Raw genomic sequence first — 576,716 nt, 5'->3', positions numbered from 1 at the left:
CTAGTGACCATATCTCGGGCTAAGACCCAAAGGCCTTGTGCGAGTGGTTATATCCGCTAAACCTCAAGATGCTTGATTTGGGAATGAGCGATCTTGCTGTAAAATTTAAATTAGTACGCTCGTAAAATCCCAGCGATGAGGTATGTTTCGTGTGTGCTTGAATTAGTTGATCCTCACAAATCAGATTCGCTCGATCGATAAATGAGCTACCGCCTTTGGCTAAGTTGATCTTTGTGTATGAACATAAGGGTTGGTAATGTGAAGTAAGTATGATATTGAGAATTTGTGCATATGAAATTATCCGTTTAGCTATATGAATGCTATGCTTTTGTTGTGTGGAATCCCTTGCTCAAAACTTACTAAGCATAAATTGCTTACTCCGCTTCTTTGTTTCTCTGTTTTATAGATTTTGGCTCGTCACTATCGACTCGGGATTTTTGGAAGTCGAAGTCTCCCAAACTATCAAAGCCCCCTTTTGGTACAATTTTGGTTGAACTTTGAAATGGCATGTATAGGACTACCCTTTTTGTTGTTGGTCATGTACCCATGGATTTTGTGTAAATTTGGATAGCCATGCGAAAATGGCTTATATACGTTTTGAGCATAGTACTATAATCGTTTTGTATGTTGATCACTAAGAGGTATGGAAATGTTTGGAAACGATTAGCCATTGGAATGGTTAATCATGATTATACTTTGTGCTATGTATGCAAAAAGGGCTAATTGAATCATGGAAACTATGAAATAGGTAAAGTCTACCTTAAAGGCAGATGCTGACAGCAGCAGCGATGTGGATGTGAAAAATCACTAAAAATAGTAGGAATTGAATTAAATAGTGAATAAATTATGTAAATGAACCTTGATGAATCTACTTTCATATGGAAGAAACGAAACGGTCATATGAGTTGTATGTTAAGAGATATTTAGGTTTTCGTGAAACAGGGCCAGAACGGTTTCTGGATTCCCTGTTCCGAATTTGGAAATTCATTATAAATTAACCAGAGATAATTAGGAGTCATGCCATATATTTATAGATTCCTATTTGAGTCTAGTTTCTAGAGAAACAAACGGCATCAGTATTGAAGCCCTGTACAGGGATATATCCAAGTCGTAATGCGCGAAGGTCAGTGTAGTCGATCCCTGTAACATGGGAGACTTTAACTAATAAACTGTTCTAATTGGCCCGACCAAAAATTCTAGAAAACAATTTGTAGATGCATATATGAGTCTATTTTCAGGGAAAAATCACGAAACTGATTTTCGAGTTGTGGAACTCAAGATATGATTTTTAAGGTGACAGTGACGCAGTTAGCCAACTGCCTGGAAATTTTTAAATTGGACTGTGAAAGTAAGGGGATTAAGCCCGTTAACCCCCGTGTCCGACTCCGGCGACGGTCTCGGGTACGGGGTGTTACAAGTGCAATCCTAGAGGGATCCGCAATGATCAATTATTGAGAATATACTGGGTCCCTTGTCCGGTATGACACAAATGTCGAGATGTGTGCAAACGCGGCAGTGCAATCAAATCAGGAAGAAATCCCAGTCATCTGACAATTCTTCGAGAGTTATTACGAACGCCATAGGAAGAATCTTCCAATAACCATCCTAAGCAATAGAAACTGTTGGTACCTTCGACATTGCTAGGTGTCGTCAATTTAGACCATAGGCTTGTAGTGCTGAAATCCTCTCTACATTGCTCAAAGGTCCAAAAAGGCCAATAGAATACTCTTTTTCCAAGGACCAACTAATCATCGTAGTACCTTGGGTGCATTTTGAGATCAATTATGGAACCTGGTACGTACCGATCCAATACCTGGCACCATTGCCATAGATAGTTATACGAACCCTCCTACACGTAATGCAATTTTTCCGTAGCCTTCTGTTTTGCAACCCACACTTTGTAGTACATTGGAGTGTACCGGTACTGGCTATGTATGTTCACAATCAACATCGGTATTTGAATTCGGGGACTAGCCTTCACTACCAATAGAATAATGGTAACAATCATGTCTGAGTCTAGCCTCAGATGGTCTTGACTTACACTCGTCACAACATAGGTATGGGGACTGGGATGCTTTTTTATCGTCCATATCTCGGGTTTCTTCCGGTAAGATGCCAAGTTTTTCTACTTACACCTCTTGTCTTTCCTTGTGCGCTTTCTTTTGAATTTCTTAGAACTAGAGTTTGTAATGTAGCAGTTCATGTCGTTCTTGAAGCTGTACCACTTCAATGTAGCAAGAAAAACATCTTTGTTGGTGTATTTTATTCCAACTTCTAGTACCCATACATGACGATATGTGCTTGCATGACTAGGTGTTTTGTGCAGAAGCAGTAAAAACTCTAAACCACCCTTGGCCGATATATCAATATTCGTTATGTGGGGCAAAGGTTCATACGCCTTGAATCACGCATCTAGATTTGAGGCGTCATCATCAAACTCACAAGGTTTCGACTCTGTCATAACCGGATTCGATTCAGAAAATAATGCCATTTCTAAACCATCCAACCCGCGCTACCAGATTGGCTCAGGTTTTGAATCCTCCCCCTCATTTACATTCACAAGCTTCTTCCTCACTTGCATCTCCTTCCTCCTCTAAGCTTTCATTGTCACTTCGAGCACGGTGTTAGACGTAACCTCGCTGGCCCCTGTTGGAAGAAGTAGGTCATTGGTTCTCTTGTGACCCATGTGCCGGCTAGAATATTCAACGGGTGGTATAACTGCTTCCTCCCCATAACATTGACCCAGTGCCGATGTTGAAACTGAGTGCACCGATTGAATGTCAAGCTCAAGTGTCTAGATTTGGGTTATGCTAATAGCCCAATTAGGACAAACTAGACCTATTCATGAGTTGGGCCACTCGGATTGGCCTGAAGGCCAGCTTGAAATGTGGAAGGGTTTGGGAAAAAATATAGGTTTGAAAAATAGGCTTGGACAAAAAAAAGGCCTGCTTAAAAAATAGGCCGAGCCTCGAGTAAGGAATTTTTGGCTCGAGCCAGGCCCGACCTAGCCCGAATTCACTAAATGACAAGAAAATATATTTTTTATTTTTTAATATTATTTTCTTATTGTTTTCTCCCTATTTTGCTACCATTTTACTATTATGTTGCTCCTATTTTGTTGTTATTGTTTGGATATTATATAAAACTTATTTTATTATTAATTTTATTATTATTTTAAAGATATCTATTAAATTTGTTATTATTTTAGAGGCATTTGCTAGTTAAGTTGCATCTATCTTAGTGTTATTTAAGTATACATAATTTTTAAAATTTATTTTCAATTTGCTAGGAAATATTATTTTGATGTTTTTAGTATTTTTGATGTATTATATATATTTTAAAATAATATAAAATTAATATGGTGGGTCGGGTTGGGCTCGAGTTTAACATTTTTATTCGGGTCAGGCTTGGGTAAAATTTTAGGCCCATTTTTCTTGCAGAGCCCGGGCCTAAATTTTTAGTTGAGTCAGACCCGAACTCGACCCAGCTCGGCCCATGCATACCTCTAGTACTGACCCACAAAGTTTAGATCGATGCTGGAGACCGATGAGTGTCTGCCCATAGATGTTTCGAGAACATTGTAGTAGCAATTTTGAAGGAGGCCAGAAATCCCACCGCAGAACCGTGTAGTAGGACTTTCTCATTCAGCTTCGGCACCTGTATTTGCTGTGGCGGTCGTCGAAGATGGGCCAAATCCATCAGCACCAGTGAACTCGACATATAACTCAAGAACATTTCTGCTTGAGATGTGTGAAGATATGACCCTCTTGAGATGCACCTTGCGAAACACATTAAATAGCTCATACATATAGGGGTCAATGGATGCAAGAAACCTGTATTGCAACCTTGTAATTCTTCTCCAGGTCGATCCCCTGACTTTTCTCCTAATTCTAGTTCGTAGCTTACGCATTTGAATGGTACTATTGAATGCAAATTCCACAGATTTTTCTCCTACAAACACCACCCCGAACTCTGTATTACAAATTTGACTATCGTAGTATATAATAGATTTCATTTGTTGACTCATTTCAATATTGGTCATGATTTGGACGAATAAATGCAAAAAAATAAGTAGAGAGTTTGTAACACCCCTAACTCGTATGCGTTACCAGAATAGAATTACGAGGTATTATCGATCAATACATATCATTCACATACATAACGTATTCATTTATGCATTCATAAATAAAATTCATTCAAATAATTCACATTGTCCCTTTTAAGGCTCTACAAGACCTTAAAACATGTTTAGAAGAGGTTCGGGACTAAACCGATAACATTAACAAACTTTGGGAAACATAGAAAATTTTCAAACATTTAAGGGTCACACACCCGTGTGAACAGGTCGTGTACCTCACACGGCTACCAAACACGCCTGTGTCATAGTCCGTGTGAAAACAGGGCATACATGTGACTTGCACCACACGACCGAGGACATGCCCGTGTGCCATCACCGTGGGAAAATTAGAGAGCTTACTGACTTGGCCATACGGTCGACCACACGCCCATGTGCCAACCCGTGTGCCATATACGGCCAATAGACACGCTCGTGTGTCTAGGCCCTGTCAAAACTGTAGGGTATACTGCCTTAATTCAAAAGGGTACCCTACGGGACACACGACCGTGTAACATGACGTGTTTCGCACACGGATGAGACACACGCCTGTGTCTCTGCCCGTGTGGACAAAAATAGGCCATTTGCAAAGCCAATTTGCCACCCTTTTCTGAAGCACACAAAGTAACCAAATTTGGTACCATTTCATCACATATATGGGCAGCCAAAACATGTAATTTATACACAAATCATTCCATTTATCCACAACCATTTCAACTACTCAATTTCATATTCAAAACATACCAAATCATTGTACCAAAATCATCAAACTCACATAACTTCTAAATGCATTTATATTACCTTTCCATCAACTAGATCATGCTTTTCAAATATATCAATTCATCATCCTCAAATCATACCAAAATACACCATTCCTCAAGCAATAATACCGCAACATATAACTATCCAAAAGAGCATCCATACAACCATTCCAAACAAGCCAACACTTAGGACATTATATACATCACATATATCATTTATCAAACATATAATTCAAGCCAATTTAAATGGCCATAATCCAACATTTAGAAGCCAAATATCATGGCTAAAATCACAACTCAAAACATACCAAGATGACACTAGCCTATACATTCCATATACCATATAACAAAGCTTCAAAAGTACCAACGAGATTATCGATAATGTGATGATGTTTCCTGACAATTCTCGAGTCCAAGCTAGCTTCGATAATCTATAAAACATGGAAAGAACACACAAAGTAAGCTTTAAAAGCTTAGTAAGCCATATAAAATAAGCTATCATATAAATCTTTACATATCAATTCAAATATGCTAAACTTAATTAATCACATACAAGTTCACAAACCTTTCACATTGAACATATATTCAATATCATAATCAAATTCATCATTTACTTCATTTCTCATTACTCGTATGAAACTTGTACGTACCTGAGTCACTTAGCTTATTCACATATTCTTTCTCAACTTGACTTTGCCTGTTGAACCGTTCGGAATCATTAAGGATACTCAAAAATCACATAAGCTCGTACAATGCCATATCCCAGATATGGTCTTACATGTTATCATATAATGATGCCACTGTCCCATACAAGGTCTTACACGAAATCGATTAACGATGCCAATGTCCCAGACATGGTCTTACACTGTAATATCCTAATTTTGGGCCTAGTCGAAATAGTGGTTTCGTGACCACAAAATCCGAGATAGAAATAATTATTTTATGATTATATTGAGGTCTATGATATGATTGCATGATTGTGTGAAAATTTCCTGAAGAAATTTTATGCAAAAAGTGCTTAAATTGAAATTAGGGACTAAATCGAATAATTTGCAAAACTTGCATTCTAGAAGTTTCTAGTATGAAATTGTTTTGAAATATTAATTAGGAGGTCTTAAATAGAAATTTTACCAATTTCTAAGTCTATGGACAAAAATTGGACATGGATGGAATTTTTGGAAAGTTTAGTAGTAAGGGCATTTTGGTCATTTAGGGGTAAAATGAATTAAAATACAAAATTAAAAGTCAATTTTTCTCATCTTCAACCCCATGGCCGAATATAGCAAGGAGAAACCGTGGCTAGGGTTTTTCAAGCTTCCAAGCTCGATTGTAAGTCTGTTCTAGCCTCGTTTTTAATGATTTTTACGTTTTTGGAGTCCCGGTAGCTCGATTAAGCTTATGCTAGCAATAATTCAACCTAGGGTTCATATTTGGAAAAATACCCATAGGTGAAATTTGTGTATTTTGGTGTTTTATGATAGAATATGAGGTTTAAAATTATGTTAGACAACTTGTGCTACTCGGTTTTAAGTGAAAACGAGCAAAAGGGTTTAATCGGTAAAAATACCTAATAGTCATAAGTACATGTTAGAGTGAGAATTTGATGTTTCCATAGAAGGGAAAAATGATCAGCATGTCATAAAACATAAGAAAATAGGCTGAAGTTTAATTTACGAGCTTTGGGGCAAAAGTGTAAATATGCAAAAGTTTAGGGGCAAAATTGTAATTTTTCCAAAATATGATTTTGGGTCAATTTGAATAATGTGAGTCCTAATTAGACTATATTTTAAATGATAGAGCAAGGAAAACTGAAATTCGGGCTAAAATGGGGAAAATACCAAGTTGTGGACGAAATGGTAAAAGAAGCCATTTTCGCATACGAGGTAAGTTCATGTGTAAATGTAGTAACATAATTGTCATTTTAAGCAATTTAATGTTGTTTATATGATATGATGCTGATTATTATCATGAAATATTATGCTTTGTGGTTATTGTTGAATAATATGTAATTATGTGAATTACTTGATGAGTATGAACTATCACCGAAGTATCAATTTCGATATTCCATGGAAGATGGCAAAGATGTGTGATCAAGGAAAACGCCCGTTTGAACCTTAGGAATAGATTAGGATACAAGTGACATGTCACTAGGATGTTTGGGCATCCGAACTCGTTGAGTTGAGTCCGAGTTCACTTATGGATGCAAATGTCCGAACTCGTTGAGTTGAGTCCGAGTTCGAGAGATGTAACTAGGCATCCGAGCTCGTTGAGTTGAGTCCGAGTTCACTTATGGATGCGAACGCCCGAGCTCGTTGAGTTGAGGCCGAGTTCACTTATGGGCGGGTTACATGGTAGCTTGGCTACATATGTGGCACTTATGTGCAAACTTTCCATGTATCCAATTATATTCGATGTGTTCAACGGGTAAAGTTCTACTGAAATGGAGGAATACTCAAGATGAAAGGGATGTATTGGTAAGTATTGTGAAATGAGTACTTTGAACAGGTATGCACTTAACCCTCGGGTTGAAAACTCGATATAACAATAATATGGTAAGATGATAAATGAAAATGTGATATGAATGTCTTGGTGATGATTATGCAAATGATGTTTTATGTTTGCTTATATGGTTATGTTACTTGCTATTTGCATGTGAACTTATTAAGCATTTATGCTTACTCCCTCCTTTTCATTCCTTGTAGTTTTGACAAGCCAGCTCGGAAATCGGGAACGGTCGGAGGCTCGCTCACACTATCCGTATACCATCTTGGCATAATGACTTGTATATTTTGAGTATGGCATGTATAGCATTATAATCATTTTGTATATATGGTCTTATGATATGGTTATTGAGTGGTATGGAAATGCTTGGTAATGATTAGCCATTGGAATGACTAATCATGATCATATTTGGTGTTATGTATGTCAAATTGCTAGCTAATCCATGGAAACCATGAAATAGGTAAAATTTACCATAAAATAGATTCAGACAGCAGTAGTGACGTGAATTTGAAAAATCACTAAAAATAGTAAAAATGGAATTAAATAATGAATAAGTTATGGAATCGAATCTTGATGAGTCTATTTTCATATGGAAGAAGCGAAACAGGTAAATGAGCTATATTTTATGAGATGTTTAAATTTTTGTGAAACAGGGCCAGAGCGATTTCTGGATCCCCTGTTCTTATTTTGGAAATTCACCATAAATTTTACAAAGATAAGTAGAAGTCATGATTTATATGTACAAATTCCCTATTGAGTCTAGTTTTATTAGAGACAAACGAAATAGTCATTGAAGCTCTGTACAGAGAGATATCTGATTCGTAATACACAGAGGTCAGAGTAGTCGAACCTTGAAACAGGGGATATTTTAACTAATAAACTGTACTAATTGGCTTGACCAAAAATTCTAGAAAAAAATTAGTAAATATATATATGAGTCTAGTTTCATGAAAAATTTACAGAATTTGATTTTGAGTTTCGTAACTCGAGATATGAATTTTTAAGCGACTGTGACACAGATTGCTAGCTTGACTAGAAATTTTAAAAATAAATTGTTTGAGCTGTTTAAGTAATGAATTAAGTCTGTTAACACCTCGTGTTCGACTCCGGCGACGGTATTGGGTATGGGGCGTTACATTTGGTGGTATCAGAGCAGGTTTAGTCGGTTCTCGGACTAACCTAGCATGTGTAAAAGTTTAGCTATACATGCCAATGATCTGTGATAGTGTGATGTCTTCCGACGCGTATGAGTACCGTCTTATTTAGACAGGGTACTCTCCAACCAAGCTGCGCCGACCATGTTCAATGTTATGTGAAGGTATTTGAGTAAAATTATGATTGTGATAAGTCTCGGTTCAGAAAAATATGAATAAAAGTTTATGATACATATGTGATAAATATTCATATTTGCTTAATGCTCATATGATGTAGTATATGTGGCTTACTTGATAAGATGAACGGAATAAATAGAAAGTAGTAGAGGTATGAATAAAAGTCATAATATTATGATACGAAAGAAAATGTCCTTATCTTGATTTGGACGTCTAATGTTGATGAATGCTAATGATATATAATTTTTATGAGATAAAGGATTATAATGAAATGAACTTATCTATGTTAAATTGTTGGACTGAATTACATGATTGTAATGATATGTACATGATGATGCACGAAATGAAAGTTGTGATTGTGATGCTAATATCTATGTTTGTTTGGCCTTATATGATGTCATGGGCATGAATTAATTTAATTAAATGAATGGATAAGTAAAGCTATCTAGAAAACATAGAATGTATGCATAAGTATATTGTCTAAATGGGACAATAGGAAAATTTGTGTAAGCCAACATGAATGTTGCATTGCCTGAATGAATGACATGATTTTGATGATGTTGCTATGATGATGGAAGTTGTGTCATATGTGTATGTATAAGAAAGTCGAGTCAGAGGTCCTACAACCCCTCCCCCTTACCGAAATGGTACTTATAATGGAATTTCATGAGATTTGTATTGAATAAGTTTCCGGTTGAGAACCCAAAGAGTTCAGTGATAGAATAATTATAAGTATGATCAGAGATTGAAAATGAGTTGATAAGTAAAGTCAAATTTAGTAAAGTATCGGATTGATATAACGATTATTGGAATTATGCACTGTCCCAGTTAGAGAAGGAATTCTCTTTGGTAAATCGAATTACTCAGGTGCAAGGTCGAGAAAAGTGTAAATCGAAATTTATTCAGAACTGGCCTTCTTTAGTGAATGGTTTAATATGAAATTTGTGATGGCAGAACTAGTTGGGGAAATGATAATTGAAATGTGAACTATCTGAGTGTGACAGATTATGACCGACAGATTTAGCAGTCTCTTTTGAGATGTTCTATGTGTTTACCCGTTCTCAAAAATATTTCTATGGCTATTTATCTTCTGAAGAAATTCTTGTTATATGGGAATGTCTTCTAATTCTGGTGTTGGATGAAAGCATTGGTAGTCTGACTGGTTTATAATTTATATTGCTCTATTTCATCGGGTATTCTATTTCATTTCGTCTGATAAGAATTGATGAGAGAATACATATGATATTTATGATTCTGTTTCTTCTACTTGATGCTTCATCTGATATATATGTATGGGAAGATATATTGATCTTGTTATATTTGATTTCAGTGGGATTAAATGATGTTTCTTCTGGACTTTCTTTCTTTGAAGAATTATCGGGGTATTCCGTATTTTCTCTATGAGTTTGGTTTTCGATTCTCCGGCATAGTATCGTATCTTGGGTTTCTTTATCCTGGATCTCTTTATTCTGGATTTCTTTATTCTGGGTTTCTCTATCTTGGATTTCTTTATTCGGTTTTCTTATTATCTTTGTTCTATAATTTGTCAATTATGACTCATGTTCGAAGTACGTTCTTCAGCTCGTGATAATCATGTCAAATATGACTATACTTCTAATTTGATCTTGGTAATGTGGTGATTTTAGTATTGGGGTTTTTTCTAATTTCTGTGTAAGGATTTGACATCAGTAAAGGCATAAGTGATAAAAGCGCGAGTTTCAGTAGGTATGGTGAATTATTTATTTGAAAGATTTCATGTGACAATTATGTCAGGATTATTTTTCTCAAGTCTGATAATATAATTTCATTTTTGTACTGATAAAAGAGTAAATAGTCTAAAAGAGAAGTGTATATTTATTAGAAAGAGTTGGATATTAGTTAAAGTCACTATGAATGATAAGGTTTTCGTCTTGTGAAAGTTGAAAAGTTTATTACATGTTGACAAAGTTTGGATAGATGAGAATATTGGTAATTGAAGCTTCTGAACTAGACTAGTCTACATTGAGTAAAGACTTCCTGACTTTCAGTAATGTACTGTTATATGAATTGTGATGTGTTTCAAGATAGTGAGGTAATGTGATAGTTTAGAGCATTCGATGTTACATAAAATCGGAGTTGTTAAAGGGGTTAAAGCCGAGCATTGGGATCTATCAAAATTATCCTTGTCAGTGTTGATATTGGGATGGAAATGAGAAGGATTATTCTTGAGGCCATATCAGAATTATTTCCATAGCGGAAAGAGGAAAATGTGATGTATCCTATTGTTAAATGTTTGGCGAGATCTATAAATCATATCTATATTGAATGAATTCCTACTTATCAGATTCATGGAATTTCAGGTCTCTTTGATCGTTGGATTTCTTGGAATTCCGGTCTCCATTAATCAAGTTAAGATCCGGATTTTATGTCATGATATCATGGGAAACTGAGAAGGGTTGAAAATTTAAGAACTGTTGAGAGTTGAGACTGTAAGCTTTCAGATCATATGAGAAATTAAAGAGATGTATTGGAGGTACAGCCTAAGTGAAAGTTCTTTGGCACCGAATATGAGATTTAAAGTGAAGACCACTTTTCTGGTAAGATTTTCGGGGACGAAAATCCCTGAAGGGGGGGAGAGTTGTAATATCCTGATTTTGGGCCTAGTCGGAATAGTGGTTTCGTGACCACAAAATCCGAGATAGAAATAATTATTTTATGATTATCTTGAGGTCTATGATATGATTGCATGATTGTGTGAAAATTTCGTGAAGAAATTTTATGCATAAAGTGCTTAAATTGAAATTAGGGACTAAATCGAATAATTTGCAAAACTTGCATTCTAGAAGTTTCTAGTATGAAATTGTTTTGAAATATTAATTATGAGGTCTTAAATAGAATTTTACCAATTTCTAAGTCTATGGACAAAAATTGGACATGGATGGAATTTTTGGAAAGTTTAGTAGTAAGTGCATTTTGGTCATTTAGGGGTAAAATGAATTAAAATACAAAATTAAAAGTCAATTTTTCTCATCTTCAACCCCATGGCCGAATATAGCAAGGAGAAACCGTGGCTAGGGTTTTTCAAGCTTCCAAGCTCGATTGTAAGTCTGTTCTAGCCTCGTTTTTAATGATTTTTACGTTTTTGGAGTCCCTAGCTCGATTAAGCTTATGCTAGCAATAATTCAACCTAGGGTTCATATTTGGAAAAATACCCATAGGTGAAATTTGTGTATTTTGGTGTTTTATGATAGAATATGAGGTTTAAAATTATGTTAGACAACTTGTGCTACTCGGTTTTAAGTGAAAACGAGCAAAAGGGTTTAATCGGTAAAAATACCTAATAGTCATAAGTACATGTTAGAGTGAGAATTTGATGTTTCCATAGAAGGGAAAAATGATCAGCATGTCATAAAACATAAGAAAATAGGCTGAAGTTTAATTTACGAGCTTTGGGGCAAAAGTGTAAATATGCAAAAGTTTAGGGCAAAATTGTAATTTTTCCAAAATATGATTTTGGGTCAATTTGAATAATGTGAGTCCTAATTAGACTATATTTTAAATGATAGAGCAAGGAAAACTGAAATTCGGGCTAAAATGGGGAAAATACCAAGTTGTGGAGGAAATGGTAAAAGTAGCCATTTTCGCATACGAGGTAAGTTCATGTGTAAATGTAGTAACATAATTGTCATTTTAAGCAATTTAATGTTGTTTATATGATATGATGCTGATTATTATCATGAAATATTATGCTTTGTGGTTATTGTTGAATAATATGTAATTATGTGAATTACTTGATGAGTATGAACTATCACCGAAGTATCAATTTCGATATTCCGTGGAAGATGGCAAAGATGTGTGATCAAGGAAAATGCCCGTTTGAACCTTAGGAATAGATTAGGATACAAGTGACATGTCACTAGGATGTTTGGGCATCCGAACTCGTTGAGTTGAGTCCGAGTTCACTTATGGATGCAAATGTCTGAACTCGTTGAGTTGAGTCCGAGTTCGAGAGATGTAACTAGGCATCCGAGCTCGTTGAGTTGAGTCCGAGTTCACTTATGGATGCGAACGCCTGAGCTCGTTGAGTTGAGTCCGAGTTCACTTATGGGCGGGTTACATGGTAGCTTGGCTACATATGTGGCACTTATGTGCAAACTTTCCATGTATCCGAATTATATTCAGATGTGTTCAACGGGTAAAGTTCTACTGAAATGGAGGAATACTCAAGATGAAAGGGATGTATTGGTAAGTATTGTGAAATGAGTACTTTGAACAGGTATGTACTTAACCCTCGGGTTGAAAACTCGATATAACAACAATATGGTAAGATGATAAATGAAAATGTGATATGAATGTCTTGGTGATGATTATGCAAATGATGTTTTATGTTTGCTTATATGGTTATGTTACTTGCTATTTGCATGTGAACTTATTAAGCATTTATGCTTACTCCCTCCTTTTCATTCCTTGTAGTTTTGACAAGCCAGCTCGGAAATCGGGAACGGTCGGAGGCTCGCTCACACTATCCGTATACCATCTTGGCATAATGACTTGTATATTTTGAGTATGGCATGTATAGCATTATAATCATTTTGTATATATGGTCTTATGATATGGTTATTGAGTGGTATGGAAATGCTTGGTAATGATTAGCCATTGGAATGGCTAATCATGATCATATTTGGTGTTATGTATGTCAAATTGCTAGCTAATCCATGGAAACCATGAAATAGGTAAAATTTACCATAAAATAGATTCAGACAGCAGTAGTGACGTGAATTTGAAAAATCACTAAAAATAGTAGAAATGGAATTAAATAATGAATAAGTTATGGAATCGAAGCTTAATGAGTCTATTTTCATATGGAAGAAGCGAAACAGGTATATGAGCTATATTTTATGAGATGTTTAAATTTTTGTGAAACAGGGACAGAGCAATTTCTGGATCCCCTGTTCTGACTTTGGAAATTCACCATAAATTTTACAAAGATAAGTAGAAGTTATTATTTATATGTACAAATTCCTTATTGAGTCTAGTTTTATTAGAGACAAACGGCATAGTCATTGAAGCTCTGTACAGAGAGATATCTGATTCGTAATACACAGAGGTCAGAGTAGTTGAACCCTGAAATAGGGGATATTTTAACTAATAAACTGTACTAATTGGCTTGATCAAAAATTGTAGAAAAAAATTAGTAAATATATATATGAGTCTAGTTTCAGGAAAAATTTACAGAATTTGATTTCGAGTTTCGTAACTCGAGATATGAATTTTTAAGCGACTGTGACACAAATTGCTAGCTTGACTGGAAATTTTAAAAATAAATTGTTTGAGTTGTTTAAGTAATAAATTAAGTCTGTTAACACCTCGTGTTCGACTCCGGCGATGGTCTCGGGTACGGGGCGTTACATACACGTAATCTCAATACAATGCCGTCCTAGACACGGTCTTACATGTAATCACATCTCGATAACCTAATGTCATGACATCTGTATCCTGTACTATTTCTAAGGCTCGTATGGGACTTTCGGATATCGTAACTCTGTCAATTCTTGCTCCTAATTGCTCGTTAAAAAATCATTGCAATTCAATCAGAATAAAAAAATATATAACTCAATGTAAAGACATTTATTTGCATATTGCATATGAACTTACCTCGTATTTGGGATAAACGGACTGAATCGACTATTCGTCAACTTTCGATTTTCTGCAATCTAAATTCGTTTTCTTTCGTTCTTAACCTATATACATTCAAAATTAACTCTTTTATTCATCAACACATTCAATTTAGTCAAGAAACACATATTTGGGCATTTTTACACTTTAGCCCCTAAAGTTACACATTTATTCAATTTAGTCTTTATTTCATAAATACACAAAATTACACAGTTTCTTTCAAAAACAAGCTAGCCAAATTTCTATAGGTTCCCTAACAGCCCATATTTTTATTTATTTCACACATTTAAACCTTGAATTTACACTTTTCACAATTAAATCCCTAATGTGCATTTTGACTCAAAATCACTTTACAAAACCTGTATATCAAACACCAAGCCTTCATAATTCATCATCAAACATTATAAAAGTCATGGATTCATCAATGGTATTTTTCAAAATCACTAACAAATTCAAAAATTAGGGCACGGGCTAGCTAGTACTCAAAGCAACGATCGTAAAAACATAGAAATCATCAAAAACCGAACAAACAACATACCTTAATCAAGATATCAAGTTGCAAAAATTCAAAGCCCTATTTTATCTTCTTCTTCTTCGTTATTCAGCTATGAATGATGATAATATGTCTTATTTTTATCTTTATTTTAATTAATATTAACATTAATAATCATTTTACAATTTTAACCTTAATGTAACCATTATAAAATCATCAAATATATGCCCATTTATGACCATTCCCACTATCAATGGTCTAATATCAACATAAGGACCTCTCATTTAATGCTTTATAGAAAATAGACACTTTTAACTTGTAAAATGCAACTTTTGCATTATACGCGATTTAGTCTTTTAGTCAAATTAACTACTTTAATGATAAAATTATCACATGAAACTTTCGCACATACATAATCACATGTTGTAAATATAAATAATAATATTAAAATAATTTTAAGACCTCAGATTTGTGGTTTCAAAACTACTATTCTGATTTAGCTAAAATCGGGCTGTTACAGAGTTGTCTGAACCTCACATATATGCACTCCCACGAACCTCACATCTTATGGCAGGTGGCAGGATTACCAGTCCAGGCTAAATTCCCCATATCATGAACTCATAAGGTGATGTCGGGATTACCAGTCCAAGCTAAATCCCTTATAGACATACACCCTTACTGAGCTCGGATCTGAATTACCAGTCCAAACTAAATTCAGACCCTAATTGGATTACCCGTCCGGGCTAAATCCATAATGCACACATATTCTTCGAGAGGCTCAATCATTCAAGGAACACCCGTCCGGGCTAGATCCTTTTCATAATTGAGATAAACGGATTACCCGTCCGGGCTAAATCCTTACTGCAACACATGCAGGATCTCAAATCACATGTAATTACGGATTACCATCGAATTCCCTTTGTCAACCTCAACCGAGACATTTTTCACATGTTACCATCAAATATGCATTTCTATGATATTTCATGCCAATAATAAATGCAATCATCATGTATTCATAAATCATACAATTATGCATATTAGGGATTTACTTTAAGTTATCCGAACTTACCTGGTATTTGTTTCGGAGTTGTGTTTCAGTTATTCCGAAACCTTGTGTTTACCTCGATCGACCTCCCGAATTTGTTCCTCGGGGTCTATAACAAAAAAATTATATCATTAATACCACACATTATACATCACAAATCAAATTCTCACCCCCGATCCAAATGACCGTTTTGCCCCTAACCTTTGATATTTTTACGATTTAGTCTTTAAGCTTGTGTAATGAAACACATGCAATTTCTACCTTACCCAAGCCTAGCCGAACACTTTTCCTTCTTATTGTAGCCACCAGTTTCCATTATTTTCACACTTCTACCACATATTTTACAACTTTTACAAAATGGTCCCTACAAGGGTTTTTTTCATGAAAATCACCTAGGAAAAGATGTTTAACACATATTCATCTTTTATGTTCCTCCATAATCAATCAAAATACAAGTGACTCATGCATGGGTAAATTTTTAAACATGAACCTTAGCATGAAATATGGGTAGAATTTGAGAGAGCAAGCTACCGAGATTTCAAAAATACAAAGAACATTAAAAACGGGGCTTGGGAGCACTTACTATTGAGCTTGGAAAGCTTGAAAACCCTAGCTATGGTGATAAAGGAATTTCAGCAGCATGGAGAAGAAGAATGGATGATTTTGGCTTGATTTTCCCGTTTTATTTCATTAAAAAGCCAAATGACCAAAATGGCCTCATGCCCTTTCTTTAAAATTTCATCCATGCAAGCCCATTTTTGTCCAAAAATTTAGAAATTGGGCAAATTACTCTTCAAGACCTTTTAATTCATAATCCAAAACAATTTTACAAATTGCTTCTAGAATTCAAGTTTCGCAATTTATTCAATTTAGTCCATAATTTCTAATTGAACACCTTACTCAAAGAATTTCTTCATGAAACTTTAACACATGCATATACTCATATTCTAGGCCTCTTAATAACCATAAAATAAATATTTTGATGTCGGATTTGTGGTCCCGAAACTACTATTCCGATTAGGCCCTATTTTGGGATGTTACACTTCTTCCCCCTTAGGGACTTTCGTTCTCGAAAGTCTTACCAGTAAACAGGTTCGGATATTCGCTTCTCATGGTTTCTTCCGGCTCCCGTGTAGTCTTGTCCACACCATGTTGATGCCATAAAACTTTTACTAGAGCAACACCTTTATTTCTCAACTGCTTAACTTCATGAGCCAATATCTTAACCGGTTCCTATCCATAAGTCATGTCTGGTTGAATTTCAATCTCAGTAGGTGAAATAACGTGTAAGGGGTCTAATCGGTATCGCCTTAACATAGATACATGGAACACATCGTGAATCCTTTCCAGTTCAAGTGGAAATGCCAAGCGCTAGGCTAACGGTCCACCTTTTTCAATGATCTCGTACGGTTCGATAAATCACGGACTCAGTTTGCCTTTTTGGCCAAATCTCAACACCTTTTTCCATGGAGACACTTTCAAGAATACTCTATCTCCAACTTGAAACTCAATTTCCTTTCTTTTCAGATCAGCATATGACTTTTTCCTATCCAATGCCGTTATTAAATAATCCCGTATTACTTTAACTTTCTCTTCAATTTCTTTAGTCAAATCAACTCCGTGAATCTGATTTTCCTTAAGTTCCGTCTAGTACAATGGAGTTCGGCACTTCCGGCCATATAAGACTTCATAAGGCGCCATCTTCAAACTTGTTTGAAAACTATTGTTATAGGAAAATTCTACCAATGGCAAGTATTTTTCCCAGCTACCCTGAAATTCGAGGATGCAACAACGCAACATATCCTTGAGAATCTGAATCATCCACTCAGACTGACCATCAGTCTGAGGGTGAAAAGCTGTGCTAAAACTCAACTTCGTACCCAAGGCTTAACTTCTTCTAGAATCTTGAAGTGAACCTCGGGTCTCTGTCTGAAATAATCGACAATGGTACCCCATGTAATCTTACAATCTCAGAAATGTACAAGTCGGCCAATCTATCGAGGGAGTAATCTGCCTTCACCAGAATGAAATGAGCTGACTTCGTCAACTTATCCACTACAACCCATACTGCATCTTTTTTCTTCGGAGTCAATGGCAATCCTGCCCTCACCTGAAGGCACTTGATGTTCAGCTTTAACTTGCTGACATACAAGGCATTTCGATACAAATTCAGAAACATCTCTTTTCATGCCGCTCGACCAATACATCTTCTTTAAATCATTGTACATCTTGGTACTTCCCGGGTGAATAGACAAACGGCTGTTATGTGCTTCTTGCAAAATTTTATGAATAAGTTCATTTTTTTTGGGTACACAAACCCTATTTCTGAACATCAAACATCCTCAGGACTAATTTAAAAATCTGACTCAACACCAGACTCACATTGAGTTCTTTTAGCTTGCAAGTCATCATCATTAGTTTGAGCATCATAGATTTTCTAAAAGAATGTCGGCCTAGTCTCTAGCTCAGCCAAGATTAAGCCATCATCAAGCAATGCCAAATGAGCTTCCATGGCCCTTAATGTAAATAAGGATTTTCTATTCAACGCGTCAGCGACCACATTCGCCTTTCTCGGGTGATAGTCAATGATCAGTTCGTAATCATGGATTAACTCTAGCCACCTCCGCTGCCTCAAATTTAATTCTTTTTGAGTCTTCAAATACTTCAAACTTTTGTGGTCAGTGAATATACGGTAAGTCTCACCATATAAATAATGCCTCTAAATTTTTAAAGCAAAAACGATGGCGGCAAGTTCTAGGTCGTGTGTAGGATAGTTCTTCTCATGCAGCTTCAATTGTCGTGAAGCATAGGCTATTACCTTGCCATCTTGCATAAGTACACAACCTAGTCCATTTAAGGACGCATCACTGTAGATTACAAATTCTTTTCCCAACTCAGGAAATACTAAAATAGGAGCTTCAGTTAACAGTGTCTTTAACTTCTCAAAACTTTGCTGACACTTCTCTGTCCATTCAAACCTAACTTCTTTCTGTAGTAACTCCATCATCGGAGTCACTATCATAGAAAATCCTTTCACAAACCTCCGATAATAACTGGCTAAGCCTAAAAGGCTCATAACCTTGGTTACATTCTTAGGTGGTTTCTATTCGATGATATCAGAAATCTTACTTGGATCGACTCGGATGCCTTCACCCGAAGCAACATGACCCAAAAATCCAACTTCCTGAAGCCAAAACTCACTCTTGCTAAACTTAGCATACAACTACTTTTCCTGCAGAGTCTGCAACACAATTCTCAAGTGCTTTGCATGTTTCGACTCATCTTTAGAATAAATCAAGATGTCGTCAATGAACACAACAACAAACTTATCCAAATATGGCTGGAAGATCCTATTCATTAGATCCATGAATACGGCCGGTGCATTCGTTAACCCAAATGGCATGACGAGAAATTCATAATGATTGTACCTTGTTCTGAAGGATATCTTAGATACATCTGATTTTTTAACTCGCAGCTGATAATAGCCAAACCTCAAGTCTATCTGAGAGAACACGGTGGCTCCTCTCAACTGGTCAAACAAGTCATCTATCCTTGGTAAAGGATACTTATTCTTGATAGTTACCTTATTCAGTTGCTGATAATCGATACATAACATCATCGATCCATCTTTCTTCTTTACAAACAATACGGAGGCACCCCAAGGTGAAAAACTTGACCTTACGAATCCTTTATCTGTCAGCTCTTGCAACTGTGCCTTCAACTTTTTAAGCTCAGTTGGTGCCATTCTGTACAGAGCAATAGAGATAGGAGCTGTCCCTGGCACCAGCTCAATACCAAATTCTATTTCCCTCTCTAGAGGTAATCCGGGTAATTCTTCTGGAAATACATCTGGGTACTCACATACTATAGGCACAAACTCAATCTTCAACTCTATTTTCTTAGTGTTCAATACAAATGCAAGATAGGCTTCATGCTCTTTTCTCATATATCTCTGAGCAACCATTACCGTGATCACAATCGGAGGCATATCCAACTCTCTTGAATCAACCCGTAAAATCTCACCATTCGAACATTTCAATTTAATATACTTACTACCACAATTTACAATTACATCATGCAGTGCTAATCAATCTATACCAAGTATTACATCAAATTCATCAAATGGTAAGAACATAAGATTAGCCGGAAAACAATGACCCTGAATCGTCAAAGGACAATTCTTACAGACTTTATCAACCGTGACTGATCTGCCTAGTGGGTTCGACACTTTAATAATAAATTCCATAGGCTCAATGGGTATGTTCATTCTAGATACCAAGCTCATGCAAATGTATGAACACATCGACCCCGGGTCAATTAAAGCAATAACATTTGTATTAAAAAGGGAAAAAGTACCCATAATAACATCAGCAACAGAGGCTTTCTCTCGGGCGCGTATCGTATACGTTCTTGCTAGGGTTCGAACCTTTGATTTTGCAGCATTTTTAGTTACAACTCGACTGCCACTAGCACTCCCAAGGTATCTCGAAGGTCTACCTCAAGGAATAGGAGTACTCGATTTTAGAGTTACATCCACTTCTTTTTCGACTTGTTCTGGGCAGCCTCTGAGAAAGTGATGAAAAGAACCACACCTAAAACATGCGCCACTCTTCATTTGACACTCTCTGAAATGAAATTTGTTGCAAATCTTACACTTCGGCTTTTGATCATCTACACTCCCCGCACTAGTTACCATCAGGGAGGAAGATTTTTTGACCTCGTCGTTTAGAGCTTCTCGCTCTACCTAAATATCCCACTGATAAAGTGGAGCGTTCATACTGGCTCCTGGCTTTTTTTCGTGGAGAACGAGATTGTTTACCACTAGACCTCTTGCTCGCAATTTGAGCCTCTCTTTTAGCTTGTTTTCTTTCATTATTAAGTTCTTCAGCCTTCTTGGCTCGATCGGCCAATGCGGTAAACTCCCGTATTTCCAAGATCCCAATCAACAACTTGATGTCCTCATTCAAGCCTTCCTCGAAGCGTTTACACATTTTCAATTCTGTTTGGGCCCATTCAGTTGCGTACTGACTTAATCGTACGAAGTCTCTCTTGTATTCCGTTACAGTCTTGTTCCCTTGTTTGAGTTCCAGGAACTCATTTTGCTTCGAGTCCAAAAATCGCTGGCTACTGTATTTCTTCCTGAACTCTGCTTGGAAGAAATCCCAAGTAATATTTTCCTTCGGCACTACAGAGGATACGGTCTTCCACCAATAGTATGCAGTGTCCTTCAAAAGGGACACAGCATACTTCAAGCATTCCTCGGGTGTGCACGAAAAATCATCTAGCACCCGCGTAGTATTCTTAAGCCAGAACTTGGTTCTTTTAGCATCATCATCAACTTTAGCTTTGAATTCCTTGGCCCTATACTTTCTAAGTTTATCTATAGGGGCCTTACCAATTCTAATCGGTGTCATACCTTGCAGCACATCATCATCAGGTTGATTAGGGGACGGGGAGGTCTTGGTATGTTGGGGCGATTTCTCAGGTAATCCCCAAACCATTCATCCATCAAATCAAAGAAGGCAGCTCGGGCCTCTTCCCGGCCTTTTGATAAGCCTTCTACTACTATTAGATACAGCTCGTTGTATGGAAGCTGGAGCATGGCTCTTGGCTCCCTCGGACTCATCTTGTGCTCGATTGGAAGACATTTACTACATTCAAAACAATTTGAATAGTTAGGAGACGTCACACTATCAATATTTGAATAATGGCATGTATAGCAAACCTCAATACTCTCTACGATAGTCCTAGAACCGACTAAACCGTAGCTCTGATACCACTAAATATAACACCCTTACCCGTATTTGACGCCGAGATAGGGTTCGAGGCATTACCGGGGCTTTACACTTATAACACACTATTTGGGTCGCAAATTTTTTTTTGCTCAAATTTAAAACCTTTTAACCATGAATATCTCGTCCCTTATATAGCCTTTCGAGGCCTATAACGTACCTAGAGGCAGTGCGAGACAAATTTGGGCACGTTCGATAAACCTTAGGCTCCTCAAAAAAATTTCCCTTATCTTAAAGTGTTACACGCCTATGTAGATGGGCCGTGTGGACTCACATGCCCATGTGACTTGGGACACGCCCATGCCCTTCGGCCGTGTGCAACACTGACTTATCAACACGGCCGTGGCACACACCATGCTACCTGCTCGTGGACAACACTGTCTTTTAGACACGGTAAGGATAGACACCCGTGTGGCCTACTCGTGTGCGTTTTTTATTTAAAATTTTAAGTGCAGAGGACACATGGCCTAGATACACGCCCGCGTGTTCGACTATGTGGACCCTAATAGTCTATTTTTCAAGCCTTAAGTCACCCCATTCTACTCTTTATACCTAGTGATTACCAAGTTAGAAGGAAAACATGATTATACACTTGTAAATAATCTTGATAAAACTAGTTGTATGGAAACCTCATATCATTGGTTTCATACATGAAAGGTTATTTCCTATTTAGTGTTTATGGGTTTCTGTGTCACTTTAATTCGTCTGAAATTGGCTCGTTCATGTAACTTATTTCCAATTGGTAACAACCCATCACTTGTAAATAAAACCATACAAAAATTTACAGTTCAAAGCCTACTTCAATTAAGCCAATTTTCATGGCCATATACAAAAAGATAAACATATTTTTACATGCCTTCATTTGGAAAATCGAATGACACATATAACAAAATACTCAAAAATCCTATACATGCCATTGAACAAAATAAAAATGTCTTTATACCAAAGCTTGACTAGTTGATAGTGTGCTGACTTTCCAATCGTCTTCTAGTCCTTATGAGTCCTCGAGCCCTATGAGATAGGAAAAAAGAGAGGGGTAAGCATTTACATGCTTAGTAAGCTTGAATAACCGGAAAGTAAACTTACCGAGTAATTATCATACATCCATATTTAAATCATGAAATCATCAATTATGAAATGATTCCCTATTACATGCACTCAATCAATGAGTTAGTCATATAACAAAGCATCATGTAATTTATGTAAATGAGCTCATCATTCATCATCTTATTGACATGCATCATATTAATCCCTTTGAGTTTGTAGGAAATCTTGATGGAATACCTATTATCCGTCAATTCTTACGAATGATCATTTCACATATATGCACTCCCGCGAACTTCACATCTTATGGCAGGATTACTAGTCCAGGCTAAATTCCCCATATCATGAACTCATAAGGTGATGTCAGGATTACCAGTCAAGGCTAAATCCCTTATAGACATACACCCTTACTGAGCTCGGATCTGAATTACCAATCCAAGCTAAATTCAGACCCTAATTGGATTACCTATCTGGGCTAAATTCATAATGCACACATATTCTTCGGGAGGCTCGATCATTCAAGGAACACCCATTCGGGCTAGATCCTTTTCATAATTGAGATCAATAGATTACCCGTCTGGGCTAAATCCTTACTGCAACACATGCAGGATCTCAAATCACATGTAATTACAGGTTACCATCGAATTCCCTTTATCAACCTCAATCGAGACATCTTTCACATGTTACCATCAAATATGCATTTCTATGATATTTCATGCCAATAATAAATGTAATCATCATGCATTCATAAACCATACAATTATGCATATTAGGGGTTTACTTTAAGTTATCTGAACTTACCTGGTATTTGTGTTCGGAGTTGTGTTTCAGTTATTCCGAAACCTTGCGTTTACCTCGATCGACCTCCGAAATTTGTTCCTCGGGGTCTATAACAATAAAATTATATCATTAATACCACACATTATACATCACAAATCAAATTCTCACCCTCGGTCCAAATGAACGTTTTGCCCCTAACCTCTAATATTTTTACGATTTAGTCCTTAAGCTCATATAATGAAACACATGCAATTTCTACCTTACCCAAGCCTAGCCGAACACTTTTCCTTCTTATGGTAGCCCTGATTTTGCATTATGTTAACACTTCTACCACACATTTTACAACTTTTGCAAAATGGTCCCTACAAGGATTTTTCATGAAAATCACCTAGGACAAGATGTTTAACACATATTCATCTTTCATGGTCCTCCATAATCCATCAAAATACAAGTGACTCATGCATGGGTAAATTTTTAAACATGAACCTTAGCATGAAATTTGGGTAGAAATGGAGAGAGCAAGCTACCCAGATTTCAAAAATACAAAGAACATTAAAAGTAGGGCTTGGGAGCACTTACTATTGAGCTTGGAAAGCTTGAAAACCTTAACTATGGTGACAAAAGAATTTCGGCAGCATGGAGAAGAAGAATGGCTGATTTTGGCTTGATTTTTCCAATTTTATTTCATTAAAAAGCCAAATAACCAAAACGCCCTCATGCCCTTTCTTTAAAATTTCATCCATGCAAGCCTATTTTTGTCCAAAAATTTAGAAATTGGGAAAATTACTCTCCAAGACCTTCTAATTCATAACCCAAAGAAATTTTATACAAATTTCTTCTAGAATTCAAGTTTTGCAATTTATTCAATTTAGTCCCTAATTTCCAATTGAACACCTTACTCAAAGAACTTCTTCATGAAACTTTAACACATGCATATACTCATATTCTAGGCCTCATAATAACCATAAAATAAATATTTTGATGTCATATTTGTGGTCCCAAAACCACTATTCTGACTACGCTCTATTTTGGGAAGTTACATTCATGTTTCCCGGATGAACAGACAAATGACTACTATGTGCTTCGTTCAAAATCATTTGAATCAACTCTAAATTTCCTGGAACATATATTCAGCCTCTGAATCTTAAACAATCATCAGCGTTAACTTAAAATTTTGAATCAGGGTTTGAATCACATTGAGCTCTTTTTGCTAACATTTCATTATTAACTTTCTAAGCTTCGTAAATCTTCTGTAAAAACAATGGTCTCGATTTTAACTCAGCTACAATTGAGCTGTCATCAGATAGAGCCAACTGAGTATTCATTGCATGTAGAGCAAACAAAGATTTTCAGCTTAATGCATCAGCAATAACATTTGCTTTTCCCGGATGATAATCAATCACTAGCTCGTAATTCTTTAGCAATTCTAGCCATCTCCACTGTCTCAAATTCAAATGTTTCTGATTCATAAGATGATTCAAACTCTTGTGATTTGAATAAACATGGCATTTCTCACCGAACAGATAATGGCGCCAAATATTTAATGCAAACACAATGGCTGCTAACTCTAAATCATGCATCCGATAATTCTTTTCATGCGGCTTCAACTATCTCGAGGCATAAGCTATTACTTTGCCTTCCTGCATCAAAATGCAACCCAGACCATTCAACGATGCATCACTATAGATCACGAATTCTTTACCCGATTCTGGCTGTACTAATACTAGAGCTTTAGCTAAAAGAGCTTTCAGCTGATCAAAACTTTTCTGATATTTATCTTACCACTAAAACTTTACATCTTTCTGAAGCAATCTCATCAACGGAGTTGCAATCATCGAAAATCCTTTTACAAACCGTCGGTAATAGCCAGCTAGTCCCAGAAAACTGCAGACTTCAGATACATTTCTCGAAGGCTTCCAATGCATTATTGCAAAAATCTTGCTTGGATCGACTCGGATGCCCGATGCTGACACAATATGCAGTAGAAAATCGACCTCATATGACCAGAATTCACATTTACTGAACTTTGTATATAACTGTTTATTTCGCAGAGTCTGCAATACAGTTCTCAATGCTCAACATGCTCAGTTTCATCTCATGAATATATCAAATGTCATCAATGAATACAATGACAAATCGATCTAAGTACGGTCTGAAAATCCAGTTCATTAAGTCCATAAATGTAACACCCCGTACCCGAGTCCGTTACCGGAATCGAACACAAGGTGCACACAAACTTAGTTTAACTATCTTCACAGTCCATTTAGAAATTTCCAGACAAGCTGGTTACTGCGTCAGTGTCGCCTTAAAAATCATATCTTGAGTTTCAAAGCTCAAAAATTTGTTTTGTAATTTTTACATGAAACAAGACTCATATTTCCATCTACAGATTTTTTTCTAGAATTTTTGGTCAAGCCAATTAGTACAGTTTATTAGTTAAATTCTCCCCTGTTTCAGGGATCGACTACACTGACCTTCGTGCTTTACGAATTGGATATCTCCCTGTACAGGGCTTCAATACTGATGCCGTTTGTTTCTATAGAAACTAGACTCAGAGAGGAATCTATACATATATGGAATGACTCCTAATTATCTCTGGTTAATTTACAATGAATTTATAAAGTCGGAACAGGGGATCCAGACACCGTTCTGGCCCTGTTTCACGAGAACTTTAGTATCTCTTAACATATAATTCATATGACCGTTTCGTTTCTTCCATATGAAAGTAGATTCATCAAGGTTCATTTACATAATTTATTCACTATTTAATTCCATTCCTACAATTTTTAGTGATTTTTCAAATCCACACCACTGCTGCTGTTAGCATCTGTTTTTCAGGTAAACCTTACCTATTTCGTGGTTTCTATGGACCAACTAAAGTTTTATCATACATAGGTCCACATATAATCATTTTTAGCCATTCCAATGGGTGATCATTTGCTCACACTTCCATTCAGTCCGTAGTCACATCATAAAACCATACATATATACATAAGCACAAATGGTCTAATGCCATACTCCACTTTTACGAGCCATTTTCGCATGGTCGCATTACGCATACATCACAAAAGTACTTAAAACGCAACAAAAGGGTAGTCCTATACATGCCATTTCAAAATCCAACCAAAATATATACCGAAAGGGACTTTGATAGTGTGGGAGACTTGACTTCCGAAATCCCGAGTCCGATAGGTGACGAGCCAAAATCTATAGACAGAGAAAGCAGAGAAACGGAGTAAGCAATTTATGCTTAGTAAGTTAGAGCAAGGATTCCAGCACAACAAAAGCATAACATTCATATAGCTAACGGATAATTTCATATGCACAAATTCTCAATATCATACTTATTTCACATTCCAACCCCTATATTCATACATAAGGGTTCATCTTAGCCAAATGTCAAAGCTCATTTCTCGATTGAGCGAATATTATTCAAGGCAATCAACTATTCCAAAGCACATACGAACATACCTCGTTGCTGGAATTTTCAAGTGTATTAGCTGAAATTTTACAGCAGGTTCATTCATTCTTGAATCACGTATCTTCGGAGTTTAACCGGATATGGCTACACATTCAAATGCCTTCGGGACATAGCCCGGTTACAGTAACTCGCACGAATGCCTTCGGGACTTAACCCGGATTTAGTAGCTCGCTCGAAAGCCTTCGGATCTTAGTTCGGATTTAGTAACTCGCACGTATGCCGTCGGATCTTAGTCCGGATTTAGTCACTTAGCACAAAGCCTTCGGGACTTAGCCCGGATATCATTCGAATAACCATGTACATTTATCAATAAATCATAACACATTCATATTTCATTTTCATTAGCAAAATTCAAACACAAGTCACTTATCACATTTGCAATTTCGGCTCAATAGCCACACACAAAGAGCATGATTTTAATTTGCTTTAAACATGATCTAATCAATTCAGAATTTAAGCTCTATTACTCAAGAACTTACATAGGATGTCGTCGAACGATTTCAATGGCTATTCGACCACTTTTTCCTTCCCTTTGTCGGATCTAGTTCCCCTTTGCTCTTGAGCTTAATTTAACAAATAAATCGGTTTAATCATTTGAGCATCGAAGAGGAATACAAGGTACTTAGCCAATATATATACTCGTTAGGCATCAATATGCTTGCCTCTAACCGAATGCATGCACACCATTTCCCCTCATGTGGCGAATATGCATGTCCATGTTGAGGCCAATCATACACTTAATACCACACAAAAACAAGATACATTTTACTAACTAACGTTTTACATATCGTAGCTCAATACACATCTCTCATTTATTTCATAACCAAACATCATCATATGCAAAATATATACCTTGAGATAGTATATATGTCATACCAATACATCATGTGCAACATATATGCATGTAGGTGCAAGGGCCGAATCAAATTGATTATAACTATCCCATATATTTTCATCATGGCGAATGTTCCTTCCACACCATTTACCATCACAAAGCATGGATTTCATCATCCAACTTACAAGCTTACAATGTCATGAAGTTTAATCTCATAGTATCTATCAAACTCTCACTCAAAAGTGTTAAAAGAATATTCAAAATCATCAATCCACCATCACATGCACCATTACAAAGTTTCACTTTCAGCATGCAAATGATGTCAACACAATCTCACCTTAGCCGAATATCATCTCCATGACATAGTAAGGATTTGAACCATGGCTAGTTAGAACTCAAGCTAACTACTAAAATATACATGAATCTCATGGCAAAACATCAAACTTACCTTAATCTCAACACAAGTATGGCCAAACCTCCTCCTAATCCCCCCTCCAAACCAAGCATGAAGCAAGACCCCTTCCTTCTTCCTTAGAATTTCAGCTCAAAGAAAGTGAAAAAAAAGATGAACAACAATTTTTTTCTTCTCTTTTCCTCTACTCACGGCAATGGGGGGGGAGAAGCCTTCACACACATTTTTTTTTCTTTCTTTCTTTATCACCCATACTTATTTGTTTATTGTTTCTCCCTAATGCACCAACAAAACATGTTTCATGAAATGTTTAGCCCATACACCCTTGTCATGGCCGGCCATTAGCTAATAAATGGGGAAGTTGACATGCAAACCCTCATTTTTGCATGCATGATCAACTAGTCATTACACATTTCCCCCTCATACTTTTAAAGTTTACTACTAGGTCCTTTCTAGTGAAATTCACATTTATAACTCTAAATTAAAGCATCAAAAATGTCACACATGAGTTAACACATATTATAGGCATCAAAATAAATATCAAATTATTTTTATGCCTCGGTTTTGTGGTCCCGAAACCACATTCCGACTAGGGTCGTTTTAAGGCTGTCACAATAAAGATAGCAGGCGCATTTGTTAATTCGAAAGGCATAACTAAAAATTCATAGTGACCATACCTTATTCTGAAAGCAGTCTTCAGCACATCAAAGTCTCTGACTTGTAACTGATAATAGCCCGATCTAAAATCTATCTTTGAAAACACTATAGCCCCTTTCAATTGATCAAACAAGTCATCAATCCGCGGTAAAGGGTATTTATTCTTGATTGTCACTTTATTCAACTATCGGTAGTCTATACACATTCTCATTGTGCCATCTTTCTTTTTCACAAATAATACGGGAGCACCCCAAGGTGAGAAACTCGGTCTTGCTAACCCTCTGTCTTTCAACTCTTGCAACTGAGCTTTCAATTCTTTTAACTCTGTTGGTGCCATTCTGTATGGAGCTATCGATATCGGCATAGTTCTTGGCATTAATTCAATGCCAAACTCAACCTCTCGGACTGGTGGTAATCTTGGTAACTTTTCAGGAAACACATCTGGGTATTCATACACAACTGGCACTGATTCGATTTTCTTTTCAGTGACTTTCAGATCAAACACATAAGCAAAATAAACTTCACAACCCTTTCTCACATATTTCTGAGCTAACATCGATGAAATCACTGCTGGCAAACCATTCAGATCATCTGACTCAATTTGGATAATCTCATTATTCTGACATCTCAGATCAATCATATTTCGTTTGCAATTCACAAAAGCATCATGCAGCGTTAACCAATCCATACCCAGAATTATATCAAATTCATCAAATGGAAACAACATCAGATCAGCCGGAAAACAAATATCCCAAATCATCAATGGAAAATTCTTGCACATTTTATCAACCAACACGCACTTGCCTAAGGGGTTCGATACTATAATTACAAATTTAGTAGACTCTACAGGCAAAGTCTTACTGGATTCTAAATTCATACATATATATGAATGAGTTGATCTTGGATCTATCAATGCAATAAATTTAGTATCATAGAGAGTAAATGTACCAGTAATAATATTTGGAGATGACACTTCTTCGCAAGCGCGAATAGCATAGGCTCATGCAGGTGTTCTAGCATCAGATCTCGCAGTAGTGCCTCTTATCACGCCTCTTGTAACATCCCAAAATAAGGCCTAAATGGAACAGTGGTTGTGAAACCACGAATTCAAGATAGAAAAGTTTATTCCGATTAATTTTTATAATTTATCGAGTGATTAGATGCATGTTTTAAAGTATCGATGGAAAAATTTTATAGACAGCATGCTTAATTTACCTACTAGGGCTTAATTGTAAAAGTTGATAAATATGAGTTTTAGATGCTAAAGGATGAAATTGAATAGTATAATTGAAGTAGAGGTCCTTAAATGGTAATTAGACCATTAGGTTTTCATGGACAAAAATAGACATACATAGATAAAAATAACTAATGTTTTAATGAAGGGTATTTTAGTCATTTGGTAATTAAAAGATTAAAAAGGGAAAAAGATGGCAAAATGTGCCCATCTTCTTCATTAGGCCTAAATTTCAATGGTTCTTCATAGCTAGGGTTTTTTCAAGTTTCCAAGCTTCATAGTAAGTGATTCCAAGCCCCGTTTTTAATGTTCTTTACGTTTTTAAAGTCCTTGTAACTTGATTTAGCTTATTCTAGCAATAATTTAACTAGGGTTCAAATTTGGAAAAATACCCATAGGTGAAATGTGTTTATTTTGATATTTTATGGTAGAATATGAAGCTTGAAATTATGTTAAACGACTTGAGCTAAGCAATTTTAAGCGAAAACGAGTAAAACGACATAATCGATAAAAATATCTAATGGTCATAAGTACATGTTAGAGTGGGAATTTGATGTTGTCGTAGGTAAATAAATGATCAGCATGTCATAAAACATTAGAATTAGGGATAAAGTTTCATTTCCGAGCCTTGGGGAAAAAGTGTAAATATGCAAAAATTTAGGAGCAAAATCATAATTTTGCCAAAGTTAGAGTTAAGGACTATTTTGATAAATGTGAATATTAAATAAGTTAAATTTTCTATTATAGATCAAGAAGAATGAAATTCAGGGTTAGACCGAGGAAAGAAAAAGGTTGAGGACTAAATTAAAATATTTGATCGTATTTTGTATCGAGGTAAGTTTGCGGTAAATAAATGCAATGTTTTATTATTTATAATTAATGATGTTATTTTTCAGCATCTATATATTTATTTTGTAAATTTATTCCTTGATGATTCAAGAAAGAATTGATGGAGAAATGATACTTAAAAGTCTCGGTTGAACCTTAGGAATGTGTAGGATACAAATGTCATGGCATTAGGGTTTAAGGATACCAAGTAAGACCATGCCAAGACATGGCATTGGTAAGTTTTACAAGGCAAAGAAATCATGTAAGACCATGTCAAGACATGGCATTCATAAACTACGATAACACAAAGATCCCATGTAAGACCATGCCAAGCCATGGCAATGGTGAGTTCATAAGGCAAGGATACCACGTAAGACCATGTCAAGACATGGCAATGGTAAGTTTAAAAAAGAAAGGTACCCGTGTATCCTTAGTATTCCAAGTGGTTCAACGAAAAATTTAAAGAGTGTACCAAAGGGAAGGTAAGATAAGTCCATGTTCGAAAGGTTCAGGTTATCTTGATAATTCATTTAGAATGTTGTTATTTATTTACATGCAAACTTACTAAGCTTTATGCTTACTCCCTTTCTTTTCTCTTTTTTTTATAGTATAGCAAAGCCAACTAGAAAAATAGTAAGGACGTCAGAGATAGCCTCACACTATCAACGAGTTATCTCGGTATTTTGTGACTAGAAATACTTTAAGTTATGGCATGTATAGGGACTTGGCTATTTTGTTTGTATGTCCTTATGATATGATTAAAGAATGGAAAGTGAATACTTGGTAATGATTAGCTTATGATATAGCTAAATAAGAACATGTTTTGGTATTATGTATGCCTAAATGAGGTTTGATGCAAATAAATTATGAAGGAGTAAGAGTTGGCCATGGAATAGTTAGGAAATAACAGCAGTGATGTGGTTTTGAAAAATCACTAAAAATTATAGAAATGGAATTAAATGGTGAATGAGATATAGAATTAAACCTTATTGAGTTTATTTTTATAGGAAAGAAACAGAGCAAGCAAAGAAAGTCTATATTCTGAGATATTAAATTTTTGTAAGACTGGTTCAAAGTGACTTCGTGATCCCTTATTCCAACTTTGGAAAATCACTAGAAATTGTACAAAAAGAATTATAAGTCATAGTTTATATGTATAGATTACGTAGTGAGTCTATTTTTATTAGAAACAAATGGAAACATTATCTGAGTTCTGTGTAATGAGATAATTGGTTTTTAGTTAAGAGAGGTCAGGTCCGCTAAACTGTGAAATAGGGGAACCTTTAATGAATATACTATACTAATTTGAACCAAAAATTTTGGAAAAATTATGGTAAGAAGATATATGAGTCTTGTTTCAGGGAAAATTTACGGATTTAAATTTCAAGTTTTGTAACTTGAGTTATAATTAATTTAGTGACTGTTACGCAGATGAACAATTTTATTATGAATAGTGAAATAAATTATTTTGATTTGTGTAAGTAATTGGAAAATTTTTATTGTTCCCGGTTTGGTCTTGAACCATTCCAATTGCAAGTTTTAGGGCCTCGAGGGCCCTTTTTGGGGATTTATTGGATGAACATGAGCAAATTAAATTTTTTTTAAAAGGAAAACTTTTTTATGCCCCGAAGAGGTAAGATAAGTTTGGAAACGCCTCGTGCTTGACTCCGGTGACGGTTTCGGGTAAGGGGTGTTACACCTCTACCACTACCCACATTTCCCGTGTTTCTGGGTGGTCTACCTCTAGCTGCAGTGCTACTTGGCCTTGTATTTTATACTATATCTTGCTCAGCCAACTCAGAACAATCACGGATAAAAAAATCCAAGGATCCACATTTAAAACAAGCCCTATCATTTAATCTACAATCACCGAGAGACCATTTGCCAAAATGTTTACATTCAGGTCGGTTAGGTCTCGCATTCCCAACACTAGCTATCGAAGTAGCTGGAGCTTTGAAGCTCGACTGTTGTCTCACTCGATCTTTGTTTGAATGCCCCACAGATGCATTGTAACGATTAAACGAGTCTCAAAATTTCTTCGATGCAGACTGATAAGATTTACTGGTTGATCTCTTTCTCGAATCTCTTGCTTCAAAATCAGCTTTTCTCTTTTCTTTGTTGAGATCCTCGGCTTTACAAGCCCTTTCAACTAAAACAACAAATTCTTTGATTTCTAGAATCCCAACCAGAAGTTTTATATCTTCATTCAGACCATCAACAAATCTTTTACACATGATCTCTTCAGTGGAGACATATTCTTGTGTATACTTACTTAAACGTATGAACTCTCTTTCATACTCAGTGACAGTAATTTGTCCTTGTTTCAATTCTAGAAACTCTTTATGTTTCTGATCGAGAAATCTTTTCCTTATTTACTTCTTTCAAAACTTGGAATAGAAAAACTTCCAGGTAACTCGTTCTCTAGGAACCACCGATGTCAAAATTTTCCACCAATGATATGAATTAACTTTAAGCATAGATACTACACATTTGATACATTCATCTGAAGTACAGGACAATTCATCAAATACTCTGATTGTGTTCTCGAGCCAGAACTCAGCCCTCTCAGCATTATCATCAAATGTAGCTCAAAAATCTTCAGCCCCGTGTTTACGTATCTTATCCACTGACAGCTTACTCAATCGAATCAGATCCATCACTTGTGGCACAATTGGGACTTGTTGAGGAACAGGGGGTGAAGGTTGTTGAGTAGCCGAATTCATTCGAACGAACTCTGTGAACCACTTACTCATCATTTGGAAGAAGGCTTGCTTAGCCTATCCCCCTTGGCTACTTGAAATCAGCCTAGAATCAACCGACACTGCCCCTTGAGCGGGAGCGGGCGTATTACTTTCCACATCATTAGCTATTGCTCGTTCAGGATCCATTTCCTATATAAAAACACATTTTAACTGTCAAAAATCATCACACTATCGTAGTTTATATATATGACATGTATAACTAGAATCTCACATGCTACATTACTCCTAGAATCGACTAAATCGTAGCTCTGATACCAATTAAATATAACACCCCTAACCCGTATTCATTGCCGAAATAGGATTACAAGCATTACCGATCAGTACACATCATTCACATACATAACGTATTCATTTATGCATTCATATATAAAACTCATTCAAATCATTCACATTGTCCCTTTTAAGGCTCTAGAAGACCTTAAAGCAGGTTTAAAAGAGGTTCAGGACTAAACCAATAACATTTACAAACTCTAGGAAACATAGAAAATTTTCAAACATTTAAGGGTCATACGCCCGTGTCACAAACCGTGTGAAAACAAGGTATACATACTGACTTGCACCACATGACTGAGGACACGCCCGTGTGCCATGGCCATGGGAAAATTAGGGAGGTTACTAACTTGGCCACACGGCCGACCACATGCCCATGTGCCAGCCCGTGTGCCATATACGGCCAATAGACACGCTTGTGTGTCTAGGCTGTGTCAAAACTGTAGGGTATATTGCCTTAACTAGAAAGGGTACCCTATGGGACACACGGCCATGTAACATAACCGTGTGTCACACATGGCTAAGAAATACACTCGTGTCTCTACCCATGTGGACAAAAATAGGCCATTTGCAAAGCCAATTTGCAACCCTTTTCTCAAGCACACAAAGTAACCAAATTTGGTAACATTTCATCACATATATGGGCAGCCAAAACATGCAATTTATACACAAATCATGCCAATTATCCACAACCATTTCAACTACTCAATTTCATATTCAAAACATACCAAATCATTGTACTAAAATCATTAAACTCACATAACTTCTAAATGCATTTATATTACCTTTCCATCAACTAGATCATGCTTCTTAAATATATCAATTCATCATCCTTAAATCATACCAAAATATACCATTTCTCAAGAAATAATACCCCAACATATAACTATCCAAAAGAGCATCCACACAACCATTCCAAACTAGCCAACACTTAGGACATTATAAACATCACATATATCATTTATCAAACATATAATTCAAGCCAACTTAAATGGCCATAATCCAACATTTAGAAGCCAAATCTTATGGCTAAAATCACAACTCAAAACATACCAAGATGACACTAGCCTATACATGCCATATACCATATATACAAGGCTTCAAAAGTACCAACGAGATGATCGATAGTGTGATGATGTTTCCCGAAAATTCCTGAGTCTGAGCTAGCTTTGATAATCTATAAAACATGGAAAGAACATATAAAGTATGCTTTAAAAGCTTAGTAAGCTATATACAAATAAGCGGTCATATAAATCTTTACATATCAATTTAAATATGTTAAACTTAATTAATCACGCACAAGTTCACAAACCTTTCACATTGAACACATATTCAATATCATAATCAAATTCATCATTTACTTCACTTCTCAATACTTGTATGAATCTCGCACGTACATGAGTCACTTAGCTCATTCACATATTCTTTCTCAACTTGACTTTACCTGTTGAACCGTTCAGAATCATTAAGGATACTCAGAAATCATATAAGCTCGTACAATGCCATATCCCAGTTATGGTTTTATATGTTATCACATATGAATGCCACTGTCCCAGACAAGATCTCTCACGAAATCGATTAACAATGCCAATGTCCCAGACATGTTCTTACACGTAATCTCAATACAATCCCAACGTCCCAGACATGGTCTTACATGTAATCGCATCTCTATAACCTAATGTCATGACATCTATATACTGTACTATTCCTAAGGTTCGTACGAGGCTTTCAGATATCGTAACTCTGTCAACTCTTGCTCGTAATTGTTCATTCAACATTCATTGCAATTCAATCATAATAAAAAAATATATAATTCAATGTAAAGACATTTATTTGCATATGAACTTACCTCATATTTGGGATAAACGGATTGAATCGACTATTCGTCAACTTTTGATTTTCCCCAATCTAAATTTGCTTTCTTTCATTCTTGATCTCTTTTATTCATCAACACATTCAATTTAGTCAAGAAACGCATATTTGGGCATTTTTACACTTTAGCCCTTAAAGTTACACATTTATTCAATTTAGTCATTATTTCATAAATACACAAAATTACACAGTTTCTTACAAAAACATGGTAGCCAAATTCCTATAGGCTCCCTAACAGCCCATATTTTCATTTTTTTCACAATTTAACCCTTGAATTTACACTTTTCACAATTAAATCCCTAATGTGCATTTTTACTCAAAATCACTTTACAAAACATGTATGTCTAACACCAAGCCTTCATAATTCATCACCAAACATCATAAATTCAAGGATTCATCAATGGTATTTTTCAAAATCACTAACAAGTTCAAAAATTAGGGTAGAGGCTAGCTAGTACTCAAAGCAACGATCACAAAAATATAGAAATCATCAAAAATTGAACAAAGAATATACCTTAATCAAGATATCAAGTTGCCAAAATTCAAAGCCCTAGTTTATCTTCTTATTCTTTGTTATTCAGCTATGAATGATGATAATATGTCTTATTTTTAGCTTTATTTTAATTAATATTAACATTAATAATCATTTTACAATTTTAACCTTAATGTAACCATTATAAAATCATCAAATATATGCCCATTTATGACCATTCCCACTATCAATGGTCTAATATCAACATAAGGACCTCTCATTTAATGCCTCATAGCAAATAGACACTTTTAACATATAGAATGCAACTTTTGCATTATATAAGATTTAGTCCTTTAGTCAAATTAACTACTTAAATGATAAAATAATCACACAAAACTTTCACACATACATAATCACATGCTGTAAACATAAAAAATAATATTAAAATAATTTTACAACCTCAAATTTTTGGTTTCAAAACCACTATTCTGATTTAGCTAAAATCGGGCTGTTATAGAGTTGTCCGAAGGAGTACACACAACTCTCACCTGGAATGCAAAGTTCTTCTATTTGATATTAACTTACACTGATTTTATAAGAGAATTATGTAGGGAGAAAAAGAATACGTGCTATGAATTTCATTTATGAATGCACACATTCGTTTCATATTATATGGTGCAAATAATTTTTATCACGCATTTAGAAGTCATATAATTTCATTGAGATTTTGTGCTGCATAACGTAGTCAACAAACATTTGAAAATGTACTTTTACCTTCAGAAGATAGGAAACTTGTTAGAGAAAGCTCACCTAGCTAGGGGCCTTTCCTGCAAACATGGTAGGAAAGCATGCCAAGCTAGACGTGCTTTCTAAAAGCGTGGCCAACTAGGCAAGTTTTCCTGCGTTGCTTTCTTGCCATGTCCGCAGGAAATCTGCCCCAGCTGGGTGAGCTTTCTGTAACAAATTTCCTATTCCCCGGGAGAAAAGCCCGACACTTCGAATAGTTCAGATGCTTTAAACACATTTAGAATATATTCCAGTACGCTCACAAGGTTTTTCTTTACAGATAGACCCTTCCTTGCGGTTATAAAAGGGCTCACACACACTAAGCTTCATCATTTCTTAGTCATATAATTTCTCCTCAATCCTCTCCATTCTCCACTATAAACCATTTTTTGGTCTTAAAAATTTCAGTCGCTAAAAATATTTGGTTTACATTTGAGGTATTCTTGAGTCGTCGGTGATGGGATATCGCTCTAAGCATCATGCATTTCATATATCATGCTGAGGTGAGATCATTGCCTCCAAAGCCTATCCTAGGAAAGTCAATTATTGGGTGATTTTACTTTCTACAATCAATGGTGGAAGTCGACGTAGAGGTCTCAATCGACAGTCGTTATGTGGTAATGGATCAGGGTATAATGGGGAAGCCAATTGATGGTTGTTACGTGGCCATGAGCTCAATATTTTTGAATACCCGAAAATGATGTCCTATAAATACCATACAGAATTTTGATGGCACATTCATAGGGAAAAACTATAGGGCTTCCCGCTATAATCGGTGTAATTTTTTTCTCAATTTTTAGGCAACTGGTACCTTTAACCTTCCTTTTTATTCAAAGGTCGGCACCATCATAGACGCAAGAGGACTCTTAAGCAAGGAACAATTATTGCAGTGCAATAAAAGTGATGCTTCTTTTAGGGCGATGACTATTGTCATTATTACACAACCTATTAATAACTACAACTGTTGCCGCGCCAACCTTAGTTTGACTTCTACTGTGTCGGCACATCTACTTTCCACCTAAGATCCCTCTTGTGTCCACCTCGGTGTCAGACTTCGTACAAAAATGAAAGTTTAAACATACCGATTGCTTGGAAATAGAGAAAAAAATTACGTTGGTTACATTGAAAGTTCCCAGAGTTTTTCTGATCAATTATGACATTAATCTTATGTATGATATAAGGGCATTATTTGCGGGTATCCAAAAAGCTTAAACTCCTGACCCGTAACTACCATCACCTAGCCCCTCGGTTATACTCTAACCTATGACCACATCGCGGCTAGCGACTGGGATCTCTACCTAACTTCGACCCCTAATCATATCAAGCATTATTACCCTAAAATTGGATTTCCCCACGATGTGTTTCAAAGATAATGGTCTTATCCCACCATGACATAAGAAATGTATGTGTGCTAAGGCATGTTATCACATCCCGGACCCCTCAAAACTATCTAAGAACTTTCGTCATTTTAGTCGAATACCCTAAAGACTTTCAAAATACCCTAAACCCTAACTTTAAAAAATAAAAACCTAACCTTAAAAAAAGCCCTAACCTTGGAGAGAGAAAGGGAAAGCACGTCTATTTCCTAATTAAATTTAAAAATGGCCTAAAGGTCTTATTATTAATAATAAACGTCTATTTCCCTACAGCTATCTTCATTGTGCTAATTCGTTGGCTTCTAATGTCACTGTCTTTTGATCCCTGAATCATACCAAATTTTTTCTATAGCTTCCTCTCAACCTCTTCTTTTAATATTTCTAATTTTTCCATAAAACTCTCTCATAAATTATAGATCTAAAAAAAGTCACAACCTTAACATTTTTTTTCTCCAAAATTTGCTACCTCAAATGCTTTGGTTTCTTAATTTGGTGTTAATCTTTGCTTCATCTCGTTCTTTTCCTATCAGATTATGATTTTTCTAGTGTATTGTTGATTGTTGTTGATTTCTTTTATATTTTTGTTTGGTGTCTTTCGTGTTTTTTGTTATTAGTATTTTTGGAACAAATAATTTGGGGTATTCAAGGGTTAATTGTAATAGCCATTTAAAGGGAGTCTAATAGCTATTATATGACTTTTTGTAATAGAGCCTGAATTAACAATTTCATGGAATGGTGATTCGTGAACCAAATGACTATGTGACTGTAGTGCGTTAAATTTAAATTAAAGTTTAAATTATTTCATTCAACCAAACGTGTTAAATTCTTCTATAAGCACTTTGTATGTGTATTTTAAATGCTTTTAAAGTTTAAATTATTTTGTTTTTCTTTCCCTACTTATAGTATATCTTAAATTTTTATTCAATATATTGAATTAAAATTAATTTTTAAATTAAAAATTCTGTTAATTAATATTGTTTAAGGTTTAAGGTTACAAAGTATCAATTTCAAACATCTACTCACTAGGTGGTAGCCATTAACGTTGCTTTGACATTTACTCATCTAGATCCTCTTCGAGATTTTCCTCCACTTTCAAGACTAGATCATTGTCAAGATCCTCTATTTCTAAATTCGAATCCTTTTTGGAATCTTCCTCTACGTTCCAATTTGGATATTCTTCTGGGTCTCTCCATAGAACATGGATGGAACTCACCAATTTTCTAGGAAACTTTTCAACATTTAAATTGTCCAACCATGGTACATCCATGATCCTTTACTTGTTATTACATTTTCAAAAGCCAATGCTTAATGTAACATACCTTTTTGTGCCATAAGAGATTATTGTTAATGTAAAACTTGTAACCATATTCTCATATGTTTGTAGTGACACTATCTTGCATAGTTCATATAAGAGTTCTTGTTGTTTACAATTCACGAACATCCTGCTCAAGGTTAGATATTGTGCTTCATCCCTTTGAATTAGTTTATGACCCTTCCAGATCACATATTGTATCTTGTAATTCACTATTATAATGTGTTAGATGATATCATCATTACATCCTATTCCGTATTCTTGAACCTCCTTCATAAACTTATCATCATTGTGTTGGAGTAGTGATGAGCTTAAGTAATTGTATCCATTCTACTATCCTTATGTGGCTATAAAAAAATAAATTCTATTAGATGCTCTAATTTGTATACTTCTTAACTCCATCCAATTTCTAGCTTATATATCAAGTCACATCAGAATCATTACCAAATCGATAAATATTTGGTCACAAGTTGACAAAATTTGATCTTAGGATCACATCACCCTTATTTTCTTGTGTGCCATGTACATCTAGGCTTAGTCTATTGATTCAATTTCGTCCTAGGATTAACAAAATCCAAGTTTTGATACCACTAAATATGACATCCCTTATTTAATCCAGCTGCTATCACGAATAAATGATCTCACATCGACAATACATTTGACTTAATAAAATAATTTATTTTATAAAAATGACATTTTCTTGACTTATTTAAAATCCCATAAATCAATTTTCAACTTTTGATAGACTTTAAAAACATTTTTATAGCATATGAAATCATTTTTAGATGCTAGGTTAAGCAAATGCGTAAACGAACTCCTATTACCTAAATGGTTTAAAAATACAAACTTTTTAGGTGTTGTAGGCCTTTTCTCAAGACATTAGGTCTATTTCTTGAGGCATGTCCATGAAACTGTTAGGATTTTGTGCCTTTAATGTAGTGGTTTCGTAATTCTATTTGTAACTTTTGAACGGATTTAATAAATAAAATTTCATAATTAATTTATTATATCTTTGTATGATTATCCTCAATGGTTTTTGCATGAACAATATAATGAATAAGTAAATATTCGCTCATTGATTACCCAAGGGTTTAACCAGTACTAAGTTGTACGATATGAAAGGGTTATGATATGAGAAGACAACTTATATTAGTAGGTAATATAAATTGTCAATAAATAAGGATGTAACACCCCTCACTCATCTCAACAATTGGTACAGATGGGAGATGTGATCGCCTTTAAACGTGTTATCATTTAGAGTATAAATACCATAAAAAAATATTAGCGGTTGACCTGACATCAAATGTAATAGTTATTTTAGGTCATTTCTGTACGCAATGATCTTATTTTATAAATCTTTTAAACTTAATTATTATATTTTCAGTATTAGTAGGTTAGGAACTAAAAGTTAATAAAACAAGCATTTTTGCTCATTTTCTGCTATATTGATGACCCGTAAGGTCAATTTGGGTATTGTGAGTGACTAATGGCTAATTAAGTGTGCAGGGTGCCAATTTAAGTCCAAGAATACAAGGGATGATGAGCGGGCCGCAAGATAACGGAGCTCGATAAGCCAACAATGCTGCCAAGGCTTGAAACACACTCGAGATTATGACGAAGAGCATTCTCTTGTCACGACGACATGATAATGGTAGGCCAAAATGAAGCTGATTTCCTTATTTGGACCTTAGAATTTATTAGAATATTGTATTTATTGGTATCTAAGTGTATCTCGGGTTGAGTGGTCACCAAGTAGGTCGTTGCCTATATAAGCAACCTTAGGGTCATCGAAATTAGATGTAGGTTTAGACAAACAATTTTACTATTCATTGTTCTTTTCTTTTCATGTTCATGTAGTCGGAACTTTTCTATTTTGATATGAAGACAATTACGAGCGGATATTGCTCTGGATTTGCGCTTCAATATATATTAATGAACATTCTCTTATCGCTTATTTTCTATTCATTTATTTATCTTCTGTTAATTTGGTTAATTGATCGTTGTATAAATATTCAAATAGATTATTATGCTTCACTTATATTTTACATGATTCGGTTAATAAACTAATTTATTTGTTAAGTGATTATATATCCAAAATTGATTGTTTATTCAAGAGTACTTAGTATATTAGGGAGTGATGCCCCTAGTAGATATCGAGACAGGTGAGACCAGAAGGGTATCCTATCGTGTATAACTTGTGTCGAGCGAAGAGACCAAAAGGATATCCTTATGTCTAGGAAGAGATTGGAAGGGTGACTTAGGTGGTAATCCTCAATGAAGATGATCTGGTAGGGTAATCTTAGCTGAAAGGATAACTAAATCAATTTAGGATAATTAATTATTTGATTAGATAATTAGGGATTTAATCAATCATAGACTAGAGGCTCGCATTGCTGGCACTAGGAATAGGAAAACCCTTTAGGTTAATTTAAGTTTAATAATTTAATTAGTTTACTTATTCTATTAATTTGGATTTACACTATTAATTTGTAACCCGATTAGATTAATAATTATTTCTGTAATTAATTTAATAATAATTTCTTCAATCTGTAATCCCTTGGGTACGATCCTCGAAATACTTACTGATGTTCCGTTGTAACATAATACTATATTACAATTTGACTCGTACGCTTGCAGACACCGCTAATTTAATTTTATATATTTTGGTGTGCTATTTATACTATAAATGATAACACGTTTATAGACGGTCAAGTTGTTGGTACCGTTGTAAGGGATTGGGACGGTAAAATTTTTAATAGATTATTTACTATAAAATAATATTAATCGAAAGACGAATGAGCTACATAGTGTTCTAACTTTTATTTAATTAATTTTATTTTATTTTAGTGTAAAAAATTATTTTGAATTTTTGTAGTTAAGCAAATAGTTTTATTTTAATATTTTTATTTACCTTGTTAATTATCAAATTTAGTTATGAATATTGATTTTTATAGGTCGGTGTATGAGCTATCCAAATCAAGTTGGTTGTACGGAGATTCGACAAACCAATGGAGTCGAGATTGCAAAGACGAGTAGCCTGAGTGTTCAAATGAACTTCCACCGAAGTCGAGCAAGTATACATACGAGAGGGACGGAGATTCAATGAACCTATGGGATGAAGACGAAGTATACGAGGAGGGATTATACGAACAATGAGAGATTATAGAAATGGATGGAGGACTCTCTATATTGCCATAGTCGAGATATGGTTTTACACATTATACCCCATCTTTAATATCCCGGCGAACTCACTATGTTGCCATAGTCTAGCTATTGTCTTACACATTATACCCCATTACAGCCCATCCATTTCGCCTCACTTCTAGCCTTGATGCTTGAACACCATAGTGTCCTCTTCGCAAGGCTCGGAGTTTTGCAAATCACAGTTTGCACCTAACAATTCCGGATTGTGGTAAATGGAAACTCTATCTCCCAAACAATCCACCTAATCCCCCACATTGTCAAATCTGAACTTCATCTAATTCGTCAATAATTTTTCTCTCTGTACTCCACCGTTATAAACATGCAATATATATGCATTTCATAAACATATTGTCTTGGAGTACACTACTTTTTAGGCATAGAATCATAACCATTTCATACATATTGGAATACATTTGTGGATATTCATATACCTACATAATCTTATACATGCAAAGCATTCTTTATCAGTAGAGATCATACATCATCACAGGGCTCTCTCTGAACTCAACACAAATTCATGTCAACCATACAACAACCCAAGAATGGAGTATAAAAACTCATCTAATACTTCTTTGCTTCCTCAGCTTAGCTTTTTTGAACACTAGAGCTTCCATTCTCCTAGTAACTAAGCACTACAACCAAGTCATAAGTTAAACTCAACATTCCAACTGAAAAAAATTGTTTCCAGAAACATTCAAAACCCCTTCAAAGGTTCTGAAAATTATTAACTCTATTTTCTCAAATTTATGAACACCGAAAGACTTAGAAGCTTACCAGTCCCTTTGCTTATCTATAGTCCTGACTCAATCTTCAAGAATATTGCTCCATGCAAAGCTCTATTATATTCTCATTTTTCATAGTAACTGAATAAGATGACTAAGAGAACAAAACAGGGTTGAGAAGAATTCACCCCGAAAATTCATTTCCCTACTATTTATAACCCTTCACGCCCGATTATCAACCCTATAAAAATGATCCATTGGTAATCATTTTGTCTCCCACTAAGGAACCAGTTGGTTTTAATCCAATTGAACTAGAATTTGGAACCAGAATTGGAAACTCAATTATATCCAAGTCAGCCATTAAATTTTCCTGATTTTTCAATAGAAGTTGTTAATTTACGATTTCTTTCAATTTAACCCCAATTATTCCTAAATTTTGAAGTTAAGGACAACTGGGTGTGACATGTATTATGCGTGTTCTATTACCTCCATAAAATGTGTATTTATACTTACTATTATTTAAGTCCTTAATTGAGTTGTTATCACGAGTCAAATGAGTACCAACTCGATTAGGGAATTATGAAAATATCCTTTTCTAATTAAAATATGTTATATTAATCAAGGGTACTTTAGTCTTTTTATTTTAAAGAACTATAAAAAGATATGCAAATGATGTGATTTAAACTCATGCCGATTATATTAGAAAAACATCAAAGTTACCACTCTACCAAAGCTTTATTATAATATTTTTATACATTTTAATTTTATTATATACGCTTTATTACCTTCATCAATTGTATATATATACTATTATTTATGCCCCTAATTGAATTGATATCGCATGTCAACTTAATACACTAAAGAATGATAAAAACACCATGATAAAAAATTGTAGTGCATTTAGTAGTTTTAATATGATGTATTTTCGTGTGAAATTTCATTTTACACACAATTTAATTTTTTTCATTTTAATAACATATATATTTCATGTGTTATTATTAATTTTTTAAATATATGATTCGTTATTTATTTTATGTCATTTTTAAACTAACAACTATGTTTTAATTACGTAGTTTCCACAAACATACACGTATGATAGAAATTTCTAATATATATATGTATATAATGTTGTTAATTGAGTTGGTGTCACAAGTTAACTCAACACTAACTCAAGATTGATGACATCATGATAAACAATTATAGTAGATTTAGTATTCTTAATATGATATATTCACATGTTTAAACTTTATTTTACTAGTAATTTAATCTATTTTTCATTTTAATATTGTGTATATTTCATGTGTTATATCAATTAGTTTTGAGTCATATATTTTATTATTTATTGTTTGTATTTTAAATATGCGTTTCCATAAGCATATGTGTGTGATAAATTTTAATATATATTAATATTGTTGTTGATTGAGTTGGTGTCACAAATTAACTCGACACCAACTTAGGATTGATGACAATGCCACGATAAACAATTGTATTCATTTAATATTCTTAATTGGATGTATTTATATATTTTAATTTTATTTTACTCACAATTTAACCTAATATTTACTTATTATCGTTTATATTTCACATCCTATTATTTTTAATTAGTTTATACCGTACATTTCATTTTTTATTTTATGTTATTTTAAATACACATTTATATTTTAAATATGTGATTTCCACACGCGTATATGTGTGATAGAATTTCTAATTTAATTTAAATATTTTTTTAAAATTGGATTAACTATTTATTTATTTTTGAAAGATTATAATTATCTTATTGATACCCTTGCAATTGCCTTCTTCGAACTAAAGATGACCAAATCATTTTTTTTTCATTTATATAATCAATAGTTATAAATTTCATTTTTATGATAGACTTCTAATTGTCGAACAAATAGTTCTATTCATATATATTGTTGCAATTTTTGAAGAATGAACCATACAAAACTACAAGAGAGAAGGTTTAAAGTTTAAAGTTGAGAGAGAGGAAATCGAATATAAGAGTAATTTTATGATATCTAATGCTTTTTACTTATAATTTAATTATTTGATAATTAGTTTGATATAAAATTGTGATGAAATTTAAAAGAAAAACAACACCGCTACTTCTAGACTATACATATTTTTAAAAATAATGTTATCATATTTGAGGTTTGATTTTCTTATATTATAGGTGATTGACTTGTATAATTTTATACTATTAATGGAAATTTAAATTTAAATTTAAGTGTAATAGATTATTAATAACAATTAATATGAAAGTAAAAATAATATTTGATATAAAATTAATAAATTTAAAAATTTTATAAGTTAAATTAAATTAATGTCGAATATATTTAAAATATAATAAAAGAATTATAAAAATAAATATATAAAATTAATACACACGTGACAAATTTATAATTAATTTGTGAAGTTAAAAAATATTTTACTTGTATACTAAAAATTCATCCATAAAACTATACGTTATATTTTTAAGAAGATATTTTTCTAAAGCTGCCTTTGGAGTATTTTTCTTGACATATAATTTATTTTAGATGTTACAATATATAATATAACACTTTATCTAGATTTTTTTCATTTTATAATCCTATTTTAAAGAAAGAAAGAACCGTAGTAATCATTACTGTCTTAATGGACGCATGATTTTTTAATCTAATCAAAACTTGTATGTATCGATGTTGGTGTTACAAAATGAATGATTGAAAATATTTAATATTTTATCGGTATTATGAAAATGAATGATTGAAAATATATTTTCTTTTTAATTTTCCGGGATTAACCGGTTAAAGTTGAGCTAACGTGAAGCTCACGAACCAATTTGTAGGAAATGTTTCCTTCAAAATGGGGGGCAAAATTCTCATGGCATCGAATAATGGCATGTTCAAAGTGATACATGCTTAGGATAAATTGAAATATTATATTTTAGTTATTTAAGTTAATATGTTATAACATTTTAGTTATTGAGCTGTTAATTGCGTTAATAATATAATGGTAATAAATTAACGTGGTATCTTAAATTATTATTTCAAACAAAATTTTAGGTTAATTTATATAATTAGTCCCCATATTTTTTCGTTTTGAGCAATTTAATTTTTTATGTTCTTTTAACTTATTTTTTTTCTTTATTTTTCATTTTATTCTGTTTCTCCTTTTGTTTTTCTCCCTTCTTCATTTCTTTTAACATTGTTTTCTATTTTTTCTATTTGTTAAAACTTTTTTTATGTTTATGAAAAAAGAAAATGTGAAAGCTAAAACTAAAATAAAACTTGCTTTGCATATTCTTACCCCACAATTACAAACCCTCATTGTCTATCATCGCTTTAACGAACTAATTTGGATCTCTCAATGACCTAATCCACAAGGTCGTCTCACTCAAAGACCTTGCCAGTTGTGATTTATGGTAGTTCACCCTCAACAGAGTTTCCAGAGCCTGTTCCCTTAACCTTCCAACCAACTCCCACGACCACCTTTTCTATGTTACTTGCAACATTCTCACCCTCTCGAAACGATGTTGTTTCACGAATTCTTTAAATGAGCTCTATACTCTCAATGCTTAAAATAATCACCATACGAAATTTACCTTCAACTTTACCCAAACCAGTTTGGTTCCATGCTCCCTTTCTCTCTTCGGTTCATCTATGCTTGGCTCCCAATCAAGTTTTCTTGGGAATATCCAAGAAGGTTTAGATCAATTTTATTGTTTGCTTGATTTTATTTATAAAAAAAGAAGAGAAAAGGAGATGAATAATCTACATGATTCTGTAAAAATTTGGAAACAAAAAAAAAATTTGAATATAAAGAATTCAACTTATGTTTAGATTTGATTAATGCTATGATTTTTATATTTGATTAGTTAGATCCAATTTTAGTTTCAAAATTAGGTTATATGTAAATTGAGATTTGATTAAGAATTATTGATATTCGGTTTCGAGTTAAATTCAAATTAGGAATCATGTGAAAGAAACAAGGACTTGGTTTATTTGGTGGGCAAAGATTATGTTTCTGCAGCGAAGAATATGATAAGAGAGAAAAATAAATGGGAAGAAGAAAAGAAAAATAAAAAAAGAAAAAGAAAAAAATTAAATTGTTCAAAAAATTAAAAGTATAGAGATTGGTTTTAACAAATGAAAAATATAGAAAAACTATGCTAAAAGAAATGGAAAAGGGAGAAAAACAGAGAGAGGAGAAGAGAATGGAAAAGAAATAAAAAAAAAGAAAGTTTAAAGACATAAAAGAAATTGCTCAAAACCAAAAAATATAGGGACCAATTATATAATTTAACCTAAAATTTTGGTTGAAATGATAATTTAACGTGCCAGGTTAGCTTACCATTACACCTTTACGGATAATTAATGCTTAATGACTAAAATGTTACAACACGATAAAGCAAGTGAATAAATCGTAACATTTCAAAGATAAGTGATTAAAATGTAACCTGACACGAATAAAAGTGACTATTTTGATAGTTTACCCATAAACTAATATTAATCCATAAATTAAGTGATTAATGAAAATTAATTAAAAATTGTTAAAAATCTATACGATATGTAAGGGAAGCACATTGGGTAGAGTAAAGCAGAGAATTTTTTATAAGAAGAGATAAGGTGATCCTGGAAATGCAAGAGAGTAAACACGAAAGTGAGGACACCCAAAATAGAAATTGAGAGTTTTCAGATTTTCCAGCAGTGTTTGATGTGTATAATTCCCCTTCATTTTCTGCAATTCACCGCTTCTCTGAATCCCTTTCTGTCATCGCTTGTCTTTCAAGCTGAAATTATTTGTGTTAAAAACAAAGCTTAAACAAGGCTACCAGGTTGGTTTTTAAAAGCAAGGTGATTCAGAATTGAGATCCAGGTTTCAGTTTTTTTATTTTATTTCATCAAGTAAATAGTTTTTAAGCTTTATTTTCATCAGCTAAGAGGGTTTGTTTTTGGTCCCTCAAGGTTGGTTTTTATCAGAAACTATTTCCTATTCTTTTAGTTTTGATTAAGAAACAGGTTTGCTTTTAACTAGTTTTTGGATATGTATAATAGCAGCGGCAACTCAGTTTTCTCAGATTCCTCTAGGGAAGAGTTAATGAAAGCACTTGAGCCTTTTATGAAAAGTTCTTCATCTACCTTTCCTTTATCTTCTTCTTCTTCTTCTCCTTCATCTTGCTCATATTCTCAACTGACACCTTCTCAGCCTTACATGGATCCTGAATTTTGCTCCCCATCATCGAGCAACCACTTGTTTCCTAACCATGGGTTCTTCAACTATAACAATCTGATGGGTTTTAACCAACTCACCCCTTCTCAAACCTTCAAATTCAAGCTCAAATCTATCAACAGCAGCAGCTTGATTCTATGATTGCAGCAACATCCCTTCAATATCTAAACCAGGGGCTCAACTTTCTTTCCACGAAGGCTGTCTCCTCAACTGCTCCAAAGCCTGCAAAACTCTACAGGGGAGTGTGACAGAGGAATTGGGGCAAATGGGTTGCTGAAATCAGACTTCCCAAGAACAGAACCCGACTTTGGCTTGGCACTTTCGATACAGCTGAAGAAGCAGCTTTAGCTTATGACAAGGCTGCTTACATGCTTAGAGGAGACTTTGCCAGGCTCAGCTTCCCCCACCTCAAGCATCAAGGAGCTCATGTTTCCGGGGAATTTGGTGGATTCAAGCCTCTCTATTCCTTTGTTGATGCAAAGCTCCAGGCCGTTTGTCAGAGCTTGCAGAAGCAAGAGAACTCAGCAAAGACCTCTTATGTTTTTAATTCAAAACCTAAGGTGGAGTTTGATTACTCTGTGAAGAGTTAGGAGTTTGATCAGTCTCCAAGGTTCTCTGACCCTAAAGTGGAGAATCCATTGGTATCATCATCAACAACTCCGGATTTATCCGATGAATCATTGGCTGGATCTTCCTCGCCAGAATCTGATATCACTTTCTTGGATTTCTTTAATTCAAAGTGGGATGATAATGAGACCTTCAGTTTGGAAAAGTACTCTTCAGTGGAAATTGATTGGGAAGCCATCAGGAAACTGTCTTGAGACTTAAATTGCAGCTACTATCATGTAATTTTCTTTGTATTTTCATAGGTCCAAGCATCTTTTCTGTTGTCATTTAGGGTTTCCTAGTGTATCTCTGCAATGAAATATTTTACATTTGTAGAGCTGCTAGAGAGTTTTAATTAGGTGTCGCGAGTTTAGGATGTGTTATGTGAATGTGTAAGAGAGAGGTATCTACTTACGGTATTGGTCTTGCTGGTACCTTTTTTCCTAGCAATGGCCATCGGAGACCACCAAGTTTATGTTTGGTTGCATTATTATAGGCCCAGTGTAAGTTAAGAAATCTATTATCAGTTCAATATGTACGTAGCTTTTTTAAACAGTTCCTTTTTCCCTGTATCTTTATGTAAATCTAAATGGTTGCATGTGTTGCTGTTTGATTCTCCTCCTTCACATGTTTAGACTCTGCTTGGTATTCAATCTCCAATTTAGGTAAATGCCTTTCTAATTTGATCAGCAGTCAAAAGGTAAAAGCTTCACAATAATATATCTCTAAACTTGAACCTTTGTGGCGGTAAAACTATAAAATCAAAATCCACAATGCTTGTGTTAGTCACATTTAAAATCCTAACAATATTTTTATTCTTTTGAAACGCTTTTGTGAAACAAAACTACCGAACTTTCAAATTATAGCCAACAATATTTTGCAAATTGGGGGTGGATGTTAATTCATTTTATCTCCTCTAAATTTGGATAAAAAATTGAGAGTAATCTGCCACTAAATCAATGGCTAGGCAAACAGAAAATTTGGATAGGTAAACAGAAAATTCTGCTAAATATATTTCTATTCTGCTTAATTGTGTGTCATTGTTAATAGAGAAGAGAAAGGATGAAGGAAAAAGATAGAGAATTTGGAAGATAAGAGAGAGAATTCTGAATTGTTGGTATACAATTTTTCATCACTACCTTGAAAAGGGATTGTATGAAATTGTGATTCCACGTCATCCTTATCCCTTTCCAATGGGAGGATAAAAAATCAGATTTTTCTTCCTGATTTTCAGCTTTTTCCTTATGAAAAAATTCAAATCCAACTAAAAATGCTAAAAATCAAGAGGAAAAATATGATTTGTCATCCTCCCATTGGAAAGAGATAAGGATGACGTGGAAGCACAGTTTTATACAATCATTTCTCAACTGCCTTTGGTCCTTTACACCATATTTATAAGAAAGGAAAGAAAAAGGAAATAAAGCTTTAAAAGTTGGTTAAAATAAATGGTAAACTAAACAAAATTAATTAAACCAAACGCTGCGTTTAAATAACTCATTCTGTACATCGTTTCATTAATCAGTTCCCCGAAATGCATCGTTTTTCTGTGGTAGTATTTTAGCTCGTGACAAATACCCCCTTGCTCGAGAGAATCCTCGACCTCAAGGATCAATGTGTGGGAATTTCTTCTTGAGTTGTAGCAAGGGCTCCCATGTGGCATCTTTTGGAAATAAGTGTGCCCATTTTACCAAGATCCTGGTGACAACAACATTTCCCTGATTCATCATGCTCATTTCTAAGATCCTAATAGTTTTTTTACCCAGTTCCTTACTCATCGATCATTGGCAGTTTTGCTTGAACAAGAGCTGCACCCATATGCTTTTTTAATTGTAACACGTGGAAGGTGGGATGCACAAGACCTTCGGGGAAGCTGGATTTTGTAGGCTACTTTCCCAACTCTACTTTCTACTCGAAAGGACCAGAAAAACTGAGGTGCCAGTTTCTGATTCAAGATCCTTCTCACTGTGTGTTGCCTATAAAGTTGGAGCTTTAAGTAAAAAAAATCCCTAACGTCAAAGTGCCTTTCAGTTCTGTGCTTGTCTGCTTGCTGCTTCATCTATCTTGGGATATTTTCAAATGAAATTGTAGCAATCACTTTGCAGCCTCTCTCTGTTTCAGTTTTCTGTCTATAGTAGCTACCATGGATGCTCCAACTAGGTAAGGCATATGTAAGAGAGGGGTTTGCTCGTACAATGCTTTATATAAGGTGACTTAGATAGTTGAATGGAAGGTGTTATTGTATGACCACTCAGACAAAGGAAACCAATTTTTCCAGTCTTGTAACCTCTCTCCTGTCATACCCCTCAAGTATCCTTCAAGACACTTGTTCACTACTTCAATTTGCCCATCTATTTCTAGGTGATATGCCGTGGACAGTTGAACCTTGGTACTCACCCTCTTGAAGAGATCTTGCCAAAAGATATTGACAAAGACCTTACCTCTATTAGAAATTATGGAATCTGGCATCCCATGCAGCCTATACACATTACCCATGAACTCTTGAGCTACAACTATAGCAGTGAAGGGGTGTGCCATGGCTACAAAATAAGCATACTTAGTGAGGCGGTCAACCACACAAAGATGACATTCTTACCTCCGGAATTTGGAAGCCCCTCGATGAAGTCCATGGAAATAGAGGACTAAGCTCTTTCTGGAATTGGGAGTGGTTGTAAAAGGCCCGGGGGTGCTATTGTTTCTGACTTGCATTTTTGAGATATCTGACATTCTCTTACCTATCTCTTGACATCAGTGGTAAGGCTTTTCTAGTATACAAGGCTTGTTAGTCTCTTCTTAGTTGCATTTACCCTTGAATGTCCCTCTAGAGTGCTATTACAGAAGAGCTAAAACAATTCCTTCTTGAGACCAGCAACATTTCCCACCATAATCTTCCCTTTTTTTTCTGAGGAACCTTCCATCCAGGAGTATTTTGGATGTTTGGAACCTTACTGTTGTACCTCTGAACATAACCTCTGAGCTTTAGGGTACACCAAATATGATTCTTGCACTTGAGCCAATAAATTGAAACTAATAGTGCTTCTAGTGAGCTGAAAATATTGCCTATCTGACATTCTCTTACCTATCTTTTGACATCAGTGGTAAGGCTTTTCTAGTATACAAGGCTTGTTAGTCTCTTTTTAGTTGCATTTACCCCTGAATGTCCCCCTAGAGTGCTATCACAGAAGAGCTGAAACAATTCCTTCTTGAGACCAGCAACATTTCCCACCATAATCTTCCCTTTTCTTCTGAGGAACCTACCATCCCAGGAGTATTTTGGATGTTTAGAACCTTACTGTTGTACCTCTGAACATAACCTCTGAGCTTTAGGGTCCACCAATTATGATTCCTGCACTCGATCCAATAAATTAAAACTAATAGTGCTTCTAGTGAGCTGAAAATATTGCCCTTCTTTCAATGCTTGATGCCTTGATAGTGCATCAGCAGCCAAGTTACCAGACCCCTTTCTGTAGATCATCTTATAGTCATACCCAAGCATCTTTGCTATTCACTTTTGTTGGAAAAGAGTGATTTCCATTTGATTAGCTAGAAACCTTAAACTTTGGTGGTCAGTTTAGATTTTAAAGTGTTTGCCCAGTAGATAAGAATGCCAATTTCTCACAGTTAGAAGCACAACCAACATTTCTTTCTCATATATGGAAAGGGCTTGATGCCTTATTCCTAGTCCCTTGCTGAAGTATGCCATAGGCTTACCTTGTCGCTGAAGGACTGCCCCCACCTTATAACTTGAATTATCCATGTCTACATATAACTCTAAGTTGAAATTAGGTAGAGCCAAAATAGGTGTTGAGTATAAAGCTTGCTTCAATTGCTCAAAGGCAACAGTGGCCTGCTCACACTATCCCCAAGCATTTTTCTTAAGAAAATTGGTAAGTGGCCTTGCAATAACACCAGAATTTCTTATGAACTTTCTATAGTAGCCCGAGAGCCCTAAGAAGCCTCTTAACTCCTTGATGGAAGAAGGGATAGGCCAAGCTACTATATTTTCTTCCTTAGTATTTTCAATAGAGACAGTCCAATTGTAGATGATATGCCCCAAGTACTTCACTTGATCTATTCCAAATGGGCATTTATTTATTTTTTCACAAAAAGCTAGTGTTGTCTCAACAGCTCAAAAACCTCCTTTAGAAGGCCCAAATGTTCTAACCAGGTGGGTGAGTAAACAAGAATATCATCAAAGAAGACCAATACTGTTCTCCTTAACAATGGTCTAAAGATGGTATTCATCAGCCCTTGAAAGGTAAAAGGGGAATTGGTGAGCCCAAAGGGCATCACTAAGAACTTGTAGTGGCCATCATGCATTTTAAAAGCTGTCTTGGGAATGTCAGCTTCATGCATTCGGATATGGTGATAACCAGATTTCAAGTCCAGCTTGGAAAAGATTCGAGCTTTCTCGCGCTCATCCTAGAATTCTTCAATGATGGGAATGGGGAACCTGTCTTTTATTGTGTGCTGGTTAAGGTGCCTGTAATCAACACAAAGCCTCTATGTTCCATCTTTTTTCTTAACCATAACCGCAAGAGAAGCAAAAGTGCTAGAGCTATCTCTAATTATCCTAGCTTTAAGCATTTCCCCAACAAACTTTTCCAATTCTAATTTTTGAATCATAGGGTACATGTTTGGTCTTACTTTAACCAGTACCCCTTCATATTTAAGAGGAGTCCGATGGTCTTGTAGTCGTGCAGGGGGTAGCCCTAAAACAAATTGAAAAATGTCTTAGAACTCATTAAGAAGTATTTGCAATTCCTTTAATACCATCTGAGTGGAGGCTGTTGAGAGAGCCACTTGCTCCACACTAGTTAAAACTTGCGCATATGTGTCCAATTCCCTTTCCACTATGAAAAAACACTTGACTAATTGTCCCTAACTTAGCATTTTGATGTTGCCTGGTAAGATGCCCTTGATAGTACAACGGGTTCTCTTGAAAGTGAACTGCATGGTCATGGAGCTAAAGTTCCAATTAATGGACCGAAAGGAGAGTAACCATTGTATCCCAAGGACCACATCACATCCCTTGAGGGGTAAAACCATGAAGTTAATAATAAATCTGGACCCTTGAACCTCCCATTTTATCTCTTTGCACATGTCAACAGTTAATAAATATCTCTTATCAACTATAGTGACCTTTATCTGTTGTTGTTGCCCCACAGGTAAGGACAACCTGGACACTTGTGACAGCCCTAAATTGACCCTAGTCAGAAAGTGGTTTCGGGACCACAAGACCGAGTCATAAAAATAATTAACCATTATATTTGATGCTTATTATATGTATATAGGCATGTGTGAAAATTTCATGTTTGAATTTTGTTAATTGTAAGTGAATTTTGCTAAATAGGACTTGTGTGAGAAAATTTAGAAATGTGCTAGGCAAATGTTAAAGTGGCCTATTGATGCATGCTAGAAAATGTTGTCCTTGCATGTCAAAATACCTAAAACTTGGGATGGTGGCCAGCCATGCTATGGGTAAAAAGGTATTATAAACATGTTATGTTAGTGTTTCATGGGAGGAATGATAAAATAAGGAGCATGGTAATAAAATAATGAAAAGGAAAATGATGAAGAAAAAGTTCTCATGTTGTTTAACTTGGCCGAATAGAAGAAAGAAAAAGAAGGGAAAGAGCTTGGAGAAAATCGGCTATTGTGGTTCACTAGACTAAGGTATGTTGATGTTGTTCCATGAGATTCATGCATATTTTTAGTTGTTAGCTTGAGTTCTACCTAGCCCATGGTTTAAATCTTTGCTATGAGATGGAGATGATATTCGGCCATGGGTGTTGTCTTCTTGGTTGGTGTTTGATGTTGTGGTGATGAGGCATGAAGATGAGTTAAGTTTCGGCTAAGGTGGACTTGTGTTGATGTCATTTGCATGCTAAGTGTGAAGCTTTGTAATGATACATGTGATGGTGATTGATGACTCTTGGATTTTCTTTTAGCATTTTTTAGTTAGACATTAAGTTCTTTGTTTAACCCATGACCAAAATTGAAATGGTATGGTGTCTTGATGCATTCGGCCATGGTAGGAAGTAGATGAGAATTGGTAGTAAGGTGAAGTGCAAATGTTAGTATTTGATTACTAGTGTATATATGTGTATTAGCCGAGTTTTGAACTTGAAACAAAATGGTATGTAGTCAATACAAGTAACCATATTTGTAGGAAGTATTAAGCATATAATCGGCCTCAACATAGACATGCATATTCGGCCACATGAGGTAGATTGGTGTTGCATGTATTCGGTTAGAGGCAAGCATATTGATGCTTTTATCTTGGCTTAGATAATTTGCTAAAAGAGAGTGTGGGCTAATATGTTGAGTTGATTCATGATTTCATATATATGTGACTCTAATGTCTAATGTATATATGGGTTAAGTACCTTGAGTTTCTCTTTTTGATGTTCAAATGATTAAATCAATTTATTTGTTAAATTAAGCTCAAGAGCAAAGGGGAACTAAATCCGATAAAGGGAAGGAAAAAGTGATCGAATAGCCGTCGAAATCGTTCGACAACATCCGAGGTAAGTTTTCGAGTAATGAAACTTAGTTTACGATTTGATTAAGTCATGACGTATAAGCATAACAAATATACGGTGATATAATGATTCTACTTGAATTATATGTTGAGTTAATTAGTCTATACGTATGATGGGTAGCCGTATGTGCATAGAGATCATGACATAAAGCGAACCAAATCATGCTGTTTGTATGTGGCTATTGAGCTGAAAATGGGAATGCTTAATAATTGACTTGTGTTTGAATTCTAGTTATGAAAATGAAATAAAGATGTGTCATGATTTACTGATACGTGCATGAATATTTGGATGATAACGGGGCTAAGTCCCGAAGGCATTTGTGCGAGTTACTAATTCCGGGCTAAGTCCCAAAGGCATTTGTGCGAGTTACTAATTCCGAGCTAAGTCCCGAAGGCATTTGTGCGAGTTACTATATCCGGGCTAAGTCCCGAAGGCATTTGTGCTAGTTACTATATCCGGCTAAGTCCCAAGGCATTTGTGCGAACTACTATATCCGGCTAAGTCCGAAGGCATTTGAGCGAGTAGCTATATCCGGTTAAATCCCGAAGGTACTTGGTTTGGGAATGAGCGATCTTGCTGTAATAATTTCAATTAATATGCTCGTAAAATCCCAACGATGAGGTATGTTTCGGATATGCATTAGATTAGTTGATTCCTTTTAAATAGTATTCGCTCGATCGATTAATGAGCTTAGGCTTTTGGTTAAGTTGATCTCTTATGTATGAGTATAAGGGTTGGTAATGTGAAGTAGGTATGATTTTGAGAATGTGTGTATATGAAATTATCCGTTTAGTCATATGAATGCTATACTTCAATTGTGCCTAATTTCATTGCTCAAAACTTACTAAGCATTAAATGCTTATTCCGTTTCTTTGATTCTCTGTTTTATAGATTTTGGTTCGTCACCATCGGACTCGGGATTGTCAAAGTCAAGTCGTCCACACTATCAAAGCCCTTTTGGTACTCTTTTAGTTGAACTCGCTAATGGCATGTATAGGACCGCCTTTTGTTATTAGTCAAGTACTTTGGTGTTGTATATATTTGGATAGCCATGCGAAAATGGCTTATATATTTTGAGCATAGTGATATAATCATTTTGTATGTATATGGTTTTTGAGAGGTGTGGATATGCTTGGCAATGATTGGCCATTGGAATGGTTAATCATGATCATATTTTGTGCTATATATGCTAAAGGGCTAGTTGAATCATGGAAACTATGAAATAGGTAAAGTCTACCTTAAAGGCAGATGCTGACAGCAGCAGTGATGTAAATTTGAAAAATCACTAAAAATAGTAGGAATATAATTAAATAGTGAATAAATTATGTAATCGAACCTTGATGGATCTACTTTCATATGGAAGAAACGAAACGATCATATGAGTCCTATTTTAAGAGATATTTAAGTTTTCGTGGAATAGGGCCAGAGCGATTTCTGGATCCCCTGATCTGACTTTGGAAATTCACTATAAATTAACCAGAGATAATTAGAAGTCATTCCATATATGTATAGATTCCTTTTTGAGTCTAGTTTCATTAGAAACAAACTTCATAAGTATTGAAGCTCTGTACAGGGAGATATATAAGTCGTAATGCATGAAGGTCAGAGCAGTCGAACCCTGAAACAGGGGAGACTTTAACTAATAAACTGTACTAATTGGCCTGATCAAAAATTCTAGAAAAAATTTTTAGATGGATATATGAGTCTAGTTTCAGAGAAAATTTACGGAATCAGTTTTCGAGCTTCGGAACTCGAGATATGATTTTTAAAGTGACTGTGATGCAGTTAGCCAGCTTGTCTGGAAATAAAAAAAAAATGAACTGTGTAAGTCAATGAAATAAGTCCGTAAATACCTCGTGTTCGACTCCGGCAACGGTCTCGGGTACGGGGTGTTACAACACCAACTTAGAATCTAAAAATTTGTGTACTCCCTAAATACACCAAAAATATAACATTAGGTACCTTGATTATTTCCACAAACCTCATGGTATGGGGATCTTAAGATCCTTTTATTACATGTAAAGATAATACTGGACTTGGTGCTTCTTCAGTAGGAAGATCTTCCAACTTATCTGAACATTTTTGAAACTCTTCAATATTTTCTTTACTAGGAGAATACAACAACATTTGGTAGAGCTGGCTCTTTACACATTTATTGCCAACATGATATTTGGCCCTACCTCAGAAACAAAGCCCCTTTTGTTTCCTCTCTACCATAAGTGCAGCTGACCTCTTTGGAGGGTGCTTTAAATGCAACAAATCCTATTGGAGGTGGATGTACAGAGGAGCTTAGTTAGAAACAAGTGCTTGGGTGGACACAATAGTAGGCTAAACCTGGTGACTTGGTGAGTTCCAGTTAGGAATCCTTTCCTAGGAGAGGTCTCTGAGACACTCTCTACCTGTTGAGCAATGTGGAAACATTCTACCAAGGACTGGGGCCTATACAACTGCAGATAATGTCTGTCTTAGGATTACTAAAATATATGCTGATGGCATAAGATTTGGTTAACTACAGTTAGTTCAGAAGACTTACAAACTGGTTGTGATAGTGCTCCGTTGTTCCCAGTTGTTTCAAGTCACCAACTCAACCGTCGTGTCCTTAAAAATTCTAGTCCCAAAACTTTCCCTCAGCCTGCGAGCATAGCAGACCTAGTCCAACAAAGGGAGACCACCGTGCTTTTGGGCATAGAAATGGTGCCAATCCAAGGTGCAGCGTTCAAGGTAAAGCATCACTGTCCGAACTTTGTCACCATCAGGTACTCCCTCTGCAGTAAAAAACTGCTTTAACTTTGACCACCATTCCCGAAAATCAGTGCCATTGAAATGCGGACATTCCAACATGTAGCTATGCTCCTGAGAGAACCTAGTTCTTGGTGGGTTTAGGTCCAGCTACCCCGCAATCTATGGAAGGGCTTCCAAGCTGTCTTTGGCTGGAAAACCTAGTGGTATTCCTCCCAAGACACTCATTCCCTTGGCTTGAGCAGTGGTCGAAGTGTTTGAAGTGGTTGCGTTACCCAGGTATTTTTCAAACAGGTAATGCATTTCCACCTAAAACTCTTCCTTAAACCCTTGAAAACGATCCTCCATTTTGGTGTCTTGCTTAGAATCCAGTTGAGAAAGTTCATTTTAGACCTTCCCTATTTCCTATTAGAGGACGACAATGTCCTTTTGCAGCCTCGTTGTCACTCCATCATCGGCCATTGTTGAGATTTGATAACTTTGGTATGATTGTTAACAGAGAAAAGAAAGGACGATGGAAAAAGACAGAAAATCTAGAAGAAAGGAGAGAATTCTGAATTGTTGGTATTCAATTTTTCATATCTGCAATTGGTCATTACACTATATTTATAGGAAAGGAAACAAAAAGGAAATAAAGCTTTAAAAGTTGGTTAAAATAAACAGTAAACTAAACAACATGAATTAAACCAAAACACTCCATTTAAATAACTCCTCCTGCGCAACATTTCATTAATCAATTCCTCCAAAACGCATCGTTTTGCCACGATTGTATTTTAGCTCGTGACTTATCCTTTACAAATTTACAAAGTCTTGGTTATAATCACTTGTTGATATCCCTCCCTAAATATCTATTTTAACTTTTTTTTTCCAGAAATTTGAATATAAAAATTCTCATTGATATCATGCTCTTCTTAAAGTATTGTGAAATAAAGATTCCTTCTAACTTTAGAAGTTGCTAAAGAAAGAGAGTAAATCATGTTAAGCAACACATCATTACTGAGATTTTATATTTCTTTCTTTCTTAACTAAAGGCTAAAAGATGGTTTTTTTCTCTTATTTGAATATAGAACACAAATATCAAAATATGTACAGGTAGATGTTAATTTTCAAAACATGTTTTTTTAACTAGTGGGTGTTGAGTTCTATTATTTGTCTTGCCTTGCGTGGAACTAGGCTAACAAATATGGAATGAGTATTTGGATTTGTCTTTATAATATGTTAAAAGTTTAAATTGTAATCGTTTATGCATTTTGTAATTGTTGTGGATATATTTAAACACACCTCGACATGTGTGTCGGGGTCCATGTAAAATTTAAAAAATGTAAATTGTAATTTGTAACTGATTATTTTAAAAAGAGAAGATCTTTGAAATTTAAATTGGCCTCACCATCCATGGGTGTTGAGGTCGTCTTAAAACCCTTAACGGAACCCTAACACTAAATCATATAAATATCTTATTCCACTTGTTTATGTTTCACATAAAACGAAAAACATTCCTCATTTATAATCTATACCATCCTACATGCCTATGATTTTCTAAATCCTAATTTCAAAGCATACCATAATGGATTCCCTTTATTGAGATATGAAGAATGACAAGTCAATCAAAATGTTTTTTAAAAAAATTGAGTGTTCTTTAGCAACTCAGTGGATGCACCTATGCACGTTTGTGTTTTAAGCGTGTGCACCCCTTTTATAGTCTCTCTTACATTGTGATAAGAGTATCAATGCCCAGTTTTAGGGCCATGGATTTAATGGGCATACACTACCTCAAGGCCTAACAACAAGGTCAAAGGTCAAGCAAAACAAACCAAGATTTGATCAAAGCTAGTATATGTGGATGAATTTTTCGAGAAAACGAGGAATGATACATCATGGAATTGGTGACATGTATTAAAGTCAATTCAACCAAGCTGTTAATTATCAACTTGCGAAAAAATTTTGGATGGGGTCCAGGCATTTCTGGATTAAAATGTCTTCATAGTATTTGAAGACCTATCTCTTTGTTTTGAAATGCATTTTGAATCACTCGATCTAGAGTTTGAGAACTCAAGTTATGACCATTTTAGTGATGAACGCACGAGTATAATTTTTGGACGGGATTATCACAGAAATTATGAGTTTTGAGCTTTTAGTTCAAGTTTAAATTATATTGGGTTCGTGTTTTAGGTTTAATTTTTTATTATATATGAGCCCAATGTTGTATTTATTAGCTCTTATTATTTTATTATTTTTTATTTTGAGTTTTTGATAATTATGACCAATTTAGTGATGAACGCACGAGTACAATTTTTGGACGGGATTATTACGAAAATTATGAGTTTTGAGCTTTTAGTTCGAGTTTAAATCATACTGGGTTCGTGTTTTAGGTTTAATTTTTATTATATATAAGCCCAATATTGTATTTATTAGCTATTATTATTTTATTATTTTTTATTCTGAATTTTGATAATTATTAAGTATTTAAAATTATTTAGGAGTTTTATGTGAATAAGAAAGTTTATTTTAAAACTACTTCTTGTATAGGTTAATTAGAGTTTTAGTATACTTAAGAGTTTTATTTAGATTTATTTAGCTAGCCTATATAAAACATTTTCATTGTACAAAAATCAATTCATTATTATTCAACAACTTCGCTTTTGAATTAATAAATTATCTTTGAGTTTTTCTTTTTAGGAAATTTTCTTGAGTTTTCTTTTAGAAGAGTCTTAACAATCTTTTTAGATTGTGGGAATCATCTTCAAACTTTTTATTGCCAAGTTTTCTTTCTTAGAGGGGAAATTAGAGCTGCTTAAAAGGGGTTGTGAATTTTTCTTGTTTCCAAAGCTCCTTAGAACTTCTATACGCCACGTTTCATCTTTTCCATCTATCTTCTTTATTGTTCTACTATTTGATTTATTGTTCTATTTTATTTATCTTAATTATTTATTTTAATTACTTTCTTTAACTTTTTTTATCTGACGTGGACTTGTTTGTGTTTCAAGTTGTCAAAATCAAAGTTTCTTTCCCAACGTGTAGAGCCCTAAGTCAAATCCGCAACTTGGATAGGCTTACAATCCTTTTTCGCTCTCATTCATATCACATTGAGTAGCATCTTCTACAATAGTTCAAGATAGTCTAAGAAATTTAGACATATTTAAAGAACATAGATATGCATCACGATAAGGATTTGTATACAGAGATGGAGCACAATTGGAAAATTGTTCATGCCTATCACGTCATGTGTTGAACCAATCATCTTCATGATATCTTATAATTTGTAATCAAGTTAAAGTATATATATTTGTAATCTTTGTGTTAAAACTCTCAAGAGATGCTTAATCATCAAGTTTTATAATGAATATAGTTGGGCATGATTGGATTTAAAGCTTTTCTCAGATTTGATGCATTGAGTGTAGTATATTCTTTTGTAAACTCGAAATTTTTTTGAATAAATTGGCTACTAAAATATATTCATGGATTAAATTCATATAATTTGTATAATTACCTTCATATGGCTTTTGCACGGAAAGTAAAATAGAAGAAAATATTAGCTTACTAGTTGTCTAATGTTTAAACTAATACTAAGCGGTATTACATAATCAGATTATAATACATAATGACTGCATCTATTAGTAAACAAACCTAAACATGTTTTCAGTCTAATCAGAAATGAGCAAACCGACTAAAAGACTAATATGTTGTTTATCAAGTCCAATTGGGAAGATTCTTTATCTTGGGCATCGGAGCGGATGACTCCCAGAAGATAGAGACATAGATGTGACCAAATAGATTAAAAGTACATTGGACATGACCTAAGAATAGTAGATCCTGAATCTGTTTATGGATTTATTTACTTGTAACATTCATAGTGTGGCATACCTAAATCTTGATTGGATGACAGACTATGTATCCACAACTTGTATACTTTGATGTAAGTAAAAGCTCTAGTTCAAATAGATATGGAATCGAACACTAGTGAGTTGGGTATACGAATTTTGCAATTTGTAGCATCAGTCACATGGAATTCATAGCTTGAGACAGGGGTAAATGATATCCTCTCATTGACATTATATGGTTAATGAAAAGTAAACATGGCTATGTGTCATTCGTCTTTGTGATGAATGAATTGATTACTACATGATACTAATTGGCTTTTCATGATGGAAGATGTAATGGTTACCATGAGATAAAATAGTATCATATTGGGAGAATGAATACTATCCCAAAGGGATTAAGGATATACTATGAGGGTAACACATTTATGACAAGGTTATTAGATGAGTACTAATCGAGTTGCTTTCATAATGGTATGTTATTGAGGAGAGCTCAGTCATAATACTATAGTGGAATGAAATCATTTAGAAATGAATGTGGTTTTCTCTACAATGAAAATGAAAATGAAAATGAAAAATGAAAAATGAAAATGACTTAAAAATGAATTTATGTTTTTTGAAATAAATGAAGTTAAAAAATAGAATAAATCATTTGATCATAGTGAACCATTGGATGTAGAAATATTAAATATATTTTCTCATAGATCTTTTAATGCTAAAATCGTCATGATTTTAACAGAATTTGAATTGGATTGAGAAGATTATTTAATTGGAAATGTATTGAGATGTTTATTTTGGGAAATAAAAAACCAAATATAAAGTTGGATCGAATTATAAAGTATTAAGTTAAAAGCCCAAGAAGTACTTGTAATTGGTGTAACACCCCATACCCTATCCTAAGTCGGGGCGAAATACGAGGCGTTACCTAGCTTGAACTCATACTTACAACCAATTCCGAATCTTCATGACTTGGAAAATTTAAAACTTTCTTAAACTTATCAATATATTCTTAATTTGGCCTTATGAGGCCCAAAACACACATTGGAAATCATTCAAGACCAAACCGAGTTCTTTTTGCCATAGAAAAATGTCACTTGACATAGGGCACACGCTCGTGTGGGAGGGGCAACACGCCCATGTGACCATTTCAACATGGCCGTGCTAATGGCCTGTGTGTTCACACAGCCTAAGCAAAATAGAGACATGCCCATGTCCTCCACCAATGTGGAATTAATTCTAAATGCACACTTACAGGGGTTTTCACATGGCCTGGCACACGCCCGTGTCCCTGGCCCATGTCCTTCACACGGTCATGACACGCCTGTGTCCTAGCCCGAATGCACAACCTTGGACATTTTGTTTCAGACGTCAGGATTTCATAAGGGTCACATGGCCAAGGCATACGCCTATGTGCTAGACCATGCCTTTCACACGGTTGAGACACACGACCGTGTCTCTGCCTGTGTGTTTACTATCATGCATACTGACTTGAAATTTTTACGTACAGGGGACACACGGCTGAACAACACGCCTATGGTGCTGGTCGTGTGTCACACACGGCCTAGACACATTCCCGTGTGGACAAAATCAAGCTATTTACCAAGCCACTTTACCACCCTTACTTACACAAAAGCAACCAAAGCCAGTACAAGACTATTTCATGCCATAAAATCAGCCACAATAGACAACATTTCATTTGTGCATTCTACTCATCCATGAACATAACACCATTTGCATATATCAAAATGAATATTAGCCATCATTTAAGACTTAATACAAAATGAGGAATTTATCCCAAGCCAACACATTTGGCCAAATTAATAACAACACAGAACACAAGTCTAGTTCCCGATACATGCCATATTCAAAAATATAAATCAAACTATACCGAGTGCTTCGATTGATAGTGTGATTGACATCTTTGACTTCGTTGATCCTTGAGATAGATAAACGACACTATAAGAAAAAGGAAAAGAGAGGGAATAAGCATAAAGCTTAGTAAGTTGCATATAAATGATTATACAACTATACTTTGCCATTCATCAACAAGTATCATAATAGACAAGTGGGCATAAGCAAACTTACTTATCAATACTCAATACACATCATATAGCATATAATGTGGCTTACATTTTATACATACCAAATAGGTACCTGTATCACTCACAACACGGTTATACTTTCCTCATTAACTAGAAATCAGAACTTCCACCGTTGAACCAATCGAAATGTTATCGAATATACCATAGCCTCAAACATGGGGTAAGGTGCCAATGCCGTGTCCCAGACATAGTCTTACACTAGCTTATATCTCAAGTCGAAGCCATGCCCCAAACATGGTCTTACGCTGACTATCATCTCGTAGCCAACGCATGTCCCAGACATGTCTTACATTGGCTTATGTCTCGAGGCCGATGCATGTCCCAGACACGTTTTACACTAGCACTCGTCTCAATGCCAATGCCATGTCCCAGACATGGTCTTACACTAGCTCTCACAAATGACCCCATCGTCATGGCATGGATATCCGATTTATTTTCTTAGGGTTCCAACAGGAACTTTACTATCTCTATTCTCATCACATTTTCTCATTTCCACAAGTCAAGCAATTCATGCTATAATAATTTCGATACAATTCAAACACATATATCATCAATGTAGTTGTATTATTTACATACAACTTACCTCGGATTACAAAATATGGCGACTAGTCGATTTAGTCGATTTGTTTGGCTTTCCCTCAATTTAGGTTCATATTCAATATTTATTAATCTATAATAGCAAAATACACTTATTTAATCACTAAATAAAACTAGGAAATCAAAAATTCACTTTTTTGGTAAAATGACCATTTTACCCTTAGGCTTGAAAATCAATTTTTATTGATTTTCTTTATTTTTCAAGACTAGCCAAACCTCTTTAACTCTTAAAGCAACTTCAAATCCCCACTATTTCACACATTTATTATCTATTTTACAACTTATGCACATTAGTCCTTTTAGGTGTTTTCATGCTAACGCCTTTCACAAAAGTTGTTTATAAGACACCCAAGACCCATTTTCTTCCATAAAAACTTAGTAAACATCACAAATCCTTTCATGCTTCAAGTACCCTCATTTGAAAGCTCATGCTTCAAGTATCTCAAAAGTACAAAAATATTTAAGAAAAGGCATTAGGATCACTTACTTGTAAAGGCTTAATGTAACACCCCAAACCCGGCCCAAACGTTATGGCTGAATCTGGCGCATGACATTGAAGTGTTTTAGTGAAAACCTTGTTTTCATTGAAAACCCTTCCTTAAGATATGAAACCCTAGTTTACTTATGAAAACAATTTTTTCAGTTGCGAAAGCTTTGTTAAAAACATTTGATTTAAGAAAGTTTATCAATTAAAAGTTTGGTTGCTGAAACGTAGTATATAAAAACTATGGTTTAAAAAATCCATGTTCAACTTCTCGTAATCACAACGCAGAAAAATAATAATCCAAATAATAATAAGAAGGAAGCCTTATTACATTCTGGTCCGAAAAATACTTAATAAAATAAAGAACTTATATGCTTTTAAAAGAGAAACAAGATCAAATTGTCTTGCTAGCTGGCCACCCAGAGTCCCTCCAAACATCGAACCTCCTACTGAGCATCATCTGAAAATAAAATAAAAGAGGGGGTGAGTTTTCGCAAACTCAGTGTGTACAACCCTCAACAAAAAATAAGCATTCAAAAATCATCATACATCAAACATGCAATGCAATCCCATCCCAATAATCCATCCGCTACACACCAGCTCTGTCTCCCGTCACATCATGTGGGGATATAAATATCACCCTACCCAATCGACACATCAAGGGTAGCCTGGTTGCAGAACTACCTTCATTTACATATTGGGCTTAAAAGTCGTCTGTGGATCCACGATTGTCAAGCAACCATGCGATCCTCATATACTTCCTCCGTTCGATATTTCCTAACCTATATGCTACCTAAGCAGGATATTATATGTATGTAGCAGATATGCATGTCATATCCATAAAACCTGCATTCAACACATAGGGGTATTTTGGTCATCTTCGCCCTTAAGGGCCTTTCGGTAATTTTCCCATTATTTTGGTTTTCACTTACCTTGGCCCATTAACAAATCCCGTGAGCTAAGATGAACGAATACTATGCACCAGGTAGGATTCCAGAGAAGAGGAGGTGAGTCATTAAGACCGCTTAAGTACCAAGCTCTCCCTAGATCCAATCCTAGACATGCATATACTCGTTGCCACACCTTAACCCTATGACTTGTCCACGGTCGCATTAAATTAATTAAGTTTTATGTAGTCATCATATACTAGTCCCAAAACCTCTTACAAAGCCTAGACAAATTCACATACCTATATATAGCCCACTATACCCAATTATATTCTCATGGCCCATTAGGCCCAAATCACATTTATATGGCCTTTTAGGCCCAAATCACATTTATATTCATGCTCATACACGAATTTTTATCACATAGCATCAATGATCAATTTTTGACCTATTATGGGCCCAACAGCCCATCGGGCCCTTTAAGCCTATTTTGGCCCGGTTGGCCAATTCACAGCCCAAGTCCATGGAGTCGCCCATGGGCCTCAGATAACCTATCGGTTTTCACCTCATGAGTGTTTGCGCACTCGCAAGACTATCATAATATTAGGGGACTAGCATCCAACATAATTCACCCCCTTATCTCAGTTAAGACTATTCGGCCAACCTTAGCCAATAAGAGAGAAATACTTACCAAAACCGCAAAACACCTAAGGAGCAATTTGACAGAGAGCTAAAATTTGAGATCCGATACTGTAACAGTCTGGTTTTGACCCTAGTCGGAATAGTGGTTTCGGGACCACAAATCCGAGTCTGAAAAATATTTTAATATTATTTTTTGTGTCTGTGATATGTGAATTTATGTCTATGAAATTTCTGTGATTTAATTTGTCTGTTTCTGTGCTTAATTATGAAAAAGGATTATATCGCGTAAAGTGTAAAAGTTGTCTGCTGTTTGTTAAAAGTGCCTATTTGTTTTGGCTCTTTAAAGGTAAGGTCCTTATGATGAAATAAATCCAATTATATGATAGTGGAATATATGGTTTGGCATAATGGTTAATATGTTTTTTTTAAAGGGTGGTTAGGTAAATGGTTTATTAATGTATATTATAATAAAACCAAAGCATAAAATATTTCCATTATGCTTCATGTTTGCCGAAAATTAGAAGAAAAAGGAAGCCATTGAAGCTTCAAGGTATTTGGCCATTGCATGAGTGAATAGGTTAGTCTATTTTGTTCGGTTTTTTATGATTTTTACGTTTCTGTGATCGTTGCTTTGTGTTTTTCAAAACCCATTCTGAATTTCTATTTCTGTTAAAGATTTCATGAAATTCCATTGTTGATATCATGAGTTTTGTGATGTTTTTGGATGAATTATAAAGGCCTGGTAGATGATTTATAAGTTTTGTCTTTAAATTTTGATGAAATAGAGCTATTTGGGCTAATTTATGAAAATGAGGTTTTGAAGGACTAAGTTGTGAATTAAATATGTTATTTGGGCTGGTAAGGAAGCCATGTATATTCGTCCAAGCTATAGTCTTGGCGAATTTTGCATATTTGTGATTTTGTGAAAAATGGATTAAATTGTCAAAGTGTGAAAATGTAAGGGCTAAAATGAAAAGTGCCCTAAATATGTGTTCACGGATTATTTTGAGTGAAATCAATGATTGAATGGTTGAATTTGAATTGTATTAGATCAAGAACAAAGATAATCAGACTTAGATCGAGGGACGTCCAAAATAGTTGAATAGTCGACTCGTTCCGTCCGAAATCCGTACGAGGTAAGTCAAATTACAATTACATGTTAAATTGATTAAATCCTGCATATAAAAACTTTAATTTCTATTGGATGGCCTTGAGATCCTGATGAATACCTTTTGAGTAAATTCTGTTAATATGTTGGTATCCGAAAAGCTATGTATGCTTCTAAAGGAACGTTGACATCTATTTGAGATATTGTGTAAGACCGTGTCTGGGACATAGGCTTCGATTGATATTTACGTATAAGACCATGTCTGGGACATCGGCATCGTATCTGATTTTGTGTAAGACCCTGCCTGGGACAGAGGCATCGATATTAAATTACATGTAAGACCACGTCAGGGACGTCGACATTGTACTTGTTTGTGAGTATCGGTATCGTATTTGAACTGTCTGATGATAGAGTACGAAATATGAGAATGATTATATGAAATGTATAACCTATACAGGTATGTTTGTATTGTATTAAATTTCTGAATATGAAAGACTCTGTCTCTGTGAAATATGTATGGAATTTGGAAATGAGGCATGACATATAAGCAAAGAAAGGAGCATGGTTAAGTTTATGAATTATTCTATGAAATAGCTATGAATCTTTATGGTTGAATTGTACTTATAAGCTTTAGTAGTTAGACCAATTGTATTCGGCTTACCAAGCTCCTTTAGCTTACTCTGTGTGATTTCTGTCTGTTTTACAATTATCGTAGCTACTAAAGGCTCGGGGGTAGTCGAGGATCGTCAACACACTATTGAACTCGTTTTGGTACTTTTAAAAGTGTAAATTTTAAAGCATGGCATGTATAGGCTAGAATTTCTAAGTATGTAAGTTTTGAATTGTATATATGTTAGGCAATGAGAGTTGGCTAACAAATGATAAGTTTGTGCATAGTTTTGGTGTATGTTTGTAATGTGCTATGTTCTAATGTAATTTGGCCATTTTGAACATAGAATTGGTTAAAAATTTTGGTATGATTGATGTATATTATTGCTTGTAGGATTGAACCCAAAAAGGGGTGGCAAAATTGGCTTAAACCAAGCCTGCATTGTGCCACACGGTCAAGGGACACGGGCGTGTCATATGGCCGTGGGCTTAAGTTAGTATCTAGCTAAGTAACATACGCCATGGCACATGGCTGTGTGAAAAAGTTATTATAGGACCTCTTTTTGGCACTGTTGGATCTCATGGGCGTGTCTAGTGCCTGCGTGTATCACGCGGCTTAGTCACACTGGCGTGTGACTTTAATAGTTTTGAAAGATTTGGTTAAGTTTTAAAAATTCTGAATGTGTTCGGTTTAGTCCAGGCCTTTCTTAAATGTATGTTTTCGGTTTCGTAGACCTTCTTAATGGATGAATTGTTGATGAATACCTAAGTATCATTGTTATATAATATTTGTGATTGTATATTGTTCTGAAATGTTCTGTCCATCCGATGATGCTCCTCACCTATTTCGACAACGGTTAGAGATAGGGGTGTTACATTTTATTGGTATCAGAGCTATGGTTTAGTCGGTTCCAAGACTACCATAGCGTATGTGAGTCTAGCTATACATACCATATATCTGAATCTGTGATAGTGTGATGACCCTAGACATTGAAATGTGTTTTTATATAGCAAATGGATCTTGATAGAGCTGTAGCTGACGATGTAGAAAGTAATGCGCCTGCTCCCTCGCAAGGAATGGTGCAAGCTGATTCTAGACCAGCTACAAGTAGCCGTGATGGTGAGGCTAAGTAAGCCTTCTATCAGATGATGAATGATTGGTTTACTCAGTATATTAGAACCAATCCGACTGCACAACAACCTCTACCCCTGGTTAATCCTTCTTAAACTCCTGATATGCCACGAGTGAATCCGGTTCAGTCTAGTAAACCACCAGTTGATAAAATTAAAAAGTATGGGGCTGAAGTGTTACGAACTACAACAAATGATGATGCTGAAAGAGCCAAATTCTAGTTAGAGAATACAATACGAGTGTTTGATGAAATTTTTCTAAATCCTGAGGAATGTATAAAATGTGCCGTTTCACTTCTGAGAGATACGACGTATTATTGGTGGAAAACTTTAACATCTATGGTTCTGAGTGAACGAGTTATGTGGGATTTCTTCCAAACTGAATTTCGAAAGAAATATATCAGTCAAAGATTCATCTATCAGAAACGCAAAGAGTTTCTCAAGCTTAAACAAGGTCATATGTCTGTCACTGAATACGAACGTGAATTTGTGAGATTGAGTTAGTTTGATCGAGAATGTGTATCGATTGAAGCAATAATGTGCAAAAGGTTTGAAGATGGACTAAACGAAGATATTCGTTTGTTTGTGGGATTTTTAAGATTAAAGAAATGGTAGTGCTCATTGAGCGAGCTTGTAAAGCTGAAGAATTAAGTAAAGAGAAAAGAAAAGCTAATTCTGAAGCTAGAGATGCTAGAAAGAGATCTTTGAGTAGACCATTTCAGTCTGTGTCAAAGAAATTTTGAGATGATCAAAGTTGTCCAAATGCTATAGTGGGACATTCTAATTGAGATCGAGCTAGATCACATTCGAACTTCAGAGTCCCTGCTATTTCTGTTGCAAGTGTCAGGAATGTTCGATCTGAGAGACCTGAATGTAAACACTATGGTAAAAGACATTCGGGAAATTGTAGATTGAATGACTGAGCCTGTTTCTGATGTGGATCTGTGGACCATTTTGTATGAGATTGTTCTGAACCTGCTGAACAAGAGAATGTACAGAATCTGAGATCGAGCAACACCTCAGCTAGAGGTAGACCTTCTAGAATTATGGGAAATGTTAGCCGTGGTCAAAGAGCTACTAGGGATATTGCTGTTAGATCTGAGGCCAGGGCACTTGCCAGAGCCTATGCTATCTAAGCTCGTGAGGAAGCCTCGTCTCCAGAGGTGATTACTGGTACTTTTACTCTTTATGATACTTCTGTGATTGCATTGATAGACCCTGGATCAATGTATTCTTATATCTGTATGAATTTAGTGCACAGTAAGACTTTGCCTGTAGAGTCTACTGAATTCATAATTAGAGTATCGAACCCCTTAGCAAAAAGTGTCCTGGTTGATAAAGTCTGCAAGAATTGCCCGTTAATGATTTGAGATGTTTGTTTTCCTGCTGATCTGATGCTTTTGCCTTTTGACGAATTTGATATAATTCTAGGAATGGATTGGTTAACCCTACATGATGCTATTGTGAATTGTAAACGGAAAGTCATTGATTTGAGGTGTAAGAATGATGAGATAATTCAAATTGAGTCTAGATATCCGAATGGATTACCAACTGTGATATTTGCAATGAAAGCACAGAAATTTATAAAGAAAGGCTGTAAAGCCTACTTAGCTTATGTGTTAGACTCGAAAGTGGATGATAGGAAAGTTGAATCAGTGCCTGTTGTCTGCGAATTTTCTGATTTGTTTCCTGAGGAACTATCGGGTTTTTCTCTGATTCGAGAAGTTGAGTTTGCCATTGAATTAGTACCTGGTATTACTCTAATTTCGATAGCTCCGTATAGAATGGCTCCGACTGAGTTAAAGGAATTAAAATCTCAGTTGCAAGAATTAATTGATCAAGGGTTTGCTAGACCGAGTTTTTCACCATGGGGTGCTCCTGTTTTGTTTGTGAAAAAGAAAGATGGCACAATGAGAATGTGTATTGATTACCGTCAGCTTAACAAAGTGACTATAAAGAATAAATATCCTCTGCCCAGAATTGATGACTTATTTGATCAGTTGAAAGGTGCAACTGTATTTTTAAAGATAGATCTGAGATCGGGTTATTATCAGTTGTGGGTAAAGGACTCTGACATTTCGAAAATTACTTTCAGAACGAGGTATGGGCATTATGAATTTTTAGTTATGCCTTTTGGATTAACGAATGCACCTGCTGTATTTATGGATTTAATGAATAGAATTTTCAGATCGTATCTAGATCAATTTGTTGTTGTATTCATTGATGATATATTGATTTATTCATGTGATGAATCTTAGCATGCCAAGCATCTGAGAGTAGTGCTACAAACTGTGTGAAATAAACAATTGTATTCAAAGTTTAGTAAATGTGAATTCTGGTTGTGAGAAGTTGGTTTCTTGGGTCATATTGTATCAGCATCTGGTATTCGAGTTGATCCAAGCAAAATTTTCGCTATTGGAAGCCTCTGAGGAATGTATCTGAAGTTCGCAGTTTTTTGAGACTTGCCGGTTACTACAGACAATTTGTAAAAGATTTCTCAGTGATAGCAACTCCGTTGACAAAATTTCTTCAGAAAGATGTGAAATTTGAATGGTCTGAGAAATGTCAAAAAAGTTTTGATCGGTTAAAAGCTGTGTTAACTGAAGCTCCGGCGTTGGTACAACCCGAGTCAGGTAAATAATTCGTTGTTTACAGCGATGCTTCGTTGAATGGACCAGGTTGTGTTTTAATGCAAGAAGGAAAAGTTGTTGCTTATGCTTCGAGACAGCTGAAGCCGCATGAGAAGAACTATCCAACACACGATCTTAAGTTAGGTGCCATTGTGTTTGCTTTGAAGATATGGCGTCACTATCTGTTTGGTGAGAAATGTCACGTGTTTTTTGATCATAAAAGTCTGAAGTATTTAATAACGCAAAAGAATTGGAATCTGCGGCAGAGAAGATGGTTAGAACTATTAAAAGACTACGAACTTGTAATTTATTATCATCCGGGAAAAGTAAATGTTGTTGTTGATGCTTTGAGTCGAAAATCATTATTTGTTTTGAGTACGATGAATGCTCATTTAGTTCTGTCTGATGATGGTTTAGTTTTAGCTGAATTAAAAGGGAGACCTTTGTTTTTACAACAAATTTGTGAGGCTCAGAAGATTGATAATGAGATTATGGTTAAACGAACTCAATGTAATTCTGATTCTGATTCTAAATTCTGAATAGATGTTGATGACTGTCTGAGATTCAGAAATAGACTTTGTATTCTGAAAAATCTAGAGTTGATTCAAATGATTTTGAGTGAAGCTCACATGAGTAGATTTTCTGTACATCCGGGGAGTACGAAAATGTATAATGATCTGAAGAAGCATTATTGGTGGTCCGAAATGAAAAGAAATATCTCTGATTTTGTTTCTAAATGTTTAATCTGTCAGCAAGTTAAAGTTGAACATCAGGTGCCATCTGGGTTATTACAACCAATTATGATTCCGGAATGGAAATAGGATCGAGTGACTATGGACCTTGTTTCGAGTTTGCCCTTGTCTTCGAGAAAGAAAGATTCGATCTGGGTCGTAGTTGACAGATTAACGAAGTCAGCTCATTTTATTCTAGTACAATCTGATTTCTCACTCGATAAATTAGCTGAGTTATGTATTTATGATATTGTGAGATTACATGGTGTGCCACTATCGATAGTGTCAGATAGAGACCCGAGATTTACATCGTGTTTTTGGAAAAAGTTGCAAGATGCTCTGGGTACTAAATTGCATTTTAGCACTGCTTTTCATCCACAAACTTATAGTCAATCTGAACGGATTATTCAGATACTCGAGGATATGTTGAGATGTTGCATTCTTGAGTTTGGAGGTGCGTGGGAACAATATCTACCTTTGATTGAATTCGTTTATAATAATAGGTTTCAATCGAGCATTAAAATGGCACCGTACGAAGCCTTATACAGTAGAAAGTGTAGAAATCCGTTATACTAGACTGAACTTAGTGAGAATAAGATTTACGGTATTGATCTGATAAAATAAACAGAACAAAAAGTGAAAGTAATCCGAGATAGTTTGAAAGTTTCCTTTGATCATCAGAAATCTTATGCGGATTTAAAAAGAAAAAATATCGAATTTAAGATCAGTGGTAAAGTGTTTCTGAAAGTATCTCCGTGGAAGAAACTGTTCCGATTTGGCAAAAAGGGCAAGTTAAGTTCGAGGTTCATCAAGCCACATGAAATCATCGAACGAGTTGGGTCGGTTGCTTATAGATTGAGGCTACCATCAGAGTTAGAAAAGATTCATAATATGTTTCACGTATCAATGCTTCGACGATACAGATCTGATCCTTCGCATGTAATTTCACCATCTGAGATTGAAATTTAGTCCAATATGACCTACGAAGAAAAGCCGATCCGTATTTTAGCTCGTGAGGTTAAAGAGTTGCGAAACAAGAAAATTTCATTGGTTAAAGTGATGTGGCATCGACACGGTGTTGAAGAGTTCACGTGGGAGTCTGAAGATGCTATGAAACAGCATCCGAATTTGTCTAATTGTAAGATTTTCGGGGACGAAAATCCCTAAGGGGGGAGAATTGTAACAGTCTGGTTGACCCTAGTCGAAATAGTGGTTTCAAGACCACAAATTTGAGTCAAAAAAATATTTTAATATTATTTTCTGTGTCTGTGATATGTGAATTTATGTCTGTGAAATTTCTGTGATTTAATTTATCTATTTCTGTGCTTAATTATGAAAAAGGATTAAATCGCGTAAAGTGTAAAAGTTGTCTGCTATTTGTTAAAAGTGCCTATTTGTTTTGGCTCATTAAAGGTAAGGTCCATATGATGAAATAAATCCAATTATATGATAGTGGAATAAATGGTTTGGCATAATGGTTAATATGGTTATTTTTAAAGAGTGGTTGGGTAAATGGTTTATTAATATATATTATAATAAAACCAAAGCATAAAATATTTCCATTATGCTTCATATTTTCCAAAAATTAGAAGAAAAAGGAAGCCATTGAAGCTTCAAGGTATTCGACCATTGCATGAGTGAATAGGTTAGTCTATTTTGTTCGGTTTTTTGATTATTTTTACGTTTCTGTGATCGTTGTTTTGTGTTCTTCAAAACCCATGTCTGAATTTCTATTTCTGTTAAAGATTTCATGAAATGCCATTTTTGATATCATGAGTTTTGTGATGTTTTTGGATGAATTATAAAGGCTTGGTAGATGATTTATAAGTTTTGCCTTTGAATTCTGATGAAATAGAGCTATTTGGGCTAATTTGTGAAAATGAGGTTTTAAAGGACTAAATTGTGAATTAAATATGTTATTTGGGCTGGTATGGAAGCCATGTATATTCGTCCAAGCTATAGTCTTGGCAAATTTTGCATATTTGTGATTTTGTGAAAAATGGATTAAATTGTCAAAGTGTGAAAATGTAAGGGCTAAAATGAAAAGTGTGCTAAATATGTGTTCATGGATTATTTTGAGTGAAATGAATGATTGAATGGTTGAATTTGAATTTTATTAGATCAAGAACAAAGAAAGTCAGACTTAGTTCGAGGGACGTCCAAAAGTGCGCTAAATATGTGTTCATGGACGTCCAAAAAAGTCAGTATAAGACCTCTTTTTGGCACGGTTGGATCTCATGGGCGTGTCTAGTGCCCGTGTGTATCGCACGGCTTAGTCACACGGGCCTGTGACTTTAACAGTGTTGAAAGATTTGGTTAAGTTCTGAAAATTCTGAATGTGTTCGGTTTAGTCCAGACCTTTCTTAAATGTATGTTTTAGGTTTCGTAGACCTTCTTAATGGATGAATTGTTGATGAATACCTAAGTATCACTGTTATATAATATTTGTGATTCTATATTGTTCTGAAATGTTTTGTTGATCCGGTGATGCTCCTTACCTATTCCGGCAACAGTTAGGGATAGGGGTGTTACATATACTAGCTCCCTACCATAGTTGATTAGAAAGAGTGAGGAAAGAACAACGTAATAGATTCTTAGCAAAACCGGTTGGAAAAGCAAACACTTACACTAGATTCGGTCAAAGAGTATTCGGCCCTTGGAAGATTCAGCTTCCAAACTTAGTATGGTGAATAAGGTATATTTGGCACAGATTAAAGAAGAAGAGTAGAAGAAGAAATTGGCAGAAAGAAAGAAAAACAAAAGGGTTTTCGGCTTTTTGGATCATGAAGCGAAAAGTGTTTTCGATAACAGGGTGAAGGAAATTCAGCACTAGCCTGGCAACCCTGCATTCGGCAGTTATTTATTGTCTGGCTCTCAATACCCCATTCGGCTCCAACACTTCCCCCTTCTCATCTCCTCGTTTTTCTCCCTGATAACCCCTTGATCCTTTCCTTAATTTTCTCTCCTAAAGACTCCCCTTAGAGTCCATCTTCTCGCCACTTTCAACCTTCTAAAAGGCCAAAATTAAACTTCTAAAAACACTAAGCTAGGATTCGAACCTAGGATCTCCTTGCTAGCTACTAACGCCACCTCCCTACACTCTAAGTGGCGTCACTTAGCAATTGACCCACTAGGCTTTTTGATGCCATTTTTCCCTTATTTTTATTTAAAAGCCCAATTACTCACAACCCGGGTTCTTTTATTAATTAAATTAAAATTCTTCCACCATAAAACTCAAGCCCAGAACTTCTCCAACACACCTAGACACTCAAAATTCATTAAACCTTTAAAGCCAACATATCATTTGTCATTTTCTTGCTCACTTAAAAATTTTATGAGACCTAAAGCCTAAAGCCCAATTCCTCTAGACCCAAAATTTAGGGCGTTGCACTTAAAGTTGCTAAAATTTCAAGCTCTTAAACCCCATTCTTTGCTGAAAATTTTGGTGGAGGAAGAAGATGAAAAGGGATGATATCATCCTTCTTTTATCTATTTCTATTTTAGTCAAAATAAGCCACCTAACCCACCAAATTTTAAAATTTTGTCTCCTCTTTGACTCTATGGCCAACTATGCTCTTTTAAAAGGGTCTAATTGCCCTTTAAAATTCTCTAGTTTTGATTCTATAATACAATAACACCTTTTGCTATCAAATTAGGACTTTTGCACTTTATGCGATTTAGTCCTTTTTCGCAATTGGGCTCACAAACGTTAAAATTAGCTCACCAAGTTTTTCATGCACTAATATAAACATGCTATGACTCTATAACAATAATAAAATAATTTCTCTGACTTTAGATTTGTGGTCCCGAGACCACTATTCTGACTAGCCCTAAAATCGAGCTATTACATTTCTCCCCCTTAGGGATTTTCATCCTCGAAAATCTTACCGGCAAATAAGTTCGGGTATTGATCTCTCATAGTCTCCTCAGGTTCCCATGTGGCTTGCTCGACTCCATGTCTATGCCATAAATCTTTCACAAGTGCTACATTCCTATTCCTCAACTGTTTGACTTCACGAGTTAATATCTTTAGCGAATCTTCGCCATAAGTCATGTCCGGATGAATCTCAACCTCTAACGGCGCAATCACATGCGAAGGGTCTAATCTATATTGACATAGCATGGACATATGAAACACATCGTGAATCTTTTCCAATTTTGGTGGCAAAGCCAATCAATAGGCAACCGGCCCTAGTCTTTCAGTAACCTCATAGGGTCTTATGAAACGGGGACTCAACTTGCCTCTTTTACCAAATCTGAGAACTTTCCTCCATGGGGATACTTTCAAAAATACTTGATCACCGACTTGAAATTCAATCTATTTTCGTTTCAAATCCGCGTAAGATTCCTGTCTATCCGAAGCGGCTTTCTAGCAGTCGTGAATCACTTTAACTTTCCCTTTAGTCTCTTTGATTAAATTGACCCCGTGAATTTGACTCTCTCTGAGTTCGGTCCAATATAAGGTCCTTCGACACCTTCGCCCATATAAAGCCTCATAAGGCATCATCTTCAAACTTGACTGATAGCTATTGTTGTAGGCGAATTCAACCAATGGTAAGTACCTTTCCCAACTTCCCTGAAAGTCGAGAACACAATACCGCAACATGTCCTCTAAGATCTGAATCACTCTTTCCGACTGACCGTCGGTTTATGACTCAAATGCCGTGCTAAAACTCAACTTTGTTCCTAGTGCCTCTTGAAACTTTTTCCAAAATCTCGAGGTAAATCTCATATCCCTATCCGAAATAGTTGACAAGGGTACCCCGTGTAGTCTCACAATCTCGAAAATATACAAGTCAGCCAAGCTCTCAAGTGAGTGTCAGTACGCACCGGTATGAAATGTACCGACTTTGTTAGCCTATCCACGATAACCCAAACAACATCCTTTTTCTTCGGGGTTAATGGAAAACCCGCCACGAAATCCATGGTAATCCAATCCCACTTCCACTCAAGGATCGTGATAGGCTGAAGTAGAGCCGAAGGTACCTGATGTTTAGCCTTCACTTGCTGACACACTAAACACTTGGAAATGAACTCTAAAATATCTCTTTTCATCCCCGACCACCAGTACACTTTCCTCAAGTCATTGTACATTTTCACACTACCCGGGTGGATGGACAAACAACCACTATGTGCTTGTCGTAGAATCTTCTGAATAAGCTCATTATCTTTGGGTACACAAACTCTATCTTGGAACATGAGACATCCATCGGTGCCAATCCAAAAATCTGATTCAATCCCCGACTCACACTGAATTCTCTTAACCTACAAATCTTTGTCATTGTTCTGAGCTTCACGAATTTTTTGCAGAAACATCAGTCTAGCTTTCAACTCTGCTAGAACCAAACCATCATCTAATAATGCCAAATTGGCGTTCAATGCTCTCAACGCAAATACTAATTTTCTACTCAATGCATCGGCGACCACGTTCGCCTTTCCCGAGTGGTAGTCAATAATCAACTCATCATCCTTTAATAGCTCTAACCATAGTCGTTGCCGTAGGTTTAACTCCTTTTGAGTCATCAAGTACTTAAGACTCTTATGATCATTGAATACTTGGCGTTTCTCACCATACAAATGGTGTCTTCAAATCCTCAATGTGAACACTACAGCTGCTAGTTCCAAGTTATGGGTCGGGTAATTTCCCTTGTATGGCTTTAGTTGTCTTGAGGCATAGGCTATAACCTTGCCTTCTTGCATAAGCACACACCCCAAACCATTCAAGGAGGCGTCACTATAAATCACAAACTCCTTCCTGACTCCGGTTGCACTAACTCTAGGACTTCGGTCAACAAAGCCTTTAACTTCTCAAAACCTTGTTGGCACTTTTCTGTCCATTCGAACTTGACATCTTTCTGTAATAGCCTCGTCATTGGAGTAGCGATCATAGAAAACCTTGAACAAACCTTTTATAGTACCCGGCCAAGCCTAAGAAGCTTTGAACTTCAATCACATTCTTCGACGGTTTCCACTCAACAATAGCCGAGATCTTGCGTGGGTCAACTCCAATCCCATCAACCGACACAATGTGTCCTAAACATCCGACCTCCTTGAGCCAAAATTCACACTTACTGAACTTGGTGTACAATTTCTTGTTTCTCAAGGTTTGTAACACAGTTCTCAAATGCTCCGCGTGTTCATCCTCATCATGTGAGTAAATCAATATGTCATCAATAAAAATGACTACAAACTTATCCAGATACAGTTAAAAAACGTGGTTCATCAAATCTATAAACACCTCCGGGGCATTAGTCAAACCAAAGGGCATGACGAGGAACTCATAATGCCCATCTCGTTTTAATAGCAGTCTTCAGTACATCTTGCTCTTTAACTCTGAACTGGTAATAACCAGACCTCAAGTTTATCTTGGAGCACACCATGGCTCCCTTCAACTGATCGAAAAAATCATCCATCCTTGGCAAAGGATACTTGTCCTTCACAGTTACCTTATTGAGCTGTCTATAGTTGATACATAACCTCATTGACCCATCTTTCTTTTTCAAAAACAACACTGGTGCGCCCTATGGTGAATAACTAGGTCTTGCAAAACCTTTATCTGTTAACTTTTGCAGCTGTACTTTCAACTCTTTCAACTCTGTTGGGGCCATTCTATAAGGAGCGATCGAGATAGGTGCAGTACCGGACCAACTCGAAACCAAATTCAACTTCCCTAATAGCAGGTAATCCGGGTAACTCTTCTGAGAACACACCTATAAACTCACAAACCACCGGCACCGATTCAGTCTTTGACTTAGACACTTGAGTATTCAACACAAAAGTGAGATAAGCGTCATATCTTTTCCTCAAATATTTTTCAGCAACCAAAGACGATATCAGCACAGGTGGTTTATTCGGTTCATTTGGTCTAACCCGAAGGACATTCCCGTCTTCACATTTCAACTTAATAACTTTTCTACCACAGTCCACTACAACACTATGAGAAGTCAACTAATCCTTTCCAAGGATCACATCAAATTCATTAAACGACAATAACATTAAGTTAGCCGGAAAACAATGACCTTTAATTGTTAAAGGACAATTTCTACACACTTGGTCTACAAGCACATGTTTACTTAAGGGGTTAGACACTTTTATCACAAATTCTGTGGGCTCTACTAACATATTCATACGAGGTATCAATTCCATACAAATTTAGGAGTGGGTCGACCCGGGTCAATTAAAGCAACAATAGATACTTCATGGATAGAAAAGATACCCGTAATCATGTCAGGAGACTTTGCCTCTTCACAGGCACAAATAACGTAAGTCCTTGCAGGCGCTCTGCCCTCGGACCTCACTGCAGCATCTCTGGGTGCACCTCTACTAGAAGCTCCGCTTTTAGGGTTCTTTTGTGGTCTACCCCTCAATGGAGCACTACTTGTCTTCACTTCTTGCTTTTTCTCTTCTTCTTCTACATCGGGACAATCTCGGATAAAATGGTCTAGTGACTCGCATTTAAAACACCCCTTTCTTTACCTCGGCACTCACCGAAATGGCGTCTACCACATTGTGAACATTCTAGCCTATTTGGCCAAGCACTACCGACACTCGCGACAGAAGTAGTCTGAGCTTTAGAAGTTGCATTCTGCCAGTTCTTATTTCTATTCGGAAACCCCATCGAAGCATTCGATCGGGTAGTAAACTCTCTTGATATTTTAGACGAAGACTGATGTGATTTTCCCGTTTGTCTCTTCTTTGAATCCCACGACTTAATAGCCGTTTTCCTCCTTTCTTTTACTAGTTCCTCTGCCTTGCATGCTCTCTCGACTAGCACTACAAACTCTTTTATCTCTAAAATATCAACAAACACTCAGATATCTTCATTGAGGCCATCCTCGAACCTCTTACACATGGCGATTTTTGAAGACACGTACTCCCGCGCATATTTGCTGAGTTTTACAAACTCTCGTTCGTACTCTGTCACTATCTATTGCCTTGCTTCAACTCTAGGAATACCTTCCTTTTCTGATCTATGAAACTCTGGCTAATATACTTCTTTCGAAACTTTTCTTGAAAGAATTCCCACGTTATTCTCTCTCTTGGTACCATAGACATGAGAGTGTTCCACCACTGGTAAGCTGAATCTCGCAAGAGGACACAGCACACTTCACGCACTCCTCAGGTGTGCATGACAATTCGTCAAATACCCTGATGGTATTCTCTAACCAAAACTCTACTTTCTCTGGGTCGTCATCGAGATTTGCCCAGAATTCTTCAGCCCCTTATTTTTAGATCTTGTCTACCGGAGGCTTCTCTCTCCTAATTATGTCCACACCTTGCGGAGCTACCGGGGCATACTGAGGAATCGGAGGAGGTGGGAGAGGTGGAGTGTTCGGGTTCATACGAACAAACTCTGTGTACCAAGCATCCATCATTCAGAGGTAGGCTTCTCTAGCCCCTCCGTCTTGGCCCACAGTCATGGGCTCATTCTCAACTGGAGCAATCCCTTCAGCGGGAGCCGGCGCATTACTCTCTACATCATCCACGGTGGTTCTATTAGGATCTATTTACTATATAAAAAAAACATAATTTATAATCATCAGAAATCATCACACTATCAGTATACAGTTATGGCATGATTAGCTAGACTCGTAGTCATGCTAGGTTAGTCCTAGAACCGACTAAACCATGGCTTTGATACCACTAAATGTAACACCCCATAACCATATCGTAAGCTAGGGGAGAATACGAGGTGTTACCAATTCCAAGTCTTCATGACTTAGAAAATTTAAAACTTTCTTAAACTTATCAATATATTCTTAATATGGGCATACGAGGCCCAAAACACACATCGAAAATCATCCGGGACCAAATTGGGTCCTTTTTGCCAACTATAGAAAAATGTCACTTGACACAGGGGCACACACCCGTGTGGGAGGGGCAACATGCCCGTGTGATCATTTCAACATAGCCGTGCTAATGGCTCGTGTGTCTCACACGGCCTAAGCAAAACAGAGACACGCCCGTGTCCTTCACCCATGTGGAATTAATTCTAAATGCACACCTACAGGGGTTTTCACACGGCCTAGCACACGCTCGTGTCTCTGGCCCATGTCCTTCACACGGCCATGGAACGTCCGTGTCCTAGCCCGCGTGCACAAAATGGGACATTCTATTTTTGACGTTAGCATTTTATAAGGGTCACACGGCTAGGGCACAGGCCCTTGTGCTAAACCGTGCCCTTTGCACTGCTGAGACGCACAGCTGTGTGTTTACTATCATGCATACGGACTTGAAATTTTTACGTGCAGGGGACACATGGCTGGACATCACGCCCATGGTGCTGGCCGCGTGTCACACACGGCCTTGACACATGCCGTGTGTCTACCTCTGTGGACAAAATCAGGCTATTTACCAAGCCTCTTTGCCACTCTTACTTACACAAAAGCAACCAAAGCCAGTACAAGACTATTTCATGCAATAAAATCAGCCACAATAGACAACATTTCATTTGTGCATTCTACTCATCCATGAACATAACACCATTTGCATATATCAAAATGAATATTAGCCATCATTCAAGACTTAAAACAAAATAAGGAATTTATCCCAAGCCAACACATTTGGCGAAATTAATAACAACACAAAACACAAGTCTAGTTCCCTATACAAGCCATATTCAAAAATATAAATCAAACTATACCAAATGCTTCGATTGATAGTGTGATCGATATCTCTGACTTTCGTTGATCCTTGAGCTAGATAGATGACACTATAAGAAAAAGGAAAGGAGAGGGAGTAAGCATAAAGCTTAGTAAGTTGGATATAAATAATTATACAACTATACTTTTCCATTCATCAACACTTATCATAATACACAAGTGGGCATAAGAAAACTTACTCATCAATACTCAATACACATCATATAGCATATAATGTTGCTCACATTTTATACATACCAAATAGGTACCTGTATCACTCACAACACGGTTATACTTTACTCATTAACTAGAAATCAGAACTTCCACCGTTGAACCATTCGGAATGCTATTAGATATACCATAGCCTCAAATGTGGGGTAAGGTGCCAATGCCATGTCCCAGACACAGTCTTACACTGGCTTATATCTTAAGTCGAAGCCATGTCCCAGACGTGGTCTTACACTGACAATCATCTCGTAGCCAACGCATGTCCTAGACATGCCTTACACTAGCTTACGTCTCCAGGCCAATGCATGTCCCAGACACGTCTTACACTAGCACTCATCTCAATACCGATGCCATGTCCTAGACATGGTCTTACACATGCTCTCACAAATGACCCCATCGTCATGGCATGAATATCCGATTTATTTCCTTAGGGTTCCAACGGGAATTTTGCTATCTTTATTGTCATCACATTTTCTCATTTCCACAAGTCAAGAAATTCATGCTATAATAATTTTGATACAATTCAAACACATATATCGTCAATGTAGTTGTATTATTTACATACAACTTACTTCGGATTACAAAATGTGGCGACTAGTCGATTTAGTCGATTTGCTTGACTTTCCCTCGGTCTTGGTTTGGATTTGGTATTTCTTGATCTATAGTAGCAACATACACTTATTTAATTTAGGAAATTAAAAATTCACTTCTTTGGTAAAATGACCATTTTACCCCTAGACCTTGACAAAATGACCATTTTAACCTTAGGCTTGAAAATCGATTTTTATCGAATTTCTTTATTCCTCAAGACTATCCAAACCTTTTTGACTTTATAGCAACTCCAAATCCCCACTATTTCACACATTTATTATCTATTTTACAACTTATGCACATTAGTCCTTTTAGGTGTTTTCATGCTAACACCTTTCACAAAAGTTGTTTATAAGACACCCAAGACCCATTTTCTTCTATAAAAACTTAGCAAACATCACAAATCATTTCATGGAAAAGCCCTAGACTCTCAATCATTTTGCAAAATAGTACCCTTATTTGAAAGCTCATGTTTCAGGGATCTCAAAAGTACAAAAATATTTAAGAAAAGGCATTAGGATCACTTACTTGTGAAGGCTTAAAGTTGCTAAAACTTCAAGCTTTTAAACCCCATTCTTTGCTAAAAATTTCAGTGGAGGAAGAAGATGAAAAGGGATGATATCATCCTTCTTTTATCTATTTCTATTTTAGTCAAAATAAGTCACCTGACCCACCAAATTTTAAAATTTTGTCTCCTCTTTGACTCTATGGCCAGCTATGCTCCTTTAAAAGGGTCTAATTGCCCTTTAAAATCCCCCAATTTTGATTCTCTAATAAAATAACACCTTTTGCTATCAAATTAGGACTTTTGCACTTTATGCAATTTAGTGCTTTTTCGCAATTGGGCTTACAAACGTTAAAATTAGCTCACCAAAATTTTCATGCACTAATATAAACATGCTATGATTCTATATCAATAATAAAATAATTTCTTTGACTTTGAATTTGTGGTCCCGAGGCTACTATTCTAACTAGCCCCAAAATAAGGCTGTTACAATTGGACCTAATATGAGAGAGGCCCAAAAGCTCCTTATGTTAACGAGGGGATGATAAACCCTAGTATTATTAATAAGGATTATTGCCCCTTATACTCTTATATACACTAGGAGTTCATTTTTCTAGTTGAAATAAACTTCTACAATTCAACAAATGTTCTACCTCCTCTCCCTATAAATAGATGACACCAAATGATTATATACAAAACTTTAAGATATTGTTACTCTGCCCAGAAATAAAGAGAACTTATTTTCAACCATTGAAATCTAACAATTCTGCCGATTTGAATTTGAGAAGAGATATTTTTTTTTTCGCAGTTAAACAAAGAAAACTATTTCTAGTTCTGTGTTTTGATTTAAATCTCTTGAGCCCACACTCGAAGTAGCTCGTGGTACGAGAATAGAGGTGAAGGCCATGTGGTTGAAAGCTCAAAACGACAAGGATCCGTCTATCCAAAAACACATGTGCAAATTTAGTTTAGGGTTTATTGCTATAAATATCACAAACTAGGTCAGTTTTCAAAATTTTAAATTTTAAATTTTCACTGTACAAGAAAACCGTTTTCAAACTAAATTTTTTCCGAAAACTTTTGCGAAATATTTTCTCTATTTTTTCAAGAAATTATCTCATTAAATTTTAATTATTTTGCTTTTTTTTTAAATCATGATTAATATAGATAATTGTGATTTAGTTTTCATTCTAATAGTTTAGAATAGCTAGTTTTTAGTCAAATCGGAACAGTGGTTTTGGGACCACAAATTCGAGGCCAAAATAATTATTTTATTATTATTTTAATGTTTACAGTATAATAATATGATTGTGTGAAAATTTCGTTTAGAAATTTATCGTATGAGTCCTTAATTTGATAAAAAGGATTAAATCACATAAAGTGTAAAACTTGAGTTCTATTAGCTAAAGATGTCTAATTGCTATAGAACCTTAAAGTGGAGGTCCTTATGTTGTAATTAGACCATTTTTAATATGAGTGGACAAAGATGGCCATCTTTTTAATGGTTTTAAAGGTTAATGTTTAAGGTTAATTATGTAATTAGATAATTAAATGATAAATTAATAAAACAAAAGGCCACTTATTTCATTCATCACCTTCCCTAGCTTGCATGTAAGAGATTTTGATTCGGTTTTTAATGATTTGCAAAATTGTTAAAGGTTTAGGGTTTTTTCATTGATAAATACGTGTATGTTTTGATGTTTGATGATATAAATTGTATGGTTGTTAGACAAACAACATTTGTAAAGTGATTTTTGGTAAAATTTCCAATTAGGGATTAAACTGTGAAATGTGTAAAATTTGTGGTTAAATTGTGAAATAAATGAAAAATATGTTCTGTTATGGTAATGAGAGAAATTCGGCTAGCATGGGTAGGACTTAGTTATATGAATTTGTATTTTTATGAGATAAGAACTAAATTGTAAAAAAATTAAAATATTAGGGGCATAAGTGTAAAGTTGCTATAATGTGTATTTTTGGGCTAAATTGAATAGATTGATGATTAAATGAGTTAAATATGATATTATATAGATCAAAAAAAGAAAAATTCAGATTTAGATCATGGGAAAAACAATGTGTTGGATTAATTGATCAATTTCATCGTTTTTGCATTCAAGGTAAGTTCATATGTAATAAACATTATTATAATTGTGTTTTAAATGCTTTAATATTGAATAAATTGTGAATACGACCTTGCGGTCATATTTGACGAAAATTTGGCAAAAGTGAAATCCCGATTGAACCTTAGGAATAAATTAGGATAAAAATGTCATATTATTAGGGGTTATGCGATTTGGGTGCTGGTCCGTACGTCCTACTGGTGGCTGAGTTATCTGGCATGTAATGCCCCAAATCCCGAAAATGCCTATTAAATTTATTTTTGTGTGTTTGTGTTGTGGATGTTTGCTGCCTTAGTGGTTTAATGCTTTGGGAGTGTCTGGGAAGTCATGGGTTTAAGCCTTGGCTTGAGAAAAATTTTTGCTCCTACTTGAATAAACCCTTGTCTCCAGCTGGTAGACTCTTAAATTAATGTGAGTAAAGCAAGACATAAAAAGCCTGCTAGCTTAGTGGTAAGTGGCGTGTGGAGTGAGCAAGGGGGTTTGGGGTTCGAATCCCTACTTCTACTTATGGAGATTATTTTTGCTGGTGACCATGGGAGGAGGTTGTGTTTGACCGAAACACTAAGGGTTTGAACAGATTTGAATGGAGTTGTTGGTAGCTAAATTTGAGGAGATAGTGGGGAGGAAACTAAGGAGAATATCGAGGAAGTTTGAATTTGGTAAAGAGTCATGCCGGTTTTGAACTCTGGCACTTAGTGTTCGGTTGTGTAGAGGTGTGAGGGGGTGTTTAGTGTGTTGAAGACTGCCGATTATGTGGAGTTATTTTGGTCAAATTCGACTATAGGCCCTGGGTGCCGATTTGTGCTAGCTAACGAAAGGGTTAACTTCATTTTCAATATTTCGTGTTGGCAACTTTATTTCTTTTGTTTATTGGATTTAGTCAAATACTCCTGAAAACCTCTATCAGTCTTTTGTTTCCTCTTTTTGGCCGTATACCTAAGTGACATTTTACTCTCTATCCTTTTTTTGATTCAAACCGATTACCTGAAATTAGTGAAGGTCGATTATCCCGATTGAGTATTTTCTTCTTCTCCTCCTCTTCTCTGAAACTGAGTACTTCCTTTTCTATTTTTATTCTTACTTTCTCTATTGGGCCGAATACCATATTCTCCCCCTCTCAAATCTTTTGTTTGTCTTACTTTGGCCGAATCTCTTTGATTGACTGTTGCCAAAATTCACTGGATTTATTGGTAAAGGTGAGTTATAATCACTTTATTATTTCTTTTCCTAGCTGAATTTCTGTTGGCTCTACTATTAAGTTTCAGTTTTCCCTCCTCTTGCTCTTTGGGGAGGCTAAATGTATGTTTTTCTTCTAACGGCTGTGATTTGCCAAATCATACTAGGAGTGTGGACACTATTGTGGAAGCTTGGGCCGATTACTCTTTGCATTTCAGGTGATCTATCCACTGTTGGGGTAAGTGCTTTAAGTTTTAGTTATGGTTATGATGGGTTATTGGATCTTATGAATCAGTTAACTGTTTCATGTGAAGGATAAAGCAGTGAGAGGTAAGTGTTGGTTTTGGAACAAACGGGGTTTTGTGATTGGTCGATTGGTAAGTAGTGATAAATCGGTTAAAGTATTTTCAATGCTATGGTTTTGGATTGACCATGAATATGGATTGATGGTGGGGTTGTTGTGAATCATAGGTGTTGATCTTGGAAGCGTTGCAGCTACAGTTTCATAACAGGTGTGTGTAACACTGCCATTAGATGTGGAACAGTAAAAATCGAAAAGTCAAAAAGTGTGCTGTCACACCACACGGGCGTGTGGCTGCTCGTATGGCAGGCCGTGTAACAGAACATGGCTGTGTGGTTGATGAGATGGCCATGAGCGCTTCATGGACTAAAACGATATTGGGCCATTTTGGGCCGAACTGGGTCGTGTAAGCCTAATAGGCCTGTGGGCCCCACACGGGAAAATCGCACAAAAGTGTGGTAGTTAGTGGGCCAGGCTGTGTATACCACAGGCTAAGGCCATGTTTGGGCTATGTGGGCCATACGGGCGTGTGGCCCCACATGGGCTAGCGATATGGGCTGTAGGCCTATTATTACTGATTAACTTTTAAGGTTGCACAGGTCGCCCGAGACGACTGTGGATCTAGTTTTGGGTCGATAAGTATACCTGGGCACTTATTTTGGTAAGATGACTGTTTTACCCTTATGGGATGTATTACTATTTGAGCATGCCATTTTTACTGTATTTACATTTATATTCTGTTGCATTGCATGGGGTGGGATATATGATTTTAGAGGAAGTGTACTGAAAGGCTATATGCCTATTACTGGTAGCTCTGCTGCAAAGACTATTTTAGTGCCGCAATCGGTACGACTTCGTGTGTAGGGTTGGGTAAGGAAATTTTATCCCCACATGGTGTGTAAGGTTGGTACAGAGATGGTGTGTAGCGGATGGATTGGGTAGGATTCCTTGTTTGCATACTATACTGAAATAAGCTAAGGCCCAGACTGCCACTGATACTGAAATGGTGTAACACCTCAAACCCGGCCAGAGTTATGGCCAGATCTGACATGCCACATCGAAGCGTTCAAAACATTTCAGGTTGTTGTTCTAGAAAAACTTACCTAGTGTTTTAAAAGACAATTTTCAATGCAGGTTAAAGTGAATGGAAGCTGGGCACCAGGTAGGAAACCAAAAAAGAGGAGGTGAGTCCATCGGACTGCTTAAGTACCAAGCTCCGTTCGGATCCAATCCTAGGCATGCACACCACCATTGCCACACTCTAACATCGTGTATGCTTTTAGGTTACCAAGGTAATTATGTTCGTTCTAAAAAAATATTTGAATTTGGAAAACGTTATCATAGTGGAAGCCTTGCTTGTAATCGTGTTACGTTGAAATCAATTTATGTCTTTGAAAGCACGTCTTAGATCTACCCAATTTTGATAGTTAAAATAAATTAGGTTCGTCAAAATAAAATGTAAATCAAAACTATAAATTAAATGAGCGGCCTTATTACATTTAAAAAAAAACCAAAACCATAAATGAAAATAAAAGGACGTCCAGTTCATCTGAAAGAAATCGAATTTGCAGACTTCGTGGCCACTCGAATCCTCACGCTCCAAGCCCACTATGGTTGGGGATCACCTGCGTGGATGAAAAAGAAGGGGTGAGTTTTTGGGAAACTCAGTGTGTAAGTTAACCCAACCATAGCCTATATCAGCTTAAACCACAAAAACATAATCAGTTGGCCTTAGCCCAGAACAGAAGTCAGAATAGAGCCCATAGGCCCATAACAGAATAGAACAGATATCACATGTTATGTAAAACCCAAACCCATCCAGCCACATGCACCCCCATACCAACCTTTCACCATGTTACACGCCACAGAAATATGCAGCATGGCTGCCAGAACAGATAATGTGACAGAGCCACCAGAACAGATATTTGTGGCAGAGCTACCAGAACAGATATATGTGGCAGAGCCACCAGATCAGATAATTTTGGCATAGCCACCAGGACGTTTCCTCCATAATATAACCCATGTCCCCATCCAACAGATATACAGTCATGGCATACATCATACAGAATTAAATCATCATGCTTTTCAGTCAAAAGTATCCCTAGGGGTATAATGGTAATTTTGCACCTAGGGGTATATCAATAATTTCCATACATAGGGGTATTCAAGCAATTTAACTATTCTTAGGGTTTTCATGCATAGCATAGCCATTTTCATACAACCAGAAACACTTACTACGTTTTCTTACCGAATTGGGCCCGATGGTCCATTAACCCGTTTTCGGCCCGTTAAGCCCAAAATATCATTAATACACTAAATTGTACGTACTGCAGTTTTATCACTTTAGATTACCAAAAGTATTAACCCACTTATCTTACGAGCATTCGCACACTCGTAAGTTCCCAAAATACCGACTTTTCGGCATTTCGGCTTTTCGGCTTTCGCCGATCTAGTCTATGAGAGGTGTCAGTTACACACCTATTTGCAACGATTCATTGACGAGATCCACGCACGAACTGCCTACAATCATATTACTACCACGTTAATCTAACTACCAAGTTCCCAAAATACCGACTTTTCGGCATTTCAACTTTTCGGCTTTCGCCGATCTAGTCTATGAGAGGTGTCAGTTACACACCTATTTGCAATGATTCATTGACGAGATCCACGCACGAACTACCTACAATCATATTACTACCACGTTAATCTAACTACCGAAATGAACTACATATTAACCCCCTTACCTTACTCGGCCAATAACACCTTAGGCACTAGCAATCCTACCTTTGCCGAAGTTAGCGACTAGATTTAGATCCAGTTGTTCCCCTTGTCCAAGTCCTTGATCAGTAGCCTCTATATCACACTATCATCAAGATAAAACAGTTATCACAACCCCTTAGGGCTACAAGTCCAAAATCGACAGCCTCCCTAACCTTTAGGGATCTCAACTTTTCCTAAAACACGAAATAAAGACTAGGTTGAAAAGACATACCACCGATTCCTTCAGTCAACAATTCCCCTTAATCCCCACTCGATTCTGATGTCGATCTAAGCCCTCAAATGATAGCAAAAGCTGAGCCTTCAATGATCTCAATTTTCGACTAAGTCCCTAGGAGTGCGGAGTTTTTGATTTTTCTCTTGCAACTATATAACGAAAGATGAAATAGGAGAGTTTTACTGTGGTCTTGTCGACAAAAACTTGAGGTTTAGAGAACTAAAGAATCGGTCAAGAATGATGAAAAAGATGAGAGAATTGGCTAGGAAAAATCGTCACAAAAGAAAGTATAGTTTTCGGGATTTCGGCTTTTTATGGAAAATGGCTTTAAGGGTTTTAGAAATGTCTGAAGAAAAGATGGAGATGCATAGGAGGATAGAAAGATTCAACTATAGAGAAAAGAAGAAAAAGAAAAAGTTGATGGGGAGAGAACAAAAAGAAAAGAAAAGGAGAAGAGTCAGGAAACGGCACAACTTACCCCTAGTGTCGAATTTATACTGGCACTTAACCTAGCCGAAATTTTCCCCCCTAAAGCACCCCTTGGCCGGCCAACTCTTGCTCCTCAAGAGTCCACCATTCGACCAACACCGTTCTCCCTAACCAACTCCTAAATCCTCTCCCTTATCAGCTTCTAAATCCTCTCCCTTATCAGCTCCTAAATCTTCTCCTGACAGCCTTTAACTTTCATTCCACTGCTTACCTTTTCTGTTCATAAAAATTAATATCACTAATTTGCTTACCTTGCGACTCGAACCTTAGCTCACCTTGGTTATCCACACGCCACCTCTAAAGCCCCCAAGTGGCGTCACATGCCAACTTACCACAGGCTTCCTTGTGCTTTATTTTACCCAATTAATACTTAAAAGCCCAGTTAATCCAGAACCCCTTTTCCCTATGGATTAAAATTACTTAAATTTTCGAGTTTTAGCTTAAGCTTGGGCCTTCTAAAGGCCCACTAACATAATTAAACCTACACCTACGCAGACAGAACACAGAAATTTTAAATTTACCAACATACACAGAATTCCCAAAAATTGGGGCATTACAAATCGGCTCAGGCTTAGACTGTTTCTGCTACTGAAAGAGGGGCTAAGGCCCTAATTGAAACTGAAAGGGCTTAGGCCCAAATTGTGTTTACTCTGACTGTATGCTTTTAGGGGATTTCACAAGCTGAGTTTTTGTAAACTCGCCCATCTGTTAACTTTGCAGGAAATCCCCAGACTTAGATGGGCCATGGAGGACTCAGAGGTGTCCACTCGACGAAGTTTCTTCTATTAAAATAAAGTGTTTATTTTGGGTTTTCATTTTGTAATAAGGCCTCTTTAATTTTATTTTTATTTTAATTTGGGGATTTAGTTACTTAAATTTTGAATCTGGTAGTAGTAGGTCTCGGGTTTTCAGGAAAGTATAAACAAATGGTTTTTTTTAAAACACCTCGTTTATGCAACACATTTTGAAAGCTTCTGCAACAAACACTATTTTAAAAATTAATAACAAACTAATATAATTAATGTTTTTGCTAAGACAACTTGAGTTTTCACAATGAACCAGACATCCAAAACTTTTGTTAAGAACCTAAAGCAGTTTTATGTAGAACAAATTGTCATGCAATTTATGTTTTGGAAAAACACTCCAATGTGACATAACAAATTCGGCCATAACATCTAGGTCGGGGTTGGGGTGTTACACGGCATGTGTTGCTGATTCTCTCGTCAGCTTGTATGAGCAGCACTGTGTAGCTTTGTCACGACCGTGAGCTTGTGTTAGTAGACCTGTTGATAGCTCGAAAGTGAGCATTATATGTGATATGAGATTAAGATAGCTTTGGCTATATATGTGGCACTTAGGGTGCGAGATTCTTGAGTGTTCAATATTATTCCAAATGGTTCAACAGGTATATCGCAGATATGATATGGTGAGAAATAGATACGTATCAGTATAGGTATATAAGGAAACTATATGAGCATTGAATCTATGGAAGTTGTGAGTTCATGGTTAATTATGTGATTGAATATAGGATAACATTATGATTAAATGTTTTGTAGTATAATATGTTCATATTACTTGAATGGTAAATCAATGGTGAGTTTTGCTTATTAATTCATACGTGCTTACTATGCTTAATGGCTTACTCTATTTATTTTTCCCGTGTTTTATAGAGATATTGAAGCTAGCTCGGATTTGGAAATCGTCGGAGACCTCATCACACTATCAAGCTATAACTTTGGTACTTTTGAATCTATGTATTTTGGTTAAATGGCATGTATAGGAGCTTTAGTCATTTTGGTATATGTTAGTAATGGATTTAGCCATTTGAGTTTGTCTTATAAATGTTAAGTGCTTGGTTTTGTATATAGCCATGAGAGTTGCTTATTTTGGCATATTTGGTGATATATATATATATATATATATATATATATATATATATATGTGCATATGGCTTTTCTTATGTGTTTGATGATGGGCATGTGATGCTTGTTGAAAATTGGCAATTAGGGATACTAGATGGTTGAGATTTGAATTTGGTATGTTTGTGAATTTTTGGTAAAATAATACATAATTGAAAGTGACCATATTGATGATTTAAGAATGTGAATTTTTGGTATGAGATTGAATGGTATATTGTGGTATTAGTGTGCCTTGTAGTTGTTGGTATTGAAATGGTATGAATTATGCTTGGTTGAGATTGGTTATGTGAAAATTAAATGTTATACATTTAAGGTTAATTTTGTAATTTGGTTATTAAAGTAAAATAAATAAAACAAAAATAAAATTATTAATGCTATCATCTTTTTTAGCCGATTTTTAGGAAGAAGAAAATCCATTTCCAGGGCTTGAATTTCAGCCAGCTAATCTCTTTCAATGAGGTATGCATTTTTAACCCATTTTTAATGATTTCTACATTTTTGAGATTGTTGCAGCTTAATCTAACTAGCCCAGGGACTATTTTGCAAAATTTTTAAATATTGAGGATGTTTCCATTGATTAATATGCATGTATTTTGATGTTTAATCATAGATTATGAATGATTGATGCTAGTTATATAAGTTTTGTTAAGTGATTTTTAGTGAAAATGCAAATTAGGGATTAAATTGTGAATTGTGGAAACTTTATGGTTAAAATATGAAAAAAATGAAAAATATGGGCTACTAGGGACCTAATTGAAATTTGGCTAGCATGGGTTTGGGTGGAATTGTATGAATTTGTGATTGTATGAAATAAGGACTAAACTGTAAAAGTTGTGAAATATTAGGGGCAAAAGTGTAAAAGTGCTTTAATGTGAACTTTGGATTAAATTGAATAGTGAGATAATTAAATAAGCTGAATTTGATATTAATTAGATCAAGAAAAGCAAAGTTCGGATCTTGATCAGGGGAAAAATAAAGTATCGGACTAGTCGGTTCATTCCATCGTTTTTGTGAATTGAGGTAAGTTCGTATGTAATAAGTTTCATTGTAAATATATTTTAAATACTTTGATATTGCATAAACTGTGAATATGAGACTACGGGCATGTTCAATGATGATTCGACAAATGTGAAAATTCTGGTTGAACCTTAAGAATAGATTAGGATACGAATGATATGTCATTAGGTGTTATTGTGATATTATGATCTGGGTGCTGGTCCTGTACGTCCTCCCAATGGCTGAGTATACCGGCATGTGTTACGGTTACTTGACAGCTTGTGTGAGCAGCACCGTGTAGCTACGTCTTGACTTACAGCTTGTGTGAGCAGGCCCGTTGATAGCTGGGGGGTGAGCATGTATTTGATATAAGATTGAGATAGCATTGGCTAAGTATGTGGCACTTTGGTGCGAGTTTCCCGTGTATCCGATAGTATTTCGAATGGTTCAATTGGTAAATGAAAGACGTGGTTGAGTATGAGATTGATACGAGATGGTACAGGTATGTACATGAACTGTAAAAGCTTTACATCGAAGAAACTTGTGAAAGACACGTTTAAATCTTATAATTGAATATATGGAAGGTTTGTTAGATGATATGAGTTACATGTTGATATATTTCAATTTGAAGAATTGTGCATTTATGAATAGATTGAGTTTATTTCATACGAGCTTACAAAGCTATAAAGCTTAATTTGTTTATTTTATCATGTTTTATAGTGATTTCAAAGCTAGCTCAGATTCGGGGATCTTCAGAGACTTCATCACACTATTCTACTATCACTTTGGACTTTTGAGCTTATGTTTTGATTATATGACATGTATAGGGACTTTGGTCATTTTGGTTTTGAGTTGTTAATGATTTTGGTCATTTAAAATGGCTGGTAAATGTTAAATATTTTGGTATTGTAAATAGCCATGAAAGTTGGATTAACTTGGTTGGTTTGATTGTGTATATATTTGTGCATATGGTTCTTATTATGTGCTTGGTTGATGGTTGTGTGATGCTTGATGGTAATAGGTATTATGATTATCAAATGGTTGAGGTGTGGATATTGGTATACTTGTGAAATTAGGCTAAATAATGCATATTTGAGTTTGGTCATTTTTGATGTTTAAGTAAGTGAAATTTGGCATGAATTGGATGGCATACTGGGATATTGTGTGTCTTATATATTGTTGGTATTGAAATGGTATAATGATTCTTGGTTGAGGATGATTTAATGCCTATTTATTCCTTGTTTTAGTGCCATTTGGTTTGGTGTAGGCATGCATAAGTTTGGGTGGAAAAATTGCTTGGTAAATAGAGTATTTTTGTCCACATGGGCAAAGACACAGATGTGTGTCTCAACCGTGTGTGATACACGGTCATGTACACGGATGTGTGTCCCCTGGTGTTGAAATAGAAATCGAGTCAGTATGCTCCACACGGCCTCACACACGGCTTTGTGACTTGGCCATATGGCATAAGTTAGTATACCCTACAGGTTTGGCACAGCATAGCACACTGCTTGGCACACAGGCATGTATGGCCATTTTTAGGGCATACGGGCTAGCCACGCGTGTATGTGTGTTGGCTGTGTAACCCATGTTAAAGAGTTACATGGGGTCAGACACGGGCTGGGACACGACCATGTGCTTCCATTTCGAAAGTCCACTTGGCCTGTGACACGGGTGTGTCTTTAGCCATGTGAGACACATGGTCGGGCCACACGGGCGTGTGTACCCTGTTTTTGAGAAAAAAATTCTAAGTTTCTTAGAGTTTCCAAACTTATCGGTTTAGTCCCGAATCACTCCAATGCATGTTTAGGGCCTCATAGACTCGTATTAAGGACAATATGATTGGTTGTGGTTGAATTGTATTTGAATTGATTAAACTGTATGTGAAATGTATGTTTAAATGTGTGATAAGTTCGGTAATGCTCTTTAACCTTATTCTGGTGTTAAATACAGGTGAGGATCGTTACATGCTTGAGATTGGTTTGAATGCCTATTTATGCCATGTTATGTGTCAATTGGTTTGGTGTAGGTGTATGCAAATTGGGTGAGAAAAATGTCTTGGTAAATAACCTATTTTTGTCCACCCGGGTAGAGACACGGGCATCTTAGACGTGTGTGACACATGGTCAGGTGACACGGCCGTGTGTCCCCTGGTGTTTAATTAGAAATCAAGTCAGTATGCTCCAAATGACTCAGCACATGAGCGTGTGACTTGGCCGTGTGGCATAAGTCAATATACCCTACAGGTTTGGCATGACCTAGCACAAGGCCTGGCACACGGGCGTGTGGTTAATCGTGTGACCCGAGTCCGACGATTACACGGGGTCAGACACGGTCTGGGACACAGCCATGTGATTCCATTTTGAATGTCCACATGGCCTATGACACGGGTGTGTCTTTGGCTGTGGGAGACAAATGGCCAGGCCATATAGGCATGTGTCCCCTGAATTTTGAAAAATTTTCTAAGTTTTCTAAAAGTTCTCTGAGATATCAGTTTAGTCTTGAACCACTCCTAATACATGATTTGGGCCTCGTAGGTTCGTATTTAGGGACGATATAGATGTTTGTGAATGATTTATATTTAAAATAGAAAAATGTTTGAGAAATGTATGTTTAATTGTGTAATAAGTCCGGTAATACTCTATAACCTGATTCTGACGTTGAATACGGGTGAGTGATGTTACATTTATTGTGAGAGTCTTGCTATACATGCCATATATAACCTATGATAGTGTGATATTTTGTGACAATTTAAATTGTGTTTTCATATAGTAAATAGATCCCAATCGAGCTGTAGCTGATGATGTTTAGAGTAATGCACTAGCCTCCATTCACTAAGTAATGCAATTTGAGTCGAGACTCGTATCGGGAAGTCAGGGAGGTGAGGCCAAAGAAGCCTTCTTCCAAATGATGAACAAGTAGTTTACTAAGTTTGTTCGAACTAACCCAGCTGCTCAGCAACCTCCACCCCTACCTATTCCCCAACCTGTTCTCGTAAGCCCTCAAGGTGTGGAACATTTACGATTGAGTAAGCCATCATTTGATAAAATCTGAAAATATGGGGCTGAAGAGTTTAGAGCTACCATTGATGACGATCTTGAGAAGGCCGAGTTTTGGCTTGAGAATACTATCAGAATATTTGATGAGTTATCCTGTACACCAGCAGAATGTGTAAAATGTGTCGTATCACTTCTGAGAGACACTGTGTATCAATGGTGGAATACTTTGGTTTCTATAGTACCGAGAGAACAGATCACATGGGAATTCTTTCAAACCAAATTTAGAATGAAATACATCAGCCAACGGTTTATCAACCAAAAACGCAAAGAGTTTCTGGAGCTAAAATAGGGTCGAATGTCTGTAACTGAGTACAAGAAAGAGTTTGTGAGACTTAGTAAATATGCTTGAGAATGTGTTTCCATAGAGGAAATTATGTGTAAGAGATTTGAAGACAGGTTGAATGAGGGCATTAGACATCTAGTCGGGATTTTGGAGTTGAAAGAATTTGTGGTGCTTGTTGATCAAGCTTGCAAAGTCGAGGAACTCGACAAAGAAAAGAGAAAAGCTGATTTCGAGGCTAGAGATTCGAGAAAGAGGTGAATGAGTAGACCATATCAATCTTCGTCAAAGAAATCACTAGGTACTAGTTCGAATGCTTCAATCGGGTATCCAAATAGAGATCATGGGAAGCAATACTCGAATCCTAAAGCTCAAGCTACTTTGGTGTCAAGTGTTAGTAGTGTGAGAAACAGTAAACCCGAGTGTCAATAGTGTGGACGACGACATTTTAGAGATTGATAGATGAATAATAAAGCTTTTTTCAAATGTAGTTCATTAGATAACTTTATTCGAGATTGCCCTGAGTTAATCGAGAAACCCTGAGTTAACCAAGAAAGATAAATTTTAGAGTGCAAGACTGTAACAACTCAATTTGGACCCTAACCGAAACAGTGGTTTCGGGACCATGAATTCGAGTTAGAAAAATATTTTAAAATTATTTTCTACGTTTATTTTGTGTCAATTTATATCTGTAAATTTTTCGTGATTTAATTTTATCGTTTGAGTGTCCAATTAAATAAAAGGACTTAATCGCGTAAAATGAAAATTTGGTGGTTATTTTTAAAAGGGGGCCAAGTTGCATTTGGCTTTTTTAATGGAAGCCTTTATGTTGCAATTAGCCAATTTTTAGCTAAAGTGGACGATAATGGCCATACTTGTAATGGTTTTATAATTTAATAAATAAGGTTAAAATTGTAAATAAAATAAAATGTTATAATATATCATTTTATAACATAATTAAGAAAGCCATGTTCATCATTTTTATTTTCTAATTGCTGAAAGAAAAGGAAAGAACAACAGGTTAGGGTTCGACCATCTATTTAGCTCAATCAAGGTTTGTTTTTTGTTCAGTTTTTGATAATTTCTACGTTTTTGAGATCGTTACTTCGAGTACTACAAAACCCATGCTTGAATTTTTTATTTTGATGAATATTTTGAGTTGTGCCATTGTTGAAAACTTGTGATTTTTGTTGTTTGATGATGAAAAATGAAAGATATGTTTTAGATTAACATGTTTTGTATTGGAGTTTTTGATGATTTTGAGTAATTAGGACTAAATTGCAAAAATAATAATTTGAGGGACTAAAATGTGAAATAAATGGAATATATGGACTTGAAACATTCAGCCTAACATGAGTATCTTAAGATTTTGCATATTTTAAGTTTTGTGCAATAGGGACTACATTGTAAAAATTATAAATTTTAGGGGTAAAATGGTAATTTGCCTATATATGTGTTTTTGGATTAAATTGAATGAAAATATGTTTGAATGAGCTTAATTTGAATATGTTTAGATCAAGAACCAAAGAAATTGGATTTGGATCGAGGGAAAGCGAAAATTGTCGACTAGCTGCCTTTTTCCATTTTGTATCGTCCGAGGTAAGTTTATAAGCAAATAGACGTGCCTAATTGTAATTAAATGCTAAATATATATGCTGGTATGTAATGTATGAATTTATACATGCTATTTTCGAATGTGTATAAGCTTGGTAATCATGTTCAAGCATTCGTTTCGACCGAGTTACGACATCCGAAAGCCTCGTATGAACCTTAGGAATAGTTAGGATACATATGTCATGACATAGGATTCCAATATATGTGTGTGAATAAGACCATGGCATCGATATGTGATTCCAACATATGTGTCTGAGTAAGACCCTGTTTTGGACAGTGGCATCGATATGTGATTACATGTAAGACCACGTTTGGGACGTTGGCATTGTACGATGTGTGTGATTATCCGAGTGTCCTATCCAATTCTGAATGGTTCATCGGGCATTGATAAGTGGTGAACAAATATGTAAAATTAGCTAAGTGATCAGGTATGTATTAGCCTTGTACTTATTTGAAATAAGGTAAGTGAGTATTATGATATTAGTTACAAGCATGTGTAATATGAATGAAATGTATATGTGAATATGACAAGTGTATTCGGCCTTGTGAACAAGAAGTATGATTCATTTTGAAATGATTTTTATTAAGCATATATATATGATCTTGCATAATCGACCATTTAGTTAATGTATGTATATAAAATTTTATCTTGATTTAAGAGCTTATGTATACAAATACATGTGCATTAGGTTTTATAATGACAATTTGGCTTTTGAAAATTGAACAATGATTTGATGACTTAACCCTGTGAATATTCGGTCAAGGTAATGGTTATGTGTATAGGTATATTATTTATGAAATTTGTAAGTTGAGAATAAGCTTGATATTGATAATGTAATTTGGTTAGATAAAATAAGTTGATTACATCATCGGTTTGTTTGTTTGCTTATGACTTACTAAGCTTAAGTAGCTTATTGTGTGTATATGTTTGTCTTTGTTTTATAGATTTTGGATTCAAGTTACAAGCTCGAGGATCGTCAGCAAAGTCTATCACACTATCGACTGCTTTAGGTATTTTATAAGTTGCATTTTGAAACTATGGCATGTATAGGCTGGATTACGTTTGGAAATATTGAACTTTAGTTATGTATAAAGGCCATGCGAAAATGGCTTAATTCCCATGTTTAAATTCGGTCATGCTTGGTTGTGGCTTGAGTTTGTTTTAGCAATATTGTTTAGTGCTATGAAGGAAATGATGTTTATGATAAGTGTTTAATGTTTTAGTAATGATTAATGATTTTGGTTGAACATAAAATTGATACAGCTAAGTATACAAAGAGTAAAATATATGTGATTGTGGTGAGTATATTTGGCCATTGTATTAAATGTGATTCGGCATCATAGACTTGGCTAAGTCCGAACATAGCTTAAATTAATTTAATATGGTCATTACATGGCATGTAATGTAACACCCCATACCCGAGTCCGTTACCGGAGTCGAACACAAGGTGCACACAAACTTGACTTAATCATTTTCACAGTCCATTTAAAATTTCGGACAAAAGTTGTTATTGCATCACCGTCGTTTAAAAATCATATCTTGAGTTTCAAAGCTCGAAAATCAGTTTCGTAATTTTTCCTGAAATTAGAATCACATTTCCATCTACATATTTTTTCTAGAATTTTGGTCGGGCCAATTAGTACAGTTTATTAGTTAAAGTCTCCCATGTGACAAGGGTCGACTACACTGACCTTCGCGCGTTACAACTTGAATATCTCTCTGTACAGGGCTTCAATACTGATGCCGTTTGTTTCTATAGAAACTAGACTCAAAGAGGAATCTATACATATATGGCATGACTCCTAATTTGTAACACCCCGAACCCGAGACCATCGCCGGTGTCGGACGCGAGGAGTTAACGAGCCAAGTCCTCTTAAAGCACCGACCAATTTGTCATTTCCAGACAGGCTGGAAAACTGCGTCACTGTCGCCTTAAAAATCATATCTCGAGTTTCAAAACTCAGAAACTGATTCCGTAAATTTTCCCTGAATTTAGACTCATATATTCTTCCATGGATTTATTTCTAGAATTTTTGGTCTGGCCAATTGGTACAGTTTATTAGTTAAAGTCACCCATGTTACAGGGATTGACTGCTCTGACCTTCACGCGTTACAACTTGAATATCTCTCTGTGCAGGGCTTTAATACTGGTTTCGTTTATTTCGAATGAAACTAGACTCAAAATGGAATCTGCACATATAATGCATGACTTCTAATTCTTTCTGTATCATTCATAGTAAATTTTTAAAGTCGCAACAGGGGACCCAGAAACCGTTCTGGCCCTGTCTCACAATAACTTTAATATCTCTTAACATGTAACTCCTATGACCGTTTCGTTTCTTCCATATGAAAGTAGACTCATCAAGGTTCATTTACATAACTTATTCACTATTTAATACCATTCCTACAAATTTTGGTGATTTTTCAAAACCACACCACTGCTGCTGCCAGCATCTGATTTCAAGGTAACCTTTACCTATCTCATGATTTCCACGATTCAATTGGCCCTTTTTGCATACATAGCACAAAGTGTGATCATGATTAACCATTCCAATGGCTAATCTTTTCAAAACAATTCCATACCCCATAATTATCATCATACAAATGATTATAGAATCATACTGAAAACGTGTATAAGCCATTTTCGCATGGCTATCCAAGCTTACACAAAACCGAGAAGTACATGACCTTCAACAATAGGGTAGTCCTATACATGCCATTTCAAAGTTCAACCAAAATTATACCAAAATGGAGGCTTTGATAGTGTAGATGACTTCGACTTTAATGATCCCGAATCCGATCGCTAACGAGCAAAATCTATAAAACAGAGCCAAAGCAACGGGTAAGCATTTTTATGCTTAGTAAGTCTCAAGCAATAAAATCAGCTTTAACTAAAGCATTACATTTACATAGCCAAATGAATCATTTCATTAATACACATTCACATAATCATACTTACTTCACACTTCATCATTATATACTTTCACAAGATATCAACCAATTCAATAGCGGAAAACTCGTTAGTCGATTGAGCGAATGTTACTCAAACGTATCGACTTTTCCAATGCACATATAAACATACCTTATCCTTTGGGCTTTTCGAGCGTACTAATTAAATTTATTACAGCAACCAACGCTCACCTTCAGCCCAAGCTTCTTCGGATTACAACCGGATATAACCACATGCACGAATGCCTTCGGTCTTAGCCCGATATAACGACTTGCACAAATGCCTTGGGTATTAGCCCGGATTTAACAACTTGCACGAATGCCTTCGGTCTTAGCCGGATGTAGTCACTAGCACAATTGCCTTGGTCTTAACCGGATATAATTACTAGCACAAATGTCTTGGGACTTAGCCGGATATCATTCAATTGCTCATGTACACATACATCAATAATCATTACACATCCATGTTTCATTTTCGTTACTAAGGCTCAAACATATCACTAGCATAATCACCTTCGGACTTAGCCCGGTATCATTCAAATACTCATACACACATATATCAATAATCATTACACATCCATATTTCATTTCACATAATTCGAGTAGGGTCATTACTTGAAGACTTACCTCGGATGTTGTCGAACGGCTTCAACGGCTATTCGATCACTTTTTCCTTCCCTTTATCGGATTTAGCTCCCCTTTGCTCTTGAGCTTAACGAATACAAGTAGAAGTATTCAATATTTTTCTCAATAATGTTTACTAGTCAATCACATTCGCATCTCATATCATCTCACTTTATTATAATTTATCATTCAACCTTTGAACCAAAACGCCATTATATGGCCACATATACATACATCCATATATTTAAGCTCAAGAATTCTAACATAACATCAAGTGCTCAAATTACTCATGTGGCCGATTATACATGGTCATAAATACACAAAATCAAAAATAATTTCAAGGTTTTCACATTATAAGGTACTAAGCCGAATACACTTGCTAGGTTCACATACATTCTTCACCAATTTCTTCTTTAAACAAACACATTTAAGCATTCCTTTCGTATTATCAACTCCAACCACATTCATTACTCAAGTATAGTATTTTCACATTCGCAATAGTATTACATACAATAGCCGATTCTTCTTACTTTGTATTTGTGCATCTATTTGATCATTAGTTTAGTTCAAACACCCATACACCAAGATTCATCAAGTTTAGCATGAAACATAAACCTTAATCCTCAATGACCACTATGGCGAAAATCCTAGTCAACCCAAAATCACAATTTCTAGCCTAGAGAACTTGGTAACTAGCTCAATTTCATCTAACGTTTCAAGAATTCACATGAATTTCTCACTTAATTTATAGCTTAGAAACCGAATGGTTGCTCCCTTAGAATCGCCAAGAAGAAACAAGAATAAAACTTGTTTCTTTCACCCATCCACCATTTCTCCTTAAAACACAAGACAACAATCATTTTCCTCCATTTCTTCCATGGCCGATTACCCACTATCACCACACAATCAAGATTTTGACAAGGCTAAGTAGGAAACTTAGTAACTAGCTTAATGTATGCTAATATTTCAAGAACTAACATGAAATCACTTACCTTGTTCCAAGCTTAAGGGTGACCGATTGGCTATCTCCCTTCTTCCTTTGAGTTTCGCCAAGCTAAGGAGGATGAACACTTTTCTTCTTTTTTTTTTCTAGTTACGGCACAATGGGGGGCAAGGATGAAACAACCTTGGTTTCTCTTCCCACTCCCTCATATTTTATTGTTCCTCCCACAACATGTTATCACAACATGTTTATTATATTCTTTACCCATCACATTTTGTCTATCTTCATTACCATGGCGGCCACTTCCTATAGTTTGGCTAAATTGACATGCAAATCCCTCATGTCTTTACTTCATGCATTATTTGGCCACTTAAAATTTCACCTATCACATTTTCAAGTCCTATCACATGGGTCCTTTCTTATAAATTAGCACCTAATTCATAAAATCAAGGCACGAAATATTTACACATACAAATTCCACATACAATAAGCACGAATATAACACCTAATTATTTTTGTGACTCGGTTTTGTGGTCCCAAAACCACTTTCGACTAGGGTCAATTTTGGGCTGTCACAACTCTCCCCACTTAAGAAATTTTCGTCCCGAAAATCTTACCGTAAATAGGGTTGGGTATCGCTCTTTCATAGAGTTCTCGGTTTCCCAAGTAGCTTCTTCTATCCCGTGTTTGAGCCATAACACTTTCACTAGCGGAACCCGCTTGTTTCGCAAACTCTTTCACTTCACGTGCGGATACGAATCGGTTCTTCCTCATAACTCATATTGGCTTGAATTTCAACTTCGATGGACTAATCACGTGCGATGGATCAAATCTATAGCGTCGAAGCATCGAAACATGGAAGACATCGTGAATCTTTTCGAGTTCGGGGCAAAATCAAACGATATGCCATCGGACCGACTCGCTCGGATATCTCATATGGCCCAATGAACCTCGGGCTCAACTTGCCCTTACGGTAGAATCGAGTATCTTTTTCCAAGGCGAAACCTTGAGAAACACTTTATCTCCCACCGATACTCGATGTCCTTACGCTCAGATCCGCGTGCACGACTTCGACGATCGGAGGCTATCTTCGACTTTCACGGATTACTTTCACTTTCGCTTAGCATCTCTAATCAAATCCACCCGAAAATTTTGCTTTCACCGAGCTCGGTCAAAACAATGGTGTACGGCATTTACGACCGTACAAAGCCTCGTAAGGTGCCATCCTAATACTTGATTGAAAACTATTGTTATAAGCGAATTCAATCAAAGGCAAATACCGTTCCCATGAACCACCGAACTCGAGGATGCAACATCTCAACATATCCTCAAGTATCCGAATTATCCGCCGGATTGACCATCGGTTTGGGGTGAAAGGCGGTCTTGAAATGCAACTGTACCCAAAGCTTCTTGCAACTTCTTCCAAAATCGCGAGGTAAATCTCGGATCTCTATCCGACACGATAGAAATAGGCACCCGTGTAATCTCACAACTGAGAACGTACAATTGGCTAATTTGTCCATTGAAAAATCCGTGCGTCACGGGGACAAAGTGAGCCGACTTAGTCAGTCTATCTACCACGACCCAAATCGCATCCTTCTTACTTGCTGACAATGGCAGTCCGAATACAAAGTCCATTGTGACTCGATCCCATTTCCACTCGGGTATCATGATCGGCTGAAGTAATCCTGAAGGCACTTGATGTTCCGCTTTCACTTGTTGACATATTAAACATCTCGAACAAAGTCGGAGATGTCTCGTTTCATACCATGCCACCAAAACCGACGTTTCAAATCGTTGTACGTCTTCGTACTCCCCGGGTGGATTGCCATTCGGCTACAATGGGCTTCGTTCAGAATTATCGAAATAAGTTCTGAATTCTTTGGAACACACAGACGACTTCTGAACCTCAAACAATCGTCATCATCGATCTGAAACTACGATTCCTTGTTCGGAACACACTCGGCCCGTTTTGCAACCAACTCATCGTCGACCTTCTGAGCTTTACAAATTTGATGTATCAATAATGGTTTGGCTTTCAATTCAGCTACTAACACGTTGTCGGATTGAACGGACAAGTGCACATTCATCGCTCGTAAAGTGAATAATGATTTACGACTCAAGGCATCCGCAACCACATTCGCCTTTTCCGGGTGATAGTCAATGACCAGCTCATAATCCTTTAACAGCTCGAGCCAACGTCTTTGTCGCAGATTTAAGTCTCTTTGGGTCATCAAATATTTGAGACTTTTGTGATCCGAGTACACATGGCACCTCTCACCAAATAAGTAATGTCGCCAAATCTTTAAGGTGAATACGATGGCAGCCAATTCGAGATCATGGGTCGGATAATTTTTCTCATGTGGCTTTAATTGCCTCGACGCATAGGCCACAACTCGACCTTCTTGCATCAATACACAACCTAACCCAAGTAGGGAGGCGTCACTATAGATGACAAACTCTTTGCCGATTCGGGTTGCACTAGAATTGGGGCTTCATCAAATAAGTTTTCATTGATCGAAACTCTTCGACATTTCTCCGTCCATTCGAACTTAACATCCTTTTGGAGTAGCCGTCATTGGCGTGGCTATCATTGAGAAACCTTTACAAATCGTCGGTGATAACCTAAGAAGCCCCAAAAAGCTCCGAACCTCGGTAATATTTCTCGGAGGCTTCCGATTAAGTATGGCTGAAATTTTGTTCGGTCGACTCGAATGCCCGATGCGATATCACATGCCCCAAGAAGCTAACCTCTCTTAACCGAACTCACACTTGCTGAACTTAGCATATAATTGCTTATCCCGTAGAATTTGCAGACTAACCTCGGTGTTCAGATGTTCGGTCTCATTTCTTGAATAGACCAAGATGTCATCAATGAATACGACTACGAACCGATCTAAATATGGTCCAAGATCCGATTCATCAAATCCATAAATACCGCAGGGCATTAGTAAGTCCAAACGGCATCACTAGAAACTCGTAGTGACCATATCTCGCTCAAGGCGGTCTTGGGTACGTCCGAATCTCGAATTCATGAATCGATAATAGCCCGATCTCAAATCTATTTTCGAGAACACCGAGGCTCCCTTCAGTTGATCGAACAAGTCATCAATACGCTGTAACGGATATTTGTTCTTTATCGCCGCTTTATTAAGTCGACGATAGTCGATGCACAACCTCATGGTCCCATCCTTCTTTTCACAAACAACACCGGCGCACCCAAGGCGAAAAACTCGGGCGGCAAAACCTCTATCCACCAATTCTTGCAACTGAGCTTTCAACTCCTTTAATTCCGCTTGCCATACGATACGGAGCTATCGAAATTGAGTGGTACCAGATACCAATTCGATGCCAAACTCTATTTCCGAACAGTGGTAAACCCGCAATTCTTCGTGGAAAACATCCGGTATTCACAAACCAGCGCACAGATTCGGGTTTCTTTTCGACTCCTTGTCATCGAGCACATACGCAAGGTACGCCGCACCCTTTTCTTACATATTTCCGCCAACATTGCTGATATTACACCGGCAACCCTTTAAGTCCGTAGACTCAACCCGAATTATCTCGTTATTCGCACCTCGATCGATAGTCTTGCTTTTGCAATTTACAACCGCATCGTGCATGGTCAACCAATCCAAACCAAGAATAACGTCGAATTCATCGAACGGCAAAAGCATCAAGTCCGCCGGAAAACAAGAACCTCGGAATACTAGGGGACTTTTCTTGCACACTTTGTTGACAAGCACGTAATGACCCAAGGGGTTTGACACCCGAATTACAAACTCAGTAGACTCAATAGGCAAAGTCTTACTGGATGCTAAGGTTTCACATATATAAGAATGAGTAGAACCAGGGTCAATCAAAGCAATCACATTAGTATCGAAAAGAGTGAAAGTACCGGTAATAACATTTGGTGAGGCAGCATCCTTGCGTGCGCGTATGGCATAAGTCCTAGCAGGAGTACGAGCCTCGGGTCTTGTTGTAGCATCTCTCGACCCTCTCTGACCGCCACTAGCATTGCCCGCATTTTTGGATGGCCTACCTCGAGCAGTGGTAGCACCCGGGTTTCCACTTTGACTTACATTTTGTTCAAGAAACCTCGGGCAGTCCTTGATAAAGTGGTCAGCCGATCCACACTTATAGCAGGAGCGATCACGGAACCTACAGCTCCCCGAATGCCATTTGCCACAATGCAGACACTCCGCTCTCTCTCGGCGATCATTTCCACCACTGGCGATCGAAGTGACTCGTGTGGTCACAGGAGGTCGACCACGATCTCGTCTAGAAAAGCCCAAAGCGCCTCTAGACCGGCTCACATCATCTCGAAATCTCTTAGATGCCTGTTGAAGAGACTTTCCCGAGGACCTTTTTCGGAATTCTCCAGTTCCCACATCAACTTTTTGTTTCTCCTTCCTAAGCTCTTCGGCTTTACAAGCTCGCTCAACAAGTACTACGAACTCTCGTATTTCGAGAATGCCAATGAACATCCTTATATCATCATTCAGCCCATCCTCGAGCGCGTACACATAATAGCTTCGGATGAAATGCATTCTCGCGTCTTGGCTAAGCCTCACAAATTTTCGTTCGTAGTCGGTGGCGACATAGAGCCTTGCTTAAGATCAAGAAATTCCTTTCGCTTCGGTCGATGAATCTCGATCGATATACTTTTTTCGAACTCGGTTTGAAAGAACTCCCAAGTCACTTGCTCTCTAGGCACCACAAGTCGAGTACTCCACCAATAGTAGGCGGAATCACGTAGCAATGAGATGGTACACTTTAAGCACTCATCGGTGTACAAGATAGCTCATCGAGCACCGGATAGTGTTGTCCAACCAAAATTCAGCTTGCTCGGCATCGTCATCATCCGTAGCTTTAAATTCAGTGGCCCCATGTTTTGAATCCTATCGACTGGGGCTTACTTGACCTTATTTGGTCGATTCTGGGAGGTATTGTAAGTCTTGGGGTTGCATTTGTCGGAAATGGAGGTTGTGGAACAGTAGTGTTAGTTCGAATGTATTGGTTAAACCACCATTCATCACACTATAAAAGGCTTGCCTAGCCTCATCGTTTGGATTGTTGGCCATAGGTTGAGAGTCCGCCGCCATTGCTGTCCCTTGCGCGGGAGCAGGCGCCACACTCTCCACATCATCAGCTATTGCTCGGTTGGGATCGGGATCCATTGCTATAAATAAACACAAAGTCAAATTGTCAGAAATCACCACACTATCAATTCATCATTTAATGGCATGTATAGCTAGACCCCAAACATATCAAGGTAGTCCTAGAATCGACTAAACCGTGGCTCTGATACCAATAAAATTGTAACACCCCGAACCCGAGACCATCGCCGGTGTCGGACGCGAGGAGTTAACGAGCCAAGTCCTCTTAAAGCACCGACCAATTTGTCATTTCCAGACAGGCTGGAAAACTGCATCACTGTCGCCTTAAAAATCATATCTCGAGTTTCAAAACTCAGAAACTTATTCCGTAAATTTTCCCTGAATTTAGACTCATATATCCTTCCATGGATTTATTTCTAGAATTTTTGGTCGGGCCAATTGGTACAGTTTATTAGATAAAGTCACCCATGTTACAGGGATCGACTGCTCTGACCTTCGCGCGTTACAACTTGAATATCTCTCTGTGCAGGGCTTTAATACTGGTGCCGTTTGTTTCTAATGAAACTAGACTAAAAATGGAATCTGCAAATATAAGGCATGACTTCTAATTCTCTCTGTATCATTCATAGTAAATTTTTAAAGTCGCGACAGGGGACCCAGAAACCGTTCTGGCCCTGTCTCACAATAACTTTAATATCTCTTAACATGTAACTCCTATGACCGTTTCGTTTCTTCCATATGAAAGTAGACTCATCAAGGTTCATTTACATAACTTATTCACTATTTAATACCATTCCTACAAATTTTGGTGATTTTTCAAAACCACACCACTGCTGCTGCCAGCATCTGATTTCAAGGTAACCTTTACCTATCTCATGATTTCCACGATTCAATTGGCCCTTTTTGCATACATAGCACAAAGTGTGATCATGATTAACCATTCCAATGGCTAATCTTTTCAAAACAATTCCATACCCCATAATGATCATCATACAAACGATTATAGAATCATACTGAAACGATATATAAGCCATTTTCGCATGGCTATCCAAGCTTACACAAAACCGAGAAGTACATGACCTTCAACAATAGGGTAGTCCTATACATGCCATTTCAAAGTTCAACCAAAATTATACCAAAATGGAGGCTTTGATAGTGTAGATGACTTCGACTTTAATGATCCCGAATCCGATCGCTAACGAGCAAAATCTATAAAACAGAGAGCCAAAGCAACGGGGTAAGCATTTTTATGCTTAGTAAGTCTCAAGCAATAAAATCAGCTTTAACTAAAGCATTACATTCACATAGCCAAATGAATCATTTCATTAATACACATTCACATAATCATACTTACTTCACACTTCATCATTATATTCTTTCACAAGATATCAACCAATTCAATAGCGGAAAACTCGTTAGTCGATTGAGCGAATGTTACTCAAACGTATCAACTTTTCCAATGCACATATAAACATACCTTATCCTTTGGGCTTTTCGAGCGTACTAATTAAATTTATTACAGCAACCAACGCCACCTTCAGCCCAAGCTTCTTCGGATTACAACCGGATATAACCACATGCACGAATGCCTTGGTCTTAGCCCGGATATAACGACTTGCACAAATGCCTTCAGGTATTAGCCCGGATTTAACAACTTGCACGAATGCCTTCGGGTCTTAGCCCGGATGTAGTCACTAGCACAATTGCCTTTGGGTCTTAACCAGGATATAATTACTAGCACAAATGTCTTCGGGACTTAGCCCGGATATCATTCAATTGCTCATGTACACATACATCAATAATCATTACACATCCATGTTTCATTTTCGTTACTAAGGCTCAAACATATCACTAGCATAATCACCTTCGGACTTAGCCCGGTATCATTCAAATACTCATACACACATATATCAATAATCATTACACATCCATATTTCATTTCACATAATTGAGTAGGGTCATTACTTGAAGACTTACCTCGGATGTTGTCGAACGGCTTCAACGGCTATTCGATCACTTTTTCCTTCCCTTTATCGGATTTAGCTCCCTTTGCTCTTGAGCTTAACGAATACAAGTAGAAGTATTCAATATTTTTCTCAATAATGTTTACTAGTCAATCACATTCGCATCTCATATCATCTCACTTTATTATAATTTATCATTCAACCTTTGAACCAAAACGCCATTATATGGCCACATATACATACATCCATATATTTAAGCTCAAGAATTTTAACATAACATCAAGTGCTCAAATTACTCATGTGGCCGATTATACATGGTCATAAATACACAAAATCAAAAATAATTTCAAGGTTTTCACATTATAAGGTACTAAGCCGAATACACTTGCTAGGTTCACATACATTCTTCACCAATTTCTTCTTTAAACAAACACATTTAAGCATTCCTTTCGTATTATCAACTCCAACCACATTCATTACTCAAGTATAGTATTTTCACATTCGGCAATAGTATTACATACAATAGCCGATTCTTCTTACTTTGTATTTGTGCATCTATTTGATCATTAGTTTAGTTCAAACACCCATACACCAAGATTCATCAAGTTTAGCATGAAACATAAACCTTAATCCTCAATGACCACTATGGCCGAAAATCCTAGTCAACCCAAAATCACAATTTCTAGCCTAGAGAACTTGGTAACTAGCTCAATTTCATCTAACGTTTCAAGAATTCACATGAATTTCTCACTTAATTTATAGCTTAGAAACCGAATGGTTGCTCCCTTAGAATCGGCCAAGAAGAAACAAGAATAAAAACTTGTTTCTTTCACCCATCCACCATTTCTCCTTAAAACACAAGACAACAATCATTTTCCTCCATTTCTTCCATGGCCGATTACCCACTATCACCACACAATCAAGATTTTGACAAGGCTAAGTAGGAAACTTAGTAACTAGCTTAATGTATGCTAATATTTCAAGAACTAACATGAAATCACTTACCTTGTTCCAAGCTTAAGGGTGACCGATTGGCTATCTCCCTTCTTCCTTTGAGTTTCGCCAAGCTAAGGAGGATGAACACTTTTCTTCTTTTTTTTTTTTCTAGTTACGGCACAATGGGGGGCAAGGATGAAACAACCTTGGTTTCTCTTCCCACTCCCTCATATTTTATTGTTCCTCCCACAACATGTTATCACAACATGTTTATTATATTCTTTACCCATCACATTTTGTCTATCTTCATTACCATGGCCGGCCACTTCCTATAGTTTGGCTAAATTGACATGCAAATCCCTCATGTCTTTACTTCATGCATTATTTGGCCACTTAAAATTTCACCTATCACATTTTCAAGTCCTATCACATGGGTCCTTTCTTATAAATTAGCACCTAATTAATAAAATCAAGGCACGAAATATTTACACATACAAATTCCGCATACAATAAGCACAGAATATAACACTTAATTATTTTTGTGACTCGGTTTTGTGGTCCCAAAACCACTTTCCGACTAGGGTCAATTTTGGGCTGTCACATAATTATCCCTGGTTAATTTACAATGAATTTCCAAAGTTGGAACAGGGGGTCCAGAAACCGTTCTGGCCCTGTCTCACGAAAACCTAAATATCTCTTAACATACAACTCATATGACCGTTTTGTTTCTTCCATATGAAAGTAGATTCATCAAGGTTCATTTACATAATTTATTCACTAATTTATTCCATTCCTGCTATTTTTAGTGATTTTCACATCCACACCACTGCTGCTGACAAAGATCCGCCTTTAAGGTAGACTTTACCTATTTCATAATTTCCATGATTCAATTGGCCCTTTTTGCATACATAGCACAAAGTGTGATCATGATTAACCATTCCAATGGCTAATCGTTTCAAAACAATTCCATACCTCATAATGATCAACATACAAACGATTATAGTACTATGCTAAAACGATATAAGCCATTTTGCATGGCTATCTAAGTTTACACAAAACCGAAAGGTACATGACCTACAACAAAAGGGTAGTCCTATACATGCCATTTCAAAGTTCAACCAAAATTTGTACCAAAAAGGGGGCTTTGATAGTGTGGATGACTTCGACTTCAATGATCCCGAATCCGATAGCTAACGAGCAAAATCTATAAAACAAAGAGCCAAAGCAACGGGGTAAGCATTTTAATGCTTAGTAAGTCTCAAGTAATGAAATTAGCTTTGACTAAAGTATTACATTCACATAGCTAAATGAATCACTTTAGTAATACACATTCTCATAATCATATACACACACAAGGTATCAACCTATCTAAGAGCCGAAAGTTCGTTAGTCGATCGAACGAACACTATTTCAAACGAATCGACTTTTTCGATGCACATGTAAACATACCTTATCATATGGGTTTTTCGAGCGTATTAATTGAATTTATTACCGCACCAAAACGCTCACCTTCAAACCGAGCTTCTTCGGAATTTAGCCGGATATAACCACAAGCACAATTGCCTTCGGGTCTTAACCCGGATTTGGTATCTTGCACAAATGCCTTGGTCTTAGCCGGATATGACAACTCGCACGAATGCCTTCGGGTCTTAGCCCGGATATAATCACTAGCATAAATGCCTTCGGGACTTAGCCCGAATATATTCACTAGCATAAATGCCTTCGGGACTTAGCCCGGGTATCATTCAAATGCTCATGTATACATATATCAATAATCACGACACATCCATATTTCATTTTCGTTACTAAGGCTCAAACACAAAATATTTATCAAACCTTTCCAATTTCGGCTCAATAGCCACACACAAAGAGCATGATTTCAATTAACTTTATAACTTAGTCCCTACGCACATTCGGCTGTCCGCCATAATATGACAAATCATTTCAATATAATTCAAGTAGGGTCATTACTCGAAGACTTACTTCGGACGTGGTCGAGCGATTTCGACGGCTACTCGACTTCCTTTTCCTTCCCTTTATCGGATTTAGCTCCCCTTTGCTCTTGAGCTTAATTTAACAAATAAATTGATTTAATCATTTGAGCATCGAAGAGGAATTCAAGGTACTTAGCCAATATATATACTCATTAGGCATCAAAGTCACATATGTACGAAATCATGAATCGAACTCAACACATTAGTTAATATTCCTCTTAGCCGAATTTTCTAAGCCAAGAATAGGCATCAATATGCTTGCCTCTAACCGAATGCATGCACACCAATTCCCCTCATGTGGCCGAATATGCATGTCCATGTTGAGGCCAATTATACACTTAATACCACACAAAAACAGATACATTTTACTAACTAACGATTCCATATTGTAACTCAATACGCATCAATCATTTACTTCATAACCAAACACCATCATATGTAATTATATGCCTTGAGATAGTATATATGTCATACCAATACATCATGTGCAAACATATATATATATATATATATATATATACATGCAAGAGCCGAATCATAAGGCTGATTATGACTATCTCATATATCTTCATTATGGCCGAATGCTCCTTCTACACCATTTACCTTCACAAAGCATGAATTTCATCATCCAACTTACAAGCTTACAATGTCATGAAGTTTAACCTCATAGTATCTATCAAACTCTCACTCAAAATTGCTAAAAAGAATATTCAATAATCATTAATCCACCATCACATGCACCATTGCAAAGCTTCACTTTTAGCATGCAAATGATATCAACACAATCTCACCTTAGCGAATATCATCTCCATGACATAGTAAGGATTTGAACCATGGCTAGTTAGAACTCAAGCTAACTACTAAAATATACATGAATCTCATGGCAAAACATCAAACTTACCTTAATAGTGACTGGATAGCCGAATGCTTCACTCCCTTTTTCCCTTTTTCCTTCAATTTTCGGCCAAAAGATGTTCAAGGATGAACACACACATTTCTTTTTCTTCTTTGTATTTTCTTCCTAGTTTTGGCTCAAAGAAAGGATGAACAAATTTTTTTCTTTCTTTTCCTTCAACTCACGGCAATGGGGGATTACACCTTCTCTCCTTTTTTTTCAATTCTTTATTCCTCACCTTAGTTTAATTTTTCCTCCCATATTGCACCAACAAAACATGTCTATGACATGTTTTGCCCATCCTCCCTTGTCATGGCCGCCACCACTTATAAAGGGGGTATTTGACATGCAAGACCATTGTTTTGCATGCATGCTTTAATTAGTCATCACACATTTCCTATCCTACTTTCAAAGTTCACTACTAGGCCCTTTTAGTGAAATTCACATTTATGACCCTAAATCAAATCATCAAAAATGTCACACACAAATTAACACATATCATAGGCATCAAAATGAATATTAAATTATTTTATGCCTCGGTTTTGTGGTCCCGAAACCACTTCCCGACTAGGGTCAATTTTGGGCTGTCACATGTAAAATTTGTGATTTGATTATGTCTATTTGTAGTTAATGCCTTATTCTTGAAGGGTATAAATTGTAATAGAAGTTGGTTTGATAATAATATGATAATGCATTACAAATATTTATGCGTATGATAAGGTGACTTGATTTGTTTGTATATGATATGTATGATTTAAGTTTTGGGTATGTTTATATATATATATGGATTGCGTTTTACAATGATAGAAATAATTACTCTTAGTTGATAAGTATTTTCAGTCAAACATATTAGATTATGGTTGCATGTTTAGACTTGATTATCATGATTATGCTATTAAAGTTGAGTCTTAAATGTCAATGAGTAAACCAAAGCTTAAGTTGACCGAGTGTTAATAGTTATTTGGCTTTTGAGTGTGTAACCTCAAACATATTGATTAGCATAAATAATTAGTGTACTTTTGGATGGAATGTGTATTCATAGAATGATTAAATTTACTAAGGTTAATTGAGCATGTTTTAATGACCTAGAGTAAATACGTATACTCTTTTATGAGTAAATTTTTAAAAGAAGTAAATGGTAGTACTTGGTTAATGTCGAATGGATGTTTAACTTTTATATTTGAGTGCAAAGCATGCAAATTCAAAATTGACCTTAACCCTAGTTGCATATGTAAGTAATTTTTATTTATGTGTATTATGGCTTATTAAATTATAAGAACATGTGTGTGATATTTAGTGATTCAAGCATAATTTCATAAGTGAATTAATAATATGTTAAATCATGTACTCAATGATTAATGCCTATATATGTATATAAATATATATATGCATTATATGCAGTGAGTTTTAAGTTAAAATTTGACATGATCTGTGTTTACAATGAGCAAAACAGAATATGTTCTGAAATGTTAGTTAACTATATTTTATTTATAAATAAGTTTGACTTGGGTGAAAATTTATTAATGTTCGAATCTGCGCTTTTAATCGGTAATGCCTCATAACCCTAGTTTGGTGACGGATATGAGTTAGGGGTGTTACAAAGACAGACCAACACAGCTGCTAGAGGGAGACCACCTAGAAATATAGGAAATGTAACTAGTAGCAAAGGTGTGACAAAGGATTCAGCTGTGACATTTGAGGCTCGAGCGCCAGCCAGAGCTTACGCTATTCACGCTAGCGAAGATGCATCGTCACCAGATGTTATCACCTATACATTTTCTCTCTATGACACTAATGTAATTGCCTTGATTGATCTTGGATTGACTCATCATATATCTGTATGAATTTAGTATCTAGGAAGAGTTTGCCTGTTGAGTCTACATAATTTGTGATGAAAGTATTGAACCCTTTAGTCAAGTATGTCCTAGTAGATAAACTTTGCAAGAACTGTCCTTTAATGACTCGGGGTTACAGTTTTCCAGTAAATTTGATGCTATTACATTTGATGAATTCGATGTAATTTTGGGTATGGATTGGTTGACGGTGCATGATGCTGTTGTGAATTGTAGATAAAAGACCATTGAATTGAAATGACAGAATAATGAAATCCTTTGAATTGAATCTGTAACACCCCAAACCCGGCCCAAACGTTATGGCCGGATCCGACGTGTCACATTAAAGTTTTTCAGAAAACCAATGCCTCTTTCAACGTCCTTCTTAGTGTTTTAAAAGATAGTCTTTGCTAAGTTAATAAAGTGAATGGAAGCTGTGCACCAGATAGGTATCCGAAACAGAGGAGGTGAGCCATGAAGGCTGCTTAAGTACCAATGCTCTTGATTGGATCCAATCCTAGACATGCCCACAACCATTGCCACACTTTGGTGTTAGGTTAGTTTTGAAAAAAACGAGTTGCAATTCATTTAAGTCGATATTTTTGATAAACCGATTAATTGTATCATTGTGTTTATTTTGAAAACAATTATCATTTTGGAAATGCGCCCTAGGTCTAACTCATATTGTTATCAGAAAAATATAGGGTATAAAATAAAATAATCCCAGAAAAAAAATTAAAATGGCCTTATTACAACCCAAAACCAAATAATAATATTAATAAGATAAAACTTATAAAGAAATAAATCGGCTACTTATTGCAATTTAAAGAACCAGAAACAGTAGTGTGGCCATCTCCGAGTCCCTCGCAGCTACAAACCATCTAAGCTTAGGGATTACCTTCACAGTTAGAAATGAGGTGAGTTTACGAAAACTCAGTGTGTAATCCTAATAACAAACAAACAGTGAAAACACAGTGTCAGTACAATCTGGGCCAAAGCCCTATTTAGTCTTGGCATATACTCCACCGAAGCCTTTTGTTTAACAGTTACTGGGCCGAAGCCTTTTCATAAATCACATCACTGGGCCGAAGCCTTATCATAAATCATATCACTGGGCCGAAGCCTTATCATAAATCATATCACTGGGCCGAAGCCTTATCATAAATCATATCTCTGGGCCGAAGCCTTTACTGTAAAAGGTATGGCCCTTAGGCCCATTTAAATATCACATGTAATGTCAATGGATGTATGCAAGCCCATTTGGGGAGACTACTCGACCCACCATCCGCTACTATCTACTCGTACCAACCAACACACCATGTGGGGAATGATTCAACCCACCAACCAACACACCACTGGCAGCATAGCTGCTTTATCATATATCTAGAGGCCTAGCCTCTTTTAATAACTGGGCTAAAGCCTTTTTGATAAACTGGGGCAAAGCCCTTTTCGGTAAATTGGGGCAAAGCCCTTTTCGGTAAACTGGGGCATAGCCCTTTTAGCACTTCCTCCATTTATAAAACCCAACCCATGCAACATGTCATGTATGCAGAATGTCATGCCCATATTTGAATCAAACAATCACAGTCAAGTTATTCATATCACCAACATATATTCACAATCAAATTCGTCAACCATACAGTCCAAGTCAGTCACTTGCCCAAAAAGGCAAAATAGTCATTTTTCACATTATAAGGGTAATTTCGTAATTTTCCCAAATATCAGGGTTTTCCATGTTCATAAAAATTATCAATATTTCCGAGTGTTTAAACAATGATCTTTAACCCACTTTATCAAACTCGGGCTTTTGGGCCCAAAACTTCTAACGGGCCCTACGAATGCCGATTTAGCCCATTAAGCCCATATAATCCAAATTTTACAACAGTACTAACCGTGTTAACCTGCAACTTTTCTAGATTCCATTTTCTATCAATTTTACCCAAATGGGCCTGAAGCCCATTGGGCCCGATTCCAGCCCATTGAGGCCCAACTTACCATCGTGCACAAAATTGAGTTCTTACATGTTCCATCGAACCAAACATCGATCTTATCGTATTTATCTCATCTATACCCAAACGCAACATTACAAGTTCCCAAAATACTGGTATTTTAACATTTTGGCTTCTCAGCAAATATTAATCTAAGCTATTACGAGGGTTAGTACACACCTGTTACGGGTTGAAGTTGAAACGTTTCCAAAATCAATCGCCTATGATAACCACCACCTCTCACTCAAACTTAACTAATCCAATATCAATATATGTAAATCCTAAGCACATCAATCATACGGAACATAAGGGCATATTCGTCATTTTACCATACAGGGGTTTTACGGTCACCTTACCTTACAGGGGCTTTACGGTCTTTTTACCTAATAGGGGTATTTTAGTCATTTCACCCTACAAGGGTGTTTTGGTAAATCTACAAACCAAGGGTATTTTAGTAATTTTCTAAACCAATGGTATTTCTATAATTTTCAGAAAGTCAAGGGTATTTCTGTAAATTTGTAAATCAGGGGTATTTTGGTAATTTTACAAATTGAGGGTATTTCGGTAATTTCACAACCAGTGGTATTTTGGTAATTTTACAAACTAGGGGTATTTTGGTAATTTTATAAACTAGGGGTATTTTAGCAATTTTACAGACCAGGGTATTTTGGTAATTTTACTGATCGAGGGTATTTTGGTAATTTTGTAAACCAATGGTATTTTAGTAATTTTGTAAATCAAGGGTAAAACAGTAATTCTGCAAATCAAGGGTAAAATAGTAATTCTATAAATCGAGGTTAAAACGATAATTCTGTAAATTGAGGGTAAAACGGTAATTATGTAAATCGAGGGTAATTTGGTAATTTTACAAGTCGAGGGTATTTCAATAATTGGTAAACTAAAGTATTCTAAACATGGATAACACTACTAATGGCCCTAAAGCCTATTCTCGGCCCAAATGGGCCCACACGCTCATGTGGCCCTTTTAGCCCAAATCTAGTCACAAATATTAGATTCACCTAGCCTAGCCCAATATTTACTACACAATAAAACAGCTTATCCAATTGGGCCCGTAGGCCCATTAGGCCCACATGACCTCTTTCGGCCCATCGCGGCCCGAAGTAGCCATCCTACAGCTAGAGTAGTAAGAAATACACACCTGATAGGAGACTGGAGTTAATCCACGCTCTGAGCACTCTTAGCCGACACCCAACCCAACGAGCACGCCATACAGCGAAAGGGATCAGCCAAGAAAAGTACCTCTACTCTCCTCATGGTTCTCTCTATTTAAAGCCAGCTTCGCATCCCCTCTTATGTTAGCTTCCCGATGTGGGATCCTTCCAACATCAGAGTTTAAATTCAACACCAACTCTTTCCCCCCCCTGTTAGCAAAATAAATGCTCCTTGCTTGCCATGGGATTCGAACCCATGCCTCCCCTCAGATGCTCCACACGCTACTTGCCACTAAGCCACAAGGCTTTTTGTGTCATATTTTATCCCCAATTAATTATAAGGTCTAAAGGCCAAAGTCTAGGTTCCCTTAAAAAAAACCAAAATAAATTGCAAGAGCCAAGGCTTGAACCCAGGCTCCCATACAACCTTAATGACGCCACAACCACTAGACTACAAGCTTCCTTGTGTCATTTATTTAACACAATAATTTAAAAGCCCTTATCCAAGCATCCAGGTTTTTTTTTTCCTCTTAATACCAAAATTTTTGCTAAAGCCCAAGTTTGAACCCAAGATTTCTCTAACACTTCTCAGGGCCATTAACCACCAAAGCGGACATTTAATTGTGTTATTCCATTGCACAATTAAATACCTATATACAACCTCCTTACAGACCCGCACTCAAGGCCCAATACTTCTAGGCCCAAATTCGGGGTGTTACAATTCTACCCCCCTTAAAGAAATTTTGTCCTCGAAATTTTCCACTCTTAGACTACACCACCACATTTCCGCTGCGCACTCTGATACTAATAATACTAACATACACCCAAAACATTTATCCATTGAAGCTGATAGATTTCACATGCAAACAATTTCTACATTTCCAGAATGCACACCAAATAAATACTAAATCTAAATTCAAGTGTTACAATTTACTCTAACTAGAGAGTTCTAGTATTGTGCTACTATCTATAGTAGTTTCTCAATATAGCATTTCAATCTATAACAGTAAACAAAGTTAGAGAACTTACAGATTTGGTGCCGGAAACTCGGTGTGCCACACCTCCAGTAACTTCTTTTTAGAAACAAGTCAAGTTTCGTTGAGAGATTTCAAAACAAAATTTTAGAAAAACCCTTTTTAAACCCCAATTTTAAAAAAAGCACAGAAAAGAAAAAAATAACAATAATTTTCTGCTACCCATACCACAGTCGAGTTTTGTAACCTGGCTCTAATACCACTAAATGTAACACCCTAAACCCTGCCCAGACGTTATGGCCGGATCCGACATGTCACATTGAAGTTTTTAAGAAAACCAATGCCTCTTTTAACATCCTTCTCAGTGTTATAAAAGATAGTCTTTGCTAAGTTAATAAAGTGAATGGAAGCTGTGCACCAGGTAGGTATCCGAAACAGAGGAGGTGAGCCATGAAGGCTGCTTAAGTACCAATGCTCTTGATTGGATCCAATCCTAGACATGCCCACAACCATTGCCACACTTTGGTGCTAGGTTAGTTTTGAAAAAAATGAGTTGCAATTCATTTAAGTTGATATTTTTGATAAACCGATTAATTGTATTATTGTGTTTATTTTGAAAACAATTATCATTTTGGAAATGCGCCCTAGGTCTAACTCATATTGTTATCAGAAAAATATAGGGTATAAAATAAAATAATCCCAGAAAAAAAATTAAAATGGCCTTATTACAACCCAAAACCAAATAATAATATTAATAAGATAAAACTTATAAAGAAATAAATCAGCTACTTATTGCAATTTAAAGAACCAAAAACAGTAGTGTGGCCATCTCCGAGTCCCTCGCAGCTCCAAACCATCTAAGCTTAGGGATTACCTGCACAGTTAGAAACGGAGTGAGTTTACGAAAACTCAGTGTGTAATCCCAATAATAAACAAACAGTGAAAACACAGTGTCAGTACAATCTAGGCCAAAGCCCTATTTAGTCTTGGCATATCTTTGGTCAAGCCTTTTGTTTAACGATTCTTCGGGTCAAGCCTTTTCATAAATCACATCACTGGGCCGAAGCCTTATCATAAATCATATCACTGGGCCGAAGCCTTATCATAAATCATATCTCTGGGCCGAAGCCTTTACTGTAAACGGTATGGCCCTTAGGCCCATTTCAATATCACATGTAATGTCAATGGTTGTATGCAAGCCCATTTGGGAGACTACTCGACCCACCATCCGCTACTCTCCACCGTACCAACCAACACACCATATGGGGAATGATTCAACCCACCCAACCAACACACCACGGCAAGATAGCTTTATCATATATCTGGAGGCCTAGCCTCTTTTAATAACTGGGCAAAATCAAGCAAAGCCCTTTTCGGTAAACTGGGGCATAGCCCTTTTAGCACTTCCTCTATTTATAAAACCCAACCCATGCAACATGTCATGTATGCAGAATGTCATGCCCATATTTGAATCAAACAATCACAGTCAAGTCATTCATATCACCAACATATATTCACAATCAAATCCGTCAACCACACAGTCCAAGTCAGTCACTTGCCCACAAGGGCAAAATAGTCATTTTTCACATTATAAGGGTAATTTTGTAATTTTCCCAAATATCAGGGTTTTCCATGTTCATCAACAGTTATCAATATTTCCGTGTGTTTAAACAATGATCTTTAACCCACTTTATCAAACTCGGGCTTTTGGGCCTAAAACCTCTAATAGGCCCTACGAATTCCGATTTAGCCCATTAAGCCCACATAATCCAAATTTTACAACAGTATTAACTGTGTTAACATGCAACTTTTCTAGATTCCATTTTCTATCAGTTTTACCCAAATGGGCTCGAAGCCCATTGGGCCCGATTCCAGCCCATTGAGGCCCAACTTACCATCGTGCAAAAAATTGAGTTCTTACATGTTCCATCGAACCAAACACCGATCTTATCGTATTTATCGCATCTATACCCAAACGCAACATTACAAGTCCCAAAATACCGGTATTTTAGCATTTCGGCTTCTTAGCAAATATTAATCTAAGCTATTACGAGGGTTAGTACACACCTGTTACGGGTTGAAGTTGAAACGTTTCTGTAACATCCTGATTTTCGGGTTTTTCGTGATTCTTGATATTTTAAGTAAGTTTCTAAAATTTGGTATGGGATTATGGAATTCGTAATTTGAGTATGTAAATGGGCTTATGGAAGGCCCATGTGTTGGCCAAAACCCGGTAGAATTTTCAAATTTTGGACTTAAGAGTTAGGGGTTCTTGCTAGGTGATCTTATGTAAAGTTGTGGGAGAAATGTATCACAAAAAGAGCTATAGTAAAGTGGCAAGGGTGATGCTACTAAGCTCCTAAAAAGGTGGCGTGTGGAGCATAGGGGAAGACATGGGATCGATTCCCTGTGTTGGCAAATAAGGTTATTTATTTTTATGAGCAGGAAGGGTAAGTGATGGAACCTAGGTGGATTTTGTTGGAGGAGTTTGAATTAGTCAAGTGCATGGATTAAGGAGTGATAAGAGGAGAGATTTTAGGGATGATGGAGAGATAAGGGGGAGCGTATCTAGGAGAGATTTTAGGAGATTTGAAATGGGGGAAGTGATGGCAGGCCAAGGGGGAAGGTTAGTGTAAATTCGGCTATTGGGTTTTAGGGTGGCATTTTCTTCTTTTGTTTTGTTTCTTTCCTCCCACTTGTGCCAATTTTTCTTAAGTAATTCCTCTCTTTTCTCTTCTATTATTTCGTCCATAAACTCTTTACCCCCATTCTTCCTCTCTTTCATTTATAGTAAAAGCCGAACTCATCCTTCTTTTCATTGCTAACCAAATAGCATCAAGCCAAATCCCAAAGGAGGCAAAGGAAGTCGATTTCTCCATAAAGGTATACACTTGTTCTTTTTTTTCTTTTAGCCGATTCATGTTATGTCAGAAGCCTTTCAACTCTTTTGTCAACACCCTTTTTGGTCCACAACCACTTCTTCTTCAGTGATCCAAAAGCCGAAAGCACAGCATCCTTGGGTGACTTAGTGGCTGATTCTTAGGATTCTTGTGGTGCGATTTTTGCTAGTGTTTTGAAGCTGGGACTGTGTTGAATCGGAGTTGACACGGGATTGGAACCGTTTGGGTAGGTAAACCTTGGTAAGTGCTTGTAGCTTTAATCAATTCAGTATTATGGAGGTTAAGAAAAGCCGAAACCCCTCTAGTTTAGGGAGGTGGCCGAATATGGGTGTAGACTTTATGGGGTTCTTCTTTTAACATTTTTATGGTTTCTATAGTGGAGGAGCAGTAAGGCATAGTGTCAATTTGGATTAGCTTGGATCACCGGAGTGGCTAGATCTCGTCATAAATCTCGGCAAAGGTAAGGTGCCTAAGGCCATTATGGATGGTGGCCGAATGTGTAAGTGTTAATATTAGATGGTTCTTGGTTTGGTTCAATTATTGTGAGCTGATTTATTAAACGGTTGATTATAGGAGAAATCGTGTAGGAGATCTCGTCGAGGAATATCACAAAACAGGTGTGTAACGAACCCTTTTTCATAGCTTAAAGCGATAAATGCCGAAAAGCCGAAATGCCGAAATTCTGGCATTTCGAGGACTTGTGAGCAAGCGAACGTTCATTAGTTAGTTAGATTCGTTGAGATGATGATTGGGAACATTGGAAACGGTAAGAGCACGATTTTTGGCGTTCACGATAAGTTGGGCCTCGAAGGGCTGAAGTGGGGCCTAATAGGCTTTCGGGCCCATTTGTAAAAAAAATTGGTAGAAAAGGAAAACCTGCTAAGTTGCGCATCGAGACTGATAAAACCGTTATGGAATATAGGCTAAATGGGCCTAGATGACAAAATCGGCTAAGTAGGGCCCATTAGGGGTTTTAGGCCCAATAACTCGATTTCACTAAAAATGGGCCAGAATCACTGTTTGCACCCATGAATTGTTAGTAACCGGTAATAAACATGGAAACCCTAATTTTTGGTAAAATTACAGGATTACCTTTATAACATGAAAATGACCGTTTTGCCCCTAGGTAAAAATGACCATTATATCCCTAGGGTTTATATATGAATTTAATACATGGGATTTTGATAAACATGATATGTATGATATGCACATGATTTATTCATAAATGCATTAGGTTGGGGTTTTATATGGATGGAGGAAGTGCAAAAGGGCTTATGCCCCAGTTATCAAAAGGGCTTATGCCCCAGTTATAAAAAGGGCTTATGCCCTAATTACTAAAAGGGCTTATGCCCCAGTTATTAAAAGGGCTTATGCCCTAGTTATTAAAAGGGCTTTTGCCCCAGTAATTAAAAAAGGCTAGGCTTCCAAGATATGATAAAGCGACTATGCTTTGCCAAAGGAGAGTTATGGTTGGATGGGTTGAGTTATTCCCCACATGGTGTGTTGGTTGGTACGGGTGGAGAGTAGCGGATGGTGGGTCGAGAAGTCTCCCCAAATGGGCTTGCATTCATTTGTTTTTATTGACGATACATGCGATATTGAAATGGGCCTATGGGCCATACCGTTTCTGATAAAGGCTTGGCCTAGTTATATGATTTATGAAAAGGCTACTGCCCAAGATATATATATTGAGATTGGACTTGGGCTAAGGCCCAAAGAAGTGATATTGATTTGGGCTCTGAAAGGGGCTTGTTGCACACTGAGTTTCCAAACTCACCCCCTTTCCTTAACCTTGTAGGTGAGCCTTGATGTGGGGACTTGGAGCCGGAGGGGATTCAGAGTGGCCACGGTGATCGCCTTTGGGCTTTTAAATAAGCATTGGTTTTCTTTAAATTTCCTTTAATTATTATTTATTCTTGGGTTGTAATAAGGCCATTTTAACTTTTCTTTTACTTCTTTTCGGGATTATTTTGTTTTTAATAACTTTAAAATTGGTTGATAATTATTCAAATGGGCTAGACTTAGGACGTGATTTCGAAACGATACTTGATTTCAAAATATCACAACACCACGATTATTCGATTTATCAAAGAGGTCCACTTAAACAAATTTAAACTCGATATAACAAAGTGTGGCAATGGTTGTGGGCATGTCTAGGATTGGATCCAACTGAAGAGCTTGGTACTTAAGCAGCCTTCATGGTTCACCTCCTCTGTCTTGGATACCAATCTGATGTCCAGCTTCCATTCATTTTGTTAACTCAACAAGATATATGGTTTTTAAAACACTAAAACGGAAGATGGGCTTTCAACTCCAATGTGGCACATTAGATTCGGCCATAACGTCTGGGCCGGGTTTGGGGTGTTACAGTTTCCAAAATCAATCGCCTATGATAACCACCACCTGTCACTCAAACTTAACTAATCCAATATCAATATATGTAAATCCTAAGCACATCAGTCATACGGAACATAAGGGCATATTCGTCATTTTACCATACAGGGGTTTTACGGTCACTTTACCCTACAGGGGCTTTACGGTCTTTTCACCTAATAGGGGTATTTTAGTCATTTCACCCTACAAGGGTATTTTGGTAAATCTAAAAACCAAGGTTATTTCAGTAATTTTGTAAACCAAAGGTATTTCTATAATTTTCAGAAAGTCAAGGGTATTTCTGTAATTTTGTAAATCAGGGGTATTTTGGTAATTTTACAAATTGAGGGTATCTCGGTAATTTCAAAACCAGTGGTATTTTGGTAATTTTACAAACTAGGGGTATTTTGGTAATTTTATAAACCAGGGGTATTTTAGCAATTTTACAAACCAGGGTATTTTGGTAATTTTACAGATCGAGGGTATTTTAGTAATTTTGTAAACCAAGGGTATTTTAGTAATTTTGTAAATCGAGGGTAAAACAGTAATTCTATAAATCAAGGGTAAAATAGTAATTCTATAAATGAAGGGTAAAACGGTAATTTTGTAAATCGAGGGTAAAATGGTAATTATGTAAATCGGGGGTACTTTGGTAATTTTACAAGTCGAGGGTATTTCAATAATTGGTAAACTAAAGTATTCTAAACATGGATAACAATACTAACCCAAATCTAGCCACAAATATTAAATTCACCTAGCCTAGCCCAACATTTACTACGCAATCAAACAACTTATCCAATTGGGCCCGTAGGCCCATTAGGCCCACATGACCCCTTTTAGCCCATCGCGGCCCGAAGTAGCCATCCTACAGCTAGAGTAGTAAGGAATACACACCTGATAGGAGACTGGAGTTAATCCACGCTCCGAGCACTCTTAGTCAACGCCCAACCCAAACGAGCACGCTAGACAGCGAAAGGGATCAGCCAAGAAAGGTACCTCTACTCTCCTCATGGTTCTCTCTATTTAAAGGCAGCTTCGCATCCCCTCTTATGTTAGCTTCCTGCTGTGGGATCCTTCCAACATCAGAGTTTAAATTCAACACCAACTCTTGCCACCCCCTGTTAGTAAAATAAATGCTCCTTGCTTGCCATGGGATTCGAACCCATGCCTCCCCTCAGATGCTCCACACGCTACTTGCCACTAAGACACAAGGCTTTTTGTGTCATATTTTATCCCCAATTAATTATAAGGCCTAAAGGCTAAAGTCCAGGTTCCCTTAAAAAAAACCAAAATAAATTGTAAGAACCAAGGCTTGAACATGACGCCACAACCACTAGACTACAAGCTTCCTTGTGTCATTTATTTAACACAATAATTTAAAAGCCCTCATCCAAGCATCTAGGTTTTTTTTTCCTCTTAATACCAAAATTTTTGCTAAAGCCCAAGTTTGAACCCAAGATTTCTCTAACACTTCTCAAGGCCATTAACCACCAAAGTGGACATTTAATTGTGTTATTTCATTGCACAATTAAATACCTATATACAACCTCCTTACAGACCCGTACTCAAGGCCCAATACTTCTAGGCCCAAATTCGGGGTGTTATAGAATCTGATGAGTTGAGTGGATTACCTATTGTGATATCATCGATGTTAGCTCAGAAATATGTGAGAAAAGGGTGCGTTGCTTACCTTGCATATGTACTAGATACAAAAGTGTATGAATCAATGATTGAATTAGTACCAGTGGTATGTGAATATCTGGATGTGTTTCTAGAAGAGTTGCCTGGGTTGCCACCGATCAGAGAATTTGAGTTTTCTATTGAATTAGTGCTAGGAACATCACTGATATCGATAGCTTCGTACATAATGGCTCTAACAGAATTGAAAGAGTTGAAAGCTCAGTTGCAAGAGTTAACAGATAGAGGTTTTGGGTGACCTAGTTTCTCACATTGGGGTGCACCAGTGTTGTTTGTAATGAAGATAGATGGATCAATGATATTGTGTATTGACTATCGTCAGCTCAACAAGGTTTCGATTAAGAATAAATATCCGTTGCGAGTTAAAGATTCAGATGTACCAAAGACCGCATTCAGAACAAGGTACGGGCATTATGAATTTCTTGTTATGCCTTTTGGATTAACTAATATGCTCCTACAGTTTTTATGGATTTGATGAATCAGATCTTTAGACCGTATTTAGATAGATTTTTTGTTGTATTCATTGATGACATTCTGATCTATTCCTGAGATGAGTCTGAACATGTTGAACATTTAAGAATTATATTACAAACATTGAGAGATAAGCAATTGTTTGTTAAATTCAGTAAATACAAATTTTGGCTTCGGGAAGTCAGATTTTTGGGGCATATTGCTTCAGCGGAAGGTATTCGAGTTGATTCGAGCAAGATTTTAGCAGTTGTTGATTGGAAACCACTAAGACATGTGTCTGAAGTCCAAAGCTTTTTAGGATTCTCGATTATTACTACACCTATGACTCGATTGCTACAGAAAGATGTAAAGTTTGAGTGGTCCGAGAAATGTCAACAGAGTTTTGAACAGCTGAAGGCATTGTTAACTGAAACACCAGTTCTAGTTCAACCTATGTCGGGTAAAGAGTTTGTGATTTTCAGCTACACGTCATTGAATGGTTTGGGTTGTGTTTTGATGCAAGTGGGAAAAGTGATAGCTTATGCTTCCAGACAATCGAAACGACATGAAAAGAATTATCCGATGCACGATTTAGAGTTGGCCACTATTGTTTTCGCATTGAAAATTTGGCGACATCTTTACCGATCATAAGAGTTTGAAGTATTTAATGACTTACTAAGATTTGAATTTACGACAATGAAGATGGCTTGAGTTGCTGAAAGACAATGAATTAGTGATTGATTATCATTCGGGGAAAACGAATGTAGTCACGGATGCTATGAGTAGAAAATCTTTGTTTGCATTGCGAGCGATAAATACGCAGTTAACTTTGTCTGATGATGGTTCGATTTTAGCTAAGTTAAAAGCTAAACCATTGTTCCTTCAGCAAATTTGTGAAGCTTAGAAATGTGACGATGAATTACAAGCTAAAAGAGTATAGTGTGAATCTACTACTGATTTAGAATATCAGATCTGATTCAATGATTGATTGATGTTCTGAAATAGAATTTGTGTACCAAAGTATTTCGAGCTTATTTAGAAAATTCTACACGAAGAACACAATGGTTGTTTGTCTGTTCATCTGGGAAGTACTAAAATGTACAATGATTTGAAACAATTATACTAGTGGTCAGGCATGAAACGAGACATTTCAGAGTTTGTGTCGAGGTGTTTAGTTTGTCAACAAGTTAAAGCCAAACATCAAGTGCCTTTGGGATTACTACAGCCTGTGATGATACCAGAGTGGAAATGGGATAGTATTACGATGGATTTCGTATCGGGATTACCCTTGTCTCCGAAAAAGAAAGATGTTATTTGGGTTGTCGTTGATCGACTGACGAAGTTTACACACTTCATTCTGGTACCTACAGACTTTTCACTTGATAGATTAGCTGAGTTGTACATATTTGAGATCGTTAGATTGCATAGGGTGCCAGCTTCTATTATTTTGGATAGAGATCTGAGGTTTACATCATTATTTTGGAAGAAATTGCGTGAAGCCTTGGGTACGCGATTGCACTTTAGTACTGTATTTTATCCATAAACCGACGGTCAGTCTGAGAGAGTAATTCATATTCTTGAAGATATGCTTCGTTGCTGTGTTTTAGAGTTTGAAGGCAACTGGGAGAAATATTTACCGTTGGTTGAATTCGCGTATAACAACAATTTTCAATCGAGTATAAAGATGGCACCATATGAAGCATTATATGGTCACAAATGCCGAACTCCGTTGTATTGGACTGAGCTTAGTAAGAAAAAGATTCACAGAGTTGATTTGGTTAGAGAGACCAAAGATAAAGTGAAAGTAATTTGCGACAGTTTGAAAGCAGCTTCAGATCGACATAAATTGTACGCAAATTTGAAACGCAAAGACATTGAATTTCAAGTCGGCGGCAAATGTATTTTTGAAAGGATCTCCATGGAAGAAGATTCTTCGATTCGGTTGTAAAGGAAAATTGTCGGGCCGTATGAGATTATTGAAAGAATAGGTCCAGTGGCATAGCGACTAGCTTTACTGTCAGAGTTAGGAAAGATTCACAATGTATTTCATGTTTCAATCCTGCGTCGATATAGATCAAATCCATCAAACGTAATTTTTTCGGCAGAGATTGAAATTCAGCTTGATAGGACGTATAGCGAATAACCGATCAGAATTCTAGCTCTAGAGATTAAAGAGTTGAGAAAGAAAATGATAACTTTAGTGAAGATACGTTGGCAACGTCATGAGGTTGAAGAAGCTACGTTGGAACCCGAGGAAGCTATGAGAAAATAATACCCTATCCTCTTTTCTGGTAAGATTTTCGGGGATGAAAATTCCTAAAGGGGAGAGTTGTAACAGTCTATTTTTAGTCAAATCGGGACAGTGGTTTTAGGACCACAAATCTGAGGTCAAAATAATCAATTTATTATTATTTTAATGTTTACAGCTTGATAGTATGATTGTGTGAAAATTTCGTTAAGAAATTTTATTGTTTGAGTGATTAAATTGATAAAAAGTGTGACATCTCGAATTAGGGCCTAGTTGGAGCAGTGGTTTCTGGACCAAAAATCCTACGTAAGTTTATTTTTATTATATTTTTATGGTCTACAATTTCACGGGATGATTTCGTGAAAATTTCGTTCGAAAATTTCGACGTTTGGACACTCAATTTGATCAAAAGGATGAAATTGTAAAAAGTGCAAAAGTTGAGTTCTACATGTTAGAGGTGTCCAATTGTTATGAAATTTTAAATTGAAGGTCCTTAAATGGTAATTAGACCATTGGTTGATTTGTTGGGCAAAATGGACATGAAATGGGTGAAATAAAATATTTTTAAGTTAGGGGCATTTTAGTCTTTTAGTAATTAAAAAATAAAAAGGGAAAATAACCCAAAATTGTCCATCTTCTTCCCCATTCAGCCGAAATTTGCATGGAAGCCATGGCTAGGGTTTGGTTCAAGCTTCCATGCTCATTTGTAAGTGATTTCAACCTCGTTTTTAATGTTCTTTACATTTTTGAAGTCCCAATAACTCGATTTACCTATTTCTACCATTATATTGAGCTAGGGTTCATGTTTAAAATTTTAACCATGAGAGATATGCATGTGTCTTGATGTCTAATGGTAGAAAACGAATGTTGGGTGTTAAATAAACGACTTTTGCTAGGTGATTTTCGGTGAAAATGCTTAAAAGGACCGTTTTGTAAAAGTTATAAAATTTGTCATAAAAGTGTGATTTAGTGGAAATTGTGGGCTGCTATAGTTTTGAAAATTATTCAGCTTGGCTTAAAGTGCAAAGAAATTGACTAAAAATCATTTTACGAGCCTTGAGGCCAAAGTATAAATAAATGAAAGTTTAGGGCTAAAAATGCAAATTTGTAAAAGTATGATTTTTGGGTCAATTTGAATAATGTGAACAATAAATAAGCTATATTTGAAATATTAGATCAAGAAAATCGAGATTCAGGCTTAAATCAGGAAAGTTCGAGATTATGGATGAAATTGGAATAGTTGGTCATAATTGCATTCGAGGTAAGTTTGTGTGACTAATTAAGCATGTTATTCGTGTTATTGTTATTATACTTGAAATCCACTTTGCTATGATTGTATTGAATTATATGTTAATGATATTGTGTATGGCAAAGTAATGAACCCCATGAAGTAATTGATAGCTTAAATGTCGTTAACATGATACGTGATGATTGGATATATTGGAAGTTTGATGGACTATGATGTTTCTTTGAAACAAGTAAGTTTGTGTGAAAGTAATTCATCAACTTCATTATCATGTGCTTAATACTTGATATTGTACGAAATGTGGATTTATGCCTTTATTGAAATTGACTTGTGATGTTTTAATGAAAACATGATGATAGCTTTATATCTCGGAAATCATAGGTGACTCTGAGGAATGCTTAGGATTCGGGTATCATGACACCATATTAATGTGTGCCTGTGTAAGACCATGTCTGGGACATGGCATCGGTGATGATATGTGTGCCTGTGTAAAAACATGTCTGGGACATGGCATTGACTATGATATGTGGATTCATGTAAGACCATGTCGGGGACATGGCATTGGTACTTTATTTGGTGTATGATAATCCCGAGTGTCCTTTAGTATTCCGGTGGTTCAACGGGTCAATCAAGATGTTGGGATAAAAAGTGGAATAAAATGGGTAAGAATGTATGGTACAAGTATGTACACTAAGCTTATGGTTATTGAGACTTTGAAATGTCGAGATATCGGTGAGCTAAGATGTATGAATTATATTATGAATTTTGTTGCAATATCATGTTAACTTAAATTGTGAATTTGAACATGGAATTCATGAAATGGTGAGTTCACGATTAGTTGAAAGTGAACTTATGATAGTTATCATTATATTGCACTAAAACAATTTTGGGACAACAGTAGTAGCCCGACTTTGAAAATCCACCAAAAATTTTGGAAATCAAATTAGAGACTGAATAATATATAAAATTAAAGCTTATTGAGTCTAGTTTCACATAGTGGAAAAGTGTAACAAAAGAGCTTCATATTATGAGATATTTGAACTTTTTTTAGACAGGGTCAGAGTGATTTTGGGCTCCCCTATCTTAGCTTTTGAAAATCACTAAAATTGTAAAAAAAATATTATGGGTTAGAATTTATATGAATAAATTCTTAATGAGTCTAATTTCAAGAGAAACAGACGGGAACACCATCTGAATCCCGTACTAAGAGATAATTATTTTTAGTAAAAAAGGGTCAAAGCTGTCAAACAGCAAGACAGGAGAAACTTTAAAGAATAAATTGTACTTATTGGCTAGATAAAAAATTCTAAACATGTTATGGTAAGAAGATATGTGAGTCTAGTCTTAGGGAAAATTAGTGGATCTTGATTTGGAGTTCAGTAGCTCCAGATATAAATAATTTAGTAACTATGACTCGAGAAAACATCATGACCGGAATATAAGTAAAAGTGTAATTATAGTTGTATTACCTTGAGAAGTATGTTGGCATATAGCTTATTATTTTCATATGGACTTACTAAGCGTAAAGCTTATTCCCACCTTTTCATTTCTTTAGTGATGTCAGGTTAGCTTGGGGTGGGAGGTCGTCGGAGGCAGCATCACATTATCAAGCCATCACCTATGGAGTATTGACATATGTGTACTAAACACCTTCAAGTGAGTGGCGTGTATAGAGACTTAGTTTTTATGATAGATGTTGTTATGATTAGCCAAATGTATTGGCTTATATTGATTCACTGTATATAGCCATGAGATGTGGCTTATAATTGTTATGGCTTGTAATCCTATTTATCCATTCTATGTGTTAATGTCTTGTGATGTGGTTTTGTGATTTTGCTTGATTAATATGAATGGGAAGTGTATGGAATATGTGCATAATGAATGCGTTAGGACCATTCGAAGTGGCCAGGGCTATGGAATAAATACGTGACATGGTAATAAATTGATAATGATTGAACATGAACCTTTGTTGAATAAGTAGAGATTGAGTGTTGGGTAAAATGTTGTGGTTAATTGGTAAAAGTGGTCATCAATATGACAAGGCTATTGACTGTGAATTGGAATGTCTAACTTGGTGTTACATGATTGAAAAACACATGTATGAAAAAATAAAAATGCTTTAATTGGGTTTTATTAAAGAATGATTGACCATTGAATTGGTGTTATAACATGTGTTTATGATATGTTTAAGTATGAAAGAGACTAAGGGCAGCAAAAAAAAGGGCTTGGAAAATAGCCTAAGTGTTGGCCACACGGGCAGAGACACGACCGTATGTCTCAGCCGCATGGATGACACGGCCTAACACACGGGTGTGTGGCTTGGCCTTGTGGTTAAATTTCGTTTGCTGATGTCATAGTCAAAGAGTTACATGGCCTGAGGACACAGGCGTGTCTATGGCACACGGGCATGTCCCTGTGTCCACATGAGCGTGTGACCCTATTTCATGGAAAATTTTCCTAATTTTTCCCAAAACTTTCTAAAGTTCTCGGTTTAGTCCCTAATTACTTTCAACACATGTTTAGGGCCTCGTAGGCTCATTTAAGGGACATCGTGCATATGTATGAATGTTTTTAAAAAGAATAAAATTTTATGGCTCAAATTTGCATGTGTGTTTACAATTATGTCCGGTAATGCCTCGTACCCTGTTCTGGCCTTGGATATAGGTAAGGGGTGTTACAAAAAGGACTAAATCGCATAAAGTGTAAAACTTGAGTTCTATTAGCTAAAGGTGTCTAATAGCTATAGAACCGTAAAGTGGAGGTCCTTATGTTGTATTAAACCATTTTTAATATGAGTGGACAAAGATGGACATCTTTTTAATGGTTTTAAAGGTTAATGTATAAGGTTAATTAAGTAATTCGATAATTAAATGATAAATGAATAAAACAAAAGGACATTTATTTCCTTCATCATCTTCCTAGATGAAAATTTGGGTTGAAAAAGCCATTAAAATAGCTTGAAGCATTTGGCACATTCCCTAGCTTGCATGTAAGTGATTTTGACTTGATTTTTAATGATCTCTATGTGTTCGGAGTCGTTGTAACTTAATATAGCTAGCCCAGGGACTAATTTGCAAAATTGTTAAAGGTTTAGGGTTTTTTTCATTGATGAATATATGTATGTTATGATGTTTGATGATAGAAATTGTATGGTTGTTGTTGGATAAACAACATTTGTAAAGTGATTTTTGGTAAAATTTCCAATTAGGGATTAAATTGTGAAACGTGTAAATTGTGGTTAAATTGTGAAATAAATGAAAAATATGGGTTGTTATGGTAATAAGAGAAATTCAGCTAGCATGGATAAGGACTTAGTTACATGAATTTGTATTTTTATGAGATAGGGACTAAATTGTAAAGAAATTGAAATATTAGGGGCAAAAGTGTAAAGTTGCTATAATGTGTATTTTTGGGCTAAATTGAGTAGACTGATGATTAAATCAGTTAAATTTGATATTATATAGATTAAGAAAAGCGAAATTCGATTTAGATCGGGGGAAAAACAATGTGTTAGATTAATTGATCAATTTCGTTGTTTTTGCATTCGAGGTAAGTTCGTATGTAATAAGAATTATTATAATTGTGTTTTAAATGCTTTAATATTGAATAAATTGTGAATACGACCTTTCAGACATATTCGATGATGATTCGGCTAAAGTGAAATCCTGATTGAACCTTAAGAATAAATTAGGATACAAATGACATGTCATTAGGGGTTATTTGATGTGGGTGCTGGTCCGTACATCCTACCAGTGGTTGAGTTATCTAACATGTGTTGCGGATTCTTGTCAGCTTGTGTTAGCAACATCGTGTACTTCGTCATGACCATGAGCTTGTGTGGGCAGACCCGTTGATTGCTCGAGAGTGAGCATTATATGTGATATGAGATTAAGATAGCTTCGGCTATGTATGTGGCATTTAGGGTGCGAGATTCCCAAGTATCCGATATCATTCGAAATGGTTCAACGGTTATATCGAAGATATGATATGGTGAAAAATAGATACATACTAGTGCAGGTACGTACGGAAACTATATGAGCATTGAATCTATGGAAGTTGTGAGTTCATGGTTAATTATGTGATTGAATATAGGATAACATTATGATTTAATGTTTTGTAGTATAATATGTTCATGTTACTTGAATGGTAAATCAATGGTGATTTTTGCTTATTAATTCATACGAGATTACCATGCTTTATGGCTTACTCTATTTATTTTTCCGTGTTTTATAGAGATATCGAAGCTAGCTCGGATTTGGAAATCGTCGAAGACCTCATCACACTATCAAGCTATCACTTTGGTACTTTTGAATCTATCACACTATCAAGCTATCAGTTTGGTACTTTTGAATCTATGTATTTTGGTTATATGGCATGTATAGGAGCTTTAGTCATTTTGGTATATGTTAGTAATGGATTTAGCCATTTGAGTTGGCTTATAAATGTTAAGTGTTTGGTTTTATAAATAGCCATGAGAGTTGGCTTATTTTGGCATATTTGATGATATATATATATATGCATATGCCTTTTGTTATGTGATGCTTGTTGAAAATTGGCCAATAGGGATACTAAATGGTTGAGATTTGAATTTGGTATGTTTGTGAATTTTTGGTAAAATAATGCACAGTTAAAAGTGACCATATTGATGATTTAAGAATGTGAATTTTGGTATGAGATTGAATGGTATATTGTGGTATCAGTGTGCCTTGTAGTTTATGGTATTGAAATGTTATGAATTATGCTTGGTTGAGATTGGTTTGAATGCCTATTTATGCCATGTTATGTGTCAATTGGTTTTGTGTAGGTGTATGCAAATTGGGTGAGTAAAATGGCTTGGTAAATAGCCTATTTTTGTTCAAACGGACAGAGATATGAGCGTGTGTCTCAGCCGTGTGTGACACATGGTTAGGTGACACAGCTGTGTGTCCCTAGTGTTTAATTAGAAATCAAGTCAATATGCTCCACATGGCTCAGCGCACAAGTGTGTGACTTGGTCGTGTGACATAACTCAATATACCCTACAGGTTTGGCACGGTCTAGCACAAGGCCTGGCACATGGGCATGTATGGCCATTTCGAAGGGCACACGGGTTGGTCACACAAGCGTGTGGTTGACCGTGTGACCCAAGTCAGAGTTACACGAGTCGAGCACGGGCAGGGACACGACCATGTGATTCCATTTCGAATGTCCACACGGCTTGTAACATCCCAATTTTGGGCCTAGTCGAAATAGTGGTTTTGGAACCACAAATCCGATGAGGAAAATTTAATTTGTTATTATATTTTTATGGTCTAAAATTTCACGGAATGATTTTGTGAAAATTTCGTTCGAAAATTTTGACATTTGGGCACTCAATTTAGTCAAAAGGACTAAATTTTAAAAAGTGCAAAAGTTGAATTCTACACGCTAGAGGTGTCCAATAGTTATGAAATTTTAAATTTGAGGTCCTTATATGGTAATTAGACCATTGGTTAAGTTGGTGGACAAAAATGGACATGGTTAGGCATGTCTCCAAAGTTTTTCATTAAGGGCATTTTGGTCATTTAGTTATTAAAATGAATTAAAAACAAAATTAAAAGCCAATTTTTGTCCATATTGAACCTCTTGGCTGAAGCTTGCATGGATAAACCATGGCTAGGGTTTTTCAAGCTTTCAAGCTCGATTGTAAGTCTGTTCTAGCCCTATTTTTAATTATTTTTATGTTTTTACAATCCCCGTAACAAGATCTATCTATTCCTACCATTAATTTGAGCTAGGGTTCATATTTAAAAATTGAACCATGTGTGACATGCATGCATTTTGATGTCTAATGGTAGAAAATGAGTGTTGGGTGTTAAATAAACGACTTTTACTAAGCGATTTTCGATGAAAACGTCTAAATGGACCATTTTGTAGAATTTGTAAAAATAGTATAAAAGTGTGTTTTGATGAGAATTGTGGTTTGATATAGTTATGAAAATGGTTCGGCTAGGCTTAAAGAGTGAGGAAATTGAATAAAAATTATTTTACGAGCCTAGGGGTAAAAGTGTAATTTTTACAAAGTTTATGGGCAAAAAAATAATTTTTCCAAAATATGATTTTTGGATCACATTAAATAATGTGACTAATATTTAGACTAAATGTGATATTATGATCAAGGAAATTGAGGATTGGACCTAGATCGGGTGAAATATGGAAAATCGACGGTTAAGTTCCTTTTTGCTATTTTGGTGTCGAGATAAGTTTGTGTGCCAAAATATTGCAATGCTATATTTGAATTGAAAATTCTATATTATTATTGCACGAATGGCATGATTTAATATATTGAAAAGTGATGAAAGAATGGTATATAAAATTTGTGAGAACAATGATATATGACTAGTAGCACATGAAATGTTTGATGGTTAAATCATAGATGGCTTGCTATATAATAGCTGAATATATTGAGAATTTGATATAACATGATGTTTTATTAAATTGGATAACTTGTGAAAGAGTGAAAAGGAAGGTAAGTCCATTTAGAAGTAAATACGATGTGTGAGGTATGTTAATTACTTAAATGACGATTATATGATAAATGTATGCTCTTGATAAGAATATGATTTGAGTGCTCAATGTATGAAAATTTATGAAACATTGACATGATTGAAAATAAGAGGAAGAAAAATCTCGGTTGAATGAAATAGGATATTCGATGGATTTTTGAAAAGGAATTGATGGTAAAAAGGATTTAGCCCGAACGGGTGATCCAATCCCTATATAGCCCTCTCGAAGAATATGTGTGAACGGATTTAGCCCAAATGGGTAATTCAAATTAGGTTCTGAATTTAGCCTACACTGCTAATTCAGATCTGATCTTATTTGAGTATATGTCGTTGTAGGGGATTTAGCCTGGACTGGTAATCCCGACAATACTCTATGAGTTTATATTATAGGGGATTTAGCCTAGACTGGTAATCCCCCTGTAAGAAAGGAGGTTAACAGGAGTGTGCTTTTTGGAAAAGGAAAATACTAATTGATGGACATGAACTTGTAAAGTGATCTAGCCTCCCGAAGAATATATGGTAATATGGATTTAGCCCGAACGGGTAATCCGATTAGGGTCTGAATTTAGCCTGGACTAGCAATTTAGATCTGAGCTAATGAGAGTAATTGTCATTACAGGGGATTTAGCCTGGACTGGTAATCCCGCCGTAAGAGCGAGGTTCACGGGACTGCGTACTTGAAATGATCACTTGTATGAATTGACAGTGAATGGGATATCCGTCGAGATTCTGAGAAATTCAACGAGATTAATATGAGAAATGAAACAAAAGGGTTCTTGCCATGATAAACTCATTTATGTTATATGATACTATTATGATGCATATGAGTTGTCATGTTTGGACAAGTGTTGAGCTAAGTGATAGCACAAGTAAGTACTCGAAACCCATGGACTTGTGATAAGAATGAAAATGAATGAGTGATACTTATGAGAGTAATTTTATGAAAATCTTGTGATGGTATCATTATATTGTACTAAATTAGTTTGGATAGCCGCAGTAGTCCTAATTTGAAAATCCACCAAAAATTGTGAAAATCGAATTAGAGATTGAATAAGATATAGAATTAAAGCTTATTGAGTCTAGTTTTACATAGAGAAACGGTGTAAGTATAAGAATTTCATGTTATGAGATATTTGAATTTTTGTGAGACAGGGTCAGAGTGATTTTGGGCTCCCTTATCTTAAATTTGGAAAATCATTAAAAATTTTATGAAAATAATCATAGGTTATAAATTACATGCTTAAAATCCTTAATGCGTTTATTTTCAAGGGAAATATATAAGAGCATCATCCAAGTCTCGTACTATGAGATAAATAAATTTTTGTGAAGAAAGGTCGAAGCTGTCAAACAGCAAAATAGGGAAGATTTTAAAGAATAAACTGTACTTATTGGCTAGACTAAAAATTTTGAAAATTTTATGATAAGAAGATATGTGAATTTAGTTTCAGGGAAAATTAGCAGATCTTATTTTGGAGTTCCTTAGCTCTAGATATAAATAATTTAGTGACTGTGACTCGTGAAAACAACTTAATTGGACTTTGAATAAATAAAGAGAAATTGAAAAATAGCATGTTAATACATTGCTTATTATTTTCATACGAGCTTACAAAGTGTACAACATACTCCTTCCTTTCCATTTCTTTTAGTGTTGTTAGGTCAGCTCGACGTTGGAGATCGTCAGAGGCAGCATCACACTATCAAGCCAATACCTTTGGAGTATTGAATACATATGTTAGAATCATCAAATGAGTGGCATGTATAGGGACCTAGTTCAATGACATGTGTTATTATGATTTGGCCAAATGTATTGGCCCATTTTGAGCTATTGTATATGGCCATGAGATGTGGCTTATATTGATTATGGCTTGTAAGTCTAGCTAGTCATGTTATGATTTATTACTTATGATGTGAAGATATGATTATGTTTTTTTGTCATGCATGGTTGGCAATATGTCATGTGTGTTGAATGCATGTTTTATGGCCATGAATTAAATATGTAATATAGAGATAAAATAATAATGCTTTGAACATGGAAGTTTGATGATAAGTTGAAATAAATTGGCACAAAGATAATTATGGTATGGCTAGTCTTGGTTTAATGTGGAAATGTGTAACACATGCCTGTTGATAGGTAAATGATATTTTTGTATCATAATTGAGGATGTTGAATGCCATTGGATCCATGTATATGTGTGTACATGTAAGGGTAACAAAAAGACATGGAAAATAGCCTAAGAGTTAACTACAAGGATGAGACATGACAGTGTGTCTCCACCGTGTGGCCTGACGTCATAAAAAAAGAGTTCCACGGCCTAAGGACAAGGGTGTGTTGATGGCATACGGGCGTGCCCCTGTGTCCAAACGAGCGTGTGACCTTGGTCCATGAGAAAAATTTCTAAGTTTTCCAAGAACTTTCCAAAGTTCTCAATTTAGTCTCGAACCTTTTCTAAAGTATGTTTTGGGTTTCGTAAACCCAAACAAGGGACTATGTGCATGTGATAGAATGATTTAATATATGAATGAAATTTTATGGCCCGGTTTGCATGATTGTTTGTGTTTAAGTCCGGTAATGCCTCGTACCCTGTCCCGGCGTAGGATACGGGTAAGGGGTGTTACATTTAGTGGTATCAGAACTATGGTTTAGTTAGTTCTTGGACTGACCTAGCATATGTATGAGAGTCTAGCTATACATGCCACCGATCAAAGATAGTCTGATGTTTCCCGATGCATATGATAGCCACTTTGTTTAGATAAAGGTACTTTCCAACCGAGTTACATCCGACCATATTGGTTGTGATAAGGAGGTATTTGAGTAAAGCGTACTTATGAGAAGTTGAACTTGGAAAAGTACGAAAAAGATTCATAATACCCTGTTACGGATAAAATGTAATAGTCCTGATTGGATATTAAAATTTGATGGATTGCAATGAATTATTGAAATGAGATAAAGGATTATATGGCATAATGAGCTTACCTGTATTGATAGATAATTCCATGATGTACGTGGCTAAATTGCTCGAGCTGTTTAGATAACTTATCAAAAATATTACTGGGATGAATATTCGTGTATATTTGTTTGGATGATTATGATTGATAAGCTCGTATAGCTTGAGTAAATGTGTTAAGTTGCTTTGACTGGTTTATATGATTGTAGTGATATGTCTAAATGATGGTGCATGAGGTAAAAGTATAGATTGTGATAAACTTATCCATGTTTGTTGGCCTTTGTATGATATCATATGCATGACTTGTATGATAAAATGAATAAATAAGTAAAGTTATCTAGAAAACATTGAATGCATGCATAAGTATACTTGTTAAAATGAGATAACTGGAAAGTGGGCGTAAAATCAATATGAAAGTTAGTTTACCCAAAATAAAGGACATGATTGTGATGATGTTGCTATGATGATGAAAACTGTGTTACATGTATATGTATATGAGAGTCGAGTCAGAGGCCCTACAACTCCCTCCCCCTTACCAAAGTGGTGTTTTATAATGGAAATTCCTGAGATTTGTGTTGAACGAGTTCTAGTGTAAGAAAATAAAGAGTTCAGTGATAGAATGGTTATAAGCATAATTAGTGATTGAAAATGGGTTGATAAGTATAGACAAAGCTAGAAAGATATCGGATTAACTAAAAGATTGTTTAATTTTCGTAACATTGCAGTTAGTGAAAAATATTGATTTTGGTAAAACGATCTATCCTGGTATGAAGTCAAGAAATGTATTAGTTGAAATTCCCTCATGAGCTGATTCCCTTTAGTGAAGGAATAAAATGGAATTTTTGATGTAGAAAATAGTTAAAGGAATAATGTTTGAATGTGAGATGTTAGGTATGATAATTACAGTGAGTAGATGATGGCAGTCTCTCTTAAGGCACTCTATGAGTCCATTTATTTCTGGAAATTTGTTGTAGTAGCTGTATATTCTCTGATCAATTTTTGTAATATGGAAATGTTCCCTGATCTTAATGATAGACACAGGCATTGTTAGTCTAATTGGTACATAATCTACATGATCCTATTTCTTTCTGGTATTCTGTTACCATACGTTTGATGGGAATTGATGAAAAAGGTGCGTATGATGATATGATTTGGTTTCTTCTAATAATTGATTTGTCCGATATGTATATGGCAAGGTATTATTCTTGCTGCATCTATCTTTGGTGGTTAGAATAATATTTTCTTCTAGATTTGTTTTCTCTAAGGAACCATTGAGGTCTTTCATATTTTCTTATGAACTTTATTCTCGGTCTTTCAATACAGTATCATGATTGGATTTTCTCGTTTTGGATTTCTTTATGTTGTATTTCTATATTCTGGATTTCTTCGTTATGGATTTCCTATAAACATTGGGCTTAGCTTGCATTTCTGACCAAATCTTAGGACCTTTTTCCATGGTGACACCTATAGAAATACTTGATCCTCGACACTAAGCTCTATGTCCTTTCTCTTCGAATATGCAAAAGACTTCTATCGATCTGAAGCCATTTTCAATTTGTCTTGAATCAACTTAACAATACCCTTTGTCTCTTGAACCAGTTCTGGACCCAACATTTTCTTTTCACCCAACTCGATCCAACCTAAAGGTGTTTGACACCTTCGACCATACATTGTCTCATAAGATGCCATTTATATGCTCGACTGAAAGCTGTTATTATACAAAAACTCTGCTAACAACAAATGCTTCTCCCAACTACCTTGGAAGTCGATAACACAACTCCTCAGTATATCCTCAAGGATCTGAATAACCTACTGAAATTTCTCATTAGTCTATGATTGCGTGATTTCGTGATACGTTTTAAATATTTATAATTAATCATTCTTAAAACTAACTATTATCACGATGTAGGTAAGTGTTCCTATCGAACAGTAGTATAGTTTTAGCAAGACCAGATTGTCGAACCCAAAGGAACTTAAAGTACTAGTAATGACTGTCTTTTTATTATCTAGCCTAAGAATAAGGTGGTTTTGTTTTAACTAACTAATTAACTAATCTAAGAATTCACAGAAAGTAGAATTGGGGGATTAATTTTGGAAAATGATTGAATTAAGACAATACCTAAGGAAAAATCTACATAGACTGTACTTGTTATTCTGTCTTCGAATTGGATGATTTATTCATTTAACTTGTTCCATAGAGATCCCTAAGTTATGGTATTATCCCTATTCAAGACTAATAACGTCTAATCTCTAGATTGAATAATTGAGACCTTTCTCTAATTAACACCCTAGGGTTGCATTAACTCGATCTATGGATCCCCTTATTAGGTTTCACCCTAATCCGACAAAATCTTGTCACCCTATGTCTAGGCACGTAAACAACTCCGGTTAATTATGAAAAATGTACTCTTAGGCAGGGTCTATTCCTCCACTGAATAAGAGCTTATCTTGAATCAGTATCCTGGGATATCAAAACAAGAATTAAGAACACATAATGAAGAACAAGTTAAATATTTAACATACAATTCAAAAAATAATAACAAGATTCGTCTTAGGTTTCATTCTCCTTAGGTATTTATGGGTTTTAGTTCATAACTAAATAAGAAAACATCTCAGAATAATAAAGAATACAATACATAAAGAAAACCCAAAACTCCTGAAGGGGAAATTGAGGAGAGATATTCAGTCTTGATGGTGAATCCAGCTTCTGAGATGGATCAATCGGCTTCCTTGGAGTAATTCCTTACTCCCTATTCTGTCTATCCCATTTTCTTCCTCCTCTAGGGTGAATTTATAAGCTTTGGAATCCCTAAGAGCCCTCAAAATTAGCCTTTTTCGAATTGGACTCAACTTGGGCTAGGCAGGGACACGCCCGTGTGCCACTCCCGTGTGAATCATGCTTCGAATCTGCCAAATTGACACGGCCGTGTGGTCTACCCGTGTGAGGAGGTCCAGGCCGTGTTGTTTTTGTACTTTGGCCCATTTTCTCCGTTTTTGGCCCGTTTCTCGTTCCTTTCGCTCTCCTATGCTCTCCTAAGTATAAAACATGAAATTAAGGCATTAGGAGCATCAAATTCACCAATTCTAAGGAAAAATCATCCATAAAATGCGTTAAACATGGGATAAAAATATGTATAAATTATGGTTTATAAAATACCCCCACACTTAAACATTTGCTTGTCTTCAAGCAAAGTTCTCAACTCATAATCAAAATAAATTCTTCTCAACTTATAATTTCTATCGATAATATCTCAAAATAATCTATAGGTAATCATACATTGAGAATTCAACTAAAAGGACATAAAAGTTTCAAACATTCCAAGTTGAGTATTTAATCATGCAAACATAGATGTCTCCCCTCATCTAAGTAATTACCTTTGATTCAGAATATCATAGAGTTTCACATCCTCACTAAAGATTCACTCAAATCACTCGAGGTGTTTAAGGACAATAAATGAAGCACTCAATAGTCAATAATGAAAAGTTATTACCATAGGCTTGCATGAAAATTAAATCTCCACCACTATAATTTAAGATGATACATCAATCAAATAGTCTTTAGAGGGTTGTAATGAGGCTTGGTTAGGGGGTGTGGTCACAAGCTAAAAGAAAGGGTTAGAATCGAGATTGAGTTGAAAAATTACTTAACTAGAAAAAAATATTTAATCATCACTTACGTACAACATAACTCCTTCTCTGACTATGGAATTTAAATACTGAAGCTTACAAATAGAAGATTACTACTAATATGTATAAACATTTTTTTTAAGAACAAGTTAAATAACATAGACTAACTGTTAAGCACAAGACATAGCTAAGCGATTTATTCAACTCAAATCTCGACAAAAATATGATTAATTTAGGGGACTCCAACAATAATGGGTTAAGGGTTAATATTAAGGGTAATACAAGAAATGACTTGTTAGGCTCAAGGGGGTTTACTAGGGGTTAATCGTGGAGGTAGGCTTTTCATGGCATGAGTGGGTTAATCCTAAGTGCCTTAATCATTTTGACATATCAAATCAAATGGTGTGGTCTCGACATGCATAATCAAGTAAGTTCTAGAATAACAGTTCAATACTGATGCACTCGAAGCAATAATAAAAGTGAGCATGAAAGAATTAATAGATGCTCAAAAGGCTCAAAAATCTCACAAAAATTATGGCTTTTTTATGTTTAAAACTTGTGAATTCCAACTCAAAGTAATACCTAAACTTTGGGGAAACAACCTAAGATTTTAAATTCTTAAAAATCAACTTATCATGCTTGATTCTCTAATGTCTTGAGGTTTAAACAATCAATGCGTAAATGCCTATGTTTTAATTCAACATATATCAATCAACGTCATAAATCAATCAAAACTTATCCTAAATACGATATGAGAGCTTTTCAAGAGAACAAGGCAGTCATTCAAGGATTTTTCTGATAATGAAATAAATATCCCCCCTACACTTAAGATGTACATTGCCCTCAATGTACAAAGATAGATATAGGAATATAAAAAAATAAGATAGGGAGAGAAGTGAACCTTCCTAAGTTAAAAATGGATGGAATTCCTGGATTAGCGAGAGTGAGTTTTTGGAAATAAAGCTAGATGACAAACAGGATTCTGAAGGACAAAAGGAGAATTGGGGGAATAATTTGATAGTAATCATAAAGATAAGCCGTGTTTAAAAACAAAAGAATCTTCAAAAATTAATAAAATAAAAATTAAATAAAATAAGATAGATAATCTAATTTTTGAAGTGTTACGGCCGGTTCACAAGCCCGTGTGGATAGTGTCTCGCCCGTGTTTGTCGCGAAGTGAGGCATCGTCATACGGCCTTTGGGCACGCCCGTGTATATAGGCTGCGTGTCTTCATGATCATGTTACACGACCGTGGGTGATGTGGTTCGCTCCTCCCACAGTCGTGTAGGTCTTCGGATGCCCGTTTCATTTTGACAGTGTCGTCCACGAGTGCTAGACACAGGCGTGTCGCACACCCGTGTTCGTTTGGCAGATTTGACCATGGCCAGGTCGCATGCCCGTGGCCATTTATCGCATCCCGTGTTAGGAAAGATAACTTTTACCTTGTTTTCGCACGACCGTATCGCACGGCCTTGTTTCTGTCCGTGTTGGTCACACGGCCTTAAGCACGACTGTGTGGAGTTGGGAACCTGTGCTTCAAAGACTCTGGTAGTGACCTAGATGTTTAAAACTTGAACTTTAAATAATTTAAAACCGTTAGTACTCGGGTTGCCTCCCGAGAAGCGCTTGTTTATAGTCTAAGCTCGACTGTTACCTTGTTGGTTTATTCAGGGCAGTTTGTGGAGTCGTAGCTCCTCTCTATCATCTTTAAAATTCTCACCGTTATAGAGTTTGAGATGATGTCCATTTACTTTGAAAGTACTATGTGTTGGGTGACTTACCTCTATTGTGCCATATGGAAGAACAGATTAAATTACGAAAGGTCCTGACCATCATGATTTAAGTTTCCCAGGAAACAATTTGAGTCTTGAATTGTATAGGTGGACAAGATCTCCAACTTGAGATTGTTTTCATTGCTTTAAATGAGTGTCATGTCACTGCTTTGTTGCTTCCTTGTATAGGTGTGAGTTTTCGTATGCATTGGTTCGCCACTCATCAAGTTCGTTTAGTTGTATCAACCTGTTTTTTCCTACAAGTTCGGGATCAAGGTTTAGAAATTTAATAGCCCAAAAAGCTTTATGCTCTAGTTCGAATGCTAGATGAAAAATTTTTCCATAAAAAAGTCTGTACGGTGATGTCCATATGGGGGTCTTAAAAGCAGTTCTGTAAGCCCATAAGGCATCATCTACTTTCATTGCCCAATCTTTTTTGTTTGATTCTACTATTTTTTCAAGGTTCCATTTGATTTCTCTGTTTGCCACTTCAACTTGTCCATTAGTTTGAGGATGGTATGGGGTGGCTATTCTATGATGAACTCCATATTTCTTAAGAGTTTTTTCAAATTGGGTATTACAAAAATGAGTGCCCCTATCACTGATAATTTCTCTAGGCATTCCGAATGTCGAGAAGAGTTTCTTAAGGAAACTTACTACCACTCTAGCATCATTAGTAGGTAGAGCTTGGGCTTCCACCCATTTGGACATATAATCAACTGCTACTAAGATATATTTATTCCCAAATGAACTGGGGAATGGGCCAATGAAATCGATACCCTAAACGTCAAATATTTCACATGAAAGCATATAGTTTTGAGGCATTTCATCACGTTTAGATATGTTACCTGCCAGTTGGCATTTGCTACATGAAGTAACGTACCTGTTAGCGCCTTTGAATAATAAGGGCCAGTAAAAACCTGATTCAAGTATTTTATGTGCGGTCTTAGTTCCACTATAATGTCCTCCAGTTGGCCCTGAGTGGTAATGTTCCAGTATTTTTGATGTTTCTGATCTTGTAACGCATTTTCTAATGACTTGATCTACACATCTGCGAAAAAGAAAGGGGTCATCCCAAAAGTAGCTTTTCACATCATTAAAGAATTGCTTCTTTTGCTGATGTGTTAACCCTTTTGGGATAATGTTAGCGGCTAAAAAATTCGCGATGTCTGCAAACTAAGGTACCTCGGAGTCAGATATAGTGAAAAATTGTTCTTCTGAAAATGAATCATTTATTTCAACTTCATCTAGTTCTTTGGTATTGGAGTTCTTAAGCCTAGAAAGATGATCAGTCGTGAGATTTTCAGCTCCTTTCTTATCCTGAATTTCCAAGTCAAATTCCTGCAATAAGAGAATCCATCGAATGAGTCGAGGTTTTGCATTAGTTTTAGTTAAAAGGTAGCGAAGGGCGGAATGGTTAGTGTAAACAACAACTTTAGACAATATGAGATATATCGAAATTTATCAAATGCGAAAACCACAGCTAGCAATTCTTTTTCCGTAATAGTATAATTCTCTTGCGCGGCTGTCAAAGTTTTGCTAGCATAATAGATAGGTTGAAAATGCTTGTCTCTTCGCTGTCCCAATACTACATCTCCTGCAAAATCACTCGCGTCACACATTAATTCAAATTGTAAGTTCCAATCAGGTGCAATTATGATTGGAGCATTAATTAAGTTATTCTTAAAGTATTAAATGCTTCTACGCACTCCTGATTGAAATTAAAAGGTATATCTTTTTCTAGCAATTTAGTCAAAGGCTTAGCTATTTTAGAAAAATCCTTAATAAATCTTCTATAAAAACCAACATGTCTTAAAAAGCTTTTAATAGCCTTAACCGAACTAGGAGGGGGTAATTTTTCGATTGTTTCTATTTTAGATTTGTCCACTTCAATCCCTTTACTAGAAATTTTATGCCCTAATACAATACCTTCTTGAACCATGAAGTGACATTTCTCCCAGTTAAGGACAAGGTTCGTTTCCCCACATATTATTAAAACTCTTTTTAAAATTTTAAGGCAGAGATTGAAAGAGTTACCGAATACCGAGAAATCATCTATAAATACTTCCATGATATCTTCCACGAGTTCATCAAAGATGGCCATCATACAGCGCTGAAAAGTGGCAGGAACATTACATAATCGAAAAGGCATTCTACGATAAGCAAACGTACCATATGGGTATGTGAATGTCGTTTTTTCTTGATCTTCAGGAGCTATTGGGATCTGGAAGTAACCAGAGAGTCTGTCTAGAAAGTAGTAGTACATGTGCCTGGATAATCTTTCCAACATTTGGTCAATGAATGGAAAGGGGAACTGATCTTTTCTTGTGGCATCACTCAGTCTCCTGTATTCAATACAAACTCTCCATCCTCTGACTGTCCTTGTTGGGATTAATTCATTCTTCTCGTTGGTCACAACCATCATCCCTCCTTTCTTAGGGACAACTGCACTGGACTTACCCCAGAACGGTCAAAAATTGGATAAATAATTCCAACATCTAGAAGTTTAATTACCTCGACTTTAACAACTTCCTTCATGTTGGGGTTCAGTTGTCTTTGAGCTTGCACACACGGTTTGTATTCATCTTCCATCAAAATTCTGTGGGTGTAAAAAGAAGGGCTGATTCCTTTAATGTCAGAAATTTTCCAAGCTATGGTCTTTTTATGTTCCTTTAATACTTGGATTAATTCCTCTTTCTCCTTGGGCTGTAAGTTAGAAGCAATAATGACTGGTAATGTAGAATTATTTCCAAGGAATGCGTATTCCAAGTGGTTTGGTAATTGTTTAAGTTCCAGTTTGGGAGGCTCCTCAATAGAGGGTTTTTGCTTAAGTTCATCGCTTATCTTAATGCCCTCATAATCTACTTGTCTTGAAGAATGTTCATTAGGTTCATCATCTATCTCCTCTTCTTGAGCTAGATACAGTTTCGTTGTCTCTTTTTGTACAATTTCCTGAAAAGAGTCTTGAGTAGTATGATCAATAGAGTCAATAAAATAACATGAATCATCCTGTTCCCTAGAGATCCTCATAGAATCATAAATTTTAAAGATAATGTCCTTGTCACCTACTCTAAGTACCAATTTACCGTCACCCACATCGATTACAGCCCTGCCAGTGGCTAAAAATGGGCGCCCTAAAATTAAGGGCACTTCCACATCTTCATCCATGTCAAGCACAACAAAGTCAACAGGAAATATGAATTTATCTACTTTCATAAGTACGTCTTCTATAATACCCCTAGGATATTTAACATATCTATCGTCTAATTGAATACTCATCCTAGTAGGTTTAGGTTCCCCAAGACCAAGTTGTTTGAACATTTTATATGGCATCAATTTAATGCTAGCGCCTAAATCAGCTAGTTCTTTCTCAACATTCAGATTACCAATTAAGCAAGGGATAGTAAAACTTCCTGGATGTTTTAGTTTGGTTGGTAGCTTGTTTTGGAGTATGGTTGAGCACTCCTCATTGAGTTCTACTGCAGATAAGTCCTCGAACTTTCCTTTGGTTTGTTAGAAGCTCCTTCAAAAATTTTGCGTATGTAGGCATCTACGAGATGGCTTTAACAAAAGGTAAGTTGATACGTAATTGCTTAAAAAGTTTAAGAAACTTACCAAATTGTGCATCAATGTAGCTTTTTTTCAATTTTGCTGGGTATGGAACTGATGGTTTATATTCCTTCGATACTGGTTTGTCACTATTTTTGGGTTTTTCTTCCCCCCCTTTCGCTTACCACGGCTTCTTACGTTAGCTTCTTGTGTTAGCTTCTTTTCAGATTCTGCTAACACTTTCCCACTCCTTAGTGTAACTGATTCTACATGCTTTTTTGATTTGGTGTTACTAAGTAAACTTCCTTGTGGTCTTTCTGAAATCAGTTTGGACAGCTGGCCTATCTGAGTTTCGAGCCCTTGGATCGACGCTTATTGATTTTTAAGTGTTGTATCGATGTTCTAGAAATGGGTTTTTGACACCGAGATAAATTTAGATAGCATCTCTTCAAGGTTCAACTTCTTTTCCTATTGATAGGGTGGTTGTTGAAAACCCGGAGGATGTTGTGGTCTTTGATTTCCTTGACCGCCCCACGAGAAATTGGGGTGGCTCCTCCAACCTGTATTGTAAGTGTTACTATATGGGTTATTTTGGGATCGAGAGTTATTATTACCCATATATTGGACTTGTTCCTCCTCGATGCTAGGTTGAAGGGTTGATACTCTGTGCATGCTCCTCCTCCATTCATCTCGCACCTCATTACTAGATGTACCTGAGTAAAGCCAAGTAAACCATCAATCTTTTTATTTAGAAGTTCTACCTGATTTGACAGCATAGTAACCGAATCGATATTATAAATGCCTGCTGTTTTAGTTGGCTTAGTCTTCATGACTTGCCATTGATAGTTATTCAGTGACATCTCCTCTATAAACTCATAGGCATCTTTAGGTGTTTTACTATTGATGGTTCCGCCAGCAGCTGCGCCAAACATTTTTCGAGTCGAAAGATTCAAGCCATTATGGAACGTTTGAACCTGTAGCCAAAGCGGTATCCCATGGTGAGGGCACCTTCTCATTAAGTCTTTGTATCTCTCCCATGCATCGTAAAGAGTTTCTAAGTCCATCTGCACAAACGAAGAGATATCATTACGTAATTTAGCCATTTTAGCTGGCGGAAAATATTTTAATAGAAATTTTTCGGTCATTTGTTCCCAAGTAGTGATCGACCCTCGTGGTAATGAGTTCAACCACTGTTTAGCTTTGTTTCTCAATGAAAAATGGAATAATCAAAGACAAATGGCATCATCAGACACACCATTAATTTTAAATGTATCACATAGTTCTAAGAAGTTTGCTAAGTGAGCGTTGGTGTCCTCATCCTGCAAACCATCAAACTGAACAAATTGTTGTATCATTTGAATAGTGTTAGGTTTTAGTTCAAAAGTATTTGTAGCTACAGCAGGTCTAACTATGCTCGATTTAGTTCCTGTTAAAGAAGGTTTAGCATAATTATACATAGTGCGTGGAGCAGGATTTTGATTAACCGCAATTGCAGGAGGTAGCTGATTGTCTTGGTTTTCAGCCATCTCTTCATATAAACTCAAACATACCTGAATCGTTTAATTCAAACTCACATTGGGTTTACCATATCATTGCCTGTTGAACCATTTAGAATCAAATAGGATACTCGAATAACTCGAAAAGCTTGTACAATGCCAGCATCCTAGACGTGGTCTTACACGTAATCAAATATTGATGCCACTGTCCCAGACAAAGTCATACACGAAATCATATACGATGCCTATGTCCCAGACATGGTCTTACACGTAGATCTCAAGTCGATGCAAATTTCCCAGACATGGTCTTACACGAAATCACATGTCGGAATTCTATGTCATGACATATGTATCCTAACTATTCCTAAGGTTCGTACAAGGATTTCGGACGTCGTAATTCGATCGATTCAAGCTCGCAATTAATTCTCCCATGCTTATATCAAATTCGACATATACAGAAATATATTTAATAATTTAATTCGGCACTTATAATTCATATACATTTGAAATTAACAACATTTATTTACTTATGAACTTACGTCAGACAAAGACGAACAGACCAGAGCGACTATTCGACAACTTTAGATTTCCCTCGATCCAAATCTGATTTCCTCTTTCCTTGATCTAAATTAATACAAATTTGACTTATTTAATCATATATTCATTCAAATCCATTCAAAAACACATAAATGGGCTAATTACACTTTTGCCCCTGACATTTCACATTTTTTACAATTTAGTCCCTATTTCACAAAACACAAAATATTCAAAATTTCACCACACCCATGCTTGACCAAATTTCACCAAGGTCCCTAGCAGCCCAACTCTTTCATTTATTTCACATTTTGACCCCTCATTTTACAAAATTCACAATTTAATCCCAAATGGGTATTTTTACTTAAAATCACTTAATTAAACATGATAATCTAACATCATATATTTATATTTCATCATCAAACAACAAAAACAACAAGCTCTCTTCAATGGAAAATCACAAAATACACAACCAATTCAAAAATTCAAGAATAGGCTAGCTAAAACACAAAGCAACGATATCAAAAACATAAAAATTATAAAAAAACCGAGCTAAACACATACCTTAATCAATCTTAGACAAGGCCGAACCCTAGGAACTCTTTTTCTTTTCTTTTTCTTTTAAGTTTCGGCAATGGTGATGAAAAAGATGAACGAGTGATGTTTTTTTTATTTTTAATATTATCATTATTAATATAATTACCAAACCATCCTTAATGAAATAATATAAAAACTTAATAATGGTTGTCCACTACCGTCCATAATATCATTTAATGGCCTAATTTCATTTTAAGGCCTCCACATTAATAGAACATAGCAATATAGCACTTTAACAAATAGCAAGCCACTTTTACAATTTACGCAATTAAGTCCATTTATAAAATTAAACAACCAATTAGAAAAATTAATTCACAAAAATTTCACATGTAACACCCCGAACCCGAGACCATCGCCGGTGTCAGACGCGAGGGGTTAACGAGCCAAGTCCTCTTAAAGCACCGACCAATTTGGCATTTCCAGATAGGCTGGAAAAACTGCATCACTGTCGCCTTAAAAATCATATCTCGAGTTTCAAAACTCGGAAACTGATTCCGTAAATTTTTCCTGAATTTAGACTCATATATCCTTCCATGGATTTATTTCTAGAATTTTTGGTCTCGCCAATTGGTACAGTTTATTAGTTAAAGTCACCCATGTTACAGGGGTCGACTACACTGACCTTCGCGCGTTACAACTTGAATATCTCTCTGTACAGGGTTTCAATACTGATGACGTTTGTTTCTAATGAAACTAGACTCAAAAAGGAATCTGCACATATAAGGCATGACTTCTAATTCATTCTGGATAATTTATGGTAAATTTTCAAAGTCGCGACAGGGGACCCAGAAACCTTTCTGGCCCTGTCTCACGAGAACTTTAATATCTCTCGGAATACTGTTCACATGATCGTTTCGTTACTTTCATATGAAAATAGACTCATCAAGGTTTGATTTCATAATTTATTCACCATTTAATACCATTCCTACAAATTTTTGTGATTTTTCAAAACCACGTCACTGCAGCTGGCAGCATCTGTTTTTAAGGTAGGCTTTACCTAATTTGTAGTCTCCATGGGCCAACTATGGTCTTGCCATACATGGGTCCACATATGATCATGTTTAGCCATTCCAATGGCTGATCATGTGACCAACACTCCCATTCCAATCCATAATCACATCATGAAACCATATATAATTACAAACCACAAATGGTCTAATTCCATACTCCACTATTACGAACCATTTTCGCATGGCCGTACACATATACATCACAAGTACTTAAAAACAACCGAGGGTAGTCCTATACATGCCATATCCAAAACTCAACTAAAGGAGTACCAAAAAGGGCTTTGATAGTGTGGTTGACTGCAACTTCTATGATCCCGAATCCGATCGCTAACGAGCAAAATCTATAAACAGAAAAACAAAGAAACGGAGTAAGCAATTTATGCTTAGTAAGTTTCGAGCCATAATATACACACAACCAAAGCATAGCATTCAAGTAGCTAAACAATAATTCATATGCACAATTTCTCAAAGACATGCTTACTTCACAATCCCAACTCTTATATTCATACACAAATAACGGCCTAGTTAATGCCGATAGCTCATTTATCATTAGAGCGAATATTCATACGCACTTACTCATAGTGTGCAAAGCACACACAAAACATACCTTGTTGTTGGGAATTTCACAAGTGCATTAACTGAAAATTTTCCAGCAGCTTATAAACTTCAAATCACATACCTTCGGAGTTTATCCGGATATAGCTACTCGTTCAAAACACCTTCGGGACATAGCCCGTTATGGTAACCCGCACAAACGCCTTCGGACTTAACCCGGATATCACAACTTCGCACAATTGCCTTGGGCTTAGCCCGATATCACAATCGCACAATTGCCTTCGGGCTTAGCCCGGATATCACAATCGCACATTCATTCACATCTTTGTTTCAATTTCATAACAAACTTTTATGCACATTTTACTTAATCAAAATATCATTTCGCTCAATGGCCATATACAAGGGCACAATTTCGATTGCTTATTACTTCATTCAATCGAATCAAAATCTAAGTTTTGATACTCAAAACTTACCTCGGATGTTGTCGAATGATTCCGATGGCTATTCGACTACTTTTTCCTTCCCTTTATCGGATTTGGTCCTCTTTGCTCTTGAGCTTAATTTAGCAAATAAATTGATTCAATCATTTGAGTATCAAAAGAGGAACTCAAGGCACTTAGCCCACATATATTCACTAGACATTAAAGTCACATAAGTACGAAATTCATGAATCGACTCAACACACAAAGCCTTCAACATGCTTACTCATGGCCGAACAACACAACCTCTTAGGTACTCATTCATGGGCCGATTATGCATGTTGATGTTGAGGCCAATTACATGTTTAATACCACACATGCATGGCACACATTTTACTAGCTAATGCTTTACATATTGTAGCTCAATACACATCTATCATTTGCTTCATAATCAAAACACAATCACATGAAAATACATACTTTGAGGTAGTATATATGTCATTCCAACACATCATGTGCAAACATATATATATATATATAGGTGCATGGCCGAATCTCAAGGGGTTCATACCCATCCAAACACAAATTTTTACCAATCAAGTAACAAGCATAAATCATGCTCATGAATGCACCATGGCCGAATACATCACAACCATACCCTTTTAACTTTAGTCATGGTTAAACAAAGAATTCAATGTCCTACTCAAGAATACTAAAAAGAAATTTCAAGAGTAGTCAATCCATCATTGCATGCATTATCAACAAGTCATCACACATTTCCCCATCACACTTTCAAAGTTTACTACTAGCTCCTTTCTAGTGAAATTCACCTTTATAACTCTAAATCGAAACATCAGAAATGTCACACACAAACTAACACATATCATAGGCATCAAAATAAATTTTAAATTATTTTTATGCCTCGGTTTTGTGGTCCCGAAACCACATCCCGACTAGGGTCAATTTTGGGCTGTCACATCACACATGCATTCTAACATGTTGTAAACACATAAAATATGATTAAAATACTTTTCTGACTCGGATTCGTGCTCCCAAAACCACTGTTCTGACTAGGGTCTAAACCGGGCTGTTACAACTTTCCCCCCTTAGGGATTTTTGTCCCCGAAAATCTTACTAGAGAATAGGTTTGGGTACCGATCTCTCATAGCATCCTCAGGTTCCTATGTAGCTTCTTCAATCCCCGAAAATCTTAATCTCAGACAGTGAAATCACATGCGTTGGGTCGGATCGATATCGTCTAAGCATCGATATGTGAAATACATTGTGAATCTTTTCTAATTCAGGTGGCAATAACAATTTGTAAGCAACCAACTTGATACGCTCAATAATTTCATACGGCCCAATGAATCTCGGGCTTAATTTGCCTTTACGACTGAATCAGAATATTTTCTTCCACAGAGATACTTTCAAAAACACTTTATCCCCGATCTGAAACTCAATATCTTTTTGTTTCAAGTATGCGTAAGATTTTTGACAATCTGACCCTATTTTTAGACTTTCACGAATCACTTTTGCTTTTTGTTCAGTCTCTATGATCAAATCGACCCCGTGTATCTTATTCTCACTGAGCTCAGTCCAATATAAAGGTGTTCAACATTTACGACCGTACAAAGCCTCGTAAGGTGTCATTTTAATACTCGATTGAAAGCTATTATTATACGCAAATTAAATTAGTGGCAAGTATCATTCCCACGTACCTTCAAACTCAAGAATACAACATTTCAACATATTCTCAAGTATCTAAATAATCCGCTTGGATTGTCCATCCATCTGTGGGTGAAAAGTAATACTAAAATGCAGTTTCATACCTAATATATCTTGTAGTTTCTTCCAAAACCGCGATGTAAACCTCTGATCTCTATCTGAAACAATAGAAATAGGTACTCCGTGCAATCTTACGATCTGAGAAATGTACAACTCAGCAAGCTTATCAAGTGAATAATATGTGCGAACCAAAATGAAATGAGCTGATTTAGTCAATCTATAAACAACATTCCAGATTGCATCTTTCTTACTCGGGGACAGAGGCAAATCGGATACAAAATCTATCGTGATCCTATCCCATTTCCACTTGGGAATCATAATCAACTGAAGTAACCCAGACGGAGCCTGATGCTCAGCTTTAACTTGCTGAAAAATTAAGCATTTCGAAACAAATTCTGAGATATCTCGTTTCATATCATGCGACCAATAAAGCTATTTCAGATCATTATACATTTTAGTACTACTCGAATGAATAGGTAACTGATTGCTATGAGCTTATTTAAAATCAACTCTGAATTTCTTGGAACACATATTCGACATCTGAATCTCAAACAACCCTCAGCATCAACTTAGAATTCTGAATCAATATTCAAATCACATTGAGCCCGTTTTGCTAACAATTCATTATCGACTTTTTGAGCTTCACAAATATGTTGCATAAATAACAGTTCCACTTTCAACTCATCTACGATCGAACCGTCATCGGATAGAGTCATATGCACATTCATCGCATGTAGAGGAAACAAAGAGTTTTGACTTAGAGCATCGGCAACAACATTGGCCTTTCTTGGATGGTAGTCAATTACAAGCTCATAATTTTTAACAACTCTAAGCATCTTCACTGTCGTAGATTCAGATCTTTTTGAGTCATCAAATATTTTAAGCTTTTGTGATCAGAATAGACATTACATTTCTCACCGAACAGATAGTGGCGCCAAATCTTCAGTCAAACACAATAGCTGCCAATTCTAGGTCGTGTGTCAGGTAGTTCTTTTCGTGCAGCTTTAACTGCCTCGAGGCATAAGCTATGACTTTGCCTTCCTGCATCAGAACACAACCCAAACCATTCAAAGATTCATCACTATAAATGACAAGTTCTTTACCCGACTCTGGTTGAATTAGCACCGGAGCTTCGGTTAACAAAACTTTCAACTGATCAAAACTTTACTGGCACTTTTCTAACCATTTGAACTTAACATCTTTCTGAAGCAGTCTCGTCATCGACATTGCAATCATAAAAAATCCTTTTACAAACCATCTGTAATAACCAGCAAGTCCTAAAAAGCTTCGGACTTCGGAACCATTTCTTGGAGGCTTCCAATCTAGTATTGTCGAAATCTTGCTCGGATCAACCCGAATGCCCAATGCTGAGACAACATGTCCCAAGAAACCAACTTCACACAGCCAAAACTCATATTTACTAAACTTTGCATACAACTGTTTATCTTGCAAAGCTTGTAGCACAATTCTCAGATGTTCGGCGTGCTCAGATTTATCATGGGAATATGTAACACCCCAAACCCGGCCTAGACATTATGGCCAAGTCTGGTGTGTCACATTGAAGTGTTTTTCGAAAACTATGTTTTCATTGAAAACCCTTCTTGATGTTTAGAAACTTTTACCGTTTAAAATTGTATAAAACCTTAGCCTTATTTTTATTCCAAAACGTGATTCATTGTAATAATCAAAACATTGTTAACAACCTTGTAAAATCTTATGGGAAACTTTGAAAACTTGTAAACCTTTGTAGCGGCAGAAACATGTTATTTTAAAAACAGTTAAGTATCAAAAAATTGAACCTTCTTTGTTATGGCTTAAAGTGAATGGATACTACACACCAGGTAGGATTCAAGAAAAAAGGAGGTGAGTCAATTAGACTGCTTAAGTACCTAGCTCTTCCATGATCCCATCCTAGACATGCACACATCCATTGCCATACTTTAAGCTTATTACTTGTCCACGAACAACAAATTAAGTTTAAGTCTATTTAAAATATTTATTTCCTTTGAAAACATTTACGTTGCGGAAGCTTTGCTCGATTATCATGATATTTTGAAAATAAGTAACTTTTATAAAACGCGCTCTAGAGCTAACCAATTTTAAGGAATCAATTTAAGTGATATGAATCTCAAGTTGAAAACGATTTAAGTAATTTAAAAACCCAAAATAAAAATAATAGAGCGGCCTTATTACAACTTTAACCAAAATAGAAAAGATCAAAAATAAATGCGAAATTTAAAAGGAAGCTAATTGAAACTTATTTAAAACCGAAATTTAATCTTCGTACCACTCAATCCCGCACGGCTCCAAGTCCACCAACTAGGGCTCACCTGCAAGGATGGAAGAGAAAGGGGGTGAGTATGGAAAACTCAGTGTGTATGGAAAACCCATCCAAAGCCCAAGTTAGCTACAGCCCATTGGGCCTAAGCCTTATTCAGATAACAGCGGGTACTGGGCCAAGCCCTTTTCAGAATATAGTAAACTAGGCCTTAGCCCCTTTTCAAATAACAGTATGGCCCATAGGCCCATTCCAGAACAGAACATACATATTCGTGTATGTAAGCCCAACCCAACCTATAACCAACCGCTACACTCCACCCGTACCAGCCCTCCACTCCATGTGGGGAATAGCTCAACCCACCCAAATTTCTACACTCCACAGTTGCAAGATAGTCGTCAGATATCAGTAAGTTGAGGCAAAGCCTCCAGTACGTGGTCAAGCCACTTTCAGTACTTCCTCCATCAATAACCCAGTCCCATGCATCAGACAATAATAACAAGGCATGCAGTAAATAGTAACAGTCAAACATGCATTCAGGTCAACCTTAACCCTAGGGGTATATCAGTAATTTTGCTCCTAGGGGTAAAATTGTAAACTTTCCACCTATACAGGTATTTTAGTACTTTTATCAGTTTTAAGGGTTCTCATGAATGTTAGGGTCCTTACTAGCCCATTTTTCATCGCGGTAATTTATTTATCTCAATTTCACAATCTTAGCCACTGGGCCCTAAAACCCCTAATGGGCCCTACAGTGTCCATTAGCCATTTAAGCCCATTTAACTCAAGTTTTATGACCAGTTTACCGGTTTAAGCAGTTTCGATTCTATAGTCTAACAGAACATACTTATTGCCTATTTTTATACTATATATTTTTATTATTATTTTTTTATTAATTAACCCGTATGAGCCCGTAAGCCTATTCGGCCCAGTTTTAGCCTATCGAGGCCCAATTACTGAAGTGCACGAAATTTCACACACGACTAACTTACCACTTTGCGATTTCAGATCTAATGATTTCTAAACGTCTTGTGAGCACTCGCACACTCACAAGCCCACGAAATGCCGGAATTTTAGCATTTTTGGCTTTTGTCGAATTGAACTATGAGAGGGTGTCTGATACACACCTGTTTCACTATGACTGCTACTGAGATCCCTTACGATGTCCTACAATTGATTACCACAATTCTTAGATTGTACCCACAAGAACCAATCCCAATATTCAGTAACCCATATTCGAACTATGCCCCTAAAGCCTTTAGAATCTTACCTTTTTGCCGAAAACCGATGATTAGATCTAAGTATAGTTGTTCCAAAGATCCAAGCCTTCGATCAAACCTCTAGAAGACACTAATCACCAAAAGAAATTGTCGGTTAAAGACCCTTAAAGCCCTATGCCCAAATCGACAGCCTCCCTAGATTTTAAGGACTTCGGCTTTTCTAAATTGTAAAATAAGACTAGATCTGAGGTGATGAGCACTTACCACTTATTCCTTTTTGATTTCTACACAGATCTGATGCAGATCTTTCCTTTAAACGATACTAGAACTCGAATCCAGGAGATCTGAAGTTTTGACTATAAGTCCCTAAATCTATGGTATTTCGGCTTTTTAAGTGATGAAGAAGATGACGATTTGAGGCTATAACTTTGAAGTAATGTTGTTGATAGATACTAAGGGTTTAGAGAAGATGAAAGTTGATCAAAAAGAACAAAAATAACTGAAGGATTTTGGCTTGGAGAAATCGGCACGAGAAGTGAGTTTTCAGGATTTCGGCTTTTATGGCAATCGGCTATGGAGGTTTTGTGGAGGATGGGATTGACAGAGGAGGTGAGTAAGGTGATCAGAAGGTTTCGACTACAAAAAAAAATCAAAAAGGAAGAAAAAAATTGAGGAAAAAGAGAGGAAGAAGAAATTGGCACCAAGGAGAAGGAATTTACGTTTTCGACTTTTGTGAGAACTCAGAAAGGATGAATGGCAGTGAAAGCTTTCAGATGGCTAACCCTAATTCTCCAGGACAGAAAAAGAAAAGAACCTAACCCTAATATCAACTAAAAAAATTGGCCCAACCTCCCTAAGGCCCTTGCCGAAATACACTTAAGTGATCACATGCCTGGCATATGCCTAAAATTAAAAAGTAACCATATGCTTACCTTGCAACTTGAACCCTGGACCTTTAATTCTTTCCCAGACGCCATTTTTTTAGGAACTTAGTGGTGCCACCTTGCCACTTTACCAAGGCCTTATTTGTGTCGTAATTTACGAAGTTCTTCTTAAAAGCCCACTTAACCAAGTCTCCTATTCACTTAATATCCAACCTTGATATTTTACCGTGTTTAACTTAGGCTTGGGCCTTCTAAAGGCCCACTAACACATTTAAACACAATTCCAATATTCAAAACACCAAAATTTCAAAATTTACCAAAAATCACAGAAACCCAGAAAATCCCGAAAATCAGGGCGTTACAGAATAGATCAAAATGTCATCTATAAACACAAACACAAATCAATTCAAATACTATCTAAAGATCTGATTCATTAAATCCATAAAAATAGTAGGTGCATTAATAAGTCCAAAAGGCATAACTAGAAACTCATAGTGTCAGTACCTCGTTCGGAAAGCAATTTTTGGCATATCGGAGTCTTTAACTTGTACCTGATAGTAACCTGATCTTAAATCTATCTTTGAAAACACTGTAGCCCCTTTCAACTGATTGAAAAAATCATCAATTCGTGGCAAAGGATATTTATTCTTTATAGCCACCTTATTAAGCTATCGGTAGTCGATGCACATTCTCATAGTTCCGTTTTTCTTTTTCACAAACAAAACTGGTGCACCCCAAGGAGGAAAACTTGGTCACACGAAGCCTATATCAGTCAATTCTTGCAACTGAGCTTTCAACTCTTTTAATTCAGTCGGTGCCATTCTGTACGGAGCTATAGAAATCGGAGTTGTCCCCGGCACTAATTCAATACCAAACTCTACTTCTCGGATCGATGGCAAACCCGTTAATTTTTCAGGAAACACATTCAGATATTCACTCACTACTGGTACTGATTCAATCTTCTTTTCAACCACTTTAGAATTGAGTACATAGGCAAAACAAGCTTCACAACCTTTTCTCACATATTTCTGAACTAACATCGAAGAAATCACTGCCGGTAAACTATTCAGATCATTAGATTCAATCCAGATTATTTCATCATTCTGGCATCGCAAATCAATAGTCTTCCGTTTGCAGTTCACAATAGCATCATCCAACGTTAGCCAATTCATATCCAGAATTATATCAAATTCATCGAATTGAAACAACATCAAATTGGCTGGTAAACATGAATATCGAATCATTAACGAATAATTCTTACATACTTTATCAACCAAGATACTCTAATCACAAACTTTGCAAACTCTACAGGTAGAGTCTTACTAGATACTAAAGTCTCACATACATAAGAATGAGTTAATCCAGGATCAATCAATGCAATAACATTAGTATCATATTGAGTGAAAGTACTGATAATCACATCTGGAGACGAGGCATCTTCACAAGGGCTGATAGCATATGCTCTGGCAGGTGTATGAGCCTCAGATCTAACAGCCTTGTCTTTAGTTACCCTCTGGCTGCCACTCACATTACCTCAAGCTAACATGTTACTTGCTCTCGTATTCTGCACTATATTTTGCTCAGCTAACTCAGGGCATTCACAAATGAAGTGATCCATCGATCCACATTTAAAGCAACTCCGATCATTCAATCTACAACTATCGGGATGTTGTTTACCGCAGTGTTTGTACTAGGGCTCGTTCGATTAGATGTTACCAACACTAGCTACTGAGGTAGCTCTCGAGCTCATAGGTGGTCTATCTCAATCCCGTCTAGAATAACCCGCAGTAGCCTTTGAACGACTAAAGTCATCTTAGAATTTCTTTGATGCCGACTAAAATGTTTTACCCGACGATCTTTTTCGTGAATCTCTAGCTTCAAAGTTAGCTTTTCTTTTCTCTTTCCCGAGCACTTCAGCTTTACATGCTCGCTCTACTAGTACCACAAACTCTTTATTTCAAGAATCTCGACTAACAGCTTAATGTCTTCACTCAACCCGTCTTCAAATCTTTTACACATTATAGCTTTATTCGAAACACATTCCCTGACATATCTACTGAGTCTCACAAATTCTCGCTCATATTCTGTTACGGCCATACAATCCTGTTTCAACATGAGGAATTCTTTGCATTTTTAATCTATGAATCTCTAAATGATGTATTTCTTACAGAATTCAGTCTGAAAGAACTCCCAGGTAACTTGTTCTTTTGAAACACCGAAGCCAGTATATTCCACCAGTGATATACAGAATCTCAAAGCAAGGATACATCACATTTAATACACTCGTCAGGGGTAAAGGATAGCTCATCAAACACACAAATAGTATTATCAAGCCAGAATTCAGCTCGCTCACCATCATCATCAATAGTGGCTCTGAATTCTTCAGCCCCGTGTTTTCTGATTTTATCAACTAGGGGCTTATTTAATCTCATCGGATCAATTACTTGAGGTATTACAGGTATCTGAGGAAGATTAAGCGAGGGTGGGGGTTGTTGAGCGACTGAATTAGTTCTAATATATTGAGTGAACCACTCATTCATCATCTGGAAGAAGGCTAGTTTAGCCTCTCCCTCATGGCTAGTCATAACAGGTTTAGAGTCAGATTGCACTACCCCTTGAGCAGAAGTAGGTGCAATACTTTCCACGTCATCTGCTACGGCTCGACCGGGATCCATTTACTATACAAAAACACATTTTAATTATGAGGAATCATCACACTATCGCAGTATATAAATATGGAATGTATAGCTAAACTCATACGTGCTTCATTAGTCTTAGAACCGACTAAACTGTAGCTCTGATACAAATCAAATGTAACACCCCTAACTCGTATCCATCGTCAGATTAGGGTTATGAGGCATTACCAAACATAAGCACAGTTCATCACAATCACTTATTACAAATCATGCACAAAATTATATCGACTTCTTTATAATAATTTTGTACTTAATTAGCAACCAATCACTCATCCATATTGTAACACCCCTTACCCGTGTCCGATGCTGGAACAAGGTACTAGGCATTACCGAACTTAATCATTCACAAACATGCAAATACTAGGCCATAAAATTTCTTTTAACTCAAAACTTTTCAAACATATGCATGTCGTCCCTTATTTGGGTCTACGAAGCCCAAAACATACATCGAGACTGATTCGGGAGTAAACTGAGAACTTGAGAAGTTTCAGGAAAACTTAGAAAATTTTCCCCTAAAATAGGGTTACACGCCCGTGTGGACATAGGGACACGACCGTGTGCCTTTGGCATGCCCGTGTCCTCAGGCTGTGCAACTCTTTGTTTATGACGTCAGCATGCAAGTTGAACCACACGGTCGGGCCACACACCCGTGTCTCCAAGCCGTGTCCCTCATACAGTTGAGACACATGACCGTGTCTCAGCCCGTATAGTTAACACTTAGGCTATTTTCCAAGCCTTTAGGTTACACATAAACCCTTACAACCTTATACATATTAAAACCACAATGCATGGCCTCATTTTAGTGATTAAACACTCTTTATTTAGACATATTCATAACATTACCATGCCATCTTACAAGCAATGCATCTACTCATGCAATACCAAGTCTAGATTCCTTAATTCACATTCATAAGACTTGTCATTTTGATGATCACTTCTACCATTATACTATGGTTACCAACCATGCATGGCAAACAAACATAATCACATCATAACCATTAGACATGACACGAATAGCTAGGTTTACAAGCCATAATCAATATGAGCCACATCTCATGGCCATATACGTATAACTCAATATAAGCCAACACATTTGGCCAAAGCATAATAATACATGTCAATAAACTAGATCCCTATACATGCCACTCACTTGAAATTTCTAATATATGCTTCATTATTCCAATGGTAGTGACTTGATAGTGTGATATTGCCTCTGACGATCTCCAACCCCAAGCTAACCTAACAAAGCTAAAAAAACTGGAAATGAGAGGGTAAGCTTTATAGCTTAGTAAGACTGTATGAAAATAATAAGCAATTATCAACTTGCTTCTGAAGGTATACAACCATATTGCACTTTTACTTATGCTCAGGTCAAGCTGCTTTCTGGAGTCATAGTCACTAAATTTCTTATATCTAGAGTTATGGAAATCCAAATTAAGTTCCACTAATTTTCCTTGAAACTAGACTCAGGTATCTTCTTACCATAAAATTTTCAGAATTTTTGGTCAAGCCAATAAGTACAGTTTATTCCTTAAATTTACCCCTTTTTTGTTGTCTGACAGTTCCGACCCCCCTTCACTAAAAATTACATATCTCATGATACGGAACTCGGATGATGTTCCCATCTATTTATATTGAAAATATACTTATTAAGAGTTCTAAGTATATAAATTATAACCCATAACTATGTTTGTACAATTTTAAATGATTTTCTCAATTCAGAACAAGGGATTTCAAAATCATTCTGCTATGTCTCACATCAATTTAAATATTTCAGAATATGAAACTCTTTTTCTTACACCGTTTCTTCTATGTGAAACTAGACTCATCAAGATTTAATTTCATATTTTATTCAGCCTATAACTCAATTTTCACAATATTTAGTGGATTTTCAAAGTGGGGCTACGGTTACCGTCCAAAGCTGCTTTAATGTAAATTAATGATACTAAGTTTATCACACCTTATTAATTTATTTCCACCACATTGGTAAATATACATATTTATACATCATAGGTATAGACTTATAATCACAAGGTCATCACAAAATGATTCTCATAGGCATGAATTACCTATTTACATCTTCACCAAATGTGCATCATGAACTAAAATCATTTCTCATGAGCTTGGCATACATACCTGTGTTACTCAACATGCTCATATTCATTCCTTACTAATCGTACAACATTAATTGAGTTTGCATCTCCTCAATTTCATGTAAGTTCCTGTACCACTCACAACATAGCCATAAGCTCTATCATTGCGACTTAAACCATAAATTTCCTATTGAACCATTTGGAACAATACATGATATTCATTAGCCCCAAACATGGGATAAGATGCCAACGCCATGTCCAAGACATGGTCTTACACTAGCTAACACATCAAAGTTGATGCCATGTCCTAGACAAGTTTTACACTGAATTTCATATATCAAGGCCGATGCCGTGTCCCAAATAGGTCTTACGTTGGCTCTCATCTATCGGTGTCGATGCCATGTCTTAGACAGGTCTTACACTAACAAACAACAAGCTGACGCCATGTCCCAGAGAGGTCTTACACTAGCTTGTATATCTCGAGGCCGATACATGTCCCAGACATGTCTTACACTGGCTCTCATAATGTGGTCGATGCATGTCTCAGACATGTCTTACACTAGCACACATATCACCCAATTTCATGGTATGAATAATCAAGTCTATTCCAAATGTTCAACCAGAAGTCTTTGTTACAATAATTCTTATAATTCACGTTCTTATCACAACTCAACAATTCATGCCGAACTAATGATATAATACATGATAACATTTAATTTGCATTATTTACATACAACTTACTCGTTCCAGTGGAATATCGTATCCCATCAAATTTCCAAGCATTCAATCAACACATAAATGTTATTAACAATTTGGCATCACTTTCTCATATACAATATTATCAACATAAAATTTAATACAATCATAGCGAGATATATTTTCAAGTATATTAACAATAGCATGGATATCATGCTTATTTAATCATACGAACTTACCACGAATGTAATTTCGGCTAATTATGCCATTTTAGTCCATAACCTCGTACTTTTCGATTTAAGGCCGAATCTCGGTTCCTTGATCTAAAATGATGAAATTCACTCATTTAATCACTAAATAAATTTAGACAATAAAAAATTCACATTTTTGGTAAAATGACCATTTTGCCCCTAAACTTTCACAAAATGATCATTTTACCCCTAGGCTCGAAAATTGATTTTTATCAAATTTCTTCATGTCTTAAGCCTAGCCGAACCCTTTTTACTCTTATAGCAACCCAAAATTTCCATTGTTTCACCACATTACTATCTATTTTACAATTACTACAAACTAGTCCTTTTTAGGTGTTTTTCATGAACACCACTTCACAAAAGTTGTTTATTAAACAACTAAGATTCATTTTCTTCCATAAAATTTCAGCAAATATCATAGATGCTATCATGAAAAACCCTAGATTTTCATCCACTTTGCAAAATAGCCCCACCTTTAGTTAGCTCATGCTACAAGGGTCCCAAAAACACAAAAATCAACAAAAATGATCATCAAAATCACTTGTAAGGGATGGAAGTTGTTGAAATTTTGAGCTCTCAAAATGCCTATTTTGCTGGTATTTTCGGTGGAGGAAGGAAGAAAGATGTAAAGATGGCACCTTTTTTCTTTTTGTTTTATTTTTAGTCAAAATTAAGCTACTAACTACACCTAACTTTGACTTTTCCACTCCTATTTGTCTCTATGGCCGGCCAAGCCTATAGAATGGGTCTATTTGCACTTTAAACACCCCCAATTATGGTTCTCTAGCAATTTAACATATTTAGCTAGCAAATCACAACTTTTTCCCTTTATGCGATTTAGTCCTTTTTCTCAATTAAGCATGAAATCGCTAAAATTATTTCACCAAAATATTCGTGCAGTCATATAATCATGCTATAACACATAAAATAACATTAAAATAATTTCTCTGACCCTGGAATAGAGATTCCGAAACCACTATTCCGACTAGGTCTAAAATCGGGCTGTTACACATATAAGTCAAGTCTGCATATAAAAAGCACATGGCCAATATAAATCGAACATACATTATTAATCATATTACAAAAATAATCCATGCTATAAAATTAAACCATATCAATATCATTATCTTTTGTCAAATTAATATTTCAATTCAATTAATATGTATCAAACCTTACCACATATGTCTTATAAAATATTCATACGTGAGACATTTTTAAACATTACCAATTAATCAAATATAATCATGTGCATTACTAATTCAAGTGCATTCCACTATAATATCTTTAATCATTTTCGAACATCAAAGACATTTCATAGCATACCTAATGTGAATGCTGAAAAACCAATCCAAACCAAATATGCCTAGCCATTTTAACTCATCACATGACTATGCGTATAAGACCATATTAATTTAAACCATATAGTTCTCAAATTATAATATTCACACATTTGCATTACTTAACCAAACAAAAACCAACATGATTTTTACCACTTATAAAACATATACTAATCATGCTTTAGAAATTAAACATATCAATAATATTTATTTAATCATTTTACTGATCTCATTAACATAAAACATATCATATCGCATATACTTTATATTTCTATTAGCGAACATATTAACTAAATAACATGGCATTTGAACTCTTAAAATAATCATTAATCATAATTCATTATCATGTACTCAACTTACAACAATACATTCATTTATAAGCTTTCCCACATGCACATATTAGCCTAAGTTGAACTATACCTCATGGTTAACTAAGCAAAATTTTACAAATACATACAAGCATATCTAAATAACCGAATTTCACTTGCAACATAACCAATTCATACATTGCTCACTTGACTAATATCAATCATTTTTCATGTAATTTAGCCAAATCAAAACATGTCAATTCCATATGCTATAAATCATGCCAAAATTTCATATAAAAAACTAAATCAATTTATATATATTCGGTCATTTATATGACTTCGATATAACAGTTAAAACATATCCATTCTTGCCATCGTAAACCAAACATAGAACATACAATAACAGATATATATATATATATATCAATTTGACCTTTACATCCCAAATCACCAAAATTCATGACATAGGCACATATGTATTCATTTATCAATCATCAACCAAATATAACAGCTCATCACTGCCATTTCCCAAACTAATAAATAAACAAATTACTGTCCAAATGTAAATCAATAATAAACCATACCCAAAACACATCCAACAACCATGCTTAATCCACTTGAGCCAAATTATAACAACCACAAATGCATATCATACCAATTAACAATCTTACCAAGATGAGCTAATTATAAACCATACTTATCATTACTTCATACCAAATCATATATCGAGCACACCACAAACATATTTCATGAAACATAATTCCCAACATGAACTTATACCATAACCAAAAATGCATAAACATAAGCATCATTACTAGCCATTTCGCATTACTTTATATATGTACAACTTCAAAATCGACAACAACAATTGGTAGCCTATACATGCCATATGTTCAAAGATCAAGCTTTAAAAATACCAAAATAGTAATCGATAGTGTGACGGATTTTCTTGATGATCCCCGAGCTCGTAACTAGTTTCCAAAATCTATAAAACAACTGAAACAACAAACGAACACACAGTAAGCTTAAATAGCTTAGTAAGTCATAAGCAAATAAATTATTAAATGAACATTAGTATGATTATTTTAAGTAGGCCGAAAACTTCCAATCTCAAACACATGTATTTATAATCACATTTAAACAATTAATTCACATTATCATATTATACAACAACACTTACCTTTATTTCACAACTTCATATAAACTCAAACATACCTGAATCGTTTAATTCAAACTCACATTCGGTTTTACCGTATCATTTCCCGTTGAACCTTTCGGAATCAGATAGGATACTCGGATAACTCGAAAAGCCTGTACAATGCCAGCGTCCCAGACGTGGTCTTACATGTAATCAAATATTGATGCCACTGTCCCAGACAAGGTCATACACGAAATCATATACGATGCCTATGTCCCAGACATGGTTTTACACGTAGATCTCAAGTCGATGCCAACTTCCCAGACATGGTCTTACACGAAATCACATGTTGGAATTCTATGTCATGACATATGTATCCTAACTATTCCTAAGATTCGTACAGGGCTTTCGGACGTCGTAATTCGATCGATTCAAGCTCTTAATTAATTCTCCCATGCTTAAATTAAATTCGAAATATACAAAAATATTTTTAATAATTCAATTCGGCACTTATAATTCATATACATTGGAAATTAATGACATTTATTTACTTATGAACCTATCTCGGACAAACACGAACGGACCAGAGTGACTATTCGACAACTTTAGATTTCCCCCGATCCAAATCAGATTTCCTCTTTTCTTGATCTAAATTAAAACAAATTTGACTTATTTAATCATATATTTATTCAAATTCATTCAAAAACACATAAATAAGCCAATTACACTTTTGCCCCTGACATTTCACATTTTTCACAATTTAGTCCCTATTTCACAAAACACAAATTATTCAAAATTTCACCACACCCATGCTTGACCGAAATTCACCAAGGTCCCTAGCAGCCATTTGTTTCATTTATTTCACATTTTGACCCCTCAATTTACAAAATTCACAATTTAATCCCAAATAGGTATTTTTACTAAAAATCACTTAATTAAACATGATAATCTAACAACACATATTTATTTTTCATCATTAAACACCATAAACAACAAGCTCTCTTCAATGGAAAATGTAACACCCCAAACCTGGCCCAAACGTTATGGCCAGATCTGACGTGTCCATGTACTTACGACTTAGTATGCATTCGTTTGTTTAAGTGATTGGAGTGGTCTTGGTAAAAACAACAGCTGAGTCTTGGAAAACGTTCATTAATTTTGAAAACCCGCGTAGCCTAACATTAGCAGTTTCGACATAGTATAAATATAATCAGAAAGTAAAACCATAGCGGAAAAAAAAATTTAAATAGCGGCCTTATTACAACTTAAAACCCAAAATTAAATTAGAATATAAAATAATAAAAATAAACTAACTTAGAAAAACCAACTTTGCAGATGATGTGGCCACTCCGAATCCGTCACAGCTCCAAGCCCACTATGGTTGGGGATTTCCTGCAGAGATGAAAATAAAGTGTGAGTTCGGTAAACTCAGTATATAACATAACCCAACCATAGCCCAAAACAGATCAAACCTTAGAGTCAGACTTATCTGGGCCTTGGCCCAGTACAGAAATCAGAATGAAACCCATAGGCCTATAGCAGATATAGAACAAATATATCATGAATGCAGAAATCCCAACCCAGAGCTATCCATAACAACCCCGTACTAGCCTTACACCATGTGGGGAGACTACTTGACCCACCCAACCGCTACACACCACAGAAATTGCAGCTAGGCTGCCAGATATTGTGACGAAGTCACCAGATACAGATATTGTGGCTAGGCCACGAGCAGATATATATATATATATATATATATATATATATATATATATATATATATATATGTATGGCACCACACATACAAATGAGGTCATGCTGTAAGCTTCCTCTATCAATTTAAACCCATGTCCCATGCAATGTAAATAATATGTCATGGCATATGTATACAGAAACAGAACATCATGCTTTTTAGAAAAATTATAACCCTAGGCGTAAAATCGTAATTTTGCATGCATAAGGGTATTTCAGTAATTATTACCTATTGCTAAGGTTTCATGCTCATTCTAACGTTTACCATGTAATCAAAAGTACTTACCTCGTCCTTTTACCAAAGTGGGCCCGTTGGCCTATTGGCCCTTTTTCGGCCCATTAAGCCCAAAAATACCGTTGTGCACGAAAATGCACACCCTGTACTCTAATCCTACAAATGCACCATATTCATTAACAACTGTCTCACGAGCGCTCGCACGCTTGCGAGTTCACAAAATACCAACGTTTTGGTATTTCAACTTTTACCGGTTCAGTCTAAGGGAGGGTGTCGTTTACACACCTGGTTGATGACAATATCTCCCACACGATAATCTTGTTAGGAGACTGCAGTTAATCCACACTCCAAACAATCTTAGCTGGCGCTGAACCCAAACGAGCACGTCACAAAGCGAAAGGGATCAGCCAATAAGGGTATGCCTACTCTCCTCATGGTTTTCTCTATTTAAAGCCAGCCCTCTATCTACTCTTATGTTAGCTTCTCGATGTGGGATCCCTCCATCACCAGAGTTTAAAACCAATACCAACTATTGCCGTCCCAACATAGCAAAATAATCAACCTTTGCGTGCCAAGGGATTCGAGCCAAAGTCCTTTCACATGCCAACTCACGCCACCACCACTAGGCCATCAACTCATTTGTGTCATAAATCCAACATATTAAACTTTAAAGCGTACCTACTTGCCTCCAAATTTATTGAAAAGAAAAACCAAAATATATTGCAAGAGCCAAGACTTGAACCTTGGACCCCTTGTTTCCTCTATTGCGTCACTTCCTTGTCCCCTAAGTGGTGCCACCTTGCCACTACACCACACTCCTTTTTGTGTCATCTTTTACCCCTTTACTCTTAAAAGGCCAAACGCCAATTGCATCACCTGTTCATAAAATTAAAATTCCGAAGACTACCACGGATTTAACTTAAGTTTGGGTCTCCCAAAGGCCCACTAACCTACTAAAATATATATTTTAACCAACCAGAACACACACAAACTTTAAAAATCACAGAAACACAGAAAACCTAAAAATTGGGGCGTTACAACTCTACCCTCCTTAAAGAAATTTCGTCCTTGAAATTTTACCTGAATCAAACAGATGAGGATATTGTTGACGCATCGCCACTTCTGGCTCCCAAGTAGCTTCCTCTCTGCCATGATTACGCCACAGCACCTTTACTAGCAGAACTGATTTCCTCCTCAAAATCTTAACATCTTGATCCAAAATCTGCACATGCTCTTCCTCAAAAGTCAAGTCTATTTGGACCTCGATCTCTACAACCGGGACAACATGAGTAGGGTCAGAACGATTCCGCCTTAACATAGAGACGTGAAAGACATCATGAATCCTATCCAACTCTGGAGCTAGCTCCAACTGATAAGCCACTGGACCCACTCGCTTAAGAATCCGATAAGGCCCAATGAACCACGGACTTAACTTGCCTTTCCTCCCAAACCTTAATATTTTCTTCCAAGGTGAAACCTTCAAGAAGACCATATCACCCACAGAGTACTCAATTTCCTTGCGCATCAAATCTGCATATGACTTCTGTCTATCAGATGCTTCCTTCAACCGGTCTCTAATCAACTTGTCCTTATCCTCAATATCTGCCACCAACTCAGGTCCAAGAACCTATCATTCACCCAACTCGGTCCAACAACTAGGTATACGACATCTTCTGTAACACCCCGTACCCGAGTCCGCTGCCGGAATCGGACACGAGGGGTTAACGGCTTAAACCATTCACTTTCACAGTCCATTTTAAAAAAAAATTTCCAAGCAGTTGGCTAACTACGTCACTGTCACTTTAAAAATCATATCTTGAGTTCCAAGACTCGAAAACCAGTTTCGTAATTTTTCCCTGAAACTAGACTCATATATGCATCTACAAATTTTTTTCTAGAATTATTGGTCAGGCCAATTAGTACAGTTTATTAGTTAAAGTCTCCCCTGTTACAGGGTGCGACTACACTGACCTTCATACATTACGACCTGGATATCTCCCTGTACAGGGCTTCAATACTGATGCCGTTTGTTTCTATAGAAACTAGACTCAAATAGGAATCTATACATATATGGCATGACTCCGAATTATCTCTGGTTAATTTACAATGAATTTCCAAAGTCGGAACAGGGAATCCAGAAACCGTTCTGGCCCTGTCTCACGAAAACCTAAATATCTCTTAACATACTGTTCATATGATCATTTCGTTACTTTCCTATGAAAATAGATTCACCAAGGTTCGAATACATAATTTATTCACTATTTAATTCCCTTTCTACTATTTTTAGTGATTTTTCACATTCACATCACTGCTGCTACCAACATCTATTTTTAAGGTAAACTTTACCTATTTCATGATCCTCCATGAATCAGCTAGAGTTTGTCATACATATACCAAAAGTGATCATGAATGACCATTCCCATGGCTAACCGTTACCAACATTTCCATACCTCTTGACAAACAACATACAAACGATTATAAAGCTATGATCAAAGTATATCTAAGCCATTTTCGCATGGCTATCCAAATTTACACAAAACCGAAGGGTACATGACCTACAACAAAAAGGTAGTCCTATACATTAACCAAGATATCCTCTCACTACTAGTCTATTCTATATATGCCATAAGATATTCCAAAACATAACAGTACCAAACAAAGGATAGTGATAGTGTGACTAGTTGCGACGATCCCCGAGCCCAGTAGCTTCCAAATGAGATCTATAAAACAGAGGAAACAAAGTACACGGAGTAAGCATTACAATGCTTAGTAAGTTTCAAGCAAGGTCAACAGATAACAATCAAGTTATAACATAGTTGTTCGTATTTTATTTCACCCTTTCTTCTGGTATACCACCCTTTATCCGAATATGCACATCTCATCATAATCATAGGAATAGTCTCATAGATTGCTCTCGTATACATCACATAACTACCTTATGGTTTAGTTTAAATCAAGTTCACATATAAACTTGGAGTACATACCTGTTTAACCTTTCGCATTGCGTATATTTATAAGCAATTCTTATTACGAAGTCTTACCCGGACATAATCTCCACACGTAGTCATCGGGTCTTACCCGGTCATAATCTCCACACGTAGTCATCGGGTCTTACCCGATCATAATCTCCACACGTAGTCATCGGGTCTCACCCGGAACATATTCCAAGTTTCATGTACATTTAATCACATGTTACAACATTCACATTAGCCATTCGGCTTTACCACATTGCATATCACACATATATTTTACATTAGCCATTAGGCCTTATCACATATATATACACTTTCACATTCACCACATCGGCCATTAGGCCTTATCACATATACATACACTTTCACATTCACCACATCGGCCATTAGGCCTTATCACATATACATACACTTTCACATTCATCACATCGGCCATTAGGCCTTATCACACATATGCACTTTCACATTCATCACATTGGCCATTCGGCCTTATCACAATATATGTATATCATACATATTTCATATTTTTCTTGTACATCAATTTCAGCAATAGCTTATAAGCAACTCAAATAGTTTCATCGAAGTTTACAACAAAATCACATATTCACTACAAGCGTTTTCCGACCAACAGTCACTAAGTTGTTTATAATCGAGCTACAAAACTCAAAATCAATTGCCGTTAATTTTCCCTAATGTAGACTCATGTATCTTTCACCCATAAAATTTTCAGAATTTTAGGTTTGGCCAATCAATACCAGATTTTTCTTAAAGTTTCCCCTGTTTCACTGTTTGACTAATCTGACCACTCTTCGCTACGAATCAAATTTTTCATCAAAAATTTATCAGCATTCATCAAAAATTCTTACAAACTTCCGAATGTCGAAACTTAATCAAAGTAATTTCTTGAACAAGATTAACAAAATAGTGTCCATTCAGCAATTAGCACATATAATTTCATATGCCGAGAATCTCATAGACTAAATCCATAACACATTTTCAACTAAGCACTTTCGTGTACATAACGTAAATCCATTCCTTAAAAACATATCCACACATTTTTTTTTGTATCCACTTATAACAAAATTATAGCCGAGACAATAATCAATCAGTAATTTATATCTATTAATCCCCGATTCAAACTCAAATACCGAATATCAGTATCTAATTAAAATTCAACATCTAACTTCAATTCTACTTCTTAACATTAGTCAACTTAAGGAGCGTCGTACTTGTCTGAGTAAGTCATTTACTTAAAGCCATAGTCCAACTATGTTCTTACATGTTATCACATATCGAGTCGGTGCCATGTCCTAGACATGGTCTTACACAACATCTCAAATCAATGCCTTCGTCCCAGACGAGGTCTTACATGAGTCTCATTTCACACACTTAGTGCTCGTTGAAAAACTCGCACACACAAGGCCTCAATTCTTCGATCTCGCACACATAGTGCCTCAATTACTGATCTCGCACACATAGTGCCTCGATTACTGATCTCGCGCACATAGTGCCTCGATTATTGATCTCGCACACATAGTGCCTCGATTACTGATCTCGTACACATAGTGCCTCTAATCATTCGCACACGTAATGCCCATATTCATTCGTTATTACCCATTGAAAGGACTTAACCAAGTCTATAAAACATCATATATGTACACTTTTAAACATATCATCTCATTTAAGTTTGAATTCGTATAGAAATGAACACTTAAACTTTGCTCAAATTACCGGCACGAAGCCTACTAGGCACGAAGGCCCGAATACACGTCACCAGTATGATTGCTCTTCGGGGCCTAGCCCGGATACATCACTCTCAATTCTCATGTACATATACACATATAGCAATACACATTTGTATATCATTTACATTACTTGAATACAAACACAACATGCTTATCGACCATTCAACTTCCAGTTCCATAGCCACATACAAAAATCACATTTATAGTCATAACACTCGTTCAAAATTGCATCGCTTATACACTTAATTCAATCCAAATCGAAATTCAAATACGAGTACATGATACGTGCACTGATCAACTTAATAATTTAGGCATATCTAAGTGAAGTTATATCACAAATTCTCATAGTCGAAGCTTGCTACAAATGATCGGGATCAAGATTCATTACAATACAAAGAACCACATTTTAATAGTCAAAAATCATCACACTATCATTTTATCACTTTATGGCATGTATAAATAGACTCACGCGTGCTACGTTAGTCCTAGAATCGACTAAACCGTAGCTCGATACCAATAAAATTGTAACACCCGTGCACTCCAGTCCGTCACGGAGTCGGACACGAGGTTAACGCTTAAACCATTCACTTTCACAGTCCATTTTAAACTTTACCTATTTCATGATCCTCCATGGATCATCTAGAGTTTGTCATACATATACCAAAAGTGATCATGAATGACCATTCCCATGGCTAACCGTTACCAACATTTCCATACCTCTTGACAAACAACATACAAACGATTATAAAGCTATGATCAAAGTATATCTAAGCCATTTTCGCATGGCTATCCAAATTTACACAAAACCGAAGGGTACATGACCTACAACAAAAGGGTAGTCCTATACATTAACCAAGATATCCTCTCACTACTAGTCTATTCTATACATGCCATAAGATATTCCAAAACATAGCAGTACCAAACAAAGGATAGTGATAGTGTGACTAGTTGTCGACGATCCCCGAGCCCAGTAGCTTCCAAATGAGATCTATAAAACAGAGGAAACAAAGTACACGGAGTAAGCATTACAATGCTTAGTAAGTTTCAAGCAGTGTCAACAGATAACAATCAAGTTATAACATAGTTGTTCGTATTTTTATTTCACCCTTCCTTCTGTATACCACCCTTTATCCGAATATGCACATCTCATCATAATCATAGGAATAGTCTCATAGATTGCTCTCGTATACATCACATAACTACCTTATGGTTTAGTTTAAATCAAGTTCACATATAAACTTGGAGTACATACTGTTTAACCTTTCGCATTATGTATATTTATAAGCAATTCTTATTACGAAGTCTTACCGGACATAATCTCCACACGTAGTCATCGGGTCTTACCCGGTCATAATCTCCACACGTAGTCATCGGGTCTCACCCGGAACATATTCCAAGTTTCATGTACATTTAATCACATGTTACAACATTCACATTAGCCATTCGGCTTTACCACATATGCATATCACACATATATTTTACATTAGCCATAAGGCCTTATCACATATATATACACTTTCACATTCACCACATCGGCCATTAGGCCTTATCACATATACATACACTTTCACATTCACCACATCGGCCATTAGGCCTTATCACATATACATACACTTTCACATTCACCACATCGGCCATTAGGCCTTATCACATATACATACACTTTCACATTCATCACATCTACCATTAGGCCTTATCACACATATGCACTTTCACATTCATCACATTGGCCATTCGGCCTTATCACACATATATGTATATCATACATATTTCATATTTTTCTTGTACATCAATTTCAGCAATAGCTTATAAGCAACTCAAATAGTTTCATCGAAGTTTACAACAAAATCACATATTCACTACAAGCAGTTTTCCTGACCAACAGTCACTAAGTTGTTTATAACTGGAGCTACAAAACTCAAAATCAATTGCCGTTAATTTTCCCCGAATGTAGACTCATATATCTTTCACCCATAAAATTTTCAGAATTTTAGGTTTGGCCAATCAATACCAGATTTTTCTTAAAGTTTCCCCTGTTTCACTGTTTGACTAATCTGACCACTCTTCGCTACGAATCAAATTTTTCATTGTATAGAATTAATAATGTGTTCTATTTGATTCCATTTGAAACTAGACTCATTAAGGAGTCTAAGCATATAAATCTTATCTTATAACCATTTTTGTACAAATTATAATGATTTTCCAAAAACAGAACAGGGATTCCTGAGTCATTCCGACACTGTCCCTTACACTTTAAATATCTCTTTATAGGAAATTTCTTTGCTTCCACGGTCTCTTTTATAAGAAACTATACCAACTAAGCTTCGATTACATATCTTGTTCAGCCTATAATTCCACACCAACAATTTATAGTGATTTTCTAAAATCACGTTACTGCTGCTGTCCAAAGCAAATTATTACAATTTGCTCTTAAATTTCCAAGTCCAAACACCTATGAACTTACCATTTAGAACTATCAATACTTTACACCCTTTAACAAATTATAATCAATTGCCAAATGCATCTTTGACAATTTAAACCACACAACTCAATTTCTTACAATTTAAGCTTAGAAATTTCTATTCATGAAAATTTTAGCAACATGGAGTCCATTAAACACTCCAAAATTTCATTTGAACAACAATTGTTCAACCTTCTAGCAAAATTTCAATCTGGACAGCAAGCATTATTTTCTTTTATTTCAAGCATGCAGCAGACCAATTTCTCCACATTTTACAAAGACATTCAAATCAGCATTTACATGTTGGAACAATTTGTTTTCAAGCTGAAATTTCCAGCAGTCATTTATGCATTTAATTGTCAAATGGTTACGCCACTACTAACAATTGAAACTTAGTAAGATTAACATAATATTTTAGCTATTAAACTCAATTTATCAACCCTAATCGGCATGAAAATAGAACCATTAATTTGTTCAAATTTTGGACAGCATAACGAAGGCACAAAATTGACGGTAGTAATTTTTTACAACTTATCTAAGAACTTTTCTTTTCTACAACCCACATTCATGCCTTCCAACCACAATCCATCATCATTTTCTTTAAAACAAAGTTAAAGATAGAAGAGAGCTTGGAAAACTTACCAACTTAGGATACAACTCCTAAACAAGCTAAATCCTTAGTTTCCTTCAACATGCAAGTGTCTCCATTTTTCTTTTTGTTGCACCCTCTTCTTCTTCTTCGATGTTTTACTGAGTTACTTGAAATTTCAGCTACCTAACTAGCTAAAATCATAGTTTTCCTCCTTCTTGCCATCTTCTAAGCTAAAAATTAAAGCAACCCAACTTTCTTCTCCCCGCCCCAAGTCACGGCAATGGAGGAGCAAGGTGAGACAACTTTTTTTTTTTCATCACCCCTCTCTTTCATTTCTTTAATACTAACCTCTTATTTTATTCTTTCTAACATAACACACTAACACAACATGTTTCCAACATGTTTCCACCCATAGCATGGCCGGCCACTATGCTTAATTTTGGGTAATTTGCCATGCAAACCCATCTTTTTCGCAACATGCATTATTAGGCCACTTTACATTTGCCTAGCACATTTCTAATTTTTCTCACATAAGTCCTATTTGATAAAATTCACTTACAATTAACAAAATTCAAACATGAAATTTTCACACATGCATATGTACATATAATGAGCATCAACTATAATGGTTAAATATTTTTTTATGACTCGGTTTTGTGGTCCCGAAACCACTTTCCGACTGGGGTCACTTTAGGGGTGTCACATCTTCGCCCATATAGTGCCTCATAAGGAGCTATTCGAATACTTGCCTGATAACCGTTGTTGTATGCAAACTCTGCCAATGGCAAGTAATCCTCCCAACTGCCTCGAAAGTCGATAACGCATCCCCTCAACATGTCTTCCAGAATCTGAATAACCCTTTTCGACTGACCATTAGTCTGAGGATGAAAGGCTGTACTAAAGTTCAACCGCGTACCCAATGCCTCATGCAACTTTTGCAAAAATCGAGATGTGAATTTAGGATCTCGATTAGAAATAATCAACACTGGCACTCCGTGAAGTCGCACTGTTTCTGCCACATACAATTTGGCCAACTTCTGAAGTGAATAATCAGTGCGGACAGGTATGAAATGAGCAGATTTGGTCAACCTATCCACAATTACCCAATTCGAGTCCTTCTTCGACGGTGTCAAGGGTAACCCACTCACAAAATCCATGGTTACCCTCTCCCACTTCCAAAGTGGTACTTTCACTGGTTGCAAAAGTCCGGAAGGTAATTGATGTTCAGCTTTCACTTGCTGACAAGTCAGACATTTTCCCACAACTTTCGTTACCTCTCCCTTCAATCCAGGCCACCAATACAACTCCTTTAAATCGCAATACATTTTACTCCCTCCAAGATGCATAGCACACAGACCTCCATGAGCTTCTTTCAAAATTGCTTGCCTCAAGTCAGAGTCCCTCGGAATACAAACTCTACCTCAGTAACACAGAACTCCCTCACTGTTCAGTCCAAACTCAGAAGTATCCCCATTCTTAACTTGCCGGAATCGAGAAACCAGGGACTCATCCCTCGACTGTTTTTCCTTAATCTCATCCACGCAGGTCGGTGTAACTTGTAGTTCTGCTAACAGACTACCGTCGTCATACAGACTCAAACAAGCAAACATGGCTCTCAGATCAGATACAGTTCTACGAATTAGGGCATCGCGCAGTCATAATCCTTAAGCAACTCTAACCATCTCCGCTGCTTAAGGTTCAGCTCCTTCTGAGTCAGCAAGTACTTAAGACTCTTATGATCTGTGTATATAATACACCTTTCTCCGTACAGGTAATGTCTCTAAATCTTAAGCGCAAAGATTACCGCTGCCAACTCTAGATCATGAGTAGGATAGTTAACTTCATGTGGTTTAAGTTGTCGCGATGCATAAGCAACCACTTTACCCTCTTGCATCAGCACACAGCCCAACCCTACATGTGATGCATCACTCCATACGGTAAAATCTTTTCCAGACTCTGGCTGAATCAGTACAGGTGCCTCGGTCAGAACTTTCTTCAGCTTCTCAATAGATTCCTGTTGTTTCTCAGTCCTAACAAACAGTACTCCCTTCCTTATAAGCTTTGTCAAAGGCGCTACCATCACAGAAAATCCTTCCACAAACCTTCTATAGTACCCAGCTAAACCCAGAAAACTTCAAATTTTTGACACTGACCTTGGTGGCTTCCATTCTAGAATCGCTTCAATCTTTCGAGGGTCCACCTTGATCCCTTCAGCAGAGACAACATGCCCCAAGAAAGTTACCTCTCTCAACCAGAACTCACACTTACTGAATTTCGCATAAAGCTCCTTCTCCCTCAGCACTTGTAGCACAATACGAAGGTGCTCATCATGCTTCTCCTCAGAGCGCACACCCAGCGACCCAGATATAGCACATGCAACATATGAATGGGTAGATCCAACATCTATCAACGCAGTGTATGGCATATTGGAAATCAAAAACACACCAACGCCAGCTGACGAGCCTCAGCAAATCCAGCACCCCTGCTAGGCGCTCCTCTTCCTGAACCGTTTCCATTACCACATCTGCCTTGCCCATGTCATCTCGAAAACTGTAGTCCACCCCTCACTGGTTAAGCGACCCTCTGCTCTAAAACTTGAACCTGATCTGGTTTTTAGGGACAATCCTTAACCCTATGCTCTATAGATCCGCATCGGAAACAAGCACCAGAACATTTTCGACACTCACCTATATGCATCTTCCCATAATTCCTACAACCCTGCGGTCTAACAGCATTCATCGATACTGCTCGAACTGGCTCTATTACCCTTGCTCTCTTAACATTCCTGTTCATACCACCTGAAAGTCCTGAATCTCTCCTAAAACGGTTCCGATCTTTCTGACGATTCTGTCTTTCTGTATGCTTCACTTCCTCAGCTATCTTAGCTTTCTCCACTAAAGCAGCGAAGGTACACTCCTTCTACGGAGCAATCAGCACCCTAAGTTCATCTCTCAGACCATCCTCGAAGCGTACGCTTGCTCATACTCCGTAGCGACAACCCCAAAAGCATACCCACTCAGTCTCAGAAACTCAAACTCATACTCAGCCACTGACTTACTCCCTTGGACCAGGTTCAGAAATTCTTTCCGGTGAGCGTCCAAGTAACTAGCCCCACCATACTTTCCTTTGAAGGCTGTCTTAAATAGCTCCCAAGTCACACTGTCAGCAGGAGTTCCATCTCTCACCGTGAACCACCACTGATAAGCTTCATCCTTGAGTAATGATATGGCTCCCTTCAGCTTCTGCTCCATAGAGTAGTCCAGATCATCCATAATCCGCTCTATGGCTTCTAACCAATACTCAGCCATATTCAGAGCTACACCAGATACGCCCCTAAATATGTCTACTCCATTGGCCCGGAGCCGCTCAGAAATAGACCTTCGAATTCTATTTCCTGTACTTGCCCCAGTAACCCTTTCCAAAAATCGGAGCATTGCCTGGGACAGAGCATCGTCCCCGGCACCTCGATCATGAGACTCTACCTCATGTTGCGGTGGTACGGTGCATCTGCTAAGACATGTCCTCAAGATGAAGATTCAGCCTGAGCATTACCTCAGCGACGTCCACAGCCTCTTCCACGAGCTGCTCATGTACTCATTTCGTATTATCTGGTTAAGAATTTTATGAATCAATTTAATATTTCAGTGTTTATTACAAATGTCGTATGAATAATAGTAATTTAGAGTTTGAGTTTGTTTCCTTTTGCGGTAGCCTAGCTACAGTCTCAGTCTACTTATTAGAATTTCTGCGGTTCTAGTGTTACCCTAACTAAAGTACCATGATAAGGTTTTGTACAAGCATATAACAGATATTTCAGAAACAATCAGAAAGGCTCAGAAAACTTACAGACTTGGGCTGAAGATTCGGTGTGCCACCTTTTAAAAAAAACCAAATTTTAGGAAACCGATTTTAATGTTTAAAATCATCTATTTGTAAAGAGAAAATATTGGAAACATTCTCGAAAACAATTTGTAACCAAGTTAAAAAAGACGATTTTCAAAAACCTTTATTCAGTGTTTCTTTACAAACTCTCATTTTTAGACCCGTTCCATAGCCGAGTTGTTGTAACTTGGCTCTGATACCACTAAATGTAACAACCCAAACCTGGCTCAGACGTTATGGCCAGATCTGACGTGTCACATGGACTTACGACTTAGTATGCATTCGTTGGTTTAAGTGATTGGGGTGGTCTTTGTAAAAATAGTGGTTGAATGAAAAAGAGGTTTATCAATCTTTAGGCTATCCATTTGTTGTGCTTGTTGAGTCTTGGAAAATGTTCATTAATTTTGAAAACCCGCGCAGCCTAACACTAGCATTTTTGACATAGTATAAATATAATCAAAAAATAAAACCGTAGCAGAAAAAGAAATTTAAATAGCGACCTTATTACAACTTAAAACCCAAAATTAAATCGAATATAAAATAATAAAATAAACTAACTTAGAAAACCAACTTTGCGTGATGAGTGGCCACTCAAATCCCTCATGCTCCAAGCCCACTATGGTTGGGGATTTCTGCAGAGATGAAAATAAAGTGTGAGTTCGGTAAACTCAGTGTGTAACATAACCCAACCATAGCCCAAAAAATATCAAACCTCAGAGTCAGACTTATCTGGGCCTTGGCCCAGTACAAAAATCAGAATGAAACCCATAGGCCCATAGTAGATACAGAACAAATATATCATGAATGCAGAAATCCCAACCCAGAGCCATCCATAACACCCCCGTACCAGCCTTATGTGACATCCCAAAATTGACCCTAGTCGGGATGTGGTTTCGGGACCATTAAAACCGAGGCATAAAAATAATTTATAATTTATTTTGATGCCTATAATATGTGTTAATTCATGTGTGACATTTTGATGTTTCGATTTAGAGTTATAAATGTGAATTTCACTAGAAAGGGCCTAGTAGTAAACATTGAAAGTATGATGGGAAATGTGGGATGACTAGTTGATAATACATGCAAAAATAAGGATTTGCATGTCAAATTTCCCCTAACATGAAGTGGCCGGCCATGACAAGGAATCATGGGCTAAACATGTCATGAAACATGTTTTGTTGGTGCACTAGGAGAAACAATAAACAAATGAGTATGGGTAATAAAGAAAGAAAAAAATGTGTGTGTGTGAGTGAAACCCCCTTGCAGTGCATTGTGGAAGAGAAAAGAAAATTTTGTTCATCCATTCTTCTCTTCTTTGGCCGAAAATACTAAGGAAAAAGGGAGGATTTTTGCTTCATGCTTGGTTTAGAAGAGAACTAGAAGGGGATTTGGCTATACTTGTATCAAGATTAAGGTATGTTTGAGGTTGTGTCATGAGATTCATGCTTGTTTTGGTTGCTAACTTGATGTGCATGTTAGCCATGGTTCAAATCCTTGTTATGCCATGGAAATGGTATTTGGCCAAGGTGGATTTTGTGTTAATGCCATTGCATGTTAAATATGAAGCTTGTTAATGGTGTACGTGATGGGGGATTGATGGCTCTTGGACTTTCTTTTTAGTATTTTTGAGTGAGACATTAAGTTCTTTGCTTAATCATGACCAAAATGATGGTGTTGTGATGTATTCGGTCATGGTATATCCATTAAGTATGATTCATGCATGTTGCATGGTAGGTAAGATTTGAGCTTTGAATATGTGTTTGCACATGATGAATTGGTATGACATATATACTATTTCAAGGTATATATTTGCTTGGGATAATGTTTTCGGTTATGTAGTACATGAGAGATGTGTATTGAGCTACAATATGTAATGCGTTAGTTAGTAAAATGCATGCTGTTTTTGTGTGGTATTATGCATAATCGGCCTCAACATGGACATGCATATTCGCCACATGAGGGGAAATTGGTGTGCATGCATTCGGTTAGAGGCAAGCATATTGATGCCTATTCTTGGCTTAGAAAATTCGCTAAGAGGAATACTAACTAAGGTGTTGAGTTCGATTCATGATTTTGTACATATGCGACTTTGATGCCTAATGAGTAGATATTTATAAATTGGCTAGGCATCTTGAATTCCTCTTCCGATGCTCAAATGATAAAACCAATTTATTTGTTAAATTTAGCTCAAGAAGCTAGAGGTGGAGAATCAAGCAAAGGCAAAGGAAAGATAATCGAGTAGTCGATTGGAAATCGTTTCATCCAATATAAGGTAAGTCATTAAGCATATATTTGGTGTTGATGTAAATGACCATAATATATACACAATTGTGTTTAAATGAATTGATGTGTAAATGGAAATGTATGTGTATGGAATGATGCCATTGTTGAATGTATAAAGGCAGCAAAATGCATAAGGTATTGGTCTCGCACTAAGTGTGCGGGTATAAATGGACACGGTGACAAGATTGGCACTAAGTGTGCGGATTTAAATTGTACAGCACTAAGTGTGCGAGTTTGATTATATAGCACTAAGTGTGCGAGCTGAAAATTATATAGCACTAAGTGTGCGAGCTGAAAATATATAGCACTAAGTGTGCGGATTCACTATATGCTCTTGTATTACAATTGGCACTGAGTGTGCGACATTATCGAGTTAATCCCGGACAGCGGATCGGGTAAGTACCTCGAGCTCATGATGAATAGAGAATACGCTCATGCTTGGGGTTGAATTGGTAAGCCTTAAATCTATGTGATGATTGAAATTGTATGGTTGTGCTGGAAAATGAGTTAATGTGTAAAAATGCTTCGATTATCTTGTTGTGTAGAATATGAAATGTGGATGTATGACTTGGTACGAGATTGGACCGAAGGTCCGAGGTATTATGGTATAGATTCGATATGGATGAGTACCTAGCCTCGCTTGTTGTACATGTTGTAGTGATCAGACAAGGATTGATGAATGCTTATGACTTACTGAGTTGTAAACTCACTCGGTGTTTTTTTTCTTGTCACCCATTTTAGGTCTCTCGGATTCGTATTGCTTGCGTGATCGGGACCGTCGTTGAAGTCATCACACCGCTGAAATCTTGTGGTATTGTTTTCGTTGTTGAAGAACATTTGGCATGTATAGGCTATTATATTTTGTCGAATTGTGGGTTGTAAACTTTAAGCCATGTGAAAATGGCCTATGTGGTCGTCGAGTGGGATGCTAGAACCTATAGCCACGAGTCTTAGAAACTCTAATTTTGATAAGGTGGCCACAATTTGTGTCATGTATGATGGATGATTAAGGCCAAGGAAAGATTCATGAAATTGGCATAGCCTACTGCAGTAACTGTTGCGGACAGCAGCAGTGAGATGAGATTGAAAATCACTAAAATAGTAGAAGTAGAATTAAATAGTGGGTAAATTATGAAATTGAACCTTGATGAATCTATTTTCATATGGATGAAACGAAACGACCATATGAGCACTATACTGAGAAATATTAGAGTTCTCGTGAGACAGGGCCAGAACGGTTTCTGGGTCCCCTGACGCGACTTTGAAAATTTACCATAAATTATCCAGAAAGAATTAGGAGTCATGCCTTATATGTACAGATTCCATTTTGAGTCTAGTTTCATTAGAAACAAACGGCACCAGTATTAAATCCCTGTACAGAGAGATATTCAAGTTGTAACGCGCAAAGGTCAGAGCAGTCGATCCCTGTAACATGGGTGACTTTAACTAATAAACTGTACCAATTGGCCCGACCAAAAATTCTAGAAATAAATCCATGGATGGGTATGTGAGTCTAAATTCAGGTAAAATTTACGAAACCAGTTTCCGAGTTTTGAAACTCGAGATATGATTTTTAAGGCGACGGTGACGCAGTTTTCCAGCCTGACTGGAAATGACAAATTGGTTGGTACCTTGAGAGGATTTGGCGTTAACCTCTCGTGTCCGACACGGCGACGGTCACGAAGTTAGGGTGTTACAATTTTATTGGTATCAGAGCTATGGTTTAGTCGGTTTTAGGACTACCATAGCGCGTGTGAGTCTAGCTATACATGCCAAATTGTTAGTGCTGAATAATGTGATGCCAAATTGTTAACGCTTCCTCCATCAATATAAACCCATGTCCCATGCAACAGATATAATATGTCATGGCATACGTATACAGAAACAGAACATCATGCTTTTTAGAAAAATTATAACCATATGGGTAAAATCGTAATTTTACATGCATAAGGGTATTTCATTTATTATTACCTATTGCTAAGGTTTCATGTTCATTCTAATGTTTACCAAGTAATCAAAAGTTCTTACCTCATCTTTTTACCAAAGTGGACCCGTTGGCCTATTGGCCCCCTTTTTGGCCCATTAAGCCCAAAAATACCGTTGTGCACGAAAATGCACACTCTGCACTCTAATCATCCAAATGCACCATATTCATTAACAACTGTCTCACGAGCACTCGCACGCTCACGAGTTCACAAAATACCAACGTTTCGGTATTTCGGCTTTTACCGATTCAGTCTAAGGGAGGGTGTCCTTTACACACCTGGTTGATGATGATTGATGACGATATCTCCCATGTGATAATCCTGTTAGGAGACTACAGTTAATCCACACTCCAAACACTCTTAGCTGACGCCCAACCCAAACGAGCACGTCACAAAGCGAAAGGGATCAGCCAAGAAGGGTATGCCTACTCTCCTCATGGTTTGCTTTATTTAAAGCCAGCCCTCCATCTACTCTTATGTTAGCTTCCCAATGTGGGATCCCTCCATCACCAGAGTTTAAAACCAACACCAACTCTTGCCGTCCCAACATAGCAAAATAATCAACCTTTGCGTGCCAAGGGATTCGAACCAAAGTCCTCTCACATGCCAACTCACGCCACCACCACTGGGCCATCAACTCATTTGTGTCATAAATCCAACACATTAAACTTTAAAGCGCACCTACTTGCCTCCAGATTTATTGAAAAGAAAAACCAAAATATATTGCAAGAGCCAAGACTTGAACCTTGGACCACTTGCTTCCTCTATGGCGTCACTTTCTTGTCCCCTAAGTGGTGCCACCTTGCCACTACACCACACTCCTTTTTGTGTCATCTTTTACCCCTTTACTCTTAAAAGCCCAAACACCAATTGCATCACCTGTTCATAAAATTAAAATTTCGAAGACTACCACGGTTTTAACTTAAGTTTGGGCCTTCCAAAGGCCCACTAACCTACTAAAATATATATTTTAACCAACTAGAACACACAAAAATTTTAAAAATCACAAAAACATAGAAAACCCAAAAATTTAGGCATTACAGAAAATCACAAAATGCACAACCAATTCAAAAATTGAAGTATGGCTAGCTAAAACACAAAACAAAGATCTCAAAAATGTAAAAATTATCAAAATCCGAGCTAAACACATACCATAATCAAGCTTAGACAAGGTCGAGCCCTAGGAACTCTTTTTCTTTTCTTTTTCTTTTAAGTTTTGGTAATGGTGATGAAAAAGATGAACAAGTGATTTTTTGTTTTATTTTTTTTATTATCATTATTAACATAATTACCAAACTATCCGTAATGAAATAATATAAAAACTTAATTTAGGTTGTCCACTACCAACTATACTATCATTTAATGGCCTAATTTCATTTTAAGTCCTCCAAATTAATAGATCATAACAATATAGCACTTTAACAAATAGCAAGCCACTTTTACAAATTACACGATTAAGTCTAGTTATAAAATTAAACAACCAATCAGTAAAATTAATTCACGAAAATTTCACACATGCATTCTAACATGCTGTAAACACATAAACTATAACTAAAATATTTTTTTGACTCAGATTCGTGGTTCCGAAACCACTGTTCTGACTAGGGCCTAAACTGGGCTGTTACACAATTTCCTCTACCCAACACCTAGTTTATCAGCCAACAGATGAGAAACATACGAGTGGGTAGATGTAATATCTATCAAAGCAAAGTACTGAACATAATTAATTGTAAAGGTACATGAGATGACATTAGCTGCATCTTGGTCCTCTCTACGTTTGGCTGCATAAACAAGAGCAGGCTGCCTAACCTCAGTTGTAACAACCCATTTTTAATAAAATCAGAACTGTGGTTTTGGGATCACAAATTTGATGAGTAAATTATTATTTGATTATTATTTTAATGTCTATGGGTTTTTAGTAAGGTTTTACTAAAATTTTGTTAAGAAATTTTAATGTTTGCATGATTAATCAAGTGAAAAGGGCTAAATCATAAAAAGTGTAAAAGTAGAGTTCTATTAGTTAAAAGGGTCAAATGGTTATGAAACTTTAACTAAAGGACTTAGATGGTAATTAGACCGATTGAGATAGTGGATGTTTATGGACATGGTTTTGATGTAATTATTAAAGTTTCTAACGGTTAAAATAGTAATTAGGTAATTAATGTTAAAACAAAAGAAAAGAAAATGGTATCATCTTCTTTAGTCTGTTCTCCACTGAAATTAGGGATAAGTGTAACAACTCGTTTTTGGGTTAAATCAGAACTGTGGTTTTGAGACCACAAATCCTAAGTCAAAATAATTATTTTATTATTTTATTAAGGTTTATAGTATGATAGAATACTCTTGTGAAAATTTCGTAAAGAAATTTTACCGTTTAAGTAGTTAATTCAGTAAAAAAGATTAAATTGCGTAAGGCATAAAATATGAGCTCTCTAAGTGAAATGAATCAAATGACTATGAAAATGAAAAGAATGAGTACTTGCATGGTAAATATGAATTAGTGGACAAATATTGGCTTATATCATGAGAATTATAAGGTTAATTAACAAGGTTATAATAGCAATTATGAAATAATTTTTTTATAAATAAAATAAAACATAAAAATTCAATTTTTGTCATCTTCCTTCCACTGAAAATCAAGCTTGAGAAAGCCATTAAAGAAGCTTAAATATTGGGTCACTTGGAAGCTTAATCAAGGTATGGTTTTTACTCAGTTTTTAATGATTTCTACGTTTTTGAGCTCGTTGCAGCTTAATCTAGCTAGCCCGTATCTCCATTTTTGAAACTGTTATAGATTTTGAATGAGGCCATTGTTGAATGCTTAGTTTTTTAGATGTTTTATGATAGATTATTAAAGGTTGAAGCTAGATTAACAAGTTTTATAAAGTGATTTTTGACAAAAATGTCAATTACAGATTTAATTGAGAAATTTGTAAAATCCATGAGTAAATGTGTGAATTAATGAGAAAAATGGGCTAATATGTCTATAAAGAAACTTCGGCTAGCGTGGGCTAGTATTGAATTGTATGAATTTGTATTTTTATGCGATTTGGACTAAATTGTAAAAATGTAAAACATTATGGGGCAAAAGTGTAATTTTGCCAAAATGTGTATAAAGTGTCAAATTGAATAGAAAGGAAGTTAATTTTCAGAATTTGATATATTATTTAGATCAAGATAAGACGAGATTGAGCTTAGATTGGAGAAAAAGGAAAAATGGACAAATAATTGAAAAATTCCATCTGAACAACTCGAGGTAAGTTCGTATAGCTAGAACTGAATTATTAAATACATGAAATTGTTTAAAATGTATGTGTATAAGTTGAATAAATAATCCATGTGAAATTCGAATTACCGGTTATATGATTGTATTACTATTTACTTGAATGGAAGTGAAATGTCACAAATGTTATATAGGTTACTTGGATTCGGTATGATCATATGCATTGGGTATGCAAATTGAGTATTTAAATCCATATATTTAACTGAATTGAATGTATATAATTTAATAAATTGAATTATTGATCATTAAATGCTTAAATGATGAAGTTGGATAATACCGAGCCCCATTCGAACTTTAGAAAATCATAGAATACGAGTGACATGTCACTAGGGTTATCGTTTTGGTCGAGCTCCTACATTTGCTGTGGACTCACCACAGCTCATATGAGCTTACCGATATATTAGCTCATAAGAGCTTACTATTTTCAACTCATTAGAGCTTACCATTTCAGCTAGTATGAGCTTACTGTTCAGCTTGATAGAGCTTACCATTTCAGTTCAATAGAGCTTACTGTTCATCCGATCAAGAGGAGCTTATTGATCATGGCTTGAAAGAGCATAAATGATAATGAATTGACGGATTACTGATTAATACACTTAGAGTGTATCACTCAAGTATTCTTCGATATTCTAATAGGTTCAGTTACTGTTACTGAACATATGAATAAGGTATGTGTTTATATTGATGAATTAGTGTTAATATGGTTTAATTACTATTATTTCTGATGAGCTATTGTTTATACGTATGAACTACTGGTTATATGAATGAATTACAGTTTATACGGATAGAAATGAATTACCATAATGTTATGTGAATTACATGGTATTGATGATTTTATATGCTTATGCATTTGGAAAATTTGGTTGGATTGTATTGAAATGGTAACATAGGTTATAATGATGTATGATCAAATGTTATATATGTGAATCGGGATATAGGTGGTTTAACCACATATATGCCCATTAGTGTACAAGATACAAAATATTTGATGTTATTTCCATGGTTCAACAGAGAATATAACGGTACAAGAACTGAAATGATGATATGGATTAGTTCAGGTATACGTGACACGTTTGACAAGTAAGTGATATTTAATATTTCATATGATATGTAAGTGAAAATCAATGAATATATACAGGAATTGCCAGGTTGTTATTTTATTACGCATTGATTTTGATGGAGCTGATTTATATGTCATCATGTTTCTCTAATTCTAAATTAATTGTTAAATTGTATATAGTACATACTAGTCATAAGAGCTTACTAAGCTTATTAGCTTACTTTGTTTATTTTTCGTATTTTACAGTGGTTTGAAAGCTCGCTCGGGTTGGAAGTCATCGAAGATTTCATCACACTATCCAGGAGTTGATTTAGTATTTTTGAATTATTTGAAATTGGTAATATGGAATGTATAGGCTAGTTGAAGATATGAGATGTATAAGTTATTTTAGCTATTGAAGCCTATATGTATTGTTGTGTTTAAGCCATGTGATTTGGCTTAACTTGGCTAAATATTTGGTTGTGTATATGTGTACTAAATATGGCATGTTCTGACAAATAGTTGATGAAATGAAGATAGGCAAATGGTTTGAATATGTGATGGTTATATTTGGATTGAAAATGTTTTGTTAAGTATGGCATATTGTATGATTAAAGGTTGAGTTATAGACATGTTATATATATATATATATATGTTTATTTGCTCATAAAACATGTCAAGTTAGTGATATATTTGGATGTGTAAATGATGATGATTGAGTATTCATATGATTAGATTATGATATGGTATGAAATGTGCCTAGAAGGATACTAATTGGTTGCACATATGTATATAGAATTAGTACCATTTGAATAATTGTGGGTACATGTGTGTTGGGTGAGAAATATGGTTTGTAAATAGCCTATTTTTGTCCACACAGGCAAAGCATGCAGGCATGTAACTCAATCGTGTATGACACATGGCCTTGATACACGACCGTGTGTCCTCTGAAGCTTAAATAAAAATCAAGTCTGTGAGTTACACGGCCTAGACACACGGGCGTGTCTACTAGCTGTGTGTGACACACAGCCATGGCACATTGACGTGTGTGGCCATTTTGAATGGGCACATGGGCCAGACACATGGGCGTATGGTCGACCGTAACCCAAGTCAGTATGTATGCCCTGTTTCCACATGATCTAAGACATGAGCTTGTCTATTAGCCATGTGGGGCACACGGGCGTGTGATACTTGAAATGTTAAAATTTTTCCAAGTTTCCAAAGTTTTCAAATGTTATCAATTTAGTCCCGAATGCATGATTTAAACTTTGTATGCTCGATTTAAGTACATATTGAATGTGAATGAATGATATTTACTGAAATGAGATGACATTTGATAAATGATTGTTTTGAATTGAGTTACAAGTTCAGTAATGCCTCTTAACCTATGCCGGTGACAGTTACGGGTTAGGGATGTTACAATAAGAAATCCAATTGTTGAAGTTTGAAGGTTCGGCTAAGCTCTTTTGCTTGCATGGTATGATTTTCAACCCCGTTTTTAATGATTTCTATATTTTTTAGGGCGTTTTAGCTTAATCTAGCTAGCTTAAAGGTCAATTTGTAAAACTTTTAAAGATTTGGGGTTATGCCATGAATGGTTTTGAATGGTGCTTGATGTTTAATGGTAGATTATAAACCTTTGTTGAGAAATAAACAAGTTCTGTAAAGTGATTTTTGATGAAATTTATATATAGGGATTGATTTGTAAAAATAGTAAAAGTTCATGAAAAATTTATGAAATTATGGTTTATATGGGTTGATATAAGTCCCTAATAAATTTAGTTAGCTTTAATGGGGGATTAAAATGCTTAGATTTCGATTTATGAGCTAATGACTAAATTGTGAAATGTTAAAATATTAGGGGAAAATAGTAATTTTGTGTAACTATGAAATGTGGACTAAGTTGAATACTAGAAGTATTAAATTGGCTAAAATTGTATATTTAGATCAAGATAAACCACGTACGAATCTAGATCGGGGAAAAGAAAAAGCCTTGGATTAGTTCGACTTAGTTTTTACGCCCCTAGTTGTCGAGGTAAGTTTGAATGAACAATTGTTATATTTATGTTATTCAAATGTATGTTATTATGTTTTCAAAATGTAATTGAATAATCAATATACAAATCAATGCTATGACGGTTACTAAGTCCCGGTTGAACCTTATGAAATTCGTAGGATACTAATGACATGTCATTAGGGATTTCATGTTTTGGGTGCTGGTCTTGAATGTCCTACCGATGGTTGAGGTCCTGCATTTGTTGTGGATACTCCACAACTTGTGTAGCTTACATTCTGACCCATAGCTCGTGTGATCAGGCCCATTTCATAGCTTGTGTCAGCAATGATGTAAAGGAAAGGTTACCGGTTATATGTTTAAGCACATTTCATGTGAGCTTTCCCGAGTATTTGATGAAATTCTAGATGGTTCAATGGGCAAGAAAAGGGATTGAAATGGTAAGCTTTCAAGTGGAATTATGTATATGTTCATGGAAAGAATGTATAAACCAAATGATGTATTTTACATGGTAATGACTTATCATATGGATGATTTAAAAGAATTATGTACAAATGCACTAACTTGTGTATTGATTGTAACAGCCCGATTTAGGGCCAAAATGGAACAGTAGTTTTGAAACCATGAATCTGAGGTTGAAAATTTTATGACTGGGTGTTTAATTTGATGTTTAGGACTAAATTGAAATAGGTGAAAAATGTGTGTTCTAGTTCAAAAAGTACTTGATTGAAATGGGGGTTTTAAGTAGAGGTCCTTAAATAGTAATTAGACCATTATACTAGTTTGGACAAAAATACCTAAAGGAAGATAAAACACCATAGTTTTTAATGAAGGGCAATTTAATCATTTGGTAAATAAAATAATAAAATCGGAAAACAAAGCCTAAATTGGTATCATCTTCACAAGCTTGGCTGAAACTCTCAAAAACACCATAGCTAGGGTTTTTCCCAAGCTTTCAAGCTCTATAGTAAGTGCATTCAAGCCCCGTTTTTAATGTTCTTTACATTTTTGAAATTCTCGTAGCTCGGTCTACCTATTTCTACCATTATTTTGAGTTAAGATTTATGTTTTAAAATTTACCCATGAATGATATGCATGTATTTTGATGTTTGATGGTATAATATGAATGTTTGAAGTTAGGAGAATGATCTTTTCTAAGCGTTTTTTAGCGAAAACGAGCAAAACGACATAATCGGTAAAAATACCTAATGTTCAAAAGTACATGTTAGAGTGAGAATTTGATGTTGTCATAGAAGAGAAAAATGTTCAGCATGTCATAAAACATAAGAATAAGGGCTGAAATTAAATTTCCGAGCCTATGGGAAAAATCATAATTTTGTAAAAGTTAGGGGGCAAAAACGTAATTTTTCCATAATGTGATTTTTGGATTGAAATAGATAGTATGAGTATTAAATGAGCTAAATGTGTTGTTATAGAACAAGAAAGGCGTGGAATCGACCTCGAACGGGGGAAGAAAAAGATTTTGGACTAAATTGCAAAATTTTCATACTTTGCGCCGAGGTAAGTTTTTATGTAAATAATACATTATCTTTATTTACGTTTTTATATTTTAGCATATTTTATATATTGTAGCTGATTTTGAATCATAATCGACTATTGGAAGAATGAAAATAAGTATTAGAAAGTGAAATACTTCCTGGTTGAACATTCAGAATCGAAAGATATAGATGGTATGTAGCTAGGTCACATGTATGGTGTCAAGTGCACATTATGTGTACAAGAGAGCTACGAGATACTATGTGGTAGCTAGGTCACATGTGTGATACGGGATGTATACCATGTAGACAAGAGAGCTACGGGATAAATGTAGCTAGGTCGCATGTGTGGTTCCAGGTGAAGGACACCATGTAGACAAGAGAGCTACGAGATAAAATGGCTAGGTCACATGGGTGGTAACTATGTGATGGGTGGAACTATGCGCTGAAACCACTAAGTATCGGAGACTCGATCCGAAGTGTTCAACGGGAAAATCGACTAAATGAAATTATGTATGACCTTGTAATGATAAGTGTAAGAAGACAGATGTGTAACGTATGAGTAATAAGCTCGATATGTGATTGGAAGTTGGAAAGATTGTTAAGGATAAGCAAAGAATGCAACCAAAGTGTTATTTGGACAGTCGCAGAGACGTGAATTTGAAAAATCACCAAAAATAGTAGGAATTTAATTATAGGCTGAATGAGAGATGAAATTAAAGCTTAATGAGTCTATTTTCATGTAAAAGAAGCAAACCAAGTAAAGGAATCCTATATTTTGAGATATTTATATTTGTGTGAGACTTGTGCGGAATGACTACGTGATCCCCTATTTTGACTTTAAAAAATCATTAAAAATTGTAAAAACTTAATTAAGAAATATAGTTTATATGCCTAGATTCCTAATTGAGTCTAGTCTTAAATGAAATACATTTCATGGATATTTGACTTTTGTACAAGGAAAAAATTAATTTTTAGTGAAAAGAAATCAGATCAGTCGAGCTGTATAACAGGGGAAACTTTAACTAATAAACTGTACTAATTGGCTGGACCAAAAATTATAGAAAAGTTTTAGTAAGAAGTAATGAGTCTAGTTTCAGGAAAATTATACAGATTTCAATTTTAGTTTTTTAACTCGAGTTATGATTTATTCAGTTAACATGATGCAGGAGGGACAGTTTGATCAAATTGGTGCAAATAGTGAAATTAAAAATAGATATAATTGAGTTATTTTGTAAACATATTAGATTCTTTATTTATTATTTATATACTTACTTACTAAGCTATAAGCTTACTTTATTCTCTCTCTTTTGTCTTATAGTGTCATCCAGCTAGCACAGGAGTTAGAGATCGTTGAAGATCTGCCCGCACTATCAATACTTTTGGTATTTGAACTAAACATTTTGAATTATAACATGTATAGTAGGCTTAGTTATTTTGTTACGTGTCATAATTTCCTAGGTTTAAAATATTGGTTATAGTATTTGACCGATTATTTTGTACAAAGCCATTGAAGTTGGCTAATATTGTTAAAGGCATATGTTATAACGATTAATGATCTAATTGGATGCCATATTTTTGGCTCGATTTTATTTAATGGTATGTGTTATGTTCTGGTAATGCCTCGTACCTTTTTTCGGTGTTGAATGCAGGTAAGGGGCGTTACATTTAGTGGTATCAGACCAAGTTTAGTTGGTTCTCGGACTAATATAGTGTGTGTAAAAGTCTAGCTATACATGCCATAAATATAATGTGATAGTGTGGTGACTCCTGAATATTCTAAACTATGTTTTGTTTTAATATAGTAATGGATCCCGATGAAACAGGGGCTGATGACGCTGCTAGTAATGCACCGGCTCCCGCACAAGGGACCACGCCTGTAGAAAGTAGACCTGAGACATTAAGACAGGGAGATGAGGCTCGGGATACCTTCCTCCAAATGATGAACAATTGGTATACTGAGTTTATTCGAGCAAACCCAAATGCTCAACCTCCGCCACCCCCTCCCATACCTCAGACGGTTCTCAGAATGCATGAGGCATAGATTTGGTAAGAATGAACAAGCCTCCGGTCGATAAGATTCGAAAACAAGGGGCCAAAGAGTTTAGAGCAAAGATCGATGATGATCCCGAGAAAGTGGAGTTCTGGCTTGAAAATTCTACCCGTGTATTTGATGAGCTCTCATGTACACCCGAGGAGTGTTTAAAGTGTGCTATATCACTTTTGAGAGATTCGGCCTACCATTGGTGGAAGACTTTGGTAGCAGTGGTGCCAAAAGAAAGGGTTACTTGGGATTTCTTCCACGAAGAATTTAGAAAGAAATACATAAGTCAGCGATTTATTGATCAAAAACGAAAGGAGTTCCTTGAATTGAAGCAGGGCAAGATGTCTGTGGCAGAGTATCAACGTGAATTTGTAAGACTCAGCAAGTATGCCCAGGAATGTGTGTCCACTAAGGCTATTATGTGCAAAAGATTTGAGGATGGGCTTAATGAGGACATTAAAGTGCTTGTGGGAATTTTGGAGCTGAAAGAATTTGTAGTATTGGTTGACCGAGCTCTTAAAGTCGAAGAACTGAACAAAGAAAGAAGAAAAGCTACTATTGAGGCCTGAGATGCCAGAAAGAGGCCGATAAGCAGGTCATTTCAATCTCAATCAAAGAGGTCCAAAGAGACAAACCCTCGAATGGTAGTTTCAGCTGGGGATTCACATAGAGATTGTGGTAAGGCATATTCGGGATCTAAAGCTCAAGCTACTTCAATGGCAAGTGTGGGTAATGTGCGGTCTAGAAAGCCCGAATGTCAGCAATGTGGCAGGCAACATTTTGGTGAGTGTTGGGGAAACGAGCGAGCTTGTTTCAGGTGTGGTTCTCGCGAGCATTTCATCAGAGACTATCCGGAGAAAGTTAAAGAAGAAAAATTTCAGAGTGCTAGACAGAGTACTACCGCTAGCAGAGGTAGACCACCGAGAAATATTGGAAGTGGAGCTAGCAGTAAAATAGTGATGAAAGATTTAGCGGTGAGATTAGAATCTATAGCGCCTGCTAGAGCTTATGCCATACGTGTCCGAGAGGATACATCATCTCTTGATGTGATTACTAGTACATTTTTTCTCTATGATACTATTATTATTACATTGATTGATCCCGGGCCTACTTATTCCTATATTTGTGTGAATTTAGTATCTAATAAGAAGTTACCTGTTGACTTTACTGAGTTTGAAATTAAAGTGTCAAACCCCTTAGGCCAATATGTGCTAGTTGATAAGGTTTGCAAGAATTGCCCATTAATGATTCAAGGTCACTGTTTTTCGGCTAATCTGATGCTGTTACCATTTGATGAGTTCGACGTTATCTTGGGAATGGACTGGTTGACATTGTATGATGCCAAGGTAAATTGTAAACAGAAAACACTAGAGTTGAAATGTGAAAATGATGAAATTCTGTGGGTTGAAACAGATGAATCAAATAAATTGCCTATGGTGATTTCGCACATGTCTGCACAAAAATACATAAGGAAAGGGTGTGAAGCTTATCTTGCCTATGTAATGAATACTAAGATGTCTGAATTGAAGCTTGAATCAGTGCCGATAGTCTGTGAATTTCCAGATATATTTCCAGAGGAATTGCCTGGGTTGCCTCCAAACAGAGAGATAGAGTTTTCCATTGATTTATTGTCGGGGACTGCACCGATCTCGATTGCTCCATATAGAATGGCTCCGACTGAATTAAAAGAATTGAAGGCTCAGTTGCAAGAGTTAACAGAAAGGGATTTGTGAGACTGAGTTTCTCTCCCTGGGGTGCTTCTGTATTGTTCGTAAAGAAGAAAGATGGCTCAATAAGGCTTTGCATTGATTACCATCAGCTCAATAAGGTGACTATAAAGAACAAGTACCCATTACCGAGGATTGACGATTTATTTGATCAGTTGAAGGGGGCAACAGTGTTTTAAAAGATCGATTTGAGGTCCGGTTACTACCAGTTGAGAGTTAAGGAGTCAGATGTGCCGAAAACCGCTTTTAGGACAAGGTATGGACATTATGATTTCCTTGTGATGCCTTTCGGCTTAACAAATGCTCCAGCTATATTTATGGACTTGATGACCCGAATCTTTCGACCATATTTGGATAAGTTTGTGGTAGTTTTCATAGATGACATCCTAATTTATTCTCGGGATGGATCTGAGCACGCCGAACACTTGAGAACCATATTGCAGATCTTGAGAGAAAAGAAACTATTTGCTAAGTTTAGCAAAAGTGAGTTCTGGCTTTGTGAAGTCGGATTTTTGGGACATATAGTCTCAAGTGATGGTATTCGGGTGGATCCGAGCAAAATTTCCGGGATCGTTGATTGGAAACTGCCAAAGAATGTATCCGAGGTTAGAAGCTTTTTAGGCTTGGTCGGGTATTATAGACGTTTTGTCGAGGGATTTTTGATGATTGCCTCTCCTATGACTAAGTTGCTGTAAAAGAATGTTAAGTTTGAATGGACTGATAAATGTCAGCAGAGTTTTGAAAAGCTGAAAGCACGATTGACTGAAGCACCTATTTTAGTACAGCTCGAGCCAGGGAAGGAGTTCGTAATTTATAGTGATGCATCATTGACAGGCCTTGGATGTGTGCTGATGCAAGAGGGTAAAGTGGTAGCTTATGCCTTGAGATAGTTAAAACCGCATAAGAAGAACTAGCGGCATTACTTGTATGGTGAAAAATTGTAACACCCAGAAACCGTGGCCGTCACCGGGATCGAACACGAGGTGTAATCTGGCTTAATTCATCACTTATACAGCTCAAACAATTTATTTTAAAACTCCCAAACAAACTGTCAATCTGCGTTACAGTCACTTAAAAATTCGTATCTTGAGTTCTGAAACTCAAAATTTAATTCTGCAAATTTTTCCTGAAACTAGACTCATATATATATCTACTAAAATTTTTCCACAATTTTTGGTCCGTCCAATTAGTACAGTTTATTAGTTAAAGTCTCCCCTGTTTCAGGGTTCGACTACTCTGACCTCTGTGTATTTCAAACCCGATATCTCTCTGTACAGAGATTCAATGACTATGTCGTTTGTCCCTAATAAAACTAGACTCAATAAGGAATCTTTACATATAAGGTATGACTTATAATTATCTTTTTAGAAATTATGGTGAATTTCCAAATTTGGAACAGGGGATCCAGAAATCGTTCTGACCCTGTTTCACGAGATTTTAAATATCTCATACAATATAGTTCATATTCTTGTTTTACTTCTTCCATGTGAAAATAGACTCATCAAGCTTCGCTTCCATAATTTATTAATTATTTAATTCCATTTCTACTATTTTTAGTGATTTTTCAATTTCACATCACTACTGCTGTCTGCATCTATTATTAGAGTAAATTTTACCTATTAGAGTAATTTAACAAACATATCACCAAGTATGATCATGACTAGCCATACCAACGGCTAATCATTACCAAGCATTTCCTTACTACTCAATAACCATATCGTGAGTGTAACACTGGAAATGATTAGCCATGACAAACGGCATAATAATCAAATAGACTTTAACTATTGCTTATAACTAAGTATCATAAGACCAAATCCAACTTAACATTTATGCCATTTTCGCATGGCTAAAAGTATACATACCAAAGTTCAAACAAAACATAATAGCCTATACATGCCGAAATGTTCTCTTAGACCAACTAAGAAGAAGATACCAAAAAGTTGCAAGCTGGTGTGATGACTTCGACGATGGTCCCGAGAACAAAAATGGATCAAAGGAACCTAAATAAGTGACAAATAAACACACCGAATGAGTATATAACTCAGTAAGTCATAAGCATTACACTGCTGTCCATTTATAAAATATCATAAAAGAAAACAAATAATGCAAGATTAGGTACTCCATCCATACCGACTATGCTATAATTTCACGCACATTTATCATTACATGCTCTCAACTAGCCAAGCCTCCATTGACATCTCGTATGATATTCGATATGATATTTGGTACATTTCCACACATCATTTTATTTTCGTTTAGATTATACTATTAATAGCATTTCATCTATTCCTCAATAATCTTATGTTCCTAACTTCAAATATAATCACCACATTGGTTCAAGACTTACCAAGCTCAGTTCCAAATATAAACATAACGTCTATTCCTTATGAACTCAAAATATCTGCTCATTCCGCTGTCCATGATTTACTCGATAAAGTTGCACACTTAACGTTAATAATTTTTCGAAAATATATAGTAAGTCCGCACACTTAGTGCTTAATAGTCAAACTCGCACACTTAGTGCTATACAATTAAACTCGCACACTTAGTGCCAATCTCATTATCGTAAATGTTTATACCCGCACACTTAGTGCCGAAATCAACAACTCAATACATCTCACTTCTTTTTACAATCGATAATTTTGTCACTACATGCATTTATATATCATCCCATTCGGCATAAGTACATAAGTATTATGATTATTTAAATCAATACAAAATATATGCTTAATAACTTACCTTGTGTTGGGTAAAACGGTTCCAACTCGGCTACTCGATGTTCTTTCCTTTGCCTTTGCTTGATTCTCCTCCTTTAACTTCTTGAGCTTAATCAATAAATTAACTAGTTTAACTGTCTTGCTAAATATTTATATCAAAATATTAATGATTTCATATCATAGGAGATACATGACTAATTCTTATCTTCCTACCATATGTTTTTGAGCTATTCGGCTAATAACCATATGCTATCACCCTACTATCAATAATCCAATCACACATGCATATATATATATATGGCCGAATGTGCAAAGCTTAGACTCAACATCACCTATGCTCTTAATTTGATGGCCGAATATGCATACATATATATATGATATCAACTATACTATCATCTTTAATTCACCTAAACACAAAATTTCATCTCATGAACACTTGACCTAATTTTTCCTAATCTAGCATGGCTTCACATCTATTTGTAACATCCTATAAATCCACATATACCACATTTCTACATAAATTTTCTTTTACTTTTCCACTACTTCCATTCACAACATCAAAAGCACCATACACTTAGCATTTACCTCTTCCTAACCATATGCCATCTAAGTACCCTTTTAGGTAGAAAATTAACATATGGGTTGTAATAAGACATTGGCTACTAACTAGATTTTTACAAGAATTTAGTAAAAGTAACATAAATCCTACCTTAATCAACCCCTTTTGAGTTGGCCGAATGTCTAGAGCATTTCTTCTTTCCTTCTCCTAACTCATGGCAATTGCAAGAAAAGAAAGAAGATGAATACTCCCTCTTCCTTCCTTATTTTATTCATCTTTTCTTTCTAATTCCTTTCTTTAATTTATTTTAATTGCTAACTAATAAAGAATTGCATTGAAATTCAACCTAGTGGATGGGCATCATGGCTTGGCCGGCCACTACTTGGGTTTTTGGGCAATTTGACATGCAAACCCAAGTTTCCTCACTTTGTTATTATTTGGTCCTTACATATCCCCCTATCATATTTTCTTAAGTTCTCAACTAAGTCAATCACATGAAATTCACATTCATAAGTCTAAATTAAAACATCAAATTTTCACACATGCACTAATACTCATAGAGGATATGCAACCAAATTTTTAAATAAATTTTGGGACTCGGTCTTGTGGCCTTAAAACCACATTCCGACTAGGGTCGAATTAGGACTGTCACAAAAATGCCGAATTTTTACTGATCATAAAAGTTTGAAGTATTTGATGAATCAAAAAGATTTGAATCTACGATAGCGGAGATGGCTTGAATTATTTAAAGATTATGAGCTAGTGATTGATTATCATCCGGGGAAAGCGAATGTAGTTGTTGACGCCTTGAGCAGGAAATCTATTTTTACTTTGAGAGCCATCAATATGAGGTTAGCATTGTCTGATGATGGGTCAATCTTGGCAGAGATGAGAGCTAAACCGTTATTTCTCCAACTAATTTGTGATGCTCAAAAGAACGATAGTGAGTTGCGAACCAAGAGAACTCAGTGCGAATCGGGTTACGACTCAGATTTTCGAGTTGGACCAGATGACTGTTTGATGTTTCGAGACAGGATATGTGTATCAAAAAATGATGAATTGATTCAGAAAATATTACATGAGGCGCACAGTGTCTGTTTATTAGTACACCCTGGTAGCACAAAAATGTATAATGATTTAAAGAAGTTATATTGGTGGCCAGGCAGGAAAAGGGATATTTCTGAATTTGTGACCAAGTGTTTGATCTGTCAAAAAGTAAAAGCTGAGCATCAAATGCCTTCAAGATTACTCCAACTGGTGATGGTACCTGAGTGGAAATGGGATAGGATTACCATAGATTTTGTAACTGGTTTGCCTTTGACTCCTAAAAAGAAGGATGCTGTCTGGGTAGTGGTTGATAGGTTAACAAAGTTGGCTCACTTTATACCAGTATGTACCGATTACTCACTTGATAAATTAGCTGAATTATATATTGCTGAAATTGTGAGGTTGCACAGGGTACCTATGTCTATAACATCAGATAGAGATCCGAGGTTTACCTCAAGATTCTGGAAAAAGCTACAAGAAGCTTTAGGTACAAAATTGAATTTTAGTATCGCGTTTCATCCACAAACAGATGGTCAGTCAGAAAGAGTAATCCAGGTACTCGAAGATATGCTTAGATGCTGTGTTTTAGAATTTGAAGGCAATTAGGAGAAATATCTACCTTTGGTTGAATTTACCTACAATAACTGCTTTCGATCGAGTATCTGATGGCACCATCTGAAGCCTTGTATGGTCGCAAGTGTCAGACTCCTTTATATTGGACCGAACTTAGTGAGAAACAGATTCACAGAGTTGATCTAGTTAAAGAAACTGAAGAGAAAGTAAAAGTAATTCGTAATTGCTTGAAATCTACTTGAGATCGACAAAAGTCATATGCTGACTTAAAAAGAAAAGAGATTGAATTTTAGGTGGGTGATAAAGTGTTCTTGAAGGTGTCACCATGGAAGAAGATTCTGAGATTTTCCCAAAAAGGCAAGTTGAGTCGGCGTTTTATTGGGCCGTACGAGATTATTGAAAGGATTGGACCAGTGGCATATTGGTTGGCTTTACCGGTAGAGTTAGAAAGAATTCATAATGTGTTTCATGTATCAATGTTGCGACATTATCGTTCTGATCCTTCACATGTGATTTCTCCAACAGAAATTGAGATTTGATCAGACTTGACCTATGATGAGGAACCGATTAAGATTTTGGCTCGAGAAGTGAAACAGTTAAGAAAGAAAAGCATACCTCTAGTGAAAGTGTTATGGCAAAGACATGGAGTAGAAGAAACTACGTGGGAACTGGAGGAAGCCATGAGAAAATAGTACCCAAACCTCTTTACCGGTAAGATTTTCAGGGGCGAAAATCCCTAAAGGGGGGGAGAGTTCTAATAGCCCTATTTAGGGCCAAAATAGAACAGTGGTTTTGAAACCACGAATCTGAGGTTGAAAATTTTATGACTGGGTGTTTAATTTGATGTTTAGGACTAAATTGAAATAGGTGAAAAATGTGTGTTCTAGTTCATAAAGTACTTGATTGAAATGGGGGTTTTAAGTAGAGGTCCTTAAATAGTAATTAGACCATTATACTAGTTTGGACAAAAATACCTAAAGGAAGATAAAACACCATAGTTTTTAATGAAAGGCAATTTAGTCATTTGGTAAATAAAATAATAAAATGGGAAAACAAAGCCAAAATTGGTATCATCTTCACCAAGCTTGGCCGAAACTCTCATAAACACCATAGCTAGGGTTTTTCCCAAGCTTTCAAGCTCTATAGTAAGTGCATTCAAGCCCCGTTTTTAATGTTCTTTACATTTTTAAAATTCTCATAGCTCGGTCTACCTATTTCTACCATTATTTCGAGTTTGGATTTATGTTTAAAAATTTACCCATGAATGATATGCATGTATTTTGATGTTTGATGGTAGAATATGAATGTTTGAAGTTAGGAGCGCTAAGCGATTTTTAGCGAAAACGAGCAAAATGACATAATCGGTAAAAATACCTAATGTTCATAAGTACATATTACAGTGAGAATTTGATGTTGTCATAGAAGAGAAAAATGTTCAGCATGTCATAAAACATAAGAATAAGGGCTGAAATTAAATTTTCGAGCCTAGGGGCAAAATCATAATTTTGTAAAAGTTAGGGGGCAAAAATGTAGTTTTTCCATAATGTGGTTTTTGGATTGAAATAGATAGTATGAATGTTAAATGAGCTAAATGTGTTGTTATAGATCAAGAAAGGCGTGGAATCAACGTCGAACGGGGGAAGGAGAAGATTTTGGACTAAATTGCAAAATTTCCATATTTTGCACCGAGGTAAGTTTGTATGTAAATAATACATTATCTTTATTTACGTTTTTATATTTCAACATATTTTATATATTGTAGCTGATTTTGAATCATAATCAACTATTGGAAGAATGGAAATAAGTATTAGAAAGTGAAATACTTCCTGGTTGAACCTTCGGAATCGAAAGATATAGATGGTATGTAGCTAGGTCACATGTATGGTGTCAAGTGCACATCATGTGTACAAGAGAGCTATGAGATACTATTTGGTAGCTAGGTCACATGTGTAATACGGGATGTATACCATGTAGACAAGACAGCTACGGGATAAATGTAGCTAGGTCGCATGTGTGGTTCCAGGTGAAGGACACCATGTAGACAAGAGAGCTACAAGATAAAATGGCTAGGTCACATGGGTGGTACTAAGTGTTTATGTTCACCATGTGTACAAGAGAGCCGAACTATGTGATGGGTGGAACTACGCGCTGAAACCAACAAGTATCAGAGACTCGATCCGAAGTGTTCAACGGGAAAATCGACTAAATGAAATTATGTATGACCTTGTAATGATAAGTGTAAGAATACACATGTGTAACGTATGAGTAATAAGCTCGATATGTGAGTGGAAGTTGGAAAAATTGTTAAGGATAAGCAAAGAATGCAACCAAAGTGTGAAAGATCAAAATTGATAATATAACTGTTTGGACAGTTGCAGGGATGTGAATTTGAAAAATCACCAAAAATATTAGGAATTTAATTAAAGGATGAATGGGAAATTAAATTAAATCTTAATGAGTCTAGTTTCATGTAAAAGAAACAGAGAAAGTAAAGGGATCCTATATTTTGAGATATTGATATTTGTGTGAGACTTGTTCAGAATTACTACGTGATCCCCTGTTCTGACTTTGAAAAATCATTAAAAATTGTAGAAAATTAATTAAGAAATATAGTTTATATGCCTAGATTTCTTATTAGTTTTAGTTTTAAATGAAATAAATTTCATGGCTATTTGAATTTTGTACAAGGAGAAAAGTAATTCGTAGTGAATAGAGGTCAGATCAGTCGAGCTGTATAACAGGGGAAACTTTAACTAATAAACTGTATTAATTGGCTGGGCCAAAAATTCTAGAAAAATTTTAGTAAGAAGTTATATGAGTCTAGTTTTAGGAAAATTATACAGATTTCAATTTCGAGTTTCGTAATTGGAGTTATGATTTATTCAGTGAATATGACGCAGGAGGGACAATTTGATCAAATTGGAGTAAATAGTGAAATTAAAAATAGATATAATTGAGTTATTTTGTAAACATATTAGATTCCTTATTTGTTATTTGTATACTTACTTACTAAGCTATAAGCTTACTTTCTTCTCTCTCTTTTGTCTTATAGTGTCATCCAGCTAGCACAGGAGTTAGAGATCGTTGAAGATCTACCCGCACTATCAATACTTTTGGTATTTGAACTAAACATTTTGAATTATGGCATGTATAGTAGGCTTAGTTATTTTGTTACGTGTCATGATTGCGTAGGTTTAAAATATTGGTTATAGTATTTAATTGATTATTTTGTACAAAGCCATTGAAGTTTGCTAATATTGTTAAAGGCATATGTTATAACGATTAATGATCTAATTGGATGCCATATTTTTGTCTCGGTTTTATTTAATGGTATGTGTTATGTTCTGGTAATACCTCGTACCCTATTTCGGTGTTGAATGCGGGTAAGGGGCGTTACATTGATGACGATGCATAGGTTGTTCCAAGCTTGTGATTTGGGTTTCTTGATGCTTATACTTTGTGTTATGCAAATATATGGTAAGGTATCTTTTACTTTCTATGTAGTTTCTTTCCAATGTTTTATAGATTATTGGAAGCTCATTAGAGATATATCACACTATCCAGCATAAATATCAGTAGTTTTTGAATGTTTTTGTCTAGGTTATATTGGCATGTATAGATGGACTTATAATGATGTTTAGTTGAATGTTTGCTTGATGTTTTGGCATCTATAAATTGTCTAAGTTAACTTTGTTGGTACATTTGATGCCTTGTGGGGTTGTGGTTATATTATGTTGCGTGTTTTGAATGGCTCAAATTATATGTATTGAATTGGTAAGATAATGGTCAAGTTATGGCATGATTGGATGGTATTGAAGCAGATATTGATGCTTGAAATTATGTAAAATTAGCATGTTTAGGTAAGTCCTGATGAATGCATTTGAGGTGCCTTTGAATGGCATATTGGTTAGTTGAATTATAACTTTCGAAATGGCAAATATATGTATGTTTTGATGTGGATTTGGTGCCTTGTAAATGTGAACAAAAGAATTATATGTTCATGCATGAAATGATATGGGAAATGGCTAGATTCTAGGCAAATTTATTTCCACATGGCCTAAGACACGGGCGTGTGACTCAGTTGTATGTGACACATGGTCTAGCGACACAGCCGTGTGTCATTTGAGAGTTCCTTTGTATGCAAGTTAGTGATTTACATGTCCTAGCACACAGCCTGGCACTCGAGCGTGTTTGGCAACTAAGAGAGTCATGGCCTGGCACATGGGCATTTGACACAGTTGTGTTACCCTACGCAGAGAGTTACATGGGTTAGGACACAGGCTTGGACATGGTCATGTGTTCCTAGGTCGAAGGTTACACGGCTTGAGACACGAGCGTGTATCTCAGTCGTGTGAGGTACATGGCCTGGTCACACGACTGTGTGGCCCTTATTCCAGATTTTAGCAAAATTTTCTTAGACTTTTCAAATGTTTTCGAACTGGTCCCAATTTGTTTCTAAAGTATTCTTTGGGCCTCGAGGGCTCAATTTATGGACAATATGTATATATATGATTGGCTTATGATATGTGTATGATAATGTGTGACGTTTATGTTTAAATGTTTTGTTTGTACGATAATGCTCTGTAACCCTAATCTGACGACTGATACGGATTAAGAGTGTTACATCATCCCTTTTCGCACCTTGACCCAGTGGTCACTATCCCTGCCCAACCTAATAAATTTGTTTTGACCTTGAACTCCTTGAGGCTGCTGCCTAGCTCTCTGATTCTGAACCCTGTTCTACATCGGAGCTTTCATCTGATCTCTTCGATGAGAACAATCCTTAATCTTATGATCTGTGGACCTACACCTCAAACAAGCACCCATCCTCTTCCAACATTCACTTGAGTGCTTCATACCGCAATAAGCACAGTCAAAGTCTTGCCTCTAGTACCAACTACTATATTATTTTTTTGAGGTCTGTCCTATCTTGCTCACTTTAGGGCTCGTGAAGTCATGCCAGTAAGACTAATATCTCTCTTAATTGGAGTCTTAGCCTTATCTCTATTCTCTCGCTCCACACACCTAATCTCCTCCACAATTTTGGTTTTCTCAACCAAAACCTTAAAAACTCTCTCCCAAGATAGAGCAATCTGGATAATCAAATCATAATGCAATCCGTTCTTGAATCTTACACACTTATCCTACTCAGTTGCAACCATCCCCTAAGCATAATGGCTAAGTATTAGGAATTCAGCTTCGTACTTAGCCACGATCATATCCCCTTGCTTTAACTCAATAAATTCAATCCTGCGGGCCTCCACATGTCTAGTGCCCACATATTTCTTTTGGAAAGGATCTTGGAAATAATCCCAAGACAATCTCTCAGCCTGTGTATCCCTCAAAATGGGTTCATCATCAACAAGCCTCGTCCCTTAACAGAGATACTGCACCCTTCAATTTTTTCTTTGGAGTACAATCCATTTCATCCAAGATCCTTTCTATAGTCTCTATCCAATACTTGGCTATAGTAGGGGTCATCCTAACAATACCCTTAAATAGTTTAGCCCGATTAGATTGAAGCCTCTCAGTTACTGACCCCCAATTGCCAGATCTGGTTTGGGCTCCAGCCACCTACTGAAGCCCTAAGCATAGCCTATGATACAGTGTCATCAATAGGCTCTTAATGACTACCTTCAGCTGTAGGTGCATTGTAAATGTGCTTGACTATGGGTTTAGGGGTACGCACTTGAGATAAAAAAAGCTCAACTTGGGCCGCACATCCTTGTGCTCAACAGGCTTACATACCACAAGTTCGTACACCTCAGGTATTCATATCACTTTCTTTATTTTATGATTTACCTACAATTTGGAAATAAAGTTTTGGTTATTAATCAGAGTATTTTTAGTCTAAAGTTCAACTACAATTTACAATCTATAGTTTTTCTATAGTTTCGGTAGTAACAACACTATGTAGGATCGGCTTCAGAGTCTCAAATTTTTGAAATCAAACTTTTAAAATTTATTTGTGGCATGGTTCCCAAAATACCCTTTTAAAATATGCATGCAAATTTTACTTAAAATCATAGTCCGAGTTTTAAACTATGACTTTGATACCACTAAATGTAACCTCCTTAACTCAGTCTAGAAGTTATGGCCTAATTTTGAAAACTACATTAACCATGAAAATGGTTTAAATTAAACTTTTGTAATTTCAAACATATTTTATAACATTTGACTTATTCGTTCAAACTTAGTGAAATGGAATGTTCATTTTAATTTCGTAAAAACATGATAATTTTGGAAATATTTAGATTTAGTATTTCATTTGTAAATATTTAATTATTTTTCAAAACAAATTTGGATTTGATTAAAAACCTCATCTTTCAATATTGCAGCGGAAAAGTTTGTTGTTGACGGATTTTATGTAGAAATCGAGTTTTATACATAAACACTTTCTAATATCAATTTAAGCAGTTTTAAAAATCCAAAATCATGCAATCAAATAATCCCAAAGTAAAGTCTCATGCGACAATCCAATTGAAAATTAATACAGTTGACCACCACTAGACCTGTGGAACAACAGAAATGTGCAAGTGTAAACAACCGTAACTAGTAAAAAAGTGACAAGTAAATGTCGAGTTATCGTACCCATAGGGACTGTGAAAAGAATTATTTATGAATGTAATTTAAAACACTTTGGTGAAAAAAATATTTTGATTTGAGGAGGTGATTAAAAAATAGGATTTTAACTAAGTAAAATAAAAGTTCCAATGCACGATTTAAGAGATGATTTTAATTAAGATGACATAATTGTGATAGATTAATTACATTTCTTAACTTAGAATTATTAAACTCATGTTTATGTTGTTACGAATAAACTCAGTAATTTGCTAACATATGAACATACTTACCTACCAAAAGTCCATTTATCTCTTGACTATATCTCTATGTCAATTCAATTGATTAAGCAAATTTTATTAAGCAAATGTGTTAGTACACATACATTTGAAATTAAAATAATCTCTTGTACATATCTCTATGCTAATTCAAACAATTAATTCAATCTCATAAGCACATAAAAGATTACATGAGGTAACAATGTATTCCTACCTTGAAATAGTTTAATCACAATAATCTTGCAAGTTATGCAAGGCTAATGTATCGTTAGATACCGTTGCTAATTTAACCCTCAACTACCATAGATGATTAAACATGCACTGATTAAGTATTATGTCAATTAATTTCAATTTCAATCTATTTAAATAATTAATTCATTAATTACCTTACAATTATAATGCAAGAATAACCTAGTCATGGTTTTACTTAATCAAACATCTTATCGAGACCTATAACAGCACAAATACAATTTTAATAACTCAAGCAGATGAATGCAATGAACCTAACATGAATTAAATTTAAGCCATACTAATTAAATTAAACATATTAACATCACTATTAGTTATAAGCATGTTCATACAGCAACAATAAAATTAAAAGGATATGGAACAAGAATCAAATCCGGTGTTTCTCCGAGGCTTGACTAATTTGCTCTGCTCCACCTTCTCCACTTGTTCTTGTTGAACCGAGGCTTCCACAAACACTTGAATGCTACTCCAAATGGTGGTTCAATGACTCTATTTCAAGAAGTGTAATTGGCAAGGGAATGGGGAAGAAAACAATGAAGAGAGAAAAGTGATAGAGAAGTGAAGAATGAATGGTTTTGAGATGTGTTTCAAATGAACAGCCAATGGGGTTTTTTTATAGGTTGAGTAGGCTGCTAAAATAGAAAAAATTAGTAGCCATAGAGTCCCCCATGGCCAGCCACACATGTGGCAAGTTTGAAGGTTTCAAACTTGTTATTTTAAGGTAGGGACAAATCTAGAAAGGCATAAATAGGGGAGGGGTTTGAATGAAAATTGAAGGAGTCTTGAAGGGTTATTTTGCAAGCCAAATAATCAGCCAAACAATCTGATTGGGTTAGCATATGGGATGATTTTGGGCTGCCCAGTGCTTGGGTGGATTGATTTTCTCAATTCAGCTCAACTAGGCCTCTTTTCAAAATTAATGAATAATAATTTATTTAACCCAAAGTAAATTGGATTAAAATTAAAATTTAATTCTATTATGAATTAATTTTCATAATTTGGACCGTTAGGTTGAAAAATTAATTTTCCTTGATGCCTCAAAATCGCATCTCAATTTTGCGCTTCTAGTAGTGTCTGCCGAGTCAATTTTTGCCCTTTATGCGATTCAGTCGAAAATTATCAAAATTAATTAAAATTTAATATAAATTTAATTAAAATTAAACATATTAAAAATTTAAGTGCAATTTAATTATTTTATAATTATTATATATTTTTCGACAAGAATTTTACCAAAACTGCATGAATTTGAGTTAAAAAGGGCATAAAAAAGTGTGTATATTTTCGTGTTTCTACACCCCCAAACTTAATTCATTGCTTGTCCCGAGTAATGCACAAATTAAAAATAATTTCTCGGAAACACCTTTGAAAAATTCGTTTAGAACAACATTCTTCCTAAAATTATGAATTTGGTATACTTATGCTCAAGAACAAGAATTTTGAGATTTATGCTACTTAAGTTTACATATCATTCAAACTACTCTCAATTATTATTATGATAGCAAAAATAAACTAAATGCTTACTCAATAAAGACATGTTAAATCCCTACCAATATGATTTTATTCCCTTATTTAAGATTAAGCTACAATCATCAAGTTTAATTTATGCCTTCATATGTTGAGCATAACAATTTCTCTCCACTAATATAGGTAGCATAGAAACTTGAATCAATAGGTCTTTCAATTCGGTTGTAACGTGGCTAGGCTAGGGGTAGGTAAAAGATAGATAAATTTAGGCTAAAAACCCTAGACTCAACTTCAATCGGACCTTCAAAATATTTACCTTCAATACACCAACTTATTTTGCTTTCACATGCTCTTTTGTACAACTATTTTCTTTCAAGTACAGATGCTCTCTTTTTTTCTCTCTCTTTTTTTTTAACATGAGCATTTTGCTGTATGTATTACAATCTTTGAGCATTTGATACTTCTTTTCAATTCCCCCAAACTATTTTCAAGGAATATTCTGAATGTATTAAGTCTAGTGTTTGAGAAAATTTAAAGATAATTAAGAGAAAAGTGATGGCTAAATATTGCAAGGGTTCAAATAAAATTAGGCCATATAGTCTCAAAGTTGGGTTTCAAGGGATAAAAATTCATCATGGTTGGATTGAAAGGCTTAAACGGTCCAAACAAAAGTTGCCTAAATCATTTTCAACATACCATGCTTTTTAGGATTTCGCCTCAAGAAATTACTAAGTCAATTCTAGAGACTTAAACTTTCATGCATGCCTAACTTTCCTAAGGAACTAAAATTTTATGATATGATTTGGATGCTTTATTAAAAATACATTTATGTTATAATTTAGCTAACATAACAATTATTGAAATAATCAAAATTTATTTATACTGAAGTTTAGCATACTTAACAAAATTTCAAATTTTTGAACAAAATATAACCTAATCATATTTAAAAGACAAATTTAATCTGAGAGGAAATAGTTTCAATTTTTTGGTGCCCCCTACTTAAGATGAACAATGTCCTCATTGTTAAAAGTGAATAGATACTATACATCAACTAAGATTCCAGAAAAAAGAAGGTGAGTCAATTTGACTGCTTAAGTACCAAGCTCTCTTTAGATCTCATCCTAGACTTGTATATATATCTATTGCCACACTTTGTACTTTGCAACTTTTTCATTTTCATTTATGATTTCCATGTCTTGTTTTACTATGCAAAAAAATAAAAATCCTAAATGAACCTAATCCTGACATAACCTAGGAAAGAAAATAACAAAAGGTAAAGATCCTTTATTTTTATTTATTTACAGAGCGAGTTGAATTGGAACAGAAGACTTTGCCTCTTCATTTGAAAAATGATTATTTGGGTTTATCTCCATTTTTAACTATCATGATTTCAGTTGAGTTCACCAGGAATCAAGAAGAAAAGTCATTTTTTATTTTGGAAAAAGCACAAGAAAGGAGTCGGATAGATTATTACAGATATTCGAGTCACGGGTTGGAGGATTTGTAGGATTTACAGGAAGTTAAACAAGGCCACCAGGAAAGATCATTCCGGGTTTTCTTTCCCTAATAAGATGGTGGACAGTTTTGATGGAAAAGAATATGACTACTTCCTAGATGGTTATGGTTGGTATGACAAATGGCCATTTGACACCGCCATGGTCAATGATGATCTTGAATAAAATAGAGGGTGTTCTCTTCACTTTCTCTATCCTTATTTTATTTTTTTTATTTTTTTCTCACTTGAATAAAATGGTAGAATTAGATAAAATTTTCTTTGGTTCCTTACATTAATTAGAACTCTATCTAAGAGATTAGGACTCAAGTGGGACCATATGTGACCCCTCTATTCTTTCCTAGGAGTTTAATTTAATGTAATGTTTTGAAAAATATTTTTCTAAATAGTCTGAAGAATTTAAGTATTTAGTCAAGCACTAATTTCTTTGAGTTTTCTTTAGTTTAACTTTAGTACTGGAGCTTAGGATCCAAAAAGGAGCTGCCATTGGGCTTAAGACTGCACAACCCTATAGCCATTACCTTGCTCCACAATCGCTCCCAAGTAGCTCAATAGTGCATCTCATTTAACCCCTTAAAAGGAGTTGCAAATAAATAAAAATAGGGGATCTTTACCAAGCTCTCTCTAGATCCAATTTGACTGCTTAAGTACCAAGCACTCTCTAGATCCAATCCTAGACATGTATATATATCTATTGCCACACTTTATACTTTGCAACTTTTTCATTTTTATTTATGATTTCCACCTCTTGTTTTATTATGCGAAAAATAAAAATCCTAAAAGAACCTAATCTGAACATAACCTAGGAAAGAAAATAACATAAGCTAAAAATGGAGATAAGCCCAAATAATCATATTTCAAATGAATAGGCAAAGTCTTCAGTTCCAATTCGACTGGCTCTTCAATCAACACTTTTGGTTTTGTGTACCCCCGAGATAATAACTCTAATGATTCTAGTGGAACTTCCTGAGTGAATCCCTTTATTTTAGCTTCTAGCTAAGCCAAATATTGCTCATCTTCATCATCACTTAGCGAATCCGCTAGTAGAATACATTCTAACGGATCATCTATAGAATTGAGCTCCAGTTCTATAGAAGCCAACGATTCCATCTTGGAAATAGCAGAATAGTCTTCAACTACATCTAGGGATTTAGCAGCATCAAAGTCATTAAAAGTCACCTCGTCATCAAAAATTTCTTTCAATTGAGTATCCCACTCCTGCTTCTAGTGCAATGTCCCAAATCCCCAAATCATTAAACCCCTATTAAAATTATTTTTGTGTGTTTGTGACGGAAAGTATGCCTGGCTTAGTGGTTGTGTGCTCTAGAAGTGTTTGGGAAGTCGTGGGTTCAAGCCTTGGCTTCTGCAAAAAAAATTCTTTTTAAGGATAAACCCCTATCTTTGGTCAGTTGTAACACCCCTTACCCATATTCGATGTCGGGACAGGGTTTGAGGCGTTACCGGACTTTAACATTTACAAACATGTAAAACCGGGCCACAAAATTCTGTCCAAATTAAAACTTTTCAAACACATGTATATCATCCCTTATACGGGCCTTTGATGCCTAAAACATACATCAGGGTGGTTCGGGACTAAACCGGGAAGTTTCAATAAACTTTGGGCAACTTAACAAATTTTCTTGCTTTGGATAGTTACACACCCGTGTGGGTCGGGCTGTGTGGTCACACACGCCCGTGTGGCATGGGACACTCTCTTGTTCTCAGCCCGTGTAACTCTTTATTTGTGACCTCAGCAAGTAAATTGAACCTCATGGCCAGGCCATATGCCTGTGAGCTAGGCCGTATCCTCCACACGGCTGAGACACATGGCCATGTCTTTATCCGTATGACCAACACTTAGGCTATTTTCCAAGCCTTCTGTTACCATTAATACCTCACATACTTAAATACATTATAGGCACATATATTGTAGCATCAAGTAGATAATCAAACATCCTCCATTAACACTCAATTGTAATACTCATATGTCGTCGTACATATGTTTTGCTTACTCATTTTATACCAAATCTAAACATACCAATTTACAATTAATTGTACATGTCATTTTGATTATCACTTATACATTTATACCATGCTTGACATTATTTCACATTCATAAACGACATGCTTACCTAAGTCATTCCACACCAATTTCGTTTTCCAGCATTATTGACTTATTCCATATCACACTTTTATTCTCTGATTATGACCACTTCGTTTGGTCATAAGACATTCATCAGGCATACATACCGTAACACTAACTATTCATATCAAACAAATATAAACACATGACCACATCGCAAGGCATCAATACATAGATTGGATAAATAGGCTTACAAGCCATCACCCATATAACCCACGTCTCATGGCTAAACACAATGAATCAATTTAAGCCAACATCTTGACCAAATCAGAAGATTACACATCATAATAACTAAGTCCCTATACATGCCACTCACTCAAATACACCTAAGGTTTATTAATACCCCAACGGTAATAGTTTGATAGTGTGATGCTGCCTCCAGCAATCTCCAACCCTGAGCCGACCTGACATGTAACACCCCGAACCCGAGACCATCGCCGGTGTCGGACACGAGGGGTTAACAAACCAAGTTCACTTGTTTTGCCCACCAATTTGACATTTCCAGTCAGGCTGGAAAACTGCGTCACCGTCGCCTTAAAAATCATATCTCGAGTTTCAAAACTCGGAAACTGGTTTCATAAATTTTCCCTGAATTTAGACTCATGTATCCATCCATGGATTTATTTCTAGAATTTTTGGTTGGGCCAATTGGTACAGTTTATTAGTTAAAGTCACCCATGTTACAGGGATCGACTGCTCCGACCTTCGCGCGTTACAACTTGAATATCTCACTGTACAGAACTTTAATACTGGTTCCATTTGTTTCTAATGAAACTAGACTCAAAATGGAATCTGTACATATAAGGAATGACTCCTAATTATTTCTTGATAATTTATAGAAAATTTTTAAAGTTACGACAGGGGACCCAGAAACCGTTCTGGCCCTGTCTCACAATAGCTTTAATATCTCTTAACATGTAACTCCTATGACCATTTCGTTTCTTCCATATGAAAATAGACTCATCAAGGTTCATTTACATAGCTTATTCACTACTTAATACCATTCCTACAAATTTTGGTGATTTTTCACATTCACGTCACTGCAGCTGGCAGCATCTGTTTTTAAGGTAGGTCTTACCTATTTTGTAGTCTCCATGAACCAACTAGTCTTGCCATACATAGGTTCATATATGATCATTCTAACCATACCAATGGCTGATCATGTGACCAACACTCCCATTTCCAATCCATAATCACATCATGACACCATATATATACATATACAAACCGCAAATAGTCTAAGTCGATACTTCACTTTTACGAGCCATTTTCGCATGGCCGTACACAAATACATCACAACATATTTAACCAACAAGGGGTAGTCCTATACATGCCATTTCAAAGTTCAACCAAAAATTTATACCAAAATAGAGACGTTGATAGTGTGGATGACTTCGACTTTATTGATCCCGAATCCGATTGCTATCGAGCGAAATCTATAAAACAGAGAGCCAAAGCAACGGGGTAAGCATTTTTTTATGCTTAGTAAGTCTCAAGGAATATAATCAACTCTAATTACAGCAATACATTCACATAGCCAAATGCATCATTTCATTAATACACATTCTTACTTCACACTTCATCATTATATACTTTCACAAAGTATCAATCAATTCAATAACTGAAATTCATTAGTCGATTGAGCGAATGTTGCTCAAACATGTCGACTTTCAATGCACATATAAACGTACCTTATTCTTTGGGCTTCTCGAGTGTACTAATTGAATTTATTACAGCAACCAACACTCACGTCCAGCCCAAGATTCTTGAATATAACCGGATATAACCACGTGCACAAATGCCTTGGTCTTAGCCCGGATAGAATGTCTCGCACGAATGCCTTCGGTCTTAGCCGGATGTAGCCACTAGCACAATTGCCTTGGTCTTAACCGGATATAATTTCAGAATAATTGTCTTCGGCTTAGCCCGGATATCATTCAATTTCTCATGCACACATACATCAATAATCATTGGACATACATATTTCATTCTCGTTACTAAGGCTCAAACACAATTATAATCACTAGCATAATCGCCTTCGGGACTTAGCCCGGGTATTATTCGAATACTCATACACACATAAGTCAATAATCAATACATCCATATTTCATTCCACATAATTCAATTAAGGTCACTTCTTGAGGACTTACCTCGGATGTTGTCGAACGGCTTTTACGGCTATTCGATCACTTTTTCCTTCCCCTTGTCCAATTGTGGCCCTCTTAGCTCTTGAGCTAATTCAAACAAATTCAATTTATTAAAACCTCATTGTGCTAGCTTATGGCCGAATATGACAAGGAGTTTAAACGGTCATATGGCCACTCTTTAGCTTGAATACACAATGGTCATGCACATTTTATACTACATCAAGCAATTCAATACAATTTATTCGAGCATCAAGGAAAAGCTAAGGCCTTCAATAGGCTACCCAAGGCCGAATATTCATGTACATGTTGAGGCCAATTATGCACTTAATACCTCACAAAAACAGCATGCATTTTACTAGTTAATGCTTTGCATATTGTAGCTCAAAACTTATAATATAGCATTAAGCACTCATATGTGTGCTAGGCCGAATGTGCTTACAATTTCACAATCATTCTTCAACATCTTCTTCTTTAAACAACCATATTCATCACTTAGTTCATAACCAAAACATCATGTGCAAACATATATATACATATATGAGCATGGCGAATTTCAAGGTGTCCATAGCCATCCAAAACACAAATTTTAACTAACATGCAAGAAGCATGAACCATGCTCATGAATGCATCATGGCGAATATGACAATCATGCCCTTTTCAACTTCAATCATGATTAAACAAAAGAAAACTCAAAATCTTACTCAAAAGTAGACAATCCATCATTGCATGCATCATCATCAAGCTTCACACTTAGCATGCAATGGCTTTATCACCATAACAACTTTGGCCAAATACCATTTCCATGGCATAACAAAGATTTGAGCCATGGCTAACATGCACATCAAGTTAGCAACCAAAACATGCATGAAACTCCTAACACAACCTCATACATACCTTAATCTTGATGCAAACTTAGCCAAATCTCCTTCTAGATCTCTTCCAAACCAAGCATGAAGCAAAAATCCTCCTTCTTCCTTAGTTTTGGCTCAAAGAAAGGATGAACAAAATTTTTCTTTCTTTCTCTACAACTCACGGCAATGGGGGAATACCACACTCACACACATTTTTTTGTTCATTCTTTTCTTACCCATACACCTTTGTTTATTATTTCTCCCTAATGCACCAACAAAACATGTTTCATGACATGTTTTGCCCATCCTCTCTTGTCATGGCCGGCCACTTCATGTTGGGGGGGGAATTTGACATGCAAATCCCTTATTTTTGCATGCATGAGCAACTAGTCATCACACATTTCCCCATCATACTTTCAAAGTTCACCACTAGGTCCTTTCTAGTGAAATTCGCATTTACAACACTAAATCGAAACATCAAAATGTCACACACAAATTAACACATATCATAGGCATCAAAATAAATTTTAAATTATTTTTATGCCTCGGTTTTGTGGTCCCAAACCACATCCCGACTAGGGTCAATTTTGGGCTGTCACAACTCTCCCCACTTAAGAAATTTTCGTCCCGAAAATCGTGCAGTAAATAGGTTTGGATATCGCTCTCTCATAGAGTTCTCGGTCTCCCAAGTAGCTTCTTCTATCCGTGCTTGAGCCATAACACTTTCACCAGTGAACCCGCTTGTTTCGCAACTCTTTCACTTCTCGTGATAGGATACGAATCGGTTCTTCCTCATAACTCATATTAGCTTGAATTTCAATTTCGATGGACTAATCACGTGCGATGGATCGGATCTATAGCGTCAAGCATCGAAGCGTGAAAGACATCGTGAACCTTTTGAGTTCGGGGCAAAATCAAACGATATGCCACCGACCGACTCGCTCGGATTTCTCATATGGCCCAATGAACCTCGGGCTCAGCTTGCCCTTACGGCCGAATCTGAGTATCTTTTTCCAAGGCGATACCTTGAGAAACACTTTATCACCCACCTGATACTCGATATCCTTACGCTTCAGATCCGCGTACGACTTCTGACGATCGGAGGCTATCTTCAGACTTTCACGGATTACTTTGACTTTCTATTCAGCATCTCTAATCAAATCCACCCCGAAAATCTTGCTTTCACCGAGCTCAGTCCAAAACAATGGTGTACGGCATTTACGACCGTACAAGGCCTCGTAGGGTGCCATCTTAATACTTGATTGAAAGTTTGTTGTTGTGGCGAATTCAATCAACGGCAAATCTGTTCCCATGAACCACTAAACTCGAGGACGCAACATCTTAACATATCCTCAAGTATCTGAATTATCCGCTCGGATTGACCATCGGTTTGAGGGTGAAAGGCGGTGCTGAAATGCAACTTGGTACCCAAAGCTTCTTGCAACTTTTTCCAAAATCGCGAGGTAAATCTCGGATCTCTATCTGACACGATGGAAATAGGCACCCCGTGTAATTTCACAATCTGAGAAACGTACAATTCGGCTAATTTGTCCATTGAAAAATCCGTACGTACGGGGACAAAGTGGGCCGACTTAGTCAATCTATCTACCACGACCCAAACCGCATCCTTCTTACTTGCTGACAATGGCAGTCCGGATACAAAGTCCATTGTGACTCGATCCCATTTCCACTCGGGTATCGTGATTGGCTGAAGTAATCCTGAAGGCACCTGATGTTCCGCTTTCACTTGTTGACATATTAAACATCTCGAAACAAAGTCGGAGATGTCTCGCTTCATACCATGCCACCAAAACCGACGTTTCAAATCATTGTACATCTTCGTACTCCCCGGGTGGATTGCCATTCGGCTACAATGGGCTTCATTCAGAATTATCGAAATGAGTTCCGAATTCTTTGGAACACACAGACGAATTTTGAACCTCAAACAACCGTCATCGTCGATTTGAAATTCCGAGTCCTTGTTAGGAACACACTCAGCCCGTTTTGCAGCCAACTCGTCGTCGACTTTCTGAGCTTCTCGAATTTGATGTATCAATAGTGGTTTGGCTTTCAATTCAGCTACTAACACACTATCGGATCGAATGACAAGTGCACGTTCATCGCTCGTAAGCGAATAATGATTTACGACTCAAGGCATCCGCAACCACATTCGCCTTTCCGGATGATAGTCAATGATCACTCATAATCCTTTAACACTCGAGCCAACGTCTTTGTCGCAGATTTAAGTCTCTTTGGGTCATCAAATATTTGAGACTTTTGTGATCCGAGTACACATGGCACCTTTCACCAAATAAGTAATGTCGCCAAATCTTTAAGGCGAATACGATGGCGGCCAATTCAAGATCATGGGTCGGATAATTTTTCTCGTGTGGCTTTAATTGCCTCGACGCATAGGCCACAACTCGACCTTCTTGCATCAATACACAACCTAACCCGAGTAGGGGCGTTGCTATAGATGACAAACTCTTTCTTGGACTCGGGTTGCACTAGAATTGGGGCTTCATCAAATAAGTTTTCAGTTGATCGAAACTTTTTGGCATTTCTCAAATCCATTCGAACTTAACATCCTTTTGGAGTAACCGTCATCGGCGTGGCTATCGTTGAGAAGCCTTTACAAATCGTCGGTAATAACCTAAGCAAGCCCCAAAAGCTCGAACCTCGGTAATATTTCTGGAGGCTTCCAATTAAGTATGGCTGAAATTTTATTCGATCGACTCGAATACGATCGCAGATACCACATGACCCAAGAAGCTAACCTCTCTTAACCAAAACTCACACTTGCTGAACTTAGCATATAATTGCTTATCCGTAAGATTTGCGGCACTAACCGCAGTGTTCAAATGTTCGGTCTCATTTCTTGAATAGACCAAGATGTCATCAATGAACATGACTACTGAATCGATCCAAATATGGTGCGAAGATCCGATTCATTAAATCCATAAATACCGCGGGGGCATTAGTGAGCCCAAACGGCATCACTAGGAACTCATAGTGACCATATCTCGCTCAAGGCGGTCTTGGGTGCGTCCGAATCTCGGATTCGCAATTGATAATAGCCCGATCTCAAATCTATTTTGAGAACACCGAGGCTCCTTCAGTTGATCGAACAAGTCATCGATCGTGGTAATGGATATTTGTTCTTTATCGCCGCTTTATTAAGTCGACGATAGTCGATCTGCACGTACCGCATGGTTCCATCCTTCTTTTCACAAACAACACCGGCGCACCCAAGGCGAACAACTCGGCGAGCAAAACCTCTATCCACCAATTCTTGCAACCGAGCTTTCAACTCCTTTAATTCCGTTGGTGCCGTGCGATACGGAGCTATCGAAATTGGAGTGGTACCAGTACCAATTCGATGCCAAATTCTATTTCCGAACAGTGGTAAACCCAATTCTTGAGGAAAACATCCGGTATTCACAAACCACGACACGATTCGGGTTTCTTTTCGATTCCTTGTCATCGAGCACGTATGCAAGGTACGCTTTGCACCCTTTTCTTACATATTTTGGGCCAACATCGGCGATATTACGGTGGCAACCCTTTAAGTCCGTAGACTCAACTCGAATTATTTCATTATTCGCGCACCTCAAATCGATAGTCTTGCTCTTGCAATTTACAACCGCATCGTGCATGGTCAACCAATCCAAACCAAGAATAACGTCGAACTCATCGAACGGCAAAAGCATCAAGTCCGCCGGAAAACAAGAACCTCGGAACACTAGGGGACTTTTCTTGCACACTTTGTTGACAAGCACGTAATGACCCAAGGGTTTGACACCGAATTACAAACTCGATGAGACTCAATAGGCAAAGTCTTCTTTGGATGCTAAGGTTTCACATATATATGAATGAGTAGAACCGGGTCAATCAAAGCAATCACATTTGTATTGAAAAGAGTGAAAGTACCGTAATGACATCCGGAGGCGGCATCCTCACGTGCGGCGTATGGCATAAGTCCTTGCAGAGCACGAGCCTCGATCCGATGGCAAGATCTCTAGATCCTCTCGACCGCCAATGACATTGCCCATATTTCTAGGTGGCCTACCTCGGCGATGGTAGCACCGGGTTTCCACTCGACTTACATTCTGCTCATGCATCCTCGGGCAATCCTTCATAAAGTGGTCGGTGACCCACACTTATAGCGGAGCGATCACGAAACCAACAGCTCCCGAATGCCATTTGCCACAATGTGGACACTCCGCCCTCTCGCGATCATTTCCACCATCGCAATCGAAGTGACTCGTGTGGTCACAGGGTCGATCGCGTCCTCGTCTAGAAAAGCCCGCAACGCCTCTAGACCGGCTCGCATCATCTCGAAATCTCTTTGATGCTTGTTGAAGAGACTTTCCGAGGACCTCTTCGAATTCTCCGGTTCCCACATCACTTTTTGTTTCTCCTTTCTAAGCTCTTGACTTTACAAGCTCGCTCAACAAGTACTACGAACTCTCGTATCTCGAGAATGCCAACGAACATCCTTATATCATCATTCAGCCCATCCTCGGCGTTTACATAATGGCTTGGACGAAATGCATTCTCGCGCGTACCGGCTAAGCCTCACAAATTTTCGTTCGTAGTCGGTAACTGACATAGAACCTTGCTTAAGGTCAAGGAATTCCCTTCGCTTTTGGTCGATGAATCTCTGACTGATATACTTTTTTCGGAACTCGGTTTGAAAGAATTCCCAAGTCACTTGCTCTCTAGGTACCACAGAAGTCAGAGTACTCCACCAATAGTAGGCGGACTCACGTAGCAAGGAGATGGTACACTTTAAGCACTCATCGGGTGTACAGGATAGCTCATCGAGCACCCGGATAGTGTTATCCAACCAAAATTCAGCTCGCTCGGCATCATCATCATCCGTAGCCTTAAATTCAGTGGCCCCATGTTTTCGAATCCTATCGATTGGGGCTTACTTGACCTTATTTGGTCGATCCACCGGAGGTATTGTAGGTGCGGGGTTGCATTTGTCGGGAATGGAGGTTGTGGAACAGTAGTGTTAGTTCGAATGTATTGATTAAACCATTCGTTCATCACACTATAAAAGGCTTGCCTAGCCTCGTCATTCGGATTGCTGGCCATAGGTTGAGAGTCCGTCGGCGCTGTCCCTTCGCGGAGAAGGCGCCACACTCTCCACATCATCAGCTATCGCTTCGGTTGGGATCGGGATCCATTGCTATAAACAAACACAAAGTCAAATTGTCGAAATCACCACACTATCGAGTTATCATTTAATGGCATGTATAGCTAGACCCCAAACACATCACGGTAGTCCTAGAATCGACTAAACCGTGGCTCGATACCAATAAAATTGTAACACCCGAACCGAGACCATCGCCGTGTCGGACACGAGGGTTAACAAACCAAGTTCACTTGTTTTGCCCACCAATTTGACATTTCCAGTCAGGCTGGAAAACTGCGTCACCGTCGCCTTAAAAATCATATCTCGAGTTTCAAAACTTGGAAACTGGTTTCGTAAATTTTCCCTGAATTTAGACTCATGTATCCATCCATGGATTTATTTCTAGAATTTTTGGTCGGGCCAATTGGTACAGTTTATTAGTTAAAGTCACCCATGTTACAGGGATCGACTGCTCTGACCTTCACGCGTTACAACTTGAATATCTCACTGTACAGAACTTTAATACTGGTTCCGTTTATTTCTAGTGAAAATAGACTCAAAATGGAATCTGTACATATAAGGCATGACTCCTAATTCTTTCTGGATAATTTATAGCAAATTTTTAAAGTTGCGACAGGGGACCCAGAAACCGTTCTGGCCCTGTCTCACAATAGCTTTAATATCTCTTAACATGTAACTCCTATGACCATTTCGTTTCTTCCATATGAAAATAGACTCATCAAGGTTCATTTACATAGCTTATTCACTATTTAATACCATTCCTACAAATTTTGGTGATTTTTCACATTCACGTCACTGCAGCTGGCAGCATCTGTTTTTAAGGTAGGTCTTACCTATTTTGTAGTCTCCATGAACCAACTAGTCTTGCCATACATAGGTTCATATATGATCATTTTAACCATACCAATGGCTGATCATGTGACCAACACTCCCATTTCCAATCCATAATCACATCATGACACCATATATATACATATACAAACCGCAAATAGTCTAAGTCGATACTTCACTTTTACGAGCCATTTTCGCATGGCCGTACACAAATACATCACAACATATTTAACCAACAAGGGGTAGTCCTATACATACCATTTCAAAGTTCAACCAAAAATTTATACCAAAATAGAGACATTGATAGTGTGGATGACTTGACTTTATTGATCCCGAATCCGATTGCTATCGGCGAAATCTATAAAACAGAGAGCCAAAGCAACGGGTAAGCATTTTTTATGCTTAGTAAGTCTCAAGGAATATAATCAACTCTAATTACAGCAATACATTCACATAGCCAAATGCATCATTTCATTAATACACATTCTTACTTCACACTTCATCATTATATACTTTCACAAAGTATCAATCAATTCAATAACTGAAATTCATTAGTCGATTGAGCGAATGTTGCTCAAACATGTCGACTTTCAATGCACATATAAACGTACCTTATTCTTTGGGCTTCTCGAGTGTACTAATTGAATTTATTACAGCAACCAACACTCACCTCCAGCCCAAGATTCTTGAATATAACCGGATATAACCACGTGCACAAATGCCTTGGTCTTAGCCGGATAGAATGTCTCGCACGAATGCCTTGGTCTTAGCCGGATGTAGCCACTAGCACAATTGCCTTGGTCTTAACCGGATATAATTTCCAGCATAATTGTCTTGAGGCTTAGCCGGATATCATTCAATTTCTCATGCACACATACATCAATAATCATTGGACATACATATTTCATTCTCGTTACTAAGGCTCAAACACAATTATAATCACTAGCATAATCGCCTTGGGACTTAGCCCGGTATTATTCAATACTCATACACACATAAGTCAATAATCAATACATCCATATTTCATTCCACATAATTCAATTAAGGTCACTTCTTGAGGACTTACCTCGGATGTTGTCGAATGGCTTTTACGGCTATTCGATCACTTTTTCCTTCCCCTTGTCCAATTGTGGCCCTCTTAGCTCTTGAGCTAATTCAAACAAATTCAATTTATTAAACCTCATTGTGCTAGCTTATGGCCGAATATGACAAGGAGTTTAAACGGTCATATGGCCACTCTTTAGCTTGAATACACAATGGTCATGCACATTTTATACTACATCAAGCAATTCAATACAATTTATTCGAGCATCAAGGAAAAGCTAAGGCCTTCAATAGGCTACCCAAGGCCGAATATTCATGTACATGTTGAGGCCAATTATGCACTTAATACCTCACAAAAACAGCATGCATTTTACTAGTTAATGCTTTGCATATTGTAGCTCAAAACTTATAATATAGCATCAATCACTCATATGTGTGCTAGGCGAATGTGCTTACAATTTCACAATCATTCTTCAACATCTTCTTCTTTAAACAACCATATTCATCACTTAGTTCATAACCAAAACATCATGTGCAAACATATATATACATATATGAGCATGGCGAATTTCAAGGTGTCCATAGCCATCCAAAACACAAATTTTAACTAACATGCAAGAAGCATGAACCATGCTCATGAATGCATCATGGCGAATATGACAATCATGCCCTTTTCAACTTCAATCATGATTAAACAAAAGAAAACTCAAAATCTTACTCAAAAGTAGACAATCCATCATTGCATGCATCATCATCAAGCTTCACACTTAGCATGCAATGGCTTTATCACCATAACAACTTTGGCCAAATACCATTTCCATGGCATAACAAAGATTTGAGCCATGGCTAACATGCACATCAAGTTAGCAACCAAAACATGCATGAAGCTCCTAACACAACCTCATACATACCTTAATCTTGATGCAAACTTAGCCAAATCTCCTTCTAGATCTCTTCCAAACCAAGCATGAAGCAAAAATCCTCCTTCTTCCTTAGTTTTGGCTCAAAGAAAGGATGAACAAAATTTTCTTTCTTTCTCTACAACTCACGGCAATGGGGGGAATACCACACTCACACACATTTTTTTTTCATTCTTTTCTTACCCATACACCTTTGTTTATTATTTCTCCCTAATGCACCAACAAAACATGTTTCATGACATGTTTTGCCCATCCTCTCTTGCCATGGCTGGCCACTTCATGTTGGGGGAAATTTGACATGCAAATCCTTATTTTTGCATGCATGAGCAACTAGTCATCACACATTTCCCCATCATACTTTCAAAGTTCACCACTAGGTCCTTTCTAGTGAAATTCGCATTTACAACACTAAATCGAAATATCAAAAATGTCACACACAAATTAACACATATCATAGGCATCAAAATAAATTTTAAATTATTTTTATGCCTCGGTTTTGTGGTCCCGAAACCACATCCCGACTAGGGTCAATTTTGGGCTGTCACATGACAACACTAAAGAAATGAAAAGGAGGGAGTAATATTTACACTTAGTAAGTTCACATGAAAATAATAAGAAATATGCCAACATGCTACTCAAGGTAATATGACTATAATTACACTTTTACTTATTTTCTGGTCATGCTATTTTTCTCAAGTCATAGTTACTAATTTATTTATATCTGGAGCTATGAAACTCCAAATTAAGATCCGCTAATTTATCCTGAAACTACACTCACATATCTTCTTACCATAAAATTTTTAGAATTTTTAGAATTTTTAGTCTAGCCAATAAGTACAATTTATTCTTTAAATTTATCTTTTTTTTTGCTGTCTGACAGTTCTGAACCCTCTTCACTAAAAATTAATTATCTCATAATACGAAACTCGATGATGTTTCCATCAATTTCTATTGAAAATAGACTCATTAAGGATTTTAAACATATAAATTATAACTCACAAATATTTTTTTAAATTTTCAATGATTTTCTCAAATCATAACAGGGGATTTCGAAATCATTCTAACTCTATCTCACAATAATTTAAATATCTCATAATTTGATATTCATTTTCTTACATCATTTCCTCTATGTGAAACTAGATTCAATAAGATTTAATTTCATATTTTATTCAACCTCAAATTAAATTTTTACAATTTTTGCTGAATTTTCAAAGTTGGACTACTGCTACTGTCCAAAACAGTTTTAGTACAAAAATGATGATGATTAAGTTCAGCACACCTTCATTTCTTTTAAATTAGAAATCTATGCATTCATAAACATATATCATGGTCCACAAAATTAACACAACATCATTTCACAATGCTCATGGACTTACCATTCATGGATTTCATATTCAATTGAGTTTTTGTACATACCTGTACTCATTCGTAACATAACTCAAGTTCGTTCTCACCAATGACATACCTTATTGGGAGCATCGCCAAATCATTCCTTGAATTACCCATTGAAACACTAGGAACACTAATGGATACACGAAAACTTACACATAGTGCCATATACGCAGCTAGAGCCAACTTATAGCGCATAACGTATGTAGCTAAAGCTACCACATATTATGTAATGCTCGCATTTGAGCTACTCACGGGTCTGTACACAAAGTCAGCACCCGGACCCCAAGGCATTAAGATGATATGCTCACTCAGCGAGTTTCTCATGGGCCTCATCACATAGTCAACACCCGGACCCATATTACATATATCACTTATCTCATGAATTCAGACATAACTCATGAGTTAAGACCATATAGTTCTTCATGACATATCCCGCGTATCCTATATTATTCTTGAGGTTCAAACGGGGTTTCTTGTCTAACTTAATGTCATCGCACTTGCTCATAATGTCATTTATTCTTCCATCATACATTTCACGCTTTCATGATAGTAATAAAACATTTAAATGTACATATTATCAAAGCATGAAAATATGCTACAGCATCACATTATTTGCTTATGTACTTACTTGTCGAATCTTCATCAAGATTATCCGTATAATCAATCGTACATTTTATATAATAATAACAATAAAACATTTAATATTCAATTATAACATTGCATTATTATTATCACATGAACTTACCTCGAATGAAAATTTGGGCCAATTATTCCATTTTAGTCCATAACTTTGTGCTTTCTGATTTAAGCTCAAATCTCGGTTTTCTTGATCTATAATGATAAAATCCACTATTTTAATCATCATATTAACCAATACATTTCATAATTTGTACTTTTTCAAAATTACCATTTTACCCCAGACTTTCACAAATTTACAATTTTACCCCTAGGCTCGTAAATCAATTTTTATCGAATTTCCTCACTACCGAAGCCTAGAAAAATTCTTTTTATACTAGGAGCAGCCTACAATTCTCATTATTACTCATACTTATCACTCATTTTGCCATCTTTATAAAATGGTCTATTTTAGGTGTTTTCATGAAAATCCTTTCACAAAAGTTGTTTATTACACAACCAAGATTCATTTTCTTCCATAAAATTTCAGTTAACAACACATATGCTTTCATGGAAAAACCCTAGACTCTTAACCATTTTGCAAAATATTCCCCTCAATAGCTAGATTAAGCTTTAGAGGTTCCAAAATCAAAAAAAATTATTAAGAAAGGCCACCAAGAAGACTTACTTGCAAGAGTATAAGGTTGCTAAAAATTTTTAGCTTCCATGGCTGTTTTCTTGAAGAAAAATCGGTGGAGAAAAAAGGAGAGAGATGAAAAAATGACAACTTTTTTTATTTGTTTTATTTTGTTCAATTTTATCACCTAATTTCCACTAAATGTTGAGTTTTCTATTTCTTTGTCTCCCACGGCCGGCCACCTCTCTCAAAAGGGTCTAGTTTCCCTTTAAAGACCTCCACAATATAATTCATAGTCAATTTACACCTTTAGCTAATAAAACAAGACTTTTGCACTTTATACGATTTAGTTCTTTTTCACAATTAAGCTCACTAACGCTAAAATTAACTCACCAAATTTTTCATGCACTTATCTAATCGTTCTATGACACATAAAATAATATTAAAAATAATTTCTCCTGCCTCAGAATAGTGGTTCTGAAACCACTTTTTTGGTAGGCCCAAAATCAGGCTGTTACACCAGTAGGGTTATAAGTTTATTTTGGTAAAAACATGACAGAATGGGCCTACCGGTCTAGTGGATAGTGGTGTGTGGAGTGTGCTAGTGGTTTGAGGTTCGAATCCTTGCTTGTGCAAATGGAGATTTTTTTTTTTACTGATGGCCATGGGAGGAAGTTGTGTGTGACTGAAACACTAAGAGTTTGGATAAGTGTCTATGGGGTTGTTGTTAGCTGAATCTGAGGAGTGGATGGGGGATTTCTATTGTTGAAGTTGTAAACAAGAGGGATTTTATGAGGAAATCAATGATTTTTGAACTTGAAAGAGAGTTGTACCGATTTTGAACTCTAATTATCAAAATTTCGACTGGGACTTGACTGCTCTCTTTTCAATTTCGGTTTCTGACATCACGCCAACTCTTTGTTCAGGTGGGAGGCCGAATTTGCTTCTACTTTCTTTTTTCATTTTTGGTTTCTAAAATTCCCAAAGAAAAGTGCTATTGAAATTTCCTCATTTCAAGTTTCGATTCCCCTCTCTCGCTTCTGCCCTTTTGTGCAGTCGTACTTTCAAATTTTCCTTTAGGCACTAGTGTTTTCTCTAGAAGTGGTTGATTCATCTCTTATCCTCTGTGGGCCGAAACACATTCTCCTTCGTCTCCTCTCTCTCAATCTTTTTGGTTTCTCTTGCAAAAACCAAATGCCTCTTTTCAATTGTGTCGACTTTTAGGCTTGGGTCTTGGCTGAATATTGGTTAGTCTTCTTCTCAGGAAATTTCGATTTCTTTTTTTGCGGGCCGAATGTATCCTTCTCGCTCATTCTTTATTCCACCTTATTGATTATCATTTAACACTGTGGTTCTCGCGATTGTTGCTAGGGGCTCGATCTCAGTAATCAAGGGGTTAGATTCAATCACCATAACCCAAAATCGAATGAGTTAGAGAAGAGAAGAGGGTACAATCAACTAGGGGAAAGCTGATTGAGAGAAAGGGAGAAGAGAGGAGGGAAGGTTCGGCTATGGCAAAGAAAATTAGAAGAAGTAAAAGTGATGGAGAGACGAATGTAGATTAAACAAGGTATCAGTCGGTAGAGCAGAGTCAAAGTAAATTAACACAAAGCGTCCCCAAATGATCACAAATAAGTGTCAGCTACTAAACCAGCATAAACAAAAGAGAACGAAAAGAAGCAAAAGGAGTCAGCTACCAAAAATGAGAGCAAGCAATAGCCAAATTTAGCACTAAGTGCCTATGACCGATTTTGGCACAAGAAAAGTCGTATTTCTGACAACCAACTCCCTCTCCCTTACTCCTTGATCCACTCCATGAATTTCCCCTAAATTTCCTCTTGTCCACCAATTCAAACATTCGAAAAATCCCTTTTTTTACTCCCTAAATTCAGCCAACAACAATACTATTCAAACCAGTTCAAATTCTTAGTGTTTCGATCAAACACAACTTCCTCCCATAGCCTTTAGCAAAAATAACCTCTTTTTTCTCAAAACCTCAGACCACTAGCATATACAACACGCCACTTAACACTAGATCAGTAAGCGTTTTGTGTCATACTTTTCCAAATTAAACTTATAACCCTACTGGCCAAAGATAGGGGTTTTATCCTTAAAAACCATTTTTTTTTGTGGAAGCTAAGGCTTGAACCTAGGACCTCCCACACACTTCCAGAGCACACAACCACTAAGCCAAGCACTCCATTGTGTCACTTGCTTACACAATTAAATATTTATGTGCAGTCTCCTAACTGCACCCACTTTTGACTAAAACCTTCTAGGCCCAAAATTCGGGGCGTTACAGATTTTATGAATGAGAATGAATTGTTATACATATGTTATACATGTTATATGAATTGGTATCATATAATACATTGATGTATGAAATTGAGATAAAGGTTGATTATATGTACTTACGAGACTAACATTTGATGAATGCTTGTGTATAGGCTTTTTGCAAGTGAATTTGACGTACTTTGTTTAATTATTTGATTATGTATAAATGGTAAGTTAAATTTTGAATTATACGGGCTTATTAATCTATAAAGCTTACTCTATTTTTTTCATGTTTTATATAGGTTTGATAGCTTGCTCGATTTGGATAAAGTCGGAGTTACGCATCACACTATCCAGTTGCTGATTGGTACCTTTGAACTCATGGATATATGTAAATATGGCATGTATTGGCCAGTTATAATGATGATAGTTATAGTTACTTAAGATAGTGATTTTGGTATAATGTTTTGGTGGTGTATAAGTATTCAAATATGGTACGTTTTATCAAGTAGTAGATGAAATAGAAATATGCAATGTTGTTTTGATATGTGATAGGCATATGAATGGAAAATGCATGATATTAATTAGGTATTTGAATATTATGTCGATCTGGTATGAAATGTGTATGAAATGTTGTGGATTGGCTGTCTATTGAGTTATAAATGTTTCAAATGATGTTTGTGCAGGTATGTAAGAAAAATAGGGTGGCAAAATGGCTTTACAAATAGCCTATTTTTATCCACACGGGTAGAGACACGGTATGTATCTCGGCTGTGTGTGACACACAGTCATGTTACATGGCCATGTGTCCCCTGGTGTTGAAATTAAAATGAAGTCAGTATGTTCCACACGGTCTTACACATGGGCATGTGACTAGCCGTGTCAGTATACCCCCTAATTGGTACACGGCCTAGCACACGGACGTGTGACTTGGGCGTGTTGCATAAGTCAGTATACCCTGTAGGTTTGGCACGGCCTAGTACACGGCCTAGTACACGGCCTAGGACACGGACGTGTATGGCCATTTTTAGGGCATACAGGGTAGCCACACGGGCGTGTGTGTTGGTTGTGTGACCCAAGTTAAAGAGTTACACGGGGTAGGACATGGGTTGGGACATGGCCATATGCTCCCATTTCGAATGTCCACACGGACTGTGACACGGCGGTGTCTGGTGCCCATGTGAGACACATGGCCTGGCCACACGGGCGTGTGTCCTCTGTTTTGACAAAAATTTTTTATATGTTTCAAATGTTTTAAAAGTTATCGGTTTAGTCCCGAACCAATCCCAATGCATGTTTAAGGCCTCGTAGGCTATTATAAAGGACAAATTGATTGTGATTGAATTCTGATTGTAAGAATTAATTGAATGCATGATAAAAATTCAGTTATATGTGTTATAAGTTCGGTAATGCTTCGTACCCCTACTCTGTCATTGAATACGAGTGAAGGGTGTTACATTTATTGGTATCAGAGCTACGGTTTAGTTAATTCTAGGACTAACATAGCGTATGTGAGTCTTGCTATACATGCCATATATATAAACTGTGATAGTGTGATGACTCTTGACGTTTTCAAATGTGTTTTTATATAGTAAATGGATCCTGATCGAGATGTAGTTGATGAGGTTGAAAGTAATAGGCCTGTTCTAGCTCAAGGGATAGCACCTTTTTATTCTAGACCCGATACGAGCAGCCAAAGGGGAGAGGCTAAAGAAGCCTTCTTCCAATTGATGAATGAGTGGTTCACATAGCACATTCGTACGAACTCAACTGCTCAACAACCTTTACCCCACCTATTCCCCAATCGATCCCTGTAGTTCCTCAAGGTATGGATCCTTTACGATTAAATAAACCACCTATTGATAAGATACAGAAACATGGGGCTGAGGAATTTAGAGCCACTGTTAACGATGACCCTGAGAGAGCTGAATTTTAGCTTGAGAACACGATTTGGGTATTTGATGAACTGTCTTGCACACTTGAAGAATGTTTAAAATGTGTTGTATCATTATTGAAAGAAACTACATATCAGTGGTGGAATACCTTGATATTCGTAGTTCCAGGAAAAAGAGTTACTTGAGAATTCTTTCAAATTGAATTCATAAAAAAGTACATTAGCCAAAGGTTCATTGATCAAAAATGAAAGGAATTTTTTGAATTAAAACAGGGTCATATGTCGGTAATAGAGTACAAAAGACAGTTTGTACAACTTAGCAAATATGCTCGTGAATGTGTTTCTTCTGAGGCTATAATGTGTAAAGGTTTGATGATGGATTAAATGAAGAAATTAGACTGTTAGTTGGGGTTATTGAGCTAAAAGAGTTTTTCTATTCTAGTTGACAGAGTTTGCAAAGCTAAAGAGCTTAGCAAAGAGAAAAGAAAAGTCGATTCTAAGGCTAGAGACTTTAGAAAGAGATTTGCAAGCAAACCACATCAGTCAACATCAAAGAAATCTAGAGAACATCATCCTTGTTCTACTGCTTCTGTGGGAATTTTGATCAAAGATAGAGATGTGAGACATTTCAACTTTAAACCTTAGACGACATCTGTTGCTAGTGTGGGTAGTTTTAGAAATGTTGGACTTGAAAGTAAGCACTGCAATAAGCGACATTACGGTGAATGTAGGATGATGAGTGGAGCTTGTTTTAAATGTGGATCTCATGGTCATTATCTCTGAGACTATCCAGAAAATTCTATAACTGAAAGAGATCAATCGACAAAAGTAAGTACTACGGCTGCTAGAGGGAGACCACCCGAAACACTGGAAATATGAGTGGTAACCAAGGTGCTACGAGAGATTCTACTATGAGATCTCAGGCATGAGCACCTGCTCGAGCTTATGCTATCTGTGCACAGGAGGAGGCATCATTGCCATACGTTATTACCGGTACATTTTCTCTTTTTGATACTGATATAATTGTGTTCATAGATCCTGGATCAACCCATTCATATATCTGTATGAATTTAGTATTTAAAAAGAGTTTACATGCCAAGTCTATAGAGTTTGTAATTAAAGTACCGAACCCCTTAACAAGTCTGTTTTAGTTGATAAAATTTATAAGAATTGTCCTTTGATGACTCGGGGTTCCTGTTTTCTGGCTAACTTGATTCTACTACCGTTCGATGAGTTTGATGTGATTCTGGGTATGGACTGGCTGACTATGCATGATGCAGTTGTGAATTATAGAAGAAAGATTATCCAACTGAAATGTCAAAATGGTGAAATTCTTCGAATTAAGTCTGATGATTCGAATGAATTACCTACTGTGATATCGTCTATGTTAGCTCAGAAATGTATGAAAAAGGGCTGTGATGCATATCTTGCATACATACTGGATACAAAAGTGTCTGAATCAAATATTGAATCTGTACCTGTTGTTTGTGAGTTTTTGGATGTATTTCCAGAAGAATTACCAGGTTTGCCACCAATCAGAGAGGTTGAATTTGGTATTAAATTAGTACCGGGAACAACACCTATATTGATAACTCCGTACAGAATGGCTCCAACAGAGTTAAAAGAGTTGAAAGCTCAGTTGCAAGAATTGATAGATAGAGGTTTTGCACAACCGAGTTATTCGCCCTGGGGTGCACCGGTATTGTTTGCAAAGAAGAAAGATGGCACGATGAGAACAAATACCTTCTACTTCGGATTGATGATTTATTTGATCAGTTGAAAGGGGCTACAGTATTTTCAAAGATTGATTTAAGATCGGGTTATTATCAGTTACAAGTTAAAGAGTTGGATGTGCTGAAAACTGCATTCAGAATGAGGTACGGACATTATGAATTCCTTGTTATGCCTTTCAAATTAACTAACAGTCCTGTAATTTTCATGGACTTGATGAACTTGATATTCAGACCGTATTTAGATAGATTTGTTGTTGTATTCATTGATGACATTCTGATCTATTCGCGAGGTGAATCTGAACATACCGAGCACTTGAAAGTTGTGTTACAAACTCTTCGTGATAAACAATTATTTGCAAAGTTCAGCAAATGTGAGTTTTGTCTCCGAGAGGTTGGATTTCTAGGCCATATTGTTTCAGTTAAAGGTATTAGAGTTGACCCAAGTAAGATTTCTGCTATTATTGATTAGAAACCTCCGAGAAATGTGTTTGAAGTCAGTAGTTTTTTGGGTTTAGTAGGCTATAATCGAAGATTTGTGAAAGGATTTTTGATGATTACGACACCGATGACACAACTGCTTCAAAAAGATGTGATGTAACACCCCTAACCTGTATCCGTCGCCGAAATAGGGTTACGAAGCATTACCAATCAAATCACATCAATATTACAAACTTTAAACATTCATAGTCATAATTATGCAGAAGATAATCATATTGACCCTTACGAGGCTCTTCAAGGTGTTAGAACATGCTTAGAAATGGTTCAGGACTAAAACGATAACATATGCAAACTTTGGGTAATTGATAAACTTTTCAAGCAATTAAGGGACACATGCCCGTGTGGATAGGCTGTGTGCCTCACACGGCCACCAGACATGCCCGTGTCATAAGCTGTGTGAAAATAGGACATACATTCTGACTTGCACCACACGGTCGAGGACACGCCCGTGTGCCAGGCCGTGTGAAAGCTGGAGGGGTTACTGACTTGGGTCACACGACTGACCACACGCCTATGTGCCAACCCGTGTGTCACACACAACTAGTAGACATGCCCTTGTGTCTAGGCCATGTCAAACCTATAGGGTATACTGACTTAATTTGAAAGGGTACCCCAGGGGAGACACGGCCGTGTAGCATGATCGTGTGTCGAACATGGCTGAGACACACGCTCGTGTAGACAAAAATAGGCTATTTGCAAAGCCAATTTGCCACTCTTTTCTCAAGCACACCTAGCAACCAATATGGTACCATTTCAATACATTTATAGGCAGGCAAAACATGCTAATACACACACATTTCATGCCATTTATAAACCATTCTCTTAACTATTCAAATCCATAACCAAAACATACCAAATCAATATGCCAAAATCATCAAACTTACATAATTTCTAAATGCATTTCCTCATCATCTTATTATCTATTTCATGCTTCAAATCATATCATTTCATCATCTCAAGACCAAGCCACAACATATAATTATTTAAGCATTAATTCACCAAATGACAACTAATTACTTGAGCAACCATATAACCATACCAAACAAACCAAAACATATGACAACTTATACATCAAGAATTACTAACCAAACACCTAATTCAAGCCAACTTAAATGGCCATACACACCAACGTTTACATCATTTCACAACTCAATATAAATGGCTAATATAATATCTCAAAACTTATCATCAAACTACTAGTCTATACATGCCATATACCATATTTACAAAGCTTCAAAAATACCAATAAGGTGATTGATAGTGTGAAGATGTTCTCAATGATGCCTAAGTCCGAGCTAGCTTCGATTATCTATAAAATATGGAAAGAACACACAAAGTAAGCTTTAAAAGCTTAGTAAGCCATGTAACCCCCAATTTTCGGGTTTTCGTGTTTCGTGATTTTTAAAATTTGTGTGTGTTACGGTTGGTTAAAATATATTTTTAGTAGGTTAGTGGGCCTTTGGAAGGCCCAAACTTAAGTTAAATTCATGGTAGTCTTGAATTTTAAACTTATGAACAGGTGATGCAATTGGTGTTTGGGCTTTTAAGAGTAAAGGGTTAAAAGATGACACAAAAAGGAGTGTGGTGTAATGGCAAGGTGGCGCCACTTAGGGGACAAGGAAGTGACACCATAGAGGAAGCAAGGGTCCAAGGTTCAAGTATTGCAATATATTTTGGTTTTCTTTTCAATAAATCTGGAAGCAAGTAGGTGCGCTTTAAAGTTTAATGTGTTGGATTTATGACACAAATGAGTTGATGGCCTAGTGGTGGTGGCGTGAGTTGGTATGTGAGAGGACTTTGGTTGAATCCTTGGCACATAAAGGTTGATTATTTTGCTATGTTGGGACAAACAAGAGTTGGTGTTGGTTTTAAACTCGGTGATAGAGGGATCCCATATCGGGAAGCTAACATAAGAGTAGATGGAGAGCGGCTTTAAATAGAGCAAACCATGAGGAGAGTGACATACCCTTCTTGGCTGATCCCTTCGTTTTGTGACGTGCTCGTTTGGGTTGGGCATCGCTAAGAGTGTTTGGGCCTGGATTAACTGCAGATCTCCTAACGGTGTGTATTTCTCATTACTCTAGCGATGGGGCGGCTATTTCGTCAGCGATGGGCTGAATGGGCCATGTGGTCCCAATGGGTCCGTAGGCCCAAGTGGATAAGTTGTAGAATTACTAAAATACCCCTGTAGGGTAGGACTACCAATTTACCCCTGGAGGGTAAAATGACTATTTTGCTTTTCGTGCGTAAATAACTAACTTGTGGGATGATTGGGTTAGTTGACGTGGATTTATGTTAGTTATCATTAATTCGTAAGTCTAATGTGTTAGTGATCGTTTGTAGGATTATCGCGTGGGAGATATCGTCATCAATCGTCATCAACCAGGTGTGTAAATGACACCCTCCCTTAGATTGAATCGGTAAAAGTTGAAATACCGAAACGTTGGTATTTTGTGAACTCGTGAGCGTGCGAGTGCTCGTCAGACAGTTGTTAATGAATATGGTGCATTTAGATTATTAGAGTGCGGTGTGCATTTTGTACTGCGGTATTTTTGGGCTTAATGGGCGAAAAAGCGGGCCAATAGGCCAACGAGCCCACTTTGGTAAAAAGACGAGGTAAGTACTTGATTACTTGGTAAGCGTTAGAATGAGCATGAAACCTTAGCAATAGGTAATAATTCTTGAAATACCCTTATGCATGCAAAATTACGATTTAACCCCTAGGGTTATTTTTTTTCGAAAGGCATGATGTTACATTTACGTATCGTATGACATGACATATTATTTACATTGCATGGGACATGGGTTTATATTGATGGAGGAAGTGTTCTAGCACCTCATTTGCAATCCAGTGGCCTTGCTACATATATACATCGGTGACTTGGTCACAATATCCGGCGACCTCATTTGCAATCCGGCTAACCGCCACATATATATATCTGATACGGTGGCCTAGTCACAATATCGTATCTAGTGACTTCGTCACAATATCCGCGACCTTGCTGCAATTTCTCTGTGTGTAGCGGTTGGGTGGGTCGAGTAGTCTCCCACATGGTGTAAAAATGATGCAGGGGTGTTATGGATGGCTCGGGTTGGGATTTACGCATTCATGATATATTTTTTACAGATCTGCTATGGGCCTATGGGTTTCATTCTAATTTCTGTACTGGGCCAAGGCCTAGATAAGTCTGACTCTGAGGTTTGATCTATTTCGGGCTATGGTTGGGTTATGTTGCACACTGAGTTTACCGAACTCACCCTTTATTTTCATCTCTGCAGGAAATCCCCAACCATAGTGGGCTTGGAGCTGTGAGGGATTCGGAGTGGCACATCATCTGCAAAGTTGGTTTTTCTAAGTTATTTTATTTTTATTATTTTTATATTTTGATTTAATTTTGGGTTTTAAGTTGTAATAAGGCCGCTATGTAAATTTCTTTTTTCCGCTATGGTTTTATTTTCTGATTATATTTATACTATGACAAAACTACTAGTGTTAGGCTGAGCGAGTTTTCAAAATTAATGAATGTTTTCAAGACTCAACAAGCACAACAAATGGATGGCCTAAAGATTGGTAAACCGACTTTTTATTCAATCGATGTTTTTACAAAGACCACCCCAATCACTTAAACCAGCGAATGCATACTAAGTCGTAAGTCCATGTGACACGTTAGATCGGCTATAACTTATGGGTCGGGTTTGGGGTGTTACAATTAGTGGTACGAGCCAAGTTACAACAACTTGGCAATGTAACAGTCTAAAATGGGAGTTTGTATAGAAACACTAAATAAAGGTTTTGAAAATCATTTTTTGGAGCTTGATTATAAATTGTTTTCGAGAATGTTTCCAATATTTTCTCTATACAAATAGATGATTTTAAAGAGGGTTCTTGACTTGGGTCACACGACCACCACACGCCTATGTGCCAACCCGTGTCACACACAACTAGTAGACATGCCCTTGTGTCTAGGCCATGTCAAACCTATAGGGTATACTGACTTAATTTGAAAGGGTACCCCAGGGGAGACACGGCCGTGTAGCATGATCGTGTGTCGAACATGGCTGAGACACACGCTCGTGTAGACAAAAATAGGCTATTTGCAAAGCCAATTTGCCACTCTTTTCTCAAGCACACCTAGCAACCAATATGGTACCATTTCAATACATTTATAGGCAGGCAAAACATGCTAATACACACACATTTCATGCCATTTATAAACCATTCTCTTAACTATTCAAATCCATAACCAAAACATACCAAATCAATATGCCAAAATCATCAAACTTACATAATTTCTAAATGCATTTCCTCATCATCTTATTATCTATTTCATGCTTCAAATCATATCATTTCATCATCTCAAGACCAAGCCACAACATATAATTATTTAAGCATTAATTCACCAAATGACAACTAATTACTTGAGCAACCATATAACCATACCAAACAAACCAAAACATATGACAACTTATACATCAAGAATTACTAACCAAACACCTAATTCAAGCCAACTTAAATGGCCATACACACCAACGTTTACATCATTTCACAACTCAATATAAATGGCTAATATAATATCTCAAAACTTATCATCAAACTACTAGTCTATACATGCCATATACCATATTTACAAAGCTTCAAAAATACCAATAAGGTGATTGATAGTGTGAAGATGTTCTCAATGATGCCTAAGTCCGAGCTAGCTTCGATTATCTATAAAATATGGAAAGAACACACAAAGTAAGCTTTAAAAGCTTAGTAAGCCATGTAACCCCCCAATTTTCAGGTTTTCTGTGTTTCTGTGATTTTTAAAAATTTGTGTGTGTTCTGGTTGGTTAAAATATATTTTTTAGTAGGTTAGTGGGCCTTTGGAAGGCCCAAACTTAAGTTAAATTCATGGTAGTCTTCGGAATTTTAAACTTATGAACAGGTGATGCAATTGGTGTTTGGGCTTTTAAGAGTAAAGGGGTAAAAGATGACACAAAAAGGAGTGTGGTGTAATGGCAAGGTGGCGCCACTTAGGGGACAAGGAAGTGACACCATAGAGGAAGCAAGGGGTCCAAGGTTCAAGTATTGCAATATATTTTGGTTTTTCTTTTCAATAAATCTGGAAGCAAGTAGGTGCGCTTTAAAGTTTAATGTGTTGGATTTATGACACAAATGAGTTGATGGCCTAGTGGTGGTGGCGTGAGTTGGTATGTGAGAGGACTTTGGTTCGAATCCCTTGGCACGCAAAGGTTGATTATTTTGCTATGTTGGGACAGCAAGAGTTGGTGTTGGTTTTAAACTCTGGTGATAGAGGGATCCCATATCGGGAAGCTAACATAAGAGTAGATGGAGAGCTGGCTTTAAATAGAGCAAACCATGAGGAGAGTGACATACCCTTCTTGGCTGATCCCTTTCGTTTTGTGACGTGCTCGTTTGGGTTGGGCATCAGCTAAGAGTGTTTGGGCCGGATTAACTGCTGATCTCCTAACGGTGTGTATTTCTCATTACTCTAGCATGGGGCGGCTATTTCAGTCGCGATGGGCTGAATGGGCCATGTGGTCCCAATGGGTCCGTGAGGCCCAAGTGGATAAGTTGTAGAATTACTAAAATACCCACATGGGTAGGACTACCAATTTACCTGGAGGTAAAATGACTATTTTGCTTTTAGATGCGTAAATAACTAACTTGTGGGATGATTGGGTTAGTTGGCGTGGATTTATGTTAGTTATCATTAATTCGTAAGTCTAATGTGTTAGTGATCGTTTGTAGGATTATCGCGTGGGAGATATCGTCATCAATCGTCATCAACCAGGTGTGTAAATGACACCTCCCTTAGATTGAATCGGTAAAAGTTGAAATACCAAACGTTGGTATTTTGTGAACTTCGTGGCGTCGAAAGTGCTCGTCGAGACGATTGTTAATGAATATGGTGCATTTAGATTATTAGAGTGCAGACTGTGCATTTTTGTGCACAACGGTATTTTTGGGCTTAATGGGCCGAAAACGGGCCAATAGGCCAACGAGCCCACTTTGGTAAAAAGCGAGGTAAGTACTTGATTACTTGGTAAACGTTAGAATGAGCATGAAACCTTAGCAATAGGTAATAATTCTTGAAATACCCTTATGCATGCAAAATTACGATTTAACCCCTAGGGTTATTTTTTTTCTGAAAGGCATGATGTTACATTTACGTATCGTATGACATGACATATTATTTACATTGCATGGGACATGGGTTTATATTGATGGAGGAAGTGTTCTAGCGACCTCATTTGCAATCTGTGGCCTTGCTACATATATACATTACGGTGACTTGGTCACAATATCCGCGACCTCATTTGCAATCCGGTAACCGCCACATATATATATCTGATACGGTGGCCTAGTCACAATATCGTATCTAGTGACTTCGTCACAATATCTGGCAGCCTTGCTGCAATTTCTCTGGTGTGTAGCGGTTGGGTGGGTCGAGTAGTCTCCCCACATGGTGTAAGGCTGGTGCAGGGGTGTTATGGATGGCTCGGGTTGGGATTTACGCATTCATGATATATTTTTACATGTCTGCTATGGGCCTATGGGTTTCATTCTAATTTACATCTTGGGCCAAGGCCTAGATAAGTCGACTCGAGGTTTGATCTATTTGGGCTATGGTTGGGTTATGTTGCACAATTGAGTTTACCGAACTCACCTTTTATTTTCATCTCTGCGAAATCCCCAACCATAGTGGGCTTGGGCATGAGGGATTGAGTGGCACATCATCTGCAAAGTTGGTTTTTCTAAGTTATTTTATTTTTATTATTTTTATATTTTGATTTAATTTTGGGTTTTAAGTTGTAATAAGGCCGCTATGTAAATTTCTTTTTTCCGCTATGGTTTTATTTTCTGATTATATTTATACTATGACAAAACTACTAGTGTTAGGCTGCGCGAGTTTTCAAAATTAATGAATGTTTTCAAGACTCAACAAGCACAACAAATGGATGGCCTAAAGATTGGTAAACCGACTTTTTATTCAATCGATGTTTTTACAAAGACCACCCCAATCACTTAAACCAGCGAATGCATACTAAGTCGTAAGTCCATGTGACACGTTAGATCTGGCTATAACTTATGGGTCGGGTTTGGGGTGTTACAATTAGTGGTACCAGAGCCAAGTTACAACAACTTGGCAATGTAACAGGTCTAAAAATGGGAGTTTGTATAGAAACACTAAATAAAGGTTTTCGAAAATCATTTTTTTTGGAGCTTGATTATAAATTGTTTTCGAGAATGTTTCCAATATTTTCTCTATACAAATAGATGATTTTAAAGATTAAAATCAGTTTTCTAAAATTAGATTTTTTTTAGAAGGTGGCACACCGAATCTCTGGCCCAAGTTTGTAAGTTTTCTGAGCCTTTCTAATTGTTTCTGAAATATCTGTTATATGCTTGTACAAAACCTTATCATGGTACTTTAGTTAGGGTAACATTGGAACTATAGAAACCCTGATAAGTAGACTGAGACTGTAGCTAAGCTATCACAAAAGGAAACAAACTCAAACTTTGAATTATTGTTATTCATAAGACATCTGTAATAAACACTGAAATATTAAACTGATTCATAAAATTCTTAATCAAATAATACGAAATGAGTACACGAGCAGCTCGTGGAAGAGGCCGTGGATGTGGCCAAGGTAATGCTCAGGCTAAATCTTCGTCTTCAGGACATGTACCGACAGCAGATGCACCGGTACCACTGGCAACAGAGGTAGAGTCTCATGATATAGGTCTTGGGGCGATGCTCTCCCGAGCAATGCTCGAGTTTTGGAAAGGGTTCTTTGGGGCAAATCGAGAAAAATTGGGGTCTATTTACGGCGGCTCTGGGCCAATAGAGTAGAGATATTTAGGGGCGTATCTGGTGTAGCTCCGAATGTGGCTGAGTATTGGTTAGAAGCCACAGAGCAGATTATGGATGATTTAGACTACTCTGTGGAGCAGAAGCTGAAGGGAGCCATATCGTTACTCAGGGATGAGGCTTATTAGTGGTGGCTCACGGTGAGAGATGGAACTCCTACTGACAGTGTGACTTGGGAGTTGTTTAAGACAGCCTTCAAAGGAAAGTATGTTGGGGTTAATTATGTGGACGCTCGCTGGAAAGAATTTCTGAACCTGGTCTAAGGAAGTAAGTCAGTGGCGGAGTATGAGTCTGAGTTTCTGAGACTGAGCCGGTATGCTTCTAGGATTGTCGCTACAGAGAATGAGCATAGCGTACGCTTCGAGGATGGTCTGAGAGATGAACTTAGGGTGCTAATTGAGCTGCAGAGGGAGCGTAACTTTGCTGCTTTAGTGGAGAAAGCTAAGATAGCTGAGGAAGTGAAACATACAGAAAGACAGAATCGTGAGAAAGATCAGAACCATTTTAGGAGAGATTCAGGACTTTCAGGTGGTATGAACAGGAATGTTAGGAGAGCAAGGGTAATGGAGCCAGTTCGAATAATACCGATGAATGCTGTTAGACCGCAGGGTTGTAGTAATTGTGGGAAGATACATATGGGCGAGTGTCAGAAATGTTCTAGTGCTTGTTTTCGATGTGGATCTATGGAGCATAGGGTTAAGGATTGTCCCCAGGAACCAGATCAAGTTCAAGTTTTAGAGCAGAGGGTCGCTCAACCAGTGAGGGGTGGACCATAGTTTCCGAGAGGACGTGGGCAAGGTAGAGGTGGTAATGGAAACGGTCGAGGAGGAGGACCGCCTGGCAGGGGTGCTGGATTTGCTGAGGCTCGTCAGCCGGCATTGGTGTATGCAGCTTGTCACCGAGAGGAGGATGATGCACCTAACATCATAGCTGGTACGTTTTCGATTTCTAGTATGCCATACACTGCGTTGATAGATGTTGGATCTACCCATTCGTATGTTGTATGTGCTATATCTGGGTCGCTGAGTGTGCGCTCTGAGGAGACCGTGAGTGGGGTATCTGTACTAAGTCCTTTGGGTCACTCGGTTAGGGTAGATAAACTGTATAGAGATGTGCCTATAGAAACTCAAGGAAAAGTTTTCTCTGGAGATCTGATGAAGCTACCTTTCAGAGAATTCGATCTCATTTTGGGAATGGATTGGCTTGTTAAGCATAGGGTTACTCTGGATTGTGCTGCTAAGCAAATAATTTTAAAGACCACAAAGGATGAGGAGGTTTTGGTGATAGGCGAGCGTAGGGATTATCTGTCTAATTTGGTTTCGGCATTGAGAGCCGAGAAGTGGATTTGAAACGGATGTGAGGCTTTTTTGGCATTTGTAAGCCAATCAAAAACTGAGGATCTGACAGTGGATAAAGTTAGAACCGTCAACGATTTTTAAGATTTTTTTCCAATGAAGCTTCAAGGTTTGCCCCCGAACCCAGAGGTTGAGTTTGGAATCGACTTGTTGCCTGGAATGGCACCGGTGTCCATTGCACCTTATGGGATGGCACCGAAGGAGTTGGTGGAGCTGAAAGCCCAAATTCAAGAGTTATTGGATAGAGGCTTCATTAGATCAAGTGTGTCTCCGTGGGGAGCACCAGTGTTGTTCGTAAAGAAGAAAGATGGGTCAATGCGGATGTGCATCGATTATCGGCAGTTGAACAAAGTGATGATTAAGAACAAGTAACCACTACCGCGAATCGATAATTTATTTGACCAACTTAGAGGAGCTTCAGTATTTTCCAAGATTGACCTTCAATCTGGGTATCATCAGTTGAGGGTTAAGGAGGTGGATATTCACAAGACGGCATTCAGAACTCGGTATGGTCACTATGAGTTCTTGGTTATGCCATTTGGGTTGACGAACGCACCTGCGGAATTTATGTATCTGATGAATCGAGTGTTCCAGCCATACTTGGATTGATTCATGATCATCTTTATTGACGATATTCTGGTTTATTCTGAAACTGAGGAGAAGCATGATGAGCATCTTCGTATTGTGCTACAAGTGCTGAGGGAGAAGGAGCTTTATGCGAAATTTAGTAAGTGTGAGTTCTAGTTGAGAGAGGTAACTTTCTTGGGGCATGTTATCTTTGCTGAAGGGATCAAGGTGGACCCTCGAAAGATTGAAGTGATTCTGGAATAGAAGCCACTGAGGTCAGTGTCGAAAATTTGAAGTTTTCTGGGTTTAGCTGGGTATTATAGAAGGTTTGTGGAAGGATTTTCTGTGATGGCAGCGCCTTTGACAAAGCTTATAAGGAAGGGAGTACCGTTTGTTTGGACTGAGAAACAACAAGAATCTTTTGAGAAATTGAAGAAAGTTCATTTGAGGCACTGTCTTGATTCAGTAGAGTCCGGAAAAGATTTTCTTGTATGCGATGATGCATCACATGTAGGGTTGGGTTGTGTGCTGATGCAAGAGGGTAAAGTGGTTGCTTATGCATCACGACAGCTTAAACCACGTGAAGTTAACTATCCTACTCATGTTCTGGAGTTGGCAGCGGTAATCTTTGCTCTTAAGATTTGGAGACATTACCTGTACGGAGAAAGGTGTATTATATATACAGATTATAAGAGTCTTAAGTACTTGCTGACTCAAAAGGAGCTGAACCTTAGGCAGCGGAGATGGATAGAGTTGCTTAAGGATTTTGACTGCGTGATTGAGTATCACCCAGGCAAAGCTAATGTGGTGGTGATGCCCTAAGTCGTAGAAGCATATCGATCCGAGAGCCATGTTTGCTCGTTTGATCTATATAATGACGGTAGTCTGTTAGCAGAACTACAAGTTAGGCTGACCTGGGTGGATGAGATTAAGGAAAAACAGTCAAGGGATGAGTCCCTGGTTTCTCGATTTCGGCAGGTTAAGAATAGGGATACTTCTGAGTTCGGACTAAATAGTGAGGGAATTCTGTGTTACCGAGGTAGAGTTTGTATTTCGAAGGGCTCTGACTTGAGGTAAGCAATTTTGAAAGAAGCTCATGGAGGTCTGTGTGCTATGCATCCCGGAGGGAGTAAAATGTATCGCGACTTAAAGGAGTTGTATTGGTGGCCTGGATTGAAGCGAGAGGTAACGAAAGTTGTGGGAAAATGTCTGACTTGTCAGCAAGTGAAAGCTGAACATCAATTACCTTCCGAACTTTTACAGCCAGTGAAAGTACCACTTTGGAAGTGGGAGAGGGTAGCCGTGGATTTTGTGAGTGGGTTACCCTTGACACCGTTGAAGAAGGATTCGATTTGGGTAATTGTGGATAGGTTGACCAAATCTGCTAATTTCATACCTGTCCGTACTGATTATTCACTTCAAAAGATAGCCAAATTGTATGTGGCGGAAATAGTGCGACTTCACGGAGTTCTAGTGTCGATTATTTCTGATTGAGATCCTAGATACACATCTCAGTTTTGGAAAAAGTTACATGAGGCATTGGGTACGTGGTTGAACTATAGTACAACCTTTCATCGTCAGACTGATGGTCAGTCGGAAAGGGTTATTCAAATTTTGGAAGACGTGTTGAGGGGATGCGTTATCGACTTTCGAGGCAGTTGGGAGGATTACTTACCGTTGGCAGAGTTTGCATACAATAACAGTTATTAGGCAAGTATTCGAATGGCTCCTTATGAGGCACTGTATGGGCGAAGATGTCGTACACCTAGTTGTTGAACCGAGTTGGGTGAACGATAGGTTCTTGGACCTGAGTTGGTGGCAGATACTGAGGATAAGGTCAAGTTGATTAGAGACCGGTTGAAGGAATCATCTGATAGACAGAAGTCTTATGCAGATTTGAAGCACATGGAAATTGAGTACTCTGTGGGTGATATGGTCTTCTTTAAGGTTTCGCCTTGGAAGAAAATATTAAGGTTTGGGAGGAAAGGCAAGTTAAGTCAACGGTTCATTGGGACTTATCGAATTCTTAAGTGAGTGGGTCTAGTGGCTTATCAGTTGGAGCTACCTCCAGAGTTGAATAGGATTCATGATGTCTTTCACGTCTCCATGTTAAGGTGGTATCGTTCTGACCCTACTCATGTTGTGCTGGTTGCAGAGATCGAGGTCCAAATAGACTTGACTTTTGAGGAAGAACCTGTGCAGATTTTGGATCGAGATGTTAAGATTTTGATGAGGAAATCAGTTCTGCTAGTAAAGGTGCTGTGGCGTAATCATGGGAGAGAGGAAGCTACTTGGGAGACAAAAGTGGTGATGCGTCAACAATATCCTCATCTGTTTGATTCAGGTAGAATTTCAAGGACGAAATTTCTTTAAGGAGGGTAGAGTTGCAACGCCCTAATTTTTGGGTGTTCTGTGTTTCTGTGATTTTTAAAAATTTGTGTGTGTTCTGGTTGGTTAAAATATATATTTTAATAGGTTAGTGGGCCTTTAGAAGGCCCAAACTTAAGTTAAATCTGTGGTTGTCTTCAGAATTTTAATTTTATGAACAGGTGATGCAATTGGCGTTTGGGCTTTTAAGAGTAAAGGGGTAAAAGATGACACAAAAAGGAGTGTGTGTAGTGGCAAGGTGGCACCACTTAGGGGACAAGAAAGTGATGCCATAGAGGAAGCAAGGGGTCCAAGGTTCAAGTCTTGGCTCTTGCAATATATTTTGGTTTTTCTTTTCAATAAATCTGGAAGCAAGTAGGTGCGCTTTAAAGTTTAATGTGTTGGATTTATGACACAAATGAGTTGATGGCCTAGTGGTGGTGGCATGAGTTGGCATGTGAGAGGACTTTGGTTCGAATCCCTTGGCACGCAAAGGTTGATTATTTTGCTATGTTGGGACGGCAAGAGTTGGTGTTGGTTTTAAACTATGGTGATAGAGGGATCCCACATTGGAAAGCTAACATAAGAGTAGATGGAGAGCTGGCTTTAAATAGAGCAAACCATAAGGAGAGTAGGCATACCTTTCTTGGCTGATCCCTTTCGCTTTGTGACGTGCTCGTTTGGGTTGGGCGTTAGCTAAAAGTGTTTGGAGCGCGGATTAACTGCAATCTCCTAACAGGTGTGTATTTCTCATTACTTTAGCAGTAGGACGACTATTTTGGGCTGCGATGGGCTGAAATGGGCCATGTGGTCCAAATAGGTTTGTAGGCCCAAGTGGATAAGTTGTAGAATTACTAAAATACCCCTGTAGGGTAGGACTACTGATTTACCCCTAGAGGGTAAAATGACTATTTTGCCCCTCGTGCGTAAATGACTAACTTGTGGGATGATTGGATTAGTTGACGTGGATTTATGTTAGTTATCATTAATTCGTAAGTCTAATGTGTTAGTGATCGATTGTAGGATTATCGTGTGGGAGATATCATCATCAATCGTCATCAACCAGGTGTGTAAACGACACCCTCCCTTAGACTGAATCGGTAAAAGCCGAAATATCGAAACGTTGGTATTTTATGAACTTGCGAGCGTATGAGCGCTCGTGAGACAGTTGTTAATGAATATGGTGCATTTGGATGATTAGAGTGCAGAGTGTGCATTTTTGTGCACAACAGTATTTTTGGGCTTAATGGGCCGAAAAAGGGCCAATGGGCCAACGGGCCCACTTTGGTAAAAGGACAAGGTAAGTACTTCTGATTACTTTGTAAACGTTAGAATGAGCATGAAACCTTAGCAATAGGTAATAATTACTGAAATACCCTTATGCATGCAAAATAACGATTTTACCCCTAGGGTTATTTTTTTTTCGGAAAGGCATGATGTTCTGTTTCTATATACGTATGCCATGACATATTATTTACATTGCATGGGACATGGGTTTATATTGATGGAGGAAGTGTTACAGCGACCTCATTTGCAATCTGTGTAACCTCGCCACATATATCTATTCGGTGACTTCGCCACAATATCGAGCGACCTCGCTACAATCTGGTGGCCATCACACATATATATATATATATATATATATATATACTGTTACAGTGGCCTAGCCACAATATCGTATCTAGTGATTTCATCACAATATCTGGCGACTTCACCGCAATTTACGTGGTGTGTAGCGATTGGGTGGGTCGAGTAGTCTCCCACATGGTGTAAAAGTGATGCAATGTACGTTATGGATGGCTCGGGTTGGGATTTACGCATTCATGATATATTTGTTCTGTATCTACTATGGGCCTATGGTTTTCATTCTGATTTCTATACAGGGCCAATGTAACACCCCAAACTCGTGACCGACGCCGGTGTCGGACACGAGGGGTTAACGGCCAAATCCTCTCAAGATACCAACCAATTTGACATTACCAGTCAGGCTGGAAAACTGCGTCACCGTCGCCTTAAAAATCATATCTCGAGTTTCAAAACTCGGAAACTGGTTTCGTAAATTTTCCCTGAATTTAGACTCATATACCCATCCATGGATTTATTTTTAGAATTTTTGGTTGGGCCAATTGGTACAGTTTATTAGTTAAAGTCACCCATGTTACAGGGATCTACTGCTCTGACCTTCGCGCGTTACAACTTGAATATCTCTCTGTACAGGGCTTTAATACTGGTACCGTTTGTTTCTAATGAAACTAGACTCAAAATGGAATCTGTACATATAAGGCATGACTCCTAATTCTTTCTGGATAATTTATGGTAAATTTTCAAAGTCACGACAGGGGACCCAGAAACCGTTCTGGCCCTGTCTCACGAGAACTTTAATACTTCTCAGTATACAGCTCATATTGTCGTTCCGTTTCGTCCATATAAAAATAGATTCATCAAGGTTCAGTTCCATAATTTACTCACTATTTAATTCTACTTATACTATTTTTAGTGATTTTTCAATCTCATCCCACTGCTGCTGTCCGCAACAGTTACTGCGATGAGACTATGCCAATTTCATGAATTTTCCCTTGGCCTTAATCATCCATCATACATGACACAAATTATGGCCACCTTATCAAAATTTGAGTTTCTAAGACTCGTGGCTATAGGTTCTAGCATCCCACTCGGCGACCACATAGGCCATATTCACATGGCTTAAAGTTTACAACCCACAATTCGACAAAATATAATAGCCTATACATGCCAAATGTTCTTCAACAACAAAAACAATACCACAAGATTTCAGCGGTGTGATGACTTCAACGACGGTTCCGAGCACGCATAACAATCGAGTCCAAGAGACCTAAAATGGGTGACAAGAAAACACCGAGTGAGTTTACAACTCAGTAAGTCATAAGCATTCCACAACCATCCATTAACAAAATTATTACCACATGAAATAATGAACGAGGCTAAGTACTCCATCCATATCGAACTATATCATAGTTCCTTGGACCTTCGGTTCAATCTCATACCAAGTCATACATCCACATTTCATATTCTATACAATAAGATATTTGGGGCATTTTACACACCAACTCATTTTCACCACAATCATACAATTGCAATCATCACATAGATTTAAAGCTTACCAAGCTCAACCCCGAGCATGAACATATTACCTATTCGTCATGAGCTCAAGGTACTTACCCGATCCGCTGTCCATACTCAACTCGATGGAGACACACCCTCCATATAATTGTTCGATCGGAGATATTTATATATATATATAGAGTACGCACACACGATGCTTAATACTCGATTTCGCACACTTAGTGCCATGCGATTTAAGCCCGCACACATAGTGCCATGCCCTTGAGCTCGCACACTTAGTGCCATATATTTCCAGCATGCACACTTAGTGCCATATATTTCCAACACGCACACTTAGTGCCAATCTAAATCACCGTACACACGTATTGCCCGCACACTTAGTGCCGAAAGCAAACTTTCTACACATTTCACTATTTCTTTTACATTCAACAATTGTCATCACTCCATACACATACAATTTCATTTATATATATATATAGCATCCCATTAAACACAATTGCATAGATTTTACAATCATTTAAGCAATATCAAACATATGTGCTTAATGACTTACCTCGAGACGTTGTGCATGCGTCTTCAACGGCTATTCAATTACTTTTCTTTTCCTTGTCCAACTTGATCCTTTGAGCTCTTGAGCTAAATCAAACAAATTTACTTCCCAATCAAACACACACATACGGCAACCATATATTGTTTTTAACACATTCGGTCACTTAGGCGACCCATTTAACTTTTAAGCATTCATTTCAAATTTTAGTTAAACAATGCGAATGCTATTAGCTACTAATGCCACACACACATATGCATAAAATTTAATCATACATGACCCATAGCTCATTTGGTCATTCATCTCTCAAACTTACCAAGCTTCATACCACACTTCCTTGGCGAATACATATATAAGCACAATTTAGCATTTTCATTTACTTAATATTTCATACCTATCATGCTAGCCGAATATTGTTTAATCAAGTTCAACATCCTCATATACTGCATTAGCATCCAAACAACCTATATGAACATTTAACTAATTCAAGCTTCACCCATCCACACTTATTCATTTAACATAAAGAAAATATATCAACCTCTTCACTATCAACCATGGCCGAATGCTTCATGGGTTTAAGGTAGATTCAAGAAAGAACCTCATAATTATTAAGATGTAAGCAACTACCCTTGTTCATCTAGATTTAGTATGAACAACAACTATCACCATTATTAATCACCATAGCGAAAACCTCACCCTCATGGCCGAATGTACCAAACATTTCCTAACTAAACTTTCACAAATTTTAACCTCATATCGACCTCAACTTGTTCAATACAACATGAAACAATCCCTTCTCCTAACCTCTTGATACACGGCTTGATGTTCAAACCCCATGAAAGTTTGATTTTCATGACATTACCAAAATGCATTATGACAATTAGCTCAACAAACTCAAGAAGTTAAAGCCAACATCTCAAAGCTTACCTCCAACTAGAAGAAGGGTTGCGAATTTGCTTAATGAAAAGCTCTCCCATTTCTTTCCTTTGGTTCACGGCAAGAAGAACAAAGCATAACCAAATTCCCTTTTTTTTTTTCTTTCTTTGGTTAGTCACGGCAATGGGGCATCCACACACTTTTTTTTTTGTCAACATTTTCTTTAATGCTAGCACATTATTTTATTGCTTCATACATCACTCACTAACCAAACATGTTGGGAGCATGTTTCCTTTGCCCATCAACACCCACCTTGGCGGCCACTATAGTCAAATTTGGGAAATTTGACATGCAAAGACAACATTTCCTAGTATGCATCAATAGGCCACTTCAACATTTGCCTATCTCATTTCTAAGTTTTCTCACAAATCCTTTCTAGTGAAATTCACCTTTATAACACTAAATCAAATCATCAAAATGTCACACACAATTTAACACATATCATAGGCATCACAATAAATTTTAAATTATTTTTATGCCTCGGTTTTGTGGTCCCGAAACCACATCCCGTCTAGGGTCAATTTTGGCTGTCACAACTCTCCCCACTTAAGAAATTTTCGTCCCAGAAAATCTTACCAAATAGGCTCGGGTATCGCTCTTTCATAGAGTCCTCAAGTTCCCAAGTGGCTTCTTCAATTCGTGTTTATGCCACAACACCTTCACTAACGGGATTTTCTTATTAGCGCAACTCTTTTACTTTACGCATCATAATGCGAACGGTTCCTCTTCATAGCCCAAATTAGGCTGAATCTCAATCTCGGGCAGGCGATTACGTGCGATGGATCGAGACCTATATCGTCAAGCATCGAAACATGGAAAACTTTGTGAATCTTTTCGAGCTCGGGGTAAAATTAATCGATGCGCCATCGCCCAACTCGTTCGAGATACTTCATACGGACCGATGAACCTCGGACTCAATTTGCCCTTACGGCCAAATCTAAGCACTTTCTTCCGTGGTGAGACTTTGAGAAATACCTTGTCTCCAACCTAATATTCAATATCTTTTCTTTTCAAGTCCGCATCGACTTTTGGCGATCCGGCGCTTTCAAACTTTCACGAATTACTCGAACTTTTTGCTCGGCATCCTTAACCAAATCAACCTCAAGATTTTTCCTTCACTAAGTTCATCCGAATAATGGGGTACGGCATTTACGACCGTAAAAAGCCTCGTAAGGCGCCATCTTGATACTTGATTGAAAGCTATTGTTGTGGCGAATTCAACCAAAGGTAAATACCGTTCCCATGCACCACTAAACTCAAGGATGCAACATCTCAACATATCCTCGAGTATTTGAATTATCCGTTCGGATTGACTATCGGTTTGGGGGTGAAAAGTAGTGCTAAAATGCAGTTTGGTACCCAAAGCCTCTTGCAATTTCTTCCAAAATTGCGAGGTAAATCTCGGATCTCTATCCGACACGATGGAAATAGGCACCCCGTGTAATCTCACAACCTGAGAAACGTACAATTCGGCTAGTTTGTCCTATTGAAAAATCCTTACGTACGGGGATAAAGTGAGCCGACTTAGTCAGTCTATCGACAACGACCCAAATCGCATCCTTCTTACTCACTGACAATGGCAGTCCGGATACAAAGTCCATTGTGACTCGATCCCGTTTTGCAACCAACTCATCGTCGACTTTCTGAGCTTCACGAATTTGACGTATCAATAATGGTTTGGCTTTCAATTCAGCTACTAACACATTGTCGGGTAGGATAGACAAGTGTACATTCATCGCTCGCAAAGCAAATAGTAATTTCCGGCTTAAGGCATCCGCAACCACATTAGCCCTTCCCGGGTGATAATCAATGACGAGCTCATAATCTTTTAACAACTCGAGCCATCGCCTTTGTCGCAGATTTAAGTCTCTTTGGGTCATCAAATATTTGAGACTTTTGTGATCCGAATACACATGGCACTTCTCACCAAATAAGTAATGTCGCCATATCTTTAAGGCGAATACGATGGCGACCAATTCGAGATCGTGGGTGGGATAATTTTTCTCATGTGGCTTTAATTGCCTCGATGCATAGGCCACAACTCGCCCTTCTTGCATCAATACGCAACCCAACCCAAGTAGGGATGCGTCACTATAAATGACAAACTCTTTGCCCGATTCGGTTGCACTAGAATTGGGGCTTCATCAAATAAGCTTTCAGTTGATCGAAACTTTTCTGACATTTCTCCGTCCATTCGAACTTAACATCCTTTTGGAGTAGCTTCATCATTGGCATGGCTATCTTGAGACCTTTTACAAATCGTCGGTAATAATCGGCAAGCCCCAAAAAGCTCCTAACTTCGTAACATTCCTTGGTGGTTTCCAATCGACTATGGCGAAATTTTGTTCGGTTCAACCTCGACACCGTCACGGACACCACGTGCCCCAAAAAGCTAACCTCTTTCAACCAAAATTCACATTCTTGAACTTTGCGTATAATCGCTTATCTCGTAAGATTTGCAACACTAGCCTCGGTGTTCAAAGATGTTCGGTTTCATCTCTCGAATAGACCAAAATGTCATCGATAAATACAACTACTGAACCGATCCAAGTATGGCCGAAAATTCTATTCATTAAATCCATAAACACCGCAGGGCATTAGTGAGCCCAAACGGCATCACCAAGAATTAAGTAGTGACCGTACCTCGTTCTAAAAGCGGTTTTGGGTATGTCCGATTCTCGGACCCTCAACCGATAGTACCCGACCTCAAATCTATCTTTGAAAACACCGAGGCTCCCTTTAATTGATCAAACAAATCGTCAATTCGTGGCAATGGATATTTATTCTTTATCGTCACTTTATTGAGTTGACGATAGTCGATGCACAACCTCATGGTTCCGTCCTTCTTCTTCACAAACAATACAAAAGCCCCATGGAGAAAAACTCGATCGGCGAAACCTCTATCCGTCAATTCTTGCAATTGAACCTTCAATTCCTTTAATTCCGTTAATGCCATGCGATACGGGGCTATTGAAATCGGTGTAGTACCGGTACAACTTTGATGCGAATTCCACTTCTCGAACCGATGGCAATCCCGGTAACTCCTCAGGAAAAACATCTGAATACTCACAAACCACTGGTACCGATTCGAGTTTCCTTTCCGTCTCTTTACTTCCAAACACATACGCAAGGTATGTTTCACACCCCTTTTTCACATATCTCCGAGTAGTCATAGAAGATATTATCGCTGGTACTCCTTTTAAACGATGAGACTCGACTCGGACTACCTCGTTATTTGCACTCCTCAAATCAATGGTTTTCCTTTGCGATCCACCATTGCATCATGTACGATCACCAATCCATACCAAGAATTACATCGAATTCATCAAATGGTAGAAGCATCAGATCGGTCGAAAAACAGGATTCTCGAATTATTAGGGGGCATCTCTTGCACACTTTATCAACTAGTACGTATTGACCCAAAGGGTTTGACACTCGAATTACGAATTCAGTAGACTCAACAGGTAGAGTCTTACTGGATGCTAAGGTTTCACATACATATGAATGAGTAGAGCCGGGGTCAATCAATGCAATCACAATAGTATCAAAGAGAGTAAAAGTACCATGATAACGTCGGGGAGGATGCCTCCTCTCGTGCTGCGGATGGCATATGCTCTAGCAGAGCACGGGTCTCGGATCGGACGGCCGTATTAGAGGCTCCTCTCGATTACCACCCCTACCTCCAGAGATTCTCGGGCCTACCTCCACCGTCGTTCCACTAGGTCTTGCACCTTGCGTCTTATTCCTCTCATCTAGCTCCGTGCAATCTCTAATGAAGTGGTCCTTCGAACCGCATCCATAACAGGCCCTATTAACAAACTTACCCCAACATTCACCTAGGTGTCGTCTTCCACATTGGGGGCATTCAGGTCTCTCTTGACGATTATTGCCCACACTAGCTACTGAAGTAGCTCGGGAGTCCGTCAATGGTCGGGCTCTAATGGAAATTCCCGCAGTCGTCCTCGACTTACTGGTGTCCTCCCTGAACCTCTTTATAGCCGAGAACGGAGCTTTACTCGTCGATCTTTTACGGTAATCTCTTGCTTCAAATTCAGCCTTCTTCTTCTCCTTCCCAAGTTCTTCCGCCTTGCAGGCTCGTTCGACTAGTGTCACGAACTCCTTTATCTCCAAAATTCCCACTAGTAACTTTAACTCTTCATTCAATCCTTCTTCAAATCTTTTGCACATCGCAACCTCATCAGCCACACACTCCCGAGCATACCGACTAAGTCTTACGAACTCATGTTCAGATTCGAATCTGATCATCCGCCTTGCTTGAGTTCTAAAAATTCCTTACGCTTCGATCGATGAACCGTTGACTAATGTATTTCTTTGAAATTGGATTGAAAGAAATCCCAAGTAACTCGTTCATTTGGGACTATGGAAATTAAAGTCCTCCACCAATAGTAAGTGAGTCTACTTAACAAGGATATAGCACACTTAAGACATTCATCGGGTGTGCATGACAGTTCATCTAACACTCTAATGGTGTTATCGAGCCAGAACTCGGCCTTTTCGGCATCATCAGTAACTATGGCCTTGAACTCCTCAGCCCCACGCTTCCTAATCAAGTCCACAGGTGGTTTACTCAGCCTCATAGGATCAGTAACTGGAGGCATTGCGGGCTCTTGGGGTGGAGTATTTAAATTCGGGAATGGTTGGACAGTAGGGTTGGTTCGGGCATATTATGCGACCCACTCATTCATCATGGTGAAGAAGGCTTGTTTCGCCCCTTCATTTTGATTATTCGCGGATGACTGAGGCTCAACAGGCGGTGTCCCTTGCGCGGGAGCAGCCGCTACTGTAACACCCCGAACCCGAGACCGTCGCCGGAGTCGAACGCGAGGTGTTAACAGACTTCAACCCACTTATTGACAATTTTCAGACAAGCTGCCAATCTGAGTACTAGTCGCTCCAAAATTCATAACTTGAGTTTTACAACTCGAAAATCAGTTCCGTAAATTTTCCTGAAACTAGACTCATATGTCCATCTACATATTTTTTCTAGAATTTTGGTCGAGCCAATTAGTACAGTTTATTAGTTAAAGTCTCGCCTGTTGTAGGGATCGACTACACTGACCTTTGTGCGTTACGAATTGGATATCTCCTGTACAGGGCTTCAATACTAATGCCGTTTGTTTCTATAGAAACTAGACTCAGAGAGGAATCTACACATATATGGAATGACTCCTAATTATCTCTGGTTAATTTACAATGATTTTCCAAAGTTGGAACAGGGGATCCAGAAACCGTTCTGGCCCTATTTCACAAGAACTTTAAAATCTGTTAACTTATAACTCATATGACCATTTCGTTTCTTCCATATGAAAGTAGATTCATCAAGGTACACTTACATAATTTATTTGCTATTTAATACCATTCCTACTATTTTTAGTGATTTTTCACATCCACGTCACTGCTGCTGTCAGCATCTGCCTTTAGTAGGCTTTACCTATTTCATACTTTCCATGATTCAATTGGCCCTTTTTACATACATAGCACAAAGCGTGATCATGATTAACCATTCCAATGGCTAATCGTTTCAAAATAATTCCATACCTCATAAGGGTCAACATACAAACGATTATAGTTCTATGCTAAAACGATATAAGCCATTTTCGCATGGCTATCCAAGTTTACACAAACCGGAAGGTACATGACCTTCAACAAAGGATGGTCCTATACATGCCATTTCAAAGTTCAACCAAAATTTGTACCAAAATGGGGCTTCGATAGTGTGGATGACTTGACTTCTTTGATCCCGAATCCGATAGCTAACGAGCGAAACCTATAAAACAGAGAGCCAAAGCAGCGGGGTAAGCATTTTAATGCTTAGTAAGTCTCAAGCAATGAAATCAGCTTTGACTAAGGTATTTTATTCACATGGCTAATTAAACCACTTTACTAATTCACATTCCCATACTCATACTTATTTCACATCACCGACCCTTATGTTCATACACAAAAGAACAACTTAGCCCAAGGCGGTAGCTCGTTTATCAACTTAGCGCATACTTACTTGTAAGAATTCAATTAGTACAAGCACATACAAACATACCTCATTGCTGGAATTTTCACAAGTGTATAAGCTGAAATTTTCACAGCAAGATTGCTCACTTCGAATCACATACTTTGATTTAACCGGATATAGCGACTCATACGATTGCCTTGGTCATAACCCGGTTTGGTGACTTGCACAAAGGCCTTGGTCTTAGCCCGGATATATCAACTTCGCACGAATGCCTTGGTCTTAGCCGGATATATCAACTCGCACGAATGCCTTGGTCTTAGCCGGATATATTTCCAATGTTCACTTACATATATATCAATATTCAAGACACGTCCATAGTTCATTTTCGTTACTAAAGCTCTAACACAAAATATCTATCAACCTTTACTATTTCGGCTCAATGGCCACACAAACAAGGAGCATAATTTTGATATAATTCAAGTAGGGTCATCACTCGAAGACTTACCTTGGATGTTGTCGGCGATTTCGACGGCTATTCAACTACTTTTTCCTTCCCTTTATCGGATTTAGCTCCCTTTGCTCTTGAGCTAATTTACACAAATTTAACTTATTAAAATCTCATCATGATAGCTTATGGCGAATATGACAAGGAGTGTAAATGGTCATATGGCCATCCTTTAGCTCAAATACACAATGGTCATGCACATTTTACATCACAACAAGCAATTCAATACATTCAAACATCAACGTGAAGTTCAAAGTACTTGGCCCTTATATACATTAGGCATCAAAGTTGTATATGTACGAAATCATAAATCGAACTCAACACATTAGTTAATATTCCTCTTAGCCGAATTTTCTAAGCCAAGAATAGGCATCAATATGCTTGCCTCAAACCGAATGCATGCACACTAATTACCCCTCATGTGGCGAATATACACTTAATACCACACAAAAAAAAACAGCATACATTTTACTACTAACACATTACATATCGTAATTCATTGCACATCTCTTATTTACTTCATAATCAACACATCATCACAAGCAAATATACACTTTGAATTAGTATATATGTCATACCAATCCATCATGTGCAAACATATATTCATGTAGGTGCAAGGGCGAATTCTCAAGTGGCTTATATCCAAATATATACACATTTCCAAAGCTTAAATCTTACTTACCATGCAACATGCATGAATTATACTTATGGATATATCATGGCGAATACCACAACACCACACCATTTCAATTTGGTCATGGTGAAACAAAGAACTTAGTATCTCATTCAAAAAAAAATGCTAAAAGAAAATCTAAGAATCTTCAATCCTCCATCACATGTATCACTTTCAAGCTTGTTATTTAACATGCAATGGCATTAACACCACATTCACTTTGGCCGAATTTCATTCCCATGACATAACAAGGATTTGAACCATGGGCTAACAAGAACATTAAGCTAGCAACTAAAAACATGCATGAACCTCAAACATACCTTAATCTTGATGCAAGTTTAGCCAACCTCTTCCTAATCCTCTTCCAAACCAAGTATGAAGCAAAACTCCTTCCTTAACCTTAGTATTTTCGGCCAACAAGAGAGTGAAAAGAGATGAACAAAATTTTTTCTTTCTTCCTTTAGGACATTCGCCAAGCTATGGAGGAAGATGGACACTTTTTTTTTTTGTTTCTCATCTACTAACATTAATTGTTTATTCCATACCCTTATTTTATTCTTTCCATCATAACCCATTTACCAAACATGTTTCATGACATGATTTTTGCCCATAAATCCTTGTCATGGCCGGCCACTAGCTATGGGGAAATTTGACATGCAAGTCCATTGTTTTGCATGCATCCTTTAATTAGTCATCACACATTTCCCTCATACTTTCAAAGTTTATTACTAGGTCCTTTCTAGTGAAATTCACATCTATAATTCTAAATCAAAGCATAAAAAATATCACACATGAGTTAACACACATTATAGGCAATAAAATAAATATTAAATTATTTTTATGCCTTGGTTTTGTGGTCCCGAAACCACATTTCGACTAGGGTCGTTTTAAGGTCATCACAACTCTCCCCACTTTAGAAATTTTCGTCCCGAAAATCTTACCGGTAAATAGGTTTGGATATTGCTCTTTCATAGAGTTCTCGGGTTCCCAAGTAGCTTCTTCTATCCCGTGTTTGAGCCATAACACTTTCACTAGCGGAACCCTTTTGTTTCGCAACTCTTTCATTTCACGAGCTAGGATACGAATCGGTTCTTCTTCATAACTCATATCGGCTTGAATTTCAACCTCTGATGGACTAATTACGTGCGACGGATCAGATCTATAGCGTCGAAGCATTGAAACATGGAAGACGTTGTGAATCTTTTCAAGTTCGGGGCAAGATCAAGCGATACGAATCGGGCCAACTCGTTCGAGATTTCAATGCGGCCCAATGAATCTCGGCTCAACTTGCCCTTACGGTAGAATCTGAGTATCTTTTCCACGGCGAAACTTTAAGAAACACTTTATCTCCCACGATACTCAATGTCCTTTCGTTTCAAATCCGCATACGATTTACGACGATCGGAGGCTATCTTGATTTTCACGGATTACTTTTACTTTCTTCAGCATCTTTAATCAAATCCACTCCAAAATTTTGTTCTCACCGAGCTCGGTCCAAAACAATGGTGTACGGCATTTACGCCCGCACAAAGCCTCGTAAGCGCCATCTTAATACTTGATTGAAAACTATTGTTGTGCGAATTCAATCAAAGGTAGGTACCGTTCCCACGAACCATCGAACTCGAGGATGCAACATCTCAACATATCCTCAAGTATCTGAATTATACGCTCGGATTGACCATCGGTTTGGGGGTGAAAGGCGGTCTTTGAAATGCAACTTGGTGCCCAATGCTTCTTGTAATTTCTTCCAAAATCGCGAGGTGAACCTCGGATCTCTATCCGACACAATGTAAATCGGTACCCGTGTAATCTCACAATCGAAACGTACAATTCAGCTAGTTTATCCAATGAAAAATTCATACGCACGGGGATAAAGTGAGCCGACTTAGTCGATCTATCAATAATAACCCAAATTGCATCCTTCTTACTTGTCGACAACGGCGGTCCGGACACAAAGTCCATTGTGACTCGATCCCATTTCCACTCGGGTATCGTGATCGGTGAAGTAACCTCAAGGCACTTGGTGCTCCGCTTTCACTTGTTGACATATTAAACATCTTGCAACAAAGTCGGAGATGTCTCGTTTCATACCATGCCACCAAAACCGACGTTTCAACTCATTGTACATCTTCGTACTCCCGGGTGGATTGCCATTCGGCTACAATGAGCTTCGTTCGAATTATCGAAATAAGTTCAATTCTTTGGAACACACAACGACTTCGAACCTCAAACAATCGTCATCATCAATTTGAAACTCCGATTCCTTGTTCGAACACACTCGGCCCGTTTTGCACGCAACTCCTCATCAACTTTCGAGCTTCACGAATTTGATGAGTCAACAATGGTTTGGTACATTAATTCGCTACTAACACATTGTCGGGTAGGATAGACAAGTGTACATTCATCGTCAGAAAAGCAAATGGTGATTTCGGCTTAAGGCATCCGCAACCACATTAGCCTTTCCCGGTGATAGTCAATGACCAGCTCATAATCCTTTAACACTCGAGCCAACGTCTTTGTCGCAGATTTAAGTCTCTTTGAGTCATCAAATATTTGAGACTTTTGTGATCCGAATACACATGGCACTTCTCACCAAATAAGTAATGTCGCCATATCTTTAAAGCGAATCGATGGCGACCAATTCGAGATCATGGGTGGGATAATTTTTCTCATGTGGCTTTAATTGTCTCGACGCATAGGCCACAACTCGACCTTCTTGCATCAATCGCAACCTAACCCAAGTAGGGGGCGTCACTATAGATGACAAACTCTTTGCCGATTCGGTCAGTACTAATCTTGGAGCTTCCGTCAAATGAGTTTTCAATTGGTCAAAACTTTTCGACACTTTTCCGTCCATTCAAACTTGACATATTTCGAAGCGGTTTACGTCATGGGTGTGGCTATCATCGAGAATCCTTTTACAAACCGTCGGTAATGTAACCAAGTCCCAAAAAGCTCGAACCTCGGTAATATTTCTTGGAGGTTTCCGATTAAGTATGGCTGAAATTTTGCTTGGGTCGACTCGAATACCCGTCATGCAGATACCACGTGACCCAAGAAGCTAACCTCTCTTAACCGAACTCACACTTGCTAAACTTAGCATATAACCGCTTATCCGTAAAATTTGCAACACTAATCTCGGGTGCTCGCATGTTCGGTCTCATCTCTCGAATAGACCAAGATGTCGTCGATGAACACAACTACGAACCGATCCAAATATGATCTGAAGATCCGATTCATCAAATCCATAAATACCGCAGGGGCATTAGTGAGCCCAAACGGCATCACTAAGAACTCGTAGTGACCATATCTCGTTCTTAAGGCAGTTTTGGGTATGTCCGAATCTCGGATTCACAATGGCGATAATAGCCCGATCTCAAATCTATTTTTGAGAACACTGAGGCTCCCTTCAGTTGATCGAACAAATCATCGATACGTGGTAACGGATACTTGTTCTTTATTGTCACTTTATTAAGGCGACGATAGTCGATGCACAACCTCATGGTTCCGTCCTTCTTTTCACAAACAACACCGGTGCACCCAAGGTGAAAAACTCGGCGAGCAAAACCTCTATCCATCAACTCTTGCAACCGAGCTTTCAACTCCTTTAATTCCGTTGGTGCCATACGATATGGAGCTATCGAAATCGGTGTGGTCCTGGTACAAGCTCAATGCCAAACTCTATCTCCGAACAGTGGCAAACCCGCAATTCTTCGAAAAACGTCCGGTATTCACAAACCACCGCACAGATTTGGGTTCTATTCCTAACTCCTTATCATCAAGTACATACGCAAGGTATGCTTCACACCTTTTCTTACATATTTACGGGCCAACATTGATGATATTACAACGGCAACCCTTCAAGTTCGTAGACTCAACTCGGATCATCTCGTTGTTTGCGCATCTCAAATCAATAGTCTTGCTTTTGCAATTCACAACCGCATCATGCACAATCAACCAATCCAACCCAAGAATAACATCAAATTCATCGAGCGGCAAAAGCATCAAGTCCGCGGAAAACAGTACCTTGAATTACTAGGGGCATTTCTTACACACTTTGTCGACCAGCACATAACGACCCAAAGGATTTGACACCGAATTACGAACTCGATGAGACTCAATAGGCAAAGTCTTCTTTGGATGCTAAGGTTTCGCATATATAAGAATGAGTAGAACCGGGGTCAATCAAAGCAATCACATTAGTATCAAAGAGAGTGAAAGTACCAGTAATAACATCCGGCGAGGAGGCATCCTCGCGTCTTGCGTATAGCATAAGTCCTAGCTGGAGCGCGAGCCTCGGATCTGGTCGCACATCTCTAGATCCTCTCGACCACCACTAGCCTTGCCCGTATTTCCGGATGGTCTACCTCGGCGGTGGTAGTACCGGTTTCCCACTCCGATCCACATTCATTCGGACAACCTCGGGCAATCTTTAATGAAGTGGTCAACTGATCCACACTTGTAACAGAGCGGTCACGGAATCTACACTTCAAAATGCCATTTGCCACAATCGGCACTCCGTCCTCTCTCGTCGATCATTCCCACTCATGGCGATCGAAGTGATTCGTGTGGTCACAGGGGTCGATCGCGATCTCGTCTAGAAAAGCCCGGTGTCTCTAGATCGGCCTAAGCCATCTCTAAGTTTCTTTGATGATGTTGGAAGGGCTTCCCGAATACCTCTTCTGAAACTCCCTTGTTCCGCTTCCGCTTTCCTTTTCTCCATACTAAACTCCTCGGCTTTGCATCGCTCGCTCGAGAGTCACAAACTCTCGATTTCCAAAATGCCAACATACAGCTTTATCTCATCATTCAGTCCATCTTGAGCGTTTACATCACGACTTCGAAGAAATGCATTCTCAGCGTGTCGGCTAAGCCTCACGAATTTTCGTTCATAGTCGAACCGACATGGAACCTTGTTTAAGTTCGAGAAATTCCTTTCGTTTTGGTCCATAAATCTCGATGATATACTTTTTCCGAAACTTCGGTTTGGAAGAACTCCCAAGTTACTTGTTCGCGGGCACAACAGAAGTCGAGTACTCCACCAATAGTAGGCGTAATCACGTAGCAAGGAGATGGTACACTTTAGGCATTCATCGGTGTACAAGATAGCTCATCGAGTACCGGATCGTGTTGTCCAACCAAAATTGACTTGCTCGGCATCATCACTATCCGTAGCTTTAAATTCAGTAGCCCCATGTTTTCGGATTCTATCAACTGGGGCTTATTCGACCTTATTTGGTCAATTACCGGAGGCATTGTAGGTCTTGAAATGTGTTTGTTGGGAATGGAGGTTGTGGAACAGTAGTATTAGTTCGAATGTATTGGTTGAACCAATCATTCATCACGCTATAAAAGGCTTGTCTAGCCTCGTCATTCGGATTACTAGCAACAGGTTGAGAGTCCGCCGCGCTGTCCCTTGTGCGGAGCAGCGCCACACTCTCCACATCATCAGCTATCGCTCGGTTGGGATCGGGATCCATTACTATAAATAAACACAAGTTCAAACGTCAAATCACCACACTATCATATAATCACATAAAATGGCATGTATAGCTAGACCCCAAACGCATTACGGTAGTCCTAGAATCGACTAAACCGTAGCTCTGATACCAATAAAATTGTAACACCCGAACCCGAGACCGTCGCGAGTCGAACGCGAGGTGTTAACGAACTTCAACCCACTTATTGACAATTTTCAGACAAGCTGCCAATCTGAGTACTAGTCGCTCCAAAATTCATAACTTGAGTTTTACAACTCGAAAATCAGTTCCGTAAATTTTTCCTGAAACTAGACTCATATGTCCATCTACATATTTTTTCTAGAATTTTGGTCGAGCCAATTAGTACAGTTTATTAGTTAAAGTCTCGCCTGTTGTAGGGATCGACTACACTGACCTTTGTGCGTTACGAATTGGATATCTCCTGTACAGGGCTACAATACTAATGCCGTTTGTTTCTATAGAAACTAGACTCAGAGAGGAATCTACACATATATGGAATGACTCCTAATTATCTCTGGTTAATTTACAATGATTTTCCAAAGTTGGAACAGGGGATCCAGAAACCGTTCTGGCCCTATTTCACAAGAACTTTAAAATCTGTTAACTTATAACTCATATGACCATTTCGTTTCTTCCATATGAAAGTAGATTCATCAAGGTACACTTACATAATTTATTTGCTATTTAATACCATTCCTACTATTTTTAGTGATTTTTCACATCCACGTCACTGCTGCTGTCAGCATCTGCCTTTAGTAGGCTTTACCTATTTCATACTTTCCATGATTCAATTGGCCCTTTTACATACATAGCACAAAGCGTGATCATGATTAACCATTCCAATGGCTAATCGTTTCAAAATAATTCCATACCTCATAAGGGTCAACATACAAACGATTATAGTTCTATGCTAAAAGCATTATATAAGCCATTTTCGCATGGCTATCCAAGTTTACACAAACCGGAAGGTACATGACCTTCAACAAAGGATGGTCCTATACATGCCATTTCAAAGTTCAACCAAAATTTGTACCAAAATGGGGCTTCGATAGTGTGGATGACTTGACTTCTTTGATCCCGAATCCGATAGCTAACGAGCGAAACCTATAAAACAGAGAGCCAAAGCAACGGGGTAAGCATTTTAATGCTTAGTAAGTCTCAAGCAATGAAATCAGCTTTGACTAAGGTATTTTATTCACATGGCTAATTAAACCACTTTACTAATTCACATTCCCATACTCATACTTATTTCACATCACCGACCCTTATGTTCATACACAAAAGAACAACTTAGCCCAAGGCCGGTAGCTCGTTTATCAACTTAGCGATACTTACTTGTAAGAATTCAATTAGTACAAGCACATACAAACATACCTCATTGCTGGAATTTTCACAAGTGTATAAGCTGAAACTTTCACAGCAAGATTGCTCACTTCGAATCACATACTTTCGGATTTAACCGGATATAGCGACTCGACGATTGCCTTGGTCATAACCGGATTGGTGACTTGCACAAAGGCCTTGGTCTTAGCCGGATATATCAACTCGCACGAATGCCTTGGTCTTAGCCGGATATATCAACTCATACGAATGCCTTGGGTCTTAGCCCGGATATATTTCCAATGTTCACTTACATATATATCAATATTCAAGACACGTCCATAGTTCATTTTCGTTACTAAAGCTCTAACACAAAATATCTATCAACCTTTACTATTTCGGCTCAATGGCCACACAAACAAGGAGCATAATTTTGATATAATTCAAGTAGGGTCATCACTCGAAGACTTACCTTGGATGTTGTCGAGCGATTTCGACGGCTATTCAACTACTTTTTCCTTCCCTTTATCGGATTTAGCTCCCTTTGCTCTTGAGCTAATTTACACAAATTTAACTTATTAAAATCTCATCATGATAGCTTATGGCGAATATGACAAGGAGTGTAAATGGTCATATGGCCATCCTTTAGCTCAAATACACAATGGTCATGCACATTTTACATCACAACAAGCAATTCAATACATTCAAACATCAACGTGAAGTTCAAAGTACTTGGCCCTTATATACATTAGGCATCAAAGTTGTATATGTACGAAATCATAAATCGAACTCAACACATTAGTTAATATTCCTCTTAGCGAATTTTCTAAGCCAAGAATAGGCATCAATATGCTTGCCTCAAACCGAATGCATGCACACTAATTACCCCTCATGTGGCGAATATACACTTAATACCACACAAAAAAAAAACAGCATACATTTTACTACTAACACATTACATATCGTAATTCATTGCACATCTCTTATTTACTTCATAATCAACACATCATCACAAGCAAATATACACTTTGAATTAGTATATATGTCATACCAATCCATCATGTGCAAACATATATTCATGTAGGTGCAAGGGCCGAATTCTCAAGTGGCTTATATCCAAATATATACACATTTCCAAAGCTTAAATCTTACTTACCATGCAACATGCATGAATTATACTTATGGATATATCATGGCGAATACCACAACACCACACCATTTCAATTTGGTCATGGTGAAACAAAGAACTTAGTATCTCATTCAAAAAAAAATGCTAAAAGAAAATCTAAGAATCTTCAATCCTCCATCACATGTATCACTTTCAAGCTTGTTATTTAACATGCAATGGCATTAACACCACATTCACTTTGGCCGAATTTCATTCCCATGACATAACAAGGATTTGAACCATGGGCTAACAAGAACATTAAGCTAGCAACTAAAAACATGCATGAACCTCAAACATACCTTAATCTTGATGCAAGTTTAGCCAACCTCTTCCTAATCCTCTTCCAAACCAAGTATGAAGCAAAACTCCTTCCTTAACCTTAGTATTTTCGCCAACAAGAGAGTGAAAAGAGATGAACAAAATTTTTTCTTTCTTCCTTTAGGACATTCGGCCAAGCTATGGAGGAAGATGGACACTTTTTTTTTTTTGTTTCTCATCTACTAACATTAATTGTTTATTCCATAACCCTTATTTTATTCTTTCCATCATAACCCATTTACCAAACATGTTTCATGACATGATTTTTGCCCATAAATCCTTGTCATGGCGGCCACTAGCTATGGGGGAAATTTGACATGCAAGTCCATTGTTTTGCATGCATCCTTTAATTAGTCATCACACATTTCCCTCATACTTTCAAAGTTTATTACTAGGTCCTTTCTAGTGAAATTCACATCTATAATTCTAAATCAAAGCATAAAAATATCACACATGAGTTAACACATTATAGGCAATAAAATAAATATTAAATTATTTTTATGCCTTGGTTTTGTGGTCCCGAAACCACATTTCGACTAGGGTCGTTTTAAGGCTGTCACAGCTACACTTTCAACGTCATCCGCCAAGGGTCTCTCTACCCCGGGTTCCATTTACTAATCAAAACAAAAATTTCAACCGTCAGAAGTCATCACATTTTTAAGCACTAACAATTTGGCATGTATAGCTAGACTCACACGCGCTATGGTAGTCCTAGAATCGACTAAACCATAGCTCTGATACCAATTTAATTGTAACACCCCAAACTCGTGACCGGCGCCGTGTCGGACACGAGGGTTAACGACAAATCCTCTCAAGATACCAACCAATTTGACATTACCAGTCAGGCTGGAAAACTGCGTCACCGTCGCCTTAAAATCATATCTCGAGTTTCAAAACTCGAAAACTGGTTTCGTAAATTTTCCTGAATTTAGACTCATATACCCATCCATGGATTTATTTTTAGAATTTTTGGTTGGGCCAATTGGTACAGTTTATTAGTTAAAGTCACCCATGTTACAGGGATCTACTGCTCTGACCTTCGCGTTACAACTTGAATATCTCTCTGTACAGGGCTTTAATACTGGTGCCGTTTGTTTCTAATGAAACTAGACTCAAAATGGAATCTGTACATAGAAGGCATGACTCCTAATTCTTTCTGGATAATTTATGGTAAATTTTCAAAGTCGCGACAGGGGACCCAGAAACCGTTCTGGCCCTGTCTCACGAGAACTTTAATATTTCTCAGTATACAGCTCATATTGTCGTTCCGTTTCATCCATATAAAAATAGATTCATCAAGGTTCAGTTCCATAATTTACTCACTATTTAATTCTACTTATACTATTTTTAGTAATTTTTCAATCTCATCCCACTGCTGCTGTCCGCAACAGTTACTGCAGTAGACTATGCCAATTTCATGAATTTTCCCTTGGCATTAATCATCCATCATACATGACACAAATTATGGCCACCTTATCAAAATTTGAGTTTCTAAGACTCGTGGCTATAGGTTCTAGCATCCCACTCGACGACCACATAGGCCATTTTCACATGGCTTAAAGTTTACAACCCACAATTCGACAAAATATAATAGCCTATACATGCCAAATGTTCTTCAACAACAAAAACAATACCACAAGATTTCAGCCGGTGTGATGACTTCAACGACGGTTCCGAGCACGCAACAATACGAGTCCAAGAGACCTAAAATGGGTGACAAGAAAACACCGAGTGAGTTTACAACTCAGTAAGTCATAAGCATTCCACAACCATCCATTAACAAAATTATTACCACATGAAATAATGAACGAGGCTAAGTACTCCATCCATATCGAACTATATCATAGTTCCTTGGACCTTTCGGTTCAATCTCATACCAAGTCATACATCCACATTTCATATTCTATACAATAAGATATTTGGGGCATTTTACACACCAACTCATTTTCACCACAATCATACAATTGCAATCATCACATAGATTTAAAGCTTACCAAGCTCAACCCGAGCATGAACATATTACCTATTCGTCATGAGCTCAAGGTACTTACCCGATCCGCTGTCCATACTCAACTCGATGGAGACACACCCTCCATATAATTGTTCGATCGGAGATATTTATATATATATATAGATACGCACACACGATGTGCTTAATACTCGATTTCGCACACTTAGTGCCATGCGATTTAAGCCCGCACACATAGTGCCATGCCCTTGAGCTCGCACACTTAGTGCCATATATTTCCAGCATGCACACTTAGTGCCATATATTTCCAGCACGCACACTTAGTGCCAATCTCGTCACCGTACACACGTATTGCCCGCACACTTAGTGCCGAAAGCAAACTTTCTACACATTTCACTATTTCTTTTACATTCAACAATTGTCATCACTCCATACACATACAATTTCATTTATATATATATATAGCATCCCATTAAACACAATTGCATAGATTTTACAATCATTTAAGCAATATCAAACATATGTGCTTAATGACTTACCTCGGACGTTGTCGCACGTCTTCAACGGCTATTCAATTACTTTTTCTTTTCCCTTGTCCAACTTCGATCCTTTGAGCTCTTGAGCTAAATCAAACAAATTTACTTCCCAATCAAACACACACATACGGCAACCATATATTGTTTTTAACACATTCGGTCACTTGGGCGACCCATTTAACTTTTAAGCATTCATTTCAAATTTTTAGTTAAACAATGCCGAATGCTATTAGCTACTAATGCCACACACACATATGCATAAAATTTAATCATACATGACCCATAGCTCATTTGGTCATTCATCTCTCAAACTTACTGAAGCTTCATACCACACTTCCTTGGCGAATACATATATAAGCACAATTTAGCATTTTCATTTACTTAATATTTCATACCTATCATGCTAGCGAATATTGTTTAATCAAGTTCAATATCCTCATATACGGCATTAGCATCCAAACAACCTATATGAACATTTAACTAATTCAAGCTTCACCCATCCACACTTATTCATTTAACATAAAGAAAATATATCAACCTCTTCACTATCAACCATGGCGAATGCTTCATGGGTTTAAGGTAGATTCAAGAAAGAACCTCATAATTATTAAGATGTAAGCAACTACCCTTGTTCATCTAGATTTAGTATGAACAACAACTATCACCATTATTAATCACCATAGCCGAAAACCTCACCCTCATGGCCGAATGTACCAAACATTTCCTAACTAAACTTTCACAAATTTTAACCTCATATCGACCTCAACTTGTTCAATACAACATGAAACAATCCCTTCTCCTAACCTCTTGATACACGGCTTGATGTTCAAACCCCCATGAAAGTTTGATTTTCATGACATTACCAAAATGCATTATGACAATTAGCTCAACAAACTCAAGAAGTTAAAGCCAACATCTCAAAGCTTACCTCCAACTAGAAGAAGGGTTGCCGAATTTGCTTAATGAAAAACTCTCCCATTTCTTTCCTTTGGTTCACGGCAAGAAGAACAAAGCATAACCAAATTCCCTTTTTTTTTTCTTTCTTTGGTTAGTCACGGCAATGGGGCATCCACACACTTTTTTTTTGTCAACATTTTCTTTAATGCTAGCACATTATTTTATTGCTTCATACATCACTCACGAACCAAACATGTTGGGAGCATGTTTCCTTGCCCATCAACACCCACCTTGGCGGCCACTATAGTCAAATTTGGGAAATTTGACATGCAAGGACAACATTTCTAGTATGCATCAATAGGCCACTTCAACATTTGCCTATCTCATTTCTAAGTTTTCTCACACAAATCCTTTCTAGTGAAATTCACCTTTATAACACTAAATCAAATCATCAAAAATGTCACACACAATTTAACACATATCATAGGCATCACAATAAATTTTAAATTATTTTTATGCCTCGGTTTTGTGGTCCCGAAACCACATCCCGTCTAGGGTCAATTTTGGGCTGTCACAGCCAAGGCCCAGATAAGTCTAACTCTGAGGTTTGATCTGTTTTGGGCTATGGTTGGGTTATGTTACACACTGAGTTTACCGAACTCACCCTTTATTTTCATCTCTGTAGGAAATCCCCAACCATAGTGGGCATGGAGCTGTGAGGGATTCGGAGTGGCCACATCATCTGCAAAGTTGTTTTTTCTAAGTTAGTTTATTTTTATTATTTTTATATTTTGATTTAATTTTGGGTTTTAAGTTGTAATAAGGCCGCTATTTAAATTTCTTTTTATCGCTATGGTTTTATTTTCTGATTATATTTATACTATGATGAAACTGCTAGTGTTAGGCTGCGCGGGTTTTCAAAATTAATGAATGTTTTCAAGACTCAACAAGCACAAAAAATGGATAACCTAAAGATTGATAAATCGACTTTTCATTCAACCCCTGTTTTTACAAAGACCACCCCAATCACTTAAACCAGCGAATGCATACTAAGTCGTAAGTCCATGTGACATGTCAGATCTGGCCATAACGTCTGGGTCAGGTTTGGGGTGTTACAAGCCATATACAAATAAAGTCATCATATGAATATTTTCATATCGATTCAAATATGCTAAGCATAGCTAAACACAATCAAGTTCACAAACCTTTCTCATTGTACACATATTCAATATCATAATTGAATTCATCAAATACTTCCCTTTTCAATACTCGTATGAATCTCGTATGTACCTAAGTCATTTAACTCATTCATACATTCTTTCTCAACTTGAATTTGTCCATTGAACCATCCAGAATCATTAAGGATACTCAAAAATCACAATAGGTCGTACAATACCATATCCCAGATATGGTCTTACATGTTATCACATATCGATGCCACTATTCCAAACAAGGTCTTACCGAAAATCATATAACAATGCCAATGTCCCAGACATGGTCTTACATGTAATCACATCTCTATAACCTAATGTCAGGACATTCGTATCCTATACTATTCCTAAGGTTCGTACGGGACTTTTGAATATCATAACTTCGTCGATTCTTGCTTGTATTTGCTTGTTCAACATTCATAGCAATTCAATGGTAATGAAACATATATAAATCAATTCAAAAACATTTATTTGCGTATGAACTTACCTCGTATTCGGGATAAACGGACGGGGTCGACTATTTGATAACTTTTGATTTCCCCCGATCTAAATCTGATTTCTTTTGTTCTTGATCTATATACATTCAAAATTAACCCATGTATTCATCAAATCATTCAATTTAATCCATAAACACATATTTGGGCATTTTTTCACTTAAGCCCCTAAAGTTCCATATCTATTCAATTTAGTCCTTATTTCATAAATACACAAAATTCACAAAACTCAATAAGACCCATGCTTCTTCGAATTACCATTACGCCCTTAGCAGCCCATATATTTCATTTATTCACACTTTTAACCCCACAATTTACACTTTTCACAAATTAATCCTATTTAGGCATTTTTGATACCTTTACCAAACATGAAAATCTATCAACAAAAATTCATTTTTCATCATCAAACATCCAAATACTCAAGCACTCATCAATGGCACTTCACAAAATCATCAACAACTTCAAAAATTAGGGCATGGGCTAGCTAGTATTCAAAGCAACGATCACAAAAACATAAAATCATCAAAAATCGAACAAATTTCATACCTCAATTGAGCTACAAGAGTGCTAAAATAACAAAGCTTCAAAGTCCTAACTTATTTTCTCATTTTCGATTGAAAAAGGATGAGAATGAATAATGAATTCTTTTTGTTTAATTAAATTACCTTATTTCACTAATTACTATTTTAACCTTATTTTATAACATTAAAAATCACTTATTGGATGACTATATTTGCCCATCCCATTAACCAAAGGTCAAATAACCACATAAGGACTTAGACATTTAAATTCCATAGCAATTAAAACACTTTTAACTTATAGCATGCTACTTTTTCATTTTACGCGATTTAGTCATTTTTCTCAAATTGAGCTATTAAATGCTAAAATTAACCCACAAAATTTTCACACATATATAATCACATGCTATAAACACTAAAAATAATATTAAAATAATTTTACGACCTCAAATTTGTGATTCTAAAACCACTATTTCGATTTAGCTAAAACGGGGCCGTTACATGTGAAATTTGATTGGTCAAAAAAATGTTAGCAGAGTTCTGAATAGTTGAAAGTACTGTTAACTGAAGCACCAGTTTTGGTTCTGTAACACGCCAAATCTTGAAAACCCTGTTAAAATTATTTTTTGTATGTTTGTGACATGGATGTATGTCTGCCTTAGTGGTTTAGTGCTCTGGGAGTGTTTGGGAAGTCATGGGTTCAAGCCTTAGCTTGAGCAAAAAACTTGTTTCTACCTAAATAAACTCTGGCTCTAGATAGTAGGCTTCTTAAATAAATGTGGTTAAGTTGTGTCATAAAAGGCCTGCTAGTCTAGTGGTAAGTGGCGTGTAGAGTGTTTTAGGAGATCTGAGGTTCGAGGCTTGTCAAGCAGAGGAACATTTTATTTTACTTTGCTGCTGACGCTGGGAAAGTGTTGTAGTTGGACTAAAACTGGGATGTTGAGGAGTGTAGTGAGTGTGGCAGAATTCTAGGGGCTTGTTGGAGAAAAATTTGGCTGTTAGAGATTTGGATAGGTGGGATATGCTTGAGGGATTTTAGAGTGATAAGGGGAGAGATTTTAGGAGTTTGAAGGGGGTGGAAGAAGGGTGTGCCGAATTGGGACTCTCACTCTTGAAGAATTTTGGTTTTTGTAGCCATTGTATGTTTGATCTTGTTTTATTTGGTTCTTTTTCCCTAAATGTCAAATTCTACTTTTGGTATTGCTTTGTTACCTTTCAACGGGTTTTTGGTATTACCTTTCTTGGTGCCGAGTGCAGCAGAGAACCTTCGGGGTGTGACAAAGTTTCTTCTCTCAATTTCTTTTCTTGATCAAACTTCTCCACCTTCTCCATCCCTCATTCAATTTGCTTGACCAAATACCTTTTTGATCCCTCTCCGCTCTTCTTCCTTCTCTCAACTGCGTCTTCCTATAATATCCTGAATTAGGGCTTAATCGGAATAGTGGTTTCGTGACCACAAATTCGAGATAGAAATAATTATTTTATAATTATTTTGATGATTATTATATGATTCCATGATTGTGTGAAAATTTCGTGATGAAATTCTATGCCTAAAGTGCTTAAATTGAAAGTAGGGCCTAAATCGAATAAGTTGCAAAACTTGCATTCTAGAAGTTTTAGTATGAAATTGTTTTGGAATATTAATGAGGAGGTCTTAAATAGCAATTTGACCAATTTTAAGTTCATGGACAAAATTAGGACATGGAAGGAATTTTTGGAAAGTTTAGTAGTAAGGGTATTTTGGTCATTTAGTTATTAAAATGAATTAAAAACAAAATTAAAAGCCAATTTTGTCCATCTTCTTCATTAGGCCGAAATTTCAAGGGTTCTCCATAGCTAGGGCTTGTTTCAAGCTTCCAAGCTCCATAGTAAGTGATTCCAAGCCCGTTTTAATGTTCTTTACGTTTTTGGAATCCGTGACTCGATTAAGCTTATGTTAGCAATAATTCAACCTAGGGTTTATATTTGGAAAAATACCCATAGGTTAAATTTGTGTATTTTGATGTTTTATGATAAAATATGAGGTTTTAAATTATGTTAGACAACTTGTGCTACTCGGTTTTGAGTGAAAACGAGTAAAGGGCTTAATCGGTAAAATACCTAATAGTCACAAGTATATGTTAGAGAGAGAATTTGATGTTGCCATAGAAGGAAAAGTGATCAGCATGTTATAAAACATAGGAATAAGGAATAAAGTTTAATTCCAGAGCCTAGGGGCAAAAGTGTAATTATGCAAAAGTTTAGGGGCAAAAGTGTAATTTTTCCAAAGTTCGTATTAAATGCTGTTTTGATGAATGTATGTATTAAATAAGATTAATTTGGCATCATAGATCAAGAGAAACGAGATTCAAGTCGCGATCGAGGAAAAGAAAAGATTGTGGACTAAATTGCAAAATCTTTATATTTTGGTACCAAGGTAAGTTCATGTGTAAATAATGTAGCATAATTGTTATTTTTAAGTTATTGATGTGAATTATATGATACGCTGATTTTTAATCGTGAAATATTATTGTGACAGCCCTAAAGTGACCCTAGTCGGAAAGCGGTTTCGGGACCGCTAAACCGAGTCACCAAATTATTTGGATGTGATATTTATGGTCTAAAATATGTGAATATGAATGTGCGAAACTTTTAAGCTTCGATTTAGTAAATTGCATGTGAATTTAGTCAAAAGGACTTGTGTGACACTTTTGAAATGTGATAGGCTAATCTACAAGGATCTAATAGTGCATGTAGTCAAAAGGGAGGACTTGCATGTCAATTTTCCACCCCTAAAATGTAGTGGCTGGCCATGAGCATGGGTGGACAAAGTGTTATGGCTAAAAACATGTCATAAACATGTTGGGACAATGCATTATGTAAAGGATAATAAAATAAAGAGCATGGGCAAAGTGTGTGTTTGTCCCCCCCCCTTTTGCCGTGAGTGGGAGGAAAGAAAACAAAAAAAAAATGAAAAAAATGTTCATTCTTGAACATCCTTGGCCGAATGTTGGAGAAAGAAAGAAGAAGTATGCTTTGATAATTTCAGCAAGATAGCAAGCTAAAAATCCAAGGTATGTGCATTGGGTCATAGAAAAATTGAATCAAAAATTGGTTGATCTTTGTCCTCCATTGCAGTAGCCTAAAGGGAGGAGAGGAAAGTTTGGTTGCTTTGATTTTTGGCTTAGAAGATGGCTAGAATGAGGTATGTATTGAATGATTCTTGAAAATCTATGCATGTTTGAGATGATTAGTTCAAACTCTACTCATCCCATAGATGTGTTTTGGTTTTGGTTTGATAATGATGTTAATGATGGTGAGTTTCGGTCATGCATTAACGAAATTGTAAGTATGATTTATGGTATAATTTGTGTGATGGAATGGTCTTGAGAGTTGGCTTGATTAAATGGGTAAAATGCTAAGTGTTTTAAAGATAATGATGGTTATAAGCTGTTTTATGATTTGATAATGGTGATTAAATCTTGTAGTTAAGTGTTTAGATATATATATATATATTAATAATGAATTTAGTTGTACTAGCTATGTGAGAAATGTGCAATGCTATAGGTATTTGATTATTAGATATGGTTATTTTAAGTTGATTTGTGATGGTATGATTGCATTGATGAAGTGGTGGGAAGAATTAGCTATTATGCTTGATACTAATGCCGAAAATGAGAATGTTGTACTTGAAAATGTAGGTGAACATGACAAGTGTATTCGACTTAGGGCCTAGAGGATATGAAAAATTGGTATTCATTTTGATTGTGTGTGTATGACCATGGATAATTGGCTGCACAAATATTATGAATACATAATGTATGATAAGTTTATTAAGTTACAAAACATTATACATGATCGGCTAATGTAAATTATTTGAGTAAAGTATATCTTGATGGTACATTTCGGCTAGTATAAAATGTATATGGATGTCGTATGACTATGTTTAATTTGGGAAGTAAATTGTTTGATCTAGCTCAAGAGCCTAGAGGATCAAAGTTGGATAAGGGAAAGAAAGAGGTGATCGAATAGCCGTCGTAATCGTTCGGCAACTTCCGAGGTAAGTTTTAAGCGATTAACCGTTGAGTAAATTTAATCATAATAGGACATAATGAGTTGATTTGATAAGATATGATGTGGCCATGATATGTCTTAAACCCAAATGGTAAGTTCATAAGTGTTTGGACTTGGAAAGTTAAGAGTAAATTGTAATAAACTGCTTGGACAGCAGCAGTAATGTGATTTTAGAAAATCACTATAAATTGTTGGTGTGGAATTATAGGCTGAATAAAATATGTAATCAAAGCTTAGTTGGTCTAGTTTCTTATAAAAGAGACCGTGGAAGCAAAGAAATTTCCTATAAAGAGATATTTAATGTTGTAAGGGACAGTGTCGGAATGACTCGAAATCCCTGTTCTGTTTTTGGAAAATCATTATAATTTGTACAAAAATGGTTATAAGATAAGATTTATATGCTTAGACTCCTTCATGAGTCTAGTTTCAAATGGAATCAAATAGAACACATTATGAATTCTGTGCAATGAAAAATTCGATTAAATGGCGAAGAGTGGTCAGATTAGTCAAATAGTGAAAAAGGGAAACTTTAAGAAAAATCTGGTATTGATTGGCCAAACCTAAAATTCTGAAAATTTTATGGGTGAAAGATACATGAGTCTACATTCGGGAAAATTAACGGCAATTGAGTTTGAGTTTTGTAGCTCAGTTATAAACAACTTAGTGACTGTTGGTCAGAAAAAACTGCTTGTAGTGAATATGTGATTTTGTTGTAAACTTTGATGAAACTATTTGAGTTGCTTATAAGCTATTGCTGAAATTGATGTACAAGAAAAAATATGAAATATGTATGATATACATATATGTGTGATAAGGCGAATGGCCGATGTGATGAATGTGAAAGTGTATGTATATGTGATAAGGCCTAATGGCCGATGTGGTGAATGTGAAAGTGTATGTATATGTGATAAGGCCTAATGGCTAATGCAAAATATATGTGTGATATGCATATGTGGTAAAGCCGAATGGCTAATGTGAATGTTGTAACATGTGATTAAATGTACATGAAACTTGGAATATGTTCCGGTGAGACCCGATGACTACGTGTGGAGATTATGACCGGTAAGACCCGATGACTACGTGTGGAGATTATGACCGGTAAGACCCGATGACTACGTGTGGAGATTATGTCCGGTAAGACTTCTTTTATAAGAATTGCTTATAAAAATACGCAATGCGAAAGGTTAAACAGTATGTACTCCAAGTTTATATGTGAGCTTGATTCAAAGTAAACCATAATGTAGTTATGTGATGTATCGAGAGCAATCTATGAGACTATTCCTATGATTATGATGAGATGTGCATATTTGGATAAAGGGTGGTATGCCCGAAGGAAGAGTAAAATAAAAATACGAACAACTATGTTATAACTTGATTGTTATCTGTTGACACTGCTTGAAACTTACTAAGCATTGTAATGCTTACTCCGTACTTTGTTTCCTCTGTTTTATAGATCTCATTTGGAAGCTACAGGCTCGGGGATCGTCAAGAACTAGTCACACTATCGCTACCCACTGTTTGGTACTGCTATGTTTTGGAATATCTTATGGCATGTATAGAATAGACTAGTAGTGAGAGGATATCTTGGTTAATGTATAGGACTACCCTTTTGTTGTAGGTCATGTACCCTTCGGTTTTGTGTAAATTTGGATAGCCATGCGAAAATGGCTTAGATATACTTTGATCATAGCATTATAATCGTTGTATGTTGTTTGTCAAGAGGTATGGAAATGTTGGTAACGGTTATCCATGGGAATGGTCATTCATGATCACTTTTGGTATATGTATGACAAACTCTATTGATCCATGGAGGATCATGAAATAGGTAAAGTTTACCTTAAAAATAGATGCTGGTAACAGCAGTGACGTGAATGTGAAAAATCACTAAAAATAGTATAAAGGGAATTAAATAGTGAAAAAATTATTTATCGAACCTTGATGAATCTATTTTCATAGGAAAGTAACGAAACGATCATACAAACAGTATGTTAAGAGATATTTAAGTTTTCGTGAGACAGGGCCAGAACGGTTTCTGGATTCCCTGTTCCGACTTTGGAAATTCATTGTAAATTAACCAGAGATAATTAGGAGTCATGCCATATATGTATAGATTCCTCTTTGAGTCTAGTTTCTATAGAAACAAACGGCATCAGTATTGAAGCCCTGTACAGGGAGATATCCAGTTCGTAATGCACGAAGGTCAGTGTAGTCGATCCCTGCAACAGGGGAGACTTTAACTAATAAACTGTACTAATTGGCCTGACCAATAATTCTAGAAAAAATTTTGTAGATGTATATATGAGTCTAGTTGCAGGGAAAAATTACGAAACTGGTTTTCGAGTTTTGGAACTCAAAATATGATTTTTAAAGTGACAGTGATGCAGTAGCCAACTGCCTGGAAAATTTTTAAAATGGACTGTGGAAGTGAATGGTTTAAGCCGTTAACTCCTCGTGTCCGATTCCGGCAGCGGACTCGGGTACGGGGCGTTACAATTTTATTGGTATCAGAGCTACGGTTTAGTCGATTCTAGGACTAATGTAGAACGCGTGAGTCTATTTATACATGCCATAAAGGGATAAAATGATAGTGTGATGATTTTTGACTATTAAAATGTGGTTGCTGTATTGTAATGAATCTTGATCCCGATCGAGCTGTAGCAAGCTTCTGACTATGAGAATTTGTGATATAACTTCACTTAGATACGCCTAAATTATTAAGTTGATCAGTGCGTATCATGTACTCGTATTTGAATTTCGATTTGGATTGAATTAAGGGTATAAGCAATGCAATTTTGAAAGAGTGTTATGATTATAAATGTGATTTTTGTATGTGGCTATGGGCCCGGAAGTTGAGTGGTCGATAAGCATGTTGTGTTTGTATTCAAGTAATGTAAATGATATAGAAATGTGTATTGCTATATGTGTATATGTACATGAGAATTGAGAGTGATGTATCCGGCTAGGCCTCGAAGAGCAATCATACTAGTGGCGTGTATTAAGACTGCGTGCCTAGTAGGCTTCGTCTTTGGTAATTTGAGCAAAGTTTAAGTGTTCATTTCTATCTGAATTCAAACTTAAATGAGATGATATGTTTAGAAGTGTACATATATGATGTTTTATAGACTTGGTTAAATCCTTTCAATGGGTAATAACGAATGAATATGGGCATTACGTGTGCGAATGATTAGAGGCACTGTGTGCAAATTTCGTTAATCGAGGCACTATGTGTACGAGATCGATGTCGGGGCACTATGTGTGCGAGATCGATGTCGAGGCACTATGTGTGCGAGATCGATGTCGGGGCACTATGTGTGCGAGATCGATGTCGGGGCACTATGTGTGCGAGATCGATGTCGGGGCACTATGTGTGCGAGATCGATGTCGAGGCACTATGTGTGCGAGATCGATGTCGAGGCACTATGTGTGCGAGATCGATAATTGAGGCACTTGTGTGCGAGTTTTCAATAGAGCACTAAGTGTGAAATGAGACTCATGTAAGACCTCGTGCAGGGACGAAGGCATTGATTTGAGATAATGTATAAGACCATGCAGGACATGGCATCGGCTCGAGATGTGAGAATATGTAAGACCATATCTAGGATATGGCATTGTAAAACTATATGTGCTTGAATTAGTTGAGCCCTTACAAGTAAGTATTCGCTCGATCGATAAACGAGCTACCTAAGCTTTTGGCTAAGTTGATCTTTTGTGTATGAACATAAGGGTTGGTAATGTGAAGTAAGTTCTTGAGTAAATAGAGCTTAAATTATGATTTGATTAGATCATGTTTTAAGCAAATCGAAATCATGCTCTTGGTGTGTGGCTATTGAGCGAAATTGTAAATATGATAAGTGTCTTGTGTTTGAGCTTTGGTAATGAGAATGTAATAAGAATGTGTATTGATTTGTTGATATATGTGCTTGGTTATTCGAATGGTATCCGGCTAATTCGAAGGCTTTTGTGCTAAGTGACTAAATCCGGCTAATTCCGAAGGCAATTGTGCGAATCACTATAACCGGACTATGTCCGAAGACAATCGAGCGAGTCGCTATATCCGGTTAAGTCCCAAAGGTACGTGATTCGGAGATGAGCAATCTTGCTGCAAAAGTTTCGATTAATACGCTTGCAAAAATTCCAGCAATGAGGTATGTTCATATGTGCTGAATGAATTAAATGTTCGGTGTGTGGAAGTTGAATATTGAGATACGATGGAGTTATAAAGGATATTTATTGGGATGTTTGAGTATATGTGTATTTTCGCCGAGTTACTGACTTATACATGGATGAAAATGTTGGTTACAAATATGTGGGTTGATGATGTGAATTATACATGTTAGTATGTGCTTGATATGTGTTTGAAATGCAATTGTGAATTAAATTAAGTGATTATTGCTTATGAAATCAAGGAAATGAGATATATGTGCATACTTGTAGAAATGTTTATGTATTTGTTTTGAGATAAGAAAATGATTTTATAGATCGATGTGAAATCAATAATGAATTACAATTGCTATCGATGAGCTAATGTTTATATGAATATAATTCAATAAGAGGTCGCTATTCTAAACTATACACGGTAGAAATTTTCGGGGCGAAAATTTCTTAAGTGAGGAGAGTTGTGACAGCCCTAAAGTGACCCTAGTCGGAAGCGGTTTGGGACCGCTAAACCGAGTCACCAAATTATTTGGATGTGATATTTATGGTCTAAAATATGTGAATATGAATGTGCGAAAATTTTAAGCTTCGATTTAGTAAATTGCATGTGAATTTAGTCAAAAGGACTTGTGTGACACTTTTGAAATGTGATAGGCTAATCTACTGAGGATCTAATAGTGCATGTAGTCAAAAGGAGGACTTGCATGTCAATTTTCCACCCCTAAAATGTAGTGGCCGGCCATGAGCATGGGTGGACAAAGTGTTATGGCTAAAAACATGTCATAAACATGTTGGGACAATGCATTATGTAAAGGATAATAAAATAAAGAGCATGGGCAAAGTGTGTGTTTGTCCCCCCCCTTTTGCCGTGAGTGGGAGGAAAGAAAACAAAAAAAAAATGAAAAAAATGTTCATTCTTGAACATCCTTGGCCGAATGTTGGAGAAAGAAAGAAGAAGTATGCTTTGAGAATTTCAGCAAGATAGCAAGCTAAAAATCCAAGGTATGTGCATTGGGTCATAGAGAAAATTGAATCAAAAATTGGTTGATCTTTGTCCTCCATTGCTTGTAGCCTAAAGGGAGGGAGAGGAAAGTTTGGTTGCTTTGATTTTTGGCTTAGAAGATGGCTAGAATGAGGTATGTATTGAATGATTCTTGAAAATCTATGCATGTTTGAGATGATTAGTTCAAACTCTACTCATCCCATAGATGTGTTTTGGTTTTGGTTTGATAATGATGTTAATGATGGTGAGTTTCGGTCATGCATTAACCGAAATTGTAAGTATGATTTATGGTATAATTTGTGTGATGGAATGGTCTTGAGAGTTGGCTTGATTAAATGGGTAAAATGCTAAGTGTTTTAAAGATAATGATGGTTATAAGCTGTTTTATGATTTGATAATGGTGATTAAATCTTGTAGTTAAGTGTTTAGATATATATATATATTAATAATGAATTTAGTTGTACTTGCTATGTGAGAAATGTGCAATGCTATAGGTATTTGATTATTAGATATGGTTATTTTAAGTTGATTTGTGATGGTATGATTGCATTGATGAAGTGGTGGGAAGAATTAGCTATTATGCTTGATACTAATGCGAAAATGAGAATGTTGTACTTGAAAAATGTAGGTGAACATGACAAGTGTATTCGGCTTAGGGCCTAGAGGATATGAAAAATTGGTATTCATTTTGATTGTGTGTGTATGACCATGGATAATTGGCTGCACAAATATTATGAATACATAATGTATGATAAGTTTATTAAGTTACAAAACATTATACATGATCGGCTAATGTAAATTATTTGAGTAAAGTATATCTTGATGGTACATTTCGCTAGTATAAAATGTATATGGATGTCGTATGACTATGTTTAATTTGGGAAGTAAATTGTTTGATCTAGCTCAAGAGCCTAGAGGATCAAAGTTGGATAAGGGAAAGAAAGAGGTGATCGAATAGCCGTCGTAATCGTTCGGCAACTTCCGAGGTAAGTTTTAGCGATTAACCGTTGAGTAAATTTAATCATAATAGGACATAATGAGTTGATTTGATAAGATATGATGTGGCCATGATATGTCTTAAACCCAAATGGTAAGTTCATAAGTGTTTGGACTTGGAAAGTTAAGAGTAATTGTAATAAACTGCTTGGACAGCAGCAGTAATGTGATTTTAGAAAATCACTATAAATTGTTGGTGTGGAATTATAGGCTGAATAAAATATGTAATCAAAGCTTAGTTGGTCTAGTTTCTTATAAAAGAGACCGTGGAAGCAAAGAAATTTCCTATAAAGAGATATTTAAAGTTGTGCGGGACAGTGTCGGAATGACTCCGAAATCCCCTATTCTGTTTTTGGAAAATCATTATAATTTGTACAAAAATGGTTATAAGATAAGATTTATATGCTTAGACTCCTTCATGAGTCTAGTTTCAAATGGAATCAAATAGAACACATTATGAATTCTGTGCAATGAAAAATTTGATTCGTAGCGAAGAGTGGTCAGATTAGTCCAACAGTGAAACAGGGGAAACTTTAAGAAAAATATGGTATTGATTGGCCAAACCTAAAATTCTGAAAATTTTATGGGTGAAAGATACATGAGTCTACATTCGGGGAAAATTAACGGCAATTGAGTTTGAGTTTTGTAGCTCCAGTTATAAACAACTTAGTGACTGTTGGTCAGAAAAAAACTGCTTGTAGTGAATATGTGATTTTGTTGTAAACTTTGATGAAACTATTTGAGTTGCTTATAAGCTATTGCTGAAATTGATGTACAAGAAAAAAATATGAAATATGTATGATATACATATATGTGTGATAAGGCGAATAGCCGATGTGATGAATGTGAAAGTGTATGTATATGTGATAAGGCCTAATGGTGATGTGGTGAATGTGAAAGTGTATGTATATGTGATAAGGCCTAATGGCGATGTGGTGAATGTGAAAGTGTATGTATATGTGATAAGGCCTAATGGCTCATGCAAAATATATGTGTGATATGCATATGTGGTAAAGCCGAATGGCTAATGTGAATGTTGTAACATGTGATTAAATGTACATGAAACTTGGAATATGTTCCGGTGAGACCCGATGACTACGTGTGGAGATTATGACTGGTAAGACACGATGACTACGTGTGGAGATTATGTCAGGTAAGACTTCTTTTATAAGAATTGCTTATAAAAATACATAATGCGAAAGGTTAAACAGTATGTACTCCAAGTTTATATGTGAGCTTGATTCAAACTAAACCATAAGGTAGTTATGTGATGTATACGAGAGCAATCTATGAGACTATTCCTATGATTATGATGAGATGTGCATATTTGGATAAAGGGGTGGTATGCTGAAGGAAGAGTAAAATAAAAATACGAACAACTATGTTATAACTTGATTGTTATCTGTTGACCTTTGCTTGAAACTTACTAAGCATTGTAATGCTTACTCCGTGTACTTTGTTTCCTCTGTTTTATAGATCTCATTTGGAAGCTACGGGCTCGGGGATCGTCGACAACTAGTCACACTATCGCTACCCACTGTTTGGTACTGCTATGTTTTGGAATATCTTATGGCATGTATAGAATAGACTAGTAGTGAGAGGATATCTTGGTTAATGTATAGGACTACCCTTTTGTTGTAGGTCATGGACCCTTCGGTTTTGTGTAAATTTGGATAGCCATGCGAAAATGGCTTAGATATACTTTGATCATAGCATTATAATCGTTGTATGTTGTTTGTCAAGAGGTATGGAAATGTTGGTAACGGTTAGCCATGGGAATGGTCATTCATGATCAATTTTGGTATATGTATGACAAACTCTATTGATCCATGGAGGATCATGAAATAGGTAAAGTTTACCTTAAAAATAGATGCTGGTAGCAGCAGTGACGTGAATGTGAAAAATCACTAAAAATAGTAGAAAGGGAATTAAATAGTGAATAAATTATGTAGTCGAACCTTGATGAATCTATTTTCATAGGAAAGTAATGAAACGATCATACAAACAGTATGTTAAGAGATATTTAAGTTTTAGTGAGACAGGACCAGAACGGTTTCTGGATTCCCTGTTCCGAATTTGGAAATTCATTGTAAATTAACCAGAGATAATTAGGAGTCATGCCATATATTTATAGATTCCTCTTTGAGTCTAATTTCTATAGAAACAAACGACATCAGTATTGAAGCCCTGTACAGGGAGATATCCAATTAAAACGCACGAAGGTCAGTGTAGTCGATCCCTGCAACAGGGAGACTTTAACTAATAAACTGTACTAATTGGCCTGACCAATAATTCTAGAAAAAAATTTGTAGATGCATATATGAGTCTAGTTTCAGGGAAAAATTACAAAACTGGTTTTCGAGTTTTGGAACTCAAAATATGATTTTTAAAGTGACAGTGACGCAGTAGCCAACTGCCTGGAAAATTTTTAAAATGGACTGTGGAAGTGAATGGTTTAAGCCGTTAACTCCTCGTGTCCGATTCCGGCAGCGGACTCGGGTACGGGGTGTTACAATTATGCTTTGTGTTTAATTTTGTGTAATATGCAAATCATGTTTACTACTTGATAAATATGAATTGCTACCGAGTATCGGTTCCGATATTCCATGGAAGACGACAAATGTGAGATCGAGGGAAAAAGCCCGTTTGAACCTTAGGAATAGATTAGGATACAAGTGACATGTCACTAGGATGGTTGAGCATCCGAACTCGTTGAGTTGAGTCCGAGTTCACCTATGGATTCGAATGTCCGAACCAGTTGAGTTGAGTCTGAGTTCGTGAGATGTAACTAGGCATCCTAACTCGTTGAGTTGAGTCCGAGTTCACTTATGGATGCAAACGCCTGAGCTCGTTCAGTTGAGTCTGAGTTCACTTAGGGGCGGGTTACATGATTTCTTGATTACATATGAGCCACTTATGTGCAAATTATCCGTGTATCCGAGTTGTATTCCGATGTGTTCAACAGGTGAAATTTCTAGTGAAATGGAAGAACACTTAAATGCAAGTGACGTTTTGGTAAGTGTTGTGAAATGGACACTTTGGACAGGTATGTTCTTAACCCTCGGGTTGAAAATAGATACAACGATAAGGTGGTAAGATGATGAATGATGTTTAGAAATGTGATATATGTTTTGGTGATACCATGCTAAAGTTGTTTGGTATATTTGTATTGTTATGTTACTTGTTATTTACATATGAACTTACTAAGCATTTATGCTTACTCCCTCCTCTTTATTTACTGTAGTTTTGAACAAGCCAGCTCGGGAATCGGGATGGGTCGAAGGTTCGATCACACTATCCAAAGGACTTTCATCTGGGTAAATGGCTTGTAAAACTTAAGTATGGCATGTATAGCGATATACTTATTTTGTGTAAATAATTTTATGATATGGCCATTTTTGGTTGAGAAAATGTTTGATATTGATAAGTCATGGTGATGGCTAATTTAGATCATGTTTGATATTATGGAAGTTTAATAGGTTATGTAGTTCATAAAAATTCATGGAAAGATGAAACTTGCCTTAAAACAGAATATTGCTGCAGCAATGACATGAATTTGAAAAATCACTAAAAATAGTATAAATAGAACTAAATGATGAGTAAGTTATGAAATTTAAGCTTAATGAGTCTATTTTTATATGGATTGAACAAAACAGGAATATAAATTATATTTTATGAGATATTTAAACTTTTGTGAAACAGGGCCAGAGTGATTTCTGGATCCCCTGTTCTTACTTTAAAAATTCATAATAAATTTTACTAAAATAATTAGAAGTTTTTATTTATATTTACAGATTCATTATTGAGTCTAGTTTTAATAGAAACAAACCTCATAGTCATTGAAATTTTTTATAGAGATATATCTGATTCGTAATACACAGAGGTCAGAGTAGTCAAACCCTGAAACAGGGGATACTTTAATTAATAAACTGTACTAATTGGCCCAACCAAAAATTGTAGAAAACAATTAGTAAATAGATATATGAGTCTAGATTCTGGTAAAATTTACGGATCTTGATTTCGAGTTTCGTAACTCGAGATATGATTTTTCTTGTAACTGTGACGCGGGTAGTTACAAAGCTGTGAATGTAGAAACAAATGATTTGAAGATCTTAATTTGATAAATTATGTTCGGTAACCCCTCAAGCTCGACTCCGGTGATGGTCTCGGGCGTGGGGGCGTTATATTTGGTGGTATCAGAGCAGGTTTAGTCGGTTTTCGGACTACGTGTTGTATGTACGGATTTTGCTATACATGCCATATGTATGAATTGTGATAGTGTGATGACTTCTGACCTTTTTAAATGAATTTTTATATAGTAAATGGATCCCGATCCAGCTGTGGCAGATGAAGTAGAGAGTAATGCGCCAGCTCCGGCTGAAGGGGCAGCGCCGACTAAAAACCCACCTCCTACTGTTGGTCAGGGAGGAGGAGAAAGGGATCGGGAAGCCTTTTTCCAAATGATGAGTGCATGGTACACTGAGTTCGTTCGTACGAACCCAAATGTACTGTGACAGCCCAAAATTGACCCTAGTCGGAATGTGGTTTCGGGACCACAAAACCGAAGCATAAAAATAATTAAAAATTTATTTTGATACCTATAATATGTGCGTGCTCATGTATGACATTTTATGATGATTGATTTAGTGTTATAAAGGTGAATTTCACTAGAAAGGACTTGTGTGAGAAAACTTAGAAATGAGATAGGCAAATGTTGAAGAGGCCTATTGATGCACACTAGGAAAATGTTGTCCTTGCATGTCAAATTCCCCAAATTTGACTATAATGGCCGCCAAGGTGGGCATGATGGGCAAGGAAAACATGTTTCCAACATGTTTGGCTAGTGAGTCATGTAGGAAGTATTATAATAAAAATAAGCATAAAAAATGAAAAAAAAAAAGAGAAAGATGAGCTTGGATGCCCCTTGCCGTGAGTTGAGAAAGAAGGAAGAAAAAATTTTTGTTGTGTTCATCCATTTTCACTTCTTGGCGAAAATACTAAGGAAAAGGGGAGGACTTTTGCTTCATGCTTGGGTTGGAAGAGATCTAGAAGGAGATTTGGCTAAGTTTGCATCAAGATTAAGGTATGTATGAGGTTGTGTTAGGAGTTTCATGCATGTTTTGGTTGCTAACTTGATGTGCATGTTAGCCATGGCTCAAATCCTTGTTATGCCATGGAAATGGTATTTGGCCAAAGTTGTTATGGTGATAAAGCCATTGCATGCTAAGTGTAAAGCTTGATGATGATGCATGCAATGATGGATTGTCTACTCTTGAGTAAGATTTTGAGTTTTCTTTTGTTTAATCATGATTGAAGTTGAAAAGGAGCATGATTGTCATATTCGCCATGATGCATTCATAAGCATGGTTCATGCTTCTTGCATGTTAGTTAAAATTTGTGTTTTGGATGGCTATGGACACCTTGAAATTCGCCATGCTCATATATGTATATATATGTTTGCACATGATGTTTGGTTATGAACTAAGTGATGAATATGTTTGTTTAAACAAGAAGATGTTGAAGAATGAATGTGAAATTGCAAGCACATTCGGCCTAGCACACATATGAGTGCTCGATGCTATATTATAAGTTTTGAGCAACAATATGCAAAGCATTAACTAGTAAAATGCATGCTGTTTTGTGAGGTATTAAGTGCATAATTGGCCTCAACATGTACATGAATATTCGGCCTTGGGTAGCCTATTGAAGGCCTTAGCTTTTCCTTGATGCTCGAATAAATTGTATTGAATTGCTTGATGTAGTATAAAATGTGCATGACCATTGTGTATTCAAGCTAAAGAGTGGCCATATGACCATTTAAACTCCTTGTCATATTCGCCATAAGCTAGCACAATGAGGTTTTAATAGATTGAATTTGTTTGAATTAGCTCAAGAGCTAAGAGGGCCACAATTGGACAAGGGAAGGAAAAAGTGATCGAATAGCCGTAAAAGCCGTTCGACAACATCCGAGGTAAGTCCTCAAGAAGTGACCTTAATTGAATTATGTGGAATGAAATATGGATGTATTGATTATTGATTTATGTGTGTATGAGTATTGAATTCTACCCGGCTAAGTCCCGGCGATTATGCTAATGATTATAATTGTGTTTGAGCCCTAGTAACGAAAATGAAATATGTATGTCCAATGATTATTGAAGTATGTGTGCATGAGAAATTGAATGATATCCAGGCTAAGCCCCGAAGAGAATTATGCTGGAAATTATATCCGGTTAAGACCAAGGCAATTGTGCTAGCGGCTATATCCGGGCTAAGACCGAAGGCATTCGTATGAAGTCATTCTATCCGGCTAAGACCGAAGGCATTTGTGCACATGCTTATATCCGGTTATATTCGAAGAATCTTGGGCTGGAGGTGAGTGTTGGTTGCTGTAATAAATTCAATTAGTACACTCGAGAAGCCCAAAGAATAAGGTACGTTTATATGTGCATTGGAAAGTCGACATGTTTGAGCAACATTCGCTCAATCGACTAATGAATTTCAGTTATTGAATTGATTGATACTTTGTGAAAGTATATAATGATGAAGTGTGAAGTAAGAATGTGTATTAATGAAATGACGCATTTGGCTATGTGAATGTATTGCTGTAATTAGAGTTGATTATATTCCTTGAGACTTACTAAGCATAAAAATGCTTACCCCGTTACTTTGGCTCTCTGTTTTATAGATTTCGCTCGATAGCAATCGGATTCGGGATCAATAAAGTCGAAGTCATCCACACTATCAACGTCTCTATTTTGGTATAAGTTTTGGTTGAACTTTGAAATGGCATGTATAGGACTACCCTTGTTGGTTAAATATGTTGTGATGTATTTGTGTACGGCCATGCGAAAATGGCTCGTAAAAGTGAAGTATCGACTTAGACTATTTGCGGTTTGTATATGTATATATTTGGTGTCATGATGTGACCATGGATTGGAAATGGGAATGTTGGTCACATGATCAGCCATTGGCATGGTTAAAATGATCATATATGAACCTATGTATGGCAAGACTAGTTGGTTCATGGAGACTACCAAATAGGTAAGACCTACCTTAAAACAGATGCTGCCAGCTGCAGTGACGTGAATGTGAAAAATCACCAAAATTTGTAGGAATGGTATTAAATAGTGAATAAGCTATGTAAATGAACCTTGATGAGTCTATTTTCATATGGAAGAAACGAAATGGTCATAGGAGTTACATGTTAAGAGATATTAAAGCTATTGTGAGACAGGGCCAGAACGGTTTCTGGGTCCCCTGTCGTAACTTTAAAAATTTGTTATAAATTATCCAGAAATAATTAGGAGTCGTGCCTTATATGTACAGATTCCATTTTGAGTCTAGTTTCATTAGAAACAAACGGAACCAGTATTAAAGTTCTTTACAGTGAGATATTCAAGTTGTAACGCGCAAAGGTCAGAGCAGTCGATCCCTGTAACATGGGTGACTTTAACTAATAAACTGTACCAATTGGCCCGACCAAAAATTCTAGAAATAAATCCATGGATGGATACATGAGTCTAAATTCAGGGAAAATTTACGAAACCAGTTTCCGAGTTTTGAAACTCGAGATATGATTTTTAAGGCGACGGTGACGCAGTTTTCCAGCCTGACTGGAAATGTCAAATTGGTGGGCAAAACAAGTGAACTTGGTTTGTTAACCCCTCGTGTCCGACACCGGCGATGGTCTCGGGTTCGGGGTGTTACATGTACGACCTCCCCCACCTCCCCCAATTCCTCAACCTATGCCTCCGATGCCTCAGGGAGTGGATATGATAAAATTTCACAGAACCCCAGATTGTGAATTAAGTAAACAAGGGTGAAGAATTTAGAGTAAATATTGATGATGATGCAGAAAGCGAGTTACGGCTTAAAAATTCTATCCGGTATTTGATGAATTATCTTGTACACCTGAAGAATGTTTGAAATGTGCTACATCTTTGTTGAGAGATTCAGCCTATAATTGGTGGAAGACTTTGATTTCAATGGTACCAAAAGAGAGGGTAACACAGGAATTCTTTCAAGAAGAGTTTGGAAGAAATATATTAGTGAAAGATTTATTGATCGAAATGTAAAGAGTTTCTTGAGCTGAAGCAAGGTAATATGACAGTCTCAGAATATGAAAGAGAGTTTGTTCGATTAAGTAAGTATGCCAGGGAATATGTTCCTACAGAAGCCAAGATGTACCGACGATTTGAAGACGGGCTCAACAAAGACATTAAAGTATTTGTCGGGATCCTTGAACTGAAAGAAATGGTAGTCCTAGTTGATCGAGCTTGTAAGGCTGAAGAAATACTTAAAGAGAAGAGGAAGGTAGAGGTTGAGACGCGAAATTGGAAGAAAAGGCCAATGAGTAAGGCACCTTCACAGCAACCCGGAAAGTCAAGAAATATGAATCCTCGTTCCCAAGTTTCAGCTGGGCAATCATATGGAAATTTTAAGAAGCGAAATGTGGGTCCTAAATCTCGGACTACTACGGCTAGTGTGGAAATACGAGATTTGTTAAACCCGAGTGCCGTGATGTGGTAGAAATCATTTTCGTCCATGTAGAGCAAATGAATGTTTTCGATGTGGTTCTCCGGATCATTTTATTAGAGACTGCCCAGAGAGAGCTGAGAAAGAAAAATTTCAGAATGTAAAATCTAGTGGTGTAGACTCGAGGGGAAGGTATCCGAGAAAAGCTGGAACTGAAACAAGCAGTAAGAATGTAGCCAGAGATGCAACAGTTAGATCTGAAGGAAGAGCTCTAGCTAGAACTTATGCTATTAAAGCGCGTGAAGATGCTTCCTCACCCGATGTGATTACCGGTACATTTTCTCTTTATGATACTAATGTTATTGCTTTGATTGATCCCGGTTCTACTCATTCATATGTATGCATGAAATTGATGTCTAGTATGAATATACCTGTTGAGAACACAGAATTTATGATTAGAGTGTCGAACCCGTTAGGCAAATGCATGATAGTTGATAAAGTATGCAAGAAATGCCCTTTAATGATTCGGGTCATTACTTTCCGTGACTTGATGTTGTTGCCGTTTGATGAATTTGATGTTATTTTGGGTATGGATTGGTTGACATTGCATGATGCTATAGTAAATTGCAAAGAAAAGGTTATAGAATTAAAATGTGAAAGTGGTGAAATCTTGCGGGTTGAACCGGACAAATCGAGGCAATATTTAGTATGATTTCTTCGATGTCGGCTCGAGATATTTGAGAAAGGGTTATGAAGCTTATTTGGGGTATGTAATTAATACAAAAGAAGTTGAAAAGAAAGTTGAATCGATCTTGGGTTGTGTGTGAATTTGCGACGTATTTCGGAAGAATTGCGGGTTTGCCTCCGGTCGGGAAGTAGAATTTGGTATAGATTTGATACTGAGAACGACTCGATCTCGATTGCTCCATATAGAATGGCACCAACAGAGTTGAAAGAATTAAAGTCGAAGTTGCAAGAGTTGACTGATAAAGGCTTTGTGAGACCAAGTTTTTCACCTTGGGGTGCTCCCGTGTTATTTGTGAAAAAGAAGGATGGTTCTATGAGATTATGTGTTGATTATCGACAGTTAAACAAGGTGACAATCAAAAACAAGTATCTATTGCCGAGAATTGATGATTTGTTTGATCAGCTAAAAGGAGCGACATGGTTTTCAAAGATTGACTTGAGATCTGGGTATTATCAGCTGCGAGTGAAAGAGTCAGATGTGCCTAAAACTGCTTTTAGAACAAGGTATGGTCATTATGAATTTTTAGTTATGCCATTCGGTTGACAAATGCTCCTAGCTGTGTTTATGGACTTAATGAATCGCATATTTCGCCATACACGGACAGATTTGTTGTGGTGTTTATAGATGATATTTTAATTTATTCAAAAGATGAGACAGAGCATGCTGAGCATTTGAGGATAGTTTTACAAACTTTGAGAGATAAGCAGCTGTATGCTAAGTTTAGTAAAAGTGAATTTTGGCTCTGGGAAGTTAGATTTTTGGGTCATATTGTTTCAGGTGATGGTATACGGGTTGATCCTAGTAAAATTTCAGCCATTGTTGATTGGAAACCACCGAAAAATGTAACTGAAGTTAGGAGTTTCTTGGGGCTAGCTGGGTATTATCGGTGGTTCGTAAATGAATTTTCTATAATTGCTGCTCCTATGACTAGACTACTCCGAAAGGATGTTAAATTTGAATGGACGGAAGAATGTCAACAGAGTTTCGAAGAATTGAAAAAGTTATTAATTGAAGCACCAGTGTTGATACAACCCGAATCAGGTAAAGAATTTGTGGTGTATAATGATGCTTCTCTAAATAGTTTGGGGTGTGTCCTCATGCAAGAAGGAAAAGTGGTGGCTTATGCTTCGAGGCGTTAAAACCTCATGAGAGGAATTATCCTACTCACGATTTGGAATTGGTCTGCGGTGGTGTTTGCTTTGAAGATTTGGCGACATTATTTGTATGGTGAAAAGTGCCGAGTATATACCGATCACAAAAGTCTTAAATACTTGATGTCACAAAAGACTTGAATTTGAGACAATGAAGATGGTTAGAGTTATTGAAAGATTATGAGCTTGTTATTAATTATCATCCGGAAAAGTGAATGTGGTTCTTGATGCTTTAAGCGAAAAGTTGTTGTTTGCTTTGAGAGTTATGAACGCCGATTGAAAATTTCAGATGACGATTCGATTCTAGCGAGTTAAGAGCAAGATCGATGTTTTTACAAGAGATTTCGAAGCTCAAAAAATGATCAAGATTTGCTAGCCAAAAGAAAATAAAGTGAAGTCGTCACGGATCGATTTGAATCGATTCGATGGTTGTTTGATGTTTAAAATCAGATTTGTGTCTAAAAAATGATGAGTTGATTCAAAAGATTTTGCATGAAGCACATAATGGTTGTTTAGCGGTTCATCCGGCAAGACGAAGATGTATAATGACTTGAAGAAAATGTCTTGGTGGAGTGGAATGAAAAGAGATATTTCGAGTTTGTATCAAAGTGCTTAGTTTGTCAACAAGTGAAAGTGAACACCACTACCTTTGGGATTACTTCACCTATTATGGTTCCTGAATGGAAATGGGATAGGATTACTATGGATTTTATATCAGGGTTGCCGTTAACTCTAGGGAAGAAAAATGCCATCTGGGCAATAGTTGACAGACTAACTAAATCGGCTCATTTTATTCCTGCGTCATGATTATTCTCTTAATAAGTTGGCTGAATTGTATATCCGAGAGATTGTTAGACTTCATGGGATACCTTTGTCAATCATTTCGGATAGAGATCCGAGGTTTACCTCACGGTTTTGGCAAAAGTTGCAAGAGGCATTAGGTACAAAGTTAGATTTCAAAGACCGCCTTTCATCCACAAACTGATGGACAATCAGAGAGAGTAATTTAGATTCTTGAAGACATGCTCAGATGTTGCGTATTGGAATTTCAAGATAGTTGGGAAAGGTACTTACCATTGGTAGAATTTGCTTATAATAATAGTTATCAGACGAGTTTGAAGATGGCACCTTATGAAGCATTATATGGTCGTAAATGTCGGACGCCATTGTATTGGACTGAACTCAAGGAAAATCAGATTTATGGAGTTGATTTAATAAAAGAAACCGAAGAAAAGGTGAAAGTGATTCGAGATTGTTTGAAAGCTACTTCAGATAGACAGAAATCTTATGCGAATTTGAAATAAAAAGAAATGGAGTTTCAAGTTGGTGATAAGGTATTTTTGAAAGTGTTTCCATGGTAGAAAGTCCTTAGATTTGGACGAAAGGGCAAGTTAAGTCCGCGTTTTATTGGACCGTATGAAATAATTGAAAAAGTTGGACCGGTAGCATATCGGCTAGCGTTACCACCCGAGTTAGAGAAGATTCATGATGTGTTTCACGTATCTATGTTACGCCGGTATTGTTCGGATCCTTCACATATAATTTCACCGAAAGAAATTGAACTGCGACTGGATATGACTTATGAAGAAGAACCGATTAAGATTTTAGCTCGAGAAGTCAAACAACTAAGAAATAAAAGTGTTGCACTTGTGAAAGTGTTGTGGCAAAAGCATGGGGTAGAAGAGACTACATGGGAACCTGAAGAAACTATGAGAAACCAATATCCACACCTGTTTACCGGTGAGATTGTCGAGGACGAAAATTCTTAAAAGGAGGAGAGAGTTGTAATATCCTGAATTAGGGCTTAATCGGAATAGTGGTTTCGTGACCACAAATCCGAGATAGAAATAATTATTTTATAATTATTTTGATGATTATGATATGATTGCATGATTGTGTGAAAATTTCGTGATGAAATTCTATGCCTAAAGTGCTTAAATTGAAAGTAGGGACTAAATCGAATAAGTTGCAAAACTTGCATTCTAGAAGTTTTTAGTATGAAATTGTTTTGGAATATTAATGAGGAGGTCTTAAATAGCAATTTGACCAATTTTAAGTTCATGGACAAAATTAGGACATGGAAGGAATTTTTGGAATGTTTAGTAGTAAGGGTATTTTGGTCATTTAGTTATTAAAATGAATTAAAAACAAAATTAAAAGCCAATTTTGTCCATCTTCTTCATTAGGCCGAAATTTCAAGGGTTCTCCATAGCTAGGGCTTTTTCAAGCTTCCAAGCTCCATAGTAAGTGATTCCAAGCCCGCTTTTAATGTTCTTTACGTTTTGGAATCCGTAGCTCGATTAAGCTTATGTTAGCAATAATTCAACCTAGGGTTTATATTTGGAAAAATACCCATAGGTGAAATTTGTGTATTTTGATGTTTTATGATAGAATATGAGGTTTTAAATTATGTTAGACAACTTGTGCTACTCGGTTTTGAGTGAAAACGAGTAAAAGGGCTTAATCGGCAAAAATACCTAATAGTCACAAGTATATGTTAGAGAGAGAATTTGATGTTGCCATAGAAGGGAAAAGTGATCAGCATGTTATAAAACATAAGAATAAGGAATAAAGTTTAATTCCCGAGCCTAGGGGCAAAAGTGTAATTATGCAAAAGTTTAGGGGCAAAAGTGTAATTTTTCCAAAGTTCGTATTAAATGCTGTTTTAATGAATGTATGTATTAAATAAGATTAATTTGGCATCATAGATCAAGAGAAACGAGATTCAAGTCGCGATCAAGGAAAAGAAAAGATTGTAGACTAAATTGCAAAATCTTTATATTTTGGTACCAAGGTAAGTTCATGTGTAAATAATGTAGCATAATTGTTATTTTTAAGTTATTGATGTTAATTATATGATACGCTGATTTTTAATCGTGAAATATTATGCTTTGTGTTTAATGTTGAGTAATATGCAAATCATGTTTACTACTTGATAAATATGAATTGCTACCGAGTATCGGTTCCGATATTCCATGGAAGACGGCAAATGTGAGATCGAGAGAAAAAGCCCGTTTGAACCTTAGGAATAGATTAGGATACAAGTGACATGTCACTAGGATGGTTGAGCATCTGAACTCATTGAGTTGAGTCCGAGTTCACCTATGGATGCGAATGTCCGAACTCGTTGAGTTGAGTCCGAGTTCGTGAGATGTAACTAGGCATCCGAACTCGTTGAGTTGAGTCCGAGTTCACTTATTGTAACATCCTGATTTTCGGGTTTTTCGCGATTCTTGATATTTTAAGTAAATTTCTAAAATTTGGTAGGTGATGATGGAATTCATAATTTGGGTATGTAAATGGGCTTATGGAAGGCCCATGAGTTGGCCAAAACCTGGTGGAATTTTTAAATTTTGGACTTAGGAGTTAGGGGTTCTGGCTAGGTGCCCTTATATTAAGTTGTGGGTAAAGTGTATCACAAAAAGATCCTCTGGCAAAGTGGCTAAGTGACACCACTAGGGAGCTTTAAAGGTGGCGTGTAAGTGTTGGGGGAAGACCTGGGATCGATTCCCTGTATTGGCAAATAGGAGTATTTCTTTTTGTGTAGGAAGGGTAAGTGTTGGAACCTGAGTGGATTCTGTAAGAGGAGAGAGTTGGATCAAGTCAAATGCTTAAATTAAGGAGGGATAAGGGGAGAGATTTTAGGGATGTGATATGGAGATAGAGTTGGCCGAATAAGGGAGTTTGGAGAGGGATTTTCGGAGGAGGGTATTAGGTTAGTAATTTGGCATTAGGGTCTTAGTTGTGCCGATTTTGTTCTTTGGTGTGTAGCTTTTCTCTCTTTCTTTTCCAGCTGAATCTACCTCCTTCTACTCAATTTTCTTCCTTTTCTTTCTTTCAAATCAGCCCACTATTTCCTTTCATTCACCATTGTTTTCCTTTATCTCTATTTTTGCCGAAGTGCCGCAAAAAGCCGAATCAGTGAAGATAGGGGGTGCCGATTCTTTGTGACCAGCAACCTTTTCTTCCTTCTCAATAGTTGGCATTCGATTCCCTTACCTTTTAGGCATCCGGATTCAAGAGGAGAAAGACGTGGTAAGTGTTCAAACTCTAAACAATTCCTAGTGTAGCTTTGGTTAAAAGCCGAAACTCCAAGTTTAGGGAGATGGCGAATATGGGCATAGACTCTATGGGGTCTTCTTTTAATATTTTTGGTTTATTTATTGAAGGAGCAGCAAGGTGTAGTGTCGATTTGGAGTAGCTTGGATCACGGAGTAGCTAGGCCTAGTCATCAATCGCGACAAAGGTAAGGTGCCTAAGGCCATTATGGATGGTGGCGAATGTGTAAGTGTTAATATTGGAAAGTTCTTAATTTGGTTCAATTATTGCGAGCTAATCTATTTAACAATTGATTATAGGAGAAATCGCATAGGAGATCTCGTCAAGGAATATCGCAAATCAGGTGTGTAACGAACCCTTTTATAGCTTAAAGCGATAAAATGCCGAAAAGCGAAATGCCAAATTCGGCATTTCGAGGACTTGTGAGCAAGCGAACGCTCACTAGTTAGTTAGAATCGATGAGACGGTGATCAAGAACGATGGAAATGGTAAGAATGTGATTTTTGGCGTTCTTGGTAAGTTAGCCTCGAGGGAAGTGGGGCCTATTAGGCTTTCGGGCCCATTTGGGTAAAATTGGTAGAAAACGAAATCATTATATGGCATGATAAGACCGTTAAAACCGTTATGGAATATAGGCTAAATGGGCCTAGATGACGAAATTGGCTAAGTAGGGCCCATTAGGGTTTTAGGCCCAATAACTCGATTTCGCTAAAATGGGCCGAATCACTGTTTGCACCCATGGATTGTTAGTAATCGTTAATGAACATGGAAACCCTAATTTTGGTAAAATTATGAGATTACCCTTATACCATGAAAATGACCGTTTTGCCCCTAGGTAAAATGACCATTATACCCCTAGGGTTTATGTATGATTTTAATACATGGGATTTTGATAAATATGGTATGTATGATATGCACATGAAATGTATGATATGCACATGATATGTATGATATGCACATGAGGTAATCATAAATGCATTGGGTTGGGTTTTATATGGATGGAGGAAGTGAAAAGGGCTTATGCCCCGATTATCAAAAGGGCTTACGCCTGATTATAAAAGGGCTTATGCCCCGCTTATTGAAAGGGCTTTTGCCCTGATTATTAAAAAGAGGCTAGGCCTCCGGTTATATGATAAAGTAGCTATCTTTGCCAAATGGAGAGTTTGGCGGGGTGGGTCGAGTTAATCCCTACATGGTGTGTTGGTTGGTACGGGTGGAGAGTAGCGGATGGTGGGTTGAGTAGTCTCCCAAATGGGTTGCATTCTTTCATTGAAATTATATGTGACATTGAAATGGGCCTAAGGGCCATACTGCTTCTGATAAAGGCTTGACCAAGAATATGAAATATGAAAAGGCTTGCCCAAGAATATGAAATATGAAAAGGCTTGACCCAAGATTATGAAATATGAAATATGAAAAGGCTACTGCCCAATACATGATTGAGATTGGATTTGGGCTTAGACCCAACAGTAGTTATTATTTTGGGCTCGAAGGGGCTTGTTGCACATCGAGTTTCCAAACTCACCCCTTTTCCTTAACCTTGCGGTGAGCCTTGATGTGGGGACTTGGTAGGAGAGGGTTCAGAGTGGCCACGGTGATCATCTTTGGGCTTTTAAATAAGTGTTGGTTTTCATTTAATTTCCTTTAATTATTATTTATTTTGGGTTGTAATAAGGCCAATTTTAACTTTCCTTTTATTTCTTTTCGGAATTATTTTAATTTTAATAACTTTAAAAATTGGTTAATAATTATTCAAATGGGCTAGACTTAGGACGTGTTTTCAAAATGATACTTGTTTTCAAAATATCTCAACACCACGATTAATCGATTTATCAAAGACGTCCACTTAAACAAATTTAAACTCGATATAACAAAGTGTGGCTATGGTTGTGGGCATGTCTAGGATTGGATCCAATTAAAGAGCTTGGTACTTAAGCGACCTTCATGGCTCACCTCCTCTGTCTCTGGATATCTACCGGTGCCCGACTTCCATATACTTTGTTAACTCAATAAAATGTATGGTTTTAAAACACTAAAATGGAACGTGGGTTTTCAACTCCAATGTGGCACGTCAGATTCGGCCATAACGTCTGGGCCGGGTTTGGGGTGTTACATTTAGTGGTATCAGAGCCTAGGTTGCAACAACTCGGTTGTGGATCCGGTCCAAAAATTTTTTCAAAAACTTAGGCCTAAGAAGGGTATTTTTGGAGATGGTTTTTGAAAAGTTCATTTTAAAGATATTTTGCGGAGTATATTTGTTAAAATGGTACAAGTTTTTATGTTTTAAACAAGAGTTTCAAAATAAGGGTGCTTTCAAATCAAAATTTTAAATTTCTACCCTCTATAAGCAAAAATATGGCTTTTTGAGTTTTAAATGGATTGGAGAAAGAAGTGGCGCACTGAATCCCCGGCACCAAGTCTGTAAGTATATTTTCCTTACAATATATGATATTGATATGATATTATGAATAGTCTTGAGACCCTACTATGAGACTTTAGCTAGGGTAGAGTCAGAAGCAGTAGGAATGAGACTGTAGCTAGGCTACGATGATCGAAAAATCCTTGAACTGCTATATCTACATAAGACATTTTCTTAATAAACAATGGAACGTTATACTAATTTCATAAAATTCATAAATCGATAATTCGATATGAGTACTAGAGGAGCTCGTGGGCGAGGCCGCGGGCGTGGTCGCGAAGGGTGCAAGCTGAATCTTCATCCTCGTGGCATAGGCCACCGAGAAGCCACCGTGTGCATAAGCAACGGAGACTGGTCTTATGATCGAGGCTGCGAGGATGACGCTTTATCCCAAGCCATGTTAAGGGTTTTAGAAAGAGTGGTTGGAGCTAGTACTGGGACGGTGAATAGGGGGTCTATATGGAGCGACTCAAGCCAACGGAGCGAGGGTATTTAGGGGTGTATCTAGAGTGGCCCCAATGTGGCGAATATTGGCTAGAGGCAACAGAGCGGATCATGGACGACCTAGACCGCTCGGTGGAGCAAAAGTGAAAGGAGCGTGTCATTTGCTACGTGACGAGGCATACCGATGGTGGATCACCGTAAGGGAGAGTACCCCAATTGAGCAAGTAACCTGGGAATTGTTCAAAACTACCTTTAAAGGGAGGTATGTTGGAGCAAGCTATGTGGATGCTCGTCGAAGGAATTCTTGAATCGACTCAAGGTGATAAGACATGTAGCAGTATGAGGCGAAATTTTTGAGGTGAGTCGATATGCTAGTGGTATAGTGGCAATCGAATATGAGCACGATGTCCGCTTCGGATGGTCTCCGCGATGAGCTTAGGATATTGATAGCTCCACGGAGGGCGTGGTTTTGCTGCATTGGTAGAAAAGGCTAAGATAGCCGAGGAGGTGAAGCCGAGTGAGCGACGAATCGTGAGAAGGATCGACCTAGATTCAAGAGGGATTTCGGACCCTCGAGTGCCACGAATCGAAGTGTTAAAAGAGCAAGGATGGAGGAACCGGTTCGAGCGGTTCCAAGAAATACTTATAGACCGCAGCTTGCGGGGGACTGTGGTAGGGTGCATATGGGGAGTCTTTGAAACGAATGGAGCATGTTTTCGATGTGGGTCAAAGGAGCATAAGTTCGAGAGTGTCCTCGGAGGACAGCTCAGAGCTAGCGGCGAGCAAAGGGATGTCCAACCACGGCGAGGAGGACCACCACCACAGAGGGGTCGGGGCAAGGTAGAGGTGGCAATGGTAATGGACGAGGGCGTGAGGCACTGGCGGAGGTCTTGGACATCTTGGCTCGACAACCGGTGTTGGTTTATGCTTGCACGACATCGTGAGGAGGGTGACGCTCCGGATGTTATAAGCGATACGTTCTTCATTCATAGCATGCCTTACACTGCTTTGATTGATGTGGGTTCCACCCACTCGTATGTTGCTTGTGATGTATCTGGGGCTTTGGATGTGCTTCCTGAGAAGACTGTGAGTGGGGTATCAGTAATAAGTCTATTGGGACATTCGGTTAAGGTAGATAAAATTTTTAGGGCGATCAGATTAGTGACACAGGATAAAATCTTCGAAGGAGATTTGATGGAGCTGCCATTTCGGGATTTTGATCTTATTCTGGGAATGGATTGGTTAACTAAGCACAAGGCGACGTTGGATTGTGCTGCAAAGAGGATGGTACTAAGAACTGTCGAAGATGAGGAGATAATGGTCATAGGGGAACGAAGGGATTATTTATCCAATGTTGTTTCGGCGTTAAGAGCCGAGAAGTTGATCCGGAAAGGTTGTGAGGCGTACTTGGCCTTTGTAAGTCAAACGGGACTTGAGGAGATAACGGTGGAGTCGGTTAGGACTATTAGGAAATTTTAGGATGTATTCCCAGATGAACTTCCTGGATTACCCCCGAACAGAGAAGTCGAGTTTGGAATCGACTTACTACCTGGAACAGCTCTTGTGTCCATTGCGCCTTGTCGGATGGCACCAAAGGAGTTGGTAGAATTGAAAGCTCAGATTCAAGAGCTGCTGGATAGAGGGTTTATAAGACCAAGTGTTTCTCCGTGGGGTGCACCGGTGCTGTTCGTAAAGAAGAAAGATGGGACTATGCGAATGTGTATTGACTATCGGCAGTTGAATAAGTCGACTATCAAGAACAAGTATCCGTTACCAAGAATCGATGATCTGTTCGACCAATTAAAAGGAGCCTCGGTGTTTTCTAAGATCGACCTTCGGTCGGGATATCATCAATTAAGAGTTAAAGAGGGGGATATTTATAAGACGGCACTCGGGACTCGTCTGAGACATTACGAGTTTCGGTAATGCCATTTGGGTTGACTAATGCACCGGCGGCATTCATGGATTTGATGAATCGGGTATTCCACCATACTTGGATCGGTTCGTAGTCGTTTTATTGATGATATCTTGGTGTATTCGGAAGCGGAAGAGAAGCATGATGAGCATCTTCGTAGTCTTGCAAGTGTTAAGGGAGAAGCAACTTTATGCAAAGTTTAGTAAGTGCGAGTTTTGGTGAAGGAAGTTACCTTCTTGGGGCATGTTGTGTCTGCTGAAGGGATCAAGGTGGACCCTCGAAGATTGAAGCCATTTTGGAATGGAAGCCACTAAAGTCGATAATGAAATTCAAAGTTTTACGGGGTTGGCGAGTTATTATCGGAGATTCGTGGAAGGATTTTCGTGATGGCGAGACCGTTAATCTAAACTTATAAGGAAGGGAGCACCTTTTGTTTGGACGGATAAGCGAGAAGAGGCTTTTGAAAAGTTGAAGAAGGTTTTGACGAGCGCCAGTTTGATTCACCAGAGTCGGTAAGGATTTCACGGTATCTGACGATCGTCACATGTAGGTTTGGGTGCGTGTTGATGCAAGAGGGTAAAGTGGTCGCTTATGCTTCACGACGACTTAAGCCACATGAGGTGAACTACCCTACGCATGACTTGGAATTGGCGCGTAATCTTTGCACTTAAGATATGGAGGCATTACATGCGGAGAGAAATACATCATCTATACGGATCACAAGAGTCTTAAGTACTTGCGACTCAAAAGGAGCTGAATCTTAGGCGTGAAGGTGGATAGAGTTGTTAAAGCACTATGACTGCTTCGATTGAGTACCACCTGTAAGGCGAATATCGTGGCTGATGCGTTAAGTCGAAGGGTGTAAGCGAAATTAAAGGCGATGTTTGCTCGTCTAAGTTTGTATGCCGACGGGAGTTTGTTGGCGAGTTACAGTGAGACCGACTTGGGTAGAACAGATTAAACAGCAGCTTGGAGGGCGAGTCGTTGGTTGCTCGGTTTGCAAGTTAAGAAGGGAGAATCGACTTTGGGTTGAATAGTGAGGGAATTCTTTGTTTTCGAGGAGAATTTGTATGTCAAGAACTCCGATTTGAGATTGATGATTTTGAAAGAGGCACATAATGGACCTTGTGCTATGCATCCGGAGGGAGTAAGTTGTATCGAGACTTGCGAGAGCAATATTGGTGGCCTGGGCTTAGCGAGAAGTGACCGAATTTGTTGGGAGATGTTTGACATGTCAACAAGTGAAGGCCGAGCATTAACTACCTTCGGATTGTTACAGGTAGGTAAAGATACCACTTTGGAAGTGGGAAAGGGTAACTATGGACTTTGTAAGTGGGTTCCGTTGACACCTTCTAAGAAGGATTCGGTTTGGGTGATTGTGGATAGACTCACGAAATCTGCTCATTTCATACCGTCCGAACCGATTACTCACTTGAAGTTGGCGGATTGTATGTGGCGGAAATAGTCTTGTTGCATGGTGTGCCAAGATCGATAATTTCGCATCCAAGACCCAAGGTTTACATCTCGGTTTTGGCGAAGTTGCATGAGGCATTGGGAATGCGATTGGAATTGATCGGCTTTTCACCCTCGATCGGATGGGCGATCGAGAGGGTTATTCAGATTTTAGAGGATATGTTGAGGGTTGTGCTATTAAGTTTAAAGGCACTGGGAGGACCATTTGCCCTTAGCGGAGTTCGCGATAACAACAGCTTATCAAGCAAGTATTCAGATGGCTCCATATGAGGCACTATATGGGCGAAGGTGTCGCCGCCTACTTGTTGGGCGAATTGGGGAAAGGCAAATACTTGGACCAGAGTTGGTGGCGACATCAAGACAAGATTAAGGTAATCGGGAAGAGGTTAAAGAGGCGGGGATCGACAAAAGTCTTATGCCGATCTGAAGCGTAAGGATATTGAATATGCGGTAGGAGACATGGTCTTTTGAAAGTTTCGCCTTGGAAGAAGATCTTGAGATTTGGTAAGAAGGGTATGTTGAGCCCACGGTTTATTGGGCCTTACCAATCATTAAGCGGATAGGGCCGGTGGCTTATCACCTAGAGTTACCTCGAATGGATCGCATTCACGATGTCTTCCATGTGTCCATGCTAAGGCGATATCGTTCGACCCAACTCATATCGTGCGATTCAGTAAATTGAGGTACTGCCGGATTTGACCTTTGAAGAGGAACACTGCAAATACTTGATCGTGATGTCAAGGTGTTGAGAAGGAGGTCATCCAGTTGGTAAAGGTACTTTGGAGGAACCATGGCAAGGAAGAAGCTACTTGGGAGACCGAAGAGGCAATCGTCGTGATACCCTCAACTGTTTGGACGGAGTAAATTTCGAGGGCGAAATTTCTTTAAGGAGGGTAGAGTTGTAACATCCCGATTTTTGGGTTTTCAGCGATTCTTGATATTTTAAGTAAATTTCTAAAATTTGGTAGGTGATGATGGAATTCATAATTTAGGTATGTAAATGGGCTTATGGAAGGCCCATGAGTTGGCCAAAACACGGTGGAATTTTTAAATTTTGGACTTAGGAGTTAGGGGTTACGGCTAGGTGCCCTTATATTAAGTTGTAGGTAAAGTGTATCACAAAAGATCCTCCGCAAAGTGGCTAAGTGGCGCCACTAGGGAGCTTTAAAGGTGGCGTGTAAGTGTTGGGGAAGACACGGATCGATTCCTGTGTTGGAAAATAGGAGTATTTATTTTTGTGCAGAAGGGTAAGTGTTGGAACCCGAGTGGATTCAGAAGAGAGAGAGTTGGATCAAGTCAAATGCTTAAATTAAGGAGGATAAGGGAGAGATTTTAGGGATGTGATATGGAGATAGAGTTGGCGAATAAGGGAGTTTGGAGAGGGGATTTTCGGCAGAGGGGTATTAGGTTAGTAATTTCGGCATTAGGGCCTTAGTTGTGCCGATTTTGTTCTTTGGTGTGTAGCTTTTTCTCTCTTTCTTTTCCAGCCGAATCTACCTCCCTTCTACTCAATTTTCTTCCTTTTTCTTTCTTTCAAATCAGCCCACTATTTCCTTTCATTCACCATTGTTTTCCTTTATCTCTATTTTTGCCGAAGTCTTAAAAAGCCAATCGGTGAAAATAGGGGTGCCGATTCTTTGTGACCAGCAACCTTTTTCTTCCTTCTCAATAGTTGGCATTCGATTCCCTTACCTTTTAGGCATCCGGATTCAAGAGGAGAAAGACGTGGTAAGTGTTCAAACTCTAAACAATTCCTAGTGTAGCTTTGGTCAAAAGCGAAACTCCAAGTTTAGGAGATGGCGAATATGGGCATAGACTCTATGGGGTCTTCTTTTAATATTTTTGGTTTATTTATTGAAGGAGCAGCAAGGTGTAGTGTCGATTTGGAGTAGCTTGGATCGCGGAGTAGCTAGGCCTAGTCATCAATCGCGACAAAGGTAAGGTGCCTAAGGCCATTATGGATGGTGGCGAATGTGTAAGTGTTAATATTGGAAAGTTCTTAATTTGGTTCAATTATTGCGAGCTAATCTATTTAACAATTGATTATAGGAGAAATCGCATAGGAGATCTCGTCAAGGAATATCGCAAATCGTGTGTAACGAACCCTTTTATAGCTTAAAGCGATAAAATGCCGAAAAGCAAATGCCAAATTACGGCATTTCGAGGACTTGTGAGCAATGAACGCTCACTAGTTAGTTAGAATCGATGAGACAAAGGATCGAGAACGATGGAAACGGTAAGAATGTGATTTTGGGGTTCTTGGTAAGTTGGGCCTCGAGGGGTCAAGTGGGGCCCATTGGGCTTTCGGGCCCATTTGGGTAAAATTGGTAGAAAACGGAAATCATTATATGGCATGATAAGACCGTTAAAACCGTTATGGAATATAGGCTAAATGGGCCTAGATGACGAAATTGGCTAAGTAGGGCCCATTAGGGTTTTAGGCCCAATAACTCTATTTCGCTAAAATGGGCCGAATCACTGTTTGCACCCATGGATTGTTAGTAATCGTTAATGAACATGGAAACCCTAATTTTGGTAAAATTATGAGATTACCCTTATACCATGAAAATGACCGTTTTGCCCCTAGGTAAAATGACCATTATACCCCTAGGGTTTATGTATGATTTTAATACATGGGATTTTGATAAATATGGTATGTATGATATGCACATGAAATGTATGATATGCACATGATATGTATGATATGCACATGAGGTAATCATAAATGCATTGGGTTGGGTTTTATATGGATGGAGGAAGTGAAAAGGGCTTATGCCCTGATTATCAAAAGGGCTTACGCCTGATTATAAAAGGGCTTATGCCCCGCTTATTGAAAGGGCTTTTGCCCTGATTATTAAAAGAGGCTAGGCCTCCAGTTATATGATAAAGTAGCTATCTTTGCCAAAGGAGAGTTTGGCGGGGTGGGTCGAGTTAATCCTACATGGTGTGTTGGTTGGTACGGTGGAGAGTAGCGGATGGTGGGTTGAGTAGTCTCCCAAATGGGTTGCATTCTTTCATTGAAATTATATGTGACATTGAAATGGGCCTAAGGGCCATACTGTTTCTGATAAAGGCTTGCCCAAGAATATGAAATATGAAAAGGCTTGCCCAAGAATATGAAATATGAAAAGGCTTCACCCAAATTATGAAATATGAAATATGAAAAGGGCTACTGCCCGATGCATGATTGAGATTGATTTGGGCTTAGACCCAACAGTCGTTATTATTTTGGGCTCGAAGGGGCTTGTTGCACATGAGTTTCCAAACTCACCCCTTTTCCTTAACCTTGCGGTGAGCCTTGATGTGGGGACTTGGGCTTGAGAGGGTTCAGAGTGGCCACGGTGATCATCTTTGGGCTTTTAAATAAGTGTTGGTTTTCATTTAATTTCCTTTAATTATTATTTATTTTTGGGTTGTAATAAGGCCAATTTTAACTTTCCTTTTATTTCTTTTCTAATTATTTTAATTTTAATAACTTTAAAATTGGTTAATAATTATTCAAATGGGCTAGACTTAGGACGTGTTTTCAAAATGATACTTGTTTTCAAAATATCTCAACACCACGATTAATCGATTTATCAAAGACGTCCCACTTAAACAAATTTAAACTCGATATAACAAAGTGTGGCTATGGTTGTGGGCATGTCTAGGATTGGATCCAATTAAAGAGCTTGGTACTTAAGCGACCTTCATGGCTCACCTCCTCTGTCTCGGATATCTACCGGTGCCCAACTTCCATATACTTTGTTAACTCAATAAAATGTATGGTTTTAAAACACTAAAACGGAACGTGGGTTTTCAACTCCAATGTGGCACGTCAGATTCGGCCATAACGTCTGGGCCGGGTTTGGGGTGTTACACTTATGGATGCAAAGGCCTGAGCTCGTTCAGTTGAGTCCGAGTTCACTTAGGGGCGGGTTACATGATTGATTACATATGACGACTTATGTGCAAATTATCCGTATCCGAGTTGTATTCGATGTGTTCAACGGTGAAATTTCTAGTGAAATGGAAGAACACTTAAGATGCAAGTGACGTTTTGGTAAGTGTTGTGAAATGGACACTTTGGACAGGTATGTTCTTAACCCTCGGGTTGAAAATAGATATAACAACGATAAGGTGGTAAGATGATGAATGATGTTTAGAAATGTGATATATGTTTTGGTGATACCATGCTAAAGTTGTTTGGTATATTTGTATTGTTATGTTACTTGTTATTTGCAAATGAACTTACTAAGCATTTATGCTTACTCCCTCCTCTTTATTTACTGTAGTTTTGAACAAGCCAGCTCGGGAATCAGGACGGGTCGAGGGTTCGATCACACTATCCAAAGGACTCTCATCTGGGTAAATGGCTTGTAAAACTTAAGTATGGCATGTATAGCGATATACTTATTTTGTGTAAATAATTTTATGATATGGCCATTTTTGGTTGAGAAAATGTTTGATATTGATAAGTCATGGTGATGGCTAATTTAGATCATGTTTGATATTATGGAAGTTTAATAGGTTATGTAGTTCATAAAAATTCATGGAAAGATGAAACTTGCCTTAAAATGAATATTGCTGCAGCAATGACATGAATTTGAAAAATCACTAAAAATAGTATAAATAGAACTAAATGATGAGTAAGTTATGAAATTTAAGCTTAATGAGTCTATTTTTATATGGATTGAACAAAACAGGAATATAAATTATATTTTATGAGATATTTAAACTTTTGTGAAACAGGGCCAGAGTGACTTCTGGATCCCCTGTTATGACTTTAAAAATTCATAATAAATTTTAATAAAATAATTAGAAGTTGTTATTTATATGTACAGATTCCTTATTGAGTCTAGTTTTAATAGAAACAAACCACATAGTCATTGAAATTTTTTATAGAGATATATATGATTCGTAATACACAGAGGTCGGAGTAGTCGAACCCTGAAATAGGGGATACTTTAATTAATAAAATGTACTAATTGTCCCAACCAAAAATTCTAGAAAAAGTTAGTAGATTGATATATGAGTCTAGATTTATGGTAAATTTACAGATCTTGATTTTGAGTTTCGTAACTCGAGATATGATTTTTATTGTAACTGTGACGCGGGTAGTTAGAAAGCTGTGAATGTAGAAACAAATGATTTGAAGATCTTAATTTGATAAATTATGTTCGGTAACCCCTCAAGCTCGACTCCGGTGATGGTCTCGGGCGTGTGGCCGTTACACTTCCTTTTTGAGCCTTGGCTGAACATCACTTGCTTCCTCTCCCTCTCTACTCATTCAGTTTTCTCAATGCTAGTCGATTGTTCTCTTCTTTTTAAAACCAAATATCTTTGCTCTTTTTTAGGGTAATTGGTTTTTTCGTTTGGGTTGTTGAATCTGGGGAGTATAGTTAGACTTTACTGCTGCTGCTATTTGGGCTAAGGCTCATGACTATTCTTTTTCCTCTTTCTCTCTGTCGAAATAATTTTCCCCTCTAACACCATCTTTTATCTGCCATCTCTATTAGGGGTGTGACTGTTCATCTCGTGTTTTGATTTTAGAACGTATCTTTGCAAGCCGATTAGTCCTTGGTGGTGGTAAGTTGTTGTCCACTTGGATCTAATCATTTACGTTTACGGTTTAATTAACAAGGTTAGAATACAATGCAGATTTTGCCAAGGTTTTGGAAGGCAGCTTGATCAGTAGTTTAAGTGAGAAACCATTTACATATTCAAGGTAGGTAACAAATTACCATTGAGGATGACGTGCTATTAAAGGATGTTAACTTTATATGTTTGAATCTAGGTTCGGCATTATGGAGATTTGTGCATTTTTCGCAAACTGGTGTGTGCACATCATTGCCATTAGATGTGAAATCGGCAAAAGTCAAAAAGCCGAAAGGTGAACAGTCGACACCACTCGAGCGTATGACCGCCCGTGTGGCAGGTCGTGTGATAAAACATGGCCATGCAATCTATGAGATGGCCATGAGCGCTTTCATGGACTAAAACGATATTGGGCCATTTTTGACCAAGCTGGGCCGTGTAGGCCTAATGGGCCTGTGAGCCCTACATGAGAAAATCACATAAAAGTGTGGTAGTTAGAAGGCCAGGCTGTGTAACCCACACAGCTAAGGCCATGTTTGGGCTATGTGGGCCACATGGGTGTGTAGGTCCACATGGGCCTGCGATATGGGCTGTGGGCCCATTATCATGATTGATTGTTAAGGTTGCACGAATTGCCCAAGACGACTGTGGACTTGCTATTTGGTCGGTAAGTATACCTGGGCCCTTGTTTTGGTAAGATGACTATTTTACCCCTATGTGATGTATGACTGTTAGAGCATGCCATTTTTACCGTATGTACATTTATATTATGTTGCATTGCATGGGGTGGGATATATGATTTTGGAGGAAGTGTACTAAAAGGATATAAGCCTATTATTGGCAGCTCTGCTAGAAACACTATTTTAGCACCGCAACCGGTACAACTTGGTGTGTAGGGTTGGGTGGGTCGATTTTATCCCCACATGGTGTGTAGGGCTGGTACGGAGATGGTGTGTAGTGGATGGATTGGGTAGGATTCTTGTTTGCATACTGTAATGTAATGGGCTAAGGCCCAGACTACCACTGTTACTGAAATAGGCTCAGGCCGAGACTGCTACTGCTATTGAAAGAGGGTTTAAGGCCCTACCTGAAACTGAAAGGGCTTAAGCCCAAATTGTGTTTACTCTGACTGTATGCTTATATGGGATTTCACACACTGAGTTTTCATACACTCATCCATCTGTTAACTGTATAAGAAATCCCCAGGCATAAAAGGATCGAGGCGACGGAGGACTTAGAGGTGGCCACTCGACGAAGTTTCTTTTAATATTATAATTCAGATTTTATTTTGGGGTTTTCATTTTGTAATAAGGCCTCTTTAATTTTATTTTTATTTTAATTTGGGGATTTAGTTACTTGAATTTTTAATCTGGTAGTAGTAGGTCTTTTCAAGAAAGTATAAGCAAATGTTTTTTTGAAAACACCATGTTTACATAACCCATTTTGAAAACTTCCGAACAAACACTATTTTAAAATTTAATAACAAACTAATACAATTAATATTTCGCTAAGACAACTTAAGTTTTCACAATGAACCGAACATCCTAAACTTTTGTTAAGAACCTAAAAAAGTTTTATATAGAACGAATTTTCACACAATTTGTGTTTTGGAATAACACTCTAACGTGACATCACAGATTCGGCCATAACGTCTAGCCGGGTCTGGGGTGTTGCAGGTTCAACTTGAATCAGAGAAAGAGTTTGTGATTTATAGTGACGCGTCATTAAACAATCTAGGATATGTTCTAATGCAAGAAGGAAAAGTCATAGCTTATGCTTCCCGACAACTAAAACCACATGAAAAGAACTATCCGACGTATGAATTAGAATTGGCTGCAATTGTATTCGCATTGAAAATTTGGCGACATTACTTATATGGTGAAAAATGCCACATTTATAGGGATAAAAAAAGCTTAAAATATCTTATGTCACGGAAAGATTTGAATCTATGATAGCGAAGATGGCTCAAGTTATTGAAAGATTATGAATTTGTGATTGATTATCACCCGAGAAAAGCTAATGTTGTTGTTGATGCCCTGGGTCGAAAATCTTTATTTGCATTACGAGCAATAAACACCCAATTGATGATTTGTTTTGATGGGTCTATTTTAAATGAATTAAAAACTAAACCGGCATTTCCTCAACAAATATGTGAAGCTCAGAAAGATGATCGTGAATTGCAAGTTAAACAAATTCAATGTGGGACTATCCCTAATTTAGAGTTTTAGATTGGAACCGATGATTGTTTAAGGTTCTAAAATAGAATTTGCATACCAAGAAATTCAGAACTCATTTAGAAGATATTTCACAAAGCGCACAATAGTTGCTTATCGGTTCATCCAGGGAGTACCAAAATGTACAATGATTTGAAATAGTTTTACTGGTGGCAAGGCATGAAACGAGATATCTCAAAATTTGTTCCTAAATGTTTGATTTGTCAGTAAGTCAAAGCTACACATCAAGTACCATCTAGTTTACTGCAGCCTGTGATGATTCCCGAGTGGAAATGGGATTGAGTTACAATGGACTTTGTGTCAGGATTGCCCCTAACTCCGAAAAAGAAAAATGCTATCTGGGTTGTCGTTGATCGACTAACAAAATCTGCTAATTTCATACCAGTACGTACATATTTCTCACTTGATAGATTAGCAGAATTGTACATTTCTGAAATTGTTCGATTGCACAGGGTGCCACTATCAATTATATCTGATAGAGATTCAAGATTTATGTCACGATTCTGGAAGAAACTGCAAGAAGCTTTGGGAACAAAGTTGAATTTCAGTACAACTTTTCATCCTCAGACTGATGGGTAAACTAAGAGAGTTATTCAGATTCTCAAAGACATGTTGTGATGTTGTATTTTAGAGTTTGAGGTAGTTACAAAAAATACTTATCGTTTATTGAATTCGCGTATAACAACAATTTTCAGACAAGTATAAAGATGGCATCGGACGAAGCTCTATATGGTTACAAATGTTGAACTCCACTATACTGGATTGAACTAAGTGACAAAAAGATTCATGAGGTTAAATTGATTAGCAAACTGAAGAAAATGTGAAATTGATTTGCGATAATTTAAAAGCAGCTTCAGATCGACAGAAATCATATTCAGATTTGAAATGTAAAGAAATTGAGTTTCAAGTCAGGGACCGAGTGTTTCTAAAGGTGTCACTATGGAAAAAAGTTATTCGATTTGGCTGTAAAGGAAAGTTGAATCCGCAATCTATCGGACTGTATGAGATTGTTGAAAGAATAGGGTCTATAGCGTATCGACTAGCTTTACCATCAGAACTTGAAAAGATTCATAATGTCTTTCACATTTCTATGCTACATCCATACGATCCGATCCGTCACATGTGATTTCTCCTGTAAATCTTGAGAAACAAACTAATTTGATGTATAGAGAAGGGCTGATTAGGATTTTAGCTCGTGAAATAAAAGATTTGAGAAATAAGCGCATAGCTTTAGCGAAGGTTCTGTGGCATAAACACGGGATTGAGGAAGCTACGTGGCAACCTAAGGACGCTATGAGAAACCATTACCCTAACCTATTCACTGGTAAGATTTTCAGGGACGAAAATCCCTAAGGAGGGAGAGTTGTAATAGCCCGTTTTTAGTCAAATAGAAACAATGGTTTTGAGACCATAAATTCGAAGTCAAAATATTTATTTTATTATTTTAATAAATTTTACAACATGATAGAAATTTGATTTCGATATTAAAAGAGTTCATGGTACTTGTTGAGCGAGCTTGCAAAGCCGAAGAGCTCGGGAAAGAGAAAAAAAGATGATTTTGAAGCCAAAGATTCCCTTAGAAGATTATCGAGTAAGACTTTTCACTCAGCTTTGAAGAAGTTCAGAGATGGTTCTAGTCAATTTAAAGCCACCTCAGACTTTTCTAGACGAGATCGAGATTGACCTCCTATGAGTTCACGAGCTATTTCGATTGCTAGTGTTGGCAATGATCGACAGAACAGACTCGAGTGTAAGCATTGTGGTAAATGGGATTTTGGAAACTATAGATTGCATGATCAGTCTTGTTTTAAATGTGGAACAATGGATCATTTTATCCAAGATTATCCGATGTTAGCCGAGCAAAAATCTGTTCAGAACATGAGACCAAGTAACATGTCAGTGCGAGGTAGACCACCCAGATATTCGAGTAATGTAGGTGGTAGTCAGAGAGGGAAAAAAGATACAGTGGTTTGATTTGAGGCTTGTGCACCTGCCAGAGCATATGCTATACGCGCTCGTGAGAATGCTTCTTCCCCAGAAGTTATTACCGGTACTTTCACTCTTTATGATACTAGTGTTATTGCATTGATTGATCCTAGTTTGACTCATTCATATGTGTGTGAAACATTAGTATCTAGTAAGACTTTGCCTGTTGGGTCTACTGAGTTTGTGATTTGAGTATCAAACCCCCTGGGTCGGTGTTTCTGGTTGACAAAGTGTGTTTTTGGGTCGGTCGATTTGATGTTGTTACCTTTCGATGAGTTTTATATAATTTTGAGTATGGATTGGTTGACTTTGCACAATGTTGTTGTTAATTGCAAAAGAAAGACCATTGATTTGAGATGTCAGAGCAACGAGATTATTCAGATTGAATCTAATGATCTGAATGGTTTACCAGCGGTAATATCTTCGATGTTAGCTCGAAAATATGTGAGAAAAGGTTGCGAAACTTACCTTGCTTATGTGCTTGATAGTAAAGTAACTGAAAAGAAGATTGAATTTGTATCAGTTGTGTGTGAGTATCTGGACCGGGGACGACTCCAATTTCGATAGCTCCGTATCGAATGGCACCTATTGATTTAAAAGAGTTGAAAGCGCAGTTGCAAAAGTTAACAGATAGATGTTTTACACGACCAAGTTTCTCTCCCTAGGGTGCACCAGTTCTATTTGTGAAATAGAAAGTTGGAAATATGAGAATGTGTATTGATTATCTCCAGCTAAATAAAGTGACTACAAAGAAAAAATACCCGTTGCCACAGATTGACGACTTGTTCAATCAGTTAAAAGGGGCTTCAGTGTTTTAGAAGATAGACTTGAGAACGGGTTATTATCAGTTGCGAGTTAGAGACTTTGATGTGCCAAAAACTATTTTTCGAACGAGGAACGGACATTATGAGTTTCTAGTTATGTCGTTCGGACTTACTAATGCACATGCTGTTTTTATGGATTTGAGGAATCGGATCTTCAGGCAGTACTTAGATCGGTTTGTAGTTGTGTTCATTGATGATATACTGACCTACTCCCGTAATGAAACCGAACATGCTGAGCATTTGAGACTTGTGTTGTAGACCTTGCGAGAAAAACAACTGTATGCGAAGTTTAGTAAATGTGAGTTTTGTTTACACGAAGTTAGTTTTCTAGGACATGTTTTTTCAGCATAGGGTATTCGGGTTGATCCGAATAAAATTTCAGCAACACTTGACTGGAAACCTCTGAGAAACATTTCTGAAGTTAAAAGTTTTCTGAGACTTTCTGGTTACTATAGACAGTTTGTGAAAGGTTTCTCTATGATTGCAACTTCGATGACGAAGCTGTTGCAGAAAGATGTTAAATTCAAGTGGTCAGAAAAGTGCCAGAAAAGTTTTGATCAGTTGAAAGCCTTTTTGACCGAAGCTCCGGTGTTAGTTCAGCCAGAATCGGGTAAAGAATTTGTTATCTTTAGTGATGCATCTTTAAATGGTTTAGGATGTGTTTTAATGTAGGAAGGCAGAGTTATAGCTTATGCCTCGGGACGGTTAAAGCTAAATGAAAAGAACTATCCAACACATGACCTAGAATTGGCAGCTATTGTATTCAAGTTGAAAATACGGCGTCACTATTTTTTCGGTGAAAAATGTCATGTTTATTCTGATCACAAAAGTTTGAAGTATTTGATGACTTAGAAAGAATTGAATTTGAGACAGTGTCGATGGTTGGAATTGCTGAAAGACTATGAACTTGTAATTGACTATCACCCGGGAAAGGCTAATGTTGTTGCTGATGCTTTAAGCCGAAAATCACTATTTGCTTTGTGTGAAATGAATACACATATAGCTATGTCAGATGATGGTGCGATGATAGCTGAGTTAAAAGTAAGACCGTTATTTATTCAGCAGATTTGTGAGGATCAGAAAATCAACAACGATTTGATAGTGAAACGGGTTCAATGTGATTCAAATGTAGATTAAGAGTTTCGAGTTGATGTTGATGACTGTTTGAGATTCAGAAATTGAATATGTGTTCCGATAAATACAGAGTTGATTCAGATGATCTTGAATAAAGCTCACAACGTTCGATTATCTATACATCCGGATAGTACGAAGATGTATAATGATCTGAAATAGCATTATTGGTGGCAAGGTATGAAACGAGACATTTTTGACTTTGTATTGAAATGTTTAGTCTGTCAGCAAGTAAAAGCTGAGCATTAGGTACCTTCTGGATCGCTACAGCCGATTATGATACCTGAATGGAAATGGGACAAGGTCACGATGGATTTCGTATCTGGTTTACCGTTGACACTGAGCAAGAAAGATGCAATCTGGGTTATTGTTGATAGATTGACTAAATCTGCTCACTTTGTTCTAGTTCATACAGATTACTCGCTTGATAAACTGGCTGAATTGTATGTTTCTCAGATCGTGAGGTTACATGGTGTGCCTATATCTATTGTTTCAGATAGATATCCGAGATTTTGTTTCAGATAGATATCCGAGATTTACATCGCGGTTTTGGAAGAAACTGCAAGATGCATTAGGTACTAAACTATATTTTCGTACTGCTTTTCATCCCCTGACAGACTGTCAGTCTGAGTAAATTATTTAGATACTTGAGGATATGTTGAGATGTTGTATTCTCGTGTTCGAAGGTACATTGGAATGATATCTACCTCTGATTGAATTTGCGTATAATAATAGCTTTCAATCAAGTATCAAAATGGCACCTTATGAAGCTTTGTACGGTCGTAAATGTCGTACACCTTTGTACTGGACAGAGATCAGTGAAAATAAAATACACGGGTTCGATTTGATCAAAGAAACTGAACAAAAAGTAAAAGTGATCCGTGAAAGTTTGAAAGCAGCATCAGATCGTCAGAAATCATATGCAAACTTGAAACAGAAAGACATTAAGTTTCAGATCAAGGATAGAGTGTTTTTGAAAGTCTCACCATGGGAGAAAATACTTAGATTCGGTCGTAAAGGCAAATTGAGTCTGAGATTTATTGGACCGTATGAGATTATAGAGAGGATTGGGTCGGTTGCGTATAGACTGTTGTTGCCACCTGAGCTAGAAAAGATCCACAATGTATTCCATGTCTCGATGCTTCATAGATATCGATCAGATGCTTCACACGTGATTAGTCTGACCGAAGTTGAGATTAAGCCTGATATGTCGTACGAGGAAGAACCGATTCGTATTCTGGCTTGCAAGATTAAAGAGTTGCAAAATAAGAAAATTACATTGGTTAAAGTATTGTGGCATAAAAATGGAGTTGAGGAAGCAACGTGGGAGCTAAAGGATACAATAAAAGAGCATTATTTGAACCTATTCACCCGTAAGATTTTCGGGGACGAAAATTCCTAAAAAGGGAGTGTTGTAGCAATCCAGTTTAGACCCTAATCGGAACGGTAGTTTCAGGACCACTAATTCTAGTCAAAAAATATTTAAATACTATTTTTCGTGTTTATTATATGTGAATTTGCATGTGTGAAAATTTCGTACGAAAATTTGATTGTTTGTGTGCTTAATTTGATAAAAGGACTTAATCGCATAAGTTGAAAACATGATAGTTTAAATTATAAAGGTTGAATTGATAGTGGCTTTTAAATATGGTGTATTTATGTTGCAAATTTTTCGTGATAATATGCCTTGGACGGTTATAGCCTTATTAAAGTATGGTTTATTATTTTATTATAAAGGTTATTAAAGTAAATTATGAAATATTATGTAATATAATAAAACAAAATTAAAAAGACATGCATTATATACATGTTTTTGGGCAAATCTTAAGAAAGAAAAAGAAGTTAAAAGCTTTAGGAATTTTGACACTTTGGAAGCTTGATTCAAGGTTAGTTTGGTTTCAATTTTTGATGATTTTTACGTTTTTGAGATCGTTGCTTCGAGTACTATCCGACCCATGCTTAAATTTCTAATTTTGATGCATATTTTGAGTTATGCCATTGATGAATATTTGTGTTTTGTGATGTTTGATGATGAAATATTAAAAATATGTTTTAGATTAACATGTTTTGTATTTCAGTTTTTGAAGATTTTGAGTAATTAGGACCAAATTGCAAAAATAATAAATTGAGGGATTAAAATGTGAAATAGATGAAATATATGGACTAGTATGGTTATATGGAAAATTCATCCCAACTACATTGTTGTGAGATTTTGTGTATTTCGTGCTTTGTGCAATTAGGACTAATTTGTAAAAGTATGAAATATTAGGGGTAAAATGGTAATTTTCCCATTTATGTGTTGTTAGATTAAATTGAATGAAATTGTGTTTAAATGAGGTTAATTTGAAGTTATATAGATCAAGAGCAAAAGAAATCGGACTTGGATTGGGGAAAAATAAAAATAGTCGAATTGTCGATTTGCAACGTCCGTCGATATCCGAGGTAAGTATTTAAGCAATTAGACATCATTTATCTTGATTGTAACTTAGTTTAGTATGTTGTTATGGAATCTTTAGATTCATAAAGAGCTAGCCGAATGTGTTTGTGTATAGAAATTGAAATACTATATTTGAATTTAATTTGACAAGGTTATATCAGTTAAAAGTTCGTATGATTTATGAGGAATATATGGAATTTTTGTTACATGAATTGTGTATGAGACAACATTATAATAGTGATATTCGGGCTTTGAGCCTAGCAAGCTTTATGCTGGTGAATGTAATTAGGTTTTATGCCTAGTAGACTTATTACCGATGAAAAATATCAGACTTTGAGTCTAACAGGCCTTGTGCCGGTGTGTGATTTAGGCTTATGCCTAGCAGGTTTTATACCGGTGATTTATTTCAAGTATATGTCTATAAGACTTCACATTGATGTGGAAACTGAGCAAGTAAATTGATCTAAATGACTTTTATATTTGGCCACATAGGTAAGTAAATGTGAGGTTATATTGAACTTGTATATTCGGCTGCATGCGAGGTTATATTGAACTTGTATATTTGGCTGGATGTGAGGTTATATTGAACTTATGTATTCAATTACATGTGAGCTTATATTGAACTTGTATATTCGGTTACATGTGAGATTCTATTGAATTAGTATATTCGGCCATATGAGCTGGTTTATTGAACTTGAACATTAGGTTACATGTGATGATATATTGAACTTATATATTCGGCCATATAAAATAATATAATGAACCTTGTGCATTTGACCATATAGGTAAGGTTTTATGAGATGATACATTGGATTTTATATATATTTGGTTATATAGGTAAGTATTTATGTGGTGTTATAATTGACCTTGAATATTCGGCCAAGTTAAATTATTTGAGTTAAAGTATATCTTTAATGGTACAATTCGGCTTGTATGAAATGATTTGATTATTTGTTTGAGTTGTTTAATTTACTTAAGGCTTACTAAGCTAAGTTAGCTTACTCTGTGTGTTTTTGTTACTTTGTTTTATAGATTTTGGTTGTAAGTTACGAGCTTGGGGATCATTAACGAAGTCATCCACACTATCGTCAACTTTTGGTATTTTTAAAAAGTTTATTTTCAAACATATGGCATGTATAGGCTATATTCCTATAAATTTCAGTTATGTTTGAAGGGTTTTATATTTTATGCCATGCGAAAATGGCTAAATATTGATATATAAGTAATTGTCGTATTGATCATGGTAATTGTGCTTAGTCTTGCTTTTGTGTGGGTTTCATTATTAAGTTTAATGAGCTACGCATAAATGTCGTAAAAACTTATTTCAGTTAAAGTGCTAAGTACTATGGATGGATGATGTATTTGGTATGTGTTTCAAGCATTGAATATGGCTTTATTATTAGGTTTAAATTCGGTATTGGTTGGATTATAGTTAAAGTTTATTTGGTTATCACGTTGTATATCATGGATAAATATAATTTCTGGTATATAAAAGTATTGAAGATTGGATGTTGATTTTCTAATGCAGCATAAAGAAATTGGTTATGTTATATACTAAGATAATGATCTATGATAGTGAATGGACTAAAAAATAGAATGGAATTGTTTTTAAATGGAAGCTTATTATATTTGTTATTAATATGCAAATTATACATGTTTCATATAGATCAAAATGTCGTGTCATATATATATAAAATAATTTGACAATGTATATTTTATTTTAAATGGTTTATAATTTATGTATATGCAGGACTTTTATAAATATAGGTTTAGTATTGAAAAATAAAATTATTGATGTGTTATCGTTCTATATATGTATAAATGATGAGATATGTGTAATTTATATCATGCTATGAATGGCATATATTATGAGTTTCGTAAGTGGATTTAGTTATAATAATTGATGTGATTTAAAGTCTTGAACTATATGATGGTATGTATATCTGTATGAATTGTAATATGTTAGGTAATGCCTCATAACCTTAATCCGGCGACGAATACGGGTTAGGGCTGTTACATTTTATTGGTATCAGAGCTACGATTTAGTCAGTTCTAGGACTAACATAGCGTGTGTGAGTTTAGCTATACATGCCATAATTTATACTGCGATAGTGTGATGACTTCTGACATTTGAAAATGTGCTTTTATATAGTAAATGGATCCCGATTGAGCTGTAGCTGATGATGTTGAGAGTGTAGCGCCTGCTCTCGCGCATGGGACAGTGCCACTTGAATCTCGACCTATCTCTAGTAGCCATGAAGGGGAGGCTAAGCAAGCCTTCTATCAAATGATGAACGAATGGTTTACTCAGTATATGCGGACTAATCCGACTATACAACAACCTCCACCCCCGAATAATCCATCTCCGATACCTGTGATACCTCCGATGATTGATCCGATAAGATTTAATACGCCTCCTGTAGATAAAATCAGAAAACATGGGGCCGAAGAGTTTAAAGATAATGATTATGATGATGCTGAGCATGCTGAGTTGTGGCTCGATAATACCATTTGTGTGTTTGACGAGCTATCTTGTACTCCGGACGAATGTTTAAAGTGTGCCATATCCTTTTACGGGACACTGCATATCATTGGTGGAATACACTAGTATCGGTGGTTCCAAAAAGAGATAGTGACCTGGGAATTCTTTTAGACTGAGTTCCGTAAGAAATATTTTAGCCAGAGATTTATCGACCAGAAACGCAAAGAATTTCTAAAATTGAAATAGGGTCGTATGACCATATGAGACTTAGTCAATATGCTCGTGAATGTGTTTCAGCCGAAGCTATTATGTGTAAAAGATTCGAAGACGGTTTAAATGAAGACATTAAATTGCTGGTTGGTATACTTGAAATTAAAGAGTTTGTGGTACTTGTTGAGCAAGCTTGCAAAGCCGAAGAGCTCGAGAAAGAGAAAAAGAGCTGATTTTGAAGCCAAAGTTTGTCGTAAAAGATCATCGAGTAAGACTTTTCACTCAGCATCGAAGAAGTTCAGAGATGGTTCTAGTCAATTTAAAGCTACCTCAGACTATTCTAGACGAGATCGAGATTGACTTCCTATGAGTTCACGAGCCATTTCGATTGCTAGTGTTGGCAATGATCAACAGAACAGACTCGAGTGTAAGCATTATGGTAAATGGCATTCTAGAAATTGTAGATTGCATGATCGGTCTTGTTTTAAATGTGGATAGGTGGATCATTTTATCTAAGATTGTCCGATGTTAGCCGAGCAAAACACCGTTCAGAACGCGAGACCAAGTAACATGTCAGTGCGAGGTAGACCAGCCAGACATTCGAGTAATGTAGGTGGCAGTCAGAGAGGGACAAATGATACAGCGGTTCAATTTGAGGCTCGTGCACCTGCCATAGCATATGCTATATGCACTCGTGAGGATGCTTCTTCCCTAGATGTTATTACTGGTACTTTCACTCTCTATGATACTAGTGTTATTACATTCATTGATCCTAGTTTGACTCATTCATATGTGTGTGAAACATTAGAATCCAGTAAGACTTTGCCTGTTGAGTCTACTGAGTTTGTGATTCGAGTATCAAACCCCCTGGGTCGGTGTGTTCTGGTTGACAAAGTGTGTTAGAATTGCCCGTTGATGATTCTAGATTCATGCTTTTCGACCGATTTGATGTTGTTACCTTTCGATGAGTTTGATATAATTTTGGGTATGGATTGGCTGACTTTGCACAATGCTGTTGTTAATTGTAAAAGAAAGACCATTGATTTGAGATGTTAGAACAATGAGATTATTCAGATTGAATTTAATGATCTGAATGGTTTACCAACGATAATATCTTCGATGTTAGCTCAGAAATATGTGAGAAAAGGTTGTGAAGCTTACCTTGCTTATGTGCTTGATAGTAAAGTAACTGAAAAGAAGATTGAATCTGTATCAGTTGTGTGCGAGTATCCTGATGTGTTTCCTGAGGAATTTCTCAGTTTGCAACCTATCTGAGAGGTAGAGTTTGGTATTGAGTTAGTACCGGGGACGACTCTGATTTCAATAGCTTTGTATCGAATGGCACCTACTGAATTAAAAGAGTTGAAAGCGCAGTTCCAAAAGTTAACAGATAGAGGTTTTGCACAACCAAGTTTCTCTCTCTGGGGTGCACCAATTGTATTTGTGAAAAAGAAAGATGGAACAATAAGAATGTGTATTGATTATCGCCAGCTAAATAAAGTGACTAGAAAGAATAAATACCCATTGCCATGGATTGAAGACTTGTTCGATCAGTTAAAAGGGGCTTCAGTGTTTTCAAATATAGACTTGAGATTGGGTTATTATCAGTTGCAAGTCAGAGACTCCGATGTGCCAAAAACTGCTTTTCGAATGAGGTACGGACATTATGAGTTTCTAGTTATGCCGTTCGGACTTACTAATGCACCTGCTATTTTTATGGATTTAATGAATCGGATCTTCAGGCAGTATTTAGATCGGTTTGTAATTGTGTTCATTGATGATATACTGATCTACTCCCGTAACGGAACCGAACATGCTGAGCATTTGAGACTTGTGTTACAGACTTTGCGAGAAAAACAACTGTATGCAAAGTTTAGTAAATGTGAGTTTTGGTTACAAGAAGTTAGTTTTCTGGGACATGTTTCAACAACATGTATTCGGGTTGATCTGAGTAAAATTTCAGCAATACTTGACTAGAAACCTCTGAGAAACTTTTCTACAGTTAGAAGTTTTCTGGGACTTGCTGGTTACTACAGACAGTTTGTGAAAGGTTTCTCTATGATTGCAACTCCGATAACGAAGCTGTTGCAGGAAGATATTAAATTTGAGTGGTCAGAAAAGTCCCAGAAAAGTTTTGATCAGTTGAAAGCCCTTTTGACCGAAGCTCCAGTGTTAGTTCAGCCAGAATCGGGTAAAGAATTTGTTATCTTTACTGATGCATCTTTAAATGGTTTGGGCTGTGTTTTGATGCAGGAAGGCAGAGTTATAGCTTATTCCTCGAGATAGTTAAAGTTGCATGAAAAGAACTATCCAACATATGACCTAGAATTGGCAACTATTGTATTCACATTGAAAATACGACGTCACTATTTGTTCAGTGAAAAATGTCATGTTTATTCCGATCACAAAAGTTTAAAGTATTTGATGACCCAGAAAGATTTGAATTTGGGACAGCGTTGATGGTTGGAATTGCTGAAAGACTATGAACTTGTAATTGACCATCACTTGGGAAAGGCTAATGATGTTACTGATGCTTTAAGCCGAAAATCACTATTTGCTTTGCGTGCAATGAATGCACCTATAGCTATGTCAGATGATGGTACGATGATAGTTGAGTTAAAAGTAAGACCGTTATTTATTCAGCAGATTTTTGGAGCTCAGAAAATCGACAACGATTTGATAGTGAAACGGGTTCAATGTGATTCAAATGTAGATTCAGAGTTTCGAGTTGATGTTGATGACTGTTTGAGATTCAGAAATTGAATATGTGTTCCGATAAATACAGAGTTGATTCAGATGATCTTGAATGAAGCTTACAACGATCGATTATCTATTCATCTAGGTAGTACGAGAATGTATAATGATCTGAAATAGCATTATTGGTGGCAAGGTATGAAACGAGACATTTCTGACTTTGTATCGATATGTTTAGTCTGTCAGCATGTAAAAGCTGAGCATTACGTACATTCAGGATTGCTACAGCCGATTATGATACTTGAATGGAAATAGGACAAGGTCACGATGGATTTCATATCCAGTTTACAGTTGACACCGAGCAAGAAAGATGCAATCTGGGTTATTGTTGATAGATTGACTAAATCTGCTCACTTTGTTCTAGTTCATATAGATTACTTGCTTGATAAACTGGCTGAATTGTATGTTTCTCAGATCGTGAGGTTACATGGTGTGCCTATATCTATTGTTTTAGATAGAGATCCGAGATTTACATCATGATTTTAGAAGAAGCTGCAAGATGCATTAGATACTAAATTGCATTTTAGTACTGCTTTTCATCCCCAGATAGACTGTCAGTCTGAGCAAATTATTCAATACTTGAGGTTATGTTGAGATGTTGTATTCTCAAGTTCGAAGGTACGTGGGAACAATATCTACCTCTGATTGAATTTGCATACAATAATAGCTTTCAATCAAGTATCAAATTGGCACCTTATGGAGCTTTGTACGGTCGTAAATGTCGTAAACCTTTGTACTGGACTGAGCTTAGTGAAAATAAAATACACGGGGTCAATTTGATCAAAAAAACTGAACAGAAATTAAAAGTGATCCGTGAAAGTTTGAAAGCAGCATCAGATCTTCAGAAATCATATGCAGACTTGAAACGCAAAGACATAGAGTTTCAGATCGGGGATAGAGTGTTTTTGAAAGTCTCACCATGGAAGAAAATACTTAGATTTGGTCGTAAAGGAAAATTGAGTCCGAGATTTTTTGGACCGTATGAGATTATAGAGAGGATTGGGCTGGTTGCGTATAGACTGTTGTTGCCACCTGAGCTAGAAAAGATCCACAATGTATTCCATGTCTCGATGCTTTGTAGATATCAATCCGATGCTTCACACGTGATTAGTCCGACCGAAGTTGAGATTAAGCCTGATATGTCGTACGAGGAAGAATCGATTCGTATTCTGGCTCGCAAGATTAAAGAGTTGTAAAATAAGAAAATTCCATTGGTTAAAGTATTGTGGCATAAACATGGAGTTGAGGAAGCAACGTGGGAGCCAGAGGATACAATAAAAGAGCGTTATCCGAACCTATTCCCCGGTAAGATTTTCAGGGACAAAAATCCCTAAGGGGGGAGAGTTGTAACAGTCTGATTTAAACCCTAATCGGAACGGTGGTTTCAGGACCATGAATCTGAGTCAAAAAAATATTTAAATATTATTTTTCGTGTTTATTATATTTGAATTTACATGTGTGAAAATTTCGTACGAAAATTTGATTGTTTGTGTGCTTATTTTGATAAAAGGACTTAATCGCGTAAGTTGAAAACTTGATAGTTTAAATCATAAAGGTTGAATTGATAGTGGCTTTTAAATAGGGGGTATTTATGTTGCAAATTTTCCATGGTAATATGCCTTGGACGGTTATAGCCTTATTAAAGTATGGTTTATTATTTTATTATAAAGGTTATTAAAGTAAATTATGAAATATTATGTAATATAATAAAACAAAATTTAAAAAGACATGCATTATATACATGTTTTTGGCCGACTCTTAAGAAAGAAAAAGAAATTAAAAGCCGAATGGACTAAAAACTAGAATGGAATTGTTTTTAAATGGAAGCTTATTATATTTGGTGTTAATATGCAAAATATACATGTTTCATATAGATCAAAATGTTAGTGTCATATATATATAGAATAATTTGACAATGTATATTTTATTTTAAATGGTATATAATTTATGTATGTGCGGGACTTTTATAAATATAGGTTTAGTATTGAATAATAAAATTATTGATGTGTTATACGCTCGTATATGTTTAAATGATGAGATATGTGTAATTTATATCATACTATGAATGGCATATATTATGAGTTTCGTAAGTGGATTTAGTTATAATAATTGATGTGATTTAAAGTTCTGAACTATATTATGTTATGTATATATGTATGAATTGTAAGATGTTAGGTAATGCCTCATAACCTTAATCGGCAATAGATATGGGTTAGGGGTGTTACATACAAAACCTCATAAGGCGCCATTTTCAAACTCGATCGATAGCTATTGTTGTAGGGAAACTCTACCAGCGGTAAATACTTTTCCCAACTGCCTTCGAATTCAAGGACACAACACCGTAACATGTCTTCAAGAATCTGAATCACTTTCTGACTGACCGTCAGTTTGCGGATGGGAAGCTGTGCTAAAATTTAACTTTTTCCCCAAAGCTTCTCGTAACTTTTTCCAAAACTGCAAGGTAAACCTCGGATCTCTATCTGAAATAATCGACAAGGGCACTGTGTGGAGTCTCACAATTTTAGAAACATACGAATCAGTCAATTTTTCAAGCGGATAATCCATTTGCACTAGTATAAAATGAGCTGACTTTATTAGCCTATACAACACGACTCATACGACATCTTTCTTCCTTGGCGTCCAAGGTAACTTGGACACAAAATCCGTAGTAATACGGTCCCATTTCCATTTGGGGACCATCATAGGCTGAAGTAAACCTGAAGGTAATTGGTGTTTGGCCTTCACTTGCTGACAAATTAGGCATTTAGAGACAAACTCTAAAACATCTCTCTTCATTCCCGGCCACCAATACATTTTCTTCAAGTCATTGTACATTTTCACACTACCCGGACAGATAGACATACAACTGCTATGTGCCTCATGCAAAATTTTTTGAATAAGCTCATCATCTTCGGGTACACAAATTCTATCTCGAAACATTAAACAACCATCTGAACCAATCTGAAAGTCTGATTCTATACCCGTCTCGCACTGATTTATCTTAGCTTGCAATTCTTTATCACCTTTCTGAGCTCGAACATCTCTTGCAAAAACATTGGTTTCACTCTCAACTAAGCTAAAATTGAACCATCATCGGTTACTAACAACTGAGTGTTCATAGCCCCCAAGGAAAATAATGACTTCCTACTCAAAGCATCAGCGACCACGTTCGCCTTCCCTGGGTGATAGTCAATCACCAGTTCATAATGTATAAGTTCTAGCTATCTCCGTTGGTGAAGGTTCAATTCCTTTTGAGTCATCAAATACTTTAGACTTTTATGGTCAGTAAATACCCAGCATCTCTCACCATACAAATGGTCTTCAGTGCGACCACTATGTCGGTTAACTCTAAGTCATGAGTCTGATAGTTTTTCTCATGCGGCTTCAGCTTTCTCGAGGCATATGCTATTACCTTGCGTCCTTGCATAAGCACGCATCCTAATCCATTCAAGGATGCATCGCTATACACTATGAATTCCTTTCCCGGTTTCGGTTGCACTAAAATTAGAGCATCAGTCAACAATGCCTTTAGTTTCTCGAAACTCTGTTGGCATTTGTCCGTCCATTCGAACTTGACAACTTTCTGTAGCAACCTCGTCATTGGAGTAGCAATCATGGACAATCCTTTAACGAGTCGTCTGTAGTTACTCGCTAAGCCTAGAAAGCTTCTAATCTCTGATACATTCCTTGGTGGTTTCCACTCAACAATAGCCGAGATCTTACTTGGGTCAACTCTAATTCCATCACCCAACACAATGTGTTCTTAGAATTCGACCTCTCGCAGCCAAAACTCACTTTTACTAAACTTGGCATACAACTACTTATCTCTTAAAGTCTGCAAAATAGTTCTCAAATGCTCCGCATGTTCACTTTTATCACGGGAATAAATTAATATATCATCGATAAAACAACAACAAACTTATCCAAGTATGGTCAGAAAATACAGTCATGCAACACGGTCGTGACAACTTCACAGCCCTGTGCTGGGAAAAAAAGCTTTTGCCCTGTTTGCACATGGCCGTATCGCATGGCCGTGTCATTACCTGTGGTGTAGGTACGGCATAAGGCATGCCTGTGTGCCTAGCTGTGTGATTTTGGAAAGCCTGTGTTCAATAATTTGGTTTGTATGTTAGATTTTAAAAACTAAAATTTAAATAAAGCAATATTGTTAGTGTTCGGGTTGCCTCCCGAGAAGCGCTTATTTAAAGTCTAAGCTAGACTTTACCGTGTGAGTATACATAAGGAGATTTGTGGAGTCGTAGCTCCTCCCTGTCATCTTTAAATTTCTCACCGTTGTAAGGTTTGAGGCGATGTCCATTTACTTTGAGAGTACCTTGCGATGGGTGACTAATTTCTACGGTGTCGTATGGAAAAACTATTTTGACTATGAACGAACCTGACCATCATGATTTAAGCTTCCCAGGGAACAATTTGAGTCTCGAGTTATATAATAGTACAAGATCTCCAACTTCAAATTGTTTATTTTGTTTTAACCGAGCATCATGGCATAGTTTCGTTACTTCCTTGCATAGTCTTGAATTTTCATATACATAGGTTCACCATTCGTCTAACTCGTTTAACTGGATCAACCTGTTTTCACCTAGAAGTTTGGGATCAAAGTTTAGAAATTTTATAGCCCAGAATGCTTTGTGTTCTAACTCAAATGGTAGATGACAACTTTTTCTATAAACGAGTTTGTATGGTGATGTTCCTATGGGGGTTTTAAAAGCAGTTCTATAAGCCCATAATGCGTCATCTACTTTCATTGCCCAATCTTTCCTGGTTAATCCTACCGTCTTTTCTAGGATGCGTTTAAGTTCTCGATTTGCCACTTCGACTTGGCCACTAGTTTGAGGGTGGTAAGGGGTAACTGTTCGGTGGTAAACTCTATATTTCTTGAGGGTCTTTTCAAAGTGGGCATTACAGAAATAAGTCCCCCTATCACTGATGATTAATCTAGGTGCTCCAAATCGAGAGAAGAGTTTTTTAAGAAAGCGTACCACTACTCTAGCATCATTTGTAGGCAGAGCTTGGGCTTCAACCCATTTAGACATATAATCGACAGCTACAAAAATGTATTTATTCCCAAATGAACTAGGGAATGGACCCATGAAGTCGATACCCAAACATCAAATATTTCACATGAAAGCATATATGTCTGAGGCATTTCATCACGGTTAGAGATATTACCTGTCCTTTCGCATTTGTCACAAGAAATAACATACCTGTTGGCATCTTTGAATAAGGTGGGCCAATAAGTATTTTATGTGTAGTCTTATTGCCACCGTAATGTCCTCTAGTTGGTCCTGAGTGGCAATGTTCCACGATTTTTAATGCTTCTATTCTTGTAACACATCGCCGAATGACTTGATCTGGACATATACGGAAAAGAAAAGGATCTTCCCAAAAGTAGTTTTTCACATCAGTAAAGAATCATTTCTTTTGCTGATATGTCAAAACTTTTGGGATAACGTTAGCGGCTAAAAAAATCGCGATGTTTGCAAACCAAGGTACCTCCAAGTCAGAAATAGCAAAAAATTGTTCTTCAGGGAACGAATCATTTATTTCCACTTTATCTAGCTCTTTAGTACTTGAATTTTCAAGCCTGGATAAATGATCAACTGCGAGATTTTTTGCTCATTTCTTATCTTGTTTTTCCAAGTCGAATTCCTGCAATAACAAAATCCATAGAATGAGTCGGGGTTTTGCATCAGTCTTAGTTAACAGGTTGCGAAGGGTAGAATGGTCAGTATAAATGACAACTTTAGACAATATTAGATATGGCCTAAATTTATCGAATGCAAAAACCATAGCTAACAATTCTTTCTCCGTGGTGGTGTAGTTCTCCTGTGCAGCTGTCAAAGTTTTGCTAGCATAATAAATAGGTTGAAAATGCTTGTCCCTTTGCTGTCCCAAAACTACACCTACTGCAAAGTCACTCGCATCACACATTAGTTAAGAAGGTAAATTCCAATCAGGTGCTATTATAATTGGATAATTAATTAATTTATCCTTGAGAGTATTAAATGCTTCTAAACATTCCTCATCAAAATTAAAGAGCATATCTTTTTCTAGTAATTTGGTCAAAGGCTTAGCTATTTTAGAAAAATCTTTAATAAATCTTCTATAAAACCCAGCATGTCCTAAAAAACTTCTAATAGCCTTAACTGAACTAGGAGGAGGTAATTTTTCAATGATTTCGACTTTAGATTTATCAACCTCAATCCCTTTACTAGAAATTTTATGTCCTAACACAATACCTTCTTGAACCATAAAGTGACATTTTTCCCAGTTAAGTACAAGGTTCATTTCCTCACATTTTATTAAAACTCATTTTAAATTTTTGAGGCAAAGATCAAAAGAGTTACCGAATACTGAGAAATCATCCATAAATACCTCCATGATATCTTCTACGAGTTCATCAAAGATGGCCATCATGCAGCGCTAGAACATAGCAGGAGCATTACATAATCCAAAAGGAATTCTTCGATAAGCGAATGTACCGTATGGACATGTGAATGTCATTTTTTCCTGATCTTCAGGAGCTATTGGGATTTGAAAATAGCTAGATAGTCTGTCTAAGAAGTAGTAGTACATGTGCCCTGATAGTCTTTCCAACATTTGGTCAATGAATGGCAAGGGGAAATGATCTTTTCTCGTGGCATCATTTAGCTTCCTATAGTCAATGCAAACTCTCTAACCTGTGACTGTCCTAGTTGGAATTAGTTCATTCTTCTCATTGGCTACCATAGTCATGCCTCCTTTCTTAGGAACAACCTGCACTAGACTTACCTAAGAACTGTCAGAAATAGGATAAATAATTCTAGCATCTAGAAGTTTAATTACCTCAGCTTTAACAACTTCCTTCATGTTGGGGTTCAATCATCTTTGAGCTTGCACACATAGTTTATATTCATCTTCCATTAAAATTTTGTGGGTGCAAAAAGAAGGGCTGATCCCTTTAATGTTAGAAATTTTCCAAGCTATGGCCTTTTTATGTTCTTTTAATACTTGGATTAATTCCTCTTTCTCCTTGGGTTGCAAGTTAGAATTAATAATAACTGGTAATGTAGAATTATTTCTAGGGAATGCGTATTCCAAGTGATTTGGTAATTGTTTGAGTTCCAGTTTGGGAGGTTATTCAATAGAGGGTTTTTGCTTAAAATCATCGTTCCCTTTAATGTCCTCATATTCTTCTTGTCTTTCGAAAGATTTATTGAAGTTCAGTTTAGCTTTTATTTTACCTATCTCGAAATCATCGTCATCTATCTCCTCTCCTTGGGCATGGCATAGTCCAAAGTGGCCTTATGTATGATTTCCTGAAAAGAATCTTGAGCAGCATGATCAATAGAGTCAATAAAATAACATGAGTCATCCTGTTCCCTAAAAAATCTCATGGCATCATAAATTTTAAAAACGATTTCTTCGACACCTACTCTAAGTACCATTTTACCATTACCCACATCAATAACAGCCCTAATGGTGGCTAAAAACGGACGCCCTAAGATTAAAGGCACTTCAACATCTTCATCCATATCAAGCACAATGAAGTCAACAAGGAATATAAATTTATCTACTTTTACAAGTATGTCCTCTATAATACCCCTAGGATATTTAACAGATCTATCAGCTAGTTGCATACTCATCCTAGTGGGTTTAGGTTCCCCAAGACCAAGTTGTTTAAACATTTTATATGGCATCAAATTAATGCTAGCACCTAAATCAGCTAGTGCCTTATCAACGTTAAAACTACCAATTAAGCAGGGTATAGTAAAACTTCCTGGATCTTTTAGTTTGGTTGGAAGTTTGTTTTGGAGTATAGCTGAGCATTCCTCGTTAAGTTCCACTCTAGATAAGCCTTCAAACTTCTTTTTTTTGTTAGGAGCTCCTTTAAAAAATTTTCATATATAGGCATCTACAATATAGCTTCAACAAAAGGTAAGTTAATATGTAGTTTAAAAAGTTCAAGGAATTTACCAAATTGTGCATCCATGCGGTCTTTCTTCAACTTTTTTGGGTATGGAATTGGTGGTTTATATTCCTTCGGTATTGGATTGTCATTGCTTTCAGGTTTTACCTCCTCTCCTTTGCTTCTGTCAGCTTCTTGTTGTAGCTTCTTTTCTGATTCAGCTAACACTTTCCCACTCCTCAGTGTAACTGATTTCACATGTGCTTTTGGATTGGGTTCAGTGTTACTAGGTAGATTTCCTGGTGCTCTTTCTGAAATCATCTTAGCCAGCTGTCCAATTTGAATTTTGAGCCCTTGGATCGATGCTTGTTGATTTTTGAGTGCTGTCTCGATATTCTAAAAACGAGTCTTTGACACCGAGATGAATTTGGTTAGCATCTCCTCAGGGTTCAGCTTTTTCTCCTACTGGTATGGTGGTTGCTGAAAGCCTGGAGGGGGTGGTGGTTTTTGATTTCCTTGGCCTCCCCATGAAAAATTTGGGTGATTCTTCCAACTTGCATTGTAAGTATTGCTATAAGGATTGTTTTGAGATTGAGGATTATTACTCATATAATTCAACTGCTCGTTCTCCATGTTGTGGCCAAAAAGTGGGTATTCTGAATTGCTCGATCCACCTCCATCTGCTTCGTACTGCATTACTGGGTAAACCTGTAAAGAACTAAGAAAACCATTAATTTTCTTATTCAAGAGTTCTACCTGATTAGAGAGCATGGTAACCGAATCGACATTGTAAACACTAGCTATTTTCGTTGGCTTTGTCCTCATGACTTGCCACTGATAGTTATTCAGTGACATCTCCTCTATGAATTCATAAACATCTTTAGGTGTTTTATTATTGATGGTTCCGCCAACAGCTGCGTCAACCATTTATCGAGTCGAAGGATTCAGGCCATTATGAAAAGTTTGAACCTGTAGCCAGAGTGGTAACCCATGGCGAGGGCATCTTCGGAAAGGGTCCTTATATCTCTCCTATGCATCGTAGAGTGTTTCTAAATCCATCTGTACAAAAGAAGAGATATCATTACGAAATTTAGTCATTTTAGCCGGTGGAAAGTATTTTAATAAGAACTTTTCGGTCATTTGTTCCCAAGTAGTGATTCACCCCCGCGATAACGAATTCAACCACTGTTTAGCTTTGTTTCCCAATGAAAAAGGGAATAACAGAAGGTGAATGGCGCCATCAGAAATGCTATTAATTTTAAATGTATCACATAGTTGTAAAAAATTTGCTAAGTGAGCATTGGGATCTTTGTCCTACAAAAAATCAAACTGAACAAATTGTTGTATCATTTCAATTGTGTTAGGTTCCATTTCAAAAGTATTTGCAGCTACAGCAGGTCTAACTATGCTCGTTTCAGTTCCTATTAAAGAAGGTTTAGCATAATCATACATAGTGCATGGAGTAAGATTTTCATTAACAGCAATCGTAGGAGGTAGCGGGTTTTCTTGGTTTTCAGCCATCTCCTCGGTGGTGGTTGAAGTATCTTCCTATTGCTTTTCTATGTAACGTAAGCTTCACCTTATTTCCCTTTGGTTTTTACGAACTGTACGATCGATCACACTATCAAAAATTAATGGTCCTAACGAGTTTCTCCTGGTCATAAACTAGAAAAACCTATCAGAAGAAAATAAATGAAGAATTAGAAAAGAAAATAAAAATTTAAATTGCAATAAAAGTAAAATGGCTAAAGTAATAAAAATCGAGTGTTCCTAATATCTTAGCTCCCCGGCAACGGTGCCAAAAACTTAGTACATGATATTCGTGACAAATTTTAAATATTTATAATGAATCATTCTTGAAACTAACTATTATCACGATGAAGGCAAGTGTACCTATCGAACAGTAGTATAGCTTTAGCAAGATCGGATTATCGAACCCAAAGGAACTAAAAGTACTAGTATCAACTTTCTTTTTATTATCTAGCCTGAAAAATAAAAGGGTTTTGTTTACCTGACTAATTAATTAAACTAAGAAATCACAGAAAAGAAATGTGGGGAAAATACTTTTTGGAAAACTCGATTGATTAAGACAATACCTAAGGAAAAATCCACCTAGACTTCACTTGTTATTTGACTCTAAATCGGATGATTTATTCATTCAACTTGTTCCGTAGAGATCCCTAAGTTATATTATTATCTCTCTAGAGACTAACAACGTCTAACCCTAGACTAATAACGCCCTAGGGTTGCATTAACTCGATCTATGGATCCCCTTATTAGGTTTCACCCTAATCCGGCAAAATCTTGTCACCTTATCCCTAGGTGCACAATAAACTCCGCTTAATTATGACAAATTTACTCTTAGACAGGGTCTATTCCTCCTCTGAATAAGAGCTTAACTTGAATCAATATCCTAGAATATAAAAACAAGAATAAAGAACACATAATTAAGAACAAGTAAAATATTTATCATACAATTCATATAATAATAACAAGATCTGTCTTAGGTTTCATTCCCCTTAGGTATTTAAGGGTTTTAGTTCATACTAATGAAAGAAAACATCTTGAAAGAATAAAAGTAACAAAACATTAGAAAATCCAAAACTCCTGAGGGAATTTGAAGGGAGATCTTCAGTCTTGATGGTGAATCTGGCTTCTGAGATGGATCGATCGCTTTCCTTGAGCAATTTCTTGCTTCCGCCTATGCGTCCCCTCTTTTCTCCTCTTCTAGGGTGTATTTATAGGCTTTGGAATTCCTAAGAGCCCTCAAAAGTGGCCTTTTCCGAATAGGACTTTGCTTGGGCTCGACAGGGATACGCCCGTGTGCAATTACTTCAGGCCATGGTCAAGCCTGTTAAATAGGCACGGGCATGTGGTCTACCCGTGTCAGTCGTGCTTTGATTCTGCCAAATTGACATGGTCGTGTGGTCTGCCCGTGCGAGGAAGTCCAGGCCGTGTTGATTTCGTACGTTGGCCCATTTTCTCCTTTTTTGGCCCATTTCTTGTTCCTTTCACTCTCCTATGCTCACCTAAATATAAAACATGAAATTAAGGCATTAGAAGCATCGAATTCACCAAATCTAAGGAAAAATAATCCATAAAATGTGCTAAGCATGGGATAGAAATATGTATAAATTACGGTTTATCAACCTTCCTAAGCTTCACGAATCTCTTGTAGAAATGTTGGTCTAGCTCTTAACTCTGCTAGGACCGAACCATCACTAGACATAGACAGCTAAGTATTCATGGCTCTTAAAGCAAACAATGACTTTCTATTCAAAGCGTCGGCGACTACATTCGCCTTTCTCAAATGGTAATCGATAATCAACTCATAATCCTTTATTAGCTCTAACCATCATCGTTGTCGCAAATTTAACTTCTTTTGAGTCATCAAGTACTTAAGACTCTTGTGATCGGTGAATACTCGACATTTCTCTCCATACAAATGATGTCTCTAAATTTTCAGCTCGAACATGATGGCAGCCAACTCTAAATCGTGCGTCGGGTAGTTTTTCTCATGAGGCTTTAGTTGTCTCAAAACGTAAGCTATGACCTTACCCTCTTGCATAAGAACGCACCCCAAACCATTCAAGGAGGCATCGCTATATATCACAAACTCCTTGCCCGACTCTGGTTGCACTAACACTGGGGCTTCGGTTAGCAAAGTCTTTAATTTCTCTAAACTCCAATGGCATTTTCCTGTCCATTCGAATTTGACATCCTTTTGCAGCAGTCTAGTCATTGGAGTAGCTATCACGGAGAACTCATTTACAAACCGCCTATAGTATCTGGCCAAACCCAAAAAGCTTTGAATTTCTATCACATTCCTCAGCGGTCTCCACTCCACAATAGCCTTGATCTTGCTCAGGTCAACTCTAATCCCGTCACCCGACACAATGTGTCCAAGAAATTCGACTTCCTTAAGCCAAAATTCACTCTTACTGAACTTGGCGTACAATTTCTTGTCTCTCAATGTCTGTAACACAGTTCCCAAATGCTTTGCATGCTCATTCTCATCACACGAGTAAATCCGTATGTCGTCGATAAAGACAACCATGAACTTATCCAAATACGGTAGAAAAATACGGTTCATCAAATCCATAAACACCGCTGGGGCATTAGTTAAACCAAAGGGCATGACAAGGAACTCATAATGCCCATATCTTGTTCGAAATACAGTCTTCAGTACATCTTGCTCTTTCACCCTTAACTGGTAGTATCCTGACCTCGGGTCAATCTTGGAAAATACAGTGGCTCCCTTTAGCCGATCAAACAGGTCATCGATTGTAACACCCCGAACCCGAGACCATCGCCGGTGTCGGACACGAGGGGTTAACAAGCCAAATCCACATGTTTCGCCCATCAATTTGACATTTCCAGTCAGGCTAGAAAACTGCATCACTGTCGCCTTAAAAATCATATCTCGAGTTTCAAAACTCAGAAACTGTTTTCGTAAATTTTCCATGAATTTAGACTCATATATCCATCCATGGATTTATTTCTAGAATTTTTGGTCGGGCCAATTGGTACAGTTTATTAGTTAAAGTCACCCATGTTACAGAGATCAACTGCTCTGACCTTTGCGCGTTACAACTTGAATATCTCTCTGTACAGGGCTTTAATACTGGTGCCGTTTGTTTCTAATGAAACTAGACTTAAAATGGAATCTGTAAATATAAGGCATGACTCCTGATTATTTCTGGATAATTTATAGTAAATTTGTAAAGTTGCGACAGGGGACCCAGAAACCGTTCTGGCCCTGTCTCACAATAGCATTAATATCTCTTAACATGTAACTCCTATGACCGTTTCGTTTCTTCCATATGAAAGTAGACTCATCAAGGTTCATTTACATAACTTATTCACTATTTAATACCATTCCTACAAATTTTGGTGATTTTTCAAAACCACTCCACTGCTGCTACCAGCATCTGTTTTCAAGGTAGGTCTTATCTATTTGTAGTCTCCATGATCCAACTAGTCTTGCCATACATAGGTTCACCTATGACCATTTTAGCCATTCCAATGGCTGATCATGTGACCAACACTCCCATTTCCAATCCATAATTACATCATGAAACCATATATATATATATACAAATCACAAATGGTCTAAGTTCGTACTTGACTTCTACGAGCCATTTTCGCATGGCCGTACACATATACATCACAACACAATTGAACCGACAAGGGTAGTCCTATACATGCCATTTCAAAGTTCAACCAAAATTATACCAAAATGGAGGCTTTGATAGTGTAGATGACTTCGACTTTAATGATCCCGAATCCGATTGCTATCGAGCAAAATCTATAAAACAGAGAGCCAAAGCAACGGGTAAGCATTTTTATGCTTAGTAAGTCTCAAGGAATAAAATCAGCTTTAATTAAAGCAATACATTCACATAGCCAAATGCATCATTTCATTAATACACATTCACATAATCATTCTTACTTCACACTTCATCATTATATACTTTCACAAGGTATCAACCACTTCAATAGTTGATATTCGTTAGTCGATTGAGCGAATGTTGCTCAAACATGTCGACTTTTCCAATGCACATATAAACATACCTTATTCTTTGGGCTTTTCGAGCGTACTAATTGAATTTATTACAGCAACCAACACTCACCTCTAGCCCAAGCTTCTTCGGAATACAACCGGATATAACCACGTGCACGAATGCCTTCGGGTCTTAGCCCGGATAAAACGACTTGCACGAATGCCTTCGGGTCTTAGCCGGGATGTAGCCGCTAGCACAATTGCCTTCGGGTCTTAACCCGGATATAATTTCCAGCATAAATGTCTTCGGGACTTAGCCTAGATATCATTCAATTGCTCATGCACACATACATCAATAATCATTAGACATTCATGTTTCATTTTCGTTACTAAGGCTCAAACACAAAGGTAATCACTAGCATAATCGCCTTCGGGACTTAGCCCGGGTATCATTCAAATACTCATGCACACATAAATCGATAATCATTACACATCCATATTTCATTTCACATAATTCAAGTAGGGTCACTTCTTGAGGTCTTACCTCGGATGTTGTCGAACGGCTTTTACGGCTATTCGATCACTTTTTCCTTCCCCTTGTCCAATTGTGGCCCTCTAAGCTCTTGAGCTAATTCAAACAAATTTAATTTATTAAAACCTCATTATGCTAGCTTATGGCCGAATATGACAAGGAGTTTAAATGGTCATATGGCCACCCTTTAGCTTGAATACACAATGGTCATGCACATTTTATACTACATCAAGCAATTCAATACAATTCATTCAAGCATCAAGGAAAAGCTAAGGCCATCAATAGGCTACCTAAGGCCGAATATACATGTCCAATTTGAGGCCAATTATCCACTTAATACCACACAAAAAAACAGCATGCATTTTACTAGTTAATGTTTTACATATTGTGGCTCAATACTTATAATATAGCATCAAGCACTCATATGGCCGATTATACTTGCAATTTCACAAACATTCTTCAACATTTTCTTCTTTAAACAAACATATTCATCACTTACTTCATAACCAAAACATCATGTGCAAACATATATATACATATATGTGCATGGTCAATTTCAAGGTGCCCATAGCCATCCAAAACACAAATTTTAACTATCATGCAAGAAGCATGAACCATGCTCATGAATGCATCATGGCGAATACATCACAATCATGCCCTTTCAACTTCAATCATGGTTAAACAAAAAGAAAACTCAAAGTCTTACTCAAGATGGCTACAAAGAAATTTCAAGAGTAGACAATCCATCTTTGCATGCATCATCATCAAGCTTCACACTTAGCATGCAATGGTTTTATCACCATATTCACTTGGGCCGAATTTCATTCCCATGACATAACAAAGATTTGAACCATGGGCTAACAAGAACATCAATCTAGCAACCAAAAACATGCATGAATCTCATGGCACAACCTCAAACATACCTTACTCTTGATGCAAGTATAGCCAACCTCTTCCTAATCCTCTTCCAAACCAAGTATGAAGCAAAACTCCTTCCTTATCCTTAGTATTTTCGGCCAAAAGGAGAGTGAAAATAGATGAACAAAACATGTTTAAGACATGTTTTCTTTTGCCCATCTTCATCACCATGGCTGGCCACTTCCTTCTCTTTGGGTAAATTGACATGCAAAACCATTCTTTTGCATGCATATACTATTAGACCATTGAAGATTGGCCTATCACCTTTCAACAATGTTTCATATAAGTCCATCTTAATAAATTCACATAGAAATGATCAAATTAATGCATGCAACTTTCACACATGCATTTGCTAACATCATAAACATAGAATATAACTTTTAATTACTTATAAGACTCGGTTTAATGGTCCCGACACCACTTCGACTAGGGTCAAATTAGGGATGTCACAACTCTCCCCACTTAAGAAATTTTCGTCCCAAAATCTTACCGGTAAATAGGTTTGGATATCGCTCTTTCATAGAGTTCTCGGTCTCCCAAGTAGCTTCTTCTATCCCGTGCTTGAGCCATAACACTTTCACTAGCGGAACCCGCTTGTTTCGCAACTCTTTCACTTCCCGTGATAGGATACGAATCGCTTCTTCCTCATAACTCATATTAGCTTGAATTTCAATTTCGATGGACTAATCACGTGCGATGGATCGGATCTATAGCGTCGAAGCATCGAAACATGAAAGACATCGTGATCCTTTTCGAGTTCAGGGGGCAAAATCAAATGATATGCCTCTGGACCGACTCGCTCGGATATCTCATATGGCCCAATGAACCTCGGGCTCAACTTGCCCTTACGGTCGAATCTGAGTATCTTTTTCCAAGGCGATACCTTGAGAAACACTTTATCACCCACCGATACTCGATATCCTTACGCTTGAGATCCGCGTCGACTTCGACGATCGGAGGCTATCTTCGACTTTCACGGATTACTTTCACTTTCATTCAGCATCTCTAATCAAATCCACCCCAAAAATCTTGCTTTCACCGAGCTCAGTCCAAAACAATGGTGTACGGCATTTACGACCGTACAAAGCCTCGTAGGGTGCCATCTTAATACTTGATTGAATGATGTTGTTGTGCGAATTCAATCAACGGCAAATACCGCTTCCCATGAACCACTAAACTCGAGGACGCAACATCTCAACATATCCTCAAGTATCTGAATTATCCACTCGGATTGACCATCGGTTTGGGGTGAAAGGCGGTCTGAAATGCAACTTGGTACCCAAAGCTTCTTGCAACTTTTTCCAAAATCGCGAGGTAAATCTCGGATCTCTATCCGACACGATGGAAATAGGCACCCGTGTAATCTCACAATCGAGAAGCGCATAATTTGGCTAATTTGTCCATTGAAAAATCCGTGCGACGGGGACAAAGTGAGCCGACTTAGTCAATCTATCTACCACGACCCAAACCGCATCCTTCTTACTCACGACAATGGCGGTCCGGATACAAAGTCCATTATGACTCGATCCCATTTCCACTCGGGTATCGTGATTTGGTGAAGTAATCTCAAGGCACTTGATGTTCCGCTTTCACTTGTTGACATATTAAACATCTCAAACAAAGTCGGAGATGTCTCGTTTCATACCATGCCACCAAAACCGACGTTTCAAATCGTTGTACATCTTCGTACTCCCGTGGATTGCCATTCGGCTACAATGGGTTTCATTCAGAATTATCGAAATGAGTTCAATTCTTTGGAACACACAGACGACTTTTGAACCTCAAACAATCGTCATCATCGATTTGAAACTCCGAGTCCTTGTTCGAACACACTCACCCGCTTTTGCGCCAACTCGTCGTCAACTTTCGAGCTTCTCGAATTTGATGTATCAATAATGGTTTGGCTTTCAATTCAGCTACTAACACACCGTCGGATCGAGCAGACAAGTGCACATTCATCGCTCAGAAGCGAATAATGATTTACGACTCAAGGCATCCGCAACCACATTCGCCTTTCCCGGTGATAGTCAATGACCAGCTCATAATCCTTTAACACTCGAGCCAACGTCTTTGTCGCAGATTTAAGTCTCTTTGGGTCATCAAATATTTGAGACTTTTGTGATCCGAGTACACATGGCACCTCTCACCAAATAAGTAATGTCGCCAAATCTTTAAGGCGAATACGATGGCGGCCAATTCGAGATCATGGGTCGGATAATTTTTCTCATGTGGCTTTAATTGCCTCGACGACAGGCCACAACTCGACCTTCTTGCATCAATACACAACCTAACCCAAGTAGGGAGGCGTCACTATAGATGACAAACTCTTTGCCGGATTCGGGTTGCACTAGAATTGGGGCTTCAGTCAAATAAGTTTTCAGTTGATCGAAACTTTTCTGACATTTCTCCGTCCATTCAACTTAACATCCTTTTGGAGTAGCCGTCATCGGCGTGGCTATCATTGAGAAACCTTTACAAATCATCGGTAATAACCGCAAGCCCCAAAAAGCTCGAACCTCAAGAATATTTCTGAGGCTTCCAATTAAGTATGGCTGAAATTTTATTCGGTCGACTCGAATACCCGTCAGATACCACATGACCCAAGAAGCTAACCTCTCTAACCGTAACTCACACTTGCTGAACTTAGCATATAATTGCTTATCCCGTAAAATTTGCAGCACTAACCTCGGTGTTCAAATGTTCGGTCTCATTCCTTGAATAGACCAAGATGTCATCAATGAATACGACTACGAATCGATCCAAATATGGTCGAAGATTCGATTCATTAAATCCATAAATACCGCAGGGCATTAGTAAGCCCAAACGGCATCACTAGGAACTCATAGTGACCATATCTCGCTCAAGGCGGTCTTGGGTACGTCCAAATCTCGGATTCGCAATTGATAATAGCCCGATCTCAAATCTATTTTCGAGAACACCGAGGCTCCCTTCGATTGATCGAACAAGTCATCGATACGTGGTAACAGATATTTGTTCTTTATCGTCGCTTTATTAAGTCGACGATAGTCGATCTGCAACCTCATGGTTCCATTCTTCTTTTCACAAACAACACCGGCGCACCCTAAGGCGAACAACTCGGCGAGCAAAACCTCTATCCACCAATTCTTGCAACCGAGCTTTCAACTCCTTTAATTCCGTTGGTGCCATACGATACGGAGCTATCGAAATTGAGTGGTACCGGTACCAATTCGATGCCAAAATCTATTTCCCGAACAGGTGGTAAACCCGGCAATTCTTCAGGGAAAACATCCGGGTATTCACAAACCACGGGCACAGATTCGGGTTTCCTTTCTGATTCTTTGTCATCGAGCACGTACGCAAGGTACGCTTCGCACCCTTTTCTTACATATTTTCGGGCCAACATTGCTGATATTACAATTGGCAACCCTTTAAGTCCGTAGACTCAACCCGAATTATCTCATTATTCGCGCACCTCAAATCGATAGTCTTGCTTTTGCAATTTACAACCGCATCGTGCATGGTCAACCAATCCAAACCAAGAATAACGTCAATTCATCGAACGGCAAAAGCATCAAGTCTGCGGAAAACAAGAACCTCGGAACACTAGGGGACTTTTCTTGCACACTTTGTTGACAAGCACGTAATGACCCAAGGGTTTGACACCGAATTACAAACTCAAGAGACTCAATAGCCAAAGTCTTATTGGATGCTAAGGTTTCACATATATAAGAATGAGTAGAACCGGTCAATTAAAGCAATCACATTAGTATTGAAAAGAGTGAAAGTACCGGTAATGACATCCGGAGAGGCGGCATCCTCAAGTGCGCCGTATGGCATAAGTCCTAGCAGAGCACGAGCCTCAGATCTGATGGTAGCATCTCTAGATCCTCTCTGACCGCCACTGACATTGCCCATATTTCTAGGTGGCCTACCTCGAGCAGTGGTAGCACCCGGGTTTCCACTTTGACTTACATTTTGTTCAAGCATCCTCGGGCAATCCTTCATAAAGTGGTCGGCCGATCCACACTTATAGCAGGAGCGATCACGGAACCAACAGCTCCCCGAATGCCATTTGCCACAATGCAGACACTCCGCCCTCTCTCGGCGATCATTTCCACCACTAGCGATCGAAGTGACTCGTGTGGTCACAGGGGGTCGATCGCGTCCTCGTCTAGAAAAGCCCGAAGCGCCTCTAGACCGGCTCACATCATCTCGAAATCTCTTCGATGCCTGTTGAAGAGACTTTCCCGAGGACCTCTTTCGGAATTCTCCAGTTCCCACATCAGCTTTTTGTTTCTCCTTTCTAAGCTCTTCGGCTTTACAAGCTCGCTCAACAAGTACTACGAACTCTCGTATTTCGAGAATGCCAACGAACATCCTTATATCATCATTCAGCCCATCCTCGAAGCGTTTACACATAATAGCTTCGGACGAAATGCATTCTCGCGCGTACCGGCTAAGCCTCACAAATTTTCGTTCGTAGTCGATGACTGACATAGAACCTTGCTTAAGATCAAGAAATTCCCTTCGCTTTTGGTCGATGAATCTCTGACTGATATACTTTTTTCGGAACTCGGTTTGAAAGAATTCCCAAGTCACTTGCTCTCTAGGCACCACAGAAGTCAGAGTACTCCACCAATAGTAGGCGGAATCGCGTAGCAAGGAGATGGTACACTTTAGGCACTCATCGGGTGTACAAGATAGCTCATCGAGCACCCGGATAGTGTTGTCCAACCAAAATTCAGCTCGCTCGGCATCATCATCATCCGTAGCTTTGAATTCAGTGGCCCCATGTTTTCGAATCCTATCGATTGGGGCTTACTTGACCTTATTTGGTCGATTCTGGAGGTATTGTAGGTGCGGGGTTGCATTTGTCGGGAATGGAGGTTGTGGAACAGTAGTGTTAGTTCGAATGTATTGGTTAAACCATTCATTCATCACACTATAAAAGGCTTGCCTAGCCTCATCATTCGGATTGTTGGCCATAGGTTGAGAGTCCGCGGCGCTGTCCCTTGCACGGAGCAGCGCCACACTCTCCACATCATCACTATCGCTCGGTTGGGATCGGGATCCATTACTATAAACAACACAAAGTCAAATTGTCGAAATCACCACACTATCGATTCATCATTTAATGGCATGTATAGCTAGACCCCAAACACATCACAAGAGTCCTAGAATCGACTAAACTGTGGCTCGATACCAATAAAATTGTAACACCCGAACCCGAGACCATCGCCGCGGTGTCGGACACGAGGGTTAACAAGCCAAATCCACATGTTTCGCCCATCAATTTGACATTTCCAATCGGTGGAAAACTGCATCACTGTAGCCTTAAAATCATATCTCGAGTTTCAAAACTCGGAAACTGTTTTCGTAAATTTTCCTGAATTTAGACTCATATATCCATCCATGGATTTATTTCTAGAATTTTGGTTGGGCCAATTGGTACAGTTTATTAGTTAAAGTCACCCATGTTACGTAGATTGACTGCTCGACCTTTGCGCGTTACAACTTGAATATCTCTCTGTACAGGGCTTTAATACTGGTGCCGTTTGTTTCTAATGAAACTAGACTTAAAATGGAATCTGTAAATATAAGGCATGACTCCTGATTAGTTCTGGATAATTTATAGTAAATTTTAAAGTTATGACAGGGACCCGAAACCGTTCCGCCCTGTCTCACAATAGCATTAATATCTCTTAACATATAAAAGTAGACTCATCAAGGTTCATTTACATAACTTATTCACTATTTAATACCATTCCTACAAATTTTGGTGATTTTTCAAAACCACTCCACTTCTGCTGCCAAGATCTGCTTTCAAGGTAGGTCTTATCTATTTGTAGTCTCCATGATCCAACTAGTCTTGCCATACATAGGTTCACCTATGACCATTTTAGCCATTCCAATGGCTGATCATGTGACCAACACTCCCATTTCCAATCCATAATTACATCATGAAACCATATATATATATATACAAATCACAAATGGTCTAAGTTCGTACTTGACTTCTACGAGCCATTTTCGCATGGCCGTACACATATACATCACAACACAATTGAACCGACAAGGGTAGTCCTATACATGCCATTTCAAAGTTCAACCAAAATTATACCAAAATGGAGGCTTTGATAGTGTAGATGACTTGACTTTAATGATCCCGAATCCGATTGCTATCGAGCAAAATCTATAAAACAGAGAGAGCCAAAGCAACGGGGTAAGCATTTTTATGCTTAGTAAGTCTCAAGGAATAAAATCAGCTTTAATTAAAGCAATACATTCACATAGCCAAATGCATCATTTCATTAATACACATTCACATAATCATTCTTACTTCACACTTCATCATTATATACTTTCACAAGGTATCAACCACTTCAATAGTTGATATTCGTTAGTCAATTGAGCGAATGTTGCTCAAACATGTCGACTTTTCCAATGCACATATAAACATACCTTATTCTTTGGGCTTTTCGAGCGTACTAATTGAATTTATTACAGCAACAAACACTCACCTCCAGCCCAAGCTTCTTCGGAATACAACCGGATATAACCACGTGCACGAATGCCTTCGGGTCTTAGCCCGGATAGAACGACTTGCACGAATGCCTTCGGGTCTTAGCCGGGATGTAGCCGCTAACACAATTGCCTTCGGGTCTTAACCCGGATATAATTTCCAGCATAAATGTCTTCGGGACTTAGCCCGGATATCATTCAATTGCTCATGCACACATACATCAATAATCATTAGACATTCATGTTTCATTTTCATTACTAAGGCTCAAACACAAAGGTAATCACTAGCATAATCGCCTTCGGGACTTAGCCCGGGTATCATTCAAATACTCATACACACATAAATCGATAATCATTACACATCCATATTTCATTTCACATAATTCAAGTAGGGTCACTTCTTGAGGACTTACCTCGGATGTTGTCGAGCAGCTTTTACGGCTATTCGATCACTTTTCCTTCCCTTGTCCAATTGTGGCCCTCTAAGCTCTTGAGCTAATTTAAACAAATTTAATTTATTAAAACCTCATTATGCTAGCTTATGGCGAATATGACAAGGAGTTTAAATGGTCATATGGCCACCCTTTAGCTTGAATACACAATGGTCATGCACATTTTATACTACATCAAGCAATTCAATACAATTCATTCAAGCATCAAGGAAAAGCTAAGGCCATCAATAGGCTACCTAAGGCCGAATATACATGTCCAATTTGAGGCCAATTATCCACTTAATACCACACAAAAAAAACAGCATGCATTTTACTAGTTAATGTTTTACATATTGTGGCTCAATACTTATAATATAGCATCAAGCACTCATATGGCCGATTATACTTGCAATTTCACAAACATTCTTCAACATTTTCTTCTTTAAACAAACATATTCATCACTTACTTCATAACCAAAACATCATGTGCAAACATATATATACATATATGTGCATGGTCGAATTTCAAGGTGCCCATAGCCATCCAAAACACAAATTTTAACTATCATGCAAGAAGCATGAACCATGCTCATGAATGCATCATGGCCGAATACATCACAATCATGCCCCTTTCAACTTCAATCATGGTTAAACAAAAAAGAAAACTCAAAGTCTTACTCAAGATGGCTACAAAGAAATTTCAAGAGTAGACAATCCATCTTTGCATGCATCATCATCAAGCTTCACACTTAGCATGCAATGGCTTTATCACCATATTCACTTGGGCCGAATTTCATTCCCATGACATAACAAAGATTTGAACCATGGGCTAACAAGAACATCAATCTAGCAACCAAAAACATGCATGAATCTCATGGCACAACCTCAAACATACCTTACTCTTGATGCAAGTATAGCCAACCTCTTCCTAATCCTCTTCCAAACCAAGTATGAAGCAAAACTCCTTCCTTATCCTTAGTATTTTCGCCAAAAGGAGAGTGAAAATAGATGAACAAAAAATTTTTTTTTCTTTGTTTTGTTTCTCTTATGTACGGCACAAGGGGGGAAAGCATCCACACTCATTTTTTTTCATTTTTTACCCATGCTCTTATTTTATTATTTCTAACATCCACCACTAGCAAAACATGTTTAAGACATGTTTTCTTTTGCCCATCTTCATCACCATGGCCGCCACTTCCTTCTCTTTGGGTAAATTGACATGCAAAACCATTCTTTTGCATGCATATACTATTAGACCATTGAAGATTGGCCTATCACCTTTCAACAATGTTTCATATAAGTCCATCTTAATAAATTCACATAGAAATGATCAAATTAATGCATGCAACTTTCACACATGCATTTGCTAACATCATAAACATAGAATATAACTTTTAATTACTTATAAGACTCGGTTTAATGGTCCCGACACCACTTCCCGACTAGGGTCAAATTAGGGATGTCACATCGATCCTTGGTAGAGGATACTTATTCTTTATCGTTACTTTGTTCAGTTGGCAGTAGTCAATACATAGCCTCATCGAACCATATTTCATTTCCACAAACAACATTGGTGCGCCCCATGGTGAATAACTAGGTCTCGCGAAACCTTTTTCCATCAATTCCTGAAGTTGAGCCTTTAACTCCTTTAATTCGGTCGAAACCATCCTATATAGAGCAATAGAAATCGGTGCCATCCCCGGTACCAACTCGATTCCAAACTCGACTTCCCTCACTGGAGGTAGTTCGGGTAATTCTTCTGGAAACACATCTATAAACTCACGAACCACTGGTACCGATTCTACCTTCGATTCAGACACTTAAGTATTCAGGATAAAAGCGGATAAGCCTCATATCCTTTCCTTAAATATTTCTCAGCAATCAACGACAATATTATCACGGGAAAATTATTCGATTCATCTGACCCAACTCAAAGAATATGTAACACCCTGAACCCGAGACCGTCGCCGGAGTCGAACACGAGGTGTTAACAGACTTCAAACCACTTATTGAGAATTTCCCAGACAAGCTGCCAATCTGTGTACTAGTCGCTTCAAAAATCATAACTTGAGTTTTACAACTCGAAAATCAGTTTCGTAATTTTTCCCTAAAACTAGACTCATATTTCCATCTACATATTTTTTTCTAGAATTTTTCGTCAAGCCAATTAGTACAACTTATTAGTTAAAGTCTCCTATGTTACAGGGGTCGACTACACTGACCTTCGTGCGTTACAACTCGAATAACTCCCTGCGCAGGGATTCAATACTGATGCCGTTTGTTTCTATAGAAACTAGACTCAAAGAGGAATTTATACATATATGGTATGACTCCTAATTATCTCTGGTTAATTTATAATGAATTTTCAAAGTTGGAACAGGGAATCCAGAAACAGTTCTGGCCCTGTTTCACGAAAACCCAAATATCTTTTAACATACAACTCATATGACCGTTTCGTTTCTTCCATATGAAAATGGATTCATCAAGGTTCATTTACATAATTTATTCACTATTTAATTCCATTCCTACTATTTTTAGTGATTTTTCACATCCACATCACTGTTGCTGCCAGCATCTATTTCTAGGGTAGACTTTCTCTAACACATAGTTTCTATGATTCAACCACCCCTTTACATATATAGTCCAAAATATAATCATGATGACCCATTCTAATGGCTGGTCGTTGCCAAACATTTCCGTGCTTCTTAATGAGCATATACATACCAAATGATTAAAACATTATGCTCAAAACATTTATAAGCCATTTTCGCATGGCTATTCAAAATTTTACATACCAAGTTCAAACAAAACATAATAGCCTATACATGCCGAAATGTACTCCAAGACCAACTACGAAGAAAATACCAAAAGTTGTTAGCCGGTGTGATGACTTCGATGACGGTCCCGAATACGCAAAAAGTTGAGTCCAAGAAACCTAAAATAGGTGACAAGCAAACACCGAATGAGTATATAACTCAGTAAGTCATAAGCAATGCACTAACAACCATTAATAACATTATCGCAAGAGGAAACAAAATGGAACGAGGCTAATTACTCCATTCAAACCGAACTATACCATAGTTCCTTAGACCTTTCGATTCAATCATACATCTACATGACCTTTCACTTATTCCGCGATAATTCTTATGTACGTGACTTCAATTTACATTGTCACATAGGTTCAAACTTACCAAGCTCGACCCCAAATATAAACTTAGCGCCTATTAGCCATGAACTCAAGGTAGTTACCCGACCCGCTGTCCGTGATCAACTTAATAATGTCGCACACTCAGTGTCAATAGTGATTCAAAAGCATATAGTGAGTCCGCACACTTAGTGCTATATAATCAACTCGCACACTTAGTGCTACATGATCAAACTCGCACACTTAGTGCTGTACAAGTTTTAAACCCGCACACTTAGTGCCATTCTCATGATCACAAATGTTTATACCCGCACACTTAGTGCCGAAATCAACAACTCAATACATCTCACCTCTTTTCCTTCCATTCAATACTTCCATCACCACATACACACATGTATATAAATTCATCATTCCTTTCGGCATAATTACATAGACATTATGTCTATTCAAATCAATACAAAATATATGCTTAGTGACTTACCTTGTGTTGGGTAAAAGCAGTCCAAGTCGGCTACTCGATGACCTTCGTCTTTCCCTTGCTTGATTCTCCTTCTTTAACTCCTTGAGCTTAATCAATAAATCAACTAGTTTAACCATCTTGCTAAACATTCATAATTCAATTACACATGCATATGTATGTTTGTATATTCGCAACCATCCTCACTTATTACCCATTTAGTCAATTATCTAAGCCAAGATAAGGCTTCAATACGGTTGCCTCTAACCGAATACATGCACACCAATCTACTTCATTTGGCCGAATATGCATGTCTATGTTGAGGCCAATTTTACACTTAATACCACACAAAAAAACAGCATACATTTTACTAACTAACGCATTACCTATTGTAGCTCAATACACATCTCTCATTTACTACATAACCAAACATCATCACAAGCAAATATACACCTTGAAATAGTATATATGTCATACCAATTCATCATGTGCAAACACATATTCATGTAGGTGCAAGGGCGAATCTCAAGTTGTTTATATCCAAATATAAACACATATCCAAAGCTCAAATCTTACCTACCATGCAACATGCATGAATCATACTTATGGATATACCATGACCGAATACATCACAACACCATAATTTTGGTCATGATTAAGCAAAGAACTTAATGTCTTACTCAAAAATACTAAAAAGAAAGTCCAAGAGCCATCAATTCACCATCACATATACCATTAACAAGCTTCATATTTAACATGCAATGGCATTAACACAAAATCCACCTTGGCCAAATACCATCCCCATGATATAACAAAGATTTGAACCATGGGCTAATAAGAACATCAAGCTAGTAACTAAAACATGCATGAATCTCATGGCACAACCTCAAACATACCTTAATCTTGATGCAAGTATAGCCAAACCCTTCCTAATCCTCTTCCAAACCAAACATGAAGCAAAAATTCCTATTCTTCCTTAGGATTTTCGGTCAAGAGAGAATGAAAGGATGATCAATTTTTTTCTTTTCTTTTCTTCAATACACGGCAATAGGGGGTTCACTCACACACATTTTTTTTCATTCTTTATTACCCATGCTTATTTGTTTATTTCTTTTCTCCCTAATGCACCAACAAAACATGTCTATGACATGTTTTGCCCATCCTCATTGTCATGGCCGCCACCTCTTATAAAAGAGGGATATTTGACATGCAAGGCCATTGTTTTGCATGCATGCTTTAATTAGTCATTACACATTCCCCATCATACTTCCAAAGTTTTCTACTAGGTCCTTTCTAGTGAAATTCACATTTATAGCTCTAAATCAAAACATCAAAAATGTCACACATGAGTTAACACATATTATAGGCAATAAAATAAATATTAAATTATTTTTATGCCTCGGTTTTGTGGTCCCAAAACCACATTCCGACTAGGGTCGTTTTAAGGCTGTCACAGAATATTCCTGTCTTCACATTTCATTTCAATAACTTTTCTCCCATAGTCCACTACAACACTATGAGAAGTCAACAAATCCATCCCAAGGATTACATCGAATTTATTAAATGGCAACAACATCAAGTTGGCCGGAAAGTAATGACCCTTAATTGTCAAAGGACAATTTCTACATACTTGGTCTACTAGCACATATCTACTCAATGGGTTGGACACTTTTATCAAAAATTCTGTAGGCTCTACTAACATGTTCATACGGGATATTAATTCCATACAAATATAGGAGTGGGTAGACCCCGGGTCAATTAATGCAATAATAGATATATCGTGGATAGAAAAGGTACCCATGATCATGCTGGGAGACTCTACCTCATCACGAGCATGAACAGCGTAAGTCCTTGAAGGCGCTCTGCCCTCGGACCTCACTGCAACATCTCTTTGCGCACTTCTGCTAGCACCCCACTTCCAGGGTTCTTTTGTAGTCTACCCTTCAAAGGAGCACTACTTTCCTTCGCTTCTTGCTTTTTCTCTCTCTCTTCCATTTCAGGATAGTCTTGGATGAAATGTTCTAATGATCCACACTTAAAAAAACCCCTTTCATTACCCCGACACTCACCAAAGTGACGCTTGCCACATTGTGAACATTCTGGCCTATTCAGCCGAGCACTACCGACGCTCGCGACAGAAGTGGTTTGGGGTCTGGAAGTTATGTTCTACCGATTCTTGTTTCTAATCGAAAACCCCATTGAAGCATTCGGTCGGGTAGCAAATTCCTTCGATCTATTAGTTGATGACTGATGTGATTTCCCTATCTGTCTCCTCTTTGAATCTCGCGACTTAATAGCAACTTTCCTACTCTCTTTTCCTAGCTCTTCTACCTTTCATGCTCTCTCAATGAGCACTACAAATTCTCTTAGTTCTAGGATGCCAACAAATACTCGGATATCTTCATTAACACCATCTTCGAACCTCTTACACATAATGGCTTCTATAGACATGCACTCCCGCGCATACTTACTGAGCCTCACAAATTCACATTCATATTCCGTCACCATCATTCGGCCTTGCTTTAGCTCTAGAAATTCCTTCCTCTTTTAATCTACGAAACTTTTGCTAATATACTTTTTTTGGAATTCTTCCTAGAAGAATTCCCAAGTGACCCTCTCTCTCGATACAATAGACACGAGAGTATTCCACCACTGATAAGCCGAATCTAATAGGAGTGACCCTGTAAACTTCACACACTCTTCAGGTGTGCACGATAGTTTTTCTAATACCCTAATGGTATTCTCCAACCAAAACTTTGCCTTTTCTGGGTCATCATCTATACTAGCCCGAAATTCCTCAGCCCCTTATTTCTGAATCTTATCCACTGGAGGTTTCTCCCTCCTAATCATGTTTGCGCCTTGCGGAGCTACTAGGGTATACTAAGGAATCGAGGAGGTGGGGAAGGTGGAGTGTTCAGATTCGCATGAATGAACTCCATATACCAAGCATTCATCATTCAGAGATAGGCTTCTTTAGCCCCTCCGCCTTGGCCCATAGTCACGGGCTCACTCTCAACTGGCGCAGTCCCTTTGGCGGGAGCCAGCGCGTTACTCTCCACGTCATCTACCGTGGCTCTCTCAGGATCCATTTACTATATAAAAAAATATAGTTTATAATCATCAGAAGTCGTCACACTATAAATATACAGTTATGGCATGTATTGCTAATGTAATAGCCCGATTTAGGGCCTAGTCAGTATAATGGTCTTGGGACAACAAATCTGGAGTCAAATAAATTATTTTATAATTATTTAGATGTTATAGCATGCTTTTAAGAGTGCATGAAAAATTTGGTGAGTTAATTGTGACATTTATGAGCCCAATTGTGAAAACGGACTAAATCGCATGAAAGGCAAAAGTCCTATTTTGATAGCTAAAAGTGTCAAATAGCTAGAGAATAAAAATTGAGGGTCTTTAAAGGGAAATTAGACCCTATTGTGATAGCTTGGTTGGCCATGAGAGATGAAAGTGTGGTAAAGTCAACATTAGGTAATGTTGATGACATAAAGTGTATTATTATAATGCCAAAAAGCCTAGCTATCATTTTCTTTTCTCCATCCTTTCTTTTGACCGAAATTTTCTGTAAAGAAATGGGGTTTTAAGAGCTTGAAATTTCAGCAACTTTAAGCCTTCATAAGTAAGTGAATTTAATGGTTTTTCTTGAATATTTTTGTACTTTTGAGACCCTTGAAGCATGAGCATTCAAATAGAGGGCTATTTTGCAAAATGATCAAGAGTGTAGGGTTTTTCCATGAAAGGGTTTGTAATGTTTGCTGAGTTTTTCTAGAAGAAAATAAGTCTTGGGTGTGTTATAAACAACTTTTGTGAAAGGTGTTAGCCTGAAAACACCTAAAAGGACTATATTGCACAAGTTGTAAAATAGATGTTAAGTATGTGAAATAGTGGGAATTTGGAGTTGCTATAAGAGTAAAAAGGGTTTGGCTAAGCTTAAGATGTAACACCCCTCACCTGTATCCAACACCGGGACAGGGCTCGAGGCATTACCAGACTTAAACATTCATAATCATACAAAATCGGGTCACCAAATTTCGCTCAAAAATTAAAACTTCTAGAACATATGCATATCGTCCCTTATATAGGCCATTGAGGCCTATAATCTACATTAGGGCGGTTCGGGACAAAACCAAAAACATTCGGTAAACTTGGGCAACTTAAAAATTTCTAGCTTAGGAGTGTCACACGCCCGTGTAGATGAGCCGTGTGGACTCACAAGCCCATATGGCTTGGGGCACGCCCATGCCCTTAGTCTGTGGGCAACACTGACTTTTAAACACGGCCATGGCACACGCCTGTGTGGATTGCCTGTGTTCAATACTGACTTTGGGAAATGGCTATGGGACACGCCCGTGTGGCCTACCCGTGCCCTATACTTACTTATAAATTAAACATCCATGTTCAGGGCACTAACAACTTACTACCATATCACACATTTATTCCATGGCCATGACCACCTCGAATGGTCCTAAGGCATTCACCATGTACATATGCCATATACTTCTTATACATAGTGAACAAGCATAATCACATACCTACATCACAAGACATTTACACATATCATGGATGAATAGGCTTACAAGCCAAAATCATTATAAGCCAATAAATTTGGCTAATCACAACAACATCGATCATAGAAAAACTAAGTCCCAATACATGCCATTCACTTGAACACGTTTAACATATACATGTCAATACTCCAAGGGTAAAGGCTTGATAGTGTGGTGCTGCCTCCGACGATCTCTAACCCTGAGCTGACCTGTCAAAACTAAAAAAAAATGGAAAGGAGGAGTAAGCTTGATGCTTAGTAAGTCCATATGAAAATAATAAGCATTATAATAACATGTTTCCTTAGGTAAAATAACTATAATTATGCTTTTATTCATATTCTGGTCAAGCTGTCTACTCGAGTCATAGTCGATAAATTGTTTATAACTCGAGCTAAGGAACTCCAAATTAATATCTGTTAATTTTTCCAGAAACTAGGCTCATATCTATTCTTATCATAAAATTTTCAGAATTTTTGGTTTATCCAATAAGTACAGTTTATTATTCAAAGTCTCCCCTGTTTTGCTGTTTGACAGCTTCGACCTTTCTTCACTAAAATTTATTTATCTCCTAGTACGAGACTTGGATAATGTTCCCGTATCTTTCTCCTGAAAGTAGATTCATTTCATTCATATGAATTTTAACTCATAATTATTTTTGTACAATTTCTAGTGATTTTCCAAAGTTTAGACAGGGGAGTCTGGAATCACTCCGACTTTGTCTCACAAGAATTCAAATATCTCATGATACAAAATTTTTTTGATTACACCGTTTCCTTTATTGAAACTATACTCATTAAGCTTTAATTCCATATTTTATTCAGTCTTTAATTCAATTTCCATAATTTTTGGTGGATTTTCAAAGTCGGACCAATGCTGCTGTACCAAATCTCTCTTAGTGCAACAAGATAATAACCATCACAAATTTGTCATAGAAATTATTCTCACAAATATCATTCATTCATTTGCACCATCGTCATAAGTCCATTTCATTTCACATGTCAAACACGTGCTCATGGGTTTCGAGTATTTACCTGTGCTATCATTTAGCACTGCACTCGTCCAAACATGACAACTCACATGCATCACAATATTTAGACATTAGTCCATAAGATAAATATGGTATTGCATATAATTATAATTTGGCATTTGTTACAATATATAATCTTCATATCAACTAAATAAATATCCATCACACAATGTTAACACATCAATTTAGGTTCAAGTATGAACAATAATAATATCATTGCATTATCATTGACATATGAACTTACCTCGGTTTCGAGTACGACTATTTATTTCGAGTTTGTGCTTAACCTTGTTCAACCTCGTTCTAAGCCCGAATCTTATTTTCCTTGATCTATAATATCACATTTAGCATACTAATTAGTCACATTATTCATAGGGGGTCCAAAAATCATATTTTTACAAATTCTCATTTTGACCCTAAACTTTTGTATATTTGCACTTTTGTCCTAATGCTCGAAAATTAAACTTCATCCTATTTTCTTTTGTTTTATGACATGCTGATCATTTTTCATAACTATGAAAGCCCCCAATTTCCACTAAATCACCCATTTATGGCCAAATTTACAACTTTTACAAAACGGTCCTTTCAGACGTTTTCATCAAAAATCGCTTAGTAAAAGTTGTTTATTAAACACCCAACACTCATTTTCTACCATTATACATCAAAATACTAGCATTTCATTCATGGTTAAATTTTTAAACACAAACCCTAGCTCAAAATAATGGTAGAAATAGCTAAAGCATGTTACCAGGATTTTAAAAATGTAAAGAATATTAAAAATGGGGCTCGGAATCACTTACTATTTAGCTTGGAAGCTTCGCCAAACCCTAACCATGGCTGCCCTAGGTAAATTCGGCTGAAGCAAGAAGAAAGGGACACATTTGGGTTTTAAAAATTATCTTTTAATGCATTTTACCCTTAAATGACCAAAATACCCTTTTTGCCTTTCTTTGAAATTTTACCCATCCAAGGTCATTTTTGTCCAATAAGTTATACAATGGTCTAATTACCATTTAAGGACCTCCCATTTAAAATTTCATAACAATTTGATACGTCTAACATGTAGAACTCAACTTTTGCACTTTTTACAGTTTAGTCCTTTTGACCAGATTGAATGCCCAAACATCAGAATTTTTGAATGAATTTTTCACGAAATCATTCCGTGAAATGGTAGACCATAAAAATATAAAAAATAAATAAATTTTCTTGCATTAAATTTGTGGTCCCAAAACCACTGTTCCGACTAGGCCCTAATTCGAGATGTTACATAAGATATGAAGAAATTCGATAAAAAAACAATTTTTAGGCCTAGGGGTAAAATGTTAATTTTACCAAAGACATGAATTTTTGATTGTTTAATTTTATTTAGTGACTAAATAAGTGCATTTTGCGATTATAGATTAAGAATCTCCAAATCCGAACTTAAATCAGAGGAAAGCCAAGCAAATCGATTAAATCGACTAGTCGCCACATTTTGTAATCCCAGGTAAGTTGTATGTAAATAATACAACTACAATGTTAATGTATGTCTTGAATTGTACTTGAATTTAATATAGCATGAATTGCTTGATTCTGTAATTGAGAAAGCATGATGGTAATAGAGATAGTAGAGTTCCCTTTTGAACCTAGGAAATAAATCGGATAATCATGCCATAACATATGGTTACTGTGAGCTAGTGTAAGACATATCAAGGACATGCATCAGCGACATTATGAGAGCCATTGTAAGACCATGTCTGGGACATGGCATCGGCATTGAGACGAGTGCTAGTATAAGACATGTCTGGGACATGCATTGGCCTCGAGACGTAATCAGTGTAAGACATGTTTGGGACATGCATCAGCTACGAGATATGTCAGTGTAAGACCATGTCTGGGACATGGCATTGGCACCTTAACCCCATGTTTGAGGCATAATGAATATCTGATAGTGTTCCAAATGGTTCAACGGTGAAAGTTATGATTTCAAGTTAACGAGGAAAGTATAACTGTGTTGTGAGTGGTACAGGTACCTGTTTGGTATATATTGAATGTGAGCCCATTTTCTGATATACGATGTGTATTGAATACTGATAAATAAGTTTTACTTATGTCCAATTGTATGTTATGAGCTTGTTGATGAATGGTAAAGTTATGTTGTATATTCATTTATGTGCAACTTACTAAGCTTTATGCTTACTCCCTCTCATTTTCTATATTCTTATAGTGTCGCCTATCTAGCTCAAGGATTAACGAAATTCAGAGATATCTATCACACTATCAATCAAAGCATTCGGGATAGTTTGATTTATATTTTTTAATATGGCATGTATAGGGAACTAGACTTGTGTTTTGTGTCATTATCTATTTGGCCAAATGTGTTGGCTTGGGATAAATCTCTCATTTTGTATTAAGCCTCAAATTATGGCTAATATTCATTTTGATTTATATACAAGGATGTTATCTTCATTGATGAGTAAAATGCACACATGGAATGTTGTTTATTGTGGCTACTTTGGTTGCATGAGATAGCCTTGTATTGGTGTTGGTTGCTAATGTGTAGGTTGTGTAAGTAAGGGTGACAAGGAGGCTTGGTAAATAGCCTTATATTGTCCACATGGGTAGACACACGGGTGTGTGTCTAGGACATGTGTGACACACGGTCTGCCTTATGGGCATGTGGTCCGGCCGTGTGTCCCCTGCACGTAAAAATTTTCAAGTCAGTATACATGGTAGTAAACTCACAGGAAAAGACACAGTCATACGTCTCAGCCATGTGAAGGGCACGGCCTAGTACACGGGTGTACTCCTTGGCCATGTGACATTTTAGGGTTGCTGACATCAGAAACAGAATGTCCATGTTTTTACACACGGGATGGGATAGGGGTGTGTCATGGTCTTGTGAAGGACATGGACGTGTGTTAGGCCATGTAAAAACCCCTGTAGGTGTGCATTTAAAATTTCCTCCACAAGGGTGGAAGACACGGGCGTGTCCTTGTATTGCTTAGGCCGTGTGAGACACACGTGTCATCAACACGACCATGACGAAATGGCCACATGGATGTATGCCATGTTTCAAAGACAAATTTTCTATAGATGGTTTAAGGGCCCGGGTTGATCCTGAATAGTTTCCAATAGTCAATTTAGGAATCGTAGGCCCATGATAAAAATTTTAGAGTAGAAATTGAAAAATTTTTAATTTGAACGGAGTTTTGGTGACTCGAAAATATATGAAAGCACGAGTTTAGTTAGGTAATGCCTCATATTTCATCCCGACGAAGGGTATGGGTGTGGGGTGTTATAGCTAGACTCATACTCTCGTTAGGTTAGTCCTAGAACCGACTAAACCATAGCTCTGATACCACTAAATGTAACACCCCACACCTGTACCCTTCGTCGGGACGAAATACGAGGCATTACCTAACAAATCTCATGCTTTCAAATATTTTCGAGTCACCAAAACACTGTTCAAATTAAAACTTTTTCAATTTCTACTTTAAACTTCCTATCATGGGCTTATGATCCCCAAATCGACTATTGGAAACTATTCGGGATCAACCCAGGCCCTTATACCATCTATAGAAAATTTGACTTTAAAACATGGCACACGTCCGTCTGGCCATTTCGACATGGTCGTGTTAATGAACTGTGTGTCTCACACGGCCTAAGCAAACAAGGACATGCTTGTGTCCTCCACCCGTTTGAAGATAATTTTAAATGCACACCTACATGGGTTTTCACACGGCCTGGCACACGCCCGTGTCCCTGGCCCTTGTCCTTCACATGGCCATGACACGCCCATGTCCCAGCCCGTGTGCAAAAGCATAGACATTCTGTAAAATCCCAAAATAGGGCCTAGTCGGAACAGTGGTTTTAGGACCACAAATTCTATGTTGAAATATTTATTTTATGATTATTATGAGGTCTAGAATATGAAAATATGCAAGTGTTAAAGTTTCATGAGGAAATTCTATGAGTAAGGTGTCCAGCCGGTAAATAAAGACCAAATTGAATAAATTGCAAAACTTGGATTCTAGAAGCAATTTGTATGAAATTGCTTTATATTATAAATTAGAAGGTCTTAAAGAGAAATTTTCCTAATTTCTAAGTTTTTGGACAAAAATGGGCATGTATGGATAAAATTTTAAAAAAAGGGCTTAAGGGCATTTTGGTCATTTGGCTAATTAATGAAATAAAATGGGAAAATGAAGGCAAAAATCAGCCATTCTTCTCCCTCATCCAGCCAAATTTCTCAAGCCCACCATAGCTAGGTTTTCAACATTTTCAAGCTCAATAGTAAGTGCTCTCAAACCTCGTTTTTAATGTTCTTCGTATTTTTGAAATACTGGTAGCTTACTCTCTCCATTTCTACCTATATTTTCAATTAGGGTTCATGTTTTTAAAGTGACCCATGTGTGGCGTGTTTATTCTTTGATGTTTTATGGAGGAAAATGAAAGTTGTATGTGTCTTAAACATCTTTTTCTAGGTGATTTTCATGAAAAACCCCTAAAAGGACCTTTTTGCAAAAGGTGTAAAATATGTGGTAAAAATGTGAAATAACAGAGTAATGTGGGCTACCATAAGAGGAAAGAACAATTGGCTAGGCTTGGATAAGGTAGAAATTGTATGCATTTTTATTATACTAGACTAGAGACTAAATCGTAAAAATGTGAAAGGTTAGGGGCAAAACGGTCATTTTGTCTAGGGGTGAAATTTAGGCTCAAAAAGAATAATGTGAGGTATTGATGATTCATTTTTATTGTTATAGACCCCGATGAGCAAATTTCGAAAGTCGATCGAGGAAAACGAAAGGTTTCGGAATAACCGAAACGTGAAACCGAGACGAATACCAGGCAAGTTCGAATAACTTTAAGTAAACTATTTAATATGCCTAATTACTTGTGTTATGAATGCATGATATTTAGTTATAATGGTGGCATGAAAATCCATGAAATACGTCAATAATAATAATATGATAATAAATGTCCCGGTTGAAGTAAAAAGGGAAATTCGATGGATAAACCATGGCTTACATTACTTGAGATCTTGTATGTGTTGCAGAAATGGATTTAGCCCGGACGGGTAATCTGTTGATCTAAAATTATGAAAGGATCTAGCCCAGACGGTTGCTTCTTGAGTGATCGAGCCTCTCGAAGAATATGTGTGCACTGTGGATTTAGCCCGGATGGGTAATCCGATTAGGGTCTAAATTTAGACTGGACTAGTAATTCAGATCCGTGCTCATTGAGGGTGTTTGTCGCTATAAGGGATTTAGCCTGGACTGGTAATCCCGACATCACCTTATGAATTTACATTACGGAGGATTTAGCGTAGACTGGTAATCCCACCGTAAGATGTGAGGTTCGCAGAAGTACATACATGAAATGATCACTCTTATGACTTTATGGTAAATGGATAATCTACCGAGATTTTTTGAGTAACTCAACGAGATTAATATGTGATACAAAAATGAAAACTTTGAATGATGAGCTCATCTTAGGTAAGTTACATGGTGTGATGTTATGTGACTAACTTGTTAATGGAGTGCATGTGATAGAGAAACCATTCCATACTTGTTGGTTTATTTGCCTAATATGGTTGCATGCTAAACAAATCGATAAGTTTATTTTCCAGTTATTTGAGCTTACTAAGTATGTAAATGCTTACCCCTCTCTTTTCCTTGTCTTACAGAGCTCGTGGACTCACGAAGATTGGAAGACGATTGGAGAGTCAACACACTATCATCTTGTCTAGCTTTGGTATATAGATACTCTTATTTTGCTCAATGGCATGTATAGGGCTTTTGTTAATTTTGTAATATGTGTTATTTGAATAGCCAATATGAAGGCTTGTAAGGTGTACATGTCGACATGTATATGGCCATAGGATTTGGCTCATTTTGTTATAAGGTATGACCTACATAATTGTGCATATTTGTGTTCTAATGTTATTGAGATGAATGAACATGGCGTATCACAAGTAGATACACATGTAACATGATCGTATTACATGGGATGGCTAGACCATAATTGGCAATGAGTTATAATAATGAGCCAGTCTTGAATGTGTTATAAGGAATAGACATTCTTGATACAAGAGATATAATCCTAGCATGTGTAAGACCGATGAAATGAGGTTTACATGCAATGAGGTTTATCGAGGTCATTTGAGAGTATAATTAGGCCTGGCTATATGTTATGCAATCCTATAAGTGAGAACATATGTTAGACGGTGACCAAAGGCTTGAAAACTAGCCTAACATTGTCCACACGAGTAGACACACGGGCGTGTGTCTAGACCGTGTGTGACATACGGACCAGCCCATGGCCGTGTGGCATAACTGTGTGTCCCTTGCACCTAAAATTTTAAGTCAAAATGCATGATAGTAAACACACGGGTAGAGACACAGCCGTGTGTCTCAACTGTGTGGAGGATATGGCCTAACACACGGGGGTGTGTCTTGGCCGTGTCCCCCTAAATGTATGCTAACGTCATAAACATACTGCTCGATTTTTTAGACACAGGTGACTACACGAGCGTGTTAAGGCCGTTTGAATAACACGTGCCTGAGACACGGGCGTGTGCTTGGCCGTGTGAAAACCCCTGTAGGTTCGAAGTAGAAAATCAATTCAATTAATTCCACGCGGGTAGGGGACACGGGCGTGTCCCAAAGCAAATGGGCATGTGCAATGTTTGCACACGGGCATGTAAGACTTTAACTCAGAATTTTTCTTAAATTTTTATTAGGTCTTTGGTTTAGTCCCGGATCAATTTCAATGTATGTTTAAGCCTCGTAGGCTCATAATAGAGACACCAAGATGCTATTGGATTGATTTCAAATTGGAACGAAATTTTATAACTCGTATTTCCTGAAAATGTTCAAGTACGTGCCTGGTAATGCCTCATTACTGGTCTCGGTCTCGGGTACAGGTAAGGGGTGTTACATTTAGTGGTATCAGAGCTACAGTTTAGTCGGTTCTAGGACTACCGTAGAGTGCATCGAGTTTAGCTATACATGCCATTATAAGAACGTTGATAGTGTGATATCTCCTAACTGTTTAATTATTTTTTAATATTGTAAATGTCTTCCAATCAAGAACAAGATGAGTCTGAGGGAGCCGAGAGCCATTCTCTAGCTTCCGTACAACGAGCTGTCTCTAGCTATAGTAGAAGGCCTATCTCTGAAGGTCAGAAAGAGGCCAGGGCCGCCTTCTTTAACATGATTGATGAGTGGTTTGGGGATTATTTGAGGAATTGCCCCAACATACTAGGACCTCCCCTGCCCCCTAACCAACTTGATGAGGAAGTGCCACAAGGTGTGGCACCTGTAAGAATTGGGAAAGCCTCTATAGACAAGCTTAGAAAGTACAGGGCTGAGGAATTTAGAGCTTAGATTGATAATGATGTTGAATGAGCTGATTTATGGCTCGAGAGCACTATACGAGTATTGGAAAAATTATCGTGCACACTTGAGGAGTGCTTAAAGTGTGCTGTGTCACTCCTAAAGGATACTGCATACCACTGGTGGAAGACTGTATCTTCAGTGGTGCCAAAGGAAAATGTCACTTGGAAATTTTTCCAAGTCAAGTTTAAGAAGAAATACATCAGCCAAAGGTTCTTAGACTTGGAACAGAAGGAGTTCTTGGAACTCAAACAAGGAAATAAGACTATATCGAAATACGAAAGGGAGTTTGTAAGGCTAAGTTAGTATGTGACTGAATGGTTCAAACAGAGTCATAAATGTGTAAACGCTTCGAGGAAGGTCTGAATAAGGAAATCAAGTTGTTGATTGGGATCCTTGAGATACGAGAGTTTACTGCATTAGCTAATCGGGCCAAGAAAGCTAAGGAGCTCAATAATGAATGGAAGCAATCTAAGAGATAAGCTCAAGTTACAAGCAAGAGATCTAGCGGTAAGAGGCTCTCATTTCTCACAAAGAAATCGAGGAGCCAACATGAACGCTCCACTTCATTGGTAGGATATTCGGGTAGAGCGAGAGGCTCCAAACAACGTAATCAGAAGTCTTCCTGCCCGATGGTGACTAGTATGGGGAGTGTAGATAACCAAAAGTCGAAGTGTAAAAAATGCAATAAATTTCACTTCGGAGAGTGTCAGATGAAAACCGGTGCGTGTTATAGATGTGGTTCTCTTGACCACTTCCTCAAAGACGGCCCAAAGTGAACCGATAAAGAGGTGGAAGTAAACCCGAAATTGAGTGGTTTTATTCCACGATCCGAAGTATCTTGGAAGTGTTAGTGGCAGTCGAGTTGTGGACAAAGACACCATGAAATCGGAGACTCGAGCCTCAGCAAGAATGTATGCAATACGCACTCGAGAAGAAGCCTCTGCTCCTGACGTTATCACGGGTACTTTTTCTCTTTTTAATACTAGTGTTGTTGCCTTAATTGATCTGGGGTCAACGCATTCATACATTTGCATAAGATTGGTGTCTAGCATGAATATATCCATTGAACCTACGAAATTTATATCAGAATGTCAAACCCATTAGGCAAGTCAGTACTGGTTGATAAATTCTGTAAGAATTGTTCTTTGATGATTCAGAGTCATTGTTTTTCGGCTAACCTTATGTTATTGCCATTTAACGAGTTTGATGTAATACTTGGCATGGGTTGGTTAGCCCTGCATGATGTAATTGTAAACTGTGGTAGCAAGTATATTGAATTGAAGTGCCTAGATGGTAAGGTTCTACAGGTTGTTTCAAGAGAATTGGATACACCATCTGTTGTAATCACAACAATTGTTGCTCAAAAATATATGAGAAAAAAGGTACGAAGCCTACCTTGCTTTTGTACTAAATACTAAGGAAACAGAGTTTAAGATTGAGTCTGTGCCAATAGTATGTGAATATCCAGATTTGTTCCTAGATGAATTACTCAGATTTCCTCCTGAAAGAGAGATAGAGTTTGGTATTAAACGGGTGCCAGGGATAGCTTCTATTTCTATTGCTCCATATAGGATGGCACCAACCTAGCTGAAATAATTAAAAGCATAGTTGGAAGAGCTGACGGATAAAGGTTTTGCAAGGCCAAGCTTTTCGCCTTGGGGTGCTCCCGTATTATTTGTAAAGAATAAAGATGGTTCAATGAGGCTAGGTATAGATTACCGACAATTGAGCAAGGTGACTATCAAGAATAAGTATCCTTTGCAAAGGATTGATGATTTGTTCGACCAGTTGAAGGGAGCTACTGTATTCTCTAAGATAGACCTGAGATCTGACTACTATCAATTGTGAGTTAAGGAGTTGGACGTGCCAAAGATAGCTTTTATAATGAGGTATAGCCACTATGAATTTCTTGTCATGCCGTTTATGTTAACAAATGCATCGGGCATATTTATGGACCTAATGAATAGTATATTTTGACCATACTTGGACAAGTTTGTCATTGTGTTCATTGATGACATTCTGATTTATTCCAAGGATGAGATGGAGCATGCAAAGCAATTGAGGACTGTGTTGTAGACTTTACGGGAAAAGCAATTGTATGCTAAGTTTAGCAAGTGTGACACTCCTAAGGAGACCCTAGTCGAAAAGTGGTTTCGGGACCACGAAACCGAGTTTTATAAATAATTGAAAGTTATATTCTATGTTCATGATGTGAGTAAATGCATGTGTAAAAAAATTTTTCAAGCATTAATTTTGCCATTTGTATGTGAAATTTTGAAACGGGACTTATGTGAAACATTGGTAAAATAGGTTAGGTAAATATATAAAGTGATCTAATAGAACATGTATTCAAAAATGGGGGTTCAAATTCCCCACTTTAGAGGAAGTGGCCGGCCATGATGGTATGGGATACAAAATATATGCATTTTGTATTAATATTATAATGACTACATGGTTTTATAATAGGAAATAAGTATTTAAAAAAAAAAGATATTAGATAATAGTTAGTGGGAGGAGAAACCAAAGTTGGTTCATCCTTGTCCTCCATTCTTTGTAGCCTAAAGAGAGGAGAAGAAAGTTTGGTTGCTTTGATTTTGGCTTAGAAGATGGCTAGAATGAGGTATGTATTGAATGATTCTTGAAAATCTATGCATGTTTGTGATGATTAGTTGAAACTCTACTTATCCCATAGATTAAACTTAGAATTTTGAGGTTTCAGATTCGGTCAATAAGCTTGAAACTCATAGTAGTTTGTTTTGGTAAGCTTGGTATACGGATGATAGATGTGTTTTGGTTTTGGTTTGATAACGATGTTAATGATGGTGATTTTCGGTCATGTATTAACTTAAATTGTAAGTATGATTTATGGTATAATTTGTGTGATGGAATGGTCTTGAGATTTGGCTTGATTAAATGGGTAAAATGCTAAGTGTATTAAAGATGATGTAATGATTATTTCAGTTTATGTGAAGTAAATATAGATGATGGTTATAAGCTGTTTTATGATTTGATAATGGTGATTAAATCTTGTAGTTAAGTGTTTAGATATATATATATTAATAATGAATTTAGCTGTACTTGCTATGTGAGAAATGTGCAATGCTATAGGTATTTGATTATTAGATATGGTTATTTTAAGTTGATTTGTAATGGTATGATTGCATTGATGAATTGGTTTGGAAATGGTGGATAATATATACATGAATATTAGGATAGGGCTTTAAGTTCATATTGATAAGTATGCAATATAGGTATTTGGTATGTATATATATTGTTGACGTCGTATGCATTGGTCATTTTTTTTATGATTTGTAATGGTAAAAATAAATTTGTATCACTTTGTGTTATTTATATAAGTGGCTGTATGTTCGGCCATGGTAATTGGCTATCTAGGTTCCATTTATAATGGCAAGTAATGTGAATTCTTGTTTGTGCATGTAAATTAGGTATTAGTGAAATAAACATAAAAGTTAGTCATGGTATATTTCATAAACACATTATGCACTGAAGTTATACGATTATCAACTGTGACTATTAAATAAGTAATGTTGAATAAGTAATGAAACAAATTCATTTGTTTTAATTAAGCTCATGAGCAAAGAGGATCTAAATCAGATAAGGGGAAAGAGAAAGCCGTCGAGTAGCCTATCCGCAGTTGCTCAAATAAATAAAGTAAGTTCTTAAGTAATTGAGTTTGATTCCTTTGTAAGTTTTAAGTTTTAAAACGGGATGAGTATGAATTATGTATATACGTTAAGGTCAATGACTTTTCTAAATGACGCCATATATGATATTATGTTTTAAATATGTGAATGAGAACTTTACTGAGTAAATTGTATAAATCTGCTAGGGACAGCAGAAGATGGCGTGTCTTGGAAAAATTACCATAAATTGTGGGAGTTGAGTTAAAGGCTGAATAAATTATGTAATTAAAGCTTGATGCGTCTAGTTTCGTATAAAAGAAATCGTAAGTAAAGGGGTTGCCGATAATGAGATTTTCAAAGTTGTGTGAGACAGAGTCGAATGGCTCAAAATCCGTATTTGGAAAATCATTATAAATCGTACAAAAATGAATATAAGATAAAATTATATGCTTAGACTCCTTAATGAGTCTAGTTTCAAACAAAATAAACGAAAACATATTTTGAATTCGGTACAATGAGAAATTAAATTCTTAGTGAAGAGTAGTCAGAGTAGTCAAGCAGTAAAATAGGGGAAACTTTAAGAAAAATTTGGTATTGATTGGACAAACCAAAAATTCTGAAAATTTTGTGGATAGAGGGTATACGAGTCTATTTTCATGGAAAATTAACGGCACATAATTTGGAATTTCGTAGCCCCAGTTACAAATAATTTAACGACTGTTGCTCAGGAAAATAGTTTGTAGAGAATTTGTGGTTATGTTGTAAACATGGATAAAACTTGTTTTAGTTGCTCATAAGCTATTGATTAAACCCATACGTGAATTCTAAATTGTGATATTGTAAAATGATATATGAGTGTTAGATTGATCTTTGATATTAAAATTTGTGAAATTGTAAGTTTATAAGTGTTCGAATATGAAATGATAGTATGGCATGAAATTGAATTATTCATTGGAAAATGATAGATGTAGATTCAGCCAAGACAAAGTGTATACATGAAAGTATATGAGGTATGTGAAGTATATTTGGATAATTGTGATGTGAATACATGAAAATTTATATTTTGATTTAGGATTTTATGAGATGAATGTGAATGTGTATATATGTGATAAGGCCGAATGGCTAATGTGATGAATGTGAACATGCATATATGTGCTAAGGCCGAATGGCCAATGTGATGAATGTGAACATGCATATGTGTGATAAGGCCGAATGGCCAATGTGATGAATGTGAACATGCATATATGTGATAAGGCCGAATGGCCAATGTGATGAATGTGAACATGCATATGTGTGATAAGGCCGAATGGCCAATGTGATGAATGTGAACATGCATATGTGTGATAAGGCCGAATGGCCAATGTGATGAATGTGAACATGCATATGTGTGATAAGGTAGAATGGCTAATGTGATAAATGTGGAAGTGTATATATGCGGCGAAGCCGAATGGCTAATGTGAGATATGTATGAGATGTGTATATATATATATATATATAGTGGCCAAATGACAGACGATGGAAGGTGTGTTTTATTAGATATTTGATGAGGTAAATGAATTAAAGATTTGATAGTCGATGTGAATGTTGTAACATGTGAATAAATATGCATGAAACTCTATGATGTAAACCCGGGATTAAAGACCAGATGACCATATGTGGTGACTATGTCTGGGTTAAGACCCGCTGACTTTGTGTGGAGATTTCATCTGCGCTAAAGGTCTCGCCGATAATCCGAGTAGAGTTTAAAGCTATAAGACTTCGCAATAAGAATTGCTTATAAATATATTCAATATGAAAGGTTGAATAGGTATGTACTCCAAGTTTATATGTGAGCTTGATTTGAACTAAATTATAAGGTAGTTATGTGATGCATACGTGAGCAATCTATGAGACTATTCCTATGATTATGTGACATCGGATCAGTGTGAGGGGTTATGTGAAATTATACAATATATCTATGTCACATGAGCTCACTTTTATGTGAAAGTTTATCTGCCTATTATATATGATGAGATGTGCATATTCGGTAAAGGGATGGTACGCTTTGAAGGAAGAGTGAAATAAAATACGAACAACTATGTTATAATTTGATTGATATCGCTTGACACTTGCTTAAAACTTACTAAGCATTGTAATGCTTACTCCGCTTACTTTGTTTCCTCTGTTTTATAGATCTCATTTGGAAGCTACAGGGCTCGGGGATCGTCGACAAGTAGTCACACTATCACTATCCACCGCTTGTTCTTGTTATGTTTTGAATTAATTTATGGCATGTAAAGAATAGACCAAAGGGTCAAGAATATTTTGGTTAATGTATATAAGCCATGCGAAAATGGCATCTTTTGAATGTGTACTTATAGAAGTTAAATTGTATCCCTGACTGTCTTTAGTATTTACCTAAAGGAATGTTTTTTATTAAAAGAAAAAAAAATATTCGAAATTTTTACTGTTCTGATATGAGTTTCAAGTCCGGTAATGCCCCTTTACCTATTCCGGCGACAGATGCGGGATAGGGGTGTTACAGCAAGAGTGAATTTTGGCTCCAAGAAGTAGGATTTTGGGGTCATATTGTTTCAGGTGATGGCATCCGAGTTGATCCAAGTAAAATCTCTGTAATTGTTGAATAGAATCCACCTAAAAATGTAACTGAGGTTAGAAGATTTTTGGGCTTAGCCGGTTACTACTGAAGATTTGTGAAAGGATTCTCCATGATCGCGAATCCGATGACGAGGTTACTAAAGAAAGATGTTCAGTTTGAATGGACAGAGAAGTGCCAGTAGAGTTTCGAAAAGTTGAAGACATTGCTGACTGAAGCTCCAGTTTTAGTATTGCCTGAGACGAGAAAAGAGTTTGTGGTCTATAGTAATGCATCTTTAAATGGGTTGGGTTGTTTACTTATGCAAGATGGCAAGGTGATAGCCTATGCTTCGTGGCATTTGAAGCTACACGAGAAGAATTATTCGACGCATGACTTAGAGCTTGTCGCCATTGTTTTTGCCTTGAAAATCTGGAGGCATTACTTATATGGTGGGACTTGTCGTATATTCACAGACCACAAGAGTTTGAAGTGTTTAATGACTCAAAAAGAACTGAATCTGAGATGGAGAAGATGGTTAGAATTAATTAAAGACTACGAGCTGATCATCGATTATCATCCCGGAAAGGCGAATGTGGTCACCGACGCATTGAGCAGAAAATCTTTATTTGCATTGAGGGCCATGAACACTCGATTGGCGTTGTTTGATGATGGTTCGGTCTTGGCAGAGTTAAGGGTCAGACTGACATTTCTTTAGGAAATTTATGATGCTCAGACTAATGATAGTATCTTGCAAGCTAAAATAGCTCAATGTGAGTCGGGCATTGAATCAGATTTTTAGGTTAGTCCCCGATAGATGTTCGATGTTCAGAGACATAGTTTTCATACTGAAGAATAATGAAATTATTCAGAAAATTTTGCAAGAGGCACATGATAGCCGTTTGTCTATTCATCCTGGAAGTACCAAAATGTACAATGATTTAAAGAAAATGTACTGGTGGAATGGCATGAAAAGAGACATCTCTAAATTCGTATTGAAATGCTTGATATGCAAGCAAGTTAAGGCTGAACATCAAGTACCTTCTGGTTTGCTACAGCCTGTGATGGTCCCTGAATGGAAATGGGACAGAATCACTATAGACTTCGTGACAGGATTACCATTGACCCCGAAAAAGAAAGATGCTATATGGGTTGTGGTTGATAAGTTGACAAAGTCAGCTCATTTTATTCCGGTAAGGGCAGATTATTCACTTGACAAGTTGGCTGACTTGTATATATCTGAGATTGTGAGATTACACGGGGTACAGCTAGTGATTATTTTAGATAGAGACTCAAGATTCACTTCGAGATTCTGGAAGAAGTTACAAGAAGCCTTGGGTACAAAGTTGAGCTTTAGTACAACTTTTCACCCGCAGATCGATAATTAGTCTGAGCAGATGATTCAGATTCTGGAGGATATGTTGCGATGTTGCATCCTTAAATTTCGGGCCAGCTGGGAAAAATACTTACCATTGGTAGAGCTTGCCTACAACAATAGCTTTCACATGAGTTTGAAGATGGCACCTTACGAGGCCTTGTATGGCAGAAAGTGCTAAACTCCATTATATTCGATGAAACTCAAGGAGAATCAGATTCACAGAGTTGATCTAATCAAGGAAACTGAAGAAAAGGTTAAAGTGATACGTGACTGTTTAAAAGCGACATCGGATAGGAAAAAGTCATATGCTGATCTAGAAAGAAAAGAGATCGAATTTCAAATTGGAGATAGAGTGTTCTAGAAAGTATCTCCATGGGAAAAGGTATTGACGTTTGGCTGAAAAGACGAACTGAGCTCGCGATTTATCGGACCATACGAGATCACTGAAAGAGTTGGACCATTAGCCTATCGCTTGGCACTGCCACCAGAACTAGAAAAGGTTCATGATGTGTTCCATGTATCTATGTTAAGACGATATCGATCAGATCCCTCTCATGTGATTTTACCGATGGAGATTGAAATTAGACTGGACATGACCTATGGTGAGGAATAAGTCAAGATTTTGGCTCGTGAGGTTAAACAACTAAGAAATAGAGATGTGGCTTTGGTAAAAGTCTTATGGCATCGGCATGGTATGGAAGAGGCTACATGGGAGCTAGAAGAAACAATGAGAAGCCAATATCTGAACCTGTTTACTAGTAAGTGATCACGTGATTCGTATCAAGTAATAAATATTTAAAATGAAGATAAAACCTAGACTAACTATTATCACGACAAAAAGGCAAGCACACTTATCAAACAGCAGTATAGTAATGGCAAGACCGGGATATCGTACCTAAGGGAACCAAAAGTACTAGTAATAACTATCTTTTTATTATTTAACCTAGAAATAAAGAGGGGTTGTTTATTAAACTAATTAACCAAACTAATTAACTAATTAAACTAAAGAAAAAAGAAAATTTGGAAAAAGACTTGAAGAAAAGTAATTGATAAAGACGACACCCAAGAAGGAATCCACTTAGATTTCACTTGTTATCTGACTCTAAACCAGACGATTTATTCACTTGACTTGATCCGTGAGACTCCCTAACCTATATTATTATCTCTTTCGAAACTAATAACGTCTAACCCTCAATTGAGTTAATTGAAATCTCTTTCTTAATTAAAACCCTTAGGGAAACAGTAAATCGATCTATGGACTCCCATATTAGGTTCCACCCTAATCCGGCAAAATCTCGTAACCCTATTTTTAGGCATTCGATCAACTCAGCTTAATTATGCCAAATCTACTCTTAGACAGGGACCTTTGCTCCTCTGTATAAGCACATCAAATCATGAATTAATACCCGAAATAGTAACTAAAGCATTAAGAACAAATCATTAAGAACAAATCAAGTATTTATCATACAGTTCAGAGAATAATAACAAGATCCATTATAGGTTTCAACCCCCTTAGGTATCTAAGGGGTTTAGTTCATAATAAAATAAGAGTACATCTCAAAAGTATGAAAATAACAAAACATAAAGAAAACTTTAAAACCCCTGAAGGAATTCTAAGAGAGATCTTCAATCTTGGAGTAGCTCCGGCTTTTGGGATGGATCGTCTGGCTTCCTTCAAGTAATTCCCGGCGTGTGGTTTTATACTCTAGAAAAGTTTTAGAGGGAGACCCCCTTTCTAAGTCATACTTAGGGTGTTTATATAGGCTTTGGATTGGCTTTCTTCCTCCCTAAGTATCCTTTTCCGTGTAAAATACAGCTTCTTGAAAAAGGGACACGCCCGTGTGGCACGGCCGTGTGACGTGATTGCCAGGCCGTGTTCGATCTATTAAATTGCACACGACCGTATGGGTCAATGGCTAGGCTGTGCGAATTGTGAAAGCCTTGGTCGACACCCTCGAAAGACACGGGCGTGTGAGCTGCCCGTGTGGCAAGGCTTAGGCCATGTCATCTTCTTGATTTGGTCTGTTTTGTCCCTTTTTTGCTTGTTTTTGGCTCTTTTTGACTCTTGGTGCTCTCCTGAGTACAAAACATGAATTAACCGAAATAAGAGCACCAAAATCCACAAATCTAGTAATAAACATCCATAAATATGCTAAGTATTTGGGGTAAAAATATGTATAATTTGGCGTTTATCAAATACCTCCACACTTAAGCATTTTCTTGTCCTCAAGAAAAACTCTCATTTACTGCTAGAATTCATTCCTTTCAATCATATAATCATTACTGATAATGTTATAAATTATACCACAGAAAATCATTGTGACAACCCGAATTAGGGCCTAATCGGAATAGTGGTTTCGTGACCACAAATCCGAGATAGAAATAATTGTTTTATAATTATTTTGGGGTTTATGATATGATTGCATGATTGTGTGAAAATTTCGTGATGAAATTCTATGCCTAAAGTGCTTAAATTGAAAGTAGGGACTAAATCGAATAAGTTGCAAAATTTGCATCCTAGAAGTTTTTAGTATGAAATTGTTTTGGAATATTAATTAGGAGGTCTTAAATAGCAATTTGACCAATTTTAAGTTCATGGACAAAATTAGGACATGGAAGGAATTTTTGAAAGTTTAGTAAGGAGGGCATTTTGGTCATTTGGATATTAAATGAAATAACATGGGAAAAATAACACAAAATTGGTCATCATCCTCCTTAGTTGCTGCGAATTCTCCTCTCTCCATAGCTAGGGTTTCTTCAACTTTCAAGCTCCATAGTAAGTGATTCCAAGCCCGCTTTTAATGTTCTTTACGTTTTTGGAATCCTTAAGCTCGATTAAGCTTATGCTAGTAATAATTTAACCTAGGGTTCACATTTGGAAAAATACCCATAGGTGAAATTTGTGTATTTTGATGTTTTATGATAGAATATGAGGTTTTAAATTATGTTAAATAACTTGTGCTACTCGGTTTTAAGTGAAAACGAGTAAAAGCAGATAATCGGTAAAAATACCTATTGTTCATAACTATATGATAGAGTGAGAATTTGATGTTGTTGTAGAAGAGAAAATGTTCAGCATATCATAAAATATAAGAATAAGGGCTGAAATTAAATTCCGAGCCTAGGGGCAAAATTGTAATTTTGAAAAGTTAGGGGCAAAATGTAATTTTTCCATGATGTGATTTTGGATTGAAATAAATAGTATGAGTATTAAATGAGCTAAATGTGTTATTATAGATCAAGAAAGACGCGAATTGATCTCGAGCAGGGAAGGAAAAAGTTTTGGACTAAATTGCAAAATTTCCACATTTTGCACCAAGGTAAGTTTGTATGTAAATATTACAATAATTTCATGTACATTCTTATATTTCAGCCTATTATATAAATATACTAGCTGATGTTAAAATATAAATCGACTATTGGAAGAATGGAAATAAATATAGAGAGAGATCCCGGTTGAACATTGGAGAGATCGAATGAAATAGAGGAGCGTAGCTAGGTCACATGTATGATGCTTGAGTGCACATCATGTGTACAAGAAAGCTACGAGACACCACAGTAGTAGCTAGGTCACATGTGTGATACGAGATGTATCCCATGTAGACAAGAGAGCTACGTGAAAGATAAATGTAGCTAGGTCGCATGCGTGATTCCAAGTGAAGGACACCATGTAGACAAGAGAGCTACGTGAAAGATAAATGTAGCTAGGTTGCATGCGTGATTCCAAGTGAAGGACACCATGTAGACAAGAGAGCTACGAGACAAATCGGTTGGGTCGCATGAGTGGTACTAAGTGTTCACCATGTGTACAAGAGAGCCAAACTAAGCGAAGTATGATGGTGGAGCTGTGTCTTTGAAACCATTAAATATCGAGGATTGATCCGAATTGTTCAACGGGATGGTTTTGTGGTGATATTGTGGTTTGGACCTACACTTATGGTGAATGAAATGTGGTGAAAATGATTTGTGGTATATACATATATAAGATAAAATGAGGTTAGCATAAAGAATGTGTGAAAGAGTGAAATTAGCATTAAAACTGTTTTTAGATGGTAGCAGTGACGTGATTTTGAAAAATCACCAAAAATAGGAGGAATATAATTAGAGGTTGAATGAGATGTGAAATTAAAGTTTAATGAGTCTACTTTCATATAAAAGAAACAGAGCAAGCAAAGGAATTCTATATTTTGAGATATTTACAATTGTATGTGACTTGCTCAGGATGAATACGTGATCCCCTGTTCCAACTTTGAAAAATCATTAAAAATTGTACAAGGAAAATTAAGAAATATAGTTTACATGCCTAAATTCCTTATTGAGACTATTTTTAAATGAAACAGACTTCTGGGTTGTTTGAATTGTGTACTGAGAGAAATTCAATTTGTAGTGAACAGAGGTCAGATCAGTCGAGCTGTGTAACAGGGGAAACTTTAACTAATAAACTGTACTAATCAGCTGAACCAAAAATTATAGAAAACAATTATCAAAAAGCTTTATGAGTCTAGATTCAGGGAAATTTTACGGATTTGAATTTCGAGTTTTGTAACTCGAGTTATGATTTATTTAGTGAATATGACGCAGCGAGAGACAAATTAAACAAAGTGGAATGAATAGTGAAGTTAAAGTAGATATACTTGAATTGTTGTGTAAACATGTTAGATTTTTTTATTAGTATTTACATACTTACTTACTAAGCTATAAGCTTACTTTGTTTCTCTCTTTTGTCTTATAGTGTTCTTGACTTGCTCAGGAGTTAAGGATCGTGAAGATCTACCCGCACTATCATACTTTAGGTATTTGAACTAAACGTTTTGAATTATGGCATGTATAGTAGGCTTAATTATTTTGTTACGTGTCATATTTGTCTAGGTTTAAAATATTAGTTACTGATGCTCGACCAGCTAATTTGTACAAGCCATTAAAGTTGGCTAATATTGTTCAAGACATATATTATACGATGCACTATCAAATTGGATGACATATTTATATTTCGGTTATGTTTAATGGTATGTGTTATGTTCTGGTAATACCTTGTATCCTGTTCCGACGACGGTAACGGGTAAGGGGTGTTACATTTAGTGGTATCAGAGCCATGGTTTAGTCGGTTCTTGGACTAATAAAGTGTGTGTAAAGGTCTAGCTATACATGCCATAAAAATATTGTGATAGTGTGGTGACTCCTGATTATTCTAAAGCGTGTCTTGTTTTAATATAGTAATGGATCCTGAAGGAACTGCGGTGATGATCTTTAGTAATGCGCCGGCTCCGCACAAGGGACCGCTACTGTGGAAAGTAGACTGAGACATTGAGACAAGGAGATGAGGCTCGGGATGCCTTTCTCCAAATGATGAACAATTGGTATCTTGAATTTATTCGAGCAAATCCAAATGCTCAACCTCCTCCACCCCTCCTATACCTCGGGCGATTCTCAGAATGCTCAAGGTATAGATTTGGTAAGAATGAACAAGCCTCCGGTTGACAAGATTCAAAACAAGGGGCAAGAGTTTAGAGCAAAGGTCGATGATGATTACGAGAAAGCGGAATTCGGCTTGAAAATTCTACCCGTGTATTTGATAAGCTCTCATGTACACTCGAGGAATGCTTAAAGTGTCTTGTATCACTTTTGAGAGATTGACTTACCACTGGTGGAAGACTTTGGTTGCATGGTGCCAAAAGAAAAAGTTACTTGGGATTTCTTCCAGGAAGAATTTAGAAAGAAATACATAAGTCAGTGATTTATTGATCAAAAACGGAATGAGTTCCTTGAATTGAAGCGGGGAAAATGTCATGAGCGAGTATGAACGCGAATTTGTAAGACTTAGCAAGTATGCCTGTGAATGTGTGTCCACCGAGGCCATTATGTGTAGAAGATTTGAAGATGGGCTGAATGAGGACATTAAAGTGCTTGTAGGAATTTTGGAGTTGAAAGAATTTGTAGTATTGGTTGATCGAGCTCTTAAAGTCAAGAATTGAACAAAGAAAGAAGAAAGATTTCAGGCGCTAGATGAAATACCACCGCTAGTAGAGGTAGACCACCGAGAAATCTGGAGGTGGGACTAGTAGTAAACTGTGATGAAAGATTTAACGGCAAGATCAGAAGCTAGAGCACCTGCTAGAGCTTATGCTATACGTGCCCGAGAAGATGCATCATCTCCCGATGTTATTACTGGTACATTTTCTCTCTATGATACTATTGTTATTGCATTGATTGATCTCGGGTCCACTCATTCCTATATTTGCATGAATTTAGTATCCAATAAAAAGTTGCCTGTTGAATTTACTGAGTTTACGATTAAAGAGTCGAACCCCTTAGGCCAATATGTGCTAGTTGACAAGGTTTGCAAGAATTGCCCATTAATGATTCAAGGTCACTTTTTTCCCTACCAACTTGATGTTGTTACCATTTGGTGAGTTTGACGTTATCTTGGGAATGGACCGTTAACATTGTATGATGCTAAGGTAGATTGTAAACAAAAGACACTAGAGTTGAAATGTGAAAATGGAGAAATTTCGTGGGTTGAAACAGATGAATCAAATAAATTGCCTATGGTGATTTCGCACATGTCCGCACGAAATACATGAGAAAAGGGTGTGAAGCTTATCCGCTTATGTAATGAATATTGAGTTGCCTCAACTGAAATTTGAATCGATCTGATAGTCTGTGAGTTTCCAGATGTATTTCCTGAGGAATTGCCTGGGTTGCCTCCGAATAGAGAGATAGATTTTGCCATTGATTTGTTGCCGGGTACTGCACCGATCTCGATTGCTCCATATAGAATGGCTCCGACTGAATTAAAAGAATTGAAGGCTCGATTCAGCGGGAGTTAACGGACAAGGGATTTGTGAGACCGAGTTTCTCTCCTGGGTGCTCTGTATTATTCGTAAAGAAGAAGGATGGTTCAATGAGACTTTGCATTGATTACCGTCGACAATAAGGTGACTATAAAGAACAAGTACCGTTCTCGAGGATTGATGATTTATTCGATCAGTTAAAGGGGGCCACAGTGTTTTCAAAGATTGATTTGAGGTCTGGTTACTACCAGCTGAGAGTTAAGGAGTCAGATGTGCCGAAAACCGCCTTTAGGACAAGGTATGGACATTATGAGTTTCTTGTGATGCCTTTCGCAACAAATGCTCCACTATATTTATGGACTTAATGAATCGGATCTTCCGGCCATATTTGGATAAGTTTGTAGTAGTGTTTATAGATGACATTTTAATTTATTCTCGAGATGAGTCTGAACATGCCGAACACTTGAGAACTATATTGCAAATCTTGAGAGAAAAGAAACTGTTTGCCAAGTTTAGTAAAAGTGAGTTACGCTTCGTGAAGTCGGATTTTTGGGGCATATAGTCTCGGTGATGGTATTCGGTGGATCCAAGCAAGATTTCTGCGATCGTTGATTGGAAACCGCCAAGAATGTATCCGAGGTTAGAAGCTTTTAGGCTTAGCCGGTATTATAGACGTTTTGTTGAAGGATTTTCGATGATTGCCTCTCCTATGACTAAGTTGTTGCAAAAGAATGTTAAGTTTGAATGGACTGATAAATGTCAACAAAGTTTTGAAAAATTGAAAGCACGATTGACTGAAGCACCAATTTTAGTACAGCCCGAGTCGTCGAAAGGAGTTCGTAATTTATAGTGATGCATCATTGATGTGCCTTGGATGTGTGTTGATGCAAGAGGGTAAAGTGGTAGCTTATGCTTGAGACAGTTAAAACCGCATGAGAAGAACTATCCTACACATGATTTGGAACGGCCATTGTTGTTTTTGCCTTGAAGATTTGGCGACATTATTTGTACGGTGAAAATGCCGAATTTTTACTGATCACAAAAGTTTGAAGTACTTGATGAATCAAAAGGATCTGAATCTGCGACAGCGAAGATGGCTTGAATTATTAAAGGATTATGATCTAGTGATTGATTATCATCCAGGAAAAGCAAATGTAAGTTCTTGACGCCTTGAGCGTAAAATTTCTTTTTACTTTGAGAGCCATGAACACGGGTTAGCATTGTCTCGATGATGGGTCAATCTTAGCGAAATGAGAGATAAACCGTTATTTCTCCGTTAATTTGTGATGCTCAAAAGAATGATAGTGAGTTGCGGATCAAGAGAACTCAATGCGAATCAAAGTTACGACTCGATTTTCGAGTTGGACCAGATGATTGTTTGATGTTTCGAGACAGGATATGTGTTCAAAAACGATAAATTGATTCAAAAAATATTACATGAGGCGCACAATGGTGTTTATCAGTTCATCCCGGTAGCACAAAAATGTATAATGATTTAAAGAAGTCAGATTGGTGGCGGTATGAAAAGGACATTTCAATTTGTAACCAAGTGTTTGATCATCAACAAGTAAAAGTGAACATCAAGTGCCTTCAGATTACTTCAACCAAGAATGGTGCTCGAGTGGAAATGGGACAAGATTACCATGGATTTTGTAACCGGTTTGCCTTTAACTCCTAAAAAGAAGGATGCTGTTTGGGTAGTGGTTGATAGATTAACAAAGTCAGCCCACTTTATACCAAGACGCACTGATTACTCACTTGATAAATTAGCGAATTATATGTTGCTGAAATTGTGAAGTTGCACGGAGTACCTATGTCTATAATATCGATAGAGATCCAAGATTTACCTCGAGATTTTGGAAAAGTTACAAGAAGCTTTGGGTACAAAATTGAACTTTAGTACCGCATTTCATCCACAAACAGATGGTCAAACGAAAGAGTAATCCAAGTACTCAAGATATGCTTAGATGTCGTGTTTTAGAATTTGGAGGTAGTTGGGAGAAATATCTATCTTTGATTGAGTTTGCCTACGATGAATGATTATCAATCAAGTATACAAATGGCACCGCATCTGAAGCCTTGTATGGTCGTAAGTGTCGGACTCCTTTATATTGGACCGAGCTTAGTGAGAAACAGATTCATGGAGTTGATCTAGTTAAAGAAACCAAGAGAAAATAAAAGTAATTCGGGATTGCTTAAAAGTCGCTTCAGATCGACAAAAGTCATATGCGATTTAAAAGAAAAGAGATTGAATTTCGGTGGGTGATAAAGTGTTCTTGAAGGTGTCACCATGGAAAAGATTCGAGATTTAGTCGGAAAGGCAAGTTGAGTCCGCGTTTTATTGGGCCGTCGAGATTCTTGAGAGAATTGGACCAATGGCATATCGGATGGCCTTACCGCAGAGTTAGAAAGAATTCATAACGTGTTTCATGTATCAATGTTGCGAGGTTATCGCTCGATCCTTCACATGTGATTTCTCCAACGAAATTGAGATTCGATCGGATATGACCTATGAGGAGGAACCAATAAAGATTTTGGCTCGAGAGGTTAAACAGTTAAGAAATAAAAGTATAGCTTTAGTGAAAGTATTGTGGCACGGACATGGGATAGAAGAGGCTACGTGGGAACCCGAGGAAGCTATGAGGAAACAAGACCCAAACCTCTTTACCGTAAGATTTTCGGGACGAAGATCTCAAAAGGGGGAGAATTGTGACAACCCGAATTAGGGCCTAATCGGAATAGTGGTTTCGTGACCACAAATCCGAGATAGAAATAATTGTTTTATAATTATTTTGGGGTTTATGATATGATTGCATAATTGTGTGAAAATTTCGTGATGAAATTCTATGCCTAAAGTGCTTAAATTGAAAGTAGGGACTAAATCGAATAAGTTGCAAAATTTGCATCCCGTAAGTTTTAGTATGAAATTGTTTTGGAATATTAATTAGGAGGTCTTAAATAGCAATTTGACCAATTTTAAGTTCATGGACAAAATTAGGACATGGAAGGAATTTTGAAAGTTTAGTAAGGAGGGCATTTTGGTCATTTGGATATTAAATGAAATAAAATGGGAAAAATAACACAAAATTGGTCATCATCCTCCTTAGTTGCTGCCGAATTCTCCCTCTCTCCATAGCTAGGGTTTCTTCAACTTTCAAGCTCCATAGTAAGTGATTCCAAGCCCGTTTTTAATGTTCTTTACGTTTTTGGAATCCCGGAAGCTCGATTAAGCTTATGCTAGTAATAATTTAACCTAGGGTTCACATTTGGAAAAATACCCATAGGTGAAATTTGTGTATTTTGATGTTTTATGATAGAATATGAGGTTTTAAATTATGTTAAATAACTTGTGCTACTCGGTTTTAAGTGAAAACGAGTAAAAGCAAGATAATCGGTAAAAATACCTATTGTTCATAACTATATGATAGAGTGAGAATTTGATGTTGTTGTAGAAGAGAAAATGTTCAGCATATCATAAAATATAAGAATAAGGGCTGAAACTAAATTCCGAGCCTAGGGGCAAAATTGTAATTTTGAAAAGTTAGGGGCAAAAATGTAATTTTTCCATGATGTGATTTTTGGATTGAAATAAATAGTATGAGTATTAAATGAGCTAAATGTGTTATTATAGATCAAGAAAGACGCGAATTGATCTCGAGCAGGGGAAGGAAAAAGTTTTGGACTAAATTGCAAAATTTCCACATTTTGCACCAAGGTAAGTTTGTATGTAAATATTACAATAATTTCATGTACATTCTTATATTTCAGCCTATTATATAAATATACTAGCTGATGTTAAAATATAAATCGACTATTGGAAGAATGGAAATAAATATAGAGAGAGATCCGGTTGAACATTCTGGAGAGATCGAATGAAATAGAGGGCGTAGCTAGGTCACATGTATGATGCCGAGTGCACATCATGTGTACAAGAAAGCTACGAGACACCCTGTAGTAGCTAGGTCACATGTGTGATACGAGATGTATCCCATGTAGACAAGAGAGCTACGTGAAAGATAAATGTAGCTAGGTCGCATGCGTGATTCCAAGTGAAGGACACCATGTAGACAAGAGAGCTACGTGAAAGATAAATGTAGCTAGGTCGCATGCGTGATTCCAAGTGAAGGACACCATGTAGACAAGAGAGCTACGAGACAAATCGGTTGGGTCGCATGAGTGGTACTAAGTGTTCACCATGTGTACAAGAGAGCCGAACTAAACGAAGTATGATGGTGGAGCTGTGTCAAACCATTAAATATCGAGGATTGATTCAATTGTTCAACGGGATGGTTTTGTGGTGATATTGTGGTTTGGACCTACACTTATGGTGAATGAAATGTGGTGAAAATGATTTGTGGTATATACATATATAAGATAAAATGAGGTTAGCATAAAGAATGTGTGAAAGAGTGAAATTAGCATTAAAACTGTTTTTAGATTGTAGCAGTGACGTGATTTTAAAAAATCACCAAAAATAGGAGGAATATAATTAGAGGTTTAATGAGATGTGAAATTAAAGTTTAATGAGTCTACTTTCATATAAAAGAAACAGAGCAAGCAAAGGAATTCTATATTTTGAGATATTTACAATTGTATGTGACTTGCTCAGGATGAATACGTGATCCCCTGTTCCAACTTTGAAAAATCATTAAAAATTGTACAAGGAAAATTAAGAAATATAGTTTACATGCCTAAATTCCTTATTGAGACTAGTTTTAAATGAAATAGACTTCAGGGTTGTTTGAATTGTGTACTAGAGAAATTCAATTTGTAGTGAACAGAGGTCAGATTAGTCGAGCTGTGTAACAGGGGAAACTTTAACTAATAAACTGTACTAATCGGCTGAACCAAAAATTATAGAAAACAATTAGCAAAAAGCTTTATGAGTCTAGATTCAGGGAAATTTTACGGATTTGAATTTCGATTTTGTAACTCGAGTTATGATTTATTTAGTGAATATGACGCAGCAGAGACAAATTAAACAAAGTGGAATGAATAGTGAAGTTAAAGTAGATATACTTGAATTGTTGTGTAAACATGTTAGATTTTTTATTAGTATTTACATACTTACTTACTAAGCTATAAGCTTACTTTGTTTCTCTCTTTTGTCTTATAGTGTTCTTCGGCTTGCTCAGGAGTTAAGGATCGTGAAGATCTACCCGCACTATCATACTTTAGGGTATTTGAACTAAACGTTTTGAATTATGGCATGTATAGTAGGCTTAATTATTTTGTTACGTGTCATATTTGTCTAGGTTTAAAATATTAGTTACAGTACTCGACCAGCTAATTTGTACAAGCCATTAAAGTTGGCTAATATTGTTCAAGACATATATTATACGATGCACTATCAAATTGGATGACATATTTATATTTCGGTTATGTTTAATGGTATGTGTTATGTTCTGGTAATACCTTGTATCCTGTTCCGGCGATGGTAACGGGTAAGGGGTGTTACATTTAGTGGTATCAGAGCCATGGTTTAGTCGGTTCTCGGACTAATAAAGTGTGTGTAAAGGTCTAGCTATACATGCCATAAAAATATTGTGATAGTGTGGTGACTCCTGATTATTCTAAACTGTGTCTTGTTTTAATATAGTAATGGATCCTGAAGGAACTGCGGCTGATGATGCTGCTAGTAATGCGCCGGCTCCCGCACAAGGGACCGCTACCGTGGAAAGTAGACCTGAGACATTGAGACAAGGAGATGAGGCTCGGGATGCCTTTCTCCAAATGATGAACAATTGGTATACTGAATTTATTCGAGCAAATCCAAATGCTCAACCTCCTCCACCCCCTCCTATACCTCAGACGATTCCTGTAGCTGCTCAAGGTATAGATTTGGTAAGAATGAACAAGCCTCCGGTTGACAAGATTCGAAAACAAGGGGCCGAAGAGTTTAGAGCAAAGGTCGATGATGATCCTGAGAAAGCGGAATTCTGGCTTGAAAATTCTACCCGTGTATTTGATGAGCTCTCATGTACACCGAGGAATGCTTAAAGTGTGTCAGATCACTTTTGAGAGATTCGACTTACCACTGGTGGAAGACTTTGGTTGCAGTGGTGCCAAAAGAAAAAGTTACTTGGGATTTCTTCCAAGAAGAATTTAGAAAGAAATACATAAGTCAGCGATTTATTGATCAAAAACGGAAGGAGTTCCTTGAATTGAAGCAGGGAAAATGTCTCAGAGCGAGTATGAACGCGAATTTGTAAGACTCAGAAAGTATGCCTGTGAATGTGTGTCCACCGAGGCCATTATGTGTAGAAGATTTGAAGATGGGCTGAATGAGGACATTAAAGTGCTTGTAGGAATTTTGGAGTTGAAAGAATTTGTAGTATTGGTTGATCGAGCTCTTAAAGCCGAAGAATTGAACAAAGAAAGAAGAAAGATTTCAGAGCGCTAGACAGAATACCACCGCTAGTAGAGGTAGACCACCGAGAAATACTGGAGGTGGGACTAGTAGTAAAACTGTGATGAAAGATTTAACGGCAAGATCGTAAGCTAGAGCACTGCTAGAGCTTATGCTATACGTGCCGAGAGAAGATGCATCATCTCCGATGTTATTATCGGTACATTTTCTCTATGATACTATTGTTATTGCATTGATTGATCCCGGTCCACTCATTCCTATATTTGCATGAATTTAGTATCCAATAAAAAGTTGCTCGTTGAATTTATTGAGTTTACGATTAAAGTGTCGAACCCTTAGGCCAATATGTGCTAGTTGACAAGGTTTGCAAGAATTGCCCATTAATGATTCAAGGTCACTGCTTTTCCGCCAACTTGATGTCATTACCATTTGGTGAGTTTGACGTTATCTTGGGAATGGACCGGTTAACATTGTATGATGCTAAGGTAGATTGTAAACAAAAGACACTAGAGTTGAAATGTGAAAATGGAGAAATTTCGTGGGTTGAAACAGATGAATCAAATAAATTGCCTATGGTGATTTCGCACATGTCCGCATGTAAATACATGAGAAAAGGGTGTGAAGCTTATCCGCTTATGTAATGAATATTGAGTTGCCTCAACTGAAATTTGAATCGATCTGATAGTCTGTGAGTTTCGGATGTATTTCCGAGGAATTGCTCGGTTGCCTCCGAATGGAGAGATAGATTTTGCCATTGATTTGTTGCCGGCATCGCACCGATCTCGATTGCTCCATATAGAATGGCTCTCATCAATTAAAAGAATTGAAGGCTCGATTCAGGGAGTTAACGACAAGGGATTTGTGAGACCGAGTTTCTCTCCCGGGTGCTCTGTATTATTCGTAAAGAAGAAGGATAGTTCAATGAGACTTTGCATTGATTACCGCTACCAATAAGGTGACTATAAAGAACAAGTACCGCTGTCGAGGATTGATGATTTATTCGATCGCTTAAAGGGGCCACAAAGTGTTTTCAAAGATTGATTTGAGGTCTGGTTACTACCAGCTGAGAGTTAAGGAGTTAGATGTGCCGAAAACCGCCTTTAGGACAAGGTATGGACATTATGAGTTTCTTGTGATGCCTTTCGGCTTAACAAATGCTCCAGCTATATTTATGGACTTAATGAATCGGATCTTCCGGCCATATTTGGATAAGTTTGTAGTAGTGTTTATAGATGACATTTTAATTTATTCTCGAGATGAGTCTGAACATGCCGAACACTTGAGAACTATATTGCAAATCTTGAGAGAAAAGAAACTGTTTGCCAAGTTTAGTAAAAGTGAGTTCGGCTTCGTGAAGTCGGATTTTGGGGCATATAGTCTCGGTGATGGTATTCGGTGGATCCAAGCAAGATTTCGCGATCGTTGATTGGAAACCGCCCAAGAATGTATCCGAGGTTAGAAGCTTTTTAGGCTTAGCCGGGTATTATAGACGTTTTGTTGAAGGATTTTCGATGATTGCCTCTCCTATGACTAAGTTGTTGCAAAAGAATGTTAAGTTTGAATGGACTGATAAATGTCAACAAAGTTTTGAAAAATTGAAAGCACGATTGACTGAAGCACCAATTTTAGTACAGCCCGAGTCAGGAAAGGAGTTCGTAATTTATAGTGATGCATCATTGACAGGCCTTGGATGTGTGTTGATGCAAGAGGGTAAAGTGGTAGCTTATGCTTGAGAGAGTTAAAACCGCATGAGAAGAACTATCCTACACATGATTTGGGCGGCATTGTTGTTTTTGCCTTGAAGATTTGGCGACATTATTTGTACGGTGAAAATGCCGAATTTTTACCGATCACAAAAGTTTGAAGTACTTGATGAATCAAAAGGATCTGAATCTGCGACAAATAAGATGGCTTGAATTATTAAAGGATTATGATCTAGTGATTGATTATCATCCAGGAAAAGCAAATGTAGTTGCTGACGCCTTGAGCAGAAAATTTCTTTTTACTTTGAGAGCCATGAACACGGGGTTAGCATTGTCTGATGATGGGTCAATCTTAGCGTAAATGAGAGCTAAACCGTTATTTCTCCGCTTAATTTGTGATGCTCAAAAGAATGATAGTGAGTTGCGGATCAAGAGAACTCAATGCGAATCAAAGTTACGACTCAGATTTTCGAGTTGGACCGGATGATTGTTTGATGTTTCGAGACGTGATATGTGTGCCGAAAAACGATAAATTGATTCAAAAAATATTACATGAGGCGCACAATGGTGCTTTTATCGCTTCATCCCGGTAGCACAAAATGTATAATGATTTAAAGAAGTCAGATTGGTGGCGGTATGAAAAGGACATTTCTGAATTTGTAACCAAGTGTTTGATCATCAACAAGTAAAAGTTGAACATCAAGTGCCTTCGGATTACTTCAACCAAGAATGGTGCTCGAGTGGAAATGGGACAAGATTACCATGGATTTTGTAACCGGTTTGCCTTTAACTCCTAAAAAGAAGGATGCTGTTTGGGTAGTGGTTGATAGATTAACAAAGTCAGCCCACTTTATACCAGTACGTACCGATTACTCACTTGATAAATTAGCTGAATTATATGTTGCTGAAATTGTGAAGTTGCACGGAGTACCTATGTCTATAATATCAGATAGAGATCCAAGATTTACCTCGAGATTTTGGAAAAAGTTACAAGAAGCTTTGGGTACAAAATTGAACTTTAGTACCGCATTTCATCCACAAACAGATGGTCAAACAGAAAGAGTAATCCGGTACTCAAGATATGCTTAGATGTCTTGTTTTAGAATTTGGAGGTAGTTGGGAGAAATATCTATCTTTGATTGAGTTTGCCTACAATAACAGCTTATCAATCAAGTATACAAATGGCACCGCATTTAAGCCTTGTATGGTCGTAAGTGTCGGACTCCTTTATATTGGACCGAGCTTAGTGAGAAATGTAATCATGGAGTTGATCTAGTTAAAGAAACCAAGAGAAAATAAAAGTAATTCGGGATTGCTTAAAAGTCGCTTCAGATCGACAAAAGTCATATGCGATTTAAAAAGAAAAGAGATTGAATTTCGTGGGTGATAAAGTGTTCTTGAAGGTGTCACCATGGAAAAAGATTCGAGATTTAGTCGGAAAGGCAAGTTGAGTCCGCGTTTTATTGGGCCGCACGAGATTATTGAGAGAATTGGACCATGGCATATCGGTTGGCCTTACCGCAGAGTTAGAAAGAATTCATAACGTGTTTCATGTATCAATGTTGCGAGGTTATCGTTCTGATCCTTCACATGTGATTTCTCCAACAGAAATTGAGATTCGATCGGATATGACCTATGAGGAGGAACCAATAAAGATTTTGGCTCGAGAGGTTAAACAGTTAAGAAATAAAAGTATAGCTTTAGTGAAAGTATTGTGGCACGTACATGGGATAGAAGAGGCTACGTGGGAACCTGAGGAAGCTATGAGGAAACAGTACCCAAACCTCTTTACCGGTAAGATTTTCGGGGACGAAGATCTCAAAAGGGGGGGAGAATTGTGACAACCCGAATTAGGGCCTAATCGGAATAGTGGTTTCGTGACCACAAATCCGAGATAGAAATAATTGTTTTATAATTATTTTGGGGTTTATGATATGATTGCATAATTGTGTGAAAATTTCGTGATGAAATTCTATGCCTAAAGTGCTTAAATTGAAAGTAGGGACTAAATCGAATAAGTTGCAAAATTTGCATCCCGAAGTTTTAGTATGAAATTGTTTTGGAATATTAATTAGGAGGTCTTAAATAGCAATTTGACCAATTTTAAGTTCATGGACAAAATTAGGACATGGAAGGAATTTTTGAAAGTTTAGTAAGGAGGGCATTTTGGTCATTTGGATATTAAATGAAATAAAATGGGAAAAATAACACAAAATTGGTCATCATCCTCCTTAGTTGCTGCGAATTCTCCTCTCTCCATAGCTAGGGTTTCTTCAACTTTCAAGCTCCATAGTAAGTGATTCCAAGCCCGCTTTTAATGTTCTTTACGCTTTTGGAATCCGGAAGCTCGATTAAGCTTATGCTAGTAATAATTTAACCTAGGGTTCACATTTGGAAAAATACCCATAGGTGAAATTTGTGTATTTTGATGTTTTATGATAGAATATGAGGTTTTAAATTATGTTAAATAACTTGTGCTACTCGGTTTTAAGTGAAAACGAGTAAAAGCAAGCATAATCGGTAAAAATACCTATTGTTCATAACTATATGATAGAGTGAGAATTTGATGTTGTTGTAGAAGAGAAAATGTTCAGCATATCATAAAATATAAGAATAAGGGCTGAAATTAAATTCCCGAGCCTAGGGGCAAAATTGTAATTTTGAAAAGTTAGGGGCAAAATGTAATTTTTCCATGATGTGATTTTTGGATTGAAATAAATAGTATGAGTATTAAATGAGCTAAATGTGTTATTATAGATCAAGAAAGACGCGAATTGATCTCGAAGGGGAAGGAAAAAGTTTTGGACTAAATTGCAAAATTTCCACATTTTGCACCAAGGTAAGTTTGTATGTAAATATTACAATAATTTCATGTACATTCTTATATTTCAGCCTATTATATAAATATACTAGCTGATGTTAAAATATAAATCGACTATTGGAAGAATGGAAATAAATATAGAGAGATCCGGTTGAACATTCGGAGAGTTCGAATGAAATAGAGGAGCGTAGCTAGGTCACATGTATGATGCTGAGTGCACATCATGTGTACAAGAAAGCTACGAGACACCTGTAGTAGCTAGGTCACATGTGTGATACGAGATGTATCCCATGTAGACAAGAGAGCTACGTGAAAGATAAATGTAGCTAGGTCGCATGCGTGATTCCAAGTGAAGGACACCATGTAGACAAGAGAGCTACGTGAAAGATAAATGTAGCTAGGTCGCATGCGTGATTCCAAGTGAAGGACACCATGTAGACAAGAGAGCTACGAGACAAATCGGTTGGGTCGCATGAGTGGTACTAAGTGTTCACCATGTGTACAAGAGAGCCGAACTAAACGAAGTATGATGGTGGAGCTGTGTCTTTGAAACCATTAAATATCGAGGATTGATCCGAATTGTTCAACGGGATGGTTTTGTGGTGATATTGTGGTTTGGACCTACACTTATGGTGAATGAAATGTGGTGAAAATGATTTGTGGTATATACATATATAAGATAAAATGAGGTTAGCATAAAGAATGTGTGAAAGAGTGAAATTAGCATTAAAACTGTTTTTAGATGGTAGCAGTGACGTGATTTTAAAAAATCACCAAAAATAGGAGGAATATAATTAGAGGTTGAATGAGATGTGAAATTAAAGTTTAATGAGTCTGCTTTCATATAAAAGAAACAGAGCAAGCAAAGGAATTCTATATTTTGAGATATTTACAATTGTATGTGACTTGCTCAGGATGAATACGTGATCCCCTGTTCCAACTTTGAAAAATCATTAAAAATTGTACAAGGAAAATCAAGAAATATAGTTTACATGCCTAAATTCCTTATTGAGACTAGTTTTAAATGAAACAGACTTCTGGGTTGTTTGAATTGTGTACTGAGAGAAATTCAATTTGTAGTGAACAGAGGTCAGATCAGTCGAGCTGTGTAACAGGGGAAATTTTAACTAATAAACTGTACTAATCGGCTGAACCAAAAATTATAGAAAACAATTAGCAAAAAGCTTTATGAGTCTAGATTCAGGGAAATTTTACGGATTTGAATTTCGAGTTTTGTAACTCGAGTTATGATTTATTTAGTGAATATGACGCAGCAGAGACAGCTTAAACAAAGTGGAATGAATAGTGAAGTTAAAGTAGATATACTTGAATTGTTGTGTAAACATGTTAGATTTTTTTATTAGTATTTACATACTTACTTACTAAGCTATAAGCTTACTTTGTTTCTCTCTTTTGTCTTATAGTGTTCTTGACTTGCTCGGGAGTTAAGGATCGTGAAGATCTACCCGCACTATCATACTTTAGGGTATTTGAACTAAACGTTTTGAATTATGGCATGTATAGTAGGCTTAATTATTTTGTTACGTGTCATATTTGTCTAGGTTTAAAATATTAGTTACAAGATTTCGACCAGCTAATTTGTACAAGCCATTAAAGTTGGCTAATATTGTTCAAGACATATATTATACGATGCACTATCAAATTGGATGACATATTTATATTTCGGTTATGTTTAATGGTATGTGTTATGTTCTGGTAATACCTTGTATCCTGTTCCGGCGACGGTAACGGGTAAGGGGTATTACAATCATACAGTGAGAATTCAACTATAGGGTTATTAAAAGCCTCAAACAATCTAAATCGAATATTTTAATAATAAAATCACAGGTAATCTCCTTCCTCTAAGTAATTAACTTTAGTCCTAAATATACAAGAGATGACATCCTCACTAAAGATTTACTCAAATCACTCAAAGTGTTTAAGGTTCAAGATTAAGCACTCGATTGTCTAACATTAGAAGTTATTACCATAGGCTTGCATGGAAATCAAATCTCCACCACTTGTAAATGATATGATACACAAATCAAAAGGTCTTTGCATGGTTGTAATAGGGTTTAGGTTACGGGTATGGATACAAGCTGAAAAGAAAAAGGTTAGAATCGAGATAATTTCAATATATTACCCCACTATCAAAAATTTAATTACTGAATCAAAAACAAATATCTAGAACTATATTACATGAGCTCTCTTTTTTTTTTCATGAAAACTTTAGCTTGCTGAGGATTACAATAATAATACTGAATTGTTTTTTTTTTAAGAAAAAATCAAGTTAATATAATATAGAAATCATACTTCATGATTCAGTAACAAAAAATGGTGAACATAGTGAGGTAACAATATTAAATTTAATCTCTATAAAAAAATTAAATTAAGTAAGAGGATTTCAACAATAATAGGTTAATGGGTTAATGATAAGGGTTACTCAATGAAAAGGGTTAGTAGGCTCAAGGGGGTTCACTAAGGGTTTAATTATGTGGGACGACTTTTTATGGAGTAAATGGGTTAAATCCTAAATGTCTTTATCATCTTAGTATATCAAATCATACGTGTGATCTCGACATGTATAATCGAAGCAAGTTCTAGAATAACAGTTCAATGTTGACATACTCAAACTACAAAAGAAGTAAGCAAGAAAGAAAGCTATATGCTCAAAAGGCTAAAAAATCTCACCAAAAATTTGGGTTTGTGATGTCATTCCTGTATACTTAAGATTTCAAGATAATACCTCAATTTAGGAAAATAATCTAAAAATTTTAGTTCTCAAAATATGAATTTATCATGCTCGATTTTCTAATGTCCTATAATCAAGTAATCATACATAATTCCCATGATCTAATTCATGACATATCAACAATAATTATAGATCAATTAAAATTCATTCGATCAATATTATGAGAAAATAACTTAAGCACAAGACCAAATTCAAGGATTTGAGAATAATGCAAAAAGTTAGGCATCATGTTCATGTTCACCCCCCCCACACTTAAGATGTACATTGCCCTCAATGTACAAAGATAGAATATTCAAAATAAAGAAAATCATAAGAGGGAAAGAGGTGAAACTCCCTGTTATATGGATGCGGAGCTTGATTCTAAGGCTAGAGTGTTTGGGGAAAGTGGTAGCTGCCACTGTTGTTGGCTAGATGAAGAAATTGGGTTGTTGAACATGGCACTCGTGGGGTATTGTTCCCTATTTGTTTGCTCATTCCGTAAAATATTCCTAGTAGCTTTGCTTGGAAGACTGTAGAATCATGAAGAGCTTATTAAGAGTGGGTGTAGAAGAGTGCGTAGTGGGATTACTTGTTAGAAATACCAGAAAAATAAAGTAAAATTTACTAATATAGATATGTCTTTCAAAAGAAAATAATAAAATTGAAATGAGAATAAAAAAAATAAAAAGATAGGAGGATTCAATGATCCTCGTAAGCGGGGCCCCAAGGTGGTGGCGCTGGAGCGGTGATGTGAAAGTGCTGGCACAGCTGCTGCATCATGGCCTGCATGTTGTCCATCTTTCTATCACGTCACCGATCTCGCTCGTGAATCATCTCGAACTATGTAGTGCAATACTACTTGAAGTGAGCAAGTCGGTCAGAAAGGTAGGCCAACAAAGTAGCCACATGAACTGGCCGCTCCCTCGGTGGCGTGGTAGAAGGCTCCTCGTGCTGTGGGGGGACATCATCAGGAACGTCCTCAAGATCTTCCTCGTCAATGACATGAGTGAGACAGTACTGAGCAGGATCGGTCCCACGTTGGCGCTCGATCATCCTCATGTGTAACATAGTCGTGATGCCCTATGGGGACATCTGACCTATCAGTGTAAGCGCTGATGACTAGGCCATGGTGTTGAGGAGGCCGAAGTGTCTGGCGAGGCATGTCACATAGGGGCTGATAAAGATTACTCCCTTCTGATGCCACTTGGTCTGATGGTAAATGGCGAAAGCGATGAAGTATGCCAAGTCAGCTACGTGTGCATTCGCCATGCACCATAAATAGTAGGCGTCGTGGGTGCTGACGACGCCGGTGCTCTCTCTACTTCTTGTCAAGGTGTGTGCCAATATGGCATGGAGATAGCGTAACGAAGGGAGGGGCGAGAGCTGAGGCCTTCGAGCGACTGGGGTCATAGGTGGAAGAGAGTTGTGCCAAAGCCTTCCAGCATAAGGAGAGAGAAATGTGGATATTGCGTGGTAGTGCATTCATGTCCTCCTCCTCCATAAACTCATCAGTGTAAAGTCCCAAAGCAACTCCAAACTCTGGGACACTCATCGTATGAACTAGACCGCCTAATCGGAATTGAATGGTGCTGGGGTCGTCATTGTTCACAATCACTACCTGTAGATGAAAAGTAGAGCATAATTCTAAAGTTAGCTCTAAATAAGTGGGTTCGGTAATAGCGAAGAACCGTTCCGATGGGTCTGTGGACAGGAGGGCGTGGATGGCATCAGCTAGCTGGACTTGCTCCACGGTAGCCCAATCGATGCAACGACCCGTAGTGAGGCATCGTGCGCGTAGTATCTGAAATAGCTCCTCCTACGAAGCTTGCGAAAACTCAATGAACGGGTGTCGAACTTCGACTGTAGCACGTACTGAGGAAGAACCCGGTCCCCTACATCTTTTTGATGATGGGACCGCAGCCTTCTTGCCTCTGGATGATGACATGATGTATCTGAAAATGTATGAGCATTGATATAATCTTATGACAGTAGTTCCAAGATGTGTTAACATTTAACGATATCAAGCGAGAAGTGAAAAATTTATGTGACTATTCAGAAACATTTACTGGAATCAAAGATGCATCAGCAGTTAAGCATCCTAAAACTAGTATATGCTATTTAGTAGCTTTAACAGTTCAAATATAGAAAATACTAAAGCATATTCTTAAATTATTTAGAACAAATTTGTAACAGTAACAATATCTGTGTAAGGCATAAAGAATACCAATGTAGCAACACAGATTGGAAAAACAAGGGTGAGAAAATGAACCAAAAGCTGCTGTAGGGTAGTGCACGGGCGTGTTATAGGCGAGCACGGGCGTGTGGCATAGGGGTACAGTCGTGTGGAGGGAAAACGGAGGGAAAAAAGATGGGAAAGTGAGGATTAATTTAGGGGGAGTGGATTTTAGGATGGTTTGGGGGTTGGGGAAATGAGAATCTGGGGAATGGTGGCCAGAATAGGGGTTAGAGAGTGGAGAAGGGGAGATTGTGGCTAGAGTTTTGAAAGGGGGGAGAAGATGAATAGTGGTTTGCTTATATAGGGGAGGGTTACACAGCCTAGGGCCATGCCTGTGTACTCTGAAGGTGAGCCCGTGTTTTTCAAATTTTTGCGATTTAGGTCATGCCTGGCTACTATCCCAAGCCCGTGTGTCTTGGGCGTGTGTGGCACACGGCCATGTCGTACGATCGTGCCTAGCTTTGTTTGCTTCTCCTACGCCCGCGTGTTAGGGTACCACACCCATGTATTGTTGTCCACGGCTTAACGGTATGGGCCTGTCTCACCCCTGTGTCGAAGAAATAGAATCGACCCTTACCCCTGGCACACCCGTGTTTTTCTATTCCCACACCCGTGTTCACCTATCAAGTTCACCCACGGCCATGTCGCACGGCAATGGGGATTTATCGCATCCCGTGTTTTGAGGAAATCATGTCCTGCTTCCACACGGCCATATCGCACGACCGTGTCTCTTCTCCTATTTGGCCACGACTTTAGGCACGCCCATGTGCCTGGCCGTGTGTGCTGAAAAACTTTGCAATTCAAATATAAAGTTAATGATTTAAAGTGTTAGAAATTAAAAATAAAGAAATTGAAATATGTTAGTGCTAGGATTGCCTCCCGAGAAGCGCTTATTTATAGTCTAAGCTCGACTTACCTCTCTAGTAAATGGTCAGGGTGGTTCGAGGAGTTTATACTCCTCATTCCTACTATCAATCTCATCAAAATAGTGTTTTAATCGGGTGTTGTTTACCTTAAAAGTGCCGAACTTGGGGTGACTCACCTCCACCCTACCGAATGGAAAAATACTGAGTATCGTAAGAGGGATTTCCTCATTCGGTGTGGTAGTGACGATATGAGGATCTGTGGCATCTAGTAACACCTTATATCAACCTTAAGTTTATTTGGAGAGGTATCAGCCTTGTTTTGGCGTAGTTTCGGTTTATCATGTGTTCTCGGTTTGCGTGCTCACTATTTGTCTAGCTCCTCTATCCGTAGCCTTCATTCTTCATGAGTGTGTCCTATATCATTGCTGGAACATGGCTTGTGAACTTCTTTGAAGCTCAATTTCTGAAAAGTCATATTGTCAGTTTTAGTAGATTGGTGTGGACTATTACGTTTAATGTTCGATGTTATGCCAGAATTATGAGCTTGAAGGGTGATCGTGTCGTCTCCTACGTGAAGCGTGAGCTCACCTATGCTAACATCAATAATTGTTTTAGCAGTTGCTAAAAAAAGCCTCCCTAAAATCAAAGGGGTGCTATTATCCTCCTCTATGTCTAGAACAACGAAATCAACGGGAAATATGAACTTATCTACTTTCACTAGTACATATTCAATAATACCCCTATAAAATCTTATAGTTTTATCTGCCAATTGAATGCTCATCCTGGTTTGTTTAGGTTTCCCAAGACCTAGTTGCTTAAACATTTTGTAAGGCATGACATTAATACTAGCCCCTAAATCAGCTAATGCATGACTTATATCTAAACTACTGATTACTTAATGGATTGTAAAACTCCCTGGATCTTTCAATTTGTGGGGTAGCTTATTCTGTAGAATAGCTGAGCAGACTGTGTTTAGCTTTACATGCAACGCTTCGTCTAACTTTTTCTTATTTACTAAAAGCTCTTTTAAAAATTTCATTGCATTTGGCATCTACGACAAAGCTTCAATAAACGGTAAGTTAATATGTAATTTTTTTTCAAAAGTTTAAGGAATTTACTGAATTGTTCTTCTGAGTGATCTTTCCTTGTAGCGTTAGGATATGGGACACGAGGTTTATATTCTTCATTCACCATTTTGTTATGACTTACCTCACTTTTACCTTTGCTCACCATAGTTTCTTGCATCAATTCTGGCTCAGGCACAATGAATCCTTCCTTATCTTGAGTACTAATTGCGTTGAGGTGTTCCCTCGGGTTAGGTTTAGTATTACTTGGTAAGCTACCTTATGGTCATTCGGAGATTAGTTTGGATAGCTGGCCTATCTGAGTTTTGAGCCCTTGGATCGATGCTTGTTGATTCTTAAGTTCCGTCTCGATATTTTGGAAATGGGTTTCTGATATCGAGATGAATTTAGAGAGCATCTCTTCAAGGTTCAGTTTCTTCTCTTGTTGATACGGTGGCTGTTGAAAACCCTGAGGATTTTGTGGCTTTTGATTCCCTTGACCACCCAAGGAGAAATTTGGGTGGTTCTTCTAACCTGCATTATAAGTATTACTGTATGGGTTATTCTGAGATCTAAAGTTATTGTTACCCATATAGTTGACTTGTTCCTCTTCGGTTGTAGGATTGAAGGATTGATATTCTGTATGTACACCTCCTCCACTTGAGTCACACCTCATTACTGGATGTATCTGTGTAGAAACAGGTAAACCATCAATCTTTTTATTGAGGAGTTCTACTTAATTTGACAGCATAGTAACTGAGTCGACGTTATAAACGCCGACCGTTTTTGTTGGCTTAGTCCTCATGACTTGCCACTGATAATTATTCAGTGACATTTCTTCAATGAATTCATAAGCTTCTTCAGGAGTTTTGTTGTTGATGGTTCCTCTAGCAGCTGCATCAATCATCTGTCTTGTTGAGGGATTTACACCATTGTAAAACGGTTGAACTTGTAGCCATAAAGGTAACCCGTAGTGAGGGCACCTTCGCAGTAGATCCTTGTATCTCTCCTATGCATTGTAAAGTGTTTCTAAGTCCATCTGCACAAAAGAAGAAATATCATTACGTAAATTAGCTGTTTTAGCCAGAGAAAAATATTTTAGTAGAAATTTTTTGGTCATTTGTTCCCAAGTAGTGATGGACCTTCGTGGTAACGAGTTCAACCACTATTTAGCTTTCTTTCTCAGTGAGAAAGGGAACAACCGAAGGTGAATTGCATCATCAGAAATGCCATCAATTTTGAAAGTGTCGCAAAACTCCAGAAAATTCACCAAGTGAGTGTTGGGATCCTCATCCTACAAACCATCAAATTGAACAAACTGTTGTATCATCTAAATTGTGTTAGGTTTCAGTTTGAAATTATTTGCAGTGATAGCAGATCTAACTATACTAGATTCAGTTCCTATTAAAGAAGGTTTAGCATAGTCATACATAGTGCGTGGAGCAGGATTTTGATTAGCCGCAATTGCAGAAGGTAGCTGATTGCCTTGGTTTTCAGCCATCTCTTCGGTTGGGGGTTGAGTATCGTCTTCTTGCTCGTTTTCTGTGTATCTTAAGGTGCACCTTATTTCTCTTTGGTTTCTAAGAACTGTGCGATCGATTTCTTCGTCAAAAAGTAATTGTCCTGGCGGGTTTCTTCTAGACATAAACTAGGAAAACCTACCAAGAGAAAGAAAAAGTAAATTAATTAGTAATAATTAAATTGCATGAAAAAAATAAATGGCTAAAGTAATAAAAATTGAGTGTTCCTAATATTTTAGTTCCCCGGCAACGGCGCCAAAAACTTAATCGCGTGATTCGTAACAAGTAATAAATATTTATAATGAAGATCATCAAACCTAGACTAACTATTATCACGACGAAAAGGCAAGCACACCAATCGAACAATAGTATAGTAATGGCAAGACCGGGATATCGTACCCAAGGGAACCAAAAGTACTAGTAATAACTATCTTTTTATTATTTAACCTAGAAATAAAAAGGGGTTGTTTATTAAACTAATTAAATAAACTAATTAACTAATTAAACTAAAGCAAAGAGAAAATTTGGAAAAAGACTTGAAGAAAAGCAATTGATAAAGAAGACACCCAATGAGGAATCCACCTAGATTTCAATTGTTATTTGACTCTGAACCAGACGATTTATTCTCTTGACTTGATCCGTGAGACTCCCTAACCTATATTATTATCTCTTTTGAGACTAATAACGTCTAACCTTCAGTTGAATTAAGTGAAATCTCTTTCTTAATTAAAACCCCTAGGGAAGCAGTAAATCGATCTATGGACTCCCATATTAGGTTTCACCCTAATCTGGCAAAATCTCGTAACCTTATTTCTAGGCGTTCGATCAACTCCGCTTAATTATGCCAAATCTACTCTTAGACAAGGACTTTTGCTCCTCTACATAAGCACATCAAATCATGAATTAATACCCGTAATATTAACTCAAGCATTAAGAACACATAATTAAGAACAAATCAAGTATTTATCATACAATTTAGATAATAATAACAAGGTCCATCATAGGTTTCAACCCCCTTAGGTATCTAAGGGGTTTAGTTCATAATAAAATAAGAGTACATCTTAAAAGTATGAAAATAACAAAACATAAAGAAAACTCTAAAACCCCTGAAGGAATTCTGAGATAGATCTTCAGTCTTGGAGTAGCTCCGGCTTTTGGGATGGATCGTCTGGCTTCCTTCAAGTAATTCCTGGCGTGTGGTTTTATACTCCAGAAAAGTTCTAGAGGGAGACCCCCTTTCTAAGTCATACTTAGGGTGTTTATATAGGCTTTGGATTGGCTTTCTTCCTCCCCAAGTATCCTTTTCCGTGTAAAATACAGCTTCTTGAAAAAGGGACACGCCCGTGTGCGACGGCCATGTGACGTGATTGCCAGGCCGTGTTCGATCCATTAAATTGCACACGGCCGTGTGGGTCAATGGCCAGGCCATGTGAATCGTGAAAGCCTTGGTCGACACCCTCGAAAGACACAGGCGTAAGAGTTGCCTATGTGGCAAGGCTTAGGCCTTGTCATCTTCTCGATTTTGTCCGTTTTGTCCCTTTTTTTCTCGTTTTTGGCTCCTTTTGACTCTTGGTGCTCTCATGAGTACAAAACATGAAATAACCAGATTAAAAGCACCAAAATCCACAAATATAGTAATAAACATCCATAAATATGCTAAGTATTTAGGGTAAAAATATGTATAATTTGGTATTTATCAGTAAGACTTTCGAGGACAAAAGTCGTTAAAGGGGGGAGAAATGTAATATCCAAAAATAGGGCCTTGTCGAAACAGTGGTTATGGGACCACAAATTTGACGTTAAAATATTTATTTTATGATTATTATGAGGTCTAGAATATGAAAATATGCATGTGTTAAAGTTTCATGAGGAAATTCTATGCGTAAGGTGTCTAATTGGTAAATAAGGACCAAATTGAATAAATTGTAAAACTTCGATTCTAGAAGCAATTTGTATGAAATTGCTTTAGATTATTAATTAGAAGGTCTTAAAGAGCAATTTTCCAAATTTCTAAGTTTTTGGACAAAAATGGGCATGTATGGATAAAATTTTAAAGAAATGGCTTAAGGGCATTTTGGTCATTTGGCTAATTAATGAAATAAAATGGGAAAAATGAAGGGAAAAATCAGCCATTCTTCTCCCTCATCCAGCTAAATTTCTCAATTCCTTCATAGCTAGGGTTTTCAACATTTTCAAGCTCAATAGTAAGTGCTCCTAAGCCCCGTTTTTAATGTTCTTCGCATTTTTAAAATCTCGGTACCTTACTCTCTCCATTTCTACCCATATTTTGAGTTAAGGTTCATGTTTGTAAAGTGAAAAATGTGTGACGTGTTTATTCTTTGATGTTTTATGGAGGAATATGAAAGTTGTATGTGTGTTAAACATCTTTTTCTAGGTGATTTTCATGAAAAACCCCTAAAAGGACCTTTTTGCAAAAGGTGTAAAATATGTGGTAAGATGTGAAATAATGGAGAAATGTGGGCTGCCATAAGAGGAAAGAACAATCGGCTAGGCTTAGGTAAGGTAGAAATTGCATGTATTTTATTATACGAGCCTAGGGACTAAATCGTAAAAATGTGAAAGGTTAGGGGCAAAACGGTTATTTTGTCCCAGGTGAAATTTAGGCTCAAAAAGAATAATGTGAGGTATTGATGATTCATTTTTATTGTTATAGACCCCGAGGAGCAAATTTCAGAGGTCGATCGAGGAAAACAAAATTTTCGCAATAACCGAAACGCGAAACCAAGACGAATATCAGGTAAATTCGAATAACTTTAAGTAAACTATTAACATGCCTAATTACGTGTGTTATGAATGCATGATATTTAGTTATAATGACTGCATGAAAATCCATGAAATATGTCAATAATAATATGATAATAAACATCCCGATTGAAGTAAAAAGGGAAATTCGATGGATAAACCATGGCTTACATGACTTGAGATCCTGCATGTATTGCAGAAAAAGATTTAGCCCAAACGGGTAATCTGTTGATCTCAGATGAAGAAAGGATCTAGCTCAGACGATTCTTCCTTGAGTGATCGAGCCTCCCGAAGAATATGTGTGCATTGTGGATTTAGCCCGAACAGGTAATCCGATTAGGGCCTAAATTTAGCCTGGACTGGTAATTCAGATCCGAGCTCATTGAAGGTGTTTGTCGCTATAAGAGATTTAGCCTGGACTGGTAATCCCGACATCACCTTATAAGTTTACATTACGGGGGATTTATCTTGGACTTGTAATCCCGCCATAAGATGTGAGGTTCGCAGGAGTGCATACATGAGATGATCGCTCTTATGACTTGACGGTAAATGGATAATCCATCAAGATTTTCTGAGTAACTCAATGGGGTTAATATGTGATACAAAAATGAAAACGTTGAATGATGAGCTCATCTTAGATAAGTTACATGGTGTGATGTTATGTGACTAACTTGTTGATGGAGTGCATGTGATAAGGAAACCATTCCATACTTTTTGGTTTATTTGGCTAATATGGTTGCATGCTAAACAAATCGGTAAGTTTATTTTCCAGTTATTCGGGCTTACTAAGCATGTAAATGCTTACCCCTCTCTTTTCCCTGTCTTACAGAGCTTGTGGACTCACAAGATTGAAAGACAATTGGAGAGTCAACACACTATCATCTTGTCTAGCTTTGGTATATAGATACTCTTATTTTGTTCAATGGCATGTATAGGGCTTTGGTTAATTTTGTAATATGTGTCATTTGATTAGCCAATATGAAGTCCTGTAAGGTGTACATGTCCACATGCATATGGCCATAGGATTTGGCTCATTTTGTTATTAGGTATAACCTATATAATTGTGCATATTTGTGTTCTAATGTTATTAAGATGAATGAACATGGCGTATCACAAGTAGGTACACATGTAACATGACTGAATCACATGGGATGGCTAGACTAAATTGGCAATGAGTTATAATAATGAGCCAATCTGGAATGTGTTATAAGGCATAAACATTCTTCATATAAGAGAAATAATCCTAGCATGTGTAAGACCGATGAAATGAGATTTACATGCAATGAGGTTTATCGAGGTCATTTGAGAGTATAATTAGGCCTGGATATATGTTATGGAAACCTATAAGTGAGAACATATGTTAGAGAGTGACCAAGGCTTGGAAAATAGCCTAACATGGTCCACACGGGTAGACGGACGGGCGTGTGTCTAGACTGTGTGTAACACACGGACCACCCTATGGGTGTGTGGCATAACCGTGTGTCCTCTGTAGCTAAAATTTTAAGTCAGAATGCATGGTAGTAAACACACAGGTAGAGACATGGCCATGTGTCTCAATTGTTTGGAGGACACGGCCTAACACACGGGCGTGTGTCTTGGCCGTGTGCCCCTAAATTCATGCTGATGTCATAAACAGAATGCTCGAGTTTTTAGACACGGGCGACCACATGGGCGTGTCAAGGCCTGTGAAGGACACGGGCCAGAGGCACGAGCTTGTGCTTGGCCGTGTGAAAACCCTTGTTGGTTCGAAATAGAAAATAAATTAAATTAATTCCACACGGGTAGGGGACACGGACGTGTGAGACATTAACTCAAGATTTTTCTTAAATTTTTATTAGGTCTTTGGTTTAGTCCCAAATCAATTTCAATGTATGTTTGAGCCTCGTACGCTCATAATAGAGACAACAAGATGCTATTGGATTGGTTTCAAATTAGAACGAAATTTTATAATTCGTATTTCCCGAAAATGTTCAAGTACATGCCTGGTAACGCCTCATACCTGGTCCCGGTCTCAGGTACGGGTAAGGGGTGTTACAAATTCTATTTCTGACATCAGGACCCCAAAATGTCACACGGCCAAGGCACACACCCGTGTACTAGGCCGTGTCCTTTACACGGCTGAGACGAACGGCCGTGTCTCTGCCCATGTATTTACTACCATGCATACTAACTTGAAAATTTTACGCGCAAGGGACACACGGCCAGACCACGCGCCCATCGGGTAGACCATGTGTCACACATGGCCTAGACACATGCTCGTGTGTCTACCCGTGTAGACAATATAAGGCTATTTACCAAGCCTCTTTGTCACTCTTACTCACACAACCTATACATTAGCAACTAACACCAATATAAGGCTATCTCATGCAACCAAAGCAGCCACAATAAACAACATTCCATGTGTGCATTTTACTCATCTATTGAAGATAACATCCTTGTATATAAATCAAAATGAATATTAGCCATAATTCAAGCCTTAATACAAAATGAGAGATTTATTCCAAGCCAACACATTTGGCCAAATTGATAATGACACAAAACACAAGTCGAGTTCCCTATACATGCCATATTCAAAAATATAAATCAAACTATACCGAATGTTTTGATTGATAGTGTGATCGATATCTCTGACTTCCTTTGATCCTTGAGTTAGATAGGCGGCACTATAAAAAAATAGAAAAGGAGTAGGAGTAAGCATAAAGCTTAGTAAGTTGCACATAAATGAATATACAACATAACTTTACCATTCATCAACAAGATCATAACATACAATTGGGCATAAGTAAAACTTACTCATCAGTATTCAATGCACATTGTATATCATAAAATGGGCTCATATTCTATATATACCAAATAGGTACCTATACCACTCACAACACAGTTATACTTTCATCGTTAACTTGAAATCATAACTTTCACCGTTGAACCACTTGGAACACTATCAGATATTCATTAAGCCTCAAACATGGGATAAAGTGCTGATGCCATGTCCCAGACATGGTCTTACACAAGCTCTAGCATATATGTGCCAATACCATGTCCCAGACATGGTCTTACACTGACACATCTTGTAGCCGATGCATTTCCTAGACATGTCTCACACTGACTTATGTCTCAAGGCCGATGCATGTCCCAGACATGTCTTACACTAGCACTCGTCTCAATGCCGGTGCCATGTCCCAAACATGGTTTTACACTAGCACTCATAATGTGGCCGATGCATATCCCAGACATGTCTTACACTAGTTCACAATAACCCATATGTTATGGCATGAACATCCGATTTATTTTCTAGGTTCAAACGGGAACTCTACTATCTCTATTACCATCATGCTTTCTCAATTCAACAATCAAGTAATTCATGCTATATTAAATTCAAGTACAATTCAACACATACATTAACATTGTAGTTGTATTATTTACATACAACTTACCTCGGATTACAAAATGTGGCGACTAGTCGATTTAATCGGTTTGCTTGGTTTCCCCCGGTTTAAGTTCAGATTGGGTGATTCTTAATCTATAATCGTAAAATGTACTTATTTAGTCACTAAATAAAATTAAGCAATCGAAAATCCATATCTTTGGTAAAATGACCATTTTGCCCCTAGACTTTGACAAAATAATCATTTTACCCTTAGGCCATAAAATTGATTTTTATCTTATTTCTTCATATCTTAAGCCTAGCCGAACCCTTTTTACTCTTATAGCAACTCCAAATTCCCATTATTTCACATTCTTAACATCTATTTTACAACATATGCAATATAGTCATTTTAGGTGTTTTCATGATAACACCTTTCATAAAAGTTGTTCATAACACACCCAAGACTTATTTTCCTCCATAAAAACTCAGCAAAGATTACAAACCCTTTCATGGAAAAACGCTACACTCTTGATCATTTTGCAAAATAGCACCCTCATTTGAAAGCTCATGCTTCAAAGGTTTCAAAAGTACAAAAATATTCAAGAAAAGCCATTAAAATCACTTACTTGTGAAGGCTTAAAGTTGTTAAATTTTCAAGCTTTTAAAACCCCATTTCTTTGCTGAAAATTTCGGTCAAAAGAAAGGATGGAGAAAAGAAAATGATAGCTAGGATTTTTGGCATTATAATAATACACCTTATGTCATCAACATTACCTAATGTTGACTTTACAACTCTTTTCATTTCTCATGGCTGGAAAAGCTATCACAATAGGGTCTAATTTCCCTTTAAAGACCCCATATTTTTATTCTCTAGCTATTTTAGACTTTTAGCTATCAACATAGGACCTTTGAATTTTATGCGATTTAGTCCTTTTTCACAATTGGGCTCACAAACGTCACAATTAACTCACCAAATTTTTCATGAACTCTTAAAAACATGCTATAACATCTAAATAATTATAAAATAATTTATTTGACTCTATATTTGTGGTCTCGAGACTACTATTCTGACTAGGCCCTAAATCAGGATATTTAGAATTTAGTCCAAATTGCACAAAACACAAAACATGCAAAATTTGAGTATACCATGCTTAGGCCAAATCTTCCTTATGTTCATACAAGTCCATACATTTCATTTATTTCACATTTTATTTCCTTAATTTATTATTTTTGGAATTTAGTCCTAAATAATCAAAATCATCAAAAATTCCAATACAAAACATGTTAATCCAACACATATCTTTCATATTTCATCAACTAACATCACAAAGCTCAATTATTCATCAATATCAGAAATTCAAGCATGGGCTTTGTACATTACACTACAACGATCTCAAAAACATAAAAATCATCAAAAACCGAGCTAGTTACATACCTTAATCAAGCTTAGCTTTGGTCGAACCCTTGAAAACCTTTTTCTTTCTCTTTTATTTTAACATTCGGTCAAGATTATGAACATTATGCATGTCTTTTAAATTTTATGTTTTATTATAATAACATTTTATTATTCTTTTACCAAAATAACCTTAATAGTTTAATATCACTACTTAATAATGCATGCCATTACCATCCATACATTTATTCAATGGCATAATTGCAACATAAATACTTCAAATTACAAAGACACATTCAATTTGGTCATCACACATTAAACCATCAAATTTTCATTTTACGCGATTAAGCCCTTTTATTAAATTGGGCACTCAAGCAACAAAATTAAAATACAAAAATTTCACAGATATTAATTCACACATAATAAACACAAAAAAGAATTTTTAAATATTTTTCTGACTCAAATTCATGGTCCCAAAACCACCGTTTTGATTAGGGTCTAAATCAGGCTGTTACACCCGTGTCCATGGCTCGTGTCCTTCACACAGCCATGACACGCCCCTATCTCAACCCATGTACAAAAACCTTGACAATCCATTTCTGACGTCATCGACCCTTCAGGGGTGCATGGCCAAGGCACACGCCCGTTTGCTAGGCTGTGTGGTGCATTTTGTGACAGCCCAAAATTGACCCTAGTCGGGATGTGGTTTCGGGACCACAAAACCGAGGCACAAAAATAATTTAAAATTTATTTTGATGCCTATGATATGTGTTAATTTGTGTGTGACATTTTTGATGTTTCGATTTAGTGTTATAAATGCGAATTTCACTAGAAAGGACCTAGTAGTGAACTTTGAAAGTATGATGGGGAAATGTGTGATGACTAGTTGCTCATGCATGCAAAAATAAGGATTTGCATGTCAAATTTCCCCCAACATGAAGTGGCCGCCATGGCAAGAGAGGATGGGCAAAACATGTCATGAAACATGTTTTGTTGGTGCATTAGGGAGAAATAATAAACAAAGGTGTATGGGTAAGAAAAGAATGAAAAAAAAATGTGTGTGAGTGTGGTATTCCCCCCATTGCCGTGAGTTGTAGAGAAAGAAAGAAAAATTTTGTTCATCCTTTCTTTGAGCCAAAACTAAGGAAGAAGGAGGATTTTTGCTTCATGCTTGGTTTGGAAGAGATCTAGAAGGAGATTTGGCTAAGTTTGCATCAAGATTAAGGTATGTATGAGGTTGTGTTAGGAGTTTCATGCATGTTTTGGTTGCTAACTTGATGTGCATGTTAGCCATGGCTCAAATCTTTGTTATGCCATGGAAATGGTATTTGGCCAAAGTTGTTATGGTGATAAAGCCATTGCATGCTAAGTGTGAAGCTTGATGATGATGCATGCAATGATGGATTGTCTACTTTTGAGTAAGATTTTGAGTTTCTTTTGTTTAATCATGATTGAAGTTGAAAAGGGCATGATTGTCATATTCGCCATGATGCATTCATGAGCATGGTTCATGCTTCTTGCATGTTAGTTAAAATTTGTGTTTTGGATGGCTATGGACACCTTGAAATTCGGCCATGCTCATATATGTATATATATGTTTGCACATGATGTTTTGGTTATGAACTAAGTGATGAATATGGTTGTTTAAAGAAGAAGATGTTGAAGAATGATTGTGAAATTGCAAGCACATTCGCCTAGCACACATATGAGTGCTTGATGCTATATTATAAGTTTTGAGCTACAATATGCAAAGCATTAACTAGTAAAATGCATGATGTTTTTGTGAGGTATTAAGTGCATAATTGGCCTCAACATGAACATGGATATTCGGCCTTGGGTAGCCTATTGAAGGCCTTAGCTTTTCCTTGATGCTCGAATAAATTGTATTGAATTGCTTGATGTAGTATAAAATGTGCATGACCATTGTGTATTCAAGCTAAAGAGTGGCCATATGACCATTTAAACTCCTTGTCATATTCGGCCATAAGCTAGCACAATGAGGTTTTAATAAATTGAATTTGTTTGAATTAGCTCAAGAGCTAAGAGGGCCACAATTGGACAAGGGGAAGGAAAAAGTGATCGAATAGCCGTAAAAGCCGTGCGACAACATCCGAGGTAAGTCCTCAAGAAGTGACCTTAATTGAATTATGTGGAATGAAATATGGATGTATTGATTATTGATTTATGTGTGTATGAGTATTCGAATAATACCCGGGCTAAGTCCCGAAGGCGGTTATGCTAGTGATTATAATTGTGTTTGAGCCTTAGTAACGAGAATGAAATATGTATGTCCAATGATTATTGATGTATGTGTGCATGAGAAATTGAATGATATCCGGGCTAAGCCCCGAAGACAATTATGCTGGAAATTATAACCGGGTTAAGACCCGAAGGCAATGGTGCTAGTGGTGATATCCGGCTAAGACCAAGGCATTCGTGCGAGTCATTCTATCCGGCTAAGACCAAGGCATTTGTGCAATCGTGATATCCGGGTTAAGTCCCGTGAGGCCTTGGTGCGGGTTACCATATCCGGCTATGTCCCAAGGCGTTTGAACGAGTAGCTATATCCGGTTAAGCTCAAAGGTATGTGATTTGAAAATTATAAGCTTGCTGGAAAATTTCAGCTAATACACTTGTGAAATTTCCCAATAACAAGGTAAGTGTGGTGTGTGCTTTGCGCACTAGGAGTAAGAGCGTATGCATATCCGCTCCTATGATGGAACGAGTTATCGGTCTTAACGAAGCCGTTATTTGTGTATGAACCTAAGAGTTGGGATGGTGAAGTAAGTATGATTATGTGAATGTGTATTAGTGAAATGATGTATTTGGTTATGTGAATGTAATGCTTTAATTAAAGCTGATTTTGTTCCTTGAGACTTACTAAGCATAAAAATGCTTACCCGTTGCTTTGGCTCTCTGTCTTATAGATTTGCTCGATAGCAATCGGATTCAGGATCATTAAAGTCAAGTCATCCACACTATCAACGCCTCTATTTTGGTATAAATTTTGTTTGAACTTTGAAATGGCATGTATAGGACTACCCTTGTTGGTTTAAAAATGTGGTGATGTATATGTATACGGCCATGCGAAAATGGCTCGTAAAAGGAAGCATGAACTTAGACTATTTGTGGTTTGTATGTATATATATGGTGTCATGATGTGATTATGGATTGGAAATGGGAGTGTTGGTCACATGATCAGCCATTGGTATGGTTAAAATGATCATATATGAACCTATGTATGGCAAGACTAGTTGGTTCATGGAGACTACAAAATAGGTAAGACCTACCTTAAAACAGATGCTGCCAGCTGCAGTGACGTGAATGTGAAAAATCACCAAAATTTGTAGGAATGGTATTAAATAGTGAATAAGCTATTTAAATGAACCTTGATGAGTCTATTTCCATATGGAAGAAACGAAATGGTCATAGGAGTTACATGTTAAGAGATATCAAAGCTATTGTGAGACAGGGCCAGAACGGTTTCTGGGTCCCCTGTCGCAACTTTAAAAATTTACTATAAATTATACAGAAAGAATTAGGAGTCATGCCTTATATGTACAGATTCCATTTTGAGTCTAGTTTCATTAGAAACAAACAGAACCAGTATTAAAGCCCTGTACAGAGAGATATTCAAGTTATAACGCGCGAAGGTCAGAGCAGTCGATCCCTGTAACATGGGTGACTTTAACTAATAAACTGTACCAATTGGCCCGACCAAAAATTCTAGAAATAAATCCATGGATGGATATATGAGTCTATATTCAGGGAAAATTTACGAAACCAGTTTCCGAGTTTTGAAACTCGAGATATGATTTTTAAGGCGACGGTGACGCAGTTTTCCAGCCTGACTGGAAATGTCAAATTGGTGGGCAAAACATGTGAACTTGGCTTGTCAACCCCTCGTGTCCGACACCGGCGATGGTCTCGGGTTCAGGGTGTTACACATTTAATTTCACATTTATGGTGCAGAGTTCACACGGCTTGGGCACATGCCCATGTACTATGGTCGTGTTCTCCACATGATTGAGACACATAGTTGTGTCTCCGCCCGTGTGGTTACTACTAGGCATTCTGATTTGCCAAATTTAGGTGCAGGGGACACACAGACTGACTACACGCCCATGGGGAAGACCATGTGTCACACACTACCTAGACACACGCCCATGTGTCTGCCCGTGTGGACAAAAACAAGGCCATCTACCAAGCCTTTTTTCCACCCTTACTTGCACCAACCTACACAACATCAAACATCTCCAATCCAAGCATAATCACACATAACCAAAATAGCCACAACCAAACATCCACATCCATGATAATCCTCATTAAATTAATTTAGAAATAGTAAATATTAGCCATCATCCATGGCCTTATACAAAAAGAAACAACCTTCATGACAAGCCAACATATTTGGCTAAAACAATATGACACTTAGCAAAAAGATCAAGTTCCTATCCATCCCATACTCAAAATAATAAATCTAACTATACCAAATATTCTAATTGATAATGTGATCAAGCCTCTGACGTCCTTTGATTCCCGAGTTAGCTTGGGATGCTATAAGAAAAAGGAAAGGAAAGGGAGTAAGCATAAAGCTTAATGAGTTTGCATGTAAATAAGTAATAACATCAATCTTGCACTAACACGTGCACAATATATTATAAACTTACACAAAATTTTCATATGATCATAGGCATAACTTACTCATTTCCATCCTCACAATTCATATAACATAAACTGATGCTCAATTCTCATGAGTTCTATGTAGGTACTTGTACCACTTACAACATAATCATAACTTTTCTTATTTGATAAAATCTTTAAATTACCCATTGAACCAGTTGAAATACTAAAGGATACCCAAGAAACCTCATAACAAAATAGTAAGATGTCAATGTCATGTCCCAGACATGGTCTTACAATGGTTCTTGTAACAAAGCCAATGCCATGTTCCAAACATGGTCTTACACTGGCTCACATATTGAGGCCAATGCCATGTCCCAAACATGGTCTTACACTAGCTTTCATAATAATGCCGATGCCATGTTCAAAACATGGTCTTACACTGGCTCACAAATTGAGGCCGATCCCATGTCCCAGGCATGGTCTTACAGTAGCTCTCATAACAATGCTGATGCCATGTTCCAAACATGGTCGTACACTGGCTCACATATTGAGGCTAATGCCATGTCCCAGACATGGTCTTACACTAGCTCTCACAATAATACCGATGCCATGTCCCAAACATGGTCTTACACTGGCTCACCTATTGAGGCCGATGCCATGTCCTAGACATGGTTTTACACTATCTCTCATAACAATGCCAATGCCATGTTCCAAACATGGTCTTACACAGGCTCACATGTACCATAACGTCATGACCTCAGTATCCTAATATTCCTAGGGTTCAACCGGAAATTTATCACAGCACGTCCCTTTGGACGTATTAGTAAACATTAATTAAACAAATCATTCAACATCCATTATTAATTGCATAATAAAAGGTACATCATTTACACACGAACTTACCTGGGTATGCAAAATATGGCGACTAGTTTGATTTAGTCCACTAGCTTGGTTTTCCCCCGGTCTAAGTCTGGATTTCGTATTTCTTGATATATAATGATAAAATCCACTAATTTAATCATCACATTAATCAAGACATTTTATAAACCATATTTTGGCTAAATGACCATTCTGCCCCTAGACTTTTACAAAATTATGATTTTACCCCTAGGCTTGTAAATTGATTTTCATCAAATTTTCTCACTAACCAAGCCTAGCCGAATTCTTTTTATATTAGAAGTAGCCCATAATTCCAATTATTTCACACATTTACCACATAATTTATAACTTATACAAAATGGTCTTTAGTTAGGGTTTTCTTGAAAACTACTTCACAAAAGTTGTTTATTTAACAACCATAACTCATTCTCTTCCATAATATTTCAGAAAAAAACACAAAGGCTTTCATGACGGAGCCCTAAACTTTCAACCATTTGCAAAATAGCCGCCATTAGTTAGCTTATGCTACAAAGGTCCCAAAAGTACAAAAATTATCAAGAAAGGCCATCAAAATCACTTACTTGCAAGAGTGAAGAGTGACTGAAATTTTGAGCTCTCAAACCCCTATGTTGGCTAAAAATTTCTGTGGATGGAGAAAGAAGATGATGGCCTTTTTCTTTTTGTTTAATTTTATTACCAAATAAGTCACCTAATGCCACTAACCTTTGACTTTTCAATTTCTTTGTCTCCATGTTCAGCCACTGATAACTTTGGGGTCCATTTATTCAATAAGGAATTCTAATTTAATGCTTCATATCCATTTAACACTTTTATCTAGTAAAACAAATCTTTCGCACTTTATGTAATTTAGTCCTTTTTTTGAAATTAAGCAAGCAATCGCTAAAATTATTTCACCAAAGTTTTCATACAGTCATATAATCATGCTATAACACATAAAATAATATTAAAAACAATTTTTTTGGGCTCAAATTAGTGGCTTCGAAACCACTGTTCCAACTAGGCCCAAAATCGAGCTGTTACACTTGAAATACGAATACCTTATGGATATAGTCTGATGGTTACCGAGCCCCGTTTGAGCCATAACAATTCAAACGATACTAGTGACATGTCACTAGGGTTACTGTTTAGGTCGACATCTTGCATGTGTTGCGAACTCACACCTCAGCTCGTATGAACTTTCCAATAAATAAGTCATAAGAGCTTACTGTTACAGCTCAATAGAGCTTACTGTCCATTAACTCAGGTTGAGCTTATCGATCATAGCTCGAAAGAGTGAATACGATGATGAATTGACGAATTACCGATTAATACACCTAGAGTTTATCACCCGTGTATCTATCGACATTCTAATAGGTTCAACGGGCATAAATCTACTAATGGTTATACGGATGAATTCTTGGTTATATAAATGAATTATCGATTATATGAATGAGAATGAATTGTTACATATGTTATACATGTTACATGAAATGATATAATACATTGATGTATGAAATTATGATAAAGGTTGATTATATGTACTTATGCGACTAACATTTGATGAATGCTTGTGTATAGGCATTTTGTAAGTGAATTTGACATACTTTGTTTAATTAATTGGTTATGTATAAATGGTAAGATATCTTCTAAATTATACGGGCTTACTAAGCTATAAAGCTTACTCTGTTTCTTTTCTGTGTCTTATAGAGGTTTGATAGCTCGCTCGATTCGGATAAAGTCGGAGTTACACATCACAGTATCCAGTTGTCGATTGGTACCTTTGAACTTATGGATATATGTAAATATGGCATGTATAGGCTAGTTATAAAGATGATAGTTATAGTTACTTAAGATAGTGATTTTGGTATAATGTTTTGCTGGTGTATAAGTATTCAAATATGGTATGTTTTGGCAAGTAGTAGATGAAATAGAAACATGCAATGTTTTTTGATATGTGATAGGCATATAAATGGAAAATGCATGATATTAATTAGATATTTGAATACTATGTTGAATTGGTATAAAATGTGTATGAATTGTTGTGGATTGGCTGCCTATTGAGTTATAAATGTTGCAAATTATGTTTGTGCAAGTATGTAAAAAAAATATGGTGGTAAAATGGATTTTCAAATAGCCTATTTTTGTCCACACAGGCAGAGACACGGGTGTGTGCCTTAGCCGTGTGTGACACAAGGTCATGTTACACGGTCGTGTGTCCCCTGGTGTTGAAATTAAAATCAAGTCAGTATGTTCGACACGGTCTCACACACGGGCGTGTGACTGGCAATGTGGTACAAGTTAGTATAGCCCCTAATTGGCACACTGCCTAGCACACGGGTGTGTGACTTGGCTGTGTTGCGTAATTTAGTGTACCCTATAGGTTTGGCACGGCCTGGTACACAAGCATGTATAGCCATTTTTAGGGCACACGGGCTAGCCACAAAAGCGTGTGTGTTGGTTGTGTGACCCAAGTAAGAGAGTTACACAGGGTAGGACACGGGTTGGGACAGGGTCATATGCTCCCATTTTAAATGTCCACATGGCCTGGCAACACTTGTGTGTGTCCCCTGTTTTGAGAAAAAATTTCTCTGTGTTCCAAATGTTTTAAAAGTTATTGGTTTAGTCCTGAACCAATCCCAATGTATGTTTAGGGCCTCGTAGGCTATTATAAGGGACAAATTGATTATGATTGAATGATGATTGTGTGAATTAATTGAATGCATGAGAAAAGTACGGTTATATGTGTTATAAGTCCGATAATTCTCCATACCCCTATTTCAACATTGAATACAGGTGAGGGGTGTTACAAATCGGATCAGTATCGGCTTAGCGTCTTTCATGGCAAGTAAATACTTAATTGCTAAATGGTCTATACAAACAGTCACTTTGGTACCTACAAGATAAAATCGAAACATGTCAAAAGCAAACACAATAGCAAGTAACTCTTTTTCTGTTACCGTATAATTCAATTGAGCTCCTATCAGAGTTCAACTTACGTAGTAGATAGGATTAAAAACTTTGTTCCTTTACTGGCCCATGACAGCTCCTATCGCAAAGTCACTTGCGTCACACGTCAATTCAAATAGTAAATCCCAGTCTGATGTGAAGATTATGGGTGCCGAAACTAACCGACTGCTCAAATCTTTGAAGCTCTTAAGCACTCCTCATCAAATTTGAATGTCGATCCTTCTCCAATAATTTGTATAAGGGTTTAGCAATTTTTTAGAAGTCCTTGATAAATCGTCGATAGAAATCGGCATGGCACAAAATCTCCTAACACTCTTTACAGGTGTTAGAGGTGGGAGTTTCTCAATAATGTCTACCTTTGCTTTATCTACCTCGATTCCATGTCTCGTTATCCAATGCCCTAGAATAATACCTTCTCGTATCGTGAAATGACACTTTTCCCAGTCGAGTACAAGGTTTGTTTCTTCGCATTGCTTTAGTACATTGGAAAGTTGGCTAGGCAATCATCATATGTATCTCCGAATGCTGAAAAATCATCCATAAAGACTTCCAAGTATTTCTCAACCATACTAATAAAAATAGACATCATACATCTTTCAAATGTAGCAGGTGCATTACATAAACCAAATAGCATGCGTCTAAATGCAAATGTACCGTACGGGCAGGTGATTGTTGTCTTGTGTTGATCTTCCAATGCTACTGTAATCTGATTATACCCTAAGTATCCATCAAGAAAATAGTAATAGTCTTGCCTTGCGAGTCTATCCAGCATCTGGTCCAAAAATGGCAAAAGAAAGTGATCTTTACTAGTCGCCTTGTTCAGCTTCCGATAATCAATGCAAATTCTCCATCCCGTAACCGTTCTAGTTGGTATAACTAGTTATTCTCGTTCTTAACGACAATACCTCTTTTTTTTGGCACGCACTGGACCAAACTTACCCATGAACTATCTGAGATGGGGTAAATTATATCCGTATCTAACCACTTGATATTTCTTTCTTTACCACGTCCTCCATGATAGGGTTTAGTCTTCATTGTCAATGAATCATCCCTTTTTTTCCATCTTCCAAGACGATCTTATGCATGGAAACAGACAGACTAATGTCGCAAATATCGACTATGGTCCATCCGATAATCTTCTTGAATTGTTTCAATACTAGGATGACTTTCTCTTCTTGCTCAAAGGTTAATCCTGCTGAAACAATCACAGGCAAAGTAGAAGCGTTACCTATATAAACATATTTTAAATGTGAGGGAAGTACCTTCTGTTATAATTTAGGGGACTCCTCAATTTACACTTTTGGTTGGGCATAATTTCTATTCTCTAACTTCAAAGATTCAAAGCGGGATTGCAGATTAAATCCCCTTTAATTAGCTTCTAGCAAAGCTAAGTATTCATCCTCCTCTTCATCACTTGGAGGGTCTGATGTCAAAATTTGTTCCAATCGGTCCTCAACATTGTTGAGTTCCTTTTCCATGATTAATTCCTCCAAATCAAACATTGTAGAACAATCATCAACTGTATTAGGAAATCGCATAGACTTAAAAACATTAAATGTTACAAGATCATCCAGAACATGCATAGTAAGCTCGCCCTTTTGCACATCAATAATAGTCCTTCCAGTTGCTAGGAAAGACCTTCCTAGGATGATTGACACTTTTTTGTCTACTTCAAAGTCTAGAATAACAAAGTCAACAGGAAGAATAAATTTATCTACAGGTACCAATACGTCCTCAATTTTTCCTTTTGGATGTGCTAAGGATTGATCTGCTAATTGAAGTGTAATCGTAGTAGGTCTACCTACACCTATACCCAACTTCCTAAATATTGACATAGCCATCAAGTTGATACTCACACCCAAATCACATAGTGCCTTACCACAATATGTTGCTCCAATGTTGCAAGGATGGTAAAACATCCAGGATCCTTCAATTTTGGGGGTAGTTTGTCTTGAAGATATGCACTGCAGTCCTTTCTCAGGGCTACCGTCTCAAATTTTCCAAGTTTTATTTTTTTGATAGGATATTGTTCATGAATTGGATGTAGTTTGGTATTTGTTCAAGTGCTTCAACCAAGGGAATGTTGATATGAAGCTACTTGAGTATGTCTAGGATCTTCTTGAATTGAACTTACCACTTCTGCTTCTGAAGTCTTTGAGGGAAGGGTGGTGGAGGCTTCTTCACTGGAATTGGTTGATTCATCTTTTGTGGCGATTTTGCATCTAACAAAGTTGTTAGTTTATCACAATTGATTGGTTTAAAAATTACCTTATCGGGTTTTACAAATTCTGGTTCCAGTGAAACTTAAATTTCAACACTCGATTGAACTTCCTCTGAGTATTGAGCATCAGTTGGCTCCTCTTCAACTTCGACGGTGTTGGGCTCTAATGTCTTTCCGCTCCTTAATTTCCATGCTTTACAATTCTCCTTCCTTAGATTCCTCAGATTCTCCGTATCACTAGGTAAAGCACCTTGTGGTTGGTTTTTGAGTTCAGTTGCAAGTTGGCCCATTTGGTTTTGTAGGTTTTTCAATGTATCTGCTTGGCTTTGGATTAAGGCATCATTCTTGACTATGTATGCCTTCAACAAGTCTTCTAAGCCATTTGATGGTTCAACTTAAGGCTGTTTCTGAACTTGTTGGGTAAAATAGGTGGCTGGGTCAGTCTAGGTTGGGCGTACGTGTTACTTGGTCCAGCCCCTTGGTTACTCCAGTACAAATTTAGGAGGTTTCGCCACGATGGGTTATAGGAATTGGATTGTAGTCCTTGCCTTCCTCAGTTTTGGATCTGGTTACCCATGTAATGCACGGATTCTGGGCTCGATGGGCATTCTTCGTGTAACGCCCCTTACCCATGTTCAACACTGAAACAGGGTACTAGGTATTACCAGATCTTAACACATACCATTAAACAAAACTGAAATAGAAATACGTCATCCAAATAGATAATGTATCATTATAACATATGTCTTGAACAATATTAGCCAACTTTAATGGCTTTGTACAAAATAATTGGTCAAATAATTTAACTAATATTTTAAACCTAGGCAATTATGACACGTAACAAAATAACGAAGCCTACTATACATGCCATAATTGTGACAGCCCAAAATTGACCCTAGTCGGGATGTGGTTTCGGGACCACAAAACTGAGGCATAAAAATAATTTAAAATTTATTTTGATGCCTATGATATGTGTTAAATTGTGTGTGACATTTTTGATGATTTGATTTAGTGTTATAAATGTGAATTTCACTAGAAAGGGCCTAGTAGTAAACTTTGAAAGTATGATAGGAAATGTGTGATGACTAATTAAAGCATGCATGCAAAACAATGGACTTGCATGTCAAATACCCCCTTTTATAGGTGGTGGCGGCCATGGCAAGAGAGGATGGGCAAAACATGTCATAAACATGTTTTGTTGGTGCATTAGGGAGAAATAATAAAAAAGGAGTATGGGTAAGAAAAGAATGAAAAAAAATGTGTGTGAGTGTGGTATTCCCCCCCCTCCCATTGCCGTGAGTTGTAGAGAAAGAAAGAAAAAATTTGTTCATCCTTTCTTTGAGCCAAAACTAAGGAAGAAGGAGGATTTTTGCTCCATTTTGGTTTAGAAGAGATCTAGAAGGAGATTTGGCTATACTTGCATCAAGATTAAGGTATGTTTGAGGTTGTGTCATGAGATTCATGCATGTTTTAGTTGCTAACTTGATGTTCATGTTAGCCCATGGTCCAAATCCTTGTTGTGCCATGGAAATGGTATTTGGCCAAGGTTGATATTGTGTTAAAGCAATTGCATGCTAAATGTGAAGCTTGTTGATGATGCATGCAATGATGGATTGACTACTCTTGAAATTTCTTTTAGCATTCTTGAGTAAGACATTGAATCCTTTGTTTAACCATGACCAAAAAATTAAAAGGGTGCGGTGTGTGATGTATTCGGCCATGGTATGCTCATGAGCATGGTTTATGCTTCTTGCATGTTAGTTAAAATTTGTGTTTTGGATGGTTATGGACACCTTGAAATTGGCCTTGCACATATATGTGTATATATGTTTGCACATGATGTTTTGGTTATGAAGTAAGTGATAAATATGTTTGTTTAAAGAAGAAAGTGTTGAAGAATGTTTGTGAAATTGCAAGTACATTCGGCCTAGTACACATATGATGTGAAAATCTTGCAATTTATTGTTGATTTTGTGCAAGTATGACTAAGTATAATCGGCCACATGAGGGGAATTATTGTGCATGCATTCGGTTAGAGGCAAGCTTAATGGTGCCTATTCTTGACTTAGGTAATCGGCTACCTTGTTGTGAGCTAAGGCCGAATGTGTGCGTAATTAAAGAAAATTGACTAAAGTGCTTAGTTATGTGATGTTGAGTCAATGATGTGTGTATTCGCCAAGGCTAGCAAGCGAGACTTTAATAAATTGAATTTGTTTGAATTAGCTCAAGAGCTTAGAGGGCCACAATTGGATAAGGGGAAGGAAAAAGTGATCGAATAGCCGTTGAAGCCGTTCGACAACATCCGAGGTAAGTCTTCAAGTAATGACCCTACTTGAATTATGTGAAATGAAATTATGGATGTGTAATGATTACTAATATACGTGTGTATGAGTATTTGAATGGTACCGGGCTAAGTCCCAAGGCAATTACGCTAGTGATTATATTTGTGTTTGAGCCTTAGTAACGAAAATGAAACATGAATGTGTAATGATTATGGATGTATGTGTGCATGAGCAATTGAATGATATCCGGGTTAAGACCCGAAGGCAATTGTGCTAGTGACTTTATCCGGGCTAAGACCCGAAGGCATTCGTGCAAGTTATTATATCCGGGCTAATACCCGAAGGCATTTGTGCGAGTCGTTATATCCGGGCTAAGACCCGAAGGCATTCGTGCGTGTGGTTATATCCGGTTGTATTCCGAAGAAGCTTGGGTTGAAGGTGAGCGTTGGTTGCTGTAATACATTTAATTAGTACGCTCGAAAAGCCCAAAAGATAAGGTATGTTTACATGTGCAATGGAAAAGTCGATACGTTTGAATAATATTCGTCAATCGACTAACGAATTTTCAGCTCTTGAATTGGTTGATATCTTGTGAATGTATATGTTGATGAAGTGTGAAGTAAGTATGATTATGTGAATGTGTATAAATGAAATGATTCATTTGGCTATGTGAATGTAATGCTTTAGTTAAAGCCGATTTCATTGCTTGAGATTTACTAAGCATAAACATGCTTACCCGTTGCTTTGGCTCTCTTTTATAGATTTTGCTCGCTAGCGATCGGATTCGGGATCATTGAAGTGAAGTCATCCACACTATCAAACCCCTTTGGTACTCTTTTAGTTGAACTTTGGATATGGCATGTATAGGACTACCCTCGGTTGTTTTCAAGTGCTTTTGTGATGTATATGTGTACGGCCATGCGAAAATGGTTCGTAAAAGTGGAGTACGGAATTAGACCATTTGTGGTTTGTAATTTTATATGGTTTCATGATGTTATTATGGATTGGAATGGGAGTGTTGGTCACATGATCAGCCATTTGAATGGCTAAACATGATCATAGGTGGACCTATGTATGACTAGACTATAGTTGGTCCATGGAAACTACAAAATAGGTAAGGCCTACCTTAAAAACAGATGCTGCCAGTTGCAGTGACGTTGATGTGAAAAATCACCAAAATTTTTAGGAAGGGTATTAAATTGTGAATAAGTTATGAAAATGAACCTTGACGAGTCTATTTTCATATGAAAGTAACGAAACGATCATATGAACAGTATACCGAGAGATATTAAAGTTCTCGTGAGACAGGGCCAGAACGGTTTCTGGGTCCCCTTATGCGACTTTGAAAATTTACTATAAATTATCCAGAAATAATTAGAAGTCATGACTTATATGTGAAGATTCCATTTTGAGTCTAGTTTCATTAGAAACAAACGGCACCAGTATTAAAGCCCTGTACAGAGAGATATTCAAGTTGTAACGCGCGAAGGTCAATGTAGTCGACCCCTGTAACATGGGTGACTTTAACTAATAAACTGTACCAATTGGCCCAACCAAAAATTCTAGAAATAAATCCATGGATGGATATATGAGTCTAAATTCAGGGAAAATTTACGGAATCAGTTTCTGAGTTTTGAAACTCAAGATATGATTTTTAAGGCGACAGTGACGCAGTTTTCCAGCCTGTCCGGAAATGCCAAATTGGTCGGTACTTTAAGAGGATTTGTCTCGTTAACCCCTCGTGTCCGACACCGGCGATGGTCTCGGGTTCAGGGTGTTACAATAATTCAAAATGTTTAGTTCAAATACCCAAAAGTATTGATAGTGCGGGCAGATCTTCAACGATCCTTAACTCCTGTGCAAGCTGGACGACACTATAAGACAAAAGATAGAAAAGAAAGTAAGCTTATAGCTTAGTAAGTAAGTATATAAATAATAATTAAAGAATCTAATATGTTTACACAATAACTCGAGTGTATCTACTTTTAATTTCAATATTTACTCCACTTTGATCAAGTTGTCTCTCCTGCATCATGTTCACTAAATAAATCATAACTCGAGTTACAAAACTCAAAATTCAAATCCGTAAAATTTTCCTGAAACTATACTTATATTACTTCTTACTAACATTTTTCTAGAATTTTTGGTCAAACCAATTAGTACATTTTATTAGTTAAAGTTTCCCCTATTATACAACTCAATGGATCTGATCTCTGTTCACTACGAATTGATTTTATCCCAGTAAAAAGGTCAAATAGCCATGAAATTTGTTTCATTTAAAACTAGACTCAATAAGGAATCTAGGAATATAAACTATATTCCTTAATTATTTTTTTACAATTTTTAATGATTTATCAATGTCAGAACAGGGGATCACATAGTCATTCTGAACAAGTCACACACAAATATAAATATCTAAAAATATAGAGTTCCTTTACTTTCTCTGTTTCTCTTAAATAAGAATAGACTCATTAAGATTTAATTTAATATCTCATTCAGCCTCTAATTCTATTCCTACTATTTTAGGTGATTTTTCAAATTCACATTACTGCAACTGTCCAAAACAGTATTATTGCAAATTCACTCTTTCACACTTTCTTTGTATTAACCTCATTTAGCATACATATCACAATTCATTTTTACCACATTTCATACATCACAAGTATAGGTCCATGATTACAATGTCACCGTAAAATCATCCCGTTGAACACTTCGGATCAATTCTCGATACTTGGTGGTTTCAGCACATAGCTCTACCCATCATATATCATATAATTCAGCTCTCTTGTACACATGGTGAACACTTAGTACTACCCATGTGACCTATCCAATTTATCTCGTAGCTTTCTTGTCTACATGGTGTCCTTCACTTGGGATCACACATGCGACCTAGCTACATTTATCTCTCCCGTAGCTCTCTTGTCTACAGGGGATACATCCCGTATCACACATGTGACCTAGCTACTACATATTATCTCGTAGCTCTCTTGTACACATGATGTGCACTCAGCACCATACATGTGACCTAGCTACTTCTATCTATATTATTCAATCTTTTCGAATGTTCAACTGGGATTTCTCTCTCTATTACTTATTTCCATTCTTTCAATAGTCGATTTATGCTTCAAAATCAACTAAAATATATATAATAGGCTGAAATATAAGAATGTAAATGAACTTAATGTATTATTTACATACAAACTTACCTTGGTGAAAAATATGGGAATTTTGCAATTTAGTCCAAAATCTTTTCCTTCCCCCGTTCGAGGTCGATTCCACGTATTTCTTGATTATTGAGCTTGAAAGCTTGGAAAAGCCCTAGCTATGGAGAACATGTATGTTTCGGCCAAGCTTGAATGAAGATGAACACATTTTTGTGTTATTTTTCCCATTTTATTTCATTTAATAAACAAATGACCAAAATGCTCTTACTACTAAACTTTCTAAAAATTCCATCCATGTCCAAATTTTTGTCCATATAAAGTATAATGGTCTAATTCTCATTTAAGGACCTCTAATTAAAACCCCCATTTCAATCAAGTACTTTATGAACTAGAACACACATTTTTCACCTATTTCAATTTAGTCCTAAACGTCAAATTAAACACCCAATCGATAAAATTTCGCAACGAAATTTTCAGACAATTATGCAATCATAATATAAACACTAAAACTAAATCAAAATAATTTTTTTTCAACCTCAAATTCGTGGTTTCTAAAGCACTATTCCGTTTTGGCCCTAAATCGGCCTGTTACGAACAAATGTCCTTCCCCATAATAGACACAAGCTACATTTTCAAATTGATTCGGTGGTTGTGCTACAAAAATATTAAAACCATTAGTGGTAAAATTTTTAAGCGTTGAGGAAATCGAGGATAGCTGAGATGTGAGTGAAGTGAAAGCGTCTACCTCATGTATTCCAGTGACTCGTCTTACTACACTGCTCGATTGGTTGGCCATTGATAATTTTTGTTGGAAATCCTCTCAATGATTTCATAAACCTCATTATAAGACTTAGGAAGGAGAGCACCATTAGCAGAAGCATCCACTACCATCCTCGTGTGAGCATTTTATCATTTTAGGAGTGTCTGCTGAGCTGTTTTTTGCCCTTTGTTTGAATATGTCGAAAATGATCAAAATTAATCAAAATTTATTATAAAATTAAGTGAAATTCAACATGTTAGTATTTTAAGTACAATTTAGTTATTTTATAATAATTATATATTTTTCGACAAGAGTTTTACCGAAACTGCATGAATTTGAGTTTAAAAGGGCATGAAAAAGTGTGTATATTTTCATGTTTCCAATATGCTAAAGGTATTAAATAGCTATATAATTTTAAAGTGGAAGTCCTTATATGATAATTAGACCATAATAGTGATAGTGGATTATAATGGCTGGGCATTTTGTGTAATTTGTAAGGTTAATAAAGGTTAAATAAGTAATTAGGTAATTGAAGTTTATAATAAATAAAACCACATTAAACACCATTTTGTATCATCTTTCTTCAATCGGATTTTAGAAAGAAGAAAGCCATTTTTTCTGTTTAACTTTCGGCAAACTTATTTCCTTCAATTAGATATGCATTTCTAATCCGTTTTTAATGATTTTTATGTTTTTGGGATCATTGTAGCTTAATCTAGCTAGCTCGGGGACTAATTTGTGAAATTGTTAAACTGTTAGGAATTGATGAACATGCTTGAGTTTTGAAGTTTCATGATAGAAAATGAATGGTTGTTGACAGATAATCAACTTTTGTAAAGAAATTTTTAGTAAAATTATCAGTTAGGGGCTAAATTGAAAAACAAAAAATATTCTATGTGAAATTGTGAATTTATGAAATATATGGGCTACTACTAATATGTATAAAAATTTGCTAGGCTTGGGTAGGGGTTAAATTGCATGAATTTCATTTTTTGAGTGTAGGGGGACTAAATTGCAAATAAGTTAAAAGTATAGGGGCAAAATGGAAATTTTTCCAAAAATATGTTTTGGATTAAATTGAATGAATTGTGAGTTAAATTTATCCGTATATATCCAGTTAGACCTCGTATGCAGTTAGATCGAGGCAAAGAGAAAGTCACAGAATAATCACATCCATATTTATGTTGTAACAGTCCAGTTTTGACCCTAGTCAGAACAGTGGTTTCGAGACCACGTAACCGATTCTGAAAAAATATTTTAGTATTATTTTCTGTGTCTGTGATATGTGAATTTATATCTGCAAAGTTTCTGTGATTTAAATTGTCTGTTTCTGTGCTTAATTATGCAAAAAGGACCTAATCGCGTAGAATGTAAAAGCTGTGTGCTGATTGATAAAGTACCTCTGTGAAGTGGATTTTTAAGTATGAAGTCCTTATGATGCAATTGGACCATTATACTATTGCATGGACAAGTGTAGACATTAGTAGGTGGATTTTCATATGTTAATAACAAGGCAAAGTTGGTAAATGGCATATAATGTTAAATAAAATAAAACAAAGCATGAAAATGGCCATTATCATCTTGTTCATACCGAAATTGAGAAAGAAAAGTTAGGTTTTTATGTTTTAACATTCGGCCATTGAAGAACTTGATTAAGGTATGAGTTTTACTCAGTTTTTGATAATTTCTACGTTTCTGTGATCGTTGCTTTGTGTTCTTGAAAACCCATGTCTGAATTTCTATTTCTGTTGAAGGTTATGAAATGTGCCATTGATGATTATATGAGCTTTGTAATGTTTTTATATGGATTATGAAAGATATATGTGAGATTATCATACTTTCTTATTGAATTTTTGATGGAATTGAGCTATTTGGGCTAATTTGTGAAAATAAGGTTTTGAAGGACTAAATTTTGAATTAAATATGTTATTTGGGCTTGTATGGAGCTATGTATATTCGTCCAAGCTATAGTCTTGGTGAATTTTGCATATTTGTGATTTTATGAAAAATGGACTAAATTGTCAAAATGTGAAAATATATGGGTTAAAATGCAAAGTGCCTAAATATGTGTTCATGGATTATTTTGAATGAAATGAATGATTGAATTTGAATTGTAATAGATCAAGAACAAAGAAAATCAGACTTAGATCGAGGGAAGTCTAAAATAGTTGAATAGTCGACTCGTTTTCGTCTGAAATTTGTACGAGGTAAGTCAAATTACAATTACATGTTAAATTGACTAAATTCTACGCATACCAACTATAATTTGTATTGGACGGCCTTGAGAGCTTTATGAACAAATTTCGAGTAAACTCCGATAATATGCTAGTATCTGAAAAGCTCTGTATGTTCTAAAGGAACGTTGACATCGATCTAAGATATCGTGTAAGACCGTGTCTGGGACACAGGCCTCGATTTGAGATTTACGTGTAAGACCATATCTGGGACATAGGCATCGTATCTGATTTTGTGTAAGACCTTGTCTGGGACAGAGGCATCGATATTGAATTACATGCAAGACCACATTCGGGACGTCGGCATTGTACCCATTTATGAGTATCTGTATCGTTTCTGAACCATCTGATGATATAATACGTGATATGGGAGTGAATATATAAAATGTATAATCTATACAGGTACGTTCTGTGACAGCCCTGATTTGACCCTAGTCGGGAAGTGGTTTCGGGACCACAAAACCGAGTTATAAAAATAATTAAATGTTATATTCTATGTCTTTGATGTGAGTAAATGCATGTGTGAAAGTTTCATGCTTTGATTTGGTCATTTGTATGTGAATTTATTAAATAGGACTCATGTGAGACACTTTCGAAATGTGATAGGTTAATTTTATAATGGTCTATTAATGCATGTATTGAAAAGAAGGGCTTTGCATGTCAAATTACCCATTTCAGATAGTGGTCGGCCATGTTACTAGTTAATATATAATATAAGAATTTTCTATTAGCATTATTTTAATTAAATGGCTTTATATTATAGAATAATAATAATTAAAAAAGGGGAAAATGGGTGAAGAAAACAAAGTGTTCCTCGTTGTTTCTTCTAAGCCGAATGTGAAGGAATAATAGGGGAGAAACACCATTCGTTCATCCTAGGCTTAAATTAAGGTAAGAAGTTTATGTTAATTCTTGAAATTTTAGAAGTTACCAAGTTCTTTATTTGACCCATGTTAAATTTTTGATTTTGGGAATGAATAAAGCTTTCAGCCATAGTAGTCAATAAAGAATATGGTTATTGTTTCATGTTAATTTGGACGAATCATGGTGGATCGGTGTTTGAGCCAAACAAATGATCATATGTATGCATTAGATGCTAAGTGAGAAGAATCGGCTATCATGTTGGATGTTATTGCCGAATATGAACTTGGTTATATTTGAGTAATGTATGTGTTTTGAGTTGATGGAATGAAAAGAATGCTTAAAATGTGTTATAAACAAATTATATGTTAAACTAAGGTTTGCTAAATTACCATTTTCCTTGCCGAATATGTGCTTAATTAAAGAAGAGTTTGTGTTGAATGTTTTAAATAATTTAGATAATAATTAATCTAAGTCTAAGCTAGGTAAATTAAATGATTGTGGCTTAATTATTTTATGGCAAGTGGTTATTATGGTGAATTGCAAAGTCGGTCATGGAATTTAATGTATTTCTTATTGAAATTTGTTAAATTTTGTTATAAGAGATATTAAGGATGAAATTGAGTTGGCTATTAGTGTTTTGTGTGGAACTTTTAACTAAGTGAGGTGTTCAGCTAGGTCCTTTTGAACAAATGTTTTTGTGTTGGCTATTTAAATGACATTAATTTTTGGTATTAAGTTGAATTGGAAAGTTGATGAATGTGTAAAGATGACATAGGGCTTATATAAGCATTCGACATTAGCTTAGGAGTGAGAATTTGATAGTTGATGTATATGTAAATGGGTAGTGTTATTTGTATGTGATTTATTTGGTAATAATCGTAGTGGTTAAACTAGTGTATAAGAAAACAAGATAAACTATGTGAGTTTTGCTTGTGTATGCGAAACTAGTGTAAGTTGAATGATCGGTTATTAGGGTTTTATGATCATTTTGAGTTGAGTTATAAATGACTATTGTGGCTTGATAAGTTCTTGCCATTTTTGGTTATAAATAAGTATGAAACTTGAATCATGGAATATTTATAAATAATAATACATATTGAATTTGTTATGTGATTGCCGAATGTGAATAATAAGTAAACAATATTGGTTAAGATATTAAACAAATCTATTTGCATTTATTAAGCTCAAGAGCAATGAGGATCAAAGTTGGATAGGGGAAAAGAGAAAGCAATAGAGTAGCCAATCTACAACCGTTCGAATATACCAAGGTAAGTTTTGAGTAGTCTCCTCTAGTATACATAATTGATGATGCCTTATAAGAGTATAATAGGTGAATCGCAAACTTTGGTTTACATTGGAATAAAGTTGTTTATTAAAAAATGCGTGTATATGATTTATAGTGATGGTCACTCTGAGTTTAAGCTGGAATAGTGAAATGAATGTGTGATATTAAGTATAACTTTTGAGCTGAAATGTGAATGATGATGTGCATATCGAGTTTATATCCGAACATATTAAATGATTTCTAAAGTGATAGGTTGAATGAAATATGCTAAATTATGATTAAGTATGCATGGTATTTGAAATACATCTGGACATGAGGTCTGCAAGCTATATGCTGGAAATATATCCGGACATGAGGTCCGCAGGCTATATGCTGGGAATATATCCGGACATGAAGTCCGCAGGTTATATGCTGGGAATATATCCGGACATGAGGTCCGCAGGCTATATGCTAGGAATATATCTGAACATGAGGTCCGCAGGCTATATGCTGGAAATATATCCGGACTTGAAGTCCGCAAGCCACGTGCTAGAATGGTATACGGGGTAAAGAACCGTGAACTTGTGTTATAAATGTGTTTCAAGTTCTAAGACTCGACCGGGATGAAGCCAGTAAGTTAAGTAAGATTACTTAATGTTCATTTAAATGACAAGCTTTTATAGTATGAAATGCTTAAATCTTACTAAGCGTCGAAAGCTTACTCTGTTTCTTATTTTCTCTGTTTTATAGATTATCGATATTGGCCACCTACTCGGGGATCGTCAACGGATCATCATACTATCGACCTTTTTGGTATAGTTATATTTTGGTCTCGATATGGCATGTATAGTTTGGACTGTTGACAAAATACGTTTTGTAATTGTAAATATCTTGGCCGTATGAAAATGACATTTTATAACTTATAAATCGGTATGTATTCAGTTTGATTTTTGCTTTTGTCGTATAATTATTGATTGAAATTAAAGGTTTAGCTCGGTAATACCTCATAACCTAAACTAGCGATCGGACTCGGGCTAGGGGTGTTACATTTTAATTAGTATCAGAGCTACGGTTTAGTTGATTCTAGGACTAACGTAGAGTGTTTGAGTCTAGCTCTACATTCCATATGGTATTAATACGATAGTATGATGAATTCTGATAGTTGAAAATGTGTTTTCGTATAGTAATGGAACCCGATCCCAATCGAGCGGTAGTCGATGATGTTGAGAGTGTAGCGCCTACTCCCGCGCATGGGACAGTGCCAATGGACTCTCAACCTATTGCAAGCAATCAGAACGATGAGGCTAGATAGGCTTTTTATAGTGTGATGAATGATTGGTTCAACCAATACATTCGAACTAATACGGCTGTTCCACAACCCCTACTCCCGAATAATACGCCCCCTGCACCTACAATACCTCTGGTAATTGATCAGATAGGGTTAAATAATCCTTCAGTTGACAGAATTAGAAAGCACGGGGCTACAGAATTTAAAGCTACAGATAGTGATGATGCCGAGCAAGCTGAATTTTGGTTGGACAACACTATTCGGGTACTTGATGAACTATCTTGCACACCCGATGAATGCCTGAAATGTGCTATATCCTTGCTACGTGATTCTGCTTACTATTGGTGGAACACATTGGTTTCTGTTGTACCCAAAGAACGGGTGACATGGGAGTTCTTTCAAACTGAATTCTGAAAAAAATATATCAGTCAGAGGTTTATTGATCAGAAACGAAAAGAATTTCTTGAGCTTAAACAGGGTTCCATGTCAGTTACTGATTATGAACGGAAGTTTGCCAAACTTAGTAGATATGCTCGGGAATGTGCATCATCTGAGGCTATTATGTGTAAACGTTTTAAACATGGGCTGAATGAAGATATAAAGATGTTTGTTTGCATTCTTGAAATACGAGAGTTCATAGTACTTGTCGACCGAGCTTGCAAAGCCGAAGAACTTAGTAAAGAAAAAAAGAAAGCTGATGTCGAAGCTGGAGAATTTCGTAAAAGATCTTCAGGAAAGTCTTTTCAACAATCATCGAAGAAATTTTGAGATGATTCAGGCCGATCAAAGAATACTTCGACCCCCTTTCAGTACATGAGCCACTTCAGTTGCCAGTGATGGAAATGATCGTCGGGACAGGACAGAGTGCAAGTATTGTGGTAAATGGCATTCGGGGAGTTGTAGATTTCATGACCGCTCCTGTTATAAATGCGGATCAGCCGACCACTTTATTAAGGATCGCCGAGATTGTCTCGAATGAGAATATGAATCGAGTGGGAAACCGAGTACTACAGCACGAGGTAGACCACCTAGGAATGCGGGAAATGTTAGTGGCGGTCAGAGAGTGTCTAGAGATGCTACAACCAGATCCGAGGCTTGTGCTCCTGCGAGAGCTTATGCTATATGCGCACGCGAGGATGCTTCTTCGCCTGATGTTATTACCGGTACTTTCACTCTCTTTGATACTGATGTGATTGCCTTGATTGACCCTGGTTCTACTCATTCATATGTATGTGAGACTTTAGCATCCAGTAAGACTCTACCTGTTGAGTCTACTGAGTTCGTAATCCGAGTGTCAAATCCCTTGGATCGATATGTGTTAGTCGACAAAGTGTGCAGGAAATGTCCCCTGATAATCTGAGATTTCTGTTTTCCGGCCGATTTGATGCTTTTACCGTTTAATGAATTTGATGTTATTCTCGGTATGGATTTGTTGACCGTTCATGATGCAGTTGTGAATTGCAAAAGAAAGACTATTGATTTGAGATGTGCAAATGATGAGATAATCCGAGTTGAGTCTACTGATATGAACGGGTTACCAACAGTTATATCCTCGATGTTGGCTCAGAAATATATCAAAAAGGGGTGTGAGGCGTATCTTGCGTACGTACTTGATAGTAAAGAATCAGAAAAGAAAATTGAAGCATTGCCAGTGGTTTGTGAGTATTCAGATGTTTTTCCTGAAGAGTTACCGGGATTACCACCTGTTCGAGAGGTAGAATTCGGCATCCAACTTGTACCTGGGACTACACCAATTTCGATAGCTCCGTACCGTATGGTACCCACGGAATTAAAAGAATTGAAAACTCAGTTGCAAGAGTTGACGGATAGAGGGTTCGCTCGACCGAGTTTTTCACCTTGGGGTGCACCAGTATTGTTTGTGAAAAAGAAGGATGGAACCATGAGATTGTGCATCGACTATCGTTAGTTGAATAAAGTGACAGTAAAGAATAAATATCCATTACCGCGTATTGATGATTTGTTTGATTAGCTGAAGGGAGCCTCAGTGTTTTCAAAGATAGATTTGAGATCGGGTTATTATCAGTTGCGAGTTCAAGACTCAGATATACCTAAAACTGCTTTCAAAATGAGATACGATCACTACGAGTTCTTAGTGATGCTGTTTGGGCTCACTAATGCCCCTGCAGTATTTATAGACTTGGTGAATCGGATCTTCAGACCGTATTTGGATCGGTTTGTAGTTGTGTTTATCGATGACATTTTGGTCTATTCGCGAGATGAAACCGAACATGCTGAACACCTGAGATTAGTGTTGTAAATTTTACGGGATAAGTAGTTATATGCTAAGTTCAGTAAATGTGAGTTCTGGTTAAGAGAAGTTAGCTTTTTGGGTCATGTGGTATCCGCATCGGGTATTCGAGTTGATCCGAGCAAAATTTCGACCGTACTTAACTGGAAGCCTCCAAGAAATATTACTAAGGTTCGAAGCTTTTTGGGGCTTGCCGGTTACTATAGACGATTTGTAAAGGGTTTCTCGATGATAGCCACACCAATGACGAAACTACTTCAGAAAGATGTTAAGCTTGAATGGTCAGAAAAATGTCAGAAAAGTTTCGATCAATTGAAAACTTTTTTGACTGAAGCTCCAGTACTAGTGCAGCCCGAATCCGGTAAAGAGTTTGTCATTTACAGTGATGCATCCTTACTTGGGCTGGGTTGTGTGTTGATGCAAGAAGGTCGAGTGGAAGCTTACGCATCGAGGCAGTTGAAGCTGCATGAGAAAAACTATCCGACCCATGATCTCGAATTAGCTACCATTGTTTTCACTTTGAAAATATGGTGACATTACTTGTTTGGAGAGAAGTGCCATGTATATTCGGATCACAAAAGCCTCAAATATTTAATGACTCAAAGAGATTTGAATCTTTGTCAAAGATGTTGGCTTGAGTTATTGAAAGATTATGAACTTGTTATTGACTATCACCCGGGAAAGGCTAATGTGGTTGCTGATGCTTTAAGTCGTAAATCACTATTTGCTTTACGAGCGATGAACGTACACCTGTCCGTTTCATCCGATAATGTGTTAGTAGCAGAATTAAAGGCCAAACCATTATTGATTCATCAAATTCGTGAAGCTCAGAAAGTCGATGATGAATTGGTTGCTAAACGAACCGAATATGTCTCAAATGTAGAATCAGAGTTTCAAATCGACGACAATGATTGTTTGAAGTTCAGAAGTCGATTGTGTATTCTAAGAAATTCGGAACTTATTTTGGTGATTTTGAGCGAGGCTCATAGTAGCCGAATGTCAGTCCACCCGGGAAGTACGAAAATGTACAGCGATCTGAAACGTCAGTTTTTGTGGCCTAGTATGAAACGAGACATTTCTCATTTTGTTTCGAAGTGTTTGATATGTCAACAAGTGAAAGCGAAACACCAAGTGCCTTCGGGATTACTTCAGCTGATCATGATACCTGAATGGAAATGGGATCGAATTACGATGGATTTTGTATCTGGGTTGCCATTATCGTCAAGTAAGAAAGATGCGATTTGGGTTGTTGTTGATAGACTGAAAAAGTCGGCTCATTTTATTCCCATATGTACAGATTATTCACTTGACAAACTAGCCGAGTTGTATGTTTCTCAGATTGTGAGGTTACACGGAGTACCTATTTCTATTGTGTCAGATAGAGATCTGAGATTCACATCGCGATTCTAGAAGAAATTGCAAGAAGCTTTGGGTACCAAATTGCATTTTAGCACCGCTTTTCATCCCCAGACTGATGGTCAATCCGAGCGGATCATTTAGATACTCGAGGATATGTTGAGATGTTGCATCCTTGAGTTTTGTGGTTCATGGGAACGATATTTGCCTTTGATTGAATTCGCTTACAACAATAGTTTTCAATCAAGCATTAAGATGGCACCTTACGAGGCTTTATATGGTCGTAAATGCCATACACTGTTGTTTTGGACCGAGCTTAGTGAAAGTAAAATCTTCAGGGTTGATTTGATCAAAGATGCTGAGCAGAAAGTAAAAGTAATCCGTGAAAGTCTAAAAGCAGCTTCAGATCGTCAGAAGTCGCATGCGGATTTAAAATGAAAAGACATTGAATATCAGGTCAGAGACAAAGTGTTTCTTAAAGTTTCACCTTGGAAAAAGGTGCTCAGATTGGTCGTAAGGGCAAATTAAGTCCGAGGTTCATCGGGCCGTATGAAATATTCGAACGAGTTGGACCGGTCACATACTGATTAATTTTACCCTCTGAGCTTGAAAAGATTCACAACGTTTTTCATCTTTCGACGCTTCGACATTATAGATCCGATCCATCGCACATAATTAGCCCATCAGAGGTAGAGATTTGATCTGATTTGAGTTATGAAGAAGAACCGGTTCGTATTTTGGCTCGTGAAGTAAAAGAACTACCAAATAAGAAAATCTCATTAGTGAAAGTACTGTGGCTCAAACACGGGGTTGAAGAAGCGACTTGGGAACTAGAGAACTCTATAAAAGAACGTATTCCTAACTTATTCACTGATAAGATTTTCGGGGACAAAAATTCCTTATGTGGGGGAGAGTTGTGACAACCCTGATTTGACCCTAGCCGGAAAGTGGTTTCGGGATCACAAAACTGAGTTATAAAAATAATTAAATTTTATATTCTATGTTTTTTATGTGAGTAAATGCATGTGTGAAAGTTTCATGCTTTGATTTGGTCATTTATATGTGAATTTATTAAATAGGACTCATGTGAGACACTTTTGAAATGTGATATGTTAATTTTATAATGGTCTATTAATGCATGTATTGAAAAGAAGGGTTTTGCATGTCAAATTACCCATTTTAGATAGTGGCCGGCCATGTTACTAGTTAATATTATAGAATAATAATAATTAAAAAAGGGGAAAATGGATGAAGAAAACAAAGTGTTCATTTTTGTTTCTTCTAAGCCGAATGTGAAGGAAGAATAGGGGAGAAACACCATTCGGTCATCCTAGGCTTAAATTAAGGTAAGAAGTTTATGTTAATTCTTGAAATTTTAGTTAATTTTGAGTTAGTTACCAAGTTCTTTATTTGACCCATGTTAAATTTTTGATTTTGGGAATGAATAGAACTTTCAGCCATAGTAGTCAATAAAGAATATGGTTGTTGTTTCATTTTAATTTGGACAAATCATGGTGGATAGGTGTTTGAGCCAAACAAATGATCATATGTATGCATTAGATGCTAAGTGGGAAGAATCGGCTATCATGTTGGATGTTATTGTCGAATATGTGCTTAATTAAACTAAGGTTTGCTAAATTACCATTTTCCTTGCCGAATATGTGCTTAATTAAAGAAGAGTTTGTGTTGAATGTTTTAAATAATTTAGATAATAATTAATCTAAGTCTAAGCTAGGTAAATTAAATGATTGTGGCTTAATTGTTTTATGGCAAGTGGTTATTATGGTGAATTGCAAATTCGGTCATGGAATTTAATGTATTTCTTTTTGAATTTTGATAAATTTTGTTATAAGAGATATTAAGGATGAAATTGAGTTGGCTATTAGTGTTTTGTGTGGAACTTTTAACTAAGTGAGGTGTTCGGCTAGGTCCTTTTGAACAAATGTTTTGGTGTTGCCTATTTAAATGACATTAATTTTTGGTATCAAGTTGAATTGGAAAGTTGATGAATATGTAAAGATGACATAGGGCTTATATAAGCATTCGGCATTAGCTTAGGAGTGAGAATTTGATAGTTGATGTATATGTAAATGGGTAGTGTTATTTGTATGTGATTTATTTGGTAATAATCGTAGTGGTTAAAATAGTGTATAAGAAAACAAGATAAACTATGTGAGTTTTGCTTATGTATGCGAAACTAGTATACGTTGAATGATCGGTTATTAGGGTTTTGTGATCATTTTGAGTTGAGTTATAAATGACTATCGTGGCTTGATAAGTTCTTGCCATTTTCGGTTATAAATAAGTATGAAACTTGAATCATGGAATATTTATAAATTATAATACATATTGAATTTGTTATGTGATTGCCGAATGTGAATAATAAGTAAACAATATTGGTTAAGATATTAAACAAATCTATTTTCATTTATTAAGCTCAAGAGCAAGGAGGATCAAAGTTGGATAGGGGAAAAGAGAAAGCAATAGAGTAGACAATCTACAACCGTTCGAATATACCAAGGTAAGTTTTGAGTAGTCTCCTCTAGTATACATAATTGATGATGCCTTATAAGAGTATAATAGGTGAATCGCGAACTTTGTTTACACTGGAATAAAGCTATTTATTAAATAATGCGTGTATATGATTTATAGTGATGGTCACTCTGAGTTTAAGCTGGAATAGTCAAATGAATGTGTGATATTAAGTATAACTTCTGAGCTGAAATGTGAATGATGATGTGCATATCGAGTTTATATCCGAACATATTAAATGATTTCTAAAGTGATAGGTTGAATGAACTGTGCTAAATTATGATTAAGTATGCATGGTATTTGAGATACATCCGGACATGAGGTCCGCAGGCTATATGCTGGAAATATATCCGGACATGAGGTCCGCAGGCTATATTATGGAAATATATCCGGACATGAAGTCTGCAGGCTATATGCTGGGAATATATCCGGACATGAGGTCCGCAGGCTATATGCTGGAAATATATCCGGACTTGAAGTCCGCAAGCCACGTGCTGGAATGGTATACGGGGTAAAGAACCGTGAACTTGTTTTATAAATGTGTTTCAAGTTCTAAGACTCGACTGGGACGAAGCCAGTAAGTTTAGTAAGACTACAATAATGAATATCCGTGGTAATCATTGTAGAAAAGTAATATTTATATACTTTGCATGTTAAGGTACGTATAATGTGCTCATAGGAGAATTGATTTCAAGATAATTTATTAGTATCAAAGAATGATGTATATATATATTTAAATGTGTGTGGATGAATTCGGTAATTGGGGTTATGACAATGACATACTCGGTCAATGTAAGTTATTACAGGAAAATATATGAATAAAAGTAATTGTTTAAGCCATGTAGATAATGAAGCATGTGCTAGAAATCTTCTTGTGTATATTCGGCCAAGTGGGTCAAGAATTGGAATATGAGGTTTGATTACTTAATGTTCGTTTAAATCACAAGCTTTTATAGTATGAAATGCTTAAATCTTACTAAGCCTCAAAAGCTTACTCTGTTTCTTATTTTCTCTGTTTTATAGATTATCGATATTGGCCACCGACTCGGGGATCGTCAGCGGATCATCATACTATCGACCTTTTTGGTATAGTTATATTTTGGTCTCGATATGGCATGTATAGTTTGGACTGTTGACAAAATACGATTTGTAATTGTAAATATCTTGGCTGTATGAAAATGGCATTTGATAACTTATAAATTGGTATGTATTCAGTTTGATTTCTGCTTTTGTTGTATAATTATGTGATTGAAATTAAAGGTTTAGCTCGGTAATACCTCATAGCCTAAACCGGCGATCGGACTCGGGCTAGGGGTGTTACACGTTCATATCGTACTAAATTTCTGAATACGAAAGACTCTGTTTCTTTGAAATAATGAATGCGAAGTATGTATGAAATCATGGAAATGAAATATGATACGTATACAAGCAAATGAGCATGGTTAGGCTCATGAACTATTCTGTGAAATGCTTATGAATTCTTGCTGTTGATTTATACTTTACATGATTTAATACTTAAACTAATTGTATTTGGCTTACTAAGCTCTTTGTAGCTTACTCTGTGTGATTTATGTCTGTTTTACAGTTATCATAGCTACTAAAGGCTCGGGGATAGTTGAGGATTGTCACCACACTATCGAACTCATTTTGGTATTTTTGAAAGTGTAAATATTTTAAGTATGACATGTATAGCCTGGAATGTCTATGTATTTAAGTTTTGATATGTATATATGTTATGCCATGAGAGTTGGATAGCAAATGATATGTTTGTGTTTAGTTTTGGTATTGATTTGAATAAGTTATTGAATGATGATGATTTAGTTATAGTAAAGCATGTTTTGAGCATGGAATTGGCTAAAAATTCTGGTATAAATGTTGTTTAATGTTGCTTGTAGGAATGACCCAAAAAAAAGGGGTGGCAATTTGGCTTAAACCAAGCCTGCATTGTGCCACACGGTTAGGGCACACAGGCGTGCCTTGTGGCCATGTATGCAAAGCAGTAACCTCCTAAGACCACATGGCTAAGACACATGGGCGTGCCATATGGCCATGGGCTTAAGTCAATATCTAGCTAAGTATTACACGGCCATAGCACACAGGCGTGTCTATTGGCCGTGGGTAAAAGTCAATATGTATGCCTTGTTTTGGCACGGCTGGTTCACATGGGCATGTCTGGTGCCTGTGTGAGGCACACGGCCTGGTCACACGGGTATGTGACCTCAACAGAATTGAAAAATTTTTCGAGTTCTGAAATTTATGAATGTGTTCGGTTTAGTCCCGACTATCCTTAAGAATATGTTTTAGGTCTCGTAGACCTTCATAATAGATGGGTTGTAGATGACTGTCTATGTATTAATGTTATGTGATAACTGTGATTTTGAATTGGTCTACAATGTTTTGTCTGTCTAGTAATGCCTCATAACCCTAATCTGATGACGGTTACGGGTTAGGGGTGTTACATATGTATACTCGTTGAGGTAAAATCCTATAATTAAATTGAGTATTTATATATTTTAATTGAATTATATGTATGTGATTTGTATAATTTCCTTGTATAAATACCAATCTCATATCCGACGATGTATGATGATTACCGAGCCCTATATGAACCTTAAGAATTCGTAGGATACAAATGACATTTCATTAGGGTTACCGATTTGGTTGTAGTCTTGAATGTGTTGTGAGCACACCACAGCTCGTATAAGCTTACTGATTTCAGCTTCTGAGAGCTTACCAATTTACAGCTTGTAAGAGCATACCGATTCATAATTCGTATGAGCACACATGTACAGGAATTGATGTATTACAGTTTAGCACACTATGTGTGAGCTATCCTACATATCCAACAATATTCTAAATGGTTCAACAGGCAATATTCTGTTAAGAGATGATATGATTTCGATACGAACTATTATTGTAACACCCTGAATTTGGGCCTAGAAGTTTTGGGCCTTGAGTATTGGAGTGGTTGAAGGCAGCTTATAATATTTTGTTGTGCATGTAAATTTCGCTAATGAAGGCTTGTTTTAGTGGTTAAATATGTTGAGAAGTGTTGGAGAAGTCCCGGTTTAAACACGGACTCTAGCAAAAAATTTTTGGTTTAAGGTGAATCAAACCACGGTGTAGTAAGTAGGCCTTAAGAATATTGTTGGAGATATTGTGACACAAAAGCCTTGTGGTCTAGTGGCAAAGTAGCGCCACATAAGAGGGAGGAAGGTTGCGTTATAGAGGTGGCAAGGAGGTCCAGGTTCAAACTCATGGCAAGCGAAGAGCATTTATTTTGCTAACAAAGGGTGGCAAGAGTGGTGTTGAATTTAAACTCGATAATGGAGGATCCCACATCGGAAGCTAACATAAGAGTGGATGTGAAGTGGCTTTAAATAGAGGAACCATGAGGAGAGTAAAGGCACCTTTCTTGGCTGATCCTTTCATTGTATGGCGTGCTTTCGTTTGGGTTGGGCGTCGGCTAAGAGTGCTCGGGCGTGGATTAACTCCGATCTCCTATCGTGTGTATTTCTTACTACTCTAGGCAGTAGGATGGCTACTTGGGCCGCGATGGGCGAAAGGGGTCATGTGGGCCTAATGGGCCTCAGGCCCAATTGGATAAGTTATTTGATTGTGTAGTAAATATTGGGCTAGGCTAGGTGAATCTCATATTTGTGGCTAGATTTGGGCTAAAAGGGCCACACGAGCGTGTGGGCCTATTTGGGTCGAGAATAGGCTTTAGGCCCATTTGTATTGTTATCCATGTTTAGAATACTTTAGTTTACCAATTATTGAAATGCCCTCGACTTGTAAAATTACCATTTTACCCTCGATTTACAGAATTACCATTTTACCCTCGGTTCTGAAATTCTTGTTTTACCTCGATTTACTGAATTACTGTTTTACCCTCGGTTCTGTAATTACTATTTTATCCTCGATTTACGAATTACCATTTTACCCTCGGTTTGTAATTACTATTTTACCTCGATTTATAGAATTACCGCTTTTACCTCGGTTTACGTAATTACTGTTTTACCTTCAATTTATAGAATTACCAAAATACCCTTGGTTTATAAAATCACCAAAATACCCTAGTTTGTAAAATTACTAAAATACCCTTGGTTTACAAAATTACCAAAATACCCTGGTTTGTAAAATTACTAAAATACCCTTTGTTTATAAAATTACCGAAATACCCTTGTAGGGTAGAATTACCATTTGCCCCTAGGGTGTTAAATGACTATTTTGCCCTTGTGGGCAAGTGACCGACTTAGACGGTGTGATATAGACAACTTTGGAGGAGCAATGAGGCTTGGAGTATCGACTTGGATAAGCTTGAATCGTATTATTGGACCTGTGAAGGTAAGCAACTTATAGTCAATAAGGGTTCTTTGGTAGAATAAGGTAGGGTGGATTTTGAGTTTGTTAAGCATAACTTGTATGCTAAAAATGGTGATGAATAATTGTAGGACATCGTAAGGGATCTCGATGGCGATCGTCATGAAAGCGGTATGTACCAACACCCTTTCTTAGTTCAATTGAAAAAAGTTTAAATGCCAAATTCCGGCATTTCACGGTCATGTGAGTATCTGAATGCTCTCAAGGCATAGAGTAATTGTTAGATCCGCACCGCAAGGTGGTAAGCACGTTCGCATGACGTTTTGGCGTATTTGGAAAAAGGGCTCGATGGGCCAAAATCGGGCCCAATGGGCTTACGGACCAACATGGGTAAGAGATGGGCAAATTAGCCTGCTAGGTAGATGGTGGAATCAAATTGCATAAAACCGATAAAATTATGAATTAGCTTGTGCAAGAGCGTAGATCACGAAATTACCCTAAAGAGCAAAATTACCAAATTACCCTAAAGAGCAAAATTACCGATATACCCCTAGGGTTTTAAATTGGTGAATCGCTTGATTGATTACTACCGTATTTTGCATGATATGCATTTATTAATATCTGTTGCATGGGATTGGGGTATTAATGGAGGAAATCTTGAAAGTGGTTCATCCACGTCTTGGAGGCTTTGCCTCAACTAATCGAAATTTGAGTGCTGCTGTCTTTAACTGTGGTGTGTAAATTTGGGTGGGTTGAGATATTCCCACATGGTGTGTAGGGTTGGTGCAGGCGGTGTAGCGGTTGGTGGGTTGAGTAGTCTCCCGGATGGGCTTGCATTCATTATTCTTGTTGTTACTCATGTTCTTGAACGGGCCTATAGGCCACATTGTTATGTAAAAAGGGCTAAGGCCTTGTTCTCAGATTCGAAAAGGGCTTGACCTCTTGTGTCTTATTATCTGAATAGGGCTCAGCTGAATGGGCTCGAGTGAATTGGGCTTTGGATGGGTTTCAGATACACCGAGTTTTCCCAAACTCACCCCCTTCCTCTTCCATCCTTACAGGTGAGCCCTAGAATTGGTGGACTTGGAGTGGGCGGGATTCGAGTGGCCATGAAGATTGATTGCCGATTTTAAATAAGTTTAATATTTATTTTGGATTATTTTTATTATGCTTAAAGTTGTAATAAGGTCGCTCTTTTAATTACTTATATTGTGGGGATTATTAAACTGGCTAGCACTAGGGTTCGCTTTTATAAAATCTACTTGTTTTTAAAAAGATCACGATGACGCATAAAGTTTCGGCAAAGTAAATGTTTTCCCAAGAAAATAAATATTTTAAGCAAACGATTTGCAACCTTAATCATTTTCTTAAGTGGTCATAATCAAACGGTTTTCTCAAAATTATACGAGATGTTAGATTGTGGCAATGGCGGTGTGCATGTCTAGGATTGGATCTGAAGAGAGAGCTTGGTACTTAAGCAGTCCGACGGACTCACCTCCTCTTCGTCCTGGTTTCCTACCTGGTGCGCAGCTTCCATTCACTTTAACCTACCTTTAAAAGTGTCTTTTACAACACCAACTCAGCTTTTCCAAACTAAGTAATACGGAATGTTTTGAACGCATCAATGTGGCGCATCAGATCCGGTCATAACGTCCAGGCCGGGTTTGGGGTGTTACAATTATAGGTATAGATATGAATTACATGGAAAATGACATTACATGGTATATAGGTATATAAAATGGATGATAAATGTATATGGAATTTGATTAATTGTTGAGCTCATCCATGACTTAGTTTAAATATGTGTTTTACATAGCTAACATGTTGGTGAATATGTGCTTAGGCATTTGGCCAAATTAAGTTGGGATATGCTATGTTTACTTACCTAAATTGTGACTAAATGGTAAGTTAAATTCTAAGTTATACGAACTTACTAACCTTAAATTCTTATTGTGTGTATTTTCTGTGTTTTATAGTGAATCAAAAGCGAATTAGGGCTGGAATCTTGCCGAAGCTATATCACACTATCCATCAGCTTTTTTGGTACATTCGGTTTGTTTAATTTTGGTTATAATGACATGTATAGGTTATTTTAGCTAATGTTGGCCTATATGCTTCGTTGATATTTTGGTCATTTGTTTGGCTTGTGTTTTGGCATTTTGATGATAGAATAAGTCTAGTATATGGTATGTAAATATTTTACCTCTAATGGCTGATGAATAACTTAATATGGTTGAATTATGGAAGATGAAAACTGTGGCATGATTATGCATATTGAATATGTTCTTTTTGATAGGATGTAATTATGGTAAATTGATGCTTTGGTGCAAATGATTTACATGGTTATTTGATGCTAGTTTTAGATTGGAGTTTTGGTACCAAATGGTATGTTGTGTTAAGTGATCTACATGGTAGGTTTTGGTAAAAATATGCATATATGTAAGTTGAACAATTAGTTATATTGAACACATTATTAGTCATGTTTATAAATTATTATTTAAGGTGCCTAAGGGTATATTGATTGTATGTTATTATGCCATTTGTATAAGGCTTGATCATGCTTGTTTTGGATGCCTTATTATAGCTTATGTACATGTGCATTGTTGGGAGTAGGTACATGTCAAATTGGGTGAGAAATATGGCTTGTAAAATGCCTATTTTCATCCACACGGGTAGAGACATGGGCGTGTGTCTCAGCCGTATGTCCCCTGTAGTTTTCAAAAGGTTGTAAGTCATGTTGTTTGTAAACTAAAAACTGTATAGGATTTTTCCTATGTAATTTATCACTTTTTACTTAAATTAGTTGTTAAAACTAAGTAATTGGTTAATAAATTAATGAAGTATTGAAAATATGAAATTAGGACATAAAATTATTAAAATGTGATTTTATGCTTTTATATAGTTTTCATACATAAAATGGCTTATTTTATACTTATTTGGACATATTATATTTTAATACATAAAATGGGCCATGCATGATTAAATTGAATAATAAAATATAAAATTATATTTAATAAATTATTTTAAATATTTCATTAATAATTTGGGTTGTAATTAATTATTTAAATTGTATAAATTTTATTCCTTGGTCCTTTAACTTATTGATTTATTTTGGATAGGTCTGATAGCTTTGTTGAATTACAGAAACCACTCAAATTGAAGACCAATTCAACCCAATTTCGGCTACACATGGCTGTCCACTTAAACCACTTTTTGGTTTAATTACATAAGGTCCTTCTATTGTTGAAGAAATTAGAGATTTTCCCGAAGATTTACATTGGACCGAGTCCCAGTCCTGAGTTATTATGGCATTTAAATTGCTTAAAAGTAAAGCAAAACTCAACTCAAGTTCCACTAATTGTGGTTGACCACTCATGGAAGAAGTGTGAAGAGACTAAACCCAGCTATTTTTAGCAAACTACCCACCTCTCTTCACCTATAAATAAGACCCCTTCATTCCCTTATTCATCATCCCTCATCCATCATCATTCTCTCTTCTCTCTCAATTCTCTTAGCATTTCCATTTCCCATGCCTAACATCATCTCTTAATAGAGATTTTAGCAATTAAATTCTCTTAAAGAGCCTTTGGTCGGCCGCCTTGGAGAGTCATCAGCAAAGGAGCAAAATGAAGAAGCGAAGGAGCCTCATCAGTCAAAGTCTTGGGTGACGTCCACTTTGATTTGGGTTTAATCTTTCTTTTCTTTAATTTAATCTAAAAATGTTTGCTATGTGTTTTTTGTTCTTGATTTCAACAATGTTAGCTTAATTTTATTTAAGCTAGGATGATTGCTTTTATTAAATAATATTTATTTAATTCATGCTTATAAAGTTCGTGCCTCAATCGATCATGTTTTCAATTAAAATAAACTCTTTATTGCGTTCATACATGATTGAAATGCACTTGAATTTGCTGAATGATCCTAAGCAGACGACGGCTAGTGGACGCATAATTGAAATGTGCATGCTCAATTTTGATCCTAACCTTATTAAATTGCAGGTTGCATAAGAACTCTAACCAAGCTTTGTTATCTGCATAGTTTTTAAATTTGTGTGAAACTATTTCAAACTTAACACGTCCCTGTTACCTCACACGAATGCTAAGACACCTTTAGTAAATTAGGATCAGTAAAATGCATATTTACTAAGTAAAGGATTCCGAAAGGACCTAATGTGGTTTCCAAACTCATGAAAGATCAAGTTTCAATAGAATTATTTTCCAAATGTTATTATGTAACACCCCAAACCTGACCTGGACATTATGGCCGAATCTAGCGATGTCACATTGAAGTGTTTTTCATAAAGTTTGATACCGTTGAAAACCTCTTCTCTATTTAATCACTTGTGATCTTAAAGATGATATTAAGATGTGTCATTCATTTTCAAAATGTGAGTCATTGTCAAAACGTTATCCACATTAAAACGTTATTAATATATTATTATTTTACAACATTATTTCTTGCGGAAGCTCTTAAAACCGATTGAGTGTTCGTGGTATCCTTGAAAAACATTTATCTTTTTGAAAACCTGTGTCTTTTCCTACTGCTAGCAGTTATAAACCAAAGCAAATAAAAATCCAAAATTAAAAATAAAATCCAAAGGGGCCTTATTACAATAAAAATATCCAAAATAAAATAACTTATAATTTAAAAATCAAATATGAAAGTATGTGTGGCCACATTTGAGTCCCTCACAGCACTGATCCGCCTAAGACTGCAGAGTACCTGTACAAATAAAACGATGGGTGAGTTACGAAAACTCAGTGTGTAATTCCATATCAAATAACCAAACAGTGAGCATATATAGTCTGGACCTAAGCCCATTTCAATAATGGTTCAATTTCAGTTAGGGCCTTAGCCCATTACTGATGTCGATGTCGGTTTAGACTGAGCCCATCTCGATGTGATAAACATAGATATGCAATCAAGAGATCCTACCCAGCTAGCCTCTACACTCCATCTCTGTCCAACCCTGCACGCCATGTAAGGATATAATCAACCCACACTTCAAATACTACCGATTGCGGTACTAAACAGCATTTGCAGCAAAGTTTCCAGTACAGTACACTTCCTCCAATCATAATAAAACCCAACCTTATGCAACACATCATGCATCATTTCACGTCATGTCATAATATCATACATGTACTGAATGCGTCTAAAATTGCATGCCTAAATATAATCATACATCACATAGGGGCAAAACAGTCATTTTACCACATAGGGGGTCTAGATAAACTTACCGACCCAACAGTAGGTCCATAGTTGTCTCGGGCAACCCGTGCAATCTTAACAGTCAAATAATGAAAATGGGCTCACGGCCCATTTTACGGGCCCATGTGGGCCCACACGCCCATGTGGCCTACATAGCCTAGAAATGGCTTTGGCCTTATGGATTACACAGCCTGGCCCGATTATTTCCAACCGTTCGTGTGGTTTGCCCATGTGGGGCACACATGCCCGTGATGCCCATACGGCCTAGTCTGGCCTGTTACAACCCAAAATAGCCTCGGCCCATGGAATCGCTCATGGCCAGCCTCGTCGATCATCCACCCATGTTTAGTTGCACGGGTAACCGCACAGGTAGGTCCACGCCCGTGTGGTGTCGACTATTTGCACTTGTTGGCTTTATGTCGATTAACGAATAAGGGTAATGTTTACACACATGATATGGTTTTTGATACGCAACGCTCCTGAAACAAACCACACCTAAAAAAAATGGCAACTCCATGCCCAACATTAGTCACACTTAGAACCAATACCAATAAACAACAACAATCAAACTTCAGTTATGTTGCTTACCCCTACTGGTCCAAAAAGATATAGCCTACGATTCCGCTGGTAAGCTGAGTCCGCTGTGATTTGATGCTGTCAAATCAACATTCGACACTGTCAAATCAACATTCGACACAACAGAGGATTAGGAATTTAACACAATTAACAAAAGAAAACTCCCTCAAATCAAATGGGGCACAAAGCCCACCTTACCAAAAGACTTTCCAACCGAAGTAGCCCATGTTGAATAAAAATAACCAATTAAGGGGAAGTCAAGAATTCAGCCAAAGAAATAGAAAAGAACCAACGCCAACTTTTCCACTTTTCAGAGAGAACCCGAAAGGCAGGAGAGGGGTAGAAAAGAAGTATTCGGCAATAGCACAAAAGGAAAAGGTAACTGCTAAGAACCGATTGAGAGAGGGAAAAAGAATAAGAAGTAATCGATCAAGGGAAAACGATTGAGAAAGGGAAAAAGAACTAGAAGCAATCGGTCAAAGGGAAACCGATTGAGAAAGAGGGAAGAAGAGATATTCGGCCAAAGAGGGAAAATCAATTGGAAAAGAGGGGAAGAAAGAAAATCAGTGGGTAAGGGGATTGAAAGGAAGAGCAAAAATGATGACAAATCAGAACCAAAAGGTACCCAAACTCCAATTCGGCACAAAGCAAAAGGTGAAAAGAATGTTGTCAGCAACTGAAAAGGAGAGAAAATGCCCTACACAAAGCGAACTCCCCAAAGTCAAGAGTACACATTCGGCCCCAACACTCCCACTTCATTCAAAATCCCACATTTTCCTCCTCAAATCCCTCAAAACTATTCACTCCTCCCTCTACCACCTAGTACAAATTCCACACAATTGCCTCTTCAGGTTCCCACGTGGCCTCAACATATCTATGATTACGCTAAAGCACCTCAACCAGTGCAATACACTTCTTCCTTAAAATCTTTACATCATGATACAATATCTGAATCGGATCCTCCTCAAAAGTTAGATCTTGCCTAACCTCAATCTCCTCAACCGAAATAACATGCGTGGGATCAATACGGTAGCACCTCAACATAGAGACGTGGAACACATCGTGAATCCGGTCTAACTCTGAAGGTAACTCTAGCTGATAGGCAACCAGTCCCACACGTAAGGCCCAATGAACCTAGTGCTCAACTTGCCCTTCCATCCAAACCTCTGTACCTTCTTCCATAACGAGGCCTTGAGAAAAACGGAGTCCCCCACAGAATACTCAATCTCTTTATGCTTTAGATCCGCATACGACTTTTGTCTATTTGATGCCGCCTTCAGTCGATCCCAAATTAGTCTAACTTTATCCTCAGTGTCAGAAACTAATTCAGGGCCCAGAACACACTGCTCGCCCAACTCAGTCCAATACGAGGGAGTACAACACCTACGACCGTATAATGCCTCGTAAGGTGCCATCTATATGCTAGACTAGTAACTATTGTTATATGCAAATTCTGCTAGCGTCAAGTAATCCTCCCAACTGCTTCAGAAATCAATCACGCAACTCCTTAGCATGTATTCTAGTATCTGAATCACCCTGTCTGACTGACCATCTCTCTAAGGATGAAACGCAGTACTGAAGTCCAACCTTGTAGCCAGAGCTTCATGCAACTTCTTCCAAAACTGAGACGTGAAGCGAGGATCCCTATCAGATATTATGGAAATTGGTACCCCATTCAGTCTTACTATCTTAAAACATACAGTTTAACCAGCTTCTACAAAGATTAATTAGTATAAACTGGTATGATATGGGCAGATTTGGTCAATCGATCCACGATGACCCATACTGAGTCCTTTTTAGTAGGTGTTAGGGGTAGCCCACTAACGAAGTCCATAGTCACTCTCCCCTACTTCCAAAATGGAATTTTAACTGGCTGAAGCAACCCTGAAGGTAACTAATGTTCAGCTTTAACCTACTGGCAAGTCAGACATTTTTACTCACGAAATCGGTAACTTCACGCTTAAGACATGGCCACCAATATAGCTCATAAAGGTTTCGGTACATCTTGTTTCCACAAGGATGCATAGTATAAGGACTACTATGCGCCTCTCGCAGTATAGACTACCTCAAATCAGTATCTTTCAGTACATAGATTCTCCCATAGAAACAGAGCACCCCTTCACTATTTAGTCCAAAATCCACAGTATCTCCATACTGAACTTGTTGGAAGCGACGATCCAGTGACTCATCCTTCAATTGTTTACCCTTAATCTGCTCAATCCGTTTCTGTTTAACTTGAAGCTCGATCAACAAGTTACCATCATCAAATAAACTAAGGCGAGCAAACATCGCCTTCAGATCAGTCATAGCTCTACGACTCAGTGCGTCCACCACCAGATTAGCTTTCCCAGATGGTATTCGATCGTACAGTCATAATCTTTTAGCAGCTCAATCCATCTACGCGGCCTAAGATTCAGCTCCTTCTGAGTGAGGAGATACTTGAGGCTCTTCTTATCAGTGTAAATGATACACTTCTCACCGTACAGGTAATGCCTCCAAATCTTCAGTGCGAATACCATCGCAACAAACTCCAAATCATGCACCGCATAATTCGCCTCATGAGTCTTAAGCTGACGAGATGCATATGCCACCACCCCACCCTCTTTCATCAACACACATACCAACTCGACATGTGATGCATCGTTGTAGACAGTGAACTCTTTCCCTGACTCTGGCTGTATCAAGATAGAGGCCTCAGTCAGAACTTTCTTGAGCTTCTCGAAGCTCTCTTGCTGCGCATCAGTCCAGTTAAACGACACCCCTTTATGCAACAACTTAGTCATAGGTGCTACAATCAATGAAAACCCCTCAACAAATCACCGATAATATCCTACCAGTCCTAGAAAAATGCGGATCTCAAATACAGTCTTAGGCAACTTCCAATCCAGAATAGCCTCAATCTTTCAAGGATCAACCTTAATCCCCTCAGCAAATACCACATGGCCCAGGAATGTTACCTCACGTAACCAGAACTCACTTTTATTGAACTTGGCGTATAGTTGTTTCTCCCTCAGATTCTACAAAACCTCTCGAAGATGTCATCATGTTCATCCTCATTCCTCGAATACACCAGAATGTCATCAATAAAAACCTCTACGAACTGATCCAGATAGGGCTAGAACACTTAGTTCATCAGATCCATAAAAGCCACTAGTGCATTCGTCAGTCTAAATGGCATCATTAGGAACTCGTAATGACCATAATGAGTCCTAAACACTGTCTTGTATACCTCAGTCTCTTTGACCCTCAATTGATGATACCCAGATCGGAGATCAATCTTGGAGAAAACTGAAGCTCGAAACTGGTTGAACAAATCATCTATCCTCAGTAGGGGTACTTATTCTTAATGGTAAATTTATTCAATTGTCGGTAATCAATGGACATACACATGGATCCATCCTTCTTTTTCACAAACAAAACTGGTACTCCCTATGGAAACACAAGGTCGGATGAACCCACGATCCAATAATTCATGAATCTGAGCCTTAAGCTCCACAAGCTACTTCAGTGCCATTCTATAAGGGGCGATGGACACCAGAGCTGTACCAGGCAGGAGCTCAATCCCAAACTCAACTTCACAATTTAGAGGTAACCCAGGTAGCTCATTAGAAAAAACATCCGAAAAGTCTTTAACTGTTCTAATATGCTTAACAAAAGAAACCCCAGAATCTGAAACACCGATGTAGGCTAGATACACCTCACAACCCTTACGAACCAATTTCTCGGCCCTTAATACAGAAATCACATTTGACAAGTAATTCTGATGCTCCCAAATTACAACTACATTGTCATCCTCCTCAGTTCTTAGTACCATCCGTTGAGTAGCACAATCCAAGCTCACTCAACGTTTAACCAGCTAGTCCATTCCTAGTATTAAGTCAATTTCCCCAAAGGGAAGTTCCATCAAATTTGCCAAAAAGATAACTCTTTGAACCTCCAAATGCATGTCTCTGAATAGTTTATTTACCCTCACTGACTGCCCCAACAGACTTAGCACAGCAAACTCACTCGTAGTTCTCTCAACCAAAATACCCAAAGTCTCAGACACATTAAAAGCTATATAGGAATGAGTAGATCCTATATCTATCAGTGTAGTATAAGGTACATTATAGATAAAGAACATACCTGTGATAACATCTAGGGCATCTCCATCCTCTTGGTGACATGCAGCATAAATCAGAGATGGCTGCCTTGCCTCAGTATGACCAGCACCTCTGCCCGGTGCCCTCTGACCATGGCCCAAACCATTACCACCTCTGGCTTGACCACAGCCTCTCAATGGCTGCTGAACACCCATCAGCGGCTATATAGTACCCAAACTTGTAGCTTGCACCTACTCCGGCCTTGATGGACACTCTCTAATACGGTGCTCTAATAATCCACACCTTAAACAAGCCCCAGTCCTTTTCCAACACTTGCCCTAATGGGGTCTCTTATAATCAGCATAGGGTTGCAGTCTAGTAACAGTAATAGGGGCCCCAACTCTGACCGACCCATCAACTCTGGCCTTTTTCTTAGGCCTCAGAAAGGAACTCGAGGGCTCCAAATCCTTCTTATTCCTACCCTTCTCCTTCTCATTGTTCTGGCACTCAGTGCGCTTCACCTCCTCGGCAGTATTCACCTTATCAACCAAAGAAGTAAAATCTCACTCCCTCTATAGAGCTATCAGAACCCGTAGACTATCTTGAGGATGTCCTCAAAATGAACACACCGCTCGTACTCCGTCGCCACCATCCCTCATGCATAGCAGCTTAATCGTAAAAATTCAACCTCATATTCAACCACTGATTTATCCCCCTGAGTTAGATTCAGAAACTCTCTCCTTTGGGTATCCACATAACTAGCACCCACATACTTTCCTTGAAAAGCAATCTTGAAAAATTCCTAGGTATCGGGCTGAGTGCCCTCTTTAACCGTCACTGGTAAGCTTCATCTCTTAGCAATAACACTGCACCCATTAGTTTTTACTTGGGGGTGCAGTCGAGATCATCCATGATCATCTCTGTGGCCTCAATCCAATACTCAGCCACACTAAGGGCAACTCCAGTAATACCCTTAAAAATCTCAGCTCCTTTGACCGGAGTCCTTCTATACCCGACCCACAGTCCACAGCACTAGTATTGGGCCCAGCAACCCTCTTCAAAATTCGCAACATAGCTAGGGACAGCACATTGTTCCCAGCCGCACGATCATGAGACCCAGTCTCAGTCACATGTGAAGCCAGTGCCTCCCTAGCTTCAACATTAGGCATGTGACAAGATGACGAAGACCCAGCTCGAGCCCCTCCATTGCCTCCGCCACGGCCTCTTGTACCCCTTCTATGAGTACCTCTGGTGCTCATTATCGAATTGTGTTTTATCTGTATTAATAGTTTTATGCAACAGTTTACAGTTTCAGTGTTTATTAACGCATGTTTTATGGGAAAAAGTATTAGTAATTCAGAGTTTATTTTTGCAGATCGCAGTCTTACTATAGTTTTTGGTTTACCCTAAATAAAGTGTTTCAGTAGAGTCTTACTACCTACAGTAGTCTTATCATTTCAGTTTAAGCATACAACAATTTTAGAAGACTTATAGAATCAGCACCGGAGACTCAGTGTACCATACATTCAGTAACACATTTCAAAATATTTAAATCATTTGAAATAGTTCTTTTTAGAAATTCCAAGTTTTAAAGAAACCCAAATCCACAGCCGAGTTTTGCAACCTGGCTTGATACCAATAAATGTCACACCCCAAACTCGGCCTGGACATTATGGCCGAATCTGGTAATATCACATTGAAGTGTTTTTCATAAAGTGTGATGTCATTGAAAACCCCTTCTCTATTTAATCACTTATGTGATCTTAAAGATGATTTTAAGACTTGTCGTTCATTTTCAAAATGTGAGTCATTGTCAAAAAATTGTTCACATTAAAACTTTATTAATATATTATTATTTCAAAACGTTATTTCTTGCGGAAGCTTTTAAGACCAATTGTGTGTTCGTGGTAACTTTGAAAACCCACGTCTTTTCCTACTGCTAGCAGTTATAAACCAAAGCAAATAAAAATACCCAAAATAAAATTACTTATAATTTAAAAATCAAATATGAAAGTATGTGCGATTGTGTGGCCACCTTTGAGTCCCTCGTAGCACCGATCCACCTAAGGCTAGGGAGTACCTGTACAGATAAATAGATGGGTGAGTTATGAAAACTCAGTGTGTAATCCCATTTTAAATAACCAAACAGTGAGTGTAACACCCCTTACCCGTTCTATCATCATTTAAGCAGATACAAGGTATTACGAACATAACATATACCAAGATAGAAATATGTCATCCCATTTGATAATGCATCGTATAACATATATCTTGAACAATATTAGCCAACTTTTATGGCTTGTACAAAGTAACTGGTCGAGCAATCTTGTAACTAATATTTTAAACCTAGACAAATATGACACATAACAAAATAATTTTTTGCCTACTATACATGCCATAATTCAAAACATTTAGTTCAAATACCCCAAAGTATGATAGTGCGGGTAGATCTTCACGATCCTTGACTCTGAGCAAGTGGAGAACACTATAAGACAAAAGAGAGAAAACGAAGTAAGCTTATAGCTTAGTAAGTAGTATGTAAATACTAATTTAAGAATCTAACATGTTTACACAACAATTCAAGTATGTCTACTTTAACTTCACTACTTATTCCACTTGATTAAGCTGTCTCTGCTGTGTCATATTCACTAAATAAATCATAACTCGAGTTACAAAACTCGAAATTCATATCTGTAAAATTTCCTGAATCTAGACTGATAAAGCTTCTTGCTAAATTTTTTTATAATTTTGGTTCAGCAGATTAGTACAGTTTATTAGTTAAAGTTTCCCTGTTACACAGCTCGACTGATCTGACCTCTGTTCACTACGAATTGAATATCTCTCAGTACACAATTCAAACAACCCTGAGGTCTGTTTCATTTAAAACTAGTCTCAATAAGGAATTTAGGTATGTAAACTATATTTCTTAATTTTCCTTGTACAATTTTTAATGATTTTTCAAAGTTGGAACAGGGGATCACGTATTCATCCTGAGCAAGTCACATACAATTGTAAATATCTCAAAATATAGAACTCCTTTGCTTGCTCTGTTTCTTTTATATGAAAGTAGACTCATTAAACTTTAATTTCAAATCTCATTCAACCTCTAATTATATTCCTCCTATTTTTGGTGATTTTTCAAAATCACGTCACTGCTACCATCTAAAAACAGTTTTAATGCTAATTTCACTCTTTCACACATTCTTTATGCTAACCTCATTTTATCTTATATATGTATATACCACAAATCATTTTCACCACATTTCATTCACCATAAGTGTAGGTCCAAACCACAATATCACCACAAAACCATCCCGTTGAACAATTCGGATCAATCCTCGATATTTAATGGTTTCAGCGCACAGCTCCACCATCATACTTCGTTTAGTTCGGCTCTCTTGTACACATGGGGAACACTTAGTACCACTCATGCGACCTAGCCGATTTGTCTCGTAGCTCTCTTGTCTACATGGTGTCCTTCACTTGGAATCACGCATGCGACCTAGCTACATTTATCTTTCACGTAGCTCTCTTGTCTACATGGTGTCCTTCACTTGGAATCACGCATGCGACCTAGCTACATTTATCTTTCACGTAGCTCTCTTGTCTACATGGGATACATCTCGTATCACGCATGTGACCTAGCTACTACAGGGTGTCTCGTAGCTTTCTTGTACACATGATGTGCACTCAAGCATCATACATGTGACCTAGCTACGCTCCTCTATTTCATTCGATCTCTCCAATGTTCAACCGGATCTCTCTCTCTCGTATTTATTTCCATTCTTCCCATAGTCAATTTATATTTTAACATCAGCTAGTATATTTATATAATAGGCTGAAATATAAGAATGTACATGAAATTATTGTAATATTTACATACAACTTACCTTGGTGCAAAATATGGAAATTTTGCAATTTAGTCCAAAACTTTTTCTTTCCCAGCTTCGAGGTCGGTTCAGCCTTTCTTGATCTATAATAACACATTTAGCTCATTTAATACTCATACTATTTATTTCAATCCAAAATCACATTGTAGAAAAATTACATTTTGCCCCTAACTTTTACAAAATTACAATTTTGCCCCTAGGCTCGGAATTTAATTTCAGCCCTTATTCTTATGTTTTATGATATGCTGAACATTTTCTCTTCTACAACAACATCAAATTCCCACTCTATCATATAGTTATGAACATTAGGTATTTTTACCGATTATCTTGCTTTTACTCGTTTTCACTTAAAACCGAGTAGCACAAATTATTTAACACAATTTAAAACCTCATATTCTATCATAAAACATCAAAATACACAAATTTCACCTATGGGTATTTTTCCAAATATGAACCCTAGGTTAAATTATTACTAGCATAAGCTTAATCGAGCTTAAGGATTCCAAAAACGTAAAGAACATTAAAAACGGGGCTTAGAATCACTTACTATGGAGCTTGAAAGTTGAAGAATCCCTAGCTATGGAGAGAGTGAAGTTTCGGCAGCAACTAAATGGGGAAGATGACTATTTTGTGTTATTTTCCCATTTTATTTCATTTAATATCAAAATGACCAAAATACCCTTACTACTAAACTTTCCAAAAATTCCTTCCATGTCCTAAATTTGTCCATGAACTTAAAATTGGTAGAATTGCTATTTAAGACCTCCTAATAAATATTTCAAAACAATTTCATACTAAAAATTTCTAGTATGCAAATTTTGCAACTTATTCGATTTAGTCCCTACTTTCAATTTAAACACTTTAGGCATAGAATTTCATCACGAAATTTTCACACAATCATGCAATCATATCATAAACCCCAAAATATTTATAAAACAATTATTTCTATCTCGGATTTGTGGTCACAAAACCACTATTCCGATTAGGCCCTAATTCGGGTTGTCACAGTGAGCATATACAGTCTTGGCCTAAGCTTAATTCAGTAATGGTTCAGTTTCAGTTAAGGCCTTAGCCCATTACAGTATCATTATCAGTTTAGGCCTGAGCCCATCTTAGTGACAGTAACAGTACAGATATGCAATAAAGAGATCCTACCCAGCCAGCCTCTACACTCCATCTCCGTCCAACCCTGCACTCCATGTGGGGATATAATCAACCCACCCATCCCTACACTCCAAACAGTACCGGTTGCGGCACTAAACAGTATTTGCAGCAGAGTTGCTAGTACAGTACACTTCCTCCAATCATAATAAAACCCAGCCCCATGCAACACATCATGCATCATTGCATGTCATGTCATAATATCATACATGTACGTAATGTGTCTAAAATGGCATGCTTAAATACAATCATACATCACATAAGAGCAAAACAGTCATTTTACCATATAAGTGGTCTAGGTTAATTTACCAACCCAACAGTAGGTCCACAGTCGTCTCGGGCAACCCCTACAACCTTAACAGTCAAACAGTTAAAATGGGCTCGTGGCCCATTTTACGGGCCCGTGTGGCCTACATAGCCCAGAAATGGCCTTGGCCGTCTGGATTATACAGCCTGGCCTGATTATTTCCACACGCTTGTGTGGTTTACCCATGTGGGGGCCACATGCCTATTACGGCCCAAAATAGCCTCAGCCCATGAAATAGCTCATGGTCAGCCTTCTAGATCATCTACCAATGTTTAGTCGCACGGGCTACCACACGGGTAGGTGCACGCCCGTGTGGTGTTGACTGTTCGTACTTTTCGGCTTTATACTGATTAACGAATAAGGACAGTGTTTACACACATGATATGATTTTTGATACGCAACTCTCCTAAGACAAACCACAACTAAAACAAATGGCAGTTCCAAGCCCAACATTAGTCACACTTAGAACCAATACCAATAAACAACAACAATCGAACTTCAGTTATAATGCTTACCCCTGCTGCTCCAAAAAGATATAGCCTACAATTCCACTGGTAAACCAAGTCTATTGAGATTTGATGTTGTCAAATCAACATTCGACACAATAGAGGATTAGGAATCTAACACAATTAACAAAAGAAAACTCCCCCAAATCAAATGGGGCACAAAGCCCACCTTACCAAAAGACTTACCAACCAAAGCAGTCCACGTTGAACAGAAGTAACCAATTAAGGGGAAGACAAGAATTCGACCAAAAAAACAGAGAAAAACCAATGCCAACTTTTCCCCTTTTCAGAGAGAAACCAAAAGGTAGGAGAGGGGGAGAGAAGAAGTATTTGTCAATAGCACAAAGGGAGAGGGTGACTGTCAAGAACCTATTGAGAGAGGGAAAAAGAATAGGAAGCAATCGGTCAAGGGAAACCGATTGAGAAAGGGAAAAAGAACTAGAAGCAATCGGTCAAAGGAAAACCGATTGAGAAAGAGGGAAGAAGAGATATTCGGCCAAAGAGGGAAAACCAATTGGAAAATAAGGGAAGAAAGAAAATCGGTGGGCAAGAGGATTGAAGGGAGGAGCAAAAATAAAGACAAACTAGAACCTAAAGGTACTCGAAGCCCCAATTCAGCACAAAGCAAAAGGTGAAAAGAATGTTGTTAGCAACCGAAAAGGAGAGAAAATGCCCTACTGAAAGCCGAACTCCCCAAATTCAAGAGCACACATTCGGCCCCAACAATACCATTCCATTCAAAATCCTACATTTTCCTCCTTAAATCCCTCAAAATCGTCCACTCCTCCCTTAACCACCTAGTTCAAATTCCACTCAAACACTTCAGTGTTTCAGTCAAACCACAACACTCCCATGGCACCAGCAGCAAAATAAAACACCCCAATATGCCTACCAATACTCGAACCTCAGACCACAGGTAGCCACCACACGCCACTTATCCCCTAGATGAGCAGGCCCTTTTTGACATAAAATACCCACATTTATTTAAAAGCCTATTGACTAAAGACAGGGTTTATTCATATAAAAACAATACTTTTGCACAAGCCAAGGCTTGAACCCAAGACTTCTCACTCTTTTTAGGACACTTAACCACTAAAGCAGACATGCATTTGTGTGCCACAACATATAAAAATAAATACTTAGGATTTTGTGGCGTTACATATTAAGCATGTTGATAATAAATAGAGTTTAATTAAAGTAATTGTCCTAGTTTATTTATGTTATAATTATTGCAAGTCGTGTTCAATTTTGATAAAATCTATTTCATTTGTATAATTTGCATACTTAGGCTAATTTGCATTTGGGATCATTGCATTTAGTTTAATATATTTAATTTTAATCATCACTTCTCAACCATATTGTGTTTTTATTTACAAGTTGTTGGTATAATTTTACAATTAAGTGATTTAACAAAAATACAATCCTTGTGGAGACGATAACTCCATACTTATTTATTACTTGATAACGACTGTGTACACTTGCACAAACCTATATGTTACACTATTACACGGACTGGCAGAGGAGTGTGTGAGATTACTTCAAAGAGTACACAGCCTAGCGCACGTGCATGTGGCTTGGCCATGTAGCCCAAGTCAGTGAGTTACATGGGCACAGACATGGGCTGGGACACAGCCGTGTGTCCCTATCTCGAATGTCCACATGGCCTAAGATACAGGCGTGTCTCTTGGCCGTATGAGTCATACGGCCTCAAGGGCTTGTAGATGGAACAATATGAATTATTTTTTATTGATTTTCGATATGAATATTGGCATGCTATGAAATGTTCAAAATTTTGTTTGTTTGTACTGTAAACTCTAGTATTACTCTGTAAGCCTGTTTTGGCAACGAATACGGGTTAGGAGTGTTACAGTGTGTCTCAAAGATGGGAGAAGTGACTACCCAATTTTGGCATTAAAGATCCTCAGATATGGTTGAGTAGTCCTCCTTATGTCGGTTTAACTTCGAAATGTAGTGCCTCATGTCGTACAAGGTTTCTACTGAAAAATGAACTAAACGAACATTAAAGCAAAAAATAAAGAAACAAATTCCAAAAAAAATATATATATATCAAAAAAATAAAAATTTACAAGTTTGAAACTTTTTTTTTTTTGCAATATGTTACAAATAGTATTCGAGTCCTATCCTATGTGTGACTTCCTGATTCATCTGAATTCCAAATCTAGCTTTAAGAACAATTTTCTGTGTCATCTTGCATTTCCACCACCACTCTGTATTCCAAATTTGTCTATCGCTGATCTTTTCAATGTCACCCCCGAAATAGTGTTTCAATCTCTGTCCATTAACAATGAATGTCTCACCCTCCATATTTTTAAGCTCCACTGCTCCGTAAGGGGATACATGTTTAACAATGTATGGTCTTGTCCATCTTGATCGTAGTTTCCCCAAAAATAATTCTAGCCTTGAGTTGAACATTAGAACTTGTTGTCCTTGTTTGAAGGATCATTTCTTGATAATGGAATCATGTCTTAGCTTACTCTTCTTTTTATACATCTTTGTGTTTTCATAAGTCGCAAATTAAAATTTGTCCAACTCATGTAACTGAAATATGTATGCTTCTTTGAATAAGTAAGGATCTAAATTACATTCCTTAATGGCCTAGTAGGCTTTCTTTTTTAATTGGATTGGCAAATGATTTTTTTCCATAAACTAATCTATATAGAGACATACTAATCTGTAACAATTCATTGCAGTAGATTAAACTTATTTTTATACTTAAGAAGCTTGAACATAAGCATTTCTATTATGTTTTATTTTGTTTTTCACTTTTAACCTCAAATAATAAAAAGTGTGATTTGAGCTGTTTATATAACCTTAAGGGCGAAAGTGGGCCTAAGGTAAGCTAATGTGTTTGGTGAATGTGTAGGAGGCCATTCAAATTGATGAGAACATGAGACTGGTAGCCTTGTTACAACACAAAGGTTTGATGTCGCAACAAGTGACTAGAATACTAAAATAGCAAGACTACCTTGGGTGTCACGACATAGCCCTGAATCTGAGCCTAACCAAAGCAAACTGCCATCAGTGTCGCAACATAGGGCAGAGGATGTCGCGACACCGACCCTATACATGAAGAATTAATCAACTAAGGGCATTTTGGTCCACACAATGAATTTTAATGTGAAAATGTTAGCCGAGCAAGGACTAAGGATGACAACCAACCCTAAAGTTATAAATAGGGCTCATTAAACACTTAAGAAGCATCTTTTCTGTATCTTAGAACTTGTCTTTCAGTTTAGGCTTCAGTTTTTAGTTTCTTTATTATTTATGATTTCTTTTCAGTTTTATTTTCATTCATGTTCTTCGGAGAATTTGACTTGTGGATTCAACAAACTCTTTGTGGATTTTTGCACTTCAATATCAATACAATTCAAATTTTCTCTTAAACTTTTACTCTTGATTTATTCTTAATGTCTATTTTCTTTATCAAAATTATATCCTTTATGAGATCCATAAGGAACTAATCCTTTTATAGGGGATTAGTGAACGGATGTGAGAGTAATTAATTTTTATGTAGGGATTCTTAGTGGATTAGCTGGTTTGGATAGGAAGAACATAAACCCTAGGCTTGACAACCCTAAGAAGTCATTTAGGTGAGAATTAACCCAAAATCGATATTACCTATTCGTGAACCCCTTACCCCAATCCAGTCTGGACTGTGAGGTTAAGAGATAAATAGTTCTTATTGACTCGTTAGTTTAATGGAAGATCGAGGATCTTGCTAGGTTAGCAACTAGTTGATTGAATAGAATCCGACATAGGAATTAGGTATAACCACCGAAGCGAGTTAGTCTCCCATGCTTAGATTTGATTGAATCAACAAATTAGTTTTTCCATTTTATTCTTTTACGCAATTTATTTATTTTCTTATAAAAAAAATTCTTTTCAATTTATGTTCTATCATAATATAATTTAATTAAAATACTAGTTAGATCTATTAACATTTAGATTATTATTAATTTAGTACTCGCCTTCGTTGGGTACGATCCTTGGAGTATTACCTACTTCATTGTAAAAAATATATTACAACCTGGCCCGTATACTTGCCAGAACTACCAAAGTTTCATATTTGGTTGCAGGAAATTTACTCTAGACGTTAGTACGTCTCGAGGAGGTCAAGTTGTTGGCCCCATTACTGGAGAGGCAACGTTACTGAATTAGTTTTAAATTTTCCATTAATAGAATAATTAGGAGATTTTTAAATTATAGGTATGATTTTTATTTTTCTTTACTAAAGATTTTATTTTATTTTTTTCTTTGAGGTTTTAGTGTATGACTCGCAATAGGGGTACATTTATAAAGCCACCTACTGATCCTGAAACAATAATTTGTAGAAATCGTCGACAACAGTAATAGCAAAAATAGATGCAAAATAACCCACTTGCTGTGGGTAATGCACCATGGGAAAACCTACTATTCGGTGAACCTGACAAAGCTAACAGACAAGATTTACCACCACCACAATTACTGTTGAACCCATAGATGGTACAAGAAAAAAGAACACTAAGAGATAATGAGCTACCAAATTTAGGTATGGTACAAGGTAGCATTGCAAGGCCAGCCATCACGACAAATAACTTTGAAATTAAACCAACTATGATCCAGAACAACCTATAGTTTAAAGGAACAATGACAGAAGATCAAATCAACACTTTAAATGGTTTTTCCAACTTTGTGACATGTTTAAATTTAACAAGGTCACTGATGATGCTATTTATTCTCGGTTGTTGCCCTTCTCCTCAATTGATAATGTTTTTTATTGGTTAGATTCATAGGCACCAAGATTTATCATTATATGGAATGAACTTGCTGAGAAGTTTCTACACAAATGTTTTCCTATTAGCAAGACGATCCAACTCAGGAGAGAGATTGTCAGCTTTAAGCAACTAGAAGGAGATAGCTTTCACTAAGCTTGGGAGCGATTTAAGATGTTGATCCAAAGATGTCTGCATTATGGTTTACTCGAATGGTTGAGGTTGCAGATGTTCTATAATGGGTTGGATGCACACATGCGATCAGTATTAGATGGAGCCACAAGAGGAACCTTGATGAACTAAACATACGAGGATGCATATGATCTTATAGCAAACATGGCGATGAATTCCTACCAGTGGCCAAACTAAAGATTCACTTATTATCGAAGACCATCTACGGTGAAAGTTATTCAGGAGGATGATAGATATCAATAGATTTTGGACAGACTGAACTGGATAGAGTTAACATCTAGGGGATCCAAAATATTTTGTGGAGATAAACCTCTTAGCCAATATTTTGATAACCCAGTTGAGAACATGAATTGCATAGGGAATAAGGTAAGAAATACTTATTCAAATACTTCAAATGTTGGCTGGAGAGATCACTCTAATTTGAGATACTGTGGAAATCAGAGAGAAGGTAATAATTCTAACCATGTTAAACAAAATGCTACTTACCAACCTCTAAAAGGGCCAACATAAATGGTTGTACTGTATGTGTAACACCTCTAACCTGTCTCCGTCGTCGGATTATGGTTACGGAGCATTACTGAACATTTGGAATAACATTTAACATTATAACATTAAATAAATTAATCTTGTTAAAAAAACTATCAAAGATATATAATTGGTCACTAAATCAAGCCTTTGAGGCCATAAAAATAGATTGAAGCAATTCGAGACTAATTTGTTGGGAAAAGTTGCAAATTTTGAAAATAGGGGTCACACAGCTGTGTGACACACCTCAGGCCGTGTAACAATTGAACAAAGGGACACATGGCTGTGTCTAGCTCGTATCTCTAGCTGTGTAACTCATTGAGTTGGGTCACACAGCAGTGTCGCAGGCCGTGTACCAGACCGTGTAACTCTCTGACTTGAAAAACACGGCCATGTCGCAGGTCGTGTAACTTATTGACTTAATACATTAAGAATCTGCAAATGACACACGGTCGTGTGATCCATATTTTGACTGTAAAAACATGCCATCTCAAGGTAAAAACACACCTAACTATCCATCCCATTTGTGCACACATTCAATTGACCTAAACATCATTCAAACACTCATAATTATCCTATTTCATCTAACCAATATGCCACTGAAAGGCACCATATATATAAACCAAAACATCATTAATAAACAAATCAATATGACCAACTTCAAGCACAAAACCTAGTTCATTTATCTACCAAATGGTATCATCAATGACCATTTACATGCCATCACAACATACCAAAAAGAGTCTTATAAACAAGCACTTAAGAATGACCAAAATGATCAAGCTTGTCAAGGTTCCAAAGCTCATCAAACAAAACATAAACTTCAAAAGCATATACATACAAATCAACCAATACAAATTCAAGAACCACCATAATAAAAGGGTCCTAGACATGCTGTAACACCCCGTACTCAAGACCGTTGCCGGAGTCGAACACGAGGTGTTAACAGACTTATTTTATTTATTAACACAGTTCATTTTAAAATTCCAGACAAGCTGGTTAACTACATCACAGTCACTTTAAAAATCATATCTCGAGTTCCAAAACTCGAAAACTGATTCCGTAAATTTTCCCTGAAACTAGACTCATATATTCATCCACAAATTTTTTTTCTAGAATTTTTAGTCTGGCCAATTAGTACAGTTTATTAGTTAAATTCTCCCCTGTTACAGGGTTCGACCATTCTGACCTTTGCGCATTACGACTTAGATATCTCCCTGTACAGGGCTTCAATACTTATGCCGTTTGTTTTTAAAGAAACTAGAATCGAAAAGGAATCTATACATATATGGCATGACTTCTAATTATCTTTGGTTAATTTATAATGAATTTCCAAAGTCGGAACAGGGGATCCAGAAATTGCTCTGGCCCTATTTCACGAAAACTTAAACATCTCATAAAATACAGCTCATATGATCGTTTCGTTACATTCATATGAAAATAAACTCATCAAGGTTCGATTACATAATTTATTCAATATTTAATTCCATTCCTACTATTTTTAGTGATTTTTCAAATTTACATCACTGCTGCTGTCACCATCTGTTTTTAAGGTAGACTTTACCTATTTCATAATTTCTATGATTCAACTAGCCCTTTAACATACATAGCACGTAAATATGATCGTGATTAACCATTCCAATGGCTAATCATTGCCAAGCATTTCCACACCTCTCAATAACCATATATATACAAAATGATTATAATGCTATGCTCAAAATATTTAAGCCATTTTCGCATGGCTATCCAAATATATACAATATCAAAGTACTTGACTAACAACAAAAGGGCAGCCCTATACATGCCATTATCAGAGTTCAACTAAAAGAGTACCAAAAGGGCTTTGATAGTGTGGGCGACTTCGACTTTGACACTCCTGAGTCCGATAGCTGACGAACCAAAATCTATAAAACAGAGAATCAAAGAAACGGAATAAGCATTTAATGCTTAGTAAGTTTTGAGCAATGAAATTAGACACAACTGAAATATAGCATTCATATGACTAAACGGATAATTTCATATACACATATTCTCAAAATCATACCTACTTCACATTTCCAACCCTTATATTCATACATAAGGGATCAACTTAACCAAAGGCCTAAGCTTATTAATCGATGACGAATACTATTTAAAAGGAATCAACTATTCCAATGCATATACGAAACATACCTCATCGTTGGGATTTTACGAGCGTATTAATTGAAATTATTACAGCAAGATCGCTCATTCCCAAACCAAGTACCTTCGAGATTTAGCCGGATATAGCTACTCGCTCAAGCGCCTTGACACTTAGCCCGGATATAGTAACTTCGCACAAATGCCTTCGGGACTTAGCCCGATATAGTAACTCGCACAAATGCCTTCGGACTTAGCCGGTTATCATCCGAATATTCATGCACATATATCAATAAATCATATCACATCTATATTTCATTTTCATCATTAGAACTCAAACACAAGACACTTATCAATCATTCCCATTTTCGGCTCAATAGCCACATACAAAGAGCATAAATTGATTTGCTTTATGACATGATCTCTATGCACATTCGACTACTCGTCATAGGTATAACTAATTATCTTGACATATAATTCAAGTAAAATCATTATATCACTATTTATTTGTTATGCTTATACGTCATAACTTAATCAAATCATAAACTAAGTTCCATTACTCAAAGACTTACCTCGGATGTTATCGAACGATTTCAACGGCTATTCGATCACTTTTTCCTTCCCCTTATCCAACTTTGATCCTCTAGGCTCTTGAGCTAAATCAAACAATTTACTTCCCAAATCAAACATAGTCATCGACATCCATATACATTTTATACTAGCGAAATGTACCATCAAGATATACTTTACTCAAATAATTTACTTTGGCCGAACATGTATAATGTTTTGTAGCTTAATAAATTTAACATACACCATGTATTTATAATATTTTTGGCAGACAACTATCCATAGTCATGCACACACAATCAAAAATAAATACCCAAAATTTTCATATCCTTATGCCCTAAGCCGAATACACTTGTCATGTTCACCTACATTTTCTTTTTTTTTCAAGTACAACATTCTCATATTCGGCATTAGTATCAAGCATAATAGACAATTCTTCCCACTTTGAATCTATGCATCCATTTAATCATAGTTTGTTCAAGCACTCATACAACAAGACACATCCATATGACTAAAAATTCTAAGTTTAAACACAATACAACATTTTAGCACCATGGCCGAATACTTCATGAAGTTGTTAAGACCCATCCTCTTCAAATTCTCACACACACTCACATTCAATCCTTTTTATTAAGCACTCAAATTCAATCATCTTCATGCCTCATCACCATAACATCAAACACCAACCAAGAAGACAACACCCATGGCCGAGTATCATCTCCATCACATAGCAAAGATTTAAACCATGGGCTAGGTAGAACTCAAGCTAACAACTAAAAATATGCATGAATCTCATGGAACAACATCAAACATACCTTAGCCTAGTTACAAGCATGGCCGAACCTCTTCAACCTTTCTTCCTTCCTTTCCTTTGATTTTTTGGTCAAGAAGAACAAAATGAGAACTTTTTTTTTCATCACCCCCAATTTCCATTATTTTATTACTAACCCTTTTATTTTATTATTTCTAACATAAAGCATTAACACAACATGTTTATAATAGGTTTTAACCCATAGCATGGCCGGCCACTAGTTCAAATTTTGGGTAATTTGACATGCAAACCCATCATCTTTATAACATGTATTAATAGGCCTCTTACATTTGCCTAGCACATTTCTAAATTTTCTCACATAAGTCCTATTAACTAAATTCACATGCAATCGACTAAATCGAAGCTTAAAACTTTCACACATTCATATTCACATATTCTAGACAATAAATATCACATTCAAATACTTCGGTGACTCGGTTTAGCGGTCCCGAAACCACTTTCCGACTAGGGTCAATTTAGGGCTGTCACAACTCTCCCCCACTTTAAGAAATTTTCGTCCCCAAAAATCTTACCAGTAAATAGGTTTGGGTATCGTTCTTTCATAGAGTTCTCAGGTTCCCAAGTAGCTTCTTCCATCCCGTGTTTGAGCCATAACACTTTTACTAAAGGAACCTTTTTTTGTTTCGTAACTCTTTCACTTCACGAGCTAGGATACGAATCGGTTCTTCTTCATAACTAATATCGGATTGAATTTCAACCTCTGATGGATTAATTATGTGCGATGGATCAGATCTATAACATCGAAGCATCGAAACATGAAAGACGTCGTGAATCTTTTCAAGTTCAGGGGGTAAAATCAATCTATACGCAACTGGACCGACTCGTTCGGATATTTCATATGGCCCGATGAACCTCGGACTCAATTTGCCCTTACGCCCAAATCTGAGTATCTTTTTCCAAGGTGAAACTTTAAGAAACACTTTATCTCCCACCTGATACTCAATGTCTTTTCGTTTCAAATCCGCGTACGACTTCTGACGATCCGATGCTGCCTTCAAACTTTCACGAATTATTTTTACTTTCCGCTCAGCATCTTTAATCAAATCAACTCCGAAAATTTTACTTTCACCAAGCTCGGTCCAAAACAATGGTGTACGGCATTTACGACCGTACAAAGCCTCGTAAGGTGCCATCTTAATACTTGATTGAAAACTATTGTTGTAAGCGAATTCAATCAAAGATAGATATCGTTCCCATGAACCACTAAACTCAAGGATGCAACATCTCAACATATCCTTGAGTATCTGAATTATCCGCTCGGATTGACCATCGGCTTGGGGATGAAAAGCGGTGCTAAAATGCAACTTGGTACCCAAAGCTTCTTGCAATTTCTTCCAAAATCGCGAGGTGAATCTCGGATCTCTATCCGACACAATAGAAATGGGTACCCCGTGTAATCTCACAATCTGAGAAACATACAATTCAGCTAGTTTATCCAATGAATAATCCGTACGTACGGGAATAAAATGAGCCGACTTAGTCAGTCTATCAACAACAACCCAAATCGCATCTTTCTTACTCGCCGGCAATGGTAACCCAGATACAAAATCCATCGTGATTCGTTCCCATTTCCATTCAGGTATCATGATCACCTGAAGTAAACCTGTAGGCACTTGATGTTCTGCTTTCACTTGTTGGCATATTAAACACTTCGAAACAAAATCAGAAATGTCTCGTTTCATACCCTGCCACCAAAACTGACGTCTCAGATCGTTGTACATTTTCATACTCCCCGGGTGAATTGACATTCGGCTACAATGAGCTTCGTTTAGAATCATCGAAATAAGTTCTGAATTTCTTGGAACACACAAACGACTTCTGAACCTCAAACAATCGTCATCATCAATTTGAAACTCTGATTCCATATTCGAAACACATTCAGCTTGTTTTGCAACTAATTCATCATCGACTTTCTGAGCTTTACGAATTTGATGAATCAACAATGGTCTAGCCTTTAATTCCGCTACTAACACATTGTCGGATAGAACAGACAAGTGTACATTCATCACTCGTAAAGCAAACAGTGATTTACGACTCAAAGCATCCGCAACCACATTAGCCTTTCCTGGGTGATAGTCAATGACAAGCTCATAATCTTTTAACAACTCGAGCCAACGTCTTTGTCGTAGATTCAAGTCTCTTTGAGTCATCAAATATTTGAGACTTTTGTGATCCGAAAATACATGGCACTTCTCACCAAATAAGTAATGTCGCCATATTTTCAAAGCGAATACGATGGCAGCTAATTCGAGATCATGGGTTGGATAATTTTTCTCATGTGGCTTCAATTGTCTCGATGCATAGGCTACAACTCGACCTTCTTGCATCAATACACAACCCAACCCATGTAAGGATGCATCACTGTAAATGACGAACTCCTTGCCTGATTCGGGCTGCACTAGTACTGGAGCTTCCGTCAAATGAGTTTTCAATTGATCGAAACTTTTCTGACACTTTTCTGTCCATTCAAACTTAACATCTTTCTGAAGTAGTTTCGTCATTGGTGTGGCTATCATCGAAAAACCTTTTACAAACCGTCTGTAGTAACCGGCAAGTCCCAAAAAGCTCCGAACTTTAGTAATATTTCTCGGAGGCTTCCAGTTAAGTATGGCTGAAATTTTGCTCGGATCAACTGGAATACCCGATGCAGATACCACATGTCCCAAGAAGCTAACCTCTCTTAACCAGAACTCACACTTATTGAACTTAGATACAACTGCTTATCTCGTAAAATTTGCAACACTAATCCCAGGTGTTCAGCATGATCGGTTTCATTTCTCGAATAGACCAAAATATCATCGATAAACACAACTACAAACCGATCTAAATATGGTCTGAAGATCCGATTCATCAGATCCATAAATACCGCGGGGGCATTAGTAAGCCCAAACGGCATCACTAAGAATTCGTAGTGACCGTATCTCGCTCGAAGCGCTTTTGAGTATATCCGAATCTCGAATTATGAATCGATAATAACCCGATCTCAAATCTATCTTTGAAAACACCGAGGCTCCCTTTAGTTGATCAAAGAAATCGTCAATGCGCGGTATCAGATATTTATTCTTTATTGTCACCTTATTCAGCTGACGATAGTCGATGCACAACCTCATGGTTCCATCCTTCTTTTTCACAAACAATACTGGTGCACCCCAAGGTGAGAAACTTGGTCGAGCAAAACCTCTATCCATCAACTCTTGCAACTGAGCTTTCAATTCCTTTAATTCCGTTGGTGCCATACGATACGGAGCTATCGAAATCGGTGTAGTCCCAAGAACAAGCTCGATGCCAAACTCTACCTCCCGAACAGGTGGTAAACCCGGTAATTCTTCGGGAAAAACATCCAGATATTCACAAACCACCGGCACAGATTCAGGCTTCTTTTCTAACTCTTTGTCATCAAGTACATACGAAAGGTATGCTTCACACCCCTTTCTTACATATTTCTGAGCCAACATCGATGATATTACAGCTGGCAACCTATTCAAGTCAGTAGACTCAACTCGGATTATCTCGCTATTTACACACCTCAAATCGATGGTTTTTCTTTTGCAATTTACAATTGCATCATGTACGGTCAACCAATCCATACCGAGGATAACATCAAATTCATCAAACAAGAAAAGCATCAAATCGGTAAAAACATGAACCTCAGACACTAGGGACATTTCTTACACACTTTGTCGACAAGCACGTAACGACCCAAGGGATTTGACACCGAATTACAAACTCGATGACTCAACAGTAAAGTCTTCTTTGGATGCTAAGGTTTCACATATATAAGAATGAGTAGAACCAAGGTCAATCAAAGCAATCACATTAGTATCAAAGAGAGTAAAAGTACGGTAATAACATCCGGCGAGGAAGCATCCTCAGCGTCTGCGTATAGCATAAGCTCTAACAGAGCACGAGCCTCGAGATATGGTTGTAGCATCTCTAGATCCTCTCGACCGCCACTAGCATTGCCGTATTCGAGATGGTCTACCCCGAGCGGTGGTAGCACCGGTTTCCCACTCGATTTACATTCTGCTCAAACAATCTCGGGCAATCTTTAATAGTGGTCAATCGATCCGCACTTATAACAGAGCGGTCATGGAATCTACAACTCCCGAATGCCATTTACTACAATCGCACTCTGTTCGTCTCGACGATCATTTCCAACATCGGCGATCAAGTGACTCGTGTACTCACAGGGGGTCGATCACGATCTCGTCTAGAAAAACCCGAAGTGTCTCTAGACCGGCCTAAGTTATCTCTAAATTTCTTCGATGACTGTTGAAAGGGCTTTCCCGAAGATCTCTTACGAAACTCATTTGCTCCCATATCAACTTTTCTTTTCTCCTTACTGAGCTCTTCGGCTTTGCAAGCTCGTTCGACAAGTACCACAAATTCTCAGATTTCTAAAATGCCAACATACAGCTTTATATCATCGTTCAGTCCATCCTCGAAACGTTTACACATCACAACTTCTGAAGAAATGCATTCTCGAGCGTACCGGCTAAGCCTTACAAACTTTCGTTCATAATCAGTAACCGACATGGAATCTTGTTTAAGTTCAAGAAATTCCTTCCATTTTTGATCAATGAATCTTTGATTGATATACTTTTTCTGAAACTCGGTTTGGAAAAACTCCCAAGTTACTTGCTCTCTGGGCACAACAGAAATCAACGTATTCCACCAATAGTAGGTAGAATCACGTAGCAAGGAGATAGTACACTTTAGGCATTCATCGGTTGTACAAGATAGTTCATCAAGTACCCGAATAGTGTTGTCCAACCAAAATTCAGCTTGCTCGGCATCGTCGCTGTCCGTAGCTTTAAATTCAGTAGCCCCGTGTTTTCAAATTCTGTCAACCGGGGGCTTATTTGACCTTATTTGGTTAGTTACCAGAGGTATTGCAGGTGCGGGGGTTGTATTAGTCGGGAATGGGGATTGTGGAACAGCCGTATTAGTTCGAATGTATTGGTTGAACCAATCATTCATCACGCTATAAAAAGCTTGTCTAGCTTCATCATTCGGATTACTAGCAATAGGTTGAGAGTCCGCCGTGCTGTCCCTTGTCGCGGAGCGAGCTCTACACTCAAGATCATCACTACCGCTTCGGTTGGGATCGGGATCCATTACTATAAATAAACACATTTTCAATTGTCAGAAATCACCACACTATCAAATAATCACATAATGGCATGTATAGCTAGACCCAAATGTATTACGGTAGTCCTAGAATCGACTAAACCGTAGCTCTGATACCAATAAAATTGTAACACCCCGTACCCAAGACCGTTGCCAGAGTCGAACACGAGGTGTTAACAGACTTATTTCATTTATTAACACAGTTCATTTTAAAATTCTAGACAAGCTGGTTAACTGCATCACAGTCACTTTAAAAATCATATCTTGAGTTCCAAAACTTGAAAACTGATTCCGTAAATTTTCCCTGAAACTAGACTCATATATCCATCTACAAATTTTTTTTCTAGAATTTTTGGTCTGGCCAATTAGTACAGTTTATTAGTTAAATTCTCCCCTGTTACAGGGTTCGACCACTCTGACCTTTGCGCATTACGACTTCGATATCTCCCTGTACAGGGCTTCAATACTTATGCCGTTTGTTTCTAAAGAAAGTAGACTCGAAAAGGAATCTATAAATATATGGCATGACTTCTAATTATCTCTGGTTAATTTATAATGAATTTACAAAGTCGGAACAAGGGATCCAGAAATAGCTCTGGCCCTGTTTCATGAAAACTTAAACATCTCCTAAAATACGGCTCATATTATCGTTTCGTCACTTTCATATGATCTCATCAAGGTTCGATTACATAATTTATTCAATATTTAATTTCATTCCTACTATTTTTAGTGATTTTTCAAATTCACATCACTGCTGCTGTCGGCATCTGTTTTTAAGGTAGACTTTACCTATTTCATAATTTCCATGATTCAACTAGCCCTTTAACATACATAGCACGTAAATATGATCGTGATTAACCATTCCAATGGCTAATCATTGCCAAGCATTTCCACACCTCTCAATAACCATATATATACAAAATGATTATAATGCTATGCTCAAAATATTTAAGCCATTTTCGCATGGCTATCCAAATATATACAATATCAAAGTACTTGACTAACAACAAAAGGGCAGCCCTATACATGCCATTATCAGAGTTCAACTAAAAAAATACCAAAAGGGCTTTGATAGTGTGGGCGACTTTGACTTTGACACTCCCGAGTCCGATAGTTGACGAACCAAAATCTATAAAACAGAGAATCAAAGAAACGGAATAAGCATTTAATGCTTAGTAAGTTTTGAGCAATGAAATTAGGCACAACTGAAGTATAGCATTCATATGACTAAACGGATAATTTCATATACACATATTCTCAAAATCATACCTACTTCACATTTCCAACCCTTATATTCATACATAAGGGATCAACTTAACCAAAGGCCTAAGCTTATTAATCGATCGAGCGAATACTATTTAAAAGGAATCAACTATTCCAATGCATATACGAAACATACCTCATCGTTGGGATTTTACGAGTGTATTAATTGAAATTATTACAGCAAGATCGCTCATTCCCAAACCAAGTACCTTCGGGATTTAGCCCGATATAGCTACTCGCTCAACTGCCTTCGGGACTTAGCCCGGATATAGTAACTCGCACAAATGCCTTCAGGACTTAGCCCGGATATAGTAACTCGTACAAATGCCTTCGGGACTTAGCCCGGTTATCATCCGAATATTCATGCACGTATATCAATAAATCATATCACATCTATATTTCATTTTCATCATTAGAACTCAAACACAAGACACTTATCAATCATTCCCATTTTCGGCTCAATAGCCACATACAAAGAGCATAAATTGATTTGCTTTATGACATGATCTCTATGCGCATTCGACTACCCGTCATAGGTATAACTAATTATCTCGACATATAATTCAAGTAAAATCATTATATCATTGTTTATTTGTTATGCTTATACGTCATAACTTAATCAAATCATAAACTAAGTTCCATTACTCAAAGACTTACCTCGGATGTTGTCGAATGATTTCGACGGCTATTCGATCACTTTTTCCTTCCCCTTATCCAACTTTGATCCTCTAGGCTCTTGAGCTAAATCAAACAATTTACTTCCCAAATCAAACATATTCATACGACATCCATATACATTTTATACTAGCCGAAATGTACCATCAAGATATACTTTACTCAAATAATTTACTTTGGTAGAAAATGTATAATGTTTTGTAGCTTAAAAATTTAACATACACCATGTATTTATAATATTTTTGCGACAACTATCCATAGTCATGCACACACAATCAAAAATAAATACCCAAAATTTTCATATCCTTATGCCCTAAGCCGAATACACTTGTCATGTTCACCTACATTTTCTTTTTTTTCAAGTACAACATTCTCATATTCGGCATTAGTATCAAGCATAATAGCCAATTCTTCCCACTTTGAATCTATACATCCATTTAATCATAGTTTGTTCAAGCACTCATACAACAAGACACATCCATATGACTAAAAATTCTAAGTTTAAACACAATACAACATTTTAGCACCATGGCGAATACTTCATGAAGTTGTTAAGACCCATCCTTTTCAAATTCTCACACACACTCACATTCAATCCTTTTATTAAGCACTCAAATTCAATCATCTTCATGCCTCATCACCATAACATCAAACACCAACCAAGAAGACAACACCCATGGCCGAGTATCATCTCCATCACATAGCAAAGATTTAAACCATGGGCTAGGTAGAACTCAAGCTAACAACTAAAAATATGCATAAATCTCATGGAACAACATCAAACATACCTTAGCCTAGTTACAAGCATGGCCGAACCTCTTCAACCTTTCTTCATTTCTTTCCTTTGATTTTTCGGTCATGAAGAACAAAATGAGAACTTTTTTTCTTTTTTTTTTTCATCATCCCCCCCCCCAATTTCCATTATTTTATTACTAACCCTTTTTATTTTATTATTTCTAACATAAAGCATTAACACAACATGTTTATAATAGGTTTTAACCCATAGCATGGCCGCCCACTAGTTCAAATTTTGGGTAATTTGACATGCAAACCCATCATGTTTATAACATGCATTAATAGGCCACTTACATTTGCCTAGCACATTTCTAAATTTTCTCACATAAGTCCTATTAACTAAATTCACATGCAATCGACTAAATCGAAGCTTAAAACTTTCACACATTCATATTCACATATTCTAGACAATAAATATCACATTCAAATACTTCGGTGACTCAGTTTAGCGGTCCCGAAACCACTTCCCGACTAGGGTCAATTTAGGGCTGTCACACATGCCCTTTATAACCTTGACCAAAATATACAAAAATTACCAAAATGGTTGTTGGATAGTGTGATTGATCTCGGACAAGCTTCCAATTTGTCAGCCTTCCGACAGTCTATAAAAAAAAGGAAAATAACCATGTAAGCAACGAGTACTTAGTAAGCTCGTATAAACTAAAACATAACTTACCATTTCCTTAACACAAATGATAAAATATGCACAATGTCATTAGAAAGACCGCAAGTTTAGTAAAAGCCTATACAAGCACCATCAAACTCGCAAGTTAGAAAGTTCATCCATGATATCTATGTCATAAAATTGCCATCCTATCAAGGGTGTCACAACATCGAACCCCTTTGTCATGACATCGCTGCAATTTTCTATAAGGCTAGCCTGACCCGCCATGCAACCTATCGATATTAACACTTGTTTAACCTGATTTTTAACCTAAACACACCAAAATTTTTAAACTTAAAACACTTTTAACCTTTTTTTAAATCCTCCCTAAACTTAAACTCTCTCTAAAACCTCTCAAGATATTAAATCCCAAAACCTTATTTTCTTTATTTTCCCCTATTTTGCTGCAAATCTTCTTCTTTTTTGTGTTCTTATTTAGTGTAGGTCCAACACACCACATTAACAAGGAATTTGCATCAAGCTTTCGCAAGGAATCACAAACTTTTAAGCCAAGGTTTAGGGTTCCTAACTTTACTATTCCATTGTATTATTCTTTCCTTAAATTGAATATATTGTTTGATTTTGATTAGTCTTCTAGTTAAAAGACTATTGAAAATGCCTCCTAGAAAATCTAGAAGAACTAGTGAACAAGAACCACCGGTGGCTATGAATCCCTTGAAATTTCCAAATAAAAATGTTAAAAAATACATTTTAAAACAACTAGTAAAGACATTCATTCAAAAATGGGGTTTTGAACCATCAATGATTCTTTGTAAAGAAATTTAGGTGTTAGTTCGGTATCATAGATGGGAGAGATTTTGCATAACTCCCAAAGAAAAAGCTGTTATCTCTGTCGTATAAGAATTTTATGAATCTTTTAGGGAATAATAATCTAGATGACCATTAGATGATGAAATTTGGGAAAACATAACAGTTAGGGGCAAGAAAGTCCATGTCACCCCTCGTGAAATTTGTGAATGCTCCATACTATGGAACTGATTTTTTAGAAAGCATTCATTTAACAAACTTTAATGACATAGATATGGATAACATTGTAAAGTGCCTGACCGAGGATAGGGGTGAGTGGAACCACCGACCGTTCTAACAAATTTTAATCAAGGAATTATGTTTTTGGTAGCTAAAATGTGGATGAGAATTTTTTGTACTAGACTTACACGTCTATGAATGTATCTAATGTCAATAATTGTTGAGCTATTTTTTTATATGGTATCTTATAGAAATAGCAGATATGGATCGGGGAATGGATCTATCACAGCATGTAACGCTGTATCAACTGCAGAAGGTCAGGTTTTTCTTCTCTCCCCTAGTGATGACATTATCCAAATAGGGTGGAGTTCCAATGGAACCAAATAAATAGTTCATCAAGTTGACGAAAATTTTATTAGGTGATTCCATGTATGCACAATACGTCAAGCTCAATTGGAAACAAATAAGGATTGGAACCAGTGAAGAAAGCAAAAGATGGATGTCCCAGCATCTCTAAAAAGAAAAGAGGTATCAAAAGCTCAGAAAGGAAGTGAAATCTTAGATAACAACTAGATGATCAGATGGATGCTGGAAACGAGCCCGATGTTTCCAGAGTTTGCATGACAAAATGGTATGAGAATACTGAATTTACCACAAAACAAATATGCCCAATGACTTCCCATCAGAGTTTCGAGGAGCAAGAAAAAGAAGAAAGGAAGGAAATGATAATGAGGAAGCTACAGAGAAGGATGACGAGATGAAACAAGATTCTCAAGAGGATAATTTTGATGATTAACAAACTTTTTAATTTTAAAGATTGGTAAAATAATGAATTATGAGGGTTTTTATTTCATTGATTTAGGAGTACGAGGAATAGTAACTTTATACATATTTGCTATTTTTGTTTTTGAATTTTCTATGTAGGAACCTTACATTAAGGAAGTGCTACATTTACAAGCTTTCAATTAACAAGGAATGAAAACTCACCGTAAGTTTATGTTAACATCACGATCAATTGAGTAACCTCTTTCTTTATTTACTTAAGGCTTGCACATTAAGGGCAATGTGTTGTCTAAAGTGTAGGGGTAACATAGGAAGTGTTTTATTTTATGTCTTTTGTTTTATTTTTCTGGTGAAATGTGTGCTTCAGCTTATAGAAATACAACTGATTGGTTAGGAGCATATATTTAGGTTGATTGTATTTACTATAAATTTGGCATGATAGTGAATAATTTTTAATTTTCAGTTATTAGACTAATAAGTTCTATATATTTCACAAGAAATAGACATTAAGTAATTGAATATACCAAATTAAATAAAGAATATAGGAAACAAGCATTCTAATATGTATGATAAATGGTTAAAATTGTGATTGCTTGATTGATTAAAAAATTTGTGAATACTGAGATACTTACAGATGAATTAAAGCATTGTTTAGTATAACCTAAAGCCAAAATTCTAACCTTATTCATTAATCCTTAGTACTTAATTTTGAACCAGAAAATGCTCCTTGATGAACCTTTATGCAAAACTTAAACCAAAATGCAAATTTGTACTTACCCTTTTTCTTTGGTGCTTAAAATGAACAAATTTAGACGTCTGGCCATAGTATTGAGGAATAGGTAGATATATCATGGCGGTTTTGTTAAAATGAGAGTGAAATAGGAGAAGTAGTGTGGTAGAGTACTTATAGGTCTAGTAAAAAAGAGCGAAACAAAAATATAAAAAAAGTCAAAACAAGTAGAAAAAGTACTTGAACAATGAAAAGCAAAAGCACTGTGAGTGAGAAATGTTGAAAAGAGAATCAAAAGTGACTAAAAAATAGTGTCACAAAATTAGCAACCTCAGTCATCTATGCGCAAAAACTTGTGAGCTAACTGTAGTTACTTTATTATGTTATGATTCCTACATGGAGAAATAAAAAAGGTGAGAGAAGGAGAAATAGGGTGGTGAATGGGCAAAGGTTATAAAGGTGGAGAATAGGGGACAATACGAAGTGCCAAACTAATTTCGTGCTTGAAACTATTTGGATGCTCATTTTCTTCAATTCTATACCAACCTTAAGCCTTAGAATGTTACAAGTCAAAAAGTCCTATGTGACCTTTGTAAATCTATTCATGAATGGACATTACATCGAGTAACTGTAGTTATGATTGTTTGTATTTTGCTAGGATAATCAAATTACCTATATGATTTATCGACGGATCAATATATTTGAGAACTTTATTATTTATATACTTTGTAATATACTGAATATAAGTGTTTGAAACTGAGAACGGTAAGTCATTTATATATCGTACCAAAATTACATGTGCGTATGGTTAGTCCTAATTATGTGTTCCAAAATTTTTCCTTGTATCATATTTGCTCAAGAGTTGTATTTAATTTTAGTTTTCCTGTTTTCTTGCTCGAGGGCAAGCAATGAATTAAATGTGGGGTAGTTTGATCTATAGCAAATCCTTGTAGTAGATTAAACTAGTTTTCATACTTAAGGAGCTTGAACATAAGCAACTATATTATGTTTTATTTAGTTTTTCACTTTTAGCCTCAAATAATAAAAAGTGTAATTTGAGCCATTAATATGACCTTAAGGCCAAAGTAGGCCTAAGGGAAGGCTAACATGTTTGATGAGTATGCATGACACCATTTGGAGGCATAAGAACACAAGACTGGTCACCATGTTGCAACATAGAGGTTCGACATTGCAACATAGTGAGCAAAATACCAAAATAGCAAGACTGCCTTTGGTGTCACAACATCTTCTGGCTGTGTCACGACATTGCAAGTTTTGGTTTGCATGAATTTTATTTAGAAATGATTAAATTGCAAGTTTTAGGGACTAAATTGTAAAAAGGGTAAAGTTTGGGGGTAATTTTGTAAAAATGTCAAAAGGACTTAACTGCATAAAATGAGTTGATGTTTCTGTTAGAAATAGTGAATTGAATATAATTATTATTTTAGATCAAGAACGAGTGGAAAATAAAAAAGAGATTATTATTTTAAAAATAGTGAATTGAATAGAATTATTATTTTAGATCATTGCTACGATATAGTCAGGTAAGTTCATATGAACAGTTATTGAATTAATGTTGTTAATTTGAATGTTTATTATGTTATCTTAATGGAAATAGATCGATGTATAATCATACCAAAGCTATGATGAATTGATAGATGTTGAGTCTCGGTCGAACCTTAGGAATTCATACGATACAAATGGAATGTCATTAGGGATTTCATATTTCGGGTGTTGGCGTTGAATGTCCTACTGATGGCTGAGGTCTTGCATTTGTTGCGGATACTCCATAGCTCGTGTGAGCAACATCATGTAGCTTACATTCCAACCCACAGTTAGTGTGAGCAAGCCCATTTCACAGTTAGTGTGAGATTTCCCAAGTATCCGATGATATTTTAGATGGTTAAACGGTTATAAAAAGGAAACAAAATGGTAAGTGTTCAAAAGGAAATGAAAGGGTAAGTGTTCAAAGGAAATGTGATTTTGGTTTCTTTAAAGTACTTGTTGATATGGATACCTTGGCATGTTGATGATGGTTTGAAAATGGATACTTGTGACATGTTTTAGTTCATTTTGAGTTAGGTTAGTATGTATGAAAAATTGCAATATTATCATGTATAGGCCTTTTGTATTGATGGCTCATGGGTATACTAAATGGTTGATTTATTATGCTTATGTCTTGAAGTTATGTTTATATGATGGACTTGTATGGCTTGATAAATAAGGTCATCTTGACCACTTATAGTGATGAAAATCAAGATCTTATAGTATGTTTTGAACATTTGATAATGGTTAAATGTGGTATGATTTAGTACATATATGTGCTAAGTTGATAAGTATGAAATGTAGCTTATGAATATGTTAGGTAATTGATGTACATGGTCATATGATATGATAATGATGGTTTGGAAATGGTCTTTTGTGATGTGATCTAGTTACATAATGAAGTTAGGTATTCATGCTTGAAATAAAGAAATATTGACATGTTAGATAGATGATGTTTGGATGCATATGTGGTGTCTTTGAATGACAAATTGGTTAGTTAACTTAGGACTTTGAAATGACATTTTGGTGTATGTGTTGGTAATTTTTAGGTTTTCTTGAACTATGCTTAAATAGGTTGAAAGGCCATGTATGATATGGACTAGAAATGGTTTGATTTTAGGTAGATTTGGGTCCACATGGCCTGAGACATGGGTGTGTGACTCAGCCATGTAAGACACATGGCTTAGCAACACGACCCTATGTTATTTGATGATTTTTTTAGGATGCAGGTCAGTGTGTTACATGGCCTGACACACGGGCATATGACACGGCCACGTGACCCTACTCAAAGAGTTACACATGGGTAGACATAGGTTGGGACACGGCTATGTGTCCCTAGTTTGAAGGCTACAAGGCTTGAGACAAGGGCGTGTGTCTCAGCCATGTGAGGTACATGGCTGTGTGACAGCTGTTTCACAAATTTTGTAACTTTTCCTAAGCTTTCCAAATTATTTCAAATTAGCCTCGATTTGCTTCTAAGCTATTTTTAAGGCCTCAATGGCTCAATTTAGGGACAATATACATGCGTATGAATGATTTATGATATGATTTAAATTATTGAATGTTTAATTGTTAAAATGTTTTTGATTGTATGGTAATACTCCGTAACCCTAATTTGGCTACGAAGATGGGTTAGGGGTGTTACAATAGTGCCATGTGGTAATGCCTTCAACCATTTCCTAACTTGACCTCCAAGTGCAAAAGGGATTAAAATATCCCACGGTACTGCAAATTTATTTAAATCTCCTCAAGAACACCACTGGATCCAAATCCACCTCATCATTGTATTGAAGGTTCATTGACACCCAAGTTAGCAATGTAGGGTTAATCGCAAAGTGATTCGCATGAGTAATAGGTTTTGCTATACTTGGTTGAATCCAGCTTGTGTTGAATATAGTTTGTCCCAAAATAGTTTTCATCATTTACTTCAAAATAATCAACACCCTAATTTCAAGAAAAAAAATGGAAGTTAAAATTAATAGTGTATGGAAACATGAAAATTTACACACTTTTTCATGCCCTTTTTAACTTAAATTCATGAAGTTTCAATAAAATTCCTGTCGGAAAATAATTAATTTTTATAAAATAATTAAAATATTAAAATATTTAATTTTAATTAATTTTATAATTAATTTTGATGAATTTTGGTTATTTTTGACAGATTTGCGCAAAGAGCTAAAAATGGATCGGCAGACACTGCTAGAAGCACAAAATAGAGAAGCAGTTTGAACAATCAAGGCGGATTAATTTTCAGCCTAAGATGGTCCAAAATTATGTGTATTAATTCATAATATAATTAATTTTAATTTATATCCAATTAAATTATTATTAATACATTATGAAAAGAGGTCCAGTTGAGCTGAACCGAGTGAACCGAACAGACCAAGTAATGGACAGCCCAAAACCACCCCTTGTGCTCACCCAAATCAGCTTATTGGCTGATTATTTAGCTTGCAAAGAGGCCCTTGAAGACTTGTTCAAATAGCATTCAAATCCCTCCACAAATGGTGGCTTTCTGGATTTGCCTCAAGCTTAATTTAGCAAGTTTGAAATCGTCAAACTTGCCACATGTGTGGTCGGCCAAGGGAGGGTTCTTTGGATGCTAATTTTAGCTATTTTTAGCAGCCCTCTTCAGCTATAAAAACCCCCTTAAGCTGGTCATTTGAAACACACCTCAATCCATTCACATCTCTTCTATCCTCTCTCACTTTCTCCTCTCATTTTTCCATTTCAAGTCCCTTGCTCTTGTGCCGATTTCTCCCCTTAGGAAAAGGGTTATTCTTCAGCCATTTTGGAGCAACATTGAAGTGTTCATAGAAGCCTTGATGGACAAGGGCAACAAAGAATGAAGACGGAGCAACCTAGTCAAGCCACAGAAAAACATCGGATTTGATTCTTGTTCCCTATCTCTTTAATTTTTGTTGTTGTCATGATGAGCATATCTATGAATATTGATGTTGTTGGAATGGTTAATTTAATCAGTTTAGCTTGAATTTAATTCGTGTTGGTTTGATTGCATTTCATCTGCTTAAATTATTAAAATTGTGTTTATGCTATTATAGGCCTCAGTAAAATGCTTGATTAAGTAAAATCATGGCTAAGTTATTCTTGCATTACAATTGTAAGGTAGCTAATGAATTAATTATTTAAATGGATTGAAATTGTAATTAATGGATGCAATACTTAATCAGTGCATGTTTATTCTTCTAAGGTAGCTGAAGGTTAAATTAGCAATATATTTGGTGATACACTTGCCTTGCATAACTTGCAAGATTATTATGATTAAACTGTTTCAAGGTAGGGATACCTTATCACCTCACATAGTCTTTTATGTGCTTATTCGATTTAATTAATCGATTGAGTTAACAAAGGGATATGCAAGATATTAGTTCAATTTAATGAGAATGTATGTTCCATAACATGTTTGCTTATTAAAATTTGTTTAATCGTTTGAATTAACATAGGGATATCTTAAGAGATGAATGGATTTGTGTAGGTGAATATGTTCATAAGTTAGCAAATTACCGAGTTGCCGTGAATTTATTCGTAAGAACATCAGCATGAGTTTAATAATTCTAAGTTAAAGAAATGTAATTAAATCAACACAATTATATCATCTTGATTGAATCATATTTTGAAATCGTGCGTTTAAGATTTATTTCTTTAGTTATTTAGTTTAAAATCTTATTTTTCTTTGTAACACCCCGAACCCGAGACCATCGCCGGTGTCGGACACGAGGGGTTAGCAAGCCAAGTTCACTTGTTTTGCCCATTCATTGGACATTTCCAGTCAGGCTGGAAAAACTGCGTCACTGTCGCCTTAAAAATCATATCTCGAGTTTCAAAACTCGGAAACTGGTTTTGTAAATTTTCCCTGAATTTAGACTCATATATCCATCCATGGATTTATTTCTAGAATTTTTGGTCGGGCCAATTGGTACAGTTTATTAGTTAAAGTCACCCATGTTACAGGGATCGACTGCTCTGACCTTCGCGCGGTATAACTTGAATATCTCTCTGTACAGGGCTTTAATGCTGGTACCGTTTGTTTCTAATGAAACTAGACTCAAAATGGAATCTGTACATATAAGGTATGTCTCCTAATTATTTCTGGATAATTTATAGTAAATTTTAAAGTTGCGACAGGGAACCCAGAAACCGTTCTGGCCCTGTCTCACAATAGCTTTAATATCTCTTAACATGTAACTCCTATGACCATTTCGTTTCTTCCATATGAAAATAGACTCATCAATGTTCATTTACATAGCTGATTCACTATTTAATACCATTCCTACAAATTTTGGTGATTTTTCACATTCACGTTACTGCAGCTGGCAGCATCTGTTTTAAGGTAAGTCTTACCTATTTTGTAGTCTCCATGAACCAACTAGTCTTGCCTTACATAGGTCCACATATGATCATTTTAACCATGCCAATGGCTGATCATGTGACCAACATTCCCATTTCCAATTCATAGTCACATCATGACACCATATATATATATACAAACCGCAAATAGTTTAAGTTGATACTTCACTATTACGAGCCATTTTCGCATGGCCGTACACATATACATCATAACATATTTAAACCAACAAGGGGTAGTCCTATACATGCCATTTCAAGTTCAACCAAGAATTTATACCAAAATGGGGGCTTGATAGTGTGGATGACTTCGACTTCAACGATCCCGAATCCGATTGCTATCGGCGAAATCTAGAAAACGAGAGCCAAAGCAATGGAGTAAGAATTTTTATGCTTAGTAAGTCTCAAGGAATATAATCAACTCTAATTACAACAATGCATTCACATAGTTAAATGCATCATTTCATTAATGCACATTCACATAATCATACTTACTTCACCATCCCAACTCTTATGTTCATACACAAATAACGGCTTCATTAAGGCCGATAACTCGTTCCATCATAGGAGCGGATATTCACACTCTTACTCCTAGCGCGCAAAGCACACACCGCACTTACCTTGTCATTGGGAAATTTCACAAGTGCATTAGCTGAAATTTTCCAGCAAGCTTATAATTTTCAAATCACATACCTTGAGTTTAACCGGATGTCGCTACTCGATCAATCGCCTTGGGACATAGCCGGTTATGGTAACCCGCACCAAGGCCTACGGGACTTAACCCGGATATCACGATTTGCACAAATGCCTTGGTCTTAGCCGGATAGAATGACTTCATACGAATGCCTTGGTCTTAGCCGGATGTAGCCACTAGCACAATTGCCTTGGTCTTAACCCGGTTATAATTTCCAGCATAATTGTCTTGAGGCTTAGCCGGATATCAATCAATTTCTCATGCACACATACATCAATAATCATTGGACATACATATTTATTTTCGTTACTAAGGCTCAAACACAATTATAATCACTAACATAATCGCCTTCGGGACTTAGCCGGGTATCATTCGAATACTCATACACACATAAATCAATAATCAATACATCCATATTTCATTCCACATAATTCAAGTAAGGTCACTTCTTGAGGACTTACCTCGGATGTTGTCGAGCGGCTTTTACGGCTATTCGATCACTTTTCCTTCCCTTGTCCAATTGTGGCCCTCTTAGCTCTTGAGCTAATTCAAACAAATTCAATTTATCAAAACCTCATTGTGCTAGCTTATGGCGAATATGACAAGGAATTTAAATGGTCATATGGCCACCCTTTAGCTTGAATACACAATGGTCATGCACATTTTATACTACATCAAGCAATTCAATACAATTTATTCGAGCATCAAGGAAAAGCTAAGGCCTTCAATAGGCTACCCAAGGCGAATATACTTGTCCATGTTGAGGCCAATTATGCACTTAATACCACACAAAAACAGCATGCATTTTACTAGTTAATGCTTTGCATATTGTAGCTCAAAACTTACAATATAGCATCAAGCACTCATATGTGTGCTAGGCAGAATGTGCTTACAATTTCACAATTATTCTTCAACATCTTCTTCTTTAAACAAACTTATTCATCACTTCCTTCATAACCAAAACATCATGTGCAAACATATATATACATATATGAGCATGGCGAATTTCAAGGTGTCCATAGCCATCCAAAACACAAATTTTAACTAACATGCAAGAAGCATGAACCATGCTCATGAATGCATCATGGCGAATATGACAATCATGCTCCTTTTCAACTTCAATCATGATAAAACAAAAGAAAGCTCAAAATCTTACTCAAGAGTAGACAATCCATCATTGCATGCATCATCATCAAGCTTCACACTTAGCATGCAATGGCTTTATCACCATAACAACTTTGGCCAAATACCATTTCCATGGCTTAACAAAGATTTGAGCCATGGCTAACATGCACATCAAGTTAGCAACCAAAACATGCATGAAACTCCTAACACAACCTCATACATACCTTAATCTTGATGCAAACTTAGCCAAATCTCCTTCTAGATCTCTTCCAAACCAAGCATGAAGCAAAATCCTCCTTCTTCCTTAGTTTTGGCTCAAAGAAAGGATGAACAAAATTTTTTCTTTCCTTCTCTACAACTCACGGCAATAGGGGGATTACCACACTCACACACATTTTTTTCATTTTTTATCACCCATACACCTTTGTTTATTATTTCACCCTAATGCACCAACAAAACATGTTCCATGACATGTTTAGCCCATCCTCCTTGTCATGGCCGCCACCACCTATAAAGGGGAATTTGACATGCAAGTCCATTATTTTGCATGCATGCTTTAATTAGTCATCACACATTTCCTATCATACTTTCAAAGTTCATTACTAAGTCCTTTCTTGTGGAATTCACCCTTATAACACTAAATCAATCATCATAAAATGTCATACATGAGCACACACATATTATAGGCATCAAAATAAATTTTAATTATTTTTATGCCTCGGTTTTGTGGTCCCGAGACCACCTTCCGACTAGGGTCAATTTTGGGCTGTCACAACTCTCCCCACTTAAGAAATTTTCGTCCCGAAAATCTTACCGTAAATAGGTTTGGATATCGCTCTTTCATAGAGTTCTCGGTCTCCCAAGTAGCTTCTTCTATCCCGTGCTTGAGCCATAACACTTTTACTAGCGGAACCCGCTTGTTTCACAACTCTTTCACTTCTCGTGATAGGATACGAATCGGTTCTTCCTCATAACTCATATTAGCTTGAATTTCAATTTCGATGGACTAATCACGTGCGATGGATCGGATCTATAGCGTCGAAGCATCAAACGTGAAAGACATCGTGAACCTTTTCGAGTTCGGGGGCAAAATCAAACGATATGCCACTTTGGATCGACTCGCCGGATATCTCATATGGCCCAACGAACCTCGGGCTCAACTTGCCCTTACGGTACCGAATCGAGTATCTTTTCCAAAGGCGATACCTTGAGAAACACTTTATCACCCACGATATTCGATATCCTTACGCTTCAGTCCGCGTCGACTTCGACGATCGGAGGCTATCTTCGACTTTCACGGATTACTTTCACTTTCGCTCAGCATCCCTAATCAAATCCACCCGAAAATCTTGCTTTCACCGAGCTCGGTCCAAAACAATGGTGTACGGCATTTACGACCGTACAAGGCCTCGTAGGTGCCATCTTAATACTTGATTGAAAGCTGTTGTTGTAAGCGAATTCAATCAACGGCAAATACCGTTCCCATGAACCACTAAACTCGAGGACGCAACATCTTAACATATCCTCAAGTATCTGAATTATCCGCTCGGATTGACCATCGGTTTGGGGGTGAAAGGCGGTGCTGAAATGCAACTTGGTACCCAAAGCTTCTTGCAACTTTTTCCAAAATCGCGAGGTAAATCTCGGATCTCTATCCGACACGATGGAAATAGGCACCCCGTGTAATCTCACAATCGAGAAACGTACAATTCAGCTAATTTGTCCATTGAAAAATCCGTACGTATGGGGACAAAGTGGGCCGACTTAGTCAATCGATCTACCACGACCCAAACCACATCCTTCTTACTTGCTGACAATGGCAGTCCGGATACAAAGTCCATTGTGACTCGATCCCATTTCCACTCGGGTATCGTGATTGGTGAAGTAATCTCAAGGCACGATGTTCCGCTTTCACTTGTTGACATATTAAACATCTCAAACAAAGTCGAGATGTCTCGCTTCATACCATACCACCAAAACCAACGTTTCAAATCATTGTACATCTTCGTACTCCCCGGGTGGATTGCCATTCGGCTACAATGGGCTTCATTCAGAATTATCGAAATGAGTTCCGAATTCTTTGGAACACACAGACGACTTTTGAACCTCAAACAATCGTCATCATCGATTTGAAACTCGAATCCTTGTTCGAACACACTCAAATTTCGTTTTGCGCCCAACTCGTCGTCGACTTTCGAGCTTCTCGAATTTGATGTATCAATAGTGGTTTGGCTTTCAATTCAGCTACTAACACACTATCGGATCAAACAAACAAGTGCACGTTCATCGTCAGAAAGCGAATAATGATTTACGACTCAAGGCATCCGCAACCACATTCGCCTTTCCCGGTGATAGTCAATGACCAGCTCGTAATCCTTTAACACTCGAGCCAACGTCTTTGTCGCAGATTTAAGTCTCTTTGGATCGTCAAATATTTGAGACTTTTGTGATCCGAGTATACATGGCACCTTTCACCAAATAAGTAATGTCGCCAAATCTTTAAGGCGAATACGATGGCGCCCAATTCGAGATCATGAGTCGGATAATTTTTCTCATGTGGCTTTAATTGCCTCGGCGCGATAGGCCACAACTCGACCTTCTTGCATTAATACGCAACCTAACCCAAGTAGAGAGGCGTCGCTATAGATGACAAACTCTTTGCTTGGACTCGGGTTGCACTAGAATTGGGGCTTCAGTCAAATAAGTTTTCAGTTGATCGAAACTTTTTGGCATTTCTCCGTCCATTCAACTTAACATCCTTTTGGAGTAACCGTCATCGGCGTGGCTATTGTTGAGAAGCCTTTACAAATCGTCGGTAATAACCTAAGCAAGCCCCAAAAAGCTCGAACCTCGATAATATTTCTGGAGGCTTCCAATTAAGTATGGCTGAAATTTTATTCGGTTAACTCGAATACCCGTCAGATGCCACATGACCCAAGAAGCTAACCTCTCTTAACCGTAACTCACACTTGTTGAACTTAGCATATAATTGCTTATCCCGTAAAATTTGCGGCACTAACCGCAGTGTTCAAAGATGTTCGGTCTCATTTCTTGAATAGACCAAGATGTCATCAATGAACCCGACTACGAATCGATCCAATATGGTCTAAAGATCCAATTCATTAAATCCATAAATACCGCAGGGGCATTAGTGAGCCCAAACGGCATCACTAGGAACTCATAGTGACCATATCTCGTTCTGAAGGCAGTCTTGGGTACGTCCGAATCTCGGATTTGCAATTGATAATAGCCCGATCTCAAATCTATTTTCGAGAACACTGAGGCTCCCTTTAGTTGATCGAACAAGTCATCGATACGTGGCAACGGATATTTGTTCTTTATTGTCGCTTTATTAAGATGACGATAATCGATGCACAGCCGCATGGTTCCATCCTTCTTTTTCACGAACAACACTGGCGCACCCCAAGGCGAAAAACTCGGGCTAGCAAAACCTCTATCCACCAATTCTTGTAACTGAGCTTCCAACTCCTTTAATTCCGTTGGTGCCATACGATACGGAGCTATCGAAATTGGAGTGGTACCAGGTACCAATTCGATGCCAAATTCTATTTCCGAACAGTGGTAAACCCGGCAATTCTTCGAGGAAAACATCCGGTATTCACAAACCACGGCACAGATTCGGGTTTCTTTTCGATTCCTTGTCATCGAAAGCGTCGCAAGGTACGTTTCGCACTCTTTTCTTACATATTTTCGGGCCAACATTGCGATATTACGGTGGCAACCCTTTAAGTCCGTAGACTTAACCCGAATTATCTCGTTATTCGCGCACCTCAAATCGATAGTCTTGCTTTTGCAATTTACGACCGCATCGTGCATGGTCAACCCATCCAAACCAAGAATAACGTCGAATTCATCGAACGGCAAAAGCATCAAGTCCGCGGAAACAAGAACCTCGGAACACTAGGGGACTTTTCTTGCACACTTTGTTGACAAGCACGTAATGACCCAAGGGTTTGACACCGAATTACAAACTCGAGAGACTCAATAGGCAAAGTCTTCTTTGGATGCTAAGGTTTCACATATATAAGATTGAGTAGAACCGGGGTCAATCAAAGCAATCACATTAGTATTGAAAAGAGTGAAAGCACCGTAATGACATCCGGAGAGGCAAGATCCTCGCGTGCGTGTATGGCATAAGTCCTCGCAGGAGCACGAGCCTCGATCGATGGTAGCATCTCTAGATCCTCTCGACCGCCAATGACATTGCCCATATTTCTAGGTGGCCTACCTCGGCGATGGTAGCACCCGAGTTTCCACTCGACTCACATTCTGCTCAAGCATCCTCGGGCAATCCTTCCTAAAGTGGTCGGCCGATCCACACTTATAGCGAGGCGATCACGAAACCAACAGCTCCCGAATGCCATTTGCCACAATGTTAACACTTCGCCTCTCTCGGCGATCATTTCCACCATCTGGCGATCAAGTGACTCGTGTGGTCACAGGGGTCGATCGCGTCCTCGTCTAGAAAAGCCCAAAGCGCCTCTAGACCGGTTCACATCATCTCGAAATCTCTTGATTGCTGTTGAAGAGACTTTCCCAAGGACCTCTTCGAATTCTTCGGTTCCCACATCAGCTTTTTGTTTCTCCTTTCTAAGCTCTTCGACTTTACAAGCTCGCTCAACAAGTACTACGATCTCTCGTATTTCGAGAATGCCAACGAACATCCTTATATCATCATTCAGCCCATCCTCAAGCGTTTACACATAATAGCTTCGGACGAAATGCATTCTCGCACAGCGTATCGGCTAAGCCTCACAAATTTTCGTTCATAGTCGGTAACCGACATAGAACCTTGCTTAAGATCAAGAAATTCCTTCGCTTTTGGTCGATGAATCTCGATGATATACTTTTTTTTTTTTTTTTCGAACTTGGTTTGAAAGAATTCCCAAGTCACTTGCTCTCTAGGTACCACAAGTCGAGTACTCCACCAATAGTAGGTGGAATCACGTAGCAAGGAGATGGTACACTTTAAGCACTCATCGGTGTACAAGATAGCTTATCGAGCACCGGATAGTGTTGTCCAACCAAAATTCAGCTCGTTCGGCATCATCATCATCCGTAGCTTTAAATTCAGTGGCCCCATGTTTTCAATCCTATCGACTGGGGCTTACTTGACCTTATTTGGTCGATTCCATCGGAGGTATTGTAGGTGCAGGGTTGCATTTGTCGGGAATGGAGGTTGTGGGACAGCCGTGTTAGTTCGAATGTATTGATTAAACCATTCGTTCATCACACTATAAAAGGCTTGCCTAGCCTCATCATTCGGATTGCTGGCCATAGGTTGAGAGTCCGCCGGCGCTGTCCCTTGTGCGGGAGCAGGCGCCACACTCTCCACATCATCAGCTATTGCTCGGTTGGGATCGGGATCGATTGCTATAAACAAACTCAAAGTCAAATTGTCAGAAATCACCACACTATCGATTCATCATTTAATGGCATGTATAGCTAGACCCCAAACACCTCACGGTAGTCCTAGAATCGACTAAACCGTGGCTCTGATACCAATAAAATTGTAACACCCCGAACCCGAGACCATCGCCGGTGTCGGACACGAGGGGTTAGCAAGCCAAGTTCACTTGTTTTGCCCATTCATTGGACATTTCCAGTCAGGCTGAAAAAACTGCGTCACTGTCGCCTTAAAAATCATATCTTGAGTTTCAAAACTCGGAAACTGGTTTCGTAAATTTTCCCTGAATTTAGACTCATATATCCATCCATGGATTTATTTCTAGAATTTTTGGTCGGGCCAATTGGTACAGTTTATTAGTTAAAGTCACCCATGTTACAGGGATCGACTGCTCTGACCTTCGCGCGGTATAACTTGAATATCTCTCTGTACAGGGCTTTAATGCTGGTGCCGTTTGTTTATAATGAAACTAGACTCAAAATGTAATCTGTACATATAAGGTATGTCTCCTAATTATTTCTGGATAATTTATAGTAAATTTTTAAAGTTGCGACAGGGAACCCAGAAACCGTTCTGGCCCTGTCTCACAATAGCTTTAATATCTCTTAACATGTAACTCCTATGACCATTTCGTTTCTTCCATATGAAAATAGACTCATCAATGTTCATTTACATAGCTGATTCACTATTTAATACCATTCCTACAAATTTTGGTGATTTTTCACATTCACGTTACTGCAGCTGGCAGCATCTGTTTTTAAGGTAGGTCTTACCTATTTTGTAGTCTCCATGAACCAACTAGTCTTGCCTTACATAGGTCCACATATGATCATTTTAACCATGCCAATGGCTGATCATGTGACCAACATTCCCATTTCCAATTCATAGTCACATCATGACACCATATATATATATACAAACCGCAAATAGTTTAAGTTGATACTTCACTATTACGAGCCATTTTCGCATGGCCGTACACATATACATCATAACATATTTAAACCAACAAGGGGTAGTCCTATACATGCCATTTCAAGTTCAACCAAGAATTTATACCAAAATGGGGGCTTGATAGTGTGGATGACTTCGACTTCAACGATCCCGAATCCGATTGCTATCGGCGAAATCTAGAAAACCGAGAGCCAAAGCAATGGAGTAAGCATTTTTATGCTTAGTAAGTCTCAAGGAATATAATCAACTCTAATTACAGCAATACATTCACATAGTTAAATGCATCATTTCATTAATGCACATTCACATAATCATACTTACTTCACCATCCCAACTCTTATGTTCATACACAAATAACGGCTTCATTAAGGCCGATAACTCGTTCCATCATAGGAGCGGATATTCACACGCTCTTACTCCTAGCGCATAAAGCACACACCGCACTTACCTTGTCATTGGGAAATTTCACAAGTGCATTAGCTGAAATTTTCCAGCAAGCTTATAATTTTCAAATCACATACCTTCGAGTTTAACCGGATGTCGCTACTCGATCAATCGCCTTCGGGACATAGCCCGGTTATGGTAACCCGCACCAAGGCCTCACGGGACTTAACCCGGATATCACGATTTGCACAAATGCCTTCGTCTTAGCCGGATAGAATGACTTCGCACGAATGCCTTCGGTCTTAGCCGGATGTAGCCACTAGCACAATTGCCTTCGGTCTTAACCCGGTTATAATTTCCAGCATAATTGTCTTCGGGGCTTAGCCCGGATATCAATCAATTTCTCATGCACACATACATCAATAATCATTGGACATACATATTTATTTTCGTTACTAAGGCTCAAACACAATTATAATCACTAACATAATCGCCTTCGGGACTTAGCCCGGGTATCATTCAATACTCATACACACATAAATCAATAATCAATACATCCATATTTCATTCCACATAATTCAAGTAAGGTCACTTCTTGAGGACTTACCTCGGATGTTGTCGAACGGCTTTTACGGCTATTCGATCACTTTTTCCTTCCCCTTGTCCAATTGTGGCCCTCTTAGCTCTTGAGCTAATTCAAACAAATTCAATTTATCAAAACCTCATTGTGCTAGCTTATGGCCGAATATGACAAGGAATTTAAATGGTCATATGGCCACCCTTTAGCTTGAATACACAATGGTCATGCACATTTTATACTACATCAAGCAATTCAATACAATTTATTCGAGCATCAAGGAAAAGCTAAGGCCTTCAATAGGCTACCCAAGGCCGAATATACTTGTCCATGTTGAGGCCAATTATGCACTTAATACCACACAAAAACAGCATGCATTTTACTAGTTAATGCTTTGCATATTGTAGCTCAAAACTTACAATATAGCATCAAGCACTCATATGTGTGCTAGGCCGAATGTGCTTACAATTTCACAATTATTCTTCAACATCTTCTTCTTTAAACAAACTTATTCATCACTTCCTTCATAACCAAAACATCATGTGCAAACATATATATACATATATGAGCATGTCCGAATTTCAAGGTGTCCATAGCCATCCAAAACACAAATTTTAACTAACATGCAAGAAGCATGAACCATGCTCATGAATGCATCGTGGCCGAATATGACAATCATGCTCCTTTTCAACTTCAATCATGATAAAACAAAAAGAAAGCTCAAAATCTTACTCAAGAGTAGACAATCCATCATTGCATGCATCATCATCAAGCTTCACACTTAGCATGCAATGGCTTTATCACCATAACAACTTTGGCCAAATACCATTTCCATGGCTTAACAATGATTTGGGCCATGGCTAACATGCACATCAAGTTAGCAACCAAAACATGCATGAAACTCCTAACACAACCTCATACATACCTTAATCTTGATGCAAACTTAGCCAAATCTCCTTCTAGATCTCTTCCAAACCAAGCATGAAGCAAAATCCTCCTTCTTCCTTAGTTTTGGCTCAAAGAAAGGATGAACAAAATTTTTTCTTTCCTTCTCTACAACTCACGGCAATAGGGGGATTACCACACTCACACACATTTTTTTCATTTTTTATCACCCATACACCTTTGTTTATTATTTCACCCTAATGCACCAACAAAACATGTTCCATGACATGTTTAGCCCATCCTCCTTGTCATGGCCGCCACCACCTATAAAAGGGGAATTTGACATGCAAGTCCATTATTTTGCATGCATGCTTTAATTAGTCATCACACATTTCCCTATCATACTTTCAAAGTTCATTACTAAGTCCTTTCTTGTGGAATTCACCCTTATAACACTAAATCAATCATCATAAAATGTCATACATGAGCACACACATATTATAGGCATCAAAATAAATTTTTAATTATTTTTATGCCTCGGTTTTGTGGTCCCGAGACCACCTTCCGACTAGGGTCAATTTTGGGCTGTCACATTCTTAATCACCCTTTTTAAAAAAATATATTTTTCTTCACCAAAGTGTTTTAAATTTCATTCATAAATAATCCTTTTCACAGTCCCTGTGGGAATGATAACTCGACACTTACTTGTCACTTTATTACTTGTTGCGATTGTGTACACTTGGACATTTCTGTCGTTCCAGTGTAAAATTAATAAATTAAATTAAATTAAATTTCATATCTATAATCCTAAATTTTCCTATTTATCTTATCAAGTAAAGAAAATTAAATTCGAGTCTAATGTTGAAACCTCCTCGACAACGCCACCAACAGCTTGACCACCGCCAGACGTGCGAATGTGTGGAGTGGAAATACTGCAGCAAAATAGATAAAAGATTGAACAGAGGTGTCTGCAAGTGTACAGGTCAAATTTTAATATAGAACAATGTTACAATGAAACACTCCTAAAAGTATTCTAAGGATCGTACCCAAGGGAGGTTGATGAAACTGAAATTAATTCTCCACACTAACAAGTGTAAATAGTACCGATTTAAAATTATATTATGAAAAAAAAATTATCATCAATTAATCTAATTAACCTAAAAATGAATTAAAATAAAAATCAACCAATTTAACAATTGAAAATAATCTAATATAACAAGTAGGAGCTTAACTAACTTTAGTGATCCTAATTAACTTTAGAACTTAGGTTTTATCAAGTTAGCTATTAATTAACTAGTTATTACCTCTCGGCCTCTAACTAATTAACTAGTCGACTAATACATACTTACCTCTCGACCTCACTTTCTTGATCGGGATAAATTATGAGGTACTCAGTAAACTTATCCCTTGATCCCGTTTATCCTAAATTACTTCCTATGAGCATCACTTCCTAGGGTATAATCGTAACATAATTTAAACCAACTAACCCAATTTTCAACCCTCATTCATTCGTCAATTATTCACACATCCTTTCATTAAACTCTCTAAGGAAATTAGCTACTCACTGATCGGAATAAAAAAAAATCCTAAGCTTATATTTAACATGCAAATCAACAAATTAAATAAATATAAGGAGGATAGAAATAAATTCATTTTCGATATCGATTGAAGCTCGACAGTGGATTCTCCTTTAACAGTTATGAAGATCACCTCGATTGCAATTGGAATCAACACAAAAATAATGAAAAACTAATATATTAAAGCCTTGGATCGAAATCAAATCCAAGTTAGAATAGTAAAAAAAATACAAAAGGATTAAACTGAAAAGAAAATAAAATGAAACTAAAAATCATAAAATACTAAAACAGCTCACTTGGCCAAGCCTCCTAAAGTGAGACTTAAAATACCTATATATAGAGTTTATGCTCAGACCTAACTAGGATTGCTAAATAACCCAAAAATCTGATTAAGATACATTGTGAGGTCTAAAATACCCTTAATTAAATTTTCTTGTTTGTCTCCCACTGTCGCGACACCACAGGACCGGTGTTGCAACACTACCTTCCTTTCTTAGGTATTTTGGCTTTGAAGTTCGGTGTTGTGACATCACTTCTTGGCGTCACGATGATGTAGCCATCCCTCACCTTCTAAGCCTGAAAATATTGTCTTACACACTAGATAGAACTATTAGATTATCCTTAGGCCCATAGTGGCCTATTAGGTCATAACATAACTCAAAATTGCATAAAAATGCTTATTTTTCATAAATCAACACAAAGAAATAAAAACTAAAAATGAAATAAAAACATATAAAAATGTTATAAAACAAGCTCGTTAAGTGCTGGAAACTTAATTTGCCACAAAAAAATTTGGTAGATCAACAGTCCCAAAACAAATAAGAGAAATAAGTTTTAAAGTACTTTAATACAAAGAACATCTAAGTTGCTCCTCCAAAGTTCGTCCAAATCCTAACCTCATAGGTTATCTGAAAACTAATCAAAAAAGTAAAAAGTGCGCTAAAAAGCTCAGTGTGAGTCATAACGTGAGTAATCAGTATAAGATAATATAATAGTAGTCAAGACAATAATTAAACAAAGAACAATACTGATTCAAAGTCTTAATATGCATGACCATGCCATTGAAATATTTACAGAGAAGTTCCTACCCAATGCCGCTACACACCGTAATAAGAGTTCCCCAGAACTCATCTATCCAATAACACACAAGTTGTGTACAAGCCACCAGTAATTGCAAATAAACTGCTAGTATTATGGACAAGCCTCCAGTAATTGCAAACAAGCTGCCAGAATTGTGGACAAACAACTGGTATTGCAGTCAAGCTGCCAAAATTATGGACAAGCCACAAGTATTGCAGCCAAGTTGTCTATACTACCTCCTTTCATAATCATCCCAACCCCAATACAGTATGACATGCTTTATCAATAACAGAAACAATACAGTAGGCATGATTTGAACATGTGATTAGTGATAGAAACAGTGGCATGAGTTATCATGTATTTGGTAAGCAATATAGTGAGCATAATTATTGATGCTTTTAGTAATATTGGTATCAGTAAACACAATTTTAATCATATGATTAAAATATCAGTAACAATGTACATGATTTATCATGTAATCAGAACAACAGAGATAATAGACTTGCTTACATAACAAAATGTGCAAATTAGTACAACATATATAATATCATATGACATTAATGGCCAACATAATCTTTAAAGATCGAGGTACTTACGTTCATCCAACCTTAAAATAGGGCACTAATTTCATTTAAATATTCTTCCAAAGGTATTCTTGCCATCAATTAGTCATAGTTAAAAATATAGTTTTACACGAATTTCAGTAGTCACACAAAGATATTTAGTTATAACACACACCTTGTTGTGTATGTTTGAACCATTCTAGATCTGATACTAAACAAGACACACACCAATACATGTATTCGTTTTGGCTAACGCGATGTATTTAGATCCTTATGAAAATGAGGAACATTTACTTACACAATTTTTTGTTTATAGCTTTGCTACGATAGCACTTCAAACAACTTAAATCTGGTCAAAAGCATCCACAACTGCATCTTGATCGATAAATACACATAATAAAATCAGACATTATATTCAGTTAAACTAGATCCAAAATGAGATCTATAATTCCAATTGAAAACTTAAAAAGATAGAGATTGAACATGGAAGATCTTCTTACACTTTTCTTACACAAGGTTTGATGGAGATGAGAAGAGAAAGAGGACATGGTTTCGATCAAAGAAGTAAAATTAAAAGAAATAAGAGTAAAGTATATTTTGTTACAACTAAAAGAAAGAAGAGATGGGAAGAAAGGGAGAAAAATTGGTGGCAATGAAAATAGCGGTGGCGGTGGTGGAGGTTCGGTGGTATGTTGGAAAAAATTCAGTTTGAAAATGATTTTCTTGCATAGCAGAAAATTAAAATTTTAAAACTGAACTAATTTGTGATTTTTATAGCAATAAACATTAACTAAATTCATACCTATTTTTCAGCTTAGCGAACGTTTGTTGTTCTCCATTTTCAACCAAATGATCTTCTCCGCTATTCTCGTACCATGAACTACTTTGAATGTGGGCTCAAACCAATTGAATTGAAACACAAAACTAGAAAAAAATTTCTCTCCTTTTATGGTGAAAACAAAAATTCTCTCTTCTAAATAAAAACAGGTAGAATTGTTATCTGGAAAAAAATGTAATAGTTTAGAATTAATTATGTCTATATTTAAGTAGAATAACAATCTCTCAAAAGTTATGTTAATAGCTCTACCGGTGCCATCTATTTATATGAAGAGAAGGTAGAACCCTTGTAGAGTTGTAGATAATTATCGTAAATATAAAAACAACATCCTACTTAAAGTAGGAGAGGGTTGAACGACTAACCCTTGTATTTCTACTAAGGTTGCTGCTCCCTTCATGTTATATGATGGGTTTTTGGTCTCTCAAACATCTGATCCAATTACAAGTACTTCTTAGCCCTTTTTGACCTAGTACTCTATAATGTGATCCAAATCGATTCATTTTTCTATTACCCAAAAATAAACTTTAATATTTACATATTAAATAATTTTCTCATCCCAATTTTACTTCAATAAAATTTTGCCATTTTATCCTCTGTAAAATTTCGCAAAAATTGTAACATCCTGAATTAGGGCCTAGTCAGAATAGTGGTTTTGAGACCACAAATCTGAATTAAAAATAATTATTTTATAATTCTTATAAGGTCTATGATATGTTTATATGATTGTGTAAAATTTTCATGAAGAAATTTTTTGTGAGAAGTGTTTAATTTGGCTTTAAGGACTAAATCGCGTAAAGTGCAAAAGTTGCATTCTAATAGCTAAAGGTATTAAATAGCTATAGAATTTTTACTGGAAGCCCTTATGTGGAAATTAGCCCATTAATAAGTTAGTGGAAGATATTTGTTTGGTATTATTGAAATTAGTTAGAAATTAAAAGGGTAAATGGGTAATTAAGTTAAAAAGGTATAATAAGATAAAATTGCAAAAAGCTATCATCTTTTTTATTACTCTTTCTTCTCCATCGATTTTTACCCAAGGAAATGGCCATGGAAGCTTGAAAATTTTAGTAACTTCTAACCCTCACAAGTAAGTGATTTTGACGGTCATTTTTGATGATTTTTGTATTTTTGGAACCCTTGTAGCTTAATTTAGCTAATGAAGGGACTATTTTGCAAAATGGTTGAAAGTCTAGGGATTTGCAATGAGAATATTCATGTGTTTTTGGCTACATTTTTATGGAATAAAATGAATCTTGGTTGTTATAAACAACTTTTGTTAAGTGATTTTCATGGAAACACCTAAAATGGACCATTTTGTAAAAGTGGTAAAAATAGAAGGTAAAGGTCTGAAATAATGAAATATGTGGGTTGCTGTAAGTAAGATAAATATTCGACTAGGCTTGGGTTGGGATAAAATTGAATGAATTTTTACTTTTTGAGCTTAGGGACTAATTGGCAAATAAGTGAAAGTTTAGAGGTAAAATTGTAAATTTTGCCAAAGTATGATTTTTGGGTCCATTTGAATATTGTGAGTAATAAATAAGCTATATTTGAAATGTTAGATCAAGAAAATCGAGATTCGGGCTTAAATCGAGAAAGTACGTGGTTAAGGGCAAAAATGGATTAATTAGCCGTTTTTGCATTCGAGGTAAGTTCATGTGATAATAATAATGCAATGTCTTATTTAAATTGAAATGCCTAATTATTATTATATAATTTGAATGATTTATTAAGGACATATTCGACGAGGAATCAACAAACGAGTCGTGTGATAAAATTGGTAAGACAATAATGTTATTGTGATTTGTGATTGTAATCTGAATTGATATGAAAATGCAGATGTAACACCCCAAACCCGGCCCAGACGTTATGGTCGAATCTGACGTGCCACATTGGAGTTGAAAACCCACGTTTCGTTTTAATGTTTTAAAAACCATATATTTTATTGAGTTAACAAAGTGTATGGAAGCTGGGCACCAGGTAGGTGTAACACCCCGAACCCGAGACCATCGCCGGTGTCGGACACGAGGGGTTAGCAAGCCAAGTTCACTTGTTTTGCCCATCCATTGGACATTTCCAGTCAGGCTGGAAAAACTGCGTCACTGTCGCCTTAAAAATCATATCTCGAGTTTCAAAACTCGGAAACTGGTTTCGTAAATTTTCCCTGAATTTAGACTCATATATCCATCCATGGATTTATTTCTAGAATTTTTGATCGGGCCAATTGGTACAGTTTATTAGTTAAAGTCACCCATGTTACAGGGATCGACTGCTCTGACCTTCGCGCGGTATAACTTGAATATCTCTCTGTACAGGGCTTTAATGTTGGTGCCGTTTGTTTCTAATGAAACTAGACTCAAAATGGAATCTGTACATATAAGGTATGTCTCCTAATTCTTTCTGGATAATTTATAGTAAATTTTAAAGTTGCGACAGGGAACCCAGAAACCGTTCTGGCCCTGTCTTACAATAGCTTTAATATCTCTTAACATGTAACTCCTATGACCATTTCGTTTCTTCCATATGAAAATAGACTCATCAGTGTTCATTTACATAGCTGATTCACTATTTAATACCATTCCTACAAATTTTGGTGATTTTTCACATTCACGTTACTGCAGCTGGCAGCATCTGTTTTAAGGTAGGTCTTACCTATTTTGTAGTCTCCATGAACCAACTAGTCTTGCCTTACATAGGTCCACATATGATCATTTTAACCATGCCAATGGCTGATCATGTGACCAACATTCCCATTTCCAATTCATAGTCACATCATGACACCATATATATATATACAAACCGCAAATAGTTTAAGTTGATACTTCACTATTACGAGCCATTTTCGCATGGCCGTACACATATACATCATAACATATTTAAACCAACAAGGGTAGTCCTATACATGCCATTTCAAGTTCAACCAAGAATTTATACCAAAATGGGGGCTTGATAGTGTGGATGACTTCGACTTCAACGATCCCGAATCCGATTGCTATCGAGCGAAATCTAGAAAACCGAGAGCCAAAGCGGCGAGTAAGCATTTTTATGCTTAGTAAGTCTCAAGGAATATAATCAACTCTAATTACAGCAATACATTCACATAGTTAAATGCATCATTTCATTAATGCACATTCACATAATCATACTTACTTCACCATCCCAACTCTTATGTTCATACACAAATAACGGCTTCATTAAGGCCGATAACTCGTTCCATCATAGGAGCGGATATTCACACGCTCTTACTCCTAGCGCAAAGCACACACCGCACTTACCTTGTCATTGGGAAATTTCACAAGTGCATTAGCTGAAATTTTCCAGCAAGCTTATAATTTTCAAATCACATACCTTCGAGTTTAACCGGATGTCGCTACTCGATCAATCGCCTTCGGGACATAGCCCGGTTATGGTAACCCGCACCAAGGCCTCACGGGACTTAACTCGGATATCACGATTTGCACAAATGCCTTGGGTCTTAGCCGGATAGAATGACTCGCATACGAATGCCTTGGTCTTAGCCCGGATGTAGCCACTAGCACAATTGCCTTCGGTCTTAACCCGTTATAATTTCCAGCATAATTGTCTTGGGGCTTAGCCCGGATATCATTCAATTTCTCATGCACACATACATCAATAATCATTGGACATACATATTTATTTTCGTTACTAAGGCTCAAACACAATTATAATCACTAACATAATCGCCTTGGGACTTAGCCCGGTATCATTCAATACTCATACACACATAAATCAATAATCAATACATCCATATTTCATTCCACATAATTCAAGTAAGGTCACTTCTTGAGGACTTACCTCGGATGTTGTCGAACGGCTTTTACGGCTATTCGATTACTTTTTCCTTCCCCTTGTCCAATTGTGGCCCTCTTAGCTCTTGAGCTAATTCAAACAAATTCAATTTATCAAAACCTCATTGTGCTAGCTTATGGCCGAATATGACAAGGAATTTAAATGGTCATATGGCCACCCTTTAGCTTGAATACACAATGGTCATGCACATTTTATACTACATCAAGCAATTCAATACAATTTATTCGAGCATCAAGGAAAAGCTAAGGCCTTCAATAGGCTACCCAAGGCCGAATATACTTGTCCATGTTGAGGCCAATTATGCACTTAATACCACACAAAAACAGCATGCATTTTACTAGTTAATGCTTTGCATATTGTAGCTCAAAACTTACAATATAGCATCAAGCACTCATATGTGTGCTAGGCCGAATGTGCTTACAATTTCACAATTATTCTTCAACATCTTCTTCTTTAAACAAACTTATTCATCACTTCCTTCATAACCAAAACATCATGTGCAAACATATATATACATATATGAGCATGGCGAATTTCAAGGTGTCCTTAGCCATCCAAAACACAAATTTTAACTAACATGCAAGAAGCATGAACCATGCTCATGAATGCATCATGGCGAATATGACAATCATGCTCCTTTTCAACTTCAATCATGATAAAACAAAAGAAAGCTCAAAAATCTTACTCAAGAGTAGACAATCCATCATTGCATGCATCATCATCAAGCTTCACACTTAGCATGCAATGGCTTTATCACCATAACAACTTTGGCCAAATACCATTTCCATGGCTTAACAAAGATTTGAGCCATGGCTAACATGCACATCAAGTTAGCAACCAAAACATGCATGAAACTCCTAACACAACCTCATACATACCTTAATCTTGATGCAAACTTAGCCAAATCTCCTTCTAGATCTCTTCCAAACCAAGCATGAAGCAAAAATCCTCCTTCTTCCTTAGTTTTGGCTCAAAGAAAGGATGAACAAAATTTTTTCTTTCCTTCTCTACAACTCACGGCAATGGGGGGATTACCACACTCACACACATTTTTTTTCATTTTTTATCACCCATACACCTTTGTTTATTATTTCACCCTAATGCACCAACAAAACATGTTTCATGACATGTTTAGCCCATCCTCCTTGTCATGGCCGGCCACCACCTATAAAGGGGAATTTGACATGCAAGTCCATTATTTTGCATGCATGCTTTAATTAGTCATCACACATTTCCTATCATACTTTCAAAGTTCATTACTAAGTCCTTTCTTGTGGAATTCACCCTTATAACACTAAATCAATCATCATAAAATGTCATACATGAGCACACATATTATAGGCATCAAAATAAATTTTAATTATTTTTATGCCTCGGTTTTGTGGTCCCGAGACCACCTTCCGACTAGGGTCAATTTTGGGCTGTCACAACTCTCCCCACTTAAGAAATTTTCGTCCCAAAATCTTACCGTAAATAGGTTTGATATCGCTCTTTCATAGAGTTCTCGGTCTCCCAAGTAGCTTCTTCTATCCCGTGCTTGAGCCATAACACTTTTACTAGCGGAACCCGCTTGTTTCACAACTCTTTCACTTCGTGATAGGATACGAATCGGTTCTTCCTCATAACTCATATTAGCTTGAATTTCAATTTCGATGGACTAATCACGTGCGATGGATCGGATCTATAGCGTCAAAGCATCAAACGTGAAAGACATCGTGAACCTTTTGAGTTCGGGGCAAAATCAAACGATATGCCACCGGATCGACTCGCTCGGATATCTCATATGGCCCAACGAACCTCGGGCTCAACTTACCCTTACGGTACCGAATCGAGTATCTTTTCCAAGGCGATACCTTGAGAAACACTTTATCACCCACGATACTCGATATCCTTACGCTTCAGTCCGCGTCGACTTCTAACGATCGGAGGCTATCTTCAGACTTTCACGGATTACTTTCACTTTCTTCAGCATCCCTAATCAAATCCACCGAAAATCTTGCTTTCACCGAGCTCGGTCAAAACAATGGTGTACGGCATTTACGAATCGTATAAGGCCTAGTAGGTGCCATCTTAATACTTGATTGAAAGTCGTTGTTGTGCTTAATTCAATCAACGGCAAATATCGTTCCCATAAACCACTAAACTCGAGGACGCAACATCTTAACATATCCTCAAGTATCCGAATTATCCGCTCGGATTGACCATCGGTTTGGGGTGAAAGGCGGTCTGAAATGCAACTTGGTACCCAAAGCTTCTTGCAACTTTTTCCAAAATCGCGAGGTAAATCTCGGATCTCTATCCGACACGATGGAAATAGGCACCCGTGTAATCTCACAATCGAGAAACGTACAATTCAGCTAATTTGTCAATTGAAAAATCCGTGACGTCGACGGGGACAAAGTGGGCCGACTTAGTCAATCGATCTACCACGACCCAAACCGCATCCTTCTTACTTGCGACAATGGCGGTCCGGATACAAAGTCCATTGTGACTCGATCCCATTTCCACTCGGGTATCGTGATTGGTGAAGTAATCCGAAGGCACGATGTTCCGCTTTCACTTGTTGACATATTAAACATCTCAAACAAAGTCGGAGATGTCTCGCTTCATACCATGCCACCAAAACCGACGTTTCAAATCATTGTACATCTTCGTACTCCCGGGTGGATTGCCATTCGGCTACAATGGGCTTCATTCAGAATTATCGAAATGAGTTCAATTCTTTGGAACACACAGACGACTTTTGAACCTCAAACAATCGTCATCATCGATTTGAAACTCAATCCTTGTTTGGAACACACTCGGCCCGTTTGCGCCCAACTCGTCGTCGACTTTTGAGCTTCTCGAATTTGATGTATCAATAGTGGTTTGGCTTTCAATTCAGCTACTAACACACTATCGGATCGAATGCAGAAGTGCACGCTCATCGCTCAGAAGCGAATAATGATTTACGACTCAAGGCATCCGCAACCACATTCGCCTTTCCCGTGATAGTCAATGACCAGCTTCGTAATCCTTTAACACTCGAGCCAACGTCTTTGTCGCAGATTTAAGTCTCTTTGGATCATCAAATATTTGAGACTTTTGTGATCCGAGTATACATGGCACCTTTCACCAAATAAGTAATGTCACGAAATCTTTAAAGGCGAATACGATGGCGGCCAATTCGAGATCATGAGTCGGATAATTTTTCTCATGTGGCTTTAATTGCCTCGACGCATAGGCCACAACTCGACCTTCTTGCATTAATACGCAACCTAACCCAAGTAGAGAGCGTCGCTATAGATGACAAGCTCTTTCTTGGACTCGGGTTGCACTAGAATTGGGGCTTCATCAAATAAGTTTTCAGTTGATCGAAACTTTTTGGCATTTCTCCGTCCATTCGAACTTAACATCCTTTTGGAGTAACCGTCATCGGCGTGGCTATCGTTGAGAAGCCTTTACAAATCGTCGGTAATAACCAAAGCCCCAAAAGCTCGAACCTCAGAATATTTCTGAGGCTTCCAATTAAGTATGGCTGAAATTTTATTGGTTGACTCGAATACCCGATCTGAATACCACATGACCCAAGAAGCTAACCTCTCTTAACCGAACTCACACTTGCTGAACTTAGCATATAATTGCTTATCCGTAAAATTTGCAAAGACTAACCGCGGTGTTCAAAGATGTTCGGTCTCATTTCTTGAATAGACCAAGATGTCATCAATGAACACGACTACGAATCGATCCAAATATGGTCTAAAGATCCGATTCATTAAATCCATAAATACCGTAGGGCATTAGTGAGCCCAAACGGCATCACTAGGAACTCATAGTGACCATATCTCGCTCAAGGCGCCTCTTGGTACGTCCAAATCTCGGATTCGCAATTGATAATAGCCCGATCTCAAATCTATTTTCGAGAACACCGAGGCTCCCTTTAGTTGATCGAACAAGTCATCGATACGTGGCAACGGATATTTGTTCTTTATTATCGCTTTATTAAGTCGACGATAATCGATGCACGTACCGCATGGTTCCATCCTTCTTTTCACGAACAACACCGGCGCACCCCAAGGCGAAAAACTCAAGCGAGCAAAACCTCTATCCACCAATTCTTGCAATCGAGCTTCCAACTCCTTTAATTCCGTTGGTGCCATACGATACGAGCTATCGAAATTGGAGTGGTACCGGTACCAATTCGATGCCAAATTCTATTTCCGAACGGTGGTAAACCCGGCAATTCTTCGGGAAAACATCCGGTATTCACAAACCACGCACGATTCGGGTTTCTTTTCGATTCCTTGTCATCGAAAGCACGTCGCAAGGTACGCTTCGCACTCTTTTCTTACATATTTTCGGGCCAACATTGCGATATTACGGTGGCAACCCTTTAAGTCCGTAGACTTAACCCGAATTATCTCGTTATTCGTGCACCTCAAATCGATAGTCTTGCTTTTGCAATTTACGACCGCATCGTGCATGGTCAACCCATTCAAACCAAGAATAACGTCAATTCATCGAACGGAAAAAGCATCAAGTCCGCGGAAACAAGAACCTCGAACACTAGGGGACTTTTCTTGCACACTTTGTTGACAAGCACGTAATGACCCAAGGGGTTTGACACCGAATTACAAACTCAAGAGACTCAATAGGCAAAGTCTTCTTGGATGCTAAGGTTTCACATATATAAGATTGAGTAGAACCAGGGGTCAATCAAAGCAATCACATTAGTATTGAAAAGAGTGAAAGCACCGTAATGACATCCGGAGAGGCAGATCCTCGCGTCGGCGTATGGCATAAGTCCTCGCAGGAGCACGAGCCTCGAGATCCGATGGTAGCATCTCTAGATCCTCTCGACCGCCACCGACATTGCCCATATTTCTAGGTGGCCTACCTCGGCGATGGTAGCACCCGAGTTTCCACTCGACTCACATTCTGCTCAAGCATCCTCGGGCAATCCTTCCTAAAGTGGTCGGCCGATCCACACTTATAGCAGAGCGATCACGAAACCAACAGCTCCCCGAATGCCATTTGCCACAATGTTGACACTCCGCCTCTCTCGGCGATCATTTCCACCACCGGCGATCGAAGTGACTCGTGTGGTCACAGGGTCGATCGCGTCCTCGTCTAGAAAAGCCCAAAGCGCCTCTAGACCGGTTCACATCATCTCGAAATCTCTTGATTGCTGTTGAAGAGACTTTCCGAGGACCTCTTCGAATTCTCCGGTTCCCACATCAGCTTTTTGTTTCTCCTTTCTAAGCTCTTCGACTTTACAAGCTCGCTCAACAAGTACTACGATCTCTCGTATTTCGAGAATGCCAACGAACATCCTTATATCATCATTCAGCCCATCCTCGAGCGTTTACACATAATAGCTTCGGACGAAATGCATTCTCGCGTGTATCGGCTAAGCCTCACAAATTTTCGTTCATAGTCGGTAACCGACATAGAACCTTGCTTAAGATCAAGAAATTCCTTCGCTTTTGGTCGATGAATCTCGATCGATATACTTTTTTTTTTCTAACTTGGTTTGAAAGAATTCCCAAGTCACTTGCTCTCTAGGTACCACAGAAGTCGAGTACTCCACCAATAGTAGGTGGAATCACGTAGCAAGGAGATGGTACACTTTAAGCACTCATCGGTGTACAAGATAGCTCATCGAGCACCGGATAGTGTTGTCCAACCAAAATTCAGCTCGTTCGCATCATCATCATCCGTAGCTTTAAATTCAGTGGCCCCATGTTTTCAATCCTATCGATTGGGGCTTACTTGACCTTATTTGGTCGATTCACGGAGGTATTGTAGGTGCGGGGTTGCATTTTTCGGAATGGAGGTTGTGGGACAGCCGTGTTAGTTCGAATGTATTGATTAAACCATTCGCTCATCACACTATAAAAGGCTTGCCTAGCCTCATCATTCGGATTGCTGGCCATAGGTTGAGAGTCCGCCGCGCGCTGTCCTTGTGCGGGAGCAGGCGCCACACTCTCCACATCATCAGCTATTGCTCGGTTGGGATCGGGATCCATTGCTATAAACAAACTCAAAGTCAAATTGTCAGAAATCACCACACTATCGATTCATCATTTAATGGCATGTATAGCTAGACCCCAAACACCTCACGGTAGACCTAGAATCGACTAAACCGTGGCTCGATACCAATAAAATTGTAACACCCGAACCCGAGACCATCGCCGTGTCGGACACGAGGGGTTAGCAAGCCAAGTTCACTTGTTTTGCCCATCCATTGGACATTTCCAGTCAGGCTGGAAAAACTGCGTCACTGTCGCCTTAAAATCATATCTCGAGTTTCAAAACTCGGAAACTGGTTTCGTAAATTTTCCTGAATTTAGACTCATATATCCATCCATGGATTTATTTCTAGAATTTTGGTCGGGCCAATTGGTACAGTTTATTAGTTAAAGTCACCCATGTTACAGGGATCGACTGCTCTGACCTTCGCGCGGTATAACTTGAATATCTCTCTGTACAGGGCTTTAATGTTGGTGCCGTTTGTTTCTAATGAAACTAGACTCAAAATGGAATCTGTACATATAAGGTATGTCTCCTAATTCTTTCTGGATAATTTATAGTAAATTTTAAAGTTGCGACAGGGAACCCAGAAACCGTTCTGGCCCTGTCTTACAATAGCTTTAATATCTCTTAACATGTAACTCCTATGACCATTTCGTTTCTTCCATATGAAAATAGACTCATCAGTGTTCATTTACATAGCTGATTCACTATTTAATACCATTCCTACAAATTTTGGTGATTTTTCACATTCACGTTACTGCAGCTGGCAGCATCTGTTTTAAGGTAGGTCTTACCTATTTTGTAGTCTCCATGAACCAACTAGTCTTGCCTTACATAGGTCCACATATGATCATTTTAACCATGCCAATGGCTGATCATGTGACCAACATTCCCATTTCCAATTCATAGTCACATCATGACACCATATATATATATACAAACCGCAAATAGTTTAAGTTGATACTTCACTATTACGAGCCATTTTCGCATGGCCGTACACATATACATCATAACATATTTAAACCAACAAGGGGTAGTCCTATACATGCCATTTCAAGTTCAACCAAGAATTTATACCAAAATGGGGCTTGATAGTGTGGATGACTTCGACTTCAACGATCCCGAATCCGATTGCTATCGAGCGAAATCTAGAAAACCGAGAGCCAAAGCAAATGAGTAAGCATTTTTATGCTTAGTAAGTCTCAAGGAATATAATCAACTCTAATTACAGCAATACATTCACATAGTTAAATGCATCATTTCATTAATGCACATTCACATAATCATACTTACTTCACCATCCCAACTCTTATGTTCATACACAAATAACGGCTTCATTAAGGCCGATAACTCGTTCCATCATAGGAGCGGATATTCACACGCTCTTACTCCTAGCGCATAAGCACACACACCGCACTTACCTTGTCATTGGGAAATTTCACAAGTGCATTAGCTGAAATTTTCCAGCAAGCTTATAATTTTCAAATCACATACCTTCGAGTTTAACCGGATGTCGCTACTCGATCAATCGCCTTCGGGACATAGCCGGTTATGGTAACCCGCACCAAGGCCTACGGACTTAACTCGGATATCACGATTTGCACAAATGCCTTGGTCTTAGCCGGATAGAATGACTCGCACGAATGCCTTGGGTCTTAGCCCGGATGTAGCCACTAGCACAATTGCCTTCGGTCTTAACCGGTTATAATTTCCAGCATAATTGTCTTGGGGCTTAGCCCGGATATCATTCAATTTCTCATGCACACATACATCAATAATCATTGGACATACATATTTATTTTCGTTACTAAGGCTCAAACACAATTATAATCACTAACATAATCGCCTTCGGGACTTAGCCCGGTATCATTCAATACTCATACACACATAAATCAATAATCAATACATCCATATTTCATTCCACATAATTCAAGTAAGGTCACTTCTTGAGGACTTACCTCGGATGTTGTCGAACGGCTTTTACGGCTATTCGATTACTTTTTCCTTCCCCTTGTCCAATTGTGGCCCTCTTAGCTCTTGAGCTAATTCAAACAAATTCAATTTATCAAAACCTCATTGTGCTAGCTTATGGCCGAATATGACAAGGAATTTAAATGGTCATATGGCCACCCTTTAGCTTGAATACACAATGGTCATGCACATTTTATACTACATCAAGCAATTCAATACAATTTATTCGAGCATCAAGGAAAAGCTAAGGCCTTCAATAGGCTACCCAAGGCGAATATACTTGTCCATGTTGAGGCCAATTATGCACTTAATACCACGCAAAAACAGCATGCATTTTACTAGTTAATGCTTTGCATATTGTAGCTCAAAACTTACAATATAGCATCAAGCACTCATATGTGTGCTAGGCGAATGTGCTTACAATTTCACAATTATTCTTCAACATCTTCTTCTTTAAACAAACTTATTCATCACTTCCTTCATAACCAAAACATCATGTGCAAACATATATATACATATATGAGCATGGCGAATTTCAAGGTGTCCATAGCCATCCAAAACACAAATTTTAACTAACATGCAAGAAGCATGAACCATGCTCATGAATGCATCATGGCCGAATATGACAATCATGCTCCTTTTCAACTTCAATCATGATAAAACAAAAAGAAAGCTCAAAAATCTTACTCAAGAGTAGACAATCCATCATTGCATGCATCATCATCAAGCTTCACACTTAGCATGCAATGGCTTTATCACCATAACAACTTTGGCCAAATACCATTTCCATGGCTTAACAAAGATTTGAGCCATGGCTAACATGCACATCAAGTTAGCAACCAAAACATGCATGAAACTCCTAACACAACCTCATACATACCTTAATCTTGATGCAAATTTAGCCAAATCTCCTTCTAGATCTCTTCCAAACCAAGCATGAAGCAAAAATCCTCCTTCTTCCTTAGTTTTGGCTCAAAGAAAGGATGAACAAAATTTTTTCTTTCCTTCTCTACAACTCACGGCAATGGGGGATTACCACACTCACACACATTTTTTTTCATTTTTTATCACCCATACACCTTTGTTTATTATTTCACCCTAATGCACCAACAAAACATGTTTCATGACATGTTTAGCCCATCCTCCTTGTCATGGCGGCCACCACCTATAAAGGGGAATTTGACATGCAAGTCCATTATTTTGCATGCATGCTTTAATTAGTCATCACACATTTCCTATCATACTTTCAAAGTTCATTACTAAGTCCTTTCTTGTGGAATTCACCCTTATAACACTAAATCAATCATCATAAAATGTCATACATGAGCACACACATATTATAGGCATCAAAATAAATTTTTAATTATTTTTATGCCTCGGTTTTGTGGTCCCGAGACCACCTTCCGACTAGGGCCAATTTTGGGCTGTCACAGTAGGTATCCGAGACAGAGGAGGTGAGCCATGAAGGCTGCTTAAGTACCAAGCTCTTTGATTGGAACCAATCCTAGACATGCCCACAACCATAGCCACACTTTGTTATATCGAGTTTAAATTTGTTTAAGTGGACGTCTTTGATAAATCGATTAATCGTGATGTTGAGATATTTTAAAACAAATATCATTTTGAAAACACGTCCTAAGTCTAGCCCATTTGAATAATTATTAACCAAATTTTTAAAGTTATTAAAATTAAAATAATCCCGAAAAAAATGAAAGGAAAGTTAAAATTGGCCTTATTACAACCCAAAAGTAAATAATAATTAAAGTAATTAAAATGAAAACCAATACTTGTTTAAAAGCCCAAAGATGATCACCGTGGCCACTCAATCCTCTCCTACCCAAGTCCTCACATCAAGGCTCACCTGCAAGGTTAAGGAAGGGGGTGAGTTTGGAAACTCGATGTGCAACAAGACCCTTTCGAGCCCAAAACAATAACGGCCTATTGGGTCTAAGCCCAAATCCAATCTCAATCATGCACTTTGGTCGTAGCCCTTTTCAGTATTTCATATTTCATAATCTTGGTAGAAGCCTTTTCATGTTTCATATTTCATAACTTGGGTCAAGCCTTTTCATATTTCATATTCTTGGGCGAAGCCTTTATCAGAAATCAGTATGGCCCTTAGGCCCATTTCAATGTCACATATAATTTCAATGAAAGAATGCAACCCATTTGGGGAGACTACTCAACCCACCATCCGCTACTCTCCACCCGTACCAACCAACACACCATGTGGGGATTAACTCGACCCACCCCGCCAAACTCTCCACCGGCAAAGATAGTCTTTATCATATAACCGGAGGCCTAGCCTCTTTTAATAATCGGGCCAAAGCCCTTTCAATAACTGGGGCATAAGCCCTTTTATAACTGGGGCATAAGCCCTTTTCACTTCCTCCATCCATATAAAAACCCAACCCAATGCATTTATGATTACCTCATGTGCATATCATACATATCATGTGCGTATCATACATTTCATGTGCATATCATACATACCATATTTATCAAAATCCCATGTATTAAAATCATACATAAACCCTAGGGGTATAATGGTCATTTTTACCTAGGGGCAAAACGGTCATTTTCATATTATAAGGGTAATCTTGTAATTTTATCAAAAATTAGGGTTTCCATGTTTATTAATGATTACTTAACAATTCATGGGTGCAACCAGTGATTCTGGCCCATTTTTAGCGAGAACGAGTTATTGGGCCTAAAACCCTTAATGGGCCCTACTTAGCCAATTTCGTTATCTAGGCCCATTTAGCCTATATTCCATAATGGTTTTATCAGTCTCGATGCGTAATTTAACTAGTTTTCATATTCTACCAATTTTACCCAAATGGGCCCGAAAGCCCAATGGGACCCACTTCGACCCCTCGAGGCCCAACTTACCAAGAACGCTAAAAATCACACTCTTACCGTTTCCATCGTTCTCGATCATCGTCTCATCGATTCTAACTAACTAGTGAGCGTTCGCTTGCTCACAAGTCCTCGAAATGCCAGAATTTCGGCATTTCGGCTTTTCGGCATTTATCGCTTTAAGCTATGAAAAAGGGTTCGTTACACACCTGATTTGCGATATTCCTTGACGAGATCTCCTACACGATTTCTCCTATAATCAATTGTTAAATAGATCAGCTCGCAATAATTGAACCAAAATAAGAACTTTCCAATATTAACACTTACACATTCGGCCACCATCCATAATGGCCTTAGGCACCTTACCTTTGTCGCGATTGATGACTAGGCCTAGCTACTCCGGCGATCCAAGCTACTCCAAAACGACACTACACCTTGCTGCTCCTTCAATAAATAAACCAAAAATATTAAAAGAAGACCCCATAAAGTCTATGCCCATATTCGGCCATCTCCCTAAATTAGAGAGGTTTCGGCTTTTCTTAAACTCCCTAATATTGAATTGATTAAAGCTACGAGCACTTACCAAGGTTCACTTACCCAAACGGTTTCAATCTCGTGTTAACTCCGATTCAACGCAGTCGCAGCTCTAAAACACTAGCAGAACCCGTACCACAAGGATCCTACGAATCGGCCACCAAGTCACCCAAGGGTGCTGTGCTTTTGGCTTTTGGGTCACTAAAGAAAAAGTGGTTATGGACCAAAAAGGATGTTGACAAAAGAGTTGAAAGGCTTTTTAAAATAACAAGAATAGGCTAAAAAGAAAAAGAACAAGTGTATACCTTTATAGAGCAATCGACTTCCTTTGACTCCTTCGGGATTTGGCTTATTGATATTCGGTTAGAAACGAGAAGAATGATAGGTTCGGCTTTTACTATAAACGAAAGAGAGGAAGAATAAGAAGTAGAGAGTTTGTGGAAGAAATAACGAAAGAGAAAAGAGAGGGATTAGCTTAAGAACAATCGGCAAGAGGAGAAAGAAAAGAGAAGAAGGCTACATACCAAAGAAGAAATCGGCACACTCAGACCCTAATGCCGAAATTAACTAGCCTGATATCCTTCTGCCGAAAATCCCCTCTCAAATCTCCCTTCCAAACGGCTAAGCTCTATCCTTCTCTCAAATCCCTAAAATCTCTCCCCTTATCCCTCCTTAATTTATGCATTTGACTTGATCCAACTCTCCTCTTACAGAATCCACTTAGGTTCCAACACTTACCCTTCCTGCACATAAAAAATAAATCCTCTTATTTGCCAACACAGGGAATCGAACCCAGGACTTCCCTTATGCTCCACACGCCACCTTTTTAGGAGCTTAGTGGCGTCACCCTTGCCACTTTACCAAAGCTCTTTTTTGTGATACATTTTACCCACAACTTAATATAAGGGCACCTAGCCAGAACCCCTAACTCCTAAGTCCAAAATTTTAAAAATTCTACCGGGTTTTGGCCAACTCATGGGCCTTCCATAAGCCCATTAACATACCCACATTATGAATTCCATAATCACATACCAAATTTTAGAAATTTACTTAAAATATCAAGATTCGCGAAAACCCGAAAATCAGGATGTTACAACTCTACCCTCCTTAAAGAAATTTCGGCCTCGAAATTTACCTGGTCCAAACAGTTGAGGGTACTGCTGACGCATTGCCTCTTCGGTCTCCCAAGTAGCTTCCTCCTTGTCATGGTTCCTCCAAAGTACCTTCACCAACGGATGACCTCCTTCTCAACACCTTGACATCACGATCAAGTATTTGCACAGTTCCTCTTCAAAGGTCAAATCGATTGTACCTCAATTTACGCAATCGCACGATATGAGTTGGGTCGAACGATATCGCCTTAGCATGGACACATGGAAGACATCGTGAATGCGATCCAGCTCGAGGTAACTCTAGTTGATAAGCCACCGCCCTATCCGCTTAATGATTCGATAAGGTCCAATAAACCGTGGGCTCAACTTACCCTTCTTTCCAAATCTCAAGGTCTTCTTCCAAGGCGAAACTTTCAAAAAGACCATGTCTCCCACCGCATATTCAATATCCTTACGCTTCAGATCAGCATAAGACTTTTGTCGATCCGCCGCCTCTTTTAACCGCTTCGATCACCTTAATCTTGTCTTCAAGATTCGCCACCAACTCGCCCAAGTATTTGCCTTTCCCCAATTACGCCCAACAAGTAGGCGGCGACACCTTCGCCCATATAGTGCCTCATATGGAGCCATCTGAATACTTGCTTGGTAATCTGTTGTTATACGCGAACTCCGTTAAGGGCAAATGGTCCTCCCAAATGCCTTTAAACTCAATAGCACAACCCTCAACATATCCTCTAAAATCAAATAACCCTCTCGATCGCCCATCCGACCGAGGGTGAAAAGTCGTCTTGAAATCCAATCGCGTTCCCAATGCCTCATGCAACTTCGCCAAAACCGAGATGTAAACCTTGGGTCTCGATGCGAAATTATCGACATCGCATACCATGCAATCGCACTATTTCCGCCACATACAATCCGCCAACTTCAAGTGAGTAATCGGTTCGGACGGTATGAAATGAGCGATTTCGTGAGTCTATCCACAATCACCCAAACCAAATCCTTCCTAGAAGGTGTCAACGGCAACCCACTTACAAAGTCCATAGTTACCCTTTCCCACTTCCAAAGTGGTATCTTTACCTACCGTAATAATCCGAAGGTAGTTGATGCTCGGCCTTCACTTGTTGACAACAAACATCTCCCAACAAATTCACCACTTCTCTAAGCCCAGGCCACCAATATTGCTCTCGCAAGTCTCGATACAACTTACTCCCTCCCGGATGCATAGCACAAGGTCCATTATGTGCCTCTTTCAAAATCATCAATCTCAAGTCGAGTCTTTCGGCATACAAATTCTTCCTCGAAAACAAAGAACTCCCTCACTATTTAACCCAAAGTCGATTCTCCCCTTCTCAACTTGCGAACCCGAGCAACCAACGACTCGCCCTCCAACTGCTTTTAATCTGTTCTACCCAAGTCGGTCTTACCAGAACTCCGCCACTAAACTTCCGTCATCATACAAACTTAGACGAGCAAACATCGCCTTTAATTACGCCACCGTCCTTTGACTTAGCGCATCACCACGACATTCGCCTTACGGATGATACTCGATCGAATAGTCATAATCCTTTAACAACTCTATCCACCTTCGCGCCTAAGATTCACTCCTTTTGAGTCGCAAGTACTTAAGACTCTTGTGATCCGTATAGATGATGCATTTCTCCCCATACGTAATGCCTCCATATCTTAAGTGCAAAGATTATCGTTGCCAATTCCAAGTCATGAGTAGGGTAGTTCACCTCATGTGGTTTAAGCCGTGAAGCATAAGCGACCACTTTACCCTCTTGCATCAACACGCACCCAAACCTACATGTGACGCATCATCAGACAGTGAAATCCTTACCAGACTCTGGTGAATCAAACTGGCGCTTCACAAAACCTTCTTCGATCTCTCAAAAGCCTCTTGCTTGCTTATTTGTCCAAACAAAAGGTGCTCCCTTCCTTATAAGTTTAGATTAGCAGTCTTGCCAACACGAAAATCCTTCCACGAATCTCGATAATAACACGCCAACCCCGAAAACTTGAATCTCCGTTCATCGACTTGGTGGCTTCCATTCCGAATTGCTTCAATCTTTCGAGGTCCACCTTGATCCCCTGCAGACACAACATGCCCCAAGAAGGTAACTTCCTTCACCAAAACTCGCACTTACTAAACTTTGCATATAGTTGCTTCTCCCTTAACACTTGCAAAGACTACTACGAAGATGCTCATCATGCTTCTCTTCCATTTCCGAATACACCAAGATATCATCAATAAAACGACTACGAACCGATCCAAGTATGGTGGAATACCGATTCATCAAATCCATGAATGCCACGGTGCATTAGTCAACCCAAATGGCATTACCGAAACTCGTAATGTCCGTGACGAGTCCTGAACGCCGCCTTATGAATATCCCCTCTTTAACTCTAAATTGATGATATCCCGATCAAGGTCAATTTTAGAAAACACCGAGGCTCCTTTTAGTTGGTCGAACAGATCATCAATTCTTGGTAACGGATACTTGTTCTTAATAGTCGACTTATTCAATCGCCGATAGTCAATGCACATGCGCATAGTCCCATCTTTCTTCTTTACGAACAGTACCGGTACACCCTACGGGGAAACACTTGGTCTTATAAACCCTCTATCCAAGAGCTCTTGAATCTGAGCTTTCAATTCTACCAACTCCTTTGGTGCCATCCGATAAGGTGCAATGGACACAGGAGCTGTTCCCGGTAGTAAGTCGATTCCAAACTCGACTTCTCTATTCGGGGGTAATCCAAGAAGTTCATCTGGGAATACATCTTGAAATTCCCTAATAGTCCTAACCGATTCCACCGTTATCTCCTCAAGTCCCGTTTGACTCACAAAGGCCAAGTACGCTTCACAACCCTTCCGGATCAACTTCTCGGCTCTTAACGCCGAAACAACATTAGATAAATAATCCCTTCGCTCCCCTATGACCATTATCTCCTCATCTTCGGTAGTTCTTAGTACCATCCTCTTTGCCGCACAATCCAACGTCGCCTTGTGCTTAATTAACCAATCCATTCCCAGAATAAGATCAAAATCCCGAAATGGCAGCTCCATCAAATCTCCTTCAAAGATTTTATCTTGTGTCCCTAACAGATCGCCTAAAAATTTTATCTACCTTAACCGAATGTCCTAATGGACTTATTATCGATACCCCACTCACGCCTTCTCGGAAGCACATCCAAAGCCCCGATACATCACAAGCAACATACGAGTGGGTGGAACCCACATCAATCAAAGCAATGTAAGGCATGCTATGAATGAAGAACGTACAGCTTATAACATCGGAGCGTCACCCTCCTCACGACGTCGTGCAAGATAAACTAACGCCGGTTGTCGAGCTTCAAGATGACCAGCACCTCTCGCCAGGGCCCCACGTCCTCGTCCATTACCATTGCCACCTCTACCTTGCCCACGACCCTCGTGGTGGTGATCCTCCTTGCCGTGGTTGGACATCCCTTTGCTCTCCGCCGCCAGCTCTGAGCATCCCTCCGAGGACACTCTCTGAACTTATGCTCTTTTGACCCACATCGAAAACATGCTCCAGTTCGTTTCTAGCACTCCCCCATATGCACCCTACCGCAGTCCCTGGAAGCCTGCGGTCTATAAGTATTTACTGGAACTGCTCGAACCGGTTCCTCCATCCTTGCTCTTTTAACACTTCGATTCGTGGCACTTGAGGGTCTAAAATCCCTCTTGAATCTGGGTCGATCCTTCTCACGATTCTGTCGCTCACTCAGCTTCACCTCCTCGGCTATCTTAGCCTTTTCTACCAACGCAGTAAAACCACGCTCCCTTTGTGGAGCTATCAATATCCTAAGCTCATCGTGGAAACCATCCTCAAAGCGGACACTGCGCTCATATTCGGTTGCCACTATACCACTAGCATATCGACTCGACCTCAAAAATTACGCCTCATACTGCTACGCCTTATCACCTTGAGTCGATTCAAGAATTCCTTCGACGAGCATCCACATAGCTTGCTCCAACATACCTCCCTTTAAAGGCGCTTTTGAACAATTCCCGTGTTACTTGCTCAATTGGGGTACTCTCCTTACGGTGATCCACCATCGATATGCCTCGTCACGTAGCGACACACGCTCCCCTCGCTTTTTGCTCCACCGAGTAGTCTAGGTCGTCCATGATCCGCTTCATTGCCTCCACCAATATTCGCCACATTCGGGGCCACTCGAGATACACCCTAAATACCTCCGCTCGTTGGGTCTCGAGTCGCTCCGATATAGACCCCTTATTCACCGTCCCAGTACTAGCTCCAGCCACTCTTTCTAAAACCCTTAACATGGCTTGGGATAAAGCGTCATCCCCCGCAGCCCGATCATAAGACCCAGTCTCCGTTGCTTGCAGGCACGGTGGCTCCTCACCGGCCTATGCCCCGAGGATGAAGATTCAGCTTGCACCCTTCCACGACCACGTCCGCGGCCTCGTCCACGAGCTCCTCTAGTACTCATATCGAATTATCTGATTTATGAATTTTATGAAATTAGTATAACGTTCCACTGTTTATTAAGAAAATGTCTTATGTAGATATAGCAGTTCAAGGATTTTTCGTATCATCGTAGCCTAGCTACAGTCTCATTCCTACTGCTTACTGACTCTACCCTAGCTAAAGTCTCATAGTAGGGTCTCAAGACTATTCATAATATCAATATCATATATTGTAAGGAAAATATACTTACGACTTGGTGCCGGGATTCATCGCCACTTCTTTCTCTAATCCATTTAAAAAACATGTTTTTGATTATCGAAAATAGTAATTCAAAACTTTGATTTGAAAACTCCTTTATTTTGAACTCTTGATTTAAAAGCAGAAAAATTGGTACCCTTTTACCTATATTTCTCATAACCATATTTAAAATGAACTTTTCAAAACTATTTTCAAAAAAAATACCCTTCTTAGGCCTAAGTTTTCAAAAACATTTTTGGACCCGATCCACAGCCGAGTTGTTGCAACCTGGCTCTGATACCACTAAATGTAACACCCCAAACCCGGCCCAGACGTTATGGTCGAATCTGACGTGCCACATTGGAGTTGAAAACCCACGTTTCGTTTTAATGTTTTAAAAACCATATATTTTATTGAGTTAACAAAGTGTATGGAAGTTGGGCACCGGTAGGTATCCGAGAGAGAGAGGAGGTGAGCCATGAAGGTCGCTAAGTACCAAGCTCTTTGATTGGAACCAATCCTAGACATGCCCACAACCATAGCCACACTTTGTTATATCGAGTTTAAATTTGTTTAAGTGGACGTCTTTGATAAATCGATTAATCGTGATGTTGAGATATTTTAAAACAAATATCGTTTTGAAAACACGCCCTAAGTCTAGCCCATTTGAATAATTATTAACCAATTTTTTAAAGTTATTAAAATTAAAATAATCCCAAAAAAATGAAAGGAAAGTTAAAATTGGCCTTATTACAACCCAAAAGTACATAATAATTAAAGTAATTAAAATGAAAACCAATACTTGTTTAAAAGCCCAAAGATGATCACCGTGGCCACTCCAATCCTCTCCTACCAAGTCCTCACATCAAGGCTCACCGCAAGGTTAAGGAAGGGGGTGAGTTTGGAAACTCAGTGCAACAAGACCCTTTCGAGCCCAAAACAATAACGGCCTATTGGGTCTAAGCCCAAATCCAATCTCAATCATGCATTGGGTCAGTAGCCCTTTTCAGTATTTCATATTTCATATCTTGGGCAAGCCTTTTCATGTTTCATATTTCATAATCTTGGGCAAGCCTTTTCATATTTCATATTCTTGGGCGAAGCCTTTCTCAGAAATCGGTATGGCCCTTAGGCCCATTTCAATGTCACATATAATTTCAATGAAAGAATGCAACCCATTTGGGGAGACTACTCAACCCACCATCCGCTACTCTCCACCGTACCAACCAACACACCATGTGGGATTAACTCGACCCACCCCGCCAAACTCTCCACCGGCAAAGATAGTCATTTTATCATATAACCGAGGCCTAGCCTCTTTTAATAACTGGGGCCAAAGCCCTTTCAATAACTGGGGCATAAGCCCTTTCATAACTGGGGCATAAACCCTTTTTCACTTCCTCCATCCATATAAAAACCCAACCCAATGCATTTATGATTACCTCATGTGCATATCATACATATCATGTGCGTATCATACATTTCATGTGCATATCATACATACCATATTTATCAAAATCCCATGTATTAAAATCATACATAAACCCTAGGGGTATAATGGTCATTTTTACATAGGGGCAAAACGGTCATTTTCATATTATAAGGGTAATCTTGTAATTTTATCAAAAATTAGGGTTTCCATGTTTATTAATGATTACTTAACAATTCATGGGTGCAACCAGTGATTCTAGCCCATTTTTAGCGAGAACGAGTTATTGGGCCTAAAACCCTTAATGGGCCCTACTTAGCCAATTTCGTCATCTAGGCCCATTTAGCCTATATTCCATAATGGTTTTATCAGTCTCGATGCGTAATTTAACTAGTTTTCATATTCTACCAATTTTACCCAAATGGGCCCGAAAGCCCAATGGGCCCCACTTCGACCCCTCGAGGCCCAACTTACCAAGAACGCTAAAAATCACACTCTTACCGTTTCCATCGTTCTCGATCGTCTCATTGATTCTAACTAACTAGTGAGCGTTCGCTTGCTCACAAGTCCTCGAAATGCCAGAATTTCGGCATTTCGGCTTTTCGGCATTTATCGCTTTAAGCTATGAAAAAGGGTTCGTTACACACCTGATTTGCGATATTCCTTGACGAGATCTCCTACACGATTTCTCCTATAATCAATTGTTAAATAGATTAGCTCGCAATAATTGAACCAAAATAAGAACTTTCCAATATTAACACTTACACATTCGGCCACCATCCATAATGGCCTTAGGCACCTTACCTTTGTCGCGATTGATGACTAGGCCTAGCTACTCCGTGATCCAAGCTACTCCAAAACGACACTACACCTTGCTGCTCCTTCAATAAATAAACCAAAAATATTAAAAGAAGACCTCATAAAGTCTATGCCCATATTCAGCCATCTCCCTAAATTAGAGAGGTTTTGGCTTTTCTTAAACTCCCTAATATTGAATTGATTAAAGCTACGAGCACTTACCAAGGTTCACTTACCCAAACGGTTTCAATCTCGTGTTAACTCCGATTCAACGCAATCATGACTCTAAAACACTAGCGTAACCCGTACCACAAGGATCCTACGAATCGGCCACCAAGTCACCCAAGGGTGCTGTGCTTTTGGCTTTTGGGTCACTAAAGAAAAAGTGGTTATGGACCAAAAAGGATGTTGACAAAAGAGTTGAAAGGCTTTTTAAAATAACAAGAATCGGCTAAAAAGAAGAAGAACAAGTGTATACCTTTATAGAGCAATCGACTTCCTTTGACTCCTTCGGGATTTGGCTTATTGATATTCGGTTAGAAACGAGAAGAATGATAGGTTCGGCTTTTACTATAAACGAAAGAGAGGAAGAATAAGAAGTAGAGAGTTTGTGGAAGAAATAACGAAAGAGAAAAGAGAGGGATTAGCTTAAGAACAATCGGCAAGAGGAGAAAGAAAGAGAAGAAGGCTACATACCAAAGAAGAAATCGGCACACTCGCACCCTAATGCCGAAATTAACTAGCTCGATATCCTTCTGCCGAAAATCCCCTCTCAAATCTCCCTTCCAAACGGCTAAGCTCTATCCTTCTCTCAAATCCCTAAAATCTCTCCCCTTATCCCTCCTTAATTTATGCATTTGACTTGATCCAACTCTCCTCTTACAGAATCCACTTAGGTTCCAACACTTACCCTTCCTGCACATAAAAATAAATCCTCTTATTTGCCAACACAGGGAATCGAACCCAGGACTTCCCTTATGCTCCACACGCCACCTTTTAGGAGCTTAGTGGCGTCACCCTTGCCACTTTACCAAGGCTCTTTTTTGTGATACATTTTACCCACAACTTAATATAAGGGCACCTAGCCAGAACCCCTAACTCCTAAGTCCAAAATTTTAAAAATTCTACCGGGTTTTGGCCAACTCATGGGCCTTCCATAAGCCCATTAACATACCCACATTATGAATTCCATAATCACATACCAAATTTTAGAAATTTACTTAAAATATCAAGATTCGCGAAAACCCGAAAATCAGGATGTTACAGCAGATCCGTTGAATTATATGTTTGTGGTACTCTGCACGTGATGGTGTTATGCTTCACGAAATTAAATTGTAAGCTATGAATATGCAATGACCTAAAACATATGTCTATGATGTTTGATGACATTGTAATGAATGGTAACTTGGTGTTAAAGAGTGATATTACATGGAATACGTATGACAAGATTTGTTGTGGTAAAACTCCCGGTTGAACCTTAGGAATAGATTGCATATCCATGCCAAGACATTTGGTTGATATGTGTGCTAGTGTAGGACCATGTCTGGGACATGACATCGGTAACATTATGAGAGCCAGTATAAGACCATGTCTGGGACATGGCACCGGCATCGATATGTGTGCTAGTGTAAGACCATGTCTGGGACATGGCATCAGCCTCAATATGTGAGTCAGTGTAAGACCATGTTTGGAGCATGGCATCAGCATTGTTATATGTGTCAGTGTAAGACCATGTCTAGGACATGGCACCGGCACCAATGTATGAGAGCGAGTGTAAAACCATGTCCGGGACATGGCATCGGCATTTTACCCTTTTGTATGAGGCTTATCGGGTATCCTTTAGTATTCTAATTGGTTCAACAGGTGATTTAAAGATTGTGTCATGATTGAGAAAAGTTATGATGATGTTGCAAGTGGTACAACTATGTGTGCAAAACTCATGAGAAATGATCTCGGTTTATGATGCACCTTTGGTAAGGATGTAAATAAGTAAGTCGTGCCCATGAGAATGATTTTGTGATGACCTTGAGATTATGGGCCTATGCTTATGATGTATAAATATGTATTTTTACCATGAAGGTTGAAATGATTTGTAAAGGTGCTATAAACTTAGTTATCTTTATTCTACACTAAAATAGTTTTGGACAGCAACAGTAGTCCGAATTTGAAAATCCACTAAAAAATGTGAAAATTCAGTTAGAGGTTGAATAAAATATTAAATTAAATATATTTGAGTCAAGTTTCACATAGAAGAAATGATGTAAGCAGAAGAATTTCATGTTATGGGATATTTGGATTTCTGTGAGACAGGGCTAGAGTGATTTCGGGTTCCCTTGTCTTAACTTTGGAAAATCATTAAAAATTGTATGAAAATAATTACGAGTTAGAATTCATATGGATAAATCTTTAATGAGTCTATTTTTAGGATAAATAGACAGGAACATTATCCGAATTCTGTACTGTGAGATAATTAATTTTTAGTGAAGAAGGGTTGAAACTCTCAAACAACAGAATAGGGGAGACTTCAAAGAGTAAACTGTACTTATTGGCTAGACCAAAAATTCTAAAAATTTTATGGTAAGAAGATATGTGAGTCTAGCATCAGGGAAAATTAGCAGATCTTAATTTTGGATTTTGTAGCTCGAGATATAAATAATTTAGTGACTGTGACTCGAGTAGACAGCTTGAGATGAACAAGAGTAAATAGTAGAATTTTGTGCAATTATGATTGTATTAACTTGTGATGTTGTGAGAATTGTTAAAAATATGTTAATAAATTGCTTATTATTTTCATATGGACTTAATAAGCTATATAGCTTACCCCTTTCCTTTCCTTTCTTTCATAGTGTCACAGATGCTAGCTCGGGTTGGAGATCGTCAGAGATCCTATCACACTATCCAGCTATTGAAGGGTATAAATGATTTCAAGCACTTTAAGTCTATGGCATGTATAGGGACTTAGTCAATTTGATATGTGTCATTTTATTCGGCCAAATGTATTGGGTCATAATGAGAATATGATTCGTTTTATATATGGCCATGTGATGTGGCTCATATTGGTTATTGGGTTGTAAACCTATCCATATATGCATGCTTGTGCTACAAGGTTTCATAGGGTATGGTCATGAGTGTTTGGTATGGATGACTTTTGAATGTTCCCTAAATTACTTGATGGTTTAAAAGTGACTAAATTGGTCTATGGATAGACCTTAGCATAAGTATGAAGTATAAGAATGTGTTAACGATAATTATGGCATGAAGTTGATAAGTTTAAACTAGGTAAATTATGGCGCCTTATGCATGAATAAATCGATATGAAATTTCCTCGAAAGTGCCATTGAAGTTATGTTTAAGTAAGTGCTAACGAGGGTGCCAAGTGGTTTGGTAAATAGCCATTTTTTGGGCCACACGGGCAGAGACACGGCCGTGTGGAGAACACGGTCTAGAACACGGGCGTGTGACTTGGTCGTGTGACCCTATATCGCTGCTGATGTCATAAACAGAGAGTTACATAGGTGGAGGACACGAGCGTGTCCTGAGCCACATGGGTGAGTCTTGAGCCACACGAGCGTGTACGATCAGATGGCCTGCCGACATGGGTGTGTGACTCTCTAAAATATGAAAATTTTCTAATGTTGTAAAAAGTTCGTAAGTTCTCGGTTTAGTCCCAAACCACCCCCGATGTATGTTTTGGGCATCGTAAGCCCATATAAGGGACATTATGAATATGAATGAACGTTTTTAATTTGAACAAAATTTTATGGCCCAGATTTTCATAGTTGTGTACGTTTAAGTCCAGTAATACCTCATACCCTCTCCTGACCTCGGACTCAGGTAAGGGATGTTACATTTAGTGATATCAGAGCTATAGTTTAGTCGCTTCTCAGACTAACCTAGCATGTGTGAAGGTTTAGCTATAAATGCCACGTATTTGTGATAGTGTGATGTCCCCCAACGCGAATGAGAACCATCTTGTTTAGACAAAGGCACTCTCCAATCAAGCTACACCCGACCATTTTGATAGTGGTACTAAAGTAATTGAGTAAAGTGCAATTATGATGAGTTAAAACTCGAAAAGGTACGAATAAGAATTCATTATATATATATGTATGTACATATATGAGACATGAGAAACATGAAATAGAATGTGTAAGTGGCATAATGAGCTTATCTACGATTGATCGATAATTCCATGATGTATAAGACTGATTTGCTAGAGTGAATGCATGTGTTCAGGTAACTTACCAAAAATATTAGTGGAACGAATGTTCATGTATACTTATTTGAATAATTATGATTGACAAACTCGTATAGTTTAAGTAATGTGTTAAATCGATTGGATTGATTTATATAATTGTAATGATATGTTTATGATGATGTGTGAGATGAAAGTTTTGATTGTGATACATTTATTCATATTTGTTGGCCCTCACATAATGTTATGTGTTTGATATGTTTGATTAAGTCAATGTGACGAGAAAAGACATTCGAAATTCATAAAATGTATACATAAGTGAACTAGATTGAATAAAATAATCGAAAAATCTGTGAAATAACAAATGTGAACAATAGTTTGCCTGAAATGAATGATATAACTGTGACGATGTTACTTTGATGATGAAAGTTGTGTCATATGTATATGTATATGAGAGACGAGTTACGGACCTTACGACCTCACCCTTCCCCCTTACCAGAGTGGTATTTTGTAATGGAATTTTGTGAGAAATGTATTGAATAAACTCACAGGTGTAAAACTAAAGAGTTTAGTGATAGAATAGCTATGAATATGATCAGAGATTGAGAACAGGTTGATAAGTGAAGCCAAAATTAGTAAAGTATCATATTGACCCAGAAAAATTTTGTGATTCACGCAATATCACAGTTGGTGAAAAAGTTAACTTTGGTAAATCGATCTATTCTGATACGATGTCGAGAAATGTATTAATCGAAATTTCTTCAAAACTGATCTCCTTTAGTGAAAAGAATAATATGAAATTTGTAATGGCTGAACAGATTATGGCAGTCTCTTCTGAGATGTTCTATGTGTTTATTTGTTCTCAGAAATATATCTATGGCTATTGATCCTCCGATGAAATTCTTGTTATGTGGGAATGTTTTATTATTGTGATATTAGACGAAAGCATTGTCAGTATGACTGGTTTATAATCTATGTTGCACTATTTCCCTCAGGCATTTTCATACATTTTGTTTGTTGCGAATGGATAGGAAAATGTGTATGAAGCTATGATTATGTTTGTTCTAAATATTGCTTTATCTGATTTATATATGGGAAGGTACATTGTTATTGTTACATCTAATCCCAGTGGGTCTGTATAATGTTTTTCTAGAGTTCTTTTCTCTGGAGGATTATCGAAATCTTTCATACTTTCTTGTGGGCTATGTTTTTGATATTTCAATATGGTATCATGTTTTGGATTTTTTTTATTTTGGAATTTTCCAACTTAGATTTCTTCCTCTTGGTTTTCATGTCATCTTTATTTCATAAATTATCAATCTTGACTCATGTCTAAAGTGTGTTTTTTGGCTTATGATGACTATGTTGACTATGATTATGCTTTTGGTTTGATTATTGGTAATGTGGTGACCTTAGTATTTGGATTTCTCAAATTTTCATGTAAGGATTTAACATCGGTAAAGACTTCTTGATTTCAGTAATGTGTTGCTGAATGAATTGTGAAATGTTTTAAGACCATAAGGCAACGTGATAGCTTAGAGTGTCTAATGTTATGAAAAGATCTGGGTTTGATATAGTGAAGATGACTTGGGTATTAAAAGATGATAAGATAATATCGAATGATCTTAGAGGAAACAAATTTCTTATACTAAGATTCTGCAAGAAAACTCACAGAAATAGTGTGTTAGTGATTGAGTTTGGAACTCGATATTTCTGATATTTTTGTATGAGTAATTGAAATGTTAATGGAGTTAAAGCCGAACAACAGGTTTTACCAAAACTACCTCCATCAGTATTGATATTAAAATGGAAATAAGAAAGCGATCATTCTCGAGGCCATACCAGGAATTTCCCCTGTCTTGTAAAGAGAAAAAAAAATGTTATGTGGTTTGTTGATTAAATGTTTGATGAGATATGTAAAATTTTCTCTCATCAAATTAATGGGATTTCATGTATTTATGATTGTTGGAATTCTTGGAGTGCTAAGTCTTCATTAATCGAATTGAAATATGGGTTTTATATTCTGATTTCTTGAGGAAGCTAAAAGAGACTATGAAATTTAGCACTATAGGAAAACAAAATTTTAGCGGTGTTTTTTTGGCCTTTAACAGTGCTTTTAAGCGCTGCTAGAACTATTTGCGGCGTTTTTACAAGCGCCGCAAAAAACGCTGCTATAGGAAACGTCGCAAAAATTTGCGGCATTTATTAGAAAAAAATGCCACAAAAGATCATGACTTTTAGCGGCGTCTGCTGGAAAAGCGCCACTAAAAGTCATGGCTTTTAGCGGCGTTTGTGGGGGAAGCGCCGCTAAAAGTCATGACTTTTAGTGACACTTTTGTTACAAACGCCACTAATTTTGGCAGATTTGCAATATACATTTTTCACCAATATTCAACCCTTCCTGCATTAAATCCAACCAAAACCAGCAAATATAGTGTGAAATCCAACCAAAAACAGCAAATGTAGCATAAAAAATACAACCAAAAACATTAAATCTAAATGATACTTCAAATTCAACAAAAAATATATGATGTAAATTAATAAATGAAGTATAAGTCAAAATATTCTTACAATAGTGTTAAATGTGACAATGTTAAAAATATTCTTACAACGAGAAAACAAATGTCTAAGCTGGCGACTTTTGCAACTGCTAAAACATCTTCATCATATCTCAAGTCAGAAAGGAGCTCATCGTACTTCTGTTCTACTCTCGCCGCCATCGCTGCCTCTCGCCTCCTCGTTGCTGCTGCTTGCCACCCTCACTGCTGCATCCGCTCTAAGTTGTAGCTGGAATTCTTCATATTTTCTTTGAACCTTGGCAATTTGCTCAACTGTGCTCACTTGCATCTGAGCTTTCTGGTCTCTTAACCTCTGAACTTCAACTTGAGCTTGACTCTCGGAAGGCATGTATTGCTGGGAGCTGGATCCAAAATATTGGGTCGAGGTAACACCAGATCCTTGAAATCGAACCCGACCATACTTTTCAGGACCCAAAACTTTAGTAATAATTTTGTTATCAATATTCTCAAGATTAACGGAACTATCAGTCGCAACAATCGTTTCATACTCCGCCTTCTTCTCCTTTAGTTTCTCCTAATAAATCAATCAAAGAGTTAGAAACGAAATATATAATAAAAAGGAATGCAACATAACTTAACATTATTTAAAACTACTAACGACGAATTAAACCATTATAATTAAACATTATAAATATTTATAATAAATCAAATTTTATTAAGTAAATATACCATAATTTCTCCAGCTTCGGATGTCATAGGAGATCCATCTTTCTTCCTATGCGTAATCTCAAAAAGCCGAAGGCATCCAACTTTTTGACTAGATGAGACTTCCTACAATATAGTAGTAAAAATATTATTTAATAGTTGAAAGTCATTAATACTTGACAGGATTAATAAATTCATAATACCTCGGCCTCAGCTACAGAAGCAAAACTTCTCGACCCTGTCGTGTGCGTGAATTTTTGTTTTTGCCTGCTGCTTCTTCCAACTCAGTCACAGTCCTACATAATGAAATTATTATTATGTATATAGTAAAAACTATATACCAAAAAATTTATAAGAATTTGGAAGTATGTAATACCTCTCTTTTCTTTGAATTCCAGAATCTAACCGCATCTTCCCATTGGTACCTCAGCATTCCCGGCGGGACATTTCGTAATTTTTCTTCGAGGCTTATGTTTTTCTTAAAATATTCTTTTTTCAAAGTGCTTTTATGGTCTCTCCATTTTTTACCTAATACCTTCTTGATATAGTCATCCGAGACCTCTAAAGCAAATCTCTCCTAAAAAAACACAAGTTTAGAATGTAAATATAAATGAAACTTAAACCAAAATATTATAAATTACATTCACGTTTTGTTACCTTAATATTATTGAGAGCTTGAATTTTGTTGCTATCAGGCATGTGATGCCATGATTCGTAGTTGACGGGCAACATATTGGCATTTCGCGCTATAATGCCCAAATAGCCTGCTAAAAGTCGAGCTTCAGATCCAACAGGCTGACCGTGACTGTTTCTACTTACTTTGACACGCTCGACAGGATTTAAGTCGTATAAATCTTTAAGTAGCATACGTCCTCGACCTCTGCGCATCCCAGCACTTTCAAACAAAAAATGATATATTATTATATTAAAATTGAAAAATAAATCAATAATAAAAGTCAACACACATGTAAAATAAACTTAACATTACTTTGATATTCTCCATGCTCGTCAAGTGTCTCTGGCACATTCGAAGATCCAATAACTGTCTGCTGTTCACTATTTACTTCCTTCAAATTTGGAGTATTCTGGACAATACTTAAATCTCGTAATCTTCTTCTACGCATTTTTCCTACAATACACATAAAATAGTTGAAATTTTAGTAAAACATTACAACAATAATAGTACATATAAATTAGTTAAATTATATAACATGACCAAGATTAAAATTATAATATTACATATAATTAAAAAATCTTAAAATCTTACTATATCATAATTCGTAAATATCTTCATCCACATCCTGACGAACCATTGAAATTGTATACTAGTACTAGGGATATTTTCATTTAAGTTTTTTCGGGAAAAGGCAAAGTTTCTGATATTTCGACGATGTCATCTCTACTTCCATTGCCCATGTCAAACAAGTCTCTAGGGGTGTTTAGGAGTACAACATACCAACCCTCATCAGTTGGATCTTTCGAGTAAAAAACTTGTTTCACTTGAGAAGAAAATACATATGGCTCGTCTATCAATTGTTCTCCAGTGTGAATCAATCAAGAGAAATTCACCATTGTAAAACCAAATTGATCGTTTTTAATTCCGCGAGTAGTATTAACATCAGCCCAATCATATCAAAATAAGACAACTTTCTATTTTCCATAGTAATCCAACTCAATAATATCAGTATAAAGTCCGTAATGCTCCACTTTTCCCTCAACGGGATTACTGTCCCGAGCACTAGCATAACTTGTAATTGAAGAATTAACAACTATTCCACAATTTTGAGTTCTCCTCAATCTCTCGCGATATTTTGTATGAAATCTGAATCCATTGATGATGAAGGCACTATATCTTTTTACTACTCTATTCGAACCTTAGGAAAGACGTTTAACTTCATCATTAACGTCCTTCCCACTCCAAACCTATTGAATCGAAAGTAAATTTAGTAATTATAAATGTTATGAGAAAACATTATTATTTGTCAATAAAAGGTTGAGTTGCATACCGTTTGGCTTAACCATGCATGAAAAGATTCTGTGAATAACTTATTAATCTCTCTTTGTTGTAATCTTTGGGAGTGTGAACAAGATCTCAAGATTTGTTTGTACTCACTATGTTAAAAAGAGGTTTAATTGGTTAGAAAATAAACAAATCAAAAAGATGAATATTTATCATGTTCTAGAACTTACTTGCGTAATGGTTCAATTGAATCGTGGTGAAAAAGAACATATCTATGTGCTTGTACCCAAGATCTTTCATCTAATTCTACAATTTCAACTTTACTGATTGGTTCTCCATAACTTTGAAATAAATAAGTTTCGGTCAAGTTGGGTTCATTGAGCCTAGCATTTCTACTTGGTCTATTCAATCTTGTTTCAACATCTTCTAAATATCTAGAACAAAAGGTCATACACTCCTCTTCCAAGTAGCCTTCAGCAATTGATCCTTCTAGATTACACTTATTTCGACAATAAGACTTCAATTTGCTTAGGAACCTAAACACGATATACAACATTATCAAAAGTTGTAACTAAATGTATAGAGGTGAATGAATGAATATTTTACAAATAAATTAGCACCTTTCTATAGAAAACATCCATCGATAGATAACCGGTCCACCAATTATTGCTTCACGAGGGAGATAGATTACCATGTACACCATAATAGTGAAGAAGGAAGGTGGAAAGATCTTCTCCAAATTTCATAAAGTCAAAGCGGCTCGATCCTGTACTTTCTCAAGTTCTTCAACATCCAAAACTTTTCCTTAAATAGCTTTCATTATATTGGAAAGTTCAATTATACAGGACGTCACCTTTTTTGACATACAGCACCGTAAAGCAAGTGGCAGTAAATCTTGCATCAAGATGTGATAATCATGTGATTTTAAAGAATATAGTATTCGATCTTTAAGACTCACACATTGAGATATATTTGATGCATACGCATCTGGGACCTTTATATCCTTCAACACCATGCAGAACACTTCTTTCTTTTCCTTCGACATTGCAAAAATTGGAGGTGGCAACCGATATTTCCCATTTAGATGTACTTAGGGATGAAGATCACGCTGAATTCCCATGTCAACTAAATCAAGTCAACTCAGAAGATTGTCTTTTGATTTTCCACCGACATTTAAAATTGTCCCTATGATGTTCACGCAAACATTCTTCTCAATATGCATGACATTAAGATTGTGTCGTAAAATGTGATGCCCCCAATAAGGCAACTCAAAAAAATACTTTTTTTTCCACAAGTCTGCCTCATTAGGATCATCCACCTCATCAGATTCATTATCAGATTCATCCCTCGTTCTTCTCTTTGTTTGTATGTTGGATGGTTGATTCATCTTCCAATAACTAAAATCTAGATCTTTTAACATGAACAAGATTTCAAATCCAATGGTCTGCTCAGGAGCTTTTCTAAACTCTTCAGTGCTGTCAAATAAAGTCCTCTGAAATCTAAATCTATGATTTCCATCCAACCACCGACGATGCCCCATATAAGAGAACTTCTTCCCATTATATAACCATTTCAAACATGTTTGCGTAGCTTAACAAGGACAAGCATAAAGTCCTTTGGTACTTCAACCAGATAAATTGGTATAAGCCGAGAAATCATTAATTGTCCACAACAAAGTTGCACGTAAATTGAAGTTCTCCTTTCTGAATACATCATATGTCTCAACACCCGACCATAACTGTTTTAACTCTTCAATAAGTGACTGCAAATAAATGTCAATATCATTTTTGAGACCTTTCTCTCCAGGGATAATCATAGATAATATAAAAGAAGATTGCTTCATGCAAATCGATGGAGGCAAATGGTAAGAAACAAACACTATAGGCCAAGTACTGTACGAAGTACTCATGATTTTAAAAGGATTAAAGCCGTCAACTGCTAGCCCAAGCCTCACATTCTAAGGATCACTTGCAAAGCTTTGAAATTTACTATCAAATGATTTCCAAGCTAAAGAATCAAGAGGATGCCTTAATAATCCATCATCGGTTCGTTGATCATTATGCCACCTCATAGAATCGACTGTCTTTGACGACATAAAAAGCCTTTGAAGTCTTGGTCTTAGGGGAAAATATCGCAAAACCTTGACTGGCTTCTTTCTTAACTATGCCCCACCTTCATTCGCATTCACATCTTTTGTATTTCTATTCATCCAACGAGACTTACCGCAAACATGACAAGACTATTGGTTTTTCTGATCACCCCAGTACAACATACAGTCATTTGGGCAACTATGAATTTTATTGTACCCAAGGCCTAAATATTTTATTAGTCTCTTCATATCTTGACAAGACTAAGGGATTTTTGCATACGGAAACATCTCTCTCAGAAACTCTAGCAGCATTGTAAAAGAGTTTTCAGTCCACCCCTCCCAAACATTTTAAGTGAAATAAACGAATGCAGAAGGACAATTTTGAATATTTTGATCCCTCGTAAAGTTCTTTGTTCATTTCATTAAGTAAATTGTAGAACTTCGCCGATTCTTCATTTGGCTCCTCATCAGGTGCACTTGTTCCCGTTTCGAAAAAAACATTTCCACTAATTTTACAATTATCGGATGCAATAAAGTCAGGTGGAAATGATTGTTTACCATGACTGTGCATATTAAATGCATCCTGCAACATACCTTCCATGTCATCTTGTCTAACATACTGATGGTAAGCAGTATCAGGATAAGTCGGATTAATCATTGAAGAAGTTCCACTAGATGTACACTCTCTATGGAAAATTCATTTTTTATACCCTCGAATAAAGTTATCAACAATTAGATGTTCGTAGACAACTTCACAAAAATGCCAATTGATGTTGCCACACGACTTACACGGGCAAAGAATCATATTCTCTTGGCTTCCATTTTGAAATGCAAAATTTACAAAAGTTTGTAATCCATTTCGATAGTCGCTGCTTACCCTTGAAAAATTCATCCAACTCCTATCCATTTCTGTAACACCTCAAATTTGGGCCTAGAAGTATTGGGCCTTGAGTGCGAGTCCGTACGGAGGTTGTATATAGGTATTTAATTGTGCAATGAAATAACACAATTAAATGTCTGCTTTGGTGGTTAATGGCCCTGAGAAGTGTTAGAGAAATCTTGGGTTCAAACTTGGGCTTTAGCAAAAATTTTGGTATTAAGAGAGAAAAAAAACCTGGATGCTTGGATGAGGGCTTTTAAATTATTGTGTTAAATAAAAGACACAAGGAAGCTTGTAGTCTAGTGGTTGTGGCATCATTAAGGTTGTATGGGAGCCTGGGTTCAAGCCTTGGCTCTTGCAATTTATTTTGGTTTTTTTTAAGGGAACCTGGACTTTGGCCTTTAGACCTTATAATTAATTGGGGATAAAATATGACACAAAAAGCCTTGTGGCTTAGTGGCAAGTAGCGTGTGGAGCATCTGAGGGGAGGCATGGGTTCAAATCCCATCGCAAGCAAGGAGCATTTATTTTGCTAACAGGGGGCGGCAAGAGTTGGTGTTGAATTTAAACTCTGATGTTGGAAGGATCCCACATCGGGAAGCTAACATAAGAGGGGATGCGAAGCTGGCTTTAAATAGAGAGAACCATGAGGAGAGTAGAGGTACCTTTCTTGGCTGATCCCTTTCGTTGTATGGCATGCTCGTTTGGGTTGGGCGTCGGCTAAGAGTGCTCAGAGCGTGGATTAACTCCAGTCTCCTATCAGGTGTGTATTTCTTACTACTCTAGCTGTAGAATGGCTACATCGGGCTGCGATGGGCCGAAAAGGGTAATGTGGGCCTAATGGGCCTACGGGCCCAATTGGATAAGTTGTTTGATTGTGTAGTAAATATTGGGCTAGGCTAGGTGAATCTAATATTTGTGGCTAGATTTCGGACAAAAGGGCCATACTAGCGTGTGGGCCCATTTGGGTCGAGAATGGGCTTTAGGGCCATTAGTATTGTTATCCATGTTTAGACTACTTTAGTTTACCAATATTTTGAAATACCCTCGACTTGTAAAATTACCAAAGTACCCTCGATTTATAGAATTACCATTTTACCCTCGATTTACAGAATTACCATTTTACCCTCGATTTATAGAATTACTGTTTTACCCTTGATTTACAGAATTACTGTTTTACCCTCGATTTACAAAATTACTAAAATACTCTTGGTTTATAAAATTACCAAAATACCCTCGATCAGTAAAATTACCAAAATACCCTAGTCTGTAAAATTGCTAAAATACCCCTGGTTTGTAAAATTACCAAAATACCCCTAGTTTGTAAAATTACCAAAATACCACTGGTTTGTGAAATTACTGAAATACCCTCAATTTGTAAAATTACCAAAATACCCCTGATTTACAAAATTACAGAAATACCCTTGACTTTCTAAAAATTATAAAAATACCATTGGTTTACAAAATTACTGAAATACCCTTGGTTTGTAGATTTACCAAAACACCCTTGTAGGGTGAAATGACTAAAATACCCTTATTAGGTAAAAAGACTGTAAAGCCCCTGTAGGGTAAAGTGACTGTAATACCCCTGTTTGGTAAAATGACGAATATGCCCTTATGTTCCGTATGACTGATGTGCTTAGGATTTACATATATTGATATTGGATTGGTTAAGTTTGAGTGATAGGTGGTGGTTATTGTAGGCGATTGATTTTGGAAATGTTTCAACTTCAACCCGTAATAGGTGTGTACTAACCCTCGTAATAGCTTAGATTAATATTTGCTGAGAAGACGAAATGCTAAAATATTGGTATTTCGGGAACTTGTAATGTTGCGTTTGGGTATAGAGGCGATAAATATGATAAGATCGGTGTTTGGATCGATGGAACAGGTAAGAACTCAATTTTGTGCACGATGGTGAGTTGGGCCTCAATGGGCTAAAATTGGGCCCAATGGGCTTTGGGCCCATTTGGGTAAAACTGATAGAAAATGGAATCTGGAAAAGTTGCATGTTAACACGATTAGTACTGTTGTAAAATTTGAATTATGTGGGCTTAATGGGCTAAATCGACATTCGTAGGGCCCATTAGAGGTTTTAGGTCCAAAAGCCCGAGTTTGATAAAGTGGGTTAAAGATCATTGTTTAAACACTCGAAAATATTGATAATTGTTGATGAACATGAAAAACCCTGATATTTGGTAAAATTACGAAATTACCCTTATAATGTGAAAAATGATTGTTTTGCCCTTGTAGGCAAGTGACTGACTTGGACTGTGTGGTTGACGAATTTGATTGTGAATATATGTTGGTGATATGAATGACTTGACTGTGATTGTTTGATTCAAATATGGGCATGACATTCTGCATACATGACATGTTGCATGGGTTGGGTTTTATAAATGGAGGAAGTGCTAAAAGGGCTATGCCCCAGTTTACCGAGAAGGGCTTTGCCTCAGTTTACCGAAAAGGGCTTTTCCCCAGTTTATCAAAAGGGCTTTTCCCCAATTATTAAAAGAGGCTAGGCCTCCAGATATATGATAAAGCAGCTATGCTGCCAGTGGTGTGTTGGTTGGGGTGGGTTGAATCATTCCCCACATGGTGTGTTGGTTGGTACAGGTGGAGAGTAGCGGATGGTGGGTCGAGTAGTCTCCCCAAATGGGCTTACATACATCCATTGACATTACATGTGATATTGAAATGGGTTTAAGGGCCATACCGTTTATAGTAAAGGCTTCGGCCCAATGATATGATTTATGAAAAGGCTTCGGCCTAGTGATATGATTTATGATAAGGCTTCGGCCCAGTGATATAATTTATGATAAGGATTCGGCCCAGTGATATGATTTATGAAAAGGCTTCGGCCCAGTAACTGTTAAACAAAAGGCTTCGGCCCAGTATATGCCAAGACTAAATAGGGCTTTGGCCTATATTGTACTGACACTGTGTTTTCACTGTTTGTTTGTTATTGGGATTACACACTGAGTTTTCGTAAACTCACCCCGTTTCTAACTGTGCAGGTAATCCCTAAGCTTAGATGGTTTGGAGCTGCGAGGGACTCGGAGATGGCCACACTACTATTTCTGGTTCTTTAAATTGCAATAAGTAGCCGATTTATTTCTTTATAAGTTTTATCTTATTAATATTATTATTTGGTTTTGGGTTGTAATAAGGCCATTTTAATTATTTTTCTGGGATTATTTTATTTTATACCCTATATTTTTCTGATAACAATATGAGTTAGACCTAGGGCGCATTTCCAAAATGATAATTGTTTTCAAAATAAACACAACGATACAATTAATCGGTTTATCAAAAATATCGACTTAAATGAATTGCAACTCTGTTTTTTCAAAACTAACCTAGCACCAAAGTGTGGCAATGGTTGTGGGCATGTCTAGGATTGGATCCAATCAAGAGCATTGGTACTTAAGCAGCCTTCATGGCTCACCTCCTCTGTTTGGATACCTACCGGTGCATGACTTCCATTCACTTTATTAACTTAGCAAAGACTATCTTTTAAAACACTAAAAAGGACGTTGAAAGAGGCATTGGTTTTCTTAAAAACTTCAATGTGACACGTCGGATCCGGCCATAACATTTGGGATGGGTTTGGGTTGTTACAATTTCGTTGTTCTTGAAGTCTAAAGTTGACAATAAATTGCGTTTACTAAAATAAATAATATATATCAAGTATAAATTATCTAATGGGTGCAAACTAATTCAGGTAGCGGGGTTTTCAAGTGTATATTTATGTATTACGTAAGTTAAGTAAGTTTAGTAAGTTATGTAAGTTATGTAAGTTATTATATGATATATATCTAACATAAAGATAAATATTATTTCCTTTAAAAAATTATTTTAATTAAATAAAATTAAAATGAATTAATCCAAAATATGTAATTTAAAAATTGTGTATAAAAAGTTGAAAACCGTATAAGATGAAATGTCAACTTTGTTCCATAAAAAATAAAATTTGACAATGTGGAAAATCACATGAAAAAAAAATCACATGGAAATTCACATGAATAAATTTTGTTCTTCAACTTGGAGCCTTGTTGTTGGATCCGTGTGGTGGGATAGTTCATTTTTATGTTGAGGATTGGAGCAGAGGTAAACCAAGGCCTTCATGTCACTGTTCCTTAATGCCAAATTTAGATCCCAACATCCTCATCCCCACCTTCCTCTCATTTCTCTAGATAAGTAATGGTGCCACTGCCTGCTATTTTTTTCATCTCCAATTTTAATACCATTTTGATCTCCATATGCAACCTTTCTTTGTTTCTATTTTTGATTAATATTATTTTTAAATTTTCATATTATTGATACACTGTAAGCTTATCTATTGACGTATCCAGAATAAATATTTTCTTAACTTATATACCTTCATAAAAAATGGGGTTCGGGGCATTAGGTTACTAGAATTGGCCCATTTGATAATCAGCCACTGCATTTCACATTATCCAAGCTGGCTATTGGGCAACATTCATTATAGTTCATTCCCTTTTACATTTCAACGTTTTCTTTTAATAATATCATTTTAAAGTTTAAAACTAGCTTTATTTTTTTAGTATGCAATTTGCTGATAAAGTTTTCAATATTTAATATAAGATAAATCTCTTCTACTTAAAAGAGTTGAATGGACCTACTGTGCCATAAATAGCATGGTGGAATATATGCATGCATATGATGATAATATTTCTGCTACAATGGGGGCAAGAGAAATAGTTTTGTACTTGATGACTTCTAAATTTGGGTATTATTATATCTATGTATTGTTGAGGAAAACAATGACAAATTAAATATACATACCTCTTAGAAATTGTAAATTGGATGGTAGAGTCGATTAAATTGGATGGCAAATTGAATTACACCTGCAAATAATGAACAACCATGAAATTAAAAAATAATCTAAAGATAAACAAGAATAGTAATTTAAAAAATGAAAAAAAAAAGAAAAAAAAAGATTAACTAACCTTTTGGCTATCTAGGCTTTCTGTGTATTGCTTTAGTGTATGAAAGCTACCAAATTTGCCAGTTGAGCAGGAATCCCTCCAGCAAAATTTGAATCCCACTAACTTTATGATCTGTCACAATTTCATCCAAAAATTGCTTCAAACTTCTCAGATTCCATGATTTTAAAAGAATTTTTGCACTTATATTTTATATATCCCTTTGTCCTAATATATTCAAAAAAAAAAATTAGAGAATGCAATAGCTTGTCATTGTTCTCCTATATCAATCGGGAACTCCATATCCTTACAAATTCGTGTTACTTTTTCATGTAGGTTGATATCACTGCTATAGCTACATGTCATAGGTGAAACAATGTCAACTTACAGGAGTTGAAGTTTGATTACATTATCATTGAGAGTTTATACTTATCTATGCTTCCAATAAAATTTTGTATTCAAAGATACAATATAATTATAAATGATCAAAATGATGATTTCTAGTCGCTAACATCTAGAACCTTGAAAATTAATAATTTATCATTCTCATGGAATACATTTACTTGTCATACAGAATTACTTGTCATTGAAAGTGTGTTCAAATCAAACACCAAAGCTTGCCTTGTCATTGTATCCACTTTATTAGATTCCCCAAAAGGAAATGTTGTTTTAAAACCATTTTTAAACATGGGGTTTAATTTAATCACTGTAAGTCCTGATTTTCATTCTATTTTCAAGCACATATATGCAGAAACATGGTTTAATCGATTAAAGACGGGCAATATCAATCCAGGTGAGGTTTCTTTAGGACAAAACCTGTCTAATCTACTCTGATTGGTCTTGTTATACAATTACAGCGGCGTTTATATCGACACAGATGTTATTGTTTTAAAAAGTTTCAACAATTTGAGCAATGTAATTGGTGCACAGTCCATGCAAATTTCATCCAAAATGTGGAGTAGATTAAACAATGCTGTGTTGACTATGTAAAATATACCACACTAAGATAGCAAAACAAATGCAAAAAAACGCAGAAAACGCACATAAACCCAATTCGTATTTTTAACAAATTCATATTTATTTATTACCTATAGGAAACCAAAACGCACATAAACCAAAACTCAAAACGCAAAAAATAATACAGGAAAGGGGAAGTCAATCGTAAATACCTATAGCACTGAAAATTCCAGGGCCAGCGGCGAAGAGAAGAGGCTGTGACAGAGAGAAGAGTATTCGCCGGAGAGAACAGATTTCAGAAATTGGGGATTTCGATCAGTTGGGGATTGGGAAATTGTGGAAAATAATTTAAGGAAGACGTCATCGTGGAAAATAGGAGAAAATAAATTGGGAAATTGGGAAACTAAAGCTACATGAAATCGGGGTAATCTGATTTTAGAGGGAAATGAAAGAAAAGAAGCTGGGAAACTGGGGAATGAAATCAAGGTTATCTGATTTAGGGGAAAATTAAAGAAATTCGAGGCTAAACAAATGACGCTGTTTCAGTTAGTTGAGTTAAGCCTTGCGGCGTTTATCACAAACACCACCAACGCAGATAAAATGACAATGTTTTGGCTACCCATAATAAATATTTGCGGCATTTTAGTAAAAACGCCACTAAAACAATGCTTTAAAACGTCAACGTTTTGCAATCATTTTGCCATTGTACTTTTTTTTCCTTTTTTATTGTTTGTGTTTTGTTTTTTGCTCTTACATTAATATCTATATATATATACTTAATATCCATATGAAACTTATTTTTTAGAATTTAGGGTTTATGGTTTAAGATTTTATGATTTATGGTTTATAGTTTAGGGTTTAAAATTTAGGGTCTATAGTTTATAGGTTTAGAGGTTAGTGTTAGAGTTTGGGGTTTAAGGGGTTGGGGTTTTGTGTTTGGAGTTTTAAGGGTTTATGATTTGAGATTTAAGGTTTAGGGTGTATGGGTTAGGGTTTATTGTTTAGAGTAATTTTAAAAGTTTATGATTTGAGATTTAGGGTCTGGTGTTGAATGGGTTATTTGTTAGTGTTTATAGTTTTATGGGTTTATGATTAGAGATTTAGGGCTTTGGGTTTAAAGGGTTATTGATTTAAGGGGTTAGGGGTTAAGGTTTAGAGAAAGCCATAACATTGATTTTAACAGCTTCTTAACTTAATTAAATGAAAACTTCTAAATAGTTTAGTTATCAAAGTGTAACTTTTCATAATTAAGTAACTAAAATGAAATTAACTTTCACGTAGCTAACTGAATGGTGTAGTTAATTTATATTGTTTATAAAGTCGGTTTCAGATATGCTCGAAATAAAATCAAATTCAAAATAAAAATAAGACCTTATTTAATTTGTTATAATTTGGTCCTATCCAAAATAATGGTGTAGTTAATTTATATTGTTTATAAAGTCGGTTTCAGATATGTTCAAATAAAATCAAATTCAAAATAAAAATAAGACCTTATTTAATTTGTTATAATTTGGTCCTATCCAAAATAGATAGTTACCTATCCATATCAATCATTATTTTTTATTTATTTTCAATAAATAATTTGTTATAATTTTAATATATTAAAATTAATATTATCTCTTTACAATTATGTAAGAGATTATTTAATGTATAAATGAAAAAACACTACTTAATCTAAACCCTAAACCCTTAACTACAATCCCTAAAACCCTAAATCATAAAACATAAACCATCAACCCTAAACCCCAACCTTTAAACATATAATTCCTAAACCCATAATCCATAAACCTTAAAATAGTTTAGATCTATAGCAGCTTTTTTCAAAAAGCGCCGCTAATGCCACTAAAGCTCAAAGTAAAACATTGTCATTCTATTTAATCTTTTAGCGGCATTTTTATAGCGGCGCTTTCTGAAAAACGGCGCTAATACTCAATCTTTTGCGGCGTTTTAAGGAAAGCGCCGCTAATGCCACTAAAGCTCAAAATAAACGACGTCGTTCGGCTTAATCTTTTTGTGGCGTATTTAAAAAAATGCCACTATAGGTCGACCTATAGCGGCGCTTTCCTAGAAACGCCACTAATGCTCGATCTATTGCGGCATTTTTAGGAAAGCGCCGTTAATTCCACGAAAGCTTGATTTAAACGACGTCGTTTGGCTTAATCTTTTACCAGCGCTTTCTTAAAAAAGCTACTAATGTTCGATTTATTGTGGCATTTTTAGGAAAGCACCTCTAATGCTACATAAGCTCAATGCAAATGATGTCGTTCGGCTGAATCTTTTAGTGACATTTTTAAAAAACGCCATTATAGGTCGACATATAGTGGCGTTTTTGAGGAAGCGTCGCTAATACTCGATTTATTACGGCGTTTTGAGGGAATCGCTGCTAATGCTCAATCTTTAGTGGCATTTTCTATTCAAACGCTGTTAAAAACCTATTTTGTTGTAGTGTAAGAGCAACTGAGAGTTGAGTCCGCAAGTTATTGGGCCGTATTAAATTATAGAGAGTATAAGGTCGAGATGAACTGGCTAATTTCACTATTTGAATTTAAATAGATTCAAGTACGTGTGTATATGTGTTACGATGACATGGATCTGACCTTTCTTGTGTTTGAACTCTTCAATAGAAGTGATATTCAGTTGATGTGTTGTATAGTGAAAGAATCGCTCATGATTCGAGTATGAGAAAGTAAAGAGATAAGTATTGAAGGTAGAACTGAGTGAGAGTTCTATGAAAATGATTATGATAAGAGAAGTTTTTGCGAAAACCAAACCACTTTTTTGGTAAGATTTTCGAGGACAAAAATCCCTAAAAGGGGAGAGTTGTAACATCCCGAATTAGGACCTAGTCAGAATAGTGTTTTCGAGACCACAAATCCAAATTAGAAATAATTATTTTATAATTATTATGAGGTCTATGATATGTTTATATGATTGTGTAAAATTTTCATGAAGAAATTGTATGTGAGAAGTGTTTAATTTGGCTTGAAGGACTAAATCGCATAAAGTGCAAAAGCTGCATTCTAATAGCTAAAGGTATTAAATAGCTATAGAATTTTTAGTGGAAGCCCTTATGTGGAAATTAGCCCATTAATAAGTTAGTGGAAGATATTTGTTTGGTATTATTGACACTAGTTAGAAATTAAAAGGGTAAATGGGTAATTAAGTTAAAAAGGTATAATAAGATAAAAATGCAAAAAGCTATCATCTTTTTTATTTCTCTTTCTTCTCCACCGATTTTTTCCCAAGGAAATGGCCATGGAAGCTTGAAAATTTCAACAACTTCTAACCCTCACAAGTGATTTTGATGGTCATTTTTTATGATTGTTGTATTTTTGGAACATTTGTAGCTTAATTTAGCTAATGAAGGGACTATTTTGCAAAATGGTTGAAAGTCTAGGGAATTTTCATGAGAATATTCATGTTTTTATGCTGCATTTTTATGGAAGAAAATGAATCTTGGTTGTTAAATAAAGAACTTTTGTTAAGTGATTTTCATGAAAATACCTAAAATGGACCATTTTGTAAAAGTGGTAAAATAGATGGTAAAGTTGTCAAATAATGAAATATGTGGGTTGCTGTAAGTAAGATAAATATTCGACTAGGCTTGGGTTGGGATAAAATTGAATGAATTTTTACTTTTCGAGCTTAGGGACTAATTGGCAAATAAGTGAAAGTTTAGAGGTAAAATTGTAAATTTTGCCAAAGTATGATTTTTGGGTCCATTTGAATATTGTGAGTAATAAATAAGCTATATTTGAAATGTTAGATCAAGAAAATCGAGATTCAGGCTTAAATCGAGAAAGTACGTGGTTAAGGACAAAAAGGGATTAATTAGCCATTTTTGCATTCGAGGTAAGTTCGTGTGATAATAATAATGCAATGCCTTATTTGAATTGAAATGCCTAATTATTATTTTATAATTTGTATGATTTTTTACGGACATACTCGACGAGGAATCGACAAACAAGTCGTTCGATAAAATTGGTAAGACAATAATGTTATTGTGATTTGTGATTGCAATCTGAATTTATATGAAAATACGGATCCGTTGAATTATATGTTTGTGGTACTATGTACGTGATGTGTTATGCTTCATGAAATTATATTGTAAGCTATGTATATGCAATGATCTAAAACATAGTAATGAATGGTAGCTTGGTGTTAAAGAGTGATATTACATGGAATATGTATGACAAGATTTGTTGTGGTAAAACTCCTGGTTGAACCTTAGGAATAGATTGGACATCCATGACAAGACATTTGGTTGATATGTGTACTAGTGTAAGACCATGTCTGGGACATGCCATCGGCAACATTATGAGAGCCAGTGTAAGACCATGTCTGGGACATGGCACCGGCGTTGATATGTGTGCTAGTGTAAGACCATGTCTGGGACATGGCATCGGCCACATTATGAGATCCAGGGTAAGACCATGTCTAGGACATGGCATCGGCCTGAATATGCGACCCAGTGTAAGACCATGTTTGGAACATGGCATCGGCATTGTTATACGTGTCAGTGTAAGACTATGTCTAGGACATGGCATCGACACCGTATGAGAGCCAGTGTAAGACCATGCCCGGGACATGGCATCGACATTTTACCCTTTTGTATAAGGCTTATCGGGTATCCTTTAGTATTTCACCTGGTTCAACGAGTTATTTAAAGATTGTGTCATGATTGAGAAAAGTTATGATGATGTCGCAAGTGGTACGGGTATGTGTGCAAAACTCATGAGAAATGATCTCGATTTATGATGCACATTTTTGATAAGGATGCAAATAAGTAAGTCGTGCCCATGAGAATGATTTTGTGATGACCTTGTGGTTATGGGTCTTTGCTTATGATGTATAAATATGTATTTTTACCATAAAGGTTGAAATGATTTGTAAAGGTGTTATAATCTCAGTTATCATTATTCTACACTAAAATAGTTTTGGACAGCAACAGTAGTCCGAATTTGAAAATCCACCAAAAATTGTGGAAATTGAGTTAGACGTTGAATAAAATATGAAATTAAATATTTTCGAGTCTAGTTTCACATAGAAGAAACGATGTAAGCAAAAGAATTTTATGTTATGAGATATCTGGATTTTTGTGAGATAGGTCTAGAGTGGTTTCGGGTTCCCTTGTTTTAACTTTGGAAAATAATTAAAAGTTGTATGAAAATAATTATGGGTTAGAATTCACATGAATAAATCCTTAATGAGTCTATTTTCAAGAGAAATAGACGGTAACTTTATCCGAATTCTGTACGGTGAGATAATGAATTTTTGGTGAAGAAGGGTTGAAACTCTCAAACAGCGGAACAAGGGAGAATTTAAAGAATAAGATGTACTTATTGGATAGATCAAAAATTCTAAAAATTTTATGGTAAGAAGATATTAAGTATATTTTCAGGGAAAAATTCACGAATCTTAATTTGGAGTTCCGTAACTCAAGATATAAATAATTTAGTGACATGATTCGAGTAGATAGCTTGAGATGAACAAGAGTAAATAGTAGAATTTTGTGCAATTATGATTGTATTAACTTGTGAACATGTTGAGAGAATTGTTAAAAACATGTTAATAAATTGCTTATTATTTTCATATGGACTTACTAAGCTATATAGCTTACCCTTTCCTTTCCTTTCTCTCATAGTGTCACAGATGCTAGCTCAGGTTGGAGATCGTCAGAGATTCTATCACACTATCCAACTATTGAAGGGTATAAGTGATTTCATGCAATTTATGTCTATGGCATGTATACGGACTTAGTCAATTCGATATGTGTCATTTGATTTGGCCAAATGTATTGGCTCATAATGGGATTATGATTCGTTTTGTATGTTGTCATGTGATGTGGCTCATATTGGTTATTGGGTTGTAACCTATCCATATATGCATGCTTTTGCTAAAAGGTTTCATAGGCTGTGGTCATGTGTGCTTTTTATAGATGAATTGTGAATGTGCCCTAGATTACTTGATGATTTAAAAGTGACTAAATTGGTCTATGGATAGACCTTAGCATAAGTATTGTAACAGCCTGATTTAAACCCTAGTCGGAATAGTGGTTTTGGGACCACAAACCCGAGTCAAAAAAATATTTTAATATTATTTTTCGTGTTTAAAATATTTGAATTGATATGTGTGAAATTTTCGTATGAAAATTTTGTCGTTTGAGTAATCGATTTAGTAAAAGGACTAAAGCACGTAAAATGCAAAAGTTTCATCTAATTGTTCAAGTGTCTATTTGCTATATTCTACTAAAATAGAAGTCCCTATTTATTAATTAAACCATTATTTTATGATAGTGGATATTGGTGGTTCGGCATATATGAAATTATGTATTATTATAAAGGATAAAAAGGTAAATGGTATATTAAAATGTAATTAATAAAAACAAAACATAAAATGGCCATGCAAATTGATCTTTTGGCTGAATATTGATGAGAAAAAGAAATCCATTGAAGCTTCCTTAGTTTCGGCACCTGCATAAAGTGATTGAGGTATGTTTTGTGCTCGGTTTTTGATAATTTTTACCTTTTTGAGATCGTTGCTTCGAATACTATCCGACCCATGCTAGAATTTCTGATTTTAATGAATGTTTTGAGTTGTGCCATTGATGAATATTTTTGTTTTGTGATGTTTGATGATGAAATATTAAAGATATGTTTTAGATTAACATGTTTTGTATTGGAGTTTTTGATGATTTTGAGTAATTAGGACTAAATTGTAAAAATAAAAAATTGAGGGACTAAAATGTGAAATAAATGAAATATATAGACTAGTATGAGTATAAGGAATATTCGGCCTAACTATGTTGTTGTGAGATTGTGCATATTTTGTGTTTTATGCAATATGGACTAAATTGTGAAAAATGTGAAATATCAGGGGTAAAAGTGTAATTTTCCCATTTATGTGTTTTTGGATGAATTTGGTTGAATATTAGATTTAATAAGTTTAATTTATATTAATTTAGATCAAGAAAAGAGAAAATCAGATTTAGATCGAGGGAAAATTAAAGTTGTCGACTAACTGATCCGTACCAATTTTTCATCGTTCGAGGTAAGTCTATAAGCAAATAGATATTGTTAATTCTGATTATGTATGAGTTAATATGCTGATTTGGAATTTATAGATTTATAGTAAAGTTAGCCGAATATGATTAAGCATGGAAATAATGTATTTGAGCTAATTTGACTGAGTTATAACATCTGAAAATCTGTATGAACTATGTGGTATATTTGGAAACTTTGATATATATAAATTGTTTATGAGATAACTTTTTAATATTGATATTCATGCTTTGAGCCTAGCAAGCCTTGTGCTGGTGAATTAAATCAGGCTTTATGCCTAGCAGGCTTATTGTCGGTGTATAAAATCAAACCTTGAGTTTAGCAGGCCTTGTGCCGATGTAAAATACAAGCTTATGCCTAGCAGGCTTTATGCCGGTGATTACTTTTAAGTTTATGCCTAAAAGACTTCATGCTAATGTGGTATTTGAATACATTAAACAAGCTAAATGGCCAGGTATGAATTAACTTGTTACCAAATTAAAATAAGGTAAGTAAGTAACTTGATTATTTGTTACAAATCATGTATGATGCAAATGAAATATATATGTGATTATGGTATGTGTATTCGGTCTTATGATCGAATGATATGAATAGTATTGATTTGGTCTTTGAATATGTGTATACAAGACCATGTATATTCGGCCATATGGATAGTTCGTGTACGTGATGTTATATTACGATTTTTGAGCTTGTGTATATGAGTGTATGTACATTTAGTTATATATTAATAGCTTGATTTTAAAGGTTGGATGATAATTAATTATTTTAATTATATGAGCATTCGGTCAAGGAGGAATTGTTCAATGAAATTATATGTTATATATTTATGGAATTAAAAGTTTGAAATTAAATGTGATTACAAATGTATAAGTTGAATTATTTGATTGAAATGATTTAGTATTGAGATGATATTATGCATTACTTGTTAATTTGCTTAAGGCTTACTAAGCTAAGTTAGCTTACTCTGTGTATTTTCGTTTACCCTGTTTTATAAATTTTGGATTCAAGTTACAAGCTTGGGGATCGTCAGCAAAGTTCATCACACTATCCACTACTTTGGTATTTTTATAGTTGAACTTGAACTATGGCATGTATAGGCTGGAATATACTTTTTAAATGTTGGATTTTGGTTTTTATGTATATAAGCCATGCGAAAATGGCTTGTTTATTCATGATAATTTTGGTTCTAAGTTTTGAATTTGCTATGAACATGTTTGATTGTGGCTTTGATGTTGCGGTTATTATATGTGTTTATATGTGAACCATGGTTAAAATATTGGTAATGTTGATAAAGTTATGCCAAAGTATATGTGATTGATATAATTGGTTTGATGTGAAATTTTGGTTAGATATTTTTTTGAATGATATGCTTGATATATAAAGGATATATATTAGGTAAATGGCTATTATTTGAAGTATTGATATTTGGTTATGTGATGAAGTAGGTAAGGATAATATATATATGTCTTTGATCATTGATTTTAAATATGAATTTAGGTGTGTGAATAGCATGTGAAACAACCATGTTTTGATTCGGCAAAAAGGTGAATTAGTTTTTGGTGGATGTTAGACAAATTGGGATAACATGTATTTGATATTAAAAGTGGATTGTTTTGAATATATGGATACATATATATACATATTTAGCCGAATATGTGAATGTTGAATTAGTTTTGGAACATGACTACTGTTACTTTGCTTGATAAGTGATAATAATATGTGTGATTATTTGGTTTAGTTCTTGGAAATGTTTTATGCGTGTAAAGCGATAGAGTATAATGGAAGTTGACATCAAATAAGCCATAGTATTTTTGCATGTGATACATATATTCGACTATAGTTTTAATAAATGACAATATGAATAGGAACTTAGTTTTTTAATGAGTAAGTTGGTTGGGATAAAACTTATAATAAGGTTGTCTGTATGTATGGTCTTAAATAATGTGTAATGAGATGTTTTAATCCTTATGCTTATATTCGGCCTTTTAATAACGATTATGGTGGAATGTTATTTAATTGATGTGTAACCTGTAAAATTTAGTTTGATTTAGTATTTAATCAAATGTAATGTATTAAGATAATTAATTTCTATATATATCCATGAATGTCCGAAAGTTGTGATTCGTTTGGTAATACCTCGTAACCCCTTTCTGCCAATAGATACAGGTTAGGGGTGTTACAAGTAGGAAGTGTAAGAATGTGTTAATGATAATTACGGCATGAAGTTGATAAGTTTAAACTAGGTAAAGTATGGTGCCTTATGCATGAATAAATTGATATGAAATTGCCTCAAAAAGTGCCATTGAAGTTATGTTTAAGTAAGTGCTAATGAGGGTGCCAAGTGGTTTGGTAAATAGCCATTTTCTGGGCCACACAGGCAGAGACACGGCCGTGTGTCTCATCCGTGTGGAGGACACGGTCTAGCACACGAGCGTGTGACTTGGCCATGTGAGCCTATATCGTTGTTGACGTCATAAACAGAGAGTCACATGGGTGGAGGACACGGGCGTGTCTTGAGCCACACGGGCGTGTGTGATCACATGGCCTGCCCAAACGGGCATGTGACTCTCTTAAATATGAAAATTTTATGAGTGTTGTAAAAAGTTCGTAAGTTCTCGGTTTAGTCTGAAACCACCCCCGATGTATGTTTTGGGCCTCGTAAGCCCATATAAGGGACATTATGAATATGAATAAATGTTTTTAATTTGAACGAAGTTTTATGGCCCAGTTTTACATATTTGTGTACATTTAAATCCGGTAATGCCTCTACCTTATCCCGGCCTCAGACTTGAGTAAGGGTGTTACAAAAATTCATTCAATATGTCATAACTCAACATGTTCACTATGACTAAATAGTTTATTTTCATTTCTAGGCTTCAAAACAGTCCAAAAACATTAACTTATTCTTCCATGATTTTTTAAGTACTCCTGTATAGGACTGGAAATTTCTATTTTCATTTCCATTTCAATTTTTGGAAACCTACATTCATTTCCAAATGATTCCATTTTTACATTTCGGAGAAAACCATAATCATTCCTGAATGTTACCCATTTCTATTTTTCTATTCATTCCGTTCATTTCTATTCAAACATGAAATTCATTTCTGGTTTCAACGAGCTAGCAGAGGGACCAGTTGAACATATGTAGTTGAGACTCAAGTGATTTATAATTAAGTTTCTGCTTTTTTCCTATTAACTATAAACTCATTTAGTCACAAAGTCATTCCATCGTAGTATCGTGATTGAGCTCTCCTCAACGACATACCATTACGAAATAAACTACTCAGTGCTTGTCCAATGACATTGTCATAAGTGTGTTTCCCTCATAGGATATCCTTGATCTCTTTGGGATAATATATTTTTCTTCCAATATGATCCTATTTTATCTTATGGTAACCATTACATCTTCCTTCATGAAAAGTCAATCACTATTGTCTAACCATTTTTTGGTGAAACGGGAATCAACTTGGATTTTGAAAATGAACACAAAAACGGGAGTCACCACCGATCCTTTTTGACAAGGTGTGATCGGGTCACCTTGTTACAGTGGTTGTTTTTAATAAATAACTTGATTTATTAAAAAATAACTTTGGTCTACGCAAATCAAGAAAACAGGTTCGGGAGTCGGTTACGCACGAGGAAGGATTAGCGCCCTCGATACGCCCAAAATTGGTACCTAGTTGATTAATTAGTGTCTTAGTGTCGAAGATTGAAAACTTGGAAAACTTTTGAAATACGATCCTTTTTTGTAAAGTGAACATTGAAATGTTAAAGATATTCTCGTCTCAAAGCAACGACATGTTATATCCAGTGAGTTAGGATACGGCATTTCGAACTTTTGAGAATGAGCTTGCCATTTAAAATAAATATATTTTGACCTCTTTTAAAAGGATATTCGGTTAGTTAGGGTGAACGAGGAAGATCGAGACCCAGTAAGTTAGGGCACGTTTCCTCGAATTCCCAAACACCGAACATTGCCTTTACTTGTAAAAGGTCTTGTTTCGAAGTTTCAAAGTGTCATACCCAGTAAGTTAGGGCACCACGCTTCGTATCTCCGAAAACAAGCATTTTTAAGACTTGTATCGTGATTTAAAAAGAATATTCTGTTATTTAGGTTAAATGAGAAAAGTCGAAACCCAGTAAGTTAGGGCACGATTATCTCGAATTACCTAATAACGGATTTTGCTTTTATGAAAGAATTGTTTTAATATATTGAGCAAGAAATAACGCGATTTATAGTAAAATGTAAAAGCATAATATGGTATTAACACGTATAAGAACAGAATAATAGGTGTGACTATGTCGAAGATAATAATATGAGCAAGTATAAAAGGCGAAATAATATTGAACCTTAGAAATATGTGAATGTAAACACGTACGTGAGGAAGATGAAGTAATTGAATGCAAAGCAAATAAATAGATAAATGTAACAAAAATGGAAAAATAAAATGAAAATGATGACTATGAGTAGTATATACATATATGTATTAAGGTACATACATAATAATGAAGTAATAAGAAATATATGAAAAAAGTATATATATACATAATGATAAACATTTAAAATGCATATGCATGGCGTATATATAAAAACGTATCGTAATATAATAAAAATATATAGTATATATACATGTTAGTAATAATAATAATGATGAAAGTGATAATGCAATAGTGACGACAACGAAAGATATAATAGCGATAGTAACAATACAAAGATAATGATAATACTAAAACATTACATAAACATATATTGAAAATAGATATATGTATAACTAATAACACGAGCGATATATGCATACTATATATAAAGGCATATACGATATATATATATTAGAAATGGTAATAATAAAAAATAATTATTAGTAATATTATATAAATATATATATAAATAAATACCTAATAATATTAAAGGCATATACGTAATATATACATAGTATACAAAATGAACATACACGTAATATATCAAAATATATGCATAGTATTAAAAGGAGGAATATACATATATACCAATATATAAAAAAATAGACAAAATATATTATTAACATACATATGCGTTAATAAGAATAATAATATTGAAACTATTAATAATATTTTATAACATATTTATAATAAAATGATAATAATAAACTATTAATAAAAATACAACAATAATAAAATATGATATTATAAATAATATTAAAATTAAATTAGAAAAATGAGGAAAAGTAAAAAAAGGATGAGATTGAATTAACAGTGGAATTTTGAGGCGAATTTCAAATAAATGAAGGAAAAAGGGGATTAATTTGAACACGCGAGCAACCAGGAGGGACCAAAGGAGTAAATATCCCGATCTACTAAAAGCAGTGCAGTTCAAAAGGTACCAAATTGAAAACGAAGTAAATTTTAGAGCCAAATTAAAATTAAATAAGACTCAATTGTGAAGCCTTGGAAAAGCGGAAGGACTGAGGGTGCAAATAACCCCTCAGTCTAAAAACACGCGGACCCTGGGCATAGGCGGGTCGGGTCCTCGGGTCATTGCCTGAAACGGGGTCGTTTCTGTGTTTTAAACTGGGCACCAAAACGGTGCCGTTTTGGTAGGCTATAAAAGCCTGAAAATTTCTAAAAAACTTCATTTTAGCTGCTGAGGAGAGAAAAAAAAGGGAGAGAGAGGAGAGGGCAATTCGGCCGGGGCGGTCACCGACCGATCATTTAACGTCATCATGCGCCATTGTCTTGACCACCGTGCAGTGGCGGAGTTCAAAAAGGTAAAATTTTCCCCTTTTTTTTCTGTGTTTTCTACATGTTTGTATTTAGTATATATGTTGTTTTAAAATAGGGTGAAAATTGTATATGCGAATGGATTCAAAAAAAGAAAAAAAGAATGAATAGAAATAAGGATAAACCTTTGGCTTAGTGTCCGATCGATCTGTTTTTGGTGTGATTCTTGAGTTTTTTGCTTTGTGTTTTTTTTCTTTTGTCTAATATTGCTTATTATTACATCAAAATGTCTGAATCCCCTTTACAGTTTTTGGATCTGGCTTTTAAATAGCCATTACATTTCTTTCTTTTTGCTTTCTGTCCACTCCTATTAATGCTTGCAGGTGCAACTTGGGCGGTGAGGCGGTGGACGTGACAGACTGTGGCAGACCTGGCACGGGGAGGCAACAGCTAGGTTTTTTGTCCTTTTGTTTCTGATTTGTTAATTTAGGCTAGGGTTAAGGTTATTTGGGCCCGGGAGTTATTTGGGCTTTTGTTTGGGCATTGGGCTTGAGGGTTAGGAAATGGGTTTTGGGCTAGGGGGTCAAACGGGCTTGTACAACTATCAAATAGTGATAAAGTCATCCATCACAAAGATGGATGACCTGTGGCCACATTTATTTTTCATCAACCATGTAATGCCAAATAGAGGATATCATTTACCCATGCTTTGAGCTATGAATTCCATCGTTGCGAATGACGCTACATGCTACAAAAGTTGTACACCCAATACATCAGCTTTTGGCTCTTTATCTATTTAAACTCAGGCTTTTACTTATGTTAAAGTGTACGAGTCACCCATACATAGTTTGACATCCACTCAGGATTTGGTTATGTCACGCTATGAACGTCATAATTGAATAAATTCATAAACAGATTAAGGATCTATTCTGCTTGGGTCCTACCCGATGTACTGTCTATCCAGTCAGTCACATCTATGTCTCTATCTTCTAGGAGGCTTTGATGCCCAAGACAAGGCATTTCCCCAATTGGACTTGATAGACGACATATTAATCTTTCAATTAGTTTACCCATATTTGATTAGACTAAGGACATATTTAGGTTCGTCTATTTATACAAGCTATTTTTATGTACTATGATCCAACCACATAATACCTCTTAGTATTAAATAAACATTTAGATAATCAATCAGCAACATTTTCTTCTATCTTGATTTGCATGCAAAAACCATGTAAGGACAATAATACAAATTATATTAATGTAACCAATGAATTTTTTTATTAACCAATCTGTTTGAAAAATTACAAGTGTATATTGATGAAAATACTACGCTTAGGGCACTAGATCCAACATAGTGGAGTAGTGGCGGCATAAGAGAGGGATAGAAGGAAGGGTGGTGGTGAAACGGTGGTTATGTGATGATATAAGGATGACGATTGGTGAAGGTGTGGTGGCAAAATGAAATAACTATGGTGGCACAAGGTGGTGGTGAAGAGAGAAAGGAGGTAAGGAGAAAAAGATGAAAAGAAACAAAATGAATGGTGGTGTCTATGGTGATAAAGGTGACACAACCAATTCAACTAGGTGTAAAAATAAAATGAGAGAAAAAGGGGAAATTAATAAAAGGGAGGGAACATAGGGAGTGAAAAGAGGAAGAAAAAAGCAAAGGAGAAGGAAGAAAAGGGAGGAAAGATTCCTAGCTCATGACAACTATGAATAGGCGGCAAGGAGGGGAGTTGACCAAAGAGTGCCAAATTTAAAAAAAAATTACAATAGGGGTATTCGAATTTAGGTCTCAAGGATAAGTAAGCTTATTCTTAACGACTAGGCTGGCACTTGATCTTTTTCAAATACTAATGATAACTAAATAAAAATGGGGCATGACAGAGCTAGTGAAAGATGCCAAGCATTGGTGGCTCATTCTGGATACGACAATTGACCACCCTCGGACATACCAACATCTAAAGTAGAAATTCTACACAAAATATATTAAAAAGGCGATTTTCACAAGTATAAGGTTCAGGTTGTAATATAGTTACAATGGAGTAGGTGAGTACTCCAAGGATCGAACCTAGAGAGGCTAGTACTAAGTTAACGTTAACCTAAGCACAAATAGATATAATTAGTACTTTAGATAGATTATATTACGATGAAATATAAAGAAGGTTTTTTTGGAATTTTTAATAATAATAGTAAAAGAAAATAAATAAATAAATAACAAGAAATCAAATAGCATAATCTGTGAAATCTAAGCATGGGTGATTAGCTCCCTTTGGTGATCAAAATCAACCGTCGCCTCAGGCTTTCTTGTTCAACCAACTAGTCGATACCCTAGTAGGATCTCCCGATCTTCTAATAGAATAATGAGTCAATAACAACTACTTATCTCTCAACCTCATAGTCCAGACTGATTTAGGGTTAAGGTGTTCACAGATAGACCATACCAATTTTGCGTTAATTCCCACCTTAATGACATCCTAGGGTCACCAAGCCTAGGGTTGAAGTTTTTCATTTCCCGAACAATTGATTTGCTAAGAAAACCCTACTAAACATTTAATTAATCATACCTCCACTCACTAATCCCACACCAAAGGATTAGTTCCTCATGGATCTCATAAACAGTATAGACTTGATATGTAAAATAGACATGAGTAATAATTCAAGAGTATAAAGTTTCGAAGCAGCCTGATTTGTGCTAATAAAATGCCAAATCCTCATAGAGTTTGATCAAGTTCACAAATCTGATCTCTTCCACAAAAGCAAAAGAAAAAATTGAAATAAGCCTAAAACCCAAGAAAAAAGAAAGACTAAAGACTAAAACTATGAAGAAAATTATAAATATGAAAAGCTATCCATAACATGTGTTAAATGAGCTATTTATAGACTAAAAGTGGTCATTATCCTTAACCCTAGGTCAGCTACCATCCTCACTCTTAATGTTTGATTGTGTATACCAAAATGCCCTTGGATCATAATTATTTCTTGTATAGAGGTAATTTTGCGACACACCAAGTCTTGTATCATGACATTGAAGGTAGTTCTTCTAGTTTTCTTCGGGGGTGTGTCGTGACATCCCTAGGCTATGTCGTGACACTGAAGGCAGTCTTGAAATTCTTCTATTCTACTCCTTATGTTGTGACATCCAACTCTCAGTGTTGCAACACAATGACCACTGTCGAGTTAGCACACCTTCTAATGGTCTCATGCATGCTCATAAAGCATATTAGCTCACCCTTAGGCCTAAGCCGGACCCTAAGTTCAATAAAAGATTAAATTTACATATTTTACTGAATGTAAATAGAATTATGAAAACTTAACTAAAACTTAACCAAAGAGCTTGTATTCAAGCTCCTAAAGTGTGAAACCTAGTTTAATCTGCTACACCGAATTACAATAGATCAAACTCCCCATCAGTTATGTCATTCCTTGTTATCAAGCAAAGAAAAAAAAAGAAACACAGTAAATGAAAAGACGACCCTTGAGTAAGTATGGTATAGATGTTAGCCTTGAAGCACATGAATAAGCATTTCATATTTACATATAATCTTGGCATGCTATATAGCTGATTTACCACTTTTGATATCAAGAACCTAAGTTCAGTATATTACAAAACATACAAGCATTAAGGGTTTCAAATGTAGGGATCCATCAATAAGTTATACAAATAATTTGATTACCCTAGCAGAGTACAAATAGTCATAAATGCAATTACTCAATATGATATCAAGTTGTAAATAAGTCAACCTAGACTACATAGGCCTTTCCGCCTTGTAATGTTCTGAGGCTCCGGGTAGGTATGGAATTCAACAATAGTAAGCATTAAATAGTTTCAAGTGAAAATAGTTTCGCGCTGTAACACCCCTTACCCAAGTTCGACGCCAGAACAGGATACAAGGTGTTACCGGACTTAAACACATACAAACATTCATTTCCTTGATATGAAATCGCGCTCCAAATTAAAACTTTTCACAATACCTTAATGTCCCTACTATAGGCCTATGAGGCCCTGAACACACTTTCGAATTGATCCGGGACTAGTCTGTGCACCCTAGAAAACTTTGTAAAATTTCAAGCTGACAGGGGCACAAGCATGTGTGGAAGGGCGACACACACGTGTGTCTTCTTAACATGGCCATGTTGAAGGCCCGTATGACTCGCATAGCCTAAAGCCGTGTCCTAGCCCGCACGAATTTATTTTTCGATTCGAACCTATAGGGGTTTTCACAAGGCTTGGCACACGCCCTTGTCCAAGACCTGTGTCTCCCACGCAGCCATGACACGCCCGTGTCCAAAAACCTTGACATTCTGTTTCAGACGTCAACAACCAATTAACAGCATATAGCCAGGGCACACGCCCGTGCGTTAAGCGGTGTCCTCCACACAACTGAGACACATACCCATGTCTCTGCCCGTGTGTTTACTACCATGCATACTGACTTGTAAAATTGAGGTGCAAGGGACACACAACCGGACTACACATTCACGGGGCAGACTGTGTATTACACTCGGCTTAGACACATGCCCATGTGCCTACCCATGTGGACAAAAATAAGGCTATTTTCCAAGCCTTTTTGCCACCTTTACTTGCACCAACCTACACAACATCAACCAAAACCAATCCAAGCATAACACATATAACCCAAACCACCACAACCATGAGAAATTTACATCAAATGCATTTAATAATAATCAATATTAGCCAACATTAATGGCCTACACAAAATGAATATCACATCTATCATATGAGCCAACTCTTATGGCTAAACTAACAAGACACTAAACAAAAGATTCAAGTCCTTATACATGCCAAAATCAAAATACTAAACTAGCTATACCAAAGCATTAGGTGATAGTGTGATTGAGCCTCCGACGTCCCTGGATGCCCGATACTAGCTTGGCGGCACTATAAAAAAAATGGAAAAAGAGGGAGTAAGCATAAAGCTTAGTAAGTTGCATATAAATAAGTAACAACATCAACCATGCATGTCATAAATCAACACAACATTCTTGAGTGAACATGGTAAATATCACTACATGGTTATATATATCACAAGCATAAACCAAAGATTTCAATATTGTCCCAAGATCATATTCATAACTAGAACTTACTCATGTCATTCTTACCATCAAGGCAACATAACTAGACTCATATCTCATGAGTTTCGAATAAGAACCTGTACCACTCACAACATGATTATATCATTCCATATCATTGTCATCAGCTTTTAAAATAACCCGTGAAACCATTTGGAATACTAAAGGATATCTGACAAGCTTTACACAAAAGGGTGGATTATCGATGCCATGTTCCAAACATGGTCTTGCACTGGCTCACATGTCGAGGCCAATGCCATGTCCCAGACATGGTCTTACACTGGCTCTCATAAGGTGGCCGATGCCATGTCCCAAACATGGTCTTACACTAGCACACATATCAATACCGATGCCATGTCCCAGACATGGTCTTACACTAGCACACATGTCAATGCTGATGCCATGTCCCAAACATGGTCTTACATTGGCTCTCATGTTGTGGCTGATGCCATGTCCCAGACATGGTCATACACTGGCTCTCATAAGGTGGCCGATGACATGTCCCAGACATGGTCTTACACTGGCTCTTATGTTGTGGTCGATGCCATGTCCCAGCCATAGTCTTACACTAGCACAGACATCAATGTTGATTCCATGTCCCAGAATGGTCTTACATTGGCTCTCATATCACCCAAATGTCATAGCAAAAATATCTAATCTATTCCTAGGTTCAATCGGGACTCTACTACATTGAATTTCATTATGCATTATTCATAAGCAATTTCAACCATATTACATAAAATTAATCATTCAACACATAATGATGATAAAGTTACCTTACTTACGTACAATTTACCTCGGTATACAAAAAGTGGATAACTAATTGGCTTTAGTCTACTAGCTTGGCCTTTCCCCGGTCTAGGTCCAGATTTCGTATTTCTTGATCTAAAATGATAAAAATTCACTAATTTAATCATCATATTAATTAGAGCATTTAAAAAATCATATTTTTGCAAAATGACCATTTTGCCCCTAGACTTTTACAAAATTACTATTTTACCCCTATGCTCGTAAATTAATTTTTATCAAATTCTCTCACTACCTAAGCCTAGCTGAATTCTTTTTATACTAGAAGCAGCCCACAATTACCATTATTTCACTCATTCACCACATAATTTATAGCTTATGAAAAATGATCCCTAGTTAGGGTTTTCATGAAAACTACTTCACAAAAGTTGTTTGTTTAACAACCATGATTCATTTTCTTCCATAAAAAATTCAGCAAACAACATGAAAACTCTCATGGAGAAACCCTAGACTTTCAACCGTTTTGCAAAATAGTCCCCTCATTAGCTAGATTATGCTACAAGGGTCCCAAAAGTACAAAAATTATCAAGAAAGGCCATCAAAATCACTTACTTGTATGGGTAAAGAGTGGCTGAAATTTTGAAGCTCCAAAACCCCTATTTTTTTGGAATTTTCGGTGGAGAGGAGAAATATGAAAGGTGATCTCTTTTTCTTTTTATTTTATTATATCTCTAGTCAATTCAGTAACCCAATTTCACCTAACTTTGACCTTACAATTTCTTTGTCCCTATGATCAGATATTAACAAATTTGTGGTCTATTTACTCAATAAAGGCCTATAATTTAATGTTCCATAGCTATTTGACACCTTTAGCTAGTAAAACAAAACTTTCACACTTTATGTGATTTAGTCCTTTTTCGCAATTAAGCATAAAATCGCTAAAATTATTTCAATTTTTATGCACTCATATAATCATGCTACAACATATAAAATAATATTAAAAAAATTTATCCAACCTCAGGTTAGCGGTTTCTAAACCATTGTTCTAACTAGGCCCAAAAATCGGGTTGTTACAATTCTCCCCCATAGGGCTTTTCATCCCCGAAAATCTTATCGTTAACAAGGTTTGGGTATTGTCTCTCATAATTTCCTCGGGCTCCCATGTGGCCTCTTCAACCCCATGTCGAAGCCACAGTACTTTCATGAGTGCGATGCTTTTATTTCTCAATTGCTTGGCCTCTCGGGCTAAGATCTTAGCCAGCTCTTCGCCAAAGGTCATGTCTGGTCGAATCTCAACCGCTGTTGGCAAAAGAACGTGCGAAGGGTCAGAACGGTAACAGTGCAACATCGAAAAATGGAAAATATCATGGATCTTCTCTAACTCGGATGGCAAGGCTAGTCGATAAGCTACCAGTCTAATTCGCTCCGTCACCTCATAGGGTCCAATAAAACGTGGACTTAATTTTCCTTTCTTACCAAATCTGAGGACTTTCTTCCACGGGGATACTTTTAAAAACACCTTATCACCTACTTGAAACTCAATTTCCTTTCATTTCAAATCCACGTAGGATTTTTGTCTATCCGAAATGGCCTTCAAACAATCATGAATTACCTTAACTTTTTCTTCGGTCTCTTTTTCTTCTGAGCTTCACAAATCTCTTGAAGAAACATAGGTTTAGCTCTCAACTCTGCTAGAATTGAAACATCCCCGATTACAGACAACTGAGTATTTATCTCTCTCAAGGCAAACAATGGCTTCCTACTTAATGCATCAACGACCACGTTCGCCTTTCCTAGGTCATAGTCAATTACTAACTCAAAATCTTTAATCAACTCCAGCCACCTTCATTGTCGTAGATTCAAATCCTTTTGAGCCATCAAGTATTTTAGGCTTTTATGGTCAGTGAATACCCGGCATTTCTCTACATACAAGTGGTGACTCCAAATCTTCAGTGTGAACACTATGGCTGCTAACTCTAAGTCGTGAGTCGAATAATTTTTCTTATGCGGCTTCAGTTGTCTCGAGGCATATGCTATCACCTTGCCCTCTTTCATGAGCATGCATCCTAATCCATTCAAGGATGCATCACTATATACTACGAATTCTTTTCCCTGTTCTAGTTGCACTAAAATTGGGGCTTCAGTCAACAACACCTTAAGTTTCTCAAAACTCTGTTGCCATTTTTCGTCCACTCGAACTTGATATCCTTCTGTAGCAACCTCGTCATTGGAGTAGCAATCGTGGAGAATCCTTTAACGAATCTTCTATAGTAACCCGCTAAACCTATAAAGTTTATAATCTCTGATACATTCCTCGATGGTTTCCACTCAACAATGGCCGAGAGCTTACTCGGGTCAACTCTAATCCCATCACTCAACACGATGTGTCCCAAGAATCCAACCTCTCGGAGCCAAAACTCACTTTTACTAAACTTCGCATATAGCTGCTTATCTCGTAATGTCTTCAAAATGGTTCTTAAATGCTCTGTGTGCTCACTCTCATCACGAGAATAAATTAATATATCATCGATAAAAACAACTACGAACTTATCCAAGTATGGCCAAAAAATACAATTCATCAAGTCCATAAACATGGCGGGGGTGTTCATTAAGCCAAAGGGCATGACAAGGAACTCATAGTGCCCGTATCTCGTTCGAAATGCAGTTTTCGGCACATCTTGCTCTTAACTCTTAGCTGGTAATAGCCGGATCTCAAATCTTTTTTTCACAAAAAGTACCAGAGTACCCCACGGAGAATAGCTCGGTCTCGCGAAACCCTTATTTGTTAATTCCTGTAAATGTACTTTTAACTCCTTTAACTCAGTCGGAGCCATCCTATACGGAGTAATGGAGATAGGTGTTGTACTAGGGACTAACTCAATACCAAATTCAACTTCTCTGGTTGGAGGTAATCCGGGCAATTCTTCTGGAAACACATCTGGGTGCTTACATACTACTGGCACTGAGTCAATCTTTACTCTCGACTCTTGGGTATCCAACACAAATGCAAGATAGGACTCATACCCTTTTCTCATGTATTTCTCAACAGTCATAGAAGAAATCAATACTAATACACTGTCTGATTCACCTGATTAAACCCGAATAATATCCCCATTTTCACATCTCAATTCAATAAATTTACTACCACAATTTACTAACATGTTATGAACAATTAGCCAATCCATGCCAAGAATTAGGTCAAACTCATCAAACGGTAGTAACATGAGGTTAGCCGGAAAATAGTGGCCTCTAATCATTAAAGGAGAGTTTTTACTCACTTTGTCAACTATTACATGTTTACCTAACGGGTTGGACACTTTTACCACAAATTTAGTAGACTCCACTAGCATACTCGTACTAGATACCAATTTCATGAAAATATAAGAGTGGGTAGACCCCGAGTCGACCAAAGTAACTACAAATATATCATAGATAGAAAAGGTACCCGTAATTACATCAAGAGATGCAGCATCTTCGCAGGCGCGAATGGCGTATGTCCTTACAGGCACTCTACCCTCGGACCTCACAGTAGAGTCTCTAGGTAGACCTCTGCTGCCAGCCCCACTCCTAAGGTTCTGCTATGGTCTACCCCTCGAGGGAGCATTACTCGCTCTCACATATTTCTTTTTGTCTTTCTCCTCTATCTCAGGACAGTTTCGAATAAAGTGGTCTAATGAATCACACTTGAAGCAGCCTCTATCATTACCTTGGCACTCACCAAAGTGTCGTCTACCACACCGTGAACACTCTGGTCTATTCGGTCGAGCACTACCAATGTTAGCAATGGAAGAGTTCTGAGCTTAAAATGACGTATACTGCTTATTCTTGTTTCTGCTCAAGAACCCGTCGACGCATTTGTTCGAGCAGGGAACTCCATCAATTTCTTGGATGAGGTCTAAAATGATCTTCCCATCTGTCTTTTCTTGGAGTCACATGACTCAATATCAGCTCTCTTCTTCTCTTTAGCCAATTATTCAACCTTACACGCTCTCTCAACAAGTACTACAAATTCTCTTAACTCAAAAAATATCAACCAACAATTAGAAGTCTTCGTTCAACCCATCCTCAAACATCTTGTACATAGTGGCTTTGGTAGATACACACCCTCTAGCATATTTCCTGAGTGTCATGAACTCACGCTCATACTCTGTTACTGTCATTCAGCCTTGCTTCAATTCTAGAAATTTTTTCCTCTTCCTGTCTATAAACCTCTAACTAATATACTTTTTTCAGAATTCTTCTTAGAAAAACTCCCATGTAATCCTTTCCCTTGGTACAACTGACACAAGGGTGTTCCACAATTGGTAGGCCGAGTCTCGTACGAGTGACACAATACACTTCATGCACTCCTCAAGGGTGCAAGACAATTCATCGAATACCCTAATGGTATTTTCCAACCAAAACTCTGCTCCCTCTAGGTCATCATCAATTTTGGCCCAAATTTCCTCAGCCTCGTGCTTACGAATTTTATCTACCAGAGGTTTTTCTCTCCAAACCATTTCTACTCCTTAGGGAGCCATATGTCCAGGCTAAGGAATCGGAGAAGGCAGGGGAGGTGGAGTGTTCGGATTTGAACAAACGAACTCCGAGTACCAAGCATCCATCATATAGAGGTAGGCTTCTCTAGCCCCTCTGCCCTGACTCAATGTCACGGGCCCACCTTCGACTAGCGCAGTCCCTTCAGCGGGAGCCGAGGCATTACTTTCTACATCATCCACCATAGCTCCGTCAAGATCCATTTACTATATGAAAACACAATTTAAATTTGTCAGGAGTTGTCACACTATCACATTATATTTATGGCATGTATAGCTAGACTCGTACTCATTCTAGGTTAGTCTGAGAATCGAGTAAACCATAGCTGTAATACCACTAAATGTAGCATCCCTTACCCGAGATCAACGTGGAACAGGATACGAGATGTTACCTACCTTAAACACATACAAATATTCACTTCCTTGATATGAAATCTCGTTCCCAATTAAAACTTTTCACAATACCTTAATGTCCCTACTATAGGCCTACGATGCCCCGAACACACTTTGAAATTGATTCGGGACTAACCTGTGCACTCTAGAAACTTTGTAAACTTTCAGGTTGACAAGGCACATGCCCGTGTGGAAGGGCGGCACAACTATATGTCTTCTTAACATGGCCATGTAACAGCCTGATTTAGGGCCAAAATAGAATAGTGGTTTCGAAACCATGAATCCAAGGTTCAAAGAAATTGTTTTGATTAAGTTTTAGTGTTTATATTATGATTTCATAATTTTTTGAAAATTTCGTTGCGAAATTTTATCGATTGGGTGTTTAATTTGATATTTAGGACTAAATTGAAATAGGTAAAAAAAATGTGTGTTCTAGTTCATAAAGTACTTGATTGAAATGGGGGTTTTAAGTAGAGGTCCTTAAATGGAATTAGACCATTATACTTTATAAGGACAAAAATTAGGACATGGATGGAATTTTAAGAAAGTTTAGTAGTAAGGGCATTTTGGTCATTTGTATATTAAATGAAATAAAATGGGAAAAATAACACAAAAATGTGTTCATCTTCATTCAAGCTTGGCCGAAACTTACATGTTCTCCATAGCTAGGGTTTTTCCCAAGCTTTCAAGCTCAATAGTAACTGCATTCAAGCCCCGTTTTTAATGTTCTTTACATTTTTGAAATCCTCGTAGCTCGGTCTACCTATTTCTACCATTATTTCGAGTTAGGGTTTATGTTTAAAATTTTACCCATGAATGATATGCATGTATTTTGATGTTTGATGGTATAATATGAATGTTTGAAGTTAGGAGAATGATCTTTTCTAAGCGATTTTTAGCGAAAACGAGCAAAACGGCATAATCGGTAAAAATACCTATTGTTCATAACTATGTGTTAGAGTGAGAATTTGATGTTGTCATAGAAGGGAAAAATGATCAGCATGTCATAAAACATAATATTAAGGGCTGAAATTAAATTTCGGAGCCTAGGGGCAAATCATAATTTTGTAAAAGTTAGGGGGCAAAAATGTAATTTTTCCATAATGTGATTTTTGGATTGAAATAAATAGTATGAGTGTTAAATGAGATAAATGTGTTGTTATAGATCAAGAAAGGCGTGGAATCAATCTCGAACGGGGAAAGGAAAAGGTTTTGGACTAAATTGCAAAATTTCTATATTTTGCACCAAGGTAAGTTTGTATGTAAATAATACATTAACTTCATTTACATTTTTATATTTCAGCCTATTATATGTATTTTACCTAATTTTGAAGCATAAATCGACTATTAGAGGAATGGAAATAAGTAATAGAGAGAGAAATCCCGGTTGAACATTCGAAAAGATTGAATAATATAGATGGAGCGTAGCTAGGTCACATGTATGGTGCTGAGTGCACATCATGTGTACAAGAAAGCTATGAGATACTATGTAGTAGCTAGGTCACATGTGTGATACGGGATGTATCCCATGTAGACAAGAGAGCTACGGGAGAGATAAATGTAGCTAGGTCGCATGTGTGATTCCAAGTGAAGGACACCATGTAGACAAGAGAGCTACGAGATAAATTGGCTAGGTCACATGGGTGGCACTAAGTGTTCACCATGTGTACAAGAGAGCCGAATTATATGAAATATGATAGTGGGGTAGTGTGTTGAAACCATCAAGTATCGAGGATTGATCCGAATTGTTCAACGGGATAATTTTACGGTGGCATTGTAATCATGGATTTATACTTGTGATGTATGAAATGTGGTGAAAATGAATTGTGATATGTATGCTAAGTGAGGTTAATACAAGGAAAGTGTGAAAGAGTGAATTTGCAATAATACTGTTTTGGACAATAGCAGTGACGTGACTTTGAAAAATCACCAAAAATAGTATAAATTTAATTAGAGGCTGAATGAGAGAAGAAATTAAAGCTAAATGAGTCTATTTTCATATAAAAGAAACAGAGCAAGCAAAGGAGCTCTATATTTTGAGATATTTATATTTGTGTGTGACTTGTTCAGATTGACTATGTGATCCCCTATTCTGACTTTGATAAATCATTAAAAATTGTAAAAAAAATTATTAAGAAATATAGTTTATATGTATAGATTCCTTATTTAGTCTAGTTTTAAAAACTCGTAGTGAACAGAGGTCAGATCAGTCGAGCTGTATAATAGGGGAAACTTTAACTAATAAACTGTACTAATTGGCTGGACCACAAATTATAGAAAAACATCAGTAAGAAGTTATATGAGTCTAGTTTCAGGAAAATTTTATAGATTTGAATTTCGAGTTTTGTAACTCGAGTTATGATTTATTTAGTAAAGATGACGCAGGAGAGACAGCTCAATCAAAGTGGAGTAAATATGATTTATTTAATGTGTAAACATATTAGATTCTTTAATTATTATTTATATACTTACTTACTAAGCTATATAAGCTTACTTTCTTTTCTCTATTTTGTCTTATAGTGTCGTCCGGCGTTGCTCAGGAGTTAAGGACCGTTGAAGATCTGCCACACTATCAATACTTTTGAGTATTTGAACTAAACATTTCTTTTGAATTATGGCATGTATAGTAGGCTTCATTATTTTGTTACGTGTAATAATTGCCTAGGTTTAAAACATTGGTTACATTATTTAACCAAATTATTTTGTATAAGCCATTGAAGTTGGCTAATATTGTTCAAGACATATGTTATAATGATACATTATCTATTTGGATGATATATTTCTATTTCGGTTTCGTTTAATGATATATATTATGATCTGGTAATACCTCGTACCCTGTTTCAATGTGGAACATGGGTATGGGGCGTTACATTTAGTGGTGTCAGAGCTATGGTTTAGTCGATTCTTGGACTAATATAGTATGTGTAAAAGTCTAGCTATACATGCCATAAATATATTGTGATAGTGTAGTGACTCCTGATTATTCTAAACTATGTTTTGTTTTAATATAGTAATGGATCCTGATGGAACTGCGGTTGATGATGCTGCTAGTAATGCGCCGGCTCCCAGACAAGGGACCACGCCTGTAGAAAGTAGACCTGAGACATTGAGACAGGGAGATGAGGCTCGGGATGCCTTTCTCCAAATGATGAATAATTGGTATACTGAGTTTATTCGAGCAAACCCAAATGCTCAACCTCCTCCACCCCCTCCCATACCTCAGACGGTTCCTGTAGCTGCTCAAGGCATAGATTTGGTAAGAATGAACAAGCCTCCGGTTGACAAGATTCGGAAACAAGGGGCCGAAGAGTTTAGAACAAAGATCGATGATGATCCCGAGAAAGCGGAGTTCTGGCTTGAAAATTCTACCCGTGTATTTGATGAGCTCTCATGTACACCCGAGGAGTGCTTAAAGTGTGTTGTATCACTTTTGAGAGATTCAGCCTACCACTGGTAGAAGACTTTGGCATCAGTGGTGCCAAAAGAAAGGGTTACTTGGGATTTCTTCCAGGAAGAATTCAGAAAGAAATACATAAGTCAGTGATTTATTGATCAAAAACGGAAGGAGTTCCTTGAATTGAAGCAGGGCAAGATATCTATGGCAGAGTATGAATGCGAATTTGTAAGGCTTAGCAAGTATGCCCAGGAATGTGTGTCCACCGAGGCCATTATGTGTAAAAGGTTTGAGGATGGGCTAAATGAGGACATTAAAGTTCTTGTGGGAATTTTGAAGCTGAAAGAATTTGTAGTATTGGTTGACCGAGCTCTTAAAGCTGAAGAATTGAACAAAGAAAGAAGAAAAGCTGCTATTGAGGCTCGAGATGTCAGAAAGAGGCTGATAAGCAAGTCATTTCAATCTCAATCAAAGAGGTCCAAAGAGACAAACCCTCGAATGATAGTTTCAGCTGGGGATTCACATAGAGATCGTGGTAGGGCATATTCGGGGTCTAAAGCTCAAGCTACTTCAGTGGCAAGTGTGGATAATGTGCGATCTAGAAATCCCGAATGTCAGCAATGTGGCAGGAAACATTTTGGTGATTGTTGGGGAAACGAGCGAGCTTGTTTCAAGTGTGGTTCTCACGAGCATTTTATCAGAGACTGTCCGGAAAAAGTTAAAGAAGAAAAATTTCAGAGTGCTAGATAGAGTACTACTGCTAGCAGAGGTAGACCACCGAGAAATACTGGAGGTGGAGCTAGCAGTAAAACTGTAATGAAAGATTCAGCGGCGAGATCAAAAGCTAAAGCGCCTGCTAGAGCTTATGCCATACGTGCCCGAGAGGATACATCATCTCCCGATGTGATTACCGGTACATTTTCTCTCTATGATGCTATTGTTATTGCATTGATTGATCCCGGGTCTACTCATTCCTATGTTTGTATGAATTTAGTATCTAATAAAAAGTTGCCTATTGAGTTTACTGAATTTACGATTAAAGTGTCGAACCTCTTAGGCCAATATGTGCTAGTTGATAAGGTTTGCAAGAATTTCCCATTAATGATTCAAGGTCACTGTTTTCCGGCTAATCTAATGTTGTTACCATTTGATGATTTTGATGTTATTTTGGGAATAGACTGGTTGACATTGTATGATGCCAAGGTAGATTGTAAACAGAAAACACTAGAGTTGAAATGTGAAAATGGTGAAACTCTGTGGGTTGAAACAGATGAATCAAATAAATTGCCTATGGCGATTTCGCACATGTCTGCACAGAAATACATGAGGAAAGGATGTGAAGCTTATCTGGCCTATGTAATGAATACTGAGCTATCTGAATTGAAGCTTGAATCAGCACCGATAGTCTGTGAATTTCTAGATATATTTCCAGAGGAATTGTCTAGATTGTCTCCGAATAGGGAGATAGAGTTTGCCATTGATTTGTTGCCGGGTACTGCACCGATCTCGATTTCTCCATATAGAATGGCTTCGACTGAATTAAAAGAATTGAAGGCTCAGTTGCAAGAGTTAACAGACAAGGGATTTTTGAGACCGAGTTTCTTTCCCTGGGGTGCTCCCGTATTGTTCGTAAAGAAGAAAGATGGCTCAATAAGGCTTTGCATTGATTACCGTCAGCTCAACAAGGTGACTATAAAGAACAAGTACTCGTTGCCGAGGATTGATGATTTATTCGATAAGTTAAAGGGGGCCACAGTGTTTTCAAAGATCGATTTGAGGTCCGGTTACTACCAGTTGAGTGCTAAGGAGTCGGATGTGCCGAAAACCGCCTTTAGGACAAGGTATGGACATTATGAGTTCCTTGTGATGCCTTTTGGCCTAACAAATGCTCTAGCTATATTTATGGACTTGATGAACAGAATCTTTCGGCCAAATTTAGATAAGTTTGTAGTAGTGTTTATAGATGACATTCTAATTTATTGTCGGGATGAATCTGAGCACGCCGAACACTTAAGAACCATATTACAGATCATGAGAGAAAAGAAATTTTTTGCTAAGTTTAGTAAAAGTGAGTTCTAGCTTCGTGAAGTCAGATTTTTGGTACATATAGTCTCAGGTGATGGTATTCGGGTGGATCCGAGCAAGATTTCCGTGATCATTGATTGGAAACCGGCAAAGAATGTATCCGAGGTTAGAAGCTTTTTAGGCTTGGTCGGGTATTATAGACGCTTTGTCGAGGGATTTTTGATGATTGTCTCTCCTATGACTAAGTTGCTGCAAAAGAATGTTAAGTTTGAATGGACTGATAAATGTCAGCAGAGTTTTGAAAAGCTGAAAGCACGATTGACTGAAGCACCAATTTTAGTACAGCCTGAGCCAGGGAAGGAGTTCGTAATTTATAGTGATGCATTATTGGTAGGCCTTGGATGTGTACTAATGCAAGAGGGTAAAGTGGTAGCTTATGCCTCGAGACAGTTAAAACCGCATGAGAAGAACTATCCTACACATGATTTGGAATTGGCCGCTATTGTCTTTGCCTTGAAGATTTGGCTACATTATTTGTATGGTGAAAAATACCAAATTTTTACTGATCACAAAAGTTTGAAGTATTTGATGAACTAAAAGGATTTGAATCTGCGACAGCGGAGATGGCTTGAATTATTGAAGGATTATGAGTTAATGATTGATTATCATCCGGGAAAAGTGAATGTAGTTGTTGACGCTTTGAGCAGGAAATCTCTTTTTACTTTGAGAGCCATGAATACGGGGTTAGCATTGTCTGATGATGGGTCAATCTTAGCAGAGATGAAGGCTAAACTGTTATTTCTCCAGCTAATTTGTGATGCTCAAAAGAACGATAGTGACTTGCGAACCAAGAGAACTCAGTTCGAATCGGGTTACGACTCAGATTTTTTAGTTGGACCGGATGACTGTTTGATGTTTTGAGACAGGATATGTGTTGATTAATTGATTCAGAAAATATTACATGAGGCACACAGTGGTTGTTTGTCGGTTCACCCTGGTAGCACAAAAATGTATAATGATTTAAAGAAGTTATATTGGTGGCCAGGCATGAAAAGGGACATTTCTGAATTTGTAACCAAGTGTTTGATCTGTCAAGAAATAAAAGCTGAGCATCAAGTGCCTTCAAGATTACTCCAACCAGTAATGGTGCCTGAGTGGAAATGGGATAGGATTACCATGGATTTTGCAACCGGTTTGCCTCTAACTTCTAAAAAGAAGGATGCTGTCTGGGTAGTGGTTGATAGGTTAACAAAGTCGGCTCACTTTATACCAGTACGTACCGATTACTCACTTGATAAATTAGCTGAATTATATATTGCTGAAATTGTGAGGTTGCACGGGGTACCTATGTCTATAATATCAGATAGAGATCCGAGGTTTACCTCGAGATTCTGGAAAAAGTTACAAGAAGCTTTGGGTACAAAATTGAACTTTAGTACCGCGTTTCATCCACAAACAGATGGTCAGTCGGAAAGAGTAATCCAAGTACTCGAAGATATTAGATGTTGTGTTTTAGAATTTGAAGGCAGTTGGGAGAAATATCTATCTTTGGCTGAATTTGGCTACAATAACAGTTTTTAATCAATTATACAGATGGCACCGTATGAAGCCTTGTATGGTCGCAAGTGTCGTACTCCTTTATATTGGACCGAACTTAGTGAGAAACAGATTCACGGAGTTGATCTAGTTAGAGAAGCTGAAGAGAAAGTAAAAGTAATTCGTGATTGGTTGAAAGCTGCTTCAGATCGACAAATGTCATATGCAGATTTAAAAAGAAAAGAGATTGAATTCCAGGTAGGTGATAAAGTGTTTTTGAAGGTGTCACCATGGAAGAAGATTCTGAGATTTAGCCGAAAAAGCAAGTTGAGTCCGCATTTTATTGGGCCGCATTTAGATTCTTGAGAGAATTGGACCAGATGGCATATCGGTTGGCCTTCTTGGCGAGTTTGAAAGAATTCATAACGTGTTTCATGTATCAATGTTGCGACATTATCGTTCTGATGCGTCACATGTGATTTCTCCAACAAAAATTGAGATTCGATCGGACTTGACCTATGGTGAGGAACCGATTAAGATTTTGGCTCGAGAAGTAAAATAGTTGAGAAAGAAAAGTATAGCTTTAGTGAAAGTGTTATGGCAAAGACATGGAGTAGAAGAAGCTACGTGGGAACTGGAGGAAGCCATGAGAAAACAGTACCCAAATCTCTTTACCGGTAAGATTTTCAGAGACGAAAATCCCTAAAGGGGGGGAGAGTTGTAACAGCCCGATTTAGGGCCAAAATGGAATAGTGGTTTCGAAACCGCAAATCCAAGGTTGAAAGAAATTATTTTGATTAAGTTTTAGTGTTTATATTATGATTTCATAATTGTGTGAAAATTTCGTTGCGAAATTTTATTGATTGGGTGTTTAATTTGATATTTAGGACTAAATTGAAATAGGTAAAAGAAAATGTGTGTTCTAGTTCATAAAGTACTTGATTGAAATGAGGATTTTAAGTAGAGGTCCTTAAATGGAAATTAGACCATTATACTTTATATGGACAAAAATTAAGACATGGATGGAATTTTAAGAAAGTTGAGTAGTAAGGGCATTTTGGTCATTTGCATATTAAATGAAATAAAATGGGAAAAATAACACAAAAATGTGTTCATCTTCATTCAAGCTTGGCCGAAACTTACATGTTCTCCATAGCTAGGGTTTTTCCCAAGCTTTCAAGCTCAATAGCAAGTGCATTCAAGCCCCGTTTTTAATGTTCTTTACATTTTTGAAATCCTCGTAGCTCGGTCTACCTATTTCTACCATTATTTCGAGTTAGAGTTTATGTTTAAAATTTTACCCATGAATTATCTGCATGTATTTTGATGTTTGATGGTAGAATATGAATGTTTGAAGTTAGGAGAACGATCTTTTCTAAGCGATTTTTAGCGAAAACGAGCAAAACGGCATAATCAGTAAAAATACCTATTGTTCATAACTATGTGTTAGAGTGAGAATTTGATGTTTTCATAAAAGGGAAAAATGATCAGCATGTCATAAAACATAATAATAAGGGCTGAAATTAAAATTTCCGAGCCTAGGGGCAAAATCATAATTTTGTAAAAGTTAGGGGGCAAAAATGTAATTTTTCCATAATGTGAGTTTTGGATTGAAATAAATAGTATGAGCGTTAAATGAGCTAAATGTGTTGTTATAGATTAAGAAAGGCGTGGAATTGATCTTGAACGGGGGAAGGAAAAGGTTTTGGACTAAATTGCAAAATTTCTATATTTTGCACCGAGGTAAGTTTGTATATAAATAATACATTAACTTCATTTACATTTTTATATTTCAGCCTATTATATGTATTTTAGCTTATTTTGAAGCATAAATCGACTATTGGAGGAATGAAAATAAGTAATAGAGAGAGAAATCCCGGTTGAACATTCAGAAAGATTGAATAATATAGATGGAGCGTAGCTAGGTCACATGTATGGTGCTGAGTGCACATAATGTGTACAAGAAAGCTACGAGATACTATGTAGTAGCTAGGTCACATGTGTGATACGGGATGTATCCCATGTAGACAAGAGTGCTACAGGAGAGATAAATGTAGCTAGGTCACATGTGTGATTCCAAGTGAAGGACACCATGTAGACAAGAGAGCTACGAGATAAATTGGCTAGGTCACATGGGTGGTACTAAGTGTTCACCATGTGTACAAGAGAGCCGAATTATATGAAATATGATAGTGGGGCAGTGTGCTGAAACCATCAAGTATCGAGGATTGATCCGAATTGTTCAACGGGATAATTTTAAGGTGGCATTGTAATCATGGACTTATACTTGTGATGTATGAAATATGGTGAAAATGAATTGTGATATGTATGCTAAGTGAGGTTAATACAAGGAAAGTGTGAAAGAGTGAATTTGCAATAATATTATTTTGGACAGTAGCAGTGACGTGAATTTTAAAAATCACCAAAAATGGTATTAATTTAATTAGAGGCTGAATGAGACATGAAATTAAAGCTCAATGAGTCTATTTTCATATAAAAGAAAAAGAGCAAGCAAAGAAAATCTATATTTTGAGATATTTATATTTGTGTGTGACTTGTTTAGATTGACTATGTGATCCCCTGTTCTGACTTTGATAAATCATTAAAAATTGTAAAAAAATAATTAAGAAATATAGTTTAGATGTCTAGATTCTTTATTGAGTCTAGTTTTAAATGAAACATGTTTCATGGCTATTTGAATTGTGTACTGGGATAACTTCAACTCATACTGAACAGAGTTCAGATCAGTCGAGCTGTATAACAGGGGAAACTTTAACTAATAAACTATACTAATTGGCTGGACCAAAAACTCTAGAAAAAAACTAGTAAGAATTTATATGAGTATAGTTGTAGGAAACTTTTACGGATTTGAATTTCGAATTTTGTAACTCAAGTTATGATTTATTTAGTGAACATGACGCAGGAGAGACAGCTCAATCAAAGTGGAGTAAATATTGAAATTAAAAGTAAATACACTTAAGTTAATGTGTAAACATATTAGATTCTTTAATTATTATTTATATACTTACTTACTAAGCTATATAAGCTTACTTTCTTTTCTCTCTTTTGTCTTATAGTGTCGTCCGGCATTGCTCGGGAGTTAAGGATCGTTGAAGATTTGCCACACTATCAAAACTTTTGGGTATTTGAACTAAACATTTCTTTTGAATTATGGCATGTATAGTAGGCTTCGTTATTTTGTTACGTGTCATAATTGCCTAGGTTTAAAATTTTGGTTACATTATTTAACAAAATTATTTTGTATAAGCCATTGAAGTTGGCTAATATTGTTCAAGACATATGTTATAATGATACATTATCTATTTGGATGATATATTTCTATTTCGGTTTCGTTTAATGATATATATTATGATCTAGTAATACCTCGTACCCTGTTTCGATGTGGAACACGGGTAAGGGGCGTTATAGGCCATACTAAAGGCCCTTGTCCCTAGTTCGTGTGAATTTATTTTTCAATTCGAACCTACAGGGGTTTTCATACTACTTGGTACACGCCCATGTCCATGACCTATGTTTCCCACATGGCCATGACACGCCCGTGTCTCAGCCTGTGTACAAAAACCTTGACATTCTGTTTCTGGCGTCAGCAAGCAATTAAGGGCACACAGCCATGGCACATGCCCGTGCATTAGGCTGTGTCTTCCACACTACTCAGACACACGCTCGTGTCTCCGCTCATGTGTTTACTACCATGCATACTGACTTATAAAATTGAGGTGCAGGGGACACACGGCAAGACTACACGCCCGTGCGGCAAACCCTGTGTCACACACGGCCTAGACACACACTCGTGTATCTGCCTATGTAGACAAAAATAAGCTATTTACCAAGCTTTTTTCCGCCCTTACTTGCACGAACCTACACAACATCAACCAAAACCAATCCAAGCATAACACATATAACCCAAACCACCACAACCATGAGAAATTTACATCAAATGCATTTAACAATAATCAATATTAGCCAACATTAATGGCCTATACAAAATGAATATCACATCCATCATATGAGCCAACTCTTATGGCTAAACTAACAAGACACTAAACAAAAGATTCAAGTCCTTATACATGCCAAAATCAAAGTATTAAACTAGCTATACCAGAGCTTCAGGTAATAGTGTGATCGATGCCTCTGACGTCCCTGGATCCCCGATACTAGCTTGGCGGCATTATAAAAAAAATGGAAAGGAGAGGGAGTAAGCATAAAGCTTAGTAAGTTGCATATAAATTAGTAACAACATCAACCATGCATGTCATAAATCAACACAACATTATTGAGTGAACATGGAAAATATCACTCCATGCTTATATATATCACAAGCATAAACCAAAGATTTCAATATTGTCCTAAGATCATTTTCATAGCTAGAACTTACTCATGACATTCCTACCATCAAGGCAACATAACTAGACTCATATCTCATGAGTTTCGAATAAGAACCTGTACCACTCACAACATGATTATATCATTCCATATCATTGTCACAAGCTTTTAAAATAACCCGTGAAACCATTTGGAATACTAAAGGATATCTGACAAGCTTTACACAAAAGAGTGAATTCTCGATGCCATGTTTCAAACATGGTCTTACACTGGCTCACATGTTGAGGCCAAATGCCATGTCCCAGACATGGTCTTACACTGGCTCTCATAAGGTGGCCGATGCCATGTCCCAAACATGGTCTTACACTAGCACATATATCAATGTCGATGCCATGTCCCAAACATGAGCTTACACTAGCTCTCATGTTGTAGCCAATGCCATGTCCCAAACATGGTCTTACACTGGCTGTCATAAGGTGGCCGATGCCATATCCCAAACATGGTCTTACATTGGCTCTCATGTTGTGGCCAATGCCATGTCCCAGACATGGTCTTACACTAGCACACACATCACTTCTGATGCCATGTCCCAGATATGGTCTTACACTTGCTCTCATATCACCCAAATGTCATAGCATAGATATCCAATCTATTCCTAGGTTCAATCGGGACTCTACTACATTGAATTTCATCATGCATTATTCATAAGCAATTTCAAACATATTACACAAAATTAATCATTCAACACATAATAATGATAAAGTTGCCCTACATACACAAAACTTACCTCGGTATACAAAAAGTGGACGACTAATTGGCTTTAGTCTATTAGCTTGGCCTTTCACTGGTCTGGGTCTGGATTTCGTATTTCTTGATCTAAAATGATAAAAAAATTCACTAATTTAATCATCATATTAATTAGTGCATTTCATAAATCATATTTTTGCAAAATGACCATTTTGCCCCTAGACTTTCACAAAATTACTATTTTACCCCTAGGCTCGTAAATCGATTTTTATCAAATTTTCTCACTACCCAAGCCTAGCTGAATTCTTTTTATACTAGAAGCAGCCCAAAATTCCAATTATTTCACACAGTTACCACATAATTTATAACTTATGCAAAATGGTCCTTAGTTAGGGTTTTCATGAAAACTAATTCACAAAAGTTGTTTGCTTAACAACCATGATTCATTTTCTTCTATAAAAAATTCAGAAAACAACATGAAAAATCTCATGGAGAAACCCTATACTTTCAACCATTTTGCAAAATAGCCCCTCATTAGCTAGATTATGCTACAAGGGTCCCAAAAGTACAAAAATTATCAAGAAAGGCCATCAAAATCACTTACTTGTATGGGTAAAGAGTGGCTGAAATTTTGAAGGTCCAAAACCTCTATTTTTTCTGGTATTTTCGGTGGAGAGGAGAAAGATGAAAGGTGATATCTTTTTCCTTTTATTTTATTTTATCTCTAGTTAATTTAGTCACCCAATTTCACCTAACTTTGACCTTACAATTTATTTGTCCCTATGATCAGCTATTAACAAATTTTTGGTCTATTTACTCAATAAAGGCCTCTAATTTAATGTTCCATAGCTATCTGACACCTTTAGCTAGTAGAACAAAACTTTTGCACTTTATGTGATTTAGTCCTTTTTTGCAATTAAGTATGAAACTGCTAAAATTATTTCACCAAAATATTCATGCACTCATATAATCATGCTACAACACATAAAATAATATTATAAACAATTTATCTGACCTCAGGTTAATGGTTTCGAAACCATTGTTTCGACTACGCCCAAAAATCGGGCTGTTACAGGCACATCATAGTGTCCCCTATTCTCCCCCGTAATGATCCTTTCCCGCTCACTACCTTATTTCTCCTTCTCTTACCTTCCTTATTTCTCCTTATAGGAAATCTTAGCATCATATAGTAACTATGGCTAGCTCACAAGTTTTTGTTCACTAATGAACGAGTTTTTATATTTTTGTGACTTTGTGACTTTTATTTCTTTTTCACGATACCTTACTCACAAATGCTTTTATTTTTCATGTCATTTCTCTACTTGCTTTATTTTTTCATTTTTTTTTACGTTTTATATTTTTAAGCTAACCTATAATCACCATACTACATTGATCTTTCCTATCACTTTGTTTTTACAAAACCACCATAATGTATCTACTTATCCCTTAATATGTATGGCTAAAATCATACAATTCAAGACCAGATAAAAGGGTAAGCACAAATTATTTTGTTTAGCTCGAGTTTTGTATAGAGGTTCATCAAGAAGTGTTTTCTAGCTCAAAATAGGTACTAAGTATTAACAAACAACGATTAGCTTTTTGCCTCTGAGTGTATACCAAACAACGTCTTAGTTCATCTCTAGGTATCTCAATATTCACAAATTTATTCAACCAAATAATAAAAAATTCAACAATTTATCATACATACTAACATGCTTGTTTCCTTGTATGCTCTATATCATTTGGTAAATTCAATCTCTTAATGTCTATTTACAATATAATATATAAAACTTAATAGCCTAATAGTAATAAAATTTAAAATCACCTATCATCATGCCAAAATTACCATAAATACAATCAGCCTATGTACATGCTCCTAACCAATCATTTGTATTTTCATAAGCTCAAGCACACAATCGATAAGAAAAATCAAAGAAAAGCGTAAAAATTAAATAGATTTTCTATGTTACCCCCCACACTTTAGATAACACATTGTCTTCAATGTGTAGCCCTAGAAAGATAGGGAACAAAGTTACCCGATTGATCGTAGTAGTTCCATAGTAGTTCCATAGGCTATTGATGGGTTCCTTCTCCTTTTACTATTGAAAGTTCAAGATTGTTGTGCCTCTTCCATTATGGGTTCCTACATAGAAAATTCAAACAAACCAAAAAATAAAAAACTAATAATCTACTATTACTTATATCCGTAACAATTTTTTAAATTAAAAATCATCCAAAAATTAATACAATCCCAAAATAGAAGAGAAAAAGTTCATTTTTAATCTTTATATGAATCATCAAAACAAGGTGAAGGCCTCCTTTCCATCAGTGCTTTTCCCTTTCTTGAACCATATTCGTGATGGGAAGTCCCACCCGTCGAAGGTGCATGTTCAGTTGGCCTTCGGATAATTGGCCCTTTTGGTATAGAGTATTTTGGTTGAAATGTTGCTTCATAATTGTTATCATTCCTTTTGAATTCCTAATCATCCACCTCATCCTTGTCCTTCGAGTTTGCCTCCTCCACTTCAACTGTATGATGGGTCTGTGTTGGGCTGAATATGTCTAACGGATAATTTGGTGCTCTTAACCTATTCAATCGGACGAAGTATTGAGCTCGTCTCCTATGCCCTCCTGATCTTTCCAACGAGTTTTTCTTTGATGTTCCCACTTGCCCTTTTTTGAGCTTTCGATTTCTCATTCCATTTGAGTGACACCAGAACATCCATCTTTTCATTCCTCCTCTAGTACTAATCAATAATTTGTTTCCTCTGAAGCTCAACATATTTCTTATATAATGATTCCCCAATTATGATATTTGTTAGATTCATGAACTACTTATTTTCTCCCATTAGAACTTTTGCTTTTCGATACAGAGCTGTCACAAGGTAGGGAAAGAAAATCCCAGCTTTTTGGCTATTCACATAGCACTTCACCTAGCAATAAATCCATTGACCACGCATAATTTCTTGTGCCAGAAAATGCCATATAAAAGTATAGATCCAAAAAGTATTAACGTTAGAAACATTCAATGTAGGCGCAGTTCTAGTACCTATGAATTGCATCCACATTTTCACTACCGAGAACATTATTACTTGATTGAAGTTAGCTGGTAAGACGGTATCCAGCCTATAGTTCCATATACTTCTACCTGAGTTAAGTACTTAATGACATCATACATTTTTATATCCTCAAATGTATTCAAATCAGGCTTATCAAGGAAGTATTTGCCATAGTAAGGTACATCGTAAAACTCACATACCTCTTTAAGAGCAATCGATACTTCTCCTCTTACCATTATAGTGTCCCAACTTTCATCTTGCATTTTCTCATTTCTTTCCCAACTTTCATCTTGCCTTTTTATCATTTCTTTCTCTCTAAAAGAGGCCTAAAATTCTTGTACTACTGGTATGATAACATTTTCCTTAGGAGTGACACAGAATCACTCCCATCGATGGTCTTTGACTATTGTCCAAATTTCTTTGCACAGAACCACTGAGGGTTTGAACCCTCATTCTTGTGTAAGAGGTCTTCCCTATAATTCCAGAAAATATTTCTTGACATTTGGGTTATGGAATTTTTTAGGGTCTGAAACAACCAGAGTTTCTTGGAACTTAGGTTTCCTACTCTTTTTAGGTGGCATTTTCCAATACTTTAGTTCTAAAATAATAAAATAAAAATTAGCAGTAATTGATAGAACAATAAAACAGGTAAAGGAATACTTAACCTTAGATTTCTTGCACTCTTTGATGCTTCCTGTCCAAGTGGTTAATGCTTTTTTTCCCAAATAAAGCTTGATGGGTGACAATGGATGTTTTGGGGATTTAGGGCTTTGATGAAAAGGAATTTTTGGGATGTTAGAGAGTTTTTAGAGTGTTCAGAATGTTGAGAATGATGAAGTTAAACTCTTTTTATGTTTTAAAATGAGGGTTAAAAACTCAGTCAAATAAGTTTTAATCTATCAAGTTGTGCAATTGAGTTGGGGCAACCCTATAGAAAATTGCATTTGGCAATTTGCCATTGTCACGGCAACAAGGTTCGATGTTATGGTACACTCTGAAATTTTGGAAACCTGTGTATACTACCTTCGGTGTCGTGACATAAAATCAGTTTTCTTTATTCCTTTGATTTCAGCCTTGGTGTTGCGACACTAACTCTATTTTTACCGAGAATTCAAAAGGGTCACAGTTCCTATAAAACGTAAATTTAATACAAGTTAGAATCTAAACTAAGTGGTTAGTTAAATGTACAATAATATACATAAAATTAAAATTTAATGAAATTTTTAGGTTTTGCTGTCGGATTCATTGTTAGCTCAATCAGTGTACCTGTGAATGCTCTTCCTATTTCTTTTCTATTGGTGTTCCTCCAGCATCCATCATGCCATTTTGCTCTTCTTCATTTATTTTTCTCATTGAATTTACTCTTCCGTCCAGCATTGGCCATCAAAAGTTCCTTTTGCAAGTCATGGCAGTTATCCATTTTTAAGATCAAATAATAGTGTAAAATCATTAGACATTTTTTCTATCCTAGTTTTCCATAATATAGTACGGATATTTTTCATGCCTGGGTCGGATAAAATTTTTAAAGAACTTATTCAGTGAGAGGAGTTTTTCACAGTTTACCTCAAACGTTCTAATAATAGATTTGTTACATACCACTTGACTTTATGGTGAATTCTAAGTGTCTTCAGGTTTTCCTACGTGTCAAGTCACATTTTTATTGGGTGGTTCTTGTAGGAATTGAGTGCTTTGTATTTTGTTTAACCTTTTTTCCAAATTTTTTGGTGGTACTGCATGTCTATTAACAAATTTTTAATTATAACTTTTGTCAATGCACACTTTCCCGATTTTTATTAGTATCCAGGAAACCCTTACATTATCTAACTTTTGAGGTGTTTGTGTTTGGTTGAAGATTAATACTTTGCAGAATATGATAAGGTTAAATATCTCCTTAAGAGTTGTACGTTTGTCCCTAATCTCTTTCACCAGTTTTCGATACTTCAAACATTCCTCCATCGAGTCGACAGTGAGTACTATTGTCTCTGATGATCGAGATAAATTCATAACTTTAGTACCATTTAGTTGGTTCTGATCTTGTACATTCTCCCCATCGAGGAAACTTGACGCCATTGGAAAGATGTACTCAACTCCTGATTGACTAGGGTATCTGCTCACTATCTCCTCCTCTGGCTCTACCCCTTCTTAAGTAACCTTTCATGGTGTTATTCTTACTAGCCCATCTTGGTACTCTTTCATACCCGAAACCTTTTGGTTATTTGAAGGTTCCCTCTCCTTATGGGTCCTGACTGGTTAGTTTTCTCCTCATCTAAACTTTGGGCTTACTCATATTAATGACCAATTGGATTTATGTTAATTTTGGTATCACCATCTTGTAAATTCAGTTCTAGTATGAGTAATCGCTTATTCTCCTAATTCTCCTAGTTCTCACAGACTCCTTCCTTGTAGATTTCATCGTCATAATTCAGTTCTTTATCCGACCACATGTACTCAAAATCGTCCATGATTTTTGCTAAACTGACTTTGGTAGTCACTACTATAAGTATCTTGGATGTGAGTGTACCTTAATGTTCCTTAAAGAACAAAAAAGTGTTAGTAATGTTAACAAGTAACTAAATAAAATGAACTAAAAATCATATTTATAACCTCAATATTTCCTAATTATTCTATTAAAATGCAAAAAAATAAAATCAAATTAGTGATCTTGCATCCCTGGCAATGGCGCCCATAACTTGACTGCCTCCGGACGTACCAACTATTGGATCACTAGTACACCCCATGGCGTAGCAGTAAAATTAAATCTAGTGATCACATCCAGGGATCCATATGTGACGAACGAACCAGGGTGAGAAATGTAATAGCCCGATTTAGGGCCTAGTGGGAATAGTGGTCTCGGGACCACAAATTCAAAGTTTGAAAAATTATTTTATTATTATTATAGAGTCATAGCATGTTTATATTAGTGCATGAAAATTTTGGTAAGTTAATTTTGACGATTGTGAGCCCAATTGCGAAAAAGGACTAAATTGCATAAAGTGTAAAAGTCCTAAATTGATTGCTAATGGTGTGATTTTGTTAGAGAACCAAAATTAAGGGTCTTTAAAGGGCAATTAGACCCTATTAGAATAGCATAGCCGGCCATGAGACTAGGGAAAACAATTAGTCAAAGTGTTAGGTTTTGATGACATGAGCAAATTGAATAAAATAAAGAAAAGTTGTCATCTTTCTTTTCTTCTTATGTACACCACCGAAAATATCAACCATTTTTGGGGTTTAAGAGCTTCAAAATTTTCAGCAACTTTGACCCCTCTGAAGTAAGTAATGTTGATAGTTTCACTTGATGATTTTTACATTTTTGAGACCCTTGAAGCATGGGCTTTCAAATGAGGGATGTATCTTGGAAAATGATTAAGATTTTAGGGTTTTACCATGAATAGAATTGTGATGTTTGCTGAGTTTTTGTGGACAAAAATAGGCTATTTACCAAGCCATCTTGCCACCCAAATTTGCATACACCTACATCAAACCAATTGGCACATAACAAGGCATAATTAGGCATTCAAAACAATCTCATTCAAGCCTAAATCATGGTAATGCTATACCATCATGCACAATACACACAAGTATAAAATTAGGCTATTCCATTCATGCCAAATTCTACATTTTCACATTACCTAAATGATCACTTTCCATTATGCATCAATTTTCCCAAACTCGTAAGCATACCAATTCTCAA

General features: G+C 36.9%; 1 long non-coding RNA gene, 3 other non-coding genes and 1 pseudogene across 4 annotated transcripts; 4 read left to right on the top strand and 1 right to left on the bottom strand.

Annotated features, from left to right (window-relative positions):
• The first annotated feature begins 48,298 nt into the window (after positions 1-48,298).
• Positions 48,299-50,110, top strand: LOC108478404 (ethylene-responsive transcription factor ERF056-like; annotated as a pseudogene).
• A 101,093-nt stretch (positions 50,111-151,203) lies between these two features.
• Positions 151,204-151,310, top strand: LOC128286265 (small nucleolar RNA R71). Its single transcript, XR_008276808.1, has one exon. It is a non-coding gene; the product is annotated as a small nucleolar RNA R71 (small nucleolar RNA).
• Positions 151,311-333,379: 182,069 nt separating this feature from the next.
• On the top strand, positions 333,380-333,486 carry LOC128286185 (small nucleolar RNA R71). Its single transcript, XR_008276730.1, has one exon. It is a non-coding gene; the product is annotated as a small nucleolar RNA R71 (small nucleolar RNA).
• A 124,230-nt stretch (positions 333,487-457,716) lies between these two features.
• Positions 457,717-457,823, bottom strand: LOC128286165 (small nucleolar RNA R71). The gene has a single exon (XR_008276710.1). It is a non-coding gene; the product is annotated as a small nucleolar RNA R71 (small nucleolar RNA).
• A 71,318-nt stretch (positions 457,824-529,141) lies between these two features.
• On the top strand, positions 529,142-531,746 carry LOC128285348 (uncharacterized). Its single transcript, XR_008275852.1, has 2 exons — positions 529,142-529,247; positions 531,502-531,746. It is a non-coding gene; the product is annotated as an uncharacterized LOC128285348 (long non-coding RNA).
• Positions 531,747-576,716: the final 44,970 nt, after the last annotated feature.

Source organism: Gossypium arboreum, chromosome 12, assembly GCF_025698485.1.
Source record: "Gossypium arboreum isolate Shixiya-1 chromosome 12, ASM2569848v2, whole genome shotgun sequence".
Lineage (NCBI taxonomy): Eukaryota > Viridiplantae > Streptophyta > Magnoliopsida > Malvales > Malvaceae > Gossypium > Gossypium arboreum.
This window is presented reverse-complemented; position numbering and strand designations above follow the sequence as displayed.